At 46.4% G+C, this 576716-nt stretch overlaps 1 protein-coding gene across 5 annotated transcripts; it reads right to left on the reverse strand.

Moving 5' to 3' along the window:
* Nucleotides 1-1119: 1119 nt before the first annotated feature.
* Nucleotides 1120-351875, reverse strand: MTSS2 (MTSS I-BAR domain containing 2). 5 transcript variants are annotated; one of them, XM_078671280.1, is made up of 14 exons: nt 351015-351875; nt 191206-191267; nt 175950-176023; nt 81353-81437; nt 79684-79775; nt 76877-76951; nt 46738-46895; nt 43985-44092; nt 43738-43835; nt 39955-40081; nt 33571-33645; nt 30211-30378; nt 28203-28368; nt 1352-2653 (listed from the first exon to the last, which is right to left on the reverse strand). In XM_078671280.1, the coding sequence occupies exons 1-14, from the start codon at nt 351081-351083 to the stop codon at nt 1878-1880; spliced, it is 2133 nt and encodes a 710-aa protein (XP_078527406.1). In that variant the 5' UTR covers nt 351084-351875; the 3' UTR covers nt 1352-1877. The 5 variants fall into 5 exon arrangements, with proteins under 5 accessions (XP_078527407.1, XP_078527406.1, XP_078527404.1 ...); XM_078671278.1 differs by having other exon boundaries at nt 1444-2653; nt 33535-33645; nt 351015-351192; XM_078671279.1 differs by having other exon boundaries at nt 1444-2653; nt 46738-46928; nt 351015-351192.
* Between the last annotated feature and the right edge of the window lie 224841 nt (nt 351876-576716).

Here is a 576716-nt window from a genome sequence, read left to right on the forward strand (position 1 = left end):
AGGAGTCTCCTTATTTCCTATATCCAGATACAAAGCAGAACACTAGAAAGTGGTATCCTGTTTTTTGTGTCACAACAAGTTCACCCTCAGAAAAGTGTCAATTTACAGATGGACTCTTTCAAGATTTACTTCTCGTCAAATTAAAACATACTGATCAATTGGCACATCAGATGGAATTTGAAAAACAGCAACATCCCCTTGCCAAGCAGCAGAGGTAGGCACATGCTTGTAAGCATGATCATATGACGTCACCGCAGTCCCTCTGGCCGCCTGGGGAAGATGTGCATGTTTTGGTGAATCCTTTGGGTGAGCCTACAGTAATGAGGTGCTTGAAGGACCCTTTCACTGGACACTCCTTACTGTTTGTAGACCCCTTTCATGAGTGTTTGGGGTACCCAATAATAGACTCCCCTGCGGGGTGTTAAATATACCCTTTCATGAAGTAACTATGTGTGGTTTGAGGATCATCTCCTCAGGGTTCTGAAATGTACAGAATTCTTTTTTAACCAGGCCTTGCTTGCTATCTGGGAACCCTACCATATTTTTTGATTGGGGTTCTTGTATGAGGCATGCAGGGACTCTCCTGGGATCCTTTCGTGAGGCATCCCTCTTTGCTGATGCATCTAAACCAGTGTTGGGCTGGTCTTTTGGGCAGTGAGGCACTGCCAGTTGGGCTATCTTGAAACGGCCAGTGTGTGGGCCTGAAGGATATTTTAAACTACCTAGAATATGACTCTGGCCATAGCCAAGTGTCAAGAGGAACACACGTGTTGGGATCGTGGTCGTGAGGTACGTTCTCAAAGCTCTGCTATAAAAGAATCATGTGCGGCTTTTGGAGGCAATGCACCCAATGAGACACCTTAGTCACGTTCTAATTTTCTTAAGTGAACCTCATCCAAAGATGAGGTATCAACAGTAAGAAGAAGAAGAAGAGGGGTGGAAGTGGGAGAGGATAAAGACTGAAAAAGAGGATGAAGGGAAACTAAATGGAAGGGATACCACAGAACTTGAAATTATCCCAATGTCTCACAGCAGCTGGCCACTCTTCCAGGCTTTATCCAAAACATTGCTAGGGCAGTCTTCAGGCATGTCTGTATACACCACAGGAGAGGAAGCAGACCCTGCTGAACTCATATTTAATCGTTTCTTTTGGCTCAATCCTTCACTGGAAAATGTAACCATTTTGGGGAGGCACTGTCACTACTGTAAAATTACACGGTATCATTGTCTTATGTGTGATAAGCAGGAAAGTTGGCATCCGTGGTGAGGAAAGAGCAGAAGCGAAGTTGTTTTAGCACAGACATGTTTCCTGTTTGTGAAATAAAAAATATACCAACTGTCTCAAAAACAATTTTTTTTAATAACAGAAGCTCTGCTTTGAGGGCTTCAGTAGCGAGCGTCCCACTATTTTAGTTGTGTCGTGTGTAGTGTGTGTCTGTCTTCTTTCTTTTTGTCAGTTTCTGTGCTACTTGGTTTTGTGTCCAGTCTCCAAGTGCCCACTCCCTTCTTTCCCCACCTCCTGCAGTGCAGAAGAAGGTTGGTCTCTGGCACAGTTGGTGCTCATGAGGCACACAATATGGGAGTTGAGCGGAGTAGGAGCGACGTTCGGTGGGGAGTACAAAAGAGGCACTTTGCCAAGTTCAACATCTTTTCACTCCCCTCGCCAAAGAAAGTTCATTAAAAGACTTCTGCAAGGTTGCATTTATTAAACTCTAAAGTCCTTCTTCGCCTGTAGTCATAAAGTGTCTTCATGTTGGGTTCCTTGTCTTCCTTGGACTGACACACTCAGATCCTGCTAAATTCAGACGTTTCCCTTTGCCATTCCATAGCTCTGCTGATGTTGAAAGAGTGGAGGGATGGGGCAAAGTGGGATTTCATCACAAGATCCGGGGTGCCGACCTGTCATTAGTGATGGTCCTGCGCAGCCGTACCCCACGACGGATGGCCACTAGCATATCTTCTGCAGGTGGCTCTTCAGCTGTTGGGTCAGTTGACATTGGTGGGGTTGGAGTGGCCCCAGGAGCAGAAAGTGCAGTGGAGTAGGGAAACTGCCCTTCCCCAAGGGCATGGGCGCTGGCCACCAACTCGCCAATCTTCTCCACCAAGCTATGCCGGTTAGCTGCCAGCTGCTGATCCTCCTCATCTGTCGAATGGTGTGGCCCGCTAGCATATACAGACATCTCCATCGCATTACTGCCCCAGGCTGTGTTGGGCAGGCTTAACCTCTTGGGTGATGCCTTGGTAAAATCCAGGCTGCTAGGAGACCCCTCATCAGTGTAGAATACACACTCTTCGCTACCCACTCGAGTGGGTCCAGTGTAGCCTGGAGAGTCTGGCACGGTGGGGGTCTTGACAGGGACAATTGGTGGCCGAATTGGAATTGGGCCTGCATTTGATAACGTACGTCGAACTGAAGGCTTGGTCGATGGTGTGCGGCGGATAGTAGCCACGCCAGGGGTCGAGCTGCTGGTAGCCCCTGGCAAAGAACCTCCAGTTGGTAGTCCAGCAGTAGAGGCGGGGCGCTTGGTTTGGATCATGCGCCTGTAGTTCTGAGCAATGTTGCTGTTGCGAGGGATGGTAGAAGACTTGTCAAACTCCACCTGCCCATCACCATCTGCATCTCCATTCACAGAGTAACAGTCATAATCGGAGCCTGGGTGGGAAAAGAGAGATTATGTTATGTTTCATAGAATAAAAGGAAACTCTCACAGGCTACACAGAAACCACATTGGACATCAAAGAATCTCACAAACTTTCTTTTACACCAATCAGAGAGCAGATAAATATGCATGGCAGACCTGCTGTGAGGAATGAACATTAATGCTTGTAGGCATGCCTTCTTTTAAAGAACTATTAATTCCAAATGGAAGAGGTACACGGGTCACAAGGGTAACTTCTCAGTGAATGCTGGAATATACAATCTTTGTTCTCTGAATTATGTTGGATACAGAATAACAACATTGTCCACAATGAAAGCAGGGAATTAATTTTTTATTCTCAAACTGCAAACTAGAAAGCCAATGAGGAAATTCTCAGCGAATACCAGAATTAGTTGTTTTTATCGTCCGGCTGTTGATGGACATGAGGTTTGGTGGGAGCAAGCATAATGTAACTCTCACTAAATGCTAGGAGTTCTAGTCAGAACGTTGAACAAACGCAGGGATCGAAGACTACGAGACAGTGCAGCTGTTTGATTTTTTTACTTACGATTTCTTGTGGACATTCTGAAAACTTCCCTGGGAATGCATTCCGCCCATTGTTTCCCAATGGCTTTGTGGTTTGTAACTCACTTTTTCTTGCTTTCTATTTGCTGGCTTTATTTGCTTTGCTTTATGCTGTGCAGCATTAGTTTGTCCCTCCTGTGAGAATGCCCTGATGACTGTATCCTTTCGAGAACTCACTTTTCTGGAAACAGGGCTTTAAATCTTGTTCTTATTTTGTCACATTTGCTGTGCATCCAAAGTCAGAGCTCAAATGTAAGGCTCTGCATTCCTAGGGAACTTGGTGTCTACATTTCTTTCGCTGACTTCAAAGTAGGGGAATGTATGTGACAATCCATCCTGTTAAGTACCCATGTGAAAAAACAGGCTGTGAGATGTTATTTTCCACCACACAAAAAGTTAGGTTTGCTAGAGGGTGGGCTAAGTGTGGAGGATGGTAACACAAGAGGAGATAAGAAAAAATGCAAAAAGAGCCAATTTTATTCCTGGTTTTAATTAATGATCATCACGTGGCAGAAGGTTTGAAATGATTAAGAGCAAACATAATTTGTATTCAAGGTACACATATAGAGGGAGCAAGGAGAGATCTTTTGGAAGCTCTGGGATATGCTTTGCTGGCTTCTGTTACTCAGAGAACTACCACAAGCGGGTGGCAATCTTGGCATGTAGAGATGTCTGTAAATTGGAACGTAAACTTTCAACAAATATGGTAGATAGGTCTTAGTTGAGTGTCAGCATGCTGGTGTAGTGGGTACGATCTGCTTCATTTATGTATCTAATCTAGACGATCCGTCAGTACTGGATCACATAAATCTCAAATTGGCTTCTTGGGATACTTCTGTAATATTGTGTGGAGGTCTGAACATACACATAGATAGTGATCCAGGTGTGCCAGCAGCTGGATATTATGTGGGAAAGAAGTCGCTGGTCTTTTGAGCAGGGCAGCAACTCAAAATGAATCAAGGGTTGGTGGATATCTGTAAAAGGTTATAAACCTCAGATCAAGACTATACCTTTTTTCGGCTCCGCTTAAGAAGCATGTCAGATTGACTAAAATTGAGGAGGTTAAAAAATAATCCAGAGGGATAAAGATACCCTGATAACTGAAATTCCATCTTTGGCTGGCAAAGGGCGTACACATACTAGGTCATTTAAAGGGGGCTGTTGTCTAATGCCAACTATGTTAATCATATGAATAAATGCATTCCTATCTTCATGGAGGTCAACAGACGTAGTGCTCCTGATGAAGTGGTTTGGGATACATTGAAAGCTAGCATAAGTGGAGGGTGAGACCCTTAGTTTTAGCCTAAATAGACAGAGGGCTTTGTCTCAGCTACTAAGCAACAAATGTAAAGACTTAATCGACATGGAGGCACAGCTTGTTGAAGCAGCTGCAAAAGGGGCTGAACTGCAGGAGATACTCCATAGGGTAACGTTGTTCAAATCTATTATTAGGTAAGGCAGTTGTAAAATATTTAGCACACAGGGCTGAGTGCTATGAATAAAGTGAAAGGGTGGGAAATCTTTTGGCACTCCGGTCAAGGTAAAAGGTAGTGGGTGAGGATATACATGAGATAAGAGATAAGGGGGGTCAAGTGGTTACCAGTCCGTATGCAATTTTGGGAGTGTTCAGGGAATTTTATTGGGAGCTGTATCCAGCAGAGGAGGTCCTCTCTGAGGTTCAAATGTCTCATTTCTTTAACCCTATTATTGGATGTAGGTTAAATGCAGAGGATCAGGCTGCCCTACATGACCACTTTGAATCAGAAGAAATTAAAGAGGCACTTAATGCATTACCATCTGGAAAGGCGGTGGGCCCAGATAACATTCCACTGGAATTTTATAAAGTTTTTTACTCTGTCTTAGAGGTGGATTTGGGCAATGTTCTTATGGAAGTACAAGGGGGGCATCAGGCTCTAGCTTCTTGGGTATCCACGAATATGGTGGTATTTAAGAAGGGGAAGTTACTACTGGAATCTGGGTCTTATAGACCTATATCATTGGTAAATAGCGATGCTAAGTTATATGCCAAGATATTGGCCTCCCAGTTAAGTCAGTTTATTGGGAAATTGGTCTCTTCGTGGCAACTCGGTTTTATGCTTGGTAGAGGCACCAAAGATCACACTAAATGAGCAATTGCCCTGTTTGATAGGTCAAGAGTAGCAGGTGATCCCATGCCTCTGATAATTCTTAATGCCGAAAAAGCTTTTGATCAAGTGCAATGGGATTACCGTGGGCCACACTCAGACAGAATACACTTGGCCAGTGCTTTATTATTGCTGTTCAAGTACTCTAGGAATCCAAAAGCAAGATTGCAAATAATGAGGGGGGTAGGGAGTCAGAGGCCTTGCAAATAACGAGAGGAACAAGGCAGGGATGCTTGTGCCCACCCCTCTTGTTTGCTCTATACATCAATCCATGAGAAGAAGACTGTGGGCGATTGTTTTAATCACCCCAATAGTATTTCATGATATTAATACAAAGATACTTGCAAATGCAGATGACATTGCAGTGGTGACACCATGATTCAGAAGGGACATTCAGAGAAATCGAAAGTGAGGCCTTAAGGTTTGGCAAATTATCTGCCTATGATTTGAATAAGAGTAAGATTTATATAGTAATCAACGACTAGATTCAACTAGAGGGCCATCGCATAGTCAACCATGCAGTTTATCTGGGGAATAACATTACAGCTAAAGTCAAATAGACAGTCAAATTAAATCCGGCTCCAGTTCTACAGAAAGTTCAAAGTGATATTCAGGCAAATGGATAATTTGCACTTAACAATGTAAGTAAAATGCTGTTCTTGCCCAACATTCTATAATTCTTTAGGGCTATCTGTAGGAAAGTGCCCCCTTTTGTAATGGTCTCCCCCACTTGTTGCCTGGTATTTGATGTGATTTTGATTGGTAGTGCACTGGGTTCCTGCTAACCAGACCCAGAGTGCCTGATCTCTTTCCCAAAACTGTACAATTGTTTCCCAAATTGGCAAAACCTTTAGCACCCTCTGTAAATCCCTAGTAAATGGTACCCCTGGTGCCTAGGACAAGGAGGCTTGGTGCATCTAACGAGTGTCAGTCTGTCAAATCAAATGTTAGGCAAGCCCCACCTCCCTCAGGCCTGCACTGGCTTTGGGACCCGCCTCAGCCTCTATTATGCAGTGGGCCCTAGGCAAAGGTTGACTGCTACAGGCAGAATGTAAACAGTACACTTTAATTAATTTACTTTACTCACAATAATAGGGGGTCGGGCCATATCATAAGTGGTGCAATGGCCACAAACCCTGATGGAGGCACCGCCCCTGGCGGTAGAGGAGATGCCCTCCATCTATTAACTGTCAATAGGGGTGGAGGCCAATGCATGCTTCTTAAGGATGGTTGAGCCAAGCAATTTCAAAAAAGAAACTTTTAAGACAGTCCACGCTACATTCAAGATCTGGGAACAGGTTAAAAAGATCAGTATTGGGTGTTAGTTATTATACTCTTCTTTGGCGATCCCAGATGTTCCCAGTCATTTTTCATGATCAACATTGTACTAAGTAAGAAGCGTTTGGAGTTGAGAAGCTTGGAGATGCTTTTGTTTAAAGTCAGTTAAAATCTTTTGAGGAGTTACAATCATAATATGGGTTAGAACAAAGGGATTTTAAAATAAAAGGGCTAGACGAACTGTTGGGGCAGAGAAGTTGCTCTTAGTGGAGCATTTATGCGGCCTAGAGGGTGTAAGATGAGAAACGTTTATGAGTGTTTAATCGGGTATATGCCAGATGACCTTGAAAAGCAATCAGAGAACTGGGAGTGAAGGTCGGAGATTAAGGGTGAACGTTTTTGGGAATCACTGAAACTGGGGCAATCCGTGTTGTAGTTAGCTGGGTGCAGGCTCAGCATTATAAGACACTGTGCAATCGTTACCACACTCCAGCCAGAACAGCAGGCTGGGGGAGGAATACAGGATCAAGGTGCCAGCTTTGTGGCAGCCAGGAGGCAGATCTTGGGCATATGTTTTGTAATTGCCCAGTGCTGGATTCTCTCAAGCTAGGGATAACCAGGGTCTTTTGGGCCTTAAGGCCCGGGTCGTCCCTTGTCTCCCCGTCTCATGCTTTTAGGGGTAGATAATAACACAGGGGGTTCCAAATTTATTATTTTGTTTTTGTGGCCATGGTGGTAGCCCGAATCCGTATTGCTACAGCCTGGTTCAATCCAGATCCTCCCACTTATCAGTGGCCGTCGAGTTTACTCTCAATATTCCATCTGAAGAGTATTCTGCCCTAACGCGAGGGCCAGAAGGGTAGGGAGAGGGGGAGCTCATAGTTAGGGCCCCATTGTGGGATAATTACAAGCAAGGAATTCCTAGCCTCCAGGCAGTCCATAACAAAATGCCAGATAGACACCCAGTTAAAAGCCTTTTTCTTTTCTGGGAAGCTGTTTATATTATAGTATTATTTTGTCAGGAAACTGTGAAATGAATTTTAAGCAGTGATCTGTATTTAATGAATTTCGAAACCACATTAACTGAATGAAATATATGTAATTCATTATCTCATTTTATTGCTTTTTGAAATTAAATAATGCTCCTCTTGTGGAAAAAAATAAAAATTGTTTTAAAAAAATGAACTGTGCTGATATTTCAGAATAAATCAGAATTAGGAAAGTAGGAATTAAGCTTTTTTGTAATTCTGAAGTGTGGTGGAAACAAATATTAAATATTTTAATAAGAGCAAAACCCATCAGTACCGTAGGTGATGACATTTTCACATATCGTCTGTGCGCAGTAAAACTGTATATCGGTCCAAATGTAATGGCCAGCCCACTGTACCCTAATCTACCACACTCCACTCTACCCAATCTACCACACTCCACTCTACCCCAACTACCACACTCCACTCTACCCCAATCCAATCTACTGCACTGTACTCAAATCTACACCACGTCACATCAATGTACAACCACATCCCCATCAATCTACCTCACTCCAATCTAGACCAATCCACTCCATTCCAACTTACTCCACTCCATCCCACTATACCCCACTGCACCCCTCTAATCTACTCCACCCCACCCCACCCTAATCTTCCTCACACCACTCCACCCCACTTCACTCCAATATACCTCACTCCATTCCAATCTACCCTACTTTAATTCACCCAATATACTCCACTCCAATCTACCACACCCACTCCAATCTACCCTTTTGACTACACTCTAACCCACTAATATTTTCCTCAATCTACCCACTCCAGTCTACCACAATATACCTCGCTCCTTTCTACCCCAATCTACCTGATGTACCCCACACCTATTTATTACACTCCAATCTACCCCAATCTACTCACCAACTCCACTCAAATCTACCCCATTCCACCCACTCCACTCCAATCCACCTCGCCTCACTCCAATCTACCCCACTCCCATTTACCCACTCCACCCAACATCACTCCAATCTACCCCACTTAACTCCATTCTACCCCACTCCACTCCAATCTACTGCACTATATTCCAGTACAAGCTATCCCGATCTACCCCAATCCAGTCTATCTCACAGTACCCCAATCTCCCCCACTACAACCTACCCCATTCAACTCTACACCATTGTACCCCACTCCACTCTAAACCAATCTTCCCTACTCTACTCTATTCCAATATATCCCATTCCCCTCAACCCCAATCTTCCCCACGACAATCTACCCCACTCATGCAACTAACATTCAGCCATGCTGAATAGCAGCCACACTGGTGTACAACATGGCTAAAACACATTAGCAAAGCCAATAGCTCTCACATAGACAAGACCTTTTGACTTTGCCATTGCCTGTTTAGAATGCTGTGGCATAGAAGTAGAATTATGTAGTCAACCTCTATTAATGAAGCCACTTGTAGAACTTTTTTATTTTTTGTTTGAGAAAAATAAACAGGATTTTGTATATAACTCCAGCGTCTTTGACGGGCAACATTCTCATAATGTTCTGTATCTACTACAAGCACATATTAGGATATAAGTTAGTATAGTCCTGCCATAGATATATTGAATCAAAGTGAATTTAGTTATAAAAATTCAGTGGATCCAGATTTCCCTGAACTTGAGATTTCTTTCTGAGAGTTATAGTAACGGTTTGTTACTGAAGTCGTGTAACATTGATCCCTATACTAGGTTTAAATCTGCTTTCAACTTTATTCCTCGATTTTCGTATGCTTGAGAGATTTTGTGAAGCTGTGAGTCAATTGGGCGTTTGAATTCACTTATCTAATATATTGTAGCTTGAGTTTGTGAAGTTTAACTGTAGCATATGAAATCTAATAATAGTACTATAACATTGCAATTCATATTTAGTTGACATAACCTGCAATTGATTGACTTAAAGTATGCTCTGCATCATCTTCCTTGTGAAAAGTTGTTTAATAAGTATGCTCCCTTTGCCAGCAATAGATCATTTGTAAGTGATTTTCTCTTGCAATGTCATATGCAGATATGCAACCCTGATGTTTCGCTTGTCTGCCATAATTATGCGTGATATTGCATACTTGTTAAAAATTTGAACCCTGACATCTGTTTACTGTTCAACTGATAAAAAATGTAAGTGCATTAGTCATATCTAAAATAAATGTAATATTATGTCAAGAATACCATTTTTCTAGTAATTTACCTGAATACTGACAATGTTTTCTTCTCCCTGGAACAATAGCTATATCAGAGAATAAATTAGGAAACCAATCATTATCCTATAGCGAGGGACTAATGGAAGGTCCAGTAACTAACTTTAGGGATCTTCATAACTAAAATGATGTCATACCACATACACAAGTATGTCTGGATTGCCTTCAAATTCAGTTTCATGTAGACTACGGTCGCCATTTTGTCCTTTAAGCAGCAACCTAACGAGACAACGGTCAATGAGAAGAGTTGTGTCGAGAAAGAATATTCACAAAAAGAAAAGAAGGTATGCACTTTTTTCAGTCAAGGAAGAGAAACCCTACATATCTATAGTGAGAATATCCTGCAGAATATTCATAATATACATGATCATTTACTGATCACTTTAAGTGCTATAACTTTGTTTGGTTAAAAGTGATGAGGGAACAAATGTTGGTGATGTCCATTCTGAGGATCGGAAAACAATTCTTTCAGCAATGCTAAAGAAATGTAACCTATGGCAAATCCCCAGAGTGGGTAATGCGGGTCCCTCTCATCTACCTATGGGACTGTCTCTCTACTGGCCTTCCCAAGGTACGATAAATGTGGCTACAAAGGCAAGGTGTCGACTTCCACCACTGTGGAAGTCGAGATAGCAGAGATGGGGATTAGAGCAACATAGAAAGATATCCAGAATGAATGCCCCCCCCCCCCCGAGGATAGAAGCACAAGGCGCTCACTACTGAGGAAAAGGGTCCGAGCTTCAATACCAAGTAGAGGAACAAGGTGATATTCTTTTGTTATATACCAATCATAATCATGTACAAAAGGTGCTGACCCCAAGTATTTGTCCTGAGGAATGAGTGAGACACGACAAGGCTGTCTGAAACATAGCAAAGCATACAGACATTGAGAGACTAGAGTTATGGGCAATTGTTTTTAGCCTTGAGGAAGAGGGTCTCGATAAGGTTTCATTCATTTCCTCTCACACTAATTATTTTGTGGGTACCTATAAGGTATGAAGATAGGGTGAAGCCAGTGAATGCAGCTAAACTCATACAGAGAGGATAGGAAAGTCTGGGGGGAAAAGAAAAAAGTAACAAGCATTTGCAAAACCAATGGGTCCCGCCTAAGCAAGAGCCATTGGCGTCGCTAATAAGTTTTAGCCATGTTGCACATCAGCATGGCTTCTGTTCAGCATGGCTAAATGTTAGTGGGGTAAAGAAGAGTGGAGTGGAGTGTTGCAAAGTGGAGTAGAGTGGAGTGTTATGGAATAGTGTCAAGTGCAGTAGACTTGAGTGGCGTAGAGTGTTAGAGTGCAGTAGAGTGTTGTGGAGTGGCATAGTGTTGTGAAGTGGTGTAGAGCAGGGTGGAGTGGCGTAGAGGGTGTTGCATAGCGTGGAATTGAGTGTCATAGAGCAGAGTAGAATGGCGTGGCACATAGTAGATTGCCGCAGAGTGGAGTCGCATGGAGCGAAGTAGTGTAGGAGAGTGCAATGGCATAGAGTGGAGTCGAGTGGCATAGAGTTGAGCGGCGTGGCATAAAGTGGCGTGGAGTAGTGTGTTGCAGAATAGAATGGAGTAGAGTGGTATGGAGTGGCATAGAGGGAGCTTCATAGAACGTCTGAGAGTGGAGTAGTGTTGAATAGTGGCATAAAGTAGAGTGCAGTAAATAGTCATAGAGTTTAATGGAATAGAGAGTCATAGAGTGGAGTATAGCAGAGTGTAGTGTCGTACAGTAGCCTAGAGTGAAGTGGAATAAAGTACAATTATGCAGAATAGATTGGAAGAGAGTGCATTAGTTTTGAGTAAAGTGGTGTTGACTACATTGACGTAGATTGAAGTGTCTTAGAGTATAGTGGAGTAGAGTGCAGTAGCATAGAATACAATGGCGTAGATTGTTTCAGGGTATAGTGCAGATATGTAAAGTAGAGTTGCATACAGTGCAGTGTTGTAGGGCAGAGTGGAGTAGAGTGCAGTGGCATGCAATGCAGTGGTGCAGAATAGATTGAATTGGAGTAGAGTGATGCAGAGTGCAGTGACTTAGAGTGCAGTAGAGTGGCGTAGAGTTTAGTACTGCAGAGTACAGTGCCATGGAATTGAGTAAAACGTTGAGGAGTAGAATGGTGCAGAGTAGAGTATATTATTTCAGAGTAGAATGAAGTAGCATGGAGTAGATTGTTTCTGAGTATAGTGAAGTGGTGTAAAGTAGATTGTTTCAGAGTAGAATGAATTGGTGATGATTAAATCCAATACTATCCTCTGGAGGGGAAGGTTTTGTTGGGTAGTACTGAGGATCAGGGATGTCTGGCACATTGTTTGGTGGAAAAGTATATGCATCGTCATCCTTGGGATATTCTGGATTGACATCCTCATCTAAAGGGTATGTATGTGGCTCTGGTACGTCATCCCCCCCACCTAAATCATACTCCTTGTCAGTGTGGTGTGATGATGCAGGAGATTGAACAGCAGAAGTTATAGGTTCAATGTTAGCAGGGATAGGAGAGGAAGAAGGTGAAGGAGAGGAAGGGTGCATTGGAGAAGTTGCACAATCCTTCTTTTTGGCAGGAACCACAAGTGGAAGGGGTGTGTCTGCTGGTCTTTTCTTATAAGGAATTGCTTCCAGATGTCCTGTTTTTGGATTAATGTGGACTTTTTTCTGTCTAGGATCTGGTTTAAACTGTTCTTCCTCTTCTATAATCTTCTTCGGCGTCGATTTTTTCGGTGCCGATAGGGGTTGCTTAGTGTTCTTTGCCTTAGGAGGAGTGATTGAGTCCTGTGGCAATTTCTTCGGTGCCGAAGGAATTTTAGGCTTGTTTGTATCAGGCCTTGGAGTCTTTGGTACCGATATTGGAGATTTTGGCGTGGAGACAGGTTTCGTTGGGCCTGCGGCGCCGGAATCTAGCTTCCCTTCCTTATTTTTGGAACCGGAGGGTTTTGGAGTCAAAGCCTTTGGGTCCGGTACGGTTCCTGGCTTCGGCACCGATGTGTCTTTTGGTTCGGGTGCCGAAGCGTCTTTGGGCACAGAAGGGCGTTTTGGCTTCGGTGTCGAAGAGTCCTTCGTTGTTGAAGGATGTTTCGGTGCCAATGGAGGAGGTGGAATTGGCACATGTGGTTTTTTCGGCACTGAGGCACCGGAAGGCGTAGTCTTTTTCCTCGGAGCCGAGCCCGAAGGCGGAGCGTCGAAGGGTAAATTTCGGTCTCGACTGTGCCCCATGGGCGGAGTGCTGACTGCTGCCTTTGGCTTGGGTAGTGTATGTTGTGCAGGGGCAGAGGTACTCACGGGTGTCGAGATGGAATCGAATCATCCGAGTCCTCTGCTCCCGATATGATCTGGAGATCAGGCGAGTCTTCCTCGGCGACGAGTGGAGCCTCGTCCTCGGAGATGTCTTCGAGTGGATCTTCGTCCTCGGAGACGTCTTCTTCGACGATCTCCTCCTCAAAGATGGCCTCCGGTGCTGGCGCTGATCTCCTCATCTCGTGTCGACGGGCCCTCCGATCCCGAATGGTCTTCTTCGATCGGAAGGAGGCACAGGCTGTGCAGGTCGACTCGTTGTGTTCTGGGGAGAGACAGAGGTTGCAAACCTTGTGATGGTTGCTATGAGGGAATTTTGCTCGACATACCAGGCATCTCTTGAATGGAGTTCTGTCCATGAGGTGTAGCCCGTACGGCGCCGATAGGCCCAACGGCCCGCGTCGACGCACCGGAATGTAGCTGGTGATGTCGAAAAGTCTATTCAATGTCGGAAAAAAGTTTATCTAAAGATTCACGCTGAAAATGCAGAAAAAGTATTTTCTAGCCGGAGTGGAAAACTTTCATCCGAACCCAGTGGCGGAAAAAAACTATCTGAGGATGGACTCGATGACCATGCACAGTATTGTCCAAGGGAGGAGTCACCTATCTCATGACTACAAAGACTTCTTCCAAGAAGACAACAACCTGCAATCATCCGAGCCCAACACTAGGTGGCGATCTATTGCTAAGTTTACAATCGCAGCTCATATGCCTCGAACACAATGTTTTGACATAGGCAGAATGTTTTAAGGCTGTAGTATAAATAATAAAGTAGTTGCCAGATTCCTGCTTGTAGTTTTCTGGAAAGCAGAAATCTGTGTGTTCTAGGTTTTTATGGCACAGTGCTACTGCAGGTGTTGCACATACTGAGGCTATTGCTCATTAGGTGTAGTTGTGTAGGCTACACCTTTTGGCTTGGCAATGAGTGTTATTATTAAAGGGTTTGGGTACTCACTAACTGTAAACAGAAAGATCATTAAACATTCACTAGAGGGTCAGAGTAAGCAAAAGCCATCAGTGTTTTGATAGAAGAACCTCAACGTGAATATTTGCTGCCACAGAAAATGTGTGCACCTCCCCACTGCAGGCCTGTTTTAAGGGGTATGTTACAGCCTCATAAACTGGAGAACAGATCGGGCACGAGTGGGCTCCTGGGGGTTAGGGGGGTAATCTGTATTCCTCTTGCTTTCCTAGAAAATCTCTCACTTTGAAATCACAGAAATAAAATTAAACACCAAACTTCTTCAGAAGAAGGCGCCTGACATTTGACCTTTGTGTTTAATTGCACTGAAAATATGACCAGATAAGAACAAGATTTAAAGGCCTGTTTATAGAAAGTGAGATCTCTGAAGGATTCAGTAAACAAGGTTTGGGCAAGGGAAGAGACGAACTCAAGCTGGACAGCCTAAAACAAACAAAGCCAGCAAATAGAAAGCAAGGAAATGTGAGTTATAAACTACAAAGCCAATGACAAGCAACAAGCAGAATGCATTCCTAGGCCACCTTTCTGAATGTCCCCAAGATGTCTTTAGCAAATCTGACAGCTGTGCTGTCTGGTAGGCTGGCACCTAAAAACTACACCACGCAATCCCATCATAACATGTCAATGCAAGATCTGCCAGAAGATTCCCTTTCGAAATGCTTGACCTCAAAGAAGTTAATGGCTTCAGTTGCTACCTTGTCTCCTTACGCTTCTTCGGTGTGTGGGAGGAAGTATGACTTCTCCTTCCGGAGGAATCAGGTCAGTCCTTTTCAAAGATTATGTTAAAAGTAGTGGCACAAAACACCCACACGATGCATACTTATCCACATTGCTAAACACATAATCTTAATGGGGTTGGGGGGACAGACACGTTCCGATGCTGCACCACAACGGCATAAAAAGAAAGGTGCCATGAGGCGACCACTGTTGCTGGTTGGGTTTACCATTCCAAGATGGCAGATGCCACATACATCACAAAAAATGGGTGAGGAGGGCAACGGAGGAGCGAAGGGAAAAGCAGCACATGAGAGAGAGAGCAACAGCATTATAGCGAGGTAGAAGCAGAGAGAGAGAGAGAGAGGTGAAAAATACATTCAACCTCATGGAGTGCTTAACCAAAAAAAACGTAGTCACCAAAAGTGAGCAGCAGAAGAATACAAATCATCCAATCAAAAGGATGGTAATGAGGCTAAGCTCCTGGGAGGGAGAAACAGTAGAAGAGGAGGGCAGGCCACTGAATAAGGAGTGGAAGAAATGTGGTTATTAGTTGAGGGCGTAAGTACACACCTCATATGAAAATCACAATCCTTGTTAGGGTGACCTTTGAAAGTTACTAAATCAACCTGAGCTCAACAACCTGATATTTATGGCACAGGACAGACAGACTTAACTTTGAGTCAATGTGTAAAGGATTTATGCAGAACTAAAACAGTAATAAAGTCAAAATGCAAAACAATAAAAATTCCAAAACGAATGAGAAGATAGAATACAATTTAATAAACAAAATGACACCAAATTGAGAAAAACCCAATAAAGGGAACAGGAGATATGAATTTAGTAGACACAGCGCCAAGGAGCACAAAGCCCCAATGATAGTCAGTGGTCGCAGTAGAGCAGGAACTAGGCGCAATCTGACAGCGCTACCTTGATTCTTGGTTCCGGAGCCAGCGCAATTTTAGCGCATCCTTGATCTATGAACATTCTCTCTTACTGTGGTTACCTTTTTCTCCGCAATGACCTTTCTTTCCCGTTATCTTCGCTCCAGTTTCTAGTCTACCACCTTTTTTTTCCTACTGCTTTAGCTTCCAATTTTCTGGCATGGTTGTTTACTTACTCTTTGCCTCGGTTTCCTTTGCTTTCCTTTCTTGCCTACTAAGTACTCCTCTTTAGATCCTTGTCTATTGTGGCTGTGTAATAAAAGTTCTTAAACCTTGCTGCTGTTGCATTACATGTTCCCTTGTGCTTGCCAGGATTTGTGGGCACCGTTGACAACCTTGGTGGTGTTGTTTGCCCACTTTGAGTACTGTCTTTTTTATTGTTATTTTTCTTGTGTTTTAACAACTCGGTTACATTTTTTAGATATGCAGTCACACATTTGGTCATGTCGATTTAGACTATAAGCTGACAACATGATCACTCACATTTATATAAGGCACTAAACAATATGACGAATCATCGGTACTCAACATGTGTATATAAATTGTCTACAGTGGAAAACATTGTGAAAACCAATAACATGTGAAAGAAAAATTAAGCTAATATATTACTATGTAAGGCTCATTCTATTGTTTGCTCGTTTTTGGCATGCTCCCATCTGAGGGAAGGCAACCCAAACTCACAGCCCCACCCAAAGGAGGATCGTGGGGTGGGGAGGGGTATGTTGGGGATGGGGAGGAGAGGCAAGGAGGACTCCCCCTCATCGACTGTCCTCCAGCCCCCGCGCGCATCCTGCCCAGCTTCAATCACAAACACAGCCACATGTTCCATCTAGAATTCTGCAGGGCGGTTCCTATGCATTCCTTCATTGTTGTTGTTTTTCTCTCATCTGACTAGTTTTGCCAGCTCTCCTTCCCTACCCCCATATGTTTTATATAATCTTATCACAGCCACTTCTATTTTGTGTTAATGGCCCATGACCTACTATTAACAACTTTATAGTGATCTTATTGTGACATTTTTGATTGTTAATGCATTATGTCTGATGTTTTTCACTGCACTATTGTCCGTGGCCTCATATTGCTATCATAACAGCTCTTCACCTGTTTACCTATCCCCCTTTTATCTTTTTTTCTCCTTTTTTTAACCCCTATGCTAACAATTGGACTGTCTATGGCAGGCCATACAAAAACTGTATGAAGAATTTAACGCACTACTAATCTCATACACATACTACATGTCCTGTTAAATCTTCGATCTGCCCCTCATATGCTTTTTATGTTTTTTACTTTTGATGTTTCGAACTAGCAGCAGTTATTATAGGTCTTATATGTTTCTTACCCCTATAGTTATCTTCCACTGCCAATCTTCCTATGAGCTCCTTTTGTGTATCTGTGCTATGATTGTCTGATTCGCTGGACTGTTTTTAACAATGCATCCAACTTGAGAATATGTGCAGCTTGATGACCCAATACTTTTGGTCCTGAACCTAGCGATCCTCACCTTACGTAGCTTTGCGGGGATTGATTTTTGCTTTGCTGGGGATATTTCAACATAGCTTTAATACTGCTCCCCCCATGTGTAGCGGTGATGTGATTGTTTGTTTCGCTGGACTTTAATCTGCTCACTTCCTTCATACTTTACCTAACTCATATTCTCTTGACTCTGGCCCCTTTCTCTCATATCATCTCACATTCCCTTTCATTGTTCTTTTCCTCTGCCGAATCCTCCCCTTACCCTTTCCCAACATCGCATCCTTCCTCTCCTCCCTTTCCAAGTTCTCTTCCCTCCATAGCCTCTACCCACGGCCCTCCCTTGACTACTCACGTGACTATCTGACTCTCCTCTCTCCTACATGCTCCTTTGCCTAACATGTCTCCTCTCAATATCCCTCCCAGGACCTTTCTCTATCTAAACATGGTCCCAACTCCTGGTGCATTCCGTACCCCCCAATCTTTCTAAACACGCTAGAAAAAAACCTCAAACACAACTTCCTCACTCGAAATCCTGAAACACTTATTGTTGACAACTACTACAGCCCTACCGGCAAAAGCTGAGAGTTGTGCTCCTGAGGCGGAAGCCGGGAGCGAGGCACTATTTTTTAAAATTGTTATCACAGATTTCTTGTGTTTTTAAGAATTTGACTGTCACAGAATACTTGTGTTTTTAAATTCACTTACTTGGGGAAACTAGTTGTCAGACGCAGCGGAGCCAGCGTTGACGCAGCACGCTGGTCGCCAATACCCCTTCGCGCCCTCTCACCACGAGCAGAGGCCACGCCCCTTTCTAGGCCACGCCCCTTCGACCCACAACCCCGGAGCAGTATAAATCATGTGCATATTTCGATCGCGCAGCGGACGAGCGCAGCGGGGGCGACGTTTGCGCGCCGAAGGCGCGCCTAAGGCAAGCCCGTCTGCGCCCGTCCGCGACCGACCGGGGCCAGGGGCCACCCCCCCTGCTCATCCAACATGCCAGCCCATCACCTACCACCCACAGCTCCTACACCAATTAAACCAGACAGTTAGTTCACCCTGCCTACACACGTGGGACCCGGCTATCCAGCACCCCGCTCGTAATCAGTGTGGATTTCATTTTACCCACAGTACAAAGAAACCCACATCAATTCTGATGTTACTGCTCAACTGCCGCTCACTCCCCAAACACTCCACGGAAATCGCTTTATTGTTGGAGGAGAAGAGCCCAGATGTTCTTTTCGCCACAGAAACGTGGCTTCAGGAACACTCTGAACCTGATCTGGTTCAAGCGCTCCCACCCGGTTATCAACTACTTCGCCTAGACCGTAAAAAGGGTATTGGCGGTGGCCTGGCAGTAATCCATAAATCAGATTACGTTGTTACTAGCACCCCTATAAACTTTCCGGACTGTGAATGCCTTCCGTTTTTTATCAAATTCAGCGCCACACATACCTTCTCGGGTATACTTATATATCGTCCGCCAGGACCACAAGGACAGTTTCTTTCGGATCTCGCCTCAATAGCGGCAAATCTTGCAGTCAGCTCTGCCAACTTTACTATCTTAGGCGATCTCAACATCCACCTAGACGACCCAAATGACTCTATAGCCAGAGAACTTTCCTCTAGCCTAATCGCCCTCGAATTACACCAACGCGTTACTGGGCCCACCCACCAAAAAGGACACCTTTTAGACCCGGTCTTTAGCAACTGCAAAAACCTCCATGTTGGAATTCCCTCCCCCCTTCCTTGGTCTGACCACTTCCTCATCCCACTCACCTGGACCCTGCCCCTTCACCTCCTCCCCAAACCCCCGACAACTCAACGCTCCCGCAACTGGTCCAAACTCCCTTTAACTGAGTGGCAGGATCTCCTTCAAGGCACTAAACCCATTAACACCTCCGCTCCCACTCTAGACAATGAGAACTACAACAACTGGATCAGCAGTGCCCTAGACACAGTACTACCACTAAAAAACTCCCATCCTAAAAGGGGCAATCCTACAGCCCCGTGGTATACGAGTGATCTACGTGAGGCCAAACGTGTCTGTAAACGACTCGAGAGGAAGTGGCGCCTCAGTTACCTTCCAGCAGACAAAGCAAGCTATCGAACGGCAATCAAAAACTACAAAGCAAATATCCATCTAGCTCAGGCTAAATACTTTGAACTCAAGATCGAGAAGGCAGCCTCCAAACCTAGGGAGATTTATCAGATAGCAAAATCCCTTTTGCAACTTCCTGAGGCCCCAAAACATCACAATAACACTCAGACCCACTGCGAGGAAATAGCTGAGTATTTCCACCAAAAGATAGAAACCATCAACTCCTCTTTTCCCCCCACCGTTACCCTGATCTCAGACTCCGTCAACATAGACCACATGACGGCTCCCTCCTGCGTTCTCAATAGCTTTCCCCCACTAGAACTTACCAAACTGGAAAAACTCATGAGCCAGATTAAATCTGGATCACCCATCGACCCAGCTCCTCCCAGCGCTCTCACCCAGATAACCCATCTCATCTCGCCCACCATACAAGACCTGCTCAACTCATCCCTCCAGACTGGTACTGTTCCACCTCCATGGAAAAGGGCAATGGTTAGAGCTCTATTAAAAAAGCCCAATCTGGATCAATCCAACCCCGCTAACTATAGACCTATATCCCTTCTGCCATGGCTTAGCAAACTTCTCGAGAAGCATGTAAACATCATTCTCACTGACTTCCTGGAAGCCAACAACATACTAGACCTCTCTCAGACCGGCTTCAGGCCCCGTCATGGTACGGAGACTGCACTTATTGCAGTGACGGAGGAGGCACGGAGGATCTTGGATGATGGCGGGTCCACAGCCATCGTCCTACTCGACCTAAGTGCCGCCTTCGACACTGTCAATCATAACATCCTACTTCACCAGCTTAACAAAATAGGAGTGTCAGGCACAGCACTCATTTGGCTGAGGTCTTTCCTTACGGATAGATCCTTCCAGGTCTTTGAAAGGGACTTCACCTCAGCCAGTAAACCCCTCACTTGTGGAGTGCCTCAGGGCTCCTCCCTGAGCCCTACCCTTTTTAATGTCTACCTACGCCCCCTAGCTGATGTCGTCCGCCCATTCGGGGTGAAAATTGTCACCTACGCGGACGACACGCAGCTAGTGGTAGCACTGGACCCCCCCCTGAACTCTCATCACAGATTACATATCTGCCTTGAAGCCGTCGCTGCTTGGATGTCTAGCTCTTGTCTCAAACTTAACGGGGACAAAACAGAGATAATGCTCCTTGGAAATAACATCTCGAAATCCATCAATCCCATCTGGCCTCTCTGCTTAGGAAGCCCCCCGCAACCCAAGGAGCAAATCAAGAGCTTAGGCATCTGGCTCGACCACACTCTAACCTTCAACTACCAAGCCACCAAGCTTGCTGCCACCTGCTTCGGGCTGATGAGACTTCTCCGCAAAATCCTCCCCCTCCTTCCGTTCCATTCAAGACGGATTATGGTTCAAGGCCTGATCCTCTCCCGTCTCGATTGTGGAAACGCCCTATATCTGGGGGCCCCACAATCTACACTTAACAGACTCCAGGTCATTCAAAACTGTGCGGCAAGAATCCTCCTGGATATCCCCCGCCGAACTTCAGTCAGAGCCAGACTGAAGGATCTTCACTGGCTCCCGGTGAGATCCAGAATTGAATTTAAGAGCATGTGCATCGCACACCGATCCTACTGGGGTACAGGCCCCTCTATTAACTCCCCCCTGATGAAAGCCTATCTACCCTCCCGCCCACTCAGGTCTACAACCTCCCACCTCGCCTCAGTACCACGCATTAGGAAGGCCAGATGTGGAGGCCGCTCGCTTTCTTACAACCTGGCTAGGATCTGGAACTCCCTTCCCCTCCCTATCAGATCAGAACCTAACCTTCTCACCTTCCGTAAACTATTAAAAACTTGGCTCTTCAGCAAAATTCCAATCTAACTTTTCACTCAGCTTCTCTTACTCCAGCCTCTCCAGCCCAACTCACTCTTTTCTATAGCGCTGGGACGCCCCTGGGTAGCCAACGCGCTTTACAAATCATCAATTCAATTCAATTCAATGCAGTCCCCTATGTTCCTGTCCTCTCAGGGTGGAGCCTTCAGCCACCGCCCACTTCTCTTTTCCATGTGTTGGGGGCCGTCCAGTGACTGCCAATGCACCCCTATGGCCGTCCTAGAGAGTACGAAAGCCAGGTCCAGAAATAAGCTACTTTCTCTTTTTTTAGCTTTGAGGTGAGGATAGAGGCCCAGCAAACAGATCTCAGCATTATATAGATGATCGCTTTATAAGTCCTTTCCAACTTGCCAGTTGCTTGAGTCCAAAAACGAAGAATTCCTGGGCACCTTCAATCACACCCTATGCAAAAGAATTGCATCAGAGGCATGGCTGCGGGACATACGTTGTCATCGGTTCTGGCAATTATATTCAATCTACGTGGTGTAAGGTAGGTTGCATGTAAACAGTTACACAGTCAGGGGAGTATGCTATTGAGGGGTGTATGGGGTTGAACAGCCCCCTCAATCATATTTTGCATTTAGATCAGACATATCTAGCTGAGCCAGTCCATTCGGTCACAAGTGGCGAGTGTTCACCTGGATATATGGCAGGGAATAGCAGAGTTAAAGCATTTGGGCGGCATTGCTACGTGATCTGGCACAGCAGGCCTTTGAAATCTTACAGACGGAAATGTCTTGTATCCCGGGCCAAGCGCTTAGCTTGCCACCCAGTGGCGGGGTCGGAGGGCGGTGGTGGCGGAAGACGACGACGTGCAGGGGGGTTGCTGGCGACTGGTGGAAAACAACGAGCGGGGGCATTTAAGAACGCCGGCGAGGGAGACCGGTGCCCCAAAAAAGTGATGCCCACACCCCAGCTACGCCACTGGGGTGAATTTCCCTTTTAGTGGCCCTTGAAGTATTATACACATTCGTGTGAAAATTAGACTGCAGAATTTTGCCGTTTTGAAGGCCTTCTTTGTAGTGTATATGGTTCTCAAACTTCCATCAGTAGTGTTGTGCAGATTTGTAGCCGATATGCGGAGTAGTGTATACCATCTATAACAGAGATAGGCGAGCCACTGAAAGCTCAGCCAGACTCAAGCCTGAACCCTGTTTCTGGCTCAGCTTGAGGTCCTGGTGAAACCTCAAGCCCATAACAAGCAGAGGTTTCATGTGGCCTCCATCGCGCTACCCAGGATGCCAGAACTGCTGACCATGGAACTAGGATGCTAGGCTCAAGTCCCTGCATTGGCTCAACAACATGTGATTCTGGACATATCACTTAATCTCCCCATACCTATAAACAATGCATGTGACCTTGTGTAATGTAACTGGCGCTCATGTGAATCACTCCAATACCTGTGGTTCGATGTCGCTCTATATTTTAAAAATATACAGAATACACTAAGATAAAAACAAAGGCTTAGCTTAAGTAAAGACAAACAGATATCCATTTACTGGCTGATTTGTACTGAGTGAAAATGTGTGGCTTCCCTGCTTAAATTGTGTGATCTTAGTCAAATATTTTATTTTACCTAAACTCTTTTTTCTTCATGATCCCCTATGAAAGCACAAATATGTGAGTTCAGACTGCCAGTTGTACCAAACTATCACTTTTAAGTACTTCTCAGTGCAGTGCTATAATGTGCCCTATTAATATCAAAGCTTCCAGATGATAAAGAATTATACTTTTTTTAACAGTGAAGAGACTTTATCATATTTTTTGTGGTTTGTTGTATGTTTCACATAACACATTTTCAGGGCTTGGTTCTTGCACGGGCTCTAAGATCCGTGCCAGACCCTAGGCATCTCTATTCTGTAAGTCCATAACCAGAAAGATAAAGTACATTAAATGCATAGCTTACAGCAAACACTTCTGAGGGCCAGCTGTGTGCCATGGGCCCTTGCCTCTCCATCATACTGTTCTGATAGAATGACTATAGTGAATTTATCTGACATTCAGCAACACATGTCAGAGCCATGCACGCAGTGATTATTTTCACAGTGGAGCTTCTCGCGTTGGGACTCAGAACAGACAAGGATCAAGGAAGCCAGTGAAAGTCATAATGGCTCTATCTTTCAACCGAGGGGGCAACTGTTGCTATAAGAGCAGCACTGCCGGTGGCTCGTGCCCAAGGGAGGATAGCTCAGTGATGGTAGAAGCAAGGAAAAGCGATGAAAGCAGGCCTGCCTCATGTTTGGCTGGTGCTTTCTAGATGTATAGGGTGGGGGTTGGTGGTGTGGTTGCTTAGTGGTCTAATGCATCCACTCCAACAATGTGTGTTTGACCTCTTGGTCTCGGCTTCAAAACCCAGCAGATTCACTTAGCCTTTTATCCTCCTTAAGTGGATAAAATGAGTAGGTAATAATATACATCTTTCAGGCAGCACCAGAATGCCCTAAAGCATAAATGTGCACTTTACTAATCCGCTCTTATCCAACATTTTCTCCTGTTGAGGAAGTGGTTCTTCCACCAATTGCCACTGATCACAGTGTGACACCTTTCTTTAATTCTGACCTCCTCCCTTTGCTCTCTCCTTTTGCGACGACTTGAGGGACCCTTTACCATTGCGTAAGGAGAGGGGGTTCTTGGCTTGGGATCGGCATTTCCCACCATCTCGCCTCAGCCACGCCTCACCTTTGTTTCATATTATTATGTCCTTTGAAGTAATGCTAGTGTCCACCACCTGTCCCTTTAACTGGGTACACAATTTGCTTGTTGAGAAATTTCAAGCTCACGCACCCCTAATATTATTCATCAAGCTACGTCCCGAACCCAGTTTTTTCGGTTATTTTATGCTGGTGTTCCATCACCTGATCCGACTCCTTATCACTGAGTCGTCTGCTGAGCCTCTCCTTCCATCGTTATCTGGGATGACAGCTGTTGAACCATCACTGCAAGATACATGCGATATCTCCGTGAAATACGTCTGCCCCCTCTACTGAATGTGAGGAGTACCAGTAACAAGTGATGGGTCAGGGGTTCCGATTGATCAGACCCCCAAGATGTTTACTAGAGCTCACTATTGGTCCATATGCAACTGTGTATCAGGCAAACTATTTTATCCGCCATGGCGTTTAAGGTGCGGAACACCCTTTCTGTGTAGGAGTCACTCAGCGTTTCCATTCCTGAGAGCACCCATTTGCACACTCTCAAAGCCATAAAATACCATCCTCTTGTTGTGGGCAAACCCACCAGTGGAAATGTCGGCGCATACAGGGGTTGCTGCTCAGGGATTAATGTCTGTATGTTACTTTTATAATATCACCATAGGTATCAGCTCCACAGACCCTGCGTTTGCATGTTTATCCTATATGTGGGTATTTGCAGTCAGTATCTGCAACAATAATTGTGGGCGAGGAACTTCCAGAGCTTGTCTTACCATGTGGAGCTCCTGAGTGCTTTACCCACTTTCCCTTTAGTGTTAATGTTCTTCCTTGTGCATATCTTGCACATCCTAGGTGTTAGTTATTCTGAATTTTTCTTCTTACTGAGCTTTGACTTGTTACCTTGTGCAGAGCTTTTGAATTGAATCTGTTGTCTCCGCTGACTCCCTTCCTGTGCGATCTTGGCCAGCTATGTATCCAATATTTTGTTAACTTTCTCCACCCCACCACCAGTCGTTGTCAGAGTCCCTGACAATCTGACATTTCAAAATGCCTAGACAAAAGGGACCTCACAATACTCCTTTGAGTGTAATCTCAAATTTATAACTGGTAATTTGGGGGAATGAAGATGATATTCTTGGGTAGAGGACATGTTCTGGGAAGTGTGTTGGTATATGACAATCCTAAGGAGGCAAAGAATCAATAAAATAAGGTGAATCGAGTCAAAGCGGTGTGCCACCACAGATATTAAAATCATCCAGAATAAGTAGATCGACGTCAACGGTTGCTCATTGGGTAAGGAAGCCTGCAGCCACAGCCTGTGCAGGTAAGAGCGGTGGCGCCGGATGCTGGGGGATTTCGACAGACGATGATGAGGGAATATTAAATAATTACTTTTCCCTCGTCATCATTCTTCGAAATCCCCCCTCACCCGGCCCCACTTCCCCACCTCTCTTACCTGCACAGGCCGCGGCTGCAAGTCTGCACAGAGGATGTCAAAATAATTGGTTGGCTCCTCAATATCCAAACAACTGTCTCCCACTTCTCATACTATTCAGCCAAGACTCATTATTCGAATGCAGACAAAACTTGACTATATCTCTGCACTGGCCCTTCAACTTTGCAAGCATAGTCCCAATTCCTCATATTGGTAATAAACTCAATTCATGGTTTCACGCAGTTACATTCTCTTACGCACCATTTTCTTTGATATTCTTAATTGACTTCTTTTCTCACTATTTTATGTACCACTTCACCCACACTAAACTTCCAGGAGCAACCTCGAGACTTTGATCCTTAGCCCTTCTGGCACTTTTAGAAATGAGGGGTAAGGGCACACCTGCGATGATTCAAGATTACCAGGAAGATGCACAGCAAAACCAACCGACTACACGCCCAAGAACAGATTAGTTGTATGTTACTATATTGACCTCTTTTACATCACCATATCACTACATTACCCCCAATACATCGACCTCCTCCTACTACTGCTACTTCTTCTGGTAATTGTACCATTATATACATCCTCCATCATTAAATGTCTATCTTTTCAATGTGAGTTATCTGAACATTTATTTCTTAATTCATTTACTTCATTTTTAAATCTTTATTGATTTAATACCATAAACCATAATTATTTACTTTATATTTGGGTTAATTCAGCCTTCTTCTTTAATTGATATCAATAGTTTAGAATAATTTGTATTTTTGTATTTTAATTCAGTCTGTGTCAGGGTTTCCAATGAGAAGCCATATTTTGTTTTCATAACTTTGGACCCATATAAAAAATATGCCCAAAATATACTGTTTTAAAAAAAATCATCCAATTTGAGTTCGGCATGACACGTTTCATCGAAATCTGTCAAGTGGAGGATGATGGGGAAGCACTGGCGTAGCAAGGGGTGGTGGTCCGCCGTGGGCTGCTCACGCAGGGGCCGCCATGGGTGGCATAAGGTCTAGCTATGAGACTGCGGGGAAGGGAATAGAGGGGGAGGGAGAGGAACGTTTCCTATTTTTAACTTGTTAGCAATCTTTACCACCCACAAAAAGACCCTGAATAATTTTACACCAAACCTGGTATGAAAATAGAACTTTATTCAAGCATCTGTCTTTGTTTGGATTTCTGCAATCCTTTCAATAGTTTTCGAAAAATTTGAGGTATGAAAAAGTGATGCGTAGGTTTGAAAGGTTTAAAGGCTAGAGACATTTGAACTGTTAGTCTGGGAACTGTTCTCAAATCCCGGTCCATAGACCTAAAAGTAGAAAGAAAAATCTAATTTCATTGGGCAGGAAGCTTTTTTTATAGGCATCAATGTTGGGTTCATGAACTCTAAGTGGGGTTTGCGAACCCAAAAGCTTTCATTGGCTTCCTTCAAGAAAAAATTTATCTTGTGGCCACCCGTACAGCAGGCAGATTACAGTCCACGCATGCTGAGAAAATAAAATAAAAGAACACATAAGGGGATAGGGAGGAACACCTTGACCCCCATGCCTAACTGAAGGGACTTCCAAAGGTCTCTCACAAAGCTGAAAATGTAAAAAAAAAATGTGTTTGTGTTTCAGGGTGAGTGAACCCCTCTTGGGGTTCATAGCTCCTAACAGGCAGATGACCCTGTATTTGCAGTAGTCCCTGGTCACAGTACCATTGACCCCCAGACTATGAAACACGTTGACTCATATTGGGTCCTCTTTCATCGACCACAATCTCAGTACAGAGACAATGGACTATAAATCTAGTGGACTCACATCGGGTCCACTTTCCATAGTCCGCAATCTTGGTACTGAATCCCCAGACTATAAAACTCATGGTCCTGCGTTGAGTCTCATCTCATTGTCGGTGGTCTGTGTACCAAGAATGCAGATGGTGGGTGCCATTTTCGGTGTGCCGGTTCCATCGTCTTCAAAAAAAGTCCAGAGTGTACCAACACATTTTGGGACCGTTTAAACTGAGAAGCTAATGTTCCACTTAGATGTGGCCTGGTTTTAGATTACATTTTAGGGGGAGGGGGTGTTCAGCGTCAACTAAGTGTTTCCAAAATGCGCCAAGTCAGCGGTCTGAAACACAGGACTGTGGGTCCAGCACACCTTGCAAAGAGAGCAGGACTTCTTTATGGTCCGAGGACCATTTGCCAAGGAAAAGACTATTCTGGCTTTATTTTAGATGAGAGTGGAGGTGCCCCTCCACCACATCAAAATGTTCATGTCCCCTAGAACGAGGTGGCACATCCACCCTTTAGTGAGGAGCAGGAGACCTGAGCAATTGGGATTTGATACAGATTCTGTTTCCCATCTCTTTGCAATAGCAGACAATGCACAGCAAGATATTTCATGACCATCTTCCGTATCTTTGTCTTGGGAAGAGAAGATGATCTGAAACCTCAGAAGAACACCAAGAATTCCACTGTTTGGGAGTTCTTCTGTCATCCCCCAGGTGAGAAGCAGCGGAATACGAGGAAGGTCGTGTAGAAGCTTTGTGACAAGAAACTGAGCAGGGGAGCATAGACTTTATTACTCTGCACTTCGACTATGACAAAATAAGTGTGCGTGAAGTTAATATTGGTGGGCAAAAAAACGAATTTTGCCCACAGTATCAGGCAAAGTTCGCAAACATTCCAACTTGATGAAAATATGAAGTGCGTCACTTTTGTAAAACTACTGTTGTGGCCAAAAGTTCCTGAAAAAAGAAAACTACATTCCCCCAGTCCACAATTTATATATACCACCAAAGGTACTATTTCTTATACAACAAAATGTTCCCATTTATGTACAGTATTTCTTAATATGATGCAAGTATATATATAAAATAACTAATCAAAGCCTGCTTTTTGTACCTTGTGAGGGGATGGTGTCCTCCGAGCATGAAGGTGTGGTGGTCTGTGTGCTGTAGCCACTAGAATATTGCAGTGAGTCGCGACTGCTCTTCTGGTGTTCCAGGCTCAGGCCGCGGGTCAGTACCATCGCCAGGTCACTGGCAGCAGGTGACACCTCCTCCCCGTGCTGTCAAAGAATTAAGAAGATTAGGCACACAGAAGCCTTACTGAGACCATACATGTTTAGGGTTTGTGCCCCAAGCTCTTATATCCAGTACTTGCAGAGGTCCTCAGAGCAGATAGAAGGAAGTTAATAGCAGACAGCTAGAAGGTGTCCAGAGAGGAAGAACAGCTAGTGTAAAAGAGAAAAGCATGAGCAAAGGAACAGGAGTTAACTAGAGAGAAGTATAATGGAAAAGGAGGTAAGAAAGCAAAGGAAACCAGGTGTATATAATGAAGTATGATATAGGAAAAGGGGGAACATAAGAAGAAGGAGCAATGAGGGAATGTCAGGGAGGAACATTAAGGGAAAGGAGGGAAGAAAGGAAGATGTGCAAGTGATACATATCAGAGATGAGGGTAAAGGAAAGAGGGGACGAAAGGAAGAGAGGCCAGAGAGGTGTTTCAAGGAGGAGAGGGTAGGGAAAGTAAGCAAGAAAGAATAGAAAGAGAAAAACACCAAGACACCAAAAGAAGCAGAGCTGGAGAGATTTGTGGGCACTGATCAATAGGCAAGATGAAAGTATTAGGTCCCTAAGAGAGGGCAATAGTTTAGATGTAAGAGGAATAGAGATGAGTGAGGCACAGAAAGAACATGATGGGTAAAGGGAGAAACAGGAATGAAAGGCAGGTTGGTGGTAAGAGCGTATAATGTGAAAGGAGGAGTTTGACTATATTGGGAGAGAATGAGAGCAAGTCAAGGCCAGTTTGTCCAGAAGTGAGGGATTACAGGTGGAATGGAGAGGGTAGGTTGTGGTGTATGAAAGACTGTAAATATTGACAGAAACTTGTTAGCAGTGCTTGAAGGTATGAAGGTCAAAAATAGAACTGTTTGTCAGAAAACAGTTACACTTCTGGAGACAGAGTCCTTTCCTTCACCTTCGAAGGTTAAGACATGTATCAGTCCACAACCCCCTTCGGTAATTACAAAAAATAAGACGTTGGTATCTGTACTTCACTTAAGAACCTAGCAAAGGTAGGACACGTATTCATTGGCCTTCTGTGCCCTTCAAAGGCTGAGACACTTCTTGATCTAGAACCTTCCTCTGTACCCCCAAAGGCTAAGACACTTCTCAACCCACATCCCTCCACTGTATGCCCCAAAAGTTAAAAGACTTCTTGATCAACAGCCCTCCTCCGTATCTCCCAAAGATTGATACACAGCTCTCCTTTGTATCCACCCCAAATTTGAGACACTGCACATTCCATAGCCCTCCACCACATCCCTAAAGGATGATACGCTTTTTGAACAAGAGCCCTTCTCCATATCTCTCAAAGGCTAAGAGACTTCTTCATCCAGAGCCCTCCTCCATATCCCCCCAAAGGCTGATACACTATTGAAGTAAAAACCCATTCTGTATCTTACAAAGGATAGGACATGTTAGTCCAGAGCCCTCTTCTGGACCTGCTGAAGACACCTTTGTATGAGTGTACCTCCTCAGTACATATTCAAAAATAACACGCATTTGTATCCAGAGGATTCTTCTATACCAATCGAGGAGGGAGACACTTCAGTACACAGAATCATCTTCTGTACCTAGGTAAAGATAAGACACTCTTAATCAAGAGTCTTTAACTTTTCCAGCCACAGCTGCTTGAATAGTAAGATACTTCTGACAGGATCCCTCTACTGTATCTTTCAAAGGCTGAGACACTTCTCGATCAACATTTATATTCATTAACTCTTGACTGGAAAGGCACATCTCAATCCAGAACAGTCCTTTCCAATTCTCAAGGCCTTAAGCTTTTCAGAAGCATTCCTTCAGCAGCAACTCTCAATCCCACACTTGTGTTTTTTATGGTCCCATACCTTGGCAGCAATGGTGGCCGGGGACATCCTGGGCCGATGCGGGTCCTCTATGTTCATTCCTTGGTATCCAGGTCCGAGTTCTGACTCACGTAGATGCTCCACACGGTCCTTCCGGCGTTGCAGTGAGGCCAGCATGGGCTGGTCATAAGGACTGGCCTTGGACCAATCCTGGAAATTACAATGCATGAAAAGCAAGGCTTGTTTCAAGCAAACTACTCAAAGCAGAGCACAGACAGTTCAATAATGGACCAAGAGCTGTAAATGACCTGAATGTTTACGCTACAGTCATACAGCACGGTCACTGTGTATACTAATGCTACATCCATTGCCTTCTGCAATGTAATTGACAAATTACAACTCTTTACCTAACTGATCAAAACACCTTTAGCTCACTACTGCTTGACTCGTTAAACCAGGGTTTTAAATCAATATAAAGCAAAGGTCTTCTTTACAAAACGTGTCAATTCAACCCAGCCTCTACAGGCCAGATGCTGTATGATAGCTTTGTGACCGATACACCAATGCACCATCCTTGCCCGTCCCTGTGATTCAGCTAACTCCAAGAGGGCAGACCTCTTTGGCTGAACTGCAGTACGACTGTGTGCGCTCTGCTACCACCAAAGAGTTTTGAAGGCCACACTGGTCCTTTAAGTTAGAATAGTCATAAGCCAATGGTCAAAAGAAGCCAGGTAAAGCAGCTCATTAAAATGTTCTAGAAGCTAAAACCTTTAAGAAAATGTGACTTATTTACATGGACAGAATTATAAAGGTGCTCCATCAAGAAACAGTAAAACAACCCCTTTGTTTTACCCTCTAACCTTCGTACCATTGGGCCATGGTTATTTATTTGGTTTTGACGGGAGAATGGTTACCTTTAAAGCGATGGTGAAGGCTACTGTTAAGAGGTTCCCTCACGTCCATCTGAGCATCACTGACCTTAGTCTTCGATGCCCAGAGCAAGGACTGGTGGGAGGGGGCGGGCAAGAAGTGTAACTAGTATCAGTGCACAGAGGAACTTATTCATTGGTAAGGATGTCATCCTTGACAGCTGCATGTTTAGAGGACTCTGAAGACCTGGCCCACTCACATAAGAGGTGATCTGACTGTTGGCTACTACTAGGAAGTTATTCTGACTTTCAAGCCTCTTCTTAGCGCGATACCTCGCATTACATTTAACCTGACGAAGTGGGATCACCGGGTTTTCCAAACCAAGCAGGAAGTCCTGGCTATGAGCATAATGGCACCATTTCAAAACAGCTTCTTAAAGCCCTGAATGGTTCATAAATCAACAAATAACTAGGCTCCATTGTGGGGGGACGAGAGGGGTTTCTGTGGAGGATAGGGCCCATTAATAATTTCAACAGGTGTTCCAGTTTTACCACAAACATTTGTGGGACTGGAATTTTTTTACTGCTTGCTCCAGAAAGCGCTCCAACCATTCAACGTTAGCAGACTCATGCAGCATTTTCATCGTAGGCACAGGTACAAGCAATTTATTAAATAAAACAACGTCATCTGCTTTGCTTCAAGTGAAGAAACATTCAAAGTGCTGTTTTCTGTTAGTTAAAGAAACGATGAAAGTGCTTTTGAAAAATGATCAAATTAATCTTATTAGTGTCTTGCTACCACGTAGAGCAACCCAGAGCCTGGCCACCAATCACCACACATTCTGTTTAAAATGCACCCTTCAGCGTGGGATGGGCAGCCAGCTTGTTCCTAGAAACTCCCCTCATTGGACAGCAGTGCCAAAGACCAAGATGAAATTGAGAGTGGAGTGAAAGTGATTGGATGGCACACTGGGGTAAAGTTCCAAGTGATTTGTTGAGAATTGCATCTATGGGACCACATGCAAACAGTAATTTGAAGCCCATGGAAATACAGCACAAGGGTTGAGTCCAACAAACACACTATACTAAGAGGATACCTCAGGAGTGCAGAGTTACAAACTAGTCTTATTCAATAGGTACTTACACACTTAACTAAGAGAATCCCAAAGAGGTTCAGCAAATTGCAATAGAACCATGTCCAACCAAAAATCTAGTACTCTGATCAAAATAGCCCAATCAGATCAGTGGCCATGGTGAGGAGGGACAAGCAATTCAAAGCCAGGGGAGGCAGCCACTAAAAAAAAACAGGATGTCTGCAGCTGGGTGCTTGTAAAAAAGTAGCCTATGGGCCACTTCAAATAAAAACGTGAGTACCCTACTACTGGGTGCCTGAGTAGACAAAACTCATTTGTAGCACCAAGAGGAACTGGAAGAGATCCCAAGCAGAGTAACAGATGGGCGTGGCCGTTAAAAAACAAATACGGCAGGGCCAGAAGCCCAGCAAATATCTGGCAAAATAACATTGTGGCCAGATTCAAAGGAAAAACATTCTCTGCTCTGATGGGTTGTGGTCTGGAATATCGAGTAGGAACTTTGTGATACTTTAATATGGTAGACAAAATATCGAGGACAAAAAAAATCGAAATTTATGTGCATATAGAGAGGTATAGATTTACTACTCTTAGCTCCACATCGACGTACCTTAAAAATATATATTGTCAAGGTACATATATGTGGAGTAAGGTTTAGAAAATCTATATATGCTTACCGGTCAATATTTTTGTCCTTGATACTATGGGTATCATAATACGAAATAATGATATTCCCTACTCAATATTCAGGAACCCTCCTCTCCGATGGAAACTTGGGCTTGCTGAAAGCACGCAGTGCCACTGGTGCTCAGCGCTTATCTACAGGAAAACAGGGAAAAAAGCTTCATATTTGTGCAATTTAATCCTATTGCACAAGAAGTAAATCTAAAAAAAAGCAACCTGCAAATCCCTTGGACCTTACCAGAAACACATTTGTAATACTACATGGTGCAAATTCTATGGACAGTGTCACAGGATAGCCAATGTGTCCACGCCATGGGCAGGAGGCACACCACCATCAGCAGGAAATTACAGCTGGACCAAGAGCCGCCCATAGATGTTTTAAGGTAATGGCAAAGTAGCCAATTGCCCTGGGGCCCCTGAGAAACTGAACTTGGTTAAAATGCAACATATAATTTAGTATTATTAGGCATGTGGACTTGAACTAGCAGGAAATTGTTAATAATAACCAAATTTGTTCCTGTAGGGGATCCCAAAATATGTTTTGCCCGGGCCCCCCAAAATTTAAAATGGCAATCTCCAAAATTCTTAAGATGGCAGTGCCCTAACCCACCCGATGGTTTTACCCCAGTGTGCACTCGTGGCCCAGTGAACAGCGCGGGGCGAGCATCACCAATGAGCGCGAATGAGCGGGAGTGAGGCGGCAATGCTGCCAAAGGCTTCACCTTTTCCCCAGCAGACCACGCCCCCGCGGAACTAACCGAGGTGGGGGAGCTGCACTCGCTAACCGACTGGCACGTCTCGGAGGCCTCGGAAGACGCCGAGCTGGAGGACTTCTGCCGCACCCAAGCGGAGGGGAGGGCCGGCCGCAGCGATGCGATCAAAGGAAAGGGGAAAAGAGAAACGTGGTTAAATAAAAGCATCCGCCGAGGCATGCCGGAGGACAAGACACATCTCAGGAAGAAAACTCCACTTCTGGGGATCAAAGGGTTAAGATTAAAACACGCAGGATTTGGTAGTAAGTAGTTCTGAACAAGAGGCAACAGTCATAAGGTATATAGCTATGATATTTTAAGGGGAACTCCAGGTTTCTTTTTAGTAATTTAAAGTTCCTACCTGGGACACTTCAGAAGGGCTGCTCATTGTTGATTCTTCTGCCACAACAGTGATATAAAAGCACTTGAAATGTTCCTTCAGGTTAGCGGTGTACCAGCACATGGCCCTACTGTGACTATGCAATGGTTGTCTCTTGAACCAAGCATGCTCATGAGGGGCACATGGCAGGAAGTAACAATCTTAATGGAGTAACTTTCAAAGAGCAATTTTCTACTGAACAGTAGGATAATAAAAAAGCAATGGGAAGGTCGGTGGAATGGGGTCTGATTTCCTGAAAAGACTGGAGTTCCCCTTTAAGCAATTATTTGGAAAAAGTGTTGCCTGCTTATGACATCACACACCACGTCTGATTGGTCCATATACTTCCATTAGGAGTTAAATACCACTCTGGGAATTGACACGTTGCTCTCCCAGCAACTGAACAAGGAGAGATCAGGAATCAAGGGCTGATTCTGTTTATAAGCGCCTTGAGACCTTACTGTGAAAAGTTGCGCTATATAAAAATCTTTGACATGACATGACATGTTTAGACATCAAGAAGAAAATCCAGTGGCCCTAATTGTGAGGTGGGAGATACATTTCAAATCATGTGCAAACAGTAGTTGGTCCAGGGTCGAAATTCTGAATAATGCAGTATACCACACCCACCACAATTTGTCCCAGAGAAATGGCAGCGGGTGAGAGCTGCCAAAATTTACTGGGAGAAAATGTGCGGTAAATTCTGATACATGCAAAATTTGGTGTAAAAAAACAGATCCTGCAAATAATTCCTCATTTTCCAGAGGAAAACTTGGATTATGAGGTATTTATCGCAACTGGAAATCCGGTTTGCAGTAGCTACCTCGCACCCTTTACGCCTGCCTCGTAATCAGGGGCGCTTTGGTGAAACCTCAATTAAAAGGTAATTTGGAAACTTAGCAGACCACAAACTATTTCTTCATCTCCTTTGCAAACCCGAGAATGGAGGGAAGTACAAGGGGTGCTGGGTCAGATTACAGCCTTAATAATAACTGTCTCCTACCATTGGGAGATGCAAGGCTCAGTGATGAGACTTTGGCACAAGACACCTCATCAGCAACATTTTGGCGTTGATCTTTTACACCAGTGGGCTCCTAAGAGATTTCAGCGAACAAAGGTTGTGAGTAGAGAAGAGTCTATCCGGCTGTAGGATCTATGCAACATCATGAATGGTCAACCTTGTAAGGAAGATATTACGCAACTGTTCCAATGGTTTGGAGCTTGACATCTGTTAAAGATTCAGATATTATGCATTATTCTGCAATGAGTTGTTGCACATGGAATTAATTTTCCGACAGTATTTTTGAGAAGAGAACTGTTTAGCCATGGTGATGTCTATTCAAGGGAATGTAATAATACCGCAACCTTGAGTAAAGCGGGCATCCCAGAATGCTCTTCGACTTAGCACAATTTGCCGTTTTAGAAGGCATTGTCTATACCTGCTCTGGGGCTCTGCCTTATTTGTCCTAGATTCACACCCAAATACAGCAGTATGCAACTGAAAGGTGAACAGTTGACCTTTGCGAAGTGCCTTCCGCTGCACAGAAAGAAGCGTCGCCACATTACTAGTAACTTTTAATCAATTTGAGCAAGAAACAAAATGTTTTCTTTGTTAAAATCTGCAAATTATGCAGCAGATGATGGATTATGTTAGCTATATCTGTGAGCTACAGGCGATGAACAATTGTTTTCTTTGCCCTGTGTTTTCAGCCCAGTAATCTAATATCTTAAACCCTTCGGTTTCGAAGATATGCAGTTTTTGTTTGCTGATGTTCGTTGTTATGAATTTCATCCATCCCCTTTTGGAGCATTCAGAAGTGTAAGGAGTGTGCCCAAATGTATGTTAGACATTCAATGTGCCTAGAGGCACAAGCTGCACCTCACTGGTGATGCTTTAACGCATCTGGGGTTGTTGCATTTGTGTTCCAGTGCTGCAGAGACACGGCAGAGTGGGGGAGACATGGCAGGGAAAGACTGCCTTCTGTAGGGCTGGGCCCTTTCGACAAAGAGGCAGTGCCTAAAGAAAAAGAAGGAACATGAAGCTGCCCAGATGTATTCTTAGTGGTTAAGAAAGATTGGCACTTTTCCACCATAAAAAGGCTCCTCCAAAGCCCAGTCCCTCTTGCTCCCTCTGACCCTCATGGTACTCGCTGCGAAAGTCAGGCTGAGTTTTTTTTACACTAAAATTCAGAACATCATTAAAACACTCCCCCATATCGATCCTGTATGCACAAACTCTTCTCCCGACTCCCCCTCCACCATTCCTCGCCTGGAGCTTTTTCCTCCGCTCGCCCAGGAAACGCTCCTGACCATAATGTCCACATCCTATTGAAGGCAGCATCCACTATTGGCCCCACGATCACCCATGCTATCAACACCTCACTTAGCATAGGAATGGTTCCTCCCCTCTGGAAAGGAGCAATGATCAAAACCCTCCTTAAAAAGCCTCAACTGGATCCCGCAGACCTGGGCAACTATCACCCTATTTCTCTTCTGCCTGGGATTGCAAAAATCACTAAAAATATGACAATCATATTCTTTCAAATTTCGTCAAAACTTTTAATCTGCTAAATCCGTCCCAAACAGGCTTCCGTCCCCGGCAGAGCACGGAAACTGCCCTGTTAGCGGTGGTGGCGGAAAGCAGGAAAATGTTAGATGCAGAAGGCTCAGCGGCCATCATACTATTGGACCTGAGCGCGGCATTCGACACGGTGAATCACCAAGTCCTGATTCATCGTCTCATCAGCTTGGGAGTAGCCAGAACTGCTCTGAGTTGGCTGCGCTCCTTCCTGAAAGGACGATTGATTTAGGTTTTTGGAGAAGGTGTGTGTTCCAAACCTTGCCCTCTCCGGTGTGGTGTACCGCAGGGCTCATCTTTGAGCACTACTCTCTTCAACGCGTATATGGCCCCTCTGGCTTCAATCATGTCTCCTTTTGGGATCCATATGGTCACTTACGCCGCCGACACCCAACTGGTGGTAGAGTTAAATCAATCCATACATTACCCCACAACCCTGAAAGCATGCCTGACTGAAGTGGTTAAATGGATGGGGTCATCCCATTTGAAACTAAATGGAGAAAAGACCGAGATTATGTCTCTGGGCAACTTTGACAATACTACACTTAGAACCATCTGGCCAGCATGCATGGGCCTGGTACCTACACCCAAGCCAGAAAGAAAGAGTTTGGGCATCTGGTTAGGCAATAATCTGACTTTCAAAACGCAAGCTAGAAAGACAGTCGGAAACCTGTTTCGGCCTGATCAAAATAGCCAGGAAAGTGCTTCCCTTGCTACCTCCCGAAGCCAAGAAAATGATGGTCCAATCTCTCCTACTTTCCAGGTTGGACTATGGCAATGGGCTTTATCTGGGAGCCCCTACTTCTGTGATCAACAAACTTCAGATGGCCCAGAATTGTGCAGCCAGACTATTGAAGGGAACACCCAAATTCCTATCCTCAAAACCTGCCCTCCACCTCCTACACTGGCTTCCAGTGAAAGAGCGAATTATCTTTAAATCTCTCTGTATCATTCACAGATCCTTGCCGGGGATTGGTCCTCCCCTTCTCTCGGCTGTAATTCAGCCTTATAAAGCAAAGAGAGCGCTTCGCTCGGGTGAACTTCACCTACCCAACAGCCCTAGAATCAAATGAGCCAGAAGTGGCTGCAGACTCTTGTACCTGAATGCCGGCAGGCTTTGGAACGCTCTGCCCCTCCACCTCCTGAAAGAGACTGGTCATCTTGCTTTCTGGAAACAACTCAAAACCTTCCTGTTCCCCTAAATTATGCTGTTCCATCTGATCCCTAGTCATGCCTAGTGCTGGGAGGCCTTCTGGCAGCCATGCGCTTTATAAATGTTCTTTTCATTTCATTTCATTCCCTTCCATCATTTTGTTGTCTCGTTTGCTAGTGTTCACAAAGTGTCACATACTTGCAAACCAAATAATATTTTGTTGGCAAAATATATACTAAGGCACGTGCCTGAACCTGTTCTTAACTGTTATATTCTGTGTGCTTTTGGGGGAGATCCATTGTGCTGCACTTTGCACTCTGTAGAGTTTCTTATGGCTTGAATCACGTGTACTGCGAACATTTTAAGCATCTTGTTTGATAGAATGTTTTTGCACACTAAGCTCCTCATCAGACGCACAAGGTAGAATGATTTATCCCCGGATTTTATGCCATACTCTGTGCTCTCAAGATTCCCAGTTTCCTGCGTGAGTTTACCTTGTACGGTTATATTTTTTCATTCTTGGATTTCTGGTCCTGGTTTTACAGTTGGTTAAAACGAAAAAACCTATATGGAAACTGCTACTTAGGCATGGACCTGGAAAACGCGAGAGCTCTGCATTTTCCTACCTGGAATGGGGGATAACGGCGGAAACAGGAATCGCGAGATGGAGCAGCGTTGATGTCACAGGGACGGTCAGATTGTATGAAAGCTTTATTACTTTTTTTGTTGTAAAAAATGATCAAGGACGGGACGATATTGAACCACCAGATGGAAGCCTAATAAAAAGGTACGAACCCATGAAAGATTGATAGTGCAGAGCCATTTTATTGGCTGTGGCAAGCACTGGCTGTTGTTTATAGTTGATCTCATCCAGAACATTGTTGGTGGTCCAGACTCAGCAATGGACCAATCAGACGAAGCCGTGCATGTGTAATGTCATCAGTGGCACTTACTAATGATGGGCTTCTAGGCGTAAGCAGCAATGCTGTTTAAAAACCTGCTAAAGGCAACAAAAATGTTTTGTAAGGAATCAATTGTTAGACAAACAAAATCATGCGTGTTCAAGAAAACTAATAAGTGCCTCATAAGTGGAGATTTCTTTTAAACAAAGTAAATATAGAAGCAAATGCATTAGTGCTGCAGCAAGCAGAGGCATCCCACCTACAGGAGCCTATCGGAAATGGACACGTCTAGATATGTGCACCTTCAAACACTTTTACTGTGAAAGTTCATATAACTTCATGCTTGAACTCTCCCCCCACCCCCATAACTCTCTCCCAATTACAATCTCTCTGTTACCTTCTTCGTTCCGTGGAGACCTGTTAGGCCAAATTTACAAAGATTTAAAGCAACGCAGTGCAGAACCCAAAATTTGCAGCACTCGTTGCACCAAAATGATAAGGCAGGACAGCGCCATATCTACGAAGATATGATGTTGTTTGTCTCTCTCCCTGAGCTGGAGTATTTTTGGCTGCCTTGCGTCCAGTGCTTTAAATGGGCCGGTACTGTCCAGTACGGAGTACCAGCACTTTTTTATGTTGAGATGGAGAGTACCAGCACTTCTCAAGAGTGACATAATACTTCTAATTGGGGAGTACCGGCACTTCTCAGAAACATGCAGGTACTCTCGTACAGAGTACCTGCACTTCTATTTTTCCATTTCGAGCACTGCTTGCGCCACACAGAAAACACCCTTGCACTATTGTGTATGCATGATGTCTAGTAGATGGGTTTGTAGTGGAATTGTATCTTTTATTTGTAGAGTTTCTTAGACATAGTTAAACATTTTCTAACTTTGTATGTGTGCTCTACATTACAGCACACATGCAACTTTAGAAATGTTTTGAGAAAGAAAACTTTTCACAAGTTACGCTTGCTTTCCGGGCATGTCACTTTTTTGTGCAAATCCCTGTGCCAGTCCATCTACTTTTTTTTAGTAAATAGGGTTTTGCGTCAAAAACCATGAGGATTGCATGAGAACATTCATATAGCACCCATGTTATGCCCCCTTTTGCAAAGTGGTGGAAAGTAAATCCCAATACAACACTTTGTACCAGTTTGCAGCACTTTCTTGACATTCTCTTCTCCTGGAAGAGCAGCTTCTCTTCCTTTCCCCTGCAAGTCGTACCTATCCTACTCCATTTCATGCAATAGCCTGTTATGTCACCATAATCCTTGAAGGGTACAGCCCTACTCTCAATGCACACTTCACCTAGGAGACTCCGTGCTGCACAGCCCCCTAACTGTGGTCACCGCACCCTGGCATTCATTTCCCAATACCTGGCTGGTGATGTCCGATGGCATCGGTGAAGGAGGCTTCGAGTACATGGCATCCTGCGAGATGAAGCCGGAGTCGTGCGATGAGACGCTGGACAGGCGGGTGTTGGCGTTGACAGGCTGCGCCATGCTGCGGTGGCGATAGGTGGAACTTGGTGAGTATGAGTGAGAGGTGCCACCCTTTGTGCTACTAGCACCGCTGGGAGGGTGAAGGTGGCAGCGGGGTAGGAGTGAGAGGGAATGAAAGAGGTGGGGAAGACGTGGTTTGGAACACAGATGGAAATTTGGGAATGGGTATAGAGCAGGGCAGAGGATGTGTGGGGTTTTGGGGGATTTTAAGGGGCGTGGGAAGGAAAAGACAATTTAAGACAAAGGAGCAAGTCAGACGAGTTTAGATATGAGAGGACATACAAGTAAAAGGGAGCCCTAGTGAGCCCTGTCCCTGCCGGACCAGCCACATGAAACATTAAGGCAACGATGTGTTCCTCAATCTCTGCCCTTACACAAGAGGTCCCTTCCCTTGTCCTTCTGGGAAACCTATTTGATTTGAATCCTGCCAAAATCCCCCAATTGTGAGGGTAAACCCTGCACTCGTTCAACCCCAGCATGTGTCGCTACACAGTTTAAGGACAAACATTCGAAACATATGAGCACTGTTGCAAATTAAAGATCATACATAATAAATTGATACAGAAAAAAGGAGTGCAGGTGCCATTATATTACAGGGGTTATTTATGAAGGGTTGTGCGTGTGCTTAAGTGGCGCAGCACAATGTTGTGCTGAGTCCACAGTCTTCTATAACGGTAAGTACATTTGATGCAATGCTTTTGTCGCTTTGCATCTCTTTGCACGTGCGGTCCCCCATGTAAAACTTTTGTAAATAAAATAATCCCCATGCAAATTGATGTTCCCTGGAGAATCTCTGATACTGTTGCATTAAAAGTATGCCCTAGTGTATATTTATGGGTAAACCATTACTCTCCTCCTGGTGTAAATGCCACTGTTTTGGGGGACTTGCCCATATTAGTAATACCATATTTAATACCAGGATATTTGGGTCAAGTAGTACAACTAAGATTAGATATCAAGTTACCTAATACCGTGGCTAACGGTTTCTGCGTAGCGTCTGCATACCTGCCAAGTGCCCACCTTGTTGGAGGTCCTGCTAACATGTTTTTAGCACTTATTAACTTAAATTAGCATGTTTCTAACCGCTTCCTATATTTCCAGATTTGGAGCTTTATTTAGAAATTGGCAGGCAGGATACTCCGTCAAAATGTGGCGGCCATTCCACCCGCCAAATTACAAGTGCCACTGGCTATATTACACTTGTAATATGGTAGACGGATATCTGCCACAGTTTGACTTAGTAACTTGTCCACAAACTCCAAATAAGAACATAGTAAACACAGAATGAAATCATAAGGCCTTTTTCCTGGGTCTCTGGCAGTAGTTGGTCAATGTGGAAACCATTGTTTACCATTAGTGTCCCAAGACTCAAAGTCCCTCCTATGAACAAGTATTTTTACCACTTAATCCCTGCTGGCAGCAGTGTGGCCCCTGGTCACACCACAGACCAGCCATTTTGGCTCCTGAGAAAATGTGTGTGATTACCTATGAGCTACAATTGACAAGCATTTTGCTGCTTGCATATCTAAATACATAAAACATATTTACATTATTAACTGTGAACTTTACGAAAAAGTTAGTCGGAACAAAGATTTGCTCAAATAAAAAAATTAAGCATGGCCAAAGTCAGACGGTCGGGTTTTATGTGCTAAATCAGGCAGCTTTAACACACTAGAGTGAGACACATCGGAGAGAGCCTCATGCAACTGAATGCAGGCACTCGAGTGGAGGTGGATGAATACACCCAAGCAGCCAATAGCATTAGGTGAGAGATCAATACTCTGCTGAGCTGAATCCCAACAAGAATGAGTCTGACACAGACTTAAACCAATGGCTGAAAGAGCCAGGTTAAAGAAACCAAATAGTTGAAAGGGACCGACTCAAAGGGCATTCAGTATATTATTAGCAATAGGTCAGTTAGACAAATACTCTGTCAAAACCTGGAACTAAAAAGGCACAATAAGACATCCAACACTCTTGAGTTGACAATCTGTAGTGAGAGATCACTGAGAACTCAGAAGTGAACTTGATTCGATGGGCAAGTCTTTTAATCGAGCCCTCTGGCAGGAAGTCGTGCCCTCGGTGGAAGGTCCAGCACTGATGCAATCTCCTCTTTACGTTTATGAACCCTAGCACAGAGTCTGCCTACGCTTTAAGAAGAGTGCTTTTACAGTACGCAGGTACTGCTTTCTCCACTCGGTGGACAGAAGATGAGTTTAGAAGCCACTTTCATAGGCTGGCAGGCAGGGCCCTGGCTCACCCACAGCACACTGGGGAGGATAGTGTATCACTGAGGGAAGGAAGGGTGGGAGCGGGGAGGCAGCATAGGGAATGCAATAAGAGTACTCACATAGAACCAGTAAGTAGAGTAAACAACATTGTCCACTCCTCCCTCAACACACCCAGACACACAGGTGTGGGTGCGCCCACATACAAACAGGCACACATACGCATATATACCTGTGGACATGCACAAGCAGAATCCCATACACACAGATGCACACACCTGGATACACATACACACGTACGCACACAAAGTCTTTTCCAGAATCCCTGCACCCAACGTAGCTCATTACATGGTTACGGAGGAGTGAGAAATCCAAGGGCAGCCAGAGGGTTTCTGGTCCCACTGATACACACACAAGCAGTCTAAGTCCTCGAGAAGCCATTCACAGGCAGATATAAAGCAGAAAACAAAAGCAGTATTTCATCAGGATGAGAAACAGTAGAATCCAAATCAAGAAGAGGCCAAGGATGATCCACACAAAGGCAGATGAATCGCACACACAGCCAACAGCAACGCAGCCACTCAAACACGGACAGACTCATTCGTAGAACTGCCGCGCAGAGGCCGTTACTAAGATGTCCCACGCAATCAGTGGTAGAACCAGCGTGCATCTGGAGACAAGCATACACGGAGTCACCACAGGAGGTCGCAGATCCACAGTTTGTTGCTTTAGACTGTATCCTGACTTAAAGTCTTTCTCAAGTAGCCCAGGACAGAACCTACTTGGTTCTTGGGAAGGGCAGAGGTCTGTGGTGCTGTTTTAGAAGAACCAACTTAAGAGAGAGGATCTAGAACTTCCCAGTAATGTGAGGGTCCCAGGGAGACTTGCACCATCTGTTTAGAAATGCACTAAGTGGTGACAGAGATACTGTAGTGAGTAAGAAAGTCAGGTGCTATGACAAGGCTGGTGGGATTAGAACAACTGTGATCACTCAGCAGGCTGTGACTGACATGTGACTATGGAATGGCATGGTGAGCAAAAAAACGATGGAATTAGGCCCAGATCTCTGTACTGAGGTGAATGTATGACATTGTTCTGCATTCTGTCCATCAATTGTTCTTTTGACATGTGACTATGACCTCTACTATCAGCATGTAAGAGGTGTTGGGAATTGCTGTAGGTTACCTCTAACCGTTGAACCCCACCTGCTGTCTCAAACGTCTATGGGTCAGTTAGAGGCGCTATGCCTGTGTGACAAACTGAATACTGCCTTTGGGAGGGACAGGGACAGTATTCATTAAAGGGGAGATGAGGTCAACGGCAGCCGGTCCCTGCTGTAGCATTCAACAAGCAGGGCATTTTCTCTTTCACTTCAACAGTTCATAAACCTTTCCTCCATCCACAAGTGCCTTCCTTCCATGACACTCACCTGGACATGCTGGATTTTCTGGATCCTGAACTGCTGGGAGAGGACGGTGGTGTCTGGTAGGACCAGCTGTAGTCGGAGCCTTTCAAGTCTTTAATGACCTGTGACAGTAAATCGGGAAGGTGTCACTCTCCTCCTACGGCTCCACCTACTTGAACGAAGATGTAGTCCCACTGCCACACGCAACTAAACAATTTACTTTCTCAGGCCATCCATCACCATAGCCATGCATAACTCAGAAGCGGCTCACCTGTTCACTGGCCGGGGGGAGTTTGTGGGGCTCCGCTGTGAGCACAACCAAGTCGTCAATGATGCCCTGTAGGTGTGTTACTTCTCCCAGCATATGGATCTCACCAATCTGAAAAGGCAGGGAGAAGAAAAGTCTCTTGGTGAAGATACCTCTACACTGCCAGTAATGAGCCGGTTGACGTCTGGCCTCCCTCTACACAGTCCATGATGAATTGCTTTCAGGCAACAAAACACCTCCATGCTAAGAGGGCCTACTGGCAAAAGGAATGGATTACTTAGATTTGGGTGGCAATGGAAGAAGGCAGAATCTGAAGGAGAATGTGCTTTGCCCAACATCTTAGCCATACAGTGGTATGATGGACGGTATCTCGCCTGGATTTAGAACATTACTTTCCAACTCTTAAATAGGCCTAATATCCTGCAGCTCCAGGTCTTCTGCATGTCGGGAGAGTCAGTTATGCACAATCTGTATTCAGAGAAATTAAAAGCTGAAGATTTTGGAACTTCAGCAAATACTGTAAATAACTGATTCAACCCCTGCCTTCTTGTATTTGAAATCCAAGCTGCGAGAGAGCAGGGCTCAGGTATGAACTGAAAAGATTTCTAAAATCTAAGATTGAGTTTGGCGTTTGAATTGTTTTGTAGGTCTTGTCTACCACACAGCGCCAGCTGTCCGGTTGTGAAAGGCCTTTTGTGGGCTCACCAAAAACTTACAGCGAGCTTTCAGCCTGCCCACTGCTTACCACTGGGGGCTTTATTGACACTCTCATTTGCTTGCTTCTGATTCTGTGACTTGCCTTCCTCTTCATGTGTTAGTCCCTCCCATGAAGCATAACCTCTTTACCCTCCTTTTTATTGTCCGACTTGTATCCTTCCACAGCTCACTTTTAGGGAACTACTTTTTTCTTTTTCATTAAGCAGTCCATGCAATATCTCCCCTTTCTCTTTTCCTTATGTGCAGGTCACTCTTCTCTCTAATGTGTGCTTTCCCTCTCATCAAACTCCCCTGCCCTCTCGAGCTCCGTTGTCCCGCTCCCTTATGTGCTTCCCCATCGCCCTCTTGTGTGCCCCGCGTGTACTGCTTTTCCCCTTCTCCCTCACTTACTTTTATTTTTATTCTAATCCCTCCTCCGGATTACTTCCCTCTCACCCGCTCCTCCATTCCCACTGCTATCATTTTTGAAATTGTTGTTTATTTAAAAGGGTGTAGCAAATTGCTGTAAGCCTCTCCGCCTTACAAAAAAAAGCACTTTCAGGCTACTCCAGTGTCATTATTTTTTATTTACTGATACATCTTAGATTGGTAAATAAAAAAATGAGTGAAGCGCAATAACTTGTGTGATAACGTATGCACACGCTCATAGCACATGTGCATGAAATGATGTGGCCACCAGCAATGGCTACTTCGGCCTCCTTTTCTTTTTCTTTTTTTAAACCATATTGGCTAAGAATGCTTTTTGCTGATGCTGTACAGCACTGCCGAAAAGCATTGCCAAAGGTAATATGTCCCAAAAGGAAGGCCTATTGTGTTTGCTAATGCTTGGTCTTCTATGGTTTCCTGTGGTATGACTTAGAAATGACAAATGTTGAGACATGGTCAAACGTTACCTTGAAAGGAAGGGGGAAATCAGTGGAATGCTTGTAACCGCATGAAGCCTCTGCTTATTCGTGAGGTCTCCTACAGTTCGTTAAGCTTCACATTTCCCCTGTCCACTCCCCTCTTTTTTTTTTTTTTTGAGTTTTATATAGCGCAAACTAGATCTGAAGATATCAGGTATCAGAGCACTTTACATGAGCACCTGTTTCGTTACAGAACGACACATTCATTTTTGTTAGGCACTGGGAGATTACGTGATTTGCCCAGAATCACAGGATGTTGAGCGTTGCTGCAGAGACTCGAACCCGATTCCCCAGTTTCAAGGTCGACCGCTCTAGCCGTAAGGCTACATCCTCTCCCCCTCCTTATGCTCCTCCCCCTATAGAAATATCTCCCTCTCCTCATTCCCTATGGAGCCCTCACAACGTACCGTGTATCACTGGGCCATCAGAAGGGGCGGCTGGGGCCATTATTCCCCAGCCCCCACCCTTTTTCAGGGCCCCTTCTCGCGCTGCAAAATGTAAAGACGCCAACCACCCTCGTTTCTTAATGATGAAGCAGCTAACAGACCTGTACCACAAGATGGTGCCAGATGAGGGGCGGGCCTTGCCTTCCCTTCCTCTTGAGGTCAATCTTTAAACTTGGCGACAGCCACTCGTGCTAAGCAGAGGCTTGAATTAAATATTTGACCATGGCCCCACGAAAACGTCTAATATGCCCGATGGAACATATTACTAATCCCCATTCTTGTAGGATTTGGAATGAGATATGAAGAAACTACAGCCTGCAAAGTAGCCTCCCAGTTGCTTGTGTATGCCTAGGAGACATATACTCCCAATAGACCCGACCCTGACCATGTGATGGCCACCTATATTGCAGGAGAAGCCAGGCTAGGCATGTTTGTAGACAGTAAGATTCAAGAACACACCCAGTACAACCATCCTCTGACATGCTGCAACAGGAATGTCAAACAATGGTCATTGTCAATGTACATCAAACTGGATATCCACATATATGACATTTACAATGACTCCTCTTACTGGATTTCCCTTATCTAACCCTGCCATTGATGTGAATAAAAACAGCAGCATGACTATCTTTATTAATCTGGTGAGAGGTCCAGAGGGGAAGAAGATGGGAAGGAGTGCTGTACCTACCACTACTGGTTGCAGAAGTGTGATGAATGTGCAGAAGCGCCCCCGCTCCTCGATCAGAGCCCTCCGCACTGCCTGCTTCTCCGTCTCCTCCATCAGCAGGTACATGTCGTTGACGTCCTGGAGAGCGCTGTCTAGCTGTGGCTGCAGGTCCCCCTTTCCTGAGAGAGGGGGCGGGGCAGAAGAAGAGCCAACTGAAATGGTCAGAAATCTTGCGCCATATTAGAGGACACCTTTGTCACATTTGAAACTTTGTTGGCAGCTCTTTCTAATCACCCCTTCCCCCAGTGGCCACACCCATGATGGACTGCTTCAGTCGGCCAAGGCATGTAGCATCTCCACCAGGCCCAATGCCGCGGGGACGCCATACCACGCACAGGCGAAAATCAAAAGTGCCAAAAGTACAGCAGGCCAGACCATAGGCCTTTCCAGGTTTACTTTTGAACATCTCAAACTAACAAGCACCACATGACTGCAAACGAGTCAAAGAATGTCTTGCTCTACTTCTTAATAAGTGCTAGGATAAGGGGGTGGGTCCAGACGTTGAAGGCACCCTAACAAATTAAGCTGCTCTCACCAGCGTTTAGTGGGGCACATAGGCACCTATCACAAGCACTGAAACTAAAAACTCATTTCCGCAGTCATCTATAGGTGATTCAGAGAAAACACAAACTCATTCACTCTTCCACTTACCTACTGGGGGTTGCAGAGCTCTTCCCGCCATTTTCAATGTTAGATTTAGATTTTAGTTGAGGGTGAATCATCTGCTATGTTAAGTCTACAAGCTATGGTCATACATTCCTCCACCTAACTCCTTTGCATTGACAGCAATGAGTACAGTCCCCAACCCCAGTTAAAGAAGAGAGGGAAGCATAACTCTTGAACAGCAGAGCAAGAAGGATACTTCACAGTCAGGAAACAGCAAAGCATGAGAGCATGGACATGAGAGAAGAGTGAGAGGCATTAGACTGGGGACACGGCTAGCAGTCAGGAAGCAAGAAGCATGTCTGGAGAATGTAGTTTTGGTAAGATTTCTCTTCTGGCATCTTAGGTCTGGGGGGGGGGGGACATGCTAAAAGTGGGAAGGTCAATGCAGTAGTTATTGTGGCCGGGTAAAGTCTAGAAGCTCCTTAATGGATTTGGCAGCTCACAATGAGTGAGTGAGAAGGGGGAACAACAAGTGGAAGGGAACCTAGAATGACTGACCGACTAGGACAGCAAGCACAGGAGACCTGCTGCCAACAATCATGGGTCCTCAGGTAATCAGCAAAAGTGTAGACTCTATGTAATCCTTAAACTAGCATGCATGGTTTCAGCCTCTAGAAACCACAGCACAGGTTAGTAAAGGCACCTTTTAATATTTGCCCCGGCTACGTGGGTTGGTGTAGGTCTCCCTGCTAGTGTTTTCAAAGGTACTGGACTTTTTTCTCACATTGGCGCTGCGAAAAGTTAATCCTATCTTCATAACGTTCCAGTGCAATAGCTATTCATTCGACTGCGCACTCACCCCGTAATATGCAGACGGATGTCACAGCATTGCAGTTTAGTACATTGGGAGTCACTACATCGAGAGTCGCCGCATCAGGTGTCACAATGTGGGGAGTGTTATTAATTCACAGGTCAGTAAATTTTTTTATGTTTTATAAATACCTATAGATATTAATTATATATTCGCTGAAAAAACAATTACAAGTTAGTTATGGTTCAACAAATGCAAAACCGGAAAATCCCAGACATTAGCTAGTTATGGCAGCTCACACCATAAATAACGGTGCCTGCCATGTTTTGCTCTTGGCAGTCTGTTTTGCATGGGCGGATTCTCCATTAGGGCTCTGGGGTTGTGCTCCCCTGAAATGATTTCATTCACATTGCCGAAGAAATAAAAAAGATTGATTTATTTAGAGATAAAATCGTATCTCTAAACAAATCAATGTATTTAAGTCTGGGCTGTCTGTCCCAGACTGCCTACCGTGCCTCACTCTGAATCAGGAGACGGAAGCCAGGCAGTAGATCAAATTTTGAGCTGGGACTCACGACACAGTCCTTACTGTTCTAAAGCCCTTCATAATGAATCAATACCATTATAGTCTATGGCAGTATTCTCTATAGGGCAATGATGCTGCCAGCGTCATGGTTTGGGGCGTTAGAGTCTCCATCCCTGTGTGAGAGCAGCCGTCCGTCATTCACAGGCATAGATCCCACCCTTTCCCATTCCTCACACGTAGGATGCACGTGTGTTTTGGTGCCTTGTTCTCTGTAATGGTAAGTGTTAGAATGCTAATCTTCTGTTATGTATATTGTGCTGAGACCCCTCGCCACGCTAACTTCCCCTACTGTGACACCCAGGCCCTGGCTTCATGTCGCTGGCCTCGTTAGAAGTGAAGCTGATGCATTTGTTCCCCCGTGAAACGGATGCAAAAGATGAGCAGGCCAGTGTTCTTGTTCCCTTGTGCTGTTGATCCAAAAATCTGAGTCAAGGGAAAAGTAGAGATATGTGCTTACAATAGACAGTTATCCACTGTATGACATTAAAACTGGCCCAATCTTCATGCCCTTAACAACATAAATGTTAAAAACATGGATTGATTTATGAAAAATGAGTGTTAAAAACGTTAAGGCACTGCATGTCAGCAATTTAGTTCCTCTATTATGTCAAGTTTTACTTAATCTTGCCTTCCTCTAGAGTTAGCTATTTAATCATGTTGTGTTTCTGTCTGTATTTGTTTTCCATGCATACTTAGAGCTGTGCAGGTGTTTATGAGGGACTTTCATTGAGAGCTTTGATGCTAATGCTGAAGCCAAAGCAAAGTGCTTGTCAGTGGGTTGGCCTCTCTGCAGAGCACACAGAACAATGGTCATGTATTCCAGTTGTAATTGCAATTGTGTGAAAATGTGTGTGAAGGGGGTGCACAAATGGCAAAATATTTAGAGCAAAATCATCAAAAGTAAATAAATTGCTCAAATGTGAGTGAGTGCAGTGTAGATTTGGAAGTGGTGAAGTGAGGGAGATGCAAGGAAGTGCATTCAGGGAAGAGTGAAAGGGTGCTGAAGAGGAAAGAGAGGTGGTTAAAGATGTGCAGATTTAAAAAAAAATGTATTTCTATAGAGGAGGATCCAGCCTGAACCCCACATTTGTCCATTAAGCTTGCCTGAGCCGCTCACTACATAAAAGTCATAACAAATGTTTACGTGCACCACTTTCAAATGTCCCCAGCTGCCACTGCCGTTTTGTTTCTTATACCATGGGCGAAGTGGAGTAGTGCGCATCTTAGGTACCCTGTGTTATGGTGTACTTTGCATCCCAAAACTGGTGAATTTCATGGGTTTTTAGAGATTCCATTCACTGAACCATAACTAACATTTAACAATTGTTTTTTCATTGAATTTCTAGGTTTTGTTTCATAATAATCCACTTTACCGACCTCCCATGCATCCAATAAGGGTAGTGCAGAGCCTTCAGACATGTTCAGCAGGGATGTATGACGTTACAACGCATACTTTTACAACGCCTACCTTTACATCACAAGTTTTACAACGCATACCTTTACAACGCATAGTGCTTTTAGGCGCTGGATAGTGAATTGTTTAATTTACTATTCCAACTCCAGTCCCCGTGGATAGTAGGGAAGGTGTTGGATAGTACATTAAACCTATTCCCTATCCTAGAGCGCCCCCCCAGCGCAATGCGTTGTAATAGTTTGCGTTGTAAAAGTTGCGTTGTAAAGGCACTGCGTGGTAAAAGTTGCGTTGTAAAGGTTGTTTACCGTTCAGCAGGGGTTGAGGGGCTAGCCACAGGGTCTGTAGCATCTAATTGGGCATCCCAGAAAAGTCTTTTCTCAACCATAGCGTTTTTGTTTGGTAAAAGTCACTATTTTAATGAAAATCTGCATTTTTTTTTAAACAAAGGGCTGCATGTATCAAGCTATTTTGCGTTTGCAAACAGGCTGATTCGCAGAATCTGCCCGTTTGCGAACGCAAAAAAAGCTTTTTACATGTATCAAAACCCATTTTGCGATTCGGTAACCTGTTACCGAATAACAAAATGGGTTTGCGATTCGCTATTAGGAAAGGGGCGTCGCTTCCTAATACCAAATCACATCAGTATGTAGGAATGTTTTGTGACAGAAATGCGGTCACAAAACATTCACATTTTACTACCTACTTCAAGTAGGTGGTAACCCATTCGCAAATGGGAAGGGGTCCCTTGGGGACACCTTCCCATTTGTGAATGTTTGTTACAACATTTTTTAAGAGCAGGCAGTGGCCCTGCGGACCACTGCCTACTCTTATAAAAGGAAAAGAAAACTTTTCATTTTGGTTTTGAAACACATCCCATTTTCCTTTTAGGAAAACGGGTTGTATTTAAAAAAAAAAAAGATTGCTTTATTTAAAAGCAATCACGGACATGGTGGTCTGCTGACCCCAGCAGGCCACCATCTCTGTGATTTTAGCGATTCCTAGGGGGTCGCTAATTGCAATCTACCTCATCAATACTAATGAGGTAGAGCGATTTGCGACCGCCTAGGAAATGCTAGATGAAACTCATTGAGGTTCATACATTGTGAATTGCGATTAGCTATTTGCGATTCTCAGAAATTCGCAATTAGGTATACGCAATATACAATTTTGATACATATTCCTTTCTTACTGATGCAAAACGACTTTTATGATAATCTGTCCATGGGAAATAAAGGTATAGTCAAAACAAAAAATGCCTTTTCAATGGAAAGTGTGACTGTACCATATCATGACAACACAGTAGTGACTGCCATTGTGCTATCTATCTATCTATCTATCTATTTATCTATCTATCTATCTATCTATCTATCTATCTATCTATCTATCTATCTATCTATCTATCTATCTATCTATCTATCTATCTATCTATCTATCCAACTATCCATCTATCTTTCTATATAAAAGGCCTTTATTTTCTTACAAACTTTTAAGCTGTTTGACAAATCTGCATGAAACTTTCCAAAAGACGCCTTTGGGTTCTTCCTGGTATGTTTCGTAGAGATTTGTCGAGGTGTGGCAAAGAAAAAGAGGTGGTGCTAAAAGTGACATTCTCAATTTTAATTCCTAAAGGATTCTTTGTTCTTCCTTACAGAAAAAATGGCTGGATTAAATTACACCAAACTTGGCATGACGATAGACATTTACTCAAGGAAGTGCCTTAGTGTAGTTTAGTGTAAATCTATTCAGATGTTTTCGAGAAATTTGCATTTTACAAATTGCTTGGGCAGGGAGTGAAGCACTGAAATATTAGCGATATCTGGATTGTTAATACCATCGAACATTATGAATCCACAGAGGAATGAATGCCTTGCGAATTTGTGAATCAAGGATTTGCCAAATCTACCATGTTCTGCCACCATTACTCCACACTGTGCACTGACCACAGTGTTAGGAAAAATCAAAAGAAAAAGAGCATAAAGGGGCAGGTTGAGTACACTGTGACTCACAGGGACATGTGTGTAGCACCAAAGGTAAGAGCGGCAATAAAAGACATATTTTTATCTTGGGATTTGTGAATCACAGACATAGGAAGGGTCACTGTATCCACTAATCCAGGAAGAAAATGGGAAATAAAATATGCTGTGCCTTACTGCTGCACTTGGCCAATGGTCACACAAAAATGTTCCCACATATGGCGGGCTCGGAGAAAAGCTTAGCTACAATCCAGTCTCTGTGTCCAGCCCAAGTTGTGCATGGCCAAAGGCCCCAAGTCCAATCTGTGCTGTGCACAGCTAAAGGTTACGTGCAGCAGGGGTTGTCCGCCCGCGGAATGTTGGGCAAAGGGCAGCCATGCTAGCAGGTGTTGGCAGCCCTTAGCAGGTTGGGTGAAGGGCTCGACCAGAGGTAGGAGGCTAAAGGTCAAGTGCAGCGGGGGGTAGAGTCACTGGCACAGGGTTAGGCCCATGGTCTGACTGGACATCAGGCCCTGTGGCCAACCCCTGCTGTGTGTAGCCAAAAGCTGTGTGCTGTGGGGGTTGGTTGCCTGCTGAGGGCTGGAAGCCGGGCTACGCTAGAGGCCATGCCCTGCAGCCAAACCCTGCTGAACACATCTGAAGGCTGATTGCAGCTGGGCAACTGCTCAATAAGGGTTGGGCACATAGAGCGCCTGGGTGTGGTATACGATGAAAAGAAATCACTGAAAAGGGTAAAAGTGTAGTTATAGTTAGAGCTGTTATAAAACCACAACATAGGTTTTTTTTAAACTCAGAAATGTACCTAAATACACAGTTAAAGTGCAATTATGGTTACAGTTTACAACCAAAAAAAACACTCAAATGTGCAAGTTATGGTTAGGACCACAATTCATACCTCACACAACAGCCTACAAACCATAACTCGCATAACAAATGTAATGCTTATGGCCTCACAATATGTATACCAATAAATAACAATACCAAAGAGCAAAATGTATTTAAACAAAACATTAGTGCACAATAAATGCTAGCACATTCCTAGTTGTCGCTGTGTAAGTGGTAAGGGTAATTTGAAATGAAATCTCATCTGTAAAATGATTTACAACACGTTTAATTAAGAGTAATGTTATGAGCACTGCATATTGCGTGCAAATTATGGTTTGCATCGATGTTGCATGAGTGTCACGGATTATGGTCCTAATCATAACTAGCGAATTTCTATGGTTTTCAGTTTTAATTTGTAACCATAACTGCACCGTAACCTTTTTTTCTGGGCAATATCTTAGGTGTATTTAAATATATGTTTCACTTTAATTTTTGAGTTTTCCAGTGCAAAAAATATATTTCATATATGTATAGCTTAAGGTTTAGAACTTTATATTGTTTTTAATAATATTTTTTACCTGTCAGATAATGTTTCATGGAAAGTAGTGACTCCGAACGTACGAGTTCGAAAACTAACCTGCGATGTACTGACTCCCGGTGTCGAGTCTTTAATGTAACTGGGGAATACCAAATATGCAGACTAGGTTCAATGCTCTGTGTTTGGTACTTTCTTGTTAAGTTCTTTTAAGTAGAAATGTATAATTGATAGGTGTGAAAAGCCTACAGCCCCCGTTGAGAAGCATGATACCAGTGACATATCAAGGGAACATTTTTGTGGCGCGACGCTAGTGTATATCACGGACGGCACCAGTGAATATCAGGGAAGGGTGAGAAGCACGACACCCGTGAAATATCAGGGGTTGCGGTGAAATACCAGGGAAGACAGTGGTGCGTCTCATGACGACACTGGTGAAATATCAGGGGTTGCGGTGAAATACCAGGGAAGACAGTGGTGAGTCTCATGGAGGATGTCAGTGTGTGAGACACAAGGCACTCTGGAAGGTCAGTTTAAGAGAAGCTTGGCACTGGAATTCCTTAGGAGGGAAAGAGCATGGCGCTCAATACATGAAAGGGGTTGGACAAGCATGGCCCAGAGACCTGGGAGGCAGTGGGAAGTGATTCCAATGGGAATTGCAGACAGAGGGATAAAATGCCAGTGGTGATACATCAGAGGTGGGAGAAGCACGAAACCATGACCTGGAAGGACTCTACCATGACTACTGGGAGACAAAAGAACGAGGTTCAGGACACTAAGGACAGGGCAGGAGAGCGAAACGGTTCTCTCGGATAGGAGAGTGAGCCCACTGCCCCCGTGATAAAAGAACAACATGCACGAGGAAAGCGGGATCTTCAGAGAGGGAACAGTGTAATAATGGGGACATGACAACAGGGGAAGGACTTCTTTGGGACAGGAGCTTAAGACGCTTGATGCTGGAACTGGGTAGGAAAGAAGGTGATTCTGGGACAGGAGAGCAAGAAGCATAACTCCAGAACAAGAGAGAAAGGAACCTCATTACTATACATCAGTGGAAGGAAGGGGGCTCTAAGGCAGTTGAGCAAGAAGCTTCACTTTAGGACAGTTCAGGAAGAGCAATGACTGCAAGAGAAGCATTTCTGTGGGACAGGAAGGCAAGAACACTACTCTCGAGGAGGAGAAGCATGCTGCAGGAACAGGGGAGTGAGAAGTAGGACTCTGGGAAATGAGAGCAGAAAGCAAAACAAAACTATCAAAGGAGAAAGAAGCATGCCAACGGGACAGGAAAGCGAGAAGCATTATTCTGGGCAAGGAGAGAGAGGAGGGTTCTGGGGCATGAATGCAAGAAGTATGACTAAAGGAAGACAGTGAGAAATGTGACACCAGGGAGAGGAAAGTAGAACTGGACCAGCAGGAGCACAGCAGAAAAATCAGAAGCATAACCCTGGAGTAGGACAGCAGGAAGCCCATCACCAGCAACAAGTTAGGAAAGCATGATGGATGAGACTGGGACAGCAGGGCAAGGAGCATGATTAATGGGACATATTTGACTTACCAAGTAGCTCTACAGGAAGGATGCAGGAAGGAGAAAAACGGTAGATAAAGAAAGAAAATGGAAAGAAAGAGAAAGAAAGCACATGTGAACGTCTGCTGGCCTACAGAGAAACCATCTCATCAGCAAAGACAATCTGTTGGGGGAAGAGTACAACAGCCAAAACGATATATGTCTTGTGCGTAGCACAGTGTGGTGGCTGAGGCGAAGTCTGGTATAGATGAGCCGCCAAACTACCACACTTTAACCAGTAATTAGGTTAATGGAGGCTTTTAAGTAAAGGCTCCAGTCAGAAATCTTCTTCAGCGAAGACACAATGGTTTAAGTCAGTTCAGTATTGTATGAAACCTTTTCTTTTAAAAGTCTCAAATCTCTGTGTAAGCAAGACTCACAATTCACAGTTCTCCAGCTGTAATGTGTGCTCACTTTCTCTCCCTCTTTCTGAAGGCTTCCAACAGAGTCTTTATTATTAGTTTATTTGTGGGAAGCTAATTATAACACAGATTTCCCTGCAGCTCAGGACTGTTGAAAAGTCAGAGGGTTTTGAGGAAGAATCAGAAACATGCTTGGGGAGCTGCACATTTGACTGACCTGGCTCCAGCACCTCCAGAATCCCAGAGGCCGATGTTCTATTGAGGAACCTCTTGGTTTCCCCTCACAACAGACCAGCTCTGGAAACCAAATTGAGTTGACTGCCAGTCGACCCAGCATAGTTTTACCTGATATTTTTCATTCATTCAAGAAATCTTTATTTCGATCACAGATCATAAAAGATACATTCATTTATACAAAGTTTAAAAAGGTATTAAACAACAATAGTGATCGCATAATAAGAATAATAATAAAACGAGTGCCGTGAATTCATTCTGTCTAAAAACTGCAAGTTTTTTATATAAGTCTTTTTACCCATCGGCTTCGAATGAACCACATAGAAGTTAGAAATTTGGACAGGGCAAAAACCACAGTAGGGGAAAGGTCTGTTTTTAAGACTCTGTAGGCAGGTTGGAAGGATCTAAAACCCAGGTTTCGGAGTAGGGGGACCAGCCAATATTTCCTGCTCCTCTCATAGCCCTTGCAAAAAAAGACTGCATGAGCGTCATTCTCCTTTGGGTGTGCGCATACCGGGCAGGTTTCTGTTGAGGAGCGGGAAGACCAGGATGCAGTGAATGATGCTAGGGGGAGAATTCCGTATCTCCATTGGAGAAAGAGTTTCCTCGTTAGAACCGGAGACATTACGTCTAGCGCACTTTCAAGAAAATAAGAATCTTTGGCCTTCATGAACAAATGGGTCAGAGATCCCTCTCGTGTGCCCTCTATGGCTCTGGTGAGCTTCAGATCTTGATAGGCTCTTACAAGTTCCTTTTTTGGAGTCCTAGGGCAAGTGTTAATAGGGTCCAACCATAGTTCCGGAAGGCCAATGTCCTCCAGCATTCCCTTGACGTACATCAACCACGGAATTCTTCTGGCATTATGTAACTGCAGAAATTCCTGTAGCTCAGTTCTGTAGTTGATAAGATCAGGGCTACTCCACAGTCGCCTCCAGAATGTCAGGGGTTTGAGACCCAACTCCTCCGTTATTGGTCGGATTCCCAAGTCCAATCTAAGGGGAAGAAGTGGAGTGCTCTGTGGGAGGGCTACAATCTGTCTCAAAAATTTATTTTCGGTTGATTGTAATTTAGACAATTGAATGTGTCCCCACAGCTCGCCCCCATATGTGACACCCGCCCGGGCTTGGGTTTTATAAATATTAATATTTGGGGTAAGTGGCCGATAAGGAGATTTGTTCGCCAGTCGCCTAGTGCCACCCGCCAACTGTGCTACTTTGATGGTCACTTTGGTCTGGTGAGGCGCCCACGTTAGATGTTCATTAAGAGTGATCCCCAAGTATTCAATGGTGTGTACTCGTTCTAATTGAACTGTGCCTAGCCAGGGTGGGGCTCGATTGTGGGGGTTAGGATTTAAAATCATGTATTTGGTCTTTTGTGGGTTGATTTCGAGTCCTCGCTCAGAGCAGAATTGCAAGAAACCGTCCAGAACACGTTGGATGCCCATAGGAGATTTAGACAGCAGCAGGGTGTCATCCGCAAACATAATTGCGGGCACCCTGCTGCCTGTCAGTTTCGGGGCATCGGTATTTGCAATCCTGTTCAGGTGAGCAACAACCCCGTTCACAAAGAGGCAAAACAGGGTCGGCGCGAGCACACAACCCTGTCTTACCCCCCTGCGAACGGGGAACCTTTCGGTTAATTTGCCACCTCTGCCACACCGCACACGAGCATAGTTGTTATAATGTAGCCTCATCAAGATTGCCAAAATTTCTCCGGGCACGTTCAGCTCCTCCATGACCTTCCACAACCTCGCTCTGGGTACCAAGTCGAAGGCGGCACAGAGATCTATAAAAACAGTATATAATGTGCCCCCTTCTATCACGGCTGTTCTCCAATAAAGGAGGTTCAGCCTAAATATTTGGTCCACAGTCGACACACCCTGTCTAAAACCAGCCTGGTAGGGGGATAAGATGTCCGACTCCTCTATCCAAGCCTGTAGCCTGTTCAAGATTAGTCTCCCAAAGAGCTTTTGGGATATGTCGATTAGACTGATAGGACGGTAGTTGGCTGGGAGCAGAGGCGACCCCTTTTTATAAATTGGGACCACCTCTGCTCCCAGCCAAGTATCCGGAACCTCCATTCCCTCCCGGATGGCGTTAAAGATCAATGTGAGATATGGGGCCCATATCCCTGGTTCCTGCTTAAACAGGTCCCCAGGCACCCCATCAAGGCCAGGGGCTTTCCCTGTGGCTAGGCCAGTAATGGCCAGCCTTACCTCTTTTTCAGTGAAGAGAGCCCCAGTTTGCTCAGAGGTCTTACTATTATCGGGTACGTTAGGAGCCCCTTCTTCTTCACAGTACAGCGCCTCGAAGTGGGTCTGCCATATCGTGGGGGCTATATTAGGTTCGATTGCTGTGGATAATTCCTCAGTGCCATTCGAGACTATACGCCAAAATTTGCGCGAGTCTCTATTGCTTAGTGATCTAACGAGGTTTTCCCAGTAATCCTGATCCCATTCCGCCCTTGCATGCTCAATGAGTTTTTTATAGGATCTTCTCCTGGCTTGGATTTCCTCCCTGCTGTGTCCTCCCTTGATAGCAAGTAGCAGTTGGGCCTTGGATTCCCTACAGGTGGCATTGTACCAATTCGTCTTAGGAGGGAGGCCTTTCTTATTCCTGTCAAAGCGAACAGGTCCTGCTCAAGGGAGCTGCATATATCTACATGAACCTGTGCAAGCTTTCCTCTAATGACAGCATCTTGCGCCTCCCTCCCTAGCTGGAATGCCCTCTCCAAAACCGGGATAATCCTTGCATATAGCTGTGGTATTCTATCTCTACTATTAATCAGCTTCTCCCACTTCACTTTCCTCCGAGTATTTTCGAGTAGTAGCCCCGACTTGTCTTTGTCCGTTCCATACGATGTGGCCTCACGCCCCGGTATGGAGTACGTTAATTCCAGGGCGTTATGGTCACTATCCCTTCTTTCAGTGACATTGAAGTCTACTATATTTGGCCACATAAACAATTTGACCAGAATGTAGTCCAATCGTGATTCACTACCGGTTTTATTGTAGGTGTAAGAGCTGGGAATGTCTGATTTACAGCGGCCGTTACAGGCCCTTAGACCTTGATTTAAGGTAAGGGCAGTTATCTGCAAGGCCAGGGGGTTCCAAGCCCTAAGAGGGGGAGACACTGTTTCTGGTACAAGCCAGCATGAATCTTCCTCGAAGGAGGGGCCATCTCGTAGGCCGGGAAGAGGTTCATACTGTGAATTTAAATCACCACCCACCAGACATGGCAGTTCCCATGGAATGCCTTCTAGGAACACCGAAAGTTCATCTATAGTCTTGGATTCTTTTGACATCGCTACAGGCCTAGAATATAGATTGATAACTAGCAGCTTCGAGGTATTTGGCCACTCTAGTAGGACAGCCAGTATATCGTCCGAGTCGGTCTCTATGCAGGTAGCATGACAACCTAGGTCCGTTGCTACCCAAGTCGAAAGTCCTCCCGATGGCCTGCCCCTTCCCCCCCACTTAGCAGGCTTAGCAAAGGCTGCATAGCCTTGGAATGTTAATTCCTCGCGTGCCCAAGTCTCTTGGAAAAGTAATATATTTTTGGAGCTAATATAGGAGCCCCAGTCCGTGGAGTCAATTTTATTAGGTAGACCTGCCACGTTCCATGAGATAATGGTTAATGGGATCAGTTCGGTAGGGGCTGGTCCTATGTTTGGCAGATTATTAGTATTATGTTCCATGGGCACCAATTGACATATAGTGGAATGACTCGTGTCGGTTATTATATTAGTAGGGATCACGGTGAAGTCCACCATACTTGCTTCATGAGCCGAATTAAGTTCCATATGTTATTAATGTTTGCCCTGGTCTGTGTAATAGGTGTGGTGGGTAGTGGAGTTACATTAGGCTCCGACCTAGGGGATACTTGGAGGTCATACTCAATTGAGTCCTGCTGTCAATCTACCATCTCCAGAGTACTATATCTGTTGTGAGTAGGTAGATAGGCTGGGTAATGAGTTCTGTTCGGCCCTGGGATTCCTCTCCTATATCCCCCTCCAGCACCCCTCCTCCTTGAGACCGGTTCCCAGCCAACCTCCTCCCCGTACGGTGGGCAGTGGTCTAATGATCGTCCCCTATGATGTTGTGGGGTGTTTCTCTCCCTATAGCAACTTTCCCAATCCTCCAGTAGTTCTTGATGATGGCCCCATCTCTGATCCTCTAGCTTGTAGAGGCTAGAAGGATAGAAAAAGGATAAGGGAAGTGGTAGAATGTTACTATCCGAATCATCAGGGCCCCAAGAGCAGATATATGCAGCTGTGTTCTGCTCTTTAAAGGTAACCAGGATGCAATCTCCCCTCATAGATTTTCTGGTATAACCCACCCACGGGACCCGTCTGGCCATGGAGATGTCACTGGTTGTTCCTCTCGGAAGTGGTCTATTTAGGGAGAGCCAACTAATGACTTTGTTCTTGAGTGAAGTTATTGATTCAAATGATTGTGGTTTTAATTCCGGTACACCCGCAAGAACCAGGGTGTAGGGGGCTGCTTCTGGGGGGAGATTAACAGGTCTCTGTTTGCGGGTGGGATATGAATTCTCTCCAGTGACTGGTGGATCGCCCTTTAAATCATTCAGGGGCAGAGGAGTATCTTTGGGAGGGGGAATTATTTTAGGTGTGGCAGTTGAGCTATGGTTTACTGGAGTTTGAACGTTATTGGTGTTCGGGGGTGTAATGTTTTCTTTGGATCAACTTGTAGGGTTTTGGGGATTGTGGGTGGTACACTACTCTTTGTAACTGTGGGTGGACCATTTCCCTTAGTGGGCTCTGGTTCCTGGTTTCCTGCTACAACTTTAGCTCCACTACTATCCAACTTCCTTAGGTCTGCAAGTTGGACGGTGGATTTCTCGATAGTGACTAATCTAGCTTCTATCTTGATCAGTGTAGCTTCTAGGGGGCTCAATAAAGATCTGAGGAGTGCGCCTATGTCCTCCATTGTAATATCATCGGAGGAATTATCCACTAGAACAGTGTTAGTAGGCGGTAGCGATGGCATGGTAGTATTTATTCTAGGGGAGGCTGTCACTGCAGACTTCTCTAGCATGCCGGCAGTAATGACTCCTTTGTCTCTCGGTTGTGTAAGTTTAGGAGAATTTATCCCTTTATCCACTTTACTTTGGACCCCCCTGTGTTTTTTTTGTATTGCCCCTTCTCTTACACCCCTGTCTCTCTCTAGGCTCGGCTCATTGTCGTTAGTTGCCTCTGCGTTGTTGGCTAATATTGGTTGGGGGATTTGAGTGCTTGGTAAGGCCATTAAACTCATGTCCCCGAATTCACTCGGGACTTCGGTGGTGAGCTCCAAATCAGTTACTGTGGTGCCTGGGATTGTACACGGTACTAGATCAGTCCTATCGCTGGTTGGTGGGCCAGATCTACCTTCAGGAGTTCTAGCTTGGGCCAGTGGGCCCATTGAGGATCTCCGGACCCAGTCTATCTCCTGTGAGATTCTTCGCTCAAGTACCGCAATTTCCTCGATCAGTAACGAGCCTGCTTTGGCGAAGTAAGTGTTAATGGGGCCCTTTACTGCTCCAGCCGCCGCTAGAGCGGTAGTTTTGCTTCTGGTTTCCCTAGTATTCATAACTCTAGGGGTTAGAAGTCTTGTATTCCCTGAATCAAAGGGGGGGGCCCGGACCGGACTCTGCCGTACTCGAACGGCCTCAAATGGCCCGCTCTTTGTCCGGTCTTCGCCCGCGCCTCCGTCCGCGCGCGTCCCGCGTACGCGTCAGGGGGCTGGGCTAAGTAGGAGGAGGGGGGCAGGAAGAGGCACCAGGTGCGCGGAATGATGTAGCGCAAGCGCTCCTGGTCCTCGCAGTCCCGCTCCCGGTCTCAGGAAGTGGCCTCCTTGATGTCGGTGGTGACTGAGCACACGGGCTCCCAAGTCACAGGCAAGTCTATGGAGGGCGGGTTTCAGCGTGCACAAAAGGGCTCCTCTGCAATGCAACTACGAGCGGCTCCCGCGGAGCGGGGGCCACGAGTCGTCTTAAGCTCACAGGGAGGAGGGGGCGGGAAGAGGCACCAGGTGCGCGGAATGATGTAGCGCAAGCGCTCCTGGTCCTCGCAGTCCCGCTCCCAGGAAGTGGCCTCCTTGATGTCGGTGGTGACTGAGCACACGGGCTCCCAAGTCACAGGCAAGTCTATGGAGGGCGGGTTTCAGCGTGCACAAAAGGGCTCCTCTGCAATGCAACTACGAGCGGCTTTTAAGTAAAGGCTCCAGTCAGAAATCTTCTTCAGCGAAGACACAATGGTTTAAGTCAGTTCAGTATTGTATGAAACCTTTTCTTTTAAAAGTCTCAAATCTCTGTGTAAGCAAGACTCAAAATTCACAGTTCTCCAGCTGTAATGTGTGCTCACTTTCTCTCCCTCTTTCTGAAGGCTTCCAACAGAGTCTTTATTATTAGTTTATTTGTGGGAAGCTAATTATAACACAGATTTCCCTGCAGCTCAGGACTGTTGAAAAGTCAGAGGGTTTTGAGGAAGAATCAGAAACATACATGGGGAGCTGCACATTTGACTGACCTGGCTCCAGCACCTCCAGAATCCCAGAGGCCGATGTTCTATTGAGGAACCTCTTGGTTTCCCCTCACAACAGACCAGCTCTGGAAGCCAAATTGAGTTGACTGCCAGTCGACCCAGCATAGTTTTACCTGATATTTGGATGAATCTGTTAGGAAGGCGAACAGACTCCCTCTCTTTTGATAAGCCCCTGCACAGAAGCCGAGTAATGGCAACTTCCTAAATGGGTATCCATAATCTAGTTTAACTTTGGAGGTTTGCTCTGTAGCACCATGGTTGGGTCTGCACACACTGCATGGGTGAGAGAGCTGTGTCAACCTCTTGTTTCCACCAACTGGAGCACAGATAAAGCACTTTGAAGCTAAAGTCTATTTCACTGCCAGAAGGAAATCAGATCTTCTGATCAGTGTCAGAGCAGAGCCACCAAGACCAAGCAATCCTGCCTAACTGAAAAAGGGGTACAAAAGGGGTGATGGATTAAACCCAGATCTGTTGACTGGGTGTGAGTGTTTGATTGGTTCAGATGCTCCGTCCATCACCACCCCCTTCTGTACCGCTTTGTTCGCCATAAGTTGGCAGGGTATGCTCAGACGTTGATTCCCTTGCTCACTTTGCCACTGGATTCAAGCAAGCCTGGCTGAAGACGGCTGGAATGCCAGAAACCGGTCCTAGGAAGCTTTAATCCGGTCCAGGGAAGACATGGCTTGGCAGTTCGGGCTGGACTGTTCCCATGAGGCACAGGGTCAGACTCATTTGCATATGGCCATGTCTGAACTGGGGTGGCAGTGGGCTAAAGAACGGTGATGGATTAAACCCAGATCTGTTGACTGGGTGTGAGTGTTTGATTGGTTCAGATACTCCGTCCCTCACCACCCCCTTTTGTACCGTAACTGAAAAAGGGTCATTATTTGCAAACCCATTAAAACTTACACAGCCCAATGTCCTTTGACCTTTTTGGCCTCTGAGGATTCCTCTAAAATATATTGCAAATTCTCTCAGTTTCACATTAGTACCAAGCCTATTTTTTACAATTTACATCAAAAACATCATAATATAAGGGACGCAATATTCAACTTACCATCTGGTAAAGCAACGGGACAAGACCAGATCCCGGTAGAATTTTACAAAACCTTTTGGGAGGTACTAGCTAAAGATATTTGGTCAATTTGCTGTTTGGCACAGGGAGGCAGAATAGTCCCTCAATCTTGGGCGGGTGCGGATATAATTGTGATCCTAAAAAAGGATAAACCCCCCATTGAGCCGGGTTCTTATAGACCCATTACATTGCTTAATGCAGATGCAAAGATATTCTCTAAGGCACTGGCCAACAGACTGAGTAAGGTGATAGAGAGGGTGGTCTCCCCTACACAACATGGATTTATACCAGGTAAAGGAACAACTGAACACACTAGACAGCTGATTACTATATTGGATGCTGCAGCGGTATTAGGTGACCCTGTCGCGGCTATCTTTTTGGATGCCGAGAAGGCTTTCGACAGGGTCTCATGGGTGTACCTATGGAAGGCTATGGAGTGGGCTGGTATAGGGCAAGGATATATAACTGCAGTCCAGGCACTATATAAACAGCCTAGTGCTAGGATACGTATTAACAGATCATATTCCAACGCAGTACAGATCAGACGGGGACTAGGCAGGGATGCCCAGCTTCACCTCTACTATTCGCAATATATCTAGATCCCTACCTGAGAAGGCTTACAAAAAATAGAGGGATTAATCCAGTCTTATTACACGGAAAAGAGTATAAACTATTTGCCTATGCGGATGATGTGGCTGTTATAACACCGACACCAGAGGAGTCACTGGTTGAAATAGAAAAGGAGGCAAGAAAATTTGGAGAGGTGTCTGGATATTTAATAAATAGGGGGAAAACACAGGTAGTTCAGAATAGACACACAACATTTGTAGATGTAAGAGTTGTCTCAGACACAAAATATTTGGGGGTTAAGGTGACGGCAGATTTAGAAAAATTAGTAGAGATAAATCTGGAACCATTGCTAGCCAAGGTCAAAAGTAACCTGGAGAGGGTCAATAACTTACACTTGACTCTTATGGGCAGAATCAACTTTATTAAAATGGTTACTTTTCCGAAATTTTTATATTTGTTCAGGGCAATTCCACTCTTTATCGAAGGTATATGGTTTAACAAAATAGAATCAGTAATAAATAAATTAATTTGGGCACAGGGGAAGACACGTAGGGCGTACCGGTTTTTAACTCTCCCACGAGAGAGGGGAGGCTGGGGAGCACCTGATTTTAGATTCTATTACTGGGCAACAGCTCTACAATACTCCAAAGGACTATTAGGTGGAAGTGCTCAGGAGGAGGAGGGGAGAAAGTGTCCGGCGAATGTATATGAAGCCCTCCTAGGTAAAGCGGCAGAAAACGCTTTAGTAACAACTGTGGACTTCGCATACTTTAAACATACAAGATTTAAGACCCTGAGTGCGATTTATAAAGTTTGGAAAGTAATAAAGAAAAAACTGGGATTGGGAAGGTATAATAGGTACTTAAGGCTCTATATGAATAATGATCTCCCCAAGGACATTTTCTGTGACACAGCTATGAAGGAATGGGATGAGAAAGGGATCAAGAAATTGGGGGACCTAATGGATGCAGGGGGAGTAATCTTAACGCTCCAAGACATACAGCATAGGTATAATATAGCTGGGAACAGCTTCTTTAAATATCTACAAGTGAGGAGCTACTTTCATACTAAAACAGGGGGTGCAGGAGGGATGGAGAGCTGTAGGATAATGGATTACCTGGGAAGTAGCCTCTTATGTTCAATAAGACAGCTGTATGCAGAGCTACAAGTTTACAAAATAGATGACAGAGAGAAATATAGCAATAAATGGAGTGAACAGGTAAAGGCACGACCGGAAGACCTACAAATTTCCTTAGATTTTGGTCGAACTATTTTATGCTCAGCTACACTCCAAACCCAACACTATAAAACAGTTTACTCACTATATTTCACACCGGCCAGAATAGCCAGCTGGGGAGGCTCTACTGGAATAACGTGTCCAAGGTGTAATTCAACACAGGCTAATATAACACATATGTTTGCAAACTGTCCGCAATTATACACTTTAAAATTGACAATAGAAGAATTTCTGGAGAAATCACTGGGAATAAAAACTAAATTAACTGAGGAGCTGATAATTCTGGGGGTAAGCTTAGAGGAAAATATATCTCATCCAGAATTCCTATTTATGGTTACAGCAACATATAGGATAGTTGTCGCAAAAGCGTGGAAGGAGAAATTAGCACCGTCATTCCAGACTTGGATAGCAAGACTACTATCTACATACAACTTAGAGAGGGCCATATATGACAGAAAAGGAAGGAAGGCAAAAGCTCTGGGGGGCAAGATATGGGTTCCCATTGAGCAATGGAAAAGTAGGAAAAATATCTGTGGCAGTAATCGAGAAATTTGTTAGATCTATAAGATTAATAGATAGGATGTAGGATGTACTATATTTATGCCCAGTGTTTTTGTGTTCTAAATCTGCATTTTTTCTTCTTTTTTTATTATATTAATGCAAATCTGTACTCGTTGTAAAAAACTGTGTAACGATGTAAATACACCGGATGTAAAAGAAAAAAGTGGCAAAACTTTTGAATAAAGATATTTAAAAAAAAACAAAAAAAAAAAAAAACATCATAATATTTGCCAAAAACAAATTCCACTGCTTAGGAAGGTCAAAGCTTTCATCTCAGACTTTGCCTCTAGGAACGGTACCCTAAAAAAGCCTGCTTCCTTCCCAGAGTCACAATTGTTGCCGCGGCGTGTCTCATGGATGCAACCAGGTATGTTGATCACAGTAGCCACCTCCTGTCCTCACAACACAGGCTTGCCTTCGAAGACACGTCTAAAATTTCCACAAATGGAATACCTTTCAGCAACCTATTAACATAACAAAAAAGTGTGAAATATCAACCACATGAAAAACAGGAGATGCTGGAATGGGGATATCTGCACTCCAAGACCGCAAGAGTTTAGACACTTGTGAACTGGCACCCGTGTATGGAATCGCTGAACCCGCCCACTACCCATGATAAAGGTCTTAAAGACATGGCTTCATGTTACGCCTACAGAGCCCTTAACAGCAGTGCCTGGTAGAGAAAACCATGAAACCCTTAAATTCTCACCCCCTATACAGTCCTTCATTCTCATACTGATCAGCACTTCCTTGGAGATTACACATGACAATTTGGCTAGAGTATTTGTGTTCTCCTTCCTATAATGACACCTGTTGTATTGATTTGATGCAATATTGAATGTTTTATTATATTTTAGTATATTTGTATGAGATGTTTTTAATGTGAACTGCTTTCAGAGAAATACTTCCCCTGAGAAATTAAAAAAAAATAACCTGTGTATCTCACCTGGGAGAATTTTGAAATTTTAATAAAAGACTGTGAACGTTACATTTTAGTTGACAAATATTTTAAGCAATACATTCATGAGATGTTCGGAGTGAATGATATACGATTAGAATAGAATCTAGTGAGTGTCTCTATTCTTGAATCAGTCCAGGGATACCCTTTTTTGACTTTGAGTGTCTATAGTACCCTGTTCCCTGGAACACGTGGGGTCTTCTCTCTTCCCGTATCCTTCCTTGGAGAGCACCTGTTTAAGTAACCAATAGAATGTGTCCAATGACAGCTACTGCTGTAGCCTGGTCATAACTAACAATTAAGCATTGGCAAAACCAATAGATCAGGGTTTAGTGTGCCAAAGCGGGCATTGACATGCCTTGCCTGCACAGAGGCTGGCTATCACATGAAAGCTTGCCATTTTGGCTTTGCATGACTGTAGAAAAAGATGAATGTTTTCTGTGTAGAATCCAGCTGGGAAAAATAATTGAATGTGACCAACAGAGTGACAACGGAGTGTAATTTTCAGATTTAAAAGAGTCCCTAATGCATTCCTACAGAAGCACTTCCTGGAAGGCGGAAGGCTACCTCAACAAGATAATACCATTGGGTGAGAGTCTAATACTACTCTAGAGGCAGCCAAAGATCTTTCTATGCTCTTGTGACAAAACGTGTTGTAGACTGCTTCATTCTCAAGCCAAACCTAAAAAAACACTTAGAACAAACGTTAAAAAGTTGCAAACCATAAAATTGATCTTCTCAACTGAGTGCACTGTGAAGAAGAGTTCCTTCAGTTTCCACACTGAGCTGAGCATTAGCTGCATGGATCGCTATGGAATGCGCCGACTCCGTGCCTATTGAACAAGCACTGAGTACCTACTCTGTCGTACACTAAAATAGCAACTCTGTGCCCAGCCAAAATGAGAGCTGTCTCAGACCTCATTCCCGTGGACAAACACGCAAAGACCTATGTGAATCAAATGTACAAATGGGTAAGGGCTTTGGGAAAATACATCTAAACGTGTAAGATCTAGTGCGCAAATGTGCCTCTATAATGTGCACAGGCCTATGCAAACATACAGTAAACTGAATACTTTAGACATATAAAAGCACTGCACATATATCCTTCCATAAAGGCAGATTTCAATGCCCAGGAAATGCAGCAATCACACATCAAAAAAAAATACCAAGCGCATTGAATACAGTATCCTGTATTCCAATACTTCAAATGTTCTGCAATACTGCACTCTGTCCTTAAGCCATGTGTCTATGATGCCCATGACCCGTATGCACTGCCATGCCTTTAAAAATCGTCTATTGAAGATAAAATGTGCAACACGCTCCGCACAGTGTGACTGCCTAGGATCTTATACTGTGCTACTGGTCTGGTTTACACCTAAACAAAACTATACATAAGTAATATTAATTGTTTACACAGACCTAGGGCAATCTCCATCATGACCTGTTGGTTGGGCACCAGACCACATATAAAGCTGTCCCTGACTGCCCTTGGTCCCCGAAGATAGCATTTAAGGGGACTTTGTTGGGGCTCATCCAGTCTTTCGTGGCAATTTTGGCAGAACACTCTAGAAAAAAATATGGCGGTGGAGCACTGAAGAAACAGACCTCCGGAGAGACTTTCAAGCAATGGGCATGAAATAGTTGGTGGCTAACTACAGCAATTTTGTCCTGGCAGGCCAGGTGTTTTGAGGGCCACAGGGCCCCACTCTTTGACAGACCACATATGGCAACTGACTAGCAACTGGCCTATCCTAAAAAGGGCCCATGACGGCCAGCCATAATGACCAGCTACAATACCCATGAACTCTACAGATATGTAGAAACAGATCTGAAACACAGCTAGGACATTTTTTTAAATGTTTCACCGCGAGGAATCCGAACCTCTCATTACATGCATGCATGTTTCATGCACTTTCCATCCTTTTCACAGCATGGTCCAAGCAGGGATATTGTCACCTCTGGGCTAGTAACTCTCACTGTACCCCTGAATCCACAAACAGGTACTCACGAGGATTCCCCTGGTGATGCAGACTGGTTGTGGAAGGAAAGGATGCGTGGTGATATCAGAGCGCAATTTATGATCCGCTGGGGATTCATAATTTAAAAGTATTTTTGTTTCAAAACCTTGTGTGTTGACCATTAGATTATAACTAAAAAGCAATCTCTAATCCCTTCCATACTTGAAATTTTTCATATAGCCTTCATACCACACTTCTGCTGTTTATAAGACCTGCAAATAGCAGGTGTTGCTATTACTGTATTTAATGGTACTCAATTCACCGATCAGTTCATCGATCTCAGAAGAATGAAGGGCGCAGTCAGCCTTGCGTGGATTCAAGCTTTTGACCTGTAGATCACAGTGTATGCTTCCCACATCTTCATGGGCCACTTCTTCAGAGAACTGCACGTAGAGTCCTCCGTTTAAAGAAGGCTCATATTGGTGTGGGCAGTTTTGTAGATCTAGGATTATTTATAACATGGGTCTTCCAAAATCCAGCCTGATCCAAAGTCGTCTTGCATGCACAGTTAGATCCTAGTCAGCGTTTTGTAAATTGCTTATAACGTCCAGTTCCAGTGCTATCAAGCATTGTGTGGTAGAACGACTGACGGAAAAACATGTGTGCGAAAAACACTTGCGTTCAATGCAATCCAAGGTAGAGCTGCAGCTAATAACAAAAACTGGGATACAATCAAAGAATACTGAGGCTATCTTTGCCCCATATGCCCTGAGGACGGGTACCACAGAACCCACAAACAATTGCTGGTGAAACTTTGTGAGTCACCGGCAACTACTGTTCACTCAAGTTCTCGGATACTCCCAAATTCATACGTATTGGTATATATTTTAGCATTATTGGATCGGGAGAACAAATTTGATACAATTTGCATACTAAGCAAAACCTATGGGTGTTTGCACGGATCTGCCCAAGTAACACCTCAGTAATCCCCCATGACGCAAAGTAAAACAAAGCAGATCAGGCTGCTCTTTGCATTGAGGGAAGGGCACCACCTTTCCAGTGCTACACTCCTTTTGTACTTGAGCATAAATGCCATGTGCCACTCTGCTTCAGTTGGCACTGCCACGGGGCCTTCGTTAATCTGGGCCAAAGGGGCAATCCGGCACCAAGTTCTTTCTTTGTCCTTCACAGCAATCACCTGAGCTCAGTGCAAGTGAATAACAACCTCAGCAATAATTCAGAAAAAAATCTTTTTTTTAAAATATTTGGCAAATAAACTTGGCAGAAGTCAAATTAACAAAATCAGCTACGTGTACTGTTGATTGTGCTTTCGAGCCTCGGTTGACCGAGCAGGAACTGAGACTGCTGTTTTATACTGAGACTTTATTTTGAAGATTTTACAGTGTGATCATGAACATTGAATATTAGAATTGAATTTGGTTGTGCTTGATCCTTACGTAAACATGGAGTTTGCCATCACTCCAATCATTTGAACACAGCTCCAACACTTGCTGCCTGATTATCACAGATACCCTTGGTGAACAAGATTGTTATGGCACAGTCTAGAGACAAATAGGTGACCAGGTGGCTTCATGTCACCCAGACACCACTTTTCCATTTTTGGCCTTTGCTTTCACATAACATTGTTATCACGTGTGCTGGTCCAATTGGCTATTAAAATGAACCAAGACTACTACTCCCAGAATGCAGTAATATGCAAAAGCTAAGTCCAGAAACAGGGGCGTGGTGTTGTGGAGTCATCTGGTCACCCGACTGAAAGATGATGATGATGTGGTTGATTTTAAGGGCAGGTTTCTTCGATGGCGAGTATTTCTCCTCTCCGCACCCTCTGCCATCTGACGGTGTGCTTTCTACATACCCTAGCCCGCTCCATCTGGGTACCACCCACCTCACTTGAGACAGACCTTCTCGGCCAAGTGGGCAGAAAGCCTCACCCAGCTGCAGTGTCCTCGATCCAAGCAGACGCAGCCCCAGGACACAGTCTGGGCAGATCCGGAAGCTGGCCAGGGCCCACGTTTCTAGTTTCCATGAAGCTTTTCATATAGCTCGTTACTGCTCTTTATTTGGAAGAAGAATGTTGGAATATTGAGTGAAATAGTTTCACCCTAATGCTCGGGCCTTTCTCGTCGCTCAGGTCTCCTCTTGTCGCCTCTTGTTCCCAAACAAGAGCAGTATGCACACAATTCAGATAACAGCCAAACACGGCCTGGCTCAGTAGGATTCTGTTGCATTTCTCATGGGTAATAACACTGTGATACATAAACTTACAGGACACAAAAGTCTCTGTGAAGGGGTGGCGCCATCTTGTCTTCAGAAAGGCTGTGAAACAAATTCCTCTTGTTTCATCTATACAATTAAAATTACAAGGGGGCCTTCAATACCAATTTAAGTGAAGTTTCATTACCTCCTCGTAAGTCTTCCTGGCCACATGACTAATAGAGTGAGCTTCAGCTCTCCAACAGAACCCTCCAAGCAAATTAGCGCTCTAGTGTTCCCATCCATCCCTAACATGGCCGACCTCCTTCACCCCTGGCCTGTTTTTTTGTTTCTGCTTTGCAGACTGTTCGAGCAAGTTACAGGTAAGTGGGGCGAGGTCCTTCAGTAGCAGAACCTGAGGCCTCTTGGAAGCCTTGCTAAGCAGGCTCTTATTGCTTCATGGTATTTTGTAATGACCGGTAGATATTTCTCTTTGTGGCGTAATAGGTAGCCCAGCCATAGCAGGCTCTTACCTGGTCTTCGAAGTCCTGCTTCAGTGGTCTCACGCATTGCGGCAGATCCTCATTGTGGAGAAACAGGCCTTCAGGGCTCATTCTCCTGCAGTCACTTTCAGATGCAGCGCAGGAGGTCAAAGTGGAGGGCACTGCAGGTTCCGATTTGTCATGGGGGCTGGAGCGAGTATCCTCATGATCTTTTTGTATTAGGACTGTGGTAGGGCAGCTTTATGACACCGGGGCCTTGACAAGTCACGCATTCCTAGCATACAGAGAGTTGGATGTTCGGTTCACTCTAGAAGCGTGCACAATGCTTGTGTATTGCGGTTGCTTACCGACTGGCCTGGCTTTCCTGTACGTATTTTCATGACAGGGCCTGCCTATTTGAGCCTGGCTCCCTAGGGACGGTTCTATGCCTGACCAGAGTGTAAGTCAGGATAGGGAATGATGAGTTGCCACAAGTGGGGGCAGGCCTTAGTGTGCAGGGTCCGGCGGAGTCTCCTTCCTTGCAGGCCATTCAGCAGATGATCCAGGCAGCTGTGGCTGCAGCATTTAAGGCGCGTGGGGGCCCTTCTTCCCCTAAGAAGCAGTGTGTTGAGCCTTCCACCAGTGCTGAGGCTGACGGAAAGGAGGATGATCTCTGGGGCCGATATGTGCAGAGGCAGGAGCTTAAGGAGGTTCTGCAGCATATCAAGGATAACCTACCATTCTCAGTGCCCCAGGTGGAGGAGGAACCAGAGGGCGTCTTCATGCAGTACCAGAGACGTGAGCCTCAATCACTTCCCCTGCATCTCTCTGTCAAGAAGGTCATGGATAATGAGTGGCAGGAGGTGGACAAGCAGTCTTTCCTGCGGTACTTTTCTAAGCATTATTTCATTCAAGACTTTGCTAAGAATTTTCCAACGGCAGTGAAGGTAGATTCATTGCTGGCTGGGTTGTCCTCACAGGGGACCATCATTTCAGAGGATGCCTCTCCTTCGGGACCCAGTTGATAAGCAGGTGGAGGTCGCCGTCAAGAGGTCTTACGCCATGGCCTCTGCGTATCTCCTACACATTCCAGTCTAGGACTACCAATCTCTTGCTGAACTTATGGAGCAAGGGGTGGACATCATGCCTACCCTGGGGGTCATGGAGCAGCTACTAACATGTTGTCGGACATTTTCTTTGATACTCTGGGGGCCGCGGCTGCCTCTGCGGGCGCAGCTATTCAGGCCAGGGACCAGGTTTGGTGGCACCATTGGGAGGCTGAGGTGGTGCGGAAATCCTTTCTGATGAAGATTTCTCTGGGGGGGGGCTATTTGGCGCTCTAGTGGAGGAGTTGGTGAAGAAGAAATCGGTAGAGGATAGGAAACTGTTGCCTCCCAATTGTACTTCTAGGGGTAGATTCTTTGACGCCATGAGGCCCTTCAACATGTCTTCTACCCCTAGGGGTAACCTGCCCTTTCGTGGGAGGGGACGCAGAAGGGGGTGTCCTTTTCTAGCATAAGTCCAAGTCTCAGCAGTCAGATGTTGGTTCCAACCCCTCGCCGAAGTCCTGACTATCAGATCCTTGTGGGAGAGTCAATTGTCGAATTTCATGGAGACTTGTGGGAAGTCAGTCTCTGACCACTGGCTCTTACGGATTGTCAAGGAGGGCTACACGATTATCTTCCATTCTCCACCCTAGGCTTTTTTGTTAATACTGCTTTGCCCTCTGCTGTCACAAAGAGGAAGGCTTTTATGACAAGTATTCAGGATCTTCTCTGAAAAGGGGCCATTCACTCAATTCTGGCTTGTCAGAGGGGTCAAGGTGTCTACTCTATCCTTTTTCTGGTAAGGATGGCATCAGGGGACTTCCGCCCTGTGCTGGATTTGAAGTGGGTGAACTTGTTTGTCCCTCATGTTAAGTTTAAGGAGATCCTTCCTTTGCTGGTTCAGGGGGACAAGGTGACTTCCTTGGATCTGCTCGATGCCTATCTGCATGTGCCAAATCATCCGGCATCCCAACAGTTCCTCAGGTTCTGTGTGGGGCCAGAGCATTTTCAGTTCCAGGTATTGCCATTTGACTTCTCCTCTGCCCCGTGGGTTTTTAGAGACGTCTTGGCTCCCTTGGTTGGGTTCATCCATAGGGAGGGGATTCCGGCGTCCCTTACCTGGATGACTGGCTGATTTCTGCCTCTTTCTTTTCCAAGGGTACTCTTCATGTCCAGAGAGTCTGCGAGATTCTGGAGGTCCACGGCTTCCTGATCAACCACAATAAGTCACATCTGGTTCCCACCCAGGACCTGGTGTTCATTGGGGGTCACCTGGACATGGTCAAGGAGCTGGTGTTTTTTCCGGCAGAGAAGAGGGCGACTTTAAAAAGGGACCTGGATTGCATGCTCGCCCTGGACTCAGCCCCGGTGCATCAGTGGTTGAGGTTACAGAGCTTGATGTCACCGGCAATCAATGTGTTGCCTTAGGCTCGGGTGCACCTGTACCCGTTGGTGAACTATCTCCTGTCCCATTGGTCCCCTTCTTCTGCCAATTACAATCTTCTGTTGGTGGTGTCCCCTGATTGCCCTGGGTTAGTGGATGGAGGAGACCAATCTTACAAGGGGTCTTCCTTTTCAGGTGTCCTCCTCCCAGGGGTGACAATGAATGCCGGCAAACGCTGGACTGGAGGGCGACTTTAGATTCCTGGTCTGTGCAGAGGCTGTGGGATCGCCTGCAGGCTTGTTGTTTGTCTAACTTCGGGAACTGAAGGCTGTTCAGATGGCTTGTCAGGAATTTGAGCCAGTCCTCAGAGGGCATCATGTGCTGGTCCGGACAGACAATCAGGGGGGTATGTCAATCACCCGGGGGTTGCAGGGTTCAGTCCTTGTGGCTCCTGGCTCAGGAGATTCTGACCTTGGCAGAGAGCACTGCAGTCTGCGTTGTTTCTAAGGGCAGTGTATCTCCATCGGAAGGAGAATTGTGCGGCGGACCACCTGATTAGGGTGTTTTCCCCATGAATTCAATCTCTTTGTTGACGGAGGTGTCCCTTCTGTTGCAGAAGAGGTTTGATTACCCAACAGTGGATTTATTTGCGGACAAGGACAATGTGCTACTGCCCCGCTTCTGCGCGATTACTCCCTGTCCGGAGGCATGGCAGGTGGATGCAATGTCATTCTTGTGGCCGGATGGCCTATTTACGTATCAATTAAAAAGTCACACTTTTATATTTTTGGTTCAATTTATGATTTTGTTGCTATGAGTGACACATTTATGACACCAGAGTTATTTTTATGGCATGGGCATCAGTAAAAGGTTTCTGGGGGTGTGAAGACACTTGAAATCCATTTGCTCCCTCTATTGTGCTAGCTATTTATTTATCTCAGAGTTTTATATAGGGCTAGCTAGACCTGAAGGTAACAGAGCGCTTTACAACAGTAAATATTCAAATCAAAAATAAAAGTCTATACAGAGCATCTGAGTCAGAGCACTTTACCTATGTCTGCTTCATGTCTACTGCTGCAGTATTTTAAAGTCATTTATCATTTTTAAACTCATAAGCTTTATTATCCACTTCTCTGTATCTCTCTAAGGGCAAATACGATGCAATGCAATTTACTCCCCGGGAGGCCACTTTTGCACACAAAGGGTATCTGATGTATGTGAAACCCCCCTCATACATTTAGTGGGTGAAGTTACCAAAAAAAGAATCAAAACAAGACGATATTTGAAGCTGAGGAGGTGGGGGCAGGTAGACCCAACGGCCGTGTCTTTTGTGTGAATTCCTTGGGTAGGGCCACCCCTGCAGGCCTAATCCCGTCTCGGTGCCCTGCACACGCTTGTCCCTGAAAGGTTTCACACAAGCATCGGTAAAGGTTTCACACAAGCATCTGTAAAAGTTTCACACAAGCATTGGTAAAAGTTTCACACAAGCATCGGTAAAGGTTTCCACAAGCATCTGTAAAAGTTTCACACAAGCATTGGTAAAAGTTTCACACAAGCATCGGTAAAGGTTTCACACAAGCATCTGTACAAATTTCACACAATCATTGGTAAAAGTTTCACACAAGCATCGGTAAAGGTTTCACACAAGCATCTGTAGAAGTTTCACACACGCATCAGTAAAAGTTTCACACAAGCATCGGTAAAGGTTTCACACAAGCATCTGTACAAGTTTCACACAAGCATTGGTAAAGATTTCACACAAGCATCGGTAAAGGTTTCACACAAACATCGGTAAAGGTTTCACACAAGCATCTGTAGAAGTTTCACACACGCATCAGTAAAAGTTTCACACAAGCATCGGTAAAGGTTTCACACAAGCATCTGTACAAGTTTCACACAAGCATTGGTAAAAATTTCACACAAGCATCGGTAAAGGTTTCACACAAGCATCTGTAGAAGTTTCACACACGCATCAGTAAAAGTTTCACACAAGCATTAGTAAAGGTTTCTCACAAGCATCGGTATGCTGCCCTGACGTCACTGCAGTGTTTTGCTTTGTGCATTTTCGAGAAGGTCATACACGGAACTGCTCTTAACTTCTGCTGGGTACTTCCAATCTAGATCGGGTTCATAAATGCAACAACTATTTAAAATTGTCTGGGAATAAGGCCAGTTGCCTTTTTTTAATAGAAGCTAGGCTCGTCAATGTGTCCTTCAACTTAAAATGTGAAAAAGTGTGGTGCTATGAAGTGCTTTCCTGTTCCTGTGGGACGCTTGCTTAAGGAAGAGGTAAGTTGCATTAAACTCACAACACATGGCAGACATTCATGGCTCATAAGTAATGTTTACGCTTGGCTGAGGTTACTCCTGTACCCAGTACTCAAACTGTTCCCCTCCTTCCGATTACATGCGCTCTTCCTGCTTTTGATAGTCGGACAAAGCTCAGAAATGGAGGGAGACACTACAGCTCGCCGGGTCAATGCAAGTGCTATAGAGTTATTTGACTCTGTAGATCACAGGTTGCATCGAAGTGGGCAGACCCCGGAATTTATCCTTCAGAGGTTCAATGATAAAGTGACACTGGCTCTTTCAGAGAGTCTGAGGACCATACAAATGTTGTCTGTTTTTATTAGATCTGCCGTTAAACAATACCTTTTGATTTTACTAACATTATATATATATAATATAATATAATTACTTGTAGGGGCTGTCAGCCAGCCCTCTTCAGCCATTGGTCTGTTGTGATGTCATTCACATTTTCCTTTTGCCCACTATGACATACAGCTGTGGGTCAGCCCACTTCAGCCATTGGCTAACTTGACTGCTCTTTCACAAGGTGCACATCTGCACACAAAGTAGGTCTCTTTCGCGCCAGGGACTAACAAGGTAATGTGTGTTTTCAGAGACCAAAAATATTTCTGCTGTCAGCCCGTGTTTTTTTTTAATACTGACAACGACCCAGAAGCCCACCTAACGATAATGTTTTACAAAAACCATGACAAAACAAGCTTTGTCAAAGCCAAAAAAGAATGGCTGTCAATGCCAGACCAAATGGCTGTTTTTGCTTGGCTTGTTTGGCTAGGGAATGAGTCCTATGAAAACTGATGTGACAATGGCAAACAGTAGGGAAGTGAAGGATTTCACAGTAGATCCTACCTTTCCGGGCTTTCTTCTGCAGTTTCAGAGTGTCTGAGGTCTTTTTCTTGATCTCGCTTCGCGCACGCTTGTACTCTGAAAGAATGGAAGAAGAGGTAACGCATAGTACCAGAATGTCCAACTCTTAATTGTTTTACAGCTAGACCTTTCCTATGTAAATTACATACATAGCTGAAGTATGCGGGTAATGAAGTGTGCTAATCATGCCCTCATACATGGCTACCTACCACCAGTCCAGGGCCCAGAATCCATGGCTACCCTCAACTTTGGAATACAGACGTTTACACAGTTCCAACTACAGCAAATACACATGCCCCTACTGAGTGACTGTTGGGGTCACTCCCATGAGGATTTCTGAATCCATAACAGCAACCAGCCCTAAGAACCCAACAATCTCAACAAGCTGGACTGATGTCACCTTGGCTACTGGATGTCAGATTTCAGAGCTTAACACACCTAGAAATCTGAAGGCTCCATTCTCAGCACTGGTATACCTTTTACACTTTTGCCGCAGCCCGACAGGTGAGATTTCATGGTGTAGTATTATTCATGCTACCATCAATTTAGCTGATAGATTCCTGATTTTTTTTATCCCCAAAAGTACACTGTTTTAGCATTCAGCACATATTTGAAGCCCTGCTTACAGTATTACTTGTAGAAAAATGTCCTAACTTTGAGCTGTTGCATTTTTGTTGCATAGCCTCCGTCATGCTGCACTCATCTCTTCAGTAGCGGCTGCTACCGGATCTGGGAGGTTGGGGGGTGGAACGTAAAAAAGAAGAAAAAAACACTTACCTGAAAACGGCCAGCAACCGCCTCTTCTCCGTCCTCCTCTTCCTGTCTCCAGTCCGGCAGCAGGAAGCACCAGGAGGCACCCGAGCTCCCAGGCTCCCCTGTGGCAATCACAACGCTGCAATGCAGTGTTATGATTGGTCTGAGCGCTGCGGTTCGGCACTTAGATGGGGAAAGGGAGGCTGGGCATGTGCCTCACAAGGCTCTCCATTACAGCCTGGTGGGGAAGATGCAAAGTTGTGACTGTTTGGCCAGCCCACGAGGGCCAACCAAGCAGTCGTGCTCACTTAGGGAGTGCAAACCAGTCCTCTCCCTGTTCTGGCCAGCCCCGCCCTGCAAGCCACTGACGGCATTGGGATTGGTTTAGGGGAGCCTGGATGATCTTCCTGTTCCGGGCGTGCGGAGGGACAAGGAGGAGCGACGCAGTGGTAAGGTATGTTTTATCTTTTCTCATTTTAGATCTCCCCGCCCCACCACCCCCGATCCGTGTCGGCTGCCAGTGAGAAATTAGTAGTCAATGTGGCTGGCTTTTTCCTCCTAATAAGATCTTTCTTTTGCAAATTCACTCTAACATGATCCTCACAGTACCTGTCGGTCTGCATATCAAAATGTCAATTACAAAAGTTTTATTGGACATAAATATTGTGGACTAAGTATTAGTTTCAAACATATTTCTCCACAGAGTGTAGCTTTTATATTATTAACTCCAAAGGGCGATCTTTTGGTAAACTGTATTTAGAACAGTATATTTTTGCCAGACAGTATTTAAACTGTAATATTCTGATACCGTACCACTTGCTCCATTGGTGGGCTTGCATAACTTGCGGAAAATGTGTGTCCGAGTCTCCCAAGACAATCTTCTGTAGTGCCTCCGACATGGGCAGAATGCAGAATCTAGAGTAGGTGGTCCCTGCTCCTTCCTTTCACGCTGACTTCCACTGAGGCAACCAACAGTATCTAAGAAGCCTCTGTGTTCCACTCAGGAAAGGACGGCCGATGCTCGCCCCTTCCCTGCTGCGGGTTCCATCAGTAGGTTTTGGGTCATCCTCTCATGCTCTCTGTCCGCGCCTTGATGACAGTAACTAGATTTCATAAACAGACTGATTAGTAGATCCGTCACCCTGCAAGCCGCTGCTCCCTGGATCAGACTACCTCTGAAATCAATGCTAGTGAGAGGATACGTTCTTAAAAAGCTTTGAAGACCCTTTTCTTAGCTAGACACATCTACATGCCGAGTTGCAGCTTCTTCCAGTTCCTTCTACGTCATGAAGATGTCATGCTATGACTTAACATGAGAGAAATCACACACTTGAAGGGAATGTGATGGTTTTTGTTCAACCTTATTTCTGTTCTTTTAACACTTTGGTCTGGGGTACAGTCTGAAGGTGCAGCTCCATTTCACACCTCAGGATTTCCATCAGCTTGGCTGGAGGAACGCTCTGGAGCTTCTTGGAAAGGGCACTGCTCGTGGGTATTCCCGCTCACCGATACCTCAGAGCCCCTGGAGGCTAACACTGCTCTGCCTTCACCAAGGGTCCTTCTTAGGTTGCCTACACAGGAATCACTGGAAGGAAGACCTTCAAGTGCCTTGAGATCTATCCTTCTGGGAAGGAAGCGGTCGTAAAAGTAGGAGATTGGCAGGGGCGAAAGGCCCTCGGTCAGTGAAGCGATCACTCCAGCCGCTCTATTCTGGAAAGGATCCATGGCGGAAGACGCACCCCAGCCAGCATGCGGGTGGATCTCATGTAGGAGATCCTCAGGCAGGAATGAAATGAGGCTGTTTGAGAATATCGTAAACATTTTAGTTTATTTGTCTTATATTTAATGTACAATCTGTTGTTTTCACTAGAGTGAAAGGCTCTACCATGCCACTGATGTTACCCCCAGCTTGAAGGGTCACTTCCTGTGATGTTGGGGGAGTCAAAGGGCATCTGATGCCACTTCCGCTATTTCCCCATGAATCTGAAGAAACAATGCCAGTGGTTTCCCTCCACAGACTCATGCTGCTTTATTACCTTTTGCGTGGTCCTTGTCGAGGGTGGTAGCAGTCTTCTTCCAGTCTTCAATCCTCTCCTGCAGCGGGTTAATCAGACTTTCCATCAAGGCACTGAGAATGGAAGAAATCATTCACGCAATTAGAATACAACGTGGACATTGTGGTCAGTTAGCAGAGAACTTGCAAATAAAATAGGTCTATACTCGGAAGGAAAGATGCGTCGAGCAGACAGAAGGACAGGCAAAGAAAGGAGGACAGTACAAAGTTTGTGGAGAATTGAGAAGAGGAAGAAAGAGGAGTAGAAACATGTGAATAAACAAGTCCCGTGCCAAAAAAATGGAAACACGTCCTGAAAAAAATGGAGGACAGGAAATAAAAAGGAGGGCAGAAATAATAGTAAACAATTGATGGGTAAAGAAGAGGGGAAACAGAATGTCAAAATGGAGTGGGAGGAGTGACCATCTGGAAGAAGAAATTGATACTGAAAAGGCAAGTTTTACACCTCAGATACTCTGGGGTGACAGGGCAGGCTGACAGACTCACAGACACCAAGGGATTACAATCTTGTGGCTGGGGCATCTGATGCAAGGAGCAGTAAGGTAATCTGTCAGAGGGGTCGTAGAGTATGTCAAACAAGCATTGACAAAGCCAACAGTCTCGCCTTTATATTGGGAGTGCCAAGCCATTGGCAATGCCATTTATTGCTTAAATCAATCTTTAAAAAAAGGACATTCAAAAACATTTCAAAATACTGGAAGAAAAGCACACACATACCTTAATGTATCTCAAAACTGTATAGTGAAATCCATATTTTTAATATTTACAAATTCCATGGTTTATTTTGAAATACTTTTTCACTCAGTAAACTGACCACCGGATTTATCAAAATATGAAAATGCAGAGGAAAATGCTTGCCAAGGCCTTTCACAGGATTCAGAGCTGAAACCTACTCTAGCCATTTGGCCCTCTGCAGTAGCCCAAGGAGCATATTTATAGCCCTCCAGGAGATAAGACATCTTCTTTTCAGTAAGTCTCCTTACTCTTTCTACCGCAAACACCAGCTGAGAGCAGTAGTCGGACTCTCCTTAGTGCCATAAAAGCCTTTGTGTGCCAAGCCCTGACCTTTTGTCCAGTATGTGGAATGGAGCAAAAACAAAAACATGACTTCTATAGTCTGCTCCTAAGTCATACTCTGGAAAAGATATTTCAGTTGCTGTGCTTTTATAGAACACCGAGCCCATTGACAGGTATTTGAGAGAGAAGACTTACACGAGAAAGAGAGCAAGAAAACACATGCACTCTCATGAAGTATTGAATAGAAAAAGTAAAGAGTAGTTCCCTAAATGCGAGCAGCGGAAGGCTATAAGTTAGCCCATCAAAAGGATGGTAAAAAGAAAATGCTCCATAAGAGGGACAAACACAGGAAGAGGAAGTAAAGCCATTGAATAAGAAGCATGCAAATGAGGGTGTCAATAAAGCCAAGCAATGGTAAACAATGGTCAGGCTCTAAGCACACTATCGTTTTTTGATATGATCCACTAGCGGCTGTCGCCTCAGCTGTCTGGTAGAAGAGACCTAAAAAGTGGCCTAAAGGAGACTCCATTAGACTATGTTGCTTTTGAAAGATGTCCTGGGCCCACTCTCCCACCTCACGTCTCAAGCACACCTAAGCACGTCCCAAAACTTACTTTGTGAAGTGTCTGAGCTTTGTTTCGATGCTGCGGTGCCGCATACACATCCGCGTCAGCGCAGAGCCAATGTCCCTTGTAGCCCCTGTAAAACAAAGCAGAACCCGTCAGTGAGTATTGGATGATAGCATACTTAACCATATGCCCGATTCAGGGGGTAGACTCTATTTTTGAGTCAATAATTGCTTTATTTTAGGTGTCTCCTGCCTAAAATTGCTGCAGCTTCAATATGTCAATGGGGATTTGTTTCCACAATCTCCCACTTCCCAGTTTATACATTTTGGCATGTATGTGAGAGCATTTTTCAAAGAGGCAGTAGCTAGAGCCAAATGTAGAAATGATTATTAACCACAACAACTACTAAGACACCATACATTAGTACTCAAGTGAGAGTTCTGTGCGTGGAAGCAGAAATGTAATAAGATGTGACATGGACAAGTAATAAAGGTGCATTTAAGAAACATTGTTAACACGCACACGCGGCCCAAGCCACTTTCTGAGATGATGTAATATAGAGAGAGGGTGCAGATGTATGTCAGTGGCACGGCTCAGAGCAAAGGCAAAAACAAAACCATTGCTTCTTGGTTTTGCCGCCTCAAAACCCGTCACCGGACTCGTGAGTAATTATGTTCCTTTATCACTGGTACATCCTATAAATAACCACTAGATGGCGCCCTCAGACAGCTGTTTAATTTTCTTCCACTAAAGGTGCATTAAAATGGGACGCCATGCCTTCCTTTCTAGCAGATGCACTGACTGGAAAGGATGCTCTCCGGAAGAAACTCACTGACCCCCGCTCACAGGAATAACTGTAAGCCAAGGAAGGAAGCATGAACGTCCTCATGTTCATACAAGGGGAACGCTCATTGTAATAGGCACACCAGGAATTAATGCCTGTGTATGGCCACACCAGGCCAAAAGCAAACCCAAAAAAATGAGCATCTTTATTTTTCAAGAAACATTTTGGATTGTTGTTTGTGTCCTCTCCCTCCGCTCGCTCTCTAACTTCTGTCTCACTTTTCTCTCGTTTTTCCAACTCTTCTCTTTCCATTCTAGTCCCTTCAGCCTCTTGTACTACTGCTCCCCTCTCAGCCTCTTTGCTCTCTCCATCCTCTCTGTTAAGTTCTGACTGACTATTCTCCCTACTTTTTAGTCACGCTTCATACCGTCACATCTTCCTTTTCACAAGCTCTGGTGTTTTCACACTCCCCTCCTCGCACACTTGACATCTCGCACATTCTCCCCTCATTCACGCCCTCCAAACACACCAGAATTAGTGATGAAATTCATGGACAGTGTTTCCAGGAAGGAATTGTATCCCACTGAGGTAGTCACAGACAACAAAGTACAGTTTTTCCAGAGGACTGGTCCAACGAGTGTATTTTTCAGGGGGGGGGGGGGGAGGATTTTGAGGCAGTGCTAAATTCGTGATCATTTTCATGTAACGCGGTACACTATGGTGAAATAATAATGCACATGCAAAGCATTTTTTTTGAGTATAGATACTATTCTTCCCCGGGAATATGCGAGAAAACTAGAGGCAAATGGTTGGCTTTAAAGCACTGTTCAAAGACGGCTAGGACCCGGACGTTTTTTCTCCAGTGGATATTTAGCGATGTACGTAGACAGACTAAAGGCAATGAACTGCGCTAGATACAACCTAGGATGAATGACGTGGAATGAGGCAGCACTTTTCGCCCTAAGTGGGATGGGTATGCCAAGAAGTGGGTCCCTTGCTCACTTTGCCTCTGGATTCAAGCTAGCCTGGCTGATGAGGGTTGTTATCCCGAAACCAGTCCCAGGATGTTTGTTTTCAGTACAGAGAGGACCTGGCCTGGCAGTTCGGGCTGGACTGTTCCCATGAGGAACAGGGTCAAGTCTGATTTGCATATGGCTGGGTCCAAACTGGTGTGGCGTGGTGAACAAAAGAACAATGGATTTAACGCATATATCTTGACTGGGGGTGAATGTTTGATTCATTCACCATTCCGTCCATCATTTGTTGCTGCATGGCATGTATGCAAGCAAATTTCTAACCTCGAGATACACATTTTGTGAAATTAAATACATTTCAAAGACAATATTGGTGGGAGGGGGGGTAGGCATTCTCTCCCCTCCCTTAAAGACATTTTGGGAGAGTGAATGTCAAATTGTGCATTTTGTACAGATTTGTCCAAAAGCCTCGTTAGAAACAATGGATTCTACAGGTGGTGCTAAAGGCATAGGAATAATGCATAGGCAAACAGGGTCTGGCATACCACCCTCATAAAAAGAAGCAGGTAGCGGGGCATGTGTTGTACTGAGAGGGCATGTTAGACACCCAATAGCTAGAGAGGGTAGACATAGCCAAGGGCAGGTACGGTGAGGTTCAGAGGAGACAGGTTGAAACTGGCTCCATCTTCAGTCTTGGAGCAAGAACTGGCCCCGTACCAGATCCCATCCCTTATCCCAGAGTCGAGCAGTTATCCCTGAGGCTTTGCCTGAGAGTGAGGATGCCACAGATTCGACTCCAATTCAGAATCTGCTGCACCTCAGCTTCCTTCCATATGTGCACCAGGTGTTCAAAATAGTCCAACTGAAATGGGGACGGGGCCACTATTCAGGAGGGAGGACCACCACTGTCTTTAATAAGCAGAAGACTCAGCTTGTGACCCCTTCAAGGTGGAGCCCTTGAGGGATCTGCTTATCTTTGCTTGAACAGCACACGCTGTCAGGGTATGATTTGAGTTCAGCTTCGTAAACTTTGATGAGATGCAATGGGTCCTGGTGGCAAAGGCAGAAATAGAAAACATTATACATGGGCGCTCAAATTAGTAGGCACATGTTTCGAATGATGTAGGTGACGCTTTTTAGTATCAGACAGCTGATAAGCTGCGTAGGTGAAATGCCAACCCATCATTCTTTTATGACCATGCTACCTCAGATTAGACCAAGCCATATAGACAAATTAATCTTGACCCTGCTCCAAGAGGAAAAGTTCACCAAAACTGGCAAGCCAGGCCCTCTCTGAGCTAGAACACAAGCAATGCAAGACCAGTTTTGCCCTAATTGGGGCTCTCAAGTCGGGTGTAGCTTGGTTCCAGTAGCACAGTGAACAAGGGACCCAGGTCTGGGCATACTTTTGGCCTCTTAAGATATTACATCAAATAAACAAAAGGTGATGGGAAAAGGCTTGCATTAAGTCTGACCACTGTCAACTGCTCAGGATAGTATTCCATCCATTACTCTTATACCCACCCATCATTACATCTCAGATAAGGAAGTGCACAGCTGGACTGAAAATCGAAAGCAGCCCTGGCAAAATATGATCAGACGTGGATCCCGTGCTCACTGTGCCACTGGAACCAACCTATAAATGGATGATGATTCCTAACAAGGGTGAAATTGGTCCTGGGTTGCTTGTGTTTGGTTCTGGAAAGACCTGGCCTGGGAGTTGGGGCTGGACTATTACTATTGGAGCAGGGCCAAGACTAATTTGCATATTGCTGGGTCCAAATTGGGTGCCATTTTGTGCATCGGATCTTGGTCCTCAGTGATGCACGGCGATGGTGGAAGCAGCTTTGAGTCTTTGATCTACCAACTTGCCACAGCAGGCTTTTTCAGCTGTTGTGTCACTGTTCTGCAAACAGGAGGCCAGTCACCTGGCCCTTGGAGTTCTCTTGGCCTGACTGGACTCTGGAGACAGATTCTTCTTGAGCAGGACATGACAGGCACAGTCCCTTCCTTCGCTAGCCACCAGGTGCAGCAGGTGCAGTCTTCGATGGTGCAGCCTCTCCTTGCTGGCCACTCGGTGCCGCAGGTAAGTCATTCTTTGGTCCTTCTTCCAAGGCAGTCTAGATCTGAAGTCTGTGTGCTAGGGTGCCCCCTTTATGCTCGGATAGTGCCTTCAAGCCAGGATGCAGTTGGTAGCCAATGGGTTACCAGGTTTCCTCCTATCTGGTGACCACTTCCAGTCGAGTATGGCGTCTGGCTATCCCAGGATGCACCATTCTTTTCACTCCAAAGATATTGAGACCTCTCTTGTGGTGTACAGACTTCCCTAGCCCACCTCAGGGTGTGGCTACCTCAGGGCGACACAACACTGAGGAATCCGATTTGGCAATTGGTTTAACCTCCCTGCCTCCCATGTTGAACTGCCTGCATCAACAATGGAGCAGTCCTTCCCCCTGGTGCTACACATCTGCCCTTCAAAGGCAGCTTCCTGTAGCGGTTCTCCGGGGTGTGGGAGCCGGTTGTGTACGCTCTGTGAGGTTCAGACAATGTAGTACCTGCAACTCGCCACTGGAGGGAGCCTGGCGGTTGCGGAACTACAATCCCCAGAAGCCCCGTAGCCGAGGAGGCGGAAGTATGGCAACAAAAGCCTTCCGCGGTCAACGGCTCGGGGCTTGTCAATCAAGACTGTGAGAGTGATTCGGACGTAGCCTCGTTTGTTTCCTTGCATACGGATTTGGTACTTAGTCTCCCCCAAGCAGCGGGAGCTGCTTCTTTGAAGTTTTGTTTCTGGAAACGCGAGTCCCCGCAGGTTGTAAGACGGGTGGCCTCGCGTTGTGTTTGAGTGGCGTTTGTGAGACCCACGCAGGAGCGCGTTGCCGTCTCCGTCACTGTGTACTTTTCCTTGGGACCTTTTGTGCTCCTGGCGTGCCGGTACCGGTACGCACACATCCAGACTCCTTGCTGATTTTGCCTTTTCTTGTTTACCTTCCTTGCTGATTTTGCCTACCTTTGGAGACTCCTGTTGGTTTCTTTTGTATTCACCGATTATCTGGATACAGCCGAGGAGGCTGGTAACCGTGTCCAGGATTCTGATGTTCGTGGGTTGCTGCACTTGAAGGGATACAGACACGCATGTCCAACACCACAGTCAGTACTCGCTTTTTGTGTTCATATGTATGACTTTTCTGACTGTAAAGGGCTGGGCGTCTAATTGTTCGTTCTTGTTCTTCCCTCACCTGCAGTATCCCATCGCGGGCTCTACCAGACCAGCGAGGGCGTGGGTGGACGGCATTCTACATCCTTTCGGAAGCCCCACTGAACAACCTTTTTTATTTTATCCACTTCCCTTTTCCCCGGGGGGCACAACGTACATAGCTGTGTTTTTCTTCACACTGTGTGTGGTGCGTCCTGGAGAGGAGGGGGGATATTCGTCTCTCCATCGTTCCTGCTGACATCTCTCAGAGGTTAGTGGTTTCTTGCCATTGACGTCGTGACACTTCCCCTTCAAAGCCTGCTTCTTGGGGCTGAGATCCAAGTGACTTCCTGCAGGAGGGAGGTGACACCTCCCTGGCCTGCAACCCCTCATTGTTCTCCTTACTGTGAGTCGTTACAACGTCCCTCCAGGAGGGTAGAAAGCTGTCTTGTGGAGCAGGCTCCATGTGTGCTCAGAATACACTGGAATTTTAAGGCAACAAAGGGACCGCTTTGCTAAAGCAGCACACTGCAACAAGTTACTTTCAACTTGAGATACAAGTCGGGCTTGATGTAACAAGTTATTTGATACCTTGGAGTGCCCACTTTGGAACTGTTCAGGAGTTAGCACAGCTGAGGGCTCAGCATGTAACCCTGTACTCGCCAATTGGGCCACCAAGTCTTTCCACAGTCAAAACAATCGTTTCCAATGTTTTACTGTCAGGGCAAGTAAAGTACATGTCCTACTTGTGAAATATGTTGCACCCTACCTTTAGGGCTTGGTAGGGCTACTCGGGGAGTGATTTACACAGATGTCCAAGGGAAGTGGTGGCTTTGCCATGGCTTTCAATGGTTAAGTCAGGCTATAAGTGCATGACTGCTCTACCAGTCTGCAGTGGTGGACTGGGGGACCTCCAGGGTGGCACAAACAGTGCTGAAAGCTCTGGGGTACCCCTCTAACTTACATGCTCTAGGTACCAGGATAGCATTTACAAGGGACTTACAGTTAAGATCACAATTTTCAATTGGGTATAGCCAATTTGACAAACATTTTAGGGTCAGGACATGAGGTCTGGTTAGCAGGCCTCAGTGCACTCTTAGAGTCGAACAAATCAGAAGCATCAATCGAAAAGCTTGGGGGTGACCATACAAAAAGAGGCATTTTCTTACACAGGGCATTTAGACGAGTAATTAGCAATGTGAACTGTCTAGCCTTTGCTTTGTTTGTTTTCCACCCCTATCCCTCCTTTCCAGCAGGAGAAATGGCGCATAAGGTGAAAGCATGGTATTCACCACAGATGTGTGTTTCTGTAAAAGCAAGAAAAGAACTTCATAATGCATGAATATCTTTGAGGTAAATGATAATCGTGCTGTTAAGTATTGCTCAAATTACATCTTCAAACCATGTTCCCCATACGGAATACGGATTAATAGGGGTGCTACATGACAAAAACACAATATTTTGTAAAGTAAACATTTTGTACGGCTTTCAAAACAGAGATAAGTGAGAGTGTGTTTTTGTCAGTGTATGTATGCAAAAATCCAAGGTGAAATCTGACAGACACCTCACCACACCCGACTGAAAGCACCTGTAACCAACTATTCATCTGAAAATAATTTGGGGGGTAACACCCCAACCACCCCGCCCCCACCCCCCGTTTCCCCCTCCCACCCCGAAGCTACACCCCAGTTTCGAGTGCCTGGCTGCTTAAGGCACAGTTATGCTAACCGCAGCTTAGGCGACCAGCACCTACAGAGTCCATCAAGCGTGAGAGGGCATAGCTAGGTAGTCAGACAGTAGTGTTCAATTTGAAGCACATTATATTTTAGTTCTTTCTACAATAAAAATTATGTTTTGGTAGCGCTGCACTGCTCCTCCGAGCTAGGTTTGCACTAAATTAAATGCCAAAAGTAAAAAAGATACTATGGAAAGAATGATAGGTTAGGAAGTGAGATTGTACAACAAAGAAGTCAGTTTACTTTGAAACTTGCAATACTGAGAATATGTGGTAATTTAGAAGAGCCCAATAAGGTGTCAATAACAACTTTAGTTGTAAGTCAGAGTTTGAGTGTGTGCGAAATCTCCTACTAGTGCACCCAAATTTTCAGCCACTCGATACGTCCTAGAGATTTTAGAAAATGTTATAAGATTAAAAAACAGCAGGAAGTGAACAAGCGTAGAGTGATCAAATGCAAAGAGGTGCTGCGGAAAGGATGACAATGAGCCGCAGATGGAGCGAGAACATCCCCACGTCTATTAGCGGAGTAACAAGGGAAGAAATTAGCTCAGACTAGAGTATTATGCCGAAAGCGAGATTCTGTGCACAAGGGATGGACATGTTGAATTTAACTACCAACCACATGTCGTGGGATCAACATTCAAGGCGGAAACATAATACCAACCTAGACTAATACAAGAATGCTCCACAAAGAGGAGGTGCAGATGAATTCTCAATCAAGGGTAGAACCAGCAAAGTTAGATGACTGTATGGTAGATTATTAAGCTTAATGTAAGAAGGTGCCTAATGTGAGGTTTTTGTTTTATGGCAAGTCTGCAAAATAAACAAAATGTTACTGAACGACAAAATAGTTACTCTTTAAAAAACGTGGCAGCTTAGAAAAAACTCTTAGGAAAGTGTGGAGGAACTAGTTTTTGCTAGGAAGTGATTTGTTTCAAATGACATTTTTCATCCTTAGAGCAGAGCATGAGTAAAAAGGACTTTATAACTTTGTATCTTTCAGCATTGCCTGTAGTTGCTCTCTCCAGCTGGGCTGCACGTGGGAACTGCTCCTGGTGCACGTTTTACTTGCCGGTGCCATTATGGGCTTTAGACTTTGCAGCGTATTGATCAGGCAAAACCAAGATGGCTACCACCGAACGCAATCAATATATTAACTCCACATCCACTTCAATATTCCAGTCAATCAATACTTTATTTCGGTTCTTTGAACCATAAAAGTACACAATACAGAAGATGCATAAAAAACATAGTAGACTGAGTAAATTAAAAACCAAGACAATACAATTGAATGAAATGATTTAAAAAATCATAATGCATCTGCTAGCACTAAGGCATCTTCCTGCTAGGACAAAAAGCAAACCAACAAAAACCTCAAAGAAAGTCCTTGAAATGGGCAACAAAATGGCCCATTATGCCATCTGGAAAGTCTAAGCTAGTTACAAAAATGAGGAAGCTTAAAGCTTTAAAGTGCATCAGAGCAGGTGTATCAACTTATCAAAGCTATTTACGGGAACGACCCCATGGAACATAACAACAGTTTTATAGGACACATCACACAAGTCATTAGATATCATCAAAATGCAGATATCACATGGAAACAAACAAGATTTTAAAACTATACAGATAACGACAGAATGTTACAAATTGTTGGAAACAATTAAAAAGGGAATAGCAGCATGAAGTGGATTCTGGGGTTGGTATGAATACACTTTACAGGACACAATGCTCGAAGCTCCCATACGTTTATGCAGACTGAATAAGAACAGGGAAGGAAGAGAAAAGAGGTCCGTAGGGATGTGTCTAGTTTTAAAAATGGTCCACCCACTCTTTTCCTGTGTAGCCACACTGCAATAGGCATTGGCTGATGTTAAAAATGTTAACAGGCAGGTGCCAGATCACAAGATTCGATAGGCCTCCTTGCATAGTCTGCCACCACTGGAGATGAGGAGTGGTTTGAGCCAGTACCGCGTGGGCCTATCATACGCAGGGCTGAAAAGTAGGACATGTTCAACGTCCTCTATCCTAGGATTACAAAATACACATGCTGGTGAATCAGGACAATCAGTTTTCCATCTGTTAGTAAAATTGTTAACTAATTGGGTTCCCAATCTAAGTTTGACAAACAGCGTGCGAGCAAGGGGTGGTTGAATCAAGTCCATGTACAGCTCCTTAGCAGGTGTGGGCTTAAATGATAACAAATCGTCCACCAAACCCCCAGTTTTGGCCTTATAGTAATAACCAATAATATTGCTGTTCCGATAGGCATTTTATTTATAATAGCCTTGTAGCTGAAGGTGATTCATGAAGCATTATTCCAATAATCACTCAAGCCTCGATCGTAAAGATGAAATTTGACGTGAAACCAAGATGGCAGATTAGTTTTACTCAATTTCAACGCTTCCACATCAGCAGATCTATAATGAGAAAGTTCTGGGGTGGACCACAACCTGGCCCAATATAGGAGGGGTTTCAGCGCTGCCATATCACTTATCCTCTTTAGTCCTGTGTCAAAAAATAATGGGTTCATAGGGGTGCCCTGGGGTAAGTTGAACAGGGATCTCAAGAAACAATTTTCCTTTGCGGTTAAACTTTGAGAGTTGACAAGCCCCTACATTTCTGCCCCATGCAGTGCAGTAGCCTGAGCTTTCTCCCTGTAAACTTCAGATTTGGGAATGATTGTCTTGAATCTCTTGGCAATTGCTGACGCAGAGTGTAACAATGTTAATTCACTTTTTTGCAATTGTGATTTCCATCTCTTAGATTTATCTATTCTGATCCCTAGTTATTAACATTTTTCAACCACCTGTAAGGTAGATCCCTTCATTAGAAACCCATCGCTGCATGATCTGTAAGGTTTGAGTACCATTATTTAAATTTTTGGGGTATTCACCTCCAGGCCACGAAGATCACAGAACTCTGTAAATTTACTCAACAAGTTTTGGAGTCCTGACGGGGTTTGTGAGAGCAGAAGAGTAATGTCTCCAAAAAGCAGCGCAGGAGTGAGACAACCTCCTAATCTTGTGGAGTCATGAACACAATTACATAAGTGCTTCACCACATCATTTATATACAATGAGAATCATGTTGGCGCGAGAACGCACCCTTGCTGCACCCCACATTCTATAGATATAGGTTCAGTCAGTTCACCATTGAATCCCCATCTGACTTGCGCAAAGGTGTTATTGTGTAATCTTATATGGGTGTCTAAGAGTGCGTGATCTAGCCCCATAGATGCCAATGTGGACCACAGGTGGTGTCTAGGGACAGGATCAAAGGCTGCCCTGAGGTCCACCAAAGCCAAGTAGAGATAATCCTCAGAGAGCCTAAGATATTTCAAGACAATGAAGTCAAAGCAAGCAATTTGATTTATCGTACACAGCCTGGTGTGAAAACCTGCCTGTAGCTGGGACAGGGTGGAAGCCTTATCGCCCAATCCAATAGCTGGGCCGAACCTTGCGACAGACGCTCTTCTGGAGGTTGTCAATGAGTCTGATGGGTCGATAATTGCTAGGAGTGCTTCTGTCACCCTTTTTATAAACTGGAATAATCTCGGCACCATGCCAGGACTCGGGAACCTTCCCATCTGTTCGTATCCCATTTGACAGAGCTTTAATGCATGGACCCCATATAGTAGGTTCAGGGTGAAATAGGTCACAAGAGACTTTATCGGGCTGGGGTCCTTCCTGTGTTTCATAGCCTGCATGGCCCTAAGGGTCTCAGAAAGGGTAAAGCAAATTTGGCTAAAAGTAGGGGTATCTCCCTGGCTCCTGGCCTGGGTCTTAGAATCTACGGCCTCTACGTTAGTTTGGGAGTAGATGTTGGCAAAGTGATCTACTCACTGCTGAGATTCACTTGAGAGCTCAAAGGGACTGAGGGATCTACCTTGCAAGAAGATCCACCAGAAAGTCAGAGAATCATAATTTTCCATTGCCTCAACTAGTGATGACCAGTTGGAATCTACCCAGCTCTTTTTGGAGGAAGCAATAGTGTGTTTATAATGTGCACGGGCAACAAAGAATTTCTCTCAGGATCCCTTTTTTTACTGCTTCAATTAAATACCCTTTCACCAGACTGCATTCCTTAGAAAACCAGGCAGATGCCTGCTGAAGGGGGACCTTTTTAGGACTTAACTCCTTCGTGCAAAGCCGGTGTACAGCACTAAAAAGGACCTCATGGTGGCCTAATATGAAAGAGGTACCAAAGGGTTGCTCTGCTCTGTGGGTGGTTTAAAAATAGTAGTAAAAGTGTTGTAGATTTCAATTAGGGTTTCAGTGTTGGGGCAAAGTGTACACCATTTGATAGTTTTTCTGCTATTTTGTAGTGTTACAAGGGACTGTGATGTGGTGCCTAGAGCAGTGGAGTTCCCTAGCAGACTACCATCCCTCTTGAGCCTAAGTGCATTGTGGTCACTGTCTGATCTATTTAAAATGTCAACATTCGTAGCCATGTGCCAGATGTCACGGTCTAGACATACATAATCTATTCTGCTTTTTGAGGCACCTCTGGAAACGGTATAAGCACAGTGTGTATCAGACTGAACCCTCCCATTACATGCATGCATACCATGGTTTAGGGAGATTGATAAAAGCTGGGTGGCGGATACTGACCATGACAGTAAAGATTTGCCCTCCAGCACGGGTATCCCTCTAGCTTCATCTTCAAGACCAATTGCTGACTCTGGACCATCTACCTGCTCACCGGTAGTGTTAAAATCTCCAGCAATTATGGGTGGAATACTATCAGATCTGCTGAAAAGATGATTGGCAAGTAATTGTAATGTAGGGGACTCTTTGTTGCACCAGAAAGAGTGTTTATACACATTGCTGAGGTCGATCCTACTGCAATTCCTGCCCCTATGGCCAGACCTAGGATGTCAGTACTTGTAATCTCTAATTTCTTCATGGATTAAAGGGGCATGTTTTTAACCCTGATTAAGAGGGCACCCGAGGTGCGCCCAGCCTTGGAGGGTGTTGCCTCGATGTTGAAGTTCGAGTAACCAGTGGTTAAGAGTTTTTCCATATCCCATGTGTCTTGCAAGATTATTATATCATGTTGATTAATGAAAAGGCCCAATCTGGGTCAAAAACATTTGCTCGGAGGACCGTAATGTTCCAGGACAGTATAAAAAAAGCCTGCGGGATTCGTTTCCCGATTTACCCAGCTCAGATTGGAGACTACATGAGGATGACTATACTGGAACACGAGTTGAGGTTAAATATATGTGTGTTCTGAAGATTACTGATGATGGGATGCGTGAGACAGGGTTAAATCACTGGGACGGGAGAAGTGTTGAAACTATCAAGAATTCTCTTGGGTTGAGGATCTGTAATCAGAGAAGTAACATCCACTCGGACTCCCTCCCCATTTGTCTCATACTCCTAGGAAGAGGCAGATTGAACAAAGTCCGGGCCTGTGCTCTTACTCCCGGGGCGTCAGTCTATGCAAACTAAGTCTGAGAGTGACTGGAGCTGATTAGAGACAGGAACAGCAAACCTGTGTGATTCGGCCACTGGTCCATAGGTGTGAAAGCTTCTAGCCCTGGCCCTCAGGTATGGGGGTCTAAGGTGTTTATAGAAACACCTGATTGGAGCGATACTGATACCATTCCCAACCCCCTCACACTGTCTCCTGGCCCAGCAATGAATGAGTCACTGGGCAAGGCTAGGGTTTTTATAATTTACCCCAGTGTAGTCCCCAATCTTGTGCTTTGCCGATGGACCAACCCACCCAATCCTCCTCACATAAAATTACCTTGGACTTGTTGATATAAAAATCAGTGTTGCGAGATAACCAGTAGCAGACCTTATTCTTCAGCTCAAAGGTTAATTCTTCTCTAGTGGAGTTTAGGTGCAGGACATATGTCACGATGGCCACATAAGGAAGATTGAGACGGGACTGGTTAGGGAATTGGTGCAGCTTAACACTGGAAACTGAAGCTTGACCCCTTGATGAGACTCCTCTTCCACCCTCTCCGTGAGAGTTTGGTTTCACACCTTCCCTTATGCCAGTTCCCACGTGCACTGGTGGTTGAGTGAACTATTGAGCCGAGGACAGGTTAGAGCCAGGCGGCCAGGTCCAACCTGTGTTGAGCCAGGGGCCACAGTGGTAACCAAACTCAAACCCTGTGGTGTAGTATAGACCCGAAAAGAGGCTGAGGAGGTGAGCCTTTTGTCAGCTTGAAGCTGTAGTAACTGAGACACTGCAGATTCCACTTTGCCTAGTCTGTCAATGAACAGAGACACGCATGCATTCACCATGTACTGGAATGTATTAAAAACACTGTCCGAGTTCAAGCTAGAAGGAGCTCCTGCGGCTGCAACATTGAAATTTGTGGGTGCAGTTATCAGAGAAGGTAGGAACCGAAGGGGTGCTATTCTTTGCACTGGTTGCCCTGATGTCCCTCCTGGGTCTACTTTGGCCCACTTGCTTGGCTTTTCTTTTACACTTGGCGGGTGCCACCCACACCAATGACAGTGTTCCAGGAATTTACATACGAGGTGAGCCCACTTTTCCAGATATGTACTCTATGCCCATTTTCCTTTCTTCAAAAAAAATTGCTTCACACATCCACCTGAAGCCATACATAAACATAAAGACCAGTTAACAAAGAAGACATCCTTCTATGATTAGGACTGTTTCATGGATAGTTTGCTTCAATGTTTGTTCTTTTTACCGTTTCAGACTAGGAGTAATCTTTGCATTTGCCGCCTAGCATGTCTGGCAGGGGTGACTTTGATATATCATGGTTGCTCCTAAAGTCCTTGCAGGGCTTAGGCTTCTGGCTTGTGTAAGGCCTGGGGGCATCCTTAAAGGCTGATTGAACTGGTCTTGCTCTGGGCACATAGCTGTCTGTTCAACAAGGAGCTATTGGAGTTGGTTCTGATTTTGGTGGTTATCTTCCATGTTGCTGGGTTTTCAGAGTCACCACCTTGCTCCATGTAATTAATGACAATATTTCCAGTTCTCAATTTTACAACTTCAAATAACTACAAACATGTGTGTGGGTAAAATGTGGTCAATAGATACACATTAAGACTGCAATACACAGCATGCATGAGATTTTCACACAGATGCCCAGGACTGGAAACAGTGCAGGTAATGACATGGACTGAGGTAGTTACCCTATATGAGAGTGATGGCTGCTCTTCCTCTACTCTGCTATGGAGTTAGCATCTGTTCTTTTTTGGTCTGTGGGTTCTAGTCGTAGTGTGGTAGGGTTCTGCAGGGGTCTAGTGGGCCTGGTTCCACCTCTGTTTGGTGGGTATTCCTGTGTTGTGGACTTCGCGGTTAGCTACCTGTTCTGTTGATGGACTTGCCTTTTACCTGGGTCTTTACAGGTGTGGCTCATCTGTTGTTCCTGTTGGGGGGCCGCCTCGGCTCCCTCCTGATCAGGTTTGTGGATATATATGGACCCCTATGACTATGGCTGGGGACTCTATTGGACCCGGAGTTGTTTCTTTCTTCCTTGGGTCCAGGTCTTCCTACTTCCTGGATATGTTGGCGCCCTCATGTACTTGTGATGGCTTTGCAGCTTGTGGGTTTTGCTTTCCAGGTCTGGCAGGGCTCCGGGTAAGCTTGGGACCTCCTTTCTTTGGCTGTGGGACTCGTTGTGAGTCCTTTTGACTCTGGTGATCTCCATGTTCAGGGGTGACTGGATGTTGCTGTCCATCAATGCAAAACACTTCAAAGTAAGGTGGGGGCAGGGGGTAGTCAATGTGTTGATGATCAGGATATGCTTGGTTTTCATCCTACCTTGACTTTTTTGTGTCTGTGGTAGTCCTCGGGATGAGGAGTGTACTGGTAGTCCCTGCCTGGGCTGGTTTCCCAAACTGGGGACTGCTCTTGCACCTTGCCTTGTTCCACTTGGCCATTCTAGTCTGCTACACTTGTTCTTCTTATGCATCTTCTATGGTTGCGATTGATGGTGCTCTCAACTTCCTTTTGCCTCTCAGCTGTCTGTTCTGGTCTCCTTTGATTGTCGGTCGGGGGTGTAGGAGTGGGGCAGCTGCGGCTGGGTGTGCCCCAGGGATGAGAGGCAGCGGTTTTGGCTTCGGCCAGGCTGCTTGCATTCCATGCTTGCTGCCTTTCTGGGCTTCTCGTCACCCGCTTCATCCCTTGGAGGGGATGGGTTCAGTACCCTTGTGCCCTTTGTTCTGAGGTTTCGAAGGGTTTGGTTGTGCCATATTTTCTTTGTAGGACTTGGGTTGCTGGTTGGGCTCTGCTGTCGGTTTGGTCACCTTGCAGAGGTTGTTCAGGTGCCTACATGCTGGGATCGATCTTTTCTCCTGTGATGGTCTTTCAGTGCGTCCCTAGCAGCGCGCAGAACATTTCATGTATGATCGGCTTTCAGTTCAAGATCTTGCTTCCCTGCCTATATTTTCGTTGCTGACTTCTGTGATCTGTTGCCGTCTCCACTCTGGTCGGGTCAGGAGGGCGCCCAGGGTATTGTCCATTCCGGTACCACAGCTTGTTGTGCTTCTTTGGTGCTATTGATGGGCGGTCAGACGCTTTCATCTCCTAAGGCCATTTTTGCCATCCTCTCTTTCTGGTGTTCACTGATTCAGGCTGTTCAAGGGCTGCGTGACACTTCAGGATGTCTCCTGGATAGGTGGACCTTAGGTAAGCCTCTAGCAGTATGTGGGCGGAGCAAAACAAAATTACGTAGGGCAAGAGAAGCCTGTCTGGATACGCAAGCTCATCTCATTAAAAACCTGGCACATGGACTCAGATTAATGGAATTACCGATAAGTGATTCAAACAATAGGTGCCAGCAGGAGACAGGCCACGTCTTCTTGGGTGTTTTTGTTTTCCTTGTTAGAGTAACAGGAAGGGCAGTTTAGCAGCCCAGGCGACCCAACATACACTGGAGATCAGGTAAAACCTAAATTCCTCTGTGTAATTAATCCAGTTTAGTGGCCATCCAGTACGAGGTTGATAATGTTATCCAACAGACTATTGAAAGAAGCCTCAGACTTATTTCTTGGAAACAGAAATCAAAGGACAGCTAATGGTTTATTCCCAGACCGCGGCCTGCCGGTGCGTGCGTCCGCTCGACAGGGGAGGGGAGGCGTCATCACGTTTAACGTTAAAGCGTCGCGCCGGAGGGGAGTCATCTGCTGAGGGAAGAGTTTACAACGCCAATTTAATGAGACGTGAGTATGACAATTCACGAATGTCTCCAAGTAGGCAAGTTCCCTCGATCCTAGAATTCCCAAAACGTGACACTTTTGTCTCATAGGTTTGCCTGTCGCGACCTGTTTTGTACCGGAAACAGCACATTCCAGAACATTCTGTTGCATCTCAAAGTCCCGGCCAGAGATCCAGCTGTCCCGGAAACAGAGTCACAGAGGCCCGTTTCCGCCACCCTTTTCCTGAGGTGAAGGGATCTGGCACGTGAAATCCCAAAGCAGGCTCCAGCGGGGGCGTTTAACGTCCCATCACCGCGCGGTCACTCACCGGCTCCTCCCGGCATGCACTGGGGCGATGTCAAAGCGGTGCATCACACTCACACGCCAGCTTCAAACCCTCTCACAGAGTGAGTCCCTCCCAATCCTCTGCATGTTTTCATCTCCCCTCTTCCCGTCTCCGTCCCATTCCTCTCCCATGACACAACAACAATCTGCTTTTCAGCAAGGGGACATCTTTATCTCCAACACCCCCCATTCTTCTTCCTCGCCTTCTGCCTTCGCGCGCTCCCCATCAGCAAACTTCCCACAGCTGTTTTAAGAGGAACGGATCTCAATGGATCCCTTCTTTCCCTTCCTATAATAAAATGGTTCAATCCCACTGTCCTCCGAGCCTCTGGATGGAGCAATATTCCTCCAAGATTGAGGACAGTTGGACTTCATTTTATTTAGCATAGCTATGGAGCGTGGGCAGGCCCGGCTCCAGGAATTTTTACTTGGGTGGGCCAAGGGTGCATTTGGGTGGGCCACTGCGGGCTCGATTTGTGGCATATATGTCTGGGCAGGCCTGCTTCAGGGCCCTCCTTTATCTCTTCTTAGTCTTACAAGGACCAGTAAAACGCACTCTTTTCCAAATCTCTTTCTAAATAGTATCACTCTCAAAAAGTGTTTTTTCCATGTAATGTTCCTATGATGGGAAGAGGAGGTTTCTGAGGTGGGAGTATCAGGCAAGTGACACTTCTCGGGCTCCCTCTGTGCGAGCCTTCAGGGAGAATCCCTCTTCATTACTACATCCACCTAACCCCGGACTCTGCAACGCACTCCCTTACAGGTTTGATTATCCACTACTCCTCTCCAGTGCACCTTATTTCACAGCTGACCTTGGGTCCCAGCCCCATATCAGGCACCATCGGGCTCCACTTTCATTTTTCCTGGTAAAAACATTAGTAAAATCACCTTCAAACTTAAAACATTGAATATAGCAGTAAATATAATTAGCACACACTTTAAAGTATCCCTTATGACCCGACTGCTAATTAAATAAACAAAAACAGAAAGGCCATGACAGGGCTGGCTTCAGCGCTGATGCAAAAGTCTTTTTTGGTGCCGCACCAAAAACCTCTTTCACCGTAAATGCCTTTAGTACCACCTTCCAACCGTGGCTCTCATCCCTCCATGGACCCCCCTATTGACCTCCTCCTCGGATTCCCTCACTGCCACACGCCACAAGGGCCCCTCATTTCCCCATAGCCCCTCCCCTTATGACCTCCCCCTCGGATTCCCTCACTGCCACCCTTCACCAGTGCCCTTCATCTCTCTGTAGCCCCTCCCCCTCATGCCCTCCTCCTTAGACTCCCTCACTGCCAACCTCCACCAGTACCCCTCATCTCTCCCTAGCTCCCCCGCCACCCATGACCTCTTCCTAGGATTCCCTCACTTCCACCCTCCAACAGTGACCCTCATCTTTACGTAGCCCCTCTCTCATATGCATGTCATTTGTTGTATAGCGCTACTCATATCAGTGTAGTGTGTGCCAATACTTTACACCACGCACACATTATACAGAGACAATGAATCATACAAGTATGTAAATCAGTCTACAGGTAATGTCACATAATCCAATGAGGATTACAAGGTGTAGGATTCACAAGTTATCCATACTGGTGGGAAGTATATTTTAAGAGGGTTTGGTCTGGGGAAACACAACCTTAGGATTTAAAGAGTATCCCATGGGGGTCAGCTTTACTGATAAAAATGTATATCTGCCCAAACATACTCATTTTAGCAACATTAGAATATTGAAAGATTGGGGCAGTTCTAATTATATCACAAAACAAAAAAAGCAAAGTTCTAACTATACCATTCATGTTTGTTTGCAGCTCTTTGATGACAGTTTACTGGTCACTGTCCTATGTTAGGATTGTAACTTCTGAACTCCAAGTAACACAAGGATCTCTGTGACAAAGGCAGTAATCCACTGAACTATCCACATAAAACACAGTTCATCTGCATTTAAAAACTACTAAAAGACAAATGATTGCGCTCCAGCAGGATCATTAATCACCAGCGTTATCTGGACATTTTGTATTGTCTTATTGTTGTCCTGCATCAGCCATTGATAATGATAACAAGCATTGGCCTAGCCAATAGGTCTCGCCTTTGGGACCTTATAAGTGTTTAGTTATCCAGCACAATATCCTTGGTGCAACAACATCAACTGTTGCATGGCTAAACACTTATAGGGTCCCAAAGGCAAGACCTATTGGCTATGCCAATGCTTGTTTCTTTTGCTTTGTTTTTCTAGATGAACAGTGATATGCATAAGGATGATATTATGGCAACATGTTTATTTTTTGTGCACTTCATGTAATTAAAGAGCGTTATTTTTAATATTACTTATGTTAAACTGATATAAATATATTTTTCAACAAATATCTAACTGCTTTTTAGTGTGTTTCACTTTACAATACAGATTCTACTTGTATTCTCCACACTTTCACCCATCCTATCTATTTCATATGAAAAAGCAAAATACCAAGGATATTTGAGTATTGTGAGAAGGCAAGCGTGTGACCATATATTATAAGGAATAAAGTACACCCTGGTATACATTAATGCGATATTGCAAGTTACCTCCACAACCTTATAAAGGAACTTTGCCTTCAGCCTCATTCTTCTATGTAGTCATGGGACTTGTCTGTAACTTGCTAAATCCTTAATATGTACAGTAGGATTATTTAAGTCATATGTAATATACCTACGTGTAGTTTTTTTCAGCCAGCTTTATTCATTCATCAGTCTGCCGTTGTTTTGTTCAGATTTTTACTGCCCCCATTACAGCTGTCAACCCAATTCAGCCACAGGATAGCTTCACTGTGAACAATGCCATTTGTTCGAAACGGAGCCTAAACTCACCCAAAGTAGTTCCGTTAAGTGCCAGCGACTGCTGCGCAACTAATGTGTGCTTTCTCAGACCAAATATTTTTGCTTTCTGCCAATATTAATATTTTAGACTGATGAGGGCCTATCAACTTCCCCAACACTAGATTTCGCACAATTCTTAACAGATCCCTTGAAAATTACAGTCGAGATTAAAATTAATCTGGAAAAAAAAGTTAATACTGCGACTAGGACAAAACAATTCTGAGGCAATTTCGCTATTAAAACGAACATAGGCTTATAAAACGGTAACGTCCATTTGTGATGAGAAATGTATCTTATACTGCGCCGACTTATTCACGAGTATGCTATAAAAAATACAGATGGGCGAGCCCAAGTACTCATGGGACAAGCCGAGCCAGACCTGAGCGGTGGGCATGGGGGGTCGTTATGATGAGCTAAAAGGTAGTGCCTTCCTTCTTGGGTGCTTTTACTGTTTTAGCACAATTCTGCTCATCAGAACCTGTGAAAGTGTTTTAGGCCAATCTGCTTTCGTCGCCTTTGAAAACCAGCATTTCATTTATCTTCTATTTCTTTTGTGCAGTGTTATATTTGGCGAGAACTCGGCCTGAGGTATTGGAGCTCTTTTCATGAGCGAATAGGTGATTTGCCCAAAATCACAGGACGTTAAGCGACACCGAGACTTGAACCAGGTTACCAAGGTCCAAAGTCATCACTTCTGGTCAACGCCTAATCCTCCCACCATGTTCTGTTAAAACTTTTTTTTTAAACGACAAGATGGATCTTTTAGACAGAGCTGCTAAAGGCAGTGTGTTCCTGTTGGTATTTTTAGAGTTGCAGCACAATGCTGCTTTTCATTGCTTGTGAAGACCAGCAAGCTGGTTAAACTTTAAAAATACATCAACACAGGTGCATAGTCTATCGGTAAAAGATGGCACTAGGCAATGTGTCAGAGTTGGTGTTTCTTGCCTCAAGAAGGGTCTGGGCTCGGATTGTGTTAGGCTAAAGGGTCTATGAGGACCCCGAGTCAGAGGTCTCGAACCAATCTCGAGCTTTAAGGGGTCGATACTGGCCCGATGGGCGCCTGATAACCAAAATTCACTTTGACTTGTTTTTTTCACTAATGAACAGACACCTACTTGGGTAAAATACGCACCTGGGCATTGAAAACGCTGAGTGAAACGCAGCTATGCGTGGGATCATCTCTGCCTTGCACGAGAGACCAGCACATCACTCTGGGAGCCGAGAACGCCCCCGTCAGTTTACAGCAATCACTTCTCCAGCACACACATCACCACCCTGATATACTCTAAATAAAAAGCTGTGCATTCAGTGACCCCATGCGACCACTTGAGGAGTGGGATCCTAGCATACAACAGACAACTTGGGTTTGATGCACTTTACTGTAATGTACAGTGCATTCTGAAAGTGCTTCAGTGCAGGCACGGCGCATGCATAAGGTGCTGTGATAGGCCCTTTGGTTCCCAGCTCATCTAGGAGTAACCAAATGTTTAGCATCAAAATCAGCGACGTTCCACAACAAAGCAGGAGTACACCTGGGCTTCGTTCGAGGGGCACAGAGTGCCGCTGGCAGCCCCCATAACCATGGAAAGCACACACAACGAAGCACCGGGTAATAACATTTAACTTTCACACAGCAGCATCTCTTAACTGATCTGCTTTCTGATCAGGGCTGCCACCAATCCTCCCCAGGACTTTATGAAAATTTGCCGCTATTGCGTCGACATTCTCCCAAAAATAAAAACGTGATACATTTACTGAAATCTACTGAGACAAAATGGTGAAAAACGGTGGTGAAAACGGGGAGTGTCCTTCAACACTGGAGACTCCTGGTTTACATTTGTTCCACCTCTAAATGGAAAAGGAAGCCTCATTAACATGTAAATGGTCGTTTAAAGACGTGTCAAGTACTCGGGTGCGGCTGCGATAATCTCTAAAACTGTCTGTGTGTGTGTGTGCGTCCGGGAAGCTGTGTTGGCCCGGGCTGACACACTCGACGGGGAGGGTTGAAGCACTTTGAGCCCAATGGCGTTGCGCGCAGCCTGCCTTCAAGCCCTCACTGCGAGGGCCAAGGCTCCAGTTCGGGTGGGCCAGGCTCATGTTTGGGTGGGCCTGACCCACCCGGCCCACCCGCTAGAACCGGGCCTGAGCGTGGGCCTGGTCACAGGCCTTGGAGCGCTACACAGATGTGTAGCTACAATTGTGCAGCAGGTGCAGTTGTACCAGGGCCCAAAGCCCTGAAGGGCTTATTGAACGCTGATAGTTGCGGTATTTACTCCCCCCAAAAGCAGTCACATCGAACACTGTCCTCGCTTCCACCGGGAATATGGCACCCTTGCTACGCTACTGCACAGGGGCAACGATATAAATAGTCACCACTGACAACCACAAGGCAAACTTGATCATCAATCCACTGGCATTACTACCACTGCTGCTATGACTATAATACTACTAATAATAATCATTGCACCAATACTAACACACAAAAACGAGTAGCAACATTTACAACCCATGGGAATGTAAAAATGCAGGGAGAGGAAAGGTAATTTCAGAACTAGTACAACGCACACGCCTTTACTTACTTTCTGGAAACCGTGTTCATGATGGCCCCACTGACATATCACATGGGAGTCCTCTGCTTCAAACTCCGGGGATCCGCCAGCCTCAGTACAGAGCACTAGGCGAGGTCTGTGCACCATTAGGGATTTGGTGGCAAAATATTATTAAGCACTGGCATATCCCATAGGACTGACCTTGTCAGCCAAGCTTCTGGTTTCGTCAATGCTTGTTTCATTTCGCTGTAGATTTTTGCTGGTTGGGGCAGCTGCGAGGCATTAATCAATTAAACAAAAAAGATACGCTAGTAGCAAAAATATATTTGGGCCCCAAAAACACACATTGCCAAAGTACTGCTTTGCACTGAAGGGAACTACAATGTGTAAGGGTGGGCGCCTTGTGAAGGGCAGAATGCCGTCTCTCGCAGTGAAGTTACACAGTGGTTACAAGGGCTGACCGATTGCCCCATGCTGTATACTGTAGTGGGCAGAGGGAACCTGTGAATGACGAATATGACACTTTTTACATCGCAAAATCTATTACAACGCATGTCGTTACAACGCATGTCGTAACAACGCATAATCCATTACAACGCAATTACTATTCTAACTCCGCTGGGACGTTACTTTGGGGAATTGCGTTGTAATGGATTATGCGATGTAATGGCATGTGTTGTAATGGATTTTACGATGTAAAAAATGCGTTGTAATGACACGCGTAGTAACGTGTGCATTGTAAACAATGTTTCCCATGAATGACACAGCAACAGACCTATGGATGAAGAGGGCTGGCTGAAAGCCCCTATAAGTAACTATATTCTGTACGCAATTTTAGAGAAATCAAAAGTTCTTGGTTAACGACAGATCTAAAAAAAATATTTAAATTAATCACATATCCATTTCGCCGCGGTGCAAATCGGACGGACACGCCCACTGTGACGTCTGGCCGTCTGACACATGGAAGGGGTTAAGAAGCCAAACAGCCAAGCCTCAGCAGACTCAAGTGGAAGCCAGTCAGCAACTTTAATTAGCAGTCAAATGATCAATTTGGCATGTTCTGGCCAGCATTCTGCATACAGTATGTAATGCAGCAGGACTTTCAGAGCGCAAGTATTTGCTTTAAAATAGATAGCTCTGACTAGGAATACTGTGTGGACTAGCAGAGGACAGGACAGGCAGGCTGTCTCAGACTCATTGCTTCTTCTGGATAGGACAAATGGAGCTGTCTCAAATTCATCTATGTGGCCTAGCAGCTAGAGCTGCTGACTTTGGAACTGGGGAACAAAGTTTGAGTTCCAGCCTTGGCTCAACATTGTTGACTCTGGGGAAAATCACTTAATCTCCCCATTGCCTAAAAAACAAAAGAAGTGTGTGACAGGTTCTGTTGCGAAGCGGTCTAATAGCCCTGGGCCAAGTTCACACTGTATAAAAGTGGCAATAAAAATATTATATATACATATATTTCCATACAAAAAAAGTTATAGTAACATTATAGTTAGGTGACTATGGCAGTAACAACATTTACATTTTGAAATAAAAAAACAGAAATTCACCAGTTATAGTTAGCAGAGCTAATTATAACTTGCGCCCCGCCATGCACTGTTTATGACCTAACATATTACATCACTCATGATATGTTCTATGACATGATTTATGACATCATTAATGACATCTCACATGACACCAAATAGTTAGAAGGCAATTAATGTGGAATGAAGTATGCATAAGACAGCGCTGAGAGGGACGAAGGAATCAAACAATTGTAATCAAGATCATACTAATGTAGTTGTGGTATACTGAGCCAATGGCCACGTTACTAGGTGGCATGTTACAATATGGTGGATGTCAATTGTTCATAGTTTGAATTCTGATGTTATAAAAATATTTAACAAATAAAAAAAGGATACTATTTTAATATCACTCTTTCTCACGTTTGCCTCTATTGTTCTGAAGTTCTGTCACTCACAGGTGGGGCAGTGCAAGTCCGGTGACACTCTGGCCCAGAGATGCGTTAAACAACAATGCAGAAGATCTGCTCGCTCTGATGATCGACACTGCTATTTCAGAATACCCTCTGACTCAAAGATGCTGCTACCACAGAGACCCTGGGGCCTTGAGCCTATCATTTCCAGAATAGGCAGTGCACCGCTATTCTAGAGTCTTGTCCTACGAACCCAATTATTCAGAAGATGGAGGACTCTGACCCCTTTGGCTATTGATACTGGTATTCCAGAGGGCCCTTTGACTCCGAGAGGCTTTCACCCTTGAGGCTCACAGCTCCATCACTCCCAGAAAAGGGAGCATACTTCCATTCTAGAGCCCCTCGGTCCTACAGCTGCTCACAAACCAAGAGAAGAAGGTTGGCATTGCTGTTGCAGCGTCTCCTCTGCAGTAGAGAAGGTGTAGCCCAGGTCCAGAGTGCACTAACCCCTGGGATATGAAGTGAAATGGTATTCCAGAGTCCATGTCCCATAGATGCATATTTCCAATAAACAGACCATTCAGTTCTTTATGAAGAGTGGTCCAAGTATTCCAGGGTACTGTACCACAGATCTATATTTTTCACAGATGGAGGGTTCTGGCCCATTCATTGCTTCTACCCTTGACGATCTGAGCCGCAGACTTCCATCACTCCCTGAAGATGAAGTGTTACGGAGCCCCAATATCCCACAGACGCATCAAACCAAGACCAGGACGACCACTATTGAAGCATACCATACATCGGATTGTCATAGGACGGACGTACCAGCCCGCCCGAACTTGGTCCGGTCTCCAACGGGCAAGAGACCTACCCGTCCTGCCCCCTCCTGCCTTTTCGTTGGCACGCTGCGCATGTCCTCATTACAATTATTTACCTGTACATACCAGGTTGGAATTATCACCGGTCTAGCGAATCTGCACCTTTTCGTAATTCAGCCCTGAAGAGTCACAATGAATACCCAGGTGACGAAACACGTGTTGGCTGGTTTTTCCTATGATATTACTTTCTGAAGAAATTTAGCTAAATTCAAACAGAGAAAAAGTATCCACTGGTGTAGACTTTTTGTGATCATTTTGCCAGCAATACCTTTGGAGTGGATTGACACTCTTGTTCTTTACCCTTAATGTGTGCCCAGGACTTTGTTCAAGACCAGGAGTTTGGCATGGCTATTCCTGAGTCTCCTCCGCCCCAGAGATGCTTCAGCTCTGACCCAGAGTGTGGTCACTCTTGGGATATGAAGTAAACTGCCATTCTAAAGGCTCTGTCCAACAGAGGGATATTTCCAATCATGAGTTCTTACTGACGATTGGCCAGGGTATTGAAGAGTCCAACTATCCGTAAGATGCTTTGTCTTAGTAGGACTCAAAGCGCTGCCTCTAAGGATGAGTAGTGCTACCCAAAATCCCTCTATTGCGGAGATGTGTCTGTGGAGGGATCCATGATGGTCTTCTCCGCTGTCTTACAACCAGCCTGCTTCTGGTAGACAAGTGACCCAGTGACACCAATCTTTTGCCCGAAGTCATCTCATGGTGGGCTTTATATAATTCTCAGTTCCGGCGGCGTGCATGGAAATCCACTCCTAAGCCTCAGATTACTGCAGAAAGCAGATGCTGGAGGCGTGCCGCTGGAAGCCCAGTGCCACCAGAAGGGATGCTGCTGCATTGGCTGCTTCTGCTGCCAATGCATTATGGGATTTGCTGGACATAACTGCTTGTTAATGTTGAAAGCCTCGGCTAGCACAACCCCAAGCAACATGGCTGACTTACACTCCCTTCGATCACTCCAATTCTAAGATCATCAGTAAGTCACATTAAGGATCATCTGGCCCTTAAAAGGATAGCGCCTCAGAGCCAATGATCGAATCCACGGCCTTGAAGGTTGAAAATTCACCAAAAATTCAAAACCAGGGGGATGAACAAGCTCAGCATGCCAGCCCTAAGAATCAAGCGTGTGAAAAATCATTGTCATTCTTAGCATTGGCAATGTTTACATAGTACACACCTCTGGGAGAAGAATAAGCATGTATTATAAAAGACATGATTACATGGTATCGCGAGCTAGTTACAGAGGAATTGGCAAACGCTTATGAACGGATCCACCATCATCTGTAGGATCACCTAAGGTACATTAAAGGACACGTTGTGCTAGTCTGAGGTTCGCATCACACATTGTCCAAGTCTTTCTTTACGGATTACCCAGTTTACCTTCGTGAGCTGGTCAGTGCGCTCACCCTCGAAGAACCCAAGGCCTCTGAACTAGGATCTGGCTCGGAATCTCCCTTATCTCACAACCCTAAGATCACAAAAACGTCTGCAAAGTTTAAATCCCACGTAAACAGCAAATGTACTAGAAAGCATGAGTGGTGGGTGGTGTATAACACAAAGCTCTAATGTCAAGGTATGTAAAACACAAGGTTTGTACTACGTAAAGTGTTCCAAACAGAGCTCGGTCTTTGGCAGACAAACTACCTTTAATCGATGACTCCATCTGCGCTTCTGCTAATAAACTGTCAAAGTCATACCAATGAGGACCTACCTAGTTCGTGAATTGCATCCCTGCACCCCCCTGCGCCTGTGTCCCGGTCACAGAAACACGACGACTGGCAGTGCTTCTTCATTACTTCGCAGTTCAAAACCTTTAAAGATGTTTGGCATTTTGGAGCCTTAAGGCCACTTCTACAAACCAGGCTTTTTACATAGTTGTGTGGATATATTCCATCTGCGTTTTTCGAAGGGAACAGAAGTCCCTGTGTCCACACTGAACTTCTAACTGATTTAGAGATCGGTATCAGAAGACGCACCAAAAAAATGCAAACATTGGCAAAGCCAATAGGTCTCGCCTTTGAGACCTACTCAATTTGCCAATTTTTTTTAGCAATGCTTTACAGCATCACTGATGCTGTGCAGCATGCCTAAAGAAACAAGAATTTTTAAAAAGCTGATGACGCAGCCATTCACAACACTGAGCACGTGCGCGTAGTATGTATGCACGAACCAGTCGAATGCAAACCTTCACGATCCAATCAAACAAGCCAATATTGAGTTTCTTCGATGATAGGCAACCCATCAACAGAGACGCTTCCACCTTTCCCATTGGGTCTCCCAAGGTTCGGGGCTCCCTCTGTCAGGGATAGAGGGGAACCCGCAGGCCGCCCTAGAGCTCCTCGCACTGTGAATGGCTGCCTGCAAAGGCTGTCAGACCTTTACACAAAGCTGGGCCTTGTGTCCCTAACATACTGTGAACACCTGAGCATGCTGGGGAGACAAGATCCGCATACCCCGACAATGGCTCTAGTGTGACTGTCTATCTAGCTTAACGTTACGTAGGACACCGCCACCAGTTTAGAACTTTTCATGTGCAAATCACTGATTTCAGGAGTATTCTGATTTATTGGTACAATGTAACCTAAAGAAGACCAATACACCAAGAAGACCAATACACCCGGAGCACACTAATCTATCACACAAAAGTCCGGCCTGGAAACAGTGTCGGCAGTGACCTGGAGGGAGGCGGGAACCCTGAGAGACCCCAACTTTGAGGGTGCACTTCAAGCGTACCTGTTAGGTGCCGCTAATTTCAGTGGAGTTTGGCAATGACAGAATTCCAATCAATGATCCTCTCCGATGTCTCATTTCCCACGGGGTGGGTGGGGTACTTTGATGAAGAAACTACCGTAGCCATAAAGTGCAACTCAAAATAGAGCGGGTCATTCAAGGCCACTGTGGCGGAGGCTGCAGATCTTCTAAGCTCACCAACAGATATTCACCAGCAAAACCTCCGAATCAGCCCATTTGTCTTTAGTCAGCAGTGGGATCCGTGCACAGCCTCCATGCTGGCAGAGGCATGGTTCAGCATGGCACCTCTTCTTTAACTATCCCGGCCACCGCCTTATGCACAACCCGCACATCTCAGCTTTCAGCCTCCCTGTGACTAATCCACTCCATCCTGGTGTCCTCGCTCTCCAACCCCTCGCATGGACACTGCTATACAGTGCTCCTAGGCTGGGGCATTGCTTCGAGTTTCCCACACAGGTCGCCCCCCCTAAGTCACTTATCACTTTTGTCCTCAAGTAACCTCAAAAGGGGACTCCATGTCATCAGGGATGCCACATTCCAGTCCACGTTTACTTTCTGCAAACACGTGACCTTGAATTTAAATCCAAATGAGGGTAACCAGGACTATTTCTCCCATAGTGCCCAGGGTTGTTAAATAAAAGCCCAGGGCTGGAACATGGCGTTCGTGGTGATGAGCAGTTATTTGCTAACCCTAGTCTTAAGCATACCTGTCTCTGACCCCACTGTACTCTCTCCCAGGGTTCTGGCTGCTCGAGGACAGAGTCACAAAGAGTCAATCCAGAGAGCTCCATGCCACTGAATGCAAGCAGCCTGTGTGCACTGTCCTAATACAACCAGGGATCCCTGCCAACTTGAGAGCAGTTGCACCCCTCCCATCCCTCGCACTCCAACCCTCTTGAAAGTATTTCCGCGTACTCCCTGCCTCATCTCCCCCAATCTCTCTCCCCCTTCAATCTCTTGGCTCCTGGCTCCTCTCTCAGTGTTTTGGTAAACACAGAATTCCTCTTCCCACCCTAGGTCACCCGTGCCTGGGAAAGTTCATGTATCCTGCCTGGATGATGCGATGACCCCATGGCCAACGGACAATGTCCCTTCCTCCCAAGAGGAAACGGTCCTGGCCCAGGAGACAGGAAAGGCAGGGGCTGGCTTGGACCCCTGAACTTCTCCAGCTGTGCCTGGACAACAGGTCAGGAGAAGTCCGAGCCGGGCAGGCCGTGAGCCTGGAGCACCCAGTCGCTCTGGAGGTTCCAGGAAACTAGAACTATTTTAAGATTTCAGAGCGCTATTCTTTCCCAACCTCTTTCGGGGGCGTGAGACAGTCCTCGGTACACACTGTGTGAATGCGTGAAAATGGCCGCAGGGCAGCTCTGGAGTACTATTTCCTGGTACTCCCTTCTGGGATGAAACCCTCTTTGGGCTTGTGAGACCCCGATGCGAACCGACCTCGTGGCGAGCAATCTGTTCCGTAATCAGTTTAACCCTTTGCCTAACATGCCGCACAAAACTCAGCAGCGCAGAGCCATGTTCCTGCTGAGTCTGTGCGCCCCACGCAGGGTCTGACGCAACAGACAGCGAATAATGTCCGCAACCATTGGACCTGTCTTTCCCTATGTTTCTATCCGGAATAAGGTGCTCCTGCTGATGAAAAACTAGAGACAGGCCCTATGCAGTTTGTGACCCAGGCCCCTTAGAAGCTGATGAAAGACCTGGGCGCCCAGGTATGGCTGTCTTACCTGCATGGAGTTTGTGTGCGTAAAAGCTGATGAAAGACTTGGGCGCCCAGTTATGGCTGTCTTACCTGCATGAAGTGTGTGACCCAGGCCCCATAAAAGCTGATGAAAAACTTGGGCGCCCAATTATGGCTGTCTGGCCTGCATGGAGTTTGTGACCCAGGCCCCATCAAAGCTGTTTCAATACTTGGGCGCCCCGTTATGGCTGTCTTACCTGCATGGAGTTTGTGACCCAGGCCCCATAAAAGCTGATGAAAGACTTGGGCGCCCAGTTATGGCTGCCTTACCTGCATGAAGTTTGTGGCCCAGGCCCCACAAAAGCTGATGAAAGACTTGGGCGCCCAGTTATGGCTGTCTTACCTGCATGGAGTTTGTGACCCAGGCCCCATAAAAGCTGATAAAAGACTTGGGCGCCCAGTTATGGCTGCCTTACCTGCATGAAGTTTGTGGCCCAGGCCCCACAAAAGCTGATGAAAGACTTGGGCGCTCAGTTATGGCTGTCTTACCTGCATAAAGTGTGTGACCCAGGCCCCATAAAAGTGGATGAAAGACTTGGGCGCCCAGTTATGGCTGCCTTACCTGCATGAAGTTTGTGACCCAGGCCCCACAAAAGCTGATAAAAGACTTGGGCGCCCAGTTATGGCTGCCTTACCTGCATGAAGTTTGTGGCCCAGGCCCCACAAAAGCTGATGAAAGACTTGGGCGCTCAGTTATGGCTGTCTTACCTGCATGGAGTTTGTGACCCAGGCCCCATAAAAGCTGATAAAAGACTTGGGCGCCCAGTTATGGCTGCCTTACCTGCATGAAGTTTGTGGCCCAGGCCCCACAAAAGCTGATGAAAGACTTGGGCGCTCAGTTATGGCTGTCTTGCCTGCCTGGAGTTTGTGACCCAGGCCCCACAGAAGCTGATGAAAGACTTGGGCGCCCAGTTATTGCTGTCTTATCTGCATAAAGTGTGTGACCCAGGCCCCACAGAAGCTGATTCAAGACTTGGGCGCCCAGTTATGGCTGTCTTACGTGCTTGGAGTTTGTGACCCAGACCCCACAAAAGCTGATGAAAGACTCGGGGGCCCAGGTATGACTGTCTTCCCCAACCTGTGACACACTTACCAAGCCACGGTGGTGCATCACTGTAGATGGGAGCTAGCAAGAATGAAGGCTGGCAGCTCTGTTTGCCCAGAGGCGAGGCCCTCTCTCCAGAAGAGACAGTGGCTCCTATGATATAAATGGCAAGGGCTCTGCTCCGGTCCACAGAGGGGCCTGGGGCAGGAGGCCTGTGCCCTGGGCAGAGACCAGCATTGCGATGTAAATATACAAGTGAATGTACTCACTACAGGAGAGTGATTATTTGCTACTGAGAAGTGCATGTACTCCTTCATTAAAGGTGTTGCACCCCGGCTGAAAAGGGCTGATGGTACTATCCCTTTCACTTCCAAGGTGGCAGGGACTCTGTATCCAACAGTTTATGTCCATATACAGCACAAGTAACTACTAATGGTGTCATTCACTCCTGATCAAAACTACAGATACATAGCGACAACCTTCTCAGAGCCTGCACTCAGGAGAACATAGCCATTAGATCCTGGGGCCGAGCAGCACTTAGCATCTCAGATAGAGGATGGGGCAAGATCGAGCAGAAAAAGCCACTGTTACAAATAATGTTTGGCTCGGCTGATCTCGGAGTTTTTGCATCAGGTTTAATGACTGGTGCTAAACAGTGGTCGCCCATTTTGCATCCAACTTAGTGCTAGGTTTAGCTTGTAGGTAATGATAAAACTGAGAATTAGTCCCAAATAAGTATAATTGGCGCTCAGCTCATTATCAGTGCTAGCGCAATACCAGGCTCAGAAATTGCGTGCACTGTGTTTTCCCTCTAAATCAGGTCATTAATGTTCATGATGTGCATACTGGGTTCGTATGTAGAATTTAATTGTTTCTAAATAGCTTTGGCAGAGGTTACATGGTTGCATGTTTGTACAGACGATGGTTACAATGAACTCTGTCGGTCATGAACTTCACAAGGTCAAGGATTGCCATTTTTAGGTCGAGCGCGAAGCAGCGAAGCACCTATTGCCGGCGTGTTTGGGGGAATGTGAGACAGCGTTCAGGCACGAGCCTCGCTGTCTCAGATTCCTCCTCGAGGGCGCGCACGGCGCCGTGCCCCTCTCGTGCCTCATTCTCATGCGCAAACACACTCCACACTCACGCATGCGCACATACACAGCCACACGCATACAAAGGCACACACACACTGCATACACACACGCAGACCCACGCGCACACACACAGACACACGCACAGACACATTAGAACACACACAGACACACGCGCGTACACCCCCCCCTCCCACTCACCGGGCTCTTTCGGCGTGTTCCGTGTCTCCTCTGCAGCGCTGGTCGGGCACTCACCGGGCTGTTGCTGGGGATCGGGCTCCTCTCTGCGGCAGTCTCGTCTCGTCGCGGCACCAGGGGGCAGGACTTCACTTCCGGGGCTCCCTCCAGCACCTGGGAGCCCCGCAACACTCTGGCTGTTTTGTTGTTGGCAGCCCCGGGACTCTCCTCAACTCATGGGAGCCCCGGGCTGCGGAGAGGCCATCAGTCGGCCGGCTTCACTTCTTCCTCGGCGGCGGTGGGCAGGACTTCCTGCCGGATTGCAGGCCCCGCCCCCGTCTCGGCCAAAAGTGCGTGACTTCCGGTTTTCACGGAGCAGGGCTGCGGCGGTGATTTCTTTCGAGGGCAAGAGGGGTAGGCACCCTCGAATTAAAATATAATTATATATGCGAGGTGGGCACTCGCAAGGGACCTAAAAACGGGTCCCGTAAATAATTAGATAAAGTGCACTCGAGGCACTCGGGGCAAATGCCGGGTGTGCACCGGCCTGGTAACAAAGCGCTCTCAAGCGTACAAGCATTTGCAATGCAATAGGTCTCGCATTTATGCGAGTTTTAGCCATTTGGATTGTAAATGACAATGCCTTTTATTTATGTTTTATAAACAAAAATAAAAGGCGTTGTTATTTGCAATGTCAATAGCTCAAACTTGCGCAAATGCGAGACCTATTGCATTGCAAATGCTTGTTAGAATATGCTATTATGATCTCCCAAATAACACTTTCTAGACTCTTCCTTCCTCTAACCCTCCTTTACCCTATTCAATCCAACTAACAGACTCACATGTCCGTCGCTTAAATCAACACGTTAGATCTCCCTATACTTTTCCATCACTAATTCACTTTGGGTTCCGAAGTAGCATACTACTTGCTAAAAAGTGCTTAAACACCTTGTTAGGGGTAGTAAGCGCTATATAAATACAATTACAATATGCATCCCCTGATTATATGGGCTGCACCTTTCTGTGCTAAAATAATAAACTAGACATTGTCATCATTTTTACTAGCTGTGATATCAGCACAAGACAAGCATCACTTATGAGTCAGAGACCCAAAACAAAGCTCAGCTACTGGTGGGAGAGCATGAGGCTGTGGACATTCATGGAAGCCTGCATTTGAGGTGAGGCCCAGGGGCACAAATGCTCCTGCGGCCCTGTGCTCCTGTCTCCTCTGCTCCTTGTTCTGGGGACCACTACAAAGCTTGCTTGACAACAGTTGATTGGTGAAGATGGTCAGTAATGTGGAGGTGTGGGAGCACTGCAGTCTTTAGTCTGTGCAGCGTAGAACCTTGAATGCAATTGTGGCCCTGCACCTAGAACCAGTGAAGGCTTCTCAGCTGCTAGACTAGTAAGGTAGTACCTCCAACAGGCAGTGTCCTGCCACTGAGTGAGATTGCTGAAGGCTTTTTATTTAGTATGTTGTTTGGTAGCACACAGTGAGTAGTCCTGGTCCAAGTGCAAGTTGATGCCCTTAATGATACAGAAAGCAGCTGAAAAAGTATAAGCAATACCATCTAAATAATCCGGCTATTCATGTCAAAGTTGTTATCTGTAAAATGTATATGAACCTAAATGCAGCTAGTGCGCACAGCAACCATTTTCAATTGGGAGCAGGAGTAGGTGAGCCCCCTGTTGTGTTTGTCGGTGACTGATGTTCTGGGTCTCTCAGACAATCAACCAGATTTTCCCATGCCCTTGCCATATCTACTGAACCTAGTCCCCGCCTAGCCTCTCGCAGCAGTTCTTCCCACTCATAGCTAGCCCAACTTTCAAGCTCCCTGCTCCAAGTTATGCTTCGGGGACCCCCACGGCTATTCCAGTGTCTAGTGATTTCCTTCTTTTTTTCCAAATCTTTTTATTGAAGTGAATTCCTTTTTCGCCATTATGTAAACCTAGTCTTGGAATCTACTTGTGACGTTAGTCATAGTAGTGTGTAAGAACCAGTGCAGGAGACAATGCCAGATGAGCATGGAACCTCCTTTAATATGACATCCGCCACCACTCTTGTTACCTCTTCCCAGTAAGTGTCAGAGAGAGACAGGTCCACAACATGTGTATGAGTTCAGCACCCACCTCCCCACATCTCTGACAGGACCCCCCAGGCTGATTAAAATATTTATTGATGCGCCCCGGAGTTAAATGTGCCCTATGCTCAAGTTGACTAGTGGGCCCAATACCTTGGGTGGTTTTACTGGGGAAATGATGGGCAGGGTTTTTTAAAGAGTTTACTTAGCAGAAGCTTGATGCACCATAGCTCCTAGTTGAGAACTAAAGTTGCAACCCAGCCTTTGATGGGAAATATTTGTCTGAAGACAGTGAGAAAAGGCATAGATCATTCCTTTGTTTAACGCTATCATAGTTTGGGTCTGGTTTCTACAATGTCCGTGAGATGGGGGCTCACATTCTGTAGTCTCATGTTTTATGAATTGAATGACATGTATGAACAAATGGAGTTCGTTTTTCAAAATAGAGCTGACACCAATGCTTGATGACACAACCATTCTTTAAATATTGATTTGCCATATTTTATATTTGTCATATAGTTGTTATTACATTTTTAGGTGAGCGTATTATAGCCAAAAACAAAATTCAAACCCTGCCAATGCCCTCTCCTTCATCCCCACTTACCAGTACCAGACAGTTTTGATGTACTAATTGATCTGGGTAGGTAACCACCACAGTGCAGACCAAGGGTATCTCCAGCTTGTCACTCTTCGGCTTCAGCAAGTGCCTCTATTAAAGGGTCAAAATGAAGTGACCTTAATGTATGTGAGTAAAGTAGTCCCGTAACAATTTTGGGACTTTTCTGTGACTTTGGAGTTGCGAGTGAGGCCGCCTATCCCTATTACTGTGCACCCAACTGTTGCGCAATGTATTACCTTAACTTTTATGAGGCTGGATTGACAAATTAGGAGAATATCGACGTTTCTCTTGCCACCCCCCAGTTGGTACTAGTCCAATTATCCACCCTCTGAATGCCACATTCCCTTTCTGTGCCGCAACATTGTGGTGTACCTTCTTCATCCCTAGGATTCTCCATAGTGTATGGCACAAGTAAAACACCGACAAAGGGTCCGCGCAACACCACCGCTTCGGAAACACATATTTGTCCACTTACAATAACAACAGAACTATGATCCTGCCCCCACCCTAATGCACCTAGGGTATCCAGCAGAGTAAGATGCTAGGGGGAAATGGTGGAACCTCACAACCTGTAACATGATAAATGCCTTCTCGAATCTTATTCCAGAATACAGGTATTTTGGTTCGATATGTAGGATGGTGAGCATCTTTCCCTAAATCCCTTCCAGCACGTGTCAGGTCACCTGGCTTTGAAGACATGCCGTTTGGTTGTGGTGAGATATGTGACTTTTAGACTGGACCCAATCTCTTCAAAGCCTCTAGCAGTGTAGGTATGTCCTCCTAATCCCCTTCAGCTAATGTGATGACTGGTTCCTTTCCCCAGGGATTCTGTAAGTTCCCTGTGGGTGCAGATTCTGCGGCCCTGAAAACCTGAAAGATTTCCAAGAATATGTGGTTGTCCTTGTCCACGGTCTGCAGGAGTTTCGAGAGGTGACAACCCTCTACAAGCTGCCTCTTTAACTGAGTGGTGCAGGGCCCAGTGGTGCGATTGTGTGTAGTGGAACCTCTCCGCCTCCCCTAAGCTGAAATCTGACAATTTGCTCAAATGGTTAGGGGGTGCCCTTGCTACAGAGATCCCCCAATGTCACACAACCATTTAGTTGCCACTGGGGAAATGCATCTCTAGCCAACCCAGTTTGGAAATCCAGATTTAAAAAAAGGAGAGTGAAGGGAGATGGATAACTTTTCAGGCCCATACTAAAGGGATTCATCATATCTAAAGGCTTGTAACAACTGTGTGTGCTTGGTTATTCCAATAACTAACAAGCATTGGCAAAGTTACGAGGCAGTTCTATGGCAAGCTGGTACAATGGTTATTATAAAAAATTATTGCAAGCAAACCCCCAAAAGAAAAAGAATGCTGCTCCGTAGAGGTGGTGTATTTAGGCTTTACACAAAATATTTTAGATTTAAAACATAACCATTGCATATACCTTCATAGAACACTATGGGTGCTTCTTCGCAGGGAGGTTTACTTAGGACAAGTACAAAAATTATTTTTAGGTTTAATGCACTTTACAGGAATAAATGACACTTATTTACACAAAGAAAAGGTACTTTGGGCTTTGACCAGCTGTAACCTGAAAATATTATTAAACACACAAGACCGACACAGCAATTACAATAAAGATACTTCATTGGCTAAGTAAAGTATTTATCCATCAATCCTGACACAGAAATGAACTTCGTTTTAGGCGGATGTACAAATGTTATAAAACCAAATGCCATTACTCCTAGTGCAAGAGAGCCTCTGCCTCACCCATTGCCAATGCTTTACGCTATGATGGCAAAAGAAAAATATGAATGACAGGTGAACAGACCAATGGATAAAGAGGGATGACCCAGTGCCCCTTTATATATAAATATGTGTTAATTATGTGTGAATTTCTTTGATAACATGCGGCTCGGGAAACAGCTAATGCGTGTCTCTAGGGCAGACCTAAAAATGGGGATTCAGATGCAGCTATGAGTATCTGCTTTTTGCAGAAAAGTATTTTACAATAAGGCAGGACAGTGTGTGGCAGGTGATGAAGAGTATGTTTTTAGAAGCAGACAAATGTGTCTTTCGTGATAGTTTTCATTGTATTCACTGTGGTTGAAACAGAGATCAGTTTAGTGACACAATTACTTTCAAACAATCTATGTAGTTACAATTGTAAAATAACAGGAGGCACACTTACTCTGCAAATAAAGTGCCTAAACCCGGAGGACTTCAACGGACCTGTTGCTTCAAAAGAAAGGAGGGAGCCGAGGGTGCTTGCTGCTGCCTGCCTCGCCTGTTGCCTGCTCCCGCCTGCTCCCGCCGCTGCTCCTCGCCGGACCCGCTTCGCGGGTCCCGCTTCGCGGCCAGGAGTGTGCCTAAGGCTGAAAGGGTTTGCTGTCTGCTTGACCACCGACCGGCTGGGCTGCGAGCTATAGGCGGGGGACTCCAAGTTCCAGGAGCCCCCGCGCGCCCGTGGTCATCTGGGCTGCTCTCCCTGCCGGCCCCGCCCCTAGAGACCAACCAACCAACAATAAAAGAGGAGTATCATCCCCGCTGCGCGGGAGCGCGCGGGAGGGCGCCGGGAGAAGCCCGGGACAAGGGCGGGACCGTTTGTGGCCGTTCGTGACCCGGAGTGACCGGACCGGGCCACCCCTCTAACCTGTGTGCGTCCTCATCCCTAAGGACTATGGCCGGCAGAGACAATAGGATTAAATCCTCCCTAACTGGCAGCTTGTCAACCGCCGGAGGTATGGAGAAATTCCTCATTAGGGCTAATAACATTATAGACAAGGAGATTGTCATATTGGAAAAGCGTTTATCTACTGAACTTATTTCCTTGAAACGATCATCCATAGGACCCCTTGCCAATGCCAAAACGCCCATTAGAGATAGCAATCAGTCTCTTATTGCGGATAAAATATCCCCGCCCATAGAAGACCCTATCCACCTAGCCTCCCCGGGTATATCAACTGACATTGTTGCTGACCCTACCTGTGTAACCATAAGTGAAAATGCCTCCATTTTATCGCATCCTGATGTGAGTACTACCGAGTCTAAGAGCCGTGGGGAAAGAGAGGGTGCCGTGAGGAAACGGAAAAGAGTGTACAATAAAAAAGAAGCTAAAATGGGAAGGGCTACAAAAACAGCTAAAGTACGGCAGGATCCATTACCCCAGACTACATTTACCCCCCGTGAGGCCCAATCCCCGAATAGGGAAATATCTATGGAATGGGCCGTGGCACTACTTAAATCAATTATATCCCCATTAGAGGCTAAACTGGATAGGCTTTGCTCCAGAATTTTAAATGTAGAGAAAATATCTGCCTCCATTCTAGTCACCCTTGGTAACCTCCAGAACCAACAAACCCCAATCACTACCTTAACCCCTGCTATTCCCGCTCCTCCTAATCCGGTTATGAATCAACCTAATATCCCCCCACTAAATATCTGTATACCACCCTTTATCCAATCCCAGCCCAATAATTTAACAACTGATAATGGGGCGAGTCAACAACCAAGCCAAACTAACCCGCCAGACCATACGGCTGGGGGGAACCAGGGAGTACCAAGCGAGGCACTTAATACCCCTAGAGTCAGGCGGCCCGATTTACCACCGGAGGCTAACCGGCTTACTGTCATCTTAGCCGGTGTACCACCATTAGAAAAAGGGGAATCTGAAACCTTTAGCTCCTTGAAGAGCAAAGTAATAAAATGGCTTAATTGGAATAGACCGCTCCCGGGCCACCTGCACAATGAAATAATCATGGTAAGGAGGGTCCCCTGGGTAGGCAAGACCCCTAAAAACATCATTGGGGACTGCCTAACCGTTAGTTTTAGAGACCCTCGTACAGTATCCCATATTTGTACAGGTTTTAACAGGTCTTTTGATTCAACGATTCAGACCCTCCCCGTTTCCTATTTCTTTCCACCAACTAACTTTCGCCACCAACAAAGAAGAGGGGATTGGTCCGTTGTGGAACGGAGGGGCAGACAACGAGCATATGATGCTAGACCACCAAGACAATCTCAATATGCACCCCAATTCCACTCCTTTATGGATCCTAACCGCTATGGTTGCTTAGATGGCTTAGAGGGAGTAGACTGACTACACCCCGTCTCTTGCCCTCCGAAGCTGACTAATATTCAGGCTATACCTGATGTTTTGCCCACGGTCTATTTAACCGCCCCTAATGAAGCTATTCCCACTAATTTGCACCAGATTACACCCGTTACAACCCCTATCATACAATGTTCTGAATTCACCCCTATTACCCCTGCCCCAGCTACCACCATTGTATCGGATTTGATTCCGCTAGATATGACCCCCGCCACACCCTCTGTCTCAACTAACCACATCAATACAGTTACGGACCAAAGGGTTAAGGGTTATTCATTGATGAGCTGGAACATTGCCGGGTGGCGGCAGAAGGTTTCAGCACTGGGTTGGAGGGAACTTATTGTGGTTCATGATATTCTATGTCTGCAGGAAACGTGGTCAGTGGAAGATATTGCCTTTGATGGTTTTGTTGCCTATAATTGTAATGCGGTGGAATCTACAATGGGGAGGGCCAAAGGGGGATTATTGATTTTACTCTCTGTACATCTACCTTTACGAGTAAGAAAAAGCCATATTGTGGGGTCCCATTCGCAAATTTTGGAAATTTTGATAGGCAGGGACCGTAATCTATTGTTGATTAACCACTATAATAATACCTTTGACCCCTCCAGCACCACTGTAGTAGACGAACTTGAATCGGCTCTGGATTCTATTCTTTGTAAAACAGCTGTATCTTATGATATTGTCTGGGGAGGAGATTTTAATATTAGAACATGCCCTCTCTCATATTCTACTACCTGTGGTTATGATGGGGAAAATGGGGAAAATTTACTCCACTTTTTACACTCTCCATATGGCACTTCCCTTAACAATTTGATGTTAAAAATTGATATATCAATCCACCAACATGCACCTGATAATGAGGGCAACCTGGCGCCTACCTTCACGGGGAGAAACACCACCTCCATTATTGACTTCCTGATCATCTCTAATCGGGTAGCTCCCCATTGTTTGGTTACCCAGATCATAGATCACGACCTGAGTGACCACAATGCACTCACCATGGTTTTATATTGTGAGCTCCATAGGGATGTATTCTCGGGTAGGGCTGTAGATGACATCAGGCCATGTAGACCTAATGGGATCCGCATAAAATGGAGTGGGGAAAAAGCAGAGAATTTGCATCGGAGGGTGGTGAAAGCTGGCCTTAATATGATACTCAGCTGTCTTGATATGGAAGCCCCCGCAGCACAATCAATAAATAACTTCGAGAATCTGGGTATCATAATCAAGAAAACACTCACTTCAAAGAAGGCCAAATCAGGGCAGGCTACACAGGGCTGGTTCAACCAAGCATGTACAAGGGCACTAAAATCCCTCAAACTCGCCCTTTCAAGTATCCCGAGAGACAGGGATGCGGTTAAACCCCTAAGGGCCATTTATAAAAATACACTCAAAACCAGGAAACAAGAACTTAGAGAAATAGCCTGGGAAGATCTGAGTAAAGCCGCAGCCCTCCGGGACAGCAAATTATTCTGGAGCACCATCAATAGCCCATTCCTGCAAAAAGAGGAATTCCCTGTCCTCACTGCCCAAGTTAGTGAAGAGGGATGGGTGGCCCATTTCTCAGGGATCTTTGATCCAACTGGAGAGTCCCTAGCGAATGATAACATCATCTGCACTACCCGAGTTGATTCCCCGAGAATAACGACCGATGAGGTGGATTTGGCTATAAGGAATAGCAAAGGGGGAAAAGCCCCTGGTCCAGACGGGGTGCCAATCGACCTATACAAATATGATCCAGCTCTCTGGAGTCCACTATTGACCATAGCCTTTAATGTTGCTATGGATAACAGGACCCCTTCCACGTGGAGTGAATCCATTATCATTCCAATCTATAAAAAGGGGGATAGAGGAGAGGCCAAGAACTACCGCCCTATCTCCCTTTTGGATTCCTCACTTAAAATCCTGAGTAGGGTCCTGTTAGCACGCCTGGAAGATTGGGCCGTAGATAATAACATTCTTGCCCCATCCCAATATGGCTTTAGAAAAGGCCTTGGTACGATCGAACAATGTATTAACTTGAACCTTTTAATAGGGAAGTATACCAAGGCCAAGCCGGGATCACTATTTCTGTGCTTTGCAGATCTTTCAAGCGCATTTGATTTGGTCGACCATGCCCTGTTATGGACAACTTTGCTGGGTATGGGAGCCCCCCCCGATATTATCTATTTCCTGGCCACACTTTACTCTAAGCTATCCGCCCAAATTCGTTATGGCCCGGAGGGTGAGTGCACACGGAAGATCAAAGTAAGATCTGGCATTCGACAGGGCTGTGTACTAGCCCCGTTGCTTTTTTCCCTCTTCATCAACTCGGTAGAACAAGAACTAAAACAAATTCATGCTGATGCCCCCCAAGTAGGAGGCACCCCTATACCGGTATTATTGTATGCCGATGATACAGTTCTTCTTTCTAGGACTCCTATAGGCCTACAAAAATTGATGGATGGGTTCTATGATTTTATATTGAAACGGAAACTCAAAATTAATAATTCTAAAACGTTCGTCATGGTGTGTGGGAAAAAGCTGAAACTTTTTAAACCTTTCTCTTTCAAGGAAAACCATATTGCAACCGTCACAAATTTTTGCTATTTGGGAGTCACATTTAACGATAGAGGGTCTTGGGCCCCTGAGGAAGCAAATGTTAAAGCGAGAATGGGGAAAGCATCTTTGGGCGTCTTCCGCTTTGCCACCAAAGTAGGAAGCCGCCGCATTGTTGATATGTTGACTATATACAAGCACAGATGTACTTCGATAGCATTGTATGGCTCGGGGGTATGGGGACATTGCAATGCCAAGGCCCTGCAAAATGAAGAAAACAAGTTCATTAAACGGCTGCTTTGTCTCCCCACCTCGGCATCTACTGTTCTAACCCATTCGGAATTAGATCTGGATTACCTATCCGACCTTACTGGGTTAAGGCCACTGTTGGTATGGAAATCCATTTTTTCCAAGCCGGAAACAGCATTCACCAGAGATATCATCATAGACTGTTTGCTCTTGGATAAAGTTCTAAGTATTCCATGGTTAAAATATGTAGTTGTGACTGTTAAAGATCTGTTTGACATGGACCTAGGAAATGACCCTACTAGTTTGAACACTCTAGACAAACAGGAAGTAAAAAAAGTCTATCTTAGGGCGAGATCGGATGTGCGAAATCATGCTACTAGAGAATATTCCACTCATATTTTCCACCTGTCCTTGAATGATGATAGCCGGGGCACTCCAATGTACCTCAAAGTTATCCATAGACAGTCCCATCAGTTTGTTCTTTCAAGGCTAAGACTAGGTATAGTGCATAACTTGGTTGCTTTCCCGACTATGAAATTGCATCCAGTAACCCCATGTCCATGTGATGACTCTTCCAAACAAAGCACAATGCACTTTCTATTATTCTGTCCTCTGTATAAAGCACAACGTATCTGTTTCCTCAAGCCTATGTTCCTTAAATATAATATGTATACTACCGATAGCGCTCTGCGGCTTCTTTTTTCACTTTCAAGCCCAGATATCTGTTTTTTTACTGCTACTTTTATTCTGAAATCTATTAGAGCTAGACTTAGCATGGTTTTCCCGTAATTTTATGTGCAGCTATTCCCACAACATGTGACTATGTTATTTTTTGCTTCTGTATTTTGAGTACCATGTGTATGTAATGTTTTAAACTGTATACTTTTATGATGTTTTTTAAACATTCGAATAAAGTTATAAACTGAACTGAAGTGCTGGACGAAACCAGTTACTTACCTATATTTATGGTTTTGCAGCTTGAAACTCTTCTAGATTCACAAGCTTTGCACAATCCTGCCATCTAATGGTTGGTTCTGGATGTGGTTCTTGTGTTCTCAAAATTTTTCCTAAGTTTTTGGTTGGGGCTGACATAGGTAGAGTCCCTATGACGATGACCGTAATCCCACAATGCCCATATACGTGCCCACTATTTTTAAATTCTTTTTTTTGCGAACCTAGAGGAGATTCTAGCTGCAAAACCATCGTTGCAGGTAAGTAACTGGTTTCTTTTGCAACATGGATACTAAATGAGGCCTCTTTACATAGCTCCTGAATGGAGACATTAGCCGTAAAGGCCATTGTTGCCCCCTTTCTCTTGGTGGAGTGTGCCTTTGGTCTGTGAAGCAAAGGTTTGCTTACTAGCAAACAGCATAGCTGGATCGTTTGTACATCACAGTATTTTTAGAAACTGCCGTCCCTAAGGCGTGGACTGAATAGCTCACAAAGCACTGTAGTGTCTTCCAGATGCTGAGTGTCGCTTGCATGTAGTACATGATTAGTTTCCTGACAGTTAAGGTTTGTAGGGCCCTTTCTGCAATGTTCATAGGTTTTTGGATGAACTCTGGTATGGTGATAGTTGTATTTATCTGAAAAGGAGAAATAACCTGAGGTAAGAATTTTGGGTGTCTCCTCATAATCTCCATATTATTTTGTATGGCTGTGTAGGGTTCCTGCACCGTTAGGGCCTGAATCTCACGTACTCTCCTTAGAGACGTAATAGCAACCAGAAATACTGTATTCGCTGTAAGGTGTCTGAGTGTGGATTTATGCATTGACTTAAAAGGCGATATCATCAGCCCTGTCAACCCTAGGTTTAAATTTCACTGAGGAGCGGGCACCTCTCTTGCTGGAAAAAGTATTTGCGCTCCTTCCATAAACCTTTTGATCACTAGAATTGAGAATATATTCAGTATATGCAGGCCCTATACTGCATAGGTTAATAAATGTAGTCTTAGCAAGGCATATCAGAGTTTACATTTTGATAGATAGGTCAAATAATGGACTATTACAGTGTCCTGATGAATAATATGGTCCAATAATTTTGGGATTTATGTCAGGTAACATATCTTTTCCATTTCAGGGCATACTATCCACCGGTAGTCGGTCTACAGTCTTCCATGATAAACCGTTATGTGTTCTTTGGTAGATGCAGGTGTTCAAATTCTTCTAACTCAGGAACCAGGTGTGAGAACCATGGCTGACAAGGCCAGTGCTGTGCTATGAGGATTATTATCATGGTTGAGTGTTGTAAAGATGAAGCTTGACGCAGGAAAAGGTAAGAACAATCTTTATTCTGTCACGCACTCTCCAAGACTGCCTGAGGGATGCCAACATTCTAAGGCAAGCTCTGGTGGGACATACCAACAGGGGAAGGGTACAAAGGGGGGGAAGGAATGTACCACCTGAATATATAAACAGAAAGGAAGATTACAACATTGAGATTTTGAACTTTTATAGAACTACTGGGATCAGTGGTATTGGTGGAAAAGAGTACGCAAAGATCCCATACCAACTTATTGGCACAGCATTCCCCGGTGATACTGGATGGCAGTGTCTGAAATGCGAGTAAACAGAATTTTGTGTTTTCTTCTGTTGCAAAGAGGTCTATGCCTGGTGTTCCCCATAGACAGAAAATTGTGTCTACTATAGACTGTTTTACCTCCCATCCGTGTGTGCAGTTTGTTTGTCTACTTAGGTTGTCTGCTTGAACGTATTCTACTCCTGGGACGTGACTTGCTCAGAGTGATATCGGTTCCGCTATTGCCCACTTCCCAATGTTCTGAGCTAATTGCAAAAGTGGGTGCAATACTGTCCCCCTGCTTGTTGATGGAGAACACTGCTGTGGTATTGTCTGTCAGGATTTGTACAGTTTTTCCCAGGTCTGACTTTGGAAGGCCCACACAGCTAAGAATATTGTCTTTAGTTCCATTCCCGTACTGGTCTCACGTGAAGCCTGGCATGGTGAATGAGGTGGATGTAGGAAGCCATCTTTCCTAAAAGTTTATTACCTTCCTCACTGTCAGAGTTTGTGACGTCCGAGGGGAATTTGAGCAAGTATGGCCTGAATTCTCCATGTTGTAGGGTAAGCAGTGCCAGTTGTGTGCCGAGTTCTGCTCCCAGCAACGGTATACAACCTTTACAACGAAACTTTTACAACAAACTACCATTACAACGCAACTTTTACAACGCAAACTATTACAACGCATTGCTCTGGGGGGCGCTCTAGGATAGGGAATAGGTTAATTTACTATCCAATAACCTTCCCTAGTGTCCACGGGGACTGGAGTTGGAATAGTAAATTAAACTATTCACTATCCAACACCCAAAAGCGCTATGCGTTGTAATGGTATGCGATGTAAAAACCGCGTTGTAAAGGTATGCGTGGTAAAAGTATGCGTTGTAACGTCATACATCCCCCATCAACGCTGTCTTGGTTTTTGGATAATACCTCCCCATTTACTATAAATCACAGCATGTGCAGAAGGTACACTCCCCTCGTCATGTTCTACTAGCAAAGATTTAAGGTGCCTGCCTCGACCAGGCAATCATGATCGTATTTAGTGGTATTGATTCTAGGTACTGGCGCCACACAGGAAAGTCCACCTATGTTGTTCTAAATTGATAAATCTTGGGACGGTGCTATAAGGAGAAGAGAACCACTTTCCCTCTTCTAAAGTTGGCTAGGGCCATACATAACTAGTAAACTCCTTAGCACACGTTTGGTAATTCAAATGATATACATGTATTTCACCATACAACAAAATGCATTTTAAATAAAAGAGGTCCTTATTATTCAAGGTATTCTTTGGTGTATTTTTTATTTCAGGAGACGTCACAGCCAACACGTGTTTCGTCGTAATGGGAATGTAACCCACGACTTTCTCAAGCTAGTCTTCTTATTGTTGATATTTAGAGGTTGAGGTGATACTTCCAACCCTCAAGGGGTTCTGTTGGGGATTTTATTCGGATCTCGTGATTCTTGTAGAAGTATTCAGCGTTATGAGTATTCAAAAGTGCAGCTTTCGCTGTAACTTCCAGTGGTACGATTCCGTCCCCTCTGCCATGTATGTGAAGCAGTGACCAGGCAATCATCTAGGTATGTGCAGCCATATATGCCATGTCTTCTGAGGTGTGCGGCAGTCACTTACAGTGTCTTGTGGAACACTCTTGGTGCAGATTTTATCCCGAAGAGCAGGAGCTTGAATTGGTGATTTTCACCTTCCCGTACTAATCTGAGGTACTTTCTGTGTGCTATGTGAATGGGTATGTGGAAGAAGGCATCTTTGAGATCCATAGTTGCTAAGTAGTCCCCTTCATCTAGTAAAGGGATTACGCCTTGCAATGTAGTAATTTGAAATCTTGTGTCTTTGTACTCCTGTTTATGAAGCTCAGTTCCAAGGTAGAGAGCATGCTTAGGTCTTGCTTTGACACAAGAAATTTCATTGAGTACACACCTTTTTTCCTTTCCTTTCTTGGTACTTTTTCGACAGCAATCTTTGCAAGGAGCTCTTGGAACTCTCTGCGTAGAATTTCCAACTGGTCCTTCTAGTAATGTTAACATTTTGGTTGTCTTGTTGGTAGTTCCTGTATAAAGTCTATACAGTATCCGAAACAAACTATATTTATAACCCAATTGTCTGTGGAAATGGCTTCCCATTTTTTAAAGACATTCTTCACTCTCCCCCCCCCCACAGGTGTATTGTGACTGGGGGAAGCATCACGAGTCAGCCCTAAGTGCTTGAGGTGCAATCTCTTGAGTTTCAGCCCCTTGATAGGGAAGTTTAGCCTGCTGTTGTAGTCATCACTGTCTATGGTCTTGAAACTGGCTGGGTCCAGGCTGTTTTTGTCTCTATGAAGCAAACATTTGTCTTCCTTGTCCTCCCTTATCCTAAAAGGTGCCTCTTTTAAAGGAAGGTCTAAAGACCTGAAGTGCCCCATTGCTTTGGCAGTTTCATTTATCTTTTTGAATTCCTCCAGCGCTTGGTCTAGCCGTGGGCCAAAAAGCTGGTTTCCTGTGGGGAGTCTGTTAATGAGTGAGAATTGTACCTCGAGCTTAAACCCGGCGATGCGCAGCCATGCATGTCTTCTCATTACCATCCCCATAGCCAGCTGTCAACCTGCTGTAACAGCAGCATCGAAAGCTGATTTTAGGCATGAATTCACAATGTCCCCCCCCAATCCCAATTAATTCACTTCGCTCTTTTATGGAATTCCTCAAGGAGATGTGACATAAGTTCTTCCATATCCTCCAGGTAATGGTGAGCATACCTATTTAGCAGCGCATTGGAATTGGCGATCGACCACTACGTGGCTGCAGCTTTCTTTATCTTCCTTCCTACTGCCTCCATTAATTTACTTTCCTTGTCTGGTGGGGGTTCCATGGACGTTGGGATATTGCTCTTTTCCTTGCCGTCGAGACAATCAACAAGTCTGGTTCTACATGTCACTGTATATATTTAGGCTCCTGTGTTGATGTTCTGTATTTTTTCTCCATCCGTGGTGTAATTGCTTTGGATGTTTCTGGTTTAGCGAAAACGTCCTTGCCGTATAATGCTATGGCCCATGGGGCCATATTGGTTCCAAGTCTTGGATGTATCTCGAGGAGAAAACATGTCTCCTACTTCTCTACCTCTTTATCTACTCCAAAGGCCTCAGATGCCTTTTTTACCACAAGTTGGTATGTGGAAATATCATCAGGGGAGAGGGCCTAGAAGGATAAGATTCTGCCCCCTCCAAAGGCGAGTCGGTCTGGACGCCCTCCCATAACATTTCCCTCTTTGGCTCCTCTATTTCTATATCCTTGCGATCGATGCAGAAGATACCTTCCTCCTCTTCTCCTACCTCTATGCCCTGACCCTCTTCTGTGATTACTTCCTGTTGCTCTGCTAGTGTCCTGTTTGTTTATTTTAAGGTCTGTCAGTTGAGGTTCTTTGAAGGGACTCATGGATTCCCCGTATGCACAATTTTTCCTTATTATTTTGAGCTCCAAATCTCAATTGTGCCCGTCCTGCATTACCTTTTGACGCTTGGTCATCCTCGGAAGTCGAGGCACTCACGTTCGGTGTATCATTTCCAATTAGTTTTCCTTTCCCAGTAGAATGACTAGTGCTCTGAGCTCCTTCGACTGACTGTAAGTCTCTTTGATGTCGAGGGCTTCACCTTTAAGTGACTCTGACTCATCGCTCGAAGAACCAGGTTTTGGCGTCTTGGGCGTATACTTGACTGAATTGTCTTTCGACAAATCAGATTGTTATTGGGCATGTGGCACTGTGGGTTTAGGGTCTTTACAAGTAGTCTTTTTGAGTTGGAAAATGTCTTGTTCTGTGTCTTGGTCTTCCCCCCTGGGCCTCCTGAACCTCTACGTCATCATCGTCGGAGACACCCATTCCAGAGCACCCCTTCTTTGCCTTTCCCTTTCTGGCACGCCCACCATGTTTGTGCTTGCCTAATGGTCCTGAAGTATTTTGTCCCTGTGAACTAGTGTTTTCTGCTTTAAATACGAGCATGAGGAAAAGCAAGAGACACAGGGGCATATTTACAAAACCCTTTCGCCATGGGAACGTCACTTTTTGCAACATTTCCGTGGCGATAGGAGCTTCGCCTTATTTACAAGGCAGCATTAAGCCACTTAACGTGGTTTAACGCTGCCTTGTAAATAAGGCACCCTTTCACGCTATGCTTAGCGTGAAAGGGGTGGGCAGTGGGTGTTGCAGTGGGAGTTCCACCGCAGCACCAATTGATGTTGACGCTGCCCCCTATTTATAAGGGCAGTGAAAATAGAAGGCAACGTCAAAATTAAGACCAGGGAAAACCTGGTCTTAACTTGGCAAAACGAGGAGAAATGCTTTATTTCTCCTCGTTTTTGTTTTTATCCATGTGTGCAGCCTTGTGCAGCACACAAGGAAAAAGCAAAACGCCTTGGATTGTTTATGTTCAGGAAGGTGACCCTTTCCTGCACATAAACAATCTTTGAAAAGAAATGACATTTTGTAACTTCGATGTGTGCTGCATAAAGCAGCACACTTAGAAGTGACCTAATGGTATTTCAAGTTTGTTTATGTAGAGGAAGGGGGATCTTCCTGTACGTAAACAATCTTCCCCTGCACGCAGACACCCTTGCACTATGGTGCAAGGGTGCCTGCGTTGGCGCTAGACTGCTAAGTGTAGCGCCAGCGCAGGGGGAAACGCAGAGCTGCACCATATTCTTGTAAATATGGTGCAGCCCTGCGTTTCTGAAGTGGTGAAGTGTGCCGTTAAGCCAAGGAGGCTAACAACAAGCTCCGCCACTTTTCTTGCAAATGTCCCCCACCGTCCTCAAACGTATGGTGTTGGACAAACAAAACTTACAAACTGAATGTTCATCGTTTAAGGCGAACTTTCGGTGGCAAATACGGTAAAATCTGGAGAGAATGCTCATGCTCTAAAACGGTGTTGAGGAACCCCAGAAAAACCACTTTGAGCAAAAAACATTCTCAAAATGTCAATCCCTCCCGAGAAAACCCACTGAAAAAACCTCTCTCTAGCCTCGAACGTTGTTCTCTGTTTCTTTGACAACTTTGAAGATTGTTCAGAAACACATCGACGATTTCTGTCGAAAAAAAGTCGGAAAACTTCCAATACACCTCAGTAGCCCAACAGCATAAAAAAAAATTTAAATGGTGGGCACGTACATGGACATTGTGTCGATGCCACCGGGACTCCGCCCACGTCGACCCCAACCACAAACTTTAAAAAACTTTAAGAATACCACAAACACTTCGGGGCCCAACACAACAACTACATGGCTTGATTGTGCAAAGCACGTGAATGTAGAGGAGATTTCCTACTGGAAAACCATTACACTGGTTGTTCAATCTTTAGCTTCTTCGACAACAAAAATAAATAAATCTGTGGAACTCAGTTCTTGTTAGTTCTTGGTAGGCCTGGGCGGTAAATTCCGTTCTGCTCGCGGAATTTGGGCTCCGCTGAGAACGCAAAATTGCCCAAAATCCTGCATTCCGCGACTTCATGAAATTTTTGCTTGTTCGCGTTCTCAAAATGCGTGTTCGCGATATATTGCCCCCCGAGCACGCAAACAGCAATTGCAAACAGTAAAAAAGCATAGCGAACAAGCAATTCCGCGTGTCCGCAGAATTTCTGCTTGTTCGCGGAGATTTTTTACCGTTTCGCGGAGATTTGCATAACACGATTACGCAAATTCCCGCCCACCCCTAGTTCTTGGTCACTTTGACCTCTTTTTAGGCTAAGACCCTTTCTCTCTATTAAGGACCTTTTCCGTTTATTCTTTCTCAGCCCCACAGCTTTGCTCTCAGAGTCTCCTCCTAGTGGCCACACCAACAGATGGTTACTGAATGCTAAACAGCATAACATTACTGCCTAACTTGCATTCCATTTCACGCTCCTTCACCTCAGCTGCAGGGACCTGCGCCTACATATTCCCTGCACCTCGGTTCTAGTACCCCAATAGTACTGAGGGACAGAAGCACACTTGTGAACTCCTCACTTTACCAGAATGACACTTATTGATAGGCTAACAAACATGCAATCTCCACTTCTCTTACTTTGTATTTCTGCCTGTCCCTCCCCTCACAGCCTGTCTTTGAATTGTTTTCCATGCATCTGCCGCCCCCTTCCTTCATAACCTGCCTTGGCTACGGTACACACCTCTGCAATGGACCCTACAATATTTTGTCAGATCCTTGCCCCTTGAAGCCACCACCCTTCTGCCTTTCTGTCACTCTGCATGACAAGTATATAAATAAAAGAGAAGACAGGCATGGGGCCTGCCCAATCCCTTGCCAAAACACCTTGGTTCGGTTGCAAGGCGAACATTCTGGAAGATTCCTCTTTCTCTCCAGCTCCGGATTTACACCTACATCAGGTCATTTCCAATCTCTGTCCGATGTGGCAGCATTTTGGTACCCCAAAGCAAACACAAGGAGATGATGGACTGGGCGCTGAAACTTTTCAGACACTCACCCCCAGTCACAGATCTCGGTTGAATCCATCATCATTCTTTAGCTCACTTCGCCACCCCAGTTTAGACACAGCTATATTTTTGGTACCTGTCACCACCTGTTGGAGCAGCTCTCCGTAAATGCTGCAGGCACACAAGGGGCTCTGGTAGCATGGGCCCACTGCCCTCTTCAAGGATAGTATTGAGGCATGTGCGAATTATGAGTGCCCGATGACTTGCACTGGAGCGAATGATGCTTAACGAGGGGAATGGGGAAAAATGCAAACAGAGAGAAATATAGCCCAGTACCTTGTCTAACTGCTCACTGACCAGACACATTTCAGGCGTCACTTCGATCCAGTCCAGGTTTCTAGCCTGACTGTTTTAATTAAATCACTCGTGTCCTAACCAATTAGATCAACCAGGGTCGATTGAGCCCTCAAGCGCTGCTGCGTTAATTACCTTACTTGTCCTCATGCACTCCCTATCCTCATCAGGGGTGGCTCCTGCGTAATGGCGGAGGAGCGTCACCCCACTGCTGCCCAGAGCCAGCAGATGATAAATAAAATGATAATAACAATTTTATTATATTTATATCTCTGTCTGCGCTGCACAGTGAGAATAGGGTGGGGCCAGGACGGGCCGGGCATGGCAGGGAGGAGTATTAGTGTGCACCTATAAGTGCACATGTCATTTTGGCCGGCCGTCTTAGGCCAGCCAAACAGACATGCACACTTACGTTTACCCAACCTAGCTGTGTTGCCCAGCCTGGTTTGAGAAAAGCCACAGGCTCAGAGGCACTGTCTGAGCGGCAAAAGAGGCCACTCAGACCAAACCTGGCTCTGCTCTCATGCTAGGTATAGCATGAGAGCAGCGTCTGGATTGGGTGGGGAACCTTTGCTTTGAGGCCCATCCACTTTTGGGCCAGGCGAGAGGAGCAACGAAGCAGCAGGCAGCATCAGCCCCCTGCATCTGGTCAGATCACCATCTGATCGAATTCACTGTGACCGTCAAGGGCAGGGCTAAGCCTCCTAAAATGGCAGGCGGTCTGTCCCGCAAATGAAGAGCACTTGACTCTCAGGGTTTCATCGACTCCTCAGCCAGTACACTTCCCACTATTGATTCCAACTCCAATATCGACTCGATGGAAGCAGACATCGCAAACTGGCTACTGACGGCTAGCGATAGGCACGCCCCTCTCACTAAATATTCTCGTACTAGATATGGTACGAGAATATTTAGTGAGAGGGGCGTGCCTATCGTTCACTAGTGACCTAAAGGACCAAAAGCTTAAACTTCGCCAACTAGAAAGGAATTGGAGGCGTGGCTACTCCAAGGCAGACAGATCGCTTTACCTGGCAGCTCGCAAGGAATACAAAGTCTCGATTTCCACGGCTAAAGCTGCACATGTCTCAGAGAGAATACTCTCGGTCCACAACAAATCAAAGGAAATTTTTAAAATTATTAATGACTTCAACAGTGACGATAGAATTCTACCGAGCCAGGCCCCTACTCAAGAGATGTGTGATTCTCTGAATAATTTCTTTGTAGAAAAAATTACGGTTATTAAGAATAGCATCCCCCCATTACCCATATGGTCTCCTCTGACTATACTCTATCTATATACTATCGCCCTATTTCCCTTTTACCCTATCTGGCAAAAATTTTGGAGGCTCATGTCACTAGGTGCCTCTCCAAGTTCATCGAAAACACCAAGTTCCTAGAGCCTAACCAAGCTGGCTTCCGGCCTGCCCATTCGACCGAGGCCGTCATCCTAGCAGTACTAGATACAATGAGAGGAAACGCAGATAAGGGGGCCCCTCAGGCTCTAGTGCTCCTGGATTTGTCTGCCGCTTTCGACACGGTCGACCATAACATTCTGTTACACCGTGTCGGACAAGCAGGCATCCCCGGTCCTTTCTATGAATGGATCATTCATGTTCGTGTAATGCCTTGTGCATACAAAATTAATTGTCTGCTGAATATCACCTGTTGGGATATTGTATTTTGTTATACCTATGAATGGATCAAGTATTTTCTGTCGGGCAGAACCCAAACTGTACGCTTGGGCTCCTTCACTGCCGCTAAGCTATCTACAGTATGTGGAGTGCCGCAGGGCTCTTCCCTCTCCCCACTGTTGTTCAATCTTTATATCCGGCCACTAATCCACTCACTTAAAACCAGGAGGATAACCGTCTTCAATTATGCCGATGATCTTCAGATGATTTTTTCCCTGGACTCCCCAAATGCGGCAGCTGAATTTCAATCTGTGATGCTTCATATCCAGCAGTGGATGAATCACAATCAGCTCAAATTGAACCCAGGAAAAACGGAACTGGTACTGCCAGGGAACAGCGCCGTGCACTGGGGACCACACTTCTGGCCGAGCGAACTCGGTCCTCCCCCCACGCCGTCCCTTTCAGTGAAAAGCCTAGGGGTGGTCATCGACTCTGTCCTCTCACTCAAGGGACACGTGGGGGCCGTGATCTCTGTTAGTCTTTTCCAACTGCGAAAAATTAGGAAGATTTCCCACCTGCTATCTCATGCAGCTCTTGTGCAGGTAGTGATCGCCTTAGTACTCTCACGCCTTGACTTCTCCAACTCCCTCTACATAGGGTTACCCCAGACCTTGCTTAATCGCCTTCAAATCATCAAGAATCAGGCGGCAAGGCTAATCCATGAACACCAGCAACAGGCCGCCCGCAGAAGCTGGAACAAGATCACAGCAGACCAGCTCGCCACCTCCCTGAGCCAGCACCCTCCTGCCAGCTCAGCGAACCCCAGCCAGGCCGCCGACAACCTCACGGAGTGGATCAGCAACTGCGCGGACGAACTCGCCCCTCTGAGGACCCCGCCTAGCAGACCCGGCAGCAAGAAGGCCCCATGGTTCACCAACGAACTCAAGAGCTCCAAGAAGAACTGCCGAGCCCTCGAGAAAGTCTGGAAAAGGGAACCGACACCGGACAACAGGACCTCCTACAAACTTGCCACCCGGAAACACCACCAGCTGATCCGCGCCGCCAAGAAAACAGCATTTAAGGACCGGTTGGACAACAACGCACACAACTGCAAGGAACTCTTCAACATCGTGAAAGAGCTTTCCAACCCCAGCGCAGGAAACAACGACGTCACCCCATCGCAAGACCTCTGCAACTCCCTCGCTTCATACTTCCACAACAAGATCACGGACATACACAGCAGCTTCAACAACCAACCAACGCACACCATGACCGAACAACCACCCCCCACCACCATCCTCCACGCCTGGACCCCGATCAGCACCGAAGACACCATCCGCACAATGAACTCCATCCACTCCGGATCACCGACCGACCCCTGCCCTCACCACGTCTTCAACAAGGCCGACGCTGTCATCGCACCCCACCTGCGAGACATCATCAACACATCCTTCGACACCACCATCTTCCCGGAGAGCTGGAAACACGCCGAACTCAGCGCTCTACTCAAGAAACCAACAGCGGACCCCACCGACCTCAAGAATGACCGCCCCATCTCGCTTCTCCCGTTTCCAGCCAAAGTCATCGAGAAGACCGTCAACAAGCAGATGGCCGCCTTCCTCGAGACGAACGGATCCCTCGACCCCTCACAGTCCGGCTTCCGAGCCAACCACAGCACCGAGACCGCCCTCATCGCCGCCACCGATGACATCCGAGCCCTGATGGACAATGGAGAAACAGCGGCCCTCATCCTCCTGGACCTCTCCGCGGCATTCGACACTGTCTGCCACCGCACCCTAGTGCAGCGCCTCAGCAACGTCGGAATTCAGGAGAAGGCTCTGGAATGGATCATCTCCTTCCTCGACGGAAGAACACAGAGAGTCCGCCTACCACCGTACAAGTCAGAGGCCTCCGAAGTCATCTGCGGCGTCCCCCAAGGATCATCTCTGAGCCCCACCCTCTTCAACGTCTACATGAGCCCCCTCGCGGCCATCGTACGCAAACACAACCTCAGCATAATCTCCTACGCCGACGACACCCAGCTGATCCTCTCCCTGACCAACGACCCCGCCGCCGCCAGAGCCAACCTGCACGAAGGGATGAAAGAGGTAGCCGAGTGGATGACGATCAGCCGCCTGAAACTGAACTCGGACAAGACGGAGATCCTCATCCTGGGCTCCTCACCCTCCGCCTGGGACGACTCCTGGTGGCCTCCCGCCCTGGGCACCGCACCCAAACCGACAGACCATGCACGCAACCTGGGCTTCATCCTGGACTCCTCCCTCTCCATGACCAGGCAAGTTAACAACGTCTCCTCGGCGTGCTTCAACATCCTACGCATGCTACGGAAGATCTTCTGGTGGATCCCCACCGAGACCAGGAAGACCGTCACCCAGGCCCTCGTCACCAGCCGTCTGGACTACGGCAACGCCCTATACGCCGGTACCACCGCCAAGCTCCAGAAGAGACTCCAGCGGATCCAGAACGCCTCAGCCAGACTCATCCTCGACATCCCACGAACCAGCCACATCTCCGGACATCTGAGAGACCTTCACTGGCTCCCCGTCAACAAAAGAATCACCTTCCGCCTCCTCACCCACGCACACAAAGCCCTACACGACCGAGGCCCGAGTTACCTCAACAGCCGAGTCAACTTCTACGCTCCCAAACGCCACCTCCGATCAGCCAACCACGCCCTCGCCGCCGTCCCCCGCATCCGAAGAGCGACTACAGGAGGAAGGTCCTTCTCCTACCTGGCCGCCAAGACCTGGAACTCCCTCCCTCCCGACCTGCGCCTGACCCAAGACCACCTCTCCTTCAGGAAGAAGCTGAAGACCTGGCTGTTCGAGCAGTAGCGGCACCCCCCCCCCCCCCAGCGCCTTGAGACCCTACGGGTATGTAGCGCGCTCTACAAGTGTCACTGATTGATTGATTGATAGATGGCAATCTGTAGGCCCACGCTGCAAAAACTACACTGGCTGCCCATAGCACAAAGAGCTGCTTTCAAGACAGGTTGCCTAATCTTCAAAGCACTCCACTGCAATAGCCCTGAATTCTTGAACAGTCTGATCGTAAAGCACGTCCCGGCCTGTAATCTCCGCTCAGCCCACCTTCACTTACTCACCATTCCTTCCATCAGGCTGAAAAAGCAGGGAGGCCGCAGGTTCTCACACTTGGCACCCAGGTTCTGGAACTCTCTCCCCCTCGCTATCAAGACCAGCGACAACTTATTGAGCTTCAGAAAGGCCTTAAATACTTGGCTATCCACACAAATCTGCTAACTTGTTCCACCGCCTCATCATCATACAAACCCAGCGGCAGGAAACTTATGGTGACAGTGCGCTTTACAAGCTCCTATTAACATTAACATTAACATTAACATAAGCAGGAGCGGCGTGGCAGGTAAGTCTTTTTTTAAATTTTATTTTATTCCCCAACCACTCATCCTCTGCCCCCTCCCTCCACCACTTTAAATAGGTTGAGGGCCACCACTGCCTTTAAGATACGTCCCTTTGCCTTACTAACCTGTCCAAGATGAAACGGGCATTGCCAAAACGTCTTGTCTTGGGGACATGTTGACTTTGCTAGTTCTGGGCACTTTGGCCATAAGAAAAGAAAAACAAATAAAAGGTGCTATCACGTCATTTGTCATTTTGCCGCGTCAATTTGTAAGGGCATGCATACATGATTATGTATGCAATAACATGTCATAAAGCAAGCATGGGCATGAGTCCCCATACATGTGCATGCCTACGAATTGACACTGGCACCCCTTTCTATTTTAATTTTCCAATACAAGATCAACCTGTAAATTCAAAAATTATTAAATTGGAGTACTGCAAAAGCAATTTTTTTGTATGATGGAGAAGCCAGCAGGAAATTTCTGCACTCTCCCCCCCATGTGATCAAGGCCGTTAATGGCCGTAACATGTAATGGCGGATAACCCACAGTAAAAGAAAATATATGCACAATAACTGCGGTCCGTGTTTGTTATTCCACATTTAGGAGGAGCAAGCAACGAAGATCGTGATATATATATATATATATATATATATATATATATATATATATATATATATATATATATATATATATATATACATATACATATATATATATATATATATATATATATATATATATATATATATATATATATATATATATATATATATATATATGTATGTATATACTGCTAGGGGAACGGAGGAGCAGGTGGGGCGAAACAACAAGGCAGGCAGGATGAAATAAGATAGACCTGGATTGGAGAGGAGAGAAAACGCTGTACATGAGGGAGAGAGCAAAATGCGATGGTGACAGAGGCACATGAGGGAGAAAGAGTAACAGGCAGCTCGAGGTGGGGGAGCAGCTCATGAGAGAGAGAAAGGGAAGAAGCAGCACACGAGGAAGAGAACAACACAGGGAGAGAGGGGGTAGGTATTTGGCAAGGAGAGAAGACACAAGCAAGAGAGCAAGAAAACCCATGCCCTCTCATGGAGTAACCTAACCATAATGAAATAAGTAGTTTCCCGAAAGGGAGCAGTGGAAGAAGCTAATCAAAAGGATGGAAAAGAGGCTACACTCCTGGAAAGCGACAAGCACAAGAAGAGGAAGGCAAGCTATAGAAGTGGCAAGTAAATGAGAGTCACACTAAAGCCAACCAAGGTAAGCAATGGGAGGGGTAGGCCCACTGCAGGGTTCTAGGGAGGCCCACAAAAGTTATTTCGCTACCAGCTGTCTGGTAGACGACATCTAAAGAACAAGCATTGGCATAGCCAATAGGTCTTGCCTTTGGGACTTCAGAAGTGTTTAGCCAGAGCTATTGGCTTTGCCAATGTCTTTAAGCTATGTTGTAGAGCATTGCGGCTGCTGAGCAGCATGTTGAAAAGTTACAATAAAAAAGTGTTATAAGCGTTTTGTTGCCTTATATATAACCAAGAAGACATTATGTACAACTGAACGGCCCAAAATAAAAACAAATTACCATAAAAAATGTATTTGAGATTTTTTGTCCTTGCAATACTGGCAACTTCATCGTGCCTGTTCTAATGCTCGTTTGTTATATAGTTTTTTTTTGTTATGGGAGGGTGCGGGAGACATAAACAACGGGAGGGTGGAGGTTGGGAAATTTTACCTGAAGTACATCACAAGCAATGGATGGCCAATAGGGAAGAATCAACAGATGCCATATTCCGAGGGCAGACAGAGGTGGTACTGAGTGATGCTGAAGTGATGGTGTGCTGGTGCGAAGGTGATGCCCAGATGATGCTCAGTGATAATCTGGTGGTGCTGAGTGATGCTGAGGTGGTGGCGTGCTGGTGCGAAGCTGATGCTCAGGTGATGGTGAGTGATACTGAGATGGCGTTGGGTGATGCTGAGGTGGTGCAGAGTGATGCTGTGGTGCTGAGTCATGCTGAGGTGGTAGTGCTGTACTGCTGCTCAGTTGGTGCTGATCTGGTGCTCAGGTGGTGTAGAGTGATGCTGAGTTGGTGCTGTGCTGAAATGATGCTGTGCAGAATCTGAAGTGGTGCTGTGCGGATGCTGAAGTGGTACTGCGTTGGTGCTGAATTGCTGCTGAAGTAGTGCTGCGCTGGTGTTGAGATGGTGCTGTGTTGATGCTGTGGTGGGGCACTGATGCAGAGGTGCTGTGCAGATGCTGAGACAGTGCTGTGGTGGTGTTGGGTGATGCTGAGGAGAAGCTGCGCTGGTGCTGAGGTGGTGCTGAGTTATGCTGTGCTGGTGCTGAATCGTGCTGTGATGGTGCTGAATCATGCTGAGGTGGTGGTGCCGTGCTGATGCTCATGTGGTGGTGAGCTAGTGCTCAGATGGTGCTGATTGATGCTGATATGGTGCTGTGCAATAGGTGATGCTGAGATGGTGCTGCGCTGATGCTAAAGAGGTGCTGCGTTGGTGCTGTGTTCCTGCTGAGGTGGGGATGTGCTGGTGCTGAGGTGGGGCTGCACTGGTGGTGGTGTGCTGATACGGATGTGGTGCTGTGCTGATGCTGAGTGATGATGCTGAGTGATGCTGAGGTGGTGCTAAGTGATACTGTGGAGGTGCTGAGTGATTCTGAGCCATCCTAAGATGGTGGTGCTGTGCTGGTGCTGAGTGATGCTGAGTTGGTGCTGCCCTGAGGTGATGCTGAGGTGGTTTTGCGCTGATGCTGCAGTGTGCTGTGTTGATGCTACGTTTCTGCTGAGGTGGGGCTGCACTGGTGCAGAGGCGGGGCTGTACTGGTGGTGGTGCACTGGTGCAGAGGTGGTGCTGTGCTAATGCTGAGAGGGTGCTGTGTTGATGTTGAGGTGATGGTCTGCTGGTGCTGGGCTGTTGCTCTCCTGATGCTGAGTTGGTGCTTCACTGGTGGTGGTGCACTGATGAGGAGGTGGTGCTGTGCTGATGCTGAGATGGCACTGTGCTGATGTCGAGGTGGTGCTGCGGTGGTGCTCAGGTGATGCTGAGTGATACTAAGGTGGTGCTGAGTCATGCTGAGGTGGTGGTGCTGCACTGGTGCTCAGGAGATTCTGAGATGTTGCACTGATGCTGAGGTGGTGCTGCACTGATGCTGGAATGGTGCTGCGTTGGTGCTGAATTGCTGCTGAGGTGGGGTTGCGCTGGTGATGAAATGGAGCTGCACTGGTGGTGGTGCACTGATGCAGAGGTGATGCTGTGCTGATGCTGATATGGTGCTGTGCTGATGTTGAGGTGGTGCTGGGCCGATGCTGAGTTGGTGCTGCACTGAAGCTCAGGTTATGCTAAACGGATGCTGTGCTGAGGTGGTGCTGCGGTGCTGCTGAGTTATACTGAGGTAGTGGTGTGTTTCTGCAGAGGTGGTGATCAGGTGGGGCTGTGCTGATGCTGTGGGGCTGCTGCACTGATCCTGTGTTGGTGCTGAGTGATATGATACTGAGGTGGTGGTGTGCTTCTGCAGAGGAGGTGCTTAGGTGATGCTGAGCCATACTGAGGTGGTGCTAACTGATTCTTTGGTGGTGCTGGGCTAATGCTCAGGTGGTGTTGTGCGATGCTGAGTTGGTGTTGTGCTGTTGCTGAGGTGCTGCTGAGGTGGTGCTGCGCTGGTGGTGGTGCACTGATGCCGTGTTGGTGATGTGTTGATGCAGAGATGGTGCTGTGCTGATGTTAAGGTGGTGCTGCATGATGCTGTGGTGGGGCTGCGCTGATAGTGCACTGATGCAAAGGTGGTGCTGTGGGGATGTTGAGTGATGCTAAGGAAATGCTGTGCGTGTACTGAGTGATGTTGTGGTGGTGCTAAGTCATGCTGAGGTTGTGGTGCTGTACTGGTGCTCAGGTGGTGCCGAGTTGGTGCTGAGTGATGGTGAGTTGGTGCTGTGCTGATGCACTGATGCTGAAGTGGTGCTGAGGTGGGGCTGCACTGATGGTGGTGCACTGATGCGGAGGTGGTGTTGTGCAGATGCTGAAATGGTTCTGTGCTGATGCTGAGGTGGTGCTGCACAGGTACTGAGGTGGTGCTTCACTGTTGCTGAGTTTGCGCTGGGCTCCTGCTGAGTTGGTGCTGCACTGGTGGTTGTAAAATGATGAGAAGGTGGGGATGATGCTGAGATGGTGCTGTTCTGATGTTGAAGTTGTGCTGTCATGGTGCTCAGGTGGTGCTGAGTGATGCTGAGTTGGTGCCTAGTTGCTGCTGAGTGATGGTAGATCTGAGGTGGTGCTGTGCTGATGCTGCCGTCGTGCTGCGCTGGTGCTGAGCTGGTGCTCAGGGGATGCTGAGTTGGTGCTGTACTGAGGTGATGATGTGCTGATGCTGAGGTGGTGGTGTGCTGATGGTGAAGTGGTGCTGCGTTGGTGCTGAATCGCTGCTGGGGTGGGGATGTGCTGGTGCTGAGCTGGGACTGCGCTAGTGGTGGTGCACTGATGCAGAGGTGGTGCTGTGCTGATGTTGAAGTGGTGTCGTGCTGGTGCTGCACTGGTGCTGGTATGGTGCTGCACTGATGCGGAGTTGGTGCTGCACTTGTAGTGGTGCACTGATGAGGAGGTGATGCGGTGCAGATGCTGAGATGGTGCTGTGCTGAGGTAGTGGTGCACTGGTGCTGAGGTGGTGCTGTGCTGATGCTGCACTGGTGGTGGTGCACTGATGAAGAGGTGGTGCTGTGCTGAGAAGGTACTGTGCTGATACTGTGATAGTGGTTAGGCAGTGCTGTGCTTCTGCTGAGGTGATGCTGTGCCTGTGCTCAGGTGGTGCTGAGTTGGTGCTGCGCAGGTGCTGAGGTGATGCTGCACTGGTGCTGTGGTGATGTTGAAGTGGTGCTGCATTGGTGCTGGTTTGCTGCTGAGGTGGTTGTACGCTGGTGCTGCGCTGATGCTGAGTTGGTGCTGCACTTGTAGCGGTGCACTGTTGAGGAGGTGGTGCTGTGCTGATGCTGAGATAGTGCTGAGGTGAAGCTGTGGTAGTCCTGAGGTGGTGCTGTGGTAGTCCTGAGGTGGTGCTGTGCTGAGGTTGTACTGCGCTGAGGCTGAAGTGGTGCTGCACTGTTGCTGAGTGATACTGAGGTGGTGCTGCACTGTTGCTGAGGTGATGCTGCACTGATGCTGAGGTGGTGCTGCGCTAATGCTGAAGTGGTGCTGCATTGGTGCTGACTTGCTGCTGAGGAGGTGCTGAGGAGGTGCTCTGCTGATGCTGTGGTGGGCTGCATTGGTGCTATGGGGGTGTTTAGTGATGCTGAGGTGGTGCTGAGTGATTCTGTGCTGGTGCTAAATGATGCTGTGGTGGTGCTGAGTCATGCTGAGGAGGCGGTGCTGTTGCTCAGGTGGTGCTTAGTCATGCTGAGGTGATGCTTTGCTGATGCTGAGGTGGTGCGGCTCTGATGCTGGAGTGGTGCTGAATTGCTGCTGAGGCGGGCCTGTGCTTTTGCTAAGGTGGGGCTGCGCTGGTGGTGGTGCTCTGCTGATGCTGATATGGTGCAGTGCTGATGTTGAGGTGGTGCTGCGCTGGTGTGGTGCTTTGAAGGTGTTGAGGGGGTGCTGCCCTGATGCAGAGTGGTGAGCAGTGGTGGTAGTGCGCTGATGAGGAGGTGGTGCTGTGCTGATGCTGAGATGGTGCTGTGGTGGTGCTGTGCTGATGCTGAGGTGGTGCTGAGGGATGCAGTGGTGGTGCTGGCCGATGCTGTGGCGGTAGTCCTGTGCTGGTGCTGAGTTGTTGCTGTGCTGAGGTGGTGCTGCACTGATGCTGAAGTGGTGCTGAGTTGCTGCTGAGGTGAGGCAGTGCACTAATGCAGAAGTGGTGCTTTGCTGAACCTGAGATGGTGCTGTGCTCTGGTGGTGCACTGGTGCTGAGGTGCTACTGTGCTGCTGCCGCACTGGTGGTGGTGCACTGATGAAGAGGTGGTGCTTTGCTGAGAAGGTGCTGTGCTGATGCTGTGGTCAGGCGGTGCTGTGCTGATGCGGAGGTGGTGGTGAGTGATGCAGAGGTGGTGCTGACTGATGCTTAGGGGATGCTCAGGTGGTGCTGAGTGATGCTGAGTTGGTGCTGCACTGGTGCTGAGGTGATGCTGAAGTGGTGCTGCATAGGTGCCGAGTTGCTGCTCAGGTAGTTCCATGCTGGTGCTGAGATGGTGCTGCGTTGATGCTGTGACGGGGTTGCCCTTGTGCTCAGTTGGTGCTGTGCTGGTGGCGGTGCACTGATGCGGAGGTGGTGCTGTGCTGAAGCTGAGGTGGTGCTGTGGTGATGTTGAGGAATGCTGAGCTGGTGCTGATTGATGCTGTGGTTGTGCTGAGTGATACTGTGCTGATGCTGAGGTGGCGGTGCTTCACTGATGCTTTGGTGGTGCTCAGGTGGTGCTGAGTGGGTGCTGCGCTGGTGCTGAGGTGATGCTGAAGTAGTGCTGCATTGGTGCTAAGTTGCTGCTGAGGTGATTCCATGCTGGTGCTGAGATGGTGCTGCTTTAATGCTGTGACAGGGTTGCCCTTGTGCTGAGTTTTGTGCTGTGCTGGTGGCGGTGCACTGATGCGGAGGTGGTGCTGTGCTGATGCTGAGGTGGTGCTGTTGTGGTGTTGAGTAATGTGGAGCTGGTGCTGATTGATGCTGTAGTTGTGCTAAGTGATACTGTGCTGATGCTGAGGTGGCGGTGCTTCACTGATGCTTTGGTGTTGCTCAGGTGGTGCTGAGTGGGTGCTGCGCTGGTGCTGAGGTGATGCTGAAGTGGTGCTGCATTGATGCAGAGTTGCGGCTGAGGTGGTGCTGCGTTGATGCTGTGATGGTGTTGACCTTGTGCTGAGTTGGTGCTGTGCTGGTGGCGGTGCACTGATGCGGAGGTGGTGCTGTGCTGATGCTGAGGTGGTGCTGTGGTGATGTTGAGTAATGCTGAGCAGGTGCTGATTGATGCTGTGGTTGGGCTGAGTGTTGCTGTGCTGATGCTGAGGTGGCAGTGCTTCACTGATGCTGAGGTAGTGCTGTGCTGGTAGTGAGGTGGTGCTGCACCGGTGCAGAGGTGGTGCGCTGGTGCTAAGGTGGCGCTCTGGGTTGAGGTAGTGCTGCGCTGGGATTGATTGATGTTGAGGTAGTCCTGTGCTAGTGTTGTGGTGGAGCTCAGGTACTGCTGAGTGATTCTCAGGTAATGCTGCAGTGCTGGTGCTGTTGTGACGCTGACTAGTGCTGAAGTAGTGCTGATGTGCTGCTGAGGTGGTATTACACTGTCTACTTGTAGGATATACTGTTAAGTAACCTCACATTACATGCCACGTTTGGAGAGCACAAGGAGGCATTCCTTGATATCGGTTTTATTTCACCAATGATTGAAACCAAAAAAAGAGCATCAAAAGTTGAAAGTGCACAACTTAAAGCTACTTCCATTTTTAGAAAAGGGAGCTACAACCGCATGTTAACCTCTTTAATCATATCCAAATAATCATGCTGTCAAAAGCACAATGTGAATAGGTTGATCCTCCTGTCAGCCGTCTTCTTAAATTACTCTTCCATTAAGTAAGTATATTATTTAAGGTTTGGACATTTGAGCTAATTAAACCAAAAATGTAATAGGGTGAAAAACAACAGAGCCTCTGGCTGAAAAAGCACGTGTGAAACCAAAGACAGTGGAAAACAAGATGAGTACATGAATTGTAGCCCTGTCTGAGCGTGTTAGGAAAGCCTAACAAGCCAAGACAACAGAAAAAGTAGTGCACCTAACTAAAGATATGGCCGATAGTGAAGTGATCCATGTAACAGGGCCAGTCTCCGGGGCGTGACCAAAACAGCAAAAGGAGGGTCAAATGTAAACAATTCCCCAATGAAAACAAAGGAATTTCGAAAGACACATGAAGGAACTAATGAAAACGGAGGGGCGTGCTGAAGGCCCACACAGTAGAAACAGTATGTCTCAAGAGAACCATCTGCTGCACACCCCCATGTCTCCTAGATGGATGTTATTCTGTTAACTATTTCTAAGTAGTGGTATCACTGTAACACCCATGTACCTGTCATATACAGAGGCTTGGTGTGACAGGCAAATGTGTCTAAGTAATGGCTTGTGACTATGGAACCTTGAGCGAAATGAGCTCTGCTGTCAGCATTGGTTCATAACAATCAGGACTTGATTCTTTTCCCAGCGGGAATAGTCGCAGGTGACAGCAGGGTAAACTGGGAGGAACTCCTGCCAGCATTTCACAACGCATTGAAAACTCGCACGTTGCGACTGTGGGCAGACATGGCCCGTAGCCCAAGCGATGTGTTTGAGGAATGAGAACTGCAGCCAAAGCCAGCGGAACTGTGAATGGACCCACTCTTTCCCTCAGGAACCTTCCCATCCTGGGACCACAAAGCAGCCATTGTGCTCTCTGTGAATCTGAGGACACAGAAGGACAAGCCAACAAGCTCGGAGCTATACGCCGACTAATGGAGCACTCAAATCAGTTACCTAGCCAACAAGAAACAGGGGTTCTCGTGGATTTGTGCTCTTTCTGCAAGTGAGCACCTATAGGTAGTGGTCAGATGCTCCTTTCATTGTATGGTATAAGCTCTATAGGAATATAAGGAGTCTTGCAGAATGGAGCAGCCCAGCAGGTGTGCCACAGCACCATGACAGTCTCTGCTTGGGTCACCCAGTGCAATGTGAGCCATAGTTTACATAGATGTAATGGCAGTGCCTGGAACAGCACAGCCCACAGTAGAGCAACATAGAATATCTTGAATGAAGCTGGCACAGTCCCATTGGTAATGTCTGACACTCACAGCCTGGGCCTTGATGACAAAGATCACACAACATTGCTTCGAACAGCATAGCCTGACGCAGGTCAGCACCGTCCAACAGCAATGTTGAGAAGACTGCCATTGACGCCATAGCCTCACAGCTCACAATCACAGTGCTTGAGACACGACAACACTGGTGTCATGCAGTCAATTACCAGTGAAGCTGACCTCATCCAACCAATTACCAATTCCAATTTCAAAGCTTTATTCGACATCAGTCATAAAAGCATTTCCACCCTAACACTGTACAATAAATACTAAATCTAAAATACACAGAATTTAAGATAAGTATTAAACAAAAATCAGTCGAATGCAATAAGCTATTATAACATTATTAAGAACAACCTTGACACTTACTCACAAGTCAAAGCATTAAAATCATGTTAACCGAGATACCTCACGGCATTTTTCCTAGTAGAGTGCGTGTTCGAATCACCCAGGCCCAGGCCAAAAACTTTGCAACAGCAATTACGAACAGTGGAGAACAGTCAGTTTCCAGAATTCTGAGTGCTGTAGCTTGACTACGCGTCCCCAAGCTTAGGAAAACGGGTCTTATCCATTTGTGCCGTGGGTTGGCATATAAAGGGCAACAAAACAGTACATGGAAGACATGCTCAACTTGATCTTTACAATGGTAACAATGCTCGTCCCAGGATGTAGACCATTTCTTTTTAAACACATTTACTGGGAGTGATCCAACTCTAAATTGAAAGTACAGCTTCCTGTCGTGCGGCTTCTCAATCAAGTCCCAGTACGCTTCACACGAGGGAGACATTTTTAGGTCCAGGAAGCGTCTCGTCAGCGAAGAGTTAGTCCCATTGGCAAAAGTTCTAAAGTTCACCATCTCCCAGTACATTTGTTTCAGCCTGATCTTTGAGGGGAAACAGGACACATCAGTATTACCCCATAGGTGGTCTAGTTTTAACTGTGTCAGTACCCCCCGTAATTCTTTCAACCAGACAATTTTATGAAAGCGGTCAAGTAAAACAATGTCTGTCAATGCTGAAGCATAGTGGACTAACTCTGGGGTCACCATTAGACGTCTCCAACACAGCAGTGGACGCAACCTCGCTAAGTCCGCAATGTTTTTCCTACCAAGGTCTAATTTCAAAGGAACAGTAGGCGTACTTTGCGGCACCCCTACCAGCCCCCGAAGAAACTTGTTTTCTGCTGTAGTCAGGTTTGCTAGGTTACAGAAACCCCATAGCTCTGAACCGTATAAACTAGCACTAATAACTTTCATGTGATAGATCTAAAGAACACAATTTACTGGTTTAGTAAGAGAAGCTCTGTGTTTTATTGATAATGCTCCTGCTAGTTGACTAAACTTTAATACAGCAATATCTATGTGCGTGTTCCATTTCCAGTTCCCCTGTAGTGTTATTCCAAGGTAGGTGAAAGCATCTACCTGCTCGAGGGGGGTACCTTTAAAGGTGATAACGCCTTTAAACAACGAGCGGCGGTTCATACACATAAACTTTGTCTTACTGGTGTTCAATACTAAACCTCGAGAATCACAGAACTCACCAAAAGCGTTGACCGCCTTTTGGAGACCGCTTGGTGTACGCGATAATATAAGCGTGTCGTCCGCAAACATTAGGACGGGAACATGCGAACCAGCTATTATGGGGGCATCAGAAGGGGACCTCTTCAGGAATTCTACTATACCATTTATATATATCGAGAACAGTGTTGGCGCTAGAACGCAACCTTGCCTCACCCCACGTTCTACGGGGAAGGGCTCGGTTACTTCTCCCTGTGAGCCCCATCTAATTTTGGCGTAATTATTTTCATGCAGTCGTACAAGGAGAGTGAGAAGTTCTTGGCTTATCCCTGCATCAGTTAGGACCCTCCAAAGCTTGTCCCTGGGGACCAAGTCAAAAGCTGACTTTAGGTCCACAAAGACAGCATATAGAGGGCCGTTATTTAAGGTGACGTTCCTCCAGTACAGGACAATGAAGTAAAAGACCTGGTCGATGGAACTTGTCAGGGGACGGAACCCCGCTTGGTATGGTGACAAGATGTTATTTTCCTCTATCCATACTTGGAGCTTATTCTGCACCATTCGACCCATCAGTTTCTGAGCTGAATCTATGAGACTGATGGGTCTATAGTTGCTGGGGAGGGATTTGTCACCTTTTTTGTACACTGGGATGATTTCCGCACCTTTCCAGGACAAAAGTACTTCACCCCCCATCGCCACTGCGTTGGCAAGCCAAGCAAAATATGTACACCATGTATTCCGATCACTTAGGTAGACATCTGCTGGTATACCATCCATGCCTGGCGCTCTTCCCCTCGTTACACAGTCAAGGGCAACACTTACATCTTTTTCATTAAACACATTATACTTGTAAAAAACAGTTGGAGGCAGAGTAATACAGGCTTGCGACTGATTGCGAGCATATTGAGGTTCGAAGAATTCTATCCAGTTATTAATGGCAACATGGTTTTGAGGGGTGGCAGCCAACCCTCCCCTATCCCACTTTACCGTGGACCAGAATAACTTCGAATCTTTGGCCGGGCATGCAGTTTTAAGCTCACCCCATAGTTCCTCGTCCCATAGCCTGTTCGCCTGCTTTTGTGTGCGTCTATAAGTGTCCCTGGCTTTCCTGACTGTATCGGCGTTCCCCGATTGAAGCTCTCTACTAAGGTTCTGGCGTGCCAGTCTACAGCTTTTACCGTACCATCCCTGCCTGCTTTGGTGTTTTTTGCCCTTATTGTGGCCTACTGGTTTTAGGAAGAATGTTTGCAGTCTGCAAAAGAGTTTTTTGTGAGCCTCCATCAAAATGTCTCCGAAGTTAGAGTTACTTGTGAGTAGTTTTATGTTATTTACTTCCTCTCCTACTGCTCTCTTGAGTTCATCTAACTTCCCCTCATCCTCTACTAGCTTCCCCCATTTTAGTTGCCGCTGATTGTTTGTACATACTAAGTCCAAGGTCACCCTCTCTTCCTCTGAGCTTACCCCCCTTTCCTCTAAATAGGACTTGAAGGCCATACACAGCGGGTTATGATCGCTTTCCATTCTTTTTACTACGGTCATATCAATCAATTTGCTCCAGACCCTGGTATCTACGAGAAAATAATCTATTCTACTGGATGCCTGACCGTTGTCAAATGTGCAGTTCCCTACACGGTCTGAGGGTGTGCGACCATTTGCGGCTCTAAGGCCTCTAGCTAGACAGAGGCTCTTCACTTGAATGGCCACCGTACTCCATCTTTTAACTGCAGCTATCTCAAGCTGGGGGATTCCCCATTTGCCATCCTCTTCCTCAGCTAAGAATTTTTCCTCTTGACCCAGGGGTTCAAAAGTAGTATTTAAGTCCCCCCCAACAATAATAGATTGTTCTAGGGGCAATGATTCTAGCGCCTGTTCGAGGACCGTTATTACGTCTGAGGTCTTTCCCCCTCTGACCCCCCTAGCATATATATTAAAAAGGGCTAGCTCTTCACCATTGTCCCATCTAATATTAACTAATAGTATGGCCCCGGTAGGAAGGGATCTTTGCTGGATTGTGCAATTCAGCGACTGGCGAACCCAAATCAGCAAACCTCCTGATGGGCGGCCTTTGCCATTTGTCACTGCAGAAATAAAGAAGTTAAGGTACCCCACCCGATATACAGGGCTTTGCGACCATGTTTCTTGGAATAATATAATATCATGTAAATCGATTAAAGCACACCATTCAGGGGATGTTACTTTATTCGCTATCCCAGCAAGATTCCAAGAAATAAAGGTCAATGTTGATTTAGCTGTGGTGGGCCCTGGCTGGCCACGTCTTGAAAGGTTGCTTATATTTATGTTCTGCTGTGTAGTTTCTGTTGCTAAAAATTTTGAAGAAATGCCAAGGGCATCATCTAGGTGAGACTCGGGTAATGGCTCACTGCTATTACACCGGACTAAACTACTATACCACTCCAAAGTATCGGGCCCGCCATCCCTTTTATTACTATTGGGAGCTACCTTACGGTTGGCTACCTGGGTCGGGGCTAATGAACCCTCCTTATTAGCGCTGCCATTATCTGTTTTCACAACATGAGAGTATCCTAGCATATTGTCTTGATATTCGAGTCAATCGCACTCGTTTAGGTTAGACAATGCTGCATATCTATTTTCTAAGTTTACACCCCAGTCACAACTTTGGACACCCCCACCCCCACCCCCGCCCCTTCTTTTAGCCACTGTAGTCCATTTGGTCCTCAAAACACTTGGTTTAGCAATAAAGCCTCTTCTGTTGTAAAAGAAGTCAAGTGTGAGAGGGATGATTTCTGCTGTTCTGCGTTGAGGGGGCAGAATATTAGGTAGAATATCGGGCAATACTTCTGGTCCTTTAAAGTTAAGTACCACACAGTCGCCTTCAAATCTTTTAGGGCTACTGCCTATCCATTTCACTCTTCTGGCAGTTAGTAATTCCTCTGAGAGTTTATGTTTACCCCAGTGGGTGATGTACATGTTATTAGTTAGCCAGTATAGAGCTTTACTTAAGAGTGATTGGGGGGACTCTGTCTGGCCAAGCTTCAGTGTTGGTACATTAGCTAGGACCAGGATCAGTGGGGATGCTTCTACAATTAACTCCATTGGGCCTGGTTCTAGAAAAGAATCTTCCCTAGACCCGTTGGTTATCAGCGGATCTGGTGTGCGATGGATATTTGCTGCTAAGCATGGGGTGGGGATAAGTGGGTGAGTCGGAACCACCGACTCCCTACCTTCTCCAATTCCACCTTCCCTATGTTTTGTTTGCTCAATTTTGTCCACCCCCTGGTTAGGTATTTCCCCCATGTTTTCATTTGTGTTCAACAGAAGACCCTCAAGCTTGAGGACTTTGTCAGTAAGTTGGTCAATTTTAGATAACAATGGCTTGATTATACCCCTCATTTTTTGATCAAACATTCCCATGAGTTTCTTAATGTTGGCCTCATCCCATAACATACTGCCCTCATCCTCAACCCCTACATCCTCTGTACCATTTTTCCTAGGTGGAGTTGCTGGTCTTTTTCTGCTAGAGCGCAACCCGCCACGCTTAGGTTGTCCCTTTGTGGCCCCTCTAGTCACCCTAGGTGCAGCAACAGGCACAGGTTTAGGCGAGCTATCCTCCACTATTTCTAGGTCCAGGTCTACGGCATCATGATCAACCTCATCTATTTTGCTCAATGTAGCAGGTGAGGATGCATTGTGAGCGGGGCTCTCAGTACTAATCTGGGAAAACACCCCTGCTTCACTGGAGTCTTCTAGTTCCTGTAAATTAACTCGGGGTGATTCGATTGAGATATTAGTAGGTGTTGGACTCAAACCGAGGGAAGACCTTCTATCAGTGTTTATCTTAGCGACCACTTGAAATAGATAGTTATCCATGGTGTTTGAAGGAGCAGTAAATTGCTTTTGTTTAGACATACCTGTAACAACACTCAACAATCCCAGTGACCCGAAAATAAATACCAAGCCTATAGTCCAGAAGCCACTACTTGCATGTACTATGAGACCTCCCCTTATATCCGTTTATAAGGGCTATGATACTTCGTAGTTATCACAAAGAGTTGAGATCACTCACGAAGATAAATGGACAGCGTTCCTGGTCCAGTCTAGTCTCTGCCAGTCGCGGACTGTCGCAGACTGTCCCGCCCTTGTCCCGGGCTTCTCCCGGTCGCTCCCGCGCAGCGGGACTGGTCGAACCAATTTGAGGTCTATGGGTAAAGGGGAGGGGCAGGCAGGGAGAGCAGCCCAGGTGCTGTTAATCCGGGCGGCGGCGCTTCTGGGAAAGGTAGTCCCAGACCCGCGCTCGCACTCTGCTCGCAGCCCTGCTTGTCCAGCAACCCACCTCCCAATTAGCAGGCAAAAGTCCGTAGATATCAGCAGGCAACCCAGCGAAGCGGGACCCGCGAAGCGGGTTCCGCGAGTAGTAGGCAAAGTTCACAGTGACACACAACCCGGCGTGCTCCAAGGATTTTCAGCAAAGCGTCCCCAATTACCACTAAAGGCAACTTGAGATAGCCTTCCTTTACTGAGGATGACCTTGGAGCCGGCAATACTGAGCCAAAAGGACATACCGTATTTTCTGGCGTATAAGACGACTTTTTAACCCTTGAAAATCTTTTCAAAAGTTGGGGGTCGTCTTATACGCCGGTATCATTTAATAAGCAAGTGAATATAGCCCAAACCCTATATTTTAAAAGGAAAAGTAGGGGGTTGTCTTATACACCCAGTCGTCTTATACGCCAGAAAATACGGTATGATGGCAGAGTACTGTAAAGCCATTTGAGGCTGTCTTAGAAAGCGGGTGATAGTCACTTTACGTACATTCCTAGAGCGAATGGATAAGGGGGATTTTGTTATTGATTTATGATTTAAAGGGTGAATTATTCTCTAATTGTATTTTATACAGTCGTAGTAGATGTTATGTTATTTTCAATTTATATAGCGCCAAATCACCGACAGGTCTCTTAACGCTTGCTTTGGGAACCCGTCCTGGCTTTCCCTGCAAGATAACCCCTACTGGGCATCCCCAAGGTGAAGACCAGGCATCCCATCGCAGTGGGGCCGTAGTGGAGATTAAGCAAGCTATTGCCCAGAGTTGCAGAGTGTGAACCCATGATTCGAGTAGGCACCGAGGCGAGAATTATCGAGTCCGTGGACATTTTGAGCTCAAGACCCTGCCGCGTCGGGAATTGAACCCTGGTCCCGGGTCTGACCTCTGCATCAGGGTCTGCCTCATCTAACCAGTGAGCCACACTTCTCCACTAGATGAGAATGACATGAGCAATGCTTATATACCGGTTGGGATTAGGCTTGGCCAGAATAGGCATTTTCATTCTGTGGGACAATCCACAAAGTTGGCTACAATTTCAGAAAGTTGCTTGGGGTGAGAGAATGTGGGTAGACTGAAGTTCCACAGAATGAAGCACAATTGCAAATATATGTGAGATTGATAGAGAAAACGATCGAGCGAAAATCTGAATATATGAGGTTGCAACGCACATATTTACAACGCATGCCTTTACAACACGGTCAGTACAACGACCGCGTTGTTACCATGCATACCATTACAACGCAAGTGATTACAACTATTTGCTGTAGGGGTCGCTGGAGTTTGGAATAGTATAATTTACTATTCCAATTCCAGTCTGTGCAACAGTAGGGAAGGTGTTGGATTGCAAATCCAACACCTAAAGCCCCCTACAGCAAGTCATTGTAATGTCTTGCAATGTAATGGTATGCGTGGTAACAACACATTCGTTGTACTGACCACGTTGTACCGACAGCGTTGTAAACGCTGTTTCCCCGAAACTCCACTTGTTTCCTGTCAGTTTGTAGAGACAGGAAGGGCTGCCCCTTTAATGTTATGGTGGGATCCTCTGGCGTTATCTTATTTACACGAGTAAATACAGAATTTCATGGAACACCACCTACTCTCCATAGGGTAGTTCATCATACAGAAATATTTTTAGAATTAACCTTAGAAATAAAGTGTCCATGACACTTCATTTCTGCAGGTTGTTACAGGTGATGGGCACCGGCACTCATTTTGAGGACTAAGACTTATTTTTCATCGTCAGACTTTGGTCCAGAGAAAGAGAGAGGAACACAGAAAAGGAGAAAAAAAGAGACCGCGAAAGATAGGAAAATAGTTAGGAAATGTGAAATTATGGAAGAAAATAATCCGCAAGAGTGAGATGAAGAGACAGGGAGTGCAGGGTGGTGGAAGAAAGAACACTGAAGTGGAATGACGATCAGGCACCTTTGGTATTCAGAAACCCTGGAATTCCACATCAGACTCATGAGAAATATCTTGAGGGTCTGCATTTATTTATATTTTTTACAAATTAAATACTTGGCACTGTTGGCCTTTGAGTCAAATTGCAGACACCCACAGAGAGATGAAGGCTGCACAGTAAGCACTGATTGGCAACTCCTTCAAGAGGCAGTATATAACCACAACCCGCACCCTAACATCATTCTTTTTTTATTATTTGTTTTTATTCATGACAGATTTGTTCAACGAACAAAAATCGCAGAGTTCAAAAGCATAGCAGGAAGCATGGAGATCCACAGTATAAAAGATAAAACCAAGATAAACCACAAATCCGAACTGGAGGAACAAAAACGAAAAGAAGAAAAAAAAAACAGAAAGCAGAATCAGCAAATCTGTGACTGGAGGGGTGAAATAAAGAATAATTGAAAAAAAGGGGGGGGGGTTACAGTATTATTCATGATTAGAGTTTACACACTCCGAACTGAATGTACTCTAAATTTTTTCAGGGAAGAGGGGACCTCTAGCTTTTGCCAAAGCTAACTCAGTCATGAATCTGTTGGATGAGGGGCACACCATTCAACCGCTTTTGGTGGGGCCGTGAAGACCCAAGGTTTTGCAATGCAAAGCTGGGCACAAACTAACATTATTCTGGTTTAGCACTGTAAGCCGCCCTCGTAATCAGACTTAACACCCTGCATTATCTCCTTACTGGATAGTGAGACTGTGGCCCAAATTGTATTTCATAAACTTAATTATCCCATCCTAAAATTCTTGTAAGAAAGGGGATAACACAAACATATGTACGATATCTGCAGCTGGTAGATTACATTCAGGACATTTAGCCTTATCTGAGGTAAAATTAACTCCCCATAGAGAAAGTGTATCCGGGGTATAATAAAGGAAACAGATTGTCCGAAACTGTTGCCATTCTAAATGGGTGGAGTGTACAGATCGGTCGAGTGTCTTTAACCCCTTCGCTGCTTCTGACGGCCAACGGCTGTCGCGCGCATTACCTCGGTAGTGCTGCCCACACAATGGAACGCCCTGCACCGCGGTAGAATGTTCGCCGCGGTTAAGCCGTTGCACTCTGAATCTCTGAGAGTAGAATCTCAGATGCAAGAGACTGACTCCATTTTGTAGCTAACAAAGCTGTATCATCCATAACATATTGAGGGAAACCATGATACAATATACTAATCAAAGGTTTCCTGGTATATTTATAGTAATACGGCGTCAGTTCTGAACCTTCTGTATTGAACGGGTATTCACATCCTGACAATAGATAATCCCTGATTTGTAAGTACTTTTAAAAAAAAACTGACGAGGGAGTTTATATTTATGTTGCAATCCCGAAAAGGATCAAAAAAATTCAGATCGTACAGCTGGCCCAGCATTGAAACCCCATGCTATGCCCACCTTAACATCATTCTTACTGTAAACATATAGCAAATCTCCACCGAATGTGACAAAATGGCAACACCCTCTCCCCAAGAACCGGTCCTTCACAAGACTACCTTCCCAATCCTGGCACCTTACAGAATGCCCACCACCCACATCCTTGCCCTCCTACTAATCTCGATCTCTACAAGACTGCCATCAACAGACCCCTCCAGGTACAGGTGCTTTACACATAGATTTTTTTACCCTAGTGAAAATTCAAGTTTCCGCTAAAAAGGTCCAGTCCTTAAATCTGCCTAGAATATTGGGGGATTTACTAAAACAGGAGGTTTCTTCAAATACATTGTAAGTCTATGGTTAGGGTAGTAATGGAGGGGAAGGCTTATTCTACAGACATCAGATTCTTTTTGTGCTTCTACCGCCGTTTTCTCCCGCTGCTCCCCCGCGGCCCCACCCCCGTTTCCTTCTGTTCACCGCTCCCCTCCCCACTCGCCACCCCGCTCCCGCCTCCCAGCTGCTCCTCCCTCCCACTGGATACTTAGGGTGGTGTCCGCGAGGCGGGGAGCTGTGACCGACCTAACCTCGTCAGAGCCGGTCGCTCCACCCGCCGCGTGGCCCATCCTGAGTGTGCCCGGTCTCCGCTGCCAGTAATTGTATTTGCTTCACTGTTGTGCCAGTATTTGTATTTGTATTTGTATTTCGCGTCCACTTTTGTGCCCCTGATTTCGTTTTCGTTGCTTCCTCTGTTGTGCCCCTGATTCTTTTTGTGCTTCTACCGCCGTTTTCTCCTGCTGTTCCACCCCGCTCCCCGCTCCCTGCCGCTGCTACCCCGCGGCCCCACCCCCGTTTCCTTCTGTTCACCGTTTCCCTCCCCACTCGCCACCCCGCTCCCGCCTCCCAGCTGCTCCTCCCTCGCTCCACCCCCCCCCCACTCTCCATTCATGGCAGAGTCCGCACGTACGCGCAGCGATCACGGCACCGGGCGCGCCGGTGGTGCGCCGAAGGCGCGCCAAAGGCAAGCACATCTGCGCCTGGCCAGCGCCCAGCGCCCGAACCCCTGGCCCCCGACGACGCCAGACCTTACGACGGACCTACGACGACGCCACCCTCATCACACTCAACACCGGACGGAACACCACCTGCTACCGAGCCATCCCGAAACGCACCCACGGACCCTTCACTTGCCATGCCTGCAAGTTCACCTGCCTCCATACCGGCACCGCACCCGACAAGCCGAGCACCAGCAACAACCACCTCAAGTGCATCCTGCTCAACACCCGCTCCGTCCAAAGACACGCCGTCGAACTATGGAACCTGCTCGACACAACATTACCAGACGTCGCCTTCCTCACAGAAACCTGGATGAATGCCTCCTCAGCGCCCGACATCGCCATAGCCATCCCGGACGGATACAAGATCATCCGGAGAGACCGCGTCAACCAGACCGGAGGAGGTATCGCCATCGTACACAGGAACACCGTCCGCATCTCGACCAACTGCAACGACACCCTCACCGCCGCCGAACACCTCCACTTCCAGATACACACCGACCCCAAGACGACCCTCAGAGGCACCCTCATCTACCGACCCCCGGGACCACGCACACAATTCAGCGAAGACATCGCAGACTTCATCAGCCCGCACGCCTTCTCCTCCACGGACTACATCCTCCTAGGGGACCTCAAATTCCACCTAGAGAACAACAACGACAGAAACACCACCACCCTGCTGGACAACCTCGCCAACCTCGGACTCAAGCAACTGGTGAACACCCCCACTCACTACGCCGGCCACACGTTTGACCCCGTCTTCTCCGCCAGCAAGCACATCTCCTTCAGCCACTCCACTGGACTTCACTGGACCGATCACAGCTGCGTCCACTTCAGCTTCAAGAGAAACACGACCCTCCACCACCCACAACAGGCGCCTCGCCGGAGCTGGAGCAAGATCACCACCGAGCAGCTCACCACCTCCCTCAGCCAGAACCCGCCCGCCATTGCAATGGACCCCAACAAAGCAGCCAGCAACCTCACACAGTGGCTGACCGCCTGAGCCGACGACCTCGCACCACTAAAGAACCCTCCCAACAGACCCGGCAGCAAGAAAACCCCCTGGTTCACCGACTAACTCAAGGACTCCAAGAAGAATTGCCGCACCCTCGAGAAAGCCTGGCGCCACGACCAGACCACAGACAACATGACCACCCTCAAGCACGCCACCCGCAAGCACCACCAGCTGATCCGCACCACCAAGAAGACAGCATTCAAAGAACGACTGGACAACAAAGCCTAGGACAGCAAGGAACTCTTCAGCATTGTCAAAGAGCTCTCCAACCCCAGCGCCGGAAACAACGACATCACTTCTTCGCAAGACCTCTGCGACTCACTCGCCTCGTTCTTCCACCGCAAGATCATCGACATACACAACAGCTTCCGCGCACCAACCACGCACCCAACCATCAAACCAACGCCCCCCACCACCACCCTCTGCAACTGGACCCCGGTCAGCCTCGAAGACACCACCCGCATGATGAACACCATCCACTCCGGATCACCTACCGACCCTTGCCCCCACCACGTCTTCAACAAGGCCGACTCCATCATCGCACCCCATATACGGGACATCATCTACACCTCCTTCCACACCTCCACCTTCCCGTAGAGCTGGAAGCACGCCGAGCTCAGCGCCCTCCTGAAGAAACCAACAGCGGATCCCACCGACCTCAAGAACTTCCGCCCCATCTCGCTCCTCCCTTTTCCTGCCAAAGTCATCTAGAAGACCGTCAACAGACAGCTCGACGCCTTCCTTGAGACGAATGGATCCCTCAACCCCTCCCAGTCCGGTTTCCGAGCCAACCACAGCACCGAGACCGCCCTGATCGCAGCCACCGATGACATCAGATCCCTGCTCGACAACGGGGAAACAGCAGCCCTCATCCTCCTGGACCTCTCCGCAGCGTTCGACACTGTCTGCCACCGCACCCTAGTACAGCGCCTCAGCAACATAGGAATCCAAGAGAAGGCACTGGAGTGGATCATCTCATTCCTCGCCGGAAGAACCCAGAGAGTCCGCCTCCCCCGTTTAGATCCGAGGCCACCAAAGTGTGCATTGTGCATTGTAACTGTGGAACCTCCTGAGGTTTGAGCCGGGAGTAGAGCGGAAGCGCTATTTTTAACTGTATATTGTTTGTGTTTTTAAACATAACTTGCTGCACTCACCATTTGGAGCACCCAGCACTGCCACGAACCCCCGGAGGTCAGCTGAATAAAACGCTGCCACCGGTGAGTGTTTGTTTACCCTCCCGCCGCCATTACTAGGAGACAGGCCACGCCCACCGGATAGGCCACGCCCCCTCCCTCGCCACTCGGTACAAAGCGCGCTGAACACTAGCGCTGCCCATTGTAACTGTGGAACCTCCTGAGGCTTGAGCCGGGAGTAGAGCGGAAGCGCTATTTTTAACTGTATATTGTTTGTGTTTTTAAACATAACTTGCTGCACTCACCATTTGGAGCACCCAGCACTGCCACGAACCCCCGGAGGTCAGCTGAATAAAACGCTGCCACCGGTGAGTGTTTGTTTACCCTCCCGCCGCCATTACTAGGAGACAGGCCACGCCCACCGGATAGGCCACGCCCCCTCCCTCGCCACTCGGTACAAAGCGCGCTGAACACTAGCGCTGCCCATTGTAACTGTGGAACCTCCTGAGGCTTGAGCCGGGAGTAGAGCGGAAGCGCTATTTTTAACTGTATATTGTTTGTGTTTTTAAACATAACTTGCTGCACTCACCATTTGGAGCACCCAGCACTGCCACGAACCCCCGGAGGTCAGCTGAATAAAACGCTGCCACCGGTGAGTGTTTGTTTACCCTCCCGCCGCCATTACTAGGAGACAGGCCACGCCCACCGGATAGGCCACGCCCCCTTCCTCGCCACTCAGTACAAAGCGCGCTGAACACTAGCGCTGCCCATTGTAACTGTGGAACCTCCTGAGGCTTGAGCCGGGAGTAGAGCGGAAGCGCTATTTTTAACTGTATATTGTTTGTGTTTTTAAACATAACTTGCTGCACTCACCATTTGGAGCACCCAGCACTGCCACGAACCCCCGGAGGTCAGCTGAATAAAACGCTGCCACCGGTGAGTGTTTGTTTACCCTCCCGCCGCCATTACTAGGAGACAGGCCGCGCCCACCGGATAGGCCACGCCCCCTCCCTCGCCACTCGGTACAAAGCGCGCTGAACACTAGCGCTGCCCATTGTAACTGTGGAACCTCCTGAGGCTTGAGCCGGGAGTAGAGCGGAAGCGCTATTTTTAACTGTATATTGTTTGTGTTTTTAAACATAACTTGCTGCACTCACCATTTGGAGCACCCAGCACTGCCACGAACCCCCGGAGGTCAGCTGAATAAAACGCTGCCACCGGTGAGTGTTTGTTTACCCTCCCGCCGCCATTACTAGGAGACAGGCCACGCCCACCGGATAGGCCACGCCCCCTCCCTCGCCACCCGGTACAAAGCGCGCTGAACACTAGCGCTGCCCATTGTAACTGTGGAACCTCCTGAGGCTTGAGCCGGGAGTAGAGCGGAAGCGCTATTTTTAACTGTATATTGTTTGTGTTTTTAAACATAACTTGCTGCACTCACCATTTGGAGCTCCCAGCACTGCCACGAACCCCCGGAGGTCAGCTGAATAAAACGCTGCCACAGGTGAGTGTTTGTTTACCCTCCCGCCGCCATTACTAGGAGACAGGCCACGCCCACCGGATAGGCCACGCCCCCTTCCTCGCCACTCGGTACAAAGCGCGCTGAACACTAGCGCTGCCCATTGTAACTGTGGAACCTCCTGAGGCTTGAGCCGGGAGTAGAGCGGAAGCGCTATTTTTAACTGTATATTGTTTGTGTTTTTAAACATAACTTGCTGCACTCACCATTTGGAGCACCCAGCACTGCCACGAACCCCCGGAGGTCAGCTGAATAAAACGCTGCCACCGGTGAGTGTTTGTTTACCCTCCCGCCGCCATTACTAGGAGACAGGCCACGCCCACCGGATAGGCCACGCCCCCTCCCTCGCCACTCGGTACAAAGCGCACTGAACACTAGCGCTGCCCATTGTAACTGTGGAACCTCCTGAGGCTTGAGCCAGGAGTAGAGCGGAAGCGCTATTTTTAACTGTATATTGTTTGTGTTTTTAAACATAACTTGCTGCACTCACCATTTGGAGCACCCAGCACTGCCACGAACCCCCGGAGGTCAGCTGAATAAAACGCTGCCACCGGTGAGTGTTTGTTTACCCTCCCGCCGCCATTACTAGGAGACAGGCCACGCCCACCGGATAGGCCACGCCCCCTCCCTCGCCACTCGGTACAAAGCGCGCTGAACACTAGCGCTGCCCATTGTAACTGTGGAACCTCCTGAGGCTTGAGCCGGGAGTAGAGCGGAAGCGCTATTTTTAACTGTATATTGTTTGTGTTTTTAAACATAACTTGCTGCACTCACCATTTGGAGCACCCAGCACTGCCACGAACCCCCGGAGGTCAGCTGAATAAAACGCTGCCACCGGTGAGTGTTTGTTTACCCTCCCACCGCCATTACTAGGAGACAGGCCACGCCCACCGGATAGGCCACGCCCCCTCCCTCGCCACTCGGTACAAAGCGCGCTGAACACTAGCGCTGCCCATTGTAACTGTGGAACCTCCTGAGGCTTGAGCCGGGAGTAGAGCGGAAGCGCTATTTTTAACTGTATATTGTTTGTGTTTTTAAACATAACTTGCTGCACTCACCATTTGGAGCACCCAGCACTGCCACGAACCCCCGGAGGTCAGCTGAATAAAACGCTGCCACCGGTGAGTGTTTGTTTACCCTCCCGCCGCCATTACTAGGAGACAGGCCACGCCCACCGGATAGGCCACGCCCCCTCCCTCGCCACTCGGTACAAAGCGCGCTGAACACTAGCGCTGCCCATTGTAACTGTGGAACCTCCTGAGGCTTGAGCCGGGAGTAGAGCGGAAGCGCTATTTTTAACTGTATATTGTTTGTGTTTTTAAACATAACTTGCTGCACTCACCATTTGGAGCACCCAGCACTGCCACGAACCCCCGGAGGTCAGCTGAATAAAACGCTGCCACCGGTGAGTGTTTGTTTACCCTCCCGCCGCCATTACTAGGAGACAGGCCACGCCCACCGGATAGGCCACGCCCCCTCCCTCGTCACTCGGTACAAAGCGCGCTGAACACTAGCGCTGCCCATTGTAACTGTGGAACCTCCTGAGGCTTGAGCCGGGAGTAGAGCGGAAGCGCTATTTTTAACTGTATATTGTGTGTGTTTTTAAACATAACTTGCTGCACTCACCATTTGGAGCACCCAGCACTGCCACGAACCCCCGGAGGTCAGCTGAATAAAACGCTGCCACCGGTGAGTGTTTGTTTACCCTCCCGCCGCCATTACTAGGAGACAGGCCACGCCCACCGGATAGGCCACGCCCCCTCCCTCGCCACTCGGTACAAAGCGCCCTGAACACTAGCGCTGCCCATTGTAACTGTGGAACCTCCTGAGGCTTGAGCCGGGAGTAGAGCGGAAGCGCTATTTTTAACTGTATATTGTTTGTGTTTTTAAACATAACTTGCTGCACTCACCATTTGGAGCACCCAGCACTGCCACGAACCCCCGGAGGTCAGCTGAATAAAACGCTGCCACCGGTGAGTGTTTGTTTACCCTCCCGCCGCCATTACTAGGAGACAGGCCACGCCCACCGGATAGGCCACGCCCTCCTCCCTCTTCTGCCTCCTATAAGTATGTGTTTACTCAGGAAGCGCAGCGGACGAGCGCAGCGGGCGCGACGATTGCGCGCCGAAGGCGCGCTAAAGGCAAGCTCGTCTGCGCTCGTCCGCGCCGAGGACGGGCCTAGGGCCACCCCCCCTTCATCACCTCTCCCTAGGCCCACCCAAAGCATAGCGCCATTAGCGTACACCTCCGCCCAACTCCTAAGCATCAGACCCAGATCAGAGGCCGCCCACACCCCACCTCACTTTACCTATGCCAATCCTTGTATAGGACCACTCAACTGTCCCACTTGCATTCAGAATAGACCGGCTCCTCCCACAACTTCTTCCCCTTAGGTATTAGCGGCACTCATAAATGTACGGTCTCTACCGAAACACAAATTTGAAATCGCTGATTTCATAGACTCACAGAAAATAGACATATTGTTTGTCACTGAGACATGGGGGACGAATCATCCGGTCCTGATTTCAGAGATGCTACGCCCAGCAACTACTGTGTCTGCAAGTTAGACAGACCAAAAAGGAAAGGGGGTGTGTTGGACTTGGCCTTTGTCCCCCCAAATTTTTCGCTTTTGACCCCCTAATTTGAATGTCTCCCCCATGGGATTAAACCTGTATAGGCCATGAGTGGTGTGAGACCCCTTTTGAAAAATGTAATTACCTGACCTAATGTGAGCACTTGTAAAATCCCCCATTTTAAAACTGCACTCCCATTTTGGAAATGTACCTGACTGAAATGTATTGTTTTTAAAATGGATGCCATGGCCATGGGTTTTGCCACTGGACTGACATAGGTCAGCAGTCTAGATAATATTACCCAGCTACCCCTAGTTTTGGAGGGAAAGCCTGGCACCCAGGGTGCTCACCCCCTCCCCTAGAACCAGTTTAGGCTAGATGTGCCAACATTCTAGAAGGTCCTGGCACTGCCTGGGAGGAGGGTATAAATAGGGAGAAGTGTCACCAGAGAGTCAGTCAGCGCTGGGACAAGGAAGGGAGGGGGACCTGCTGTGAGGTGCTACCGCCACATGGACCTGTGAGCTGGGCCCTGCACCCCTATAAACCCCCCCGCTGCTGTCCCCATGGGCCCCTGACAAGGGAGGACTCTTCATAGGTCCCTGACGCTGTGGGACCTTGGACTACGCCAGCGCTGAGGGAAAAAGGTACCCAGAAGAGGAGGAATGCTGTGGGCTTGAACCCCCCAGGAGGTGAGGAGTGTGCCCCTGGGTCTGGCTGTGGAGCTGTTCGCCCCCCTCCGTGAGAAGCGCTATAATTTGGAAGCGCTGGGCTGTGAGGTGCCTATGGTGAAGGGCTGTGGACAGCTGACAGGCGTAAACTGCCGTATCACCCCATAAGCGCTGGATGTCTAAAGACTGTTGCTGCCTGTGGAGCTGCCTGGGGAGGATTGTGCCCCCAAGGGACTGTGCCCTGTGAATGATGTGGCCCCCGAAGTGCTGTTGGCCCTGAGGACTGTGTGGGCAGAGGAGGGAGTAGTGCGCTGTGAATGGCGCCATTCTCCTGAGGAGAATCACGCTGGAGGAGCCTACCCTCGTTTCAGCGCGCTGTCTGCCGCATTATTAATTAATTAAGAAGGGAGCCTACCCCTTGTCGCAGCCGGAGATCACCGTCGCAGCCCGGGTGCTGAGGAGACTGTGAAGGGACTTAATATCCAGAAAGGGAGCCTACCCCTTGTCCGGTCCTCGCGCTGTGTGGCAGCGCCGAAAATCACCGCTGCCGCCCGGCGCCGCCGTGAGGAGACCCCCCTGCTGGGGTGTGCATCGTCGCGGCAGCCCCCGATGCCAGGAGGAGGCCGCCGAAGTAGAGTGAGGGCCGCGCTAGGCCTGGAAGCCGTCCAGGCCCGTGTCATGTGACGGGGGCGCCTGGTGGCGTCATTGGCCACGCCCCCGCCACGCCGCGCACGGATTGGCTGCGCGGCCGAGCCCCCGAGAAGGCCGGCGAAGGAGGCCAGCCGGAGCGGGTGCCCACACTGCCGGTGAGTCCCCCGCCCGGCTCGGGAGTAAGGAGAGGCCTGGGCGGAGGCAACGGAAAGGCTACGGGGCCCCCAGTGAGCTGAGAGGAGCCCCGCGACTGAGGGAACCGCATGCCTGTAGGTAGGCGCCAGAAGTCCACGCAAGGGGCCTGAAGGCCCGAAGATAGCAGGTAAAGCCCCGGGGAGGGCGGAGAACCGGCACAGAAACGGGGCCTTCCTGAAGCAAGTAGGGGGACCCAGAACTGCCCCTCCCCTCAGAAGGACTAGAGACTGGCCCCCTTAAGGTACCAGAACTGGGCCGGGTGCCTATTAAGGATTAACCCCGCGCTGGGGGTGCTGGTGATTGTAAATTCCTAAGGAAAGGTGCCTACTTACCTGATGTTTCCTGCCTGTTGGTTGATCCGTGACTATTGAAATGATGTGCAGGTGCTGGTTCCAGGAAATGCTAATTGAGCTCCTTTTTATTGCCTTTCTTGCAGGGGCGGGCTTGGTGGAATGTTTATGGTGAAGCTACCAGGGTCATAGACTTGCACCCCTGTGAAATGTTTTAATAGGGGAAGGTAGGGAGAGGTTGACTACCCCCCTTTGCTCCTGCGGTGGGAGGATTAGTAGACTAAGCTGCATTGTGATGAAATGCCCAGTGTTACGCCTAAGCTAGGGGATCGATGCCCAAGTGCAGTGGGATTCAAGCCTGGTTCAAATGTTATTAATGCCAATGCACTACCTGATGTTTGTGTTGCAGGTTGGGGGCTAAGGAGTCATGTTCCCCAGGTCTTTTCCCTAAGGCTATAGCACTGGGGTTCTGTATGCCCTGTAGAGCTTGCGAAGGTGGCTTAATAGTCCTATGGTTATTCCCGCCTGCTAGTGGATGCTGGTAGGCCATGATGTCTTTTCTTACAGGGGTTATGCAGGATGCTGCCTGTTGTAATTACAGCCGCTACCGAGGATGAAGGCCTGAGTTGGCCCTGCCTGACGCATAGTTCCTTAGGTGGAGGGGGGGGAAGAACCTGATGTTTTATTACAGGTGTTCCTGCCTAATGTTAATGCCAGGTGATTCCTATTCTTTTTGCAGGAGTCGCCAATGCCAGCTATTTTGGGTTCTTACCCCTAATGTTTGATTGCATGTTTAATGGGCAAATACACCAAGTGCATTTTTCCCTTATATAGGTGTCACTGATGTTACATGCCAAATGCTAACCCTTTTATATTTCAGCTAGACACTATGGACTATGGACTATGGACTAAACCCTTTTTGTCCCATGTAAATAATCCCCCACTGAAATACTTGGCTTGGGTGCCAGTTGGCGCCATGTTATGATTACCAGTGTATTTTTCCTTTTTACCTTGCAGGTTGGAGATAATACTAAAATTATTCTTTTCCAACTAAAGGTGGAGTTGCGTCTCTTTTGTAGTGTGCCTGGTGTGTCGTTTGTGGGTACTGCGTGAGTGCTTCACATGTCCTCCAAGTTTGGCCTGCCCGCTTGATGCCATGCTACCCCCTTTGAGACTTGGGCAACCCCCATTTCCAACATTTGGTGGCAGAGCGGTGGGATAGGACTTGTGTTTGCGCAGTACCACAGCGGCCACGGGTTACACTGCAAATAGAGCTTTGGAGGTAATCCGAGCCTTGTTGTGGGGATTATTGTTGCTTCCTCCTGAAAGTGTTTGACAATTGTGTCCCCTTGTTCCACTGGGAGGGTGTGTCCCGGGTGTATCTCGCCACGATGGGGTTGATTTACCAGGAAGTGGAACTGATGGAGTACACCGAACAGGAGGTGATAGACTTCCTCCTGGAGAGAGGGATACCCCCAGTAGGGAACATTAGGAGGAATTTGTTTCTCTATGAGGCCCTCAAGAGGGGAGAGGCCTTAGAGGTTAATGGGGACTTGTCTGACTACCCCCCCGAAGTGTTGAAGGGTCAGTGGGTTAGAGACCAGAGTGAGGGCTCCCCATCCAGAACCCAGGGAGGTAGTTGCTCCGATGAGGAGGAGGAAGAGTCTAGCAGGGCAGAGACGCCAGTAGCTGTGGAGGACACCGGAGATAGGGAGTCTCGCACTGGGTCCAGTCCCGGGGGCACTGCCCCATCCCTTTCCCTGTCCCCAGAAGAGTGGGTAGATAGGAGGGAGGAAAGGGAGTATCAGCTGTCGCTGGCAAAGCTCAGGCATGCCGAGGGCTTAGCGCAGCTGAGGGTAGAAGAGCAGCGACTAGAGACTGAAAAAGTCCTAGCGCAGGAGAGGATGGCGGAGGCGGAGAGGGCCTTCGCCAGAGAGAGATCAGCTCAGGTGGGTAGGTTGTCCCCTGAGAGTGGTTTTAGGAGTCTGGATTCACCGAAGAGGGTGGGATCCAGTGGTGGCAGCGAGTGTAGGTCCAGTGCAAGGAGTCCCACTCCCGAAGCCCGAGAGACTGTGCCTGATTCCCCGGAAGAGGAGGACGGGTTAGTGTTTAGGGGCAGGGGAAAGCTGTTCCATCAGTCCTGGGGAGAGTTCGAGGAGGAGTGTTGGACTGTACTGGAGGATTGGGTGGTGAGGAGAGCAGTGGAGGATTGGGAAGGGCTGTGCCATGCCGTTATCCGGGAGCACATGCTGAGGAGTTGTGTCCCAAGACTGCGTCACCATCTGTTGCAGTGCGGGTTCTCAGACCCCAGGGAACTTGCACGGGAGGCAGACCTCTGGGTAAGTGCCAGAGCGTCTGGGAAGACATTGGGGAGTGATCCAGAAAGGAGAGGTGCAGGGATCTTCCGACCCAGCGTGGCGGGAGAGGTGAGAAGCCCAGCTAGGTCCCAGGATAGTGGGCGGGTTGTAGGGCCTCACATCCCATCTAAAGGAGGGAGTGAGACGGGGAGGTGTCCCGAGATGCCCCAACTGCAGTCACAGGGACTGGAGAGTTCTTTTAGGGAACCCCAGGTTGGGAGTCTAGGCTGTCCCGGTGTGCCTTCTCGTGGAAAGGATCCCCTCATGTCAGGAGGACCCGGAGCATCATTAATTGGAGCTCCAGTGGTTCGGGGGTTTGACCAGTCACAGGGTTTAGATCCTGGACTGGGGTTCCAGGTTAAGGGGTTGCCTGACCTGGAGGGTGGGGTACCTGTAATTCAGGTCCCTACCAATTTGACTCCTAGGGGTACTACTCCCAGTGGGAGGGTGCGGAACTCTGGGAGGGGGTGCAGAGGGAGGAAGGTCTCTTCTCTGTCACCAGCTCAGCCACAGGGCGCAGATCCTGGGTTGGGTGGCCAGGGACAGGGTTTGCCTGCTCTGGTGGGAGGGACCTCTGTAACCAGAGTCCCCCCGGAAGTGACTCCCAGGGGTACTACTCCAGTTAGGAGGGTGCGGGACTCTGGGAGGGGGTGCAGGGAGAGGGAGGACTCGCCCCTGTCACCGGTTCAGCCTGTGGGTTTCGGCTCCAGGTTGGGGAGAGAGTTGTGTGAGGGTGTCCCCCAGCGTAGGAGATGGAGGAACCCTAGGAGGAGAAGTAGGGGGAGGAGAGCCTCGCCCCTAAGGGCTGGTCAGTCTGAGGGTGTAGACCCCAGATGGGTGGACCAGTGGCAGTTTGGAGAGAAGAGAGTGGTCCAAGGGAATTACAAGCCTGAGGCTAGAGCCTCCCACTCTAGGAAGGAGAGACATCCCACTAGGGAACACCAGTGGGGTGGTGATGTTGGTGAAAGGAGGGATGCGAAAAAGAACCATTGGGTTCCCGAGTGGAGGAGAGACTGCAGGTGCTCCTGTAGTTGCAGGCCTGCGTCCACCTTTTACCGCCCCAAGCAGGGAAGCCCATCAAGGCATTGATATGTCTACCCTGGCTTTTGGCTGGGGGGGAGTCGTGTTGGACTTGGCCTTTGTCCCCCAAAATTTTTCGCTTTTGACCCCCTAATTTGAATGTCTCCCCCATGGGATTAAACCTGTATAGGCCATGAGTGGTGTGAGACCCCTTTTGAAAAATGTAATTACCTGACCTAATGTGAGCACTTGTAAAATCCCCCATTTTAAAACTGCACTCCCATTTTGGAAATGTACCTGACTGAAATGTATTGTTTTTAAAATGGATGCCATGGCCATGGGTTTTGCCACTGGACTGACATAGGTCAGCAGTCTAGATAATATTACCCAGCTACCCCTAGTTTTGGAGGGAAAGCCTGGCACCCAGGGTGCTCACCCCCTCCCCTAGAACCAGTTTAGGCTAGATGTGCCAACATTCTAGAAGGTCCTGGCACTGCCTGGGAGGAGGGTATAAATAGGGAGAAGTGTCACCAGAGAGTCAGTCAGCGCTGGGACAAGGAAGGGAGGGGGACCTGCTGTGAGGTGCTACCGCCACATGGACCTGTGAGCTGGGCCCTGCACCCCTATAAACCCCCCCGCTGCTGTCCCCATGGGCCCCTGACAAGGGAGGACTCTTCATAGGTCCCTGACGCTGTGGGACCTTGGACTACGCCAGCGCTGAGGGAAAAAGGTACCCAGAAGAGGAGGAATGCTGTGGGCTTGAACCCCCCAGGAGGTGAGGAGTGTGCCCCTGGGTCTGGCTGTGGAGCTGTTCGCCCCCCTCCGTGAGAAGCGCTATAATTTGGAAGCGCTGGGCTGTGAGGTGCCTATGGTGAAGGGCTGTGGACAGCTGACAGGCGTAAACTGCCGTATCACCCCATAAGCGCTGGATGTCTAAAGACTGTTGCTGCCTGTGGAGCTGCCTGGGGAGGATTGTGCCCCCAAGGGACTGTGCCCTGTGAATGATGTGGCCCCCGAAGTGCTGTTGGCCCTGAGGACTGTGTGGGCAGAGGAGGGAGTAGTGCGCTGTGAATGGCGCCATTCTCCTGAGGAGAATCACGCTGGAGGAGCCTACCCTCGTTTCAGCGCGCTGTCTGCCGCATTATTAATTAATTAAGAAGGGAGCCTACCCCTTGTCGCAGCCGGAGATCACCGTCGCAGCCCGGGTGCTGAGGAGACTGTGAAGGGACTTAATATCCAGAAAGGGAGCCTACCCCTTGTCCGGTCCTCGCGCTGTGTGGCAGCGCCGAAAATCACCGCTGCCGCCCGGCGCCGCCGTGAGGAGACCCCCCTGCTGGGGTGTGCATCGTCGCGGCAGCCCCCGATGCCAGGAGGAGGCCGCCGAAGTAGAGTGAGGGCCGCGCTAGGCCTGGAAGCCGTCCAGGCCCGTGTCATGTGACGGGGGCGCCTGGTGGCGTCATTGGCCACGCCCCCGCCACGCCGCGCACGGATTGGCTGCGCGGCCGAGCCCCCGAGAAGGCCGGCGAAGGAGGCCAGCCGGAGCGGGTGCCCACACTGCCGGTGAGTCCCCCGCCCGGCTCGGGAGTAAGGAGAGGCCTGGGCGGAGGCAACGGAAAGGCTACGGGGCCCCCAGTGAGCTGAGAGGAGCCCCGCGACTGAGGGAACCGCATGCCTGTAGGTAGGCGCCAGAAGTCCACGCAAGGGGCCTGAAGGCCCGAAGATAGCAGGTAAAGCCCCGGGGAGGGCGGAGAACCGGCACAGAAACGGGGCCTTCCTGAAGCAAGTAGGGGGACCCAGAACTGCCCCTCCCCTCAGAAGGACTAGAGACTGGCCCCCTTAAGGTACCAGAACTGGGCCGGGTGCCTATTAAGGATTAACCCCGCGCTGGGGGTGCTGGTGATTGTAAATTCCTAAGGAAAGGTGCCTACTTACCTGATGTTTCCTGCCTGTTGGTTGATCCGTGACTATTGAAATGATGTGCAGGTGCTGGTTCCAGGAAATGCTAATTGAGCTCCTTTTTATTGCCTTTCTTGCAGGGGCGGGCTTGGTGGAATGTTTATGGTGAAGCTACCAGGGTCATAGACTTGCACCCCTGTGAAATGTTTTAATAGGGGAAGGTAGGGAGAGGTTGACTACCCCCCTTTGCTCCTGCGGTGGGAGGATTAGTAGACTAAGCTGCATTGTGATGAAATGCCCAGTGTTACGCCTAAGCTAGGGGATCGATGCCCAAGTGCAGTGGGATTCAAGCCTGGTTCAAATGTTATTAATGCCAATGCACTACCTGATGTTTGTGTTGCAGGTTGGGGGCTAAGGAGTCATGTTCCCCAGGTCTTTTCCCTAAGGCTATAGCACTGGGGTTCTGTATGCCCTGTAGAGCTTGCGAAGGTGGCTTAATAGTCCTATGGTTATTCCCGCCTGCTAGTGGATGCTGGTAGGCCATGATGTCTTTTCTTACAGGGGTTATGCAGGATGCTGCCTGTTGTAATTACAGCCGCTACCGAGGATGAAGGCCTGAGTTGGCCCTGCCTGACGCATAGTTCCTTAGGTGGAGGGGGGGAAGAACCTGATGTTTTATTACAGGTGTTCCTGCCTAATGTTAATGCCAGGTGATTCCTATTCTTTTTGCAGGAGTCGCCAATGCCAGCTATTTTGGGTTCTTACCCCTAATGTTTGATTGCATGTTTAATGGGCAAATACACCAAGTGCATTTTTCCCTTATATAGGTGTCACTGATGTTACATGCCAAATGCTAACCCTTTTATATTTCAGCTAGACACTATGGACTATGGACTATGGACTAAACCCTTTTTGTCCCATGTAAATAATCCCCCACTGAAATACTTGGCTTGGGTGCCAGTTGGCGCCATGTTATGATTACCAGTGTATTTTTCCTTTTTACCTTGCAGGTTGGAGATAATACTAAAATTATTCTTTTCCAACTAAAGGTGGAGTTGCGTCTCTTTTGTAGTGTGCCTGGTGTGTCGTTTGTGGGTACTGCGTGAGTGCTTCACATGTCCTCCAAGTTTGGCCTGCCCGCTTGATGCCATGCTACCCCCTTTGAGACTTGGGCAACCCCCATTTCCAACAGGGTGGAATAGCAATTATATATAAAGACCACTTCAAAATAACTACAACAGAGTTAAATTACATCGAGTGCGAGGCACTCCTCTTTACTATAGGCCTCTCAGGCAGAGCATCATTCAAAGGCATATTAATCTACCGCCCCCCAGGATCCAGATCCAAATTCCTCTCGTTTCTAGACAACATCATCGAGGCTTCAGCAGGATCACCCCACTTCACCATCTTGGGTGACTTTAATTTCCACCTTGAAGCCTCAGACGATCCAGATACGGTAACTCTAATTAATGACCTAGAGGCAGCTGGTCTTCTACAAATTGTCAAACAGCCCACACATAGAGCGGGACACACACTGGACGGACTTTTTACTAGCAACTCAAAGATTGCCATCACTAAAGTTGTCCCTCTAGTTTGGACAGATCACGCGGCCTTATGTTTTTCTATCCCAACCAACCCTAACAATTCCCCGTCTACACTGTTCACACCTACGATATTTAGAGATTGGAAAAACATTAATCTGGACCTTCTCACACAGATAATGCGAGACAGCCCATTGTCAAATGAACAAGATCCCGTAGTAGCCTCCGCTAATTACCTGAACAAACTAAAAGCAGCCTGTAACAAGCTAGCACCTAGCAAAATTTCTCACAGAACTAGAAAACTCCCTTCCGCTCCTTGGTTCACCGAATCTCTCCGACTACAGAGACAATACTGTAGGAATCTAGAAAGGCAGTGGCGTCGCCATTTCAAACCCTGCGAAAAGATTACATACAAAAATGCTCTATCAAACTACAAAAAACTTATAATAGTAGAGAAATCCACTTACTACACTAACCAAATCAATCAGGCCAAAAACAATACAGGTAAACTGTTTCAGGTGGTCAGCTACCTATCCAACCCCCTTGCACCTCGCCCAGAAGGATCACAGGCTCTCTCAGATGCCTTGGCCAATTTCTTTGAAGATAAAGTCAGAACAATCTTCAACACTTTTTCCCCGGATTCATCACTCACTTCCACTCCGCAATCTACCGCCGAAATTGACCCAGCTTTTTCAATCTTTGAAGCCACCACGCAAGAACTCATCCAACCCTTAATAGCCCGAACCAAATCGGGTTCACCTTTTGATCCTTGCCCTCCGGGCATTTGTAATCTTATCTCTGAAGCCATTTCCCCGTCACTATCTACCATCTGTAATGCAATGTTCAAAACGGGCATCTACCCTTCTGTTTGGAAGGAAGCTACTATTAAACCTCTTTTAAAAAAACCTACCCTAGATCCCCTCCTCCCCGCTAGCTATAGGCCCATCGCATGTCTCCCGTTCCCTGCCAAGATTTTTGAAAAAATCATGAACATCCAGTTGTCAACCTACATACACAACAACAATCTGCTGGACGACACCCAGTTTGGGTTTCGACAGGGCATCGGAACAGAGACTGCGCCCCTAAAAGCAGCGGATGAGATAAGGTCCACTATGGACAATGGAGGCTCAGCGATTCTGATACTCCTAGATCTCTCCGCAGCATTCGACACGGTCGATCATGTCACCTTGATCGACCGTGTCGCGGCCATAGGAATAAAAGACAAGGCTAAAGACCTTCTTGCTTCATTTCTGTCTAACCGCCCACAAACAGTGAAGATAGGCAACTACATCTCTCAGACTTTTTCCTTACCTTGTGGAGTACCGCAGGGATCCTCGCTAAGCCCGACACTCTTCAACATATATGTGTCGGACTTGGCGAGGGTCATAAAATCCCACGGAATCTCACTCACTACATATGCTGACGACACCCAACTGGTGTTGTCTGTATATAATGACGGCACTTCTGTAGCAGCCAATTTCCAAAACGGAATGAAGGCAATAAGCTCCTGGATGTCATCCAATTGTCTAAAATTTAATTCTGATAAAACAGAAGTGATGACATTCGGGAGGCTGCAACCTACTTGGTCCCCGCAATGGTGGCCATCTCAGATGGAACAACCTCCCGAACCAGTGATCAAGGTACGAAACCTGGGTGTCATCTTCGATAACAAGATGTCCTTCCAGCAACATGCTAATTCGGTGGTCTCCTCTTCTTTCTGCACCCTAAAAAAGATTAAAAAACTAATCCCTTATCTCCCTACATCAGCAGGCAAAACCTTAGTCAGCACACTAGTCTTTTCTAAAACAGACTACTGCAACGCCCTCCTATTAAAGGCACAACAAAAGGTCCTCAACAAACTGCAGACAGTACAAAACGCGGCAGCCAGGACACTGCTATCCATCCCCAGGTTTGCATCTATCTCCCCTTATATCAAACAGCTACACTGGTTGCCGGTGAGAAGCCGGATCAAATTCAAGGCTCTATGCATAGCATACAAAGCTATCCACAACCATGGCCCTCTATTTTTAAGACAAGCCTTCCGGCCACTCGAACACCTTAGAACCTTACGCTCATCCACAGCCCACCTACTAAGAGTCCCTCGAACACGAAGAGCTAACTGGGGAGACAAACGTTTCTCTGTCGCTACAGCCAAGCTGTGGAACACGCTCCCCCTCCACATTAAATCTGCGCCGACACTGCTCAATTTCAGGAAAAAATTTAAAACTTGGTTATTCCAAGCCTGAATACTCCCCGATCCACTGGAAGTTCTGCAACTATAGCGCCGAGACACCCTTGGGTATTTTCGCGCTCTAAAAATTGCTCAAATAAATAAATAAAGTCATTTGCGGCGTACCACAAGGATCATCACTCAGCCCAACCCTCTTCAACGTCTACATGAGCCCTCTCGCAGCCATCGCACGCCAATACAACCTCAACATCATCTCCTACGCCGACGACATGCAGCTGATCCTCTCCCTCACCAACGACCCCGCCACCGCCAGAACCAGGCTACACGAAGGGATGAAAGTCGTCGCCGAATGGATGAAGAACAGCCGCCTGAAACTGAACTCAGACAAGACGGAAGTCCTCATCCTGGGATCATCGCCCTCCGCCTGGGAAGACTCCTGTTGGCCCCCTGCCCTGGGCTCCACTCCCAAGCCAACGGACCACACACGCAACCTGGGCTTCGTCCTGGACTCCTCCCTCTCGATGACCAGACAAGTCAACGCCGTCTCCTCATCGTGTTTCAGCACCCTGCGCATGCTCCGTAAGATCTTCCGCTGGATCCCCACCGAGACCAGGAAGACGGTCACCCAGGCACTCGTCACTAGCCGACTGGACTACGGGAACACCCTCGACGCCGGAACCACAGCCAAACTGCAGAAAAGACTCCAACGCATCCAGAACCCCCCCGACACGGCCACATCTCCGGCCACCTGAGAGACCTGCCCTGGCTTCCCGTCAGCAAGAGGATCACGTTCAGGCTCCTCACCCACGCACACAAGGCTCTCCACGACCTGGGCCCCAAGTACCTCAACGACCGCCTGACCTTCTACATGCCCACCCGCCAGCTGCGATCGACCAGCCTCGCCCTCGCCGCCGTCCCACGCATCCGCAGAGCCACCGCCGGAGGAAGATCCTTCTCCTGCCTGGCAGCCAAGACCTGGAACTCCCTCCCCATCGGCTGACCCAGGACCACCTTTCCTTCAGGAAGCAACTCAAGACCTGGCTGTTCGTGCAGTAACGTATCCCCTCCCCCCAGCGCCTTGAGACCCTCCCGGGTGAGTAGCGCGCTTTACAAATGCCATGATTGATTGATTGATTGATATGCTGGAAATACGTTTTTTATGCAGAGGGTGGGGGAATTGCTCCCAAGACTCCATCTTCCTATTCATACAGGCTGAAGGGAGAGTTGTGACATTTTTTATATGCAGGAAAAACTGAGTAGATCAATTTAACAATATTTATATACAACTCTTTTACATTTTCTTTGTTGTGAAACAAAGGGACTAAAGATCTGATTTAGAATTTGGTATAAGGGTTAGCATGTCACAAATTTGAGGGACTTCCTGCCTGCCCTATTACAAGTACACTGTATCCTATTGCACTTGTAATAAGATGGGAAGGTTATCACTTTGGTGATTTATTCACCCATCCGCCAAGTTCTGAATCAGGCCCTATCTAACAATAGGGGAAGTGAAAGGTTTTGAAGTGCCACGGTACTTCCTCCCATGTCAACATGAAATATCCAGGAGAGTGTTTCACACTGTTTCTTCTTCCATGTAAGATTAACTTACTATTAGGGCTAGATCCTCTATCTTGGGCATTCTTAAAAAAGGATACTGACCCTTCACCCACATATAGTGGAAGGCATCAACATCCGGATTGCTCTTCACCAGAATGAAGAGGCAACTCCGTGCAATTTAAGGGACATTAACCCCCATGTATTTCATGTTCCTTAAGGGGGCCTCATGTGGCACTTCAAAGATACATTTTACTTCGCACCCCTATTTGTTATTTAGTCTTAATGTGGCATCTAAGTTATTTCATTTTGGATTAGATCTAGCCACAAACACGAACAGAAATGAGCCCACATTGGGCCCATCTTCTTTCTCCTTATCTCACTATTAAGAGTCCCTAGTTTCAGAATCTTACAGGTTGCCCTGTGTGCAGTTCCCATCAACTACACCAACTAAAGCTCTCACTTACCAAAATGGCTCAAGGAAATACTAACGTTCACTCATGAAATGGTGGAATATATCCTAACACACCCTCCTTACTGGGACAATCGAATTACAAACAGTACTCAGCATTGTAAATAAATAGCCTGCTTAGCTACTTTGAAAACGTATCAGATTAATACAGCACTCCAGGGAGCCATAGTAGCAAAATACTTGGAGAGCAACCAGCACCTAAAGGCCTAAGAGGGACCGATGAACCCAGGATTTGTTTGGAGATCAAATGTTAAGGAAGGAATGGTCATATATCTCCTGAAAGCACGCTACCGCCTGGCTGGTGTTAATTACCAACACCGCAAAAAGACTATCTGACACCAGCTCATAGAATTTCTTGAAAAACAATGAAATATAAAAACAATGGTACGAATCACACCATATAAGAATCGTCTCAAGATGGCAGACTTCTTGGTGGAAAAGATATCTGATTACTGCAGTGGGCTACCAAGCAACATGGTATTTCGGCGCTCTATCTTTACATCTGACTTGAGGTACCTTTGTCATATCTCATGGCCTCCTTCTGTCATTTATAGAGCACTCATTTTACCCTGAACGGAGAAGAAAAATATCTTCCCGTACCCCTATTGTAAGCTTTAAACAAGGCTAAGGCTTGGGGAGCGTTGACTGCGACAAGGCAAAGATATAGACTTTGAGACAAAACCTGTTGGTTTGCTGTGATGACACTTGTGATGGTGTGTTAATCGGTGGTTAATGTTACTATGGGCAGCCGACAACAAGAGTAAGTTTACCACTCCATACTCTGAAGGCATACAAAACAAGTAAAGGCACAAGTAACTTGTATGGCTAAATGTATTTATCATACTTTGGTCTGCCCCCACAGGAAAGTGTCCAAGGTCCAAGACATTAATTTGTATTCCAGGTGTACAGGTTTTTGTTTTTCACTTCTCATTTCGTGCATACTGCAGTATACAGGGGTTAGGGAATATGAGGAAGTTATGGAGTAGGGGTCCACTTTGGTCCTCAAGAAGGCGCAGTGACCGACAGGCAAGATTAGCACGGAGAGGAGAAACATGTTAATCAACAAGTAAGTATGGAGGGAGGTTTGCTAAAGAAAACTCTTAGCACTTCAAACTATCTTTTTCATTTTGTAAATGGGATAAGATAAAGAAAAACAGTTTGCTACTGAATACATTTCTATCAATACAAGGAAGACCCATTCTCTAAGAAATAGCAAAACTTTAAATAACAGATGACTAGGGCCTCACACATCGCCCACTGTAAGAGGGTTGTAATGTTGCTGCCTGGGTGAATGCCAGTCTGTGCATAAGGAACATTTGCATTTCTTACATCCTTGTGTTACAGGTTATGCATGTTTTACTGAAGCTTAGAAGAGCTTTTAGAATGTAAAAGCTAAAATGATTTGCTTTGCCAATGCTCGTTAAACTTCGAAGGGAAGGCACAAGGCATGCCATGGGGCCTTACCTCGAGTGTTGGTGGCCATGTCGGCCACTTTCTGGAAGGCATCCAGGAAGGCAACTGCGGCAAGCACAGTGGTCCTAAGAGGAAGACAGAGAAGGGACCAGGTGAGAAGAGGTGCAAGCAGAGGAAGGGGACAAAGTGATACCTTAGGTTATTTGCCTGTAGTCTCCTTGAGATCTGGTCATACAGTTACAACATGTGGTTCTCCAAAACACAGCAGGGCACAAGGAAGAAACATGCAACTGAAGAATCATAAACCAGGGCCTCCTTCATAAACTGAGGACATCAGCACAGACTGGGGGATTCACTTGCTCTGCCTGACAGTGACACCTCCCTGAGGCAAGCCTAGATGGAGGGAGCCCGCTCTTTGTGCCAGAGATCGATTGACCACTACTCGCCTCTTTTTGTGCGATAGTAAAATGAATCCCTGTTTGATAGAATCAGAGCCTGACACCAGCACACTAAGGGTAAAGGGAGGGATTTGAAGAGTCCCTTCAGCGTGTCTGTAGTCAGGCAACACTGAGGGAGCACCTTTTAACTGACACCATATGCTCTATGAGATTACCAGAGAATGAAAAGCCCCCCTTTACTTCTGAGAGATCATCACATACGTAAGGAGATATTCCTGCCTGATACCAGCATGGATCTTAGAAGACCGCTCTACCTGTGTGATACCAGCACATGGGACAGCCTTCTGCCTGTCTCATACCACCCTGGACTGTGTGAGACAACGTTTCATCTGGCACATGTGAAATCCTCGTTGTGCTTTGTGCTGTCCAGTCGTCCCCTCTTTAAACCTGCCGGTCAGGTCTGGAGGCTCTAGTGTACATATGGGGTGTGGTGATAGGAAGAGTCAGATTGTTTAAAACTTTTCACTTACACCCACCATTGACCCAAGGGTCACCACTCACCCCTTATTGGAACCAAGGTTCCAGGAAGGGTCACTAATCACTGTCTCTAGGACCCATAGATTCAGAAGAGGCACAACTCTTAGCTTACAGGAATGTCCATTACAAGAAGAGACCATGCCACCAATTTCACAACCTTCGCCTACACTGGCAGTGACTCTTCACCATATACAGGACTTTCTCTTGCCCATAGAAAGAATGTAAACAACCTTAAAAGTCAGGAAATATTAACATGAAGATCATCCTTGAACCAGCACTCAATTGTGGTTCATTTGTTAAAAAAAAAAATATATATCTCCTCTCCCAATGTGACCACCCACCGTTGGTAGGCACAGGGCGCGATTCCGGATTGCTCCTTATACCACTCTGGAGCAAACTGAGGTGATCAGTTATTTTTACACTTAAATGCCTTATAGCGCCGCTGCAACTTCTAACCACTCTTGCTAAGAAGGCTTTCAGTGCATACAGTGTCGTCAAGTGTGGGACCTGTTACTAAAAAGCTAGATTCTTCTTTGGAAACTTGGATCCCTTCTTCTCTCCACAGAGGAACCAAACAACTGATGGCCACATTACTGTACCAAAGGCAGGACAGAGGAAGGACCTCTGTTTGAAGGATAGAAGAACCTCTCTCTCAACTGGACCCCCAAACTATCAGGCACCGATTGTGGCCGGGGTGGAGGGTGGGGCAGAATTTCAGCTTGAGAGGTATGCAGATTGGGCTCTAGACCTAGGAAGTTAGGGGTAGTTTAGAACTCTAAAATTTAATGAGAAGTGGCCATCAACCTAGCTTTATATATTGCAGCCAAGCATCATGGAGCATGATTGAGGCTGCCCTCTGGAGCATTAACGGGCCTTACGGCTACTCGTGCACTTGTGGAGCTCCATCCAGATGTGTCAAAAGCAAAGCAACTGAGTCAACATGATCCCTGGCCAACGGGCACATCAAATGATTTCTATAGAGGGCTGCCACGATTGCGCCACGCTCCTTCCACAAAACGATGGTTCAGCTACAAGATCTTCAGTCTTCTAACTCCTGTTTAAATTAACAAAGGTTGCTCTCCGTTAAAGAGGGACAGTGGGCAAAAAAGGCGATGGACTTGAATGTGGCCAGTGCTATAGCCAGTGGCCGAGACATTTGCATTTCCACGCATCTTGTTTTAATGTTATTATGGGTTGAAAATATGCCCAGGCGTTATTACTATTCTTGCTGTGCCACAGGAGCCAAGGAGCAGCCCAATAAGGAAGCCCACAAGGCAGAGACCAGTCTGGGGTTGCTTATGTTTCAGTTCAGAGGAAACGTGGCCTGCAATTTTGGGCTGAATTGTTTCCCATATGGCAGGATGAAGGCTGATTTTCATATTGTTGCTCCCTGTCTGGAGTGGCACAGTGAGCAAAGGGTCAATGAGCAAAGAATCAATGGGCGGGAATGCAGCCCTTAGTGGCTGAAACTTTTGCAAGAATTGCACTCATCGCATGTTGTTGTTTCAAAGACTGGAATGTGGCGCGTATGATCCTGAAGAGATCCTCCTGAGGCAAATGTTCTTCTCAACCTGAAGTAGTCCTATTGTGGCATGGAACCAGAGCTGGGCACCAAGGGTTACTTTTACACAAATGAGCCTGGGGCACACTTTACAGCTGGATCCTTCTGCTTTACTTTATATATCATTCGTGGCCAGCAAGTGTTTTGCACATTTTTCGCTTCCTCAGGGCCATAGAATGTAATATCACATACACCAAAGTACGAATATAAAACCAACACGTAAACAAACTTCCATTTGAAAATTCTTTCTGCTTTTAGAAAAACGAACGCATTCCGACAGACACATTTTTGTATCTAATTCCATACTCTCATATTAGCATAACCTTGGTACGTATTCACAGCCACAAAGTTTATTTTATGTTCGGATTCTCAAGTGTATGCACAGTTAACGGTTTCACAATGGTCTAGCAGCGTAAGTATTGCTTTTGATTGCAAAGAGCCTAATACTTCCTGATTTTTATACTTCACACCATTAAGCATTCTTCTGCTCCTAATATCTGGCCACACGCTTCTTACTAGAAGCTCAAAAGTGTATTTTGTATGAAGGAAAGGTCATTTTATAGAACGCCCATCATTCAGAGATCTGCCATTTTTGCAACGGTTTGTAGACTAGATAACTTTGGAGAATATAGAGTTGATGGCACCGAGCTGAAAAACCTAGTTCGCATAAAATGGCGGCCATTTTTGGAGTGCCTGCAATATAGCGATCAGCCATTTTGTAATATGGGTTTACGGATTACACGGCTGTACAGATCATAGAGTTGAATACAGTTGTTACTATTGAGGTTTAGGACGCGGCCTTGCAGAAGGAGGGCGCTATCTTGATACGCCCTCATATGAAGCTCTATAATTCTGTAGCATGGGATTGCAGACACTGATATTTGTAGCACAATCCAGATACAGCTCTAAACCTAACGGTAAAGAGAGAGGGAAACTAGAAGCACATCGCTGGATAGTATATCGTTTTTAGAATAACAGTCGTGATAAGTAGTTTTTTTAATGTGTTTTGCAGAAGATTGGCATAAAATAAGAGGGAACACTACGCAGCAATAATATATGAAGAAACTTAGAAATAATAGCTAGAAAAACTGAGATAATCCTGACTTTACAACATGTCTCTAAGATTTCCTAAGTAAACATTGCTTTATGAGTTTGAGGTTAGGTTATGGTTAGGTCAGATGCATATTGGAGATGAGCTTCAGTGAATATAACCACTGTATTTCGTTGCAGAGGTATAACCTGAGTGTAAGTTCAAACTTTGAGTACAAGTGATTACTTGGTATGTTTGAATGTGACACCAGTCAATAATTATGGAGAACGCAAGGTACTGCGGTTCTCGGGCAGTGGAGACTCCACGACTGAAACAGTTTCTATGTCTGAAGCCTGTCTCATTTCTGTAAAAAAGCTCTCACCGTGGGCCAGGCGCACTGTCTCTACTCCATATTGTTCCAGACTGACCCAAGCTTCACTCTCTGAATCTGAGACCGAGAAGGCCAGCTATGGTCATGTGCAAAGCTACTTTCCCAAAGCAGTCATGTTTCAGGATCTTCTAAAAAGAAAATACATTGAGTGACTACACTCACTCCTTGATAAAGCACTTCCGGGATCGAGGCCATGACATTGCACATTTCCAAGCCTTCTTGGATTTTTCCGAAAGATGAAATCCGTACAATTTTGCATTTGCTTCCACAAGTGAGACTGGCCTGCAGGTAGAGGGATCTAACCTGCTATCTTTAAAATAGAGAGAATTTTTTACTTTCCTCAAATGGGTGCAGTGTTCCGGGGGCCACTAGAACATTAACAACATTCAGGGTGTCTGCTCCACCTGTAATCACCCTTCCCACAGATCCAATCAAATAATTATTCCATCGGGCCTGATGCCGCTTGACCCGCTGGGTGGAGAGTGCAGGCCCAATGTCTGCCTGGATGATAAGGGCAGTTCTAAACCACCTTGTCCCTTATGGTCTGGATCACACAGGGAACTTCCAGTCATCTACCTGCGGGTCACTAGTAAGGAGTTTGCATAAAGCAGGCTCAGCTGTTTATTACACATGTCCTAAATGATGCTGGACAACATGCAGCTGGATTTCGAGCCAGCCACTAACAGCCGATGCTACCTTTGGGGAGGTGTGGCCTCCACCGAGTCCTAAGATGACTGCTGGGACCTGGCCAGTGCTTAGTTTGTGGAACAATAAGTACCGGGCCCTTGTCAGGAGGTCACTGCAGCTTGCACCACCCATTACCTTTGGCAGCTCTGTAAATGACAGCACCAACACAACTACTAACTATTGCACTCCTTCAAGTGTGTCAGTTCAGACTATTCCAGCTCCCAAAATTATAAGAATGAATTAGGGGCAGGTATTATAATTTTATACGGTATATTGAATTGAAAAACTGTTGTGCTCATCTCTAAATTAAATAAACAGGTCCACCATGTGGCAGACCATCATAAGGGCCAGTGCTGACAAGTGCTGGATCTGAGCATCGGAAACCACCGGCTCAAATTAAACACTGGACTTGGCACCCTCAATTTGGCTCCCATCTTCTTGCTATGTGTACGGCTCTCTAGCATGGATGGTCCAAAGAAGTTGGTGCATGCAGTGGTTAATTAGTAAAAGAAATATATAATAATAAGTGCCAGGGCCCTCGTCAGGAGGCCCTTGCAGTTTGCACCACCTCATGCCCCTGCCAGCACTGCTAATGACAGTACAAACACAAATACTAGCCATCACCCTCATACAAGTGTGACAATTCACATTATTCCAGGCACCAAAAGTTATAAGAATGGCTTGGGAAGCAGGTATTAGTACGTTTAAATGTATATTGAAATTAGAAACAACTGATATTGTGCTTATCTCTAAATTAGACAACCAATGCCACCATGTGGCCAGCTGTCATTGTGTGTTAACAATTAAATCCTAAAGCCAAGCACCAGAAACCACCAGCTCAAATTAAGCACTGACTGTACATGGAAGCCAAAATGTGGCACACCCATGGGTAGGCTGCTTCTTCCACTCTGACTTGAGCACTTGGTTGAGGTGCTTCTTCCACTCAACTCTATTGTGGCCTTCATGAAGCACTAACCTCACAGTAGGAAGGAGATGGCACTGGTGGTGGCAAACCCACAAGGCGGTCACCACATATGAGAAGTGGGAGTTCTAAACACACCATACTCTGCAATGATCTGAGAGGGATAATTAGTGAATTGTTGGTGGAGAGCCAGTATGTGCAGTACCTGCAGCTAGCCAAGACAGAAAGGCATAGGGGGCAGAGGATGATCTGACAGAGAACACCACCACTCCTAGGCAGTGACCTAGGCCCACGTAACATAGGGGGAGGCAGCGGTGCAGCTGTTCTGTATTGTAGCACTCTTTTTCATGGGCGATCGATTGCCTTAACCCCTTCCATGCTGACGTCGGCCAATGGCCGACGTGACCCCGCCTGTTTTGCGGAAGTGCCGCACTTCCGCAAAATTGCGGGTGCAGTAAACGGGTTAAGGGACTGCCCTGGTTTAACATCTGTAAACCAACGAACCTACAATTGGTGTAACTAAACTATCACCTACTAAGCTGCTGCTGGTATCACCAAGGTGTCAAGGAAAAAAGGAGACCTTTTTTGTGCCGCATGCTGCGATCCCAGGAACAGCCACGGAAGCCTATAGATGAAGTGGGTCTAGCCAAGGGAAAATTAGCTTTGGTCAGTCCACTGCCGCCTTACACTCCGGCACAGCAGAAAAGGAGGGCAAGCTAACAATGACTGTTAGAAAAGTGGAGAAGATATTAGAGGGCATTGGAAGCTCTTTTCTGGGGTTGAAGCAAGTTGATGAGGGTTGTATGACGGAACAACGCAGGGAAATACTCTGCATGCCTTCACCACGCATCTTTTACCAAGCATTTTTTTTATAAACAATATATTTGTGGGAGACCCCCCCATAACCCTCGAACTAACCTAAAATGCGTGGCAAATCCATATAAGGTGTAAAAACATACATGGTAAAAAATGCGTGGTGAAGTTACAACGTGGTTACAACCTCGTTGTAAAGGCTGTTTCCCATTGATGAGAAAATGTAGGACAAGGTGCATTCCTGGAGAGCATCAAGTCAGTGTCCACAGCAGGGGTGAAGGAATGAACCCCCTTTAACAAGTGTCCCACAGAGTCTGTGATACAACCGGATACGAAAGTAGAGATGTTGGATGACCTAAGCAAGGGTGGCAGTATGGGGGGTCACAGATGATTACATGACACTGAAAAATAAGGCAATGTATTGGCTGAAAACAAACTGGATGCGCGGGCGACCTGACACACGAGCTTGGCATGCATCCAAAGGATAGAGGCAGGGGACTGTTTTATTATCAACTTTAGGAGTCCCCCTTCTAGTAGAAATGCTGTTACATGACCACCTTGCCCTCGTGTAAGATCAAAGCCCTCCCATTAGGGTATTTCTATAGACCAATACCTTCCTTTAGACAAACACTCCCAGAGCTCCTACTATGTCACAAGCGAAACCGACACCCACTTGCCAGACAATATGATGGGCCCCTTCTCCAGGATGGTTATTTTTCCCTCCCTTTTTTAACATCAAATAGATTTGCACCATTATGCCAGCTTGATGAGCCGGATTGACGAAAGGAGTCAACAGGGCAGAGTACATGCAGGAAGGCCCGAGTACACCAGAATTTTACACGAAATGAGTACTCTCAATTGGAACAAGTGGATATTACCACAGATCATATGGTTATCAAATCCTGGAATGTTGCATGAATAAAAGGCAAAATGGGGAATCCTGATTGGCTGAACATCAGCCTGATTGGCTGAACATCATAAACTCAGCTCCTTTGATTGCAGGAAACCTGGTGGCATAGGGAAGATGTTCATTTAGACGACTTTGAATCCATCATAATGCCAGCTACTCCTACTGGAAGCGGGAGAGCAAAGTGGGGTTGGCAACATTTATTTACATTTTAACTCCGATTTTAATTAGAAAACAACTTAATAGTTCACCGTGTTATCAGCTGGTGCACTTGGCGTTAGAGCAGAATCTTTTGAGGTTGTTCTGATCAACTTCTAATACAACGTTTTTAATAACTCACGGAATATGGTTGTTGTAGAACAGGAGAACAGGGTAAGGACATTAGCGACTAAAAAAGGAATCTATTACATGTTTGTTTGGGCTGGGGATTTTAACAAGAGCAAATGTCAGTGCCCCAACAGCTTATTATGTGGCTATGCAGACTGTTTTGGGAACGATCTACCATATTTTCCTCATGATTTGTATGGGGAATCCTTAAATGGACTATTGTATAGGTTAAACATGAAATCGTTAGAACAAGAGGGGGAGCCAAATGGAGTCTTCATACCTACGTTCCATGGGAAGTGGCACTGTTCCATCATAGGCCATATACTCATCTCGGTAACCAAGCCCAATTTGGGCAGATCACTTAAGATAGAACCATCAGTACATACTGACCATTCAGTGCTTAAGCTTACACTTAATGTATCCTCCCACAAGACAAAGGGTACTAAACGAACAATACCCATTGGACCAGTGGGTACAAATGAGGTCAGTTCAAGGTGGACAGACATTAATGGAAACAGGTTATTAGAATCCATAGTTGAGGAGAAGCCCGAAGATTTTGACATCCGTACCAAATGGGGAGGGAACTATGAAAGACTCCTAATAGTGTTTCAGAACATTGCAGTAGGAAATAAACTGATTGCCCCAATCAAGGACCAAAGGGGTAATAGTAAGACTCATGGCTGGTTTAATAAACGTTGTACCAAAGCCAGTAAGGAGCTAAGGAAAGCATTACAGAAATGTCTGAAAAACCGGGGTTATATCCAAGAACTAAGAAGGAACTAAAAGTTGGTTCTTACTATCAGAAAAAAAGGGAACTCCAGGAGCAGGCTTGGGAGACCCTAGTAAGGGTAGCAGATACAGGGGACTGCACCCTGTTTTGGAAGACCGTTCATTTCCCTTTTCTCAATGATATTGATAATTTAATACTGTAATTTAATACTGACCCTGGAGGTCTTGGTTGCTCCTGAAGTGTGGCTGAGCCACTTTGGAAGGATTTTTAACCCAAATAATGTTGATATTGGTTCTACTGGGGCTTTATTTACCGTGGAAGGTTTTGAACCCCTGAAGCCAATCAGCATTGAGGAGGTTATTGTTGCACTTGAAAATAGTGTCCCTGTAAAAGCGACATGGCCAGATGGGGTATCCATTGACATTTTTAAGTCTGTTGAATCACTATGGGCGCTCATGTTAACCCAACTATGCAATGCAGCAGCACATGGCCATTTCCCCTAAACATGGAGTGATAGTACCATAGTCCCAATTGTTTTAAAAAGGGGGTGGGAAGACCATATTAGACTCCTTTGTAAAAATAATAGGGAGGGTGATTAAGGCCAGCCTGGAAACCTGGGCCTCGGATACCCATATATTGTCTGATTGCCAATATGGGTTTTGGAGAGAAATTGGCACAGTGGAGCAGGGCATCAATTTACATTTGATAATAAGCAAATAAACAGTAGCACACCAGGGACAAATCTGCCTCTGTTTAGCAGACGTGAGCAGTGCATTTGATTTAGTGAATCACAGTATATTGTGGCAGACTCTAGCCGGAATGGGCGCCGTAGTTGATATAATATGCCATCTCTCACGGCTGTACGCCTCCTTAACAGCTTGTGTGTGCTTTGAGAAAAACTGAGAACTGATAAATTGAGAGTAACAAAAGGCATTAGGCAGGGTTGTGTCTTGGCCCCTTTTTAATTTTCGCTATATATATCAATGGGGTTGACGCTATGCTCTAAATCTTAAATGAAGATGCACCCAAAATTGGTCCATGCTTTACCCCAATTTTGCCATATGCAGATGATGTGGTGCTGATATCATGGACAGCTAACGGTCTCCAACTTTTATTGGATAATTTAATATCCTTCATGGAGGGCAGAAGATTAAAACTTAACCTGGCTAAAACATATCCCATGGTCTGCAGTAAGGGAAGAAAGAAGGACAGGGCTAATTTTGTAACAGGACAAAACAATTGAACAGATAAAAACATTTAGTTACCTGGGCATCCTATTTTCACAGGATGGGTAATGGAGACCCCATCTAAAGAATGCAAACTTAAATTATTCTCGAGCTTCTGATGCGCTCTTTAGATTTTCCACTAAAATAGGAATAAAACTTATCAGGGAAATGGTAAAACTGTATAAAAGCAAATGCCTCCCAGTTGTAATATATGGGGCACCAATTTGGGGTATACCTAATAGCAAACAGATCCAAAGACAGGAAAATGCCAGTTTAAGCAGACTACTAGCAGTTCCGCGATCTACTCATCTTACATAATCCACAAAGAACTTCATCTCTTACAAAATGAAGATCACATTCATCTTAGTAGCATTATCAAATGGCACAGTATCTGGTCCAAACAAGGCAGACATTTTACTAGAGACATTATAATGGATTGCCTAGAAATTGACCAGTACGAAAAAGTCCCCTGGTTTACGTATATAAACGGTCTGTTGAAAGAAGAGGAAGAAATTTGTGGTGTTCGGACCCTTGCGGGCATTGTACAATTCAGTAAGAAAGAGTTAAGAACCATCTTTTTAGGAATCAGGAGGGCCCACAGAGATACAAGTGTAAGAATTAAGGAGGCAGTGGAAAGTTATTTCAAGAGACCAATACAACAAGGGATACAAGGTTATTTGACTATCACGACTAATAATCAGGACAGATTTTACTTGATTAGGCTACGCTTCCAACTAAACCACCATATACACAATAGTCTCCTGCACACACTTAAAGTGTAAAGTCAAGTGACAGAAAAATAAAATGACAGTCGTCTTCTTGATCCTTTGTTTTTAATGTTTTTCTTTTTTCTATTTGCATGAGGTTCCTTTACAGTCCAATGGAACCTTTTATAACCTTCACCGACACGTGTTTCATCACGTTATCAGGAAATTATCCTGCGACTTCTTCAGGGCTAAAACACTAAATCTAGAGTTCCTCTGGTTCGGTTGTACTTCCAACCTGAAGTCATTCAAAAGGTATCCTCATGTTATGTCCAGGAGTAATTGTTAAGTAAATAGCCTCAAATCAGTTAGTGCCTCCCCCCCCCCCAAAAAAAAACTAGATTCGTTCAGTAGTAGAATCCTCTTTCTCAGTAATATTTCCAACTCAAGAGTAAATTGGATTGCTCCTTATGTCCATGAGTTATAGATGCTAATGTTATCTTTAGCTCCTTGTTGCGCACACTATATAGTATGCTTTTTCACTGTGCCCAATCCGGCATCTGTAGTGCTCCCACATCCCGCAAGTACCACTTACCACCCAAATCAGAATAGAAATAATCCACCATATTGTTGCATTTCCAAAATCAAAGGCATGATCATCAAATTTACCCAAGTGCCCATGCAACAGAAAAACTAGGCAATCCACTATGCACTTCATGCTGTTCTGTACATTTTATAGACATCAGTTTAAGAGTACTATGCCACTTTATTCCTATATTGTATCAGGTGGCCTATGATTTTCTTAGGAAATTGCCTGATGTTTACACGTCACACCATTGTAACCTATATTAAGAACGCAATCAGGAGACGCAAATCATTAGAGCACCTAGATGGGCTGTGTTGTGAGGCTGTTTAAATAATGGGCCAAGATCTTTATGCCGTCATCCTCAGATAAACTAACATGTAAGGCCCTGTGTGTAAACTCAAATCGAATACTGGGTTTACAATAACATCTTTTTTAGCTGGAGGGTGTTTAATAATTTCTCTCTGCTGTGCCTTTTATGATTACTTTATTATTTATTTAAGAGTTTTTGTTTGATTTCATCATTTTAATTCAGTAGGGCTCAGCGACTATATTACCATTCATGACCTCGTATGGAGTGTGCAGTATTTCTGACGCCTACAAAATTCATATATGTATGATGAACAAGGGCATCCCAATATTAAGACCTATGGTATTGAATGCTTAAGATAGGTAACAATGGTCTAAAGTGGCCCTAGGGGTCCTAAGGGAGGTGTGTGCCTGAAGCAACTTGTGTTAGTGTTGAGTCCAGATACACCAAAAAATGGTGGTCAAGTATTTATACGACAGATGCTTGAAGACACTATAGATGCAATATAACATTTATTAGCTCCATAAATTATATATCATAACTGATATGCTAGTTCCGGTGCTCAACAAACAAGTGTATAGTGCGTGGTGACAAGGTGATAGTGAAGTTAAAAGAAAACATTGCATTGACAACATTGTAAAAACTCCAATGGCTAAACATTTCAGAAAGTCCTACCATAAACCCTTGAGCCCGGTTATAGAGATCTATAAGACACAAGCCAGAAGCTCAGCTCTTTATGGGGCTGAACTTTGGGGGCACTCGAATCTTAGGCCAATTACCCACACGGAAAATAACTTTCTGAGGCAATTGATAGGGCTCCCGCGAAGCTCCCCCCTGTTGCCCCTGTACATGGATCTGGGGGTGAGACCTATTGCACAAGATATTGCAAGGCATACGCTCTTGTATTGGCGACGTCTGTGGGCAACAAATGAGCTGACGGAGTACAGAGCCGAATTGCAAGAGGTACTTAGCCTACCGGGGGCAGAGAAGTTACATTGGCTTATGCACATTAAGAAAAGCCTAAATGAGATAGGCTGTTCCGAGCTATGGGTGAGTCCTCTAATTGCCCATACCAGGCTCACGCGCACATATTTATGCACCAGGTATTGGAAGACGAAACTTGACAATATCTCAGAGGACCCTAATATCGACTCTGTAACTCGTCAGTTTATGGATATAAAAGCCATCTACCAACTAGAGCCGTGCTTGGATTTTATACGTCCAATCATAGCTAGGAAACTTTACCTGCAGTTTCGACATGGTTGTCTCCCCCTGTATTCATTTGTTAAAAAATGGTCTAAGGATGTTCCCATGGCTCGCCCCGCCTGTGGTCTAGCCGAGGAAACAGAACTGCATGTTTTTTTTGTCAGCCAAGGATATTCCAAGATCAGATGAAGAGCTACAGCAATTATGTAAGAATCTTGGTGCAGCTCATTGTACAGCTGTGTATAGGCTCCTAAAACATGACACTATTATGCATATAGTATTTGCTACCTCACGATTTCTTGCTGCAATGAGGTGGGCTTGTCTGCAATTTTTAAAACTTCAATGAAATGTATTTTTTGTATCTGTGGTCATTGATAAATTATAAAAGATCTCCTTCTTTTTTTTTTTAATGTATTTTATTCTTTTAATCTTTTTTTTCCAAATCTTTTTTTTTTATTGTTGACATGAAATGCTGTCTTTTATGGTCCCACAACCGAAATAAAGATTTTCAAACTGAAACTGAAAAAGTCCATAGGTAAAATAAAACAATTAAAGGAAGTTTTTTGTTGTAAGCTGGTCGACGACTTTTCGATCTCAATTAGTTGAGATCATCATCAGTACGTAAAAGTGAGCACGTTGGAATCCTGACGTTGGATAGAATCAGGGGTCTAGTTATAGTGGGAATTCACAACGCAGCGTCTACGCATTATCACTGTGGTAGGCGCTATTTGAGCAAATTCAATGCAGGTGGTGTAATCCGCTCCAATTGACGGAAACGTGGCGCGTTGCAGCACTCAATGTCGGGCTGGGAATTTATTCCTGTGGCAGCTCTCAATGCTGTGTAGGGATTTCTCCGTGTGGCAGCTGAATTTGCTCAAATAGCGCCTACCACAGCGATAATGTGTAGACTCTCCACTACCCTGGCAGAAAGGATTAAAGCCCATTAAACTCTAATGAGCCCCCAGGTTCTTAGGCCTGAGGGGCGGAGGTTGTCTCGGGATTCGGGCCATTATGGGGTCTAGAGCAGAGATGCTTGCTTCTTACGTAGTGTTGACATTTGCTATTTCCTGCCCCTCTGCTTTCCTATTCAACCCCTTGGCTCCTTCGCAAGCAGCACTGATGTTTTACAGCTGGGGTATTAATAGCAGCGAGAAGATGACAAAAGGTTGATGGGCCTCCAGCCCTTTTCTTACCTAGAGGAGGAGACGGGGACATAATGTATATGGGCTCTGCTCACCTAACCCTTTTATGTAGAATGAAAAGATTTAAACCTATCGCTGTACTCAATTGAAAGGATCAGTCCTTCCCATGCCTTCTTCTGGTGCCCCGCCGCCCCCCGCCTCAGCTAGGAGGGATTTGTTTTATTCCAGTGCATACTGAAGTTTCTCCATCAGGGTGGACAGGAACCATGGGTTTACCTCTGTACAATCCAGGTGTTGTCATTCTTACAGGGCATTGTTTAAGACGTTTTATTTAGACCAAGCCTAACTAACTTATCTGCAACCCGGACACAAGCTCCTTCTCTAACTGCACTGGATTCATGAACCATATTACCGGCCAGCTTTGCCTACTGGGAGAAGTCTAATCTGTCTGAGCACTTTGAAATGTTGGCCACCTGGCCTTTTTTGGAGATTTACAGGATCACAACTAATCTAATTTCAAGCTTACCCTGAGACCGCAGACCTCCTCCTCAATTATAACAAGCTCGGTGTCCGTCTTGATGCTCTGAACTAAGGCTGTGACAAATTCGTGTAATTTATTCCCGCGTAATTATGTGAAATTTCAGGAAAATGATGCAAAATTATATAAAATTACATGTGATTACGTGGAAAGCAAAGCAGCCATTTAGCCTATATTTTAGCACGAAATTTGTCCTCGTGTCAATATTTGACCCGAAGACACACTTCATGGTAAAAAAAAAATACCTCGAAGAGGAAAAGTGGTTTGAGAAACAGCAACTCGTGTTCTGGCCGTTCTTGTTATATTACCATCCAGTTCTGTAAAATTTTACAGCGCATGGTGCATAATTATATGAGCTGGCAATGTTCGGAATTTCGCATAACACGCGTAATGGGAAATTCTGCGAGTTACGCCGGCGGATTTTACATTTCACTTCGGCCTACCTGAACCTGGCATTGCAGCCAGCCAATAGAAAACAGTTTGCCGAAGCAGCATCCCTGATTTTCCTCTTCTGTTCTAATCAACAACTTAAAAAGGAACAATAAAACAGGGGCGAGGTGCTGGATTTGATAAGCTAACGAGGAGCTATGCTATCCTGGCGAGACTGGGAATCAAAAACACCACTTGTAAGTGTTGAAACCAGTCCCGCCCCCTTCTTCCCCCTGTCTCTCCATTCATCCATCCTCACTCTTCTTCTCTCCTCTCCCTCTTTATGCCTACCCTGAAGCTCCCTCTGTGCCTATGGACCGAGGGGTCATGTGGCTGCTGAGCAGTGACCTCCCCTGTCATCCTCCTAGGTCCTGTGCCTCATGGGCAGTGACTGTTTTCATTGTGAAATTGCTGAATCCAAAACTTCTTCACCCAAAGAATGACCTTTAGTTCTCGCCCACTGCATACACCTACTTACAGGGGGAGCCCCTTCTGGCCGGCTACAGGACCCAGGGGCACAGGGACTCTTGCAACTGACCAGCTACAGGGACCATACTGAACGGAGAGTCCTGTCACCGGAAAAGGACTCAGGAATCACAGGGAGTCTCCACTTTCTAAGATTCCTAGTTCAAAGGTCGTGCCACTACTCCTTAGCCACAGCAGGCATGGTTCCAGGGAGAGTCAGTGCTCAGCAGCCAAAGGACCTGAAGTTACAGGGATTCACCTGTCACGGGCTGCAAGACACAGGCAGAAGAGTCAAGCGCTTCGACGGCTCCTCAGGGTTAGTAAGCGCTGTATAAATGCAATTACAATCAATTACAATATTCGCCAATAACAGGACCTGCACATGCAGGGAGTGTACTCACCGGAGCTGGGAGTGCAGCTTCGTAGCCTTTGAGTTGAAGTCTTCCCAGATGGGATAGGAGCTCTGAAAGAGAGAGAGGGACAGAGTGAGTGTGAGTGACATCATGTACACACACATTCCACACAGTGAACAACCTCTAGGCGCTGATCCCAGCCCGCCAAGCCTTTATCACAGGAGAGCCATGCTGGCAAACAGAGAGAGGCCTTTGAGCTGCCTTGGACCTCTCTGTGTCTCGTTTCGATGAAATAGGCGATGCATTCCAGATTACTGGGCCTGGGGACACAAATCCCTCCCTGGGTAGAGGGTCTCTGTTCACTTGGGGCAGATATGACTCTGGGAGCTGATCCGAGCTGAGGCTGTGGGATACAGTGACTAGCTTTACTATCAGTTAATGGTGGCGGAGACACTCGTCATCCGCAGGGAAACCCCTCACTCGTTCCACACCACACTCACTCACATGGTCAGGCATGACTGTCCACAGGCATCCCCCAAAGCAAACCCACAACTGCAGACAATGTAAGCGGCCGGCACTCAAGTGAGTGGCGAGTGTCTGCTATGTTAAAAGCGTGCAACATATCATAACATGCATACAGAGGTCACACATTGCAGTTTACATGTAACTGAGGCTGAAACATGGATCCAGTGGAGTAAGGGTGAGCTCCACGATGGAATCCCCCCTCCCGGACTCCTGGGTGAGGGGGGCTTTTGATGTGTGGTCCATCCCTTGCCTGGTTAAGGCATATGCGTGGTTAAGGCATGTGCGGTAGGGCTTGCGGAGTCAGAACACTCGTGGTTTAGATCGCAGTGTTCCGACTGTTCTCCTCCCCATCCCATACTCTTTGACGTTTTTAGTTGCGTATGTGGCCCACGAGGCCTACGGTGTACACCATTGGCGAATAGACAATACCACAGGTTGGAAAATACACTGGCAAGAAATGTGTGGTGCAGCAAATGTGACTCAACATTTACAGATAATTCATAAGATATCTGCTCAGGTTATAACTTCTATCCCCCTGCTTCAGAAACATTCACTCACTGTGTTAGAGAGTCATTCAGTCTTCGGCTGTAGCAGACTTCACTTACTGCTCAGTCTATAGGCATGACACTCACTCCCTGCATGATGTACCAAAATCCATACACGGAGTACGGTAGATATTCACTCTATGTGATGCAGAGACATTCACTCTTTGTGTGATGCGGACACCTTTCCCTCTCTAGCGTGCAGAGATATTCACCTCCCTGTGTGATGCAATTAACTTTGCTCTGTGATGGAGACATTCACTCCTGTGTAGTGCAGAAGCATTCACTCCCTGTGAGGCAGAATCATTACCACCCTGTGTCATGCAGAGGCATGAACTACCTGTGTGATGCAGTGAACACTCTCATGTGATGCATTCACTCACTCTATCGTGCAGATATTCACTATCGGTCTCGTGCAGAGGCATAAACTGCCTGTGTGATGCAGTGGATACTCTACTATGATGCAGTCATTCCTGTGTGATGTAGAGACATTCACTCCCTGTGTCGTGCAGAGGTATCCACTTCTTATTTGATAAAAATACATTCCCTTCTCTATGATGCAAAGGCATTTGCTCACGGTGACTCCTCTGTGATGCAGACATTCCCTCCTGTGTAGTGCAGAGACATTCACTCATTGTGTGATAGAGATATTGTAGCTACCTGTGTTGTGCTGATGTATTCACTTCCTGTGTACTGCACAGGTGTCCATCTCCTGTGTAAGGCAGGATGCTCACACTATGATGCAGACATTCACTCCTCGTCTTACACAAATACATTTTACTCTCCGCACTCTGCTGTGATGTGGCCTGAATGGCGAAGAGCTGCTCAGAGCTCAGTATGTATACAGCGGATATCACGAGTGCTGGACTCAGGGCATGCTGAGGCCAGATAGATTGGTCCCATTAATGAGAGGGTAAGGGCACAGATATTCCCTTTGTCAAGACTGTAAAGGTGTACATCCTTCCATTGCTTTTAAGGTCGAGCTTGGTCAGCACATGACCTGCTCTGCGAGCCATGCTGTAGTGTACTATGTACTTGAAGCCCCGCCCACTCTCCACCCATATTTGTCATTGGCTTGTGTCATTGTCCTTCCTAAATGCTGGCTTCTGATTCGCTATTAGGCTTGTTAGTCCCTCCTTAGTGTCGCCTTGTCTTCATTTGTAACCTCCCATGAGGACTGGCCCTTTTACTTTGGTTGTTACACAGTATGTCTTCTTTCTTTAGTCTGTAAGCACCATTTTCTTTAATGAGTTCCTCTTACTGCAGGAGGGTCTCTCGTGCGCAGATGTGACCACCGGCATGTTTATTTAACTCATAGCAAACGGGATGCTCTTCAGGGGCCATGGGAGACGGAAGGAGGCAACTCAGCGATGCCTTCAAGCATTTGGAGTGCAATAGGTCTTACATTTGCGAGAGATTAAGCTATTGCCATTGTAAGTGACAATGTCTATTACTTATGTTTTAAAATCCAAATCATAAATAAATGGCATTGTCATTTCCAATGTCAATAGCTCAAATTTGCATAAATGCAAGACCTATTGCATTGCAGATGCTTGTTAGATAGGGCCCCCTATATAAGGACTGGTCCTGGCGAGGGTCAAAACATGTTTTTAGATCTCCAGGTACACTGGGGCTAGCCCTCTTCAGCTGGTTGCACTGCTGGGAAGCAATACCTTTGCCTTGGTACAAACTACAGGCACGTCCGATATTCAGAGCTTCCAACGGGGCACAGAGAGAGTCCAAGGCCTACCCAAACCCTGCCCGCTCAGATTCTGAGATGCATCTCTCACCTGCGACCCCTAACTTCCAACTTTCTGAGGATCTTGATACACCTTGGCATGCACAATTTAATCTTCCATCCCTGCTAAAACCACACAAAATATTTATTGACACGCGTGCTACTTTGTGTGAGTGATCTATGGACGCTCAACTCTACCACCCGTGGGGAGGCATAGCCTGTTTAGGAAATCTCCTACCACCCTGAAATAGTAACATCCCCTTTGTGGGAGCCTTGCCTTTGAAAGGCCAACACTTGGATTCACTATACTGTACAACTGCGTATGATGGCGGAGGAGCATCGCCCCACTGCCCGGTGCAGAGCTAGCAAACGAAAAATAAAACAATGCTCTAGCATAGTTGTATTTTTTGTTTGCCGGCTCTGAGCCAGCTTGTGCATGGAGGGGCGGGGCAAGGAAGGGTGGAGGAGGACTGCTTGTGCACTCCCTAAGTGCTCATGTGTATTTGGCCATCTGTCTCAGGCTGACAAAAACACACATGCACACGTAGGTTTCTCCAGCTCTGCTGCATTTAGCAGCCAGGCTAGGGAAACCCCACAGACTCAATGACCTGAGCAGAGCGCCTTTTCTGCCCGCTCTGGCCAATCCCTGTGCTGCAGTCTGTCCCAGGGGCTTCTGGGACCCAGGAAGAGGCCAGCAGTAGCGACACAGTAGGCTGCCAGCGGCATCAGGTACATTCTAAAAATTATTAGTATTAACACACTCGCCATCTCCCCCACCCCCGCACTCCCCCACCCACCCACCACCCTTTGGTAGTGGCTGCCGCCACTGGAACTGTGGCCTCAAGAATGTCTTGTTCAAAAAGCGCCCACAAAACAAAGCTAATACTCTCAGAGCCTAAAGACCATTCAGTGTTCCTTCACAAGGAATTAGGTCTGGAAATAAAATCAGAATCTCTGAATCCAAACCCGTGGCAGAACCTGCTGTCTTTAAGAGCACTGCTGCAGGAGAGGACAGGCCATTCAGTATTTTACCTACTAGCCAGACCCACTGTCATTCAGAACTGGCCTACATTGTTATCTGTACAACTATCAGATTTTTTCAGCTCTGGTGTTAGCCACGACCATGTGATTTTACTAAAAGTATGTGTATAGTAATGTCCAGAAACACAGGAAGTTGAGCCAACAGGAGAATGCGAACCAGGTTCCCCAGATCCAAAGCAAGCAGCTCTGACCATTAGGCCAAATCCCCTCCACTGAATAATTCTCACTTTTTTCCACCCACTATAGCATACAGCATGCCACAAAGAGCCAGCCCGCTTCGGCCATTGACTAACTTCTTCTGGGTACGGCATTCTGCCAAAGTAGTTCCATTCAGTGTCGGTGACTACTATGGCAAATGTGCTTTTTGAGACAAGAAAAATATTTTTAGTATTAGCCACAATTTTTTTTTGGGGGGGGGGATGATGGTTCGGCCACTTCCCCAACAATAAAGTTTAACAAAAACAGGGCAAACCAAGTATTGATCAAGCCAAGAAGTTTGCAACTAATGCCAGACATAGTGGCTCTGCCAATGCTTGTTTGTTTGCAGTTTTGTTTTACAGTGCAAACCTGGTCAGAGCGTATTAGAGTGCTTTACAAGAGAATCAGACTCGACACATTTGTTTCCTGTTAGCTACAGGGTGATTACCTGGTTTGCCCAGAATGTTGAGCCAAAGAGGGGATGGGATTGCATGTTGTCAATCAGGGTGTTTGGTTTTAGGTATTGCTGCCTGTGAGATGGAAGCTCAGAATGCTCCAGTTCTTGTCCCTGCACTAAGACGCAAGTGTGGCTATGAGTGGATATTTTATTGTTTTTCGTCACAGAATAAAATGTGATTTTTTTCCTTTTGCAAGCGAAAGTGTTGCGGAGAGTCATCTAATGAAACGCTACGCCATATTGGTAGACACTAAAAAAAAAAAAGAAATAAAGCTAAAAAAACAACTCGATAAAGTACAATAAGACAAGCAAGAGTTTCTCAAATTAATAGCAGATCCATAGTTTAATCGATAGCACATTCCAAACATTTAATCAGCTGCTTCCTAATTGAAAGTTTTATTTGTGGGGAAGTTTACGTACGGCTTAGTAATCATGCCGATGCCTAAATACCATGTGGTGGGAGTCACAAAAACAGCAACAAGCATTGTCAATCCCAATTGGGCTCGCTTTAATCTAATGTTGCATGGTAATTTGAAGCATTACAGGTAAGTAGCACGGGAATATATACTTTTTGGTGTGGAAGCAAAAAACTGTAGAAAGATATTGGTGTAGGTTAACAGGTCAGGTGACAGTTGCGCTGTCAAGCCAGACCTAAAAAAATCCATGTAGGTTAATGACTCCTGCCATCTCTGCTGCTGCCAGAGAAAAGCAATATACATTTTCTAGTTATCTAAGACACTTGAATGGCATTACAATGCCATGTGCGTGCCTCTGAAAGTTCAAGCTTAGGCAGCTGGATAAATAAACAAAATGATCAAAGCAGCTTGGACCTGGAGGGAAGCCTTTTGTTTTGTTGAAGTACACAACTTTCGCCCAATCAAAGCATGTACTCCTGGTTCCCATCGTGTGGGCGGAGCCACAGCCCCTCTCTAGTGATGCTCATATAATTGTCTGGTGACAGCTGCTCTGTCATGCCAGGGCATAAAAAACATGCTCCTCTGTGACTGATGGGAAATTAAAATTGCCTTAGAAGGGCACCTCTGAATTGCAGCTGCAAAAGCATGAATACACTAGACTGTTCTTTTTCAGCAACCCCTGTGACCGCCAAAGTGAGATGGAAATCAGTGCACTGTTTTAGATAAGGTATTCTTCACATTATTAAAATTGTAGACATAGTTCCTGTTTAACATCTGGTGTTCGATATGTGTAACTTAGACCCAAAGATTTCCTCTTCCGGCCATCAATGTTCTACAACGCTGTCTGGGGGCCTTGGTGAGAATCGTCTATCTTCACAAGGGTTCCTCCACTACTCCCCCAGTTCCAAGTAGTTAATCTCTCAAAGCCACTACACGGCCCCTGGTGATGAAGGTAGCGCATATATTGATTACTGCAGAATGCCTTAAAAGCGCAGAGCTCAAAGGTACCCTGACTTCGATGTAGAGGTGCTATCACCATCTCTTAACATTAAGAGATGTCTGTCTTCAGCTCATAAAGGTCTATTTGAAGGCATCTTCGCTTTCTACTATGCATTATTGAGAGCTTTGGCAGGGAATCGGCAAAGCCTAAAGCCTCCCTGTAGAGGTCCATATCGATAGGTTCCACCTCTAGCTCAATAAAAGGTGGTTTTGTGGCTGTGGGTAACATGGGGAATGCTACTTTTCTAACTTTCAAGCTCCTACAAATTTATAGAGAAACATAATGAGTGCTGTTAAAAGGAAACAGTCGGTCCACAGAGAACTACTTGTTAGGTTTTGGTACAGACAGATTTTGTTGTTGGTTGCTATAGACTTATTTTGTACAATACCAATACTTATAGTGAGCTCTGGGTCAGTCCACACATATGATTTGTTGGATTTGTCAATCTCATTTGCTTTAGTCTTATTCAACGGCTTTCCTTCCTCTCCGTCTTTGGTCTTCACTAGGAGCATAGTTTCTTTACCATCCTTTTGACCGGATGACTTGTATCATCACACCATTCACATCAGCACTCCATGTGAGTGCATGTGTGTTCTTGTTCTTTTACCCCATATACTAATTCCTACCTCACATTCCTGCCCCTCTCAGGCTCTCGATGTTGCCACACCATCGCCCTCAGCTCATCTGTAAACGCACAGCAACAGTGATATTTTGCCAGTCTTAGCTAAAGCGCAGATTTTTTTGAGTTGGTATCCTTTTATCTCATGTGTGCAGTATGGAGGTGCAGGCTTTGACACACCAGGGCAGCATTTATACCACTGGGAAATTGGGGGGTGGGACAGGCTGCTGCAGTCACTCAGCCTGCAAACACCTCACCGGCTGCTGCAGAGCACCAAATGGCCTGAGCATTCATTTCTCTTAATAATTTTGGGGAAAGTAAATGGCAAGGGCTTTGTTGCAATTTCGGAAAGTTCCTTAATCACAGACTCAGACAGCTGTTATCTTCTAAGTACCTGCAGGAAACCCTCTGCTTTATTTTTAAGAGTAATCAGATGCAAGAGATTTTTTTAACCTCTGTGTGGCTGGCTATGGAAAATTTGTTTAAAAAAAAACATACCATTTATAAAGATTAGAAATATATTGACTTCAATGTGGATACCTTAATATATTTGCTTTTCATTCAGTGTTTTGATTTTTTTTTTAATTTCTTTTTAAAAGTTTTTTTTTTACAAACAAGCATGGGTATAGCCAATTGCTTAGCATTCAAATTTTATAGGTGAGACCTACTGGCTTCGCAAATAGTTGTTTCTAATTGCCAATATTTAACTGTCATCTGGCACATGATAGTACGAAATCCTTGAAAGTCAGAAAAGGGTACAAACAAGACACGTTGTGTCTTCCCTATCCCAGGAAAGGTTCCACACAAAGAGTTATTGTGGAAAACCATTTTATAGCCAATAGTTCTCTGGTTGACATCACAGAACCCATGGTGGCTCAGCTGACAACATACTATGTCTCATCAATGTTCCTCCTAATTAACAGTCCCTTTAGTCGAGTCACCAGTATCTATAGAAACTACAGTATGCTGTAGGTCTGCTGCTTCAAACTGAACCTCCAGCTACTGGAAGGCCACAGTTACAGAACCCAGCACCTGCATCTGCAGGATAAAGGCTCTATGCAATGTTATAATCTCTTTATAGTAAAAACCCTTATGGAATACCAGAAAGGATTAATATGGTGATAAATTCACAGCTGGTAAAATGGGATCTTAGTCAAGTTGTGGCATTATAAAAAGATCAATATAATATATTATTCTTATTCTGACGTCACAGAGCTCTATTTTGTTTACACAGCTTGGTCATTTTATAATGATCTACTTCTTTAGTTTACATCACTGTGTTCGTCTTTCTACAGGCACGTTCTGGTGGGATATGGAAACAAAACACAGCTGACTCTCTGCCTCTTTATGTTGGCCTCCTAAAACCCCCACCCCAGCCCAGGTCCCTGGAAACCGCTACATGATCTGTGTCTGTTTCATCAGGTGCACTATGTAAACTCATGTCGGTTGTGTATACCAACAATATGAAGTGTTTTAGTGTGTGTTTGTATGTGTGTGTGTGTGTACATATCAGGCTGTACCACTTACCACAGTTTCCGTGACGTTACACTGCGCTGAGTCTGTGTCTCTGATGCCAAAGAGCTCTTTCGTACCTTAATGTAACCTGAAAAGGCAGGTGCACTGTACACAGTCGTATTGAACCCAGCAGTTGAAGTGCATAAAATACGATGGGAACAGTGAATCTGAATGTATTGGTGGAGGGATCAGTGAGTGTCGGGGCGGGGACAGAGACATGGCTAAAAAGAACAAAATATTCTCCAATTCATTTGTTTGCTTTTTACCTACCAATAAATACATATATATTATAACAAGCACACCTTCAATGAAAAATAAATGTAAGTTAAAGTCATCAGTCGGAAATGCAATCTTTTATTTTATGAAAGCTCAGTTTGTACCGTAGATGTCTGTGTATGAAACAATACAGTCATAGACTTAGGTCTGGTTGGCGCAGTGAGGATTAAAGATGTGCATTTATTTACACTGCTTCGAGATGCCAGCCTGCAACTGAAAGCACTGTGAATAAGCCAGGTATTGTTTTAACATTGTATTGCACACAGTGTAAGACAGGCTGTCACAAAATGTTCAAAGAGATTTACAAACTCAGCTAAAAGGGTTTCCAAAATATATATGCTTAGAAATACACAGACTATAGAATAATAATAATAATAATTCTGAGCTTGTAAAGCGCCTGGTTACACTTGCCAGTGTGTCCCCGCGCTGAAATGGACTGAGTAACACCCCAAACAGAACCATGAGCCGTCGGCAATTAAGACTTTGGTAACAAATATGTTTTAAGTTCTCTCCGGAACACCGCCTCCAAGGTCTCCACACAGAGCCTGAGCGGAAGATTGTTCCAGCTGCGGGCAGCCAAAGAGCGGAAGGATCTTCCCCCATGCGTGCCCTGTTAATCTTGGGAACATGCAACAATACCGCACCTTGAGACCGCAGGAGCCGAGTGGGCTTGTACGGCTTGATCAGGCTGCGCAAAAATCTGGGGCCCTTCCCCTTAATAATCCTATGACTAACACAGAGAATTTTAAACTGAATACGTTCCCTTATAGGCAGCCAATGCAGTGCCTCTAAGGCCTTTCTAGAGGGAGCTCTTCTGGGCAGCAGCAGCACCAGACACGCAGCTGCATTCTGTATATGCTGCAGTCTTTGAAGGCACTTCACATTCGCTCCTAGATAGAGGGCATTCCCATAGTCCAGCCTGGAGGTGACCAGGGCATGGACCAGGGCCCTTCTGGCTGAGAATGGGAGCAGATCAAGTGTCTTTCTCAGACTGCGGAGAATACCAAAGCACGTCCCTGCAACGCGCCGAGTGTGGTAGTCCAAGGAGATTTTAGAATCAATCCAGATACCGAGATTCTTAACATGCTCCTTCGGTGTAGGTAAAGGGCCCAGGGTGTGGGGCCACCATGCAGAGGTCCAAACAGAGGGGGACTTGCCAACAATTAGCACCTCCGTTTTGTCCCCATTCAATCTGAGACAGTTATCAGACATCCATCCCGCCAGATCTTGAAGGCAGGATGCGAATCTGCTGGCTGCGTGCTCAGCCGGCTGTGTCAGGGCCACAACCAGCTGAGTATCGTCGGCGTATGTCACCACCTCCACCCCATATTGTTCGGTTATTGAGGCCACAGGCGCCACATACAGATTAAACAGGGTGGGGCTGAGGCTAGAGCCCTGGGGAACCACTTGCTTTAGGTCAAAAGCCGCTGACCTATGTAAGCCCTGCACAACATAGAAGCTACGGTCATGAAGGAAAGACTCTAGCCATGTCCATGCCTTCCCAGTCACTCCACCCCTCCTCAGACACTGCAGCAAGGTGTGATGTGCCACAGTGTCGAACGCGGCACTTAGATCGAGAAGAATCAGTGCTGCTGTCTGACCCTCATCTGCGTATTTCCGTAGAGCCTCTGTAGAGAAGAGGAGGGCAGACTCGGTAGAGTGGCCAAAGCGGAAACCCGCCTGAGCTGCTGAAAACCTTTTATTATAAATTTCCATTAGACGGATGCACTCCAGACTCAGCTGGCAACACTCTTACATTACCTCTCAAAAAGAATACATTTTTATGACCATGAAGCCTCAAGTGACTCCATCAATTAAAACCATATACTGTCTGTCAAGCAACCTTTAAATTTGCTGATTGAGCAATTGTACACACTTACATTTCTTTCAACTAGCAGGCACCCTGGGGAGAAGACTTGTTTATTCTTCTCTCTGTTTCGTTCCTTGGCTTTGCAGTACAGGACACCCACTCTCTTCTCTTTCAGCGAGATGCACCTGACTACTTACTTACTTATGTCTACTAGCACCCCTGGGGTCTAGGCCGTCAACCAGGACTCTACAGCCGTATCTGTCTTGGGCTTTTCTTTCAATCTGACTCCAGGTGTAACCCATCTCTGTGCAGTCCACCTCAAGGCCTCGTGCCAGGTGTTTCTTGGCCTTCCTCTTTCCTTTTCCCTTGAGGGATCCAGGTTAGGGCTTTCTTGGTGTTGTTTGATGCGGCTTGTGGAGGGAGTTAGTCTTTTCAGGATTTCTTCAAGAGCAGAGAGTTTGGAAGTATGCTGCCATAAGTTATTTTTGCTGATGGTACTTGGCCAGCATATTTGGAGGATTTTCCTCAGACAGGTGTTGATGAAGGTCTGAACTTTGTTGGTGGTGGTCACTGATGTCGTCCAAGTTTCTGTTCGGACCAATTTTACTTTAGTGTTAAAAAGCCTGATCTTCGTTTGCAGTGTTAGGTTCTTGGAGCTCCAGATCATCTTTAGCCGAATGAAGACAGTCCTTCCTTTGCCAATTCTTGTCTTGATGCCAGCGTCTGTACCACCCTGCTTGGTGACACTGCCCAGGTAAGTCAAAGTCTTAACTTCTTTCAGTGCATCCCCTGCAAGAGTGACTGCAGTTGTACTGGCCGGGTTAGCCTTCAGGATCTTGATTTTTCCCCTGTGGATGTTGAGGTCAAGTTGTGCTGATGTGGCTGCCACATTGTTGGTCTTCTCTTGCATCTACAGATGGGTAGTAGTGGAGTGGAGTAGTGTGGCTCACTGGTTAGAGGCGGCAGGCCCGAGAGCAGAAGTCGGCCCGGGACCAGGGTTCAATTCCCGACGCGGCAGGGTGGTGGACCTTGGTCAGCTGACTCGATAATTCTCGCTTCGGTGCTTACTCTAATCAGGGGTTCCACTCAGCAACTCTGGGCATTAGCTTGTCTAATCTCCACAACGGCCCCACCAATTCCGGGGATGCCTGGCTCCACCTTGGGGACTCCCAGCAAGGGACCATCCCACAGGGAAAGCCAGGACGGGTTCCCCAGAGTTATACAGCGCCAGGAGACCTATGGACGGGTAGCAGTGCGCTTTACAAGCTCAAAACCATAACAACAACACAACATGGGTATGAGAGAGTAGGGTCAGGTCGCATGCAAAGACCAGGTCATCGAGCTGAGTCCCAGGCATCCAGAGGATCCCATTTTTGTTCTCCTGGCTATGGATATCTTCATGATCCAAACTATGATCAGCAGGAAGATAAAAGGTGAGAGCAAACAACCCTGACGGACTCCGGTCCTGACCTAGAAGGATCCTATAAGTTGGCCTCCATGGACTATCTTGCAGGTCATTCCCTCATAAGAGTTCCTGATGATTCTTACGAATTTAAGTTGGCCTCCATGGACTATCTTGCAGGTCATTCCCTCATAAGAGTTCCTGATGATTCTTACGAATTTATATGGCACACAGCAGTGGCGAAGAGTTTCCAAAGGGTTTCTCTGTCTACGCTGTTAGATGTCTTCTCCTACTCCATGAAGTTGACATAGAGGAGGGAGTTCCATTCCATCGACTGCTCAATGATGATGAGCAGCCTTGCAATCAGGTCTGTGCAGGATATATGTTTGCGGAAGCCAGCATGCTGGTGTCACAACTGAGCGTAGACATGTTCCTTCATTCTGTTCAGGATGACTCTTGAACACCTTGCCTGGTTTAGATAGAATAGTTATCCTTCTGTAGTTTAGGCAGTTAAATATTCATGTGAAAGCCACCAATAACCTTTCAGGAACTGTTGTTTTTTTAAAGTAAGAGTACTGTTTTTGTAAAAAGATTGGGAGCATCTTTCCAAATAGACCCCCTACTTTGACCACTGAGTCGACAGTTTTCTTAGACAGTCCTGTATCTGCAATTGCCCTAAAAGGGTAGAGGATTAATTTATAGTAGTGCAAAGCTTACAAGACTCAAAATGGAACATGGCAGTTCCTGAATGACAACTAACCTTTAACTAGACACAGTACCGAATAAAGTCCATTCATGTGTAGAAAACAAATCAACCATGTGATCACCTTGGACAGGTCAATTACCTGCATGGAAAAAAATCAGAAATACACAAACCCCAAGATTTTTAACTATGGGTCTTTCTTAACAGGTCTTTCTTAACAGATCTTTCTTAACACATTGATAGGATTAGAAGAGAGAGCGGGAGAGCAGGTAATATTTATTTGTGAGATTAAGTGCCTCAACAATAGCCATAACCAGGAAATAGAGGTCTGTGACCCTGTAATGTATTTCATCTGTAAACTATCTACAGTAATATGGACATGTTGCTCAGGTGGTCTAGATCCTGACAAATTATAGCAATGAAGCACTTTGTATTCTGTGATACATAACCCCAGACCAATGTTTTAAAAAAAAATCCTAGTCTTGATTCCACTTCATGCTTCTACCCCTCTACCCTTCCAGTCTATTTCACTCTCAAATGCTTTTTTCCATCCCTGCTTTCTCCCTGTATCACTGTTTTCCTATCTTTCTCTTCCTTTCTTCTCCCTTTTCCTTCTCTTTATTGTTCGTGATCAAAATTTGATGATGAAAAATAAGTTCTGGTTCCCAAGTGCAAACAAGTATCGGTGCCCACTACCTGCAACCAAGACACATATTAAGCAAAGGTGCTGCCCTTCTCAAATCAAGACATGCAGACATCTCCTGCTTTCTCCCCATTAAAAAAGTCCTAGAGTCCTCCACCCAGCCCTGCTAAAAGACATACTTGGCACCCTTCTATCAGTCCCATGTAAGATCCACCTAGTGTCAAAAAACTGGAGTCTTGGCCATTACGGCATTTAGGCCACGCCAGGTTTGCTGCCCACTACCCGTCCAGAACCATCTGGTGTCATACTCCCAGACACATGGAAAACATGCCTGGCTTCCTGCCCCTTCCTAGTTCAACAAATGCACTGTTCCCCTAACATTGAAATCATGCCTGGGGCCCTTCAAACAGCTCCGGTTCAAAGCATACCTGGGGTCCTGCTCGAAGTCCCAATGAAAACATACCTAGTGCCCTACCATTATATATGGTGCCCTCCCTCCGCCCAGCTTAAAAAAGACATGGCACCCTCTTAAAAACATACCTGTCACCCAACCCCGACCTCACTCCAAATATACCTAGTGCCCGGCCCTCAGCCCGACTACAAGCATCCCTAATGCCCTTCTCAAACATATGTGGTGTTTTCCCTCTTACAGAACCCTACGTCACACTGCATCCGGTTCGTCACCCGCCCGGTGGTAACAGTTCCTTTTCTCTTTCTTTCCGTCTCCGGACCCCACGCTCCCTCCGCCCACAGACGTTAGCGCGCGAGCCACACTACATGGAACGTGCTGACAGTGACGTAGTTAGTTACCCCGGGTCAGGGAAAGGTAAGCGCGGGGGTGGCGGCCGATGGCCGACTTGCTCTGGGGGGTGGGATGGGGGGTTGGTTGGAGGGGCTTGGGGTCTGGCAGGCGACGGACGACTTGTTCTCAGGGGGCGGGTGGATGGTAGTAGTCGCCAGACACGATTTACTCACCCCCCCCCCAAAACAGTGGCTGCGCCTCTATGGTGCTGATGGTGCCTCTTCGAATGTTGGTGGCACGTGGACGCCTTCCATGGGCTTTGGACTGCTGCGCACTAACAGCCTGATTCATCAAGCTGATTTGCGCTCGCAAAGGGCCAGATTCTGAGAATCTGGCCCTTTGCGAGTGCGATTTTTGCATTTGGGATTCATCATCCCAAATGCAAAAATCACTATTACCGAAATCGCATATTTGCGAGGAATTGGATTTAAAGGAATCTCTAATAGAGATTCCTTAAATGCAATTCATCAACCAATTAGAAATAGCGAATTCGCAATATTTGGTCTCAATTTACCACCAAGTCTGACTTGGTGGTAAATTGCGAAAATAGTGTAAAAAGCACTTTGATGCATTTTTTTCTTTTGCATGTTACACACACACATGTCCTTTGGACATGTGTGTGCGCAACACCTGTTCAAATGTGCATTTAAGGGGTGCTACAGGGTGTTCTTTGGACACCCCTGGCACCCTTAAAATCGCTATCTTATTTGCGAGTAGCAAATTGCTACTCGCAAATAAGGGATACTCCCCATTCATTCCTATGGGCCTTTTGGCCCATAGGAATGAATGGGGAGTTATTCCTTATTTGCGAGTAGCAAATTGTTACTCGCAAATAAGGAATGTGTAGGAATTGCTATTTATTTAGCAATTCCTACATGAATACCGTTTTGCGAGTCCTCAATAGCGATTCGCTATGATTCGCTATTAGGGGCTCGCAAAACGGCCCGTTGATGAATCAGGCTGTAAGTGCTGAAGGGATTCACAGGTGCTTAGCACTTATTCATTCTGAATAAATGCATGTGTTTATACATTTGCGTCACAGCATGCCAAAGTTCAAAACCCGACTTCAGTTCAGTACTCTTTTCGATGAAAACAAGATAACACTTTTTAAATATATAATTGTACATAAAAGAAACCACGTTGCAATTATGAATTAATGAATGGTTTGATTAAAATGAATTAAATGAATTAAAATGAATGAATGGTTGATGTGCTCGTGAACGTGGTCCCCCAGTGAGCTGGTCCGGGCTCTGCATCATTCATCAGTGATTATTTGGAGCCTCTGAGGAAGGGTACCGCCAGTTTTAACCGCTACCGCGTTTTCCCGCTGTGCGCTGATTTTTGAAAATCGCGCTGTTTATGACAAAGCCAGCTCGTCTTCCGCGTAGCGCAGGTAACGCCCATGACGAGCTGGCTTTGTCATTAGCGTCGAAGGGGTTAATGAAACTACTTTCTGGTCCGTTGAGGTGAAAACTGCAGGATTTTACTAGTCAAGCAGCGGTCAAGGGGCTCATGTTCCTTGTCTGCACGATGGCCCTGGCACCCTTGTGACGTCGTTGCTGACAGCTTCAGGCGATGGCAGCTCGTGGCCCAGACAGAAATCTTGAATGAGTCAGAGAGACCTTGGAACCATCCGAGGGCAGAAGGTGATAAGGGAAGTGGCAGACACTGCAGTGACGATAAGAGCTCCTGTGCTAGACGCAGGCTTCCTGCAGTCCAAGCCCCAGACAGGCCTCAACGGCGAGGCCCTCTCATAGATACAGAGGAACTGACAGGAAAGGAGGACTAGCTTCTAGACTGCCCACGCCCTGACCACTGGTCAGCCAAAGTACATTCTGGGCAAAAAAAACAACAGGTAAGTAAAGTAAAGTAAATCCACATTTGTAAAGCGCACAATCACCCGTAAGGGTCTCTAGGCGCTGGGGGCCGTCAGGAAGATTAAGCAAGCTATTGCCCAGAGTCACATGGTGCTGGGCTAATCTGCCGCCGGTGCTGGGGATCGAACCGTGATCCCCAGATTCCGGAGTCAGTCGCCCTGGCCGCAGCGCCACACCTCTTCCTACAAGCACCGGAAAAGCCAATAGGTCTCGCCTAAGCAAGATCTACTGGCTTTATGAATTTGTCATTTAAAAAAAATATATATTTTAATTGGGTTTTTTGACAGACATATATAACAATTAACATTTAGACATTTTGCTTTGTCCATACAGGGTGACATTCCATTAGGCTTGGGTGCAGTTAGCATGGGTTACAAACGTTTGAGCTCCCTGTTAAACCTATTCTCAAACATATAACACGGTAAGCTATATAATACAGGGGGTGGCAAAGGCAACACAGACAGAAGGTGGGAGAGAGGGGGGCACAGGTCACACGAATGAAGATGGGTGGGAGTGAGGGGACCAACGACAATACGGACAGAGGGTGGGCGAGAGAAAAACAAAGGAAACACGAACAGATGGAGGGGGGAGCAACACAAACAGAGGGTGGGAGTGTAAAGGAGGTAACACAGAAAAAGCATGGTAGGAACAACAGATACGCAGAAAGTTAAGGACTCCCAGTCAAAAAAGGCTAATGTCCTCAAGCTCAACATACACGTATGAATTACATTAGATTAGAATAATCATATAGATGCCCAAAAGATTAAAATACATGCTCCACTGTGAAAGACGGTACAAAAGGGGGTGGTGATGGACAGAGCATCTGAACCAATCAAACACTCACACCCAGTCAACAGATCTGGGTTTAATCCATCACCGTTCTTTAGCCCACTCTGCCGCCCCAGTTCAGACATGGCCATATGCAAATCAATCTGACCCTGTGCCTCATGGGAACAGTCCAGCCTGAACTGCCAAGCCATTTCTTCCCTGGACCGGAAACAAGCTTCCTAGGGCCGGTTTCTGGCATTACAGCCGTCTTCAGCCAGGCTTGCTTGAATCCAGTGGCAAAGTGAGCAAGGGACTCACGTCTGAGCATACCCTGCCAACTTATGGCGAACAAAGCGGTACAAAAGGGGGTGGTGATGGACAGAGCATCTGAACCAATCAAACACTCACACCGAGTCAACAGATCTGGGTTTAATCCATCACCGTTCTTTAGCCCACTCTGCCACCCCAGTTCAGACATGGCCATATGCAAATCAATCTGAAAGACAACATCAAAAATGGAAACTTTAAAAACAAAGAGAATATAACTAACGAAATTAAAATATCTTCTTCATTTAATTCAGGTACAGTATACACAGAATCTCATATATATCCAAAGACAATCGACACAACTGGCTGTTCACACAGCTGGGGCAAGGTGGTGTACTCACCCCTTGCTTAGATATAGTATACCTACGTCTAAACCTATATCTGGACACATAGACACCTATAAGTCACTCCTATGGCAGGCCTTTACAATCCTGGAGGCAGAGTGCTTGGTTTTATGTGAGATGGTGCTCTAGCATGAGCTGAGCCTGTCTGCGGTGTTGGGACCAATTCCTTGATGCTGTTCCAGTGATACTGCCATACCATATACTCTTAAGTGCATTATAATCCTTGCGGTTAATGCTAACTTTGGTTTGGCTTTATCAAAACATGTCGTGTTTGGTGTCATACACTTTGGAATACTACCCCCTCGCCAGTCCTGGTGATGGTGATAGCATCCCACCCTTCTAGAGGGAGAAGACATGTTACTTTACTCAAAACGCGGTTAACCCTAACCAGAGCCCCAGCATCACAAAATGGACGCTGCTGCCACAGACACATGTCTGGCCTCCTGCTGCTGACCGAAACTTGGCAGAGGACGCCTGGACAAAGGGTTTCCTGTCACAGGGAGGTGTCACACCACCCCAGACAGGAGATAGTGGATTGTAGCAGGGAGGGTTGAAAGAAACTAGACACTGCCTGGGGCGCACAAGGTGTCCCTGGGCAGATTCCAGTCAAACCGGTTCTGGGGCACTCCAGCCCCAGTCCTGGCGCGAAACTGGACAAAGGAAAAGGCGTGTAACCACCCCCTTCCTGGGTCCCACCCATAGGAGGGACCTAGCAGGTAATCCAGCCCCTTGATTTGACTTAAAAGTAGTCGCTGTGCAGATGCACATCAGATTATCCTGACTGAAACTTGTGAAACGAAACTCTGGACTCTTCGACATCCCACTCGACGTGGAAGACTGAAGAATCTCCCTTGTGGTCAAGGAGTGACCACCCTGTGCAAACAGGCACCATCCAGCACCTCGACGTTTGCTTTGTTGCAGTTCCCGCCGGAACTCGAGCGACAGAGATCGACAAGACCCAGCGTGCCTGCCTTCTAACAGCCCGATCCACAGTCCTTGCAGAGCTGAGACCCGTGGAGGCGACCTGAAGCGTGGGGCCGGCCATCTTGGAAAAACTACGAAGCGCTGACCGTGCAGCATCCGAGGCTCCCTCGAAGCTGTGCATTGGAGTTTGAGAAGCTCCAGCCCGAGCAGCTTTTGCACCGAAGCTCACCCCTCCACACTCCTCTAGTGCTGCGTGGGGCCCTTTTGCATTTTTCTGCTCGACGCGTTGGTCCGGTCGCTTGCCCGTTGGCTAGTGGCCCCAGTACCGACGAACCTTTGAATTTGCTCTGCTAGTCTGGTTGCTCCAGACTGGCCCTCGCTCCCCTGAAAAGGAGCACCCGCTCAGAATCTCAGACCATGCTGGTCCGAGCAAGAAGCCATCTTCGAATCCTGCGTGGGTTGCATTTGCCAAGGCCTGTTGACTCCGATCTTGAAGCCGACACCGCCGACAGCGAGAGCCTTCGTGGGACAGCTAGTGATTCACTCCAGGACATCCTCGGTGCCCCAGAGACCACGTGGCAGCGGAGACAAGCTTCACGACAACGACCTGATTGCGCCCGACATTGCCTGGTTCCTTCCTGGTTCCTTCCTGGTCACTGGCTAGTGACCCAGACTCTGTCCCCTCTGCTTTCAGGTACTCTACATCTTGATCCACCCTTGAATCGCACCGAACACTTCTCTTCTGGACGCCTGCAGCATCTTCATCTCCAGGCACCCTAGATCTTCGTGACGAAACCCGACACATCTTTGCACCTGTGCACCCGCTTCCTGTGGGTGAGGTAACTCTTGAACGCCGGTGCTCCTGTAGTGGTTTACACCTCTAGTGTCTAAGTCTAAAGTTTTGTCCTTCTAGTCCAGTCGGAAGACTCTTAAAACTGTAACTCAATAACTTTTACGCACCATTAACTTTGCATTGGTGCATGCGTGTGCTTCCTGCACTGCACCGAAGCCCGCGGGCTACTCCTGTCCTAACTGCTGTTAGTCCAGTGTAGTCCCAGCGATTCCCAAGGCCCTAGGCCTTACCCCCGATCGATTAGTGATTGTTATACCACTTTTTTGATATATGGTTTGAGTGGCCACCGGCCTCATCCATAACTGTGCAACTTGTATATGCTATACTGTGCTTTTGTTTAAACGCTTGTGCTTCATTGCTCATAAAGAGTAGTGGGGATTATTCTGAGAATAAATACATATATTTTTATAATATATAACTTGTGTGGTGTCCTTTCATTTGATATTACAGGATTGCATATGGTAAAACAGCTGGCTTCACATGTCCTCTTGAGTTAAGCCTTTAGGCTGCTTAGTCCATGCTACCCCTAGGATAGCTTGTCTATAAGGTTGACTTACAACCACCACCATAAGGGATTGTTTCAAGTCAAGTCAAGTCAGAATTTATATAGCGCACTACATACCCATAGGGTCTGAAGGCGCTTGAGGAAGGGGGGGAGGTTTACTTATCGAATATCCATGTTTTAAGTTGTTTTCTGAAGGCTAGGTGGTTTTGAGTAAGGCGGAGGTGGATGGGAAGGGAATTCCAGGTCTTGGCCGCTAAGTAGGAGAAGGATCTTCCTCCCATGGTGGTTTTGTGGATGCGCGGAACAGCGGCGAGGGCTTGGTTGGACGTACGCAGCTGGCGGGTGGGGGTGTAAAAGGAAAGGCGCGTGTTGAGACAATCAGGTCCATGTTCGTATAGGTCTTTGTGTGCGTGGGTGAGGAGACGGAACGTAATTCTCTTGTTGACGGGGAGCCAGTGAAGGTCTTTCAGGTGAGCGGAGATGTGGTCTGTGCGGGGGATGTCTAGTATGAGTCTGGCTGAAGCATTTTGGATGCGTTGGAGTTTTTTCTGTAGTTTCGCGGTGGAGCCGGCGTAAAGGGTGTTTCCGTAGTCCAGACGGCTTGTGACCAGTGCGTGGGTGACCGTTTTTCTTGTTTCGGTGGGGATCCAGTGAAATGTTTTTTTGAGCATGCGTAGGATGTTGAAGCATGAAGATGAGACGGCGTTGACTTGTCTGGTCATCGAGAGTGAGGAGTCCAGGATGATGCCCAGGTTCCGTGCGTGGTCCGTCGGTGTGGGGGCTTTTCCTAGGGCCGTTGGCCACCAAGAGTCGTCCCAGGCGGAAGGGGATGAGCCTAAGATGAGGACTTCCGTTTTGTCCGAGTTCAGTTTCAGACGGCTGTGCTTCATCCACTCGGCTACTTCTTTCATCCCTTCGTGTAGGTTGGTTTTGGCGGTGGTTGGGTCTTTGGTGAGTGAGAGGATCAGCTGAGTGTCATCAGCGTAGGAGATGATGTTGAGGTTGTGTTGACGTGCAATGGTTGCGAGGGGGCTCATGTAGACGTTGAAGAGGGTGGAGCTGAGAGATGATCCCTGCGGGACGCAGCAGATGACTTCGGTGGCCTCTGACTTAAAAGGGGGGAGGCGGACTCTCTGAGTTCTTCCAGCGAGGAACGAAATGATCCAGTCCAATGCTTTTCCTTGAATTCCGATGTTTCTGAGGCGTTGTATCAGGGTGCTATGGCAGACTGTGTCGAAGGCTGCGGAGAGGTCAAGGAGGATAAGGGCGACTGTGTCTCCGTTGTCCAGTAGTGTTCGAATGTCGTCTGTTGCTGCGATGAGGGCGGTCTCGGTGCTGTGTTTGGCTCGGAAGCCAGACTGTGAGGAGTCGAGTGATTTGTTGGTTTCGAGGAAGGTGGCGAGCTGATTGTTAATGGCTTTCTCAATGACTTTGGCAGGGAATGGGAGGAGCGAGATGGGGCGGTAGTTTTTGAGTTCGGTGGGGTCAGCTGTGGGTTTCTTCAGAAGGGCGCTGAGTTCGGCGTGTTTCCAGCTATCCGGGAATGTGGTGGAGTTAAGGGAGTGGTTGATGACATCTCGGAGATGGGGTGCGATAATGGAGTCTGCTTTGTTGAAGATGTGATGGGGGTTCATCAGGCGAATGGTCTCTTCTGTGGTGATTGGGTTCCATTCGAAAAGGATATTCGGAGGAGGTAACGGTTCGGAGGTGAGTGGGGTGGACTGGTTTACAGGTTGGTTGTCAAAGCTGTTATGGATGTCGGCGATTTTGTTATGAAAGAATGAGGCAAGGGAGTCGCAGAGGACTTGAGAGGGGGTGATGTCGTTAGAGCTGGCGGTAGGGTTGGTGAATTCTTTGATGATGTTAAAAAGTTCCTTGCTGTTGTGGCCGTTGTTGTCTAGTCGGTCTTTGAGTGCTGATTTCTTGGCTGTCCGGATTAGTTGGTGGTGTTTGCGGGTTGCGTTTTTGAAGACGGCTTGGGTGATAGTGTTTGGGTCTGTTTTCCAAGTTTTCTCAAGGGAACGACAGAGCTTCTTGGATTTCTTAAGGTCATCGTTGAACCAGGGGGCGTTCTTGCTTCCTTGCTTGATTTGATGTTTTTTCAAGGGTGCTAATTTGTCGGCGGTTTGGGTTAACCATTGTGTAAGGTTGATGGCGGCTTGGTTAGGGTTCGTTGAATAGGCAGGGGGTTTTTGAAGAAGCGATGATGAGATCTGGTCGATGGTTATTTTGTTCCAATTTCTTCGCAGAGTTGGTTGAGGGTGGTTGTGGATCGAGGTCTTATTGTAAATAAAGTGGATGCAGCTGTGGTCCGTCCAGTGGAGGGGTGTGGTATGAGTGAAGGAGATATGCTTGCTGGAAGTGAAGATCGGGTCGAGTGTGTGTCCTGCATAGTGTGTGGGGGTGTTAACAAGTTGTTTGAGTCCGAGATTGGCGAGGTTGTCCAGAAGGGTGGTGGTGTTACTGTCGTTTCTCTTTTCCAGATGGAAATTGAGGTCTCCCAGTAGAATGTATTCTTCCGAAGGGAGGGCGTGTGGGGTGATAAAGTCAGTGATGTCTTCGCTGAATTTTGTACGGGGTCCTGGTGGCCTGTAGAGGAGGGTGCCCCTAAGTGTTGTCTTGGGGTCGGTGTGGATCTGGAAGTGAAGGTGTTCGGCGATAGCGAGGTTGTCATCTGAGCTGGTTGAGACGCGGATGGTGTTCTTGTGGACGATGGCGATGCCTCCTCCTGTTTGGATGGGGCGGTCCTTACGGGTGATCTTGTAGCCGTCCGGGATGGCTATGGTGATGTCTGGAGCTGAAGAGGCATTCATCCAGGTTTCTGTTAGGAAGGCGATGTCCGGAGAAATGGTGTCGAGTAGATTCCAAAGGTCGATGGCGTGTTTGTGAACCGAGCGGGTGTTGAGAAGGATGCATTTGAGGTGGTTGGTGGTGGCTCTCTGTTTGGTGTTTGTGGATTTTTGGTTTGGGACTTGACGCAGGTGAATTTGCAGGAGTAGCAGGTGAAGGGTCCATGGGTGTGTCCTGGTGCTGCTTGGGCGCAGTTAGTCAGTCGGCCGGGGTTGAGTGCAAAGAGGGAGGAGGCGTCGTATGTAATGCGGGGAGGATGGGTGGAGCGGGGACCAGGGGGTCTGGCCCTGGGCGCGGTCCAGGCGCGGACGGGCGTAGACGGGCTTACCTTTGGCGAACCTTCGGCGCGACCGCAGCGCGTGGACGCTGCACGTTGGTACATCTGTCGTAAATGGAGAGTGGAGGGGGGCGGAGCGTGGGAGGGTCAGCTGGGAGGCGGGAGCGGGGGGGAGCCACGAGTGACCAAACAACAAATGGAATGCCAGGAATCGAAACTGGGGCACAGTTACACGACGCGACCACAATGAGGAGTCTAAAATAAACAAACAAACCAATGCGGCGCAACTTCTAATAAATGAAAATGAAGAAGCTATGCAACGATACCAGGCGCTGTTTTCGCTTCGAGGCGCTAGTGGACGAAGTCGGGAGCAATCACGATACCAGGCGCTGTGATAGCTTTGAGGCGCTTGTGGGCGAAGGGCGATACAAGGTGCCCACAGAACTGTGGACATCATACATCAGGGGCCAACTTCTCACATTGGTGAGCAGCGGTACGGATTTGAGCGTTGCTGTTGTTTTACCTTTGCAATCTTATATCAAATTGAAAGATCACATTAAGTACCATGGGTACATATTAATAAAAGCTTAGCATATTTAAGTTCTACTGAACTTAGTAGTTGTAGGTAGAAGGGCTTAGCACACCCTGACTACAACTCACTAGCAAGGTACAGTAGGAAAACACTTAGTGTAGGTAGGTGCACCACTTATACCACACTAGAGTCATGTCTGGCACAGGTGAAGCTGGAAGCTCTCTACCTGTGATGATTGACCCTCCACAGGCAACCTCAGACTATGACAAATTCAGCCATAGACTTGAGTCTCTTGTGCACTGCAAGGAAGCTGAGAAAGGGTAACAACCCTACCATTCCAATCCTGATAGCCATCCTAGAGAAGGATGACCTTGAGAACGCTAGAATAGTTCCCTCAGGGTCAGGAGAAGGAGCGAATCACCCAGAGACTGAAAATACCTCCCCAGAAGTAGAAAATGAGGAGGCAGACCCTGAATCAGAAGGTGAAGAGTCAGATCATGATCAGAGGGATAACCAGGTACCAGTTGGAAGGCTTAGCCAAGCCAATCTGGTCCTACATGGGAATGGAGAAGGGAATCACTTCCCCAGATCCAATAGCAGAATTCTCCCAGGCAATAGAAGAGAGAGAACTCCTTCCAGGGATTCTCACATTTCTAGTGCCTCAAGAGAATCTCAGAGGGGAATGACTTCTCCTCAGAGGAAAAAGCACAGGGCCAGGATGAGAGCTGTTAATCTCCAAATAGAGAGGGAAGAAGTAGCCCTGGCCCAAGCTAAACTTGCTCTTGCAAGAGAGCAGAAATTAAGTGGGGAGACTCCCACTGGTGGCAGCATTATCCCTAAGGATAAAGACAGGTCCTATGATCATAGAAACCTGAGTACGATTGCGCCCCCCTACAGAGATGGGGATGATATCCACAAATGGATAACTGCTCTGGAGAGGGCCTTCATGGTACAGCAGGTCCCTCAAGATCAGTGGGCAGCAATCTTGTGGCTCTCCTTTTCTGAGAAAGGGAGAGATAATCTCCTCACTGTTAGACCTGAGGATGCTAAAAACTACTCTGTCTTGAAGAGTGCTCTTATTGAAGGGTTTGGCCTAACCACTGAGCAATACAGGTTGTTGTTCAGAGACACCCAAAAAGCACAGATTCAAGACTGGACTGATTTTGTTGATTGTGCCACTAAGGCTCTGGAGGGTTGGTTGCAGGGAAGTAAAGTCTCAGACTATACAGGATTGTACAATCTTATAATGAGAGAGCAGATCCTTAATAACTGTCAGAACCAGCAATTGCATCAACACCTTGTGGACTCAGATCTGACCTCTCCCCAAGAATTGGGTAAGAAGGCAGACAAATGGGTCATAACAAGGGTTAAGCAGAAACCCCAGAACCAAGGAGGTGATCAGAAGAAAGCAGACCAGAAGGGTGGAGATAAGAAAGAAAAAGACCAGAAGTCTTCTACAGGCTCCCAAAATAGTAATAAGGAGGGTGGTTCCCAGAATGGTAACAAGACAAAGAAGAATGATGGCCCAAAGAAACCTTGGTGCAACTTTTGCAAGTCCACTTCTCATTGGGGAAGTGAATGCACTAAGAGAAATCCAGTTCCTACCACTGCAGCCCCTAAGGCATCTGCACCCCCTAGTACAGTTGGCAGTGGTAGTGCACAACCCAAGGCTATAGTGGGGTTAACCCTGGGTACTGAGATGGAGTCTGGCTTAGTCAGAATCCCTACTCAGGCAATTCTGATCTGTGAGGGGGACATAGCTATGTCCTCTACTATAAGTCCTAATAACTTGGGCAAGTACAGGCAGACGCCTTTAATTAATGAGAAACTGGCTCAGGCCTACCGGGACACTTGTGCCAGTGTCACTATGGTGACACCTAACTTTGTGGACCCTGAACAGATGATACTAGGTGAGAACTACCTAGTGACCAATGCTAGCAATGTCACTACTACACATAGTGTGCCTGTTGTTAACTTCTCCTGGGGAGGGGTAACTGGCCTCAAGAAAGTTGTTGTTAGTGTAGACCTCCCAGTTGACTGTTTGTTGGGCAATGATCTTGAGGAATCCTTATGGTCAGAAGTGGAGTACAGGACTCATGCAGAAATGCTAGGGATTTCAGCACCTGGTCTTGCTGTAACCAGGTCCCAGGCCAACAAGTGCCTACCTGAACCTGTGGTGGATCTTGAAACTATAGACCAACCACAACCCAAGAGAAAGAGCAAGAGGGTCAAGGCAGTGCCTTCCCACTTGCCCCCAGGTTGAGGATCAGACCTCACAGGAGGGTGATTCTGTGATCCAAGAGGAGACTGTCCTTGAAGAACTGGAACCTGATCAGGTTGAGTTTCTGGGGACAGGGTTACCCTCAAGGGCATACCTGGGGCAGGCTCAGTTAACTTGCCCTTCTCTTGAACCCCTCAGACAGCAAGCTGCTGCTGAGGCTGATGGGAATGCTCAAGGTACCCATAGAGTGTATTGGGATGATGGGCTCCTTTATTCAGAGGCTAGAGACCCTAAGCCTGGTGCAACCAGGAGGTTGGTTATACCTCTGCAATTTAGGGTCTTCCTTCTAACCTTGGCCCATGATATTCCCCTTGCAGGACACTTAGGCCAGAACAAGACTTGGGACAGGCTTGTCCCTCACTTTCACTGGCCTCATATGTCACAAGATGCCAAGGAGTTTTGTCGCTCCTGTGTCACCTGCCAAGCCAGTGGCAAATCAGTTGGCACCACAAAGGCCCCCGTTATACCTCTACCTGTGGTGGGGATGCCCTTTGAGAGAGTTGGGATTGACATTGTTGGACCAATGGATCCCCAAACAGCATCTGGGCACAGATTTATCCTGGTGGTAGTGGATCATGCCACCAGGTACCCAGAGGTAATTCCCCTGAGGACCACAACAGCTCCTATTGTGGCAAGGGCCTTGTGAGAAGTTTGCCTGATATATAGTGCTCACTATTCTAGTGATCACTTTGTATCATACCAAACAACCCTTATTGATGATTGGTGGTAAGTCAACCTTTCAGACCAGCTATCCTAGTAGCATGGACACGAGCAGTCTTCAGGCTAAACTCTAGAGGGCGTGTTAAGCCAGCTGTTTTACCATCACATATACCCCTTGAACACCAAGTGAAAGGACACCACACAAGTTGTTATAAAAATATAGGATATTTATTAATAACAGTTCTACCCTGAACTCTTTATGAGTCAGGGAGCTAAGCACAATACAAAACTCTTACGAAAATACTTTAAGTTGCACAATTTACACAAATGCCCGAGGGGCACGAAAAACCATATACTACAAAAGTGGAATGCGAAATACTAGCAGGTAAGTAACAAGATCCAGAGGCTTCAGGATCGCTAGGACTTCACTACTGAACCCTCAGGTTAGGAGCAGGAGGCCTAGGGAGATCGGGTGCAGAGTGTGCACTCTCACGCGGGATGCGGGACAAAGTCTATGGATGCTAGATTTCGTAAAGTTAGTGGTATCGGACGAATCCGACTAGTTAGGCTGAAAACGAAAAAGGATCTGGACACTTAGATAGTGTACCTACGTTGGAGCACCGAAATGCTCGAGTTACCTAGCCCAAGGGCTGCGGCTGCATAGGGTTCAAAAGACGTCAGGAATCCTCGTTACAGTCTATGGAGCCTGAAAGAAGAAGTTGCTGGCAGGCGACCAGTGATGAAGATCGATGGGATCCAAGCCTGGATCGGAGTTGAAGATGACCTGAAAGCAGAGGGGACTCAGTTCTTGATCACTAGCCAGTGATCAGATGGGCACCAGGATGGCACCGGATGAAGGCACCTCGACCAGGTGAGTGGGCGACGCTTGGCTCTGCAGTCTCTCGGACCAGGAGGCGTTGCCTTGGCCAAGGCAAGCCCACGCGGTGGACTCAAGATGGCGTCTGGAGTGGACCAGGAGGGTCCAGGGTGCTCCGCTGTTGGAGGGGAGCAAGGGCCAGTCTGGAGCAACCAGACCAGCGATGGAAGTGTCGTGGTTCGTCGTCAGGAGGGCTACAAGCCAGCAGGCAAGTGGTCGGACAACGCGGTGAGCAGCAAAGAGCAGAAGGGCCCCACGCAGATCTCGTGGATGCTGGGGGGCTGGACTTCGGTGCTGGAGCTGCTCAGGGTTAGGGCTTCTCAAACCCCAATGCACTTACTCGAGGGTCTCTCGGGGGTCGTGCTGGAGAAGCGTCGTGCAGGTCTTGAAGATGGCCGGTCCCACGGGTCTCGTCGCACCCACGAATCTCAGCTGTGCTGGATGATGTAGGTAGAGGTCAGAGATGGCGGGGAATCCGGGTCTCGTTGAGCTGGGCAGTCTGGATCCAGAGGATGGACTTACAGCAAACCGCAAGAGCTTCGATGGTGCCTGCTGGTGCAGGGTGGCTACTCCTTAGCCACAAGGGAGAGTCTTCAGAAGAGTCAAGAGTTCCTTTCGTGGAAAGTAGTTTCAAGATTCAGAATTATCTAATTTGGGAAGGGGGCCTGCTCCTACCTTTATACTAAGAAAAGGGGCTGGCACGCGACTAAGTCCTGCCCTATGGGTGGGACTAGGAGGGGGGTGGTTACACCCCTCTCCTTTGTCCGGTCTCTCCCCAGCTCAGGGGCTGGTGTGCCCCAGGAACTGGTTTGAGACGGCATATGCACAGTGAGCACCGGGGTGCCACTTGCAGTCACCTTCCTTTCAGCCCTGCCTACCTGGAATACACAAAATCCTGTCTGGGATGGTGCTGGCACCGCCCCTGACAGGAAACCCTTTGTCCATGCCTCCGTTGCTGGAAGGACTCCCAGCAGCAGGAGGGCAGACTTGTGTCTCGGTGGCAGCATCCATTTTGTGGAGCTGAGGCTATGTCTGACTTTAACCGGGGTTCACAGTTACATACATGTCGTGTCCCTCTAGAAGGGTGGAATGCTAACCCCGTCGCCAGAATTGGCGAGGGGTTAGTATTCCAATTCGTATGACACCTTACTCGACATGTTTTGATAAAGCTATATCAAAGTTAGCATTTAACCACGAGGATTATAATGCATTTAAGAGTATATGGTATAGCGTTATTATGGAACAGCAATTTGGACTTGGTTCCGCAAGCTGCAAACGGGCTCAGCTCATGCCAGAGCACCATCTCACATAATTCCAAGCACTCTGCCTTCAGGATTGATAAGGCCTGCCATAGGAGTGACTGATAGGAATATATGTGTCCATTTTAGGGTTAGATATAGGAATACTATATCTAAAGCAAAGGGTGTTTACACCACCTTGCCCCAGCTGTCGTGCAGCCAGTTGTGTCTGTTTGGGTGGCCAGCCAGGGGTGGCATAATACATGCTTCAGCCCCTGGTAGGCCCTGGGTACACCTATGCCCTGGATACCTAAGGTATGCTGTACAGGGACTGATAAGGTGGCCCAGTACCAATTGGTAAAATGCACCTAAGGTACATGGTTGTAATTTAGAGAGAGAACAGCTAGGCTGTGGGTCTGATTAGCAGGCCCACAGCCAGGGAAAGTCGTAAATCAGTGAAGCAAAAAGCAAAAATCTGGGGTGGCCATGGGATTGCAGACCCCACTCTCCCCACAGAGGTACCAACTTCATGTCTGGATACTTAAAAGCAATGTGGAAAGAGTGTGGAGTGAACTATAAGTTCACCACACCCTATCATCCTCAGTGCAATGGGCTTGTGGAGAGATTCAACAAGACCCTAAAGGGAATTATAAAAGGATTACCTGAAAAGCTCAGGCGTGGATGGGATATCCTTTTACCCTGCTTACTCTTTGCTTACAGAGAGGTCCCACAGAAGGGGGTTGGCTACAGCCCTTTTGAACTTTTGTTTGGGCACCCTGTGAGGGGTCCATTGTGTCTTGTGAAAGAAGGATGGGAGTTACCTCTCAAAAAGCCTAGACTTGATGTTGTGGACTATGTACTTGGTCTCCGCTCACGGATGGCTGAGTACATGGAGAAAGCATCCAAAAACCTGGAGGCCTGCCAAGAATTACAGAAAGCTTGGCATGACCAAAAGGCTGTCCTGACTGAGTACCAGGCTGGGCAGTAGGTGTGGGTGTTGGAGCCAGTGGCTCCAGCAGCCCTCCAAGACAAATGGTCTGGACCCCACACCATCATTGAGAAAAAGGGAGAGGTCACCTACTTGGTGGACCTTGGCACCACAGGGTGCTCCATGTAAACAGGTTGAAAGCATTTGTTGACAGGGAAGATATGGGTTTACTCATGGCTACAGATGGGGAACAGGAGGAAGAGAGTGACCCTCTCCCAGACCTGCTTTCCCAAAACCCTGATGATGGCTCAGTGGATGGAGTAGCCTTGGCAGGCAGCCTCACTGACCAACAACAGATGGACTGCAGACAGGTGTTGCAAGCCCATAGACACATGTTTTCACTTACACCCAGTCAAACTAACTGGTACACCCATGTGGTGGATACTGGTGACAGTCTGCCTGTAAAGAATAATATCTACAGGCAACCTGACCATGTCAGGGATTGTATAAAGGCTGAGGTGCAGAAAATGTTAGAACTTGGAGTGATTGAGCCATCAGAGAGCCCCTGGGCCAGCCCAGTAGTCCTTGTGCCAAAACCTCATACCAAAGATGGAAAGAGAGAAATTAGATTTTGTGTGGACTATAGAGGTCTCAATGCTGTCACTAGGACAGATGCTCATCCCATTCCAAGGGCAGATGAGCTCATTGATAAATTGGCTTCTGCCAAATATCTGAGCACATTTGACTTGACAGTTGGCTATTGGCAAATCAGGTTAGCTGAGGAGTCTAAAGCCAAGACAGCATTCCCTACCCCCAGTGGACATTATCAGTTTGTGGTGATGCCCTATGGTTTGAAGAATGCACCTGCCACCTTCCAAAGGTTGGTGAATCAAGTCCTTTCTGGGTTGGATGACTTTTGTGCAGCATATCTAGATGATATTGCTGTCTTTAGCTCTACCTGGGAGGATCACCTGATCCACCTGAAGAAGGTTCTGGAGGCCCTGCAAAAGGCAGGCCTGACTATCAAGGCTACCAAGTGCCAGATAGGACAGAGTAAGGTTGTGTACTTGAGCCACCTAGTAGGTGGAGGCCAAGTTCAACCATTGGAGAGCAAGATCCAGGCCATACAGGACTGGGCTCCTCCAACTACCCAGACACAAGTCAGAGCCTTCTTGGGCCTGACTGGGTATTACAAGAAATTTGTAAAGAACTATGGGTCCATTGTGACACCATTGAATGATCTGACATCCAAGAAGATGCCCAAAAAGGTTCAGTGGACAGTTAGCTGTCAAAGGGCATTTGATGACCTGAAGAAGGCCATGTGCTCTGCACCAATCCTTAAGAGTCCTGACTACTCCAAACAGTTCATTGTTCAAACAGATGCTTCTGAGTTGGGGGTGGGAGCTGTGCTTTCACAACTTAATGTAGATGGTCAAGACCAGCCCATTGCTTTCATTAGCAGAAGGCTGACCCCCAGAGAGAAACGTTGGTCAGCCATTGAGAGAGAGGCCTTTGCTGCGGTTTGGGCCCTGAAGAAGTTGAGGCCATACTTGTTTGGTACTCACTTCCTAATTCAGACAGACCATAAGCCCCTCTTGTGGCTCAATCAGATGAAGGGTGAAAACCCCAAACTACTCAGGTGGTCCATTTCCCTACAGGGGATGGACTTTACAGTGGAGCACCGCCCAGGGACTGACCATGGTAATGCAGATGGTCTCTCCAGGTACTTCCACTTAGAACATGAAGACTTATCTGGTCAATGTTAAGTTTAATTTCCGTGCGTTTGGGGGGGGGGTTGTGTAGGAGAGTATGGTCTGCTATCCTCTGGTCACCCCAATTTTTGCTTCACTGGTTTTCGACTTAATGTGGCTGTGGGCCTGCTAATCAGACCCACAGCCTGCTGTTCTCTCTCTAAATTCACAGACATGTACTATAGGTACATAACCAATTTGGTACTCAACACCTTGCCAGCCCCTGTACCATGCACTATAGGTGCTCAGGGCATAGATGCATCCAAGGCCTACCAGGGGCTGCAGCATATCTTTTGCCACCCCTGGCTGGTACTTAAATCAACACAACTGGCTGTTCACACAGCTGGGGCAAGGTGGTGCACTCATCCCTTGCTTAGATATAGTATACCTATGTCTAAACCTATATCTGGACACATAGACACCTATAAGTCACTCCTATGGCAGGCCTTTACAATCCTGGAGGCAGAGTGCTTGGTTTTATGTGAGATGGTGCTCTAGCATGAGCTGAGCCTGTCTGCGGTGTTGGGACCAATTCCTTGATGCTGTTCCAGTCATACTGCCATACCATATACTCTTAAGTGCATTATAATCCTTGCGGTTAATGCTAACTTTGGTTTGGCTTTATCAAAACATGTCGTGTTTGGTGTCATACACTTTGGAATACTACCCCCTCGCCAGTCCTGGTGATGGGGATAGCATCCCACCCTTCTAGAGGGAGAAGACATGTTACTTTACTCAAAACGCGGTTAACCCTAACTAGAGCCCCAGCATCACAAAATGGACGCTGCTGCCACAGACACAAGTCTGGCCTCCTGCTGCTGACCGAAACTTGGCAGAGGACGCCTGGACAAAGGGTTTCCTGTCACAGGGAGGTGTCACACCACCCCAGACAGGAGATAGTGTATTGTAGCAGGGAGGGTTGAAAGAAACTAGACACTGCCTGGGGCGCACAAGGTGTCCCTGGGCAGAGTCCAGTCAAACGGGTTCTTGGGCACTCCAGCCCCAGTCCTGGCGCGAAACTGGACAAAGGAAAAGGGGTGTAACCACCCCCTTCCTGGGTCCCACCCATAGGAGGGACCTAGCAGGTAATCCAGCCCCTTGATTTGACTCAAAAGTAGGAGCTGTGCAGATGCACATCAGATTATCCTGACTGAAACTTATGAAACAAAACTCTGGACCCTTCGACATCCCACTCGACGTGGAAGACTGAAGAATCTCCCTTTGTGGTCAAGGAGTGACCACCCTGTGCAAACAGGCACCATCTAGCACCTCGACGTTTGCTTTGTTGCAGTTCCTGCCGGAACTCGAGCGACAGAGACCGACAAGACCCAGCGTGCCTGCCTTCTAACAACCCGATCCACAGTCCCTGCAGAGCTGAGACCCGTGGAGGCGACCTGAAGCGTGGGGCCGGCCATCTTGGAAAAACTACGAAGCGCTGACCGTGCAGCATCCGAGGCTCCCTCGAAGCTGTGCATTGGAGTTTGAGAAGCTCCAGCCCCGAGCAGCTTTTGCACCGAAGCTCACCCCTCCACACTCCTCGAGTGCTGCGTGGGGCCCGTTTGCATTTTTCTGCTCGACGCGTTGGTCTGGTCGCTTGCCCGTTGGCTAGTGGCCCCAGTACCGACGAACCTTTGAATTTGCTCTGCTAGTCTGGTTGCTCCAGACTGGCCCTCGCTCCCCTGAAAAGGAGCACCCGCTCAGACCTTGCTGGTCCGAGTAAGAAGCCATCTTCAAATCCTGCGTGGGTTGCATTTGCCAAGGCCTGTTGACTCCGATCTTGAAGCCGACACCGCCGACAGCGAGAGCCTTCGTGGGAAAGCTCGTGATTCACTCCAGGACATCCTCGGTGCCCCAGAGACCACGTGGCAGCGGAGACAAGCTTCACGACAACGACCTGATTGCGCCCGACATTGCCTGGTTCCTTCCTGGTTCCTTCCTGGTCACTGGCTAGTGACCCAGACTCTGTCCCCTCTGCTTTCAGGTACTCTACATCTTCGATCCACCCTTGGATCGCACCAGACACTTCTCTTCTGGACGCCTGCAGCATCTTCATCTCCAGGCACCCTAGATCTTCGTGACGAAACCCGACACATCTTTGCACCTGTGCACCCGCTTCCTGTGGGTGAGGTAACTCTTGAACGCCGGTGCTCCTGTAGTGGTTTACACCTCTAGTGTCTAAGTCTAAAGTTTTGTCCTTTTAGTCCAGTCGGAAGACTCTTAAAACTGTAACTTGATAACTTTTACGCACCATTGACTTTGCATTGGTGCATGCGTGTGCTTCCTGCACTGCACCCGAATCCCGCGGACTACTCCCGTCCTAACTGCTGTTAGTCCAGTGTAGTCCCAGCGATTCCCAAGGCCCTAGGCTTTACCCCCGATCGATTAGTGATTGTTATACCACTTTTTTGATATATGGTTTGAGTGGCCACCTGCCTCATCCATAACTGTGCAACTTGTATATGTTATACTGTGCTTTTGTTTAAACGCTTGTGCTTCATTGCTCATAAAGAGTAGTGGGGATTATTCTGAGAATAAATACATATATTTTTATAATATATAACTTGTGTGGTGTCCTTTCATTTGATATTACAGGATTGCATATGGTAAAACAGCTGGCTTCACATGTCCTCTTGAGTTAAGCCTTTAGGCTGCTTAGTCCATGCTACCTCTAGGATAGCTTGTCTATAAGGTTGACTTACAACCACCACCATAAGGGAATGTGTGGACTGATACAAGGTGCCCACAGAACTGTGGACATCATACATCAGGCCAACTTCTCACAACGTGGGACCTCCATTGTAACATATGTGCGCCATATGATGTCAGTCATGCATTGGAACACATAGCGGTATAAAAGGGGGTGGTGATGGACGGAGCATCAGAACCAATCAAACACTCACAGCCAGTCAAAATATCTGGGTTTGATCCATCACCGTTCTTTAGCCTACTCTGCCACCCCAGTTCAGACATGGCTATATGCAAATCAGTCTGACCCTGTGCCTCATGGGAACAGTCCAGCCCGAACTGCCAAGCCATGCCTTCCCTGGACCGGAAACAAGCTTCCGAGGACCGGTTTCTGGCATTCCAGCCGTCTTCAGCTCAGCTTGCTTGAATCCAGTGGCAAAGTGAGCAGGGGACTCACGTCTGAGCATACCCTGCCACTCTTATGGCGGCCAAAAGCGGTACAAAAGAGGGTGGTGATGGACGGAGCATTAGAACCAATCAAACACTCACACCCAGTCAAAAGTTCTGGGTTTGATCCATCACCGTTCTTTAGCCCACTCTGCCACCCCAGTTCAGACATGGCTATATGCAAATCAGTATGACCCTGTACCTCATGGGAACAGTCCAGCCCGAACTGCCAAGCCATGCCTTCCCTGGACCGGAAACAAGCTTTCCTAGGACCGGTTTCTGGCATTCCAGCCGTCTTCAGGCCGGCTTGCTTTAACTGTGTTTTTTGCAATTTGGAACACATAGCAGCAGGTGGCAGGAAAAGTGAGGAAGGAGAATGCAAGATCCCTGGTTCTCTTGATGCGCCCCAAAGATCAGGAACTCCCTACCCAGGAATGTGCCACGACTCTTACTCATGCTCACTACGGCCAAACTGAAATCTTCCTCTTCAAGCAACATCTCTATCATGTGCTCCGCTCCAGATGATGCTCCTCAGCCAGTGATGCATCTTGTCCTGCCTGCAACTCTCTCTGATCCCCTTTCTGTATCCTACCTTCGACACCCACCTTCGTGTAGTGCTCTGTTGCTTTGCAGCTATGTCTGTGCTATGTTATTCTGTGTATGTGTACGCATATGTCTACACATACATATGTCTCTTTCTATCCCTTTCGTTTTCCTGCCTACCTTCAGGAGCCGTGTGGATCTGACTGAGTTTTTAAGAGCGCATGGCTCAATGCCACAGAACTCTCTCTCTCGGCTAAGAGGCAACAAGACATTGGCTGCTTTTGCAAAACATTAAACCTGACTATTCATAGAAAGTGCCCCTTGGCTATCCTTGTAGGGCACTTCGCTAAGTGTCTGGCATTTTTTTCACACCTGAAAAGCCCGTTCTGATGAGGACAGTGATTCGTTCTTTGACCTTTATGGTGCATACGGCGAGGTGTCTACAAACCAAAAATAACATAACCTGGCATAACATATGGATAATCTCTTGTGAGATTTGTTACAAAAGAAATGGCTTCCAGAAAAAAAAATGTTTTAGGTATGTACAAAGCCCCACATATGGGTAAACTATTGTGAGCTCCTATCAAAACAAGTAAATGTTATGGAATGTTCCGCGTTCTATAAAAAAGGCTGTGTGATGGGATGATGTCTAGGCGGTTCAGTATACAAGTTGTCAAATGTTGCACTGGCGATAGACATGGGTGTGGGCTGGATGATGCAAAGGAGGTGCTATATCGAGACTGTAGAATGTTCCAATTTCAATAGACCTGGCCACATGTTTGGGTGATGCCAAGGAGGTTCTATATAGAGTCTGAGGAATGTTTCAACGGATTTCTGTGCTGGTTTATATATGGTGCTAAGTGAAGAGCTAGTAGAGTACACACCTAGCCAAGGTGTGAGCATAAACTGAAAATCCACACGTTTCTGCAGTAATTCTCTTTCGCGAGAGGGTGTTGGCGGCCAGAGATGCCGACTCGGATGCTGGGGATCCGGGTTCGAATCTCGGCGTCCAATGGACAGCCCCTGGATACCCTAACGGCTGATAAGCCGCGCTATATACATTTATAATGAAAACATTATATATATTATATTCATTATAATAATTAATAAATGAAACGTTGGGTGAGGGTGTGATGCCTCCGCACAGGAGGAGTGTGGCAGCCATGTGTAGCCTTCGTTTTTTCTAGACGATTTGGTAATTTCTGACCCGCTTTGTGCGAATAGCAAGCCATGGAAGAGCGCGCACATTTTCAATGAAAAGATCACATTTCCTGCCGTGCTGTTAGTCATGTTGGTGCTTCCGGCCCAACAGCTGCGAACCACCCCATTGCTAACCTCAAAAAACGCAGTGCCAGGGTGTGCCAAACTCCCTGCCGCCTTCAAACAAATACCCGATAAGGACCGTGGGCACACACACACCAGCACAGACCCTCTGCTTCTGAAGAGGAGGGCCTCGTAGCTGCTCCGAATCATGCCAACCACAGGGTCCCACGGCATGATAGGTGTATAACACTTCAGGTCGGCTCACATCACTGATAATTCAGTTAAACAAGAAGGTGCTCAAGTCTCGTCGAGGAAACTCGTCTAACATCGTACACATAGTGTTTCCTGTAGTGTTTGTAATGAATAGGCGGCAGGTCGTAGGTTGTCAAGTACACGCCCTGGTTTTTTACGTCTCACGGGCTGCGAGCCACGGGTAAAAGTATAACATAAGGCGTGCCCACTGGTATCATAAACAAACAAGGCGAAATGAGACCATGGTGGGCAGGGAGGGGCCAGAGAACAATAGGAGAGTGTGGTGGGCGGAGAATTGAGTGGGCACAGCGGAACGCGGGAGTCACGAGAGAACAGAGGCTAGACTCGTGCACACATGGTGTGCATCTGGTCACGTGTACCGTGGCTGCACGTGCAGCTCTTCAAGCAGCTGGGACTCTTCCAGCCCGCGGAAGGCGAGTGGCGGTGTTCTACGCTTTCTCAGCTCAACAAGTGGCGTGCAAGTCACGCCTGTGTGGGCACAATCATAGCTCCTCCCACAGCCTATTGGTGTCTATGACGCGCTTGGTGCACGTAATACACACCAATAGGCCATGGGAGGAGCTATGCGCGTGCTCCCGGCCAATTGCGTACAGTCTTTTACAATAAGACGCACGCAAAGGCCAATGGGGGAGCTGAAAAGGAAACGCACATGCACGAGCGTGTGCGATTCCTAGGTCAGCTCACATTCCCCGTTTGTACCTACTAAAGCTCACGCGACGTGCGTGAGCTCTGCTACGCAGTGCACCGCAGGTTGCGAGACCTAAAAAGTAGCCAGGGGCCAAAAGAACATTCATCGGAAGGACACTCACAGGGCAAGGAAGCAGTACCTGGGCCATGCTCCAAGGGAAGGATAAACACACAAAGAGAAAGTGATGCTGGCATGAGCTAACCATAGAGAAGCAACAAAATGAGAGCAACGATTAAGCTAATCAACTGTAATCAATTAGTAGGATCTAAGACCTCTTTAAACTAACAAAATGTCTTACAGATGACAGTGCATGACATATAAACAATGCCTACTTTTCCCCACCTGGAATCCCTGATGCTTGCTTAAAGATGGAGATCATCTGATGACAAAAAGTACTGTAAGGTTAAATGTGGGCGCAGCAGCTGTAGAAGCACCTCCCTACCCATCTAACAGCCATAAAACGACCCAGAGATATGTCAAGCGGAGATGGCTTTGGGGAAGAGACGGCACTCATGGAGCATTGGCCCACCAATGAATCATTCTGACTTAGTCATGATAGCCCCGCCCCTCTGACTTCATCCACAGTTTTTCTCATCAGGGCAAAGGGGTATGTAGTATCACCAAATAGCAGTGGCGGCTGGCAGGGAAGAGCGGGTGGTAAGACGAGGTGGGTTGAAAAAAATCCCCCAAAAAAACACTTACCTTTTAAACCGCCATCGTCTCTCCGTTGTGTTGTCACTGTAGCATTTCTTGGCGCGGTCTGAATAAGGAAGCACCCAGGCTCCTCATAGCTAATCACAACGCTGCAGTGCAGCATTGTGATTGGTCTGAGCTCTGTGGTTCGGCGCTCAGACGTGGACAGGGAGCCTGTGCATGTTGCTTACCAGGCTTGGTGAGCATCTTGGTGGAGAAGATGCAAAGAGTGCATGACTGCTTGGCTGGCCCGAGACGGCCGGCCAAGCAGTCATGTGCACTTGGAGTGTGCAAACCACTCCACACCCTGTGACCCCCGCCCACCCTAACCCAGCCTGAGGCAAAGAAAAATTAAACCATAATAAGAAAGCAGTGGGGCGATGCTCTTCCGCCTTTGTGGAGGAGTCACCCCTGCCAAACAGTCCCTCAAAATATCTAAAAGTGTTATGTTAGTATATGTTTTTATCTAACACCTTTTTGGTAACAAATTATTGTGTTGGCCAGATGCTGCAGTGCCACGTTTCCGATTTTGGGACTGCCCCATCACATTGAAGTTTACAAAAGTCAATATATATAGATTCCTGTGATAAAGGTCCTAAGGACTGAAACATGTTAGGTTATCTATGTGACTTAATGCAATAAATCACTATTATCACCCAATGAGTGCAGGCTTCTGGTTGTTTTTGCAAGTAACACAAACTTTATGGTGCAAAACTTTTCACGAAGAAGCCAAGGTGGATATGTATATATATCTAACTTGGCTCCTTCATGAAATGTTTTCATGAACGAGCCAAGGTGGATATATATATATATATATATATATAAATATATATATATGTATGTATGTATGTATGTATGTATGTATGTATGTATGTATGTATGTATGTATGTATGTATATATATATATATATATATATATATATATATCCAAGGTGGATATAAATATATATATCCATCCTTGGCTCGTTCATGAAAAAGTTTAGCACCAACCAGGGGGCCAAGAATAAGGGGTGGTCCCAAAACCATGAAATAGCTGCTGTCCCATCCCAAGTTATGCTCCTGTGCTGCTCATTTCTCTCACTTCTCTCTGCACAGGACACTGCAGGCAGATTGTAGGTGTTTCAGTTGGAACAAGATATTATTCAGCAGAACAGGGAAGCACTCTTAGGCCCTCATTATAAGTGGCGTGTGTTTGGTGCATTATTTATCGCACCTGATAACAATACCCATGGCTCATTAATTACTGCGTGCGATAAGTCGCACCTTTTACGTGTCTTTTACCCGTAATGTGTAATTACATGGATTCTGGTCATTTGGCACCAAAATCTGCATTTCCCAATAATTACACACATTTTTGACTTCATCACACTTGGGATTCTCCGAGTGCGATAAAGTCAACACAACTTTTAATGACGAGGGGGCGTGGCTTGCGCGCCGCTTCTGCATGGCGGACGGCGCTTGAGCTCCGAGGCGAGCTTTCCCGTCGGGCTGATTTATCCGTTCCCCGACTGCCCCTGAGAGCGGAAAAGGCAGCCTGCAACAGCGGAATGTGAGGAGAGCTGTTTGCTGAGGTTTTCCTGCTGCTTTTGACACCGGCTGCATGATTTGTATCTGACGCTCGTTTTCTTCACGGATGGCCGCCATTTCCTTCCCCTGACGCAGTGACATTTTCTCCTCAGGAGTGCCGGCTTCGCTGCAATGTTGCAGGTCGTGGGGGTTGCCCAGTGAGTTTCTTCTATGATGCCTGCACTTGGTAACGTTTTTGCCTATTTTATGCTATTTTCTTGCTGCTTGGCTGGGAATTAAGCTGTCTACACGCTATTTTTCTCTCAGTGCAACTTTCTCATTCAGGTGTGGAGATTTTTTCCTGCGAACTCCGTGCTGTGCCCTCCTGATTTAATTGTAGCTTTATCATTCTTTGGCTACCTGTCTGCCTTACATATAAGTCCGCCGCTATTTTATTATAAGTGCCCATTCAGCTCAGTGTGCTGTATTTCTTATTTTGGGCTGAAGGCTGCGCAGTTTTTGCTCTTCTCTCTCCTTCAAGTGCCTATATATTTTTTCTTTGTGGTTACTCCTTCATGGCTACAAGTATGGGTCGCTCCACGAGTAACAAAGACGCTAAAGATGTTGGTACGTCACTGAAAAGACCTAAGGCGGTGTCTCCTACGCCTGAGTCTGCTCAGTCAGACACTACCTCCACGCTGGACACCATCTTAACGCGCCTTAATGAGGTGCATGATATTGCGCAATCCACGAAAACTAACACGGATTTATTACAAGTGGAGGTGTCTGCTATCAGGAATGACTTTAAAGCCCTCTCTCTTCGTGTATCTGCTACGGAATCACGAATCAGTTGTGCAGAGGATGGTATGCATAAACAATCCAGATCCCTCAACCACTTGGAGCGCTCAATGGCGGCATTGCGCAGAGACCTAACTGAGCAGGAGGATCGTAATCGTAGATCTAACCTACGCATTTTTGGGCTGCCGGAAGATTCAGAGAAATCATCTTCATCTATGATAGAGTTCTTATCCCATTGGATTCCGGATACCCTACAAATCTCTTTCCACAGAGACTTTGAGATAGAAAGAGCACATCGTGTTCCAACGTTTCGGTCTAAGACAGCTACCCAGCCAAGAGCAATCATTTTTAAACCATTGAGGCATCAGCATACTGAACTGATTCTCTCTCATATGCGGAAAGCTAAACAAGTCGTCTGGGAAGGTCATCGGATCTCAATTTCTCAGGACTTTGCCAGAGATACGGTTATAAGGAGAAAAGGCTTCCTGAATCTTCGTAAACGTCTTTCTGAGATGGGTATTCCCTTCTCGTTTTCTGGTCCATCGAAATTCCGCATTACTTATAAAGGACGTTCTAGAATTTTTGAGGAACCGGCTGATCTAAATACTTTCCTGGACAACCAGTTGGAGATAGAGATGGAGATTCAAAAAGCGACTTCACAGTCTCCTGGTGCCTCGGGCACTTGAACTGTCTTCTTCTTATCTCTGGATGTATCTCTCTGCATGTTTGGTTCTCTCTTCTCTCCTGTTGTGCTTATGGGCCGACCTTATTGTCCATACCTGTTCATGATATTCTTCTGTTCTTCTTATGTTCACACTCATTTCTGTTCTATCCTTCTTTCTGACATTCATACTTGTTTGTTCCCTTTCTCGCTCTCTTTCTAATAGTACCTCTTAATATCTCTTTAATGTGTTTTTCTCCCCCTATTTTACTCCGCTTCTTCAACTTTTTGTTCTTTCTTCTTACTCATTTAATCGTTTCTTCTATGATGTTCTTTTACTTGTCTTCCATTATTCTTATTTCTCATCTCTGTCATCTTTTCTTTCGACTTCCTTCTCCATTTCTTGGATGCTCATCTCTTCAAAGTTACTTTGCTTTTTCTGTGTGGAACATTTTCTATTCTTCTTTTTTCTCTTTGTTCCTCCTATTCTGATATTTTCCTACTTTTCTTCTCTCACATATATAATGTTTTTTTATATATAGTTATAGTGTATTCATTGAATATGTAGTTATTCTTTTTTTTTAGGATATACATATTGCGTGTCATGCATTAATCTACTGGTCATGATTTTCCTCATGCTTTTCTTTTTCTTATCAGGTTTTTCTAATAATATTTCGTAATATAGCTATGTTTCGAGCCATTGACTGCTTTATATGTGCTTATACAATATCTCAGTTAGAGTATGATTATTTACGTTATTAAGCTGCTTGGCGGGACTGTTTTTTGATTGTTACCAGTTTCTTTTTTCCTGCCATCCGGATATTATAGTTTTTGGGGCTATTGTTATCAACTGTTTGTTCGACTAGTACGGTCCCTTACTTGCCTTTCCACGTTCTCCCTGATATGCTGTCGAAGTCTTAGTGCTATTATATGCAGTTATAAATTGCTTATTCACTATGCAGTTTTCTTTTGTAGGATTTAAATTTTGTTTGCCATGCTGTACTCTAGTGTTCCTGCTTTACATCTTGCTGATTATTCTCTTTAGAATGTGTTCTATTATATTTGGTACTATAACTATGTTTCTCTTTATTACACTGTTAACTAAATGTGTTTATGTATTTTATTAGATATAGTTTACTTATTTCTCTTATTCAGTTGTTGTGCGCTGCTACTTTTGTTTCTTACCAGTTCCCCTATTCCTGCTATTTGGTCACCATCTCTCTTTCGGGCTATTGCTATTACCTATTTATTTGCCTAGTACGGGTCCCTTACTCGCCTTTCCACGTTCTCCCTAATATGATGTTGGTCTCTTTTAGGCCTTCCCTCCTGCTTCTTCTCTCCCTCCTTTCTTTTCTCTTTTCTTTTCTTCTCTTCTCCCTTTCTCTTTTTCTTGGATTCCCCAAATTTACCCGCCTACTGTGGTTCTTTTGTTTGATGATTGGCTCCTTGTAGTTCTGTCGTTGGTCTTGTCTCTGTTACCCATGTTGTCTTTTTTCGATTTTTATGTTTTTCCATGTCGGGTTTGAATGTATTATCCCTTAATGTTAAGGGGTTAACTCACCCGGTGAAGAGGTCAAAAATTTTAGATTATTGTAAATCCTTGTCGTCTGATTTGGTTCTTTTTCAAGAGACCAAGCTCACTAACAAAGAAGCGTTGTTTTTGAGGAAGGAATGGGTTTCGGATGTTTGTTGTTCTGATGCCCTGGGTAAACGAAATGGAGTTATTATATTAGTCTCAAAGAATTCTGGGTTATCGCTCCTTTCTTCTGAGCATGACTCTGAGGGTCGCTGGTTATTATCTAAATTGTCGGATGGTCAGCATGATTTGTATGTGATGAATATTTATGCACCTAATATTGATGATTCGTCCTTTTGGAAATCGGTTACCAAAAAACTAAATGACACCCCGCACTCTGGCAATCTTATTGTTGGTGGTGATTTCAATTTACCAATGGACCCTCTGTTAGACAGGAATTCTGCATTCCAGTTTCGTCCTCCTAAATCCCACAAACAAATGCTTAACATGTGTTCCATTACTCAGCTTCAAGACATTTGGCGTCTTCATAACCCCACTGGTAGTGATTTCTCTTTCTTCTCTTCGCCTCACTCTTCCTTCTCTCGTATTGATTATCTCTTAGTTCATTCTTCTCTTGTTTCATCTTCGTCTTCTCCGCTTATACATCCTATTTTAATCTCTGATCATGCTGCGGTCACTTTTACTTTATCATCGTTTGCCCCTCGTTCACGAGCTCGCTCGTGGAGATTGAATACCGAAGTTTTACATGATTCTTCTCAGGTTGCTGAATTCTCTGAAGATATTGATACCTTTTTTCGTGAGAACGACGGCTCTGTCTCTTCCCCAATTGTTTTATGGGATTCCTTTAAATGTACTTTCCGTGGTCAGGTCATTAAATGTATGTCCAAACGTAATTCGGCTATTAAAAAAGAACTTACGGACTTGTCATCTGAAATAAAGACTTTGGAAGCTTCCTTCAGGCATTCTAAGGATCCAACTTGTTTACAACAAATAAAGTTACTTAAATACAAATATAATACCATTGTTACTAAAAGAGCCTATATTGGGGTACAAGCTCAAAAATCAAAGAAGTTGCTGTTAAAAAATCGAGCTGGGAAAATCTTGGCTGCTACACTAAAATTTCAGGACTCTTCTTTTAAATCCTCGCAGATCTCTTCTATTACTGACCACGCCGGTTCTAAAAAATTCCAACCACAAGAGATACTGGAAGTCTTTCGTGATTTTTATAAAAAGTTGTATACTCCCTCTAATCAGTCCTCTTTTGACCAGTGTCAAGCCTTTTTAAAATCGGTTCCGATTCAGTCGGTCTCTGATGCTGATCGCTCTTTTTTAAATAAACCGATTTCCCCCGACGAAATCGAGTCTGCGATTAAAGCTACTCGGTCTGGTAAAGCTCCGGGTCCTGATGGGTATCCAATCTTATTTTATAAAACCTTTCTCCCTACACTTGTCCCCAAATTAAAATCTGTTTTTGATTCTTTTATTAAAGATGGGTCTGTATCGGGTACGGCCGCTGAAGCTACTATTGTAGTGCTCCCGAAAGAGGGGAAAGATCATTCGGATCCTAAAAACTTCCGACCTATCTCTCTCCTTAACATGGAAGCAAAGATTTTTGCTAAAATACTGGCCAAAAGACTAGAATCCTTTGTCCCTCTTCTTGTTCATCCTTCCCAATCTGGATTTGTGAAAGGCCGTCTTGCGCGAGACAATATCCGCACTTTCTGTCATGTTCTCGGTGTTGCCAAACGCTCTCTACTTCCTGCCGCGGCCTTGGCCCTTGATGCGGAAAAGGCTTTCGACAAGGTTTCTTGGCCGTTTCTTCGTGCGGTTTTATGCGCGCACAATCTTGGTGACTCTTTCATTAATATGATTATGTCCTTATATTCTCAACCCAAAGCTAACATTAGAGTTAATGGTGCGACGTCTTCTTTTTTCAATCTCAGTCAGGGCACTCGACAGGGTTGTCCCTTATCCCCACTCTTATTTTTATTATCCATTGATCCTCTTCTTCGTTTGATTGACCTACATCCTGATATCAAGGGTTTCTCTTTTGGCCCTCACTGTATTAAAACTGCTGCATACGCAGATGATGTTCTTATTTTTTCGGATGATATCGCTCTGGCAATCCCGGCTATTTCTAACATCATTTCTCTATCCTCTTCGGTTTCAGGATATACCCTAAATAAAGACAAGACGGAAATGTTCCCTTTAAATGCCTATTGTTTCCCCTCGCATATGGGATCAGCGGGCTTTAAATGGCAGTCTACACATTTGAAATACTTAGGGATTTATTTTTGTTCTACTTTGACTACCACTATTGCCTATAATGAATCTCAGACTATACTTAAAGTGCGTCGTCTTTTGGATACATGGTCTCCGAAACATATTTCTTGGTGGGGTCGCCTCCAAACTCTCGAAATGATGATCACGCCGATTATTAATTTTGTTTCATCCATGCTGCCGATTAAACTGTCAGATTCCTTTTTTCGCGAAATCGATATTCTGACTTCTAAATTTTTGTGGAATGACAAACGTGCTCGACTTGCCTACAAATTTTTGCGTCGTCCTTGTGATATGGGAGGTTGTAATTTTCCTGACTGGGAGAAATATCAGACTGCTTTTTTGGCGTCTCAAGGTGCTTTATGGTTTTCTCCGCCATCTCTGCATGTTCCTTCTTGGCTACTCATAGAACAGCATTTAGCATCTCCTTTGCCTACTGCCTCTTTTTGCACTGCATCCACTTTGCATATCCTATTTTCCCGGTCTATAATTCTTGATACAATTGCGGCGGTTAGGAAAATAGACAAGAAGGTGGCAATTCCGATGCATAAAACCAGGTGGACATCTATCTGGAGGAATTCCAAATTTAAGCTTATCATTTCTCCCACCCTCATCTCCTATTGGGCAGACAAAGGAATCTCTCTTGTTAAACATTTATATGGTGCTTCTGACAAACCATTACCCTTCTCTACTTTGGCTCAGAACCATTCCTTAACAAATCTTGATTTCTATACTTTTCTTAAAATTAAGGTGGCCATTGCTAAAGTTCGTCTTCATCCTTCTTCTTCTACTATCTCACTTTTTAATATTTGGATTAAATCTGGTCATGTTGCCTCCAAAATTTATAAATTTTTGTCCTCTGCTTCACTCCCTGAACAGACGGTTGCTCATCGTAAATGGTTACATCATTTTGATCATGCCACTACAGAACATATTTCCTCTGAAACTTGGCAATCAATTGGTAAATTCTCTCTTCGTAATAAAATCGCACCTTCTTTAATGCAGTCTAAGTTTTTTTCTATTAATCTTCTTCATTGGACGCCTGTACGTCTTCACTCACTTAACCTTAAAGAAGACAACTTATGCTGGAGCTGTGGCCTGTTGGCAGGCGACTTTCCTCATATGTTTTTTCATTGTTCCTTGCTTCAACCTTTTTGGAACCTCATTCAGAAACATCTCTCTCTTATCTTTGGTATTGAGCTCCAACTTTCCTTCCCCGTAATTTTATTAGGCCCACTGGCTGCCCCTACTCCTCTTCCTTTAGATCCATTGGAGTTCCAGTTGTTGGATCTTCTCCTGACTGTAGCGGTGAAAATTATTCTTATGGAGTGGAAATCCTTTTCATCGGTTTCCTATCATACGTGGTGGGCTTGGGTCTCCTTTTTACGTAGTGCTCATACTTCGGTTGATCAAGCTCACCTCTCTCCATCTATCTCTAGTGGGGTTTGGAAAGCTTTGGATGATTATATGGAATTGTCTTCCAAGGGGTTGGCTCCTCAATTTCCTTTTGATGTGTCTGTCTAATTGTTGTCTGGTATTTGGTCTCTAGGCTGGGTTAGTCCTGTGGGAATCCTTCTTCTCTCTTTTTTCTCTTCTCTCTTTACTGTCTTCTTTTCCTACTCATTCTCTCTTTACTCTTTCTCTTTTTCTCCTCTCTTCCTCTTTCTGTTTCCTCCCCTATCCCCTTCTCCACATTTGATAGTGATACATTTGTTTTAATGCCTTGGTAGAGGTTTTTACTTGAATGAAATCTATAGATCTCATGGGCTATTGTTCATTATATATATATAATATCTTGATTTTCCTATCAATTTTAGCCCTTTTTGCATATCTCTATTGCATCGATTGTATCACTTGTATTGCATTGTATATTCATTATTCTTACCATTATTCTCATCAATAAAATTTTCTTGAAATCAAAAAACAACTTTTAATGACGAACCCTGCGCCAATAGGAGTTTCCACATAGGTTTAAATTTTAGGAGCTATTCATAATGAAGGCATAAATGTTTCAACAAGTGGGTCAAGGCAATGTGAATAGGTCAATCGTGGCCAGGAGGAAGCAACCCTGTAACCAGTGGCGGCCGCCACAATAAAGAAGTGGTGGAACAGGTGGAGATGGGGGGGAGCACAGGAGGGAAAGCACGCGGAGGTTAATAATAAAAAAAATAAAAAAGAAACACTTGCCTGGAGCTGCCACCCACCTCCCACATTGCACTCGGCCTGGTCCTTCCTAGTCCCAGCAAGCACTGGGGGCCGTGTCACGGACTCCCTGCTATCCCGGCATTGCACTCAGGTGAGAGCAGGTTGGGGATTGGTCTGAGCGGGCTGGAAAGACGCTCCTCTCAGAGCAGGGAGTCTGTGGGGGTCTCTCCAGCCCTGCTGTTCAATGTAGCCTGGCTGGAGAAACCTAAGTGCGCATGTGCGTTTTGGTCTGCCTGAGACAGCCTGCCAAACACATATGCGCCCTTAGGGAGTGCACATAGCCCTCCTCCTCCCCAAGCCCCACCCCTTCCTGTGCAAGCTGGCTAAGAGTCAGCAAATGAAAAATAAAAGAATGACATTGTTTTATTTTTCATTTGCTGCCTCTGAGCCAGGCAGTGGGGCAACGCTCCTCTGCCATTGCGGAGGACCTGCCGCTGCCTGTAACACAGACTGTAGCCAGGGGCGTAGCCTCTGAGGGAAGAGGTGTGGCGCCGCGGCCAGGGCGACTGACGCTGGAATATGGGGACCACGGTTCGATCCCCGGCTCCGGCGGCAGGTCAGCCCAGCACCATGTGACTCTGGGCAATAGCTCGCTTAATCTTCCCGACGGCCCCCCAGCGCCTAGAGACCCTTACGGGTGATTGTGCGCTTTACAAATGTGGACTTTACTCTGCTAACACCTGAACAAAAGAGATGAGCTGAGAATCTATTCCCACACCCTGGGAGAGGACAGCTGAAGACCAGCAAAGGTCCACCATTGGCTGGAGGGTTATTGCAAAGAAATAAGCATCTCCAGTATTGTAGGATGTCGGTCCTCTCCACAGACGATACAGTGAACACTACAGAATGTTGGGTGCTGAGTGGCGGTGTAGTGACAGAAAGAGTCCCTCGGACCTGACTGATTCCCTCAATACACCTAACGCTGCACTTCTCATCAGTAGATGGTTGTGCTGACCACTGCTGCCACTGTTTACAAATAGAAACTGCTCCTGTGAGAGATACTCACGTTCACCTTTTGAGCCACCAGGCGTCTGTCACTAGCACTGGGGACAAGGGTTGAACCAGGAGCATCTAATAGCAATTTAATAATGCTGGCATCTATATGGTAGTTTAAAACAAAGTGATTGGTGTAATGGGGATATTATTGTCCCCCCCCACCGCTATCAATGGGGTCAACATGTCTCTGCCTGATGGCCCACTATTAAATTTAAGCTGACATCTTTAATGGCCTTTTAACGCACTACCTTTTCCCTTGGGCCCTCACATAGTTTAGAAGTGCATCCCTGTCGTAAGGTGTATGCCCGCCCTCTATCAAACCAAGTTTTTAGAGACGAGGACTGGTCTATGATGAAGCATGACACCAGGCGGTGTGTGAGACCAGTCCTTCACTTTTTCTGAGATGCCTGCACTCACAGACTAAAACTGCACTAGCACTAGCGACACCCCACTGGGAGCGGCTTCATTGTGGTACATAGACATGAACGCCAGCCACAGCAGAGTGACAAGCAGGGGTCCCAGTGAGGAGTCTTGATAAAGATGGTAATATAATAACAAAACCATCGAAACGCGTCGACGCCCTACTGCACGAATAAGGGAGTAAAGACCTAGCCTGTAGATAAACAATCATAGTTTCTCAGGATTGTGCTCATGTGAAACTCCAGAAACGTGCAAGATCTATTGACAAGTTCTATGTCTTTTGTATGTCTCTCCTTTCCTTTTCTTATCTCTCAGTTTTATAAATGTTAAATGCTAATTGATTATATTGTATTTTTTGAATTGATGTGTATCACATAGTGTATTTTTCACTTTGTGAAATTTTAAATAATTTGATTCGGTATGAATTGTTTTTAATTATTGAATTGTATTTGTACAAATATATTTTTATATAAATAAACAATGAACTACACTACAGCTGCTTAAGTGTATCAGTTAGTGAAGCAACGCAGTGAATCTAGGATTGGGTTGGCTCAGGTACTTAGTCTGGGGTACCCTTCTTGTGAACGGTTCACCAAGGGAAGACATTTTCTTTACTGTCCCAGTGAGGAGCCAGGAGGAACAGAGGAATCATGTATCCCTTCAGCTAAGGGAATATTGAAAAGTGAAAGATCCTAACATACTCAGTGATACCTGTTGGAAAGGAAAAATGTAAGGATATGAAGACCCTGACATCATTGTAGTCCAGGAACACATAGACCATCATGTTTAATGCGCACTGGCAGAACTTCCAACTACATCCTGTCTTATAATCACATGACTACTTGAACCATCACGCTGTGCACAACAAGAATTCTGTTGGAGGTTGCATCAGAATCAATCTTCATCATTGATGTGTTGAACTGTACTGCTGCATTTATGTAGAGCTTCACATCCCAGCGTGGGGCACAGAAGCACATCATCGCATGAGCCGCATGCTACCGAAGGGCTTGCTTGGAAGGTGTTGTATTGCCGGGGAGCCTATGCGGGAAGTGTTTTGGTGTCTTGGTGAATGAGAGGAGAGGTGATCTTGTGATGGGATGCTGCGTTTAATAGGTGTGAAATGTTTCAGAACTGCCAAGGGCTTAGAGACCTCTAGGTGATAATGCGCTCTATAAATTTCAATTACAATTACAAGGCATAGGATTTTGTACTGAAAGGGTACGCTTCCGGTAAGAACTGTATGCTAGACAGCACGCACACATCACAGCGCCATGGAGCAAAGGTTGTGTGTGGCGCTAGGCTGCCTTTTTAGTGCACCAGAGCACAGAATGACAACAGCAGGCGGCCATTTTTTATACACATCTTTGCTGCTGGGCTCCGTTGTTCTAAAACTAAGTCTGCCCCAGTGGTTTAAGTATGAACTTTCTTTGATATGAGGCAAATGTAAGTGATCTGAGGATTAGAGTGATGTAAGCTATGTGACCAGGGCCACACTACGAACCCAAAAAACTGCCCCAGTAACAAAAACGGCCCCCACCGGTCTAAAACCAGTCGCCACCCTTCCAGTCCACCAGGAAAACATTGTGCCCACTAGGGCCAGTCTGGCCCTGTTTGTGGCTCAAAGGAGCTGAGCCCTGTTGCTTGATTTTGAACACTATGCCGTTTTAGAAGCAAGTTATTGTGGAAACCAGCCAGGATGCTGTTATAATAGTCAAGGCGAGCTATCTGCATCGCCTGTATCTTTCGGAGGACCAGAGGTAACGAGAAGATACCCTGAAGCAAGTGAAGATGGTGGAAGGCACATTTGTTGACTGAGTTCACATGAGGAATGAAGAAGAGATTGCTACTGACAACAAACCACAGGTTGCTAACCAGATTGTGAACATTTTGCCTCTAGGCTCTTTCTGAGCTCTTGATATCCTCCATAGGCAATCATATCTTGTCTCCGCATATGCTGAAATTCACGGTTCTATGAATGCCCAATTAAATACTGTGCCATGCATCACATACTCTAAAGAGAGGGCTACAGGCACTGTTGCAATGCAAACAAAACTGGCAGAATGCAGCAACACAGTCTCATACACTTAATTAGGGATTTGTCTTTAATAGCCTTTGATGATTAGTGCTCTGAACAGAAGATACATCAGTACCCCAGTGGAATGAAGGCACTCAGACATTCCCCCCTCCATCTTGTTTCATTAGGGGAAGGGTGCACCTTCTCTGGTGTCCTGTTAGGAGGAACTGCTGAAAATACTAGGTTCCAATTGTGAAAGGATTCTGATTAGTATTCTCATATCTAGTAGTATTAATCTGTTAGCGGCAAAATCTGGCACGCCCCGGACGAATCAGGCCGAGAACATGCTATTACAGCATCGCTAGAAACAAGCACTGGCAAAGCCGATAGTTTTGGCTGTTTTGTGCAAACACACAGGGCTTCACAAATGCTGTGTAACCCAGACCTACAAAGGTTTGCTACCTAGTTTGGGTATGAAGATTACGAAAAAGCCACAATCAGCCACGGACCTGTTCCGGATCAGGTTTATCTCACGTACCATGCAGTAGTATTGAAATCCTGACTCTCCAGCAATGCAGTGCTGCCCATCTGAAGCTACCATGCCACCTTCAATTCCATTGTAAGGTCACCTGGCCCTGCTGCCCTGCACCCTGCAAACTCAGAGGGTTTTTTTGCGTTCCGTTGCACTCTTCTGAGTTGTTAGGAAGTACAACTTTCCACAAAATAGTCAACCAGCCTTATTTACTAGTCTAAATCTAGTTCTGGAGTATTTGGCAGAAAAGCCCAGCAGAGCTTCCAGTGACGCTGTATTCTCGCCTCTTTGTCGCGTCTATCTGTATACACGGATGTTTCAAAAAGCGAAGGCCTTTGGTACTGACAAAACTGTGCCAGACACACGCGGTGATATGATCCAGTGCTAGAGTGAGCCTAATATCCATTTATTTTATTTCACGAAGTCCAATATTGTCCTTGCCAAGAGGTCTGGGGATTTTGTCAAGCTGATGTTAGTTGTGGGTGGGTCCTTTTCGGGGGTGCTAAGAAAGGGGGTACCAGGTTGTGGCGAGACTGACGAGGTAACCATCTGCAACAAGTTTATAAATGATTCTGAAAAGCATTGCGCTGTACCAATGTATATATTTCCAACATTTTTTGGATGATGTAAACACCTGCCTTCATGCGTTTTTTTCTAGTTTGCCTGCTTAGACTGTATTTACTGAAAGAAACAAGCACTGGCAAAGCTAACAGGTCTCGGCAATGCAAGGGTTATTGGCTTTGTCAATGTCTTTTAGCAATACAGTATAACAGCATCATAGGTATGCCTTCACAAACTGGAACGAAGGAAATGAGAGCAATGCTGAAGCAACCAAATGATAAAGCTATGGGTGGGCTGAAAGCCCAGAGTGTGTAAACTAAATGCCTCGAAGAGACAGTGCATGCGCTGTCTAGAAAAGACCTAAAAAGTTACACAGAACGTAGTTTTTGAACTTCTTAGATGACATATTTGATCTCACTTCAAACCTGTGGATGGTTTGTAATGTTTTACACAACTTTATTACTATTGTGATAAGCTGAAAAACACCACAAAATATCACTTTGCGCCTACTCCAGGAAGAAAGGGCTCAGAAAAAGGCGCCTCTTGTGTCCAGCTTTCCATCGATGGAGGAAGTGGCGTGTCGTTCTCCGAGGGTGGTAGGGTATTCATTCTAATCCAACATGGTAGCCTTCCTATGCATTCAGGCCAAGGCTCCCCAACCAAAGATGGAAACAGCAATCCATACCGTAGCTTGCAGTCAGAAGAGGTTGCCTATGCTTAGGTACCAAATACTCACAACAGCAACTCGCATGGCACCTGTGCATCTTGATAGGTTTTCCAAATTCACTCCAGTCCATCACCTGGCCTTTCCATGAGAGTATGCATTCTTGTTTTGTCCCTCCTACCAGAATTTTTCTCCATGGTACTTCTCCAAGGTGCCCGTTGGACCTTCCTGTTCATCAGTGGAAAGTGTATTACTTGTCCTGCGGCTCTTCGCTGTCTCGAGGAGCAGTGCTGCCTGGAGGTTCATTGTGGCTCACTCTGTGTGTCAAGAGTCCCTCCCTGGAGCCCACAGCAAGGAATGTAACACTGCATCATTATACCTGCATGTATATGTTATTCTAGATGTACATGATACCTCTAGTCCAAGTGATAGCCTTACGCTGATTTTTACATTTCTTATATATTCTTTTGCTAGACTGTTAAATCGTTGGAATAGTGAATATCAGTGTTTCTCCCTTACCTAACCTTATTTCTTTGTTTCTCCTCCTACTTTCTACCCTGCGAAGGACTCACAATGTTGGCTCTTGTGAGTCCTGGGAATGGCTGCTGGCTTCCATTGTAGCATTAATGTTTCCCAGACGTAAGGATTTCCTTAACATCAGAGGTTTGTTTAAGAGGGCCCTCAATCCTGTTAACTTCATTTAGAACAACCTGTTGTAAGGCTGCTCCTGTACCCGTCAATCAGCGTCCCATACATGACCACCCCTCACTCCAAGAGAGGGTTCAATCCGGGCTGAAATGTGTTGCAATCTTTAAGTGTTTTTGCCCTATTTTTAGGGCATTAACAGTTGTTAGCATTCTCAGCAGAGGGTGTTGGCAGCAGGGTATTTCCCAACAAATAACTAAAGACCCACCTGAGAGCATGTGGGCAATCCCTACAACCTCAACTAGCACAGGCAGCAATAAAACACACCCACGGTCTTTTTTTTAATCATGTCCCTGTCACAGAACTCAGGCGACAGGAAAGCAACAGGAGTGACAGCCATCCTCGTAAGCATTTTGATTGGGTGTGCCGTTTCAGCATTCCATACATGATGTGAGTATGCCACCGAATACAATTCTGCAACTTTTTACCTATGTGCCGAGTGCCTCGGAACCCATAGAGCTGCATTGCTCTTTGCAAAAATGCCAATATGGTACATGAATACATTCCACAGGTCGTCCCTAATGACAGCAGCCGCCCTGCTGCGGTTTTTCTGTTTTAATCATGTTCAGAATGATCTTTCCAGGTGTAATTGCATCAAATAAGTGACCCTGCTGGTACATGCAGGAAGCAGCGCAGTCGCCCTAACTAGCTCAGCAGGATGGGATTAAACTAAAGAGGCAGCTTACAGAGGTGCATAGTGTGAACACAGGGCAGTGCACGTGGAAAGGTCCACTGTGGCTAGTCTGGCGAAACAAAATCCAGCTCAGTAGGAACACAGGCTTCAGGCCTGAACTTTTCACGAACTAATCACGTTGTCAAGGTGTCTTTCACTAATTGGTTCAATGAAAGCAAAGCAAGACTACAAGACCCAGAATGCACTGGGTTATCTCACAAAGGTTTAGGATTGGAAGATAGTGGGCACCCTATACCAGTGGTTTCATTGGATGGTAGAAAGAAGGTACATGGTCACCTTTTGGGAAAAACAAGCATTTCCTTCTTAGCATTGGTCAGCCTTGTTGCTTATTAAATGTAATTTCCTTATGATGAACCGTGCTGTCTGATAGAGCGGGCCAAGGGGGTTGACATCCATACTAATGTTTTCTGCGCTCCAAAGTATGTGAACTCTGCAATGCTTCAACAACAAATGGGAAATGACTGAGTGGGTGGTGGTAAACTGGTTGGCCGTCACATGCCCCAGGAGCAGCAATCTGCCAAGCCGTTTCATATGTACAGTGAAACAGCGGAACTGAGTACCCATAGGAAAACTAAACATAACGCCCACAAAGAGTGAAACATCTCCACGTACACCCCTGTGAATGGACTCTGCAGTGAGTCCCTTGGCCCAGTGACTAAAGCTGTGGGGTGTAGTGTGTGTACATTGGCACAGTGACCAAAGCAGTGGGGTGTAGTGTGTGTACATTGGCACAGTGACCAAAGCTGTGGGGTGTAGTGTGTGTACATTGGCACAGTGACCAAAGCAGTGGGGTGTAGTGTGTGTACATTGGCACAGTGACCAAAGCAGTGGGGTGGAGTTTGTGTAACATTGGCACAGTGACCAAAGCAGTGGGGTGGAGTTTGTGTCCATAGGAACAGTGACCAAAGCACTCAAGTGCTGCATGGTCCATGTGCATAGTGATCAAAACAGTAGGGTATTGTAGGAGTACATGAACCAAGTGGCCAAATCCGTGGTGTGTAGTATGAGCTCATAAGTATACTGACCAAAGCACTGGGGTGTAGTGTCTTGCCACAGGTCCAATGGCCAAAACACTGCATTGTCCTTTGAGTCCATAGGCACAGTGACCAAAGCAGAGAATAGTTGTATGAGTCCAAATGTAAGTGACCAAAGCAATACGGTGTAGTATCAGCCCATAGGCACAGTGACCAAAGCAATGTGCAGGCAATATGACCCTGTGGGCACAGTGACCAAAGCAGCAGGATGTATGAGTCCACAGGCAGAGTGACCAAAGTAGTGGCCTGTGGCATATGTCCGTACGGACAGTGGCATGGCACTAGGGTGCACTTTGAGTCCATAGCCACAGTGACCAAAGCAGTAGGGTGTATAAGTCCATAGGCAAAGTGGTCAAAACAGCAAACTGCAGTGTGTCAACATGCACACTGTCCAAATCTGTGGATTGCGGTGTGAATCCCTAGGGCGCACAAACCAGAGCCGCAGGGAACAGTCTGAGTCACAGGGAGCAACAGCAGGGAACCTACATCTATCTAACAATATGAAGAAAATAACGAGTCGAAAACATGGCCTATAAACGTGTGTACTTCCGGAGGAAAAGAGCCGCCGCCATGTTAGCTTGCCTGGCCTTTCCAGAAGCACTTCAGAACAGATCCACGCCTGCTCGTCAGACTGAAGAAGCAGCGCGACCCCTCTCGTTAGTGAAACACCCGAATGCGGGTCTGGACGTAGTGTCCTCTGGGTCGCTGGCCACGCATTCCCTCTTCAGGAGTGTCCACCAGAGGGCAGCACGTGGAGTCAGTTACGGTGAACAGCGCTTGGATGAAAGGCAGGGTTGCCTTGCGCAGGTACGAGGGGAGAATAGTGAGATTCATATACGGATTAGAGTAGTTCACTTCTACACCCTGATTTAGGGACGGTGGGATAACCTTCAACAGGTCTAAGGATCAGAATAACCATGTTGATAGCAACAAATTATCTTCAGACAATAAAATGATTGATGTGTTACAACTGTCCAACAGTGGTTGCTACCTATGTCCCCCCAATACCTGAATGAAATATGTCTGACACACTTTACGCCCTGGGCTGGCATCTCACGTTTTGTATACATCAGTCAAGAAGGACAGAGCTAAAGGGAGAGGGGCCCAAAAAGCTTTGATTTGCTAATAATTTCGAGGCAGTTTGACACATCGGCACAACTGCAGAGCTCAGGGCCTCAAGCGATGCAGCGAAATCTCGGACCTGTGCTTTTCGTCCACAGAAAGTCAAATAACAGCGCGGCTGGGGAAATTTACAGACCTAATCCGTGCAGGACTAACCGCAAATGCTGAGCCGCAGAAATAAATCTACAGGTCTGGAAACAGCGGAGAGATGGACAAACCACTGTCTTATTAATGAACGCACTTTGCACTAAAATAGTATTACCAGAACATGACACTGTAACAAATGTTTTAGGTCAAATTAGACTGTGGCAATAATCAGGAGTTTTAACCTATTTGGTTTTTAGATAATTATTTTAGAATGTTAGCATATTGTAATGATTTTAATTAATCGAACAATAAAGTCTTTTTTTCAACTTTTTCAACATCGGCACAACGCTTGAGATACCACCTTTGGGCATGATGTGCTCAAACTCTTTGATCCCTATCTTTCACCGTGCAGTGGGCTATTCCGTGCACGCAGAGCACGCAGCATACAGCCAAAGGCCGGGTGTAACTTTTTTTATGGGGGGGGGGGGCGGCGGACAGGGGTGGAGTACAGGGCTCGGGCTATTAAATGCATAATGCACCTCACCTCTTTATTGGGCTTGGTGAATACCGAGCCATAAACTGTGCCACATAATTTGAGAATTCAGAGGAAAGACCCCTGCTGACCTCGTCAGGGTTAGGAAATACTATATAAAGCCTACAATTCAAACCGTGCAAGGACAGTCCTGCCACTGATCGGTACGTTCACGGGGTGTGGTAGCGGCGCCCATTGTTCTGAGTAAATGGTATCAAAGAGTTGTTGTGTGAACAGAATAAGTGTCTGCTGAGGGACGACCGAAGGACAAGCATTCACAAAGGTCGAGTTTGTCAATGCAATTAACCAAACTTTTAGCTTTGACAGCGCTTTTCCCACAAATTTGTTTGGCATTGGGAAAACTTAAAAAACATTTTTTGCCAATGCAGAACAGCATCGGGAAAAAAACCAAGAAAAATGGCTTCCGCAGCGTGATGAGGTATATCAATTTGTGGGTCACCACGCATACACGTCATGACATGGTGCTCATTTTCAAAAAACTTGTTTACCATTCTTAGATGGCGATGCTATTCATACATATGCATGCAAGTGCATAAAAAAGATAACATATCAGCGGGCACATTACATAATGTGCTTATTGCTCCTAGACCAATGTTGATGCTGGCCAATCCTTGTCTTGAAAAACTGCTTTAATACGTGTTATCTCCTCTTGCATAGAATTTATTTTCTGTTATTTCTCGTTGCTGTGTATTTAATATTACAGGAATTTATCCAGGCAAAATACTTAAGGTGGATGTTTTTTCAATCTGGCCCCGCGGCATGTGTCCGCTATGCCTCTCACGTTTCAGCAGGGCCATTTCTAGGTGTTTTGCCACCCTAGACAAGAATTGAAAAATGCCGCCCCCTCCCTTTTACTACCATCACTCTCTCCACCTCCCATCCAGGCTAGAAGAATCAAGGCATTAGATCACAAAATGTGCCTCGTTATGCCATATAATTTTACTTTTTTTGATGCATAATTTAGCCAACTCTCCGCATAATTTGGGTCCCCAGCGGCTTAATTTCAAGTGGCACTGAGTATAAATAACATCAACAATCAAAGAGCACATGGCAAAACAGCTGAGTAGGTTAACCGCTTGCTGCAGAGATCTGCAGTGTTAGCTGGTCACAAATTGAAATATTTGCACATTCTACTCAGCATTTTAGCTTTCCAAGTTATAAAGGAGTGCCTTTGTGTTGAGTAATATTTGACCTATTATCTAAGCCCGAGGCACAATTTAATTAGCGATGTATCTTTTGTAAGTGGGCGTATAGAGCGCTAACGTAGCACTAGAACATCACAGCGCGGTACAATAGTTGCCTGGGTACATTTGAGTGGTAAATCATATCGAGCTGCCAAAGTGACTCTAGAACTAGGTGGATTGGAGAGACTCGCTGTATGATTTTATTCACGCAGGTCAAGCATCACACGCTTCATATCTAGCCGCTGCCGATATGTCTCGCCGCATAAATCGTGACAAACAACCCCAAAAGCTAAAGCGCAAGAGGCAGAGCACGATGTGAACTTGTTTTTATTGCAGGTTAGAAAATAAATTATGGCTATTCATCTTTTTTTTCACTATTTCCAAACCATAATAAGACCGGAACCTGTATTTTGGGGTGAAAAAGCAAAAAACAAATTCAGATTGATGTGATGGAAAAAATAAGCCTCTTGGCACCATATATATTTTATGTGTGGCGTGCTATTAGCCACCTGTTTGCACTGCTTAAAAACAAATGATATTTGTGAATTATAAACCAATTACCTGACACAGTTATTTTATGTCCTAGGCACCAGAACAGCGGACACACACTGTCCGTCCCCCGCGCACCGAGAGAGAGGGTGGTGCGATGTGCGAGTATTCTTCATCACTGACTGCTGCATAAAGCACTGCTCAGGGACTGGCCACAAATGATGCCCAGGGCCATCATTGGTAGCGCTTTACCGCGCTACAAGATTGACGGCCCTGGGGACCCACACACTGGTACCGCCGGCCCGCTCCACACACCACTATGCTACGGTGCGCTGAACAGCATGTACAAGCAGGTGTGCTTGCACTCACATACAGGCGCTGCTGCCCTCAAATTTTTTTTAAAAATCCCTCTTTTGCCGCCCTAGGCAGCCGCCTAGTCTTGCCTAATGGTAGAAACAGCCCTGCGTTTCAGTGAGCACCGCTTACTCCTTGTGGTACATGCACTTCTTCATTTACACTAAGAACATGTATGGGTACAGTAGAAAAATCTTGAAGTATTGGATACTATCCGTAGAATCTACAGGTTATGCTATTTACTTGAAAATGTGTGCTTGTCTGTTTTGTGTCTGCTGGGTCAGTGACATAGAACTGTTGGGCCAAAAGACTTGTGCCACCCGCCACTCCACCGTGCTCTTTTTCCCTGGCAAAGGACCGCCAGCTAAATGTGATTTACCCGTACTGGCCACCTTCCTGCTGCTATCTCAGGTGCTTTCCAAAGCCACGTCCTATCAGCAGTGTGCTCTTCCATATTCTGAGCATGTCTGGAAGCGCACCCAACAACAGAATTATCTGAAAAGTGAAAGCATTGAGAAAGATCCAGCTAGAGCTCCCAGAGGAGTGCAGTCAAGGCTCGCAGGTTGGATTTGGGTAAAATAAGGGCTTTTGTGATTGTCCCCACCATTGGGGCACCAGTTGGTGCTTACAGTACCTCTACATACAGCGATGCCTCCAGGCCTCAGGCAGTCCAACACCTGGAGGTGCATTGGGGCCCATGTGTACATAACACCTATATGTCCTCGGCTGAGTTCCAACTACTATAATTCGGCCCTGGCAACATTTCAGTTAGTCCTGCGCATTCCCATGTAATTTCGAGAATGTCATGCTAAGTGCGTTATGTGAAATTCTAAAATTATGCTATAATATCCGCAGCATCTCTGATCACCAGGTCATCAGATGGCTTGTGAAGACTTGGCTTTTCTCTCAACTCTAATCCCTCTTCTGTCCCCCACTTCGTCTTGCTTCAGCGCTGGGACGCCTCATTGCCGAGGCAGCCATGCGCTTTACAAGTATTGTAATCTAATCTAATAATGCCACGTGATGAAATTACACTGCTTTCACTATAAAGTTTTAGTGCAGAAGCACAGGAACAACGCAAATGGGTGTTGTTCATGGCACTGGTGTTTTTTACGCTATTTCTTTGCGCGAAATGCACATTTCTTGTTAAAATGTAGCACTAAATGTTGGTTTCGCGTTTCTCACAATATTGAACCATTTTTGTGAACTTAGGCGTAAATGTGCAAAAGCGAATTATGCAAATTCCAACCACCCCTAACTATAAAATCCTACAACTAATTCCTACAACGTCAATGCCAGTGCGCAAGCTACACAGAGTTGACAGCACCTTACACCAGCCTGCCAGAGTGCAACAAAGGTACCTGCAGCTCCTTGGGTTGCAGATGTGGGGTGGCTCCTCCACTAAGGCGGAGGAGCGTCGCCCCAGTGCTCGAAAAGGACAAATAAAATTATAATAACGCAATGTTATTATTATTTTATTTTTCCTACTGCAGTGGTTGTTGGTTTCCTTGGGTGGGGCTGGGCTCCGTGACGCCAGAGCACAGCAGGGGGGAGGAGAGGTGGCACTCTAAAGTGCGCATGACGGTTTGGCAGGCCATCTTGGGCTGGCCAAACGGTCACGTGCACTTGGCATGTTCTCCACCAGCTGTATTGTACAGCCTAGATCAAGAACATGTCAAGGCTCCCAGTCCCCATCTGAACGTCGAACCACGGTGCTCAGACCAATCACAACGCTGCATTGCAGCATTATGATTTGCTTAGGGAAGCCTTGGTGCTTTCTGCTGCAGACTCCAGGAAGAAGACGAAGAGGATGTAGGAGAGGTGACGGCCGGCCGCAGTACTCAGATAACTAGGTTTTTTTGTCCTTTTCATTTCCCACACCTCACCCCATGACTTCCCCGCCGGTGCTGGCCGCAGGTACTCATTTCTGGAGACGAGCACTTATTGTTCTGCTTCTGACGTTGACAGAGAGAAAAAGAAACAAAACGGAAAGATGGAGGAAGAGGAAGACGGAAAACCGTCATTTAGGGAGACTGCAGGAACCAGCAAAGGTAGTATAAAGGAACTGGGAGTGTCTGTAGTGAATTCAAGAGGCCAGAGGTGGAATAAAGACAACGCAGCCTTGGTATTCGGTGCACTAACATTTAATTGCACCGGCTGTGGTTTCTGAGCAGAGATTTGTGCTACGTTAAACAGTAAGTGACAGGAATCTCCATATATGGATCTTAGCACTCATTGTGTAACAGACACTACCATCAGAGATGGTAGTATATAAGTCAGGTGGGCAGTAATGACAGAGCGGAAAAGGGTTAAGATTATTCTCTGTCTGGCTTGCAGGAAAAAAGCCACATCAATCTGATTTGGCATCTGCTGAAGTGTTTCCACCCCGGTATCCACTGCTGTGTGCAAATGCCTTGACTAGAGTACGCACAGAGAACCGGACGGAGTCTCCCCACCCACTATGGATAAGAAAGCGCTGAGGACCCTTTCATTCCCTAGGGGTCCAATAAGCAATCCATAATACCTATGCTTAGGCAGATGCACTGCAGGGTGCTACAGGCTATCCTCTTACAAAACAAGAACTGGCAAAGCCAATAGGTCTGGTTTAATGTGGTAATGAATGTACTACTAGCATATTACCGCGAGACACTGTAGGAATCCAGAATGAGTGGCCAGAGAGGGCTACAGTTGTATAGTAGTCTGTTATGCAGTTCTATACAATCACTCAAATGGAGGTTGAAGGATACAGCCAGAGAGCCAGTAGCATTAGGTGAGAGGAAAAATATTTAATTGGGTTGAGACGGAAGCCAATGGTTGTGAAAGGCTGGTTAAAGAAAGCCAATGGCTAAAAGAGGCAGACCCAAAACCCTCTCTTTGTCTTTTGATAGCAACAGGTTTGTATGACGGTTGTGCTGTCAAAATCCAGATGTAATGAGTCTCTGAATATTTTGTTCGACTGACGAGCACTTTTGTAAGAAATAGAGACAATTTAAGGACTCATAGCCACGGCTAAGTATATTTATGCCCCACACAAACGGACCCTGCAGAAATGCACACGATCTCCACAGACCTCAAAACCTAGGTAAGTCTTGGAGATATTGGGATGGGTGTAAAGTGAATAATTTGTGGCAGATGTTGCAGGTGGGGAACACCCGCTCTACTTTTTGTGGACTGGAACTTCTTTTTATTCATCAGCCTTTGACCCAGAGCAAGACAGAAAAAAGGAAGAAAAAGGAGAAAGAAGTGAAAGACAGGAAAAAGTGAATTTGCGAAGGTGGTCTACAGAGACAGGAAGCGCAGTATGGTGGAAGAAAGAGCCATGTGGTGGAATCAAGCCTAGACAGCCTTTGTATTCAACAACCCTGGCACTCGGAAGTGGGGGTAGAGAGCTTCTTTGAAAACATCTGGGATCCTGCTCTCATTTTTTAAATTATTATTTTTTACACATGAAGCCCTGCACAAGAATGAAAGCTCGCAAAAACACCCAAGATAAAGCACATTTTCCATAGCAAAGCAACATCAATTTGTGTCTTTCAAATGTGATGCAGCAACAACAGGGCAGCACTGGAGCAGTGAAAGAGCGACATTTCATAAAATGGCGGATTTAATAACCGCAAAAGAACGATGGATTGAAGCCGGTTCTGTGACTGGAGTGAATGTTTGATTTGTTCAGCATTAGATGCATTATTTGTTCCTTTTGTCGCCCTAAGTATGCCGGGTATGCCCAGACGAGGGTTCCGTGCGCACTGCGCCACTGGATTTAAGCTAGCCTGGCTGATGAGGGGTGATGCCCCTAAACCTATCCAAGGAGGCTTGTTTCCGGTCCACGGAGGACCTGGCCTGGCAGATCGGGCTGAACCATTCCTTTGAGAAACAGGGTCAAGACTGATTAGCATATGGCTGGGTCTAAACTGGGGTGGCATGGTGAGCAAAAGAACGATGAATTAAACCCAGATCTTTGTGACTGGGGTTGAATATTTGCACTGTTCAGCAATCCGTCCATCATTTGTTTCTTTTGCAAGAATGACAGTTGGCAAAAACCTCCAAGATAAAGCACATTTTCCATAGCAAAGCAACATCAATATGTATCTTTCAAAGGTGATGCAGCAACCACAGGACGCCACTGCAGCAGTGAAAGAGCGACATTTCATAAAATGGCGGCTATAACAATAGCTTTCAAGCCAGCAGCCAAAGACACTGTAGTCACCCGAAGGCCAACACCACAGACAGATGAAAGGAAAGCTCCACTGGACAAAGGGAGGATCAGGAAGACAATATGTCGGATCTGTTAGAGGACGTAGCGGATCACATATGAGGCCAGTGCCCATTGAGCCGCAGTCTGGCATGAAGGCAATTACCGAGGGTACGCAATGCATGCCATGTCCACAGAGGCGGGAAAGATCCGGGGAGATGGTTCTTTTCATGCCAACCATGACTGCTAACACAAAGGGACTTGATAGGGGACAATGATGATGCGAAATAACGCTGCAGGCGAAAGCAGAAACCCCACAAGAAGCGCCATTGTTAAACTAAAACAGAAAAGTAAGGTGGTAATGTGAACACCATCAGTACAATATGTCAGATGGTATAAAAAGAGGGGCTCCCTTTCCACAGTGCCTCATGCACCAATTTGAGGCTTCGAGCAGGAGTCAGTTGTCACCATCTATTTACACTGAAAAGTAGACGTGGGGAGGGGCACTATAATTTAAAAAAAAAAAAAAACATATTTTGGCTTATTGCTATGAATGTACTGTACTACTGACATAGCTCACACCTCAGACTGAATTACTTCTTGGTGCTTTATCAGCAGGTATTTTATTAGGCAACTCAACAATAATCTGTTTTCTACTTTGAAGCAATGACGGCTCAGGCAGGCCTACGACCTGCAGATTATGCCAAGATCCCTGCAGCAGGCCCCGAACACACTGACCTGCAGTGCATGTGCCGGATGTGTGAACCGGACGCTGAGGGGTGAGCGGGGGGCCCGGGCCAGAGAGCACCGCCGAGGCTTGTTCAGCGCCACCAGAGACGGGCGGACGGGCGTCGTTAACTGAGCGATCCGTCCGGGCCGCCAATTAAAAAGAAATGCGCTCCAAGCCTTTCTGAACAGATCTGCCCAGAGGCGCGGGCGTCTGCACTGAGCTCCCAGGCAACCTCAACCTGCCCTTCAGGGCCCCAGCGGGGGCCGCGCTCTCAGCTTCTTATCAAAGGAACAGTCTCAGGGGGCATGCTCGGGTGCGAGGCCCGCCCTGGGATGGTTTCAGAAACTGTGATTCAAGTGGGAGGGGGGGGGGGGCACACCTTTAAAGTGCCTTCCCACCTACGGCCGGAGTGCCCGTCACTCACTCCTGAGCGCCTGGGAGCGAGCAGAGGTGAACCGGGAGCTGTCACGTCACCCTCAGAGGCCTCCCCTGAGGTTTAACAACTTTAGAACTGTCTGTGATCCGCCGCCCCTCTCAGCACAGTTTTACCACAGGAGGGCGCTAGAGTGGACGTAACGTACGAACTGAAACTGAGGAAGGCGAAGAAGGAACCCGTGGTCACCATGAGATGCCTGTGTGTGCTCCTCGATTCCTCTGGTCTTTGGACAAAAAATACTTTTTCCTCCTCTGCAAAGTATTCAAATGATGGTAGTCTTAAAATAAGATCAGATCGGAAGAGTTATTAAGGGGGCCTTTTTATGCATATTTTAAAGTTAAGCGCACCCCTTGTTTCCAGCTGGGCTGACCAGGTGGTGGCGGGACCCCGATAGATGGTAGGTTAGAAAGCGCATACTCTCTTTACCGGGGCTCCCGGGCTATGAGACGCATGGTCTTAAAGCACATGTAAAATCCTGTGCCAAATCAGGTTCTGGATTGGATATATGGGACGCTAAGTCTCAGGTGCTTATTATGACACTACACTTATGAGTCAACGAAAGATTCACTTTTAAGGCCCTATGATTGCGTTTGGGGTATGTTCATGGGGCCGCTCCACAGTGCCTCATGAATATTCCCCTGGATGATATCTGAGGTCACGCAGTTTATCGCTTCTAAAGATTCAGACATCACGTTTCAAGATGAGCAAACCCATGATATGTGTTGGTGCTCAAGGGTTCACAACTTTGGAAGGCGCTGCCCTTGGAGTTGTTTGCTATGTATCCCTCTTTTGATTTAGGAAGGCTCGCGACATTACAAGTACAGCCATCTTTTTTATTTCTTTCACCTTTGCTCAGTGAGGTCCATGGTCCATCCTCAGACATTTTGATTCTTGGTCTGGAGCACAAGTGGATCCCATTCAGGCATCCATAAAATAAAAGAAGTTGCTGTAGGTCCTTTTGAAACATATGGCATGGTTGTGATGATGCATTCTTATGCCAGCTTTCAATTTTTCCAGCTGCAGGTGATCCCAGCAGCTTGCAGCATAGCTGAGATTACAAAGGGTGGCCTCGTCTCCTAGGTGACCAGAACTCGGAGATCTCATGGGTGAAGATGGTCACCATGGTGAGGCTGAAGAACATCAACAGCTCCCCGCAGGATATCACCTGGAGAGGTTACTGCTGTGATCCTATATAGCCAAACGCAGAAAGTTGTTACCCACGTGTCAGGTGTATGTGGGCACTGACTAACCTTGAGCACCCTGAAACATACTAAATCTCATGCTTATCCTGCCCAAAATTGGAACGGAATTCTAGTAGCGGATACTGTGTCACGAAGGAGCGCTCACTTCCTCATGATCTGAAATGGGCACGAGCACTCTTTTGATCCAGTTACATCTACTTTTTCTGAATGCCTTTTGCTTCCTTTGTGTTTTATCTTCTTTCTTTGGTAGGCTCTCTTCTGAAAGTGAGGCCTTCTTTTCCAAATACAAAAATAAACTCTGCATTTCTTTTTTGCTTTTATAATTGTTGGTTTAATTTTGGGCACTCTGCTCTCAGCACAGGTATTCAACATGCATGTAACGGTGTGAAAAGTGATCGCTGCGAGATACGTCTTGCATACAGAGTTGGCTGGAGCTGGTATTTTCCAGTCTGTGGATGCAGAATACAATTTCGAGCTGTCATTTTAGTGTCCCATAACAAGGCCCACCACTTGTGTAGTATGGTTTGGGGATTCCTAGATCACAAGCCGGACCCAGGATCACCAGGGGGATCACCACAGGGCATTTGAGTCCATGTGACTTCCCAACCACATCCGTCCAGACTATCCAAAAACCCAGCTACAATCCTAAAACCACTTTGCCGCTTAGGTGGTGGTTAGAATAGTGAACCAGAACTCAGGTGTAAAAACGACTTGCTTTCTGCTCCGGGGTCAGAATTTTTCAATCCTTTTCACCTTTTGTCAAATTAATTAGCCTACCACTACTAGTACTATTAAGTACCTGATCACACGCTGATCTCTCTCAATTGCCCTTAGGCCGATTCATCAGGTTACTATAAGAGAGGATGCAGATTTAATACAAGGTGGACATAGCACCATTTAAAGCAGTCTCCCCATTGGGTACTGATTACTTGCAGTGTCTTCCCATCTTGTCCTTGGGAGGGCAGTCACTGAGATCTGGGTTAGTAAGAGATACCCAACCTGTGGTACCTCATTTGCTACTGGCGACTGATTTCTTCTTAGTGGTGGCCCCTGAGAGGCCTAGCGCTCTACTGCCAGAGATACCAGAAGAACCAAACGTATTGCACTCAAGATTTCATTTTACAATTTGAATCGCTTTTAGTTTCGTGATTTCTCATCATGTGTGTTAATATCCCTTTCCACTGAACCGCAATTCGCACTGAAAACCTGAACGGATTATATCGTTCTAATTTAATCACAGCAATTGTAACCTTTCTCTGAGCCACAGGCACAAATATTGGTAGCAACTAAGACACATAAATCACTGGATATTGGCCAAACGATTCTTCAGCATATTCGAACATTCACTGTATGTCAGTCACCGATGAATATTAGAGGTATAACTTGGAAAGGAGGTAGTACATGGGCAGCTAGCCCACTGCTGCCCATGCACTAGAGCCTGAAGAAGTATTCACTGGCAGGGGCTTTCCATCTCCCTGTCTGAGCTGCCCAGGAATCCTTCAGTACCTTTTCCAGTTCGTGCTGCTGTTCATTGAATTCAATGCTTTATCTAGCCCTTCGATCAGCTGATTCCGGAAGCGAGTAGGACAGCCACAGTGTGCGAAAGGGGCACTTTCCAAAGAGAAGCACAAACTCCTGATATCATCAACCCACAGCAGTGGTTGATTCATGTGCTCACTGAGGAGGGGTATTTTGGCTCCATGCTCCTTCATGAACTGAATTCCTACTTCAGCTGGGATGTTGGGCATTTTGAATGCCCACTTCATGGAGCAACAAGCCAGTTACAGCTGGCCACAAAACGCTTTTGTCGCTGGTACACACTACCGCATTCTCTACCCCACCTTCCATGAAAGAACAAGTCAGGAAGGTACCAACAATCCTGGGCCATGATGGCCCCGTCAAGTTTCACCAGAGTCTGATGATGCAGCAAGCAAGTCGAAGAATCCCGAGTGGACACCTTGGTTATGCAGCCACAGAGGTGACTGTCGGTTTTCTCCACCTGCTTTAGCCAGCAGTCACACTTGTGGAATCAAGGGAGCCACCTGCCATTGTTTATTGATCCTGTAAACATTTTTCAAAATGTATTTATGTAAGATATACTTTTGTTTAACAAATTGTCTACTTTCAAATCCACAAACAAACCTTGACCCAGAGACTAGAGAACATAGCAAGTATCAAAACTACTTAGACAGTGGGAGCAAAGCAGCTACTGTCAGATCAGGAGTGTTTAGGAGATTAGCAAAACCTGAACATAATAGTTGAAAATTACACACAACACTATTTATAGAGTGCAGTGAATGAATAGCAAACAGGGATGGACCAAATACTTTGAGATTAAATGGATTCCATGACCATGTTTTCAGTGAACTCAGAAAGAAAGTAAATGAGGAAAGATTAAAAAAGCAACAGGAACCGAGCTCCAAATGCTAGCAGCAAGTCCCACGAAGAAGACGTGGGTGAAGGACTTCCAAAATGAACAAACTTTAAGACAATCTTCTTTTCCTCCTCACCCCAGGTGCACCTCCAGATATCCAGAGTTTGGAAACCAGATAGAATGGGAGATCAGGTGTATGGCTGTGAACATCAAATAGACAACCTTAAACTGGGCTAGGTGGCTTGACTATGCCATTGCGAATGCCATGACGTAGTCAAGTTTCCTGCCACCCACAACTATCCTGGTTGCAGCATGAATGGCTACCTCCAGCGGAGCAACAGTGTCTTGGGGCAGGCCTGTAAGGATGTTATTCCCAGAGCCCATGCAGGAAATTACTTAAGACTGGACAGGAAGACGAAGGTCCAAGAATGGTAGAAACAGATCAACAACATGACACATGAAGCTTCAAAATTCATATTCGAGCCACCAAAGTACCCAGAGGTGCAGCATATACGGCCAAAAAGTGAAGGGCACAATCTGCCGCCATCTTCTGCATCCCATTATACACATTTTGCGCGCAGCTTTTATTTGAACATCACATACATTTGATTTATATAGTGCTGACTTTTAACAAATGGTCTTGCATGCACTTTTCAATCATCTAAAGGTGGTACTTCAACCACTGGTGATTGTTAAAGACAAGACGTGCAGGGAAAGTGTAGTATTGCCTGGGTAGTATCGCACATGCGGGCCCAATCCCTTCTCAAAATCTTCCAGTTGGCTCCATCAAAATGTTAATCCTGGAGCTGTTACCAAACCATTAGGTACACTGAAGATCATTTAGAAGAATCAGGTGAGAACATTTCACCCTATTTACAATCCATCGAGGAGGAGGAGGAACAACCCAGCACATTACCTGCCAACTCCACCTGGGTTCCCAGAATGTTAGACAGCTACCCCTCATGATGTGCTGTTTCAATGGCACTGAGATTCAGCAGCACGCGCCTTGGATATCTAGTAGCCATCGTACCTCACCACTGAGGCATTCGTTTCAAGTGCTGCAGCTTGGCGAGGACTATACTGATACAGGACTGAGAGAATAACATCCAAAATACAGCAACGCGGCTACTTGGTCACCACTAACTGAGCCCAACAATAGTAAAGCAGTGATTGGTGGCAGGATTGGATACATCTTTATAGCATGAGGGTTTTTGAATGAGAGGCCTAACATGGACAGACTTTAGGACCCAAGGGAATACACTCTGGAACAGGAAAACATTAAGAATAACCAGCCAATAAGCCACCAAAAACAGAAAAAAAAAATTTCAGGGAGGAAGCTGCTATGGCACCAACTATACGTCCTGTGGGTTACACATGTTATAATAAGAAAAGAGGTTCCTCAGAAGACGAATGAGAAAAATGAATCTAATGCTCAGCTGTCTTTGAGCATTGATGTAAAAGCAGACCTGGGAACCAGGGAAAATTTTAAAGATTTCAGAACAGTAAATTTTGCAAACTGTCTGCATTTAGCAGCAGAAATCAAAGCCAACCAAACCCTGCGCTTATGTTTTTTAAACGGGTTTGTTTCATCAGTGAAAACAGATCATGTGTTGGCTCTTAGTCTGATTTTACTGGTGGGAGGACAGTCAGATTTCATCCTTGTAGTCAGATCCTGTACATGTCACAATGGTGGGTGATCTCCTGGGAGCAGCTTTTCACCCAGAGCCATTCATAAAGCAGGAAGCAGATCAGGTCGAACAATAGGCGAGGATGAGAAAAGGATGCGACAAATCCCTGCCTGGCAACGCATTCCCACACAGAAGTGCACCTTAAATCTGCGGGACTGGAGGAGGTCAGGGGCTTGAGTCCGAACCCAGGTAGACACCTAAAGACACCAGGCCCCCCGGCCCTGCGGCTTCTGTCCCTTCGGACATGGGTGGTGAGCTAAACACTGCATAGTGGACTGGACTAATGAGGGCTGGCACAGCTGCACGCGTGTGCGGTCAGGAAGACAAGTGAAGAGCAGTGCTTTAAATGGAAAAATATACGTGCAGGTACTCATTAAATTGGGCTAGGGGCGTGGCTAGTGGGTGGGGCTAGAGGCGGGTGAGACATGAGGATATGAAGACACTTCTATTGAGCATTTATTTTGACCTGGAACTGCCCTTGATAGTGGTCTCAAACGTTCCATGTGTGCAGATTACCAGCTACATATGCTAATAAAGGGTGGCGGTAATACTTGCTGGGAACAAGCCCTAAATCATAATGGAAGGAGTTTCTATCTACAGTACTCTAACTGGCACATGCATCAACATTGGAGTTTGCGATTCCTTAATTGCGAAAAATAAGGAATCGCAATTAAGGAATCGCAAACTGCAGTGCATCAAGAAATCGCTTAATAAATTGCGATTTCTTAAAATTCCTTAATTGTGATTCTCAATTTAAGAATCGCAATTAAGGAATCCCTTCCCATTCATTCCTCTGGGCCTAGAGGCCCATAGGAATAGGGGAGAAGGAGAGGGGCTGCGGAGAGGGATTGGCCTAACGGCTAGGGCACTCGACTTCGGACCTGGGGATCTGGGTTCGAGTCTCGGTAACGACACCAAAAACCTCCTGTGATTCTGGGCAAATCACTTATCTCCCCGTGCCTAAAATTAATGCGTGTCCTCATGTAACGTAACTGGTGCTATGTAGAGCGCTCTGATACCTGATTCAGTTCGGGTCTAGTTTGCGCTATATAAAACTCTGCAAAAAAAAAAAGGAATGAATGAGAAGACATTCTCATTTTGCGAATCGCAATTAAGGAAAATTTCAAGGGTGCAGGGGGGTCCAAAGGACACCCTGTGGCACCCCTGAAATTTGCCATTAAGTACATTTTTCACACACACATGCCCCAAGGGCATGTGAGTGTGTAAAATGGCACTTTGAAAAATGCACTTTTGTGCATTTTTTAAAGTTTTCGCAATTACCATGAAGGTCAACTTCATGGTAATTTGTACCCCTTATTTGCAAATTCGCAAATTTTAAAAGTTTGATTTATTGCATTTAAGGTGCAATCGCAATTTAAGAAATCGCAATTTTGCGATTTCTTAAATTGCGAGAACAACAAAATGCATAATGCATCCCAAAAATGGAAATTGCATTCGCAAACAGCCGAATTTTGCGATTCGCACCGTTTGCGAATGCAATTTCCTTTGATGCATGTGCCCGTAATCACTTTCAGGCTAAAAAATCAGTGTGCCCCAGGACGAAAGAGAGTCTAGCGCAGCATCATTAATAATGAGAATTTTGAACTGAGTTCTACACCAGTTGCCGGACATACCAAATAATTTAAATAAAACGTGTTAACTCGGTGTATAAACTAAAGAGCAAACACGAAACGTTAATGTTTCTTTGGTTTGTAATATTTTCAGCTTCTTATTGTCATACTCTTCTTACTTGCTTGCCTTAAGTGAAATCCTTATATCTTTTAGAGTGCACAAACAAACAGAAACAAGGATTTCACACATTTCTTTTCAAATATCCCTTGAGTGTTCAGATTTCCTTTCTCTCTGATCTGTTTTCTCTCTCGAACCCAAACATACACGCAATCAGGCAAACACACACAAGCAGACAAATACTCACACAAAAGAATCACTTTGGATTATTCCTGAGTTACTGAGCAGCCACAGTGCAAATGTGATTGACGGAGCAGGACCTGTATGGGACCCACGCTGTCACACACAGCAGGACATTCCAAACACCCGGACATCCCTTGCATAATGCAAAAGAGCCGCTGCTGAATGGTTCAGTAGTGGCTCAGCTAAGGGGCAGAGAGGCGCTTTGGCTGTCACAGTGCCCTACAGATAGGGTCCACTCTTACAGCTCGAGCTCAGCAGCACCAGCAGCAATGAGCTTAGATTTCGAGAATACCGGTACTCTCCTTAGCAGTGGAGAAGTGCCGGTACTCAGCTCGATAAAAATGGAAAGTGCCGGTACTCAGTACCGGTGAGTACCGGCCCATTTAAAGCACTGAGAGGCAATGATGCTCTCCCCAGTGATTACGTCATTGCCCAGGCTGTAGAGCGCACCAATGAAACCACAGCGGAGATTGATGACGTTCTGGAACTGCATATGAACTTTGAAAAGGGCACAGTGCTTGGCACAGAAGAGATTTTACCGCCTTAAAAGTCCATGGCCTCACATACACAGTGCACTGCAATTAAGATTCACTGAAAGGTGCACAAGGTTTGCAGTGCCGACCGAACACGTGTACAAAGTTCATACAGACAGAGCTCCAAAAGAGAAAACAATCACAACTATGCAAACGTTATCGGTGCTTGTGCCATAAAACGTTTTGTTCGAAACACATTTAGTATGAAAGTTCAGTGAGAAATAGCTTGTAATTCTTAACTAACCATATATTTTACATTTAGTATGACAACAATTACCTCAAAAAAGTTTTATAAATAATGAGTTAAAACATTTATTTATGTACAACCTCACTCGGGCGTAATGAAAACTTTAGCCATGTAATTTTCTTTGTATTACTTTAACTGATCAGATTCACTATTCTGACTAGCAATTTGGGTGTTAGGGCCAAGTTGTCATATTCATAATTTGTGGTAATTGTAAAATGTCGACGTTTCAACTAAAAGTTTTAAAAGTAAAATCTTTTAGAAATTTCTTCCGCAAGTAGACTGAGTCAAGAACATCGCAAACACTTTGACGGAGTGCTGAAACTTTTCAGACACTCACTCCCAGTCACAGATCTGGGTTGAATCCATGATCGTTCTTTAGCTCACTTCGCCACCCCAGTTCAGACCCAGCTATATGCAAATCAGTCTTGACCCTGTGCCTCATGGGAACAGTCCATCCCGAACTTCCAAGCCAGGTCTTTCCTGGACTGGACACAGTCTTTTTGCATTTGTCACCCCGAGTGGGACGGGTATGCCTAGATGTTGGTCCTGTGTTCTCCATGCCACTGGAGTCTAGCTATCCTGGCTGAAAGCCCGAAACCGGACCTAGGATGCTTGTTTCCAGTCCAGGGAGGACCTGGCCTGGCAGTTCGGGCTGGACTGTTCCCATTGGGCGCAGAGTCAAGACTGATTTGCATATGTCTGGGTCCAAACTGGAATGGCATGGTGAGCAAAAAAAGGATGGATTTAGGCCCAGATCTCTGTACTGGGGGGAATGTATGACATTGTTCTGGATTCTGTCCATCAATTGTTCTTTTTGCACTTCCCTGGACTGGAAACAAGCATGCTGGGACAGGTTTCGGGGTGACACCCATCATTAGCCAGGCTAGCTTGAATCCAGTGGCAAAATAGGCCGAGTCAAGAACATCTCCATTTTTGCGTGGAACTGTAAGGAATAAAAGGCACACAAAAGGACCAAGGCAAAAAGATCCCACGTGAGAATCAAAAAAGCCATGGAATTGTTATGAGGGCCACAGGCGATTTGCCAGTAGCTACTGACAAGATTGGGAACTTAAATAAAGAGGGAAAAACACTCAATTCACCATAAAGAACGAACAGCAGACTTTTTGAAACAACCAGAAATTTAAGACATGCTACTACTGCAGGCCGTTATCAGAAGGTAAATTCATGCGACTCGCTCCTTATCGAACAGGACACAAGTTCAACATGATTTACCAAAGAATTTCAAAGGAAGCTTATGCTTAATAAATGTGCCCAGGTCTTCCTCTGCCTGCCATTTTGCATCTCAAACATGTTCCCGGCCACATCGGAGAGCTTGAACTTGTGAGGTTTATCACCTTCATTCTTCCCTCGTTTAACACTGACACTGCACCCCACTAATGATTCCACTTTGCTAATACGGATCTTCTAACTTTATCCAAGTGAAGTCCTGACAAGCAAACAAGTTGTCTTAAGTTAATTTAAACTCCCTAGATAAATATACTCATTGTTCTTACCAAGGTTTATTGTGTACCATTTGTATCATTTTACATCTATCACTTACCAAAAGCAGCTGTAGAATGCTGGAAAAAACCTTAAACTGGAACCTATCGGCCTGGTGACAAGTGAACCATTTTCACTGCAAATGTTCTCACACTGTTGGGATCACTGGCCACACCCATCAGTTAGATGGTCCTAGGGTTATGGGTTGGGACAGATAACAGTACGCCTTCATCACCCAGACTCCTGAGAACTGATTACATAATTGAAAAACTTGCCTTGCTGGCATTTAATTCCGCCTACCGCCAGGATTGGTTAGCCCAACAAAACAGTTTTTTTAATATCCTGCCTGGGTATTTCCTTCTTTCCTGGAAATTCTAGCATCTGGATGACTTATTTAGTGGTCCTTAGTTGTCTTAATCTCCCTAGAAGTGCAATCTTTTCATGTGTGGGCTTGGCTACGACAATCTAGCAAATTGAGCTAATAAGAACAGTTTGTTCATTGCAGAGACTTTATGGGTTGTCACTTGCACACCAGGGAGAATCCTTTCAACGTTCCCTCCAAAAGAAGTGGGATAGCCCTTTAACACCAGAGAGTCCCCATGGCAGAACTCATAAACTAGAAAGCCAGCACTTCCATCGCGTGGGATGATATGCACATAATTTAACACATAACTGAACCCAATAATGAGAAACACTCAACATCCGGTCTAAATGCAGCAGTAAAACATAGCTGTGAGAATTGTCTGTGATTGTGCTTGTCTCTGAACATGACTGGAAGGCGGTTCAGAGTAATTGTCAGTGGCTGAGATTAATTCAAACATTTAATCCATCACTTTTTTGTTTACTTTAGTGTATCGCTCTAAGTGAGATGGGTATGCCCAGACCTGGGTCCAGTGCACAGTGTGTCACTTGAACCAAACTGTCTCTGGCTGATGAGCCCTAACTAGGGTGAAACCAGTCCTGGGTTGCTTGTGTTCCGTTTCGGGGAGGAGGCTGGCAGTCGGGCTGGACTCTTCCCATTTGAGCAGGGTCAAGACTGATTTGCATATGGCTGGGTCCAAACAGAGGTGGAATGGTGTATAAAATAACGATGAACTGGGATGTGGCCTGAGTAATTATCGGTGGCCGAGATTAATTCAAACATTCCATCCATCGTTTTTTGTATACTTCAGTGTGTCCCTCTAAGTGGAATGGGTATGTGTAGACCGTGCACACTGTATCACTGGAACCAGTCTACCTGGCTAATTAGGGCGAGACCGGCCCAAGGTTGCTCGTGTTCCATTTCGGGGAGGACCTGGCTTGACAGTTCGATTAGGACTGTTCCTATGAGGAGTAGGGTAATGACTGATTTTCATATGGCTGGGTCCAAACTGGGGTGACATGGTGTGAAAAACAACGATGAACAGGGATGTGGTCCGAGTAATTACCAGTGGCTGAGATTAATTCAAGCATTCCATCCATCACTTTTTTGTATACTTTAGTGTCTCTGAACATGAGGCACATCTCACATTCTCAAAAGTGCAAGGCTTCAACAAACCCAGAATCTCCCATCACTGGGAAATTAATCTTGCTATTTCTGCAGTGCTTCCTCATGGCGGATGCACTTCAAAACTCTAAAAACTGTGTATTCCATTTTATTAAAAAAAAAAAAAAATTGTGGTCATTGTCCAAACCCTGGCTCTCTGAACTCTGTGTTTCAGGCAACCACAACATCGGAATCAGGATGGATTACTTCATTAAGTTTAGGGACAGGTGAACATGTGATGCACAGGTGGACTTTCTCAAATGCTAAGAAAGCCTCCACCTCACCATCGGAGCACACATCTTGCACATCTTTAATCAAGCCAAAGCGTGCATATGTCATGTGCATGGTCCCTTGATGCCTGTTGGTGGTTGTCATGGAACAACAAAGAGCAACATTGGTGTCCTCTGTTCAAGGAACCCCAGAGGGCTTGAACACAGGGTTCAACAGATCAAGACCCTGATGGAAGTTTCTGTTAACCGGTTACAAATGGTTTCTCCTTCATCTAATTTATGGCATTCAAGTTTTTGAACGGATAGTGAACCGCTGTGGAGAAAACTGCAAGTGACCCCAGCAGCACCTTCAAAATGGTCGCCAGCGTCCAATAGTGGGTGACTTGTTTTTCAGACAATGAGGTCCAATGGAAAAAGAACACATCTACAACCGGGTCTCGTTAACACCTTGTGTAATACCACAAACGGAAATGCCAAAGGAAATGGAAACAAGCCTCGCTCTGAAACACCGACCCACAATGGCCAATCCAGACTCAAAGAAGACTGGTATTTTTGTCCGCATGGCGTGTGAGTCGATGATGCTTCCCCAGTGTCCGTCTAGAGTGCACTGAGCAGAGACCATGTTATGTGTAGCTCCCCCATTACAATTCTGCCCCTGCCTCGCTCTTGTTACCTATTTGATGTCACTCAGAACCCTTAGCTGAAAAATATCTCAGTTAGTCACTGTTATCCATCCACAATTCTATATATTCATAACAGTCTTGTCGTTTTTCTGATATTTAGTACAAAATCACCCAAGTGGCAGGCAGTGTCAAGCACCACTTTCGTTTACATACATGTTTTAGGTGAGATCCTTATTACATTGGCCACCAGTCTTGTAAGGATTTCTAGATATGCTTCTTTGGCCATTCCCCTATGTGAGATCCCCCACTTTTTGTAATCCCATTTAAAGTACTGGACACATGGGAGTGAGTCGCGGTCCCTTTGACCCCTTTTCAAAATAACCCTTCTGAACCTAAAACATATAGGGGAGTGGTCGCATTTTACTGAAGCAATACTGTTTTATTGTCATACATTCAGAAGTTGCTTTGCATTGGGTTTGGAAATAATCACAATAAATCGTATTACACTTATAAAGTGCATGAAGCAAAGTGAATCTTATTTAGGCACTGGAAATAGATTTCACGCCTATATAACTAACTGGTATGCCTTTTATAAATCTTGGAAGGATGGGAGGCCATATATCCCAGCTGGGATAAAATATGTGATTGTCTTCAGGATGACACACATAGATCTATGTTAGGGAAGCATTAGTCCACCCAAAAGAAATGTGTCTTACAATATGGCGTGGCCAACCTACAGGGGCAACATCTCACTCCATCCCATATGGTTCCACTTACCCAGGGAAACGTTATACTTTTTTGTACTTTTGCATTTATGCTAGCAGCACTACAAATACCAAGTGTTGCTATTCGCTCATTTAAATGTTGCTCAATTTAGAAGATTAACAGCTAGATTCATGAAAGGGCCGTTTTGCGAGGCTTTAATAGCGATTCATAAGGAATCGCTATTAAGGACTTGCAAAACGGGATTCATGTAGGAATTGCTAAATAAATTGCGATTCCTACACATGCCTAAAGGCCCATAGGAATGAATGGGGAGTTATTCCTTATTTGCGATTAGCAATTTGCTAATCGCAAATAAGGATGCGATTTCAAGGGTGCAGGGGTGTCCAAAGGACACCCTGTAGCACCCCTGAAATGTGAATTTACACTGATGTTGTGCACACACATGTCCAAAGGACATGTGTGTTTGTAATATGCAACTTAGAAAAATGCAAATGCATTTTTCTAAGTTTTAGCTATTTACCACGAGGTTTGACTTTGTGGTAAATAGCGGTCCTAAATTGCGATTTCGCTATTTCAAAATGGTTCATGAATTGCATTTAAGGAATCTCAAATAGAGATTCCTTAAATGCAATTCCTCGCAAATGTGCGAATTCTTCATTAGCGAATTTTGCATTTGGGATGATGAATCCCAAAGGCAAAAATTGCACTCGCAAAGGGCCAGATTCTCAGAATCTGGCCCTTTGCGAGCGCAATTAAGCTTGATGAATCTAGCTGTAAAAGCTCAGTCGACTGCTGCAGAATCCAAACTCAAGGCCAGAATTTTAGTGAGCCATATTGCTATAGTTGCACAAAGCAATAATTTGCTTAAGTCCCCCAGGACGTGACAAAGCCCTTCTCCAGACCCCTCTTCCATGCCTCACTTTGTGGGGCTTTCATATGGTGATATGGCACATGTGGTTTCTTGAAGATCTGTATCAGGAGGAAACTTGGTTTTCAAGTGTTAGTTATCGAGATCACTTTTTCAGTGACAACTAACATGTTATGGAAATCTTGTGCAAGGACAGAAGGTATTTCAGGGTTTTTTTCTAACTGAAAGATGAGTTCGTTATACGTAAGGGGACAGGATACTTCAAGTTGGTGGGAATAAAGACCTGTATTTGGCTTAGAAGAATGATAACGTAGGAAAGATGCCCTTCTATAAGCTGAAACCAATCTAGTTACAGTTTTTTGGAACCGTAGAATCGGGGTGCCCTTCTTAAAGTGCTTTATGCAGCAGACTGACCACCTGTTCCTGACCCTGCTATACTGACCCAGATTTGTCAGTGAAGTTTGGCCGAGACACAAGGTCCTAGCATCTAAACAACCCTATCTTCGGCGGCTTTCAAAGGTAGTTGGGGGCTCTGGGATACACGTCTTCTCCACAAGGGAAACTTCTCAAACAGATGCTTCGACAGTGATCGTTGGTCTCAACATCTGCTCCACACTTAGGAAGGAATAATGACACCAAAACGCCAGCAGGTAGAGTCACATGATGGTAGAAGTGGAGCAGATTGACAGGAACAAACTGAGGTTTGGAGTGTCTTGGTTACCCATGGCCACCTGTATCTCGGTAACAAGATGCTACCAGTTCTGGAATGGTATGACGAGTGGGAGCGAGGGGTGGCAGTTAGGAGGACAGGAGGCGAGAGGATGCTGCGTTGCTTGCTCTCAATAAAGATACTATTTACTTTATTCATGTGTATGTCTTCTCTACACACTCCATGGCAGGGATCCGGCAGGGATCCTTCAAGATTTCTCCACTCCTCCAGTTTATGCTTCGAGAGTTCAAAGACGGAGGAGTGAAAATGATACTTTAACATAGGCTGAAGTGATCCTCTAGCCGAGTCGTTTCTATGGGGCTGCTTGAAGCCTGGATGCCCAATTAGTACAATAAGTAGTGTCCAAACTCTTCTTTAACCACCTGCGTGCGGCGCGTTTTCCCGCTGTGCGCTGAGAATCGCGGAATCCCGCGGTTCATGACGAGCTCAGCTCGTCATGAGCGTACGAGAGGTGTACCTCATGACGAGCTGAGCTCGTCATCAGCGTGGAAGGGGTTAACCAAAGAAATACCAACGTTCTCGTCTTCTGATTTCAACCCATGTCTCTTTCTTCCACCATCCTGCACTTCTCATCTCTTTATCCCACACCTGCAGTTTCTTCTTCATCCCTGCTTTTGATCTGAAACTTTTGATCATATCTACTCTTCTCTTTTCTGCCTCTTTCTTCCTCTTGGTGTAAATTCAAGCCTGATGATGGAAAACAGGTACCAGTCCCCTAAAGAGAGTGCCGTTTCCCTCCACCTACAATCACAGCATAATTTAAGCAGTACACTCTATGCAAAGAGTCTAAACTGGCGGCGAGAGTGTCACAGAACAGACAGGCGATCAGTCAGCTTCCTAAAGATACAGGGCTTCCATAGTGGAAAGAGTGAGTCTGTTTTTAGCACACAGCCACACACGGTAAAGCTTTTCAAGCACTACAGGTTTTTTTTATTCAAATATGACTGTCACCTGGTAAATGTGTACAAGTCATTTTAACGCAGCTCGGCTTGTACTCACTATCGGTCTGGGGCTATGGTTACGTTTATTTTTCATTTTTTTATTGGAAGCAAATGCCACGATAATAAAAAGAAGAGAGCAAAAAAAGACGAAAGAAAAACCACACTGCAGACTAAGCGTGTCTGCCATATGCTTGTAATAGAAATGTTAAATTAAATAAATCAGCATCACATAAACTTTGATAGAATGGTAGGTGTGATTCAGAGTGTGTATATTGTCTAAATTTCAGTTTTGCCCCCAGAAAGAACAGAGCAGCACCAACTCTCTGAAGCCCACAAGTACCCCAATTACACGGAGACAGAAGCAGAAAAAAAGGGATTTTAGCCACTGGAAAAACCATGACATGTATCTGAATTCCCCGGTGAGCTGTTTTTTTTATTCTTCAACTTAACCTGCAGATTTTCCAAAACTGATCTTAAAGAAAACCACACAGAATGGGCTTCCGAGTCATCAATCAGTCGACCTCCCGCTCTAAGTTTAAAAACACACACTTAAATTGATTTAGCAAGTGTGGTGCCCTGAAGTACAAAGTAATTTTCAGTATGTGCACTTTTTTTCCAACGCATTTCAACTTCTCTTTCGAAAACTCCGGAGGCTTTATCAGAAATGTTACATCTAATTGTATACAGGCAAATTCTTTTATTCATAGGATTATATAAATTCTAAGGGAGAATGTGCCTGATTTGTAGTTGGAAAGTCAAGTGTTCTAAACTGTATTGTGGGTTATTTCTCGAGAAAAGGAGATCCGGCCTAAACATCCATTGAGATGGATTTAGCCACATGCACTATTTTGTCAGACTCCCCTGTTTACCTTCACAGGAAGAGCAAAATGAAAGGACAATTCTCAAATGGGCGCCTCTTGGCCTCAGTGCTTGTGTATGTCAATAGTAGTGGCATCAATTGTGCTCTTTGTTTGTTGAGCGTCAAAGAAAGGCCCTCTGTATTGGGGTAATGTCCTCAGCATATTCATTATTTTTATTTATATTGCGCCTTCAAAAGCAGCTTGAATATTTCACCACTGATTCCTTTCAATAATGCGATGGCAACGCAAAACACACAGGATACAGCAAATGTAATGGTAGGGACTTATTGAGGATGCATAGGTATATCCGGGGAAACTGACATAGGCACCAGAGCGGTAGGATCATCACGCCTAGAAGGATCAGACTGAGACTGCTGTTTGAGCGTCTTTTGGAAGATGAACCCAAACAAAGAGTGGCTGCCAATTATAGTTAATGCTCTGCATTTTATGGTTGTTTCTGCTTTATACAGACATGTAGACAGAAAACCATCTATTTCTTGGTCTATTTTTATTTTTAAATATAGAACAAAAATTGAAAACAGGTTTTTGAGTCAATCAATGTGACAAACCGGATGGACAGGCCCATAGCTGTGCGGACTGAAGAGAGCTACAAGAAGGGGCACATTTTACTAATAAAGCCAGTGCTCTAAATGGGTCGGTACTCATCGGTACTGAGTACCGGCACTTCTCAGTGCTCTCCCCTTGAGTACCGGAAGTTCTCCTTGTGTCAAGAGACTACTGGTACTCCTAGTGGCAAGCTGGGGTCAGGCTCTGTGCTATGGGTACGAGCAGTGCAGGTGTTGCTGAATAGGAAGCTTTCGGATGCAGCGTGTTTGTAAGGCGCTCTGACAGTCAATGGCCAGTGTATTCCAGCGCTAGGTTGCTGCTGCATCCTTACACTCTAACTGACAGTGCGACAGGAATAAGGAGATGTGGCTTGACGGCTAGAGCTCCTGATATTGGAATTATCCCGCTGTCAGTTAGGCTGCACAAAAGGGGGTGGTGATGGACGGAGCATCTTAACCAATCAAACACTCACACCCAGTCAACAGATCTGGGTTTAATCCATCACCGTTCTTTAGCCCACTCGGCCACCCCAGTTCAAACATGGCCATGGCCGGGCTGAAGACGGCTGAAATGCCAGAAACCGGTCCTCGGAAGCTTGTTTCCGGTCCAGGGAAGGCATGGCTTGGCAGTTCGGAATGGACAGTTCCCATGAGGCACGGGGTCAGACTGATTTGCATATGGCCATGTCTGAACTGGGGTGGCAGAGTGGGCTAAAGAACGGTGATGGATTAAACCCAGATCTGTTGACAGGGTGTGAGTGTTTGATTGGTTCAGATGCTCCGTCCATCACCACCCCCTTTTGTACCACTTTGTTCGCCATAAGTTGGCAGGGTATGCTCAGACGTGAGTCCCTTGCTCACTTTACCACTGGATTCAAGCAAGCCGGGCAGAAGACGGCTGAAATGCCAGAAACCGGTCCTCGGAAGCTTGTTTCCGGTCCAGGGAAGGCATGGCTTGGCAGTTCGGGCTCGACTGTTCCCATGAGGCACAAGGTCAGACTGATTTGCATATGGCCATGTCTGAACTGGGGTGGCAGAGTGGGCTAAAGAACGGTGATGGATTAAACCCAGATCTGTTGACTGGGTGTGAGTGTTTGATTGGTTCAGATGCTCCGTCCATCACCACCCCCTTTTGTACCAGTCAGTTAGGCTGCAGCTGTGGAATATAGTCGCCATTGACTGTCAGAGGGCCTAACCCCCAGTGGCCAAGTTGAGCTAATGCGTGCAGTGAGCAATTAGTACTTTTTTTGCAGTTATATGTAGCGCAAACTTGGCACGAGGGCATTAAAGAGCTTAACATGAGAAGCACAAGTTTTACACTAACGCATACTTTTTTGTTTTTATGGCGCAGGGAGGTGAAATGCCAGCATCAGCTCAATATCCTGTGATTCTGTGCAAATCGCTTAATCTCCCAGTGTCATAAAACATAAAAGTATGCTTTCATGTTAAACTTCTGCTTCTCGTATAGAATTCTTTAATTCTCTCCGGCCAAGTTGGGAATAGATACAACAACAAGAAATACCAATTACACCCTGCATTTATTCGCCAAACCTGGCCAAAGGGCACTTGGGCTCTTTACATTAAAGAAGAAAATGCTAATATTTTAAAATGTCTGCCTAGAAGCCACACCCCCAGATATGCCCCTACCAGAACTCAAGAGCCACCCCATCAATTCGGTGAGTACTGGCACTCCTCTTTCTCCATATTTAGCACTGAATCAAGCTCAAATATATTCAGTTATGGGCATGTAGTTGTTTTACTATACTAAATGTTAGGTCTGTCCTAGAGACAGGTTTAGCTTTCCCAACAGACTTGTATAATCAAAATAAATGTGTAGATTAAAATACCTACACAGTGTGCCTTTGCTTTAGCACTCTCAATCTATTGGTGTGTTCAACTGTTATTCACATTTTGCTTCCACCCACCACAGCAGACAGCATGGGGCAAGGGGTCAGCCCACTTCAGTCACTGGCTCTCTTGCACTGTGAGTGATGGCATTTTCCCTGATCAGTAACTAAATTCAACTGAAACGAAGGGCACCTCAGTGTCCAGGCTGGTGGACCAACGCTTTACTTTGCTAATTCTTTTTTTCTTTCCATTCATCATCCTGATTTTTAGTCTTCCTTATGTGTTTAAACTTTGTCTTCAGGTTACACGAATTCAAACCCTTAGTGCCTATTCATTTTGCAAATACGAATCGTATCTCCCCATGAAGTGTAATAATACTATAAAGGGTTTCTACACCTGTTCTGGATACACCTGCATGCAAGGAATCACAGTACCCTAAGGGAGGTCCTAATCAAGTCAAATTCGTTATAAAATCATTAGTCCATCCGGTTTTCCCTGTGGTTCCAAATAAAATCTTTATTGAGAAAGTAGATTATTTCAATTCACAATTCATTCCCAAGCCCAAGAAATTAAAATGGCCAGAGTAGATTCTTTCAATTCCTCATTCATTACAAGACCCAAGAAAATATTGCGTAAATGGCCAACACGTGTTTCGAGGAATTTCGTCTTCCTCAAGGTTAAACTGTTCTAATGATTTGTTTAACAAAATTACATCTTAATCTCGACCCCCAAGAACAATTCCACATCACAGAATGACCACAAGATCAAGTCATTCTCAAAGGAAAAACATGTTTCCTACACTTCTGATGTCAATTGATTGGGGGAGCACTACATTTGTGATATGGAATTTTTCTTAGGAGTTGAGATTAACATGAATTGGAGTAAAAAGAAGGTTTAGGGTTTTTCTGGCTCTCATAAAGCTCATGTCGAGTAGAAACGGGTTACAAAGTAAACAAAGGCAGACTAGGTCTGAGTACTGTCTGAAAGTCAAAAGAGGTTGTCTGTGCTGTGGGCCACAGCAAGCCTTAACTCCTTGCCTCACTTTTTGATTCCTGTGTTCTACCTGTCGCATTTGGGAGGCAAACTTCCATTGCTACTGCCTGTGTTGGGTCTATTTTGTGCTGCGACACAAGACACACAGCACAAACACAGTAATTAATAGCTGTTACATTGACTACACCAGCACTGTGTTTGAAGGACAGTTTTGTGATAAGAACATTTCCCAATGTTGGCCTTGATGGGCTGCACTCTAACTATACCACAGGTGGAGCTTTGATATGCATCTAATTGGGTTATCGTAGCGCTTGACTGCTAGACCGTGTTGTGAGATTTACTGTACCATTGTGTTTCACTCGCTTTGCCTGCTTAGAATATTGTTGCCTAACTGTGCTGCCTGTTCATAGCGCTTAACAAGGTCGTGCCCCAATCTCGTCCGATTTTGCTTTTGGCTCGCTGCCATTTTGTTTGTTTGTTGTGGTGCCTCTCAGCCCGGCTCTCCACCCCGCTCCCGCCTCCCAGCTGCTCCTCCCTCCCACAGAAAGTGTAGGCTCCGCTCTTCCACAACTAGCGCTGTGACCGTCCTGAGCCTCTCAGAAGCGGTCGCTCCCCTCGCTGCTCCCTGCTCAATCAATCTGCTGGTATCGTAGCGCTTACTGCCAGACTGCCAGCTACCACGCATTGCTTGCCTGAATACTGTATTATTGTAGCGCTTACTGCTAGAGTGCCATATATCTCGCATTGCTCGCACTGCTGATTATTGGGTTATCGTAGCGCTTGACTGCTAGACCGTGTTGTGAGATTTACTGTACCATTGTGTTTCACTCGCTTTGCCTGCTTAGAATATTGTTGCCTAACTGTGCTGCCTGTTCATAGCGCTTAACACGGTCGTGCCCCAATCTCGTCCGATTTTGCTTTTGGCTCGCTGCCATTTTGTTTGTTTGTTGTGGTGCCTCCCAGCCCAGCTCTCCACCCCGCTCCCGCCTCCCAGCTGCTCCTCCCTCGCCCCCGCCCCCTCCACCATCCACATATGACAGATGCTTTTGCGCGCAGCGTTAACGCGCAGCGGACGCGCCGAAGGTGCGCCAAAGGTAAGCCCGTCTACGCCCGTCCGCGCCCGGCCCGCGCCCAGCGCCAGACACCCTGGCCCCCGCAAAACCCACTCCACCCGCATAACGTACGACGCGGCATCCCTCTCAGCACTTAACCCAGGCCGACTTCCAAACTGCTACCAAGCTGCCCCAGGACACACCCATGGACCCTTCACCTGCCACTCCTGCAAGTTCGACTGCATCAGGACCCACACCAAATCCACAGACTCCAATAAGAGCTCCGACACTAACCACCTAAAGTGCATCCTGCTCAACACCCGCTCGGTCCACAGACACGCCATTGAACTCTGGAACCTACTCGAAACTACATCACCGGATGTCGCCTTTCTTACAGAAACATGGATGAACGCCTCATCAGCACCCGATATCGCCATAGCCATCCCGGACGGCTACAAGATCATCCGGAAGGACCGCACCAACCAAACAGGAGGAGGCATCGTCATCGTCCATAAAAACACCATCCGCATCACGACCAGTTCCGACGACATCCTCACATCCGCCGAACACCTTCACTTCCAGATCCACACCGACCCCAAGACCACACTCAGAGGCACCCTCATCTACATACCACCAGGACCTCGCACACACTTCAACGATGACATCACTGACTTCATCAGCCCACACGCCCTCCCCTCCGAGGACTATATTCTACTGGGAGACCTCAACTACCACCTGGAAAAGAAAAACGACTGCAACACCACCACCCTTCTGGACAACCTGGCCAACCTCGGACTCAAACAACTTGTCAATACCCCCACCCACTATGCCGGACACACGCTCGACCCAATCTTCACCTCCAGCAAGCACATCTCCTTCAATCACAGCACAGTTCTCCACTGGACGGACCACAGCTGCGTTCACTTCAACTACAATAAGACCAAGACCCACAACCTATTCCCCGAAGAAACTGGAACAAAATTACTACCGACCAGCTCTTCACATCGCTTCACCAAAACGCTCCTCCCAAATCATCGGACCCAAACCAAGCAGCCACCAACCTCACACAATGGATCGCCCACAGTGCAGACAAACTAGCACCCTTGAAAAACCATCAAATCAAGCAAGGTAACAAAAAAGCCCCCTGGTTCAACGACGACCTTAAGAAATGCAAGAAGCTATGTCGCACCCTCGAGAAAGCCTGGAGAAAAAACCCAACCACTGACAACATGACCACCTTCAAGAACGCAACCCGCAAACACCACCAACTGATCCGATCCACCAAGAAATCAGCATTCAAGGATCGACTTGACAACAACGCCCACAACAGCAAGGAATTATTTTACATCGTCAAAGAATTTACCAACCCCACCTCCGGCACCAACGACATCACTCCCTCCCAAGACCTCTGCGACTCCCTAGCCTCTTTCTTCTACAACAAAATCGCCGACATACATACCAGCTTTGAAAACCAACCCGGGGACCAGTCCATTCCACCCACCTCCGAACCAACACCTCCCTCTAACAACCTTCTCGCCTGGAACCCAATCTCCACTGAAGACACCATCCGCCTGATGAACTCCATCCACTCAGGATCGCCAACCGACCCATGTCCCCACCACATTTTCAACAAAGCAGACTCCATCATCGCACCCCATCTCCGAGACGTCATCAACTGCTCCCTCAACTCCGCTACCTTCCCGGAAAGCTGGAAACATGCGGAACTCAGCGCCCTTCTGAAGAAACCCACAGCAGACCCCACTGAACTTAAGAACTACAGCCCCATATCGCTCCTCCCATTCCCTGCCAAAGTGATTGAGAAAGCTGTCAACAGTCAGCTCGCCGCCTTCCTCGAAACCAACAAATCCCTCGACCCTTCACAGTCCGGCCTCCGAGCCAAACACAGCCCCGAAACCGCACTCATCGCAGCAACAGACGACATCCGAACTCTACTGGACAACGGAGAAACAGCTGCCCTCATCCTACTTGACCTCTCCGCAGCCTTCGACACAGTCTGTCATAGCACCCAAATACAACTCCTCAGCAACATCGGAATACAAGGAAAAGCTTTGGACTGGATCATCTCGTTCCTCGTCGGAAGAACCCAGAGAGTCCGCCTCCCCCTTTTAGATCAGAGGCCACCGAAGTCATCTGCGGCGTACCACAAGGATCCTCACTCAGTCCCACCCTCTTCAACGTATACATGAGTCCCCTCGCATCCATCGCACGCCAACACAACCTCAACATCATCTCCTACGCAGACGACACCCAGCTGATCCTCTCCCTCACCAAAGACCCTAACACCGCCAAAACCAACTTACACGAAGGAATGAAAGAAGTAGCCGAGTGGATGAAGAACAGCCGTCTAAAACTGAACTCGGACAAAACAGAAGTCCTCATCTTAGGATCATCCCCCTCCGCCTGGGACGACTCATGGTGGCCACCAGCCCTGGGAACCGCACCCATACCTACGAACCACGCACGTAACCTGGGCTTCACCTTGGACTCCTCCCTCTCGATGACCAAACAAGTCAACGCCGTCTCATCCTCATGCTTCAACATCCTACGCATTCTCAAAAAAATATTCCGCTGGATCCCCACCGAAACAAGAAAGACAGTCACCCACGCACTGGTCACAAGCCGACTGGACTACGGAAACACCCTCTACGCCGGAACCACAGCCAAACTACAGAAAAAACTCCAACGCATCCAAAACACCTCAGCCAGACTCATACTGGACATCCCCCGTCAAGCTCACATTTCCGGTCACCTGAAAGACCTCCACTGGCTCCCCGTCAACAAGAGAATAACGTTCCGACTCCTCACCCACGCACACAAAGCCCTCTACGACCTAGGACCCGAATGCCTCAACACGTGACTGTCCTTCTACACCCCCACCCGCCAACTACGTTCATCCAATCAAGCCCTCGCTGCAATTCCTCGCCTCCATAGATCCACCATGGGGGGAAGAACCTTCTCCTACTTAGCGGCCAAAACCTGGAATTCTCTCCCCACCCACCTCCGCCTTGTACAGAACCACCTCTCCTTCAGAAAGCAACTTAAAACTTGGATATTCGATAAGTAAAGTACCCCCCCCGCTTCCCCCCCCCAAGCGCCTTGAGACCCTTTGGGTGAGTAGTGCGCTATACAAATTTCCGAACTTGAACTTGAACTTGAACTATCTATAGCCCTGCTGCTGGCAAGGAGGTGTGGGGAGGGGGGTTGCCATTGGGGAGGGTAATCCTTACAGAACTGAAAACATGGCTTAATGATTTACTGTACTGTCAGGAATAATTGGACACTTGCTACCTTTTGATCCCACCTAAGAGCAGACCTAAAGACATATCGGACCATTGGCATGATTAGCTACGTATGCAGGAAGCTATTGACCCTGGTGGTCACTCTCCACAATAAAAAGGGTGGGATTTTCCTGTCTCTCGCCAGCTGCACACTCGACTAATATGATGGCTGGACTCTGCGGATTGGACTTAACCATTGGTGGACATACATTTTTTTTGTAAAGGCTTTCATCAGCATTTCACACCAAGCAAACATATAAACAATTGTAATGCAGTGGGGGCACGAGAAGCAGTGCCCAAAATACACATTAATTGAACACCATATGAAAACCATCAACAATAGATTAAAAGACACCAACAATAACAGAGGAAAGACATGATGCGGACAGGGTACATTTGTGAAACAAATATTCCAAGGTCTGTGGAGGCAGGGAGGAACACAAAAGCTGGGAAGGCAGAGGCCTATTCCCCCAATACTCAGGGCACACCCCATATCAACAATTACCAAGTGCACACTCCAATTCATAGGCATCTATCTCCGGCTTAAGGTGTCAGGGGAGGATCCCGTCTGTGCGGGTGAAGGCAAGGAGGCATCCACAGAAGGATCATCTGGAACAATGGTGTCCCTATGATATAGTCGAGGAAACGCAAGTAAGACTGCGTCCCATGCTTGTAATATAAGCACTCTTTCAACACCCCAGACCTCCTCATTACGAATAGCCTCCCTCTCAATATCCACCTATTTAAGCAGCTCAGACCTCCACCTGTACAAGCCCGGTCCACATATTTAACTGCCGACACACAATGGGCGCTTCCCCTGCATTAGAGTTTGGCTCTCCCTGTGGATACTCCTGAGTCTCTGGAGAGGCCTTAGGACCCACCGCACATCCTCACTGTCAAAGCTATGGGGAAGTGCGTGCACCTTCCTACACAGGTTAGAAAGAGGCGCTGATGTGCTGTTCCGCAACATGGGCTGGTCTGGTCTGGCCAAAGCAGACCGGGGTGTGCGCACCGGCCCTTATACTGTTTTGGATACGAATCTTGCCTGCCGTGGCAGGCTGGAGGATGCGCCCTGGCGCCTATGGATCTGCAATAACGGGCTGATGAGCGTATAGCTGCACCCCTGTATTCTAACCTCTGGGTCAGGCCTGCCAGGCACGGGCAAACCCCTCACCTCGCCCCGCCACGCTAAATCAACTTGCAAGGATCCACGGAGTTGGCTGGGGCCAGCAGCATCCATAAGTTCGGTAACAGGCGTGGGGTCATCACTGCTATCTGAAGCGGACCACCTATAATCTTTCTCCCCCGGGCTCCGGTGCTGCAAAATTGTCATGGCTCAGAGCTGCAGGAACTCTCCTTGGGTGGCAGCTGACTTCCGGATCGGGTGCATGGACTCACTCCAGCCCCCAATGCTGAAATGGGTGCCTCAGCAGCGGCTGCAAAGGTCCGGAGACCCGGGGCAGCAAGGAGATCTCGCCGTCCGTGTCTTCAGGCCATGGCAGCTAGCTCCGTCTCTCCCATTGGTGGACATGGATACAAGATGTGTGATTGCTGTGGCTGTGTCTTGCGCTGTGATCTTGGGGTGGATGGTCCTCTTGGATGTAGCCCTGAAAGATTGAAAGCATTACTACTTAGCTAGCCTGATTCACTGCCTACGTCCTACGTGGCTCTTATATTGAGCTATGGCGCTGGAAAATGTGAAGCGATGATGTTTCCTGTTTTGTTATGTTTGCTGTTACAAACAATCAATAAATAGACCATTTCCTAATGTTAGAGCTTTACTGCTCTTCTCATTTCACTTCCTGCACACTGTTTTGGAATACTGTTTCTTGGTGACTCTTCAAAGTTCTACCACAATATTGACCTCCACTTATATCGGCACCACATAATCGAATACCAGCTCATCTTCAAGGTACGTAGATGTGGAGTTAAGAATAGTAAACCTATAATTCTCTATGTGTTTTTACTTTGATAATATTATGTGCAGGTTGATATTCCACACTGCACATAGTTTCTAGAAAGGGGCATCACACTAGACTAAGGGTTTTCCTGGCCTTACTTTATCCTTGGTGACTTGTATTCACTAAATTGACTTTCCTTCTTCTAAGGTGTATTGTCCAACTTTTTACCTTGGTGGTTTACCTTCTAATAACAGCTAGGAAGTTCAAGGCATCCAGGCAGAAAAATGACTAGATGGCAATGGTACCTTAATAGCTAAAGCGGAGGAGTCTTCAGTTCAAACGGAGAAACATGCTTGCCTCTCAGCTACAGTAGACATTGAGTCACTAACTTTTAGAAAATAGCGTTTGATTATTCCGCTCATCCTCCTTTCTTCCAAAGGCGCTGTCTGATTGGCATGGCGCATTAACCATTGTTTCTCCTGACTGGAAATGGTACTCAGGGAATATGTCTGCTTGACCGATACATGTGCGTCTTATGTTGCCGTTAATATACATTTTCGGAGTTATTTCCCTAGTACAGTCTATTTTTATTTTTTTTATTTTTTTGACAGTCTATTTTTAATGTGCCAAGAAGGACTCTCAGTTTGTCCTTCAATATTCATTTAATGCTGCTTAATTCTTTGTTTTCTCTTTCTTCGTAATACTTTCATCCTGTAGTCATACTTAGTGATTGGTTTTAATGACTGGTTCTCTCGTCGAGCTATAGCGTGCGTATCATCGGACCTGCTGATTCTGACATGTGGCGCAGTGGGTTTGGATGTGTGACTGCTGTTTTAATTTGCATGATTGCCAGTCAGGTGTTCTTGTGTACAGCAGACGGGCTCCCAGCACATGTTCGAAGCGATCTGCAACAATGGGAGCTGAAAGCAAGATAAAGGATCTCGATGGTACAACCCAAGCCCTGCTCCCTTTGTCGACTATTAACTTCGCTATTCCTCCGTGGACAGACTTCATGCGCCCACAATGATGCACGTGAAAGAGCTGCCGGGATAAACCCGCCACCCGACCGCTTCTTATCAGTCTCAAGGGCTTTCAAGGCCTGTCCTTGACATGGTGGGGGGAAGGGGGGAGGTGGGGCAGAGGAGGGGGGGGGGGGGGTGATCTAAGGAGAGGGAGCAGGAAAAAGGGAATGCTCCGCCACCCGGCAGGGTGAAGGCCTGTACCTCACAGGTGATGTGACACAGAAGTCTCTAAGCCTCTTGCGCCACTTTTACGGCATTTTTAACATGGGAAAAGTGACGAACGGGTGGCGCAAGGGGCTCGTAAATAAGCCCCCCTGTTTAAGCTATGGCGCAGCAACCACCACACCGACCAAAGAAAACGTTGGGTCAAAGGCTGCCTCTGCCGGTGACATGCATTCACTAACCATTACTTCTCGACCCTACAGGTGATCCGACGCATGCAGGTGATAATATACAGGGCCGCTGAAATTTTGGGGCAGGGGAGAGCCAAATTATGCGCCTGGTTCGACTAAATCATTACCCACGAAAAAGCCAAATATGCGGCATAATGCACCACATTTCTTTTATAGTAGTACTTCATTATTTTGACATGTTTGACACTTGTTTACACTGTCTGGGAGTTGTTTGCACCTCATTAGCACCAGTTTAACATCTTAATATAGCATGAAGCAACAGAAATGTGACCAGTCAACCTTTGCACAGGGCACTTTACTGCTTGGCAACATGTGTCACGACTTTTTTTTTTTTGGGTAACTTTTTTTTTTTTTTTTTTTTTTAATACCTTTATTGTACAGAAAGAGCTCACAAATACGGGCCTACAACCCACCGGGCTGGCCACCACAGAGCCGAATGTCAGGAGCAATGCACAGAGTATCACAGTATACAAAGGCAAAGAAACAGGAGAAATAACAAGCATCTTAGAGCGATCACAGGAGATAAGAATTAGAAAGGTAGTTTTCTTATTTTTAAAGGACGGGTTAGGGAGTACAGGAGTATGGCGGGCCAAGAGACAATCCAAAGGGGCGGGGCCGCGGCGGGCAGCAATACAATGGTCGTAAAAAACACAGGAGAAACAAACACGAAATAGGCATACCAATAAGCACCGGTCAAAACAACAGACATGAGGAAAGGCCATCGCACACACCGTCCAATGCCCGCCCACCGCAGCTACCACCCGTCCCACCAAACAGCACAGAAAAAGACCCAAATACAAGAACAATACGAAACGGACCCCCAATAAAAGAAAGGAACCCCACATAAGGGGGGGGGGGGGGGGAAAGGAAGGGGGAAGAAGGAAAGGAAGGGACTCTTATCCAAACACCCGCCCCCGGGCGACGAAACAGGAAAACCATAACCCGGTACAAAATAGACATTGAAAATACAGAAAACACACCCAGTAAATCAGAATCATCGTGATACCGGAAAAATACCCCAGAAAGACACCAGGGGGACAGACGACGAGACAGAGCCCCGAAAGAAGGGATACACAAGGGCCATAGAACCAAAAAGGGAGAAGAAAGGAGGAAAAAGATCCCCCAAAACAGCAACAGACCCCCCCACCCACCCCTCAAGCCCACCCTACACCCCTGCAGAAGGCTACGGCCAACCCCCCAGCAGCGTGCCTGTCGCCCTAAATAGAACCCGAAATATAGGAGAAAGAAACAAGGTAGAAACAAAGGCAAAAAGAAGGGCCAGGGAAAGGAAGGAACAGTACACACGGGAGAGGGCAAAAACAGGATAATCTGCAACCATCCCACCACCTGTGAAAAGGGGAGAGGCAGAGCCCACGGGAAGTTAAACGACATCAGGATAAGTTTCAGGAGTCCCACGAAGTTACGCAACATCACAACAGCACATGTCGGTCATAGATCAAAAACAAGACTACCGCATATAATAAGTCATTTCAGCCCTGTCCGCTTTTGTCCAAGGTTGTAATCATCCAAACAAACAAAGTCCAAACGACGAGGGACACAGGGTTCAGGAGGAAATCCAGCGGCAGTCCTGAGGAGAAACGTGAAAGAAAATACGGAGAATATAAAAAAGTTACGGTACAATCTTCGCACCGCAGGCACAGTTCTATGGACAAGTCCAACGAGGCAAGCCCAGCTGGGTCGGCACAGGCGCCCCGGCCGGGGAGCCGACGCGATGAGAAACAGAAAGGATCATCGAGGCCTGGACAGGATGCAAACGGACCGCAGACCAGCGGCCGAGGCAACAAAGCAGGACGACGAAGGGCGTCGGAGAGTCTCCAATTCAAGGATGCGGTCGCCGCCGGAGGCACAGGGACCAGGAGCATACCAGCCGTACCCTGCAACAAGGAAGCAAAATCCAACGATGGTGGCCCGCCTAAATCAAAAAGTGGGTCCGCCTCCACAGGGGAAACAGGCGCAGCCACGGAAGTCCGCCAGGAGTATAGTGCATCCAGGACAACTTGAAGTGCAGGAAACCCTTCACAAGATCCGACATCCGGGCCGTGTGGCGGGCCCCCAGTGCTCGCCCAGGCCCGGCAGAGACTCTCAGGGTCGGCCGCCATCTTAGGAGCCCGGCAAGCCCTCGGTCGTCGGGGGCCCCGGCCGAAGCAACACCAAAGCAAAAGGAGGTCAGCCGAACTGCGGCGGGGCGCCCCAAGGCAGGAAGGAGACCCACCAGAAGAAGGATGTGCGGCAGCCCCCTCGTGCCGCCGGCCCCGTTCTCCGAGCCCGGGCGGAAAATTCAAAATGGCCGGGCCGGGGAACAAAGGGGGGGACCAAGCCGGATAAATGAGGAGGCTCCCCCGCAGGAGGCAGCGTCCGCACCCCTAGGCCCAGGCCAGTCGGGTCCGCCAACGGGCACAGCCGGCCTATTCGCACATCAGCCTCCGCAACCAGATCCACTGCGCCAGCAAGGGCCGACCATCGCGCTCCGTCACGTCCCGTCGCTGCCAGGAGGTCCAGGCCAGTCCGCCCCGAAGGCTCCGAGCGGGACCACCGCACAGGATCGACAGCACCCAGGAGCACCGGAGCAACGGGTAAGTGTCCGCAAAGTGCCCGCGGTACCGAAACACCGCAAGGAGGGCTTCCCGGGGCAGGAGAAATACAGGATAATCGAAGAAAACAGGTGGTTGAACGGAGCCGAGCTAAAACGCGGCCATCTCGGTCGCGAGCTAGGCTCCTCCCCTCTTTGGGTAACTTTTTGATCTAGAAACAATTTTGGGGGGTTAAAATTGGCAAATTTTGCAGCACATGATGTATTATGCAGCAAATCTAGAATTATGTGCAAAACACAGCGGCCGCACAATCTCATAATTACAGTGACCCTTATCATATACTAATACCTCACTAACTCCTGCTCAAGCAACCTGTAGACTTGTATTTTTGGGGCTTCAAGGCACTATTTAGATGCTGAGGTGTTTGTTGTGGGAACGGGCAGTTCTCAAGTGGGTTTTTGAAGGCTAGGTAGTTTGAGGACCTCTTTGGGGCGTTTGTTCCGGTAGGGGGGTGCTCACCCCTTCTATCAACCACCAATATCCTGTTGCACTACATACACCCACAACAGGTTTTCTTGGCCACGGTGTTGTAGGAAAAACTTGCTTCTCATTTTACAGACCGGTTAACATGCAACAGAAGCCTAAGTTGAGGGAAAACAACCACGTTTCCAACATTTACCGAAATGTTAGTGTAGGTTGGGCTACACCCTCAGATACTTAGGCAGAGCAACCGAAAGCATGGTAGCGGCAAATGAGAATACCTTGCCTCTTATCATTTTACTTTTGATTTGCTGATCTGTGGTGTCAGGAGGGACAATACATAATAAACCTGGAATGCAATGATGAGCGATCAATCAATCAAGCGTTTGTTAAGCGCGACTACTCACCCGTAAGGGTCTCAAGGAGCTGGGCGGGGGGGTTAGCAGGCTTCAGTCCATCAAGGGTGGGGGTCTGTCGAAGAGACAGGTTTTGAGGTTTCTTGCAAAGATAGGGAGCGATGTTGTCTTTCTGAGGTGGAGCGGCAGGGCGTTCCAGGCTTAGGCTGCGAGGAAGGAGAAGGAGCGGCCTCCCGATCGGGTCTTTCTGAATGCGGGGGACCAGAGCATGGGAGAGCTGGGCAGATCATAGGGTCCTCTGGGGTGCGTGGGATTTGAGTCGGCTGTTCAGGTATGCTGGTCCGGTGTCGTGGAGGGCCTTGTGGGCGTTGGTGAGCATCTTGAAGGTGACTCTAGCTTCGATGGGGAGCCAGTGGAGTGTGCGCAGGTGCTGGGAGATGTGGCAGTGTCTTGGCAGGTCGAGGACCAGTCTTGCGGCAGCGTTCTGGATGTTCTGTAGCTTGCGGGTGAGGTTTTTGTTTATTCCAGCATAGAGTGCGTTGCCGTAGTCGAGTCTGCTGGTGACCAGGGCGTGAGTGGCGGTCTTTCTGTGTTCGAGGGGGATCCATTTGAAGGTCTTACGTCAGAGGAAGAGGGTGTGGCAGCAGGAGGACAAGACAGAGTTGATCTGGCGGTCCATTTTGAGCTTGGAGTCCAGTTTGATTCCCAGGTTGCGTGCGTGGCCCATGGGGGTGGGCGGGCTTCCGAGAGCGGGGGGCCTCCAGGTGTCGCTCCATGCGTCGGTGTTTGGGCCCATAATGAGTACTTCTGTTTTGTTGGTGTTTAGTTGTAGGCAGGTTTTTTTCATCCATTTGGCGACGGCTTCCATGCCTTCTCGAAAATTGTGTCTGGCGGTATTGGGTTCGTTGGATAGGGATAGGATGAGTTGGGTGTCGTCTGCGTATGACACAATGTTGAGTCCATAGGTTCTGACGATGGGGGCGAGCGGAGCCATGTAGACGTTGAAGAGTGTAGGGCGGACCCCTGGGGAACTCTGCAAGTGGTAGGTGTAGGGTCGGAGAGGAAAGGGGGGAGTCTGACCTGCTGCGTTCTGCCGGAGAGGAAGGAGCAAATCCAATTGAGGCTTTGTGTTGGATTCCTGCGTCGTGGAGTCTGCGTATTAGCGTGCGGTGTAGAGTGTATAACACTTTTTGTAACATGCACATGGCTTTAAAAAGGATGAGCTGTTTTACCGGAATCCAGTGCACAGATGAGAGCGTGGCCGACATCTGGTCACTGGGTCAGAGGCCTAGTGCAATCCTAGAGGCATATTTCTGAATTAATTGAAGTCTACGTACCTGATAGAATGGACGTCCACGAAAAATAGAATTGCAACACTCCACCATAGATGAAAAACATTTGTTCACTATCTGTAGTCCCTCAGACAAAGTGAAAAGGTAAAGTATACTTTTTAGGAAATGGTACTGGGAAAGCAGGCTTTCACCACCTTAGAGGTTTGGTCTGTCAAGGTTAGTTGGCTATCGTTTCTTGTGCCAACGTTTTTCTAATACGGGGACAGGAGAATGGCATAGGACCGAAAACATCTGGCCAGAAATGTAGATTCCATAAAGGTGACAAAATAATAAGATATAAAATCTCCGTCTTGTCCCCATTTGATTTGGAATGGTCGGCGTTCCAACAATACTGTACCTTGCTTAACGAATCCTATACCTGATTTGCAGTATATTATAGTTCCCCATATATCTGCACGACACACTTTGTATCATCCAAGAACTCTAACTCAAAGTATTCATTCAAAAAAGCAAGAGGGGTCATGTAAAGATTTAACAGCAAGGGAAATAAAACAGACCTGTGAGGCACCCGTGCTCAACACTCTTGCAGAAGAAGTATATGGGGGAAGTAAAGCCTATGAGTGAGATTTGATTGATAAATCAGACAGCCAATGGAGAGCTAGACCGTTTATGCCCAGATAACAGAGTCTTGAAAGCAGGATTAAATGTTTTATGGTATCAGATGGTGCAGAGAGATCAAGTAAACTCAGAGCAGCAGTGGTGTTAAAGTCAGCATAGAATTGTAATTTTTCCAGTGCTAACTGTGTAGTTTAGTGATATGGCTGAACGAAAGCCCACCTGAGAGAGGTGTAAAGCTGAAACCCTAGTTTCTCCTCTTTGTTGATCAATGTTGGATGTCTTTGGTCACGTTTTTCTAGAGAACAGTAGATTCAAATACAGCTTAAGGCAGGAAAATATGATAGAACCTGTTGTCTTGCCCAAGTGTAATCCAATGGTGAGATGAGGCAAAACATTTGCAATTCGGTGTTAGAATCATTAATATACAATTCTGGTACCAACATCCACTGCAAATGTGGAGTGGGGTAAAGCTAGGTATGCAAGGCTAGCAAAATGACGGGAGACCAGGGGTAAAGGATGGAGAGTGAGCGGGACAAATGGGGAAATATTACTGTTGGTAAGGAGAGAAATGAGAGTAAAGGTTGAAATTAATGAACTCAGTACCCCTGGGTTCTCAAGTCTGTCTTCACAAGCCTGATTCCAACTCAAGGGGACATTGGTGTTGGAAAGCCATGTAAAATCTAATCTATCACTGAACATGTATTGGTAAAGCCAAAGGGTGCGGTCTTGGCATGCTGGTTCTATGGTTATATGATATAAAAAGAAAAAACATGCCATCATCTAAATTTGGCGGCCTGGCCACATGATGTAATTAACATTTTAAATGTAAACAATGTAACCATACATATAATGTTATCATTTCAAAAGTTCACCAGTTTCCCTTGAAGAGATTAGGGAGTTATTAGAGGACAAGGATTCCAGTTTGGAGTGAATGAAGATTAATACCTAAAGATGAGGAGTGCAAGTAGTGACAAGATTTATTATATTTATCGAAGTTGTTAAAATGTATTTAAATCAATATGAAAATTCATAAGGAGTAAGTAATACGAGAGACCAAAAATATCTCAGTTAGTTGATTTGATTTACTGTGGATTATTATGGTTTCCAATGTTTTAAATGTTGTTTTATGGGCGATCACTGATTGTGACTAAACATAGTCGAGTTTGTTTGACATTTAATGTTAGAAATTTACTCGCAAAATGATGTGCTGCAAAGGGATATGCCTCTTTGACTAATCTTGTTTTTGCTTTCTGGAAAGTAGTGTCCATGGTTGTATCAAAATAAGAAGGATTCGTTACTACTATTAACATGTTATCAATTATTTGATCTAGAGTGAAGTTAAGTTCAAATTCAACTCTATCTTTTTTAAATAGCTTTAAATCACTCTTCAATAAGCTTAACTCATTCAGTGGGTAAGGAATGTTGGCAATTTAATAGCTGGTCTGGGAGGTCTTTCCTTTTGTAGGATATCATCCATGTTCCACATGGGTCAACCACTGATAATATGTTTTGACTGTCGGGGAGCTCAGTTGTCTACACTGCTTTGGAATCATAGCTAAGTCCACCAAGTATGAACAGAAATCTTGCATATAGATGTCTATTCTGAAAAAATATTTGAATGCCTAGTGTAAAAAAGACAGCTAGCAGTTAGTTGTTGGCCTCTCTTTTCAAGTGGTACAAGTAAGGGCTTAGCTTGTATATCTAGGTAGACTGTTGGGATCGAGCAAGATGTTTATGTTGAAAATATCTTTGATGTATTTAGTGATCTCAAGTGTCAATGATTTTGCATATTTGCATGCGAATCATGTGTAAAAGTTCCCCTCCTGGCTTCTGACAGTTCAAGCATGTAACTGTTGGTAGAATTCCTGTTTTATTAAGTTTAGCTAGCGCCCAATATTTCCTTTGAATAGTAAAATAAGGTGACTGCCCTAAAGGCAGGGCTTCTTTGCAGTTAAATGGCGATAAACACAATTGTGGATAATTAGTTTGAGCAGGGAGTGGTTCTGCTGTTAGTTGAGGCATTTTTTCTGATTTTGTTTGGATGTTCCAGTTCAGTTTGGATTTTACGGGAAAAGGAATTTAAATATATTTGAGACAATGTGTTCTTAAAATGGCAGCCTTTCTAACAGTTTCAGCAGATCAGGATTTTGCTTTTAGCTCAAGAAAGTTATAGAACCAAATGTGTCCAAGCCATATCTAACCTGGAGATCTGAGTACGGGAAAGGAGCTTCAGATTTCGCAGGATCATCTATTAATAATACCTCTTTTTTAAATCCAGTTTTTCCATGTTCATAGTAGAGTGTGTATTTTATGCCCAATTTAGGTTCCAACTTTTTTAGGGTGAAGGCCGTATTTATTAAGATACATGTTGAATATACCATTTTTGTTTAGGATATATTTAGAACAGATGGAATGTGGTAAGCAGCTGAGATTATGTTCTCTATTGCTAACCAGCCTGGGTTGTTTGGGGTATGTGGGAGAAACCACATAATGCCTAGAAGGTATGTTCTCTATTGCTAACCAGTCTGGGTTGTTTGCGTTTGTGGGAGAAACCACATAATGCCTTGAAGGATTAGGAAAGGAGTTGGTATTTGTAAAAGAATGGAATGTTGAAACCCTTGATGTATTTTTAGTCATGTTGAAAAAAAAATCTTAATTTTTTCAGATTCTCATTAAAATTTCTTGATGGCTTAATCAAGGGCCTCAAAGAAAGATTCATATGGTCTGTTTCAAATTTGCCCCACTCCCCCCAGATAAAGTACTTGGGGGACCAGTCTTCCAGAATGCTATCTTTTTTACTAAGGAAATATTTTTTATTATCTTTCGCTGACTCCGTTGTGTTGTAATTAAAACATATGCCCATGAATTTCGGTAAGTAGTGGTTCCGCTTAATCCCGTTTGGCCAAGCATCACAGGGGTACAGACTATATTTAGGTTTCTGTTTTATCCTTGTTCAAAGTGTGGTGTGAAATCTTTTAGTAGGAAGCAAAGTTTTTGAGTATTCAAGGGGGAGAAGTATCCACTCCGGTAGTCAATTGTAGGGTATTGTCTGCATAGGCAGTTCCCTTGTAGCCAATGCATTTATCTTTCTAGCTGGGAGGTGTACTTATATAGAATCCACATTTAGTTTCAAAGCACTTCACAGGAAAATGTTATTCTTATTCATGCAAAGAAAATATACTGTTGGCTTTGAATTACTGCATCCCTGAAGACATGGCTTCAACACAAGAATGACTAAAACACAGAAGGATAAGGAATGGAAAGATGATGAATTGGCAGAACAGCTCTGGCACTACAGTGCACTTCTTTTTAGGCGAATGAGCACATTAGATCCAGATAATGCTGTCACTCAGTGCGAAGGAGCCAATGGCTGAAGTGGGCTAACACACTGGGCTTTGCGGGGGGTGGCCGACCGGAGGGAGGCTCTCCCCCCCGGGGAAGTTTGGGGCCCCGGGAAGAGGGGAGGGGGGAAGAAATAGATAGGGACACAGGAAGGGAGAGAGGAGTTTGGGCTAGTTAGTAGGTTGGGCTCCTTTTGGGCTAGTAGGCATAAAACCGGCCATTTTGGGTCACTGTGCACCATTTCGTGGGACAGTGACCCAGCAGCCGGGGGGCTTAGTTGTAGCGTTGTTCTCGGTGTGGGGGTGGTTAGAGCGTTAAGGTTTTCGTAAGCGGTGGCAGTTTGTGGCAGTGGGAGCGGGTATCGAGGTAGAGGACGGGAGGGTGCCGGGCGGGAGATCAGAGGGATTAGCTGTGAGGCGGCGGAGTGAGGCGGAGCGTACCTGTGGTCGGATGGCGGCGGAGAGCATGGCGGATCCCAGGGTGCGGGAAGCGTTACGACTCCTGGGGGAGGCTGGCAGGACGGACCTCCTGCGAGACGACGTGAGGGTAAGGCCACCGCGGCGCGCTGCAGATGGCCGCGGCGGCGGTGGCGGCGTGCGAGCTTCCGCGGTCGCGTGCAAGGAAGGGGGAGGGGGCGGGAGCAGGGGGTGGAGCGGCGCGAGGCGGCGGCCAGAAGGCGGCTGGGGCGCTGAAAAAAGGAGGAGGCCCGGCGAGGGGGCGCGGCAGCCGGAAGAAGGCGCCGCTTGTTTTTGCGAAGGGGGCGGAAGGCCTGGAGGGGGCGGGGGGGAGCGGGGTCATACGCGAGGGGGGGTCGGGAGGCGCGGGGGGAGGGAGGGGGCCCGGCGGGGGACGAGGGAGCGTGCGGGCATTTCAGGCCAACAGGAGGAACACCGCCAAAACCAACTTACACGAAGGAATGAAAGAAGTAGCCGAGTGGATGAAGAACAGCCGTCTAAAACTGAACTCGGACAAAACAGAAGTCCTCATCTTAGGATCATCCCCCTCCGCCTGGGACGACTCATGGTGGCCACCAGCCCTGGGAACCGCACCCATACCTACGAACCACGCACGTAACCTGGGCTTCATCTTGGACTCCTCCCTCTCGATGACCAAACAAGTCAACGCCGTCTCATCCTCATGCTTCAACATCCTACGCATTCTCAAAAAAATCTTCCGCTGGATCCCCACCGAAACAGGAAAGACAGTCACCCACGCACTGGTCACAAGCCGACTGGACTACGGAAACACCCTCTACGCCGGAACCACAGCCAAACTACAGAAAAAACTCCAACGCATCCAAAAGACCTCAGCCAGACTCATACTGGACATCCCCCGTCAAGCTCACATTTCCGGTCACCTGAAAGACCTCCACTGGCTCCCCATCAACAAGAGAATAACGTTCCGTCTCCTCACCCACGCACACAAAGCCCTCTACGACCTAGGACCCGATGCCTCAACACGCGACTGTCCTTCTACACCCCCACCCGCCAACTACGTTCATCCAATCAAGCCCTCGCCGCAATTCCTCGCATCCATAGATCCACCATGGGGGGAAGAACCTTCTCCTACTTAGCGGCCAAAACCTGGAATTCTCTCCCCACCCACCTCCGCCTTGTACAGAACCACCTCTCCTTCAGAAAGCAACTTAAAACTTGGATATTCGATAAGTAAAGTACCACCCCTCTCTTCCCCCCCCCCCCCCCCCAAGCGCCTTGAGACCCTTTGGGTGAGTAGTGCGCTATACAAATTTCCGAACTTGAACTTGAACTTGAACTATCTATAGCCCTGCTGCTGGCAAGGAGGTGTGGGGAGGGGGGTTGCTATTGGGGGAGGGTAAACCTTACAGAACTGAAAACATGGCTTAATGATTTACTGTACTGTCAGGAATAATTGGACACTTGCTACCTTTTGATCCCACCTAAGAGCAGACCTAAAGACATATCGGACCATTGGCATGATTAGCTACGTATGCAGGAAGCTATTGACCCTGGTGGTCACTCTCCACAATAAAAAGGGTGGGATTTTCCTGTCTCTCGCCAGCTGCACACTCGACTAATATGATGGCTGGACTCTGCGGATTGGACTTAACCATTGATGGACATACATTTTTTTTGTAAATGCTTTCATCAGCATTTCACACCAAGCAAACATATAAACAATTGTAATGCAGTGGGGGCACGAGTAGCAGTGCCCAAAATACACATTAATTGAACACCATATGAAAACCATCAACATAGATTAAAAGACATCAACAATAACAGAGGAAAGACATGATGCGGACAGGGTACATTTGTGAAACAAATATTCCAAGGTCTGTGGAGGCAGGGAGGAACACAAAAGCTGGGAAGGCAGAGGCCTATTCCCCCAATACTCAGGGCACACCCCATATCAACAATTACCAAGTGCACACTCCAATTCATAGGCATCTATCTCCGGCTTAAGGTGTCAGGGGAGGATCCCGTCTGTGCGGGTGAAGGCAAGGAGGCATCCACAGAAGGATCATCTGGAACAATGGTGTCCCTATGATATAGTCGAGGAAACGCAAGTAAGACTGCGTCCCATGCTTGTAATATAAGCACTCTTTCAACACCCCAGACTTCCTTTTTACGAATAGCCTCCCTCTCAATATCCACCCATTTAAGCAGCTCAGACCTCCACCTGTACAAGCCCGGTCCACATATTTAACTGCCGACACACAATGGGCGCTTCCCCTGCATTAGAGTTTGGCTCTCCCTGTGGATACTCCTGAGTCTCTGGAGAGGCCTTAGGACCCACCGCACATCCTCACTGTCAAAGCTATGGGGAAGTGCGTGCACCTTCCTACACAGGTTAGAAAGAGGCGCTGATGTGCTGTTCCGCAACATGGGCTGGTCTGGTCTGGCCAAAGCAGACCGGGGTGTGCGCACCGGCCCTGATACTGTTTTGGATACGAATCTTGCCTGCCGTGGCAGGCTGGAGGATGCGCCCTGGCGCCTATGGATCTGCAATAACGGGCTGATGAGCGTATAGCTGCACCCCTGTATTCTAACCTCTGGGTCAGGCCTGCCAGGCACGGGCAAACCCCTCACCTTGCCCCGCCACGCTAAATCAACTTGCAAGGATCCACGGAGTTGGCTGGGGCCAGCAGCATCCATAAGTTCGGTAACAGGCGTGGGGTCATCACTGCTATCCGAAGCGGACCACCTATAATCTTTCTCCCCCGGGCTCCGGTGCTGGAAAATTGTCATGGCTCAGAGCTGCAGGAACTCTCCTTGGGTGGCAGCTGACTTCCGGATCGGGTGCATGGACTCACTCCAGCCCCCAATGCTGAAATGGGTGCCTCAGCAGTGGCTGCAAAGGTCCGGAGACCAGGGGCAGCAAGGAGATCTCGCCGTCCGTGTCTTCAGGCCATGGCAGATAGCTCCGCCCCTCCAATTGGTGGACATGGATACAAGATGTGTGATTGCTGTGGCTGTGTCTTGCGCTGTGATCTTGGGGTGGATGGTCCTCTTAGATGTAGCCCTGAAAGATTGAAAGCATTACTACTTAGCTAGCCTGATTCACTGCCTACGTCCTACGTGGCTTATATTTTGAGCTATGGTGCTGGAAAATGTGAAGCGATGATGTTTCCTCTGTTTTGTTATGTTTGCTGTTACAAACAATCAATAAATAGACCATTTCCTAATGTTAGAGCTTTACTGCTCTTTTCATTTCACTTCCTGCATACTGTTTTGGAATACTGTTTCTTGGTGACTCTTCAAAGTTCTACCACAATATTGACCTCCACTTATATCGGCTCCACAAAATCGAATACCAGCTCATCTTCAAGGTACGTAGATGTGGAGTTAAGAATAGTAAACCTATAATTCTCTATGTGTTTTACTTTGATAATATTATGTGCAGGTTGATATTCCACACTGCACATAGTTTCTAGAAAGGGGCATCACAGTAGACTAAGGGTTTTCCTGGCCTTACTTTATCCTTGGTGACTTGTATTCACTAAATTGACTTTCCTTCTTCTAAGGTGTATTGTCCTATTTTTTAGCTTGGTGGTTTACCTTCTAATAACAGCTAGGAAGTTCAAGGCATCCAGGCAGAAAAGTGACTAGATGGCAATGGTACCTTAATAGCTAAAGCGGAGGAGTCTTCAGTTCATACGGAGAAACATGCTTGCTTCTCAGCTACAGTAGTCATTGGGTCACTAACTTTTAGAAAATAGCGTTTGATTATTCCGCTCATCCTCCTTTCTTCCAAAGGCGCTGTCTGATTGGCATGGCGCATTAACCATTGTTTCTTCTGACTGGAAATGGTACTCAGGGAATATGTCTGCTTGACCGATACATGTGCTTCTTATGTTGCCGTTAATATACATTTTCGGAGTTATTTCCCTATTACAGTCTTTTTTTTTTACAGTCTATTTTTAATGTGCCAAGAAGGACACTCAGTTTGTCCTTCAATATTCATTTAATGCTGTTTAATTCTTTGTTTGCTCTTTCTTCGTAATACTTTCATCCTGTAGTCATACTTAGTGATTGGTTTTAATGACTGGTTCTCTCGTCGAGCTATAGCGTGCGTATCATCGGACCTGCTGATTCTGACATGTGGCGCAGTGGGTTTGGATGTGTGACTGCTGTTTTAATTTGCATGATTGCCAGTCAGGTGTTCTTGTGTACAGCAGACGGGCTCCCAGCACATGTTCGAAGCGATCTGCAACAATGGGAGCTGAAAGCAAGATAAAGGATCTCGATGGTACAACCCAAGCCCTGCTCCCTTTGTCGACTATTAACTTCGCTATTCCTCCGTGGACAGACTTCATGCGCCCACAATGATGCACGTGAAAGAGCTGCCGGGATAAACCCGCCACCCGGCCGCTTCTTATCAGTCTCAAGGGCTTTCAAGGCCTGTCCTTGACATGGTGGGGGGAAGGGGGGAGGTGGGGCAGAGGAGGGGGGGGGGGGTGATCTAAGGAGAGGGAGCAGGAAAAAGGGAATGCTCCGCCAGCCGGCAGGGTGAAGGCCTGTACTTCACAGGTGATGTGACACAGAAGTCTCTAAGCCTCTTGCGCCACTTTTACGGCATTTTTAACATGGGAAAAGTGACGAACGGGTGGCGCAAGGGGCTCGTAAATAAACCCCCCTGTTTAAGCTATGGCGCAGCAACCACCACACCGACCAAAGAAAACGTTGGGTCAAAGGCTGCCTCTGCCGGTGACATGCATTCACTAACCATTACTTCTCGACCCTACAGGTGATCCGACGCATGCAGGTGATAATATACAGGGCCGCTGAAATTTTGGGGCAGGGGAGAGCCAAATTATGCGCCTGGTTCGACTAAATCATTACCCACGAAAAAGCCAAATATGCGGCATAATGCACCACATTTCTTTTATAGTAGTACTTCATTATTTTGACATGTTTGACACTTGTTTACACTGTCTGGGAGTTGTTTGCACCTCATTAGCACCAGTTTAACATCTTAATATAGCATGAAGCAACAGAAATGTGACCAGTCAACCTTTGCACAGGGCACTTTACTGCTTGGCAACATGTGTCACGACTTTTTTTTTGGGTAACTTTTTGATCTAGAAACAATTTTGGGGGGTTAAAATTGGCAAATTTTGCAGCACATGATGTATTATGCAGCAAATCTAGAATTATGTGCAAAACACAGCGGCCGCACAATCTCATAATTACAGTGACCCTTATCATATACTAATACCTCACTAACTCCTGCTCAAGCAACCTGTAGACTTGTATTTTTGGGGCTTCAAGGCACTATTTAGATGCTGAGGTGTTTGTTGTGGGAACGGGCAGTTCTCAAATGGGTTTCTGAAGGCTAGGTAGTTTGAGGACCTCTTTGGGGCGTTTGTTCCGGTAGGGGGGTGCTCACCCCTTCTATCAACCACCAATATCCTGTTGCACTACATACACCCACAACAGGTTTTCTTGGCCACGGTGTTGTAGGAAAAACTTGCTTCTCATTTTACAGACCGGTTAACATGCAACAGAAGCCTAAGTTGAGGGAAAACAACCACGTTTCCAACATTTACCGAAATGTTAGTGTAGGTTGGGCTACACCCTCAGATACTTAGGCAGAGCAACCGAAAGCATGGTAGCGGCAAATGAGAATACCTTGCCTCTTATCATTTTACTTTTGATTTGCTGATCTGTGGTGTCAGGAGGGACAATACATAATAAACCTGGAATGCAATGATGAGCGATCAATCAATCAAGCGTTTGTTAAGCGCGACTACTCACCCGTAAGGGTCTCAAGGAGCTGGGCGGGGGGGTTAGCAGGCTTCAGTCCATCAAGGGTGGGGGTCTGTCGAAGAGACAGGTTTTGAGGTTTCTTGCAAAGATAGGGAGCGATGTTGTCTTTCTGAGGTGGAGCGGCAGGGCGTTCCAGGCTTAGGCTGCGAGGAAGGAGAAGGAGCGGCCTCCCGATCTGGTCTTTCTGAATGCGGGGGACCAGAGCATGGGAGAGCTGGGCAGATCATAGGGTCCTCTGGGGTGCGTGGGATTTGAGTCGGCTGTTCAGGTATGCTGGCCCGGTGTCGTGGAGGGCCTTGTGGGCGTGGGTGAGCATCTTGAAGGTGACTCTAGCTTCGATGGGGAGCCAGTGGAGTGTGCACAGGTGCTGGGAGATGTGGCAGTGTCTTGGCAGGTCGAGGACCAGTCTTGCGGCAGCGTTCTGGATGTTCTGTAGCTTGCGGGTGAGGTTTTTGTTTATTCCAGCATAGAGTGCGTTGCCGTAGTCGAGTCTGCTGGTGACCAGGGCGTGAGTGGCGGTCTTTCTGTGTTCGAGGGGGATCCATTTGAAGGTCTTACGTCAGAGGAAGAGGGTGTGGCAGCAGGAGGACAAGACAGAGTTGATCTGGCGGTCCATTTTGAGCTTGGAGTCCAGTTTGATTCCCAGGTTGCGTGCGTGGCCCATGGGGGTGGGCGGGCTTCCGAGAGCGGGGGGCCTCCAGGTGTCGCTCCATGCGTCGGGGTTTGGGCCCATAATGAGTACTTCTGTTTTGTTGGTGTTTAGTTGTAGGCAGCTTTTTTTCATCCATTTGGCGACGGCTTCCATGCCTTCTCGAAAATTGTGTCTGGCGGTATTGGGTTCGTTGGATAGGGATAGGATGAGTTGGGTGTCGTCTGCGTATGACACAATGTTGAGTCCATAGGTTCTGACGATGGGGGCGAGCGGAGCCATGTAGACGTTGAAGAGTGTAGGGCGGACCCCTGGGGAACTCTGCAAGTGGTAGGTGTAGGGTCGGAGAGGAAAGGGGGAGTCTGACCTGCTGCGTTCTGCCGGAGAGGAAGGAGCAAATCCAATTGAGGCTTTGTGTTGGATTCCTGCGTCGTGGAGTCTGCGTATTAGCGTGCGGTGTAGAGTGTATAATACTTTTTGTAACATGCACATGGCTTTAAAAAGGATGAGCTGTTTTACCGGAATCCAGTGCACAGATGAGAGCGTGGCCGACATCTGGTCACTGGGTCAGAGGCCTAGTGCAATCCTAGAGGCATATTTCTGAATTAATTGAAGTCTACGTACCTGATAGAATGGACGGCCACGAAAAATAGAATTGCAACACTCCACCATAGATGAAAAACATTTGTTCACTATCTGTAGTCCCTCAGACAAAGTGAAAAGGTAAAGTATACTTTTTAGGAAATGGTACTGGGAAAGCAGGCTTTCACCACCTTAGAGGTTTGGTCTGTCAAGGTTAGTTGGCTATCGTTTCTTGTGCCAACGTTTTTCTAATACGGGGACAGGAGAATGGCATAGGACTGAAAACATCTGGCCAGAAATGTAGATTCCATAAAGGTGACAAAATAATAAGATATAAAATCTCCGTCTTGTCCCCATTTGATTTGGAATGGTCGGCGTTCCAACAATACTGTACCTTGCTTAACGAACCCTATACCTGATTTGCAGTATATTATAGTTCCCCATATATCTGCACGACACACTTTGTATCATCCAAGAACTCTAACTCAAAGTATTCATTCAAAAAAGCAAGAGGGGTCATGTAAAGATTTAACAGCAAGGGAAATAAAACAGACCTGTGAGGCACCCGTGCTCAACACTCTTGCAGAAGAAGTATATGGGGGAAGTAAAGCCTATGAGTGAGATTTGATTGATAAATCAGACAGCTAATGGAGAGCTAGACCGTTTATGCCCAGATAACAGAGTCTTGAAAGCAGGATTAAATGTTTTATGGTATCAGATGGTGCAGAGAGATCAAGTAAACTCAGAGCAGCAGTGGTGTTAAAGTCAGCATAGAATTGTAATTTTTCCAGTGCTAACTGTGTAGTTTAGTGATATGGCTGAACGAAAGCCCACCTGAGAGAGGTGTAAAGCTGAAACCCTAGTTTCTCCTCTTTGTTGATCAATGTTGGATGTCTTTGGTCACGTTTTTCTAGAGAACAGTAGATTCAAATACAGCTTAAGGCAGGAAAATATGATAGAACCTGTTGTCTTGCCCAAGTGTAATCCAATGGTGAGATGAGGCAAAACATTTGCAATTCGGTGTTAGAATCATTAATATACAATTCTGGTACCAACATCCACTGCAAATGTGGAGTGGGGTAAAGCTAGGTATGCAAGGCTAGCAAAATGACGGGAGAGCAGGGGTAAAGGATGGAGAGTGAGCGGGACAAATGGGGAAATATTACTGTTGGTAAGGAGAGAAATTAGAGTAAAGGTTGAAATTAATGAACTCAGTACCCCTGGGTTCTCAAGTCTGTCTTCACAAGCCTCATTCCAACTCAAGGGGACATTGGTGTTGGAAAGCCATGTAAAATCTAATCTATCACTGAACATGTATTGGTAAAGCCAAAGGGTGCGGTCTTGGCATGCTGGTTCTATGGTTATATGATATAAAAAGAAAAAACATGCCATCATCTAAATTTGGCGGCCTGGCCACATGATGTAATTAACATTTTAAATGTAAACAATGTAACCATACATATAATGTTATCATTTCAAAAGTTCACCAGTTTCCCTTGAAGAGATTAGGGAGTTATTAGAGGACAAGGATTCCAGTTTGGAGTGAATGAAGATTAATACCTAAAGATGAGGAGTGCAAGTAGTGACAAGATTTATTATATTTATCGAAGTTGTTAAAATGTATTTAAATCAATATGAAAATTCATAAGGAGTAAGTAATACGAGAGACCAAAAATATCTCAGTTAGTTGATTTGATTTACTGTGGATTATTATGGTTTCCAATGTTTTAAATGTTGTTTTATGGGCGATCACTGATTGTGACTAAACATAGTCGAGTTTGTTTGACATTTAATGTTAGAAATTTACTCGCAAAATGATGTGCTGCAAAGGGATATGCCTCTTTGACTAATCTTGTTTTTGCTTTCTGGAAAGTAGTGTCCATGGTTGTATCGAAATAAGAAGGATTCGTTACTACTATTAACATGTTATCAATTATTTGATCTAGAGTGAAGTTAAGTTCAAATTCAACTCTATCTTTTTTAAATAGCTTTAAATCACTCTTCAATAAGCTTAACTCATTCAGTGGGTAAGGAATGTTGGCAATTTAATAGCTGGTCTGGGAGGTCTTTCCTTTTGTAGGATATCATCCATGTTCCACATGGGTCAACCACTGATAATATGTTTTGACTGTCGGGGAGCTCAGTTGTCTACACTGCTTTGGAATCATAGCTAAGTCCACCAAGTATGAACAGAAATCTTGCATATAGATGTCTATTCTGAAAAAATATTTGAATGCCTAGTGTAAAAAAGACAGCTAGCAGTTAGTTGTTGGCCTCTCTTTTCAAGTGGTACAAGTAAGGGCTTAGCTTGTATATCTAGGTAGACTCTGTTGGGATCGAGCAAGATGTTTATGTTGAAAATATCTTTGATGTATTTAGTGATCTCAAGTGTCAATGATTTTGCATATTTGCATGCGAATCATGTGTAAAAGTTCCCCTCCTGGCTTCTGACAGTTCAAGCATGTAACTGTTGGTAGAATTCCTGTTTTATTAAGTTTAGCTAGCGCCCAATATTTCCTTTGAATAGTAAAATAAGGTGACTGCCCTAAAGGCAGGGCTTCTTTGCAGTTAAATGGCGATAAACACAATTGTGGATAATTAGTTTGAGCAGGGAGTGGTTCTGCTGTTAGTTGAGGCATTTTTTCTGATTTTGTTTGGATGTTCCAGTTCAGTTTGGATTTTACGGGAAAAGGAATTTAAATATATTTGAGACAATGTGTTCTTAAAATGGCAGCCTTTCTAACAGTTTCAGCAGATCAGGATTTTGCTTTTAGCTCAAGAAAGTTATAGAACCAAATGTGTCCAAGCCATATCTAACCTGGAGATCTGAGTACGGGAAAGGAGCTTCAGATTTCGCAGGATCATCTATTAATAATACCTCTTTTTTAAATCCAGTTTTTCCATGTTCATAGTAGAGTGTGTATTTTATGCCCAATTTAGGTTCCAACTTTTTTAGGGTGAAGGCCGTATTTATTAAGATACATGTTGAATATACCATTTTTGTTTAGGATATATTTAGAACAGATGGAATGTGGTAAGCAGCTGAGATTATGTTCTCTATTGCTAACCAGCCTGGGTTGTTTGGGGTATGTGGGAGAAACCACATAATGCCTAGAAGGTATGTTCTCTATTGCTAACCAGTCTGGGTTGTTTGCGTTTGTGGGAGAAACCACATAATGCCTTGAAGGATTAGGAAAGGAGTTGGTATTTGTAAAAGAATGGAATGTTGAAACCCTTGATGTATTTTTAGTCATGTTGAAAAAAAAATCTTAATTTTTTCAGATTCTCATTAAAATTTCTTGATGGCTTAATCAAGGGCCTCAAAGAAAGATTCATATGGTCTGTTTCAAATTTGCCCCACTCCCCCCAGATAAAGTACTTGGGGGACCAGTCTTCCAGAATGCTATCTTTTTTACTAAGGAAATATTTTTTATTATCTTTCGCTGACTCCGTTGTGTTGTAATTAAAACATATGCCCATGAATTTCGGTAAGTAGTGGTTCCGCTTAATCCCGTTTGGCCAAGCATCACAGGGGTACAGACTATATTTAGGTTTCTGTTTTATCCTTGTTCAAAGTGTGGTGTGAAATCTTTTAGTAGGAAGCAAAGTTTTTGAGTATTCAAGGGGGAGAAGTATCCACTCCGGTAGTCAATTGTAGGGTATTGTCTGCATAGGCAGTTCCCTTGTAGCCAATGCATTTATCTTTCTAGCTGGGAGGTGTACTTATATAGAATCCACATTTAGTTTCAAAGCACTTCACAGGAAAATGTTATTCTTATTCATGCAAAGAAAATATACTGTTGGCTTTGAATTACTGCATCCCTGAAGACATGGCTTCAACACAAGAATGACTAAAACACAGAAGGATAAGGAATGGAAAGATGATGAATTGGCAGAACAGCTCTGGCACTACAGTGCACTTCTTTTTAGGCGAATGAGCACATTAGATCCAGATAATGCTGTCACTCAGTGCGAAGGAGCCAATGGCTGAAGTGGGCTAACACACTGGGCTTTGCGGGGGGTGGCCGACCGGAGGGAGGCTCTCCCCCCCGGGGAAGTTTGGGGCCCCGGGAAGAGGGGAGGGTGAAGAAATAGATAGGGACACAGGAAGGGAGAGAGGAGTTTGGGCTAGTTAGTAGGTTGGGCTCCTTTTGGGCTAGTAGGCATAAAACCGGCCATTTTGGGTCACTGTGCACCATTTCGTGGGACAGTGACCCAGCAGCCGGGGGGCTTAGTTGTAGCGTTGTTCTCGGTGTGGGGGTGGTTAGAGCGTTAAGGTTTTCGTAAGCGGTGGCAGTTTGTGGCAGTGGGAGCGGGTATCGAGGTAGAGGACGGGAGGGTGCCGGGCGGGAGATCAGAGGGATTAGCTGTGAGGCGGCGGAGTGAGGCGGAGCGTACCTGTGGTCGGATGGCGGCGGAGAGCATGGCGGATCCCAGGGTGCGGGAAGCGTTACGACTCCTGGGGGAGGCTGGCAGGACGGACCTCCTGCGAGACGACGTGAGGGTAAGGCCACCGCGGCGCGCTGCAGATGGCCGCGGCGGCGGTGGCGGCGTGCGAGCTTCCGCGGTCGCGTGCAAGGAAGGGGGAGGGGGCGGGAGCAGGGGGTGGAGCGGCGCGAGGCGGCGGCCAGAAGGCGGCTGGGGCGCTGAAAAAAGGAGGAGGCCCGGCGAGGGGGCGCGGCAGCCGGAAGAAGGCGCCGCTTGTTTTTGCGAAGGGGGCGGAAGGCCTGGAGGGGGCGGGGGGGAGCGGGGTCATACGCGAGGGGGGGTCGGGAGGCGCGGGGGGAGGGAGGGGGCCCGGCGGGGGACGAGGGAGCGTGCGGGCATTTCAGGCCAACAGGAGGAACACCAGGCTGGGGGAGGTGGTAGGGGGAGACGGGGGGCAGGCAGTGGGAGAACAGGAAGGAGTGGGGCAGGGGGTGGGGGGGGAGTCAGGGGGGGCGCGAGGGGGCAATGAGGGTGTGAGGCAGGACCAGGGGGGCGAGAACATGGTGGGGGAGGGGGAGGCAGGGGGACAGGGGGAGCCAGGGGGGTTTTCACCGTTACTCATAGAGGAATCGGAGGAGGAGGTGGGGGACGGTGAGGAGGGAGCGGGTGATCTGGAATTGGGGTCTTCAGCAGATGAGGACGTGGTGGCTCCCAGTAGACCGGTTTCGCCACGGGGCCGGGGGAGGGGCATGGGGCAGAGAGGGTGGCCGAGGGGGGCGGCGAGGGGTGTAGCGGGGCTGGGGGGATGCCTCGGGGGTCGAGGGGGGATGGAGGAAGGGGGTGGGGGAGGGGGGGTACGGCGGAGGCGATTACGGTTTCGGGGGGGCCACGGGGGGTCACGGAGGGGGGTCAAGGGGAGGCGGAGAGTGTTGGGGACCGAGGGGGGGCGGGTGGGAGGGATGGGGCGAGACAGGGGGTTGGGGGTGGGGGGAGGGGGGTTGGGAAGGGGGGCTTCCGGCGCGGCGAGGAGGACATTCGGCGGCAGGGGGGAGAGGGGGGTGGGGTGGCGACGGTTGGGGTTTTGCCCCGGCATGCTGGACTTCCCCGTTTTTCTCTTGGCAGGAGCAGCTGGTAAGGGGCTCGGGTGAGCAGCATGCGGCTCCAACCCGCCGAGAGGATGGGCCGGCTCTGCCTAGTACGGGCGGTCGCGCTCCAACGAGGGACCATGTGCGTGCGGGCAGCGGATGGCAAGGTCGTAGGTCTCCAACGCCCCCCTCCCGATGGGTCGCTCCGGCCGCCGGGGGACGGGGATGGAGCAGCAATATGACAAGAAATACTGATTACCAAACTGGGGACATGAGTATGGAGAGTGTGGATTTAGGGATGTTGATGACAGCATGTAGGGCCAAGGCAGGTCTGAGCAGGATGTCGACAGGAGCGGTCATGGGGGGCGGAGAGGGAGAGATGGAGTCTGAGGAGGAAGGGGAGCTGCGGGAGGAAAGGGGGGAAACTGGTAATGTTGTTGGCAGTGTTTTGCAGGTATGCCCCCGGCAAGTGGTGCCGCGAGTGACGGCCCCCCCAGCAGACCTGGTTAGGCGGCGGGATCCGGTGAGGACGCTAGCCTTGACGCCAGGTAAGACCAGTACGGGGTCGGGGAGTGGCTTGGGCAGGCCTCATGGAGGCCAGGAGGGTGGGAGTGCGGATGGCGGATGCCAGAGGTCCGTGGGGACAGATGCAGGCGGGGGAGATGAGGTGCGATTGGTGAAGGGCAGATACGTAGCGGATGCGGGGGTGGGCACGGAGGCGGTAGGGGGCGCGGCGTCGGGGAGCACGGCGACGGGGGACGCGGCGAAGGCCGGCGGGTCGGCGGCATCTAGCACGGGGGCGAAGGAGAGTTGTGACGTGCCGGTCAAAAAGCTGCCGTACATGGGAGTGGCGAAGCCACTAGGGGCGCACTTGTCGCTGGCCACTAAAGACAAGATATGGAAGGGGGAGTATGTGGAGATCTTGAGGTTGCTTCACAGGGAGTTGATGGCCAAAGAAGGGTCAAAGGAGGAGGAACAGGAATTAGCCAGGCGTCCAAAGGTGCCTGTCACTATTGAGAATTGGTCGGCAGCTTTCCTGATCTATGCCAGCGTGTACTGTGAGAAGTACCCGGATAGGGCGGTCGCGCTGTTCAAGTACATGGACGTAGTGCGACGGGCTCAGGTGACTTACGGAGGTAATGCTTGGTCGCATTACGATGAGGAGTTCCGGGCGCGCATGGCGTCGGATCCGGAGGCTAAGTGGGGGGAGTTGGACTCCGACCTCTACCAACAGACGATGAGTGGGGCGAAGTTTGGCCGTACCATTTTCACGGCCAGTGGGTTGCCAATGGCGCCGCCCCCCTTTTCGGCCCGCCCCACCCGTGGAGGGGTGGGAGCGGGAGGTGCCGGAAGTAGTCAGGGTGTCGGGACCTGTTGGGATTTCAACAGGGGTTCCTGTCTCCGGCAGGCGTGCCGTTTCCGGCACGAGTGCTCCGCCTGTGGGAGACGACATCCAGAGGCACGATGCTGGGGGCCTTGGGGAGGCCCAGCGCAGGCCCAGTACCTGGCTCCCGGGCCCAGCAGGGGGAGGGGAGGAGGTAGAGGGGGGGCAGGTACCCTGGGAAAAGGCTCGTACACCGGTTAGGCTGGATCGGTTAGAGCCGTTGTTGGAGGCGTATCCGCGGGCGGATGATGCGGCCGTGCTGCGTCGGGGTTTCAGGGAGGGTTTCCGGTTGGGGTACGAGGGTCCGCGGATCGCTCGGTGGGCGGAGAACCTGAAGTCCGTGAACGCGCACAAAGGTATCGTCCGGGAGAAGCTCTTTAAGGACGTGAAGGAGGGGAGGATGGTGGGGCCTTTTGCAGAGGCGCCGTTGCCGGATTTGATCATCTCCCCCATTGGAGTGGTCCCAAAAAAGGAGCAGGGCCAATTCCGACTGATTCAACATCTCTCGTGGCCGGCGGGCGCGTCGGTGAACGACTTTATTTCGGCGGAGTTGGCGTCCGTGTCGTACTCGTCCGTGGACGTCGCGAGGCGTTTGGTGACGACGGCGGGACCGGGGGCGTTCATGGCAAAATGCGATGTGAAATCGGCTTTTCGGTTGCTGCCGGTTCACCCGGCGGATCATCAGTTGCTGGGAATTCAGCTTGACGGGCAAATTTTCGTGGACAGAGCGCTTCCTATGGGATGTTCCGTGTCGTGTGCCTTGTTTGAACGATTCAGCTCCTTTTTGCAGTGGGCTTTTTCCTGGCGCACAGGCTCTGAGGCGATTACGCATTACCTGGACGACTTCTTCCTGGTGGGTCGGCCCGGTTCGACGGACTGTCAGCAGAGTCTGGACAGTTTTACGGACCTAATGGGTCACCTGGGGGTTCCGTTGGCGCCAGAGAAGACACAAGGGCCCAGCACGGTGCTGTCGTTCCTCGGGATAGAGCTCGACTCGGCGGCCATGGAAGCACGCCTACCGGAGGAGAAGCGGGCGGTTATGGTGGAGTTGGTGAAGAGCATGTTGGCCAGGTGGAAAGTGTTGGTGCGCGAGGTTCAGGTGTTGCTGGGGCATTTGAATTTCGCTTGTCGAGTGGTGCGCGCGGGGCGGACTTTCTGTCGGCGGCTGGGTTTGGCATTGTCCGGTCTGACACGGCCGCATCATCATGTGCGGATCTCGGCGGGCGCGAAGGAGGATCTGACCATGTGGTTGGCGTTTTTGGAGCGTTTCAATGGCGTGCCCATGGCACCCCCGGAGGACTGGGAGTGGGATGTGATGATGTCGTCGGATGCGGCGGGAGTTGGAGGTTTTGGAATCTACTGGGCGGGCAGATGGTGCGCGGAACAATGGCCGGAGCAGTAGCAGGCAGGGGGTAGGAGCATTGCTTTCTTGGAGCTTTTCCCGCTGGTGGTGGCTGTGACAGTGTGGGCGCAGGAGTTGGCGCACAGGCGGGTGTTGTTCAAGGTGGACAATATGTCAGTGGTGCAGGTAGTGAACCGGCAGTCCGCGAGGGAACCCCAGGTGCTGAAGCTGATGCGCGTTTTCGTCTTGAGGTGCTTGGAACACGATATCTTGTTTCAGGCTAGGCATGTGCCGGGAGTGGACAATGACATTGCAGATGCTTTGTCTCGTTCTCAGTGGCGGAGGTTCCATGGGCTAGCCACAGAGGCAGCGGCGGTCAAGACGGAGGTGCCGAAGGAGATGTGGTTGGTGGGAGAGCGCGGGTCGTTCAGTTGGTGAGGTCATCCCTGGCAGCGTCCACTTGGAAGAGTTACGAGCAGGCCTGGACGGAATTTCTGCGCTTTGGAGCGGTAAGGCAGCGGGGCAAGTGGTGTCGGGAGGAGCAGGTGGTGCGTTTCATGCTGGGGTTGATGGACAAAGGTTTGGCGAGAGTGACCATCGCGGGTAAACTAGCAGGTGTGGCCTTCATGGGCAAGCTGTGGTGGGGGTATGCACCCTCGGCGGGAGAATTGGGGGGGAGACTACTGGAAGGTTGGGAGAGGGAGAGAGGGGCTCGAGCGCGGAAGAGGCGGCCGATTACGGAGGACATGTTGACAGGCCTGGTGGGCCAGTTGCCGCGGGTGTGTAGGGATCGGGCGGAGACGGTGCTTTTTTCCACGTTGATGACGTGGCTGTACTTTGGAGCTTTTCGGGTGTCGGAGTTGGTTGGTCTGAGGGGTGATGCAGGATTGAGGTGGGGGGATGTGGAGATCAAAGGCCGGGAGGTAGCGGTGCGGCTTCGGCGGTCCAAGACTGATCAGCGGGGGCAGGGTACGTGGGTCTTGTTGGGTCCGGGGGGATCGGAGGCGGTGTGCCCGGCGGAGTGGGGGAGGCGGCTGGTAGAAGGAGGGGGACAGGATGTTGCGGAGGTCTTTGGCAGGAGAGGGGGGGGACGTGTGACGGCGGCGCAGTTGTTGTGGGTCTTGCGGCACGCCCTACGGTCTATGGGTGAGGACCCGGGGGAGTTTGGAACGCATTCATTTCGCATCGGGGCAGCGACGGAGGCAGCGCGAAAGGGCTGGGGGAAGGAGGACATCAAACGGCTGGGGCGCTGGAAATCAGACTGCTATAAGTCGTATGTTCGGTTGCGAGGGGTAGCGTTGGATTAGAATGGATGTTGGGCTCGCTGCTTACATATGTCTCTTTACAGGTGCGGTGGCGGGGCCTACGGCGGCAGCGGTGTCCATATATGTGGTGGGCCATTCGTTTGTCAAAAGAGCGGAGAGGGCTGAGTGGGAAAAATGCAGGAACCTCAATCTGGAGCTGGACGAGAACTTGTTTAGGTGTCATTGGAAGGGCAAAGGGGGCATGCGTTGGCACGAGTTGGTGCCGGTTTTGAACAATGTTGTGCGGGGGGGGTATGCCCAGATGTTGTGATTAATCACCTGGGGGAGAACGACTTGGTGCAGTGCAAGGGGCTGGCGCTGGTAAAACAAATGAGGAGGGACTTGCTGGAGATCAGGAGGCAGTGGGCGGGGTGCTATGTCATCTGGTCAGAGTTCATACCCAGGAGGTGTTGGAGGGGAGCGGAGAGACCAGGGGCTATAGATAGAACTAGGAGGAAGATTAACAGAGAGATGCGGGCCTTTTGTGACAAGGAAGGGGTGGGGAGAATGGAACACCCGGAACTGCGGTATGGGGCGGTCTACTTTTTTCTGGAGGATGGTGTACATTTGTCGAGATATGGGATGGAGCTATATATCGTGCAATTGAAGGAAGCGTTAGACCGGGCAATAGGGGTGCGCAGGTATCCAAAGGAGCAGGGGCCCTAGGGGGGGGTAGATAGCCGTATGGGGGCTTTCGAGTGGCGCTTTTCCTAGTTAGACGGGGGGGTAGGATAGGAGGAAGGAGTTTTACTGGCTGAGGAGAGGGAGTGTACAGATGGCTGATGTTGAAACAGTGAGACAAGTGTTGGGTTATTGATAATGATGTTATGTTGTTGGCGGGGAACTGTTTAGGGGAGGGGGTGGGGGTTTCTGGTCAGGTACATGTATAATTAGTTAGGCCTAGTTTTGTACGGCAAAGGCCAAGGTTGGGGTATGTTTTCAGGATGCACCTGTTTCTCAATAAAAGCGGCCTTTATCACACCTACATCTGTGTCCGGTCGGTTCTTCCCCTCCCCGTCTCCCGATGGGCCCCAATGGGCTTTGCGGGGGGTGGCCGACCGGAGGGAGGCTCTCCCCCCCGGGGAAGTTTGGGGCCCCGGGAAGAGGGGAGGGGGGAAGAAATAGATAGGGACACAGGAAGGGAGAGAGGAGTTTGGGCTAGTTAGTAGGTTGGGCTCCTTTTGGGCTAGTAGGCATAAAACCGGCCATTTTGGGTCACTGTGCACCATTTCGTGGGACAGTGACCCAGCAGCCGGGGGGCTTAGTTGTAGCGTTGTCCCACCCACCCACCCGTAGGTCAGGTTTCAAGGGGCGGAGGGGGTAGTTGTCTCGGGGGATGATGCTTGGCGGGTGGCCCAGGGGATGTTGTGAAGCAGGTGCTTTCTGGGTTAGGGCTTCGGGTAGTGTTGTCGCTGGGGGCAGGTGCTGCAATGATGATGTTGGATGGCGCTTTTCCTAGTTAGACGGGGGGGGGTAGGATAGGAGGAAGGAGTTTTACTGGCTGAGGAGAGGGAGTGTACAGATGGCTGATGTTGAAACAGTGAGACAAGTGTTGGGTTATTGATAATGATGTTATGTTGTTGGCGGGGAACTGTTTAGGGGAGGGGGTGGGGGTTTCTGGTCAGGTACATGTATAATTAGTTAGGCCTAGTTTTGTAGGGCAAAGGCCAAGGTTGGGGTATGTTTTCAGGATGCACCTGTTTCCCAATAAAAGCGGCCTTTATCACACCTACATCTGTGTCCGGTCGGTTCTTCCCCTCCCCGTCTCCCGATGGGCCCCAATGCCCCATGCTGCATGATGTGTTTGTTTACAGCAAAATGTGAATGACTGCTGTACAAACCAGTGGTTGAAGAGGGCTGATCCAAAGCCACTCTACGCATGTAAACGTGATTTGCTTTGTTTATGATTTTTTTTCACTACGTGAGGTTAGATAACATTGAAACTGTCTCGAAGCCAGACTTAATAAGTAGATTTACATTCAAAATCACATGACAAATTAATGTAAATCCAAGTTGTTTATCATGGCCCTCTATAGGTCCCTATACTTTCCTCTCAGCTTTTCCTCTCTGAGCCTGGGCAGAAAAAAACAGAAGATGTCTCCAAAAGCCCTGTCTCATCAGGCAATGGCAACTTTTTAAAGAGCCTGGGCACGACCTTTCCCCGCCCTCTGTTGGAATGCAAGAGGTGCTCTACAGGGAGAGATCACCAGGAGTGGGAAATTCGGCTTGCAGCCGACATTACACCAGCATATACAAATATAAATTAAAATGGTAATCATTTAAGGTAAGCAGAATGCTAGTACACATACAGTTCATATAAGCGCAATGGCACTGCTACTGTCGACAGCAAGCGGCCATCTCATGACACACAATATGTACAGGATGGCAAGGCAAACTGACCAGTCTTCCCGAAAGAAGAGTCAAAAAACAAACCTATAATTGGGCAAGTGGTGCTTGTAATAAGCAGTGAAAATGAAACCACAACACATTTAGGCCAAGAAACCACCACAAAGCAATCTGGATGAAAAGTCTGGACAGCGCATAGATAATCTGAATACGAAGCATACCACACCAAAGTACCTAATTTTAATTGGCTGTAGGTCTGTCAGTATGTATGACGAAGAACCATAACTATTACTGAGAAACACATTATCATGTATGCAACACATAGTTTTCAATGCACCTATCACTGAATCATCAGACAAATCTTTTGTGTGGCAAATATTTCATCCACTCAATTTGTCAATCTTTCTGAATTATGGGAGACAGACATATTGGAGCTTACAAAAACATTTATCCTAATCCCAGCGTTTTGTACCATCATACATAATTTACAAAAATAGTAAAAAAATCTCATGAAGGGTTCAAAATGTTGCCTACATGTAACTGCCCTAAAATTCACCACAATTTGTAAAACTGGTGCAGTATCAATAATAAATCAGTGTAACCTTGTCTAAAAGACCTAAGCAGCTTGCAACTGTTACATCGTAAGAAACGGGGCACTCTCCCTGCCCATGGCTGTAGAGAGGCAAGTTACTATGAAAAGGGAATAGTATTTAAGTACAGATGAGTTTAAGGACAGAGGAGATTGCATAAAATAGTTTGCGCTTGGTTATGCTCTTTAAAAGGATGTAAGCGAGCGGGCAGCTGAAGGACACAGAGAAGAGGCTGATTTTCTCTGTAAGGCCAGAAACACTTGAGTGGAAGTACATAACGAGCACTTGAACCCAACACGTCTAAAGCACAAAGCTTGCGGAAAAATAGTCCCCAGGTCCTTCAACAGATAACACATTGCCCCCTCCAATTATAGATCTATTGTGACTCAAACCCTAAACTCAAAGGGTGTGATTTATACTAGCACTCCAATGGAAAGGACAGTCCTGGTTAGGTAAAGATGGGGATTGGAGCCTCCTCTGTGAACACCTGTCAATGTTGGAAAGAAGGGGAATTGTACTGGATCTCAGTCCCGCTAGCTATTTCTGGGCCGGATCTGGGATCGGCCAACCCTGGGAAATATGCTGAATTTGTCTTGGTGTCATTTTCCGGCACAGGACACATTCAAGCATCACCAGCAAATTGTCTGCATTCCGTTCGGTGCAGCAGTCTGCATGCAGCAAGAAGGCTTTCTTATTTTCACTTCCAGCCGGGCACAAACAAAGGCCTGATTTAAAGGGCCACCAGCTCTTCTTTTGTTCAAGTCTGGGCGTCATCTGAAGCCTTACACCTCGATGCCTATGCAATGGAAGGAAAGAAAGGCACACAGCTTATTGCGTCACTAGTACTTTAGAAAAACTGTGACTTAGATACAGATTTTAGACTTTGTTTAACCCCCCATGTAAGAAATGTGTATGCGCTGTTAGAATGCAAGATTTATCTGAATGTGTATGTAATCACACTACTAATAATTTAAATAGCCCCTACTAATTTAGTTTTTCTTTCTTTCTTTTATAGCGCTACTCATCCTAGTGTAGGGTGTCAGAGCACTTTACATCACTCACAGAGACTCAGTAAATCATAGAAGTGTGTAAAGCAATGTACAGGAAATGCTACTTAAGCCAATGAGGATTATAAGAGTGGGAATCAATGAATGTACACATTTACAGTCAGATTCTGATTTTAAAGATGTGTGCTTCATGACTCAACCCCCTTTTTTCGCCATACCTTGACCCCCACTTTATAGGTTCCAGGAGTAAATGTTTCCCAATTCCAGCACTGCCACTGGTGTGCTATCTGAGAGCAAACAACAAAGTCGTCAAACAATTTTCTAGCATAAAAATAGGTTGTACAATTACCATGCAAAACAATTGGATTCCAATTGCTTTAACTAAGTCACTGTGCCAATGTGCCAAAATCTGAATGGCACACTGGACAGCAGATGTGCCACTTTAAGAGGTAACAAGCCATGGCAAAAGCTGAAGCAAAATTAGCACAATTTAATAGAGGATTCATCAATTCTGCTGTGAAAGGCCACAGCAAGTGTGAGGATGCGGGATGCGGGATGCGGAGGGGTAGACCGAAAAGTGGAAAGTGAGTGGAGCAAATAGTGAGTGACAATCGGCGGGATGAAGAAAATAAGGTAAGCGTGGACATAGATGCCGATTTCTAAGATAAGAAAAGCCCTCAAAAAATAACAAACCACTGGAAACAAAAACTAGATTTGTGTATTAAATGTTTTCTTTTTTGATGTTAAATCAAGTCAGAGAAAAAATCTATAGTTTAACATAAATTATGATGGACTAGAGTGAGCAAATTAAATCATTTGTCTGAAATCTATGATGATGCTGGTTCACCCTCATTGTATGGCTAACTTGCCGCAGTGGTGCCCTGGGACCAGTTGTTCTATGCAGGTGAAGCATCTTGCAATTTTCACATGCGGCCTGAGGTACGTATTATCATTGTCGGCTATAGAGTTACAGAGAGGTACAGAAGGGTAAAGACTGCTCTATATACGGAGCATTGAATTGATAATTTACCTTCTAGATGTAATGTGAAGATTAAAATGGTTCCTCTGGCTACATTTATTTACTAAACAAGTTCAATAACCTACCTACTCGCATTGGCTTCTGGAGCTATTTTTCAAAAGAGTGCGGGGTTAACTTTCGGGATCATCAGAACAAGTATACACAGCAGCTCTGACAGTAATCCGTGCAGGCACTGAAATCCGCAAGTTAGGAGGGTACAGAACTTCCAGCCTGGATCAGAATCACAAAAACAATTCTTCAATCACTTTGCTTTTTCTTGGGTTTACCCATTTCTGTTGGAGGTGTCATTAAATAAAGCAAATTATGACATTAATCAATAAAACTGTATTGTGTTTTACTTGGAAGTGGGCAGACAGCATGTGCTAAAACATTGTGAAAAATCTCTTTTATTTGCCTGCCAATTGGTAGGTTTGACGCTATTGTAAGCTATAGGTAAAATATATGGCACAGGATCTAACAGCAGATTGCCTACTGCAAGACTACAGTCCTTTTCTGGTGTGTCCCAGCATACTCTCTATTGCGCTGATCAAAGCATTGAGAAAGAGTACAGTGAATGATATGGGAGAGGAACAGTGAATATAGGATAGAGGACAGAATGGAAAGCGGGCAGAAGACGGGTAACAGAGTGAAAGCAGGGGTTTGCACTAAACCCTGAAGACCCTTCCCTTTGCTCCGGCATTTCCACATTGAGGCATTAGGAAGAGATCTGGGGCCTGACGCCTAAAGATTGTGCTGTAACCTACTCTTGTAGCATTCCAGCCTTACTCTTAGAACCCATGGTTACGCCAGGAATATTACAAGGGTAAGTAAGGCACAACTGCTCAAAATAAAAATCTTTGGGAATCGGGCCCCCATCTGCAAGTCGCTTCGAACAATTTTGCAGTCTTCAATGTTTCACCATGAGGAGGAACTTGTCCCTGAGAAAAAAACGGCTGGGTGTTTTTGTTGGTCCGGATCTCTCTATAGAAGAAGACTCTGCTCAACTCCTTACTTTAAATGTATAGGCAACCCCTATGCCATGCAACTCGTCCTCAGGTGTGTGGTCATGGTACCGTGACTCTTTTGTCAGAAGCCAAGGCACTGAGGACTCCAGGGACATCAGCGCTCTCTCTCTCTCTCTCTAGATATATATATATATATATATATATATATATATATATATATATATATATATATATGTGTGTGTGTGTATATATATATATATATATATATATATATATATATATACGCACGCAGATTGTTTTTCGTTACTGTTGTTGAGTGAAAGGAGAAGACATGGTTTATGAAGAGAACCTCCACCCCTTTCAACAACTGTTATACGTGGGTTACTACAGTCCATGGTTATGAATAAATGGTTTATGCATTTTGGTTTTTTATGTGTATAATAATAATAATATAATAATAATCCACATTTGTAAAGTGCGAACAATCACCCGTAAGGGTCTCTAGGCGCTGGGGGCCGTCGGGAAGATTAAGCAAGCTATTGCCCAGAGTCACATGGTGCTGGGCTAATCTGCCGCCGGCACCGGGGATCGAACCGTGATGAGTCCTAAACAAAAGTATTTAACCAGAACACGTTTTCAATCTGTGCAGCGACATAAAATCATATTACATAGGCCTTGTGGCCATCAGTTCGATTGTTATTCGCTATAAAGTGATTGTAACAGGACATTTATCAGGTGGTCAGCAGTCATTTCTCCAGCTGGTTAGGCAGTACTATGCTAATAACAAGGAATGCGACCTTTCCGAAGGGATCAATAATTGCCTAAGCAAGAGGTCAGTTGAAATCAGCCCGAGTCAATTGTAATGTTTACTATTGTCCGTTAACTAAGTTTGCACAAGTCTCATTCAGCCATCAAATGGCTTCAGTAACAATCCACTCCTGAAGGCAAACAAGGGTGAAGGGCCATGTGTGGAGCACACGCCCACTGCTGGAGACAACACCCTGTTGTCTACTGTGAACACAGACAGAGCATGCGAGCCACTTCATCTGCAACTTGATTCGACTGCAAATGTATCACAAGGTTAATGTCCTTATTGGTTTGGCCACCATCTATTGAATATATTCTATTTAAAATACGTCTGCAGAAGAGAAATATGCTGTAAAATTGCAACTGAAAAAAATCAAATAGGGCCTTAGATGTACTGAATGATATACACAGAGCATGTTGCTGTGCATAAAGCAAAATAGGATTGCAAACAATCTTACACTTTGGAAAAACAGATTTCGAAGGTTTGTTTCCCTGACATAGGATGACTTAGAGATATAAGCCTAATTATGTAATTGCAACAGAAACAGGTACATTTGCTGACAAAATGTGAAAGCAAAAACAACAAATGATGGACGGAATGCTGCACAAATCAGACATTCAGCCCCAGTCACAGACCTGGATTAATTCCATTGTTTTCTTGCTAACCACGCCACCCCAGTTTGAGCCCAGCCATATGCAAATCAGTCTTGACCCTGCTCCTCATGGGAAAAGTCCAGCCCAAACTGCCAGGCTAGGTCCTCCTTGGACCGGAAACAAGCATCCTGGGACCGGTGTTTCATATATCAGCAAGTAGTCTTGTTAAGCTTTGAGGAGAAGAAGAGATTTCATATCCTTCATGTGATACACTGTGTAAGAAAACACAATACTTCAAGGTGGTGCTTGCAATTGATTTTTGTTTTTCATAGAACAGATAGTTCACCCGTATTGGTGGTTTGATTACAATATTTTAGGACACAGCATCAACATACACTTAAGGGTCGTTCTCCACAGAGAGGTAGCAGTATCGCATAATACTACTCAGGATGGTCACTTGAGGTGGAAGAAACCTGAAGGAGAAAGATGTTGTGTTAGTCGTTGGCTTTCTGGTGTTGCATTCACTATGAAAGATTGCACGCATTTCTCCTTGGAAACAGAGTGACTATGGAAAGCTGTCCACATTCTTGGTTACTAGTCAGGGTTTGAGTAAGATACATATTGGTCCTCCCTTGTCTCTTGTATCCCAAAGGAAACCTGTTGTTCTTTGACTCCTCGCCCCTTTAGCTTCAGCCCCTTTTCTAGACAATGATGGCTGCCAAACCGACTGAAATTCCGAGAGGCAGTGCAATGGCAGCACTTCTACCACACTGCGGCTTCCATGCCTGGCATCTGTGCCAAGAGATGATCCTACCAAGCTTTTAACTGAATTGAGTCCAACCAAAAGTGTTTCCCCTAAGCGGCTGCAACCTCTGTTTTAATACACTGAGAGACCCAGCCTGAACAACATATAGCATTGAGTCTTTTTTTGCTCCCTGAAAAGTCCTACTTCCGACTCTTCATGGCTGGCCACCTCTCAGAAGTGAATGTCTCGAGTACTTACACATGCAACAGTCCCACAGAAGGATTAATGCGTATGCTTGAGTGTCTTGAGATATCCTGTGTATACGTACAATGACTATGTAGTCCATCAGCTCTTTCCATTGCTTTCTGGGTATCCACAGAGCAGTAGATTTAAAATCTTAGCTGCAGATTCTGAGGGTTCATAGTCTAGAAAATACCGATTTATGGACTGTATATAGTATATTTTTTTTAATTACTATATTTTGAATTGTCCACCAAAGTTGTACCTTTATGCAGTTCTTGGCCCTGTCCTTCGGTAAACAACTACGGTCTGATGGGTTACTTTTGCTACATCTGTTGAGGTTTTCTACGTTGTTTTTAAGGCAGTGAAAAGAACGGCGGCTGTCACTGTCATCTGCAAATATTGCTATGATTTCTTATCTGAAAGTCCCTATCATCGATAGCTTCTAGCAATGGTCAGAAGTCGTAGCCTGCTAGCCTACCTTACCAATACAGTGCCACGGATTTGGCAAGAAATAGTAGATTTGCTAAATTTTCTGCACTATGTCATATGCATTCTGTGCAGGGAGGTCTGGGAAACAATCAAATGGAGCCTCCATCTTTAATAGATGAATACAAGCAGTGATGTAGTCTAGATTGATATTAAGTGACTGAATTTAGAGCAGGCACTTTATCAATGATACATTTTCTGATGATGATACATGTTCTCTAGGGCATATTTAACAAATGCATTGGGAGTCAGTAATGGTTTACAAACTGGAATTATAAATACAACAGCAATGCAATAAATAACAAAAATTCAGATACAGAGAAAGAATAGGATTTAAGGTTAGGGAATGGAAGATTGATTTACTAGCATTCGCCAGTGGTTGGGCATATGAATTACTAAGTAGTGTTGATATCCAAATCTTGGCAGAGAAGCATATGGATCAGCGAAAAAATAAAATTAGGCAAAAAGCAAGCAATGAGCAGACGGTTGATGAAAAGGTACTTGAACCAGAAACGGGCCAGTGGATACTGAAAATGATTCTTAGCACTGGTGGTAAATGATCTACTTCTGCTGTAATAAAGTGTTGCTAGAACAGTTGCTCAAACCAGATGTTGCTTTACGTTAAGTGGAATTTATAAAGCGCAAGTTCACCATAAGTTCTCTTGGCTCTGTAATACTGGTGTATTTGTAAGGTCATAGTGCTCCCTTATATTTCGTAAGCCTGTTTAAATAGCCATGTCTTTAAATATTTTCTGAAAGGGTTGAAATCCATGCCCTGGCAAATTGTTATAGTCGAAAAGTTCCATATAGTGGGACTTTCACTAAGAAACTTCTGCTTCCAGACCTACTCTTCTGATATTTTTGAACAATCAGTTTGTTCGCATGGACAGATCCTAAATTACGTGAAGGCACAGATTTTTTTAATTAAATCTGTCACAGGTTTTGGGCGCTAACTCATTTATGTTTTAAACACCATTCAACAAACCTTATATTTTATTAGTCCCTTCACTAGAAGCCTAGGAAGCTTCTTTAGCAGAGGTGTAACATGGGTATGCCTCAGTGGTGGAAACCGCTCTTGCTGACTCATTCTGTAAAACTTAAAGTTTGTGTAGGATGATATTAGGTAGGCCAGCGTAGACTGCATTAGCATAATGCAACCAAGAAGAAATGGACACTATCACTATCAATTTGCGCACATCAAATGTTAAAAGTTGAACTATTTTATTTACCATTTGTACTGAAAACCTGCCTTCTGACACCACAAACACACTTTAGTCTGCATTGAGAGGTTTCCATCCATCACAACCCCAAGACTCTCAGCCGCCGATGAAGGAGAAGGTAGTGGACCTAATTCTGTAGGCCAATGCTGTTGATGCCAAGCACAAATCTTATTGTTCAATAGAACTCCCCCAGTCTTGTCTGCGTTCAATTTGAGTTGATTTAATTCCATCCATCTGGCAATGTGGTGCGTGTCTTGAAAGTGTACATATGAGATCGAGTGCCATCCAGTTGGAGCAGTAGTTGAGAGTCGTCAGCATAATTATAGAAACAGCAAACCTCTGTCTACCAATTCCACAATAAGAGGTTTGATGTATAAATTAAATAAATGTAGGGATAGCGAGGATCATTGAGGAACCCCGGACTTGCTTGCCTGAGATGTAAAGGACCCTAATCTGACAGATTGCACGCAGTCTACACGAAAATATTTAATCCAACAAAATGAATGCCATGTACCCCTGCTACCTTCGTTCAATCAATCAAAATCTTATGATCGATCGTGCCGAAGGTCACAGATGGGTCTAGCAATACTAACACAACTCTTACCCTGAGTCTTCTTACCTTTAGTTCGTCTAATACTGAGACTATTACAGACTCTGTGTTGTGTAAAGGGAGGGAACCCGCTTGAGCAGGGCGAAGAAGCTCTGTGTCCCATAAATGCTTACACAACTCTAAGGGAACATGAACTTCTAACAGTTTAGCAGAGAAAGGGAGCAGAGAAATAGGCCTGTCATGTTTCAATGCCGTTGGATCTGCTCCCTGTTTGCTCAGAAGCGGAATAACTCCTGCATGGTTAAAGGTGCTTCAAACAACAAACACCTTCTGAAGATTTAGCAAAGGTGAACCTATTACCACTGAACGTTATTTAAACAGAGCAAGATGCACATGGGTCCCTAGGGTAGCAGGTTTTTACTTCAGTAAGTAGTGTACCCAGTATGTTCTCATCAATTACAGAGAAGTTTGGCAGTGTTTCCTTGTCACGCTCCTTATTTAATTCACCAGGAATTAATGCGCATTTAGGAATGCTTTCCTCAATTTTCTGAAGCTAATCAATGGAAAAAAAAGTTCTGTGCCAAATTCCTGGAAGGTGGTCACTTTGACTGGTACTCTGCGGGTCAAGAACTGGATTTTTGCATACTGTAGGGTGAAAAGTGAACAGCTTTAGCACATAGTGAAATTGAATGTATTACCAATTCTCTATCCTCCAAAGGGTGTTGTGAAAATGTATTTAGTTGTTTCTAACACAGAACTAGGTTGTGTTTACTTTTTTACATTTTTCATCGAGCTTTTTTAATTGCAAAATAATATTTGATACGTGCCTAAAAAGAAAGATTTATAGGCACTGACAAGTCACTACTTGTCAGTCAAAGGAGAAACAAATAAAGAGAGTGGGAATGAATATCTCCCACAGATTTAAGACTACAAGAAGACTTTTTCAGTATTCCTAAAATGGGGATATCGCCCGTCTTGTAGATGACTAAGCATTGGTTTGCACGGATACTACATTTCTGAGCAAAAAGTGGTGTCCTTCTTTTTTTTCTATATAATTTGCTATGTGGAAGAGGAGATATACATTTGTGGGCTGTGAAAGGGTTAAGCTTTATTATACAGTAAGCCACACGGCATGATTTTCACACTCAGATTAATAAGAGTACATCTTTTGGTAATCAGGATATATTATTTGACAGGTGCAACCTAATAGAAAATCTCTTTGCTAATCGTGAAATAGTTTCTGTAGTTGACAAGTAAAGGTTGAAATCGTTTTGAAATAATTCTTAGGACTAACAATAATTTGCTTTTTGGTATAATTTAAGGTCCAGAGTCAACAATATTACAAATGAAAGATACATATACATTTAGACTATGGGAGATATAACTCGATAAATACTGCCCCCATAGTACATAAGAAGTTCATAAGCGTCAAAGGATATATTCAAAGGCAGCAGAAAAACATATGATGCTCTGTGCCAATCAATAAATATAAAGTGGGCAACATCGTACACTGCACAGAAGCATACGGTTTCCTCACACACACTGAACAGGCACAGCACTGGCAAGAGCCGAGCAAACAAAGAACAAGAACAGCACAAACGGCAGCAGTTCAAGCTGAGCTACTGGACACTAGTCTTGAGCAGACAGCCGAATATTAATATAGCCTTATAGCCCGCTGTAAAGGGCTATACCGGCTATTAAAGGCCCTCTCCAGCGTTAAAGGCCCCGAGCCGAAGGCGAGGGCCTTTAACAAGGGAGAGGTACTTTAATAGCGGTATAGCCCATCTACGAAGGGCTATAAGGCTATTAGAACATTCTGTCACTAGAGGACAGAATGTTCTAACAAAAAAAACAAAGCCTTTTGGGAGCGTGAGGGGATTGGAATTCCCTCAGGTTCCCTGAAGCCTTTGTTCACAGCCGGAGCTGTGAACAAAGAAACATTGGAATGTTGGAGCTCCAGGCTTATACCAGCCATTATAAGCCCAGAGCACTCCATCGTTTTCAATGGAGCTCCCAACATTCCAATGTTCTAATAACGGCTACAGAAGCCATCACTGCCCGCCTACACACACATGTGTATGCATGCTTGTACCATAGAGCCCTTCTGAACTTGACAGTGTTGTGCAGAAAGAGGATGGAAGTATGTTTCCACTTCCGCCTGCCCTCAAAAGTGTATGCAGGAGGGACAGCAGGACAGGACCTGGTTAGTGGGTTGGGGCCCTAGCAGTCCCACAGCTCTTGTGTCATCCTCTGAGCCCTTCTAAGGTCCATCGAGCTCTTAAAGCTCTACTGGCCCCTGGAAGACCCTGACCCAGCTCTTAGTCCCTTTCAGCTAATTGTTAAGAGGGCTACCATGTTGCCAGCAAACATTGTCTCCTGGCTCTCAGGAGGCCTCCCAGCCCTCAAAGTAACTCACCAGTCTTCACGGATCCTCAACCATCCTTTATGAACTCTCGCCCAACCCAACCAGATCCCAAACCAGACCTCAGACACGGTAGGCTAGTCATCGGCCACTCTGAGACCGCCTGCCACTCCGAAAACACATCACCCAGCATTCAAAACAGCAATGTATCATCAGAAACCCGCAGCTGGCATTCGGGCCCTCCACGGCCCTTGAGCACCCCCTAATGGGCCTTCAGACCCACTCTGCTGGTGCTCAGAGCCTGGCAAATCCCCTTTATCAGGACTCTGCCTTTCTATAGACAGCCTCAACAGGACATCAGAATACATGAAGCCCATAGACCGCAGAGAGAGAGAGAGCGAGAGAGAGGCAATTAGCTCAGCTAGCAGCCAAATACTTATATGGGCCTCACAGACCCTCTGCTGGACCCCATAGACTGTCGTCCTCAGAACTCAGCCCACTCCCAGACCCTCACTGCTGACCCTCAGCATCAAATTATCTCTACAAACCCTCAGACCAGAGATCTAGAGCCATCCTATGTGCCTCTCAGAGCCATTAAGACATCATCCACTAATCAGTGGAGTCCCTGGTCCATCCTGCACAGCCAATATGAATCTCTGCTAGACATCCATCAGCAACTTGGCGCGCGGAGACACCAATGCGCGTTAGTACTGTGGGAATCTGCAGCTCCTAGAATACCACCTTTGCGTCAAGCACGACCAGGACTTAAAGCTCAGCCTCTCCCTCCTTGACATTCACACATATTTATACTTGGTTATTTTCACATGAAACTTGTTACCACATTAGTGCAGTTTTGTACACACAGCACTGAGGTCAACCTATACATATCAGAGAGGGTTTATGTGGCTGTTGCAGAGATCCTTGTATAACCTGACACGGTTTTCATGGGGCAAAGTCCAGTGTTGTACGGTCGTTCTAAACTTCTAATACCTACTCAGGAACATTCACTGATTGCATTTTAAGACTGGGCTGTAGAGGGATCTCATTTTCACTAATCTCTGCTCTGCTTTAGAGCCTGAAGAAAAGCCTATAATGTGGCAGCAGTAGCTTCCTGCAGAGCACAAAGGACTGTCTTTTTGCTGTGGCCCTCAGTCCCAGTCTCCCCATTCACTGAGCCTCCCCGGGCTGATCTGTTCTCGTACGTGGTTGAAGACACTCTTACATGGAAAATTCAAGGTTGCAAAACCAAATGATGTCCTGATGAAGGCTTGCCTGGATTGGAACTGAAATTGCAGAAAGTGTTTTTTTGTATTAGTACAGATTTTCTTAATGAAATTGTAAGATGCCTAATCTTGTATAAATACATACGGTCAAAGGGATCAGCCAGGTCATGTACAACACAACAGACAGTAGGCTGAATGTGAGAGAGTCTGATTTTGGATGCCTGTAACATTTCAATGATGGATATATATATATATATATATATATATATATATATATATATATGTATATATATATATATATATACACACACATATATATATATATATATATATATACACACAGATATATATATATATATATATCCAAAACGGTTCCAAACACAGCTACCGCAGCGCTCAGATACAAAAGCAGGCACGAACAAGAATACTTATCTTTGATCGCCAAATTGAGCAAGGATAACAAAATCATAGTTACCACTGCAGACAAAGGACAAAGGAGGAAATGTGGTAGTTTGGCCTCAAGATGCTTATATCGAAGAGGCAATGAAACAACTTAATGATTCCTCATGTTATACCAAAACATCAATAAAACAATACAATGAGGCCAAAGACTGTTTAAAGAAGATTCTGCACAAATGGAGAAGAGAGGGAATGATTTCCAAACAGGAGTTTGAATTTTTATTTGTGGAATTTCCTGTGTAGCCCAAACTGTATCTCCTCCCAAAAGTTCATAAAAAGGTTGTCCCAGTTCCCGGGAGACCCATCATTTCGGCGATTGCTGGAGTTGCAGAACATGTTACTGAATACATTGATTACTTTCTGCAAGACATTGTCAAAGACTTACCGACATATATTAAGGACACCAGAGACTTTATCATAAAAATTAAGGGTGTTCCATGGAATGATGATTTTTTATTTATTACTTTAGACATTGAATCGCTCTATACGAGCATTGTTCACACAACGGGTCTAAAGGCATTGGAACACTTTCTTAACAAAAGGCCTATCAACTGTTATAATCATAACAAAATGATAATTGAACTAACAACTTGGTGTCTAAATAACAACTTTTTTCTACTTGGCAATGATGTTTATCTCCAGAAACGTGGTGTTGCGATTGGGGCCTGCTTCTCCCCCAGCTATGCGTGTCTTCACGTAGGCTGGTGGGAGGAGCAGGTCCTTAAGCGCACACATGGGGCCACCTTTAACAAACATGTGGTACATTGGATGCGTTATATAGACGATGTTTTTATTCTCTGGAGGGGTGATTTTAACAGTGTCAATTCCTTTCTTACGTCTATTAATGCCAACCAGGAGAATCTAAAGTTTACATCCACCATTAGCGATTCGGAGGCAGAATTTCTTGATGTCAAAATATTTGTACATAATGGGATTTTAAGCACTAAACTGCATAGAAAAAGCACTGCTGGCAATAACATCTTACACGCCAGCAGTGCTCATCTTAAACACATTATTGACAATATTCCGTTTGGAGAGCTTCTTAGGCTTAAACGGATTTGCAGAACAGACGCTGATTTGGCAATCTGTACAAAGGAGGCTCTGGACAGGTTTAGATGCAGGGGTTATAAGGAATCTGTACTAAAACAAGCAGTCTTCAAGACCAATGCTAGAACTCGTGAATCTTTACTTCTTACCATTGAGAGCACTCCCGCAGAAGCTATCTCAGATATGGATGACAAAGCTCCTAGATTTATCACCAGCTTCAGTAAGCAGGAAAGAAAGATCAGGTCCATAATGAAGCAAAGATGGTCTATTTTAAAAACTGATCCAGTCCTGGCACCCAGACTACCAGATGGTCCCACTATTACCTATCGAAAGGGACCTTCCCTTAGAACTCAAATTAGTCGTGACTTTCCTGAGCTTGCCAAAAAAGAAGAATGGTTGACATCCCGGCCGGGATTTAAACGTTGCTCCAGTTGTATGGCATGTAAATTTGGGATTAACACCACTCAATATTCTACACCGTTCAGCCCTAATATGATTAACATCAAGGGCTCATTCACCTGTAAACCCGAATTTGCCGTCTACGTCCTGACATGCACCTGTGGCCTTAGATATGTTGGTAGTACCAAGCTACAGGTACATGTCAGCATTCTCCAGCACCGCCGGGCTATTGTTAATAACGACAGCACATACCCGGTGGCTAGGCACTTTAAAGCCATACATAACAACAACTTACAGTGCCTTAGCTACTATGTCATCGCCTCAGTTCCCATGCCACGTAGTGGAGGAGATAGAGACAAAATGCTTAGAAGACTTGAATCACACATGATTCTAGAACTAGACAGCAGATTCCCTAACGGTTTGAACACTACAGAGGATTTACATGTGTTTCTATAAATATATAAATCTACAAATGTATATACTTATCAATTTTTGGAAGAAAACATTTTAGTTAGAGTGTTCTACCTAGTTGTTTCTCTTCTCTTTTTCTTGAATTTTGCCGGCATACTTCACCTTTTGTTTATTAGTACATGATCTTTTTTTATTTCACTTGTTAGTTTTTATCTTGTTTTGACACCTCTCAAAATTTGGACATAGACATTTTGGCATGTTACATTATTTTGTCTTCTTTTGGCTATATTACCTTCTGCTTTGTGTTTTTTTCCTGTTGAATTCCTGAGTTTTCAAATATGTTGATTCTCTAATGTGCTTGATATTAGAAGTAGGATTGGGTTCTCTCAACTTCCTGCATCTTACTATGAGTTTACAATATTGACCGTATATGCATTTATGCAGATAAATTTACAGAGTTACTGTGGCACTTCCTTATATAATTATGAGGAATAAGGTTTACATTTGCTTATATGCACATTGTTCCTGTATGTATATACCTTGCGTAATTTGCACAATTTGCACTTTGCACTTTATTGCAGGATTTGCACATTTATACAAATGGCGTATTTCAGCACATGCGATATTTGCACTATTCCACACAGTAACCATGTTGGTCATTGCATTTATGCTTTTATATCAATATGAGTTTTCAGCACATTTTACGTTTTAAATATATACTCAGAAGACCAAATGAATTATGGATCAAACACATAAACACATTTTGTTTTTAACCATTGTTATCTGACATCAGAAGTAGCAACTATGCAAAATCAGAAGACAGACTTTTATGTTTATAGCCAGTAGTTTGTCCTTGCTTTTCATTATCACATGGGTGTTGTGAAAAAAACGGTGAGAAAAAAATTGTGAGAGAAATTTTTTTATTTAAATGGTGGATGGTTCATTGCCTGACGATCTGTGAGCAAGGGCGGATGCCCGAAACGCGTCAGATTAATTAACTCTACTTAATAAATATCTTTGCCTGAGAAATACATTTGGATTTGCGTTGTCTCTACCATCGCGGCTGCGGAGTGGTGAGAGACTGCTGTGGATATATATATATATATATATATATATATATATATATATATATATATATATATATATATATATATATATATATCCATAAGCCGTGGTCCGTGCAGGTAACAGCAATGGGACCATGTAAGGGGGGATTTCGAGGGACAATGCAGATGGATAATTAAATAAATAAATAATATTCTCTTTATATCGTCCCTCGAAATCCCCCCTTACATGGCCCCACGCCCCACTGCTGTTACCTGCACGGACTGCGGCTGATGTATACACATAAATATATACACACATACAGGCTTGGCCGAAACACATAATATTGAACAAGTTGCATTAAGTTTTGCCCAAATAATTGGAATCTGTACCCGAGTTACATATAATTTATTGACAGGCTTTTTTAAAATAACTTGACGTTAATGAACTTTGAAATTTGAGTGTTAGATTTGTGTTTATATTAAATAAAACAACAGTATATTAAAAAATATATACTTTGTTTTTGATAATTTACACTGGTGGGTATTACTTGGACTAACAAACAGCCTTGCTATAGAGCTATATAAGAATTGACCTCAGAACTAATTAGGCCATTTTCCACAACATGAATAGAAACCATGTCATTACTGAGGTATTCTGTAAATAGAAAGGTAACTTGAGTACAGCTACAGGCACGAAGGTGTATACCAACATTGAGACTGGAATATCCATGCTACCTGCCTCTGCCAGATGCCTGGTATTACCATATTGCAATAACTGGTCTGCGGGATTGAAAAGGTGGCACCGTCAAGCACGTGGTGACGAGGATATCCATATATTGCCACATTGATCCAACTCCCAATGAGGGATATTCTGCCCAGATGCCTACAACACAGTACCAATGGCACTGACTTTAGTTCCAACAATTTGGATTGTCAATTTCGAGTAAAACAACGTAACTGCCAGTTTAAATGGCTGAATCTAATGGCAAACAAGATTCTTGCTTATTAGAGAACTTTTATGGGGTATTAATAATAAAAAATAATTAACAATATGTTATCATAGTGATTCCAAAAAGAAGAGCTTGAGTCATTATACCCTTCTAGCAGCTGTAAAAGAGACATGTACTTGTGGTTGTCCTGTTTGTACAATAATCATCTCAAGAAATGTCCTCATGTCCCAGTGCTGTCTGTTATTGGTCTCATGTAATGCTCAGGTTGGTCCTCATTAACTGTGCTTACTTCCTCTCTCCATCAACTGTCTGCAGTGCTTCTGCCTCCAGTTGTGGGCCTGCCACCAGCGTCCTCAGATTGTCTTTCTTCCCTAAGTTCAGCTTGTGCTGGGGACGTCTGCCTCTGCGTTGAGTCTGTCTCTCTTCCTTTGCTGAGTCTTTCTCTCTCTCTGTGCTGGGTCTGTGTCCCCCTCTCCCTGTTATCAGCCCGCGTTTCCTTTCTTGTGCTTTGCTGTGTCTTCTGTCTGGGTTGAGGTTGTCTTTGTCTCACTGTCTTTGGCCCATATTTCATCACCAATGCTCAGCTTCTCTCTCTCCCTTCCTGTGATCAGCAGTATTTTCTCTGTGTGCTCAGCCTGTCCTCACCTTCTTTCAGTTCTCATCTCGTTTCTCTCCCTGTGATCTGCACCTCTCCGTGCGCGGCCTGGCTCTCTTCTCAGGCTGTGGTAAACATCTGCTTTCATAAACATATCTTTTAAATAACTCCCAGGTTAGTCTTTATGTCTCATCTCCTGCATGTTTTTAATTAAATCCTTTAATGTACTGAAGACATTACTATCGGAATAGTCTTTTTTTTTCAAATTTCCCTGCAGACATATGGGACTGATGTACTCAAGCTAGCAGGGTGTCGAGCTTTGCAAAGAATGTTTAAAATCCCCAAAGGCCCAGAGCAGAAGGCAGCTTACCCACATTTCAACTATGTCTTTAGTAGCTGCAGACTCATTCCACACTTTTCACTAATAGTCCACTCTGTCACGCCATATCAGAACGTCCCCAAGGAGTGAGAATTCCCCACAGGGAAGCAGAGCCAACATTTTGCCTAGTGCGTCCTTTTTTAGGCCGAGTCTGGAGGCAGCGAGCATGTGCTGCACGCTGAGGCATGCTGTAATCCCTTCTGTGGGCGAAGGCCACACCCACCACTTTCAATTTGCTGCTTTGTGGGTCTTTCAAAATTGCTTTCTTTTGATTGGTGAAATGCTGCACTTTGTACCGCCTGTGGGCATGGTTTCTCTTTTGTGGTGACTGCCCCATTTACATGTGCCCTTACTGATGGCTTCATGTATCCTTTGTTTGGTGCACTATTTTCTTTTCTTTTGGCATTTAATTCGCCATGTCTCATTCCCTGTATGTATATCTATAATCTGCTTCGAGCGCTACCCGTTATACATGTTCCCTTTACTCCCTTTACTCCTGCCCCTCCCTCGTCCCTCCTCCTCTCCCTTTTCTTGGCGCGTGATGATTTTCTGTTTGTTTATTAAATGTTGTTTTAAGTGGAGAAATAACAGGAAACGTGCCTCGCACTCCTCCTCTCAGTATGCTGCTGCAGCCTTATTTCCTCCAGCAGGCTCACTCGGCTCCTCTTTACTCACTGCACAGGCCGGGCACTGTTTTCTATTTTTTTTTAACGTTTCCTTGCCCCTGTCATTGTAGCTTGGCTCGATTGTTGCGGGTCTCCTGCACCATTCCGCATCGCGTTCTCCACCAGCACCACGCCCCTCCCTGTTCTGTTATTTAAAGTGCAAACCGGGTCGCCCGGCTGGAGAGAAGGTATTTTTCACATTTATTTTTGTCTTTCCCCCCTCGTTACAGCTTGCCCGGATGGTTGTGTCTCTCCTCCCCCGGGGAGCCGCCCATGCACTGTGGCATTTTACATTAATGAGGTGAGTGATGTACACAGGCAGGGAAGTAGCAGAGAGGAGTTGTTATTCTATGCAAGTGAACATACACAAGGCTATATGTGTGCATGTATTTATGTACACATACATGTATGCAATAGGCGTCTGCATATCCGGTACCTGCAGATAATTGTTCTTTGGACAAGTGCTCTTTAAAGAGGGGCTCATGCTGAAATAGTACTAAGAACAGAAAAGAAAATGGGTAAGTAGTATTTTGCTAAACTGAGCCCCTTTCAACAAAAAACAAGAATATCCATACCATTCCTCCATGTGCTGCCACTTTAAATTTGCCCTGCACCAAACTCGCTGCAGTTTTCAGACCCCTGGATGTTCGATAGACTCATCTAGAGATTGCTGTAATTCAGTTTCAGTTTTGGAGAGGAGGTAGGTGTGTGCTTCCGGAATCGGCACAGGAATGCATCTTTCTGAGTGTCTCAAATTACATTTTCACTGTGATTTTTCATTGCCAAGATGACGTTTAGGGTGATTTATACTCATTTATTGTGAAAATCAAAATTATGTGTTTGTTACACCCTTGCTCTGTCTCTCCAGGTCGCCTTTCGCATGTTCAGTGCATGCATCTGGTGGTGTTTTCAGAGCCATGCACGCGTAGCATTATAACTGATTCTTATGATGAATTACAATGAATGCCATTTAGCAAGTAATTGTTATAATCATTCCAAGAGTGAAAAACAACATTTAAATGCTAAATACCACTGGAGTGTTTTGATTGGCTGCACCAGCGCTACCCGTCTCAACACCTTTCATTTCCTTATTTCAAACTGAGTTTTTAATAATGCTGCTTGACTGGCTTATTTGCTTCTTGCACTAGAGGAGTCTTGATGATTGCTTGGTAATTCCATGTACACTAAGGGAGCCCACATTAATTGGATGGCTGGAATGGGTGAAAACACAGTTCAGTAGCAGCAGTATCATGCACTCCATCATCTTCATCAAAAACGTTATTCGGCTTTACAAATTAAACCATAAAAGTCATACAAACATCAATAAAAACTTCACCAGATTACAAAATCGAGATACAATACAACCAGAGTAGTCTAATTACAGGGTAGAAATTCGTGAATCCCGATGCCAAGATTAATCACAACTTAACCTTAGTCTAACAGCAACCCGTAAAAAGTTAAGCGTGTACAAAACGGTATCATTAGAGAGGAGTTGTAAAAAGACAAAAGCTGGTCTCACCCTCCTAAAACAAGCTTTTTTAAGAATAGGGATAATAAATAACTTTCTGGGAGCCACATAAAAACTACAAAACATTAAAAAGTGCAACATGTCCTGAGGTGACTGACCATCGCAGCCACAGGCCACGAGGCACTGACCTCTATGAGTGCCACCTGGTTGTGCTAGGAGATAGTGAAAAAGATCAAGACGAAATCTCGTCAATAAAAAGCGATCATGAATGCTGTCATGCATTCAAACTTTCATGGATCATCCATATTGTCACTGAGCACTTCATTTCTGGTTATTTTTTAGTTGTGTGTAACAAGAGGGAGAGAGAGGACTAGATAGCTAGTCCGAGTCCCCGAGGGTTTATATGTGATTAATCAAAGAGGACTAGCTTAAGTTGACCAAAGTGTTGCAGGACTCTAATTAGTTCTGTCACAGGCACCTTGTTGGTGTATTCATGAAGCCCTCACCCACCAACCTAGTTGGTGGCATGCTTCATCATCGGGCCCACCCAGTGACACCTAGTATGTCCCGGGTGTGCTACGACGCCTGATTGCAGCGGAGCTGGTATATTGCTGAGAGTGCAGTGAGTGAGGTTGAGTGAGTTGTGATTTAAAACGGCTTGGTGGTGGTCCCAGTACCCAAGGGTAAATTAAATTTTAATAACTGGGCCGTCACCAGCAGTTAAAAGTAAGGCTACAGGACGCGTAAGGGTGGCGAGTTACTGCCCCCTGCGTCCTTCAGATGGTCGACATGTTTCAGCCAGTGCCTTAGAGTATTCTGGCTTTCCTCAGGACCGTTTTTTAAAAGGTGTGGTGAAATCAAACAGACTTAGTGTTGTGCTACAGACTATGTGATACACTCACTAAGGCGTTTTTCTATATGTGAGAGGGGGATTCCCTTCTCATGCATACGCTTTGGGTTATTAGCCAAGGCTTCCTGGAGGGAAGCGGTAAGGGGATGACCAGTCTTTCTGGTCAGTGCCTGCCTTGTACCTGTTGTCCCGCCGTCGTCTTACCGGAGGACGACGGCGGGACAACAGGTACAAGGCAGGCACTGACCAGAAAGACTGGTCATCCCCTTACCGCTTCCCTCCAGGAAGCCTTGGCTAATAACCCAAAGCTTATGCATGAGAAGGGAATCCCCCTCTCACATATAGAAAAACGCCTTAGTGAGTGTATCACATAGTCTGTACCACAACACTAAGTCTGTTTGATTTCACCACACCTTTTAAAAAACGGTCCTGAGGAAAGCCAGAATACTCTAAGGCACTGGCTGAAACATGTCGACCATCTGAAGGACGCAGGGGGCAGTAACTCGCCACCCTTACGCGTCCTGTAGCCTTACTTTTAACCGCTGGTGACGGCCCAGTTATTAAAATTTAATTTACCCTTGGGTACTGGGACCACCACCAAGCCGTTTTAAATCACAACTCACTCAACCTCACTCACTGCACTCTCAGCAATATACCAGCTCCGCTGTAATCAGGCGTCGTAGCACACCCGGGACATACTAGGTGTCACTGGGTGGGCCCGATGATGAAGCATGCCACCAACTAGGTTGGTGGGTGAGGGCTTCATGAATACACCAACAAGGTGCCCGTGACAGAACTAATTGGAGTACTGCAACACTTTGGTCAACTTAAGCTATTTTTTAGTTGTAACATCTTACAAGGCCTTACAGGGCTTGTTGGTGTCAGTTTCAAGGCAAAGTAACAGACATGCATACAGAACAGTTGCAGATCAAGAGCACTATTTTACCTCTAAAAACCAACAGTTTAATTAAGAAAACGAAATCAGTGTGTGACCTTGTAACCTCGCCACTGTTACAAATCCGTAGATTCACAATATAAATTGTAGTGATTAGCCCTGGGTTTGCAGATTTCACAGTAACATGCACCCAAAAACCTGCAATTTCTTCAATGAAGCCTAATGCTGGATGTGCAGGTTCCACAGTGACGTACTTCAAGGAGCACGTACTATACATCAAATAAGCCAGTTATGTGAATATAATTTCGTGGCATAATGCACAGTCTAGGCCTCTTCTTATTGTCAGTAAGATCCTCTGCTTGCTCAAACCCCAGTTACAGAATACACCTAGGTGTAATGCACATGCATGAGCTTTACGCACCAAATTTGCCCTTCATAGCGTGAGGTGTACCTAGGGGCTTTCCTTACACTGAACTGAATATGTTAGTCCTGCCATTTATCAAAATTAAAAGAACATTAGGGACAATAATTGGACAGAAAACTATTCACTCTTTTTTTACACAAAGTCTGTAGTATTTGTATAGCTCTTCAATCGCTGCCAGCACCGCACCCAGGATAATGTGGTGCATGTCTAAACGCTTATTAGGTCGAAAAGGCGAGACCTATTGGCTATGCCAATGCTTGTTTACTCTCCCCAAAGCCATTTTTTTTATCCGTACATAGGTTTTGCAGAGGATATGAAGATTACCTGGAAAGGACAGAAAATGTATTGATTTCTTTAACCCTATGGAGAAAACAACATGGCAGGTTTTTGTGGGTCCTCGGTCTAGATATGGGACGGCGAACATTAAAAACAGCACTAGGCAAAGCGATACAAATTTGAATCACCTCTGACACATGGACTCGATTTCAGGCACTTTGAACAGGAATTGACCCTCAAAATAAACATAAAATCGGTTTTATACGTTTCAGCGAGTGATGGTTCTGGTTAAGAACTTAGTTGGAGTGAGAGGTGGGCATGAAAAATACGCCCCACTACACTACCTTTACAGGGGACGCCCGAACTCTGGAGACGTCACCATTAATATAGCAGCCATTTGCACCTCCAAAGCTCAATGAAAGACATGGGGTGGTAGGTCAGGCTGATGCCACAAACTTTGTTACAGGTGCGACTCACTAGTAGTCTCCACTCTAGGTGACGTGTTTACAGGCAACGTAGACAAAACATTTCTAGCCATTCCAGAATAATCTATACTACTTACAGCCCAATTCTTTCGATTTTTACAGCGCAGAAAAGCATTGACAGCAAGAATGGTGCTGGGAACATCTTATAGTTTAGACTGATGGAGGCAAAACTCACTTTGCCTCGCCTCCTTTATAAGAAGACCTGACACACATAAAATTCAAGGTAGCCACACTCCAGACACATTTCCCAATCATAAGGTGATCTGGGAAGGAAGATGTAGGCTTACCAGACAATACGGATTGGAGAGCAGCTCTGATGGCCACACGAAGGTCGCAATCTTAGCACTACAGACTTACTCAATTAAAATATCTACATGACAGCTAATACACCAGGGAAACGTTGTGGCCGATGGGAATGGAGTCCTCAACTGCCTGCTTGACGTGTCAGGTGGGTTGTGGAGACTTTCTACAATCAGTGGGGGGTTGACGAACTCTATGGAGATACTGGGAGCCAAAGGCCGGAGCTCTCTCTGAGATAACGCATATAGATATTGAACTATCGCTAGTTAATAGGCATATGAAGGTGTTTGTGGGGTTAGGGCTGTTAGTCGGTAAGAGAGATATAGCAAAAAGATAGGGCAGAGGTCACTCCTCCGTTGTCCAAGTGGAGGGCTGGGTAGGAAGGCTGTTGGTTACTTAAAAAACAGGTATATGAACTACGAGGATGTACACAAAAGCAAGACCGGATATGGAGTAGGTAGATTATTATGATTTTTCATTTAATTAGGAAGGGCAAAGAAGGAGAAGACACACTTGTAGTTATTGGCGTGAATTTGATGATGTTGCCACCCAGTGATTCAAGTTTAAGATGTGGTTTATGCTTTCTTTTACTGTGCTGTACCAAATTTGGAAATTTCAATAAAATAATATATAATAAAAGAACTCCGGTTTGAATCCCTCTGCTACTCCAAATTAATTAAGGCAAGGGAGTCACCGAGGCAGATGAGGCTGTGTGGGCATAAGGGACATTCCATTTCTTTCTTTTCTACTACTTAGGCAGATAAGAGAGGGCTGTTAAAACACTTGCTAGGGTTTCTCCATCTTTATGAGTGCACCAGTCACACCAGTGTAATTCATGAAATGCCAATCTACATTGCACCCAAATACTGCATGGGTCAGATCCTAGTTTTTGGGAAGTTGGGGTGAACATTAACAGTTTTTGTAGAGCACAGCAACCCACACATTGTTGTCTCAGAGCGCTGTAATTGGGGATGAAAAGCATTGGGAAGGTTAACTCTCATGCCATCAGACATGTGAGAGGTGGACACATCAGTTGAGGTGAATTCTGTTATGAAACGTTTTTAAACGTCTCCAGTCGTGCAAATGAAGTCTACACGATTAAAAGACAGTTGTAGGCGTATGACTATCATATAACTCTTAGCCTACATGACAAAGAGTCTAGCCAGAAGCAGGGCATTAATCCTTAGTATAACTCTTGGGAGTCCCAAATGAACTAACAGAAAAGGTGCATTTTGGCCCTCAAGGACTGAGGATTGGTGTTGCAGGGGGTGGTGCCGTGTAAATGGAGATATCGACCTCCTGATCTTTCTAGATTAGAGGGGGGATTTCCATTGGATAATCTCAGATACCTGATGGATGGGTCAAACTATGTACAGATTTGTGTGCATTGTTTTAAAATCGACTCTCTTTCTGCTCAGCAGCCAGAGTACTGCTCGTAAGGGGAACATTGTATGGTCTTTGTGCCTTGGGCATAAAAAACCATGCAGAATGTTTTTTGATTTTTTGCAGTTTCTCAAGTGATTTCCTGGATGATCTCGAAGAAATATTTTGTAATAACCCACGTAAAACGACATCATGGTGAGGACTAACAATCTTTTAGGGAACAGCAGAAAGGCAAGGAAGTGCTGACTCAAGCGTAGATATTAGAAGGTGCATTTGGTGACCAAAATGGCTAAGCATTCACAACTTTGATGGAGGGGTTATCAAAATGCCTAAAGATTGTTACAGTTGCTTAAATTATGAAAACAATTAAAATGAACATGAGAATTGAACACACATCGTTGAGAGTCTCTTCCCATATTGAGCTTAGATTAAAGCTGTCTGCAAGCAAAACAGTGCTATTACTATAAAAACATATTGCATCATGGTACTAAATGCTTAACTTTCCTAAAATGCGCCAAATGGACCGACTCCAGCAGAGGAGAAGTCAATTTGTGGACTAGCACAGTGTAGGATGAGTAAACAGTCACATTAGGTGGCCTACCAAAATTCGAATGACTAGCCAAGGGATCAGTTTTTGCACTGTTCATGCCAGGTATGTCCTTTCCCTTACTTCTCAGTGCAAGACGTATCAGGGTTAGGAAAGGGAAGGGAGCAGTCCTGACCAATGCCCCTTACTAATTTGTGTCTTAATAGTTGGTTGAATCATGTAGACAATAGGGATTTGTTGTTACACAATCCTACTAAGACGTTGACATATCCATGCAAATAGGGGTCTGAAATAAAGGAAAGTTAATGGATCACCCTAAAATCATTTTTAATTTCAACCCCTTTGATTAAAAAAAGACCGATGCTAATAGATAGGGAGATTGGGCAAAACAAAAGAAATACTCTACTACACACTTACGAATTAAAGCAGTCTACTCTATTTCTGTAGCTCTGCAAACCTGGCATAATGGAGACCATGACTGATGCATCATAGTAGCAGGTGGACGTAAACGTCTGCCTGCAGAGATCTTTGTGCACCCTCAGGTTATTCAGTTAGGTCAATAAAGTGAGTACCACTTAGTTATATATAGTACCAGTTGTTATTAATAGTCCCAATAAATGGCAACATGGAGATAGCAAAGACTATATGAAACCAAGTGCTTAATAATGAATGTTTATGTCCCTGTATGCCCGGCATACGCACTACAGATCTCCGTTTCGTTGTTCTAGGCGCAACTGTTGCACTTATACTCCGGGATGTTCCTGTATGTGGAGTATATGTTAGCAAAAAAAACCATCACACACAGATTGCCAGAAGAACACATTCACAGACTCCTGGGTAATTTAAGAGCCTGCGCCCATAATTTACATGGAAGATCAAAGAGCTGGGACAAATTTTGTGAAATCATATGACTTTTCACAGAACATGTTTCCTAGATTTTGAATGTGTTTTACATGGGGTTCATACTCACGCTCCTCCTCTGGGTCCACAGTCAATCCTGTGAAATAGCTTGCAAACACTGTACTGGGCTGAGTTTATTTATTATTTATTTTAAACATTTGTAAAGCGCGAAACGAAGGCCCATGGGCATCTCGGCGCTAAGTAACTGCAATGTTTGGCCAACAAGGGAACTGGCAGATCATTGATTAAAAAGCCAAGTTTTGAGGTTTTTTCGGAAAGACCAGAGGGACGTGCTGGTCTTGATCGAATGAGGCAGTGTGTTCCAAAGTTTTGGAGCAGCCACAAGGAATCTTCTGTCACCCCAGTTGACAGATTTAGTTCGGGGGATCACCAGGTCCAGGGAGCTGGAGGAGCGCAGTGCTCTAGATGGACAGTAGGGAGTAAGGTTCTGGGTGAAGAATGCTGGGGCAGCGTTGTGTAAAGCCATGTATACCAGGCACAAGGTTTTAAACTTAATCCTCTTCCTCACCGGAAGCCAATGGAGTTGTTTCATGGCGGGTGAGACCGGATGGAATTTGGGGATTCGCCCTAGGAGCCTGGCGGCCGCGTTCTGTATAGACTGCATTTTTGTTAGCACTCTCTCCTGGGCCCCTAGAAACAAAGCATTACAATAGTCTAGGGTGGAGAGCACCAGGGAGCTTACCAGCGTTTTCGCCATGTTTTCAGTTAAAAAGGGCAGAATTTTTTTGATGAGCCTAAGTTTATGAAAGGCTGAAGAGGATATCTGGTTGGCATGTGGAAGGAAGTTCAGACGGTTGTCGAACATGACTCCCAGGTTCCTCACTTTGTCAACCGGGACTGGGGGCTGGCCCATGGATGACGGCCACCAAAGGGGGCACCACTCCGGAGAGAGATTGCCAAAAATTACAACCTCCGATTTGTCGGAGTTTAGCTTCAGACAATTGTGTGACATCCAATTTCCGATAGCCGACATGCCTTGATTGAACATGTTAGCTTTCTGAAGCCCGTCATTTTTGATGGCAAGGACCAATTGTGTGTCATCAGCGTATGAAGTGAGGCTCATCCCGTGTGCCCTGATGACGTTGGCAAGGTCCGACACATAAATGTTAAATAGTGTCGGACTAAGGGATGAGCCTTGGGGGACTCCACACGGAAGTGACAGAGGGGAGGATTCAAAAGGTCCCACGGTGACGACCTGGGTTCTGTTGGCCAGGAAGGAGGCAAGAAGATTTTTGGCGTTACCTTGAATGCCAATGCTTTCGACACGGTCGACCAAGGTGGTATGGTCGACCGTGTCAAAGGCCGCCGACAGGTCTAGTAATATCAGGACGGCGGTGCCTCCCGCATCCCGGATAGATCTGATGTCATCCGCCGCTTTGACCAAGGCCGTCTCGGTTCCGTGAAAGCGACGGAACCCAAACTGGGATTCATCTAGGCATTTATTATCCTCGATGAAGGAGGAGAGTTGGGCATTCATAATTTTTTCCACTGTTTTTGCTAATAGCGGGAGACTGGCGATGGGGCGGTAGCTTTTAAGTTCTTCTTTGTCAAGGGTGGGTTTTTTGAGCAACGGTTTTATTAGGGTTTTCTTTAGTGTCTCGGGATAAGTGCCAGTGGTAAACATGGAGTTGCAGATGTTGGTTATAGAGGGTAAGACTGCATCCATGATAGGTCTCAGGACCTTCAAGGGACATGGGTCGAGGGCCGATCCCGATTTGATGGTGGATATAGTTTTTAGCACCTGCGGACACGTGACCTCGCTGAACTGCGAGAGAATGGGTCCTTCAGGTTGAATTGATGGTCTATGAGAGAGAGTAACATTATTGGCGAAAACCCTGTAAATGTCATCAACTTTGCTAAAAAAGAACTTTGATAAAGCGTCGCAAAGGGTTTGGGACGGGGGAGGTGTGAGATCCACAGAGAAACCCGCTAGTTGTTTGGTGGTCTCATATAGGCATTTATTGGAGTTTTGAGCGGTTTCAATTTTGTTGCAATAATACTTTTTTTTTGCGTCCAGGATAAGGTGTTTCTATTTTGCTACCGATTCTTTATATAGGAGTTTGGCTTCGGGTGTGTAATCCTTCCGCCAGTGTCTCTCTCTATTTCGGCACTGTTGTTTTTGGGTACGCAGTTCCTCTGAGTACCACGGGGCCGAGGGGGTAGATCTGTTGCGTGACCGTTGTTTAACTGGGACCAGAACTTTTGCTGCTGAGCTCACCCAGTTGTGAAATTGGGACATGGCGTTGTTAGGATCCGGAGATAACGTAGGGCGGGTATCATTAAGCAAGGTTTCCAGCCTGCAAACATCTAAGTCGTCCCATGCCAAATAGGGGAGACAGGGGTTAGGGTGGGGTTTGTCTACCAGGGGGTCGCCCACTGGAAGTGAAGCCAGGATGAGATGGTGATCCGACCAAGTTAGAGGGAGTATTTCTGTAAGTTTGAGGCCCGAGGCGTTAGAAAAAATGCCGTCTAGTGTGTGACCTCCTTCATGCGTAGGGGAATGAACCAAAGGGGATAGACCAAAAGTGGACATGTCAGCTAAAAACGTGGCTGTGTCGGGATTGTCGGGCACATCAAAATGAAAATTAAAATCACCTAGAATGGTGAAGGAGTTCTCCAGCGCGGATGTTTCCAAAAAGGATCTGTGAACCCCCAGGAAGTCACACCTGGGTCCCGGAGGTCGATAAAGGAGGATCCCTTTGAAGGTGTAGGAAGGGGTCAGTTTTATTGCGAATTCTAAAGCTTCGCAAGAAGTCTGGGGAATTAGTGTGTGCCTTACAATATAGGTGTCACGGGCAATGATAGCAATGCCGCCGCCTTTTTTCTTGGTTTGCCTGTCCAATCTGTAAGTGGTAAACCCCGCAGGGACGGCTATGACAAGATCCGGATCAGAAGCTTGTCCCATCCAAGTTTCCGTCATGAACAGGATGTCTATTTTATGGTCCTGTATCAGTTCATGGATGTCCTGGCTGTGTTTGCCCAGCGAGCGGACATTTGTGAGCGCAATGGTGTAAGATTCCGTAGGATAGTGCTTGCCAATCTGATGAGATTTGCGAATGGATGGTAGCGTAGCGTGACAGCCTGGGCAGTATGCTGCAAGCTTTGTGGCGTTAGGGTGGAATATGCAACATAAATGAGTGGTCGTGGGGCGTAAAGACAGTAGCTGAGCTGCTGTATAACGGAATCGGGGGGTAGGGAGGGATGAACCAGGGGGGATGGCCCTGGGCCCGGGCCAGGCGCAGACGGGCTTGCCTTTGGCGCGCCCGCTGCGCGGTCGGGCGTCTCTGTTATTAATATACATAGTAGGGCGGGGCGGGAGGAGGGTGGGAGGGGCGCAGAGCAAACCGGGCAGCCTTCCCGACACAAGATGGCGCCCAAAGTCAAGCTGATAGCTTCCCAGCGCGTTAACAGCGTCGCTGAGGGAAGATAATGAACCCGAGCCTCGGCGAATTGGTCTCGCCTGGGTGGGGGGGCGGGAATATAAAACAGTAGCTGTTTAAAATATTTACAGAGGTTAAGACAAATAATGCCTTTGGCGCGCCGGCGCGCCCGCTGCGCGGTCGGGCGTCTCTGTTATTAATATACATAGTAGGGCGGGGCGGGAGGAGGGTGGGAGGGGCGCAGAGCAAACCGGGCAGCCTTCCCGACACAAGATGGCGCCCACAGTCAAGCTGATAGCTTCCCAGCGCGTTAACAGCGTCGCTGAGGGAAGATAATGAACCCGAGCCTCGGCGAATTGGTCTCGCCTGGGTGGGGGGGCGGGAATATAAAACAGTAGCTGTTTAAAATATTTACAGAGGTTAAGACAAATAAAAACACATATAGTAATCAATCGTTTTTAAATCATCAAGAGTACACAGAGCAAACCTCCGGCTTCCGCCTCAGAGGGAAAACATTGACAATTACTGGCTGAGCGAGGAAACGCCTTTTAAATACCCTGGGAGGGCGGGAGGGGCGCAGAGCAAACCGGGCAGCCTTCCCGACACAAGATGGCGCCCAAAGTCAAGCTGATAGCTTCCCAGCGCGTTAACAGCGTCGCTGAGGGAAGATAATGAACCCGAGCCTCGGCGAATTGGTCTCGCCTGGGTGGGGGGGCGGGAATATAGTTAAAGTTAGAAGTTAAGTATATAGCCTTAATTTCCACCAACGCCCTACATTTTTTCCTGCTCTTCTAACTCACGTTTTGCTGGAACATTGTAGCTATCATAGGACGTGCATGGGCTGGTGTAACAACTGTATGTATTTCTTCGTGCTTTATTGACAAACCAGACATCGGTGTGATGTTTCACTTGTCAGCTCGGCCCTTGCCAACTCAGTAAGCCTCGGTTTAATATTCTTTCTTATGCAGAAGCTGTGTTTGTGTCTCGGTTTTAGGGTCCCCTTTTCTTGATAAACAGATGCAAAAGACTTTGTAATGACTAGATCAGGGTTCTCCAACAAGCATCTCGGGAGCTACTGGTAGCTCTCCAGCTACCTATGAAGGGCACTCATGTGTGTATTTCAACATTGTACATAAAAAGCTTTGGTTTGGTTGAATTATATAAATATACAAAATAAGATTTAAGGCTGCCATTTAAATGGTAATTCATGATGCTTTGGGCAGTCTTATTATATAAGTTCTCTCTTAGGTATCAGGGGTCATTGCGAATATGACTGCTGTTACATGTACATCAAGTGGTCCTGATGTAAGGGTTGAAGGATGCCGAAGATGCTCAAAGGGTGCTGTGGAGGCAACGCGGTCGAAAGGATCATTCTGCAGGGATTCCTTGGTCCCTGAAGATGGTGAGGGGGGCCTTTTTGCAGGGTCAACATCCCACAACGTCCCCTCCGGTCTGGCGGAAGTCAAGTCACAGCTGGTCTACCAGTCGCCAGTTGTCGCAGTCCCAGGTGAATCCTGCCCCAGTCGATAACTCTCCTTCCGAGGGTCCCAGCAACTCTCCGACAGCTCTCTTGGATTCAGCTAACTTGGGTGCAACTTTGTTCTGAACCTCTTGGTCCTTGGTGCTGCACGGTGGCTGTGGTAGCGGTTCAAAGACTTTGAGCTACCAAGTTGCCGCAGCAAGCTTCTTCTGCTGTTGTGTCCCTGTGCTGCGAATAGGAGGACATTCAGCTGGCACTTGGAGTCTCTTGGCTTGAAAGGGCTCTGGAGACAACTCCTTTGAGCATGACATGCAGGACACAGTCTTTCTCTTCGCTAGCTACCAGATGCAGTCTTCAGCAGTGCAGCCTCTCTTTGCTGGTCCCTCGGAGCAGCAGGGTAGTCCTCCTTCGGTCTTTCTTTCAAGTCAGTTGAGAGCTGAGGTCTGGGTTCCCGCTTTATGCCCCGAAAGTGCCCTCAAGGCAGGAGTCTGTTGGTAGCCATGGGCCACCAGGTTCCCCTCTCCCACCTGGTGGTCACTTCCTGTGGAGTGTGGCATCTGGCTATCCCAGGATGCACCATTCTGCCCACTCCCAAGATGGCTAGACCCCACTTTGGGAGCACTGACCTCACTAGTCCACCCGGGGGTTGTGGCTACCTCAGGGCTACAAGCCCATTTGGCAACTGAATTCCCCTCTGTGTTTCCCGTGCCAATGTGTCCTACTTAAGTATGGGGCAGCCCTTCCCCCTGGTGCTAAACATCTGCCCTTCAAAGACAGCTTCACCTTTGAAGCCGGCCTTTTGGGGCGAACACCCAAGTGGCTTCCTGCAGGAGGGAGGTGACACTTCCCTGACCTGCAATTCCTAATTGTTCTCTTTCCTGGGAGTCGTTATCACATCTTTTCAGGAGGGCAGAAAGCTGTTGCATGGAGCAGGCTTAATGTGTGCCCGGTAAAGCACAAGAGTTTTAAAGGCCACAAAGTGTCAGCTTTGCACTTGCACTTTGGCACTGAGAACAGTGGCAAAGTGCCCAAAGCACCTATACCAGCAAAAATGAAGTCAAACACACAGCAAAATAACAGGAGGCAAAAATACAGGGGAAACCCACGCCAATGATGCCAGGTCTAACACAGTGCACACTGCTTTACCAGTCTGTAGTGGTGAACTGGGCGACTTGCTTTACTTGGGTGACCTCCAGTCCTCTGATCAGTGTTGCAAGCCCTGGGGCACCCCTCTAACTTACATGCCCTGGGTTCCAGTGTACCATTTAATAGGGACCTGCAGGTAAGTTAGCCATCTCCAATTGAGTATAGCCAATTTGACGTACACTTTAGGGTCAGGGCAATGGCACTGAGGTTGAGTCGAAAAATCAGCAGCATAAGTCGAAAAACATGGGAGGTGGCCATACAAAATGAGGCCTCACCTTACATGTAACCACTATGTATCCCACCGAAGAGGAGCCATCGGAAGGACAAAGACACATGTTGTTAGGTCAATGGGCCAACAAGAGATATATATATATATATATATATATACATATATATATATATATATATATATATATATATATATATATCGAACACCAGTCCAACTTTCACTTCTCAAAAGAGGCGCTGACTCCGTGCATCCATCAAAGTAGAAATGATTTTATTAATCCAATTAGTTGCTCAGACGCGTTTCTGTAGACACAGCTACCTTGCTCACATAATATGAGATTACCCACGGCAAAACAACAGGAAATCATCCGGCACTCCAAGGTAGGAAAACGTACTCGGTTTATTTAAATGACAAGTTTAACATCTATATATATATATATATACACACACACACATATATATACACACACACATATCGGATGTCAAATCCCTGAGGCATCGCAGGATAACCAAAGAAATACTGAACCGGGAACAACAGCAAAAATCATAGGTAAGCAAAAAGTGATCATACCCCTCTTTAGCTGACACGTTACAAAATAAAATCAAGCAGGTAATATGGTACAACAAGAAGGAAACCAACCATCTTCATTAAGAGAACCACTATCAGAACCACCTGAAAGCATAGCTAGTACAACAAGAAGGAAAACAACCATCTTCATTGAGAGAACCACTATCAGAACCAACTGAAAGCATTTGTGTAATTTATGAAAGTCTGGACCGAACAGACTTTTTTCCCCTGTGCTGACATTAAAAACTGCACCAAAGAAAACTAGAGCACCAAGCTCCTCATAAAATGTTGCCTTAACTTGGCACATGGGAAAGGAAGGAGCGAGAAACTCTAGATATGGTAGCTTAAACCTGCACCAACTCAAACTTGCCTGCAAACTGATCAGACACTGCTGGATATCTATGGAATGGAATGGAAAGAAGATATTTCTTACCCTAATAACCAGGCATTCTACATGGTGTCAAACTACACCTAATGACACAAAAACAGGTCCAAAGACACTGAGCTTTAAAATAGCCCGAAACTCAGAAAGGCCCACCCAAACATTTTGACATCTTACTTTTCCAAACACTTATCAAACAGAGTATGTGGTCACCACTGAATTCACAAAATCATAAACAGAGGGGTGCCACCCTGACTTGGAAATCTCAATGAAGAATGCATCACTTGATTCGAATTGCCACAGCCTTCACTAGTCATATCCTACTACAATCTGCATAAGAGCAGCCAGCTTACCACCAAGAAAGTTGCAAAAAGTACAATTGATGGACAACATGCAGAACAATGTCATACATTCACCCCAGTAGAGAGATCTGGGTCTAAATCCATCATTTGTTTTTTGCTCCCCATGCCATTCTAGTTTGAACCCAGCCATATGTAAATTAGTCTTGACCCTGCGCCCAATGGAAACAATCCAGCAATAACTTCCTTGCCAGGTCCTCCCTGGACTGGAAACAAGAATTATAGGACCGGTTTCGGGATTTCACCCTCATCAACCAGGATAGCTTGACTCCACTGGCATGGAGAGCATGGGACCCACGTCTGGGCATTCCCGTCCCACTCGAGGTGACAAATGCAAAAAGAACAATTGATGGATAGAATGCAGAAAAATGTCATACATTCACCCCAGTACAGAGATATGAGCCTAAATCCATAATTTATTTGTTCCCCATGCCATTCCAGTTAGAACCCAGCAATATGCAAATCAGTCTTGACCCTGCGCCAAGTGGGAACCGTCCAGCCCGAACTGCCAGGCCAGGTCCTCCCTGGACTGGAAACAAGCATCCTAGGACCGGTTTCGGGGTTTCACCCCCTCATCAGCCAGGATAGCTTGACCCCAGTGGAATGGAGAGCACGGGGCCCACGTGTGCGTGCGTGTGTGAGAGAGAGACTAGTTCCTGAAGGAGTTTCCCTTGAACTCAATGGAGAGGATTTTTTTAAAGAAATTATTTCATTTACGAAAGATTTGAGGAAAGATGAGTTCAAAGAGTTAGACTCTTAACGCGGAAATATCTAGAGATATGCATTACCCGCAGGAGCACAGTCTGCATTTAACTCAGCAGATAAAAATCACATTAAACTTGAATCTAAACATAGGAAAAACAAATATAGAAATAGAGTGCTCTACTAGCTCTCTGACCTAGGAACCTTATAATGGCTCATAGGCGGACAAGAATGGATCTCAGTATGATCTAGTATCCAAACAAAATATGAAATAATGGCACCACCAAAAACATAGGGCAGGGAACTGAGGCGCAGGAAGTCAGGTCAACAATTCCTCTGCTCCAATCTCAAAGTTACTGCTGCGCCAAGCAATTTATCCTTATCCAGGCAAGAGAACGCAATAAAAACAAACATGGATTTTCTTGCCCCTCCTGTCACTACCCTTTGTGGTATACCCAAACTTGAATAGCACGATGGAACCTAAAACAATACAGTTAGTTAATATAAAAACTAATATTTATTCTCATTATGGAGAGCACTGAAACTCCTCGTCACTGAGCAAGACTTTCAAGCAGACACACGACCATTGCGACTTAAACCCTTAACTCTACTAATATCAATGTCAGTTGTTTCCCAGTGAAATTCCAGTTGACCAATTAGAAATGGTATCTACTGGATCAACTTGGACCATTTGAGTTGTTTGACACTGAACTACATTTGGCCAATAAAAAATACAGTGGATGTTTTTACTTTTTAAAATAAGATACCACCTGAAACCATTTGACAGCCATAAAGTTCCAATATATAACTGAAACAAATGTAATTGTGTCGTAATAGAAGCAGCTGATACCTAAAATGGCATGTGAACGCAATGAATTTGTCGGAAACCATTTGTATTTGGTTAAACAGAGCGTTAGCAGAGCGGAGAGTAACACTTACAGACAATTTAGTTTCTCTATGCAAGCAAGCCCCCTGGGGAGACTCACAGCACCCCTCAAACTAGAGACCTGCCTGTTTATTCGTGTTAGCTTATCCGAAGTATTTAAACTATCGTCAATATTCACTAGCACTCTTCACTCTGACAACTAGGCTCCTCCAGCACAAGCGTCACTGAGACAGTTCTAATACCCACCTCTAAAGTCATTACTTGCACTCGCCACAACTTCCTGTATGCCATTCTATTTCTCCTAGCTTGTCCACAAGCTCCGACAGGTAGAAAAGAGACTCACCTGGACGCTCACCCCAACAGGCTGATTGCTGACAGTGATTCTCCATGGTTGCCCTGTCTTCAACCACTCAGTCTCAGTGCCATGGACTACTCAAACTTATCCTGACAGCCACCCAGTTGCTGGGCGCCTGCAGGGTTCTGCATTTGGAATATACTATTCTCCATCTTGACCTCGACCTGGGTGATGACATCTCCTGAGATGCCATTTCCTACCATTCATTTGCAGATGGCACGTTCTTCCTCTTCCCACACCGTTTATCCCTCCAACCTGACAGAAATCACCTACTGTGATCAGGCCCTGAATGACAGCTTTGATGTACAATCAGTCCAAAACAGCGAGGATCAGCTTCCCCTCTGCTGCACCTAAAACTTTGGCTGACAATATCCCTCCTCAGCCTGTAATCTAGGAGTACCATTTGGCAGGGGCATAGCATCGTTCATCATAGCCAAGACAGCACACATCTATCTGCGTCAACATATGCCCCAATAGCCACATCACATTGCTAAAACCACAGTAGTTTCCTTATTCACCAGGAAACTATACCACTGGGGCGGTAATCTCTTTGGTCTTCCCAGGTAGTTGTTCCAGATACTTGACAGAAACCTCCTACACTTTGCTACATGGACACTACAACCTTCCACAGTCCCCTCCGACCTTTGATTCAACACCATGTTGGATAGCTCAACATGGATCAAAGGCCCTGATTTACACTCAGAACCACGGGGCGAGGGTGTGGCCTAACGGCTAGGGTGGTCGATCTCAAATCTGTGGAACCGGCTTCGAGTCTCGGCAAAGACGCAAAACGTCCTGTGATTCTGGGCAAATCACCATGAATTAATGTGTCCTCGTGTAACGCAACTGGTGGTAGTGTAAACCGCTCTGATACCTTCGGTTCAAGTTCGCGCTACATAAAACTCCGGGGGAAAAAACCTCTGGTGTTTAAGTCACTGTGGTATTAGAGTAATTTCTTTGTTTCCATTTTAGATTGTAGATGTAGTTTAGTCATTTAGAATGTATTTGGTAATTATTGGAACTTAATGATGTAATGGTAGAACGTTTTGTGTAATGTGATTCTTTATTAAAAACGGTTGTACTTGGGACAGCTTAGACGCTTTCCCTGTGGCTCCAGTGGGTCATTTACTTATACACTAAATAAAGTGTTTTTAAAATATTTCTGGATTGCTGCTATTCATTACAGTCACTCCATGACAAACCACCCCACAATACCTGGAAAGTGCAGTCACGCTATGTATGTTCTGGCGTCAGTCTCGGGCCTGCCGCCGTACGGATTCTTTCCATTTCACAGACACCCACAACGCCCTGGCAACAGGTCATTGGCCACTCATGAAGACTCAAAGGGGTCACTACATCCTACCTGCCCCAGAGCGCCCCGTCAACCCTGTGGTGATGTCTTTTACAGATAAAATCAGAAACGTAGAGGTGATATATATTAGATTTATTGTAAAGTAAACGAGCTTGTGGGGAGGAGGAAAAGTGACTTCGCAGTCACTGAAAGATCATTAGTCAACGCTACTCAGTGTGACGTCACTTAAATACCCTAACAACATTCTATAAGTGACGTGTATGCCTTAACCAATAAACAGTGAGGGGGAAAGAGGAAAAGAACAACTAGACCTACAACAAACCCCTAACAAAGAGAGGACTGGCAAAAAACTGGCTGAGACTGAAAAATAATTCGTTGTACTTGTACTACATAACGATTTTACGGTTATCCACTGGCACTTACACTACATTGACAATCTTTACCTCTCGCAAGTTGGAATTTATGCAAATTGTATCTTGTCAGCATGCTACGTGCCATACTAAATACAAAAAATAAAATAAAATACTACTACACATTGACAGAGACACAAGACTCCAGCCAGAACTGAAGAAAGAGAGAGCGGCCGCCCCACCTGCAGTCAACGGCACGTCAGCCATGGACGTGACGTCGTGCGCGTGATTTACGTCTGCGCCTGCGCAGAAAGCGGTTAAAGGTGCAAGGGGACAGATGCTGCCGACTGGACCTCTCGAGTGGTGCGTTTCTTTTCTCTAAAATATTAATATGAGTACAAAATGGTTCAAACGACCGCTCGGGCCTCTACTTTTGTGCAAAAAGGAGGTCTGTGCCACAGACTTCCAAAGTTCAGCATGTGTGTGAGTAATTTACAGAACAGCTGCGAGGGCTGTTACTTGGAGTGAAGGGGGGGCGGGGGACGGGGGGGGGTGAGGCGAAGAGACCCCACCACCGTGTTAACGTTAGTAAGGAATAGTCGAAAAGACTTTGTTAAAAAAAAAAAAGAGCGAGAGGCAAAGGTAAAGAAGAAGAGGGAAGACATTTTTCGAGCGAACGTTTGGAAAATTGCTTGCATTAATGCACGACACACACCATATTCCCTGCCCAGTTTAAACGAATAAAAGAAATCCAAGTAAGTCAGCTGAATTGTGTGGAGTCCATGGTGCAGCATCTTTCGAAGATCGAAAAGGGAGGCCAGGTAACATAGGAACTGTCCTTCAAGTGACAAGTTTAGAGCGCTGACTCGGTACGCTTAGCAACTCTTGTTGCTTCCTAGATATTTTTAAAGGAGGAAACAATACTTTGGAGATAGAGCAGGGCTTAAAGTGGGGTGGGTCCCAACGGTCTGAGACCTTGCACTAGTTGGAAGCTGATATTGAAAATGACCTGTTTCGGGCCCTGTGCTGTCCTTAACGTTACTGTGAAGAACAACTGATTTACTATCATTCACAATAAAGTAAAAGACCTGTGTTAAAATAATAAAAATAATAAACCTATAAGATATAATGATTCCACTACAGATTAGCTAAGAACAGTTTACAAAAAATGGACTACTAGACAACTCCTTTAGTTAAGGCGAGAGTATTTGCTTTTTCCAGGATATTGTTTTTCTTTTTTTTTCCACGCAGCACATTGCTCTTTAATAATGTGTACTGTGTAGCTTCTAGGTGTCTGTGTGAGGCAGTTAGTGCGTGGGTGTTTATGACGCAGCACGTGTTAGCTCTGGAGTTGAAGCTAAAGGCAGTGTGAATTTCTCATATTTCCTATCCAGTCCTTGGCCTCTCTTCAGACTGAAAAGAGTAGTGGAAACAAATACCAGCTGTAATTGTGATTTTGTGCAACATTTTGAAGGAGGTACACAAATGTAAAAATATTTATAGTGCGAAAGTAAATGAAAATGCATTCATTAGTGAGTGTGGTTGCCTGTGTATGCAGGTAGTGAAAGAGAGGCAAGTAAGTTCCAGTTGGAGAGGGTGAAAAGAGGATGCAGAAGAGAAAAGAGATGAGCTGTGCAATATGCAGATGGAAGATTTCAGAAAGATGTCAGTACAAAAAGGGTGTGTTTTGCAGAGAGGCTACAAAGGAAAGTCGTGAAGGGAAGAACAGGAGTGATGGTGAAACGCTAAAGACCACTACCCTTTCCACAACCTCAGTAGCGTTAAATTCAGTCTCATACTTTCAGAAGTGGAACAATTTAAATGTTAATTATTCTCAAAATCATTGTTGTTACCCATTCATCCTCTAGTGCTAACTGATAAGCATTTGCAAAAACCAATAGGTCTGGTTTATTTTAGTTTCATGTATGTTATTGTGTGATATGCAATAACAAAGCTTATTGAGGCACCAAAATACTAGTCTGATGGCACACTATGGAAATGACAGGATGGTGGATTACATGCGTTAAGCCATGCCCTTGATTATATATGCTACGCCTCTTGGAAAGGATTTCTCGATACGCTTAGGACATGGCCCTATTTGAACCCCACCACCACTTTTTTTCTCATCCCACTTCAAGTCCGGAGATAGAGGCAAGTTGTACTGCCGAAGTGCTCTTTAAAAATTGTGCAGGTGTGTTTTTGGATCTTGACAGGAAGCTTCTGTTCCCAAAATCTCGGGCAGACTGTCTTGTCCGTTATCCTCAATGCCCCCCGAGGTTATAGACAAGAACGTGCCTACAAAGGATAATCCACTTCTGTGCACAACCTAAATGAATATAAGGCTACCAGACAGCTGCATGATGTCACGGACACCAGGCGCCAGTCCTGGACTTATTTTAACTGAACCTTTTTAGGTATGTCCAATTGGTTCATTTGAAGACTACAACTTTCTGGACTTTTTATGGGAATGCTGTCCTAGGTGGTGCTACAGGGTCATCTGGATACTATGTGCAAATGTAAACATCCTGTTATTAGCACTGCTTTTAGCACCTGTGTAGGGCCTATTTCTAGAGAAGGTAGTTTGGGTCCATGGACATAAGGTTATTTACCAAAGATCACAGGTGCTGTCTACTGGAGGAAGTAATGATTGTTACACGTAAATTAACCACAAATCACATCTCCAGTTGCTTGTTGGTGGTGTCTACCCTTTCACACTGCACACTCGAGTGGTATCACAGACTGACCGATTCGATTTAAACCAATATCTGCAATTACCCCCGCCCTTATAACAACAGTGCGCTCTAAACTGGCTTCTCGAATGCCACTGTCCCAAAAGCAACACGTCTCTACTACTCAGCTGCCCACACACACTACAGACTAAACACACTCAAGGAGCCACACTGTTGTGTACTCGCACTGTGGGTGCTTTGAAAAGGTCTTGGGGCATAACAAACAAATTCATTGTTGCATAACAGTGGACTAATGCAGTGATGTCCTGCTGCAGAAGGCGGCCAGGGGCACCTGGCGCTCCTCATCCCACAGAAGTACATAGACTTGGGGCTGTTCGGGACCCCTTACGGGACTGCGTTCGGCCCCGGCATAACACACGTTACGAATACTCCATGAGCCCCGGGCTAGCACTTGCTATTAAGAAACCACTATAATTGAGGTGCAGCAGGCCCATTGCCGCCTGAGCCTGGTGCCACTGCACTGGCTGTACTGACAATAGCCACGCCCTTGCCGCCACCACAACAACATCTGTGCTCCCTCTGGCCTACGCGTGGTGTATGCACTCCCCAGCCAGGACAGAGCCTCGCCCCCTGAGCTCAAGGGGAGGGGCCGGTACTGACAGGCCAGTGACAGAGCGAGTTGCCAGTTGCTCAGTGCTGACATTAACCCTTTCACCCCGACCTGACCCGTCACTGATGGCAAACAGGAGCCTCGGCAGGTCTTCCCATCTGTCCTCGGCGGACACGCTCCTAACAGAAGTGCAGCCCCAGGTCGAAGGCGCTGATCCGTGCATTCCTGAGGAGGGATGCCCCTCTCAAAGGCTGTCTGCAGAGGAGAGCTGCAGCTCTTCCTGCAGCGCTGAGCCCTGCATTCCTGAGGAGAGATGCTCCTCTCAAAGTCTGTCTGCAGGAGAGATTTGCACCTCTTCCTTCCCATCTTTAGGAAAATGCAGACTCAGAGCTAAACACATGTAGGTGTCTTTAGAACCCCATGTCCCTACCCAGCAGGCTGTTTCCCAGTGTCCCCGTTGTTCTGTTAAATGAATATACACTCTTAGTGGTTTCTGTACCTTCTTTTTCACAAAAGCTCTGTCTCTCTCCCAGTGACGCCTACCAAATAATTGTGCCAGGCGGTCTCTTTAGCAAGCGCCTGCCTCCCCAGCCAGCGCTCTTTCCGTAAATGAATGGCTGCTTCTGTGCCTCATGCATTGGCTAGTACCGGTGCCTTCCAACGAGACATCAGCCATCCTCTCTTGTGATCCAACATTGATTTTTGGTTTCAAGTATCCTTTGTTCAGAGGTATGAGGGACATTGCCTCTCGTCGAAACTAACGTGTACAAATAAAACATTTTTGATTCTGAGCGGCCCAGACCTATAGAAAGCCTGCTTGGCTCCTCTGCAGTGATGGTTTCATGGCAGGTTGTAAGGAGCACCGTTAGGCACCGGCTGATAAAGAGTTAACCCCATTCCTCCCCAGTGTTTCATGTTTTTTTCTAGCCCAGGCAATGACAGCATTGTCTGATGGCGCTCTGGGAAGAGACGGAGAGAGAGGGTTGCAAAAGCCCCAGGGATGCTTTACACATTGCACATTTACAAAATAACAGACAAAACATAAACCAGCACATACGTATGTGCGATCCACGTCACGCACCTATCCCGGCCGCAGAGCGTTCTGAGCACGGCTGTAAAACATGGTTCTGAGGTAAAAATGAAACAAAGCGTTCACGCGCACTGCCCACAAATCACGACTTGGTTATGTCACGTGCGTTTAATATAAAGCTGCAATAAAATATATTTAAAAAAATGAAATTTAAGTTGCTGCATAGACAAAAGCAGGTCGAGAGCATTTATCCCGGATTCGTTATGTCTGCGCGGGGGCTCAAGGACGCCATGCATGCTCGTGGCACATAGCGCTTTAATGAAAGTATACATTCCCCCCAGGAAAGCCCTTCATGGCCAATATGCAATTTAAAGGCGCTGCTGGGACAAGGGGAGACGTGTCTGTCGAGTGTGTTGTTCGCATGTGTCCTGCAGCTGCCGTGACTCATACTGCATATAATGCCATATTAAAAAGCTAACATTTTAAGAGATTTCCCTTCTTTCTAGTGTGATTTCCACATATTTGTATTTTCGCAGGTCAGAATTTCAGCAAAAGTGCACCTGAATTGCCTTTCGTGGAGAACAACCTCTTCCAGTGAACATGTAGGGTGATTAGTGGGGTGCTGAAGGGGCATGTCTGCAGCAGATGCAACGAAAGCCACGTCTGCGTGCAGCGCCTTGCAAGCACGCACTGCACGAACATGACAGCCCGCCAGACGGATGCAGGGCTCCCAAAACACAAACACACTCGCAGGCAAACGTGCCACACCAGGCAATGCGGAATAATGCCACATAGGAGCCCCCGCCGTCCTGGCAGATTAAAGGAGTATTAGGAGGGAGGGCTTTATAACGCCGGCAGATTAAGGGGGTGGGGGTTTAAAGCGCCAAGAAGCAGCTCTGCGCGCGGTGCACGCTGTATAGAGGGTGGTTTGCTGGGCACGAGCGACGCCCCCTCGGCTCTTACCTTCATGTCGTTGATGATGGCCTGGAAGAGACCCCCCAGGGCCCCACATTCCTTGTCCACGGTCTCCATGGTCCGCTAGATTAGATCCGGGAGGCAGGGGAGAAGAGATGAAGGGACTGCAAACGGAGCCTCGGGAAAGAGCAAATCAAAACCCAATCCACGGCGGGTCGAAGCAGGGGACAATCCGTCACTGGTCCATCGGGGTCCGGGTCTCCGAGGGTCTGAGGCGGCACCAGTCACCCGGTGTGGACCGTGGAAGAGGCGGCGTGTGCTAGTCTGTCTGTCACCACACAGCTGCACCCAGATCCATGCAAGGGGTTATCCCGGCTCCCAGAGCCATGTCCTGGGCGCCCTGGCTGCTCCCGGGAGTCGGCATTGGCGCAGCAGAGTCCGGCGCCCCGGAGCGGGGAGGTGTGCGCCACGAACAGGAGCTGAGCAGACCCCTAGCTCTCCGGTGGCAGACAGGAGGAAGCCGATGTGTGCCGGGGGGAGGCTGATGGAGAAGGGTGAGCAGTGGGGCGGGTGGGGGCGCAGTCCTCGGCGAGCGCAGGGTGTGCAGCAGCGCCGCCGTGCAGTCCCAGGCGCTGCTGGGGAGGAAGGGGGCACGGCACGGCTGTGCGCCAGGCGTGGGGGCTGGATGCGATCCCGGGGAGGATGAGATGCTGCGGACTAGGAAATCCTGATCCGCGCTGGGGGAGGGGGCCAGGGATGCTGTGCAATGCAGCTGCAGGAGCCTCACACCAGGGGCAGTGGAGGCAGGCAGTGCAGCAGGCAGTAATCTGATCAGACTGGCAGCGGGGGAGGGGGCTGGGGCTCTGTCACATGGACCGTGCGGAGGGAGTGACCCGGCGGGGGCTGTGGGAAAGGCAGGGCGCAGGGGATGCCCATTCAGTGCCTTTGAAATCCGAGACCCCGGGGGCTGCTCCTGCCGCTTTCACTCAGTCCTGCCGATGAGCTGGGAAGGGACAGGCAGGAAGGGGGTGCTGCACAAGAGAAAGGGGGTACCGCGCCCTGCTATTGGTTTGGCAGCCGTGACGCTGGCCTCTAATCCTGGGAAACTGCTAATCCCCAATGACAGACTCTGTTGTAAGGGGCGCTTTTATGTGGCTTGGCCACATCTTCCCCGAAATACTGCTACCTGCTCTCAACCCCATAACCATCATTCAAGAGTGGATGTATAATCACCACCTAAATCGAAACCCTGCAAAAACGGATTTCCAATTAATCTATCCCAAAAACTCCAACCTCCCCCTCCAAACAGGGACTGGCTCTTGTTCCTAACTGCATTGCAAACCGGCTGTTGTGGAGAGTGCCAAATAACTCCGAGTCATGCTAGACAACCCGGTTACCTCGCCTTATCGGCATTGTGGCCAGTAACACTATGACTACTCTGGAACATTAGGCAGTTCATCCCTGGCCAGGATCTAATTTCCACAGTACGGGCACTATTCCTTTCCAGATGAGACTACAGAAACTCTCTCCTAGACGGTCTCCTGAAATTCCACCTGCCCACCCTCAGAGCTGTGCTCCATGCGGCCACCAACTTTGTCTCAGGTTACAAGAAATCCGTCCACATCTCTCCCACACTGATTTCTCGTCAGTGTCTCTACAGGATTTACCGTCTTTTCAAAGGAACTTAAAACTCTCCTTTTCGGAACAAAAACACGATTGCCAATGACTGTGCCACATTTCACCCCCTAGTTTCTGTTGCTTGTGCGAGACTGTAGTTCTGGTCTATTATTTTTCGTGTATTTGACCCATCATCTTAAAGGGTACATCACTTGAACTCCTCTCTTGAAGCTCTCTTAATGAGCTGGGCCAAGTTCACATTCTAGAAAACTGCAAGAATAAAGTAAACGAATGGCACAATGAAATGCTTCTTTCAGTTCTTGACGAGGTAAAGCAATTCCACCAGGAAATGATCAGCAATGAAGTGGAAGCTGGGTGGCATGAGGCACTGTACGTTGAAAGCATAATGCATTAAGCAATATGTAAAGTTGAATATGGGCAGTGAGTGTAGTGGGACTTTTTTTGGGAAAGACTTTACAAAAACTTGTAGCAGAACTACTATTCTACAATAGAGTTGGTGTTCATTTTAACCAGCTCCAAAGGCTGAATGATTGAATCCACTCGTAGAGTTTGAACTAGTAACTTGCAGGTAACACATAGATGCACACATCTCTGCAGTTGGTGCATAATCCTACTGAGCTAAGTTACATGGGTTCAAAACCGCAATATGTCATTTACACAGCGAGTACTACAGTAGGTGCATTAACCTGCCAGATAGATACAGTAGCGCAAGCCTGGATACTGAAGGCTGAACAGAGATTTCCACAGCAGATGAATTACATGATTGAACTGGCTTCCTGACTGTTTCAATCTTTTGTAAACCCCAGACAGACTGATCATGATGTGTGTGTTCATTGTAAGCTCCTAACATAAACTGAATGAAAATGCAGACTCTGCGGAGGATGTGAGGAATCCTCGGCTGACAAAGTCTAGGAGCTGGCAAGAGTAGGTTTGCAAGCTGTCACAGCAATAAAGCCAATAACATAGTTTTACACTATTTATACGCTTTAAAACTGTTCCCTTAACATTATATATCTTTTGCTCTCAAAATGCACAGCGGGTTAGCCCCAAATGGCTTGCCTTGCCTCATATAATGACCATAGTCTACACAAGCCGCCCTTATTTTTCCTCCATCTCTGTCACACCTCCTTCATCCTCTCAAAGGTCCCCAACCCAAATGTCACTTGTTATTCCTCAAAATAGTCCCCTCAAAAGATTTTCTGTCTGGGCATACAATATGTTAATTAGAAAACACTGTCATCAAATTTTTTTTTCCATTTCACGGATCTCAGTATGGCAAAACATCTCACTTAAAACAACACAACCAAAACAGATTACCTCATCTTCACTAATGGCAGTAACCAACTATAAGTTCAAATATGACACTCCCTATTCCGATCATCAGAACTTCTTTTTTGACTGCCATTTAATGTGAACCAATGGCATTGTTTCCAGCCTAGACCATGCCCTACGCTCTGCTGGAATGGAGACACTTACCCTGCCAAATCCCTACCAAGTCTGACAAGGATCAGGGTGCCTGCAGCATGCATGTAGACATGAAAAGAGGGCTGGTTGACACCAGCCCTACATAATACTGAAGATGTTGGGAATCCTTGTTTTAAGTGCTGAGCTTGTATTTGTCTCAAATTCTGAGAAAAGAATGGTACTGCACCCAATGGGTATAATGTTCAGTACATAGATCTTTAATTTGATAAATATCATAAATAACATGTAACAAATAGAATGTTAAGATCGGAGCAGCAAATGATTTTTAACATGTAAGAAAGTGGAGTACTAGTTGAGGGGGGATGAGAACTCACCTTAAATAAAAATCACAATCCTTGTCAAAGCGAACCACTAAAGTCCCTCTATGTTATGTTACTGGGTATTTAAAGCGCACAGCTACTCTAAAGAGTGCCCCGGCGCTAAAAGACCCTTTTAACAAAGCACTGACTGAACCCGCCTTTACAACTCCGTTAGTGTTGGAAAAGCCACGTTTTAAGACTTCTGAAGCTGAGGTGATCCTGTACCTGTCTCATAGAAGACGGTAGGCTGTTCCATAGTTTTGTGGCCACTACTTGAAAGGAGCGACTGTAGGAAGGTGGAATCTGACTACATGGTTGCCCCCACTTCTTTTCTTGGTGTTTTGATGGTTTTTGACTTAGTTTGGCTGGGATCCTGCTATCCAGGGCCCCATAAACTGTCTGCTTTCTCTTCTAAAATGATTCCATGTACTTTAGGTGCACTCCAGTGTGGTTACTGGGGTACCCTTATGAGTCCCTAGTATATGGTACCTTAGGTACCAAGGGCATAGGTACCCCAGAGGCCTACCAGGGGCTGAAGCATGTACTATGCCACTCCTGGGAAGCCTTCCAAAATGACACCAAAGGTCTGCTACTGCAGACTGTGTAAGGTGGTGTATGAACCCCCTACTTAGATATAGGTTCCCTATATCTACCTTAAATCACTACACACATAAACCTATCAGTCACCCCTATGGCAGGCCTTATCAATCCTGAAGGCAGGAGGATGGGTTTTGTGTGAGAGGGTGCCCATGCAGGAGCAGGGCCCCTCTGCAGCCTTCGGAATCTATTCTCTCGTGTTGTTCTGTGATGCAGCCAGACCATATACTCTTAGGTGCATTATAACCTTGCTGTAAATGCTAACTTTAGAATGGCTGCATGGAAACATGTCGGGTTTGGTGTCAAACACTTTGGAATCATACCCCCCGCCAGTCCTGGTTGGGGGGGGGGGGTATGATTCCACCCTTCTAGAGTTAGAGACATGTACACACCGGTACACCCGGTACCAGTTTAAAAGAACCCTGGCATCACAAAATGGATGCTGCAGCCACAGACACAAGTCTGGCCTCCTGCTGCTGGACGAAACTCCAGCAGGGGAGGCCTGGACAATAGGTTTCCTGTCACAGGGAGGTGTCACCACCTCCCAGAGAGGCTTTAGTGTATTGGGGCTGGGTGGGTGCACTCCAAGAGTGCTTTGAAGACCGCACTGAGGGCATGTTTGGTGTCCCTGTGCATAGCCCAGTTCAAACCGGTTTCAGGGGCTACCAGTCCCTGCTCTGGCACGAAACTGGACAAAGGAAATGGGTATGGCCACCCCTCTTTCCAAAACCTCCCATAGGTGGGTCCCCAGACAGGGGTGTGGAATTTAGTAACATTTCTACTTGTCCATGGGGCAGGTTGCTTTATAAATCTACTTGTCCTGTAACAAAATACATTTGTCCCTTTGGTGCCATGTAGGGTGGCGCCAAATTATGGCACCAATCTCATTATATAAGAACTCTGATAAGGCCTCCCTGTTTATGCCAGGGCTCATACCATAGTAGTGTTTGAATACTTGCAATCCCCTTATATTGCCACCTTTCCGCGATCAACATACTGGGGCTGAAAGTAGTGGTGAACAATAGTTCCAGGGTTATAATGCCCTTTTGAGTCTGTGCAAAACTACTAACTTGCATGTTTTAAGGATTTTCAACAACTCTTCTCTAATCTTGTCCAATGCTAAGAAATGTATACTCCTGACAATGGCAGACGTAAACCTTCTTCCAGAGTTGGGAAAAAAGTGGTTGGAGGGAAAGTGAACTCGCAAACACTCAGATTTTCGCATGAGCAAATCTACACATGCATATTTGCTCATGCTAAAATGCAGTTCACAAATATTTTCTAGGAGTACTATTTCTTGTCCTACTTCTGTAAATTATTGGGAATTCATGAAAGCCTTATAGCTGCACTGAATGCAAGGACATATACCATGGGTGCATCTTTGAGACTTTCTTTAATAATTGGGCTACTAATTTGCTCTGGCGTTGACCTTGACCTTTTGCATTTATTAAAATTCTGTCCCTCCCCGTATCGGCTGGCTTCATTGTGAGTGACAGCATTCTGCTCTTCCTCAAGCAGTATATCGGCGTACAAAGTAGTTTTGTTCAGTGCCAAGTAACTACAGTGGCAGTGTGTGCTTTTTGAGACCACTTTTATTTATTTTTTGCTAGTATGCATCAATATGTTACTAAATGATGCTGCGAAGAAATGGTACCTGAAATTTTACAGTAGTTTAGCAAAATGACTTTTTTCCTGCTTTCATTTTTTTATGAACATTTTATTTTGAAAGCAAAGAATCGGCAATCTTGCTTTCAAGCTTCTGCAAATATTTGCATCAAATCAGAGAGCATTATGGGAGTGTTATACTTAGCCTCATATTGCTAAATTTTGAAAACGTGTACACATTTTCATACTGGAACCACTGTCAGTAGTGCAGTCAGAGCTTACAAACTTTACTTAGAGCGCTCACCCTAATAATAAAGGCTTTTAATTAATGAACCAAAAATACAAGTTTTAAAAGCATTAAAATATGGCAAAAGATTACCTTAACTACAGACAGTGCCCTTCCCTCATCCATTATGTGGTATTGCAAACTGGCAGCCAAAGGGTTTATGCTGCAGGGGGTTGGGCCTACTTGTCCCAGGGACAAAATACAAATGAAAACTTTTTGCCTTTGACCCCAAACAATATGTCCTGGGCATCGGGCTATAGAAATTACACATCCCTGCCCAGAGTTTTTCCCACCCCTTCCTTGGGTATAAGATAAGAACCCCTGGCAACAGGACTTTAGATTACACCTGGACGAAACTCTGATAATGAATACTGAAACTTCGACCATCTGCACAACACTGGATGACTGAAGAATCTCCCTTGGAGTAAAGGAGTTACTCCCCTGCGTGGCAGACACCAAAAGACGCATCTGACCGGCTTGCATCTCTGAAGCTCCCGCCGGACTCCGAAGTATTTGCAACACTGGAGGTGGATTTCCAGACTTCCCAGAGGCCGACCTGAGTCCCCAGTAAAGCTGAGACCTGCAGCCCTCGTGGGTACCGTGGAACCGGAACCCCTGGACACGTGCACATTTGCCAGTGCATCAGCTTCTCAATGTTCCTTGAGGCTGTGCATTGGGTTACTTTTTTTTTTAAATCTGTTTTTATTATTTTTCAAAACAACGCATGGCAATCTTACATCAATGGTTAACATCTGTACCTTACATCATATTAACAGTCCTAGTAACCCCACATTCTCTCTTGATGAACCATTATTTCTTTACAGTTTTAGCATAATATTGATCACTTCACTGCGGACATCTCGATGTGCTTGTGCATGTGTTATTTGGAGGAAGTTGTCTGCCACTTAATGCCAACGTTTGACAGTGCAAGCCATATAAATAACAGTAAGCCATCGCAATCAAACTCCCACCCCCTCCCTCTGCAGCCGGTGTGTCCAGGTCCCGAATCGCATATTTCAATATTATTATTGGTTCTTTCGTGTCTTGTTTCAATATATTTGGGGGACAATACCTACTGTTCCAGGTGCATCTCATATTACCCCAGTCATTCACCACAGGGCTAGGGCAATAGTTCCATCCCTGCTCTTTGAGCAATCAAGGGGAACCCATTGGAGCCTCCCCAGCAGGGCCCACCTCAGAGTCAGTTTCGGGTATCTGTAATGCTATTACTAGGACTTTCCACGCCCTTGCTGCTTCCATCGCCTTCTCATTATTACCGTATATTGCCTGTTGCAATCTAACTGTGCTCTCACTCCTAGCCCATTTAAGTAGCTCGGATTTCCACTACCCTATACTGTGCCCTCGCCTTGACTTCCGTTGGGCCGTGATCTTTCTCGTAGCTAGCAGTAGGCCTAGATCCAGAAACGTTTTTTTTTTAAACTTTATTTTCACATTTTTAGTTAGTTGTACAACAAAAGGGTGCATCGATATACACATATTCACAGCTATAATCTGTCTATTTATATTTCTTGTAGGTCATGGCATCAGGTCATGAACTATATAACAATACATTCTAATACAGTGGCTTGGGCAATAGTCTCAGCTATATTTCCGCGGTTCACACAAAGTCAAACAATAGCAAGTCAGTGACATATGTACACAATTTGAGGATATATCCAGCACATCTCTAGCCAATTTCACATGCATGAAAAGGTAACATACACATATCATACAATTATCAAAGTTCATGTATCTTGGGTCAGACAGGAGTATTAAGTAGGATATTACTGATTAGTCATTTGTCATGTTTAATTCTGTCTCCCGCACCCTACACAGCCCCTCACCCGCAGAGACGGTTGTAGACCTGCATCTTGAAGACGTCATTGTTTTCGCTAGGATTGTGTTACTACTGTATTGTCAGGTCTGTCCTGCTCTAATAAGTAGCACTGCAACAGAGCCCATATATCAGTCGGTCTAGAAGCGACCGGTAACAGCTCTACATAGGTGTTAATCTGTTCTTGACAATATGTAAGGTTGTGTAACCAGTTCTTAAATTTGGGGGCTCTGCCTCTTCCCCATCTGCACGCCACTCTCCTTTTGGCCACAAGTTATGCCATTGCAACAAATTTCCGGTGCACCGCTTGTATCGGCTCTACATACCCCAATAATGCTAGCACTGGGGAGGGTGTCACCTCAGCATTCACCATCTTAGACAGAGCAGTAAACACCTGCCGCCAGTAGTCTTGGACTCCATCACAGGACCACGCCAGATGCAGGAAGTCAGCCCCAGGGGCATGACATCTATCGCAGGTGTCAGCGTCACGCCGTCGGAACCTGTGCATGCGGACAGGAGTATAATACAGTCTATGTATAAACTTGTATTGTATTATTCTGAATCTACTGCTTGACGAAACTCGTTCAGTCTGCTGTACGCAGAAGTCCCATTGTCAATCCGTTAGCACTATACCCAACTCCCGGTCCCATTTGGCTCTAGCAGTTGGAGCTGGTAGCTCTCTCAGTGTATGCACTGTTTTATAAATCTTCGATAGCAGTTTTTTGGGTGTTTCATCCTGTAGGATTCGCTGTAGTGTGCAAAAGCTGGGGGTTCATTAGGAAAGTCAGGTTTGAGTGCCCTAAGTCCTTGGCGCAGGCGAATGTATATAAAGGTGTCAAGCGGGGACGGGCGAGCATCAGAACAAAAATGTTCCAAAATGCGAAACTTCCCCGCATGATATAAGTCCCCCCATGTCGTGATTTGTAAGCACGCTGCTAGCTTATGAAACATAGCCTCCTGTAGTAGGGGCATTTCTGGATGATACGTTAGTGGCAAAGCCAGCGCATATATCTTAAGTGTGCCTAACATTGCTCCCAACTGGGCCCATGCATTGACAGTACTCATCATAGTCGAGGGTATCTTATCTCTCCCGGGGGTAGGGGTGTATAGTGCCCCTGCAATTGGGACTGGGTGAGGTAGCCAATGTTCTGCCGCTACCTGGGGCATGTAGCGCGGCGAGTGTACCCAAAAATAGGCATAGTGCGCCTGGGCGCTATAATAATACATTTCAAAATCAGGAATTCCAAAACCTCCCCGAATATAGGGCCTAGTGAGGGTTTCCCATTTAAGCCGTGGGGTCTTGCCACCCCACACCAGTCGGGTTAGCTCCGATCGCAGTTGTTGGAAGAAATATTTCCCAGGATAAAAAGGGATGTTTAGGAATAAGTAAAGCAACTGTGGTAGAACTACCATTTTAATTAGGGATGCTCTGCCTGCCATGGACAGTGGCAATGTGATCCATCTGGTGATGTTATCGGTAAGGCGGACCATAGCCGTGCCATAGTTTGTCCGCATTAGTTCATCTCTGTCTGTGTGTCACTCGGATCCCTAAGTATTTAAACTCCTCCTCACACCAGGCAATAGGATAATCTAGAGCAGGGGTACTCATAGTACGGACCGCGGACCGTCCAAACATCGATATATTTTTTAATAGTGTAAGCAAACACCCCTACGGCAGCGCGAGTCAAGAGACTGCTGCTCTGTGGGGGCCAGGGCCGGGCGATTCCGTGGAGCTGCAGGGGCCTACGACGTGAACAAAGCCTCATTAACATGGGAATGGTCTTTTAAAGACCTGTTAATTGCTCGGGTGCGGCTGTGTGTCTGTGTGCCCGGAAGCTGTCTCAGCCCAGGCACACACAGGCAGGATTTGAAGACAAAGGTGTATATAAATCTGGTAGGCTTTGTGCTTTAAACAAGGGGAAATCTAGTTGAGATTGATGCTAGCTATACCAACTATAGTTTGGCTTCTGAATCTAAAAACATCTATATTTGGTATTTTTGAGCAAACCGGCACCAGGGGGAGGATGGATGGCGACCTGGTCTTAAAGAGGTACAATTCATCCCCGTCTGCCAACCTACCAAATGGCGCCATTTGAAAGTCAGCGGGAGCTAGGGTAGAACCAGTCACAGGTCAGCCTTGCATCTTTAAGGGAATGAGGGCTTTGGACGAGTGAGACCCTGTAAGGCCGACGGGGCGTCAGCCACACTTGTGCAGCTAAACGATGAAGAAAGACTACTAGGCTGGTCACTGCATTTTAAAAGTGCAGAAAGGCAGATGTATGCAGCAACATTATATCTATCGTCTCATCTTTAACACCTTCTCGGTTTTTACCGATAAATGACAACTCAGCCGCACTGTTTTTGTTATAGACATGCATGGACTATTTTCTCAGTTTAGGTCCTATCTGGAAATCAAATGAGGCGGGGCGGAGTCAGTCACGTCATGTTATTAGGTTGGCCTAGAAGGGTTTGTCATTCTGTTTGTATCTGGAAGAAAATGAAACACTATTTAAAAAGGGAAAAAGTGTTCCAAGAAATGGCACACGTTTTTAAGGGAAGACAAAAGCAAATATATGTTATATTAAAATGTCTATATATGGAGATGAATTTGAGTTTGATCCTTAGTCTAGATGAGGCTAATGAGTTTTAATTAAGAGTCTCAGTTAAGGTTTGACGGGTTGGGCACCAAACCATTGGGCTGGGGCTTAGGACAGATACACATCTCCTTTCCCCTGACATACACTGGGGTGAGTGTCGGGGGGCTTAGGACAGACACACATCTCCCTCCCTGAGGGAGAGCGAGGGAGAGCCAGACAGAGGGAGAGCAAGGGAGAGCGAGGGAGGGAGACAGAGGCCGAGGGAGAGAGACAGAGGCAGACAGAGTTAGAGCGAGGGAGAGGCAGACAGAGGGAGGGAGACACAGGGAGAGCGAGGGAGAGCAAGGGAGAGGAAGGGAGGGGAAGGGAGGGAGACAGAGGCAGACAGCGGGAGAGCGAGGGAGGGAGGCAGAGGCAGAAAGAGGGAGAGCGAGGGAGAGAGACAAAGGGAGAGCCAGACAGAGGGAGAGCGAAGGAGAGCGAGGGAGAGGCAGACAGAGGGAGAGCGAGGGAGGGAGACATAGGCTGAGGGAGGGAGACAGAAGCAGATAGAGGGAGAGCGAGGGAGGGAGACGGAGAGCGAGGGAGAGCAAGGGAGAGGAAGGGAGGGAGACAGAGGCAGACAGAGGAAGAGCGAGGGAGGGAGGCAGACAGAGGCAGAGCGAGGGAGGGAGGCAGAGCGAAGGAGGGAGACAGAGCGAGGGAGGGAGACAGAGCGAGGGAGGGAGACAGAGCGAGGGAGGGAGACAGAGCGAGGGAGGGAGACCTCAGAGTGAGGGAGGCGGCAGGAGAGAGAGGGAGACAGAGGGAAGGAGGAGAGGGAAGGAGGGAGAGGGAAGGAGGGAGAGGGAAGGAGACAGAGGGAGAGGGAAATAGAGTGAGGAGAGGGAAACAGAGAGGGCGAGGGTAACAGGGAAAGGGAAACAGAGAGATGAAGACAGAGAGAGAGTGAGACAGTCAGAGTGAGTGAGACAGAGGAAGTGAGACAGTCAGAGTGAGTGAGACAGAGGAAGAGCGGGAGTGAGAGGGTGTGAGACAGTAAGAGTGAGTGAGACAGAGACAGAGGGAGAGAGAGGTAGAGAGAGGGAGGAAGAGGGAAAGAGAGAGGGAGGGAGACAGAGCGAGAGAGAGAGAGAGACTGAGAAAGAACGAGAGAGAGAGATGTGTGTATGTCGGGTCTGGTGGCTCAGTGGACGAAGGTGTCCGCTGCAGGGACCAGTGATCAACCTCATGGTACCAGTTTTTTTTGTTGCTCGAGCCCCGCCCCCTCCCCCACTGACCCCGCCCCCACTGGTGCGGCCCTCGGCCACAAACCTCACTGTAAATTTGTCCCCCGAGAGAGTTTGTGAGTACCCATGATCTAGAGGGAGTTTAGTCGTCGACGCCGTAAGAGGAAATAAGCACGATTTACTCCAGTTGATTTGGATGCCTGAAAGTTTGCCAAACCGGATAAACTCTCTAAGAATGGGATTTAGATTGCGGCTGGGATTCCGGACATATAAGGTTATATCATCTGCGTACAGTGATATCAATATTTGTCTCATATTACACTGCAGCACTTTTTCCTTATGGTGTTGCCTCAGCCTTGCCGCCAAAGGCTCAGTTGCAATCGCAAAGAGCAGAGGCGACAACGGGCACCCTTGCCTCATGCCCCTTGTGATGGGTATGTCTTGGGATAGCCTCCCGTTAATGACCACTGTAGCCACTGGTGACTCATAGAGCAGCCGAATCCACGAAATAAATATAGCAGGGAATCCCATTCGTTCCATCACTCCGAACACATAATCCCACTCGAGGGAGTCAAATGCTTTGGTAGCATCCAAAAATATGGCAGCCATCGATAAGTTGTCAGAGACATTATTCATAATTGTGAAGAACGTTCGTAAATTATGGGACTTTGCCCTGCCAGGGACAAACCCCGATTGGTCAGGCAAACTCAAATTGGTCAGAAGGAGGTTAAGGCGCGTGGCAATACGTTTAGCAAGAATCTTTACGTCACAATTCAGTAGTGACAGAGGCCTGTATGAGTCACAATTGGTTGGTGGCTTTCCTGGTTTCAATAGTGACGTAATGAGGGCAGTGCGCATGGAGGGGGGGGAGATGTCCCACCTCCAATGCGTCTTCATATACATCTCGTAAAACTGGGGCCATGAAATCAATATAAGTTTTGTAGAACTCAGCCGGAATCCCGTCTAATCCGGTAGCTTTACTGGACTGCATGTGCATTATGGCTTCACGTACTTCGTCCAGTTCGAACGGGGCACTCAGAAATTACCTCTGAGTGTCGCTCAGCCAGCCTAATGAAACGTCATCCAAATAGTCATTCAAGTTAAGCTTATCAGATCTCATGGTAGTGTATAGTAGGGTGTAGTGTTAAACAAATGCATTAAGTACATTAGCTGTATCTCTATATACCACTCCGCTAGGCTCCTCAATTTCCAATATAATATTTGGTTGTCGCGTCAGCCTAACTGTTGCGGCAAGTGCTTTGCCCGCCCTCTCTCCCTCGCCATATCGGCGAGCCGTCCAATGCCGGCCTCTAAATTTAGATTCTCTGCAAGCTTCCTCGGTATATTCTGTGAGCTTTTCTTGAATTTTTGATTGAGTTGCTCCATCGGGGCATTCCGCCAGGGATCTTTCTAGCGATCTGAGCTCAGTTTCGAGGTCTGTTAGCCTAGTCAGTATGCTCTTAAGTACACCTGATCCTTTTGCCATGCAGATCCCTCTCAATGTGACTTTAAAGGCATCCCAGATAGTTTCTACATCCTGAACCGAATCCTTGTTACGTGCAAAGAAGTCTAAGGCCTCCCCCCTCAATTCCTCCTGGAAGACAGTATCAAGTAGCATTGTAGGCTGTAGTCGCCAGGCAGATTTTGGTGGGCCTAAATCCTCCGCCCTCAAGGTGAGCCGTACTGGTGAGTGGTCTGAATAGGTCCTGGCTAAGTGTTTTACTCCTGAAATCACAGAGCACAGTTCTGGCGTTGTAAACATGTAATCTAGCCTTGCCCAGGACCTCGCATGCGCTGTGAAGTGAGTGCCCTCGAGTGTGGTAGGGTGTAGGTGTCTCCAAGTATCTATCAAATTATATTCCTCAAGTGTTTTATGTAGTTCCGCCCGTGCTTTGGTGTAATTGTGGGGGGCCGGATGCGACCTGTCCATAGCCGGGTCTAGAGCTATATTAAAATCCCCTCCCCATATTATGTGATCAGGCCCTGTACCCATCACCGTTGCCCACAACTCAGTGAAAAAAGTAGGATCATCAGTATTAGGTCCATAGCAACATACCAGTGTTACCGATATGTGTCCCAATCGTCCCCACATTATACAATACCGGCCTTGTTTGTCGCGCCTGTCACCCATCAGTGTAAACTGTGTGCCTTGTTTGATAACAATCGCAGTGCCCCTGGCATAAGTCGAATATGATGAGAAGACTACATGACTCGCCCATCTACAGGCAAATGTGGTATTGAGTTGGGGCTTGAAATGTGTGTTTTGTAGAAACGCAATGTGTATAGCATGTTGGTCCAAATATGACAACACCTGTCGTCTTTTCCACGGGTCTCCCAGCCCTCGCACATTCCACGTGATAAGGTTCAAAGCATTCGTCATTGTGTGGTTGTATAGAACATAATTGTATCAATGCCCGCCTGTCCGACAGAACCGAACAATAGTCGGGTGTATCTCGGTGTATTAATACACACCATTGTTATGTCATATGTCATATCCTGTCTCAGTAAACCTGCAGTTTTTCTGTCGTAATAGTGGCCAAAGCTCAAACATGTGTTCTCGAAGTGCACCATACCAACTGTCCTCTTCTCCCCGCCCATCCCTATGCGCCCCCATGTTCTCCCTCCCATCCCGTTAACAAACAACCATATTATACAACTATAGAGCATCCAAGTCCCGCCTGTCATACCCCCCTCCCACTGAAGCATCCCCAAATTGCCAGAATACTCTACCCTTCCACCTCCCAAATAACAAAACATCAAATTTAGTACCCCACAAATAACATAGTTCTGTATTGGGGAATACTCATAGGGGGACATTCTAAAGGGCTACACCACCACTCTCCTTTCCTCTAGCCACTGGACCTGTACGACCCCTAGGCTTTTTCTGAGGGAGGTTTGTGGGTCCTGGAATACGTTACCACTGGATGAACATTGAGCTTCTCGTGGTAGACGCCTCTCTGTCGACTCCCATATCAATACATCGCAGTGTCAACCAAGAATGAACAAGAAAACAGGGGGGACTCCCCTAGCAGTGTTGAGCGGATCAAGTCAATTGTCTGTCCTGCAAATCAGTCTTCATCGCCGTCAGCTTGAACATCATCTTGTTGTCCGGCTTCCCGCCCATGTCCATTCCGTTGCGACCTTTTCAGCGACCGTAGATATTCTTCCACGTGCTGTGGATTTGTGAAGAAGCGCTGTTTCCCTTGGTGGGTTACTCGCAGCCGCGCCGGGTATAGCAAGGCATAGTCTATCTGTGCAGTTCGCAACTTCTTTTTCACCTCAATGTACTTGCGCCGTTCTTCCTGCACCATCGGAGTGAAATCTGGAAAGATCGAGAAGGGCACTCCATTGTACACCAAGTTTTGTTTGGTGCGCGCCGTACGGAGGGCGACATCTCGGTCCCGGTAGTTTAATAGGCGCGCAATAATAGGCCTCGGCGGTGCTCCTGGCTTAGGTCTGGGTCCGAGGGACCGGTGCGCCCTCTCCACAATGAGTTGAGTGGAAAAAGCTTCGGCTCCTATGGACGTCAGGAGGAGTTTTTCTACGTAGTCCTCCATTCGGCCAGTATCTGTGGATTCCGGAATGCCCGTCACACGGATGTTGTTGCGCCTGCTACGGGCTTCCAATTCCTCATTCTTTGCGGCAATAACCCGCAACAGCTTGTCCATTCTCGCCAATTGTGTCGCATGGCCAGCAGTTGCGTCGTCACTGTCCGAGATGCGCAGTTCAGCCTCCTTAATCCGCTCTTCATGTTGATCAACTTTATGAACAATTGCGTCCATCCTTGCGGACATGTGGTTCACTTTGTCGACGACCGTCGCAAACCCTTGTCGCTTTTCCTGCAAAATCTGCCGCATATCCAACTCTTGGGGTGCCTCGCCATTACCCGGCCGGTCGGTGCCGCCCAATTCAGCGTCAGCGGGGATCGGCTTAGGCCCTTTCCTCCCAGCAGTCTCGAAGTTGAGTTTGGGCTGCCTCGTGTCTGGTTTTCCCATGTTGCCACAAACACTAATAGTCCGGGCGCAAAAGTTATTCAGGCAGGGTTAGTGCCTTGTTCGACCTTCTCTTCCCTGCACTGTCGCTACTGATCCGCAGCAAAGTTAAGAATATTCGCCTCGGACGTTGGGTTAATGCGTCATGCACGGCACAAGATCTAGTCCTCCCTGTGTAATTTGGTACGAGCGCCTCCAGGCAGCTCTGCCGCATGTAGTAGAGTTCAGTGTACACAGCCCACCTTATTCAAGTTTTTCGCGTCACTTAGTGTTTCAGCGTAGCACAGCATTTCTAGGCCTGCTGCCCCTGTAATGCCAGTAAAAGATCCAGTGGGCGATGGGTGGCGTAGATCTCCGAGTCCACCCTGTAGAGGGAAGCGCCACTCGTGTCCTTGGCGCTTGCAACCGTTTTGCCCAGCGTATTATGCCTTTCGCGGCTGTGTCACCACCGCTCCACGTCCCCTGGGGTGGGGTGGGGAATGTCCGTCACGCCACCGCGTTGTCGCTGAGGGCCGACTGCCCGACCGCAACGCAAGCAGGCCGCAAACCGCTTTAATTAGTCAGTTTTATAAAGTCTGATATCTCCGTATAGTGCTAGCTCGATGGTATTATGAGCGTGTTACCTCTCCGGTCCAATCTGTGTGTGCCGTGCACTCTCACCGTGTGGGGCCGCCAGGCTCAGTGTCCGCGAAGTTTGCTGTAGTTATCATGGCCTGTACACCTCGTGGCTATCCCCGGGCTTTCCTGCAACACGTAGCCGGCCCCAGGGAGCCTCGCAGATCCAGAGCAGTTCCTGGGCGAAAGTTCAGCGCACTGTTTCTCAGTCACACAGTGTCCAATTCAGCTCAAATTTGCAACGAGGGTAGATAATAGGTTAAGTAATACGACAGCGTCGAGGCAGCAAATATTACTCCAGTTATGCAGGATAAATACAGGATATTAATTCCAGGTAGCAGGAGCCTCACCCGATGGCGGCCATTCTGCTTGTGCGCCCTCTAGCGCCCCCCTAGATCCAGAAACTTGCTTGTGATTTTTGTTTTGGGAGTATGTGGAAACCAATGCAATATACATATGCCCATGTCAGTGTCTATGTGGCTCTCTGTAACTCCACAAAGCAGTTCGACTACCTCCTTCCAGTACGTTGTGCATTGGGTTACTTGTAGCCCAGACCCCAAGCACCTTTTCCACCGAAGATTGCTGGCCTACACTCCAAGAGTGTTCCATGTGTGTGTGGCCCTTTGTGTTTTCGCTCGAGGTACCTTCGTGATCCCTGGTCCGTTGACTGGTGGGTTCCTGAGAAGGCAACTTTGACTTTCATTGGGTTTCCCTGGTTGCTCCAGACTTGCCCTGACTCCCCACCACTTGGTGAGTCCCCCGGACCTTGCTGGTCTGCACCGAAGCATCTTTTTCTCTTCCTGTGTGGGTTGCTGTTGCCAAGGCTTGATGGGTCCAATCCAGGCACCGACACCGCAGCACTCGGCATCCTTCATGGGACAGGTCGAATTCAGCTCCTGGTCGTCGTCAATGCCTCCTGGTCCTCATGGCTGCAGAGTCAAGCTTCACCTCTTCGCACCATCAGTGGGCATTCATCTATTGTGCCCCTGGTAACTGGCAAGTGACCCAGGCTCTGTCCCTTCTGCTTTCAGGTTCCTCACATCTTCGATCCAGGCTTGGATCACACTGGGCACTTTTCTTCTCCACAGCAGCAGCACTTTGCAGCAGATCGCCATTGAAATCAACAACGATTCCTGACACCAAAAGACACCTATGCACCCGGCTTTCCTGGGTGAGGTAACACAAGTACTACGGTGCTCCGTTGGGTGTTGGCCCTAGAACCCCTTATGTCTAAGGGGGTTTGCTCAAAATCCTCTCCTAAGTGTCCTTAATCTTTACATTTCCAACCGCAACATTCCCCATAGAAGCTAACGGCGTCTCGCGGCTGTGTTCTCACACTGCACGCAACCCCGTGGGTCCCCTGTGTCACTACCTTGGGTGGTTCCTTGCGGTCCCAGCGATTCTACAGGCTCTAGGCCTTGTGTCTAGTCAAGTCGTGGTTCTTATACCACTTTCTTAATATATGGTTTGGTCCCCTCCTGGGGCCCTGTGTATATTGTGCTATTTACTGAAGTTCTATATTGTTTAAAGTGTGTACTTTGCTCTGTGATCTCATAAAGAGATTACTAGAGAGTGTTTAGAAATAAATACATATATTTTATATATATACCTTGTGTGGTTCTCTTTTCATTTAGACATTCAAGAGGTTATAATCTGGTAAACCAAGCTGCTTTACACTCCTTCAAGACTGAGCCTGAAAGCTGCTCTCCATAGCCACCACTAGGATAGCTTTCAATAAAGGTCGTCTTAAACCTATCATCAATAAGGGTTGATTGGACTGGTGCAAGGTGCCCACTAGAATAGTGGACAGCATATGCCAGGCCAACTTCTCAAAGCGACCCCCTCATGCGAGATCGATTGTATTTCGGCACGATCGACAGTTGAAGGGTTGAAGACCTCAAGGTTCTGAATGGGGCTGAATTCTGTTGGTAATGTAAGGGGCCCCTATGTTGCCAAAGGCCTTGAAGGCCAGCAACAGGGCTTTAAAGTCAACCATCTTCCTCACAGGAAGCCAGTGCAGGGACTTTAAGTGAGGAGTCATGTGTGTCCTGGGGCCGACCATAAGGACGGCTCTGGCCGCCGAGTTTTGTACCACCTGCAGGCGTCCTAATAAATAATCAGGGAGGTCGAGTTACAAAAAGTTTCCATAGTTCAGCCTTGATGGGACCACGGCTTGAACACTGTTTTTCTGTGCTTAACTGAGAGTAAGGGAAGGAAGTTCCTCATCATTTTCAGAAGGCCAATACAGGTGCCAACCACAGTTTGCACTTGGGACTTCATGGACATATCAGCATCCAGTTTAACTTCAAGGTTTTTTATGGTGATGACTGGACTTGCTGTGGGGGACACGTTTTGGGGTCACCATTTGCACCATTCCTCTTCCAGGTTATGACCAAAAAAGATGATTTCAGATTTGTCTGTGCTGCAAAGCAAATAATTTTGCCGAAACAAGGCAAACACCTTTGACAGACAACAATTTAAACACCTGTGTTTAATTCTAGTAGCATAGCACAAAGCAGTCCTTCTTAACTTGGAGGCAATGTGTATAGAATTAATGTAGCACAAGAAAAACATAATATAAAATGGAGACTTTTAAATCAATAATGACACCAAAACAACAAAAATCCAATAAGTAATATGGCTCCAAAAAGCACACAGGGCAAACAGTGGGTATCTTGTGCTACACCAGGTCAAAGTCAAAAGTTAAGGCTGACAGCTATGTTGCGCGGGTCAGATACAGCACCCATGTTCGTCCCAGTGGAAAGTTTACCTTCTGATTTAGAAACCTTTATAGAGAAAAAGTGGTCATTAACGAGGCAGGCTGCAAGCTCAATCCAGTATGGTACTCGATGATAGCAGGTTGTTGAAGGGTGGGGTTGTTGGTGCAGTCATCAACGAAGGCAGGAAAGCTCTGAGCTGGCAAAGTCTGTGCCTAGGAAGGCCTAGATGTGTATTGGATGCTGCTCCGCATCTGTCCCCATTAAGCCCTCTACGTTTGGCTGTAGAAACATTTCTCGAAGTCTGATTTCCTAAAGCGAGGCAAATTGGCAAGATGAGGGCTACTGGCAATTCGACGTCTTCCGCGGTCCTAATCTTCGTCGGTTCTGCAGGCAGAAAGTTGGCAAATAGTCCCACTTTTTGCAGTTTGGTGACAATAGGAGCACATTCTAACACCTGCCACATGTTCAGGACCTGGGGGCACCTATTGGGGGTTAAGACTCACTACACCAGTGGCCAGCAGAAGGATCCAGTTGGAACCAGTCAGTTGGAGGTAGAGAGGCCTATGGAAGCTTGTTGTGTCCCTGTAGCTCAAACAGGTGGTCAGCCAACTGACCCATGGAGTCACTTCCTGTGATTCTGGGTTCATGGTAAGCGGGTCCAGTCTTCCTGCAGGATCTTCAGACAGCAGAGCAGTCTGCCTTCTGGTTCTTCACAGGTCCAGGAGTGTTTTGAGGGGATGCCTCTGGGATCCACTTTTATGCAGTGTCAGTCTGTGAGTGAATGGCAAGCCTTTGTCCCCCACCTCAACCAGTTATGAACAGTTTTTTCCCTCCATCTGGATTTGGAGCCACCTGAATAGAGAGACAAAAGGGAGGCTGTCCAAGGTGCAAACTTCATCAGCCAGTGACACAGAATGTATACTGTGAAGCTCCGTAATAGGCTGGGCACAGACTGCACGTCATCTTGCCAAGGAAGGAGCCCTCTCCCCACACTTGGAGCCCTTTGTTCACTGTCTGGGAGCAATACACATCTCATCACTGGTGAGCCATCTGGGTTCAGGTAACCATTTTCTAAAAGTGTATTTTCCAAAATAGTAATATAAAAGCTTACTTGGCCATTAAGTTAGAATTTAAATTACTATTAGAATGAATCCTCAAATCGTTTTTATAGCTACTCCCAAACTGGATTTAGTACTTACTAAATATAATATTGTAAACCAGTGTTAACAATGGGAGAGTCAGCCTTGCCACAGTGACTTTGAAGGTTTTTCACTGCCAGAACATGTAAAACATTAAAAGTACATGTCCTACTTTTTAAATGCCATACACCTTGCACTGTGGCTTTTAAGGCCTACTTTAGCATTTTAAGTATTAAAAAAGGAAGGTTTAGACCTGGGAATATGTTTATTTTGCCAGGTCGAAATGGTAGTTAAAAACTGCTTTCCCAGGCATCAGTGGCCAGCCCGTAGACATGTTTTCCAGTGCTACTGTAGTGGATAACACCATTAGTGCTGCAGCCCATGGGTTGCATTTTATTTGCAGGCCCTGGGTACATAAAGTACCATATACTAGTGTTTTTTAAGTAAATAATTATGCCAGTCACGTGTATACCAATTTTACCAGGTTTACCGGAAGAGAACTTTAGCACTGGTTAGCGGGGGTAAAGTACACATAGGTCTATGCCAATAAAAATAGTGTTCAGTAAAAAAGGAAAAAATCCTGGTTGACTCCACATGAAGGGCACATTTCCAACAGGACATTAAGTGGATACATTTCAAATTAAATGTATATGGGTGATTCACAGATATTCATACAGTAAAATATATATATGGGTGATTCACATGTATTCATACAGTAGGTGTGAGATATAGGACAACTTATTGAGAATTAGGTAAAAATAGTCTTTCATGTAACAACTCCATGCCTATTTGTTATATTGTGTTTAATAGAATATATACTTTTTCTGAAACCCTTTACACCATGAAGAGGCTATTCTCAAAACGTATTGGAATAAGAGTTCAATTAAATGTCTGTATTGCGAATTTAAAAGAAAACAAAGACATTTAGAAAATTAATGGAGAAACCCTGATTTCCCCCCAAAGGTCTGTTAAGTGAAAGCAAGCAGTAGTACTACAGCTGAGTTTACATGAAATACAAGAAAGTATTCCTGATATTTATGAATGGCTAAATCCTTCTGATGGCAGGGATAATAATCTGTGTGTGGCAAATATACAATCAAAACTATTGGAGACAATTAAGAGAAAATAATGAACGAATAATGAACCATGTGAGTGTGACTTGGAACAGATATATAGTGTAGAGCCATCATTTTACAGTTATTTATTGTGACCATTGTTTGCAACTGATTATTTGCTTTTCAGTGGTTTTTGATTATTAATCAGGACAGAGACAGAAAATAGAAACTGGTTAGACTGAGCAACTAAAATGAGGGCTTCTGGACAAGGCCGAATTGGCTGGAGGCTGGTGTTAGGCTACATATCCCAATGGTTTGGGTGGGTATGATGCTGGAGGACTACTGACCACACTTAAACACCCAGAAAAGTTAGATAGAAAGAAATCAGAACTGAATAACGAAGGGGATAATATCAGACAAAAGCCAAACAAGCATCTAGGAGGTGCAGTTATGGATTTTTCTCAGCACTTAATTAATTATTCAGTCATAAAATTCAGACACAGTATGCCAGGGTTCGATGGCATAGACGAATGCAGTGGATCACTTAACATTTAATCGGTTAATGCTGACTGAGCATAAATTGTTCATGACCAAGCATGCTTTTTAATATGTTTATTTTCCACTGGCCCCTGCAACCAATCAGTAATCATATCAACAGTTTTTTGTTGCCTTACATCCACAGCAATCAGACATACGCCCATAATATATACCAATTGATAGTGGAGGTGCCCCTGTAGGAAGTAAATATATTTATCCTTCTTTAATATACTATTTCAAACCATAACAGTTTTCATTTTTCAATTCATTATAAGTTACAAAGGAATAATCTGTAAACACTTAGGGCCCGATTCTTAAAGGGACTTATGTGTAGTAAAGTTACGAGTACAGAGTCACCGCACTCGTGGTGGAATCTCTGTAGTTGTGACGAAATCTTCTCATGGCGCACTCCATGCAGTGCGGGTAGTAGCGAAAAACCTAGGCAATTAACTGGTCATCTATTGACCTGTGACAGACTCATTGATATATGTACAGACTAAGTGTACTAAACATTTATTTTAAAAACTTCATTTTATTCTTATAAATTCATAATAAAAGCAATTTTATCCAAGATGCTCAGAGATACTGGGGAAGATTTACAATAACTGGTGCATCCCTGCATATCAGCAGGGATGCGCCAGTTATTGTGCGTCACGGCAGACACCTCTTGCGCCACCATGAATGCGCCACATTTACAATGCGGCGCACCATGGGGCAAGAATAGACAGATGCTTGACGCATCTGCTGCCATAAAGGTGACGCATTGCTGGAGTTGCGTCGCAAACGCTATGCAGCTCCAGCAAGGCTTGGGGTGCCCCTATGCCTAACATGCAGGGTTTTGACGCAGCATGGACTTAAAAGTGACTGAGTGAAATCTTGAAGATTTCACTCAGCCACTTTTAGGCGGCATTCCTGCGCCGGAACCCCCCCCCCCGCGCGCGCCGGAACACCCACATGTGGCGCAGGGCTTTACAACGTGACTCATCTCCCAGATGCATCACATTGTAAATACCCCGCAGCATGGCAGCGCAAATGTGAGCGGTGGCGCAAATGTGGCGTACGGGGCTTGTAAATCTGTCCCACTGTATTTAACGACATATCAAAGGAACATAGGATACATTTATACAAATATAAAATAATTCAATACAAAGAAATCAAACATACAGCACAATTTCATGTAAACATAAACTGATTCTCTCTTATTACGACATAGTGGCTAGATGGTGGACAAGTTCTTTTATTTTTCCACTCGTGTTTCGGCCTGTGAGCGCCTTCTTCAGGACAGCCACTGAATTCCTAAGTAGGTATGAGGATAGGAACCAAAATGGATGTTTGGACCCAAGGTAATTAAATTACTTATGGAGAAGTTGAAAGATACGAGGGTTTGTTAAATCAAAGGTTCTTTAAGAGGGTAATTTGCGAAAAACGGATGTACGGTCCTTATATTGGTCAGTCAGTTTGATGCAGGAACTAAGTGACCATGCACCCCCGAGCAGAGCCCCCCAGGTTAGGATATATGTATAGTTCCAAATTGGAAAACCTTTCTGTTGGGTACAGAGAAGGTAATCCTGTGTATACTGAATTTGTCAGGGCCACGTGGTTGTCTCAATATATGAGACATCGCATCGATAAACGGGGTTTTCGTCTGACAACAGGATGCCTGGGATCATTCCACGCAGTGATTCCGCCCCAGGTGTGAGGATTTCGCCAGGAGTGCTGAGACACTGCACTCGTATCTTTACTACACATAAGTCCCTTTGTGAATGGCGGCACAGAGGGATCATATAGGCATCTGCCTCTGGGTATAAAAATACTGACGGCTCACTATTTATTGCCCCTAGTAGCAGTATCATTCTGAAGAAAAACCCTGTGGAACGTAACAACTATCGAGTCTGCCAATGATTTGCACATTTCATTATTGTAGCTAAGCCAAATTTTGCTAGTTCATATTAATTGCAAATTGTTAATCTGTATCTTGCAGATACTTTTATCAGTATTTGCTGTCCTTTATAGTCCGCAGTTCTTTGTCAAAAGTTGTATAGTTACTTATATGCCTACAACCTCTTAAAAAATACGAAATCCCATGCTTGTTACAGCCAGTATGCATCTGGGAAAATACTGCACCAGCAACAATATTGGAAGTGTCATTCTCTTGCCAGATCTGTTTGTTTTTTTATTTGAATAGGCTGTTACAGTACTGGTGATTTAATAACAGCTTTTTCAGGTACCAGTCTTCCTATATGTAAAAACACTCAAGCAAGTGACTGAAAAGAAAACTATTTACCATGTAACATAAAGTATAAAACCTCATGCTTACAATGGAATTCTGCTAGACGATTACACAGTGCAAACAACATAAACCGATATTCAAAATGATCAAGTTAAGTTTTAGAGGACCACGTTACTTACCTTCGGTTATGCCTTTTTCTGGTAGAGACTCTATCTAGCTGCAGATTCATTAGCTTGGAATTATCCCCAGGTGTCAGATTGGATCCGAACATTTTTGTGTGCAATACCCCTGCACGCCGGTAGGTGGCACTGTTTGGTTTTAAGTGGCGTCATCTGTGCTGAAAGTGACATGCACGGTACCTGTATGGGAAACATCTCAGTGCTTGTTGACATCCTTTTTTTTGTGCAACTTTTCATGCCAGGAGCAAAGAGCCACGAAGAACACTCACCACTGGTGTGGAAAATCAGGGCCTCAAGGGGGAACAGCCTTGACCCTAGGAATCTGTTCACAGAGCGGGGAGGATGGATGGGTCGGTAAGAAATTTGGGACTAAATAGTCTCTACCAAGTAAGGAGTTAACAAAGGTAAGTAACTTGCTCATCTGATAGAGCCTTCCAGCTGCAGATTCTTTACCTTAGATTAGATACCCAAGCAAAACCTTCCCGGAGGTTGGTCTGCGGAAAAAATTCTCACTAGAAAGTCTTGCAGGGCCGAATGGGAAAAGTGCCCATCATGATGGACCTGACTTTCCAGGCAATTGTGCTTGGTTAATGTGTGCAGAGAAGTTCACATTGCTTCCTAGCAGATGTTCAGGACAGAACTCTGTGTGCTAACGCAGTGGTTACAGCCTTCGCTCTGGTGGAAATGAGTACACAAATTCTTAGGGGGTTTCCTCTTGGCCAGTGCATAGCAGATTTTAATGCAGAGGACAATCCAATGAGAGATGGTCTGTTTCTGCACAGCATTCCCCTTTTTGACTCTGACATACTCCATGAAGAGTTGGTTGTCCACCTGGAAATCTTTGTTTGGGCTAAACATTGAACGACAACACCCTTTATGGGTCTAGTCGGTGGAGTCACTCCTCTTCCTTAGAGGGATGCGGCGAATCATAAAAGGTCGGCAGGGTGATGCACTGGCCTGCATGAGAGGGAATGGCAACTTCTGGCAGAAAGGAAGATCTAGTGTGGAGAACCAGCTTGTCTGGGAAGATGGACAGGTATGGAGGCTTAGTAGACAAAGCCTGAAGCTTTCTGACCCTCCAGCAAATGTTATTGCCCCTAGGTAGGCCGTCTTGATGGCAAGGAGCCTATAGGGCAGGTATGTATCAGCTTAACGGGAGCGCACATCATAAATGGGAGTACGAGATTGAGGTCCCACTGAGGCATGATAAAGGGTGAAGGCGGAAACATATGACGGATACCTTTCCAAAACCTATTTACTAAAGGGGATTTGAACAGGGATGGCTGACCAGGCAACCACAGAAAAACTGGAATGTTAGATAGAAAGCCCTTTAGGGTGCCCAAAGCGAAGCCCTGCTGGGCAAGAGAAAGAATAAACAGAACAACCTGATAAAGGGGATCTAAAAGAGTTTCAACTTGCTTTCCTGCACACCATGCCAACAAACTTGCTCCTGCGAAGGTGTATACCATCTTGATGGCAGGGCGTCAGGCTGCCAAGATAACATTGCAAACTTTGTGCGGAAGTTTGAAAGCTGTCAACTGTCGCCGCTCGTAGGAAGCTGCCTTTTTATGTAGTGGACTAATGTAAACGCACACCATGCAAAAAGTCCAGCCGACCATTATTGGTTTACAGGGGCTTACTGTAGTAATCCCAAGTACTCCATGTGTGGTAGTGTGGTCGAGCAACTTGGGCTTATCAGAGGGGAGTGTTAAGCATTTGTTGTACCCACCGAGTCAATAAATGAGACGCACGCTCAAAAAGAAATCTGAGACCAATTTATAAAGAGAGGAGAGGAGTTGGCCTAACGGTTAGGGGCACTCGACCTCGGACCTGGGGATCTGGGTTTGAGTCTCGGTAACGACGCCAAAAACCTCTTGTGATTCTGGGCAAATCACTTAATCTCCCCGTGCCTAAAATGAATGCGTGTCCTCATGTAACGTAACTGGTGCTATGTAAAGCGCTCTGATACCTGATTCAGTTCGGGTCTAGTTCGCGCTATATAAAACTCTACAAAAAAAATAACAGGTTTTAATATGAATTGAATCACCAAAATCTTTGGGAATCTGGTAAGCACTTTTGGAGCTGTTGACTTTACAAGAAAACTGTAAAAATGCTCAAATAATGTTTTTAGAGGTATGAACCTCAAACTCAGCACTTTATCCTATGGATGGAAAAACATGCACAGCAAACATATACTTGCAGTTGGTCTCCGGAGGTGCCATTTAGGACTTAAGGTGCTTGGTGGCCAATGTCTAAAGAACCCCCAGCAGTTTGGGCTTACCTGCCCTGAGGTGTCCGGGTGCAGAGGTGCTAGTCTGGAGGGTAGCCTCGAGCGCTACACTGTTAATGTCACGGTGATGGGGTCTGGAATGAACACAAACAAGCCTTGGCTGGTGTGGGTGCTCTGGCATCCAGGGTATTGGTGCAGGGGGGCACCTGGTGGGACTAGCATCTCGAAATTCAGCAAAGAAACAGGAATGACCTACTAGACCCACAAACACTTCCTCTTGATGTGCTGTTCCCTCGGTAGGCCAGATGGGCAACAACATGGTGTACTGGACAACTGCAGTCAGTGCCTACGGATGCAGGCGGATGGCTCCTCTATCCCAAGGAGATGCTAGATGGTTGGTGGAGTGCTGGACAGTCCTCGAGGTGTCCGAGAGGGTGCACAGCTTTTGAACAAGTCTGGTCTTTGCAACTGTTGATGTATGTAGGGTATAAGGCCTGCTGTAGGAGTGACTTACATATAGTACATGCAGTGTACTTGGGCATTGTATGCAGGGAGTGGACAGTGCTAGATTTTTGGAATGGCTTGCACCATTTCACACATCTTGCAATGGCAGTCTGCATGCAGTTTGTGTGTGGGTCCCTTTGGGCGGCATAATACATGCTACAGCCCTTAGGGACCCTCTTTAGTATCCATACCCTCGGTACCAGAGGTACCATTTACCAGGGACTTACAAGGGTGCTAAAGTCCTTTCCAATTCAGTCACAATTAAGCATTTGTCTTGTTTTTAGGGAAAGAGCACTGGCACTGGGGCATTGTTAGCAGGGACCCAATGCTCCACCAATCATCAACATCAGTACCAGTGAGCCTGTCAAAAAGTGACACTTTCCTACACCGTTTAATCTCAACGCATGAAGGCGGTGTTTGAAAGGGGTTCTGGTGAAGAACCCTCCCCTGCTGCTGTGACAGAAGATCCTCCCGAAGAGTCAGCCTTATAGGAGGACCGATGGCCATGCTCAACAGATTAGGATACCAAATTCTCCAAACCTAGCCTGAAGCCACAAGAATGAATTGGGCTTGGTTGTTCCTGATCTTCTTGAAAACTCTGGGCAAGAGTTGTAAAGGCAGAAAGGCGCACAGGAGACCTGATCTCCCCTCAAGACGAAAGCGTCTCTGAGTGAGAGCCACCTTGGAAACTCCAGCATGCAGAAGTACTGGCATTGCGAGTTCTCGTGGTGACAAACAGATCTACCAAAGACTCTTCCTACTGCTGAAAGAGATATTGCACCACCTCTGGTTGGAGACTCCATTCATGATCCTCTAGGCATCTTCGGCTGAGGTTGTCCGTCCTGACATTCAGAGAGCCAGCCAGGTGTTGAATTACCAGGTTTTTACCCTGAATTTCCAGCCAGGTCCAGAGGCGCATGGCATCTTGACAAAGGGTCAACAACCCCACCCCACACTGCTTATTCCAGTACCACATGGAGGTTGTCGGTGAATCCCTGCATTAGTCTTCCCTTGATGGAGGGCAGAAAGCCTTTTGATGCCAACCGGATCGCTCAGAGCTCCAGTAGGTTGATGTTGAGTCCAGTGACTAGAGGCCTCTGATCTCCACCTCTCCCAGATGGCTGTCCCATCCCAGAAATGACTAATATGTCAGCACTTTAAGATCTGGTTGGGGAAGGGAGAGGAGTCTGCCACTGACCCAATCGTGGTTAGTTAACCACCATTGCTGATCTTTTGTGTTTACATTTGTTTTTATTGTTGCAACAGTAAGTGTATGAGGCATACTATACAGTGGCCGGCGTGGTGTCAACATTCAGCCACCACCAGCTATTTTAGCAACTTATAAGAAAAGGAACTTTACTAATTTCCCCTCCCCCGAGTGCCAATGTTAACAAATATTTCCACATTGGTTGTGTGGGGTGTATCTCCCAGAGGTGGACCCCTGTGGAATTACACTATTGGTTCAGTCAGGCGTAACAATTTTAGGTATCTAGGGCAGGTACATTGTGAGAATTCCTGGGAAAGAAGTGTAATGAATGGCTGCCAGATCTCCCAGGATGTGTCCCCCTGTTGATGAAAGCCTCTCTATCCCCAATAAATGCCAGATTTGGTGTAACCAGTTCTGTCTAGGCAGTACGCAGTCTGTACCCCAGAAGGCCAATATGGATTGATGTGCTGCCCCTAGTGCTAAAGAAATATGTCTGCCCCTTTTGGATTTGAGTGGATATGTCAGCGGGTCGGGAAGGCCCAGCACTACGTATGAGGGAAATCGGGGAAGTTCGGTATTAAAATGCGATAGATATATATGACAAAATCTCTTCCCAGAATTGTGTTAGTTTGTAGCATTTCCACAGATTTTGCACCTCTCTCCTCATTTCGGATTCCCTCTGTGTAGGCGGTGAGACCGGCCCAAGAAAGGAATCTTCCACATGGCTGTTCTGGCTAACGCTCTATTCATGAACAATAATAATAATAAAGCATTTATTAAGCGCCTGGCTGCACAAAACTGTGTGTCCCCGCGCTAACTGCAAATACAATACTAAACCAGAGGAGTAATGACATGGAGCTCAGCAGCAGATTTACTTGCTAGGGAAACAAATGGGTTTTTAATTTTGCCCTAAATCTCATTTCGGAAGGTTCCATCCGCAGGTGGAGTGGGAGTGTATTCCAATACTTTGTGGCCAGGTAACGGAAAGATTTACCTCCTATTTTAGCTCTTGTGATTCGGGGAAGTTTAAATAACATCATACCTGATGATCTTAAATCCCTAATCGGGCGGTGTATGGTAAGAAGACTTTTCAGATAGTCGGGGCCTTTGTTCTGAGCGATACGGTGGGCATAGCAAAGAGTCTTGAATTTAATCCTCTCTTTAATCGGAAGCCAATGGAGTTTGGATAAAGCATTTTTAGTAGATGTTTTTCTTGGGAGACCGAGCACCAGTCGGGCTGCTGTGTTCTGTACACATTGTAGTTGGTGAAGGCCCTTCTGGCTGAGACCTATCAGGAGGGCATTTCCATAGTCCAGATGAGGTGTTATTAAAGCATGGACTATGGTTTTCCTGGCTTTAGTGGGAAGGAGGTCAAGTACCTTTCGAAGAATTTTTAATATTCCAAAGCATTTTCCCGTTATTTTATTAACTTGGGTCTTACCGGAGAGGTCTGAATCCAGCATAACGCCCAGATTTCTGACCGTCTCTACGGGAGTAGGTAGCTTGCCCAGTTCACTGGGCCACCATGCCTGAGACCATGCAGAGACATCTCTCCCAACCATCAGAACCTCTGTCTTATCTCCATTCAGATGGAGACAGTTGTTGTTCATCCAGGTTGATACCGCCGACATACAGTTCGAGAAGTTGGTGGCAAGTTCTCTTTGATCCGGGGTCAATTTGAACACCAACTGGGTGTCGTCAGCGTAGCTGACAATGCCCACCCCAAACTCCTCTACAATGTGTGCCAGGGGTTCCATATAGATATTAAATAAAGTTGGGCTCAAACTGGAGCCCTGTGGAACCCCATGGCTCACCTTGCGAGGGGATGATCTGAAGGGTGGGCAGTGTAGCTGGAACGTTCTGTCGGTCAAAAAGGACTGAAGCCAAGCGAGTGCTGGGCCCTTTACTCCCATGTCCGAGAGACGAGACAACAGCGTTGAGTGCAGCACGGTGTCAAATGCTGCACTAAGGTCCAATAGGACCAACGCTGCCGTCTCGCCCTCGTCCACCATCTTCCGAATACATTCGGTCGAGTATAGGACTGCCGACTCCGTGGAGTAGCCTGATCTAAATCCTGACTGGGAGGGATGAAGAAGAGCTTCTTTCTCCAAAAACTCCATTAGTTGTATATTTGCCACTTTTTCTATGATTTTGGCACAGAACGGGAGGAGTGAAATGGGCCGTAAATTTGGAAATTGGGAGATAGGAATGTTCGGTTTCTTTTTTAAAGGCATCACCTGAGCGGTTTTCCAGATTTCTGGCACATAACACTCCTGGAAGGATAAAGTAATCATGTAGCTGATATGATCTATTAATGTGTTTTCCATAGCTCCCTTACAATGTTCCGGAGAGCAGACATCGATGGGGGAGCCAGAGTGAATTCCATTGATGATTTTCAATAAATCTTGTTTATCCGGGGTAGTGAACCTGGTAAGAGGAGATTTACGCATTAATGTGGTAAATTAAATTTACTTATTACCTCATTTCTGAATTTCTATGCTTAATAAATCATAATTTCTTGTCAATGCAAAGCGAGGAGTCCGTGGTGCTCAAATGAAGGAGGAGGAGACCAATAACTCGAGTTAAGGGGAGCGCTTCCAGCGCCAAGCGGGCACAGGAGCAATCTCTCAAGTCCCTCTCTTGAAGTGGGGGTTTTATTTTCAACAGCAGGACATTTATACAGTCTTGGTCATGAGGCAAAATAGAGGAACAAACAGGTCATGGCAGATAGAGGAACAAAAATCAGCAAGAGGAGCATTGTGAAGAAATGGGGGCGTGTCTTAGGCTTCGTGAGGGGACTTGCGATGTGAAATAGTCTGACAGTTTGAAGGGGGAGGCTTCCTCATTTGGGGTTTGTGCTCGTGCTTCATGTCAGAAACAGGAACCATCTTGTGTAAAACAGAGACCATCTGCTCTCTGGCTTGCAGTAACTATTTCTTAAAACAGGAACTATCTGCTGGTTCTGGGAATTGGCTGAAACACAGGAAGGGGTGGTCAATGAACTAAGATGCCAGGTGCAGGGTGTCTTACAGTTAAGAACAGGAACTATCTGCTGCTGGTTCCCAGAATTGGCAGAACCACAGAAATGTGTGTGTTCACAGTGTACAACCTTGTGCTTCCTCTATTAGTTGGTGTGGTTTCAGGGCCTAACCTCGTGCTTCCTCTTTCAGTTGGGGGTGGTCACAGGGCAGTTGGTGTGACAGGCTGAGTTACCAACAATGGACAGGATGTGGCTGAGTCTCTGGCACAACTGGGGGAGGGCACACAGACAGGCTTCTTGGAATTGGCTCGACCACAAGGAGCAGGGGGTTGTGCAAGATTCAATGGGGATGTGAAGGACAGTTTTCAGACAAATTGCTGAGAGCATGTCACACACAAAATGGGTGTTTGTCTGAGAAAAATGGCTGTCAGGCAGAAACAGGGAAATGATGGGGCACAATTGTCAATTTTATTTCCACATTCCCTCCTTGCCCCAGAGTGTACCTACATTATATCTCAATTTGCATGAGATCATTTATACATTCTTGTAACATGATTCTTTCCCTTTCTTTCTGCTGGACAAGTGGTTTAGGAATGCATTTTGCAGCGCATAGACCGCACAGGGCAGGACCACATTGGATGCAAAGGCAGCATCCAGTTATTATCAGGAATATTATACCTGCTGCTGACAGCAGTTGCCATCCCCAGGACGATCTGACATGGGGCACTAGGAGGTCTCGGTGGTAAGTGGATGGGGCCACAAAGACAGGGGGTAACAGGAATGCTATATAGCAAGTTCCCCCCCCAGTTCAAGGGCAGCTGCACATAGGCCGTTTGGCCACAGATGAAATAAGTATGGCGAGATGCTAGGAATGAGGACTTTCCTCTGTCTTCAAAACTTATAGTGGTATGACAGTCACTGTGTCCTAATGGAACAGAGCCATTTTTCTGGATGCACAGGTGTCCTTTTACTGGTGAGACCGAGATGGAAGGGGGACCAGCATTCTTTTTAGGTTTGGTATTTAACATCTTGTAGGACATGGTCATGTTCCCTTGCTTGTATTCTTCACTTTCTAGGACTGTACCTGTCGCCTGAGGATCTCCCTCCTTATTAGGGTAACAGGCAGTATTGAGTACCTTGTTTAAATCCCCCCAAGGCCACCCATTCTTGCATGAATTATTTCCGTCAGGGCAGGGGGTGGGGGTTGTATCGTCAGCTGTTATTAGGGCGAACCAGGCTTCACAAGTTCCATTATAAGAGAATGGGAAAGGAAAAAGAGGCATCCCTCCCTTTTTCTGATGAGGTGGGATGCGGCCACATATCCAACAATTGGTGCTATTACTGGCCTGCTGAGTGTGGTGTAGCATCTGTATGAAGGTATTGTTTCGCAAGGCTAGTCTATGGGCTTGTTCATGAGGGGGTAGGTCGTGATAGGTGTGTTCCTGAGTGCTGTTGGGTGTATGAGAGGTGTGTTGTGTTGGAGGAAAAACAGTGTGGAGAATCCAACCAAGACACGTCATAACTGCCATGAGGAAAAATAATACTGTCAAACATATAGTAGGACCATTATGTCTTTTTCTAGAGTTCATTTTTTCTTTCTCCCACATAGTCAAGGTGTTAAAATCCATTCCCATGCTCCAACCGCTTCACCACTGGACCGACGCCCAATGGACTTAATTAGCCAGAGTCCGAATGGCAGACCTTAACTTTGATTTGTAATCCTGTTGTGGGGTTAGTTCCAAAGGCAATAAAGATTGTTCAGCCACAATGTCAGTGGGATTGGCAGGGCCATCAGCAACAGTGTCTTTTTGTCCAAAATATTTCCGGCAGTGGCTTGCGTGGAGCCAGCCCTTCCTGCCCTCGACCTTCACTGCTGTCCGTGTTGTTAGTAGTACGAGTCTTGGCTTCTTCCACCTGGGCTGGAGGGGGCTGGTCCGGTCGTAGTTCCTCACGAGGACACAGTCCCCGGGTCGGATGGCGTGTTCTTCCGGGTTGGTTTTGTCAGGGAAGGTGGCAGCAACCTGAGAACGACAAGATTGGAGTGCAGACATCAAGGAAGCCAGGTAGTCAGTCAGCATAGTACTGTCAACATCAGTTATTTTTTTAGGCCTTGGCGTACCCCACATATTTGGTGGTCTGCCAAAGACCACTTCATATGGAGATAAGCCAGTTCTGGAATGGGCTACCATACGCATGTAAAAGAGGACAACCGGTAAGGCTACCATCCAGTCCACGCCTTTGTCAGTGCATATCTTGGCCAATTTTGTCTTCAAAGTTTGGTTGTGTCTTTCTACTAGACCTGCTGCCTGAGGATGTCTTACACAGTGAAACTTCCAAGTGTACCCTAACAGAAGAGACACTTGCTTCATGAGTTCAGAGGAAAAAGGTTGGCCGTTATCTGAGTAGATGACACGGGGCAACCCATACCTCGGGAAAAACTCTCTAACTAATTGTTTAGCAGTTGTCGTTGCAGTGTAATCTGGAACGGGATAGGCTTCTGTCCATCTGGTCAGAGCACACACTACAACTAGTACATACTTGTGACCTCTACATCACTCCATCGGGATATAGTCCATCTGGAGAACTTCAAATGGATGGTCAGGGGGTTGGAATCCTCCCTGTTCCACCTTTGTGCCTTTTCCTGGGTTGAACTGATTACAAATCATGCACGTTTTAACTTTTTGTTTGGCTGCAGTTCTCAAATGTTTGTTGTGCCATATATTCTGTATGCTGTCTAACATTGCTTTTTCTCCCAGATGCGCTGGTCCATGTATGGTGTTTACCATAACCTGTACCATGGCATCCGGTAGAAACCATACTGCTCTTTCAGGTGTCATCCAGCCTTGATCTGTAAGGACCCCTCCTTTTTCCTTCCATTCTAGCAGTTCCTGTGGTGTGGCGTGACTTTGGACATCCTGGATGTCAGAAAAGGGATCTCGTATTGTATATTGGCGGTGTGGTATACTTAATTCTGTTTTTGCTGCTAACTTGGCTGCACTGTCTGCAGAATCATTTCCTTTTGATATTTCATCTGTTCCTTTTGTGTGCGCTTTACATTTTAGCACTGCGATTTTCTCTGGTAACTGACTGGCCTCTAAGAGGGCAGTGATGAGTGTAGCATGCTGTATTCTGGACCCATGTGATGTGAGAAATCCTCTCTCTCTCCACAATGTACCGAAGTTGTGTACAACTCCAAAGGCATATTGTGAATCAGTGTAGATGTTAACTGACTTTCCTTTTGCTAAGTGACATGCTTGTGTTAGGGCTATGAGTTCTGCTGCCTGTGCCGACAGTATCTCTATCTTGTGTGCTTCTAAAGTGTCTGTACCATTTGTGACGGCATAGGCTGCTGCTAATTCTCCTGTGGGGAGTCTCATACATGAACCATCAACAAAGAGTGTAATTTCTGCCTTAGCAAGGGGAGTATCTTGTAAATCGGATCTTGGTTTGGTCACTAAATCAATTATGTCAATACAATTGTGAATTTCTTCAGTAGGAGAGGTCAGTGGCAACAGTGTTGCTGGGTTTAAAATGTTTTAATGTCAAAGTATGTTTATTGAGTTTTAAAACAGAAAAAGAAAAAGGCATGGCATAGCAATGGACAATCAACAGGCAAGTTAGGCAAGCGAGACAGACAGACACGTCTTCTCTAATAAGCATTAGGTGAGCAGGATAAGCATGCCCAAATGGAAAAGTGGTGCCTGGAAGTCTAAAGAATCCCCTAATCGGGGCGACAGGGAAACAAGCCAGCCCTAAGAACCCGCCTCCCCCCCAAACACCCAACCCCAACGCCCCCCCCCACCCCACCAGTACGCCAGTCGTCTATAGTAATCGTGTGAGTTGTAGCAAATCAGAATGTATCAGGGCGCCTCTGGTTGCGTTCGGTCCACAATGCAGTCTGTGAGTCGTAGAAGACGAAGATATTTCGGGCAGGTGATTTCGTGGAATTCCCTGGAGAGCAACGTCAGGAGCGGTTGCCAAGAGGTGCGGAATGCGTCAGTGGTATGCGTGAGTGTGGCCTGGATCCGTTCCATGCCCAACGTGAACCACAGCTTGTGCAGCCAGCCAGTGTGGGTGGGTGGGTTGGTTAGTGGAGCCCCAGAGCGACAGGACGTGTTGCGAAGCTGCCTGCATTGCAATGCCCATCTGTTTGCCGCGAGTTGATCTCAAGGGGAATGTAAGTGCATTAGGAAGCCCTAAGAGTGTGTATGCTGGGAAGCGTGGGATCTCGGTGTCCAACGTGGAGTCAATGTCATCCAGGACGACCTTCCAGTATTCCTGCAAGGCGGGACATTCCCACAGGAGGTGAGTCAGTGTACCTCGGCTGCCACATCCTCTCCAACACAGCGCGCTACGGGTCGGGTTGCCTTGATTGAGTCTCGCCGGGGTAAGATGCCAGTAGATAGCCAGTTTGATCGCCGATTCCCTGGCTTTGGTATTTCGGGTAGTGTGTATATGTGGTTCCATTCCACTGAGGAAAGAGATCGTCCAAGTTCTGCTTCCCAACGCCGCTGTCCAGCGGTCTTATCAGGATCTGCAGCAGGGGAGAGCATCCGATAGAGGTCTGAGATGAGATGTTTATCTGAGTCCTTGGATATGAGCCAACGTTCGAACGGTGTCATTTGTCGGCCCACCAGAGGGGCAACGTCCGGACTCAAGAGCCAATGGCGGATTTGGAAATATTGAAACATGTGAGGGCCATCCACTCCATAGTCTCGCGAGATGTCGGCCAGAGAGAGGAACCCCTCCATATCAAAGAGGTGCCCGGCTGATCGGCAAGGCGTGTCACGCCATTGCTGGAAAGCTCGGGTGTCTGTGCCGGGTGGGAATGCGGGGTTGTCAAAGAGCGGGGTAAGTGGGGACGGGAAGGTCGTAAGGCCCCGTTTGACCGCTACCATGTCCCAGGCTGCCATAGTGGTCCGAGTGATAGGGGAGCGGAGGAGATAACGGGGTCTGTGCTGGCGAGCAAGAAACGGTATCTTCCACAGGGAGGTCTGCGCCATGGCCCTGTCCTGAAAGAGCCATCTCTTCTCTGATTCGGGCCGGTACCACTCCACCAGATATCGAATTTGCGAGGCCTGAAAGTATTGCAGCAGGTTTGGGATCCCGAGGCCGCCCTCGTCTACAGTCCTGTGTGCTATTCGTCGATGAAGTCTGGCGCGCTTCCTCTCCCACACAAATTGGTGAAGATCATGTTGGAGGTCAGCTAGCATTCCCATCGGCGGCGACACTGGGAGAGTCTGAAAGACGTACAATATTTTGGGTAGGACCGACATCTTTATCGCTGCGATCCTCCCGAGTAAGGAGAGAGGCTGCTTTGACCAGCGCGCGAGATCAGCCCGGATCTGGGATGATCGGGCAGAGTAGTTGTGAGTAATCGTCGAGGTCGTGGAGGAGGTCAGGGTAATCCCCAGGTAAGGCAGTCGAGTGGTGGACCGCAGTTGACACCCGAAGTCAGGCGGTGGGATGTTGGGAAGAGCATGGCTGCCAAGGGGCAGTATCAGGGATTTCCCTTGGTTGACCTTGAAACCGGACACCTCGCCGAATCGCTTCAGCTCCGCCAAAAGCGCCGGTATGGAGCTAGATGGGCGGTCTAAAGCGGCGATTATGTCGTCTGCGTACAGTCCCACCACGTGGGGCTCGTTGCCGAAAGACATTCCTATAATGTGGGGATTGTCGCGAATTTTCTGCGCTAAGGGCTCCACGTATAGAGCAAATAGGAGGGGTGAGAGGGGACACCCCTGGCGGGTTCCTCTCTGTATCTCGAAGGGGTCGGACTTGAGGCCACCCAGCCGGACACGTGCCAACGGACGGTGGTAGCAGCTCGCGATCCAGGCTTGAAACCGGTCGCCAAGGTGGTAGCGCCGCAGCACAGCTTGCAAGTAGGTCCAGTCGACACGGTCGAAAGCCTTCTCTGCATCGATGGCTAATAGGGCAGAGTCGGAGACCTGGAAATGAGCTTTGTCCACGAGGTGCAGGAGTCTTTTGGTATTGTCACTGCACTGGCGGTTCGGGACAAAGCCCGATTGGTCCGGTTCGAGGATGCCCGGGAGGCAGGGGCCCAGGCGAGCCACCAGTACTCCCGTAAATAGCTTCAGATCTAGATTGAGTAAGGAGATGGGGCGGAATGCAGAGCAGTGCGTTGGGGGTTTGCCCGGCTTAGGCAGGACTACAATGTCGGCCGCAAGCATATCGGGCGGGATGGAGCTCGGCCCTTCAAAGGAATTAAATAGCCTGGCGAGGACAGGCGCTAAGACATGGCCGAAGGATTTATAAAAGCCCGAGGAGAAGCCGTCAGGGCCCGGGGATTTAAGCGGACGAAGGCGTGCAATGGCAGCGAGGATCTCGTCGGGGCGAATGGGGGCGTCAAGAGTTTCCACGCTCGCCGGGCACAACGGCGTAATATCGGCCGATTGCAGGTATTCGTCAATGGCTGTCGGTGACGTTTCATCCGTGCTATATAGAGAGGCATAGTAGGAGCGAAAGGCCGAGGCGATCTGTGCATCTTCGGTAACTGCATCGCCGGCATCGTCTAGCAGCGACGTGATTTTGGAGCGTTGTAGTTTGGCTTTCAAGGCGCTGGCTAGGAGCCGGCCGGTGCGATTGCCCCCCACGTAGTACGTGTGACGGAGGTGAAGAGCGGCAAATTCTGCCCTATCGGTGTCGAGGCTAGCCAGCTGAGCTCGGGCGGCTTTAAGTTGGCGCCAGATTCTTGGGGCGCCAGTGCGGCTGTGAACTCTCTCCAGCTCCGCGACTTTGTCCGAGAGGTCACTCCTTTTTTCTTTGCGAAGTTTGGCGTCTGCAGCTGATATCGCTATCAGCTCTCCCCTAACAACAGCTTTCAAAGCTCCCCACAAGGACGACATCGACACATCAGGGGTGTCGTTGGTGGCTAAATAGTTTGAGATGCATTTATGAATTTGGCGGGTTACCGCCGGTTTTTGTAAGAGGGTTTCGTTAAGCCTCCACGACCCCAGAGCGCGCGGCGAACTGGGTACGTTAAGCGTCAGTTCCACTGCTTGATGGTCGGAGAGGGCAGCCGGGACAATTGACACCGTGGTGACGTGGGGAATGAGGGACGATGAGCCCATGAAGTGGTCTATGCGTGCGTAAGTGTGGTGTACGTGAGAGTAGAATGTGTATTGCGTGGTAAGTGGGTGTGCGTGTCTCCAAAGGTCCGAAATGTCCCTATCATGCAACCAAGCAGTGCCCTTCTGCGAAATCGCCCCGGTGTCACCATAACGGTGCCCCGATCTATCCTTGACTGTGTCCATGACGAGGTTAAGGTCCCCCCCTAGGAGCATGTATGTGTGGGGTGCTTGAAGTGTTTCTGAGATTGCGGATAGCAAGAAGGGTTCCTGACCTGTATTGGGGGAGTAGATGGAGCCAATCGCGTAGGTGGTGTTGCCTATCAGGAAAGCGTGGGCTAGAAGGCGTCCCTTGATTTCCCCTATTTTGGCCCCTACCTTGCCTTTGAAGCGCCGCGATATGAGTATAGCCACCCCAGCCTTCTTTGATGGGAGAGAGGAGAAAAGTTGCTGTGGGAAAGAGCGGGAGCGCAGCCGGTGCCAGTCCTTGGCCAAGAGGTGGGTTTCTTGCAGCAGGCAGATGTCGGCTTCAGAATTCTCTAGGTAGGAGATGATAGCCCTGCGCTTAATCGGGTTATTGAGTCCCTTAACGTTAAGAGACAGGATTTTGAGCGTGTCAGCCATCGCCGGGGCACACAGGGGCGAATGGGCTCAGTGGTGCAGGGCGCTGCGCAGTGGTGGAAAACATGGGCAAACTCTGGTATGTGCAAAGATCCCTTGGCGTACTGGTCTCCCCCAACAATCCCCTCTCTTCCGTGGCCACCCTAACCCCAACAGAGTGGACCAACCCAACCCCCCTCCAATATCGAACCCCCATTCCCCAACTTCCCCACCCCCTCCCAGAACAACCCACCCAACAGAAACCGGTAAAAGTCTCGGGCCTAGTCGTGCAGGGCACAGGTCCGTAGAAAGTCAAAGAAAGGGGTACCATGGTCGCAGTCCAGTTGGCGGCTCCCCGGCCCTGACCCCAGTTAAGTCATGCATGGGTGGGAGAGCACCCCCGGAGTGGTCAAAGGTCAAAAGGTCAATGCTCTACAGGTCAGATGCTGTGTTATCTGCCACTTCCTGTACCGCCGCTTCTCGTTCCTGGGCGACCGTGATCGGGTCAGGTTTCGAGATGTTCCTCGGTGTTCTCCTCCTGCGGACCGTCTGCCAGCCGTCTCCTGTAGGGCGAGCTGGGTCCCCTTGCGACCGGGATGGAGAGGCGTCTCTGGAGGCTGAACCCTCCGGCACATCGATCCCAAGCAGGGTGCAAGTGTCGCGGAGTGATCTAAGCTGGTGGAGGGAGCCGTTCCACTTAAAAATCAGACGGAACGGGTGGCCCCAGGAGTAGGGTACCCCGGCGTCCCGCAGGAAGTTCGTCGCAGGTCTGAAGGACTTACGTTTTTTTAGGGTGATATTAGAGAGATCTTGAAAGAGGGCCACAGGGTCATCGCGAAATCTGATGGGCTGTGCTTTCCTGGCCTCTCTAAGGATGCGTTCCTTCAGGGGAAAGTCCGGGAGGAACGCTAGAATGTCCGGAGGTGGCGCAGGTGCTCTGCGCGCCATGCCTACCCTGTGCGCCCTGTCGATTCGGATCTCAAAGTCGCTTGGCTCACCCAGGATGTCTCTGAATAGGTCTTGAAGGTAACTGGTCACGTTGTCCTTTTCAGCCTTCAACGGAACACCCCTGACCCGTATGTTATTCCGCCTGGAGCGGTTTTCTAAGTCCTCAGAGTGCGACTGTAAGTCCACCTGTTGATCCCGCAGTCGCACGATTTCCTGTTGGAGCCTCTCCACTTCCCCACTGTGGGACCGGTCAGCGTCCTCCAGAGAGGCAACTCGCTCACCCAGGTCATCAATGTCACGACGGAGTTCGCGGTGTTCCCCAGCCATGTCCTGTTTCAGAGTCTGGAAGTCCTCTCGCAGTGTGTTGAAGAGGGAAGCTAGGAAGGCTTTTGTGATTGGAGCGGAATCTTCGTCCTGAGGCTGAGGGCTCGCGGGTGGCTTCGGGGATGCATGTGGCTGGTTTTTGTCTCCCTTCGACGCTGCTTTTTGCATGAGCTCCACAACGTTCCGGGTCCCCTTGCGACTAGAATGCGTCATGATGGCCTGGACGGGGCGGCGGGCCGGTTGATGGTTATCGTCGGAAGCTGTCGGGTGCAGGAGAGCCTGTCGTGGGGCGCTGCAAGGGCGGCGCTCAGAGTGTGTAGTGGCTGGGGGGGTATAGGGGGTAGAGACGACCAGATTGCTGCGCCGAGCAGGATCGAGCCTATTAGAGGAAGAGTAACATAGGCCCAAGAGTGGCGCTTTGGCTCCAGGCAGGAGAGCAGTGCCCCGGGAGCAGCCGGAAGAAAATCGCTTGGAATGGATGCTGCGGAGAGATCCACTGGCAGCCCCAGAGTCTAGGTGGGGGGCTCGGTGGACGGCGGGCAGCCGACAGCAGGGAGGAGGCAGGGGCCGACGGTCCTGGCGAGCGGGGGCACCGGATAGCGTCCAGCAAGGCTGCACCTCTGACCCCAGCAGCCGAGGGTCACCCAGCAGAGAGTACAGGGACCTCTGGGGAGAGTAGTCGGTAGTCCAGGTCGCTGGGTGCCACTCACCTTATGCCCCTCGTCCAGGGGTTGATATCAAAGCGAGGATGCGTTGTTGGGCAGCTTCCCTCGCCGTTGGTGTGTCTCCCCGCCTGCAGGCCAGGGGGTGAGGTTCTGGGACGTCCCCAGCGGTGGGCGGAGGACTCCGGTGGGATCTGCAGCGTCTCGGAGGGGCCGGGGGAGTAGGCTTCAGTGCAGGTACTGTCCCCCCGCCGGAGAACGGAGGTGCTAGGGGGGTGTCGGTGAGTTGAGGGGGGTGGGCGAGCGACGCCCCGCCCGTTATATGGCCCTGTGGGGGCGGCGGAGTTGGGGCTATGCCGCCACCCGGTAGGCCCACACCGGGGTCTAGATTGTCCAAGGGAGCCCCCGCCGGAGTGTGCGAGGCTCCGATGGAGCGGAGCCGCCGGTCCCAGCACGCCCCCTCCGGAGGCCGCAGATGAGGTAGGGGAGGATCAGCGGGAGCGCGCAAGACTGGGGGCCGGTGCTCCGTGTAGCTCAAGGTCCAGTAGGCCTGCCAGCAGATGGCGCGGTCGCGTACCTAGAGGCCCGCGCCGGGGCCTGGAGTCGTTGGTGGGCCGCAGATGGGGCACGGCCGAGGCGCAGGCGCGCGGCGGAAGGGCTCTAACCTTCTTCGCCGTTGCGCCGGTGGCGGGAACAGCGGGGGCCGTGAGCCGTTAGTGTCCGGTGGTCCCTCAGTGGAGCAGGCTGTTATGGGGAGCGTGGGCGCTGTGGGTCCATCGGGTCCGGTAGGCCCACGCCGGGGCCTGGATTCGCCGGGGGCCCCCGGGCGGGACACACTGCGTCGGGGGGGTCGGAGCGCACCGCTTCTCCCCGCCACCGCACGCAGCCGCCTCTCCGCGGTTCGGTACGTGCTTCCACGACGCTCCGGTCTGTCGGTCTGTTGCGTGCAGGCACTGCAGTGCGGCCGCGCGGCGGAAGGGCTCAAACCTTCGTCGCCATTGCGCCGTCCTCTCCGGCGGCTGGAAATGCGGGTCAGCAGGCGATCGATGGCCCAGGAAGGTCCGACCGGCAGCACGCCAAGGCAGCAGAAGAATTTGAGCTTGGTTCGGGCAGATCCACCGGGGGTGGCAGCTAGAAATAGCGGGGCTTTGGGCCGGGGAGCCTCTCGATTCACGTCTACTCAAGCCGCCATCTTGGCCACGCCCCGTTTAAAATGTTTTAGCGTCTAATCTCAATGTGTGGCTGAAAAAGTGTCATCTCATATCCGGTGAGTCTGGCTATTGTCAGATGCTGTGTTTGTGTTCTGTTTAACAGAAGTTCTACAGCGTGTGGGACCTGAACTATCAGATGATGTCCCAATACAATACAATCGCTTTGTCTAATAGCTTGTGCAGTAGCTGCTACTGATTTTAGACATGCAGGCAATGCTTGTGCTACTGGATCTAATGTGCTTGAAAAATAACCACATGGTTTATGTTTGTCTGCTTGAAGTTGGGTCAGAACTGATAGTGCTGTACCTGAAATAGTCTGACATCTGTAGGTGAGCAAACAATGACAGCTCCTAATTCTTTCAATGTTTTTATACCAAGCAAGTTTTCTGGACATGATTTTGTCAATATAAGATCTGTAGTTGTCATGAGGGGACCAACCTGCAAGGGCAGTGGTTTTGACGTGGCGTTTGTCACAGGTTGTCCCGAGAAACCCAGAGAAATACTTTTTGAACCCGAGAGAGGAGCCTCTGGGACCTCTTGATGGCTTATTGTTGTTTTGCTGGCCCCAGTGTCTAGTAGAAACTTCCTATCCTCCCCAAGAAGTCGGACCTCTATAAATGGACCTGTCTGATCTACTGGAATGGGGATTAGGGGCAGTTTGTCATCTTCTCTCTCTGGGCAACATCATGAGAAATCTGGGTAATATTCAGTGTAGGCGCTGTCTATAATATTCATTTGGGCCATTTGTGTATTCAGTGGAACTGAAGGTGTTGAACTGTCTAGGGAACCATTCTGTTTTGGCTGATATGGGCGTGGCTGTGTCTTACCAGTAGCCAAATTGTGCTTTAAGACAGGGCAGTCTTTAACGAAGTGTCCCATCTTCTTGCAATAATTACAAGTGCTTTTTATATTTGTCTGGCTACTTGGTGTCTGTTGACGCTGGGGTGCAGTTTGGGCTACTAATGCTTTCATCTTTGTATCTTTCATGCGTTTCTTATCATTTTCTTCTTCATCCCTAATGCGATTCTGGTGATATTGTAGCATTTGTAACACCTGTGGAGGTGTATGTGCTTGCCAGGTACTTTCTACTTTTAGTACTCTGTCCTTAATGGCTGGCAAGGCGTTATCTACTAATTTGGAAACAAACAGATGCGGGTAAGCTTCACTTGTCGGCGTAAGGCCGCTATTTACCGCAAAACACTTTTCAAGTCTGGTGTAATAATCTCCAATGTCTTCACCATGTTTCTGTTTGCAGGAGGAAATGGCATCCCAGTCCTCCTTTTTCACTGTTAGTAACTGTGGTAGCACCTTTAAAATAGTGCCAGGAAGTGCTTTTAGTCTGTCTCCTATACCTTGACCTGCTACTCTGGTATTTTCGTCATTCTGAAGTTCAGTCCATCTAATGTGTTCACCTGCTACTTCCCAATCTTTTTCTCTTAGTTTGTCATATATACCTGATGGCAACAATAATTTCAGAATTGCTGTGATATCAGAAAGAGTATATGTTCCCATCATTAATACATCTCCTAATTCCTTAAAGAATCCAGCAGGATCCTTTGAGTGGGAGGGAACCATCTCTTTCATCCTTAGTAACTCAAGTTTTGTCAAGGGTACATAAATGAAGACGCGTTGTAGCGCTCCATTTGTGTCAGCTCTTGGGTGGACCTCTCTCATGGGGAACTGGCGTGTTTGAGGGAGTCTATTAGTTGATCCACACGTATTATTGAAAGATTTATATTCAGTCTTTTTCTGGTATTTCTGTCTAAAATCTATAAATGTGTTGAGAAAAACTGAACTATTGTGGAGGAAGATGTTATCAGCGCAGTCAGACAGAAAATCTTCGAGTCTTGGATCATGTTTAAAATGAGTGTCATTGAGTGTGATGAGATGTTGTACCATGTAGAGACTTGCTAATCTTTGATGTGAGCGTGGTAATGCTAGAAAAAGTTGGGCTATGAGATCATGGTCATATATCTTATATTGAGAGACCCATAGGGTCGCAGTTCTGGCTATTTCCTCCTCCTCCGGTGTAAGCGGAGGTTCCTGGTCTAACCAGTAGTCTAATGCATTGGATGTATTTTCAAATAACTTATCTGGAGATGACCGTTCAGAGTGACCTTGGAGGAATGTAGGCGGGGGTGTTCGTGAATTAGGGGCGGAAGAACGAACGGGTAGGACTTTTTCAGTAGGTTCAGTAATTTCCTCCTCAAGTTTCTTATTCTCTTCATTTGTTTGCAAGTTTTGCAGAATACGGGTCACCTTACGGGTGAACCTGTCTAGTGCATCATTTATAAGTTCTAGACTAGTGTGGTCGGATGCGGAATCTAATAATTCAAAAAGTGAAACTGGTACATTTCTTTCCTCTGCTTGTATGTGTTTTATGAAACAGCAAAGGAGGAACCTATACATGTGCATTTTTACAGGGTGTGATCTTCTTGTAGTCATAGCGTTAATGGCTCGTGAGTTCTCTCCAGTACGAAGAAGCTCAGAGGCCGCTTGAAGAAACGTGTCAATTGCTGGTAGATGTCTTATTTCTTCCCAGGAGTCATGAAGTATTTTACTTATTCGGCCCGCCTCCCCTGTGTTGCTCGGAGTTGGGTCATAGGGGCAGTCGAGAATTGTTTTACCTGGGTCTGGACCTACGGCAGCCCCTTCTGGAGTGAGAGGTGGTGCGTTATGTTGTAAAAGGGGTGGCGGAGGCAGAGGGTGTTGAATTACTGGAACCTCATATGGAGGTGGAGTATCTAAGAGGAAATTGGTGAAAGTATCCTCTGGTAGTGGGGCTGTAGGCTGTGCTGATGCAATGTTTTTTTTTTTTTTTAAACCTTTATTGAATTATGCAAAATAGTACAGACGCAGGCCTACAACCACAGAGGCCGGCCGCAAAATCAGGAGAGAGACCAGGAGACATGTTAATATATGTGACCAAATAATACCAATGATACAAATACAGCATGTGTTAGTATGTGCCACTATGCGTAGGACATCCAAGGTTTCATTTTAAATTATAAAGAAGCAGTAGTGGCTGCATTATCAATGGCGTCACACCACGCAATAAAACGGAGAAGAGATGGGGGGACGCGCCCCTCAGTGCAATCAGGACCAGGTGATAAACAATACAGCTTTAGACGCACTACGTCCGCCGAGGCAGACAAGGAGTAAAAGGCAACATATTAGCAAACGATGTAACAGGAGCAACACCCCGAGTACCCACCCTCCAGAAACAGGGAAAGAAAGGCAACATAGGCGCCAGAGAGAGAAAGAGGAAGATAAGGAAAATACAGCCAACCCTACTGAGGAAGAAAGAAAGCCCATCGAAAAAGAAGAAAAGGGACCATAGAACAAAACAAACTAAAATAACAAACCCCCCCTGCACCCACCACCCTGCACCCCTGTAATGGCTACGGCCTACCCCACTAACAGCGTGCCTGTCGCCCCGGAGCTACCCCAAAGAAGGGAAGAAAGAAAGAAAGCGGAGGAGGAGAACAACAAACACATTTCCGGCCCCCGAACCCCCCACCATAAGCGACCCCCCCAAAACATTTTGCCCATGGTGAAAAGCAAGTACTGAGAGCCCACATGGGGAGGACATCAACCAAAGCCGCCCGACTCCCAGCGAGATACACGTTACAATCACAGTACAGACCACATAGCGGAAGCAGATCCAATAGCCAGAAGCAACCTAATCAGTTCAGGCCTGCATTAAAACCCCACGTCACCCAGGCCATCATCAACCTTGAAGGGAGCGATATGCCCCAAATAAGTCAAAGCAATAGTATCGGGCCGAGGACGTGGTGCTGGGTGAGGTCAGTTCCGACCTGTGCGCTTCGTTTTGAGAACCCATTTCGCCCACGCCACGATAAGCATGAGAGAAACGGGGCATGCGTAGCAGTGCGAGGCGGCAGAATCGGATCAAAGACAGGATATAAAATGGTGAACGGCAGCCACACAAATTGCCGAATGGTAACAACAAAGTAATACGACCAGCGGGATCATTAGTAGCCAGCTTGCCTTCCATGTCACAGTAGCAAAATTTAAAGTCCCGCACAGACAGCAGAAAAAGCAATCAAATACATCAACCCAGACCCATCCGATCAAAAAGCAAGTACCGAACTGGACTAAGGTAGTAGTGCTGGAGTCTGGCAGTATATAACTAAAACATTGTGAAGCCCCACAGCACCAACACATCCAAAAGCCATCAGAAAGTCACGGTGCAGTCTCATGTTCAACAGCACAGGGTCCGGGATGAAGGAGAAAGACATGTCCCGGCGCCCCCTCAGCTCCTCGACCGCGGTCGGAGGGGGAACAGCACTGAGTAGCATTCCCCCAGACAACGCCTCCAACCGATCCTCCGGGTCCGCCAGGAATATCGGGCGTCGCTCGTGAATGCCGAGTGTCCGGCCATCTTGGACAAACAAGCCACTGAGTACACACTCCTGCACCGTGAACCCCGGGGGGCATGCAGCCGGTTGCCTGTCCGCATAACGTCTCACAGCCGCCGAGGACTCGTCCAAAGCAGGGGGGTCTGCGATACACGGACCCATCCCCGAAACTACCACAGCAGAACCGCACTCCGGGGTTCCCAGCCCCCAACACAAAAATAAGTGCAGGTCCATGAGAGCCGCCATGACATCGCTCAGCGTTATGGCCGTTGGAACTCCCCCATTATCGGCCCTCCTCGCGGCAGTCGGAACACCACCGTAAGAGGCAGGGCTACACGGAGCAGCAAACCGGACCAGGGTATCGTCATCGGCAGGTCGAGCCATGAACGCGTCCGGGCCCCCTTCAAACTCCATCACCTGCAGTGCGGTCGAAATGTGTACCACACTCCGATAGGCAGAAAAACGTCCCGTAGTTGCTACTGGTCCGCCGGGAATCAATGCCGCCTAGGTCGGGACACAGCTGGCCAGAGTCTGGCGCCTTCCTCTCATGCAGGATACTTGCGGACGGCGTGCAGGGAATACCTCCAGCAGGGCAGCCCACAGTGGGGGGGCACTTCAATCACAAGCAGAGAAGCGTAGGCTGTGTCCGACACTGCCGCTGAGGAAGCGCGCGTTCTCCCGTCCAATCCGGGAGGGTCCCAACCTCGCACCTCACTGCCGCTGTTGTTCAATTCGGGGCCGGCCACTCCAGCACCATAGATCCCGGTCTCAAAGCAAGGGTCGGCCGCAATCTTCGTTAAGCCCTATCTCCGTACATCCTGCGAGTAGGAACCTCGGAGACACACCAACCGGCAGCAGTTCCTCTCATCTGCGCTGGGACATGGCAGGGGCGCAGGATAAAAGACAGGATGTAGTGGCAGAAGAAGGAGGTCAGCGGAGCCGGGAGCCTAAGCGGCCATCTTGGTCGCTAGCCTGGCTCCTCCTCCTGCTGATGCAATGTTAATGTTTTCAGGTGCAGATGGCAATACAGGATAAAAACCAGTAGAAATGGCTGATTGTTCCCTTTTATTCCTTTCACTAACTACTTCTTTCCCTATTTCTTGTAACTGTTCTTTCTTGTCCTGCTCTGACATTCTCTTACCCTTTTCAACTTTATGCAATTCCTTCTGTTGCCTCCTATGGGCTTCTTTTCTCCGTAACTCTACTGAGTCACTCTGTGACTGGCGGACTCTCTTTTTCTTCCATAACTGTTCCTCTAATTTTATAATACATTCCATGTCAAAAAGTACCATTTTCAGGCCATCTATATCTGTGTTCTAGGTCTTTAGTATAATCCACCCATAAATCACAATAAATAAGTGCACCGACACCATGTTTTGCATACATGAAGTGTCCTGGAGTATCCCGAGGAGGAAGGGGAATTTCCTTCTCAAGAATACTCCTTTTGGTTGCCATCTTACGTATTTTTGAGAAAATAGGCATGATGGCAAGACTTTCAAAGATTTTAGAGGTGAGAAAAACACAAACAGAACAAATATCTTTACCGTACCCACGAAAGAGGTGAGTCCGTCTTTTATACTAGTTTAGTAGTCCTCACAAAATAAGTGAGAAACGCACAAAAACATGTATCTTTACCGTGCCCACAAGGTAGTGAGTCCGTCTTTTATACTAGTTTTAGTAGTCCTCACCAAAGATAGGTGAGAAACCAACAAAACGCGTATCTTTACCGCCCCCACAAAAGCTGTGGGTTCGTTTTTATACTTTTCAGCAGTACTCACCGAAAAATAACTGGAAGGCCTCTTGAAGATTTTGGAAAAACGCGGCGCGCAGTTTCAAGGTGGGATTTGTAGAACCTCGGACTCGTCTGCTTCGCAGGTTGGACTTTGGTTCAGGACGTTCTGCTATTTCCTCACCGCCTCGTGTGGATGCTGGGCCGCAGTCGGTCCCCCTCTTCGCCTCGAGGGAGTTAGCGGGAATTCCCCGCGTTGTGCACTTTTGAAGTCCGTCAACGGTCAGGAGGGGACAGTACAGGGTCCAATATCACCGGCGCGTGGGGGAAAGGGAGTGTCCCTGTTCCGGGCGCCAATTAATGTGTTAAATTAAATTTACTTATTACCTCATTTCTGAATTTCTATGCTTAATAAATCATAATTTCTTGTCAATGCAAAGCGAGGAGTCCGTGGTGCTCAAATGAAGGAGGAGGAGACCAATAACTCGAGTTAAGGGGAGCGCTTCCAGCGCCAAGCGGGCACAGGAGCAATCTCTCAAGTCCCTCTCTTGAAGTGGGGGTTTTATTTTCAACAGCAGGACATTTATACAGTCTTGGTCATGAGGCAAAATAGAGGAACAAACAGGTCATGGCAGATAGAGGAACAAAAATCAGCAAGAGGAGCATTGTGAAGAAATGGGGGCGTGTCTTAGGCTTCGTGAGGGGACTTGCGATGTGAAATAGTCTGACAGTTGGAAGGGGGAGGCTTCCTCATTTGGGGTTTGTGCTCGTGCTTCATGTCAGAAACAGGAACCATCTTGTGTAAAACAGAGACCATCTGCTCTCTGGCTTGCAGTAACTATTTCTTAAAACAGGAACTATCTGCTGGTTCTGGGAATTGGCTGAAACACAGGAAGGGGTGGTCAATGAACTAAGATGCCAGGTGCAGGGTGTCTTACAGTTAAGAACAGGAACTATCTGCTGCTGGTTCCCAGAATTGGCAGAACCACAGAAATGTGTGTGTTCACAGTGTACAACCTTGTGCTTCCTCTATTAGTTGGTGTGGTTTCAGGGCCTAACCTCGTGCTTCCTCTTTCAGTTGGGGGTGGTCACAGGGCAGTTGGTGTGACAGGCTGAGTTACCAACAATGGACAGGATGTGGCTGAGTCTCTGGCACAACTGGGGGAGGGCACACAGACAGGCTTCTTGGAATTGGCTCGACCACAAGGAGCATGGGGTTTTGCAAGATTCAATGGGGATGTGAAGGACAGTTTTCAGACAAATTGCTGAGAGCATGTCACACACAAAATGGGTGTTTGTCTGAGAAAAATGGCTGTCAGGCAGAAACAGGGAAATGATGGGGCACAATTGTCAATTTTATTTCCACAATTTGGGTGTTTTTAGTATCTGCATTGCTGTTTGCGAGAGTTGTATTACTCACAAAGGTTGCATGAATTCTGTCTACTTTTTCTACGAAGAAATCTGCAATTTGATCACATATCTCAGCGGAGTATGTGTCTTGAGTATCTAGACGTGTGGGGGTAGTGAGTTCTCTATAGATACAGAACAACTCTTTAGTAGGATTATCTGCTTCCTCAATTCTATTTTTATAGTGATGACTTTTCTCCGCTCTAACCATTTTCTGATATTTTCCTAGTTCAATTCTGTAGCTTTCTTTGAGTTCAGGTGCGTAATTTTTCCTCCATTTACGCTCTATTGATTTACACTGAGCTTTAACTGTTCTAAGTTCTTCTGAAAACCATGGGGCGGTTTTGGTTTGTCTAGCTGGAGGTTTGGTGGTCCAGGGGGCGATTTTATCTAGTGCTTTTACTATCCATAGTTCGTAGTTGTCCCAAACCTCTTGCAAGGAGTTACCTGTTGTTGGAGGTTGCTCAGCTAGCATGTTTGTAAAAAGTTCAGGGGTACATTTTTTCCAGTTCCGGCGTTTGTGAGGAGGAAGTCTTGTAGGTACGTTTTTTGTGAATTTTCTTATTATCTCAAATGGCACCATGCTATGTTCAGACCAGATTAATGGAATCGGGGGTAAGATCTTAATACCCTCCCAATTTACAAAAAGCGGGTCTAAAAGATGTCCCTGCTGGTGTGTGGGGATTGTAGAGAGGAGTTTTAAATCTACAGAGTTGAGTGCGGCCGCTAGAAGTTGTGCTTCACTGGAATTAATATCTTCAAAATGAAGATTAAGGTCGCCTAAAATAATTAGATTTTTGTGTCTGACTGCAAGCTGGGTGGCTGATTCAATAAGTTGGCTGCAGAAAGGCACCGCGTTTCCTGGAGGCCGGTAGATAAGTAGACCAGTGATCGTAGTAGTAGGTTCTATGTTTATTGTAAATATACCGCATTCACTGTTAATTATGGTTGATTTTGTTAATGTGCATTCTAACTCTGCCTTACAGATGAGTGCAAGTCCACCTCCGCGTTGCTTTTGTCTGTCAATTCTTAGAAGACTATAATTGAGAGGTATAGCTTCTAGAATATCAGGGGAGGATGACTCTCCTAGCCATGTTTCTGTGAGAAACATGGCGTCCAGATCTTTGTTTATTAATAGGTCATGGATTTCCATTTTGTGTTTTGTCATGGACCTACAGTTAAGCAATATCATCTTCAAATTAGCTTTCTTTCCTGAAGTTTTGTTTATCGTGGGAAGTAACTGATTGCATAGATTGCAGGATAAGGGTATAAAATCAGGGTCTATCGTGTGAAAGCAGGTTTTACTCGGAATCTTACCAAGTGTGAGGAGGTCTGTTTTCGAATAGTGAATTCGATGCCTGCTGCTTCTTAGGGCTGCAGAAATTGCTTGAGAGGTGGAGCCATAGAGTCCTGCCCCGCGCCCCGGTCGTTCGCGGACGGGCGCAGACGGGCTGGACTCTGGCGTGACTCCGGCGCGCGATCGGCGCGCCCGCAATGCGCGTCCGCTGCGCGGAGCCATTGACGTATGTTTTTATGCCGTCGTCCGAGCGACGTGCACTGCGAGCCCTCACTAAGATGGCCGCTACCCTATCCCTGTCAGTCCCCGCAGATGATGGCCCGTGAATCGGCCACACCCAGAAGGGGAAGGCAAGTATTCTGCCAGCTGTCAAGGGAAGCGGGTAAAATTTAAATCACCCTTGCCTTGTCTGTCGCTTTCAACACGAAGTGAGGGAAATACCTTCTAGAGTTCGTGCCTCGATGAAAACAGCGCGCGATCAGTCCAAAGCCAAAGGGAGGGGGGAAAGGACACATGGGGAAGATATTTAACAATGGTTAAAAGCAAATAGCAATTTTAAAAAGTAAACCTCCCGGCTCAAGCCTCAGGAGTGAGTGCAAAGCAGTAGTTCCGCTCACATGCTTCCACTGTTTTTATGCCGTCGTCCGAGCGACGTGCACTGCGAGCCCTCGCTAAGATGGCCGCTACCCTATCCCTGTCAGTCCCCGCAGATGACGGCCCGTGAATCGGCCACACCCAGAAGGGGAAGGCAAGTATTCTGCCAGCTGTCAAGGGAAGCGGGTAAAATTTAAATCACCCTTGCCTTGTCTGTCGCTTAAACACGAAGTGAGGGAAATACCTTCTAGAGTTCGTGCCTCGATGAAAACAGCGCGCAATCAGTCCAAAGCCAAAGGGAGGGGGAAAGGACACACGGGGAAGATATTCAACAATGGTTAAAAGCAAATAGCAATTTTAAAAAGTAAACCTCCCGGCTCAAGCCTCAGGAGTGAGTGACAGCCACCCCTTTTCTAATTCTGTGCTCTGCCTTTTCACTAAGAACCTAAGCTGCGCGGCCTGGAAGTAGGGTAAGATATATCGGATACGCAGGCCGCCCTCTGCGGGGGCCTGCCAACTACATTTGCGCCTCATTCGGGAACCCCGACCCTCCCAGACAAAGTTTTGGAAAGCGCTCTGCAGGGTCTGGAGCGTCCCTGGCGGGGGCCACAAAGATAGTATCTGAAACATATACAAGATCCTGGGTAGGACTGTCTTCTTCAGCACAGCAATCCATCCCAACCAAGAGAGAGAATACAGCTGCCATCGAGCTAGGTCAGACCTCACCCTAACAACCAAGTCCAGATAATTGAGAGACACCACCCCTCCAGGGCTGAAGGAAGTAACCTGAATAGGGTCACCCGGGTCACTCACACCCACCTCTCTGCCTTCCCAATAAATGAGGAGTCGAGAAGACAGTAGAGAATACAAACCAAACAAATTTATTAGAAGTGTGCTGCAGCGTAGTCTGGTCTGACCAGCCTCATAGGATAGCTGCCGAGGGACTGACCCCCATCTACAAGGTAACACAAAATATACATTTCCAACACCTCTAAAGTCCTGCCCAAACTGGAATTTTCAGCTCAGTCCATGGTGAACAAAGAAGGCAAACAAGGATGAGCCATGGCACAGGGCTGGGTACATGCTATCTCGACCCCAAGGCCATTCGTCCGGTGTCTACCATACTAAAGATGTGGGAACGAGTCTAACAGCAAAGGTATGCAACAATATAGTACAGAAATACAAGCTGGAGGCGCAGGGGCAGCCTTTCTTCTGAGGCGAGTATTATGATACAGAAGCTCGATCTTAGTTACAGAACAAGATGGCGCCAATAAAGATGGCGCCATGAATGCTAACTTAACACAGAATAGAGTTTGAGCATAGCAAAGGGAGCATTTTGATTCTGTGCATTAATGAAATACCATTTAAATCTAACAGGGCGGACAGGACTTTAGCGAGTGTGAGCATTTTGAATTGCTCTTTTTTGAGGAAGTAATTGAGAGGGGCAGGTCTAGCATAGGACAAAGGCCTCCGTCCTTTTGGGCACCAGAAAGTAGCAGGAATAACAACCATGACCTCCTTCTGGTGTCAGCAACCTTTTTGTGGCTCCCTGGGCCAAGAGATCCATCACTTCCTGGCGGAGTAAGGAGAGATAGTCCTCCATTAGCCTTTTGCAAGAGTGTGGCATTGGTGAAGGGGTAGTTACACAGGAGAGGGAGTAGCCCCTTTGGAGAATCTGGAGAACCCAGCAGTCTGATGTTATCAACCTTCATTGGTGCAAGTGATGACTTATCTTGCCTCCCACTGGTTGCCCATGATTGTTGGAGGGCAAATTAATTAGGTTTGGAGGCTGTCTGGTGTGTGTGTGTGGGGGGTGGGCGGCAGTGGACTGGCCCAACTTCTTGCTGCCCACCCAATGAGATCTGTGGATATCAAGTCCTCAGCCACTCGGAGTCTGGGGAGCTTGCATGCTGTGATGACTGGGCAGGCAAAGAAGCATCTGGAAGCCACGTCTGTGGCCACAAAAGGCAGACTGGGGTTGCTGGGGGCCATGAAAAGGCCCAAGGACCTGGCTGTAACCCTGCTACCCTTGAAGCGGTCCATTGCTGAGTCCACCATGTCTCCTAAGAGATGGGGGCCCTGAAATGTCCATAAGCAAGGCTTCGACCTTTTCTGAAAAACAGTTGTTCTCAGCCAGGCACCATGCCGTAAGGCCATCAACTAAGAAAACACTCAGCCTAGAAAGACGATTGTGTTCAGTCGCCATCTGATGGTGAACTTGGCTGCATCTCTGTCGTCTGTCATAGCTAGGCAGAGCATGGCCCAGGCCACCTCCTAGACCATGGACAGCACCTATGCAACCAAATCCTACAGTACTTGAGAGTAACAGCCCAAAAGGAACATGATATTCATGTACCTCCGTGCCAAGCTGGTAGAAGAAAAAATGTTCTTGCCTAAGGTGTCCAACCTCTTGGATTACTTGTCCAGTAGTGTGGTAAGGAATGTGCCCGGATTCAGGTTTACACAGGAGGTAGAGGCTTGGGCCAGTAAGGTCTCTGGGGTTGGGTGAAGCGTGAGGAAATTGGGGCAGGGCGATGGTGGCCCAGCTCCCCTGTGCTGGGCTTGGACCACCAAGCAGGACATTTGCAAGGGCTTCACTAAATGGGAGAAGTAGTTCTGAGGGGTTCACCCCCGGCTGAAGCACCTCTGCCAATGTGTTAGTCTTGACTGCCTCTGAGGGCAGGCTAAGGTCCAGGACTTTGGCCGCCCTTCTCACACCCTAGCAGAAGAGACTCTCTCCTCTGTAGCCATGGTAGGAGGAGAGACCATGCCAGTATCTGGGGAGGTGTCCCCTTTACTGGCATCTGCCAAATAGTTACACTAGTCCATTTTGGCTTCTATGGGGTGGTATTTTTTAGGGTCCAGAGGCCCACTCAATTCTCTCCAAGTATAGGCCATAGCAATAGGGCTCAGACTCTGGCCTGGAAGGCAAGACTTCAGTCGGCTCTGGAGTTGGGGTCAGGCAACGCCCCTCCGGCTCCGTGTCAGAATCGGGGATGAGAATTGGGGTATCGTCTGGAGCGTCTACATCGGGACTGGCATCAAGGAAGGTTGAGATGATATGACCGGCACCGGTCCCGATCCATCTGTGGACCCAATAGGCCCAGCTGGTGCTGGTGGTGTCCCCACCTGCCTGGAACCAGTTGGGACCTTCCCAATCCTGTGGGGCCCAAATGCGCATCATCTGGAACCGACTGCCCAATTTTGAGGTGCATGGCTTCATCAAATTCACAAAGTTAGACCAGTGATTGCTCAGACTCCTGGAAACTCTGGGAGGCTTGGAGCCGGCCCAAGTGCAGGCTCAACCATAGAGCCAGCCCTCGATTGACGATGTTGCTTCATCTCACCTGAAGACTTCGGTTGGGATGAAGTAGAAGACCTCTTTGACTTTTTACACTTTTTTCTATTTGTGGGACTTACCCGAACGCACAGTGAGTGCAACAATGATCGATGGCTCCGCAACCAATCCCTGGATCTTCCTTTCGACTGGGATTGAGACCATAGAGCATCACGGTGCTTGAGGGACCACATGCATGGGGCAGCAGTCGACGTAGGTCTTGCGCCGTGGTCGCTCTCAAGGCACTGGATGCAAGCAAGATGCAAGTCCGTCACCGACACCGGTCAGTGACAGGCGCAGCAGGGCTAGAAGCCAGTTTTCCTAGTGGACATTCCTGCCACACCAGGAGATGGATCTCAAAAAACTTTGACAAAAAGTGGAAAAGGTTAGTCAAAAATGACTGGGGGTAGCTCTCTCCTGATCTGTGCTGACTGGCGCGAAATGACCTGACGTCTGCACACTAGGGTGACGCCTATATAGGCACCATGCACATCACTTTCGGCATGGAAGATGCCATACGGAGCCCAACGACGCCACCTACCGGTACACAGGGGTACTGCTTACAAACATTTCCGGATGCTCTGTCGCCTGGGGATACTTATAAGGTAAACAATCTGCGGCTCGTAATCTCTATCACTGCACTCTGCGCCACTCCACTCTCCAGAACTCTATTGTGTCACTGATTTTTAAAACACCTTGAGGAGGAGCTACGCTAGCAACCAAGATGGCCGCGTAAGCTCCCGGCTCCGCCGACCTCCGCCAGCAGCTCGTATATCCTGATTTGGATCCTGAATTCACACCGGACCCCCGTGTTCATGAGGCGTTCCTGAATCTAAAGGTGCAATCCCGAGATTTCCACCTTCTCGAATTATGAAGATACGCCGTGTTTTCATTCTCGGCCTAACCCAGCCTGGAAGCCGGGGCCTCGATTTCTGACCCATCCGGGTTGGAATTGAACAACATCGGCCGCGGGACTTGGGCTTCATCCGGTCTCCCGAAGTGTGGCATATTCTGATCGATTTGGAAGGTGACACTGTGCTCGGTCGATTCCGAAGATACAGTAGCGTAACGCACCGGTTGCTGTGGTCGGGTGTCCGTCGCCCGGAGACTCTGCGAGCCCCTGGGGTCGACGGGCTTGGGCCCTCGTTGGCGGCGAAGGTGTAGGTATTGAGAGACTGAGAGCGCCCATTGTTGTCACTGGCTTTACGCGTGCCTGTTACCCCGGAGTAGTCGAACTCTGGGGTTCGAGTACCGCTTTGTCGCTTCGTGAGAGGAGATGGAGCGGGCGGACGGTACTCCATCACTTCAGGCTGTAATGGCCGCCATTGGGGCGCTCCACTCGCAGTTCACCGCCGCTATCCAGAGGATGATTGCAATAGTGGACGATATCTGCCTGAGACCGGACTACGACCCTTCGGTATGTTTTCAGCAAGCTGTGGTGCCTGCGGTGCAGGGTTTGCTAGAGACTGAGGACCCCGTATGGAAACCGGACTTGAAGTGTTCTGTCGCTTCCCAGGGAATAGCTTGCGAGCCCTGGACTATTGTCAGCTTATCCGGCTTAATCCCGCTGCCGCCTACGATAGACATGGACAGTTTTATACGTGGTAACAAGTTTCCCAGTGACTATTGGAGTGTTTTATTATCCTTTTCCTCCTTCTTGGTTCAACCACGTTCTTGGGACTCATTTTCGGTGGACCGCTATCCTCGTTTGACTTGTGGACATCGAGAACTATTATCCTGGTTTCGATCCTACTGCACTGACCTGGACTTTTCTGAGCGCTCTGATTCTTCCATTGAGATGGCGGTACGGGTGGGAAGGGCTTGCACGAAAACCCGTAGTGGCCAGGGTTGAACTTGACTGACTGGATTTGATAAAATACCTTGATTCAATAAGGGGATTGCACCTATAATGATGTGGGAGTCGGGTGGTTTTTGCTACCTCCCCCGGTTGGTGTATAATCTTAGCTTCACGCTGTCTCGATTATGTTTCGGGGGGGTCGTTTCTGGCAGGGGGTAAGGGAGACCGGGGGCATGTTTGATTTCTCCTCCTCCACTCTTTCCTTCTTGTAGGGTTAGTTCTTGGGCGACAGGCATGCTGCTAGTGGGGTTAGGCTGTAGCCATTGCAGGGGTGGGGGGTTTGGGGTGGGTTTGTTATTTTATCTTATTTTGTTCTATGGCCTTTTTCTTCCTTCTTTCCTTTTCCGAGAGGTGGGTTGTTTATTTTAAACTGATTTTCTCATTCATCTGGGTGTCTACTCCGGCCTTAATTATTCTGTGTTTTGGGTGGATGGGTCTCGTAGACTGACATCGAACTGGGTTGTTTGGCACATTGTCTATCCTTCTCTATATGTTTACATACGTTTGCGCCATAGATTTATGTATATTTGTTTATCTGCATTGTGGTATTCGCCCATCGCCTACTGTACTGTCTCTCAAGTATGACACCCTATTTCTGTATTGCATCTTCTCTTCTTCAACAAAAATTAAAAAAAACACCTTTACCTGTGGCAGAGCCTGATATCGTGTGTGTGTGTATATATATGTTTGTGTGTATATGTGTGTGTGTGTGTGTATATATATATATATATATATATATAACTCCAAAACAGTTCCTTTGCGGGAGATTATGCAGCGCTCACGCATGTGCGGTATCCTGCGGCAGAACCAAGCCGCTATTATCCTCAAACCTTTCTCCCAGCTGGGAAAGATGGGTCGCACAGCCAACTTTGGATTTTAAACAGCAATCCTTTTTATTTTGCTCATTTCCAAGGGCAACAGGCACAGAGATCTACGCGTTTCGGTGTCACTCCACCTTGCTCACGATCACTGGGTTTGCCCCACCCACAAACATTTAACCACAACAATTTTTTTCATTTTTTCAAAAAACTGTGTTTCCTGTCACATGGTGTGCTAGGGATTGTGGTCCTTGTAGTTTTTGCGAATTTTTGACAAAAAACTATTTTTGAAAAAAGGTGCATCTTAAGTAATAATTAATACAAATTTACAAACTTAAATGCATTTTAGTCATGTGCCTTCCAATAGGCTTCGAATATCAATGTTTGATTTGCCTTCCAATAGGCTGGCTCATACTTGTTATTGAGACCTGTCCTTGCAAAATTGATTCATTAATGTCTGTTCAAAGGTGCACATACACAACTGTTGAATTGAAGAACCGAATTTTGCAACATATGAGGGCATTCAAACAATTTTTAAAAGTGAGCGGGGGGGTGATCGAGAGAAAAAACTGCGACAAGTTGAATCAAAATTCATCATCAACCTGAGGACCCTGCACCCGAATGGGTTGAATCAATCGGAGGAGTTGTATGTGCACCTTTGAACAGACATTAATGAATCAATTTTGCAAGGACAGGTCTCAATAACAAGTATGAGCCAGCCTATTGGAAGGCAAATCAAACATTGATATTCGAAGCCTATTGGAAGGCACATGACTAAAATGCATTTAAGTTTGTAAATTTGTATTAATTATTAATTAAGATGCACCTTTTTTCAAAAATAGTTTTTTGTCAAAAATTCGCAAAAACTACAAGGACCACAATCCCTAGCACACCATGTGACAGGAAACACAGTTTTTTGAAAAAATGAAAAAAATTGTTGTGGTTAAATGTTTGTGGGTGGGGCAAACCCAGTGATCGTGAGCAAGGTGGAGTGACACCGAAACGCGTAGATCTCTGTGCCTGTTGCCCTTGGAAATGAGCAAAATAAAAAGGATTGCTGTTTAAAATCCAAAGTTGGCTGTGCGACCCATCTTTCCCAGCTGGGAGAAAGGTTTGAGGATATATATATATATATATATATATATATATATATATATATCCACATGAAAGGTTGCTCATCAGAGGACGCGCCACACAGGTACGTATTTATCCATTTAGTTACTACAGAGAACAGACGTGCATATCGAGAATTTCACAGCACAAAGGTATCACGCCAGACGCGTTTCAGGATCACTTCCTTTTCTCAATGGCGTTCTTATAACAAAATATTCAAATAACAACAAAAGAGCGATGTGATCAGAGAGTCAGAGTAAAATCCCTCTCTTAGAAAGCCAGATAAGGACTCAATCATATCATTTTAAACGATAGATGACAATAAACCACTAGACCCAGTGAATAGCAACGCACAAAATAGTAGTAAAAAGAACCCTCACTCACCACCTAGTGGTGACATGCTTCATCACGGGGTTCCCACTGGAAGGACCGAATGTCCTCCCAGTGTGCTACTACGCCTGTTTACAGCGGAGCTGGTTTTTGTGTGTTGAGACAGTGACAACAAAAAAGTGTTAATTGTGTGCAAAAAATAAAAAAATGCCAAGTTGTGACTATCAACTATTTTATTAAGAGTCCAACTTGCATTGATTAAAAACAGGTGAGCATCGGGCTTTAAAGAAGGTTTTTTAATTGAAAACCTCTAGTCCTTTTAGAAGTCGGTCAACATGTTTCTGCTTGGGACCCAAAAAATCGCTCAGCATTCGTCAGGACCTTACTGTGAATCTTCCGGCGGTATGCACACACTAAGGCGCACCCAACCGTGAAGATATTAGTGTGAAAAAGAATTGTTAAAAAACAGTCTATAGTTACTCACGGCTTTACCCGTGGGGGCACACTCAGTATTTACTGGGGTCCATTCTATCATTGGTATTCTTTCGGCATATCATGGGCAAACACGGCAGGGGTATGCGCATTCGGGCCACGGAAGTGAATCCAGATAGGTTTTCCACGGGGAGCCGCCGGCTTGAAAGTTGCACGGCGTGAAGCAAACCCCTGCCGTGTTTGCCCATGATATGCCAAAAGAAAGGGTTCTTTTTACTACTATTTTGTGCGTTGCTATTCACTGGGTCTAGTGGTTTATTGTCATCTATCTTTTAAAATGATATGATTGAGTCCTTATCTGGCTTTCTAAGAGAGGGATTTTACTCTGACTCTCTGATCACAACGCTCTTTTGTTGTTATTTGAATATTGACTTATGGGGTAGAAGAGTGTTTGTTGTGAAGAACTTATAACAAAATAGACATCTTTTCTTCGGGTCCATTAAATACGTGTTGCCTCAATGGGCGTGGCCCGCTCGGCCTTCTGGTCTTTGTAGTTATTTCAGATTACTTGCTCAGTGAGCGTGTCTCGTTATTCATGCTTTACAGTACAATCAGCTCACCAAAGTGGGTTGGTGGGAAAGTCCTGATGCACCACGGCTGTTTTTCACTCGCTTGCACTTTGGAATACCTCCCGATGCTCAGTGACTGCTTCATGCACCCCGGGTCCACTCGTCATGGCGGGGCACTCCCTGTTCGGCCGGGACTGGCCGCTATATATCCACATGAAAGGTTGCCCCTCAGAGGAAGCGCCACACAGGTACGTATTAATCCATTTATTTACTGCAGAGAACAGACGTGCATATCGAGAATTTCACAGCACAAAGGTATCACGCCAGACGCGTTTCAGGATCATTTCCTTTTCTCAATGGCATTCTTATAACAAATGAGACATCTTTTCTTTGGGTCCATGTACTAGGTGCAGGAGGAATAGGCAGGAGGCGTGTTCTAGTAAGTGAGGGTTTTATTGCTGCATACAAGAAATCGGTACAAGTCTTTCTTGAGTGCACTGCTCGTCGCGGAGATCTGCTGAGACTACGGCAAGATTTGTGTTTGGTAGATTCGGTCCTCCGGTATCTCTCCGGGCTACTCCTGGGCAGGGGGATGTCCGCGTCCATTGTGCCTCTCGGGAGATAGAAATATAGAGAAGGAAAGTGTCAGGGAGGTGGTCAGGTATCTGAGTAGTGATGGGGAACGGGAGTGAGGATATAACCAGAGTGCTACACACAGGGCGTTCTCTCTGTGAAGGGCAGTGTTCAGGGAAAAGGGTACACCGGGACGGGGGAAAACCAACTCAGTCAGTCGTCCCTTTCTTCTTCCCAACCCAACCCGCAACTCTTCTCCGTACCTGGGCTAGCCACACACCTCCACCGGATGTGTGGCTGGGCGGCTCGAGGGGACGGTGGCCTCCTGGCATCGCCTCGGATGGTGGTACGGCTTCGCTGCTCCTCGCCTCTTCCTCCGATCTTCCTCTTCTTTCTCCGACTCGCTCCTCTTCCTCCGATCTTCCTCTTCTTTCTCCGACTCGCTCCTCTTCCTCCGATCTTCCTCTTCTTTCTCCGACTCGCTCCTCTTCCGACTCCAACTCCGCTCTCCAAACTCTCCCGGTGAACAAGCACACGCCTTCTCCACTAACTTCCGTATTTGACGTAGTGGCGTCTGTTGGTAACCCCGCCCACTCATCCTGTGCTGTCCAGTTAAAGGGCCAGTGGACTTCATATTCCTCCGGTGTTTCAATATGTGTCTCGGTGGATGGAAGAACGCTCTGAAACGGGGAGAAGACAGGAAGGGAAGGCAATGAGTTCTCCAGTATGACCCTTGTACCCCCGTCTCTCGGGGAGAGCGATGCTACCCCGTTACACACCTCCCCCCTTGGACGCTCCCGATCGGGGAGGGGATGGGTGGGCGCGACAGATAATCGGCCCGATGTTCTCCGAGCCCTTGCGGTGACGTACGGTGAAGGTATAGGGCTGCTGGGACAGGAACCATCTCATCACCCGAGCATTGTTGGACTTGTTACGGGCCATCCAAAGTAATGGGGCGTGGTCCGTGTAAAGGGTAAACGGGCGTCCCTCCAGGTAATAGGCCAGTTTCTCCACCGCCCACTTTATCGCCAAACACTCTTTCTCAATGACAGGGTATTTTAGTTCCCGGGGAAACAGTTTGCGGCTTTTATAAAGGATAGGGTGATCCACCCCATCCCCCATAACCTGTGACAGAACGGCCCCAATCCCATATCCCCATCCCATATTCTGAAGCATCAGTGTGTAAGTAGAATGGCCTGTCAAAGTCTGGAGACGATAAGACAGGCGTGGAGGGGATGAGGTGCTTCAACTTGTGGAAAGCATTCTGCATGGGTTCTGTCGGGCGGATGTGAGTAGAAGATGTCCCTCGGCTGCAAAGGGAGTCAGTGAGAGGGGCTGCCATGTGCGCAAATTGGGGGATGAAACATCGGTAATACCCCACAAGGCCCAGAAACGCCCTCATTTCTTGTTTGGTACTAGGGAAGGGGGTGTCTATAATGGCTCGGATTTTCTCAACTTGTGGTTCAATGAGTCCGTGTCCCAACACGTAGCCAAGATACTTCACTTTTTGATAGGCTACACTGGACTTTTTTGAGTTGACTTTCAAACCAGCCTGTTCCAGGGCTGTGAACACGGCCTGTAGATGAGTCAGGTGGGTACTCCAGTCTGGGCTGTATATGACAATGTCATCTAGATAGGCTGAGGCGAACCCGGACAGATCTTTCAGCACGGTGTTCATCAATCTCTGAAATGTGGCAGGTGCCCCGTGAAGGCCAAAAGGGAGGTCTGTGAACTCAGTGTCCATCATCGTTGGAAAAGGCGGTCTTCTTACGATCGTCCTCCCTGAGGGGCACCTGCCAGTAGCCTTTTGTCAGGTCCAAGGTCGTTATGTATTTCGCGTCTCCAAGTTTCTCGATGAGTTCATCTACTCGGGGAATCGGGTAGGCGTCGAAATTAGATATCTCATTCAACGCCCGGAAATCCATACAGAATCTGGGGGTTCCATCAGGCTTTGGTATCATCACGATAGGACTAGACCAGTTACTCTTTGAGAGGCGTATAACTCCTAGGTCTAGCATGTACTGGACTTCTTTCCGTATATCTTTTCTTCGTGCCTCTGGCACTCGATAGGGCCTTATCTTTACGATTTTATTGGGCTGGGTATCTATGCAATGCTCTGCGAAGGTGGTTCTTCCTGGTACATTACAGGGATGCAAACGTCGTCAGAGGTCCCTTTAGTTCTTGGGTCTTTTGTTCGTCCAGCTCTTCGTTGATGACTAGCTGGTCCATTGTGGAGGAGACACTGGATTCCGGAGCGCTCGACGTCCGGTTCACTCCCGAGGGAAGGGGTCCAAGCCACTTTTTCAGCAAATTGATGTGATATATCTGCGTCTTGGTTGGACTTATTCGCAGTTTGTAACTGGTCCGGCCGATAGCGGACAATACCCGGTAGGGTCCAACCCACTCCGCTTTAAACTTCTGAGTGGATGATGGAAGTAGCACGAGGGCCCAATCGTCCTCCTTCAAGTGTCTCCACTTCTTTCCCTTGTCGTAGGCGATACTTTGTCTGTTTTGACTCTTTTCCAGGTTTGTGTAGGCGAGATCTCGCAACTTTCCCAGCTTTGCTTTCAGATTCTGGGCGTACTCTAGCGTTTTTATCATCTCCTCGGGTCTCTCTTGTTCCCAGGCCTCCCGGGTCATCTCCAAAAGAGAGCGAGGCTGTCGGCCATACAGCAGCTCAAAGGAGGAGACCCCCAAGCTACTCTGGGTCATTCCTCTGATTACGTATAATGCTAGAGGTAATAACTGGTCCCATTCTGTGACGCTGACCTCCAACATCTTTCTAAGGGTGGTTTTCAGGGTCCGGTTATATCGTTCCACCAGGCCGTCGGTTTGTGGGTGGTAAACCGACGTACGGATTTGTTGTACACCCAGGTTGTTGCAGACTTCTTTCATAAGTTTTGAGACGAAGGGGGTCCCCTGATCCGTCAGGATGTCCTTGGGGAATCCAACTCGACTGAATAGCTCGACCATCTTGTCGGTGACTTGCTTGGGGGTGGTCGCCGTTAGGGGAAAGGCCTCCGGAAATCGGGTGGCGTAGTCTACCACGACTAGGACGTGCTGTTACCCCTTTTTGGTCTTGGGCAAGGGTCCAATGAGGTCCATCCCGACCCTCTCAAATGGCTTCCCGATGATTGGCAGGGGTTGCAAGGGAACAGCAGGGGGCTTAGTCATATTCTTCCGTTGGCATATTTCATACTCTCTACAGTACACGAAGATGTCTTTGTACGCATCGGGCCAATAAAAGTGCCGGAGGATGTACTGGGTGGTCTTCTCTGTACCCGTATGCCCGGCGATCAAATGGCTATGCGAGAAGAACAACACTTGTTCCCGAAAGGACACGGGCACTAGCAGTTGTGAAGGGCCGTCCTTCTGTCCTTGTCGATATAACAACTTGTTTAGGATGAAGAACCGGGGATATATGTGTGTGACATTTCCTTGGTCTCGGTGTGCTTGTTCCCAGGCATTGAAGAGGGTGTGATCGTTAGCCTGGGCAAATCTAAAACTCCTATCTAACACCCAGGGCTCTGGGGAAACAAATGCGGGGAGTTGTTCTCGGGGGACCTGGGACTGGGGGGATGTAACGGGTTCCTGGTCTAGGCTTCTGCGGAACATGTGAAGGAAGTCGGGGTTGTCGGTGCCTATTATGATATCCTCGGGGAGGGAGGAGAGGACCCCTACCCGTATAACAAGGGGCTCCCCGTGTGTTGGGTGTATTGAGACTTTTGCTACTGGATAGGGTTTAATGTCACCGTGAACACACCGTATGGTCACTATTTCGCGGGGAACATACTGGGATAGGGCTACGTGCTGGTACTGTATTACCGACTGCCGGCAGCCGGAATCGAGGAGGGCATGAATAGAGGACCCGTTTACCCTTACACTTACACGAAACGTGTTCCCCATCACCGCTGAATAGAGCACCGCTTTCGGGAGGTATCCAATCTCCATGGGCTCGTCTTGTTGCTTTCTGCGAGGGCACAGTCTGGCTATGTGTCCCCAGTTGCCACACTCGAAACATTGGGGTCCTGTGAGTCCAGGGGATCAGGTCTCCAGTTGCGAGGCCGGGGAGGGTCCACGGCACGAGGAGGACGTTTCTCGGGTTTTGGAAGGGGTCGCGTAGTTCGGTCAGGTTCCCAATAAGCCGTTTTCGGTTGAGCACGGGAAAAGGTGGCGGCCATCTCGATTGCTTGTGTGGTAGTCAAATTATGATGTTGTCGGAGCCACTTTTGGGTGGCGAAGTGTAGGGCTTCGAGGTATTGTTCCAAATATATTCGGTCCATTTTTTCTTCCTTGGTACTGGTGTTAGGGGTAAGCCATTTGTTGGCAGCCATCTTCAACCTTACGAAGAGTGTCTTGGGGTTCTCTCCAGGGATACCCCGTTCTTTACGGAACTTTAGGCGGAAAGCTTCCGCATCTAGGCCTAAATGGTCCAGTATGATACGCTTCACTTCTGAGTAGGGGGTATCGCCAGTGGGGTTGGCCACTTGGTAGGCTGCCTGGGCTTCACCCACTAGGAGGGGGGCGAGGAAGAAGGGCCATTTGCTAATAGGCCAGCCACAGGCCCGTGCAGCCCTTTCGAAGTTGAGGATAAATGAGTCCGGGTCTTCTCCATGTTGGTACTTCTGCAGGGAGACTCCTGCGGACCCATGAGGTATAATTCGTTCTTCACTACTCCCTGGACTGGGGCTTCTACCCAAGGCTTCGGGGGGTCTGTTTCTCTGGCGGTAAGGGCTTTCTTCAATATTTCCCTATCAGCCTATGCAGAATTCAGCTGTTGCTCCACGACCCACTCAAGGCGTTCCTGCCCTTTATTCAGTTGTTGTACTACCGTCTCCATCTCTTCTGTACAGATGGGTGCAGTCCCCGCATTCTCCACCACTGTAACAGGTGCGGGAGGAATAGGCAGGAGGCGTGTTCTAGTAAGGGTTTTATTGCTGCATACAAGAAATCGGTACAAGTCTTTCTTGAGTGCACTGCTCGTCGCGGAGATCTGCTGCGACTTCGGCGTGATTTGTGTTTGGTAGACTCGGTCCTCCGGTATCTCTCTGGGCTCCTCCTGGGCAGGGGGGTGTCCGCGTCCGTGGTGCCTCTCGAGAGATAGAAATATAGAGAAGGAAAGTGTCTGGGAGGTGGTCAGGTATCCGAGTAGTGATGGGGAACGGGAGTGACGATTTAACCAGAGTGCTACACACAGGGCGTTCTCTCTGTGAAGGGCAGTGCTCCGGGAGAAGGGTACACCGGGACGGGGGAAAACCAACTCAGTCAGTCGTCCCTCCCTTCTTCCCAACTCAACCCGCAACTCTTCTCCGTACCTGGGCTAGCCACACACCTCCCCCGGATGTGTGGCTGGGCGGCTCGAGGGGACGGTGGCCTCCTGGCGTCGCCTCCGATGGTGGTACAGCTTCTCTACTCCTCGCCTCTTCCTCCGGTCTTCCTCTTCTTTCTCCGACTCGCTCCTCTTCCTCCGATCTTCCTTTTCTTTCTCCGACTCGCTCCTCTTCCTCCGATCTTCCTCTTCTTTCTCCGACTCGCTCCTCTTCCGACTCGGCTCTCCAAACTCTCCCGGTGAACAAGCACACGCCTTCTCCACTAACTTCCGTATTTGACGTAGTGGCGTCTGTTGGTAACCCCGCCCACTCATCCTGTGCTGTCCAGTTAAAGGGCCAGTGGACTTCATGTTCCTCCGGTGTTTCAATATGTGTCTCGGTGGATGGAAGAACGCTCTGAAACGGGGAGAAGACAGGGAGGGAAGGCAATGAGTACCCCAGTATGACCCTTGTACCCCCGTGTCTCGGGGAGAGCGATGCTACAGTCCATTAAATACGTGTTGCCTCAATGGGCGTGGCCCACTCGGCCTTCTGGTCTTTGTAGTTATTTCAGATTACTGAGCGTGTCTCGTTATTCATGCTTTACAGTACTATCAGCTCACCGCAGTGGGTTGGTGTGAAAGTCCCAATGCACCATGGCTGTTTTTCACTCGCCTGCAGTTTGGAATACCTCCCGATGCTCGGTGACTGTGCTTCATGCACCGCGGGTCCACTCGTCATGGCGGGGCACTCCCTGTTCGGCCGGGACTGGCCGCTATATATCCACATGAAAGGTTGCCCCTCAGAGGAAGCGCCACACTGGTACGTATTTATCCATTTATTAATGCAGAGCACAGACGTGCATATCGAGAATTTCCCAGCACAAAGGTATGACGCCAGACGCGTTTCAGGATCACTTCCTTTTCTCAATGGCGTTCTTATAACAAATGAGACATCTTTTCTTTGGGTCCATTAAATACATTTTGCCTCAATGGGTGTGGCCCGCTCGGCCTTCTGGTCTTTGTAGTTATTTCAGAATACTTGCTCAGTGAACAGTGCCTGTTTTCTCAATTGTGATACGGGATTGGAATATATATATATATATATCACTGCTCAAAAAACACCAAACAGCGAGTCACTCTTTGGGCGGGTTCTGCAGCGCTGTGGTGTACCGCGATATCAATGAAAGCTCCAATATCCTTTCCAAATCCTCAGAAAAGAAACAGCCCTCCCGGGAGATTATCAGCAATGCGAGATTTATTGTCAAGACAGACGCATTTCGGGGCTCCGGGCTAGGGGCGCATGGACCCCCACATTTCCCTTGTCTTCGGCTCTAGGCAGGGGCGGGCCCTTGGGCTGCAGGGGGCCTGCACGCCCCCCTCCATCATTATTTTCAATTGCCCCTGCCCAGCCCGGGCTCCTAAAATAAATGAAGCGAGTAAGTCTGCACTTTAAAAAAAAAAATTTTTTCGCAAGACTGGAATTAATTTTTTTTATGCTTTTTTGGCCAGAGGGGAAAGGGACTAGAAGTCCCTGTGGGACTCCTACATTCCCCCCCCCCCTCCTCGAGAGGCCTAGGGGGTCAGGGTGTTTCTACCCTGCCCCCTTTTCTTTTGTTCTTGTAATTTTTTTTCTTGTGACTCGGTTTAACCGAATCACAAGATGGCTGCCAACACTTCCTGGTTTGAAGTGTTGGCAGCCAATCAGATATCAGCCACAAGATCAGGAGGGTTCGGGGATTCACCTCGGCCTCAGTTGTATAGCTGAGAAATCTTTAAATTTCTCAGCAACTACTGAACTGATTTACACCATTTAACAAAAAAGGGTGCTTTCTGGACCAAGAGCTACTTTTTTGCCAAATTTGGTGTAATTCCGTTCATCAGTTCCGGTTGTTCCTTTGGAAATTTACATGGAGAAAAAGCATTGTGGGATGCCCCCTTTTCTCAGCCCCCGCTTGACATATCACCCCGAAAGTTTCAAGACAGCAGCTGAAGTGAATGAGCTATTAGTGTTGGAAATTCTTTGAGGGTTCGTCAAATGACGCCAAAGTTATTGACAAATGATTAAAATCTTTCCTGTGGAAATTAGGTTATAACTACCTACTGGCGAACACCAGTAGGTAAAAAAAAAACAGTGGTCGCCAAAAGGTAGTTATAGTTCGGACCTAGTTTTCATAGGATAGCATTTTGTACGTTCCTATAATCTTGGCGTGGTTTGACCTATTTTAATGAAATTTTCTCCAAAAAGTGTCAAAGTAGGTTGTGTGTCATGGAAAGTTTGGGGGTCATCCGTGCAGTGGGGACCGAAAAATAGGTGTGCAAAATAAGGTTGCATTTGTAATATTAATTCCCATAGGAACAGGTTGTCGAACCTACAGCCTGAACGACTGGAAGGAATTACACTAAATTTGGCAGAAAGGTAGATGTTGTTAAGCAGATTGTTCTTTTTAGGTCTTGCCTGGCGTTAGCAGCGCGCATGAGCTGCTCTCGCCATGCAAGGGCCTTTTGGAATCAATACAGTTGTGGAAGGGACTTTAACCCCCTTCGCTGTGGCCGCGATTTTTCCGCTGTGCGGTAAACAAAAGAACAGGGCGGGCCGTGACGAACCCCAGCCGTCATCCGCACACGCCCACCGCGGGGCGTGACGGCTGGGGTTCGTCGCCGGCATGGGAGGGGTTAAGCCCCGCCCTTGTTTTCAATTGGCACGCATCATCATTTATGTTAAATGCTGGCGCGTGATTGAAAACTGGGCTTTTGGGTCACCGCCTTGTCCACTTTTAGGACGGCCCATCTGGACAGGCCGACGCCAACTTGGTTTGGCGTGACGTAGGAGGGTGTGCTCCTAGTTTCATTTTACAAAGACAAACGCCGCGCGCAGGGGGCAGATCAACTGACTCACCAGGAGATGGCGGCACTGATTACGAAATAACCTCCAGTTCTACACCTTCACTACATGTGAAGGTGTAGAACTTCACTACGCACTATTTGTGAGTGTCTGCTTCGTCCTATTTCTGGGCTTACACAATCTGCGTGTGTCTGTTTCTTTTTGTCTGTGAGCTCACAATATCTGGTGGTGTCTGCTTGGGTCCATTCTGGGCTCACACTATCGGTGGGCACGAGCCTTGTCCTGTTATTGGGATCACGCTGTTGATGGGTGTCTGCTTCTTCCGATCGCACAGTATCAATCTGTTGTTATCTGTTACGTCCTGTTTCTGAGCTCACACTATCAACAGAACCTGCTAACCAGGCCAGCTCCACTTTCCCAGTTAAACAGGTTAAAAACAAGGAAAAAACAAAAAGGCGAGCACCCCATGCAGCCAGTATAGGAGCGAGGGCGTGCGTACGAAATCCAAATGGTGTAAGAGCACAAACCCAACACTGCATCTGCATCTGATAATGTGCGTGTGCTGTGCACTTTAAGCGAACACATTTTACAGAATGTACTAGCAGTTCTGTCAGTGTGTGTACTAAAATGCCAGATGCGTGGGTACATGTGCACAAGTAAATGGTATGTAAACAAATAGCTATGCATTTCAGGTCTATTTATATTTTTTACCTGTCTCACTGACCATCCACCGACCCCTTTATCAAACCGTTCATCCATTCATCTATCCATCCTTCCACTCATCCATGCCTTAATTTCCACCCGTACATCTAGAACCAGGTGTACCCGTCCTTCTGTGCACCACCATCCATTCATTAATCCCATCAATATCCATCCACTCATTCATTCACTATCTACCCACCCACTCATTTATCCAGCTTTTTATATACCTATCAGTACACATCAGTCCATCCACCCACCTGTCCGTACAGTATCAGTGCTTAATTTGTAACAAAATAAGTGCCAGGGCCATCATCGAACCGTGTGGCAAACTGTCATAAGTGTCAGTAGATGTCACCACCGGAAACCACCGGCGCAAATTAAGCACTGCTGTACTACCACCCCTCCCTCCGTTTTTCTAGCTAAGTACATGACACACTACATCAGCGACCCTGGCAGAACCCATCTATATATGATACTATACAGCATATAGATGGTGCTGGTCCCTACATCTATCGAAGAATGCCAAAGTACGAGTAGGCAGTGTAATATGGCATGCATGTCCCTTCTCAGTGAGAGGGCGCCCTTGTCATACAAGGCTGCAGGAATGCACACTTTGTTACCGCTTTCTAATAAGGGTTCATGTGTACTGAAAAGGAGCTATATACACAGCTTAGACTGGTTCTCGTCGTGCCCTGGTGGTGATGACAAATGTCGCCAAAGGACAACCCTCTGATACTCTGAAGCCTGCACTTAGCAACACATGCAGCTCACACAAGGCAGACTCCTGCGCGTCTTTAGAACACTGTGCCTGGTAGCTTAAGCACCCGCTCAAGGCGCTCTGTCTCCCAGACTGGGGAGTGAGGTAAGTGTGATGCTACATGGTCCACACGCTCCCCGTACCCAGACCCCCTTTATTTATTCCCAGCACTTTTTACATCTCTCTCTATATTTCTCCCTCAAACTCTTCTTTTTAGGTCTGGGTCTGACAGAGCAGCAGTCTGAAACACAATTGTTATCAATTGTTTAGAGTGTACACAGACTGGGCTTGGTTCCACATAACCCTATCACCTCATATGATTGGCTGTTTGGTGCATCACTCCGCCTGTTATTAGTGTTCACTTGCAAGACATGAACATTTCAAGAGTACACAAAATCACCGCACAATCAATTCCGGATCGCATAGATGCATTATATACAGACATTCTTTGGTTTTTCTGGGCAGCATGCCTTTTAATATTTTAATCATGACTTCTTGCATATTTTCATTCTCCGTGTCTTACACCTGCCTCTTTCTCTCAGTTTAATCTGTTGCTGTCTTTCTCATCACTTACTAAATCGCCCCTATCTCTCTCTTTCACCCCCTTCCTCTCTCTGTTATTTCTCACTTTATCTCTCTCCTATTCACCCTGTCTTCCACTTACTCTCTTTCTCTCGACCTCATTCTTTTTCATTTATTTCTCATCTTTGGCAATCTTTTCTTGCTCTCATTTTAATTAATGTACAAATTATAATTGATGCCATGGATTTCTATGTTCCCTTGTACACTTCTGCAACTGTCTGCACCCCCCTCACTCCCCTGCTCTCTTCTGTGCATCTCTACTTAGCTTCTTTTTCTTTCACTCTCGTTCATTCTCTCGTTGTATCTCTATCTCCTTCTGTCAGTTCCTTTCTTTCAAATTCCCTTCCTCTCTACTCTGTCCTCTTTTTCACCTTGTTATTTCTCTTTCCTTTCTTCTCTTTTCTTCCTCTTCCCTTCTTTTATCTGTCTCCCTTCTCTTTATTTTCCGACATTCTTTTTGTCTTTCTCTCAATCATTTTATCTCTCAGCTTCTTTCTCTGATTTATTCTTCCTTTCTTTTCCTCTCTTTCCTCCCCTTCTCATTTTCCCTCCCGCAATCTGTTCATATTCTCTCTATTTCTTCTCCCTTCCTTCTCTTCCTCTCTGCATAATTGTCACTACTTCACTTTTTTCTTTCTCTTTCATTCTCTCTCGATCTTTCTTTTTTCTTTTCCATCCTTTCAATTTATCTTCCTCTTTAACCTTTCGCTGTCCTCTTTTTTCTCTTTTTTCTCCTTGTTCTCCTCGCTCCTCTTTTTAACTTTCTATCTCTTGCACCCTTCTATTTTATTTCCCCTTGATGCCCTTGTTCTTTTTCTCTCTTTCTCTTCTTTTTATCTCCCATTTTCTTTCTCTAGTTCCTCCTCCTTTCTACTCCCTCTTTATTTGTCTCTCCATTTCTCTACTGCACTCTGTTTTTTTCTGTCTTCTCTTCCTCTACCTCTCTAACCCCCTGCTTCGCGCAGTCTTCTTCTCCTTTCCTTTAGCTGGACTGTGAATATTTCAGTCTACTCTACATCTCTATAGATAGGTGCTGCGTGTGTGTGTGCGTGTATGCTAATAGTGTGCTGTATATCAATGTTGTCCTGTATTCCTCTCTATTTCGGCGCACGTTTCTGTTTGTGCCTGTGTTAGTAGTATCTATCTATCTATATATCTATCTATCTATCTATCTATTTATCGTTTTTAGTACTTAACAATGGAAGTCAACAAACAAGCATTGGCATAGCCAATAGGTCTCGCCTAAGTGTTTAGCCTTGTAACAGTTGATGTTGTTGCACCAAGGATATTGTGTTGCATAACTAAATACTTATAAGGCCCCACAGGCGAGACCTATGGGCTATGCCAATGCTTGTTTTTTGGTGCTATTCTGTTCAGTAGTCTTTGCGAAATAAAACTGAACAGTATAGTGTGATCTCTGGTTGACAATATTTCACGGCTAAATTGCAGTGGTCATAGTTATTTTGCGACGACATTGCAGTAAATTGCGGAGGCGCGCACCAGCTGGAATGCTCTGACTGGCTGGACGCAACCAGAACAGAAAGTTGCCGCTGCCATTTTATCGACCGGGAAAGGTTCTCGGGGCTGAAAATTTGTGTCAAAGTTAAGGGATCCGGGTGGAGATACTCTGACCCCATGTTTGAGAAATGGGGTCTCCAAATTGATCTTTTTAATCTCGTGCGATATTTGCGGCGTGCGACTGCCAGCTGGCAAAAAAAAATGTTTTTTTGGTCTCAAAAAGCACACACTGCCACAGTAGTTACTGGCACTGGCAAAACTACTTTGTGTGCCTGTATGCCCCTTGTGAAAGAGCAGAATGCTGTCACTCATCGTGAAGCCAGCCGAAACAGAGAGAAAGATAGAATTTTAATAAACACAAAAGGTCACGGTCAACGCCAGACAAAATTAGAGGCTCAATTATTAAAGAAAGTCTCAAAAGTGCACCCATGGTATATGTCCTTGCAGTAAGTGCAACTATACGCCTTTCGTGAATTCCCAAGAATTTCCAGAAGTAGGACAAGAAATAGTACTCCTAGAAAATATCTGTGAACTGCATTTTAGCATGAGCAAATATGAATGTGTAGATTTGCTCTTGCGAAAATCTGAGTGTTTGCAAGCTCACTTTCCCTCCAACCTCTTTTTTCCCCAACTCTGCAAGAAGGTTTACGCCTGCCATTGTCAAGAGTAAATTTCCAACATTTCTCAGTATGGGAAAAGATTAGAGAAGAGTTGTTGAAAACCCTTAAAACTTGTTAGTAGTTAGTAGGTTTGCACAGACTCAAAAGGGCATTCTAACCACGGACCTATTGCTCACCACTATCTTCAGCCCCAGTATGTAGATATGCGGAAACATGGCTACATAAGAGGATTGCAAGTATTCAAACGCTACTATGGTATGAGCCCTGGCATAACCAGAGAGGCTATATCAAAGCTCTTATATAATGAGATTGCTGCCATGATTTGTCGCTGCACTACATGGCACCAAAGGAGCAAGTGGATTTTGTTACAGGACAAGTAGATTTATGAAGCAACCTGGCCCACAGATAAGTAGATATTTTATTAAATTCCACACTCTTGTATCTTGATGTCTTCGTGAAGATTGGTGGAAATATAAAACAACAAGTATCTATATACACACCCTTGCTGGTCACAGACTGATGTTCCTACTCACATATCCACTCGGACACTAATACACCCACTCACGGACTCACTCAGAGATCCACGTGTGTACTCACATAAGCATTCAGAGGCTCATGCATCCAATCACAGATCCACTCAGCAACTCATGTACCCACTCACAGGCCCGCTCAGACACTCATATACCCACTCACAGACCTGCTCAGACACTCATGCACCCACTCACAGACCCGCTCAGACATTCACACACAGACTCACATAGACTCTTACTCTTTCACTCGCACACCCACTGATAGTCAGTCCCACTCAGACACTTATGCACCCACTCACAGATGCATGTACCCATTCACATACCCACTCAGACACTCACACATGCAGTCACATAACCAGTCGGAGATTTGTACACCCACTTACAAACTCCCTCGAAGGCTCATGCGCCTATTCATATGCCCACTCAGAGACTTATGCACCCCTTATAGACCTAGTGAAGGACTCATGCGGCCAGTCAAAAGCCCACTTGGAGACTTATGCACCCATTCACATAACCCAATTAATCATTAATACACACTGTTATAGAGATATTGAGAGACTGATAAATGTTTTTGTGAAGTTATTTAGATAGTGATTTATCAAGTGTGATGGTTAGAATGAATTATATAGTTGTAACTTTTGAATGAACAGGTGGCTTTTAAATTCCTGCTTTTGCGTTTTCACGATGTATTCACAGTGATCGCGGGTACCGACGTCATTGCGAGTCCTGGCATCACTACGAAAGCAGAAAATAGGTTTTAGAGATAGTTTCTATAGAAACTCACTAGAAAAACACGAGTTTAGACTGTATAGTACTAAATCCTAGTGCCAGAAATACTATAATATATGTGCATATCTGTGTTTTTTTTCAGTCTGTAAAAAAGGGACAATCCTCGTGGGTACAGATGTCATTGTGACTGCCAATGTCACTGGGAAAACAGAAAATAGGTTTTAGAGATAGTTTTTATAGAAACTCACTAGAAAAACATGAGTTTGAATTGTATAGTAATCTACCCCTAGTGCCACAAATACTGTAATATGTGTGCATATATGTGTTTTACACTTTATGAAAGAGGTGCGAGCATAGCGGTTAACGCCACAGTTGTAATGCCCTGAATAATCTCAAACGGAAAATAGGTTTTAGAGATGGTTTTTTAAACAAACTTAGTGAAAAAACATGAGTTTAAACATGAATGAAAAGCAGGCAAAATGAAGGTGTGTTCTTTTTTTTTTTCTTAAGATGTATTTCATTGGATGCTGTCAACACGTCAGTGAATACACATAGGTAGTGTGTTGGATGTTATTGCAAGAAATCCTATTATATGCTGTTGTTTAAAAATAGAAATGTAATACAGATGTGGACATGCTTTTGAATCTGTGGAGTAAACTACAACTGCTGTATCTCATTTGGAAGTCGCATGTTACTCCTAGAATGTGCTGTGAACGTGTGGCCTACTGGTTCCACTGGGTTGCTAGATACACAGTGCTAAAAGTGTACTGGGGGGGAAGAGTGTTAAAGAGAGAACATTTTTTTTTAAAGTTGAGGTGGTATTACAATTTAAATAATGATGAACTTTGATTTCCAATTCAGGACTATGTAATAAACTGTTCTGCAATACTCAATTTAAATAAACTGAGGCCAACTATAGGTTTGGACTCCTGTGGAGACAGGAACCTCAATTTGGAAGAGAGGGAAATGTTTAACAGATGCTAATCACTCACAAGTGGAGATAGAGTAGTCTAAAGTGAAAGACATGATTTGATTTGCTGCCTTTCTAATGATTGCAGAGTGGCAAGTTGAAGAGGTTGACATGTTATAGTTGCTTGGTATAAGAGTAGTGTACCATTCTTGTGCTTAGTTTTTACAAATCGTAAGTGTCAAAACTACCCAGAAAGAGCTAAAACAACAATATAATCTACAAACTCAATTCACTGGTATGCATATGACGTTTTAATTATTAAAACAAATTACATTTGAAATGAAGATGTATATGGGAGTTTGTTAAAAAAAAAAAAAAAAGAGTATAACAGTGATATAAAAAAATATTAGATGAACGTTATCTGGCAGAGAGTATGTGTCTAAGATGTTACTACTGTTTAAAGTTACCATAAGTATTGCCTTTAAAAATGACATTGTTTTAAATGTGTAAACATCATGTGCAGAACAGACAGATCTATGTTATTTGCATTCTAGGAATAGTAGTACTTTTAGTCACATTATTAAACAGGAGTAGGGTAGTCATTAGTAAAAGATAAGAAAATATGCTGTGCCTGTATATGAATTATAAAGTTGTAATACTCGGCCAACAATATGGCCATGTGGCAGCACTGAGCGCTCGCTCCAGCCCCAAATTTGAATCCTGCATTATCCTGCCGTCCCCGTGCCCCAGAATACATGCCTAGCCACAGCGCATGAGTGGCGACCCACCTGGGACGTGGAGCTAATACTTGTGGTTGAACTGAGGCACCCGATGGCCAGTGAAAGCACTATCTGAACTGCGGGCCGCCTGCGACGCAGATAATAAAGTGAGGTGGCGAGGGGCTGGCCTGGAGGCCCGGGGTTGGCCTACTTCATGATGGGAAAGTGGCATTGAAATAGAGAGAGGGCTTGGAGATATTCCCCCCCCCCCAGTGTGGCTGAGGTGTCCATTGGTCATCCTAGCTGCCGGAACCACCTGTATTGGACAGCAGCCTGCCGTCATAACGGCCCTGAAGGAACGGCCCGGGGACCAGCGTTGCCCGGGGAGGTGGGGCCTAGGCCTTTCACACGGCCTGTTGGAAACCGAAGTATGGAGGCCGTGGCCCAATGCCTAGTGGACCTTTTTGAGGCTGGAGACGGGCGGGCACAACGGCATCGGGACCTCTACCGGCCTCGATTGGAGCGGTGCTGGTGAACAGGCGTGGTCACCGCAGTGAGATGTGCCTAAGGCGGCCTCTCCGGTGGGCCAGGACCAGCTCTTGACGCATTACACCTCTCAAGGGGCGAGTGAAGAAAACAGGTGGGGCTTCTATACCCCCAGCACTTCTACACTATGAAATTGTTTTCCTTGAGGAGTGGGAGAACTGCTTTTTCCCCCACCTAAATTGCAAAAAGCTCCAAATGCTGCTGGGAGGCTGGGCCCTGGTGCCACACAAGGGGGTTGTCGGGCTCCCTGACAAGCTGTGCAGCAAGACCATGTGATGTCTGAGGAGAGGCCAAGAAGAGAACGCTGCCAATGCGCCTTAGTTGTGGAGAGTGTTGGTGCTACCCTCCCCGTGAAGTGAACACTGGGTCTGCACGAGGAATCCAGCGGTGTATTGAGGTGTTCCCTGGAGGCAGATTTTGACGTTTGTTTTTGGGGGTGTTACTACTGCCTCTGTTGGACTTTGCCCCCCATCCCAGAGACTGTAACTAGACTAACAGGGGGTGCACCCCTGAATCGCACTGCATATTGCTATAGCTGGTACACTTGAGCCTTTCCCCAGCATGGCGCTAACGGAGGTTGGACTGCCTGTGTATTGACTCCATACTGTTCGGCAGTTGGCCAGGGGCTGAACTCACTGAGGTAGCTGGATACAGAGGATTTTGGGGACTCATGCTGCCTCAGTGCCTGGATTGTGAAATTCCACCGCTGGTTTGAAGTGGGGTTTACGCAACAGATTAAAATGGACCAGTATACTACTCCTCCATTGAGCAGTGGCCAGCAGTCTTCAGAGGGGGTGTCGCCCAACCAACGGGAACTCAGATATTGACAGCCATCGAGGCATCCAGCCTAGCGGTTCAGGCAAGCAACAGTGATGCGTAAACCTGCTGAGGGCCGATCTCTGCAAGGTGGCGGAAAGGTCAAAGGAAACGGAGAGCCAGGTGACCGAACGTAAGGAAGAAGTCTCCCAGTTAACAAAGACAGTGAGTGCCCTTGAAGTGCTTTTGAGCAAAATGGAAGCCAGGGTGGAGGATGCGGAGGGGCGATCACACAGATGCAATCTCAGAGTTGTGCGATTCCCTGAGGGTGTGGAGAAAGGCGGACCTGAGGGCTTCTTGGAAGAATGGATAAAATTGATGCTATAATCTGCCCTGGTTTCTAACTCCTTCGCAATGGAAAGAGCGCACAGATCACTTGCCCCACCGCAACCACCAGGGGCACGCTCCCCCACCTGAACAATCATTGCCATATTCCTCAACTACAGGGATCGGGATGAAATTTAGCAGACTGTATGTAACAGGGGGACCGTAATTTGGAAATGTCACCAACAACGTTTTCCCAGTTTACACCAGGGCTGTTAAGCTGCAGCGACAATCGTTTATAGGCGTCAAACCAAAAAATAGTACCCATGGGCTTAAAAATTATGTTGCTGTACTCTGCCCAGTTGAAAGTGTTGCATGAGGGTCATACATTCTCCTTCACGACACCGGAGGAAGCATGTGATTGACTGGAGGTACGAGGCAGTGACCGGATTCAACTTACAACTGTGGAGTGGAGGCAAGACACAGAAATCAGATGGACCTGGGATCACAACACTGGAGAAGGAGCAGGCGGTGTCAGTCAGGTGCAAGGGTGATAGGTCGGACAGACGCACTATTTCCTTCAAGTCTCAACAGCAGGAGAGAGCAGAAGCCAGGGCACTGGTTGAGATGGTTACATCCGCGGCGTCCTTCAGTGCTGACTCTGAGATGCAGGAGGAACCTGGTGGCGCGATGCTGGAATTCGCTGGGGTCTGAAAGGAGCAAAGGTATGGTGACTGTGGGGTGAGGATGTAGGGCCGCTGCTTCACCGGTTGGTAAGAGAGAAACTTGCGTCCAGCATGGGGGGGTCCTGAATTTGCAGTAACTTGAGGTGCCTTGTGGGGACACGCATGCCAGTGATGTGAACCTGTGTGACTGTAAGCTATATGGCTGCCCTTTTTCTTGTCTTTCTTGTTTTTTTAGCAATGTTCCTGGATTTTCAACAACATGTATAGTGACTTTGGGATAGTTGCATGGGGCGGAAGCTTTGCTTCTGGGGAGTCCTGACCACGCTCCTTGTCACTGTTCCCAAAAATATTTTTCTCTTTTTTTGTTTACAATATGTACATTGGTTTCTGTTATAATTGCATATCTGCTGTGCACATACACACTGTGCTAGGAGAAGTGGGACTTTGGGACACACAGGAGTGGGTGGGTGACTGACTGGATTGCTAGATCTTCACCATTTGACTCCTTAGTTTTTTTCATACCGTAACGTCCATGGACGATCCCACAGTAGTCAACAATTGAGTGGTATTGGGGGGGAGGGGTTTGTTGTGATGTATGGAAAGACACTAGTTGTGTTTTGGGGTGTTTACCAGGGGTTGGAATTCCTTGTGGTTAGTTGATTTGCAATATTTCATGTTGAATGCAGCAGTAAGGACTCATTATAGGGGTGTGTGGGGGTGGCAGGGTCGCGTGGGTGGGGGAAGTGACCACGGAGGGAGACAGGATGGGGGAGGAGCTGGTGTGCTATTGCTGAAGGAATTTAAATCTTGTCCTGGAATGTACGAGGGCTTAACTCCTTTGTGAAGCGATATTGCTCGCACACTTACCTTAAATGAGAGTGAAAGTGTCTTTTCTAGGAGAGACACTTCGCAGAGGCACAAAAACTTGGTAAAAAATGGCGGGCAGTTGTATTCCACCACTTACTCCTCATACGCTAGGTGAGTGTCGATATGCTGCAGGAGCAGATGGCAAATCCAGAGGAGCGGTACATATTGCTGCATGGTATATTGAATGGCCGATAGGTGTGCCTGATGAATATTTATGTGGAAAAGTAAATTTTGCCATGTTATATGTGCCTACGTGTTCCCCATATTATGTTATATGTGCATGATCGATATGCATGTATTCCCCTCTGATCGATTAAAGACGCAATTACAGTTGTGTCCACCTCTAGTATGCCAGTTTCCAGTCTTCGTGAAAACAACGAATATCAGGCCTATGTAAACCTGCGTTGCCACATTTTACAGTGTGCACGTTAATTCATTGAATTGTCCCCGTTTCTAGGCCTCAAAAGGGCCCGGACTCAGATTCAGCTCCTGTCTCCTGAATCCTCTCCGAGGAGCGATACAGCCCCCACCTGTATCCCTGACCTTTAGTTTACTTCTTGCCACGCAGTGCCCGGCCCGGCCTGGCTCTGCCTCCCAGTCTGCCAAGAATATGTTATGCTTCTAGTTATCAGTTCAGCCCTCCTTCTCTGCATTCCTAAGCTACTGAATCGCATCAATAGTTTCCGTCATGGTCTAGCCTTTCTGTCTCCATGTAAGAGAAATACTGTATTAATATTCATAGAATATTCCTCGCACACACAATACATATAGAATTATGCACGCACCAGTCTTAGTGTCCATTAGCCTTTGCCCTGATAACTTTTGGATTCTATCAACATGTACTCTAAACACCAGATACTAGATATGCCTTGGGTACATGTCGCTCTGACACTCCAGACTTTAGTCTCCTCTTCTAGCGCAGAAGTCATAGCCCCCAGTTCTCCCTGGTAACACGTCATTGCCCATTTGCGCGCACCACTAGGTTAGAGGTCCCAGCTGCTCAGGTAGCCCCCTCCATGTTTCCGTCCCTTTTATGACATATTCTGTTACGTTTACATCACATGTTTATGTATACGCCCTGTACACGCCTTCTTGTTACATCATTCTGCCCTTATCTTTCGCGACTGCTATGAACCACGCCTACTGCTACGCCTACTGTATTGAATGTAATGTATTTGTTTAACTATAAATATTGTGCACTGTTATTAAAAGTTAGCCTATCCCCTTATGCTTCCCAGATCCTGCCCCCGGCAGCTGCCATTCCCTTCCCGTACAGGCTGTCCTGTTCCTGTCCTTTATGCCTGATTAAAAGCCTGTAAACTCCAGCTACCTCGAATTTTGACTCTTATTTATTGAGCTATCTGTTTATATGAGTATCCTGAAAAATAGAACCGGTAATTAATTATTTATTTACCACATAATGGCGCCCGAATAGGGTCCTGACGTGTCTCTTTATGGGACCGGTAAGTTTCGTACTGTTTTAGCAGTGCATCTAGTCATTCTAGTAAGTTCTGTTCTCAAGAAATTCATGTGGTTCTGTTCTCAGTATACCAGGTAATATTCTGTTCGAACTGTTATTCTAAATGTTATTCCATGTGTTTTCAATGTCGTGGTATGAGTGATTCGTTTTTCAGTTATTATTGTGTTTATTGTGTATTGTATTGTGTCCAGACTCCAGCCTAAATTATGCCTTTGTTCTCGAAATTACGTCAGTTAAGAACCAGAAAAGGTCTGCTAGAAGAAGCAGGTCCTGTCCCGCCTAGGGACAGTCCAGGTCATTTTATGTACCATAAGCATGGCATAAGTGCCATATTATATCTAGACTTATGGGTGGAGTACACCAAGGAATTAGAAGAGAAATATAGATGGCCCGTGTCAGGTACATGGGATGCCGAGTGTATCATGCGAGTAGAAGAAGCATTATGGAAAAAGAAATCCAGACAGTCCCAGAAAGATGCCATCGAGTTATGGCGCAAAGAATCTCATAAAAGAACAGAAAAAGAAATCAGAAAGACAGAATTAAGTAGGGAATCCTCAGAAAGAGCCCAAGAAAGGGAATTAATCGAAATAGGTGAACGAGTTAAAGCCGAACAGTCAGACAGACAGAGAACTGCTCTTATTAAGGGTATGTATCCTCTTCTTGCCGAGGGCTTGCCGAAAGCAACCCCGGAAGCACCATGTAATTTTCCGCCGCCATTAGTTCCGATTAAGTTACGTCACAAACCGACCGCAGCTGATATTTTTCTCTCGTCCTATTTGGACGACACAGTCCCAGAATATGCAAATACTGTTCCGCCAGCTCCCGTAAATAATGTAATTCCTGTTCCTCCAGCCACCGGGGCACCCGTTGCAGCACCTGTTACGGTACCCCCGGTCCAGCCCACAGTACAAGTACCCGCTACATCAGTCACTCTGCCAGCACGTACGATACCCGTCGACGATTCTAGTTTAGGAGCCGCTGCGGGGGAAAGTCCTCCTGGAACCCCGCCTCAACACAGACGTGTGACATTACTCGAGCTACATGAACGTGCGTTACAGCGTACGCCCAAACCCCAGTCCGTTGCAGATATCAAGCGAGCTCTCACTGAATGCCGTTATGATCCAGTCCCAGGCGATAATGATATGGTCATATATTCATTGCGCGTAAGACGGGTGACCGAGTATTTGGACACCCTACCGAATATGAAAGAATATCTAGACAGAATATATCGTTTCATCCGTACAGGAGTAGATCCAGAAAGTATTGGCGAAGCCATGTCTCAAAGAAAAGTCGAGATCCAGCTCATGCTATTAAAGTTTCTAATTAATTGTTTAATAAGGGAACAAGATTATCCAACTAAAGATCCGACCGAAATGAAAGTCCTGACAAGGTGGAGTGACCATATAGCCGAGGGAAGACACAAGACACAGAACTGTATAGACAGTATGTACAAGAAAATCCGCAGGGAAATAATAAAGTTACACGAGAAACGCAAAGCAGCACAAGTAACCGAGAAAGAAGACGACTCTTCTACGGAAGAGGTAGACGACGAGAATCCCACCAGAATAGCGTATGTAGGTAGTACTAGACTTCCCGACCGACATTCACGCCTAGATCACAAGAAAGTTTTTCCTCTTCCAGCACCAGAACAAGGTTCTCTTGAGCAAGTATTTCAAGCTACCGATCACATTCTGAAATCACGAATCGGTTATAGTGAACTTAGTACCATGCATGAACAAGAACTAGCCCGATCAGCAGTCCGATGGATTACTGATTCTACCACTTTTCCAGACGAAATAGTGGCACAAATGTTTCTGAAACTGCCCCCAGCCGAGCAACGACTGGTGGGTATGTATATGATTCAGCACCTCATTACACTGTATGAGGGTCAGCATTCTGATCCAGGTCCGTTACATGATGTTCTGAACGAGTTGCTCCAATATAGATGGAGAGGTTTAGGTACCGATTTAATTAGTGTCATTTTAGAACAGCGCCACAAATATAGAACGTTTCTGAATCCGCATTTTGTTCACGTCTCACCTCCAGAAAGTAAACCGTTTTACATAGATAGACAGCATCCGTTACGAGAAGTACACCCAGTTAGGACAGCGGGTGGTGAAATGGAACGAGTATTTGTTTACACCCCTATTACAAAGATGGAACTCTTAGAGATGAAAAAGTTAATTCCCTGTCACGACAAAGATCCAGCAGGGTTCCATCGAGAATTAAAAGACATGCTCCGTATGGGAGAATACACATATCCTGATATCATTAAAATGTTAAAGGTCCTGTTGCCCGCAGGGGTATATGAAAAACTCAAGGAAAAAGAATGGGAGGTGGGAGAGAAAAAGATAGATTGGACAGCTCTAGAAGCTGAAGATAATATACGAGTACCAGGTACCGGTCTTGCGGCCAAAGTTAAAGAATTGCCCGAGTTATTGATACAGGTTTTGCCAAGGTTACTAGCCACGAAAAAGGAAGATTGGGATGCAATCTCAGCATGTAAACAGAAACAGGATGAAGATACCAGTGATTTTTATTCTAGATTTGAAAAATGTTTTATAATTAACAGTGGTCTGAAGACAAGTAGTGAGTCGTACCCTCATCTTTTTGTTACCAAACTAGTCGAGAATTCAAGTCCACAAGTTAAAAATCGAGTTTTGAAAGTCGAAAGTAGTTGGCAAGCTATTACTCCGTCACAAATGCTCCAGATGCTCCAGTATCACCAGAATAGAATCAGGGAAGAGCAAGAACACGAAAGGAGACGTATGAAAGACACGAAAATGAAAGTATTAGTTGCACAATCTGTTCCACAAGACAGTCAGAAGAGGGGTCCGAATCAAGCCAGTCATCCTGCAGCTCCCGTTAAAGGGACTTGCAATTATTGTAAACAGCCAGGTCATTTTATAAACGAGTGTGCAGTTCTGAAACACAACATAGCTACTGGTAAGACTAAAGAAAGACCACGTCCGCCTAGACAAGAACAAGTTTCACAGACTTCTCAGTCACCCCAGAATGCACAACAGACAGTTCCAGCACCGCAGCCAATCGCTGCAACACAGCATGTTACACAGCAAATGTACCAGTATGCTCAGTCAGAGTATCCAGAGTATCAACAGTATTCAGGAAACAGCCTAGAGAGGGAGGTAGGCTTGCCTCTCATCGAGATACCTGTAGATCAAGAGGGTCCCTATGTACACAGTCAAGTATTAGGGAAAGACAGAAAGTTTCTGATTGATACAGGGGCAAGTAGGACTACTATCAGTCATGACGAGGTTCCAGGGGCTCCGCTCTCAGGCTCTAAAATGTTTCCCTTGGATTTTCAGGAAAGCCTATTGTTAATGAAATTTCAAAACCAGTTTCCCTAGAAGTTGGTCCATTGTCCCGAACTACTGATTTGTTACTTACGAAGTCATGTCCAGAAAATTTGTTAGGCATTAAAACATTAAAGGAATTAGGTGCAGTAATTTGCTGCTCCCCAGAAGGAGTCCGATTGTTTTTACGAGACTTTAAAGGTCACTATGTATTACGTGATTTTGATCCCAGATTACTGAATGTACCGCAGCATTTATGGGCGCAAGGTCCAACTGATGTAGGATGTATGCACATCACACCCCATCGTGTGACTCTCAAACAAGGTATAGTTTTGCCACGAATCAGACAGTACAGATTGCCACCTGAGGCTGTAGCAGCCTTATCCAAAATTATTGACGAGCTTATTGCTCAAGGAGTGGTTGTAGAAACTGACTCCAATGTATGTAATTCTCCTATCATTCCGGTCCTGAAACGTACTGATCCCAATGCACCTCCAGTATATCGATTAGTGATTGACCTTCGAGAGCTTAATAAATGTATCATACCCCAGTATCCAGTAGTCCCAGATATTTCTTCCCTATTGACAGCCATTGATTCTGAAGCTACATTTTTCACAGTTATCGATCTCAAGAATGCATTTTTCAGTGTCCCGATTCATCCAGACAGCCAGTACCTTTTCGGTTTTTGTTTAAATGGAAGGAGCTATAAATTCACACGAGCTCCTCAAGGTTTCACAGAAAGTCCTAGTATTTACAGTCAAGCACTTAAGAGACAACTAGACAATATTCACATGCCAACTGACACTGCCCTGCTCCAGTATGTCGATGATCTACTGATCACAGCCCGTTCTGAACGTGACTGCGAGCGTGCGTCACTTACAGTTCTGTATTTCCTGGCCGAGCAGGGGCACAAGGTGTCCCCTTCGAAGCTTCAGTTCTGTGTCCAGCAAGTGATCTACTTAGGCCACTTACTGTCCAAGTGGGGTAGGCAGTTGACACCAGACCGTATCCAGTTAATAGCGAGTCTTCCACAGCCCAAGACACAGAAGGAGGTACGAGCTTTTATTGGCCTCACTTCTTACTGTAGACAATGGATTCCTCAGTATGCATTTCTAGCCAAGCCACTGATACAGTTAACGACACAGGAGACAGCCGTATCGACTGTCCTCCCTTGGACATCTGAACATACACTTGTTTTCAATGAATTGAAGAAAGCCTTATGCCAAGCACCCGTTCTAGCTACACCGAACTACAGTAAGCCTTTTACACTTTTTGTCACAGAACGTGATGGTACTGCATTATCTGTTCTCACACAAGATCAAGCAGGACAGTACAAGCCCTGTGCTTATTTTTCAAGCACATTAGATCCAGTAGCCCAGGCTCTGCCTGCGTGCCTCAAGTCAGTTGCAGCCACAGCTCTAGCAATCAGACAAAGTGATTCCATAGTGTTAGGACACTCCCTGACAGTACAAGTTCCACACTCCGTGGAAGTTCTTTTAAACCGAACACAGACTCAGCACTTGACAATTGCACGCTTAACAGGTTATGAACTGACACTGTTCCAGCCACACATAGAAATCAGACGCTGCAACATTCTAAATCCAGCTACACTGTTACCGTCAGTTACGTCAAATCCTGCCACACATGACTGTGTGGAAGTTGTTAACACTATGACAAAGCCAAGACAAGACCTGACAGACATTGCATTACCTAATCCCGACCTGACACTTTATGTGGATGGTTCATGTATGAGAACAAGTACAGGAGAACTAGTAGCCGCGTATGCAGTGACTACTGAAACCGAAGTTATAGAAACACACCGTATTGACACCCTGTCTGCTCAAGCAGCAGAGCTAGTCGCTCTGACCCAAGCCTGCATACGTGCTAAGAACCTGAAAGTTAACATATACACAGATTCACGTTATGCATTCGGAGTCGTACATGACTTCGGAGTGCTCTGGCAGGAGAGAGGTTTCATGACTTCTCATGGAACCAAGATTCAGCATGGTCTCCTCATTCAAGCTCTGTTAGATGCAATACATTTACCGACAGCTATCGCTATCATGAAGTGCAAGGCACATACGAAAGTTACTGACATCATTTCCCAAGGTAACGATCTAGCAGATCGAACAGCCAAGCTTACAGCTCAGACTCCAGACATTCCAGTTAACACGATACTGACACTCACCCCAGATCAGACTACTTGTATGACAGTTAAGGACCCTACACAAGATGTCATAGACATACAGTTACATGCTACTCCCGAGGAAATCAAGAAATGGTCCGAACAAGGAGGGGTCCAGACAGATCAAGGATGGTTGACGAAGGGAAAAGCCACATGGTTTCTCCCCGACTCTATGGTTCAAGTCATTATTAATACCGCACATAGTCCAGCACATTTAGGAGAAAAAGCTATGTTAGACAGTATTCAGAACCTTTGGTTCAACAAGCACTTACGAGCTGCAGCCAAGCAGAAAGTCCGTACCTGTATGATATGTTGTCAGTTCAATCCATGTAAAAGTGTCCCAGTGGAACAAGGTGGATTCCAACCTCCTGACCACCCTTTTGAAGTCCTCCAGATGGATTATATTCAGATGGAGCGATGTCGAGGTTTCAAGTATGTCCTCGTAGTTGTATGCGCTTTGTCCAGGTGGACAGAAGCATATCCAGTTCCAGATTACACAGCCGCGACCACTGCCAGGCAGTTGGTTCGTGAATTCTTTCCCCGCTATGGACTCCCTAGGGTCGTGTATTCTGATAACGGCCAGCCATTCTCATCTGAACTTATGAAACAAGTTTCCCTTCTGTTAGGGTACCAGTGGAAGTTCCATTGTGTGCGCCATCCTGAAGCAGCCGGTCTCGTAGAGAGACATAATCAGACCCTGAAAATCCGTATTGCCAAGATATGTAAAGAGAAAGGTGTAGACTGGCTAGTTGCCCTGCCAGTAGCCTTATTCTATATGCGGATGGTTGCACATTCCAGATCAGGTCTGTCCCCGTATGAGGTCGTATTCGGCCGCCCCCCAAACATGTGGGGTACACCTAGACCCCGCAGTATTACAGATGTTTCCAGTAATATGCTGACAGATTACCTAGCTTCCTTGATGTCTGCCCTACACTCTTGTCGTTCACAGGTTGCCGCCGCTTTTCCAGACAACACCGAGGTGAAACCGCATGAGGTCATTCCAGGCGACCTTGTCTTCGTCAGGAATTTTGATCGTTCAAGTCCACTGGAACCCCGTTGGAAGGAGCCTCGCCTAGTTTTATTGACTACAAGGACCGCAGTGAAGTTGGAGGGCAGGAAAGGATGGGTCCACCTGTCCCACGTCAAAAAATTCCATGGACTTCGTGAAAAATCTTTTGCTAAGGACTGTTCCATTACTAAAGACTGCCTAAAAACAGACTCTGAACTTGATTCCGAACTTAAAGTTCCTATGTTAGAGAAAACTCCGCAACAGGAGTATAAAGAAAAACTCAGGTCTAGTAAAATAAGTCAGCCAGTTTAATTGTCTAAGTCCCTCTCGGGTGAAACGGTTAGACAGGTCCCTGACATGTATGAGATAGACCCCCATAGTGAGAGAGTTAGTCAAAACTCTATACGATGTATTATCATTCTAAGTTTTTTGCTATTTTTAAGTTTAATGGTTACCTGCACAAGTTATGCATTACATTTATGTTTTCCAAGTTCACATGTAAATAAGTTTTATAATGTTACAGTAGAGCACACATTTAGTGATCTGCCTCCTCACGAGCTATCCTATCGTCTTGCTATGCGCAATAACACATTCATCAGAATGTTACACTATTCACACCAGACCAGCAATGCCACTAATTGTTGGGTATGTGGTCGACTCCCCCCTTTCCAGACACCGAAGGGAGTTCTGCCACTCTTTCCTTATCCGTTTTCACATAATGGTTCGTGTGGAGCATGGTCCACGTTAACATCATCCTCAAATGATATGTCCCTTCTGAACAGAACATGTTTTCCAGACAAGCAAGGTCTCCCCCATAGAACAGGGTTAGATCTAGAAAATGAAGTATATGATTTAGGTAATTATTCTTCGAATTTTATGGTCTTGAATGTTCAGTCTGATACTACTCCAGATTTGCCTGCTATTTCAGTACTACCAGTCAAGGGGGAATTATGTGTCAGAAAGAATGGTTCCGCACATGTAGGACATAGTGATTGTACTACTATTGTCGAGTATAGTGACAGTGGGAAATCTATTTTCAAAGCCTCACGTCATCCTTATTTTGTTTGTGGTCAGACCGCATATGTTCGTCTGCCCCTCGATTGGGATGGAACATGTTACATTGCCTTCCTACTGCCACCAGTTTTTCTAGCCCCATCTGATTATCACAGAAACACACATCTAGTGCACGTCAGACCTAGAAGGGAGATCGAGTCCCCAATTGTCGATCAAACTGAAACTACTCTAGAACAGTATCAAGACTTTAATAAAGGTTTCTTCTTCTTTATAGGCCCTGTCCAGAATAGTAAGTTAATACGTAGACTAACCAGAACCCTTGAAGCAGTAGTGAATGAGACTACTTCTGCTCTGGGTAACTTAACTGAAGAGCAATCTGCTATGAGATTTGTCGTGCTCCAAAATCGTCTCGTTCTTGACGTCATACTGGCCGATAGAGGAGGAGCATGTAGAGTCATCGGATCTAGTTGCTGCATTTTCATTCCTAATAACGCGCCGTCTGTTTATTCAGCTATAACCAGACTTCATAAAATTGCCCATCAGTTACACCAGAATCCAGGCACCTGGACATGGTCCGGTTGGCTCTGGAGTATCATATCTGCCTGGGGATGGAAAGTATTGTCATTCCTAGGTATTGCAGTAATGATCATATTCAGTTGCTGCCTCTGTATACAATGTGGCCCTGCGATTTGTGGCATTTGTGCTACCTCTTGTATTCCTAGTCCTAAATCCCGTTCCAAGACAATTCGAGACGAGCAAATGATGCTATATGAAATGATAGATAGTATCATGAAAATTGATGTTTCCTGATGGAAACGTAGGGCACAAGGAGGGAATGTGGAAAAGTAAATTTTGCCATGTTATATGTGCCTACGTGTTCCCCATATTATGTTATATGTGCATGATCGATATGCATGTATTCCCCTCTGATCGATTAAAGACGCAATTACAGTTGTGTCCACCTCTAGTATGCCAGTTTCCAGTCTTCGTGAAAACAACGAATATCAGGCCTATGTAAACCTGCGTTGCCACATTTTACAGTGTGCACGTTAATTCATTGAATTGTCCCCGTTTCTAGGCCTCAAAAGGGCCCGGACTCAGATTCAGCTCCTGTCTCCTGAATCCTCTCCGAGGAGCGATACAGCCCCCACCTGTATCCCTGACCTTTAGTTTACTTCTTGCCACGCAGTGCCCGGCCCGGCCTGGCTCTGCCTCCCAGTCTGCCAAGAATATGTTATGCTTCTAGTTATCAGTTCAGCCCTCCTTCTCTGCATTCCTAAGCTACTGAATCGCATCAATAGTTTCCGTCATGGTCTAGCCTTTCTGTCTCCATGTAAGAGAAATACTGTATTAATATTCATAGAATATTCCTCGCACACACAATACATATAGAATTATGCACGCACCAGTCTTAGTGTCCATTAGCCTTTGCCCTGATAACTTTTGGATTCTATCAACATGTACTCTAAACACCAGATACTAGATATGCCTTGGGTACATGTCGCTCTGACACTCCAGACTTTAGTCTCCTCTTCTAGCGCAGAAGTCATAGCCCCCAGTTCTCCCTGGTAACACGTCATTGCCCATTTGCGCGCACCACTAGGTTAGAGGTCCCAGCTGCTCAGGTAGCCCCCTCCATGTTTCCGCCCCTTTTATGACATATTCTGTTACGTTTACATCACATGTTTATGTATACGCCCTGTACACGCCTTCTTGTTACATCATTCTGCCCTTATCTTTCGCGACTGCTATGAACCACGCCTACTGCTACGCCTACTGTATTGAATGTAATGTATTTGTTTAACTATAAATATTGTGCACTGTTATTAAAAGTTAGCCTATCCCCTTATGCTTCCCAGATCCTGCCCCCGGCAGCTGCCATTCCCTTCCCGTACAGGCTGTCCTGTTCCTGTCCTTTATGCCTGATTAAAAGCCTGTAAACTCCAGCTACCTCGAATTTTGACTCTTATTTATTGAGCTATCTGTTTATATGAGTATCCTGAAAAATAGAACCGGTAATTAATTATTTATTTACCACACCAACTTGGACGATGGGGATTTCTTTAGTGCGATGGAAACAGTGCTGCTTCCGTATGCAGGAGTGAACGATCTCCTCCAACAGTTTTTGCCCTCCAGGCGCCAGATGATGCATTGGTTATGAGTCGTTGGCCATCACGCGCTTCTATGCACTCATCTGCTGGGATGTGTACTGCGCCGCTGAGGGTGGAACCTGGGAGAGTTGCCGGATTACTAGGGCAGATTACCCTTCCACGAGTGACGTCAAGACAGGAGGAGGGTTTGGGGGAGGCTATAACTCTGGAGAAATTGACAAAGGTGCATTGTAGCATGGCTAGAGGGAAGTACCCAGGGCCCGACAGACTGCTGGTTGAGTATTATTGGGCGCATGCTGCCGCTCGACTCCTTGCGTTGTTTGCAACCCTCTTGGAAGTCCGCGAACTGGGAGTGCTACCAGCACGTATGAGGGAAGCAGTAATCCTTATGCTAACAAACCCGGGGAAGAACCCCATGGATCCGGGGTCTTATAGGCCCCTGTCCATGCTGAAAGTGAATGTAAAGCTCCTCGCAAAGGTTTTAGCCCTTAGGTTAGGGTGAGTTATTACACATTTGGTGAGAGAGGATCAGTGTTGCTTTGTGCGGGTCAGGGATCACACATGATTCTCAGGAGGCTGTCCAATGTAATACATGAGTCACGGAATACTGTATTTAGAGCTGCCTTGGTGTCGCTATATATAGAGAAAGCAATTGACACACTGGCCTAGCCCTACCTATGGGAAGTCCTGACTCGAATGGGGCTTGGATTTGTTTTTCTAAGTTGGGTCCAGCTACTATATAAATTGCATACAACGAGAGTGTGCGTGCAAACTGAGGTAAAGGATGCTTTTGATATAGAGATGGGTACCAGACGGGGCTGCCTACTGTTGCTGCTTTTGTTCTCTTTAGGAATTGAGCCACTCGCGATCTATCTTAGATATGTTGCAGGTCTGGAGTATAGTGGTTGGAAATGGACGGCACAGTTGTGTCATTGTATGCAGACGACACGGTGTATGTGAAGGAACTGGAGCAAGCGGTCTCCCTCCTCCTGCGGTTACTAGAGCATTTTGGTGAGGCATCAGGGCGTTCATGTTAATCGCCACAAAACGGTACTCTATCCACTAGCTGCTTTGGTGGGTAGGGAAAGAGTGGACCTTCCAAATGTGGGACTACCTTGAAAATCACACAGTTTCCGGTATCCTGGGCTCCCGGTCATGCAGGATAGTCCTCTCCAATATGCGTTGAATATGGGGAGAATTTTGGATGGGCTTGAGCGCTCAATTCGGGTTTGAATCACACGCTCTCTGGGGGTGTTGGGCAGAGTGGCCGTGAGTAAGATAGTTTTCTTGCCCCGCTGCCTCTACTCGATGCTAAACTCCTTCTGTAGACTGCCCCAGGCGGTTTCATTTTAATGATAGGCTCCTAGTGGATTTGGTATGGGCAGGCAGGAGAAGTAGAGTGTGACTTAGAATCCTCATGCTGGATCTCAGTGAGGGTGGATTGATACCTCCTGATCTGCAGCTGTATTATTTGGCCGGCCTCTTACAGTATGCAGCCATTTGGTGTGATGACCCTAACTGGGGGAAAAGGTTTGATGTCGGGATATGAGGAAACTGGGCAACCTCCACAGTTAATGATGTGTGACGGGGGGTGCTATCGGACGCTCCTTTCTGCTTTACTACAGTGGCCCGGGCATGGGGCCTGGCAGTTAGGAAAGTTATTAAGAAGACACAGAATGCCCGGCTTTTCCAGATTTGGTGGTTGCGTCCTTTTTTGCACATCCGAGAGTCTGTGAACGTTGAGGGTTGGATAACGGGGGCTGTCGGACGGTGGGAGAACTGTACTTAAAAGTCTCTTTTATGCCTCCGGGGGATATAAGTACCCACTACGGGATTGATGATGGACAGTGTTTACAGTATGCGAATATAGTTCGTGAGATATGGCCAGCTTTTCCGGAGGAACCAGAGCAGTCTAATGTATTTGGAGTGATCCTAGATCCTGGCTCCTTTAAAGGTATTATATCCCCCTGAATGTAGCCTTGAAGGCGAATAGGAAGATGGTGACAAGAAAGTGGCATCAGATGTGGGATAAGGAATTGGAGTCTCCACTAACTGACAGACTGGCGCAGTGCGTGAGCACAGGTACGAGAGGTGGCCATTAATACTAGTTTTAAATTAGTGCACTTTTATTTTCTCCTCCATGCTTACCTGATCCCATCCCGACAACACAGGGTGTACCCGGCAAGGTCACTGGGATGTAGTAGATGTGGGGCCACCCCTGCTGACTTCAGTCACGTGGCATGGACTTGCTCACAACTCAGCTCAAACTGGAGTGCGGTACGGGAGGAAATGCATAGAGTAACTAGGGTGGTAGTGGAACTTAAGTTTTGACATTGTCTGCTTGGGCTACTGCCCCTCCCTAAGAAGGGGGGAAAAGATGCTAAATAAATTTGCTCAACTGGGCCTGCTGTGGCCAGGCCAACGGATATCCATACACTAGGCTACTCTTATTCCCCTGGCAATCACAAAATGGAGGGCAGATCTGTTGGAGTGGGCAGTGGCCAAGGAGTGTCGAGTTCGGAGAATGCGCATGTATGCACATATGGAGTAGAACCTTGAGTTGTGGTCGAGTATGTTGGGTATACAAGGAGAAGTATTAGGGAACAGGATGAAGGGGAAAATTACGATGAAAGTGACGAGGAGGGAGATACCAGTACGGATGAGGATCATGAACAGAGAGAGTCAGCTGGTGCACAGGGGTTAGCTGATAACTCCCTATTAGTGGCTCAAAATGGCTTTGTTTGTGGTGTACCTGAATAACCCAGTGATGGGTTTGGTTGTGGATACTGGGTGTTTCCCCCCCACACCCCTGTTGTCTGCACATCCGCACATCCGTTTAAGGAAATGGGGATGGAAGGAGGCAGTTGTTCCCCTTCTTCTCACCATGAGATGGAGGTCTGGCAGCGGGATCGCCTACATAGAGATTGTACACAGCACACACACACCTAAATGCAACTGTATGGAATACTTGTATCTTTGCTGCAGTGTTATTTCTATGTATTGCTTCTGTTGAAAAAATGTAATAAACAAAAACGTTAAAAGAAAAAGTTGTAATACGTGTTGCGTATGTATTAGGAAGTGTTTGTCAATGTGGTTTTTAACGTATATGACTGGTTTGCATATGGTTTTATGGTGAGATATCCACAGCAGAGTTACTAAATCACAATGTAGATTTAAATAATTCTCTAATATTGTAACACCCACATCAAAATGAGTCGACAAAATGCATGCAATAAAATCAACCTGTCGAAATGAAATACTATGACTCATGCCAAAGTGCAAAGAACAGTTATGCCCAAGTGGACTAGTACAACAGTGTATGTTCAGATAACAATCTAATTATCAAAATTGGTGGCCATAATGCCAACTTATCTGAACAAATTAATTTAAATCCTGCCAAAGCACAGATGACAACTTTCTTATCCATCTGTTTCAACATAATCAAATGATAATGGAAATGAATGAAATGTGCCTGTATAATAACATCTTCGCATTCAATAAAGAACTGTTCAAACAAGTAAGAGGTACTGCCGTAGATTTTCTTTTTCGCTGACCTAAACAAACCTCACAATGGGTTGGTGAGAGCAACAAGTTGCGTGGACTCAAACCATAATGTGGTTACGTTTCATAGATGACCTGTTTCTCATTTGGGATGACACAGTGGAGGACGTTGAAAAGTATTACATAAACTTTAATGACAATGTGGCACAGTTAAAATTCACATATGAAAAAAGTGATTCGAGAGTAATAGTTTTAGACACAGAAAAGTGGCAATATGATCCACACAACATTACATAGGAAATTGACAGCCACCAACTCAGCCCTATCGGCATACCGTTTTCATCAACCCTGTTTTAAAGTGCAGCTTCCCATCTCGGTGGAATTCTTGAACATTAAAAAAACTGTTCACAAGAGGAAGAATGGGAGAAACATAGCTTAGAAGCAAGTAAGTATTTCCAAACAAGGAAATATCTGTAGCGGGTTATTGAATCTGGTTTACAAAAATCAAAGACAAAGAACAGAACACAAATATTACAAGGAAAATAGAAACTACCAGAATTTGGACAAATCAGATTAACTACTTTTCCAGCAGAAGTGAATAATCTACAAAAAATACTACTGAATCATTGGGGACTATTTAAACTAGATCCTGGAATTGTGAACACAGTAGGAAGTAATTTATACAACGCATTTATAAGAGCTTGTAATCTAAAGTACAGATTGGTACACAGCCACTTCAGCTGTAAAACAGAGAATTCGATAAATTACCCTGGTTTCTGGAAGTTTAACCATTGCAACGTGTGCAAAATTGTGATAAACACACAGGAATCTGTTAATGCCAGTGGAGCATTAAATAACTTAACACCTTCAAAAGTTAACATGTAATATATGCGATAGAATGTCTATGCACATTAAAATATGTTGTAAATACAATATGTGAAATCAAAAACGAGTCTTGTAACTTAGAGCAACTACTACAAAAAGACAGAAGCAATGCTGTAGCCAATCGCATAGAAAAAGGACAGCAAAGCAGTTGGGAACAACTAAGGTTCTATGCAATTGATCAGGTGGAAAAATCTGAAAGAGGTGGAAATAGGAAAAAAAACTATGCAATTAAATAATCGCATTACATCATGTTACTTCGCACTTTGCACCAAAAAGATTGAATAAGGACGAAGAGTTAAACGTATACCTCTCCTGAAAGGAAAAAACGTCAAGAAGACACAAGTGCAATAGCACAAAGAATTGCGAACACATCAGGTCATACTGGAAGCAATGAAATGAATCTCGAAATAAAACAAGTCATATGCACAACAAGAATAATGGAACTCACTGAAAAAAGCAGTACCAAAAAATAGGATCCAAGAAAACATTCAAATAAATAATGAAATAAAAAGAGCAGGAACAACCACTTGAGTACACACCCACCAATGCGGAAAGTAATATCATGAACGATGTGTATAAATTGAAGAAAAGAAAAAAAAAATGAATAGGAAAGAATAAATAGACCCCTAGAGGGCTGTAAGCAAGAAAACAGTACAACAGTATTGAATGTACAATTTTAAAATGAGAAAAATCCTTGGAATTAAGTAAAAAAAAAAAGGAACCTGAGAATTGATTGGTTGATGCCGTAACAAATGTGCCCACCCGAGGGCTGTTAATAACTAATAACATAAGATTTACACTGAATGCCAAATACACTGATGTGATCCACTTAAAGTATCTGATGAATTAAAAAAGAACACGATAAATGGGACGGTGATGGTATTACTCGCCAGAGACAGAAAAACTATAAATACCACAATGCATTGCTGGGAATAAAAACTGTCCCGAACAGGAAAAAAAATTCGACTATGTAAATGAAAGTATACTAACAGAAAAATATTGCAATTGTGTCAGCGAATAACAAACATTTTAATGGTAATGAACACTTGATATTATTATAATAATAACGGTCGTCAGCAAGGATAATCGCATGCGAATGGAACAATTGATGAAAAAAGAACAAGAGGCCGATTGAGGGAATATTTTCTCTCACAATGCTGTACTTTAAATCACTGGTACAAAAGGGGGTGGTGATGGACGGAGCATCTGAACCAATCAAACACTCACACCCAGACAACAGATCTGGGTTTAATCCATCACCGTTCTTTAGCCCACTCTGCCACCCCAGTTCAGACATGGCCATATGCAAATCAGTCTGACCCTGTGCCTCATGGGAACAGTCTAGCCTGAACTGCCAAGCCATGCCTTCCCTGGTCCGGAAACAAGCTTCCGAGGACCGGTTTCTGGCATTCCAGTCGTCTTCAGCCCGGCTTGTTTGAATCCAGTGGCAAAGTGAGCAAGGGACTCACGTCTGAGCATACCCTGCCAACTTATGGCGAACAAATGGTACAAAAGGGGTTGGTGATGGACGGAGCATCTGAACCAATCAAACACTCACACCCAGTCAACAGATCTGGGTTTAATCCATCACCGTTCTTCTGACTGATTTGCATATGGCCATGTCTGAACTGGGGTGGCAGAGTGGGCTAAAGAACGGTGATGGATTAAGCCCAGATCTGCTGACTGGGTGTGACTGTTTGATTGGTTCAGATGCTCCGTCCATCACCACCCCCTTTTGTAGTACTTTAAATCACTGTCACACTTTATTCAATCAATCAATCACATAACTTTATTCGGTATAAAAAAATACCATAAAAGTACAGATAAAATACATCAGAGTTAAAACCAGTTCAACAGTCTGAAATTCACCAGAATACACGTTCGACACATCAAAGGTTGGGTGCCCCTCCCTTCAGCTAATTCCTTTGTAGGTCCACAAACAAAGGGCGACTTCCCAGTCAGCCTATATTCTCCCAATTTCCCCTTGTAGCTCTAAGCCTGGCCGCTACCCTTAAAAAATTTACAGTACAAAACAGAGTCAAAGAGTCTGAGGACAAGCTTAAAAATAACAAGGCTACTCTTGCATGTTTAAATCTGTCTTTCTTTAAAATTCTCTTTAAAAAAAGTATCCTTGGCTTTGAATAAAAGGGACATAGTAAAACAAAGTGTAGGGTATCCTGTGGAGACTGTTGGTCGCAGCCACATGTCCCCTTCATCTCTGTGGACGGTATATATCCTGCTGGGTCAGCTAGTACATGGTGCAGAGGATCTATCTTGGGCATTATAAAAGTACGACAGATATGATTCAATGCCCATGGATGTTTTAATTAAAAGATGTTCTCTTACGGACGGCTTAGTCAGCTCCCTGTCTTCCCTGAGTGTAGTGACATGCTTAAAAAACATGTCCTTAACCAGAGTCTTTTCCTGCATAGATCTTTTAGAGGGGTTAGTAAAAAGGTCTGCACATCCTATTCCTTCAAGGGAGTCCTTCACATACTTTAGCCATGGGATATTAAGCCCCTGATCACGAGCAAGGCAGTCTGCTATGATCTGCCTAATGAATGATGCCTCCGTGTTTGCCCAAGTTTTGACCCAGCAGACTAGAGGTTTAACTCCCAGCCTATCCCTGATAAAGTGAGCGCCAAGTTCTTCATGGACGATATAGGATGGCATGCTCTGTGGCACTTTAAGCAAACGCCGAAAATACTTATTTTCCTCTATTTGAAGTTGCTTCACATCAATAAAACCCTATACCTCACTCCATACAACACTTTGGCGCAGCACATTGAGGTATATAATCTCAAAATTTGCTCAGGTGACCAACGACCTAACCTTTGTGCAAAATTCATGATCGACCCAGAGCAATTAATTAAAATACAACATTTCTCCTCTAATACATTTTAAAAATTTAGACGCGCATCAAATAAAATTCCCAGATACGACAAAGAATGTATATTGCCCAGTCGATGTTCACCAATGGTATAATTGTACGTTTTACTTGTTTTTTTGCCCACTTCCATTACATATGATTTTGATAGGTTGGGAGACAAATCTAAATTCTCCATAAAAAGAACAAAACCATCTATCAAAATCTGTAGCCCTTTAGATCTGTGGGCCAGGAGGGGACCGCATTGTCCGCGTAAAGCAAGACGGGGATCCCTCAAGATCTAATCCTGGGTGTGTCAACCTTTAAAGTGCTAAGTGCCTGATCGAGTCTATTTATATACAATGTAAACAAAAAAGGGGCCAGAATGCAGCCTTGTCTGACCCCACTGGAACATGGAAAGGGTTCTGTAGTATTTCCCTCCTGATTATATCTGACCGTGGCGGTGGTGTTCCAATGCAAGGGTTTTAAAATGTTAATAAGTCCCAGATCCACACCAAGGTCACCCATGATTGCCCATAATTTACCTTGGTTAACACTGTCAAAAGGCGCCGTCAAATCCATAAATGCCAGGTACACAGTACCTTTGCTGGCGATAGTATACTTGGCTGAGACCAGATATAAATTAAGACATTGATCGGTTGTTGACTTCCCTGGCCTAAAATCAAATTGGGTGTCAGTTATAATGTGCTGATCCTCAGCCCAATCCATTAATCGGCTGAGGATAGCTCTCCCTAAAACCTTTGCTGACACATCAATTAGGGAGATTGGTCTGTAACAGAGTGGGCTATCTTTATTTCCCTTTTTTTAAATGGGGACAATCGTGGCAGTGGACCAAGATGGCGGCATTCCTGTATCAACTGCTGCATTGATGACTCTTGTCAGGATGGGCGCCCATAAATGTACCTTGCTCAGAAAGAGATCAGGTGGAATCCCATCGGGACTTGGGGCCTTATTTCGGGTCAAACCTTCAATACTTGCCTTGATCTCACCCAAGGAAAATCTGATCTTGGTGATGTTTCGTTCCCCCTGTTACCCTCCGACTGAGTCTTATCTATGCAGTGATTGTAAAGCCCAAAAAAGTGCTCTCGCCATTGCCCTGGCAGAATGTTGTTGGCTATCCTAGGTTTATTTGCCTCTTGGAAACAGGGATTGTTTATAACTTTCCTAAAGGCACTGTTACACTTTATTCACTTCGTTGGTTAATTTGGCACAAATCTGCACAGTTGAGCACTATTTACATTTAGGAACTACAATTCCCAGGCAGGACAAGGGAAATGGAAACAACAAAGTAGGAATAAACTGAACACCCATGAGCACAGTCCATGTGGACCGTAACACATCAGGTGTGTGCCAACTCTTTTCTTCAATAAATTAAATGTAATCCCCCATTCGTGAGTGCGACTCATTTTTTACCGAGTGTAATAATTTCAGAGAAGATACATTATATATATATATATATATATATATATATATATATATATATATATATATATATATATATATATATATATATATATATTATATAGAAATGGAAATCCTTGCCATCCTCTGGGACTACAACGCTGCCCCAGCTACCCCTTACCCACTTGAAGTTAGTGCCGAACATGCTATCTGCATGGTCACTATCAACCCCATCAGACCAGCTACACTCCGCAACAGAATTGTGGTCAAAAGTAATCTAGCGCCTGTTCACTGTCCGCCCAGACTCCCAACACTCCTTCCGACCCCTCTCTGTCTGGTCTCCTAATCAACTGCCGATCGGCAGCTAAGAACGCTGCTGATATTGCTGATCTCATCGTGAACAACAATTTCAATTTAGCAATCCTAACAGAATCATGGCTCAACCAATCCTCATCTCCATGCTTGGACCTCCTAGTCCCTCACAACTATAACATTGTAAGGCTGGACAGGCAATCCAACAAAAAAGGGGGAGGCATCGCCTGCATCAACCGCTCTAACCTTCTTGTCACGGAACTCCTGGCGGATACCACTGAATCCTGCGAATAGCTCACCCTCGCTATTTGCAGCAATTCCACCCAACTGTGCAACCTGCACATCTTTTACCATCCCCCAGGCATGAACGACTCCTTCACTGACCATCTCATGGAAATCATCACAGCTAAGATTTCCCCCAACACCAAAGATATTTTCCTTGGTGATTTTAACCTGCACTGGTACGATCCCAAGGATCCACATGTCAACGCCATCAAAGACCTCTTGGCCGATCAAGCCCTGACCCAAACCTGTTCACTCTCAACTCGAAAGGGGCCACTCTTGATTGGATCATCTCTAAAGAATCAGCAGTCAAGCTTATCTCTATAGACCCGTGTGACTGTTCTGACCACCACGCCATCACCTTCCTACTACCTGGCACCCACAAGACAAGGGCACCGTAACTGGTGAGCCCCAAACGCTGGATCAGAAACACCAAGAACCTGGACCATAGATAACTTGAGGCTCGCTGCAAATCTGACCCCCCCTTGCATATCACAACGGTCAGTGACCTCAAAGATCACTACTCTGCGACTGTATCGAGCATTCTTTATGATCTTGCCCCACTAAAACTGAAAAGAACCCAAATCAAAGACAGAAACCCTTTGGTTCACGGGATCCCTCAACAATGAGAGGAGATCCCTCCGGCAATCTGAAAGAATCTGGAGGCAGCACCCCTCTGCCGCACATCTAAATCTTCTCCGCCAGGCCAGAAATGCCAATGACAGGAACATCCTCAATTTAAAAAAAAGAATTCTTCAGATCTGAACTAGGGAAGGCCAAGAACTGGTCAAACACCAACTAATAAATTGGCCAAAACATCGAAAGAAACCCCCAAGTCCTTAATATCCTCTGAGGAATTCTCCTCCTTCTTCGCTGAAAAAATCCTAGCCTTAGGAAACGAACTTAGTCCCGCCACATACTCTCAACTCCTTCCGGATTTGCCTCCTCCTGCCCCAACGCCTCCACAAATTTCACCTGAAAATCAATCTCACTGGACCGACTTCAAAGTCTATGACGAAGACTCCATCTCTAAAATCCTATCTACCTTAAACCCGAACAACCATTTTAATGACCCGCTCCCCTCCAACTGCCTAGCCGCTGTTGCCCAATCCATTATTCCTAGCTGGACTGCAATAATTAACGCCTCTCTCCGGCAGGGATCGATGTCTGACTCTCTGAAAGCCGGCCAAGTCCTCCCCATTCTGAAAAAGCCATCGCTAGATTCTGCTTCCCCCGACAACTTCAGACCCATCTCCAACATCCCCCGCTTAGCCAAAGTGCTGGAGAAGTGTGCGCAACAGCAGCTAAGTCAGCGCATCAACAACTTCCACATACTTGATGACTTCCAATCCGGATTTAGACCTGGGCACAGCACTGAAACCATCATGCTCCACATTGTTGATGATGCCCTCCAAGCCCTTGACCAATGCAAAACATGTCTCCTAATCCTCGCCCTTCGACACGGTCAACCATGAAAAATTACTTGAACGCCTCAAACTTAGGATGGGATTGGAAGACTGTGTTCTAGAATGATTTAGGTCCTTCCTCCATAACTGATCACAGAGATTCCTAATCAACAGCAACCTATCTGCTGCCTCCCTGGTCACGGTTGGAGTCCCCCAAGGATCAACCCTGTCCCCCACCCTCTTTAACCTTTACCTTGAACCGCTTGCCGAAGTACTATGCACTGCCAACATCTCCTACCATATTTATGCTGACGACACTCTAATCTACATCAAAACCTCATCTCTCGAGGAGATCCTCTCCCTGAACGAAGCCCTGAAACTGACTGTGCAATGGCTCGCCTCCAAAGAATTCAAACTCAACGCAAAGAAAACAGAATTCCTCCTAATTTCCCCTCCTAAAACCAACCCTGAGATGCAAAAATGGATCAAGGCTATCTCAGCCTTAAATTGCCCACCGACCATCGTGGACTCGGTCAAATCCCTGGGAATCACCCTGGACAGCAACTTGAACATGCGGGACCACATCAACTCGATGGCCAAATCAGACAGATTCCACCTGAGCTACCTAAGGAATTTGAAACCCTTCCTCGATGCTCCCGACCTAAAAATGGATGTATGGAAGAGTGAGTGGATTTACGTGTAGATCTATGAATCAGTGAGTGGGTGCGTAAGTACTGGTATGGGTCTGTAAATGGTTGTGTGGGAGTGGGTGTATGAAAGGTTCTATGACGTGGGTGTGTTAGTGATTTTTGTGGATGATGTCATCAGTGATGTAACTGACCATGTTATGAGTGATGTAATACGTGAGGTCATAAGCAGTACATTGCAGGGGGTGAGTTATAGTGAGTTCAGCTAACTATAACTGCTGAATTTCACTGGTTTTGTACGATTGAAACCTCAGCCTAACTGTAATGTCCCTGTAAACGTTGTTTTTTTCCAGTGAATTTCTAAGTTTTTTAAAAATTCCATTTCCTTACAATAACGTCCCTGTAACCTTTTGTTTTTTCCAGTGAATTTCTATGTTTTTTAGGTTTCGCCTGGCGTCCGCCGCGCAGCAGCGTTCGCGCAGGCGAAATCTGATGATCTACAGTATGTGGCAATGTCCCGCCTTAGTCTACCATTGGCTAGCTCCATAAATGGAGGCTAGCCATTGGCAGACATTGCTGTCCGTCACTCTTTGCCCGTCCGGACGCGAATCGGGGGCGTTCCCGTGCCTTTTTTTAAGTCCCGCCCCTTTTTTCGTCACGGCTTTCGTCACCCGCCCTCCGCCCCTTTTTTCGTCACGGCATTTTGTTTTTGTTGTGTTCATTACGAGTATGAGAGGTAAGACTTTTTTTATTATTTATTTTTAGTAACTGCTAATGCTAATGTGTGTTTAATGCTGACTCTTTACTAATGTGTTTATTTTGCTAATCGTATGTTTATTTCTGTGTTTTTCAGGTCCAATATGGCCCGTGGCGTCTCTGTGCAGCTGTGTGCACTGCTGTGCATGAACTGGTCCCGATATGCTGCTGTTTTGCTGTTCGAGGTAAGGCATTTTGTTTATTGTGCTAATCTTATGTTATTTCTTTCTTTTTCAGGTCCAATATGGCCCGTGGCGTCTCCGTGCAGCTGTGTGCACTGCTGTGCACGAAGTTATTCCGACTGGTATGTATGCTGCTGTTTTGCTGGTGCAGGTAAGGCATTTTGTTTATTGTGCTAATCTTATGTTTATTTCTTTCTTTTTCAGGTCCAATATGGCCCGTGGCGTCTCTGTGCAGCTGTGTGCACTGCTGTGCACGAACTGGTCCCGATATGCTGCTGTTTTGCTGTTCGAGGTAAGGCATTTTGTTTATTGTGCTAATCTTATGTTTATTTCTTTCTTTTTCAGGTCCAATATGGCCTGTGGCGTCTCCGTGCAGCTGTGTGCACTGCTGTGCACGAAGTTATTCCGACTGGTATGTATGCTGCTGTTTTGCTGGTGCAGGTAAGGCATTTTGTTTATTGTGCTAATCTTATGTTTATTTCTTTCTTTTTCAGGTCCAATATGGCCCGTGGCGTCTCTGTGCAGCTGTGTGCACTGCTGTGCACGAACTGGTCCCGATATGCTGCTGTTTTGCTGTTCGAGGTAAGGCATTTTGTTTATTGTGCTAATCTTATGTTTATTTCTTTCTTTTTCAGGTCCAATATGGCCCGTGGCGTCTCCGTGCAGCTGTGTGCACTGCTGTGCACGAAGTTATTCCGACTGGTATGTATGCTGCTGTTTTGCTGGTGCAGGTAAGGCATTTTGTTTATTGTGCTAATCTTGTGTTTATTTCTTTCTTTTTCAGGTCCAATATGGCCCGTGGCGTCTCTGTGCAGCTGTGTGCACTGCTGTGCACGAACTGGTCCCGATATGCTGCTGTTTTGCTGTTCGAGGTAAGGCATTTTGTTTATTGTAAATGTAAATGTAAATGTACAGGAATTTATATAGCGCAAATCACCAAGCGGTTTCTAAGCGCTTGCTTAGGGAACCCGTCCTGGTATTCCCCTGTGAGATAACCCCGGCAGGGTATCCGTAAGGTGAAAGCCAGGCATCCCGCCGCGAGGGGCCGTTGTGGAGATTAAGCAAGCTATTGCCCAGAGTTGCAGAGTGTGAACCCGTGAATCGAGTAGGCATCGGAGCGAGAATTGTCGAGTCCATGGACATTTTAGAACTCAAGACCCCGCCGAGCCGGGAATTGAACCCTGGTCCCGGGCTGACCGCTGCTTCCAGGTCTGCCTCCTCTAACCAGTGAGCCACACTTCTCCTAACTTGTGCTAATCTTATGTTTATTTCTTTCTTTTTCAGGTCCAATATGGCCCGTGGCGTCTCCGTGCAGCTGTGTGCACTGCTGTGCACGAAGTTATTCCGACTGGTATGTATGCTGCTGTTTTGCTGGTGCAGGTAAGGCATTTTGTTTATTGTGCTAATCTTATGTTTATTTCTTTCTTTTTCAGGTCCAATATGGCCTGTGGCGTCTCTGTGCAGCTGTGTGCACTGCTGTGCACGAACTGGTCCCGATATGCTGCTGTTTTGCTGTTCGAGGTAAGGCATTTTGTTTATTGTGCTAATCTTATGTTTATTTCTTTCTTTTTCAGGTCCAATATGGCCCGTGGCGTCTCCGTGCAGCTGTGTGCACTGCTGTGCACGAAGTTATTCCGACTGGTATGTATGCTGCTGTTTTGCTGGTGCAGGTAAGGCATTTTGTTTATTGTGCTAATCTTATGTTTATTTCTTTCTTTTTCAGGTCCAATATGGCCCGTGGCGTCTCTGTGCAGCTGTGTGCACTGCTGTGCACGAACTGGTCCCGATATGCTGCTGTTTTGCTGTTCGAGGTAAGGCATTTTGTTTATTGTGCTAATCTTATGTTTATTTCTTTCTTTTTCAGGTCCAATATGGCCCGTGGCGTCTCCGTGCAGCTGTGTGCACTGCTGTGCACGAAGTTATTCCGACTGGTATGTATGCTGCTGTTTTGCTGGTGCAGGTAAGGCATTTTGTTTATTGTGCTAATCTTATGTTTATTTCTTTCTTTTTCAGGTCCAATATGGCCCGTGGCGTCTCTGTGCAGCTGTGTGCACTGCTGTGCACGAACTGGTCCCGATATGCTGCTGTTTTGCTGTTCGAGGTAAGGCATTTTGTTTATTGTGCTAATCTTATGTTTATTTCTTTCTTTTTCAGGTCCAATATGGCCCGTGGCGTCTCCGTGCAGCTGTGTGCACTGCTGTGCACGAAGTTATTCCGACTGGTATGTATGCTGCTGTTTTGCTGGTGCAGGTAAGGCATTTTGTTTATTGTGCTAATCTTATGTTTATTTCTTTCTTTTTCAGGTCCAATATGGCCCGTGGCGTCTCTGTGCAGCTGTGTGCACTGCTGTGCACGAACTGGTCCCGATATGCTGCTGTTTTGCTGTTCGAGGTAAGGCATTTTGTTTATTGTGCTAATCTTATGTTTATTTCTTTCTTTTTCAGGTCCAATATGGCCCGTGGCGTCTCCGTGCAGCTGTGTGCACTGCTGTGCACGAAGTTATTCCGACTGGTATGTATGCTGCTGTTTTGCTGGTGCAGGTAAGGCATTTTGTTTATTGTGCTAATCTTATGTTTATTTCTTTCTTTTTCAGGTCCAATATGGCCCGTGGCGTCTCTGTGCAGCTGTGTGCACTGCTGTGCACGAACTGGTCCCGATATGCTGCTGTTTTGCTGTTCGAGGTAAGGCATTTTGTTTATTGTGCTAATCTTATCTTTATTTCTTTCTTTTTCTGGTCCAATTTACACTTTCAAACAAGCTATCCTTTCAATATTCCATCCAACAATTTACATTTTCACCCATTCAGCCATCCTTTCACTTAGTAATACATCCACCCAGTCACTCATCCGTCCACCCATTCAATATTTCACTCATCCATCCATCCTATCTTCCTGCTCTCCACCATCCCTTTCACTCATATATACATTCTTTAACTCATCCATCCATCTTCCATCCATCTGTTCACAAAAATACATCCTTTCACTAATACATCCTCTCTTCCACCCATCAATCCATTCACTCATCCATCCAACTATGTACACTTTCACCAAAACTATCCTTTCACTCATCCATCCACTCTTCCACTGATCCATCCACTCTTCCACACATCCATCCATTCAATACTACATCCAACACTTTACACTTTCACTCATCCAGCCATCCTTTCACTTACTCATTCATCCACCCAGTCACTCATCCATTCACCCATTCAACATTGCACACATCCATCCACGCATCCAGCCTTCCAGCTATACATCCTCCCTTTCATTCAAGTATGCATTCTTTTACTAATACATCTTTAGGTTCTTCTTTTCACTCATCCATGCACAAATTTGCCCATACATTCTGCAAATAACTCATCCATCTATCCATCCTCCATTTAACTCTCCATTCCCCTTTCAATTAAACACCCATCCTTCTATCCGCCCTTCACCCATCCACCCACTCATCCATTTGCTCATCCACTCATTAATTTATCCATTAACAACTCATCCACACAGTCTTTTCTACGCTCCTCACACACTCATACATCCTTACATCGACGCTTTCACTCATCCATCTATCTATTCATTCATCCTTTCACTTATCAATACATCAATGCATCCATAATTTCTCTCATCCATCCACTGACTGATGCATCAGCCTCCCTTTCATTGATCCATCCACCATTTCAATAATACATCCACCTTTTTTTTACACATCCATCTACTCTTCCACCAATAAAATAATTAATTTACTCTAATCCAACATTCCACTCATGCATCCATCCATCTTTTCACTAATTATCCATTCACCCTTCACTCATTATCCATCACCCTTTCACTCATCTATCCATCCTTTCACTCATCCATCCACCCTTTCACTCATCTATCCATCCTTTCACTCATCCATCCACCCTTACGCATACATCCACCGTTTCACACATACATCTATTTATTTACGCTTTCTCTCATCCATCCTTCCACTCATTCACTCATCTATCCATCCTTTCCCTCATCATTCCATTCCCCCCTTCACTCATCCATTCATACTTTCACTAATCCATCCAGCTATGGCTTCCTAGTATAACACATTTTGTCTGCAAATTGTCTAATATACATTAAAAATAAATTAACAAATAAACTATTTACAAGATTGTCGTTAAAAATTAATATAAGTGATGAGCGCAAAAATCTGTAGAACAGAGCTGACTCTTTCACACCACACCTCCCCTTCACTCCCACCCCCTTTGAAAGGCTGGGACCATGGGCCAGAGTCCACTTTGCAGATGCCTTAAAAGTTCTCTGAAAAAATAAACCTAACTCTCCCAGGGGGGGGTTAATTCACAGCGCTGAAATACTTCAGCTGCAGTGGGAGGCAAGGGGTCTCCTCTACTAAAATTGAAAGCGTGTCTAACTTTTTGTAAGGCGGAACCGTTGCATTGTAAATGCTTGTTTTAATTAGTAATGGCGTTTGCAGAGTGATGGAAATAGGGGACGGGGACTCAGACCAGTTCTCAGGAATCTCGCTTTATAGACTTACATAAAGTACCAGGAGGGCTTCTTGGCCCCCAAGGTCTCTCACCGTCCAAGAGGACTTCATTCCCCAACCAGTAGTGTACCAGGAGAAGCTTTTAGCAGAGTGGTGGAGAATGAGGGTTTTTCCTAACTAACAGGAGTATTTGTTGACCACCAAGGACGTCCTTGGGTGCTAACTACCCCTCCTGTTACCCCCCAAAGTCCCACACAGCAGGATTGCTGAGAGGTTGTCGGAAGCCACGCCCCCTTTCTCATCACTCTGCAAACGTGCCTCCTGGCACACTACTAGTTGGGGGATGAAGTCCCTTGGCTCCTGAGGGTTCTTGGGGGCCAACTACACCTCCTATTATCTCCAGTAAGTCCCACATAGCAGGATTGCTGAGAGGTTTCCATGCTGAATTTGTATGGTTTTGTGTGATCAGGTGCACACAAAACTTAACTACAACTTGTTCCTGGCAGAAATTTAAAGCTGGCATGCCCCTGGACATGGATGAGAGAAATGGAGATGTGGTGTGGGTTGAGCCGGAGTGAAAGATTCGGTGCTGGGAGGTGAGACTCCCTTAGGAGGGGCCTTCGTCCTCTGCGTTTAGCCTTTTGCCACGCTCGAGGATTAACATATTTGCCTAGCGGTGGGGACCGGGGAACCTTTCATGTTCTTTGAGGATTGGACCGCTCCAGACTTGAGAGAAGCACATTAACTATGGCGCCCATTTGCGGTGTTTTTAGTGAAGGTGAGACTCACAGTTTTTTGATGGAAGACAATATTACAAACGTCCTTAGGTGCATTAGGTACTTTATTGCAATATTGAGTATACTACCATCTGAGACCTCTGATCTACAATCCACTCACCTAGGAGCAAGTATGAGGCATTGTGGGACTTAAAGGCTGTCCTGTCTCCTATATTGCATAAAGAATTTAGAATGCAAACATAGCACATGCATTTGAATAATTTGGAATGTGCAAGTTCGTTTGATTCGAGATACTGTGAATCTATTAAGAGCTTCCTAAAATTGTACTGTAGTGAGTAATCTTAAGAGGCTGTTATTGTAAAGCGGCGCAGGACATATTTCTGACGTTTTGGTAGTTTCTCAAGAAAACTTCTTTATGAGATGATTTTCCCGCAGCAGTTGAGTTGAATGCAGTACTAGCACTTATTATGAGCCTACATTTTTGATGAAATGTAATTTACTACAGTGAGGGGTTTCTTTTATGTAGTTGATTTTATGAGTATAAATTAAGTGAACAAACAAAATGGCATGAGTTAGATTGACAAAGGCTGTTGTACACCGAAACGTGTCTCTTTTCCCTTTTGTGACCCTGGGTCCAGAGTGGTCTGATCCAATAAAGCAGGCTGAAGCCTCCCTTGTCTCCGAGTGCAGGCTCTTCAGTGATGGAGTGTAAGAGACATTTTAGATGTTTATGCACCACCAGATCAGGTGCACGCAAGCACTAAACTGCAATTTGTTCTTGGAAGATATATGTATGTATATATAAAAACGTAAGTCCTACTTCTGTGTTTGGCCTGTCGGGTTGTTGCCTTTCAAAAACTGGTCACCCTAACCTCAGTTGATAGGGGAGCGGTTTTAGATACCATTGCTGATACGCTACGTTTTTCAAGCATTGATGCAAATTTAGTTTAGAAAAATGTTTTGGGATTTATTGTAACATGTTTACATTAATCCAGAATGATTTATTATTTCAGCGTTGTGACCAAGTTTTGTCACGATGTCGACATTTGTATGTCCTGTTATGTCACCAAATATGGTGTAAGCTCTCATTCCTAGAATTCTTAGAACTTGAGAGTTCGGGTAAAGTATTTAAGGGGTGAATGTGACTTGTAGACATCTGTAGTCGCCGCTTCACATCGAACTCTCAGTTACTAAGCGGAACTCCATCTCTAACCTTCCCGACCCCTAAAAACTCACTCTGCCTCTTCTCTCTTTAGTGTTCTTCACACAAAGGCGCCAGGAACGGGAACTCCAGGAAGGATTTCACTAATAACTTCTCCAGGGCTCCTGCGAGACCAGAGAAGGATTTCACATTTACAGGCGCTCAGCGCCTGTCACGTTTGCATCTTGCACAACTGCATCCCAAATGAGTTATTGGCGTGTAAAAGCTACGCAGGAGATATTTGCCATTTAAAAACACGTTTCAGTTGTCTGCCATCAGCAGAGGGATCTAATGCTATTGTAAGTGTGTGAGGGCAGAAATGGATGGCAGCTTTGAAAAGATGGTGCACAAGCACTACTATAAAATCATCCTGAAGTTAACACATCGATCTATAGAAGGATGAATGAAAACAGAATTTGGCACTCTGCAGCAAGAATGTGGGGAAATGCACATTAAAAGCGATACTCCTAACACGTCACTAGTGAGCAACAGAAATCTGTTGAAGTGGCAAAGAAGCTACAGCCAATATATGTCGGCCATATAAAATGGCCCGCAAAGGAAGTGGACTCTTCTTCTGCTAGAGCCAATGAAATAAATACTGTGAATAATTCTGTAACAGGTTTGTTCCCCACGAAACTGAATATCTCCTTTTTTAGACCACATCTCAAAATAAACAGGCATTGGCAAAGCCAGTAAGTCTTGCGTACATGAGGTATTGACTTTGTTTTTTGCCATGTTGTACAGCATGGCTGAAAGTAAAAAAAAAAAAAAAGTCCTGGGCAGGATACATCACTGAGGGAGGACGAGGAAATGCGGAGGGTGTGGAAAAAAGGAACAAGCTGCTTACTTTCGGTAATACTCTTTCTGGTAGAGAGACTATCTAGCTGCAGATTTCCCCAAGTTTTATTTTAATATTCCTCAGGATGTAGACTGGATCTGGAAACCTGTTTCGTAGTACCTCTGCGAACAGGAATGTGGAACTGTGCAGCTTCACACTGGCAACTTTCTGCTCCGGAAATGAAGTGTAAGGACTATAAAGGTGTCACTCCAGCTTGCTGACGTCCATTGCTTTTGAGACTATCCACGCCCCCAGATGTGGTGCCCCAAACAAATTGCTAAACCACTGCAAATTCCTAAGCTTGGGATCTTACTAGTGGTAGAGTTCAATCACAGAATGCGCAGCTGATCTTGTCAGCGGCTCCCGGTATTAATGCCCTCTTCGCTTCCGCCATGGCCGGAGGCTCGACGCAGGACCCCCAGCCCTCCCAGACATCGGAGCTCAGGTCCAGAGGCCCGATGCAGGACCCCGTAGCTCTCTCAGACATCGGCAGAGGAGGCTCTCAGCTCCAGCTACGAACCGGGCAAAGCGGGACAGCAGTGGATGCAAGAGACAACTTCTCTCCTCCACCATCAACAGCTCAGTGAGTCTGTCGGAACACCGAAAGCCTGCTTTTGGCTGCTGCTGAGCCCCCCACGCACAACGCCACCACCCACAGCGTGTTTAACTGGGCTCTGGTGAGAGGCCCCCTCCTCCTTCCCTTTAAACTTTGTTTTAGACTTTGCTGCCTCCCGCTCTGCAATCAGCTGCCTTGACGCCTGTGGTCTTTCTTCCCTGACCCCTGGTCTCCAGATTGAACTCCTCTGCCCCAGCTCCTCATGGACGACGAGGCTGTGACTTTACTGCGGACTGCCTTTCTCCCCCCAGACGTGCTGGCTATGGCAGCCCTCTTCCTGGATTTTCGGACTTGGACCTTTATGCTCCCCACCATTTTCTTTTTATGACTCGCTTCTTCTTCTACCTTTCTCCTCCGCCATTTTAGCAATCTCTGACCTCCCCCTCTGTCCCAGCGACCTTTCTTTTGTCTCTCCTGTTGCCTCTGACACACTCCTCACTGTCTTACTCATTACTATCTGCTTCCCTCTCTCGTTTGTCTCACTTTCCTGCCCTTCTCTGTCCCTCCCTTGGTGCTGTGACTGCATCCCCCCTCCGACCCTACTTAATGGAACTCTGCTTTTCTGTATATAGAGATAACTCTAATCACTAGTATATGCAGTAGACCTTTGTACTCTCTACCATTCCTATGTGACTCTTCGAGTATATCCATTCATATCCCTTCCCTATGTATATAGAGATCACTCTAATCACTAGTATATGCAGTAGACCATTGTACTCTCTACCATTCCTATGTGACTCTTAGAGTATATCCATTCATATCCCTTCCCTATGTATATAGAGATAATTATAATCACCAGTCTCTTCTTTGTGTGACTTTACATCTTGTACATTTGCAATTTTTTTCTGTGTGCATCTTTTATGTAACACATGTAATCCTAAGTCCTTATGTTTTGCAACTGGTTCTTATGTAAAGCGCTCTGACACCTTCGGGAAAAGTTCGCGCTATATAAAATCGCATTAAATAAAAAAAAAAATTTAAAAAAGGATGGGAGGGCCTGTGAGGAATCTGGGGCTAGGTAGTCGCTACCAGAAAGAGCATTACTGAAGGTAAGTAACTTGTTCTTCTGATAAAGACTTCTAGCCACAGATTGTACACTTTTTGAATAGATACCAAAGCAGTACCAATTGGAGGCGGGTCTGGTAATGGGCTCACACCAGGACGTCCTGCAGAACCGAGTGGACAAAGTGCCCGTCTTGGTGAACCTGGCTATCCAGACAATAGTGTGCTTCAGGAACATACTAAAGGATGCCCATGTAGCTGGCTGGCATATGTCTAGGACAGGTACTATGCGTGCTAACACAGACGTAGCAACTTTGGCAGAATGAGCCCACAGAGCCTTAAGGAGCTGTTGTGGAGTGGCTCAAATTGAGTGCGTATCAAATAAGCAAGGATGAGATTGAGGTTGTGATGTGGCATCACAAAAGGAGAAAGAAGGACCATATGTTTTAGCCCTTTTAAAATTCATATCACAACAGGTGACTTTAACAATTATGGCTGATCAGGCAACTGTATAGAGGGCATACAGATAACTTTAAACTGTACCCAAAGCAGGACCTTTCTAAGAGATAAAGCAGATACCTGGATGTCAGACAATTTAGCCTGGAGGGAATCAATCTGTCGTGTGCCACACCAAACTCCAAACTTGTCCCAACAACTGGTGTATACAGTTTTTGCCAAGGGATGCATGGCTGCCAAGATGACCAACTTCCTCTGTGTTCAGCTGTCGATGCTCAATCTTCATGCATGAAGGTACGAAGATCTGGGTGCAGACCCCAGCACTGTTGCTGCAACAGCAGATCCTCCCAGAGGGGCACCCTGATAGAGTACAGATGCTCAAATCTAGGAGTTCTGGATACCATACTGTCCGTGCATAATCTGGACCCATTAGGATGACTTGGGCCCGGTCGGTCCTGAACTCCTTGTACTCTGGGCAGGAATGATTTCTGCAGAAAGGCATACAGTAGTCCTGAGTTACACTTGAGGTGGAACATGTGTCAGAGCTAAAGATGCCTTGGAAACTCCAAAATGCAAAAGTGCTGACAATGCAGTCTTTATTCCCATGCCATACCAGAAGAAAATATCATCAATGTACTGTCTCCAGTTGCCAGTGTTTGTGAGGAAGGGCTTTGAGATGGTATAAATCACTGTTTTCTCAAATTCCCCCACATAAAGGTTGGCTACATTGATGAACTGGTGACGTGAGAAGTGGCTTGAACTCAGGCCCCACAGGCATACTGGGTGGTGGATCTGTCACATACATCTTCTTGCAACAGCCCTTACAGAGTTTTAAACCAGTTGCCTTATGGGATGACATCCATTGCACACTGAAACAATCTTATAGGAGTAGAAAATGGAGGATACTGTGTCAGACGAGAAGAAGCTCCAGATCTGCGTCTGGTGACACGGAAAGAAACTTAATGATGTTAGCATGTGGGAGTGGCACCTGTATGGGCCCCACACATCATTTTCGGAGCAGAACATTGTTAGAGGTGAGTCGCACGGTGCTTCTTTTTGGCGCACAGAGTACTACGAAAGAAATTTTCTGATCCAGTTTGACCTCTGAGGACCATTTTAAAGGTGAGGAATCTGGTGCTAGAATCTCTATCAGAAAGTGCAAGACCACAGCCAGTTGTGTCTGCGTAATATCCTTAAAAATGTTTTTTGGGGTGAGGTTAACGTTGACAACTGAGGTAGGGGACGGGGCAACATATACCCCAGATGGAGGGAGGATGAGTAGGGTTGTGGCAAGCCAACACTGACAGGTAACAATGGACAACAAATGAAGGGAGGGAGGGAGGGAGGGAGGGTGGGGGGGATCAAGCCAACACGGACAGAGAAGGGAGAGGGCGCATAGGGGAAAGCTAACACAAACAATGGCGTGAGGGAAGTGAGGCCAAGCCAACATAGACAACAAAGAGAGGGAAGATGAGCTAAAGTGGGACAAGCCAACACTGACGTGGGAGAGAAGGGGCGGGGGCAAGCCGACATGGGAAGGAGTCTGGGGGGCAACAAACAAATGGACAGAGGGAGGGGAGTGGAGTGGCCAAGCCAACAAGGGAAGGCAGGAGGGAGGGTATGGATACGAGAGGAACAGAGGTAAAAGAAGTACATGAGGAGGTAGCTGAACAAGACGCACTCTGTTAGAGTGCTTATATCCAAAGTAGCACCAAAAATATGATTAGTGGAAGGATACAAGTAATGGGTTCATGCTCCAGGCAAAGTACAAACACACAAAGAGGAAGGAAGCCTGTGGCACTTGACCAATAAGAAAGCAAATGAGAGTGACAAAGCCAATTAATGGTAAGCAATGAGTATTCTTTATATCCACTGTCTGGGTGAGACCTATAAAGAATGTTGATCCATCAAACCCTGTCAGCTACAGGTTGATCTCCAATGGCCATTTTTTGGGAAGACTAATGGAACGGTTCTTTCCCAGCTCTGCACTTCTGTAGAGGAGGACTATCTACTCGCCAACAGTCCGAATTCTGCAGAGCCACTGAGACTGCAGTGGTAGCTATCTGGGATGTTCTAAAGCTGACACCAGATAAAACCACTGTCTGCACTATTGCTCCTGGGCCTATCTGCTGCCTTTGAAACTGATCATTTTCAGCTACTCTTACAGAGGTTAAAAAAGCTTGGCATGAGAGTAAATATTATAAATCTCCTCTCCTATCTCAAAAAGGCCAAGCTTGGTAACTATGCCTCCTTGTACAGATTCTCTTCACATCTGCATTCCCACAAGACTCCATCTCCACCCTCCTGTCAAACATCTGCTTCACCTCCTTGCTTGATATAAGCAGATCATTCAGGCTCACATGTTACAACTACGCAGATGACACACTGATCATCCGAAAACTGAAAAACCCAATGAAACAAATACATCTAGACTGGATAAATGCCTTTTTGAAACACTGAATCGATGATGGACCAACCATATTGAGCTCATGACCTGTAGATAGTAGGGCATCCATTAGCCATCTCAATATGGGCAAAAGACCTTGAGGCTCCACCGGCAACATTAATGGAGGTGAGAAACCTTGGTCTGATCACGGACCCCTCAAGGACCGAGGGTTTGTCTTTTGTAGCAATCATGGTACAGACTCCATGCTTTATTCCGCATTGCATAATGGAATATGTATCAGAGCACACTAAATCAAGAAGCAGGGATCAAGAAAGCCACAAATAACTCAAGGTTCATTTGAAAGACACCACTGAACGCGAATTATTAATAGAAATTCTAGAAAAGAGTTATGAAGGCATAAGAATCAAACAAGCCATCACACAGATCCTAAAACCAAACTCTATAAACAAGTCAACCATGTGCATGAAATTTTTGCCAACAAAGACAAACTTTTCACAACCGGCAATGCTATAATTTCCTTGATTGCATAGCCTACAGCATCATTTGAATTAATCAAAAACACCCAAACAACTACCAAATAATTACTACCTAACCTTAAAGCATATAAAAAAACTTGAAGCCTAAATATGGTTTATTGCATACTGATTTCTTTTATTACAAATCCAAATTGAACTTAAAAACACTCCAAATGCAAACACCAAAAACAATCCCAACCACTTACTAGAAATATTGAAACCTATATGACCAGCACATAGCCCTCACAAAATAAAAATCCCCAAAATTGAAGAGTAATACAATTTCCCATAAAATGTAATTGCATTTTGTTTTTATCGCTTGTGAGAAATAAATGCATTAAATATCCCCACGCCAACCCTAAAACTACACACAGAACAGTGCGCATGTTAGTAACTAAAACCAACACCTGACAGTACCGTAAGAGGCATGTGCATATAAAAACTCTGAAATAACGTAACCGATATAATACATGTGCATGTACAGCAATTTAAACACTTAAAATTATACCCACTCATCCTTTAATTTAGTTATAAATAAGTATCCTTTAAGGAGCTCCAGAGAGCCAGCTTGAAAGATGGCTGCACCTCTGTGAGACTCCGTTGGTTGGAGAATATAATCTGACAACATCTGCTGCCCTCCTCGAGTGCCGAAACGTGGCCTGGCAATATAGGGTGCCTACAAGACTATTGGTGGCCTTATTAAGTCCATGTGATTGTGGACAGTACACACTGCATTTTTGGGAGACTCATGGCTTCAGCCCACATAGTTGTGCCTGGCCCTTAGAAGCCAGCCAGGCATGTTGTCTGTTCATGCCCCCCTCCTGCAAGCCAGTGAGAGTTGTGCTGTGAGGGAGTGAGGTGGGCCAATCCATTGGGCTGCACAGCAGATTTGGCTGCCCTTCGCTGAGTGTTAATGCAAGCCAGGATAATTGAAATGAATAGCTGAACAAAGGAAGGCCATATGGCAGATCTACACCAGGAGCTTGTGGATGGTATATGCCGAGCCTGTGGGGGAATCCCAGTGACAGCCCATATTGGTGCGCCTGGCCCTGAGACATTGATCTGGTGCTTGGTCTGCTCGTGTCCACCTCTTGAGGGCTACTCGAATTAGAACTGTGAGTGGGTGAGGCGGGACCGTCTGTACCAGCACTGCCTAGTTGGCCCATGCCAGGTGTGGTGGGGGCTGCCCTGTTCCCTTCCTGATGCAGATGAGTTTGTGGAACGCGTGCCCTTAGATGACAAATTTGCAGGCAAAATCAAACATCACTGCCACTGTGCTGCAGTGTTGTTGAGTCTCCCTCACTGCATACTGGTGTGCCTCAGAGGTAAATACGAGTTGGGAATATAAAAGGAAGACTGTAAGAAGCCAAAGCTGCAATTTGAGGCACGAAAGAGCCAGCATAAACTAGGAACAAGGCAGGGGTGTCCATTGTCACCACTCCTCTTGGCGCTCGCAGTGGAGCTAATAGCGGAGAGGTTACGCAGGACCCTGCACCCCTGAGGGATCACTGTGGGAGGGAATACCATGTGGTTTCCCTTTACGCCAACGACGCCCTGATATATCTGAGGCAACTGGAATGCACAATCCTGATACTTATAAATTTGATGCAGGAGTTTGGTGAGATGTCGGGCCTCCGTGTTAATCCAACGAATTGCAGGCTGTTCCCCCTAGGGGATCTGGCAGATCTGCAGCTGGAGGCACTTTCACGAGTGGGACTCCCCTGGGAATCGGGATGGGATGCTATACCTGGGAGTAGGAATGGCCCAAACGGTCCAAACTTTCTTCGACCTCCTGCTTGGGATTGTGATTACCAGACTACAGTCCTCAATACGTTTCTGGAAGGAGCTTCATCTCTTCTAGGCAGAATTGCCGTAGTTGAAATGATTAAGCGCCGTAGATGCCTATATGTCCTCCAAGGAACCCTCTACACAATTCCTTTGCATTATTTGAAAACCATAGACAGCGTGGTCGTGAAGCTGCTGTTGGCCAATAAGGCCAATAAGGATAAAGGGCCTCTTGACCCTTAATTGGACCTGGAACCAGGAGGGGCTTGAAGTTCCTCATATGGAGCTATGTGATTTGGCTGCACATTTGCAGCATGCGGTGCACTGGTTAGACTCCGAGGATAACTGGGAGAAGAAACTCCTACGAAACTCCCATGGGGAGACAACACCCTGTCCTCTTCATGGGGGGAGTACAAGGGTGCCCCCAGATACACCCTGCAAGGTGTGCCAGGTGTCCGAATTGTGGGAACGGGTGGTCACGAGGGTACTGCGGAGAGCGTCATATTCCCCAGATTTGCCAAGTTGGTTTTCCCAATCCTTTTTTATAAATAGAACGTATGTCTGTTCAGAAATGGATAGACTGGGCTGTAATACATTAGGGGACCTATACACGGATGGACAATTTATTGCATGGAACAACACCATGGAATCCTTTACACTGGGAATGGGTCAATATCTGTAGTATGCTAAGATCTCAACAACCGCCTGGGATCTTTGGCTGACTTTTCCGGATGTACCACAGCCCTCCAAATTACTGGTGATGCTGCTGAACATGGCAGTAGGACGTAGACTGATTTCTAATATCTACGAGGCCCTACAAGCCGACATTCCGATTGGGATCCTCTGAGTTCAGACCAAATGGGAGGTTGTGCTGAAGGACCCCATGAACCCAAAAGACTAGAAACGTGTACACAAGGGAGTGAAGATGGCCAGCTCCACTGCCAGCTTTAAAATATTACAATACAATTATATGCTCCAAACTTACCTCTCTCCCAAGACACTACATACCATATACACTATCCGTAGTGGTTGTTGCCCATGATGTGGCGGGATAGAGATGACCTTTATCTATTAGGTATGGTCCTGAAAACATTGATACCCTACTGGCAAACTGTGCTGAGGGATATTCATAGAGTCACTGGGTGGAATATTCAGCTTACAATGAAGCAGGTACTGCTGTGTCTGATCCCCTCGCCTTCTCATAAAAAACGTAGCAGAAAGTTTATCTTACTGAGTTTGTTGTTGGCAAAACGCTGCCTAGCTATTAAATGGTTGGGACTGTATCCCCCAAGGGACTCAGGGGTGTTACTGAATGGGCGACTGCGAAAGAGATACGCATGAAACATGTTTGCAAAGATGACAAGTTACAGAATGATCTACAAGCCTGGGCATCCATGGTCTCCGATTTGGAAGCACCCCCAGACACTGTTCGCTCGCAGGAGCCAGCACATAACATTTCCAGAGACATTATAATGTTGATTTATACATCAATTGCTTGTTGCACTTACAGATTGTATCCTAATAAAAATCATAAAGATCTTTTTTTTTTTTAAAGCCAGCGTAGACTAGTGCAGAACCCACTCTAGAAGGGACGATGAAACAGGTGTGAAAACTGTCTGCGCAATGCAAGGTATCTTGGTATCAACTGAATCCAAAATGGACACGCTGCGTTCTAGAAATTACACTGTCTTGCATATATTGGAGAGGTATGACACCCGGATGCAGGAAACTGAACAGCACATATAAAACACGGATGATGAGATCACTACATGGGGTGCACCCATTCTTAATATGGAAAAAGTCCTCAAGGTGAGAGCTGCAAAAAATGAACATTTGGAGGCAAAATCGTGTTGTAATAATATTCGCATTCTGGGAGTACCTAATCTACGAACATGTGTAAAAATGGAAGACTGTGGAAAATATGCTGGTAACCATCTTCAACGCAGATGTCTTCTCCCAGCTGCTCGTTGTGGAGAGAGCGCACAGATCACTGACCAATAGACTACCACCCTGTGCAACAGTTAGATCCATAATATCTTCTACTCGGCTTCTGAGACCAGCATACTGCCCTCCTTATGGCCACAGAGAAATGGATACTGAAAATCGATATGAACACAGTTCCGCTTTTCCCCAACCATTGCCATTCAGGAGGCGAGACGGGAATTTGCTGTCGTTAAGCAGAAACTCCAACAAGTCAACATACCGTACGCAATGTTCTACCCGGGCGGAATAGGCATCTCTCACCAAGGGAATCTAGATATTCCAAACCCCTCAATGAGCTACTGCATTCCTGCGTAAAATCCCTCTGGATGAGCAGCAGGGTACTCCTTTGCCTGCCAACTCCCAGGCCTCTTCTCTACTGGCTGATCCAAAGTAATATGAGTCGGACATGGAATTACTGTGGCAGTGTGGGGGTGGATGTGCTGCCCTACTTGCATAATATTTTGATGAGTCAAGTGGCCTGTAAGAAAGTGCCCTTTTTTATGGTCACGCACACACACACTTATTGCTCCAAATTTCGATGGCTCTTGCTCTGATAGTGCACTGAAGTCTGCTCCCAAGGCCTGCGCTGTCTCCCAAAACTGTTATAATCGGCTGTGTAATTTCAAAGACTTTACCTCCTTAATAAGTTCCTAGTATATGGTGCCAGGGGTACCCAGGGCATTGGTGGTAAAGTGGTCCCCAGGGCTGCTGCACGGTTATGTGCCATCCTGGGTGACCCAAGCAAACAACTGACAGCAGGCCAGCCATTTCCAACTGCAGGAGCAGTGCAAACTGCTCAACCTTGACTGTGCCCTCACATTGTGTGGCACAGTCAATACACTCTTTAATATATGTCAAGCACCCTGTCACGCCCCTCCGACCAGACGAGGCACTGGATTGGTATGCAAAGTGTTTTATTGGGTTCACAGAAAAGGGGTGCGTTATGCAGCGGGTACGTGGTGCTCTTTATCCTGCTTCGTGATCTTGGGGACGTCTACTCCCTCCACTCGCTGCCGCCTCCGCAGCTTTTCTTCCTCCAGGGTCTGTCTCGCCGGGCGTGCCCTCGGTAAAGAAAATAAGAGACTGTCAGTGCCTCTGTCCCTTCCTTAATATTAGTGCTCTCTACTCTTAAGAACTTTTGGAATATGTCCTGGCCACCCACTGAGATAAGGTGAGGGGGTTTGTGCTGTGGACCTCTGAATCAGGGTGCCTTTTACTGTCCCGGGCCCTTTTTGGTCAGGTAGTTTCCGTTGGAAGTAGTATCGGTTTCCCGGTCCCCGTCTCCAGCTCGCCCCGTCTCAGGAATGCCTCCCGCTCTGTTTCCTATCCTACATAGGGGGAAAAAGGGGGGGAAGGGGGTCTTAGAGACCCGAGAAACTTGACTGAGCTTGTCACCACCCCACCACGGTGCGCCCGATCTTCCCGATCACTTGCCTGAAACCGGGACCTGCTGACAGGGTCCCGGCTGTCCCGTCCATAGGGCCTTCCTCGGAGCACGTCCCGGTCCCTCTTTGGGTCCTCTCGCCGTCGTCACAACTTCCTTCCACGTCTGGCTCCTCAATCTCCTTCTTCCGTGATTCTTTGTCTTCCTCTCGCCGTGGTTCTCCGTTCTCCTCCTTGCTTCCCCAGCATCCCACACTCTCTCTAGATGTTTCTGGCTTTTTTAATCCTGCCAAGCCCCGCCCCTCAGAGGTCAGCAGAGTCAGCACAAGTCGAATGGGCATAGCGCCCCCGGGGCACTCGTGTTGTTCTTCCTGGTTTTCCCCGTCACAGTGCCTCCCCACCAGGCATGGCCGATCGGGCCATGTGGAAACTGCGCGGCGCGAGAGGTAGTCCACATTCGTCTGCAAAGCTCCTGGTTGATGGGATACCTGAAAGGTAAAATGTTGCAGAGCTAAGAACCACCTGAGGATGCGGCCGTTAGTGTCTTTATGTCTTGCCAGCCACTCTAACGGGGCGTGATCACTCAGGAGAGTAAATGGACGGCCTAGTAGATAATATTGCAAGGCCTGGACCACCCAACGGATGGCCAAGCACTCTTTTTCTATAGTGGAGTACCATACCACCCTGAGCATGAGCTTGCGTCTAAGATAGACTACAGGGTGTAACTCCCTGAAGCCATTGTCTGTGATAGGACCGCCCCTAGGCCTCTGTCAGATGCATCCGTCTGTAGCGTGAATGGGGTTCTAAAATCAGGACATATCAGTACAGGGTTGTTGCACAGGCATGTTTTGAGGTGTTCAAAGCTTTGAGTCTGCCTCGGGGTCCAGGATCCAATTGAATTAGGGAGTGTTTTCTTCAGCATATCTGTGAGTGGGGCAGCCTCCTCCGAAAAATGGGGAATGAACCTTCTGTAATAACCGACCAGTCCTAAAAAAGCCCTAATGCCTTTTTTTGTGGTGGGTTTTTCCAGTGCTGTGATTGCTCTTACTTTGTCTATTTGTGGCCTAATCAGTCCTTCTTGTATGTGGTACCCTAGGTATCGAACGTTGTTGGTTGCTAGCATGCATTTTTCCAGGTTGGCAGTTAGACCGGCCTCTCGTAGACTGGTTAAAACGGCCCGGAGGTTCATGAGGTGATCTTCCCATGTGGTGCTGAAGATGACTATGTCGTCCAGGTATGCGGCTGCATCCTCGTGATGTGGTCTTAATAGGATGTCCATGAGTCTCTGGAAGGTGGCTGGGGCTCCATGCAGCCCAAAGGGAAGGACCCTAAAATGGTACAAGCCTGAGGGGATGGCGAAGGCTGATTTCTCCTGGACTCTGGGTGTCATTGCTATTTGCCAGTACTCTTTTGTCAGGTCAAGCATTGTCATGTATCTGGCATTCTAATCTGTCAATCATTTTATTGACGCGGGGCATGGGGTATGAGCCAAAGTGGGACACGGCGTTTAAACACCTGAAGTCCACGCAGAAACGTACAGTGCCTTTGAGTTTTGGTACGAACACGATAGGGGAACACCAGGGACTACGTGATGCCTCAATGATCCCCATACGAAGCTTGTCTGTCACCTCCTTCTCCTCAACCTGTCGTCTTGCCTCTGGGATTCTATATGGTCTCTGTCGGATAGGTCTAGCCCCGTCTGTCACTATGTTGTGTTGCACAAGGGGGGTTCTTCCCGGTGTCGCTGAAAAAAGTTATTGTAATCACTAATGAGAGTGAAGAGGGTGGTGATATGTTCTGGTGTTAACTGGGAACCCTTAGGTATGACTTTAGCCCTCTTGGTGATGTCCATCTGGGGAAAGGGAATATCCAGGGGTCTGCTATCGGTGACCAAAAGGTTTGTGGGAGCGTCTGCTGTGTCATCTGGGTCATCAGTCCACTGTTTTAAAAGGTTGATATGGTATATCTACCCCACCCTTCCTGTGTGGGATAGAGCAACTCTATAGGTGACAGGGGTCACCTGTGCAAGTATTACATATGGTCCCTGCCAATGGGCCAAGAGCTTGTTGGCGGAGGAAGGGAGAAGGATCAAAACCCTGTCCCCTACCGAGAACTGCCTGAGGTTGGTGCGTCAGTCATATACGTTCTCCTGTTTCTGTTGGGCTGTGTCTAGGTTTTGTCTAACTCTGTCCCAGAGGGTCGAAAGCCCGTCTTTTAGCTTGGTTGCATAATCAAGCAACGTCTTGCTTTCGTCTTCCTCTTCCTCCCATTTCTCGGCTGCCATATCGACCAGTGTCCTGGGTTTTCTGCCAAACACCAATTCAAAGGGGCTGTACCCAGTGGAGGATTGGGTGTGAGTTCTAACTGCAAACAAGGTCAGAGGTAATTGTTGATCCCAGTCCCTACCGGTTTCAGAAACGGTTTTCTTTAATATTGTTTTTATGGTTTGGTTATACCTCTCCACAAGGCAGTCTGTTTGGGGGTGGTATACCGAAGTATGGATCTGCCGTACTCTCAACAAAGAACAGATCTGGGCCATAAGTTTAGACATGAAGGGTGTTCCCTGATCTCTGAGGAGCTCTTTGGGGAATACTACCCTGCTGAAAAATTTTATCATGGCCTGGGCGACGCTATTTGTGGTCATACTGGTGAGGGGGATAGCGGGTCGCATAGTCGACCAGGACGAGAATATACTGATAACATCGCGCTGAAGTGACTAGGGGCCCAACCAGGTCCATTCCGACCCGGGAGAAGGGTACCTCAATTATAGGAAGGGGGTATAAAGGCGCTTTGGGTATGTGTGGTGGGTTGGTCAACTGGCACCTTGTGCAGGCAGCACAGTACCTCCATTTTTTCTCTTCCGTAGTGACCCCCTCCCGCCTGGTTATGTGCTAAATAGAGGACTTGGGTCCGGAAAGCAAGTGGGATCAGAAGCTGTTGAATTGTTTCATCAGGTTTCGTTACCTTTCTATACAACAACCCCTTTGAGATGACAAAACAGGGTCCTACCTGGTCATCCTCGTCGGGTATGGCTCGGGCCCATGCGTGCCCTAACGCAGGATCTGCCTTTTGTTCGGCCCTAAAGCTGGATGTTGGTTTTGGTTCCCCGTCTGCACCTGAGGAGGAGGTAGAAGGTGTATTAGCGTGGCCATTTAATACAACTATTGTTTTCTGTGGGTCTTTTTTTCTTTATACACACCCGGGGTTATGTCTGTGGTTGATATCTGAGCGTCCTTCAGCCATCGTTGGGCCTCCCTTTCCTCTATCGCTCGAGAGAGAAGAGCGGGAAGCCCCCTATAGTCAGTACCTATTCTCATTTCCTTTACTAGTCGTGGGATGGCCCCTACTCGAATCAGGTCTGTTTGTCCCCTGTTTCCTAAGGTCACGTTTGCCATGGGATAGTTCTTCTGGTCCCCATGAACACACATGATAGACACCCTTTCTCCCTCTTGCCACTGATGTGTTTACACACGTTCCTCTGAAATGACGGAATGTCGGGATCCTGAGTCAACAAGGACCTGCTTTGTAACGTCATTAACCTTGAGAGTCAGGTGGTAGGCTTCCTTGCCTTCTCCAGCCCATAGGACCCTTCCTCTCGTGTATCCTATTTCCAAGGGCTCAGCAGAAACAGCCTTTTGGGGACAGTTGTGGGCTATGTGGCCCCATTCGGCACGGTTGAAGCACTGGGGACTCTGACTGCCTTCTTTCCCTCCTGGTCATGGTAAAAATCAGGGATCGATAAGTGGACGCGGGGAAGGGGTTACGGGTCCCGGAGCTGATGCGCTCCAGCAGTGGATAACAGAGGTAGGTATTCTGGGCGTGAAGGGTCGAGCCTCTGGGGCTCTTTGATGAGCACACGCTAGCTCGATGGCGTTGGTTACAGTCAGGTTAGGGTGGTGTCTTACCCATGCCCGAGTTGTTGAGGGGTCCAGAAGAACCTTCGCTACTACCTCGTCCTTGCTAGCTGAGTAGGGTTGAAGCCACCGGGTTCCTAGGTCCTGGATCCGGTAAAAAAAATGATCGGGGATTAACTTGTGGTTGCAATTTTTCTTTCCTGAATCTTGTGCGGTACTGTTCCTGGTCACACCACAGACTTTCCAGGATGGTTTTCTTTATCGTTTCGTAAGAGGTGGTACCAGACGGGTTAGCAGCTTGATAAGCTGTTTGTTGCTCACCGGAAAGTAACGGAGCATTGTATTGGCCCCACCATTCCATGGGCCATTGTGCTGTGCTTGCCACCCTTTCAAAATTCGTAAAAAAGAAATCCGGGTCCTCTCCTGCTCGGTATTTTTGTAGCACCGAACTCGGCACATTCGGGTGTACCTTTGTGCTGACTATTGTGTCCGTCAGTCTTATGATGGCCGTGTCTTGGATTGCTTGGTTTTGCGACATGAGCCCTGCCTGGGCTTGTAAGGCTTCCTGGAGATGTTCTCTGTCCTTCTTCGCGTCCGTGGACTGAGCCTCCACCACCAGCTGTAGATGGCGCTGGCCTTCGGCCAATTGCGTTCGCTTCTCGTCCAAGTGGATAGGCTGGGACATGCTGCGAGGGCACAAAGGGGGAGTTCTTCCAGGTGAAGGACGGCTTGTCAATGTGTGGGCGTGGTGGTTCGGGAATCAATCCCACTTCTGACACCACTGTCACACCCCCACAGACCGGACGAGGCACTGGATTGGTATGCAAAGTGTTTTATTGGGTTCACAGAAAAGCGGTGCGTTATGCAGGGGGTACGTGGTGGCCTTTATCCTGCTTCGTGATCTTGGGGACGTCTGCTCCCTCCACTGGCTGCCACCTCTGCCACTTTTCTTTCTCCAGGATCTGTCCCGCCGGGCGTGCCCTCGGTAAAGAAAATAAGAGACGGTTAGTGCCTCTGTCCCTTCCTTAATATTAGTGCTCTCTACTCTTAAGTACTTTTGGAATATGTCCCGGCCACCCACGGAGATAAGGGTGGGGGAGATTTGTGCTGTGGACCTCTGAATCAGGGTGCCTTTTACTGTCCCCGGGCCCTTTTTGGTCCGGTAGTTCCCATTGGAAGTAGTATCGGTTTCCCGGTCCCCGTCTCCAGCCCGCCCCTACTCAGAAATGCCTCCCGCTCTGTTTCCTATGCTACCTAGGGGGAAAAAGGGAGGGAAAGGGGGTCTTAAAGACCCGAGAAACTTGACTGAGCATGCCACCACCCTACCATGGTGCGCCCCGTCTTCCCGATCACTTGCCTGAAACCGGGACTCGATGACAGGATCCCGGTTGTCCCGTCCGTAGGGCCTTCCTCGGAGCACGTCCCGGTTCCTCTTTTGGTCGTCTCGTCGTCGTCATGACTTCCTTCCGCGTCTGGCTCCTTGACCTCCTTCTTCGTTGATTCTTCGTCTTCCGCTCGCTGTAGTTCTCTGTTCTCCTCCTCGCTTCCTCGGCGTCCCACACTCTCTGTATGTGTTTCTGGCTTTTTTAATCCTGCCAAGCCCCGCCCCTCAGAGGTCAGCAGAGTCTGCTCAAGTCGAGTCGGCATAGTGCCCCCGGGGCATTCCTTTTCTTCCTGGTGGTTCTCGCCGTCAAACACCCCTAAGGAAGGACTCCTCAGCCCAGGAGACAGGGTGCAGTATATTGAAGGCGGGGACATATAAATGCCAGCCTAGATTGGCATTCCACACTAAGAACTACTATAAGTGTTAACAGTCCATAGGATAACATAGGCTGCCGCCTGGGCATTGTCGAGGTTGGCAGCTCCATTATGGCACCACCAAAATATGTCATGTGTAGTATCAAACAACATGCCTTCTCACCCCTGACACATCTTGTGCCCTGGGTGGCAATGCATGCACCCAGATGGCTTCCTTAAAGGTTGCCCCAGCTTTTCTGTACTCTGGATGGCAAGCTCGCTTCTCCTGCACCTGCTGCCACCAAGACACCTATCACAATTTACCCATTCTCGGGAGCTGGAGAATGGACGGCTGGATTGCAGCGAGCCTTCCATTACACTATCTGACTGATAAGCCAGATTCTGGCACCAAGGACTCTTATGGTGGACCGTTAGCATTGATGGTGTACTCTGGCAACCGAAGTAGACTCTGTTGATTCCTCCAATACTCCTGACAGATTTGGAGTTGAGTTTAGGCTCTTAGGTCTCCAATGGGTTAACACCTCACTATGGTTAAAGTGATTGTTCTAGATTCAAGGTCAAGCTTTACATGTAGTTTACACTATTGCCTTGATTGGGGTGGGTGCTTTGTCCTGGTGGGATTGGGCTGCCAATGTCGGTGGGGACAGGAGGTTTTGGGGGAAGGCTTGAATTGAGAAATTAAGTACATGTAGATGTAATGCTACAGCATGCTTCGGTTAGGTGGTGGGCGCCTCTCACACCTAGATTAAGACTCCCTGGTGCCATTCAACAGACCATATACATGATTACGCACAATAGGATCTTCTAGACCGCTGACATATTTAACCTAGAATGTAAGAGGATTAAACAATCTCCAAAGGATGTGGCAAGTGCTTTCATACTTAGATAGACACCAGGTACAGCTTACACTGCTGCAGGAAACTCGCCTGCTGCAAAGTATGGCAAATAACTTTGCCAATAAATGGGCATCATACAGACTACTGTCAACATTTTACCACATACTCCTGGGGGCTGGCCATATTAATAAAACACTGGTTCCTATAACGGGAAGCAAGATTCCTCTTACATGACCATGGGCAGTATGCTGTGACACGGGGAAGCTGGGCACCTGTAGAGTAACAATTGCAAACTGCTATGTCCCGAATACATGAGACCCGGGGTTCTAAGATAGACTATGGGCTAAATCATCTCCACTAACCTGTATTCATTAAACTGGGGAAGGGATTTCAACTGTGTGCTACAGGTAGGGATTGATAGGACACATGTCCTCTCCACTTACCATGGATTGGCCTCCAAACATTTAAGAGAGAGGATACAGGAACATCGCCTGAGGTCCAGGAACCCCACTACACTCCGCGGCTCACCTTTACCGAGTGTCTGTCAATCGATTCAGTATACAATTGGAGCAACGTGATTTCTATTCGTACTCCCCTCTAGGGTCCAAGCGGATGGTGGTTCTGGCTCGCTTATACTACGCTAAGGATATTTGGTAATTGACACCATCCCTATGGCTGTCCTTTCTATGTCCTCCTCTGTTACTTCACAATCATGCATCGTCTTGGGTCGAAACATCGATATACCACACAATCCATATCCTATGTTCTTCATTCCAAGCCAAAAACTACAAAATTAATATGAGGCGCATTGGAGATTCATATGTCTAGGAACGGATGTGTATTGATGTCAACATTTTATATACTGTTATGTAAAGCATTGTATATATCACCTTCACCTATCCGACCTTGTCACCTTTAGATCACTTTTTCACAAGTCACTCGCCTTTTTATCAACGATGATCATTGCTTTTGACAGCCATTCACTTTTGAAAAGTCAATCCGGATCTTAAAATATATCTTCGTCGATTGACTTCACATATGTGTGTTTCCATTTCTTTCTGCATAACTAATGTTGTAATTTGTAAAAGAAATTGAGCTCACCCAACAAAACCATTTGTATTATAATCGTTTAACGCCCAGGTTCTGAGGGTTACTGGGTTATCCCATTATATTTTATGTCCCCTTCACAAGAAGGCACATCCTATTCCGGTGTGCATGGATGATGGTCACGTATTGACTACTGGCTGATAACTGAGGAGATGGCCATGTGGGTGTGCAGCGTCGCTTACTGCCGGCACACTCTTAGATCATTCACCGTTGCTGGTGAAACTGTAAGTCCCGGGTGTATCCAAAATGCGACAGCAATAGTGCCTCACCCCAGAGGCCCTGGTTGATGCCGTATTTGCCAGTGAGCTGCAGGGGAAGATAGTGGAATTCTGTGTACGAAACAAAGGTAAAGTTGACTCACTTGGCACTGTCATGGAGGCCTTTAAGGCTACCATTTGGGGCAACTGTATAGCCAAACACAGCGGGATCTTCCATACCCTGCACAGACACTTCACGCAATTAGAGGACAAACAAAAGATTTGTGAGAGGTCTTTTGCAGAGAGCGGGCACAACAACGCAGAGCAAATCAGAATCAAAATCACCAAATTCAATGAGACGGCCGTATGGGACTGCAAATTCAGAGGTAAATATGCACGGGCCAGAAGTTATGGAGAGGTGGAAAGGCCTGGCAAATCACTAGTTACACTGATAAGGCACCCAAGATTCACTTATGACCTAACGGAAATACTGATGCAAGGGGTGAGACATGCCTAGATCCTATTGGCATCAGAAATACATTTCTGGACTATTACAAAACGCTGTATACTTCCTCAGGTGCCTCCTCTAGGGAACGCCTGCTGCAATATCACAATGAAGTGGCTCTCGGCTTGCTAAGTAATGAACACAGTCTATTTTTAGAGCAATCCTTCATGCTAACCAAAAATTTGGGAGTCAGAGGCTCCCTGGCCACTTGCAAGATTTCTGGACTAGATGGCATACTGGTGGAATTTTATAAGCGCTATAGCCAACTCTGCCTTAACCTGTTGTCAGTGTTTGAGGAGGCTCAGCAAAGGAGCACTCTGTTGCATACCATTTGAGAAGCGGTGATCATCACACCTTTGAGGGATGGCAAAGACCCATCCCTATGCAAATCATAGAGCCTGTTATCGCATTTTAACAGCAAAGCTAAAATATTTGATTAGTTGCTAAACGACTTGCGCTTCTCATGACCCATTAGAAAATACCTGTCAGGATTTATTCAAAGACGCTCCACGGCATAAATCTGCGTACCCTGTTTACAGTTCGCCAGCCCCTCGACCAAGAGCTGGATGCCACAGCAATATCCCTAGATAACACTAAGGCATTTGACTACCTGGAGTGGAATTATTTATTTGGCTTCTTTAGTAGCATGTGACACCCTAGTCCATTCTTAGGATGGATACACCTCTTGTATACCAAATCAATGGCAAGGGTCAGGATCAATGGGGAGATGTCAAGCCATTTGAGGTACCAGGCAGGGGTGCTCCCCTTTCTATCTGTGCTAGCTGTGGAGCCTCTGGCAACCAGTGTGCAGCATTCTAATCAGAACACGTCTTCCACTATACAAATAGACATATATTGATATCTCTCTATGCTAATGACGTTACCCTAGATGTGCGCAGGGAGAGTACAAACCTCTCTGGCACGATGTATCCAAATCCCAAAGTACTTGAGTTCCTTCACACAGCAGCACTGTGGGAAGTACTGTACAAGTGGTGGTTCCACTAACAGCTAACACACCACCATTTGTACAGTACTTCCCACTGTGCTGCTGTGTGAAGGAACGCAAGTACTTTGGGATTTGGATACATCGTGACAGAGAGGTTGTGATACATATGAGTTACGGAGTTGCCCTGAAGGTCATAATGGACCAGGTCTCTCAATAGATGTCGCTCCCTCTCTCTTTAGCTGGTCACATAGGGTTTATTAAGATAGTATTGCTCCCTAAACTGCTCTACTTGTTCATAAACATACCACACCCACTGGTGCCGCTTTTTTCATGATGCTTAAAACCTAGTTTATCAGTGTCTGCTCTCTGACCCAGGGCAGACAGTGTGATACCCTCATGCTACCATTCCATAAAGGGGGATTTGAGGCTTCAGACCTGGAATTATATTATCTATGAATGCAGGCTCATTTTGCATTCCGCTGGCACCAACCTACCCAGTTCCTTCCACACCTGGCAGTGGAAGGTGATTACATGCTGCTGGTTCCATTACACTCTGTCATTGGCACCCTGCTATCCGTCAAACACAGACACTATGTTGCAGTTGAATGCTTAACGAAAGCATGGGACAGACTAAGAGGAAGAATTGGGGATGGGGTTCTATGCTCCTCCCAACTCTCACTAATAGCTAATGATACTCTTCTTATTTCCAAGTCCCCTGTTGGCCTCCAGAGCCTCCTGGATAACTTCCAGTCCTTCTGCATCCTGAGAGGGCTTGTCATAAACACAGACAAAACTAAATATCTGGTATTAAATCCACCTAACAAGCTCAGCAGGCCCCCAGTCTTGAATTCCATACCACTCGAAAGGGTGTCTGTATTTGACTATCTCGGAATCCGTATTTCGGATACCATGCAGTGGACTTCCCACTTGCAGAAAATGCTTCTTTGTCACAAAAGGGTGGCGGGGCCATTCTAAGGGAACAGCGCTCCTCATCTACCAGGCCCATTGCCCCGGCCATTGCGATATATAAGGCTAGAGGTATAAGCTCGGCCCTTTACGGTGCCGTACTGTGGGGCTCAAGCAACATCGAGCAGTTAACTCGATCTGAAAATAAATTTCTTAAAGAGGTAATGGCACTCCCCCAGAGTACCCCTACGGTCCCTCTATTATTAGATCTGGGATGCCACTCGATCTCTGACTTGGCCAAAGTTCGACCGCTTCTACTATGGGCACGGCTGTGGCGAGTGCCCGAGCTAGCAAAGTACGCGGCGGGCCGATCAGAAGTTATGTTCATGTCGGGCTGGTACAAAATCAAGTGGCTTAAAGATGTTAAAACTCTGTTATGTGATATGGGCCTAAAAGATGCATGTGAAACAAAATCCGCCCCACCAAAAGCAACACTGAAGAGAATCTACTGGAGTTGGGTGTCTAGATAATGCTGTTCAGATCCAAACTTGGGTAGATTAACCAACAATTTCTTGGAAATTAAGGATGTTGCATTTTGCGAACCCTATCTCGACATTATTCAGAACCCAATTGATCGGGCTTTGTACTTTAAATTTAGGATCGGCATACTTCCAATTGGCGAATTGACTGCTTGATGGAAAATCCCTTTCCAGACTTCCCCTTTTTGCCCAATCTGTGCGACCACAGTAGAATCAATGGCACATATTTTATTTGCATGCCCAGCATACCAATCACCAAGAAATTGTTGGCTTAAGCCCCTATGTAGAGAACTAGGCACGAGACAACACCTTGTAGCGCTGCACATTTTTAGAACGGACACCCGACCATTATATGTCTATGGATTATCAAAGTTTTTGAGATGGGCTTGGTCCATTAGATCAAAAAGGCTAAGAGAAAATGTTTAATCTGTGATTTTATTTTCCTTGTGTTGCTTTTCGGACGCAATATTTGTATCGTTTAAATGATAATTTTAAGAAGTTTTGGATTTATGCCTTGATATGGTTGTAAAATCTGTTCTCTTATACTGTCAATGTATTCTTTTTTCTATGCTCATGCTTTTAAGATTTGATTTTATCGAAATAAAGCCTTTTTCATACTCATACTAATAGCTAACCAACTGATTCCAGCTACACCTGAGAGATAAGTGCAGACACTGCAGGGACCTATATAAGCAAAAACCATTCCTGACCGAGGAGTATCAGGGGGACACCCCAAACTCACCCCTAGAGGCTTTTACATTTGTGTTCAAAGGGGCTGTAGGAGAGAAGTCCTGGATTCCCTAAAGAGCTACAACATGAATTACAATAGATAGCCAGCTTAGGCACGGTCCACAAGTCACCTGATCACTGTACTCTATCGTAGAGCTCCGGATGAGACAATAGCCCCGTCCCTGCCTGGCGGCAAGGAAAGGTTGGGAAGAGGAATTAATTAGTAAGATCCCTGATGTCGCCTGGAAATTTGTCTGCATGCAAACCGGGCAGGCCTCATCCAGCAGCAGATTTCACATCATACATTTTAAATTCATGCAAATTGCCTACTACGCTCCCAGGAAACTACACAGATTTGGCCTAAGGCAGGATGACCGTTGATGTGAAGGCATTTTGCACAGGATTCTCACACCTCCCATGGACAAGTCCTGGGGTGTACGAATACTGGGAAGAGGTGTTCATGGCCCTATCCACAATGAAGAAATGTGAGATGGAAATGACCCAGTGTGTGGCCCTCCACTATGTGAAAGATGTAGTGGCTGCAAATAGGAAATTTGTGGACCTGGGTCTGCTGCTGGTAAAGCGAATGGTGGCCTGTAGATGCGGAAGGGTACACGACCCCAAGTTTAAGCAATGGATTGTAGACCTGGTGTATTGCAATGAACAACTAGGAATATATGTGGAAAGGCCAACTCCATCCCGAACAGTGCTGTGTGGGGTCCCACAAGGGTCGGCTCTGAGCCCGACCCTATTCAACATCTACGTGACCCCACTAGCCAGACTTATAAGAACTTTCGGGATGGAGGTAGTTTCTTACGCAGACGACACCCAAATCCTCATCTCTCTCTCCCATTCAGATGTACGAACTGCCTCCAAGTTTAGATCTTGTATGGAGGCGGTTGGTCACTGGATGATCCAGAATTCTCTCAAACTGAATGGGGAGAAGACTGAGGTAATGGTGTTTGGAGGGAAAGAGAACATCTGGTCAGCCAACTGGTGGCCTGACTCGTTGGGAGAGTGTCCTTCCCCCACAACATCTGCTAAGAACCTCGGGGTGATGATAGACCCTGCCCTCGATATGGGCAAGCAGGTGAGTAGAACCATCTCCACTTGTTGGGGATTGATTCACACCTTGCGAAGGATCAGGAAATACCTCTCTCTTCAGTCCAGAAAGCAAATAGCGGTCGCACTTATTGGCTCACGCCTGGACTACTGTAATGCGCTGTATGTGGGGCTAAGCAGGAGCCTCCTACAGCGATTACAGGTAGTCCAGAACGCTATAGCCAGATTTGTCTTGGATGCTCCCAGGCGTTCCTCGGCCACGCTGGCCAGGAAAACACTGCACTGGCTACCGGTAGAATACCGAGTACGGTTCAAGGCTTTATGCATGACTTATAGAGCCATTGCAAAAGACAGCGATTTGGGAGTTGGTTCCATCATCTCCCTTTACATTCCCGGAAGGAGCTTACGTTCCTCAGGGAAATCGCTCCTGACAGTTCCCCGCACACGAAAGGCCAAGTGGGGTGGCAGGGCCTTTTCTACCCTAGTTCCCAAATGGTGGAATGATCTTCCTCTCGATCTTAGGTCCCTGCCTTCCCTACAGAAATTTCGAACTGCTCTTAAAACTCGCTTCTTCCTGCAAGCCTATATGTAAGGATGTATGTTTCAACTTTCTGATGGTATTGTTAGGCGCCTTGATACCTCCGGGTTATTGTTCTGCGCATTATACATTTTTTTATCAATCAATCAATCAATCAAGGCTGCCTTCGTCCTCCAGGAGGAGAGACATATGGCAAGACTTAAAAACATACCTCCTGCAACACCTGGATTAGGTGGGAATGGCAGGCAATCAATCTTCACCATGCTATTGGATAATACTTCAATGATGGAGTTGGCCATTGGAACACATGCCCGCTTGGGCAACAGGGCCTGATAACTTTTATACGCAGATCTGCTGTGTGTGCTTGTTGCCTCACACTCTTGCTGTATTGTACTTTGTATTGCTTGGATGTACATGTCACAATTTATTATTCATGCTCCTTTCCACCTTACCCCACTTAAGTTCTGTATCTCTGACAGTAAATTCTGTGCTGCTTGAAGTGTTGTATCTTTAATCTTATACAATTAAAACAAAAAATGCCCTTTCTTACCTGAAAAAACAGGAAACTGCACATCTTGGACCACTGCTACTTTACGTAAAAATAAAAAAATACTTACAATACTGTTACTGGAGGAAAAAATGGCAGGCATATGAAAATAAAAATGTTCTGCAAAAGCATTCTAGTGAATAGAAAAAAGGCAGATAATGTTTTTTTAACTGTAAGTAATTCTATAAAAGGCTTAAATTATTGTTTTAAAAAAATAATAATTAAACTATATATTTTATGCTCTAAACATTCTCTTAATTAAGAAATTAATACTATTTTACTTTTAGAAAATGTAATACTGATATTTTATAATCATTTAATATTTTAATAGGTTGGTCTGCAAATTTAAAAATAGTTTAGTTTAAATTTACCACTGAAACTCCAATCTGAAAATGCTTTGGGGGAATTGAAAATGTGTTGAGAATCATATTTAATATTCTAACTCCAACCCCTATAATATTTGGCAAAGTGCACATATTGGGGCAAAATCTAACTCCATTTCAATAAACAGTTGATCAAATGCATAGAGAGGAGGAAAATAAGATTAACTGTTCTGACTCCAATCTCACAAACATTAGGAAAGTACTAATATTGTATTGGGGTCAGTTATTTTATTTAAACTCAATTCCAATGAACATTGGAGAAAAATGCATACATTTGAGGAGGTCAGATTTACCCTTCTAACTCCAACTCAACAAACAATGTGGAAGTTAATGTATTTGGTGGCAGGGGTGTCACGGGTACCATTCTAATTCCAATCAAATAAGCGTTAGAAAAAATGCATATATTGGGGGAGTCGTAGATGTAGTAATCTAATTCCAGTCCAACTCACAGTGATGATAAAAAAAATATTTTTTGTCAAAGGTATTTTTATTGGAAGTTTGTGGAACAGAAGAAAAGAAAAATCATGTGACGGTCCCGCACAACTTCCCACGCAGGGGGCATATATTAAGTCAGGCGGAAGAGATGGCATGAATCAAAGGCAGTTCATGCATCTGGGTCTTAGAGTGGCATAAAACAAAGGGAAGTATGTGCAGCACAGTCCAAAGAGAGATAAAGCAGTGCAGAATCAGGGCCATTAGCTAGAGTAGGTGTCACTGCATATTCAAAATAATGAAAGAGGCCTGCACTCTCCCAAGCTTGTCCATCTCTCCGCCTCCTCCATGTGGCGGAACGTCACAAGAACTTGAGCCTAAACCACCCCCACCCACCCCACGTCCCTCCCCCCAGTGGTGGTAGCCATAGTCATACATATACAGTCAACAGGGCAAATACGTCTTACACTTGAAATAGATGAAGGGCTTGCACCGTAGGTGGGCAAACAGCAGATGGCAAGCCTTTAGAGAGAAAGCGAACTAAAGGGCCCCAGCGGAACGTAAAGCTCCGAAAGTCATTGAGGAAGATATCAGCCATACGTTCCATGCACAACAACTTCCATAACCTCGCATGCCACAGAGAAAGCGCCGGGTCTCCTTCTTCTTCCAGGCCGCAGCTAGGGTCAGTTTGGCCGCGCCAATACAAAGCCAAAGAATCTTTTTATCTGCTCTGGTTTGATGTTCAAGATCTGGATCCCGAAGGCCCAGTAAAATATGAGCCATAGAATCCGCGATCGGATAGCCCAGAATCTCCCTCAGGTGGGATAGAATCTCCTCCCAAAAAGGCCGTATGGCAGGGCAGTCCCACCATATGTGCCTGAAATCACCCAGGAGGCCACAACCCCTCCAACATCTATCCGAGGAACCTGGAAAAATCCGGCTCAATTTAGCCGGATATAAATACCAGTCCATCATTGTTTTAAGATGGGCCTCCCTAAGTTCTAATGAATGATTATGTTTAGCTATATCATGCCACAGGTGGGACCATTCCCCATCCGAGACACTTCGGCCGAGGAGATCTTCCCAAAGGGCCATGTAACGTGGTCTAGGGGAAATGGTCGTGGACAGCAAAAGGCCGTAAAGAAAGGAAATGGTACCCCGCATGGTGGATGTCTTAGTAAGGAAGGATTCAAAGGGGGTGAGCAGTCTGGTGGCCGCGTCTCTGACCGAACCGGACAACGCCCAATGGAGTAACTGGGTATGGCGGAACCTCTCCGTCCGCTGGACCCCGTAGTCCCGCATACAGTTATCAAAAGTGAGCGGGGCGTAGCCATGGAATAAATGCGTGAGAGCTAGGCAGCCCCCCTCCCTCCAGGCATCAAAGGGGCCCTCATATGCAGCAGGGGAAAAAGGCAGGATTAAAGTGTATAGGCGTAAAGGGGGACGGGAATGACGCCCATCGCTCATCACCAGAGATCGAGTCCCATACCTTCAAAGTAGTGCCGGTGGGGGTACTAATGTAAGCGTTCAGGGGTCTATCACCTTTGGGCTTCCACACCAAGTCCCAGATCGTTGTGACACTCCTGTCCATGTGCAACCAATGCTTCTCCGAAGTAGGCTGGGACCACTCCACCAGTACCCGCAGTTGTGCCGCCTTATAGTATAAATGCATATCGGGAAGGCCTACCCCTCCCTCCTTCCGCGGATGTCGGAGAATGTTAAACGAAAAACGCGCGCGACCCCCCTGCCAGATAAAGCGAAGCATCAGTGTTTTGATACGGCGGAAGAAATCCCTATCAAATACAATAGGGAGCGCCTGGAAGAGGTATAAGAACTTAGGGAGAAGGGTCATTTTGAGAGCATGAATCCGCCCCAGCCAAGATATGAATAATGGCCGCCAACGCGCCAGTTCACCCCGCATTTTCTCCACTAGGGGAGGAAAATTGGCAGAGTATAGTCTCCCAATCGTGGGGGTCAGGTGGATCCCCAAGTACAGTAAGGATGAGCGGGACCACGGCAAAGGCGTGAGCAGCCGGAGGTGATCCGCCTCTGCCGAAGAGAGCGTGAGGTTAAGAATATAGGACTTATTGTAGTTGATTTTAAATCCCGCCACTTCCTCAAAGCACGATAAGGCATCCTGGATGTGGGGAAGGGAGCGAGCGGGGTTTGAAAGGGAAAGCAGGACGTCGTCGGCGAACAGGGTGATCTTGTGTTGTTCCCCAGAGAAGGGCAGTCCCCGAATTTCCAGGTTCTCCCTTACCGCGAGCGCCAGTGGTTCGATGCTCAACGCAAAAAGCAGGGGTGAAAGGGGGCAGCCCTGTCTAGTACCTCGCGAATGCGGAAAAAATGCCGAAAGATTCCCGTTAACCGTTACTCTAGACCGGGGGCTGCTGTAGTTTGCTCTGAGCATCGTCTAGAATGCGTCCGAGAAGCCAAACGCCGTCAAGGTTTGGAATAGGAAGCCCCAGTCCACTCGGTCAAAGGCCTTCTCCGCGTCGAGGCCCACCAGAACCGCCGGGATCTCGAATTTGTTGGCCTTCTCGATTAGATGGATCACTCTTCTGGTGTTATCGTGAGTTTGGCGCCCTTTTATGAACCCCGATTGGTCCGGGCGGATGAGTGCCGGCATCAGGTCCTGTAGCCTGTTAGCGAGAATGGAAGAGTATAACTTGGCATCCACGTTAAGTAGGGCTATTGGTCTAAACGCAGAGCACTTGGAGGGGTCCTTCCCTGGCTTAGGGATGACCGATATAATAACCTCCGCCATGGATCCCGAAGTCCTGCCAGTCTCCGCCATGGTATTAAAAAGTTGCACCAAAAAATCAACCACCTCCGAGGCAAAGGTCTGATAAAAGAGAGCCGTAAAGCCATCCGCTCCCGGAGCCTTATGGGGCTTCAATGCTTTAATAGCAGATATGACCTCCTCCCTGGTGAAGGTAGCAGTGAGTCGCTCGTCCCATTCCGCAGATACCCGAGGGAGCGGGAGCCCAGCTAAATAATCTCTTTGCTTCTCAGGATCAAGGGTATCCCCCGAGTACAGTGCAGCGTAGAAATCGCCGAAGAGGCCAGCTTTGGCCTCATCACTGTGTACTAAGGTCCCTCCCCATCGATGATAAATATTTGATGGGGCTCATATTTAGTATTCTAACTCCAATCCCAAAAATATTAAGGACAGTATAGATATTTTATGGGGTCTACATACTATTCTAACTCCAATCCAACTAACATTGGAGAAAGAGCCTATATTGGGATGGGGTTAGATATACTATTCTGACTCCACGCCAACTTACAATGGGGAAAGTGCAAATATTGGGATGTGGGGGATGACATACAGTGTTGTAGCTCCAGTCTTACACATATTTGCGAAGTTTATTTATTGGAGCGGTTGCATTTATTATTTAGATTCTGATATGTGCAGTTTACCTATGTTTCTGATATTGGAGTGGTAAGATTTCCTACCCCAACTACAATCCACTTACAAATAAGGAAAGTAAACACATAAAGGATGTAAGATTTACTATTCTAAATCATGGAGATGTGCTTCACTACTCTCACTCCACTCTTACAAATATGGGGAGAAGTATGTTGATTAAAGGGGTGACATTTAATATTTTAACTCCAAGCAAAATTAGGAAAGTGCACCAATAATGAAAGTGAGAGTTACTAATTTAGCTCCAACCCTAGAAACGTTGAGGAAAGTGCATACATTTGGGGTGGAGAGGGAGTCAGATTTAATATTCCGACTCCTTTCTCTGCAACACTGGGGAAAGTGATAGTACATATATTTGTGGTGGTCACATTATCTATACTGACTCCCTTGCCTCAGACAACATGAAAGTATGTATATTTTTAGTGGGTTAAATTGACATCCTAAATATAATACCTCGGATATTACAGACACTTAAAACCCCCAATATATCAGGGGGAAGATACATTTATCATTCTAACTTCAGTGCCACTGAAAAAGCATACATGGGGGAGGGGGAGGATGCTCAAATACAAAACTAGAGAGGCAGTGGCTTTAGGAAGCATTACCTCAATGAGTGATGATAATTGACTTTTGAAATATTGGTTCAATTCCAGTAGTTATATTGTTATTCGTATAGTAGACCACATGCCTGGTGATGACAGTTATATTGTCAGATGGCTCCAGTGTATTCATCACCTCCGGAGATGTCTTTGGAGCTGAATATTCCAGTATCTTTAAATGATATTTCGGAGACTCTAAAAGGCAATTGGTGAGACCACATGTGAGGACTTTATTCAAAAAGCATTCCATAAAATATTTGCATGTACTTAGCTTCCTGTAATCTGGGAAGTAAATTAATCATGAGCCACTCAATCTCTGCTCCTACAGTCTGTGAGACTTTGACAAATTGGTATCTGGTTTTGGACTCTCCCGTGACACTTACTGGCAGTACTTGGTGATCCGCACTGGGTAACTCGACCGCATATGCAACCGCACGCCAGCTGCCCTCTTACAAAATTCGAACCATGGTACATCACACTCACTTCAGACAAGCGCCTTCTCTCCGACATCTACTCCTTCCTCAATAAACATAAATACAGTGGTAAAACCGCAGCGTAGATGGGAAGCAGAGTTGGAGTGGGAATTCTCCCCCAAAGAATGGCACAACATCATTCATAGGGCCAGATCTTTCTCTTGTTGTACGCCAGGGAAAGAGATTTTTTTAAAGATAGCCCACCACTAGTATTACACCCCGGTTAGACTTGCTAAATGGAAATCCGCTACCAGTGATTTATGTTGGCGTAACTGTGGTCAGCAAGGTACGTTAACTTACATCTTCTGGCAATGCCTGAAAATACAGCCCTTGTGGAACACAATCCTTCAGGAGATAGATTCCATACATCACACTGAAATACCTAGATTCCCCAGTTACACCCTGCTGGGATTGCCTAATCCCCAGATCTACCCTCTTAAATCATGCAGGGGAAGAGCTATCACTTTCACTCTGGGAGCCGCCAAACATGTGTTACTGTCTAGGTGGGGAACGGATGAGGTCCTGACTAGATTAGATTGGCTGTATCTAGTATGGGAGATAGTGGGCATGAAAAAGATTGCGGCTGGCTTGTCTCGCACTTTCCACAGGTTTGATAAAACGTGGAGCACCACTATTGACTTTCTCTCCTCTGAATTTGTGGAACTTACCTGCCCAAGATACCGGCGAGTACTCCGCCTCGTTACCACACAGACTTGGACAGGTGATCAACCCCAGCTAAGGTCATAACCCCCTCTGTCTCCCCAGAAAGACAGGGGCCCTCCAGCTGCCCACTCTAGCTGCTACCTTCTCTTTTTCCTGTTTTCCTCCATCACTTCTTCTCTCTTTCCTCTCGTTATCTATGTTGAACGATTTTCAAGTAATGATTCTCACAGGCCAAAGGATGCAGGTGGGGATAATGTTCATATTTGCATCGAAATTAATAAAAAAAGATTTAAACCATAGATGCAGGACACCGTCTTTATCCTACCTGCAGAAAGGACCACATATCTGCAACTGTCCAGTGCTCTGGGTTCCGTCGATCCCATAGCCCAATGCTTCCTGAACGCCGTCATAATGGCTCTATGCAGTAAGAAAGGTCCCTGCGGGAGATCAAACTCCTCTCGGAGTTCCTCGAATGGGAGCATCTGGGATTCCCTAAAGAGATCCCCGACTACTGTCAGCCCTGTTCCCCACGGGCGGTAAAAGTCGTAGCATTTCTATAGGTATGTCTGGGGAGTAGGGGACCCTGCAACCAGCCCTTTGTAGCCATTTTGCCCAGCACCGCGTAACTATTATCTCTTCATCTGTCTTTATGGCAGTGTTCCTGTGTGGCAGTGGGTCCCAAACTTTTCTGACCTGCGGCTCCCTTGGCCTATTGGCCATTGGGTACGGCTCCCCTTTATGTTTTTTTTTTTTTTGGTGGGTAGGAGGAAGTAAGGGTGGCATTTAAACCCTGCCTCGGGATTACCTCCATTTTCTCCCTGAAAGTAATTGGGATGAAGTAGATTAAGGTATTATAATCATAGATGTAACAAAATAAAAATATAACAGTTGTTTAATAAAAAACTTTATTTGGTTAAGTCAGAAACCATACTCTTTAGCACTGGGGTCTGCAGATGGAATTTTTAAACTAGTTTTTGTTTTAAAAAACAATACAGTGAAAGTGGTGATGGCTTCGCTCTTGATCCTTAGTGAATAGTCCTCCAGTGGGAACTGTGAGGATTCCGATTCCAGCAATAAGTTTTTAGCCAAAGCCAAGTTTCAGACCAACAGGGCTAAATCATCCTGGCTGTTTCCAGGAGCTGAATGCCAATATTTGGACACATGTAGGACAACTACATTCAGGAAGTGCTTCCTGTTTGAAGATGTAACCTTGCAGGTGGATTGGATGCTCTCTTTCCCTCTACAGCCCCCAGCCAGAAATTCCTCACAGCATTGACAAGGCAAAAAGTATTTTGTCCAAGTTGTGTCCTATCTGTGAACAGGTGCTGGGGGCTTGCCATCAGTGTATGTATGTAAACAAATATACACTCAACCATTTATCTATCACATAATTGTTAAAGGCATTGATTTTTGGCACTCATTAATAATGGTTTACTATGTAATCAACCTTAGAATGGCAGTCAAAATTAAAATGTGCATGGGCTGTAATTTTTTTTTGGGCAGTTTCATAGAGCGCAAAATCGACCCAAAGGTATTGGAGCGCTTTACACGGACTTCAGTTACATTGCAGAAAGACACATTCATTCTTTTTTTGTAGGCACATGGAGATTAAGTGATTTGCAAAGAATCCATGCACTAACGGAGCTCTTGAGTTTCCCAGATCCATGCACAACTCATTTTTCCATCACAGGCTTTTCTTTGCATTATGGTACTTGTAGTTTTGTTTGAGACTATAAATTCAGGACTACGAGTCCCAAAATGGTAAAGAAACAAGCTGGATTGGACGAGCAAGTGCACCACCTAGTGGGCGCCAGGTGCAGTGCACCCGGTCTACATACCAGCAGGGGTGCCAGGGCGCACAGTTTGGGAACCACTGCTGTGTGTGATGGAACACACTTAGTCCACGTGTACCAGCTGGGGCATGTGCGACAATAATCTGTTTATTTTGCTCAATATTTTATAGTCCATGTTCAGCATGGACAGCGGCCTATACGGTGTTCTGTCATGTGCCGATTTTCGGGGTTTAAGGATGGGAACTGTTAAGGCTTCCTTTGTGGTGTTGGGCAGTGTTCACAGTTCTCTTGCTGTCTGATACATCACGACCAGCTTAGGAGCGAGTTCCTCAACGTATGTCATGTAGAACTTGGCAGGGAGTCCACCCGTCCTTGGCGTTTTGTTGCACGCCATGTGTTTAATGGCAACTTTCACCTCCTGTAGGGAGATATCCGCCCCTAATTCCTCCGCCTCCTCAGGTTCCAGTTGGGGTAGTTCTAACCCCCATAAGTACTCTCCTAATGTCTCGCTGCCACCCTCAAAGGCACTACTGTACAATTTGGTGTAATATCTGGCGAAGATGTTGTTAATACCCCCTTGTGTATATTGTCTGCTCCCAGCCTCATCCTCCAATTCTACTATCGGTGATCCCCTGTTGTTTAGATTGGCAAGCCACGCCAGCAAACTGCCTGATTTGTCGCGTTCTGCATGTGTGAGGTCCACGTATTGCTTGTAGTCAAAACCCCGTAGCCTTTCTGTCTGGCGTGCCATTGTCATCTCACGCTTCTAGGAGTTCATCCTGTAGTTCAGGATGACCCGGTCTTTTCTGTTCCAACTTTCTAAGCTCCCTTTCAGCTGTTAGGACTTCTGCTGTTAGTGTGCGGCTAACCCCTGTCCTCTCAGCTATACAGTAACTTCGTATTTTTATATTAAAGGCATCCCTTTCCGGCAGCGGAGAGGTTGCCGTCCCTTAGTTGTCCTGAAAACACTGTGTGACTTTTTCCCTGATGCCCTCCTTAAAGACCTGATCCTCCAGCGTCTCAGGGCACAGTCTCCAAGTAGGGATGGCTGGGGCGGGGCTTGTCCAGTAGAGGTCCAGTAATGTGGGGTTATGATCTGATATTGTTCTAGCCAAATGATCGGCGTTGCCTACCTGTCCGTGTATGTCCGGGTTGCATAGGAATGTGTCCAGTCTCGTGTGTCCGTCATGCATTGCTGAGAAAAATTAATAGTCTTTATCCTGGGGGTGCAAGGTTCTCCAGAAGTCCACCAGACCCCAATGTCTCTGCCAGTCTACGAACACCCGTGCATGTTGGACCGTTGGGAAAGTCTGGTAATGGGGGGTGTGATCTATCCAAATTAGTGTCAGCTACAGCATTGAAGTCACTGCCTATGAGCACTGTGGACATCAGGTATGGGGCTAGCTGTCGTGACAACCGTGCCAGGAATTGTGTTTGGTCCACATTTAGGGAATAGCCACTTATAATGCTCACCTCTCTACCTTCCAGTCTCCCTCGCAGTGCCACATATCTGCGCTCGGGGTCAGTAAACTTACTGATTACCTGGAAGGGTACTTCAGCCCTCACCCAGAGCATCACTCCCCTGGCATAGGCCGAGTATGTAGTGTAGAATGTTTATCTCCGCCATCTCTTCTGCAGGGCTTGGCCCTAAAGCCTTGAGATGAGTTTCCTGGAGAAGTGAGATTTATACCCCCCTTCTGTTGAGGTAAGAGAAGATTTTATTCCGTTAGGCCATAGTATGCATGCCCCATATATTCCAGGTTAAGCACTTCTACTTTATATCGTTTGCCATACATGTATTCCTTTCTCCATTTGTCCTTCCCCTCGCCCTCATCCCCCTTTATTATATATCGGATACTTCAGCCCAACCCGCTGGAGTGAGTGTGCGGTGCAGCTAGCGTTATCCCGTCCCAAAACTCAACAACATTATAACAGGTTCCCCAACGCCCCTACCCCAGGATAAGTAGGTGGTACCCTCCAATCCAAACTAGTAGTCCGTGTCCCTGTACTATCGTCCACAAAGTTAGGGGGTGAGTCCAGTGACGCGTCTGGTGCGTCCGCCCGCCAGCTCACTACTTGGCTCAATTATTGCATTAGTTCAGTCATGTGTCCCAATGTCTCTCTCCTGCTTTCCCACTCTCAGTAACCATCCTACCTGCCTCTTCAGATGATCTTGTCTGCTGTTCCAAGCTTCATGATGGGGAGCTCACTGCTCGGCACCTCCGAAATATTTTAGTCCTGTTTTGAACTCGAGTCCGCTCTTGATCCGCCCGCTTCTAAGTTGTCTCAGGTGGTTCCTTTCTCGATGATCAGTGCCACCACTTGCATGGCATGTCGCCTTTTCATCTGCATCTCTGCTTGTGTTGGTGCGAGTGTGCCTCTTCTGGTTCCCCTGCTGCAAGATCATAAGTTTTGGCCTCCTCTGCATTTTTGGTCTGTTGGTGGCGACACTCCTAGGTGCTGCTCCAGCCAGTTTCATGCTTCCTGTGGGAAAGTGAAGAATTTAGTTCCAGTTCCGTCTGGGGTCGACACCCGCAGTTTGGCCAGGTATTGCATTGCGTACTTGTACTCCAATTGTCGGAATTTGGCTTTGATACTCTGGAAGGAACTTCGCTGTTGCTGAACATCCCTGGAGAAATCCGTGAAGAGGCGTACCACCACATTGTTAACTCTTATTTCTCCTTTCCGCCGGGCCTGTGCCAGTATATGGTCCCTGTCACAATAGTGCAGCAGCCTCGCAATCACCGGTTGAGGCGGTGCCCCTGGTGCGGGCGGCCTTGCTGGGATATGGTGCACTCTCTCCAGGGCGCAGAACGATGAGAGTGCCTCTGGCACCACCCTCATGCGGAGCCAACCTTCTAGATATCCCACCATATCTGTCCCTTCTATTTTCTCGGGTAGGCCATTCACCCTGATATTATTCCTCCGCAAGCAGTTTTCTGCACCTTCAACCCTGAGTTCTAGCAATCTCACTTTCAAGGCCAGCCCCGTGAGTTGTGCTTTCATTTCTGTGAGTGCTGGGCCGGTTTCAGAGATTTGGCGCTCATTTGTTGTGACTATCGGTGAGTCGCCTGTGGTAGTTGCGTAGCAATCCCAGATCCGCCCCGATCGAGTCAATTTTGGTCTCTAGGCTCTAACTAGAGACATTGAGGGCCTGAAGGATATCCTGTAGGGTCAGGTTCTCAGTGGTACCCGTTGAGGAGGAATGCATATCGCTTTCATCTCGAAGAATGTCACTCTGCATATCTTCTTTTTCCTTCCGCTTGGGCTGCTTTCCCATCTTCCTCCTGTTATGTTTTTTTGGTGCCCTTCTTTTCTTCAGTGGGGATAACTCCCTTTTCTTCTCTTAGGGAGCACCCAGTGACGTGATACCTTCGCCTGCGCTATGTCTCGGGTCTCCAGTTGTGCAGCTCCGGCGTTGCTTGGGCCGTACAGTATCCTTGAAGTAGCCCCCCGTAGTACTGTGTCGAAACCTCCTACACCCCTATCGTCTTACGTTGGTGCCGGCCTGTGACTCCCAGTATGAGGGGACGGATCTGTCACCTTGGCCCGGTCCACCTTCCCGCCGGTCTCGCAATGCCCCAGCTATCAGGGTATCTTGTCCCTCCCGTACCTCCGTCTAGTGGGATCATTCTGGGGAGGGGGCGCCCCTCGCGGGGCTCGTCTCGCCTATATTGTCTTCACCGCGCACCATGGCCTTTTGCCTCTCTCAGGCCTGTGCTCTTTGACCGCAAGAGCAGTCCGTGTTTGTCCCCACACAGTCTCTTGCTTTGGCTGTGGGGGGGGGGGGGGCGCATCCTGCTCTAGTTTCACCCCGCACTGCAATAGTCCTGGGAGCGGGTCGCTCTTCGCGACTCACCCCTATAGGCGACCAGGTAGGGGGTAGGCAGGCTGTAGTGTTTAACCTGTTTCTCTCATGTTTAGCGCGAGGCTCTTCGCGTGAGTCAATGGGTGTTCTGTTTCAGAATGCTGATGTTGGACTATTCTTCTTGTGTCAGTTAACTGATATCTTCTTTGCCTGCTGGTCGCTGCGCGGCACTTGTCTACAATAAAGATATCTTACCTGCAACCATTCGCAATGGGACAAGTGTCGGAAGGATCCACAGAAGTCGGCATCCTTGTCAAAGTTTGTCGGAGTAAGGCTGTGTCTGTTCCTTGAAGAAACGAGTCGGAAAAGGTACTGTTTTCCGATTCATAATTAAAGGCGCTGACCTTTAGCGGCACTAGCGGTGAAGTTCTTTAAGGATATATTGATTTTGACAGTTGCAGCGGTATTGGAACGCACATGAAAAGCAACATAGCGCAACAGCCATTTTATGTGAAGTTTAGAGCACGTCAGTGGAACGCAACGTAAGGAGGCATACTGTTGTTGTGTTACGTTCCTTGTCAGTGGAACCCAGCGTTACGTGGACACCATTTTGAAAGCTCGTTTCATGTTGTTATCGCAGATACTTTGTATCATCCTAATTGGCTCTGGAAGCGTTTTTGTACGTTACGGTATTTACTCTTTTACTCATTATTTTTAGTTCAAAGGACGAAGAGCGTGCACAGTGACACGCACACTGGAGGACGTTTTTTGTTCTATACATTTGTTTGTACCAACGTTCACTCTGAGGAAACCCTCATTTCGAGCGTGCACAGTGACACGCACACTGGAAGAAGTCCTGTATTTGCACATCTTGCTTGAATTTGCGCACTGAGGAAGCTATCACATTGAGCGTGCACAGTGACACGCACACTGTCTCATCGTAATAAACATATGCGCAGTGGTGATTCACGCAGTGATGCTCACACTCTTTTAGACCTTTGCTGCATCTTTTCAGAATTAATAGTGATGCGCATATGCTTAGCTATTTAAAGTGTACTTTATGCGCAATGGTGTTCATGCAGTGATGTGCACACTTTTCTGCAATTACATATGCGCAGTGGTGATTCACGCAGTGATGCGCACACTCTTTTAGACTTTTCCTATTAATTTTTCGTCGTCTGTTAATGTGTTTTTGGTGGAGCTTGGGAAATTGGAATGTTTAGACTACGACACGCACATTACAGTATTTGTTTGTTTCCTTGTTTTGTACGCCAACTGTGATTTTAGACAATTTATAGAGTTTAGTATATTTCAACATTACAGAATGTGTTTATTTTTCTTGCTTTGTATGCCAGCTGTGACTTTAGTCAAATTACAGAGTTTTGAATGATTCTACATAGTGTGGTGTGATTTGCTTATGTACAATACGTTGATTCATTTTTCCAATTCTTTTGTTTCTTCTGCTGTTAAACATGCAGTCAGTGTTGCCCCCTCCACCTTTCCTTGAAACACCAGGTACTCCACCCATACAATGGAGAAACTGGTATGATGCTTTCGTGACTTATATTGGTGCTATAGGAGCATCAAGGTTCAGGGCTGAGTGAAGGAAATATCTTTTGCTTAATTCTTTGGCTTTTGAGGGAAGATCGATATTTAAGCACTTACCTGATTTGGTTCGCAATGCAAATGATGAAGAGCTTGATGAATATTCTGAGGCTGTAAAAAAACTTGAGATTCGTTTTGACATTCAACCTAGCATTGTTTTTATTAGGCACACATTTTTTAAAAGAGAACAAAAAGCTGGTGAAGATGTTGAGACATATATCTTGGTTTTACGGAAATTAAGTGCTGATTGTCAGTTTGAGGCGTTCACTGAACAATTAATTACAGATCAATATATTTGCAAGTGTTCAGATAAAAATATTCAACAAAAATTGTTGTCAATGGGCAATCCTACTCTTGAAGAAACTACGTACAGCCAAATGTATTGAACTTTTAAAAATCGCAGTAAAAGAGTTGGATGAGAAGGTTGCTTCTAATGAAAATGTTGCTGTTGTTCGCGCAAAAGATAGCAAAAGCAGTTTTACCAATCTATAGAATTTAGAGGAAGAACTATACAAGGCAAGATATATGTTGTAATCAAAGGATTGCTCATTTTGGGATGGTATCACCAGGGTTTATTCAGGGTGATGTTGCGACCTGGTACTAAAGACCAAGTTTCTGTTGTTGGTTCAGATGAGCTTACAGTCAAATTGTTTGAGCATTATCCATTGGTCTTTAGTAATAGTCTCGGTAAAATCAAAGGGTTCTCACATGTCATCAAAGTGAAGGAAGGTGTGATTCCCATTAAACACGGGCTAAGAAATGTGCCATTTAGTGTAAGGGACCAGTTAGAAAAAGAACTCAATGTTTTGTGTGAAAAAGTGATTAGTGAGCCAATAGAATCTTCGTTATGGTTGTCTCCATTGGTGGTCGCAAAGAATGAAAATGGTGATCTTCGCGTTTGTGTTGATTTGCGCAGCTTGAATAAGAATATTTGGGTGGATTCTCATCCACTTCCAAAGATTGCTGACATGCTGAGCTTAATTTGCGGTTCTAAAGTCTTTTCCAAATTGGACTTAGCATCAGCATACCACCAGATGGTCCTTGATCCCGCATCGAGACATCTTACTGCATTTGTATCACCTTTTGGTTCATATCAATATTGTCGTATGCCTTTCGGGTTGGCCTTTGCGGCAGCTGTTTTTCAGCGGATTATGACTCAAATGCTCAAAGGAATGAAAGGTGTTGTCATCTTTCAGGATGATGTATTGATTCATGGTGATTCAAATGAATCGCATGATGAGGCACTCTATCGTGTACTTGATGTCATGCAAGATTGTGGTGTTGTGTTGAAGCAGGAGAAGTGTGTTTTCAATATCAAGAAAGTTGAATACTTAGGGCATATTGTGTCTGAGCAAGGAATAGAGCCTAGACCGGCACTTGTTAAAGCCATTGTTGACAGTCCTGCTCCGAGAGACAAAAATTATCTCAAATCATTTATAGGGTTGTGTGAATTTTATTCTCGTTTTGTGTCAGATTACGCGACTAGAACTCAACCTCTTGCCAACATGCTGAAAAGAGATGTTAATTTCAGTTGGGATTCTATTACTCAAGAAACTTTTGATTGGGTCAAAGCGCAATTAGTCTTTCCTAAAATTTTGAAACCTTTTGATCCAAGTGTCATGTGCACCATCACTGTGGATGCTAGTGGTTTGGGGTTGGGTGCTATTTTGACTCAAGTAGTTAATGGTGTGGAAAATACTTTGGGTTTTGCATCAAGAGTTTTACGTGGTACAGAGTTGAATTTTGCAGTCATTGAGCGAGAACTGCTTGCCTGCTGGTGGGCAGTTAGGACATGTAATCCTTATATATGGGGAAGACATTTTCAGATACGTACTGATCATAGCCCACTTGTTTCAGTTCTTTCAGGTGAAAAGTTAAGGGATCAGACAACAAGGATAGCTCGTTTATCTACTAAACTTTTACAATATCATTTTGATATTACATACATTCCAGGAAGTAAAAACGTGGGAGCTGATTATTTTTGTAGGTTTCCTGTTGAGGAGTTTGACGTAGATCTAGAGGATGAGGATGAATGTTTCATCGCTAGTTTGGTTCTATATTACATGTATGCCATTAGTGAGAAAGAATGGAGGATTGAATTAGAAAAAGAGAGTTTACTTTCATGTGTAATCAAACACGTTAAGGAAGGTTGGCCAAGAGAGAAGAATGTTTCTTCTGCACTTCAAACGTATGTGAAAGTATCGATGGAAATTTCTGTTGAAGATGTGTTGTTAGTGCGTAATGACAGGTTAATTCCTCCTGACACATCGAAATTTCGTTTGGTTAAAGGAGCTCATGAGGGACATTTGGGGAGGACATTGACCAAGAGAAGATTGCCTGAATATTTCTGGTGGCCACAGATGGACAAGGATGTAGATATGTTTGTGGGTGATTGTGTGGTTTGTTCTGCAGCAGAGAAAAGTTTTGTTGTAAGAACACCACTTTTGCAACCCATAGAGATGCCAAATGCACCATGGAGGAAAATTGGTGTTGATCTAGTTGGTCCATTCAATGTACTCCCATCTTCATCAAGATTTGCCATAGTTGCTATTGACTATTTTTCTAAATGGTCTGAAGTGCGTGTTATTGGTGAGCCAAATTCTAAAAATGTGATTGACTTTTTAAAAGACATTTTTTTTTACGTGAGGGGTTTCCATCATCCATTGTAAGTGACAATGGGGTACAGTTTGTCAGTCATGAGTTTGAGGAGTTTTTGAAGGAAAGTGGTATTAGTCATTTAAAGAGTTCTCTCTATCATCCACAAACAAATGGTTTGGTAGAGAGAATGAACACAGTTCTCAACAATTGTGTTCAGTGGGCTTTGGCGGAGAAATGCAATGTGCAAAATGAGGTTAGATCTATGTTATGGTTTTACCGCACTATTCCGCATTCCTCCACAAAACTTTCACCTTATGAACTTTTACGTGGTAGAAAGCCTTGTTCTAAAATTTGCCCGGGTTGGATGTCTAAATGGGTAAAGATGAATTCTACTTATGATATTAGCAAAGTTGCTAGAGAAAATGTTTTGTTAGCACAATCCAAACAGAAAAAATATTTAGATTTCAGGAAACAAGTGATTAATAATTCGTTTACCATTGGTGATGTTGTATGTGTTAAGTTTCCTATACATAAGAAGAAAAGAAGCTCTAAATTCTCTGATCCTATGGTTATTGAGAAAGTTCAAGGGAATGCTGTTAGGATGACTAATAAACAGTGGTGGATTGTTTCTAGAGTTGTGAGAAATGCTGGAGGGTTAAGAGCTGTTGAAACATCTTTTTGCTAAGATGGTGTTTCTGCTGACTCTGGACATTCCGACATTGTTGTACGCAAAAGCAATAGACAAAGATTTGTCCCTGCAAGATATCGTTAGACTTACTTCAACTAATGTTTCTTCCTGCATGTTGTTCTTAGGTTTGCTATTGTGGATCTATTTGGTATATCTTCTATTGTTTTATGCAGAAGTATTTGTCTAGGTGTTGTTTCTGTTTCATGTGTTTAATTTTTCTATTGTAATTTTTGATGTATTTGTTTTTGTTTTGATTTTTGTTTTTCTTTTCATGTTTTTGTTTTTCTGTATATAGAAGGAGGATAATGTAGTGTTTAACCTGTTTCTCTCATGTTTAGCGCGAGGCTCTTCGCGTGAGTCAATGGGTGTTCAGTTTCAGAATGCTGATGTTGGACTGTTCTTCTTGTGTCAGTTAACTGATATCTTCTTTGCCTGCTGGTCGCTGCGCGGCACTTGTCTACAATAAAGATATCTTACCTGCAACCATTCGTGTTGGGTGGTCGATTTCACTACACAGGCACAGTCTGCTTGTTAAACTCCCACCGCTTCTTGGCAGCTCGTTCGTGGCCCGATCTCGCCTGCCTGCTGCCTCACAGTCTGTAGCATCGCTGGCGGTTTCCCCAAAGAGCAGTCTGCCCCTTATTGGTTGCAGGCGTGCCGCTGCCTCTGGTTCGTCTTGCTCCTCGCGACTCCCTCCCTCAGGCCCCTAGGATATGGGAGAAGGGCCCGGCCCACTCTCCGTGCAAGCGGCACTGTAAGTTCACCCCCTGGCGCTCTGCTCTTCTGCGGCGTTCAGCCCTCAGCCCGCTTCTGTGCAGACCTCTTCTCTGCTTACTAGCTTTCCTTTTGCTGGCTGTATGAGGCCGGCTTGTCCCGCAGCATCTCCTCGGCTACAGTGTGTAGCGAGATCGTCCGCCATGCCGGAAGGCTCTGCAGTGCCGATGGGCGCCGCCATTTTGTGTATGCGCATCTCCTGCCGCTCAAACTTTCTCAGCGGCTTTCTCGGCGCAGTGTCATCGCTGCGGGGTCCGCAATGGCTCACTTCTGCTCCTGAGTTGTAGGTCTGCAAATGCCGCTCATTCTGTTCCCCTTGGGCAGTCAGGATGGGTCCCAACAGCGGCCGGCGGGACGGATCTCACAAGCTCTGGCACCTGCTCCATCGGCGTTCAGGCCACACCCCTGTGTTACGGACACTGTTCCTGTCCTGGACTTTTGTGTGAAAGCTTAATACATTCTGGGTGTTGTAGTCATGTTTTGCTTCCACTGAAGCAATTAGATAAACACACCTGAAGTCAATGATTTGCAGGTGAAAAACCTGGGACTGGTGAAAGTGTTCTTAATAACCCAGAGTCAGGTGATACCCTAACTGTAGTATCTATAAATATTATCAGATAAGGGCCTGTCCCTGATAAATTCTTTCTGGTCTGAGCGTACATGTTAAGGCACAACCTTTTCTATCTGGCTAGATAAGCATTTCACTTGTTTAAATTTTTGCATCTGCATTGCGATTGGGCTTTAAGAGCTACAATGTTTGGAGTCTTTACTATGTTTAATTACAGAACCATTATCACTTCATAGAAGACGTCTGTGCGATTGCCATAGTGCAATGTGTCTTGGAACACATGTGTGCGTTTATAGCCTATTGCCTTCACAAACTGGTAACAGAAGTCTGTAGTAAAGTGTTCTGGAACAGGGCTTTTCCATTTGAAGGTTCTTAATTGATGACATCACATTATCCTTTTCTCTGGGAGCCCAAAGATCATCTAAGTCATTTTGCCTAATTGCAGATAAAGGGATGTTCCCAAAGAAACCCTTTCTAATATCTTGCATCACCTGTGGGAGTTTGACCATAGCTGTGTCTTGAAATCAACAAACAGATCCTGGATGTATTTAGGATCATTATCCATTCCCCATGATGTCTTGTTAATGTCCCAATTGTGTTGTCTGATTTTTAACATTTTAGAGAGGTTATTAGGAGAGCAGACTTACACCCTTCTTGAAAGAGGTACTCATTGCACTGTGAGGTGTATTTCTTTTTCATTCAACTAGTAATGTTTTTCCCTGGGATATTTTCTTGTGTATGGCCATTAGTCATCACTACAGACCCTTTTGTGTCATTTTCCTAGCTACTTAATTGCCCAAAGTAAAGAGTTGTCATTGCTTGCAAGTCTTTTACTTTGTTAAACTACAAAGCTATAGATTCTTGTGGTTCGCTTTGAGGGTACCCCTAACCGATTGGGAAAGAAATTTTATCTGTGTCTGAGATCCGAAAAATCTTTAATGATGGCAGTGTAGTCCTGAATTTCTCTATTTTTATTTGCTGTTAGTTCAGCTCTGTTTCGGAAGTTGATACTGGAACAAAGTAAATCTAACCATATGAAATCCTTATCAGATAAAATAATAGAAAAAATAAAACAGTTGCAGACCAGTGCATTAAATAGCTGGAGAGAATGTAGAGATCTAACAGTGAGTATAATTTATGGGGTTGAAATAAGAGGTAAAGGGGCAGATGTACAACAGTTTATTGCGGTCGCAAAGGGGAATTTGGCCCCTTTGCGACCACAAAAATCGTCTGCCCAATGTACTAACCCTATTTTGCAAGTCGCTGATCAATTAGCGACTCGCAAAATATGGTTAGCGACTCGTTATTAGAAAGGGGCGTGCCAAGGGCGTCCCTTCCTAATAGCGAGTCCATATCCTATGTATGATTGTTTTACACTCGCAGTTTCACTCGCAAACGGGCAGGGGTCCCAGGGGGACCCCTTCCCCTTTGTGAATGGGTGCGCAAATGTTTTTTAAGAGCAGGCACTGGTCCCAGGGACCACTGCCTGCCCTTAAAAAATTAAACTGCACATTTTAATTTTTCTTTTTTAAATGCATCCCATTTTTCTTTTTTTTAAAAACTGCTTTATTTAAAAGTCAGTCACAGACAGGGTGGTCTGCTGACCCCAGCAGGCATCCCTGTGACTGCGAGCCATTCCTAATGGGGTCGCAAATTGCGACAGCCTCATTAATATTCATGAGGCATGCATTGGGAATCGCAAACAGTGTCTGAGACAATGTTGTACATTGAGTTTAGTGAGTCGCAATTTTGCGAAATTTGCGACTCGCTTAACATGGTCGTACATCTGTCCTCTCAGTCCTGTACATTGAAATGCTCACCTCTCCAAATTGTCCACCTATCCAAGTCCAAGTGTCAGGTCTAATAAAGCTCAGAATGCAGTGAGATGTCCTTGGGCAATATGCAGGAACTCCATCTAGCAATGGCTTTAAGGGTACATGGAGAGTCACAATGGTAAATGTCTGCTTCAAGTGGAAAATGCACGTTTCAACCAGTTCAGTAGAAAACTAATCAGATGGATCACGAAATAATTTGCATTGGATAATTGGTTGATTACACAGTCATCCTAGAACAACCTGAGCTTTGGGTCTTGGTTTGTGTGTAGAGCTTCAAAAACATGTTTCGAACTTGAAGTATTGACAGCCATCCAACCTACATATCCTAGCCTGAGCTTCATTGATTCTGCAGGATCTAACGGGTCTCTTGAAATAATGCAATATTAGCTTGTTTGTCCCATAGTAAGTTAAGTGGTTGATGCCTCTTTATAGGATTAACTACTCTGCTAATTTTTAGCGGGTAGGTCTAAAGGTTTTTGCTGTAGATATTTGGCTCTGACCCACAACAGCAGCACTTTAAAATTTCCATTGAGTGGAAGAACACTATGTGAGTCTATTCATGAGCAACACATGTTGTGCTCCCATGTATTCTTCTTTTCCTCAACAAATAAAAGATTTTGAGTGAAAATTCTTACAAGTATAGAGAAAATAACCAGACCCTTCAAGTGCAATGAACAGCAAGCACTGGAAAACTTTTAAATGATGATACCCACAGTAGCAAGAAAATCCCTAGTAATTAAAATATACATTGGTAGCCGATAACCTGCTAAAATGCGTGGCAGGCTGCAATCCCAGTATAAAAACATGTCTCTAATTTTCTCATTACAGTTGAGTTGGGACGTCTAAAGGCACCTGGAATAACAATCCTGTAGCTTCTCAACTGTAATAATTTATTATATTTGAGTTGTGATATCACAAGGCCTGCTGCCAGGAGACATGGTGAAATGGTGGTCACGGATCAGTGCAGCTACAGTTTAATTAAAGGAAACAAAAGGAGGCTTTTCATTCTTATGATCTGTTTCTCAAAAATAAACAGTGATAAGCATAAAGGAAAGATTCTTGGCAACCCGTTTAATTTTCACATAGTCAATTATGAGAAAGAAAGAATCTCTATATGTTACTACTCATTCTGAGCTACAACCTATTTGTAATTTGAATTATATCAAACTGATTCTAATGTGTATACAATAAAGAACTAACTGCTTTTTGGTGTATTTAATTTCTCACTACAGATTCCACTTGTATTCTTCATGTCTGCATCTATCAATCTATTTCATATGAAGGACCAAGACCCCAAGGAGTTAGAGGTTTGTGGGAAGTGTGATGGTGTGACCATGTATTTTTTTTGTTTAAATTTGTTTATTGGGTTTCTAATTGCATTTGACAACCAACCTAGTAATGAATATACGGTACAGTAATACACGACCATAGGTACATTGTTCCAAGGAGAGTGTTCAGTGTTCAGCCCCCCTTGGCGGTCTTGTGTCTTATCGATCACACCGAACCGCGTGATCTATTAGCGTTTACCCCATGGTCCCCTGCAGGGTCGGCTGTTCCCCCCTGAGTATAGCTAAGACTGCCCGCGGTTAGTGGTTTGCTATTCACGGGATGGTAGTGACCTCATGGTGTAGCTACTGGTATGTGGTCGTCACAGGGAGCGCCGACAGAGTCGACGCGGTCCACAACCTCATGTGTGAACGTGATTTCGTCATCTATAGGTCCTCCCAATGCATCTGTGATGGTGGGGGGATACTCCCTCCACACTGAACTTTCTAACTCTTGGAACAAGAACAAAAAAGAAGACAAAGAAAATAACCTTTGGGGATAAATTAGGTGAGGTGAGGGGGGGGGCTGGGAGGGGAGCGGGTGGCGAGTCGCTGCGCTGGAGCGGTGTGTCGGCGAGTCAGGTCACTAGGGATGGTGTGACCATGTATTATAAGAAATGAAATACTATCTGCTGGAAGTTAAAAGGGTAAGACTCCTTGGAGTTCCATGACCATATAAAGGAACCTTGCCTTGGGCCTCGGTACACGCTAAAGGAACACACTGTTTCCTATCAGGACCCTGTACTCGGAGGAGATATTACGAACACCTTTTATGGATTGGGTGGATATGAACAAACGACTGTAAGGACTGGACGTCCTTTTCCTTTTGGATAATTACTTGGAGCAAGACGCTTATTTGGAGTTAAATCTGTAGCTAGAACAATTCGCCCACGCTTATCTATTGGAATTTTCGCAGTAGACATTTTTGCCCTGATGAAGTCTAGCGGTCTTAACGACCTAGACGAAACACGTGTTGGCAGCGGTTGTTTCTCTTCCTAATGTGTGAAGATTGGATTCTATCATTTGAATGAAAAAAATATTTTTATGAAGAATAAAATGAAGAGCACCTGAAATATTGGGACTTGATACTTTGAACTTACTTGAACTCTTTCAGCTCAGGATCTATTGCATGTTTGTCTCGTCCTCAATAAGGTTATGAAACTCCTTGGTGGCATTCATCATCTTCATAATCTATGACAGAGGGCACTTTATTCAATTTTCTGGTATTCCAGCTCTTCCTTTACTGCATCTAGAAAAGCAATGAAAACAAGTTGTCTGAGAAAATATAAGCATATCTGTTCCATTCCTATTAATAATTTGTTGATCCAAGCCCTCGAGTGTATCATCTGGGGGCATTTTAAACATCAACACTGCCCTTAGTGCATTATGGTGAAATTAAGTCACTCATACCAGGAGTGATTTTGGTCACTTAAAACCGTGCCAACATTTAAATGACTTCTCTGTCACTTTTCTTTTCCTCGAGTTTGAGTTTCTTCCACCTGACCAACATGCAGTTCAGCCTATATTTTTCAGTGAGGCACAGGTATATAATTCAGTGCCTATTCAGTGCCTGAAATGAAACCTCGTAGAGGTTGTAGGCTGCTAGAAACTTCTGCAGCTGTTGGCCTTTGCCAAAAAGTTATTAAAGATCTTGAGTACATAGTTCATCCATTCTGTTTTCCGCACAGCCTGGTAAGCCTTAACAAGGGTTTTCTTCTTTATGTTGAAGATGTATACAGTGATCGATTTGTGCCTGTCTCCCTTTTTGGGATTCATGATGGGGCTTTGTTATTCTTTTTCAATCATAGTGGCAGTTGAAGCATATCTTAAAAACCACAGTTTCATATTGAAGCCGTCATGCTAAATTCCCTCTCCTCATCTTCCCTGAGGCCTATGATGAAGCAAGTACTGATGAGTTTGCCTTAATGTTCCAGATCTTCGAGACTGGCAGAGAGATGCTGTATCTCAAAGATCTCCATATTCGGCTAATAGACCACTGTGGTACAGTTGACGTTCATTTTTTTAATTGCTCTTTATTAATGCTTTACATACATCAAAACATCACAAGCAGTTCAGGGTACATCGAATTGTAAGACCGTACCTTGAGGTGGTACAGTTGTGTTTAGATGCAGTGATTTGGCATTCACAATCTTCGATCTTCTCATTTTGTTGCACTATTTTGAAGCGAAGATTCTCTCATTTCCTTCCTGCGATCCTGCACTGCTGGTTTGACTCGTAAATGCTCCTTTTCATAAGTTTAATGTTCGAGGCATATGAGCTGCAGATTGTACACTTAGCATTCGATCGCCACCTGGTGTTGGGCTCGGATGATTGCAGGTTGTTGTCTTCCTGGAAGAAGTCTTTGGTAGTTCCGAGATAGGTGACTCCTCCCTTGGACAATACTGCGCATGGGCATCGGCTCCATCCTTAGATTGTTTTTTCCGCCATTGGGTTCGGATGAAAGTTTCTCTGCTCCGGTTAGAAAACGACTTTTCTGTAATTTCATAACACGGAACTTCCTCAAACTTCTACAAACTACCTTCGACCTCGACCACAAGACTTTTCGACGCCATCGTTTCCATTCCGGTCATCAAAGTGGGCCGTTAGGCCTATCGACGCCGTGCGGCCTACACCACATGGAAAGAACTCAGTTCAAAATATGCCCGGTATGTCAAGCAAAGTTTCCACATAGCGACCACCACGAGGCCTGCAACCTCTGTCTATCGCCGGAACACGACGAGTCGACCTGCACAGCTTGTGCATCCTTCCGATCGAAGGAAACTATCCGGGATCGGAGGGCCCGTCGACACGAGATGAAGAGATCAGCTCCAGCACTGAAAGATATCTTCGACGACGAGGTTCTGCTCGTTCCCGAAAAAGACTCACCTGATCTCCAGATCATATCAGAGGCTGACGACTCAGATGACTCCATTCCATTGGGTCAGCGCGTCAGTACTACTGCCCCTGCACCACATACACTGCTCAAACAGAAGGTAAAGGTCATCACTCCGCCCAAGGGGCCCAGGCGAGACCGAACACCTACTTCGAAAACCCCGCCTTCGAGCTCGGCTCCGAAGAAATTAACTACGCCTTCCAGTGCCTCGACACCGAACAAGCCTCTTCCATCTGCACCGAAAAATAAAGATGCCTTGGCACCGAAGCTTAAACACCCTTCGGCTCCGAAGACAAAAATAGTATTGACACCAAAACCGAACACTGTTCCGGTACCCAAACCGAAAGAAGCACCGGCTCCGAAGCCGTCCACTTCTACACCTTTGGTGCCGAAAACCACAAAGCATGATTCCAAGGTGCCCAAATCCTCGAACATGCCTACAAAGCCGAAAACGACACCTTCGGCACCGAAAACTACGCCACGGGACGTTATAACACCTACCAAGGCTAAAGAAACCAAACAACCTCCGCCGGCACCGAAAAAATCAACGCCCAAGAATGTTGTACAGGAGGAAGAACTTTTTCGACCAGATCCTCGACAAAAGAAGATATACATAGACCCAAACACATGTCATGTAGGCGCTGCTCCTCTCAAGAAGAGACCAGCAGATACACCAGCCACACCTGTGGTTCCTGCCAAGAAAAAGGACTGTGCAACCTCTCCTATGCACCCTTCCTCTCCTATACCTCCCTCTTCTCCTGTTTCTCCTCACATATCACCTCAAATCTCTCCTGTCCATTTTCCATTATCATCACATTCGCCTCAGCAGAATGATGATGAATAGGATTTGGGTGGAGGGGAAGATATAGAAGAACCTGGTTCATACCCGGTAGAGGAGGGTGTGTGGAACTTTCCAAACACTAAAAATGTGTCTATGTGGGACTTTACAAACCCCCAAAACGTGCCTGACATTCCTGAGCCACAGTCATACCCATCAGAACCTTCCCCTCCAGAGGATACCATTGGTTTTGGTCATCTGTTAAACAGAGCTGCTGTATACCATGGAGCCCCATGCATTCAGATGACATTGAGGAAGATTTTCTCTTAGATACCTTTGAGCAGTCCCAGTGGTCTGCTCAAATTCTTCCTATGATTAAAGGGGTAATCAAACATGCTCCAGAGGTATTTAAAAACCCTGTACGCACTAGAATATTGAACCCCAGAATTGAGAAAAAATATAGACCCGCACCCACAGATCCAGTCTATATTAAAGGACACCTACCACTAGACTCATTAGTTGTGTCCAATGCTAGGAAGAGGGCTAATTCTCAAACTTCTGGCGAAGCACCCCCACCTGCCAAGGAATCCAAAGTAAATGATGCGTCAGGTAAAAGAATAGCTGCGCAGGCTTCAAACATATGGCGCATAGCGAATACACAAGCCCTCCTCTCTCGTTACAATAGGGCTCATTATGATCAATTAGAGAAACTACTTGAGCACCTACCAGATCAGTATAAAGATCAAGCTACTGACCTCATACAAGAAGGCAAGTTAATATCCAATGCCTCAATAAAATGCGCACTAGATGTCGCAGACACAGCATCTAGAGCTGTAAATACCAGTGTCATACTTAGAAAACATGCGTGGTTACGCATTTCAGGGTTTAAACAAGAAGTGCAAACCACCATTTTAAACCAGCCATTTAATCAGGCCCAGAAGTAGACACTACACTAGAAAAAATGAAAAAAGACACGGACACTGCCAAGTCTATGGGGGCTTTACAGTCCACTCCAGCTAGGGGCTCCTTTTGTCACTCCTACCACATCTTTCAAGTCACAAACATCCTCTAACAAGGGATATTATAGAGGGGGATACAGAGGAAATAATACCAAAGGAAGACGTTGCAGTAACAACAACAATCGATCCTCTTCCGCCACTAAACAATGACTTCCCTCCGCTCCCCCCACAGCATTCCACTCCTGTAAGGGGCAGACTAACACAGTTCCTGCCAGTCTGGAACTCCATTACAACAGACAAGTGGGTAAGACAAATTATCTAACATGGCTGCTGCCTAGAACTTACAGCAACCCCTCCACACATACCTCCCAGGCAGCGTCCAATGTCTACAGACCATCTAACTCTGCTCCAACAAGAATTTCTACAAAAAGACGCTATTCAAATAGTTCCTTTACAAGAACAAGGAACAGGGGTTTATTCGCTGTACTTTCTAATTCCCAAGAAGGACGGGACACTAAGGCCCATTCTCGACCTCAGGCCCCTCAACCATTACATACAATCAGATCATTTTCATATGATCACTCTACAACAAGTGCTTCCACTGCTGCAACAAGGCGATTTTACAATACTAGATCTAAAGAACGCCTACTTCCATATCCCCATACATCCTGCTCACAGAAAGTATCTAAGGTTTGTACTAGAAGGACAACACTATCAGTTCAAAGTCCTTCCATTCGGAGTGACAACGGCACCGCGAGTATTCACAAAGTGCCTAGCAGTTGTAGCAGCACACCTCAGGAGACAACAAATACATGTATTCCCTTATCTAGACGATTGGCTCATAAAAGCCAAGTCATTCAATCAGTGTGTCCAACACACACATCAGACATTTCAAACGTTGCACAACTTAGGGTTTATGATAAACTACACCAAGTCGCACCTGCAGCCTTCGCATGTCCACCAGTATCTAGGAGCTACAATAGACACGTCTACAGCCCTAGCATATCCCAGTCCAGCCAGGATACAGAGCATTCAAACCTTAGTCAACGCCTTTCAACACCAACAGTCTTTGCAAGCCAGGGTGTTCATGAGGCTAATAGGCATGATGGCATCTTGCATCTTCATAGTACCACACGCAAGATTGCAAATGCACCCATTACAGGAGTGCTTAGCACAACAGTGGAACCAAGCTCAAGGTTAACTAACAGACCTGGTGTTGGTGGACAGCCGCACACATAGCTCTCTGCAGTGGTGGAACACCAAAAACTTGACAAAAGGGCTGCCGTTCCTCGGGCCTGTTCCACAAGTAGTGCTCACAACAGACGCATCCCTCACAGGATGGGGAGCCCATCTCTTACATCACACAACTCAGGGTCAATAGAACAATCAACAAAAACTGTTCCATATCAACCATCTAGAGCAACCAGCAATATTCTTAGCACTCAAGGCTTTTCAACTTCAAGTACAAAGCAAAGCTGTCCTAATCCGGACGGACAATATGACAGCCATGTACTATATACAAAAACAGGGGTGGGGGGACACTCTCTGCAACTGTCCCAGCTCACACCGAACATTTGGAGATGGGCCATTCCTCAAAACATGCATCTGTTAGCGGAATGCCTTCCAGGGGTTCACAATCAGATAGCGGATCTGTTAAGTCGGCAGTCACAACAGATTCACGAATGGGAACTACATCCACAAGTTCTTCAGCCATTCTTCCAAAGGTGGGGTCATCCACACATAGATCTGTTTGCCACCCACGAAAATGCAAAATGCCCAGCCTTCGCCGCCAGGTTTCCACACCCACTGTCCGAAGGCAATGCGATATGGATGAACTGGTCAGGCAGATTTGCGTACGCTTTTCCGCCTCTCCCACTGATTCCATTGGTGGTGCGCAAGCTCAGACAACCGTCTCTCAAACTGATCCTGGTGGCTCCCACATGGGCATGACAACCATGGTTCACCACACTGTTAGAACTATCTCTAGTTCCACACCAAAAGTTACAGCTAACTCCATCCCTGTTAACACAGAACCATGGAGAAATCAGACACCCAGACCCGAACCAACTGAATTTGGCGATCTGGCTCCTGAAGTCTTAGAGTTTGGTTATCTAAACCTACCACCAGACAGTATGAACATTATTAAGGAGGCTAGGAAACCCACTACCAGAGCGTGTTACGCCGCTAAATGGAAAAGATTCGCAATATATTGCAAAAATAAGCAAATTGATCCCCTGGATGCTTCCATCCAAAATATCATTTGTTACCTTTTACATCTACAAAGGTCTAATTTGGCATACTCTTCCATACGCCTGCACCTTGCAGCAATTGCAGCCTATTTACAAAACAGGCAACATCTGTCTCTCTTCAGAGTTCCTGCAATTAAAGCGTTCATGGAAGGATTAAAAAGAATAATCCCACCCAGGTTACCACCTTCTCCTGTGTGGAACTTAAATATTGTCCTTACAAGACTCATGGGACCCCCTTTCGAGCCTCTACATAAATGTGAACTGCAGTTCCTAACATGGAAAACTGCTTTCCTCGTTGCCATTACCTCTCTCAGAAGAGTAAGTGAGATGCAAGCTTTCACTATACAAGAACCATTTTTTCAAATACATTCTAACAAAGTGGTTCTTAGATCTAATCCAAAATTTCTTTCAAAAGTCATCACTCCTTTTCACCTAAACCAGTCCGTAGAGTTACCGGTGTTTTTCCAAAACCCAGACTCTGTAGCGGAAAGACCTTTACACACATTAGATGTTAAGAGAGCTCTCTTATACTATATAGATAGAACTAAACCCTTTCGGAAGACAAAACAACTGTTTGTCGCTTTCTCTCCTCCGCACAAAGGCAACCCCATCTCTAAAGGCGGGATTGCGAGGTGGATTGTAAAGTGTATACAAATATGTTACATAAAAGCTTAACGTACATTAACAGTTCCTCCTAGAGCGCACTCCACTTGCAAACAAGGAGCCTCAATGGCTTTCTTAGGAAACATACCCCTAGAGGACATATGTAAAGCAGCAACATGGTCTACATCACACCCCTTCACTAAACATTATTGTGTTGATGTGCAAGCCAAGCAGCAAGCTGCAGTAGGCCAAGCTGTCCTTAAAACTCGATTTCAAACCACTGCAACGGATACAAGCGACCACCGCTAGGGGAGACACTGCTGCATAATCGATGCTAAGTGTACAATCACCACCCCTTGTTGTTAAATATAAGTGTACAATCTGCAGCTCATATGCCTCGAACGGAAAATGCTACTTACTAGTATGCATCTGTTCTTGGCATGTAGAGCTGCAGAGTTGTACACGCCCTCCCGCCTCCCCGGGACTTGTATCCGTTCCAGTTTTCATCTTACTTAGATGCACGCACATGGACATCCGTTTTTCTTTACTTCTACTGACTCCATCATTTCCCATCATGGCGAAAAACAATCTAAGGATGGAGCCGATGCCCATGCGCAGTATTGTCCAAGGGAGGAGTCACCCATCTCGGGACTAACAAAGACTTCTTCCAGGAAGACAACAACCTGCAATCATCCGAGCCCAACACCAGGTGGCGATCTAATGCTAAGTGTACAACCCTGCAGCTCTACATGCCAAGAACCGATGCATACTGGTAAGTAGCATTTTCCTTTTCACATGATGACTACCAGTTGTTTGGATATCAGTGATTTCACAGGTCTCCAGGTACCAGACCCCACTCAAACCTGTACTGGCCCTACTGCTGCCTTCAGATTTAGAAGTGTGCTGATATTCTGTCATTTAATATACCGGTCGATCAAGAGACTGCTCATAAAACACTGCTTGTCAAAGAAGGACCTCTCCCCACCAGTCAGACTACGAGCCACAATCTCTAGGCTGCCTTGCTGCAAAATCTTAGCATGGTGTGTTGGTGCCCTTCACTTTTACCGTACAGCTGAACTGCGATACTCGGTAGGTAAGTAACTTGGCACAGCATGGGAGTTAAGGGTTAAGGAAGGGGCCAAGACATACTAGGTAGAAAATACGTTAGGGCGATTAGCTGAACAGTAGTTGGTAAGGGAAATTATACCAATTTAAAGGAGCACATGGACAGGAGCTTCATGTGCAGGACAGTTTTTAATGGTCGATGGGGATGCCCCATTTGCTGTAGTGCAAGTGCCATTGGCTATAATGCACTTGTAATATGGAAGACTGGATATCTTCCAAATTTGTGACAAAGTATACCGTCTGCCACGCTCTAAATAGGGCCCTCTATCGGTCTTTTTTTTTTTGATAATCAACTTTATTAGCTTTTGAAAAAAAAGACATACAGATAAAGAACAGTTCATTGGTCGCAGCTCAATCATTGACAGGTTAAATGAAACAGTGACATCAATGCATATAGGCGGTGACTTGGCCGCCCCACCCAACCTCGTGCCCGGCTGAATAAGGGCAAGAAAAGTGTAGGTCCTCGGGTTCATGGTGGCAGTAGGTTGAACAATTTCCCCCATATTTTAGAAAATTTCTCAGGGGCACCCTCGGATTCAAAGAGGTTATCGGTCTTGCCTACAACAGCTCAAGCGCTGCAGGTGCTCCCGCTTGCAAGGAATAATGAATACAAGAAGGGATTTGCAGGCCGCCCATTGCTTAACATTCGTTGGCTTCACTGTCACTCTTATTTGCTGCTTTTTCACTCATGGGGTGAATAACTGATTTGCTCAGAATCAAAGGGATGTTGTGCCAACACCTAGCAAGCTTTGGCAAAGCCAATAGGTCTTGCCATATAGGCTCATTCATTGCATTTTGTTCATGCTGTTACAGCATGTGCCTTACTGACCCTGGCAATGACTTGTTGCCTTGATGTATAGCAGCATGGCGGCTGCGCAGCATGGGTAAACATAATAATAAAAAAGAAGTATAATGCATCCAAAGCTAATGCTCTTTAAAAAAAGGAATAAGCACATTAGTTTTGTCTGACTCATAGTGCTTTAAAAAAATTAGTTTTAGATGAACTGCAAAGCATCCACACTGCTGTACAGGGTGCTTACAACATTGCCAAAGCCAATATTTCTCATAGGCGAGACCTATTGGATTTGTCTGTGATTGTTCTTTCAGGCATTATCAGGGTATTTTTATTGATAGCACATTAATGCTTCATTACGGATGCTTAATGCATCATTACAGATGGCTTTTACGCACTTATGACTGTCGTGGTTGCAACATCATGCCTGATAAAAGCATGGGTGAGTGGAGGTACTGAGGAATCCTCAGATGTTTCTGGTGAGTGGTGCAGTCCAGGATGTAGGGGAATTATAAGTTAACGGGCGGGGCGAATGGATGTATATGTGTCTTCAGGAAAAGTAGCGTAGGGGGCGGTTTCCTCTCCCTGCCTTCTCAGCAGGCCTCCGAGGTCTGTATTCTGTCCCCACCCACCTTGTCTTTTGCAAGGGTTTCATACATGGAAAAGTAAATCTTAAATTACTCTTCCAATAGGGTTTGAAGCTGTTTTTGGGGAGAAGTTTGGGCATGGGTTGCACTGCGTGGCTTGCAGCTGGTGGGACAAGCTGGCACATGGTGATAGCTGTGATTTTGCAGTGGTGGCTGATTTGTCAATAGTTTGAGGGGTTGCAAGAGAGTTGGCTTGCACCATGAATTAAAAAGCCGGCCTGAGATGAACTGAATTGTGATGCTCTGTCAGTAAGTATTTTGGACGAGTATGGGATTCAATGGGCCAAGGAAGGGGCAGTCACCCACGTGTGAGGGAAAGGCGTTAAGACAGTTAGCTGGAAAGCAGCCTTCTAGAGGATGTGATAGCAATTTAAAGTTTCATTGGGATGGGAGATAGATGTGAAGCTAAGTCTTAAAGGGTGGGTGGATTGCTAGGTGCTTCAGTTCTATTAGTGAGACCCTAGATTTAGTCTCTAAAAGGTGCTGCAAAAGTATTATTTTGTTAGTGCAGACCTGTTTCATTGTATTTTATAGCAACATTTATGTTGCGCTTATTATCCCTATGTTGGGCACTAAAGCGGGTGCGTACATAAGTAGCATGCTACACTGCATAGCATGTGTAGTTGAAAGTGTGATGTCTTTGTTTTGATCCTATGTGGGAAGAGTTTTCATGTCATGCATGATGACCAATGAGGTGTGGTTATCATGTTATGATACGCAGCACTTGGCATGCGATTGATGAACAGGTGTGAGCGAGACGTGCACAGTTTATGGTTTTAAGTAAGCTGGCATCTTCCTTTATGGTATTTCTTAAGATCATAGTCCACTTATCTGGTTACTGCACTGGATGTCCATTTTGAGATATTTTGATAATGTTTTTGGTCCTGGGCAGACATGGGTTAGAGGGAGACCCAGTGGACAGATCTGCTGGGATGGATTTTGTAATATCATCCCGTAATCGACAGTCATTGTTAGTTGTCAAGAAGTGGTCGTAGTATGTACCTTGTTGGGACCTGCAGTGGTGAACCAAATTAAAGTTGTCCTCTGGCCAGTGGTATGTGGCAGATATCTTTTTTTTTTTTTTTTTTTAAGTTTTCAAAACCTTTATCTAGGAATTATATCAGAATGTTACATTCGACAGTTCAAAAAACAATTGTAAAACAAAGAACTGCTCCATACTGGTTACCATTAGTACCTATTAGATCTCTGCCATTACATCACATCAGTGTTTAATCATGTTTAGGACTCCATTTCTGCGTTTCCCCTCCCACCTCCCCCACTCCCATTGTATCTCACATCAAGATCAATCACTTTGCACCCCCCCAACATCAAACCTTTAAGGCTATTAGACTGAGTATCCGTTCCAAGTGCACTATAAACTGTCCTCTGCGCTCTCCAGCCTTCCTGTGATTTTACCTTCCATTTCCCACCTCGTCCCATGGTTGTCTCTGAGCGGAGACTGCACAACACATACATTTACATTACATGGGATCATGGGTCGCTTTCGGGTTCGTTTGCTGACTGTGGTGGGTCACAGTTTGTTCCACGTGATTCGTTCCATTTCCCCCATATCCTAGACCACTTTCTGGGGCATCCTCTATGTAAATGGACCCCTCTTTCCGCCACCATCGCCATGTCCATATCATTTTCCCACTGTGCCCGTGTGGGGGCTACACCGGAACCCCAGTTTCTTGCTATAGTTCTTTTTGCTACTGCTAATCCCAGCGTGGCCCAGGTTTGTAAAGCCCGGTTGAGGTCTGTAGGCTTCCAGATGTGAAGGAGACAACACCCTGGGTCCAGCCGAAGTTCGGCCTCTCCCACCTCCGAGATCTCAGTGAGTACTCGTTTCCAGTATATTTGTATGACAGGACAGTCCCAGAGGATGTGGTAAAACGTTCCTCTCTGTCCGCAACCCCGTAAACAAAGTGGATCCGGGGTATGGCCCAGGCTATGCAGCAGCGTGCGTGGGTAGTACACTCTGTGTAGTATTTTGAGCTGGATTAGCTTTAGTCGTGACGGAATGGCTGCGTCTCTGGGCGATGCTAATGCGTTCATCCAGTCTGTGTCCGCTATATCACCTAGGTCCACCTCCCACTTGCTACGGAGTACCACCACAGGATCTGGGAGATTATTTAGAAGTTTGCGATATGTTTGCGAGACAGCCTTTTTCCCCAGGTGTTCGGTAAGAAGCCTGTCCTCTAGTGGAGAAGACTCTGCCAGGTCGGTACCGGCCGGAATGGCGCTTTGCAGTGCATGACTAATTTGCAGATACCGGTATCTCTCTGTGTCCGACATACCATATTTCTCTTTCAGGGTTGGAAATGACAGGACATTACCCTTAGCCCATAAGTCCCCTATCTTTGTGATGCCAATAAGGTCCCACTGCCGGAATCCCTTAGTGTTAGCTAGCGTGCCCAGACGGCGTGTGTCCCAGAGCGGAGTGGCCAGTGTAAGTACTCCCTCCCACCCCAACGCTCTCTGTGCTGCATGCCAAATTTTAATCGTGTGGGCTGTAGGTCCTGTGAGGGCCTGACGTTTTTTATTTGTGTAGAGGGCCTTCATCAGTTGGTCTACTGGCAGTTTGTGCCTGTCTAGCCTATAGGCCGGTTCGTCGTGTGGTGTGTGAAGCCATTGATTTACCCCAATAGTATAGTTTGATATTCGGTAGTGCTATACCACCGTCATACCAGCTGCGTACCAGCTTGGCATGTGCTATTCGGGCCGGTTTCCCGTCCCATAGCAGCGAGGAGACCTCCACTTCAATTGCTTTGAAATAAGAAAGTGGGACCGGGAATGGGGTGTTATGAAGCACGTAAAGGAACCGTGGGAGCGCCAGCATTTTAAAGAGCGCTGCTCTGCCCAGCAGCGTCAGCGGGAGGGATCTCCAGTGGGAGACGTCTGACTTGAACCTTCGCAGGGGCTTCTGCAGGTTCCCAATCATGAATACCGATTCTTGCGGGGTGACAAATATACCCAAGTATTTAAAGCCTTCTGGAGCTATCTGCAGTTCACACCCCGGAGGGAGTTGAGGAGTTTGTCCACTCAGAACGTACAGCAGTGATTTCGCCCAGTTTATGATCCAGCTACAAAATTTAGGGCCGAAACCCATTTTCTGGAGCACTGCAAATAGAAAAGGCCACTCTACCAGGTCAAACGTCATGGTGGCATCTAAAGAGAGGATGGCGGCATCCTCCCGCAGTAACGGGACCCGGTGAAGCACTCCAAAGAGACGCCGGAGGTTAAGGGAGGTGTTTCTTCCCGGCATAAAGCCGGACTGATCCGGGTGGACCAGTGTCAGTAGGTGGGGCTGCAGACGGTTGGCCAGGAGTTTTGCCAGTACTTTCGCGTCTGCGTTCATCAAGGATATCGGGCGGTAGGAGGACACTTTATCCGGGGGTTTACCCGGTTTATGAATGGCCACGATGGTGGCCAATCTTTGATCCGGGGACATCGTTCCTTGCGCCAGACGATCATTAAACATGGGGAGCATGTGGGGGGTAAGTTTTTGGGCTAGTTTTTTATAAAGTTCCACTGGTAGGCCGTTTGGGCCAAGCGCTTTCCCGGCATTAAGGGCAGCCAGTGCTTTTCCAATTTCGTCCATCGTCAAGTCGTTCTCTAGATCTTGGGAGTCTTCTATTGAGAGTGCGTTCAATGGAATGTCATCGAGGTACCGCAAGCAGTCCTCCTCCGTGACCATACTCCTAGAGGTGTATATGTTTTCATAGTATAGTGCTAGGTCGTTCACTATGTGTGGGGGTTCTGTAATAATCGATCCGTCTTCTCGTGTGAGCTGCGCTATCCATCTGTCCGCTCTATCCTTCCTCTCTATCCATGCCAGCATTTTCCCAGTTTTATCCCCTAGTTCATAAACCCTATGCAATGTATCCGTGTGTCTAGTTCGTGCTATCTCCTCCACATACGCCCTATATTCCTGCGTTGCAAGTTTCAGAGTGTGCGCGGTGTCTTCTGCGGGACTGAGCTCGTGGGCCAACTCTGCCTCATGGACCGCTGACTCAAGCGCATCCTGTTGTTCCCTCGGTTCATTCTTATGCTTAGTTATTGTGGATATTGCCTGCCCTCTAATGACCGTTTTGTATGCCTCCCAAAGAACTGAGGGTGATGTTACTGAATCTATATTTTCAACAAAATAATAGTCTGTGGAAGTGTGTAATGCTTTCGCTATAGTATGATTTTGCAAATAACCCGGGTATATCGGGTACAGTCTTTTTCGTCGAGTGAGATGTGTCGTGTATGTAAGTTGGATCGGAGAGTGGTCTGAAATGCCTCTTGGGAGGTTGTCTATCGTTGTTATTTTCTCTGGGGGCACCGATTGTGTCAATATATGGTCTATGCGGGAGAGGCAGTTATGCGCTCCTGAGTGGAAAGTATAATGGTGTTCCCCTGGATGTTTGAGCCTCCAAATATCTAATAGACCTATGGCGTCTACAAACTCCTGAAAAGCCTGTGTAGTCCCGGTGGGTTCCCTGGGAGGATTTCGGTCTATAGTGGTATCCATGACTGCATTAAAATCCCCCCCTATTAGTAGTTCTCCCTCCGGGAGCTCAAGCAGTAGCGCCCCAAGGTCCTGGAAGGTACCCCGATGCAGTGCCGGGGGCACGTACACAGAGATTATATTGAGGCTGTGACCCTCCCATTGACAGGCGATCGCGGCGAAACACCCCTGATCATCCGTCCATGTGCGTTTTAACTATTAAGGGTGAGCTTTTATGAATGAGGACCCCAACCCCGCGTGACCCTGAGGTGAATTCCGCGTGGACAGCCATTTTAAACCCCCAGCGGTTTAGAGCTTTACAGGACGATCCCGTTAGGTGTGTTTCCTGAAGCAGTATTACTGTAGGGCTTCGTCGCTTGAGGTATTGCAGGACCAACCCTCTTATAATTTTGTGCCCCAAACCATTTACGTTCCATGAGATGAGTGTAAGGGGTGGGGAGTCTATTCGAGGCGCCGGGGAACGACTACCGTGTATGTTTGTCATAGTGTCTAATGTAGGTGCGTAATACTCCTTCCACATCAGTTGACGGGGGACTGAGGAGCCATTGATCGACTAGATGGTATGGTGTGAAAGGGCCATGAGTGTGTGTACGCAGAAATAGTGTCCAAGAAACCCAGCAGGAGCTAATATGAAAAAATGCTAAATTCAGCCATAGAAACCAGAACCGTGGAGCGTATTTGGCACGTAGAACTTGTGCCCCCCGCCCCTTTCCCTCCCCCGGTGGATCCAGAACTTTCCACCCTCCCCTCAGAAACCAGAAAGTAAGAAAGAACATTACTGTCATAACCCCTACCCCCCTCCCTGCCTCCCCGCCCGGTAGATCAAGAACCGACCACCTCCCCAACTGAGCAGAGTGCTTAGTATCCCAACTTAAGTGTATCGTTTGTGGGGGTGAGACTTCCGTGTCCATTCTCGAGCCCCTCCCAGTAAGACTGTCCATGCAGCTTCAAACAGTTCAGCATGTCCTACCTTCAGGAGTTCTGTTGTCCCCCCCAGTGCAGTACCACACACTGGGCATTCGTTCATTTTTATCGTAATGGCCTTCTCAGTGCCGAGATCGCCGAGCCACACTCTGGTCCAGATTACACTGCCCTGTGTGGCCGTTTCACGGCTTCACGAACTTGGTCCGAGATGTTGCAGGTCAAACCTCATTCAATTTCCTCCTGCGCTAGCGGGCTTCCTTCTCCATTATGTCGGTGCGTGCCGCGGTGTCTGGGTCCTCTTGCAGGTCGCCACCCCTCCAGCCAATCTCGTGCATCCTTCGGTGTTTCAAAAAACAACGTTTTCCCATCCGATTCCACACGCAGTTTTGCCGGGTAAATCATTGAGTACTTGAGCTCCCGGGCCCGGAGTTCCTTTTTTTACTTCCATGAAGCCACGTCGTCGTTGCGCCACCGCAGCGGTATAGTCAGGATAGAAGTTGATTTCCGCGTTGTCGATACGTAGCGGTGTGCGGACCCGTGCTGCCTGCAAAATGGCGTCGCGGTCCCTGAAGTTGAAGATGCGTGCCAGAATAGGGCGTGGGGGCGCTCCCAGCTTAGGTTTTCCCCCCGGCACACGATGGGCTCGTTCCACCGAGAAAAAGTTTGACAGTCCTTTCGGTTTGAGCTGATTGTGAATAAGGTCTTCTACATACAGATCGAGTGCCGGGACCCCCACCGATTCCGGCACACCTATAAGGCGTACATTATTGCGCTGCGAACGTCCTTCTTGGTCGTCGAGCTTTGCTTTAAGCATGGCGTTATCATCTTCAAGCCTTTTTACTTTATGTTGGAGGTCCTTAGTATCTCCCATCAGCCCTGTTGTCATTTTTTTCGACTTCCTGGAGTCGGTCAGATAGGTTCCCGAAGTCTGCCCTTATTAACGATATGTCCACAGATATCGTGCCTATGGATGTTTGCATTGTTTGCAGCGCTGCCATTACATCCTGCAATGTGACTGTCTCTGTAGTGTTGGACGCATCGTTTGTCCGGGGTGGCGTCTGTCGTAATTCATCCCTTGTGTCATCTTGCACCCCTTTGCGATAAGCAAATTTGTCCAGCTTTAGGGCTTGTTGCCCTTTCAGGCCTCTACCACTCATGATAGGTGTGAGGAAGTATATGCTGCCCTCTGTGGATTAGGTGCAATGTGGGGCGCCCAACCGTCACTCCAGCACACCCAGCACTGCCCAACCGACCTGAGCCACTGTGTTTGCGGTAAAGCAAGTGGGCCGCTCCCGCCTGGTATGTCCATTCTCCTAATAGTTTCAGCCCCTGTGTTGAGGCCCTCCACGTAAACCCCTCGTTCTTGTGCCTGTCCGGACGGAGTGATATAGCGGGGGGGGGGGGGATAGACCGCGAGCCCACACCGGGCTTGTGGTTCTGAAGATTCTGGATTTATGTAATCATCCTGGACTCGAGAATTAAAACTTCGTTGAAACATGACGAATTTGGTATCAAAAGACCGAGAATGACGAGCATACCATGTACAAATATTTTCAGCATATTCGGGTGACGATTTCACCTCGAGATCGTCATTCACGTCCTGAACCCTTGGCCTCCATTTATGTGTTGCCCTTTACATAGGCCTTAATCCAGCTGAATTCAATTCCACAAGGACACATACTCCTTAATCGACTTTCCTATGACCTGTGCAAGCTGGAACCATTGCCCCAGGCCGAACTCGTTAGGTCAGTTCCCCTCCCAGTGGCCGAACAAGATAGCATCAGGGCTCAACAGGCCATAAAACTATTTCAGCGCGCACACCTGCCGTATCTTGCTCCCATCTGTCTCCACTCTTTTTGCTTCACTTACTTTATGGTGGGGAGGTGCCTGTTTTATTGGGGTCCACCGATATCTGATGAAATGTTGGGCCTTGCCGGGTGATTTGTTGTGGGCAGCACGACGTGAAATATGTACATGTCATCATGACTCTGCTTTTCCTTTGTAACCAAAACCTGTAAATGATATATTGCAAATTCGAAGAATGTTTGCCTGAAGCCGAATATTCTGTATAAAGAGAGAAGCCTGACTTTGTAAAGGCGAGCAGTCTCCTGAGAATATACTTCCCCGTGTGTTGTACTTCTAGGACACTTGTTACCTTGGTTGCAGCCAATAAATTGATCTTTGACTTCACCTAGAAGACTCTGAGTTTCTGTGGTCTGGATCAGGAAGAACCCGAGGTCTCTGGGTGTACCCTGACACCGCTGGGTTACCGGTTCTGTGCCGGTTCTTAAAAACCCAGTACCCCAGTGGTACTAGTCAGCCAGAGGTTCGTGAGGAGCTTCGTGTGAAAATTCCGGAGGACTGCCAACCACCTCATCGACCCCTGCATGTCGACGTGGTCCGAAGGTCTTTGCTGCGAGGTTCCCCACTTCCCGACGGCTACAAGGACTGCTGTCCTGGCTATCGCCCTGATTTGGACCCTTGAAGTTTGGTAGAGCGAAACACTAAGACGAGTCTTCTGGTGACGTCATCGATATCTCAGTTAATTATAAGTGGAGCGTCTCCCAGTCCTTAGTTGATCTTAGTCTTGGGTAACCTTTGGGATAATTGTTGGTACTTGCAAGCACCAAAACCGAAGGACTCGTGTTTTCACGAGAAAATATCGTAATCGATAATCCTTTGACGTTTGGAACTAGACTAGAGAGCAAAGATGCCTAGTCTTAGACTTGGAAATTTGTTTTGTCTTGGTTGTAATAATAGGGACTCCCGATTGGAGGACTCCTGTCCGGTTCCTCCGGTTGGAACTCCAACTTACGAGTTATATGTGAAACATGGGGTAGGCCCCATCACATACAACGTAGTGTGGATCAAATACACCAGAAAAGATGGTGTTTTAAAATGGCCCCAATATGGTAGCTTTGATACCGAAATTTTAGATAACCTTGAAGTTAAACTTTTCAAAAAGAAAGCCCGGCCGGCGATGTTTGACTCTTTCCGCCTATGGCGTAAGGAGGCCAAACAAAAGGAAATCAAATTAGCTAAGAAAAATAAGAGAGAAGGAAGACTTTCAGTAATGCAAGCTGCTATGCAGTTTAAGGACGATGAGGAAGAGCAGATGAGTGAGCAGTTGCACAGGCAACGTAAAATGGCAATAGACAAATGTTATCCAGTTTTGCCGTCTCTTCAGCAAGAGGCAGCAAAAGAGCGTGAAAAAGATCCGTTAATGTCACATTTATTAAATTCGCCACCCGCCTATGCGCAAAATGCCACGGCACCCCCGCAACCTTTAGTTGTGCAACTTGTGCCTCCTATTCCTCCGCAGCACCCATCAGCTGTTCTTCAGCTGACTCCTGTCCCTACGGTGCAGCCTCCTCCAGGCCCACCGACCTCACCTGCTTCTACGATTTTGCCTAGTGTACTTTCTACTTCTCCTAATGCTCCCTCTACGATTTTGCCTAGTGCTCCTTCTATTTCTCCTGATGCCTCCTCTGCTATTGTCTCTGCCCCTGCCTTATCTCACCCCGTTTTTCCACCTGTTCTTCCTTCAGTTTCACCTTCCATTCGGCAGAAAATGGCCAGCACTGTCACTAACCTTTTCTCACCTCTTTTCGGGTCGCCTACTACGACCCCTAAAATGGAACGAAGACAGTTGCGAAGTCGACTGCCTGACTATCAAGAGAGAGACTCACTGAATCGTTTAGCACGGAAATGGGTTATGGACACCGTAAAGTATGATGTAGAGTCTGTCATGGAAGTCTTCCATCAATGGGAAGCACCGACGCAGAGATATGTTTTTGAACAGATGTGTGTTTTCCTTTGTGTGGATTTGGAAGACAATGATCTGGAATGCAACCCGCAAGAGTTGTGTCGTGTACGGTTTAGGTTTGGAGAGGGCATGATTGTAGGTCCCGATGTAGAGAAAGCGGTTGAAATATTGTTATCATATCGGAGTAAGGGGAGCAGTTCTGGGTCACAATCTGAGCCTAGTGCATCTAGTAGGAAAAAGGCGCGACAATACCCTATGAGAGAAGTTCCCCCACAATGGAGAGAGGGTGACACAACTGCTAACCCACCTATTCTGCCACACTTTCAGCGTGTATGGGTCCATGTCCCATGGAAACGAGCTGAAGTTCTAGCGCTCAAACAGACATTACCTGATCCGCGTACAAATCCTGCAGGATATTAAAAAGAGTTGTCACAAACCGCTGGGTCATGTATAATGAATTTAGCCGATATCGATATGTTATTTGGGAATGTTGTTCCACAGCCTTTATGGGGTAAAATTCGCCATACAGATCATGATCAAGAGTTGGGTGACTCATGGGCTAATATTGCCGCTGCAGATGCCCGACAAGTTGGTGGTGCCAAGCCTGAGCCTTTGATAGCAGAACTGCCTGGTAAAATAGTAGATTACATGAAAACGATAATGCCTGCAATACGTGTAAATTGGGAGAAGTTATCTGCATGCAAGCAGAAGAAAGAAGAAACAGTCTCAGATTTCTTCACCAGGTTTGAAGAAACCTTTGTCGACCACAGCGGTCAAGATATGACCACAGAAGGTGGTCAGAGATTGTTTGTCGATAAATTCGTGCACAATCTGCTTCCAGAATTGTGTAAAAAGTTAAAGGATTCAGAAAGTTCTTGGGCAGTCTCATCTTCAGTGCAGATATTAGCTACTGCCCAATATTACGAGAATAGAGACAAGGACGAGAAGGATAGAGTAGAAAAGAAAACTAAGGAATTAAAAACGAAGGTTTTGCTACAGCAAGCCTATCCGCTACGTGGTGGTGGTACTCAAAATAATAATGGCCAGAATCACTACCAGAATAATTTTCAGCAGCCTCAACAGTATCAGAGGAACTCGCAAAGAGTCGAGTATACTCAACCCCGTGTACCTGTAGGCCCCAACCAGTGTTCGTATTGCAAGGAAGAAGGTCATTTCAAGTATTGTTGTCCTATTTTGTTACAGCGTGCAAATGGTGCTTCTGGTGTAAGAGGTCGTGGTGTTCAGCAAGCGCCTAGAGGTAGAGGACGTGGAAACGTCCCCCAGAACACACGTCCCCTTCCACCACAAAATTCTATGAATAGGTTTGATCAACAGAACAACGCATCTGACAGGACAGCTCAATACTATGTTGATGATTACTATACAGAAGATGAGTATTTGGAGGGTAATACTTGCTAGGACAGCCATAGACAAAGAGAGGGAGTTGTTTCAGTTCCAGTAGATCAGAGTGGATCCTACGTTGAGGTGATTACATCAGGTGTCAGAGCCTTTTCCGTTGGATACTAGTGCTACAAAGAGTTCTATTATGCACTCCAAACTCCCTGGCGCACCTTTGTCTGGCGAAATGAACGTTTCTGTAGGTTTTTCTGGCGCCCCAGTTAGAAATCCGATTTCTGACCCTTTGTCTCTTTCTGTTGGTCCTTGCGAATTCGAAGCACCCCTCATTCTGACAACAGGTTGTGGTGCAAACTTGCTAGGATTGGATTTGTTAAAAAGATTGTATGCGACTTTGTACTGTTCTCCTTCAGGAGTACAACTTACTTTAGGTAAGAAAGTGGTTTCTCCCATGTATTTGTCGAGGGACAAACTTCCAGCAGAATTGTCGTTTCTTCCAGATATTCTTTGGGCCGCTGGTCCTAATGATGTAGGCCTTTTAGAAATTCCACCATATGTTGTAACATTGAAAGCCAATGTTAAAATGCCACGAATTCCACAATATAGGATATCTAGTGAGGGTGAAAAAGCTTTGCTAGCGATCGTTTACCAATTGATTGAAAAAGATGTGATTGAAGAAACGTGAGGCAACGTTTGCAATAGTCCAGTTCTGCCTGTTTTAAAACGAACTGACCCTTCCCAGCCACCTGTGTACAGATTCGTGATTGATCTTAGAGAGGTGAATAAAATAGTTGTGCCACAATTCCCAGTTGTTCCCGACATTACCACATTATTGACTATGATTCCAGCTTCTGCCTCTTGGTTTTCAGTGATTGACCTGAAGAATGCCTTCTTCAGCATTCCGATTGCTGAGGAGAGCAGGGATATTTTTTCCTTCAGTTTAGGAGGTCGCAGCTTCCGCTTTAAACGCGCTCCTCAGGGCTACTGTGAAAGTCCATCAATATACAGTCAAGCTCTAAAAACACAGCTTGATACGATTGTTTTACCTAAAGGTGCTACTCTTGTACAGTACGTGGATGATTTGCTCATTGCTGCAGACACTGAGGAAATTTGTAAAAAGGCAACGCTGTCATTATTGCGTCATCTGTGTGATCTTCATCACAAGGTGTCACTTTCCAAACTGCAATATTGCCGACAAGAAGTGACCTACTTAGGTCACCTCTTATCGAAGGAGGGAAGGAAACTGACCCCAGAAAGAATTCAGGCAATAGCGAAATTGAATGTGCCACGAACACAGAGAGAAGTGCGTGCTTTCTTGGGCATTACATCATACTGTAGACAGTGGATTCCAAATTTTTCATTATTGGCCAAACCTTTGGTGGCATTAACGTGTAAAAACACACCCAATCCCATTCCTTGGTCTGAAGAGTGTCAGAACAGTTTTCTCGAATTGCGCACAGCATTATGTTCGGCTCCTGTGTTAGGTACCCCCGACTACAGTAAGCCTTTCACATTATATGTCCACGAGAAAGAGGGCTGTGCATTGTCTGTGTTGACTCAGTTGTTTGGAGGTAGGCAGCGTCCATGTGCCTATTTTTCGTCGACTTTGGATCTGGTAGCTAAAGCATTGCCAAGTTGTTTAAGAGCCACAGCAGCAGCAGCTGTTTCTATTCGACAGTCTGCTGGTCTAGTAATGAATAATACACTAGTCGTGATGGTCCCACATGCAGTAGACACGTTGTTAAATAGAACCAAGACACAGCACTTAACTAGTGCTCGACTGTCCAGTTACGAATTGACATTACTAGCGAGTCATGTGCACATAAAAAGGTGCAGCACCTTAAACCTAGCTACGTTGTTGCCAATTGCAGAGGAATCAGATGTTTCAGAACAGCACGATTGTTTGCTCCGAACAGAGGAAGAGACGAAAGGGAGAATAGATCTCTCCGATACTCCTCTTGCTGAATGTGATGGTACATTATGGGTGGATGGTTCATGCTTCAAGCTCCCGAGTGGTGACACGACTGCAGCATATGCCGTTACGACTTTGCATACAGTTGTTGAAGCTGCACGTGTCCCGCATAATTCAGCTCAGGCAGCAGAATTGATTGCACTCACGAGAGCATGTGTGTTGTCTAAAGGGATGAAAGTGACTATCTACACTGATAGTCAGTATGCATTTGGAGTGGCTCACAGTTTTGGGCGATTGTGGAGAGAACGTGGATTCCTGACTTCGCATGGAGCTAAGATTCAGCATGGTCAGTTGGTGAATGAGCTTCTTGAATCACTGACCTTGCCCCTGCAAATGGCGATTGTGAAATGTAGTGCTCACAAGAAGGTGACTGATGATGTTGGTCGTGGAAATGCATTTGCTGATGAGATCGCGAAAGAAACGGCAAAGAATGTAATGAGCCGAATGTATGTTGCAGGCCCTGCAAGATGGACTGGTGATGTTGGAATGTGTTTAGACACAATAGAGAGTGTGAAGTCCATTCAAGCTGAGGCCACAGAGAAATAATTGAGCACGTGGAGAGAAAGTACGGGTAGAATGGATACAAATGGTTGCTGGATTGAATTATCAGAGCATCAGAGATGGTTGTTACCCGATGCATAAGTGCTTGCAGTGGTTACAATGGCTCATGGAATGGCTCATATCAGCGTGAAAGGGATTTGCGAATTGTTGGCCCCAGTATGGAAGAATTCAGGGATTCCCAAATGTGCAGAGAATGTTGTCAAGAATTGCATGGTATGTTTGAAACACAATCCTGGTAGGGGAACCCCAACTCCAGCTGGTCACTTTGCACCTCCTACGTATCCGTTCGAGATTTTGCAGCTAGATTTCATCCACATGGAGAGGTGCAACAACTTAAAATACGTACTCGTTGTTGTTTGTGCCTTCTCAAGATGGGTAGAAGCCTATCCCCTAAAAGACAATACTGCCTTGTCCACAGCAAAAGCCCTTGTGAAAGAGTACTTCCCCAGGTTTGGAATGCCTAGAATGGTCTGGTCTGACAATGGAAGTGAATTTGTGGGTCGGGTGATGAAGAGAGTGTGTGAAGGGCTAGGTATTCGGCAGAAGTTCCACGCTGCAAATCACCCCCAATCAGCTGGATTAGTAGAATGTTACAATGGCACTTTAAAACTTAAACTGGCCAAAATCCAAGCGAGCACAGGTCTTAAATGGCCTGACGCTCTACCCTTAGCACTCCTGTCCACTAGAATGACTGTGCATTCACGAGTGAAACTTAGTCCATATGAGATAGTTTTTGGCCGGCCAGCCAACATTTGGGGAGTGCCTAGACTCACTAAGTTCAGCGAGCTTGAACACCCTATTTTGCTTAATTATCTGTATGAATTGACGGCTAAATTGCGTGTTTTGCATCAACAGGTCCACAACACCCTGCCTCCGGTCTCTGAGACTCCGGGTCACGCCATTGACCCCGGTTCCTGGATTCTTGTCAGGAACTTCCAAAGAACGAAGAACGACCAGCCCAGGTGGACCGGGCCTCATCTCGTCCTTCTTTCTACAAGATCAGCCGTTCGGGTGGAGGGGAAGGCCAACTGGGTCCACGGGATCCATTGTAAGAAAATCCCTTTCCCTCTGCCCTATGACCAGTGGATTCAGAAGGGTGTCGCTGACCCAGAACCTGATACCGTGTCACATGCCGTCCCTTTTAATAACTTGCATGTAAAAAGAACTGACTCTGAGCGAGAAAGTGAAAACATTTTGCACAAGGCTGTGCCGCCACCCAATCGATTGGACACTACAGAGCCTGACCTTTTGTTCCAGGATCAGACAATACCAGAAAGACAACGATATAATTTGAGACCGAGGAAAACGAACTAGTAAAACAACTTCTTTTGCAATTTGAGACCAAGATCCTTGGACTAATTAATAAATATTTCTTTTTTCTCCCAAGTACTATTTTTGAAAGTGCAGCTCTCCCATCTAAGAAACTTGCTTATTTTTGTTTTTCGAACCGCCATCCGGGTTCCGCTGCTAGTGTCGCGGTTGATTAAAGTCTTTGGGGTGCAGCTGACGACGTTAGGTCGGTAGTTCTGGTTGGTCCAAGGGAGTTGCCCTAGACTGACAGAAGCATCCTTTAGCAGAGGCAACCTCCCACCGCGGGCAGCACTTTAGAGAGGATGGAGTTTCCCGATGTGGAGAGACCTGCCAAACAGACAAATTTTAAGCACGAATTGTGCAACGTGATGACAAAGAAAAGTTTTATAATATTGTGTATTTTTATGCTATTCAGTGTAATGATATTTTTGATAAGTTATGTTTTACTTTCTTTTCGTGTAACATTTGCACCCACTACATCACCCATACCTCCTCCTACTGTTTCCTCTCATTCTTTCCACCCTCTGCCTGACCACGAATCAAATAGGAGATTGGAGTTCATCAATAACTCTTTTGTTCAGTTGTTACACCAACACCAACTTGTAATGAACACAACTAACTGTTGGGTGTGCGGTCTTATGCCTCACACCACAGATAAAGGTATCCCTTATCTGGTCCTGCCATTCAGTCACAATGGTTCTGTATGGGCATATAGGACAATGTTCATATATGCACACGAAATCTACCCCCTGCGTTCTGTAACAGACAATCCTAGAAAAAGTGCTCTAGTCAAGGGTATAGTAGACATGATTAAGGAAGGTATTTCTTAAGAGACTATCCCGAGAGATGAGACGCTATTATACATAGGATGGAACATGACTGGATATGGAGTTACTCTGAGTGAGAAACAGCAAGCTAAGAGATCGTCCCCGATTTGGATTGTACCGCATCAGGGTCATCTGTGTCTGCAAGGTAATGACACGAATCCCAGGGCTCAGTTAGGGAAGAGTGTCTGTACTGAAACATATGTTTTTGGATCTCAGACTTCCCCTGCGTTTCTAGCAGCTAAGGGTACCTATTTTATCTGCCACGATAGAGCTTATACATGGTTGCCCCCTGACTTTTCGGGCTCATGTTTTGTTTCCCGCCTGTTGCCTCCCACCTACACAGCAGAGGCAGACTACCACAGGACAAGGATAGTTAGAGGTGTTTTGAGTGAAGAAGACACTGCAGGTCAAGAATTTGGGGACTTTGCAAAAGGTTTTCTGCCGTTCTGGGGATCCATGGCTAACAGCAGAAACATAAGGCAATTGACAAGGGTAGTTGAGTCCACCGTGATCGAAACTGCTGGTGCCCTTAGTAACTTGACTACTGAGCTCCAGTCGGATCGACTTATGACCCTTCAGAACCGGGTCGCTTTAGATGTCATACTTGCAGACCGAGGTGGGGTATGCAGATTGATCCAATCTAGTTGCTGTATCTTCATCCCTGATAACGCTCCAACAGTGTACCAGGCCATCTCCAAACTACATAAGATTTCCGAATCTATTCATGTGGATAAAGGAGATTGATCGTTAATGGGATGGTTCTGGGAACTGATATCCGCCTGGGGATGGAAAATTCTAATGGTCATTGGGATGGTCTTAGCCATTCTTTTCCTGTTCTGTCTGTGCATACAGTGTGCTCCTGCAATATGTGGCCTCTGTGTTACATCATGTGTAAGGAAGCCTGTGTCAAGAGATGAACTAAGTACTAGAATGATGTTACAGCAACATCTCAATGACTTTAGGAATATAGATCTGGACTCAGATTAACATAAGGATAGATTAATTGCCTATGTAAGGGCAAAAGGAGGGTTTGTGGTTCTGAAGATTCTGGATTTATGTAATCATCCTGGACTCGAGAATTAAAACTTCGTCGAAACATGACGAATTTGGTATCAAAAGACCGAGAATGACGAGCATACCATGTACAAATATTTTCAGCATATTCGGGTGACGATTTCACCTCGAGATCGTCATTCACGTCCTGAACCCTTGGCCTCCATTTATGTGTTGCCCTTTACATAGGCCTTAATCCAGCTGAATTCAATTCCACAAGGACACATACTCCTTAATCGACTTTCCTATGACCTGTGCAAGTTGGAACCATTGCCCCAGGCCGAACTCGTTAGGTCAGTTCCCCTCCCAGTGGCCGAACAAGATAGCATCAGGGCTCAACAGGCCATAAAACCATTTCAGCGCGCACACCTGCCGTATCTTGCTCCCATCTGTCTCCACTCTTTTTGCTTCACTTACTTTATGGTGGGGAGGTGCCTGTTTTATTGGGGGTCCACCGATATCTGATGAAATGTTGGGCCTTGCCGGGTGATTTGTTGTGGGCAGCACGACGTGAAATATGTACATGTCATCATGACTCTGCTTTTCCTTTGTAACCAAAACCTGTAAATGATATATTGCAAATTCGAAGAATGTTTGCCTGAAGCCGAATATTCTGTATAAAGAGAGAAGCCTGACTTTGTAAAGGCGAGCAGTCTCCTGAGAATATACTTCCCCGTGTGTTGTACTTCTAGGACACTTGTTACCTTGGTTGCAGCCAATAAATCGATCTTTGACTTCACCTAGAAGACTCTGAGTTTCTGTGGTCTGGATCAGGAAGAACCCGAGGTCTCTGGGTGTACCCTGACACCGCTGGGTTACCGGTTCTGTGCCGGTTCTTAAAAACCCAGTACCTCAGCCTCCTTGTCCGAATTCTCGCCGGCCTGGTACAGTATTGTGGGGCCCCGGGTGAACGTGTCACTGGCGGAAGACCTCCAGCGCGGTCCGCTGCCGGCGCCGCCGCTCGATTTTCCCCCTCAGATGAGACCCGCTGTTTCTTACCGGCCGCTCCTCGGAGCCCGTCTGCGCCCTTCGGCTCCTAGCTGTAGGCGAGGGTTCACTGCTCCGTCCTCCGGTCTCAACTTCCAAGGGCGCGTCGCTCGGATGGGCGCTTCTCACCGTCAGTCTTCAAAGGCCGCGCCGCAGTCCCTCCGATGATAGCGGGTCTCGCCGACCCTCTCCGCACTGCAGTCCCCGGCTTCCGTCTCACAGATAGGCCCCAGTGTATACGCCGGCGCCGCTTCGTGAATTTCGGTGGTTTCTGGACACCGATTAGTGCTACATGCACCGGAGGTTATACCGCTTCAGGTTCTGCTGTGTGAAGACTGCTATGAAGCGGATAAGTTGACGGATTTTTAGGAAAGGGGCTCTCTGGTCACGGAGCTACGCAAAATTGCGGCCATCTTGGCTGACTGCTAGCCACGCCCCCCTGTGGCAGATATCTTAAGTTATTTCATGCCTGTTCAATTGGTGATGAGTGGTTTATTGCTGTGGGCTGGTACAGTACTGGTTCTTGGACAGGACTCGTAGCAGTTTTGTGAGTGTGTCAAGCAGTATAAGGAAATTATGCTCTCTAACTAGAAAAGCATTTTGGTGATTGAATTAGTGTTGGCCAAGAGGGTTAAACATTGTTTTGTGTTACGGTTATATTTATATAGTACTTACTACCCATGATCGTTGAAGCCCTTTACGCCAGGCTGCAAGCTTCGCAAGAATCCAAGGTTAGTGTTGTTGTTTTATTTCTTTTTTTCTTACAAGTGCTTATTGCTGGTTATTGGGATTCGCCTTGTGCTCTTTGAAACCATTCCCTGCACTTACTGTCATTTGTATGTGTCAGATTAAATGAATAGGAGGTAGGTGTAATCATTAGTTGAGGTATGAGAATTCATGCAAATCGTTGCTTCTGTTAATAGATGGGCTAAAAGAAATTCAGTATTCATAGGTTGCAGGGGTATGAATTTTAAAGAAGGCTGGGCAAATCAAGAACAAAAGAAGTTACAGTCAATGGCAAGTTGTACAAAATAAATGATTTCATTAACTGTGAAAGCACCAATGTAATCTACCTCATCTCCTGCTCATGTGATCTACACTACATTCAGAGCACCATCCGGCCTTTGAAAATCCTCATTCAAGAGCACTACCGCAATATCCATAAATCAGATACCAGACAACCCCTAGTGGAACATTTCTTGACACATCATGGCCATCAATGCAATTTCACCTTCATTGGTCTCAAAAAATTGAAAAAGCACAAACGAGGCGGAAATCTGGAGCTATGCCTGCGCAAAGAGGAAAGTGCCCACATCATAGGCATGGACACGGTGGAAAAAGGTCTAAACAAAGAACATGAGTGGCATCACTGGCTCTAAACGACAACGTTCACCACCATCCTGACCAGAAGACGATCTAAGAATAAATCGAAAGGCACACTGCCACAATGAATTGGAAGTTCTGTACTTTTCCAAATATCTTGTGCTTCAGTCTTCACCAATCTGTAACCTATACATAGGTCATATCATTACACTTTTTTCAGTTTTTTACACGTCATCATCTTGTGGCAAGCCTTTCACATTATGCTCCACAATGAATTAAAAGTTCTGACTTTTCTAAATATCCTGTGCTCCAGTGTTGACCAATCTGTAACTTATACGAAGGTCAAACCATGCCCCGCTTTCCAGTTTATGTATGTCATCACCTGGGGGCCAACCTTATACATTACGTTCCATATATAAAACTCTAAACCAATGCTCAGGTTTCATGCTGACCAAAGTCTAATGCCCTCTTATATTATTCTCTTATATCCACTTTTTCGGCATTGAACTTTGACTGTATTGTCCTTCCTCTTCTGATCCCTCCTTTGAGCTTTACTCTTCTGCTCGGACTTAGATGTTGAAACTTGCCTCACTTACTTGTGGAAAACCACATTCTTTCTACCTAGGCTGTTATCAGCCACCTCGTAAGATTTTGCTTTTGTTTTTGCCAGTTAGTATACCCTGTACGACACGGTTTAAAAGCTGACTTTCACTGTTCCTAGAATGGAATATGCCTGACTCCACTCTTGTGCAACCATTTGACATGTTTTTTGTCTATGGAGCACGTTAGAGCCTGCCAGACTCGTTTCTTGTAGACCAAATTACACTTATAGGCACAAGGCTCGCAATACACTTTGCTCTTATTGCGCATAAACTTTTCTTTTCTTTCAACACTAATGGACAAGAATAGAACACTTCCTTTAAACACAAGAATAGATACTGGTATTTATGCTGTGATCTAAGGGAGTTTCCTCACACGGTTCCTAGAGATAGCACCTACTCCAATATGGCAGCGCCGTTCTCACACCCGAATCAGAGTGCCTCTTCTAATCAGTGCCCCAAACACTACTATGATCTGATGCATACTCCTGTGAAGGCTTTGTTCCTCATGTCTCCATGTCTTTCTTTGTTTTCATAATGCCAATAAACAGATTTCAAACAAGTTAACCAGTTACCTGCGCAAGATATCGCAATCGCACGTTCCATCTTGGCAAAACAATGTAATACAACAAATATGATGTGCTGGACTTATACATTCTGCTACTTGCGACCTATTTCCGGTCACGCAGCGAGATTGAAAAGGGGGGGCTCTTGGCCCCCCCGCCCGCATGGCGACGCGGCGACCGCTCCCCTCTCCAGGCGCCCTCCCTGACCCGGATGTCATCATTGGACTTCCGGGTCCGGGGGGCGGGCCGCAGGAGGGGCCGGGTGGGGGGCGTAGCCGCCCCCCCACCGTGCCCCTTAGGAATATAGAGGCGGGGAGCGCCCAGGAGACCCTCTTGTTCCTGGACGCTCCCACGCAACTGGCCGTGCCCCGCGCCCGGGGGCCTCTTGTTTTTTAAATGTTTTCCTTTTCATTGCAGGTTTATTGCAGGTTCGAGGACTGCCGGCGGATTGTTATCCTGGTCGCCACGCGAAGGGTCGAGGACTGCCGGCGGATTCGTATCCTGGTCACCGCGTGAAGAGACCTGCCCAGCAACTCACGGCGCCGGTGTGCTGAGCGGCGGCGGGGGAGCGTGGTACAAGTCGCTTGAGGCGGTGATTGCTTAGGAGCTGACGGAGGTATTTTGCGAGGGGCAGGGTGCTGAGAGCGCATCGGATACGCGCATCAGTGCCGGTGTATTTAAAAGGGAGCCGGGCGAATGCAAAGGCAGACCCGAGATCGGTGATTAACTGTCTTTGGAACTGGGCACTGAAAAATAATATTTCCCGCCATCTTAGAGCGGGACGGGACCGTTTTTTAGATCGGTTAAGAAAGTGGTTCGTTTTTCACAGTTTGGAAAGCATTTCATGTAGGGAAGCTAAGCAGGGTCGACCAGGGTAGCACCTGGATGGGAGACCCTAGTGTATTTCTGGCAATGTGGTGCATGTAACAAGTTGGTAATTTAAATTCAGAAAAGGGGTTAGTTTCTGCAGGATTACAACTGTATTAGGTGAAAAGGAGGGATACTGCTACAATTAGGGGGGATTTCTCAAGGTCTAATTGGGGAATATTATACAATTTTGGTGAAGTAAGCTGTTAATGTGGTAGACTACAGAAGGGGTTGTTAATGTAAGGCTACAACTGTACTATGTGTCAGTAAGTGGAATTGCCAAGTGGTGAACGACCGTGTATTTCCAAGCATTAATAGCATTTTCTGTTACAGGATTTAACGTGAACTTTACTGCGAAATTTTTGACGGTTCGGCGCGAAGGCGTGGACGTGTGGTGTGGTAACAGACCGATATCGGTGGCAAATATACGGGATTGGTCGGTAAGAGGCGAACGGGGGGCTAGCATTCATCGCTCCTGGTGGCCGCCGGGTGGGTCTACATTAGGTTTACTCACCCCTTACATAGCCGGATAAGCCGGTGGTGTTGCGGTTGCCGTTGCTTGGTGCTGAAAGCCCCCTGGAGACCCTCCATCTGGTGAAGGTACAGAATATAAGTACGCCTGATTGTAACACTAGGAGTGTAGCAGTTGTCATCATGCCAGGAGCAAGGGGTGGTAAAGGAGGGTCTGAGATGGAGGTGATGATGCGAGCTATGATGCGGGAAATGGGCGAAATGAACAAACGGTTGGGGAAGATTGATGAATTAGAGGCACAAATTAATGAGAGGTTTGATGATTCTCCTGGCCCATCGGCTTGGCCTGTTCGTAGGAAGGCACCCCCCTTGCCAAGGGGGGATTTTGTCACCTCACCAAAGAGGTCTAAGGCCAAGAAAACTAGGTACGCGGCCCCTACCCCGGAGCCGGTAGTCCCGGTGCCTGTTGCACCTACGCCTGTGATCCCAGTGCCCGTGGCACCGGCTCCTGCCATCCCGCCGGCGCTCCCACCTCTGGGGCCTGCCCCTCCGCCCGTGGCTCCAATCCCAGTTACGCCTGCGGCGCCAGTCCCAGTTACGCCCGCACCCTTGCCCATTGCTCCTGTGCCCCAGACCGTGCCCACAGTGATGCCGGCGGGCCCAGCGGGTACTGATGTATTGCCTTCTGAATTGGTATCTCGGATAGCAGATTTGCTGCCGTGGTTAAAAAAGGGGGGTATGTCCTTTGATTCATCTGACCATGTAGCCGAGGCAGAAAAACTGGTAGAAAAGATTAAGGCTTCAACGGCGGTTGCCAGCAGTGCGGGAACAGCATCTTCTTCCCTTACAGCTTCGGGTCCTGCTCAGGCGAACGGGGAGAGTGCCCTACCGGCTCCAGTGCCTGTGAATGGTAAGGAAGTGTCTCTATTGCCCATGCTATGAAAGGACTACGGGAGAAGCACCACCGCACTAGGCTGTCAGCTGAGGTTCGCCAGGATATGCAGATATGGATGTCATTTCTGACGGACTTTAATGGCAGGGTAGTGTGGGCGGGTCCTCCCGCGTCATCAGCAGAATTGGGTTTGTGGACGGACGCTGCTGGTAGTGTGGGTTTTGGTGCCATCTTAGGGACCAAGTGGGTAGCCCAACAGTGGCCAGAGGAATGGAAAAGATGGGGCTTGACTGCCAACATTGGCTTCCTGGAACTTTTTCCAGTATGGGTGGCATTGAAGGTCTGGCCAGAACATCTATGTAACCAATCAGTGGTGTTCTGGTCGGATAACATGACAGTGGTCGAGTGCATAAACCAGCAAGGGGCGCGCTGTCCGTTCATCTTGCGCCTGATTAAAGAGATTGTGTTGCTGTGCTTAAAATTGAATGTACTCTTCAAGGCCAAACATGTCCCAGGCGTCCTTAACAATGCAGCTGACTTCCTTTCTCGCTTCAAAATGCAGGTTTTCAGGGAACACCTTCCTGCAGCAGACCCCTCGCCAGCACAATTCCCGACAGTACTCTGGCAGATTGGTGCCCCAGATTACAGGACCTCGTGGTTGCTAGCCTAGCACCCAGGACCAAGACATCTTATGAAGGGGCGTTTTTGTCTTACTGCTCGTTCTTAGGGCAGGAGTGGGAGGTCAGATGGGCGCAGGAGGACAGTTTTGCAGAATATTTGGAATGGATGCACAGGGAAGGGAGATCAGTGGCAGCCGCAAGAAGACATAGGGCGGCTGTTTCCTTCTTTGCACAGGCTAAGGGCATGCGAGATCCCACCAATAATTTTGTGGTGCGCAAGGCCATGAGGGGATGGCGCCGGTTGCAGGGCCATACTGCAGATACAAGGAAGCCCATAGGCTTGGCGCGGCTGACAGCCTTATTAGTGGCATTGCACGAGGTGTGTAGTTCAGAATGGGAGATACATCTGTTCAAAGCTGCTTTTGCCTTGGCTTTTTATGGGGCTCTAAGAATTGGCGAACTGGTAGCAGGGTCAAAAGGGGATAAGGTGGGCGGCCTACAGCTAAGTAGTGTTAGGATCAGGGAAGACACCATGTGGGTGACAATTCAGAGGTCCAAAACAGATCAGGAGTCTCGGGGTTACACCATAGTGCTCCACCGGGCCGAGACCAACCCCTGTTGCCCGGTTTCCCATGTGGAGGTGTTCCACAAGCAACGGGTGGGCACGGCGGGTGGAGCACTATTGTGTCATGCCAATGGGACACCATTGACTAGATACCAGTTCAGGCGGGTCCTTGAATTGACTGTTAGACAGGCAGGGTTGGATCCTAAGGAATTTGGCACGCACTCATTCAGGATAGGGGCGGCAACTGAGGCTGCTTTAGGGGGTCTCTCGGCAGAGAGTGTGAAGAAGATTGGGAGATGGTCATCTGACTGTTATAAACGATATGTACGGATTGACATGTTATGACAGGATGATTCTCACGCTGGTTATGTTTTCTGGTTCTTGCAGTTTCTCAAACCTGTGACGCAGGGGAGGAACTCGCTGGCGGGAACAAGGGAGCTACACCGACACAGCACAAGCAGCAAGCTGGACACGGAGAACTGAAGATCTGGATTGTAGGTCATTCTTATGTAAGACGGGTGCAAAATGTTTTTCTTTCAACAGACCGTAAGAGAAAGGCGGCATTGAAGGGGTTGGACATCTCATTCTTTGGGAGAGGGGGTCTGTGCCTTGGACAGTTCAGGAACTTCTTTCAGGGACTCTTGGCTCAGCAGCTCGACCCCCCGTCAGTGGTGATACTTCACCTGGGGGAGAATGACCTGGCCAAACTAGGGAGGCGAATACTCATTGAAGAGATCATTTCCACTGCGGGGTGGGTGTCGAGGACGTGCCCAGGTTGCACAGTAGTATGGTCGCAACTTATCCCTCGGTGGCAGTGGCGGGGGGGGACTCAGTCAGGGCGTTGAATCACTCGGTAAAGAGGATCAACACACAGTTGGACAAATTATTCCGAGCCCCCCTGTTGCAGACGATCCCGCATGGGTGTATCTGGGGTGAACATTACTACCTGGGTGATGGGGTTCACTTGACTGAGGAAGGGAACGTCCTGTGGTCTGATAATGTCTGGGCCTGGTTAGAGGGTTTTGCTAAAGGGAGAACTTACTAGGGTAGGTCAGGACACAGGGGGAGGCCAGATCGTCGGTTAACAATGCTGGCCTGTGGCGGTAAGGTCATGACCGGTGAGCAGCTAATTTTTAAGGCTCGAGGGGGCGGGCATCATCCCATAAAGGAGGTTCCCGCCCAGGGGGAGGGGCCATTGGCACCTCCTAGAACTTCAGGGGCAAGGTAACTGGTGCTTCAAAGGGTCGCGGGTTGGAGTAGTCACGCTTTCCTTTGGCTGGTAGCCACCCCGCGCGCGCATACTCATGACGTCACCGGATGGCGCAGAGTAAGGGCCCTCCTTTAGTGGGTAAATGGAGTTCACGGCGTGGACCGGGTAATTTAACGGGCTTGGCTACGCATGCGCACATCACTAGGTAAGGCGCAGCTTGTAGGACCTGACACCGGTTAGCGACCTTGCCATATGGCCAGAAATGTATTATACAAAATCTAGATGAGGATGTTAGATTCGGTTAGGAAACAAAATGTATTAGAGTCTCTGTTAAGGTTAGGCTTTCACATTTGTTGACACCATTGTATCTAATGTCTTGATGATTTTGTATAAAACGTTTATCATGCAATTAAAATTTAATGATCTTATATCTTAATAAATACGGCCGGGGGTTTCGTGACCTCTGCCTTCCAATAGTTAACTCTGTTTCAAGAGCCTGTGTCCTGGGTTGGCATGGTGAGTTCGAGGGAGGGGGGCGGCAGCCAGTCGGCGACCATGCGCTTCCTGGTCAACCCGGTTCACTACCTATTTAAAATGGCGTAATTCACATCGTCGCATATCAAGGATTTACCTGAGGACCCGACGAGACTCATTCACCTAATGACGAACAAGTAAGTTTTGCCATGCTACTTTAAAGCCGCCTCTCCCGCCTAGACTAACCATGCGCTCTTGTAAATAGGAAACCTAATAGCTACCCTAGGTAATACTTTCCTTGTCTTCCTTTACACGCTACTATCCAGTGCGTACTCTTATCCATTGCCGCGATTTGACCTACTATGGCTGTTAACTGCATCCTCCATTGGCCGCATTCCCGTTTTGATCAGCCTCCCGCCACCACGAAAAGCTGTTTTTAAGCATATCCTGATGTTCAATCTCCCCTCTTTCGCTTACATGCTACCTCCCAGCGCGTAACATTTTCCTCCACCCCGGTATTGATACAAGCTATGTTCTCTGATACGTCATATGCTGACCTCTGAAACATGATCAGACCTTGTAGCTGCTTAACATATACTCCATAACTTCATCATAGTTAGATATGCAACCACAGTGCCTGAAATTACGCACTATGTCCGATTTTAATTGCACATTATGCCTGTTTTTAACTATAGGGAACAGGAGATAAGTGTCACGGTAACGCCAGTTGATCTTACATCTATCTCGTATAACCTGTGGACATTTATTGACAAAGAATAGATCTTTTTACATGCTAGCAAATTTAAGTGTATTGCCTCTGTTTCTGCTGCACTGTTATATCAGGTTTGTATTTAACGTTTTGAAACATGATGCAAATAATACACTTGTCCTTGCAGAAATTGGATGTTAAAACATTGTTTTTATCACAAATCTGAAAACGCACCGACTATTCGCTGATACTACGATGATGGATTGTAACGACTAGGGCCAGATGTAGGTAAATCCGAAATACAGAGTCCTTAATAGCGAATTTTACCGATTCGTTATTAAGAACTCGGTATTTCCGATGTTGATGAAAATTCAGTAAAAAAATATCGAATTGGTAAAAATCGGTAACATTTAGCGAATCGGTATAAATCTCTTAAAAGAAATTAGTGATGCCCTATTACCGAATCGGTATCACCGATTCATTAATGCAGATTCGGTCATTAGCGAATCGGTAATTAAAAAAATCGCAAATTGCTGAATCAGCCAATCCTATTTTTACTCATGACCTCACATCCAGTAGGTGGCCACACCCATTCAGCTGCACTGATCCTGAAGCTGTTGGAGGGGCAGGGAGCACAGCAAACAACCCAGGAGCAACTCTTCAAAGTTTTTGCTGACATCCCAGAGCAGATATGGACAACCAGGAGAGGGAAAAGGAGGCAGGAGAGCGCAAAAGGAAACATACATTTAGTGAGAGGGAGCTGGAGGTCCTTATTGAGGAGGTTACAAAGGACCATGACAAACTTTTTGGAACAAATTCCCTGCACATTCCTCTATCTCAGAAGAGGCAGATATGGCTGGTTATCCAGGAACGAATTAATGCCATTGGAGTAATCCAGCGCTCCATTGAAGAACTTAAACGCTGGTATGACCTCAGGAAGCGTGCAAAGGAGAGGTTGGCAGAGAGAATGAAGCAAGCCATGCAGACAGGTGGAGGGAGAAATACAGCACATGCACCAACTGCCCTGGATCTCCTGGTGGAGTTCACCCTCCAGCCGGAGAGTGTGCGTAGGATTGGTGATGCAGACAGCTCAGCCAGAGCTGGCAACAGGCAAGGTAAGATGCATGCACAGCATGCTGTGCCCCCCACACCCTAACCCCAATCCCCAATGAGGCAGTATGATTCCCACTCCAGTTCTTGTTTTACTAAAAAACAGCAATGCATTATGGGAGAAGTAGTCAGAAGTAACACACATAAGTCAGTCCACTGAACCAAAAGGCATGTGACACACATCAGCAATTAGCAAGCAGAGGACAGTCAGTTTGATTGGCAGCCATAAAATGTATTACTACGCAAATGCTGCCAGACAAGTGAGCAAATGTACATTCTGTCTCCACAGGTGAGCCATCGCGCAGGGGACACAGGAAAGGCTCCCAGGAGAGAGAGAACTCAGGAGGAGGAGGACTTGTCACCTGCAGAGCACCCCACACCCCCAACACCCCCAACACCATCACCACCACCAGCAGCATCACCGCCACCACCACCGCGAGCCAGGAGGCATACAGTGGCTAGCCTCCAGCAGATGGAGGTGTCCGAGGAGGACAGCATGTGAGGCCAACAGTCCATGGTGGCAGAGGATGACAACAGTGCAGGTACACAGTCCCCCACCGAGCGCGCCCAATCAGGTGTCAGACACTGCAGAGAAAGGGCAGCCAGTCCAGTTGCACAGGGAGAGGATCAAAGTGTATTTGCCGGTCTTGAGGGGAACATGCTCAAGGTGCAGCACCTGCAAGGCAAAGCAATAAGATCAGTGCAACGGCAGATGGTCCGCATGAATAGACACATGCTGCAAATCAAGGAGGGCTTTACCAGCATGAACAATACTGTGGCTGAGGGCATGAGGGACATGTCCGAGGCAGTGATGCTGCTGTGCAGCAAAATGGATGAGGACCGTTTGGCGAGGCGCAGGGACAGGCAGAAATTGGACAACTACACTAAGGCGGTGAACCGCCTCTCCACTGCCACCCCTCTGCTCTGCAGGCGCTTGTTGGCCATGCAGGAGGAGATGGCCCACTGCAGCCGTAACGTGGCAAGGGGGCTGGTCACAGTCACCAGTGCACTGGAAGTGCTACAAACAAACCAGATAGCCACTACAGGTGCAGGTGATGGGGGGGATAGTGAAGAGGCAACTAGCTGCAGTAGCATCACGCCCCCGATAACTGAGACCAGAAGGCGCAGCAAGCGGCTCAGCAGTGTCACAGGACAGACTGCCAGGGAGAGCAGTGTGCCCAGGGAACACAGCAGTGCTGCGTGTGAGCCCAAGAAGTAGTGCCAGCCATCACCTGGTATTGCGAAATGGGTGATGTAATCCATTTCACATTTGGAATGGCCATAGCATATTGGTCTGGCATTTTGAGGCCTTCATGTTGTGGCGGTGTGCTATGCTAATAAAACACTGTCACTCAATTACAGTAATTGGCTGTTTCTCCTTACTTACTCAGAAATAGTTGCGTGTGATCTCAGCCCGTCTGTGTCTCCCATCTGGTGCTGCTGCCACACCTGCTGCGCTGTGCTCTGGCTGTGGACAATCCTCACCCTCGTCGGAGTCAGTCAGTTCCAGTGCTTTTCCTTTCTTTGTGGCAAGGTTATGTACCATGGCACATGTTGCTATTATTTTACAGCAGATGATGGGGCGGTACTGACGTGTACCTCCACTTTTGTGGAGGCAGCGGAACCTGCTTTTTAAGAGTCCAAATGTCCGCTCCACAGCATTGCGCGTAGATCTATGTGCCACATTGTTTCTTCTCTCACTTGGGGTGGATGGGTTGAGATATGGAGTCAGGATAAATGCCCGCACGCACTTCCTTGGTGAGGCGCTAACAGCTAAATTATCGAGCGCCTGCTCTGTTTTACTTTGCATTAAATCTATAGCCCATTAGGCGGCCGATTGCTGGATTTACTTCGCTTTTTAAAATTGTTTTTAAAATTGTTTGTGAGTGTTGCACCTTTTAGTGATTACGACTTTAATGTGTATTTTTGTACTCACCTTGCAAAATGCTGCCTAAACGCTGGTCAACAGCCCCGTTCCACTACGGCTGGTGCCGCTTGAGTGGAGGGCTCAGGGACCAATAGTTGGGCTAGTTTGGGCTCCCCCTGGTGACGCACTTCCGGGGGCGGGCTGCAGGCGGGCCTTCCCTGGTGTATTCTACTTCAAGGGCACCGTCGCGCAGCGGACGCGCGCAGCGGGCGCACCGAAGGCTTGCCAAAGGCGAGCCCGTCTGTGCCCGTCCCCGCCAGGCTGGGCCCTCCATGGTGTACTCCAGACAGTCTCTGCTATGCTTCAATTCACTGGCCCACACATTACCAGATAGGGTAATTCTGAAACTGAAACGGGAAGGACTCCTGAGACCCAATGACAGCCCCAAGTTAGCAACTAGACCCCCCTTACAGGTCTCTTCGCCGAAACAGGCGAGTAGGCAGGGGTGCAAGTTTTCACTACTTAACACCCGATCCTTGCAGAAGCACTACCTCGAGATCTTTTCTCTCCTGCAGGAGGATACTGTTGATATCCTATGAATTACCGAATCCTGGCTGAATGAGTCCTCCACCCCAGACCTAGTGGCAGCCCTTCCCCCGAACTTCCCCGCCATTCATGCCAACCGGCCTGACAATGTTATGGGGGGTGGCGTTGCGTTCCTCTTTACCGACACCTTAAAGGCGGAAACATTATACTCTGAGTGTATTGAAGGCGTAGACGTCCTGGGCGTGAATTTCTGCTCCTCTACGGACTGTGTGACCTTCCTCTTAGTATACTGCCCTCCTAGCGCAACTGTTAAATTCATGGAACCTTTCCTGAAGATGGTCCAGGACCTCCGCACTAGCTATGAAGGGTTAGTGGTGTTAGGCGATTTTAACTTTCATTGAGAAACCACCCCGAAGAACAGCCAGGCAAAACAACTTGATGAAGTCCTAACACACTTGGGACTCACACAAGTAGTTGAGGAGCCTACCCGTCTGAAGGGCCACACTTTGGACCTGATCTGGTCCTCCCGCCCACTCTTAGCACCCCCAGTGATCTCTCCATGTCCTTGGTCTGATCATTACCTGATTGAAGGCCATTTTCCTCTCCTGTTAGGACAGCAAGAAATTAAATCACAGTAGAAATTCCTTCGTAGTTGGAAGCAGGTGAAAGCTGATGAACTAATAACCGCTCTATCAAAAACCACATACCCCCTGTCACCAATAGACGATGTGAACACTGAAAGCACTGCCCTACAGGATTCACTCAAAGAAGCCATTGAGGTTGTTTCCCCTGTCCACAAAATCAGAATGAGAGATAAGGGCAAAGCCGCTGGATGGTTTATTAAAGAACTTAGGGATCTAAAGCAAGTTTTACGCCAACGCGAAAGAGCCTGGCGGAAGTCCTGTTCGCCCTCGGCACGTGAGGCTTACACTCTGCAGCTTGCACGTTACAAAAAACTATTCGTATGAGGAAGGCCGAATTTTACGAAACAGCCATTCAAACGGCACCTAACCCCCAGAAAGAAGTTTTTAGAGTCTTGAATGATCTACGCACTGTCAAAGAGCCAAAACCTTCCTTTGACTCCAAAGATTGTCAGGACTTTCAAGACTTCTTCATAAATAAAATCAAGAAACTGGTCACAGAAATCAATCAGATTCCAATCCTTCCGTGTCCTACCGAATCCCTCCCATCCCCCGTAAGACCCACCTCGCAAAACCTATCCGCTCTACCAGCCCTAACCAAGGAGTGTTTAGTGACTATACTGAACCGGTTGAAATCTGGTTCTCCAGCTGACCCCTGTCCACCTCAGATTTTCAAGTTGGGCTGGCCTGGATTGGAGGACAAAGTCCTCATGCTGCTAAATCACTCCCTGGAGACAGGACAGGTGCCCTCCAACTTTAAAGAGGCAAGGGTGGTTCCGTTACTTAAGAAACCTGGTGCGGACCCAAAAAACCTAAAGAATTTTAGGCCAATCTCCCAGCTTCCCTTTCTTGCGAAAATTCTAGAGCAGCATGTTCTGCAATCTGTCACCCACTTCCTGGAAAGTAACCACCTCCTCGAGCCCAACCAGGCGGGTTTCAGAGCTCACCACAGCACGGAACTGGTAACGCTGTCCGTGCTGGATGACCTGAGACTCAAGGCTGATAAAAAAAAAAACCCTGTGCCCTGATCCTCTTGGACTTATCCGCGGCATTTGATACCGTTAATCATTGCCAACTTCTATCGCGGATAAAGGACTTGGGGATCCAGGGTACAGCCCTTGCCTGGCTGACATCCTTCCTTGAAGACCGGTCGCAGCGTGTGCAGCTTGCCGACCTTGCTTCCAAGTCGGCAAAACTGACCTGCGGCGTGCCCCAAGGTTCGGCACTGTCACCACTGCTTTTTAACATTTATCTTCAGCCACTGATTGCGGCACTGAACAGGATGGACTGTAGAGTCTACAATTATGCAGACGACACACAGATTCTGATTCAGATTGATGACAATGCTCAGGCTCACTTGAGAATGCAGAACATACTCAAATTCACAATCGGCTGGATGTCGAACAACTCGTTAAAAATAAATCCAGATAAGACTGAAGTCCTGGCAATCACTACAGCGGCTAATCCTTGGTGCGACCAGTTTTGGCCGGCCGAATTAGGGCCACTTCCAGAACCAGCGCCAGCAGTCAAAAGTCTTGGCATCAAAATTGATGCCCTACTATCTATGACTCAGCAGGTATCATCTGTGGTGGGCATCTGTGTGAGTTTGATTCGCCAGCTGCGGAAACTCTCCTCATTGTTCTTCTCCACAATGAGGCTGGCGGTCTCCGCCCTAATTCTGGCACGGCTGGATTATGGTAACTCTCTCTACTATGGCCTCCCAAACAATCTCCTGGCCCGACTACAGGTCGTAATGAACGATGCGGCCAGGCTTATCTTTAATAAACCCAGGCACACTCGAGCTACGCCCCTACTCTGCAGTTTACATTGGCTGCCCATTGCCCAAAGAATAAAATGTAAAAGCCTCTGCATTGCTCACAAGGCAATCTACGGCTCAGCCCCTAAATACATCAAAGACCGGCTCTTTAGGTACCTACCCACTAGGTCCCTCCGGTTGGCTGAGTCATGTAACCTACTTTGCCCTCTGTACAACCTCACATCCAAAGGTGGCAGAGCCTTCTCGAGCACTGTCCCCCTGGCATGGAACCACCTGCCCGCGGAACTCAGGAAGGAAACAAACTTACTGTTGTTCAGGAAAAAGCTGAAGACGGTGCTCTTTGAAGAGGCGTGGGGACCTCTGTGATTTGGCTTTTGTACCCACTGTTGTTGTGTATCCGCTGACAGCGCTTAGATACCCCTGGGTGATATAGCGCTCTACAAACTCATAATACCATAACATAACATAACATATGCGCTGTCAACTGAGTGAGAAGGAAGTGCCAATAATAACAGTCACCAACACATTCATCCAAGGTATACATCAGGGTGTGTCACATTGATTTACCTAGCTGGTATCCTTCTCCAAATTCGCCCCCAGCCAGACGTGTGTACTCCCTGGAAATTTGCCTACAATGTCTTTGATGTGGTCCGCATCGCATATCACCTGCACGTTGACAGAATGTGTAGATTTGCGGTTCCGATATATGTACTCTGAAGCTGCAGGTGGGCAGATTGGTATGTGTGTCCCATCAATGCACCCTATAACATGTGGGAACTGTGGCTTTTGATAAAAATCCATCTTGGTTTTCTGCAGTTCCGCCTGTGAGCCTGGGAAGCGTATGTAGTGATGCATTCTTTGCATCATGGCATCCAGGAAATTGTTGAAGAAACGGGTCAGGCAACTCTGTGACACACCACCTGCCACAGCTATCACCCCCTGGTAACTACCTGATGCAAGTAGGTGCAGGCTACAGAGCACCTGAACATGTGTTGGTATAGCGTGTACCCTTGGTGTCTGATGCTCCAGGAGTAGGTGCAGGTCCTGTATCAGGTCTAGGATGGTTTGGGGTATAGCCTGTACATCTCATGGATTTCAGCCTCAGTCAGTTGGAACAGTGTAACGTGCAGTCTGTACACGCGTTCCTCCAGTCTCCAGATCCTCAGTCCTGCTGCTTGCATGCGAAGCCGCCTTGCAATGACTTAGAGGGCCGCCATTGTGTTCACACTGTTGCATTTTAGGGCTGTGTAAATGCAGTGCACCTGATTACCACCTGCTTTGAGTCAGTGGTAATTTGCGACTCCTAAATACCAAAAAATGGAAAAATCGGTATTAACGAATTTTGGTACATCGATTTGCGAGTTTTTAAGGATTTCTTATTTACTGATTCGGTATTTGGGGTTTCGGTCTCTGCTAATCGCAAATTAAGGAATCAGTAACTTGTTTTCCTCATTTTTACCGATTCCTTATTTGCGATGGCATTTGGTGTTACCTACATTGTACATGGCTAAATACCAGTCGGTAACGCAGTAATTCTGTGAATTTCTGTGTTACCGGCCGGTATTTAGCCACCTACATCTGGCCCAAGGTATTGTAAACCCCTTAACTAACATAGTTTCTATTTGTTCAACATGACCTGACTGCATGAACTTATTTCACTATTGCACATTAATACTATTATTCTAAAAAGAGTCTCATTATGCTAACCCCCATGACACTCATTTTCTCTGTCAGCTCAATCTTTTTCTGTTAATTCATCTCTCTGCCAGCACTAGTTTTCTTTGTTTCTTTCTTGACTCTTAAAAATTCTTGTTCTTCTCTTTTCCCTTCTTTCTGAAGAAAAAAGCATGCTCATGGACATGGTCGGGCACGTAAGGCTCACTCCTTTTTCACTTTTTGGCTCTATGTAATTCTTGACTCAAATGCACATTCCTCTTCGTTTCCCTTTTTAACCCAATTTGCGAATTCCACTAGTAATACTCTCTCCTTTCATTTTATACAATTACTTTGCACACCCGTCTGGTGTCCCCCCCCCCTTTTTTCTTTCTGGGAAACCCCCTGTTCTATCACTTTAGCACTCTCTTCTCTCTTTTCCAATGCAACCTTGAGAAAGCCCTGGCTCTACCTCCCACATAGGGCAAAACGTGTGTCAGCTGTTCATTTGTTTCCGCACACTCTAATTTATGAAAAATCACAAATGAGTGAAACGGACACAACAATGTGATGAATAAAATGAATCACTTTCACTCAAACCAACTAGGAGTATTGTGTTGATTTCAAGCAAGGAATTACCCTTTTGATACAAATATAACGCTGGAAAGGAGGAACACCTGCTCACAACCCCTCTCACAACTGTCTTTTCAAGGCTGTCAAGGTCCAGAGACTTGAGCAAAGTTCCTCCACGCACATTAGGGATTCATATCCAGTATCAGGATCTCTGGGCCGTTCACCTTTCCTTTAACAGTATGAATTTTAAAGGAGAGGTTGTGATATTTGAGATTAGATGTTGGCAAAAAAATGCAGAAATACAATATTGAGGATTAAGGTGAACATGCGTGTGACTGAGTAGGCTGTGCTCAGAGGGAGGAGACATGCAGAAGGAGGAAAGTTATGAGACCTTCATTTGAAAGAAAAAAGATGCAACAATCTGAAGTTTTAAGTTCAGGTCAGTTTCGGTTTAATGCAGATAAGTAATCTCTGAAAAGGGCTTGAAGCCCTACCACTTATTCCCATTGGCTTGCGTCACCGTTTATGTTAAACGGTGCGCTGCCATTGGAAATAAGGATTCCGGGGTGCCTCCTTTTCGCTTTTTGGTCCGGCCCGTCCGGACTGCCTCACCTGCTTCACGGCTGTCGTGAAGACTTTTCTTATCTGCTTGTTTATTTAACAAGCAGATAAGAAAAGTCTTCACGACAGCCGGGAAGCAGACAAGCACAAGTATTCCGAGGGCGCCTGTTCCCGGAACAGCATGTGCCCCAGTGGCCCTTTGTCTGCTCGTCTCCGATAAGCCATCTGAGGTGCGCGTTATGGCTCTTGCAGGTCTGCACGAAGGCTGCACACAGCTGCCCCGTGCCTCCCAAAGTTGAACCCAAAAATAGCTAGGTGAGACGCAACATTTTCTTACAAATGTGCGTTCCGCCTTTCAACTGCAAGAACGCCATGGCTCGAAGGGCAAGCCGGCACGCGGGCAGCTGTATTACGGCCTCTGCGCAGCAATAAAGCTCGTAAATCCGCTGCATAAACCGTTGGACAGCACAGCAGTGTGCATGATTCATTGAGTGCCCCTGTACTGAAATGGCTAGGCAAACTCCCCTCACCGCACCGCCAGACACAGCCTCGAAACCACCCATGCACACAGATAGACCCCGATAACGCCACCAGTCCCCCAGCAACACACCCGGCTGACCGCAGTGCACCGTGGGCCACCCGGCCCCACACAAAAAGGCTCACTATGGCTCGTCCGCCCCACCTGTGCCCGCCATGAGCACAGCATCCCCTTAAAGCCCCACCAATAAACCCCCGGCTCGAAAACCCGACCACTGTGTGGACCCAGGGGGGGCGATGCAAGCTCCCCACACTCCAAATGCACCCGACACAACAGTCTCCACGGCCCGTGTGTTCAGGACTTCACTGTTTGGACCATGCATTGTCCGGAACCTGGCGCAGCCACACGCTGCAACCATATATTTAAGTACCGACAAAGTCTCCACACGTAACCAAATGCTCATGCCATGCTGGTTGCAACGCAGACATATTGGCAGTCCTACACCTTCGTCAGGACAATGCCAGAAGAAGCTTCCCACCCAACACTCCTCCAAAACCAAACTAAGACTACCACCCTGGAAAAACACTCCCTCTACAGTGCACCCTGATGCGGCATCAAGAACATGCTGCACTTCAAAGACGGAAAACGATCCAATGGCAATTTCTCTGGTCGTATCCCCAGGTCACCAACACTATTTCCAAGACGCACAACCCATGCTGCCTAGTCTCTGTCGCAAAAAACTGTATAGTACCTGTGCCCTCATATACAACACTAAAGGACTCCGGTAAAGGACACAGTCATTTAACTCTCTCTGTGGACCTCTTTGAAGCCTTTGCGTTTTCACACTATGAAACTCTTCGATACGGTGAACAGCTGAGGTATTATAAAACAGCCTATCTCGGGCACCGTGCAGTACAATCTCAACTTTTCATTACATTGTGACTATGTCCTCTCATTAAGATCTTGCTGCCGATGTGAGGACTGGGATCATTAACCCAGTCGAGAGGCATAATTTGGTAATTAATTGTTCAACAATTGATCTTCATAACTACAAAATTGTTTTAAAATATTTGTATCCATGTTTTTATTGATAGTTGTCACATTATTTATCCACAGGCCCCTTCTCTCCTTTCACCCTGTGACTGAACATATCTCTGCCTCTTCCCTAGCTGCCTAAGTTAGTGCCTCGCCCCACCGCTCCCCCTGGCTTGCTTTTTCTCCCTCCAACCTTACTCCTGTTACTTCCCACCCTCCAACGTTAGCCTCCCGCAGTCCGGGATTCAATCTCCCTCCCCAACCGTCACCCATATCCCCATTCCTCCTGCACCTCCTTCCGTGCCCTCTGTCCTTCCCCACATCACTCACTCATCCAAATTAGCCATACTGATCTCTCCCAACTGCTGACCAGCATTTGCCCGAACCTGACCTGCATCCCCAAGTGTCCCAGCTTCCCACTCCACAGGCCCTGCCCCCCTTGAAGGCCACACCACCTGCGCCAAGAACCCTCGGTCCTCCCTGCCTTTCTTACCGCAATCACCCCCCCTCCCCAGACCGCACCCCACCTCCCCTGCCCATGTGTCCGTAGCCCCCGTAGGAATTGCCACCAACCGACCGGCCTAGAAGGATGAAGGCACCAAGACTGCGTAACTTATGCCCACGTCCCCACGTGTCCAGTCCTCCTCCCCGCTACCCCATGAACACTGCATCCTCCGACTGGGTCCATGCCCCGCCCTTCACCATGGCCACAAAATGTTCAGTGGGATTCAGAGCGACGTCTGATGCCACCCATAATAACTATTACTGCTCCCCGAAACCCCACCTCTTGCTGTTGGTAGCCAGCTGAGAGTGCGGGGAGTGACGTCTATACAAACTTGATTTCCCTTCCACAGTATCCCTGCCTTGGTATGCCATTCCGCGCTGTGGTGTATGCCCCCACCCACCCTTTTAGCATTTGCTGTGTTTCTGTACTTTCTGTACTTCTGGACTGTAGCCTGGCTGATGAGGATTATGAATCCGAAACCGATCCCAGGATGCTTGTTTCCCGTCCAGGGAAGACATGGCTTGACAGTTCGGGCTGGACTCTTCCCATGAGGCGCTGGGTCATACTGATTTGCATATGACCATGTCTGAACTGGGGTGGTGGAGTGAGCTAAAGAATGGTGATGGATTAAACCCAGATCAGTTGACTGGGGGTGAGTGTTTGAATTGCTCAAACGCTCCATCCATCATCCCCTTTGGTATCGCTTTGTTCGCCCTAAGTTGGCAGGGTATGCCCAGACGTGGGTCCCTTGCTCACTTTGCCACTGGATTCAAGCTAGCCTGGCTGATGACGGCTGATTAGCCAGAAACCGGTCCCAGGATGTTTGTTTCCGGTCCAGGGAAGTCGTGGCTTGGCAGTTCGGGCTGAACTGTTCCCATGAATCACAGGGTCAGACTGATTTACATATAGCCATGTCTGAACTGGGGTGATGGAGTGAGCTAAAGAATGGTGATGGATTAAACCCAGATCAGTTGACTGGGGGTGAGTGTTTGATTTGCTCAAACGCTCCGTCCATCATCCCCTTTGGTATCGCTCTGTACTTGGATCACCCACTCTGCCCACAGTCCTGCTTATCTGATTGTTCCTTTGAGTGTGTCTGCGTCTGTCCCAGGACTACCCATTGCGTCACCCCAGACAAAGTCCTTTTTTACGAAGATATCAAACAATTTGCTCATGACCACCAGATCCTAATCCACACCGAAAACTGCACCTTATTCACAGTGGCCCATCGTCGACAGTATTTCCCCCCAGGCCTGTCGCCTCTCCCTGGGATCCCAATCTTACCCCACTATTGCCTTTTTTAATAATGCATGTGCTCCAGATCCCCCTTTCGCATGCAGCACCCTCCCAAAGTGAGCCCCCAGCCATCCGAGAAACAGTCTCCCTTCACAATTGTTACCCCTGCACCCAACCTTACTGCCCCCTTTCCCATGCTGTGTGCCACCTCAAGTCCTGTTTTCCGCTGCTCTTGAGGCCCGCTCCCGCCCAACTGTGTTCAGGCCCCATCCTTCACCATGGCAGCAAAAGGTCCCGAATGGTTCCGACCGACCTCTAGTGCAAACGTGGGTAACTGTTGCCTGCTCCAAAAACTCCACCTAATGCTGCTGGTAACCCGCTGAGAGTGCGGTGAGAACTTGCTTTCCCCTTCTGCACTAGCCCGGCTTTGGTATGTCATTTAGCACTTGTGGTGTAAGCCCACGCAGATGCAGGGCAGAGGCTAAGCGTAAATTGCCAAGTTTCGATATTTCCCCTGAAATGCTATGGGAAGTAGCGACAATTCTTATGTGCCTCATGAGCAAGTAGGGCTGTGTCAGAGTCGCTCGGATGCTAGGTGATCCTGGAATAGGTAATTTACAGGCTCCAGCCTGTACAAAACCTGGATTCGAACACAGGCACATCTGCCTCACACCACCTTACAGTCATATATGAACCGGCTTAGTACTAGAGTGTTCTCACTTGTGACTGCCCCTGCCCCAGTGCTACCTTTCACTGCCACCAACGCAGCTGCACAACCAACAGCTCTGGCTGTAATACGCAACTTCACAGCACAAACTGAATTCCCACCGGGGCCTTGGGCCACCCTCATGCAGCCCATTGTTCCTCAGCTCCCGAGAGCAACCAGTGGTAGATGTCAGTGCGCCCCCCAACCTCAGTGTAGCCCTCCCCCTCTGAGCCTGTCGATGGCTCAGAATAGGGCAGTAACATTTTCAATAAGCAATAAACACACCTCCATTAAACCTCCTTTGCTACGCCACTGCAGCCTCGTGAGAACGGGCAGCACGGTGAGAGGGCCTCTCACTACTGCCAGGTTGGGGTACACCTGAACACAGCTCTATTGAACTATGGCCCAGAGGGGCCTGTGACAACAGGGGAGAGGCCCCTGCTTCCGAGCCCCAGCCCTCGCCGCATCCACACTCTCACTGGCGTGGTGGGCAAGCACATCGTGACTGCGCACCCTTTTGTGCTTGAACCAGGGCTGTTGGGCATCAGGTGGTCGACTGGCGGCCTGAGCTCGAAAGCCCACAGACTTGTTTTCTTAAAATATTATCTCTGAGGCTCGGCCGATCTGCAGTAATTACTGCATAAAGGTGCGGGACGATACAGATAAACCAATAAACTGTATCCACACTTCCACAAACATAGCCACACAGCTGTTACATCACAGATCAGTGCACAATGACAATGACTATAAAGTAAAACCTGCGGCACCACCGCCGCCGCTGATGGGCAAAGCCACAGGAGGGGGAGACACTAGGGGGTGGGGAGGCTGATAATGCCCGCCCACTAACCGAAACAAGCATTAAAAATGCAATAGGTCTCGCCTCATTAAGTTAAAGCCATTTTCTTTGCTATACAATACCATTAGCAAAGCAAATTTCTTTAACTTAATTAAAGGCGAGACCTATTGTATTTTTCATGCTTGTTTTGAGATAGCATGCAGTTTTAGAATGCAAAACTGTGGAAAGACAAATATTTTCATGTGAGATAGTGTTTTATTAGGCACTCTTGATAAATACTAAAATCAGGCAAGCAGTCTATTCCATGAATTTCTGCCGCCAGACTACCGCTGAGCAAGAACAGCTGATCAGCTCAAGGACTAGAATCACAAGCATTTGCAATGCAATAGGTCTCGCAATTGTGTTTGTTAGAGCTATTGACATTGCAAATGAGAATGTGTTTAACTTATGTTTGTTTTTTGCTGTTGTTCGCCTTATAGGTATCATAATTCCTATTTGTAAAGCGCAAACATATCACCCCCTTAAGAATTTCAAAGCACTGGGGGCTGTCTAGGAGATTAAGTGAGCTATTGCCCGGAGTCACATGATGCTGAGCTGCTGCCGGTGATCGAACCGTGAGCCCCATGCTCCGGAGTCAGCCACCCTGGCCACTGAGAGACACCACTTATACCTGTAAAAGTGGGCGTACTTAAATTCCATATTGGAGAGGTTGCGGCAGAAGTCCTGCAGGAGCAGATACCCCTTAGACTACTGCTTGCTGCTGCCTTTAGGAGCTATGATGATTAGGAGAAGCTTAAGGGAGAGAAAGAGTGACCTGCTTGGGCTTCCGTCAGATGCAGGCAACGTGTGAAGGAAGTGACCCTATTAGGGTCACCCCAGACCACCTCCAAGCCTTCCATACAAATGAAGAGTCGGTCAGACAGTAGAGAATACAAACCAAAGTCATTTTATTAGTCGCACACTCGAGTGGAGTCCAGTCTGACCAGCCTCCTTAGAATGCTGCAGGGCAGTCAACTTCAAACTGTGGTCCGCAGACGCCCAGGGGCCCGTGTTTGTATATCCTTAACTGTCACCATTTATCGTTGTTGCGTTAATATATGTAAACGTCTTTAACAGATGTTGGATTCATCCAATAAATATAATAAAGTTTGCACATACGTCTTGTTTAGTGTATTTCACAATGATGTTTTATGGTGTCTGACGTCCTGTTGCTTTCGACAGCAACATGAAATAAAGTACACTTCTGGAAGTAGGTTTGAGGCCAAATAATTTATGAGAGTAACCTTTAATAAACAAAAGTTTATTCAAATAAAATGTGTTCAGGGGGCTTACTGACACTGGTTTGATGATTTAAGCACCATAAATATGGAGTATTATTATCAACTCGCGTCACACCAGGTGGTTTGGCAACCTCATGTGAGTACATAAACAATAAGGAGCTACAGAGGGAAGAAGACAAACAGGTCACCCTCCACTCAACATGCAATATCAATACACCAAGACCTGTTCATCAAAGGCACCTCTTTTAAAGGATAATTATATAAGTGGAGGTAGGGGTTCCATAACTCTTTCTCAATATACACCCCTCACTTGCAATCAGAGGTAGTGACCTCCCACTTTATTGCCTCTAAATTTCTAAAATACATATTTTACAGATGACAGTCACTGAGCTAAAATACCCCTATCAAACATAAAGAAGTGTAGCTGTGAATAATGTATCAGAAGCAAATCAAATAGTGAGAGGGCAAGATGGCACCTCACGTGCGCACCACCAATAGAGCTTGCTGATTGGTACTCACAACTATGCCCACTTGTTTCATCATTGGTAGCCATCTTGCCTTAAAGAATAAGAAGGTGTCCAGAACAAACAAAAATTGGTGCTGAGAAAACGTGAAGTGAATGTATCACAAACTACCACGAATGCGACCACGTGTGGTTAAAATTGAGATAGGTAGCACATTAACCGATACCAACTTTATTATACGCTTGTGCACATATTCAAGTTAAAACCGGTTGCAATTTATGCATACTGCTTCATACTGAGTCCACATGTTTTATTGCCACTACAACTTTGAGGCAATTTCGTCAGGGCAGTGAGGTCGTCAGGCACCAGTACTGGACTCTGATATTTTCTTAAACAGGGACATGAACGAGCCAAAAAAATAGACAGTAGTCTGTTTGCCTTTGAATACCTGAAAACAGGACTCTGTGGACCAGGTCCTTTTGGCAACTTTTGCTCACTGCAGCCTCGCCCTCATCAGGGTAGTAATCACTATGTAAATACCATTATAATTACAATGTGCATTGTAATAATGAAAAAGAAAGGGTATACCTGGCATTACTGCCCATCTAATACTTGACTGTCATCAGCTCCACTTATTACAATAGCCTCATGGAAGTGAAAGTAAACGCTATAAAAATCCAGGTTACTTTTTCTTAAAAAGTGCATCTGAATAAACACAGTGAAGACAACCTTCTTGATCTACTTCCCTGCTCCACCCACTCCTTACACCTGAATAAATAGAGGACTTGACTTCAATGGGATAAAGGCATATTATTTCACTCGCTATGGGTAACTCAGTCACTCAGATTGCTTTGCCACTCCTGAGTAATTGTAATTCATTGCTAATGTTTGAAATTTAAATTGTACAAATTGCTTGAGGGTGCCCCGATTTCAGTAGTGATTCAGTGGGGGTCCTCAGGAGTCGGAAGTTTGGGTACCACTGCTGTAGAGGGACTCACCACCGTCAGCATGGTAATACAAGATATGCTGAAGGGCTAACTGAAGTCATGGCATTACCTGGTTGGCATAAAGTAAGGTGGTTTAAAAATGTAAAAACTTTGCTTGGATATTTGGGCCTTCGCGAAGCATGGGTTGGTAGGTCCTCTCCCCCTAATGCTATTTTAAAGAGCCTATATTGGAATTGGGTCGCGACTAGAACTAGCGCTGACTATGCTTTGGGCAGGCTTACGAATGACTTCCTGCAGTTCAAGGATTTGCCAATCCGAGAACTCTATTTGGATATCATATGGAAGCCATTCGACAGGGCTCTTTACTTTAGGTTTAGGGTCGGTGCTCTTCCAGTACGCGCCCTAACAGCTAGCTGGAAGCCCCCGGCCCAGACTACAGCATTTTGTCCTTCCTGCCCAACTAGACCAGAAACTATAGCGCATTTTATGTTCGAATGTCCAGCGTATATGCACCCAAGAACTAGGTGGCTCAAACCTTTGTGTCGGTCATTAGGCACCAGGTCTCATATTGTAGCGCTGCGCATCTTAACGACAGATTCACACCCATTCTTTGCCTGCAGTCTCTCAAAATTTTTATCATGGGCATGGCACCTTAGAATCAAAAGGCTTAAATGTACTGTTTAATCTGATTCTTAAATTCCTGTTTTATATTGTGTTTCTTACCTGCAAATGTCAGACGTAAAAAAGGGAAGAAACCCTGGTGTAAATAGATTAATTCTTGTTTTTAACTGCAAAATGTGTTTTTTATAATGTGATGCTTTTATGATATGTTTTTATCGAAATAAAGCCTTTTGACTTGACTTGGTAATACAAGATATGCATTTCCAACACCCCTAAAGAACCGCCCAGACTGGAATTTTCCAGTCTGGGCAGTGATGAACAAAGAAGGTACAACAGGATGGGCTACAATCCTGAAGCTGGGTACATGCTCTATTGGTTTCAATGTTACTCTGCCCGTGCCCGTCTCTCTGAGAGAGTGGGAACAGGCTACCTATGAGGAAACGCATGCAAAGACAGAACAATCTATTCATTAGTGCAGTGAAGCTCAACCTTGTATAATAAAGAGAAACAATTGAGGCTGCTTTCTGCTGAGGAAGACAGTATGGGACAGAAGCTTACTTTCGATCATAGTACAAAATGGCGGCTGAATACAAAATGGTGCCGTAAATGCTAACTTAGCTCGCACAATGCTAGAAGGAGTCGGCTAGACGCATTCTCAGTCCAACAGACCCTCCTTTTAGCATTTGCTAACAACTTTGTCTAGTGCTAGAAAGCCAATAACTACTTGTAGATTAGGAAAAACATTTTTATATGTTAATACACACACTATCAATATTCAAAAATACCTTTTTTCAATAGACAATAAGTCGTGGACAGCCTGTAGCTTCTTGACCAAAGACTTAGCATCATGTATTGGGGCCTTCGCTGTGGTTGTAAACTTTCCAACACATTAAGCACAGCAAGCTGGAAGGCAATGTACGCATAAGCAACATGTGAAAATGACGCCTGCAATTGCTTTCAGAAAGATGAGAATCTTCCACTTCTAGGATGTAATTAAACCCCAGAACCAACCAGAAAGACTCCAGGTACCATTCTCTTAGTGGATGTCCGATGTAAGCCTATGTAACTTCTGTATAGCAGTGTATACATTAGGGGCGTAGTCGGGTATGTACACTCAACAATTACTACCAATGATGCGACAGGCCCCTCCCAGATCAGCAAGGATGACGTCTAACACCATACTGTTCTGAAGAGCAACAAGCCTTGTAGCCTGGAACTCAGCTGTAATATTTGTCAAAATCCCTGCTGTTGTATTAATGACCCTTACACAACTCTGGTAAGCCGACGGATGTTAGGGCTATTTGACATAGGGCCCCAAAAGGGTAAAAAGCCCCTTCATTGCATCTGTGAACTTTGTATCCGTGAAGGGTTTAGATTAAGTACAGGAAGTAATGGCGCTCTGACATGTACGCAAAGAGTCCAAGTTGAAGTTGAGAGTGCACAGTGCTAACAGTTCCATTACTTTGGAAAACACAACGAGAATCGTACATGCTGAATCCGGAGCGTAGATCTCCACGTGTTATGGACATACCCATCCTTTGCCGTCATGTCTCTTTAACTCAAGGGATACCGGGGATGTTTGTTTTCAACATTCCCGACCTTTTTCTCTTTTAATCAAAACCTATGCGTAAACCGGGTTGGAATTATCCCCGGCTTTGCGATTTCCTGACCCCCTTTCCAAACCTACAGCCCTGAAGAGTCACAATTGTACCACGTTGTGATAAAAACACGTGTTGGCTGGTTTGTTTTCTTTCTGTACTGACCTGGATTGATATATAAATCCTCTCTCATGAAACTCCTGATGTCGACCTTCGGTATTTCTTCAAGAACAATTATTTAAACGTAGGTTTTTACACCAAAACCTACTATCCTCATACGTGAGCATCTGTGAACTGCTGCAGAGTAGTGTCTGTCTGGTCTATATCTTCTGTGTTAATGACATTAAATCCCTGAAAATCCAACATTTCATTTTGAAACCATGTTACATTTTTCTCTCTTTCATATACATTCATGCAGGCTGTTGGGGATAATGTATATGGGGTCCCTTGTTCTCCCTGGCAAATCCTTGCTGGGCACGTATACATTCTAACACTGTGAGATAATCGGCAGATGTCATATTCATAGTACAAGAATGATAATGGATGTATACCATAGAGAACAATTCAAACCACCCCTCACAGCTGCCTAAATAAGACATAGGCCGTGACAACAAGCTATCACTCTTATGTGTAACAGCAGGGAGCAGTCCTCATATCCAACAGTTTGTGACATTAGATGTGTCATGTGCTTGGTGGAGTGTTTGCAAAAACACATGAGCTACGTTCGTTTTTCTGTGTTCATCTTTATGGGGAGCCAAAGTAACGAACATGTGTTCAGGGGGAATAGGCACTGAACCAACCAAAGAGTGCACAGGATATTTCTCCTCAAGGCACCATACTATTTCAAGTACTGCTGTCGAGGATATCAGGACAATTACCACAAAAACTGTTTTACTCTTTGTAGACCAACTGGACCAACCATACTCACTCTACCCAAAACGTGGGGCTGCAAATGTCTGCTCCTCTTCCATAATGGGGCGGCCAAATGGATACATTGTAACAAGAGGAAAGGATATGCAATGGAGCCAATGACCAGAAAACAAGAAAGAGCAAATGTTCCCATTATCCATCAGAGCCTCACTGGTAGACTCCTATTGTTCATCAGTTGGCGCTGTTGAGCACCGGCGTTGGAGCTGTCGGACCAGCTCTTGAAGAATCCCATGTCGGTCAGGATGAGGCACGCCCCTTCCTAGGGGAGCATGCCTGATGAATCCTGTCCAATGCACTAATATCGTCTCTCCCTATGCTACTGTTACCTGACTTATCGAGTCCATCCCTGCTAATCTGACTTTGCCTTTGGTCGCCTGTTCCTCTGTCAGGGACGCAGATAATACCTAGCTACTCCAGGAACAGAGGGGTCTGCAAAAAGGGGCTCAGACACAGAGGGACCAATAGACTGGGGCTCAAGCACAGATGGCCCAGCAGACTGGGGCTCCTGAATCACCCTGATCTCAGGAGGCACTGCCTCGTTTAACACTGTGTCGTTTTCTGCCTCCGTTTGTGCCCATGTCAGCTGGGCATCCAAGAAGGTAATGAAATGTGGCACCTGCTCAGCCTCAGTCACCAACTCCGTCAAGCACCCACTGATTGTAGGGTAAAGGGAGGGGCACCTTATGGCGGTGTTGGGAGTGAATCCAATTCTTTGGCCGCCCACCTTCACTGCGGTGCGGGTGGCGAGGAGCACCTGCACAGGCCCCTTCCACCGCGGCTTCAAACTGCCTTTCCTCTGTAAATGTTTCGTCAACACAAAGTCCCCATGCCGAATATCGTGTCCTGGCCCCTCGGGTGCTGGTGGTAGGACTTCATGGATCTGTTGGTGAATAGAATGCAAACTTTTAGCCAACTCATACAGGTAATCCACTAGCAAAGGGTATTCAATTTCTGAAAACCGTCGCGGGACACCCCAGACATTTGCCGGGCGCCCAAAGTCGACCTCATGCGGTGACAACCCTGTCCTAGAGTGAGCCATAGCTCTTGTAGACAAAAGAGGTAATGGTAAAGCTTCTGGCCACTGCAATCCTGTGCTCTCCTGAATCTTTGCCAATGTCAGTTTGAGAGTACCGTTGTACTTCTCAACCAGACCTGCTGACTGGGGGTGGTTTGCAGCAAGACATTTTTGTTTATTGTGCCGACCGTCACACACCAGCTGAATCACCTTTGAATTGAAGTGACTTCCGTTGTCACTCCAAATCAAACAAGGCAAACCAAAACGAGGGAAGAACTACTTTAGGAGTGCTTTCGCCATGGCTGTGTTCTCTTTAGTGGGGTAAGCCTCAACCCATTTACTGAATGTTCAAACAACCACTAACACATATTTCAGATTGTTGACTCATTTCGATGAAATCCATGTGGAGAACCTCGAAAGGGAAAGAAGGCGGTACAAAGTTACCAGGGGGTGTAGGGGTGCCTTTTCCAGGATTATACATCATGCATACCATACAGTACTTGACTAAATGAGCAGCAACCTTGGGAATGTTGTCATTCTGCCTTACAGGATCTAACAGCTTACATATACCCCTTGCACTGATGTGGGCTGGCCCGTGCGCCATAGTGACCACAGAGAGGACATATGAGTCTGATAATATACATCTCTGTTTTCCTGACTAATCCGTCCAACACCCATCCTCATCTAAGCGTGCTGTGCTTTCCTGCCATACTGCTAACTCCTCAATCGTTGCCTCACTCTGGATTTCTTTCACTTTGTCTAGAGTATCCTCAAACATAGTGACCTTGGGCACCCACCTGACAGGACCCACTACGAACATCTTTTTCATCTTCGTTCAAGCTGTCTCCTTAGCTGTTTGGTCTGCGAATGCATTCCCCTTTCCCACGTCATCAGTAATTGCCTTGTGGGCACTGCACTTTACTATAGCCAATTTCTTAGGAAGTGTCAAGGCGGAGAGAAGGCAAAATATAAAAGGACCATGTTGAATGCGTGTCCCATGGGAAGTAAGGAACCCTCTCTCTGCCCAGAGCCGCCCTCAATTATAGGCGACCCCAAAGGCATACTGGCTGTCAGTATAAATATTAACAGCCAGTCCCTCGCTCAATTAACAAGCTCTAATAAGGGCGACCAGTTCAGCTGCCTGAACGGACTGATAAGGAACTTGTGGTGTCTCAATTACCATATTGAGTGTAGTAGGCACATTTGCTGCAGTCGTGGTGCCATCTGGTAATTTGAAACGAGAGCCATCGACATATAGTTCCTCTTAGGGGTCAGAAAAGGGAACATCTGTCAGGTCTACCTGTCCCATCGTCTCTTCCTCTGTCCGAAAAAGACAATCATGTATGTCAACTTCCTCACTCTCAGAAGGGAGGGGTACACCTTTTAATCGTGACATGTGTTGCACTGGTGAGGTGCTGTGTCTTAGTCTTTTTCAATAGGGTATCCACAGCATGGGGCACAATGACTATGAGGTCAGTATCAAGTACGAACCCAGCCGATTGCCTTATAGAGATGGCCACAGCTGCGACCGCTCTTAGTCAGCTCGGGAGGGCTTTGGCGACTGGATCAAGCAAAGCAGAAAAATAAGCACACTGCCATTGCTTACCTCCAAAGGCCTGTGTTAAAACAGAAAGCACACAATCATCGGTCTTGTGTGCGTACAGCACAAACGGCTTCGCGTAGTCAGGCGTACCAAGCACAGGCGCAGAGCAAAGTGCAACTTTTAATTGCTTAAAAGACTGCTGACATTCAGGCATCCAAGGCTCGGGCTCATGCACAACTTTAGTAGTTAACGCGGGCAAAGGCTTTATTAGTAATGAATAATTAGGGATCCAAAGGCTACAGTCGGAAGTAATGCCAATAAATGTGTGCACATCCCTCTGAGTTTTAGGGGTAGGCATTTTAACAATGGCGCTGATGCACTCCGGGGTCAATCTCCTACCCTCCTTGACAGTAGGTGACCTAAATAGGTGACCTCCTGTAGACAGCATTGAAATTTAGAAAGGGACTCTTTTTGTCCATAGTGAGCCAAATGTAGCAACAACTTAACCGTACTGCCTTTGCATCCCTGTTCAGTGTCCGAAGCTATTGTTATGTCATCCACATATTGAAGCACATTACCTGGGGAAAGCGTGAGGGAGTCCAATTGGGCTTTCAAGGCTTGGCTATATATACTAGGGCTCTCAGTATAGCCCTGAGGAGCGCTACAGAATCTAAAGTTTCTGCCAGCTAGGGTAAAACCGAACAAATGTCAGGATGAGTAGGGATACAAAAGAACGCATTTTTCACATGAATGACAGAGAAGAATGTAGCAGAAGAAGGAATCATTGTCATAAGGGCAGTAATGTCAGGGACCACCGGGAACGGAGGAACCACTATTTTATTAACTGCGCACAAATCAATCACAAAGCGATAAACATCTGGGTGGTCATCGGAGGAGTCTGAAGTGCCTTCTTTAGAATAGGACTATTACACACATTCACTGCTGTCTCCTCAACTACCCCGACTCAATCAGATCTTGTTTAATTTACAGCAAATCTTGCTCCCCCGCTTGTGGAATTTTGTACTGGGGAATACGAGGCAAAATGGCATTGTCTTTAACTTTAATGGAAATTGGGTGAATTTGCAATAGTCCTATATCACCTGTTGCCTACAATGTTAGGGGTGCTACCGGTCGTCTTGTTTAAATTCAGACTTAAGGCAGATCCTGTTTACATCTTGAGAATCTGAAAAGTCAATTTAGGTTAGTAGGTAAATTTTAGAATTGTGTTAGAAGTGTAAATTATTAGTTAAATCCATTTAGTTATGGTCATTGGAAAATTGCTTTTGACAATGCTTGTTTATTTTGTCAATCTGTGATGTTAGGGTTAACTATTTAGAGTGTGCGCTCTTTAAGAGACAGGCTCGCGCCAGCCCTCGTGTCCAGTGTCATCTTCTGTAAGGGGCTCGCGCTGGCTTTCATGGCAGAAGCTATAAATAGAAGCTTCTGTCAACGGCTCGACGCTTCGTCTCTCGTTGAGCCTGACGAGAGCTTCTGACCCTGCGCTGGAGGTTTCCTCGATCTACTGAATATTCCGTTTCCCTGCTTACTTTGAGTATTCCCTGTCTAAGCCTAATATTTTCCTAACCCTTAGCCGAGCCCCCAATCCTCAGTTGACAGCTTCTGTAATTAACGACCTTCACCGAAGACGGAAGCGGGTCTCCCTTTCTCTCTTCTTGATAGCCGGGAGGTTTGTTTGATTAACTCCACACAGGCGGCAGTTCGAGTCTCCTGTTCGACGCAGCGCGTCTTGTCAAGGACAGTAAGACGTAATTTACTTCTGCATTATTTGAACTTCTCGCATTTGTGCTTCAAGGAGGAAAATAACCTTGAAAACCTTTTTTTTTTTTTTTAGAGCTCTTCAAGTTAAGGGATTTAGCGCTAAAACAAACAGAGTGATTAAACAAGCCTTGGAAGAGGTAAATGACTTTTAGCTAAAGAACTCTCATCAAGGTTATTTAAAGCTCTACGAAGTTAAAGATTTAAGAGCTCATAGACTTGACAATAGAGATATAACAAGCCTTGGTAAAAACAAAAGGCTTTTGGGTGAAATCCTTTTTAAGGATATTATTTCTGTGTTAAAAAAGAACTCAATTGATTAATGTAAAGAAGGTTAATTCTTCAAGGAAGTCAGTTGGGAAAGCATCCTTACTAATAGCAATGTAATTTAGATATAGGCTGCTATTTCTTGTTTTTCCAACTACAGAATTTCCAGTACAGAAGAATTATAGAAGTCTCAGGTATGCTCTTGCATGAAGTATTCTAGTTTGGTTCTTATTAATCCAATTAACCTAATTAACCAGTTAATTCAGTTTAAGGTCAAGCGTATTTTGACTTGTAATATTTATTTGAAGGTGTCAAGAGACTGAGTTCTGTGCAAAAGCTTCTGAAAAAGTGTGAGCAAGGGCCAACCAAACTTATGGTCAGTAAGTGCAAATGTTTGACTATAACCTGTGATTAAGAAGTTAACAGCTGGGTAATTATCAATTAATATTGTACTACAGAATAGCGCGAAACCAGCGTTGAGCATCTTTTAGGAGAAGGTCACGGCCTGGAACACTTTCTTGAGAGAGAAACAAACAACTGAAGATCTTGTCTTGTTTACTTGTTGTTAGTCTCTCTGTCCACTTCCCCTTTCCCTTGGAGAGAAGTCGGCTCAGTCAGTGTTGATTCCTGATTGGGTTGGTTGATCCTGGAGGGAGTTGGGAGTTAGCAGCTTGAGAGGAAACGTCAGAAGAGTCTCACAGGACTTCTCAACAGTAGACGAAGCCTGTTTAACAAATCGTTTCCTCTTGAGTTGATTAACTCACCCTCATGGATGTTTCTCAGTTGACTCAGTTGGTTCAGAAAATTAATGTGGAGATGGAGAATTTGCGATTGGAGAATCAATCCCTTCGTCAGGAGTTAGACGAAACTAGGGCGGGGTTTTCAGTTTGGAGAGATCCCACTAAAGAGAGAAAACCAGTTTTAGCGCCAACTAGATTTGGTTCTGACGTTCATTTAACACATCCTTCTGGAGAACAGTCAGCAGCCCAACCAGTTCAAGTCACGGTAGTTACTCCAGCTCCTGTCCCCTTGGCAAATCCAGAAAGATTTACTGGAGAAAGTGGTAGATATGCCACTTTTCTCAGTCAATGCCAGCTGCATTTCATGTGCAAACCTCAAATTTTTTCTTCTGATACTGCTAAAGTAGCTTTTATAATTTCTTATCTTGGAGGGGTGGCTGCTAACTGGGCAATGCCTTTAGTTGATAATAATGACCCATTACTTCATAACCTACAAAATTTTAAATTGGCCATGTCAAAATTATTTGCGACACATACTTTAGTTCAGGCTTCAGATAATGAATTATTGAATCTTCGTCAGGGATCTAAAGATCTTATTTCATACATGAGAACCTTTAACAGACTTTTAACCGAGACACATTGGCCTGAAGAGAAAAGAATTTCTTTGTTTTATAGAAGTCTTAAAGATGACTTAAAAGATTCTCTTGCACACATTGTTAATCTGCCTGAGGATTTTAAGGAATTTCAGGATCTAGTGGTTAAACTTGAACATAGGTTAAGTGAACGTAGAAATGAGAAAACAAGGAGTGATCTTAGAATTTCACAATTTAAGGTTGAGAAAAAGGAGTCTGATGTTAAGAATTCTTTGGTTGAGCCTGTTCAGTTGGGAGGGTTTAAGGGACCCTTGACTCCTGAGGAAAAGGAACGAAGACGTAAGGGTAACTTATGTTTATATTGTGGCAAGCCAGATCATTTTGCTAAGGATTGTACTGTTAAGCCTACTAAAAAGAAAGTCTCGGTGGTCGAGACTCTTTCATCAACTCAGTCGGAAAACTAGGAATCTCGAAGAAAGTTGAGATCGTTTCTTCGAGTAAATCTTCTTCTTCTAAGATCTCTCAGTTTGTCACTAACGTAACAACACTTATTCCCAAACATTTCACAATTCGGATGGTTTTTATTTTAACCACACTACAAAGACATAGTATTCCAGTACTTTTGGATTCAGGGGCCACAGGGAATTTTTTCGATATTGAGTTTGCTCATAAATTGAATTTGAAGTTTGTGGCCAAGAAGGAACCTGAGCCGGTGAGAGCAGTGGATGGTTCAGTATTGTCTTCCGGAATGATTCGTTTTAATACGGAGCCTTTGACCTTAGTGGCTGACAATGGGCATACTGAAAAGATGATTTTCGATCTGATCGATGCTCCAACTTTTGGAGTAATCTTGGGTATTCCCTGGTTGGAGTTGCATAACCCTAGAATAGATTGGATTAAAAGAACGGTTACCTTAGAATCTTCTTTTTGTAAATTGCATTGTTATCAAGAGACTAGAGATCCAGTAATGCCTCTTTTTTGCGCTACTTTGAACTCAGAGGAAAAATGACTTCCTGTTGAGTATCAGAATTTTTCGAAAGTTTTTGATCCGGTTGAAGCAACTAGACTACCACCTCATAGAACTTATGATTGTAGAATTGATTTGGTTCCTGGAGCTGTTTTACCTTGCAGCAGAATTTATGCCTTAACGGAACCTGAAAATGATTATTTGAGGAAATATTTGGATGAACTTTTGGAACTTGGATTCATCCGTCACTCCACTTCTCCAGTTTCGTCTCCACTTTTCTTTGTTGCGAAGAAGTCTGGAGATTTGAGGGCTTGTATTGATTATAGAGCTGTAAACAAAGCAACAATTAAAAACAGATATCCATTACCATTAATTCCTGTACTTCTTAATCAAATTAAAGGCTCCAGTATTTATACCAAGTTGGATCTTAGAGGAGCATATCATTTAATTCGAGTTAAGGAAGGTGATGAGTGGAAGACCGCTTTTCGTACAAAATTTGGTCTTTTTGAATATACTGTTATGCCATTTGTTCTTTGTAATGCTCCGGCGGCTTTTCAATATTTTATCAATGAGGTCTTGCATGATTTGTTAGATGTCTGTTGTATAGTTTATATTGATGACATCTTGATTTATTCTAAAAATTCTGAGGAACATATACAACATGTTCAAGCGGTTTTGCAGAGGTTAAGGGATCACTCATTATTTGCAAAATTGGAAAAGTGTGTATTTAATGCCTCTAAGGTAGAATTTCTTGGCTATTGCTTATCACCTGAGGGAATTCACATGGATCCAAAAAAGGTTGAAGCAATTCTAACTTGGCAAATTCCTGTTTCTATTAAGGACACTCAGAGAATTTTAGGATTTGCCAATTTTTATAGGCGTTTCATTTCAAAATTTTCTGAAATTGTTACTCCCATTACTCAGTTGCTGAAAAAGGGGAGAGTTTTTTCTTGGACTGAAGAAGCGGATCAAGCTTTTTCTTTATTAAAGAAAGCTTTTACTTCTGCTCCAATTTTAGTTCATCCAGATCCTGATAGGCCATTTTTTGTTGAGGCAGATGCTTCTCAGACTGCTATTGGTGGTGTGTTGCTTCAAAAGGATTCAAATTCTGGTCATTTACATCCAGTTGCTTTTTTTTCTAGGAAGCTTTTGTTGGCTGAGCAGAATTACACTATTGCTGAACGGGAACTTTTAGCTATTAAGGATGTTTTTCAGGAATGGCGACATCATCTTTTGGGGGCTAAACATACTATCACAGTATTTTCTGATCATAAAAATTTACAATTTTATTCCACGGTAAAGGCTTTTACTCCCAGACAGATGAGATGGTTGCAGTTTTTTAGCGAATTTGATTTCTTAATTACGTATCGGCCTGGAAATAAGCAATTATTATCTGATACACTTTCACGTTTAGTTTGTGAAAAAGATTTAACTTTGGTAAAAGAGCCACCTAGTATTTTGCCTAAGGAGAAAATAGCTGCTGAGATTCATTCTGAAATTTTCTTGGATTCAATTAAGGATGAATTAAAAAGATATAATATTCATGAGTGGTTGTCCAAGAAAGGGAATTCAGTCAGAGAGGGTCTATTTTATCACAATAATAAGTTGTTTATTCCCACAAAAGATTTACAGGATAAGGTAATGCGATGGAACCATGATTTGGCTATGGCTGCTCATCCTGGCATTAATAAAACTTTGGATTTATGTCAACGACAATTTTGGTGGGAAAAAATGATTTCTGCTATTCAGCAATTTGTGAAGGCTTGTCCAGTTTGTTCACGTCAAACGGCTTTACATGCAGTTCCAATGGGTTTACTTCATCCAATGACAATTCCTCCTCAACCTTGGCACACAATTAGTCTAGATTTCATTACAGATCTTCCTAATTCTAATGGTTACACTACGGTTCTTGTGGTAGTTGATTTACTTTCTAAGATGGGACATTTTATTCCGTTACACAGAATTCCAACTGCAGCAGAATTTAGTACTGTGTTTTTATCAAATATTGTCAAACTTCATGGTCTTCCTTCTAAGATTATTTCGGATAGAGGTCCTCAGTTTATATCAAAATTCTGGTCACAGCTTAGTAAACAACTTGGAATTGAGTTAGCCTTGTCTTCTTCTTTTCATCCACAGACTGATGGGCAAACTGAAAGGCTTAATCAACATGTTGAACAGGGTTTACGATGTTTGTTAACTACTTCTTTGGGTCATTGGGATGAAGTTTTACCTTGGGCGGAGTTTTCTTACAATAACACCACGCATTCAGCCTTAGGTTGTTCTCCTTTTTACTTCCTCACTGGTCAACATCCTAGGTCACTTCCCGTTCTTTTACCTGAGAAACAACAATCTATGCCTGCAGTTTCTGATAGGTTGACATCTTTGATGGAAATTCAGGAGCGGGCTAGAAAGCAGTGGATTAAAAGTAAGATAACTATGAAACGTACTGCTGATTCTCATCGTAAATCTTCCCCTCTGTATAAGGAAGGTCAATTTGTTTGGTTGTCTACTAGAAACATTCAATTAGAGGGTCCAAGAAAGTTGAAACCTAGGTATTTGGGTCCTTTTCAGATTGAGAAAATTTTGAATCCTGTTTCTGTAAAATTAGTTTTGCCTGATGAGTATAACATTCATCCTGTTTTTCATGTATCCCTTTTGAACCTACCACTCGACCTGATAATCCTCCACCACCTGTGGTTATTGGGGATCATATTGAATATGAAGTTAAGTCTATTTTAGATTCAAAAAGAGTTCGGGGTGCTTTGTTCTATTTGGTTGATTGGAAGGGTTATGATCCTTCTGAGCGATCTTGGGAACCTGAAAGAAATGTTCATGCACCTAGACTTGTTAGGTCCTTTCATGCTTTGCATCCTGACAAACCTCGACCTGTAAGACGACCTTTGGGGGGAGGAACTGTTAGGGGTGCTACCGGTCGTCTTGTTTAAATTCAGACTTAAGGCAGATCCTGTTTACATCTTGAGAATCTGAAAAGTCAATTTAGGTTAGTAGGTAAATTTTAGAATTGTGTTAGAAGTGTAAATTATTAGTTAAATCCATTTAGTTATGGTCATTGGAAAATTGCTTTTGACAATGCTTGTTTATTTTGTCAATCTGTGATGTTAGGGTTAACTATTTAGAGTGTGCGCTCTTTAAGAGACAGGCTCTCGCCAGCCCTCGTGTCCAGTGTCATCTTCTGTAAGGGGCTCGCGCTGGCTTTCATGGCAGAAGCTATAAATAGAAGCTTCTGTCAACGGCTCGACGCTTCGTCTCTCGTTGAGCCTGACGAGAGCTTCTGACCCTGCGCTGGAGGTTTCCTCGATCTACTGAATATTCCGTTTCCCTGCTTACTTTGAGTATTCCCTGTCTAAGCCTAATATTTTCCTAACCCTTAGCCGAGCCCCCAATCCTCAGTTGACAGCTTCTGTAATTAACGACCTTCACCGAAGACGGAAGCGGGTCTCCCTTTCTCTCTTCGTGATAGCCGGGAGGTTTGTTTGATTAACTCCACACAGGCGGCAGTTCGAGTCTCCTGTTCGACGCAGCGCGTCTTGTCAAGGACAGTAAGACGTAATTTACTTCTGCATTATTTGAACTTCTCGCATTTGTGCTTCAAGGAGGAAAATAACCTTGAAAACCTTTTTTTTTTTTAGAGCTCTTCAAGTTAAGGGATTTAGCGCTAAAACAAACTGAGAGTGATTAAACAAGCCCTGGAAGAGGCAAATGACTTTTAGCTAAAGAACTCTCATCAAGGTTATTTAAAGCTCTACGAAGTTAAAGATTTAAGAGCTCATAGACTTGACAATAGAGATATAACAAGCCTTGGTAAAAACAAAAGGCTTTTGGGTGAAATCCTTTTTAAGGATATTATTTCTGTGTTAAAAAAGAACTCAATTGATTAATGTAAAGAAGGTTAATTCTTCAAGGAAGTCAGTTGGGAAAGCATCCTTACTAATAGCAATGTAATTTAGATATAGGCTGCTATTTCTTGTTTTTCCAACTACAGAATTTCCAGTACAGAAGAATTATAGAAGTCTCAGGTATGCTCTTGCATGAAGTATTCTAGTTTGGTTCTTATTAATCCAATTAACCTAATTAACCAGTTAATTCAGTTTAAGGTCAAGCGTATTTTGACATGTAATATTTATTTGAAGGTGTCAAGAGACTGAGTTCTGTGCAAAAGCTTCTGAAAAAGTGTGAGCAAGGGCCAACCAAACTTATGGTCAGTAAGTGCAAATGTTTGACTATAACCTGTGATTAAGAAGTTAACAGCTGGGTAATTATCAATTAATATTGTACTACAGAATAGCGCGAAACCAGCGTTGAGCATCTTTTAGGAGAAGGTCACGGCCTGGAACACTTTCTTGAGAGAGAAACAAACAATGAAGACCTTGTCTTGTTTACTTGTTGTTAGTCTCTCTGTCCACTTCCCCTTTCCCTTGGAGAGAAGTCGGCTCAGTCAGTGTTGAATTCCTGATTGGGTTGGTTGATCCTTGAGGGAGTTGGGAGTTAGCAGCTTGAGAGGAAACGTCAGAAGAGTCTCACAGGACTTCTCAACATACAAAGCAGGCGGCACATCCTTAAACTCAGCAGCAAGGGGCGCATCTTTGAACAGACATAGCTTAGAGCTGACCACATTCGCACCCATTGACATGTGAACACCTTCCGGATAGCAAAAAATGGTCGCATTCAACTTCTTTAATAAATCTAGGCCCATTACATTTTCTCCTCAATTTGATGTTAACAGGAACGGTGAATCCACAGTAAAAGGACCGATAGTCAAGGCAAGAGGTTTTGAAATGGGGCTTACAACCGATACACCAGAAAATCCTGCCAAAACATTACTTTGGTCAGACAGAGCTGCCCCGGGGACCAGCGAACGAGAAACAGAGATATTCATTGCACCTGTATCCACTAAGAATTTCCTAACTGAGCCTTGCAAGTCCGCATTGACATAAAGACCGCCCTGATATACAGGTATCTAGACTGGTCCCTCACCCTGCCCCTGGCTGGCCTAGCTATGGGACATCCCTGTCCCCTCGTCCAGGTCATAATCATCGTGATAATACTGTCTCCCTCGAGGGTCATCAAAATAGTTCGGGTCTGTGCGACCCTGTGAGGTCCTATCCTCCTGAACCATATCTTGATCACTTTCTTTATGACCCCGTCCACGAGAACCCCACCCTCTGGGGGTCGCAACTTTTTGTATTAACACTGGACACTCGCTAAACCAGTGCCCCTCCTCCTTACAGTATGCACACTGATTTAGCCCCACTGGCGCAGCGCTGCTGCTAATACCGGAAAGCTGCTCGGCCAAACCAGCACCACGTCCCCTTCCATTGCCACGAGATGCCTGCTGTAACAGCACGTTCATCTTCAACTCCTTATGCTTCTTCTCTACTTTCTCCTCTTTCTCCCAGCGTTCATAATACTGTGCCATACTCAATATAACAGAAAGGGAGGATGTCGTCCAAGTGCTCTCCGAAGCCTGCAAACAAGTTGCTATCTCAGGAAGCAGGTTAGTAACAAATCAATTAACAAACAATCGAACACTCCCTTCCATCGACAAATCCTGACCACTAAAATCCCAAAAGACACCCTCAAACCGGATGAAGAAATCTCACACACTTTCATCTTTATTCTGACGACATGCTGTTAACTTGTCCCTATCTACCCATCTTTGTAGAATGAGAGCGAGCATATACGTAATAATTCGGCCAGTCAAAGCTAGTATTTCGGCTTTGGGCTTTTCCCCAGACTTCCTCTCCTTATCCCATGCTTTAATCTGATTCCCAGGTACCACCCAATTCCACAACATGGTCCTGCTTGTGCACCTGTCTCCAAATGTCAACGGGCACCAGCAGACCAAAGAACATTTCAATATCCACAAATGTCATCACCGTCAATAAGTATAGATTATCGGATGGATGCACAGCTTGGGTTTTTGAAAATTTGTTGAGAGAAAAGTTTATCGTTTTTTGGTGCTCCTAAAGGTGACGGCGTAGGTCCAACGACGTCAAAAATATTAGGTAAGAAGTGAAACTAGATGGTATCTAGTTTCATCCCTTTAAGGCACACATGTTTGTTGTCTTTTTAGTGGAAAAAAGACTTCACATTCAGTTCCTCTGTTCCTAGTTTGACTTTATTAATGAATCCAATTTATTTTCATGTTGAATCAACTTTAGTACATTCTTAAGTTTTCATATGCGATATAACTTTATACATTTCAGGCAATGTCTTAATGTAGAATCCAATGCATTTCGGGCATTACAATCATGCCTTTCGTCAGGGAATCGACACTGTGAACACAATATGGTGGTAATTATAATGTTATCTTTTTCACTGTAACATAACATAGTAGCAACATGATCGCTTAAGTAACATGAAAAACACATGGTGAATAATGCTGTCACATGAGATTCTGCATGCAGTGAAAACAATGGTAGCTGAAAAATATTACTCACAAGCCTGTCTTTATGTGGTTAGATTACATCTGCGGGAACGGTAAAAAATCGACGATTAGTGGTGCGCTAGGTGATTGAGATAAAACAAAGCTTGCAACTGGTGAGTTGCTGTGTACTGACCTGAAATGCTGATGATGGCGTGTTCTAATCCGCGAGCGGGCTTGTAAGACGGCAGCTCGGAACTAGCTCCGGCTGCGCTCTGTGGTGTATTAGGAAATGTTCCGGTCATGTGACCGTCAACAGAGTAAACAGACTATCGGTAGTGTCTGTGCAAAGCGTTCTCTGTGATGTTTAATTAGTATTTCTCGCTGGGTGTAATACGTTTAGGTTTAGACAATTGTGAAAAAGGTAAAAAATGTTTCTGTGAGTGTTTAGCGATAAATGCATGCACAGAAAAAAATACATACACAAAAAAAAAAAAATTTCATGAGGGTAGCGAACCCTAAGTAGGTCGGTCTGGTGATGGAATGTTTAGTGCGTGGTGCTATCTGAGGTGCAGTGGAGTTGAAAGGTGAATGTAGTGTGTAAGTTGTTGGTGTCTATGTGGATTTCACACATTATGTACAAGACACAGTCATTAGAGCAGTAATTACAGGTAACATGCCAGTTCGATTCTATCGTTAAGACCCATTGGCATTTGTGTGGAAAGTTTTTGAATCCAAAAGTTTTCTCTTTTTAGGAGGTGTTTAGAATTGTCTCTCCCCTCCATTTTCTGGACTGTCTCTAATATGGTGAATTTCATTTGAGAAATATTATGATGTTGTTCTACAAAGTGTGCTGACAACGCTGACTTGGTGTTCTTCAATCGGATGTTTGATTTGTGTTCTGTTAAACGCACTTTGAGGCGGCGTTCTGTTTTGCCCACGTACATTTTTCCGCAGGGACATCTTATTCCATAGATCAAATTGCTGGACTCGCATGTGGCATTTACTTTGAGTTTGATAGGATGTCCTTGCGTTGGGTGGTTAATCGTGTTTCCTCTAATTATGCTGTTACAATTGCCACAATTGAGGCAAGGTTTGGTACCTAAATAAGTTGTGGGTTCAGGGGGTCTGTTTTGTAAAATTTCCCCAAGGTTCTTAGCTCTAGTAAAGGCGAATATTGGTGGTGCAGTAAAAGATTGTTTGAAATCAGGTTCCAAGTTGAGTATTGGCCAGTGTTTCAGGATCAATCTTTTGTATTTCTTACTAGCAGTGGAATATTTAGAAACTACTACAGTTCTTGTCTGTTCAGGTTTTTTCTTTTGAATTAGAGTTTTGTTCTGTCAATTTTGTCGATTTTATTTATTTATTTATTTATTTATTTTCTTTTTTTTTGTTTCATCCATTAGTGTTTTTGGATAGCCTCGGTTTATGAATTTGTTTGTGGTTTCTTTGAGTCTGATATTGAGAGTGTGTTGTTCCGAGGAAATTCTTTTGACTCTAGCCATTTGTGAAAAAGGTAAATTCCTTATCAAGTTTGGCTCATGAAAACTTGAGTATAGTAGCATGTTGTTTCTGTCTGTTGGTTTCACATATAGGTCCGTGATAAATCCATGTGAGGTTATGGTTACTTTGACATCCAAGAAGTTCACCGATCTGTCCGATGTGTCCCAAGTCAGTTGGATTCGTTTGTCTATTTCGTTGAATTTATGTAGTTGAATGAGAAGTTTCTCTTCCGAGTCTGTCCAAATTATGAAGAAATCATCGATGTACCTGATGATAATTTTTAGATTCTCCGTCCATTCTTTCTTAGTCAAAATGTGTTGGTTTTCATACCACTGCATGAAGATGTTTGCATACACGGGAGCTGCTGAATTGCCCATTGCCATTCCGGTCAGTTGTTGATACCATGAATCGTTCACTTTAAAATAACTTTGGTATAAAGTGAAATACATAAGTTCCATGAGAAAGATCTGAAAATCGTGGTCAAGCTCTGTATTCATCAATGCTGCTTCCATGGCTTCTATCCCCATGTCATGGGGTATGCTAGTATAGAGGCTGCGAACATCTGCTGTGCACAGGATAATTTTTTCTTGTGGATCCCATGTTATACTGTCTAATTTCAATAGAAATTGAGAGGTATCCTTGACGTAAGTTTGCATTGTTTGTACAGTAGGTTGTAAGTATTTGTCGATTAGCTGTCCTATGGGTTCGTGTAGGCTGCCACGTGTAGGGCTTTTAGGATTATTGGGTGCAAGAAAACTTTTGTATTACAGACAAAACAAAAAGTTTTCTTGCACCCAATAATCCTAAAAGCCCTACCCTACGGATGGTACCTAAGATCCATAAAAACACCATGGACCCTCCAATGAGACCCATAGTTTCTACACGTGGCAGCCTACACGAACCCATAGGACAGCTAATCGACAAATACTTACAACCTACTGTACAAACAATGCAAACTTACGTCAAGGATACCTCTCAATTTCTATTGAAATTAGACAGTATAACATGGGATCCACAAGAAAAAATTATCCTGTGCACAGCAGATGTTCGCAGCCTCTATACTAGCATACCCCATGACATGGGGAAAGAAGCCATGGAAGCAGCATTGATGAATACAGAGCTTGACCACGATTTTCAGATCTTTCTCATGGAACTTATGTATTTCACTTTATACCAAAGTTATTTTAAAGTGAACGATTCATGGTATCAACAACTGACCGGAATGGCAATGGGCAATTCAGCAGCTCCCGTGTATGCAAACATCTTCATGCAGTGGTATGAAAACCAACACATTTTGACTAAGAAAGAATGGACAGAGAATCTAAAAATGATCATCAGGTACATCGATGATTTCTTCATAATTTGGACAGACTCGGAAGAGAAACTTCTCATTCAACTACATAAATTCAACGAAATAGACAAACGAATCCAACTGACTTGGGACACATCGGACAGATCGGTGAACTTCTTGGATGTCAAAGTAACCATAACCTCACATGGATTTATCACGGACCTATATGTGAAACCAACAGACAGAAACAACATGCTACTATACTCAAGTTTTCATGAGCCAAACTTGATAAGGAATTTACCTTTTTCACAAATGGCTAGAGTCAAAAGAATTTCCTCGGAACAACACACTCTCAATATCAGACTCAAAGAAACCACAAACAAATTCATAAACCGAGGCTATCCAAAAACACTGATGGATGAAACTAAAAAAAAGATCGACAAAATTGACAGAACAAAACTCTTAATTCAAAAGAAAAAACCTGAACAGACAAGAACTGTAGTAGTTTCTAAATATTCCACTGCTAGTAAGAAATACAAAAGATTGATCCTGAAACACTGGCCAATACTCAACTTGGAACCTGATTTCAAACAATCTTTTACTGCACCACCAATATTCGCCTTTACTAGAGCTAAGAACCTTGGGGAAATTTTACAAAACAGACCCCCTGAACCCACAACTTATTTAGGTACCAAACCTTGCCTCAATTGTGGCAATTGTAACAGCATAATTAGAGGAAACACGATTAACCACCCAACGCAAGGACATCCTATCAAACTCAAAGTAAATGCCACATGCGAGTCCAGCAATTTGATCTATGGAATAAGATGTCCCTGCGGAA

The sequence above is a fragment of the Lissotriton helveticus genome, chromosome 12 (genome assembly GCF_964261635.1).
Source record: "Lissotriton helveticus chromosome 12, aLisHel1.1, whole genome shotgun sequence".
NCBI classification, from domain to species: domain Eukaryota; kingdom Metazoa; phylum Chordata; class Amphibia; order Caudata; family Salamandridae; genus Lissotriton; species Lissotriton helveticus.

What these genes read in the sequence shown, in the direction of transcription:
- MTSS2 (XM_078671277.1), bottom strand. Translation starts at nt 351,083, where the DNA reads ATGGAGACCGTGGACAAGGAATGTGGGGCCCTGGGGGGTCTCTTCCAG. An exon ending in CCATCATCAACGACATGAAG is followed by an intron (nt 191,268 to 351,014) that starts GTAAGAGCCGAG and finishes TCTCTCTTTCAG; the next exon opens with AGCTCCTATCCCATCTGGGA. An exon ending in CGGCCACCATTGCTGCCAAG is followed by an intron (nt 28,369 to 30,210) that starts GTATGGGACCAT and finishes ATTCTTTGACAG; the next exon opens with CACGGGGAGGAGGTGTCACC.